Source organism: Lissotriton helveticus, chromosome 2_1 (genome assembly GCF_964261635.1).
Source record: "Lissotriton helveticus chromosome 2_1, aLisHel1.1, whole genome shotgun sequence".
NCBI lineage: Eukaryota > Metazoa > Chordata > Amphibia > Caudata > Salamandridae > Lissotriton > Lissotriton helveticus.
Window position 1 is genome coordinate 1029570412 of NC_136059.1, and position 487587 is coordinate 1030057998.

Genomic DNA, 487587 nt, shown 5'->3' on the forward strand with positions numbered 1-487587 from the left:
ATAACACATATTGGACAAATCAGAAGTTGCAGCATCATAAGTAAGTTTATAACACTAACCTATCTTTATGGAAAACTCCGCTTCTGGCCTGTTGCTGTGCAGAGATGCACAACAGAGTATGAAACATTTTTCAAACAATAACCCATACAATAGTATATTCTACCAAGCCCACTTCCGAACTGCTGCTGAAATGTCCTCGGGATTGCAACATTTAATACACAAAGAAAGTTCCATTACCAATAAGTGCACATTAAGGGAGATAACCAGTTACGTCAAAGTATGCATTGCTTTTCAAAGACTGTGGGGGGAAAGACATGCAAGGGGAAATTGATTGGGAAACCTCAGCCTCTGGCCGTCATAGGTTTAAGGTATACACACTACTCCAAACCTTATTCTGTCAGGCGATTTTAACCAACATATATTAGGTATACCCCCAAATAAAGGCACCCAAGCACAATCCTTCTATTGGAATATTCCAACTCAACAGTTCAGCCCTCATGGGAGAAAAGCAAAGGGTATGCTGGAGTTGTTAAATGATCTAGAGAACATTGGCCTACGAGTGCTAAACGGCAGATTTGTTGGATGATTCTCCCACATCCGTCTCTTTTCTTTCTGGTTATACTACCTCCACAATTGACTACACCCTAGTGACTCTCTCATTTTTTCAATATATAAAAACCTACCGTCTAGGAGACAAAGAAGACAGTGACCACCGGCCGCAGGAAATCTCACTTTATGCCATACCGGACAAATCGATTCCAAACCCAGCTGGAATGCATGCTGCTCAATAAATCTTAAAAGAATTAAGGGCCAGATGTAGGTGGGAGATTTTGGCCATTTACCGGCCGGTAACGGCCGAATTCGGCCGTTACCGACCGGTAAATGGCCATGGAGATGTAGGGGGATAAAAAACATGCATTTTCAGTAATTTTACCGAATCGGTAATTTTACCGATTCGGTAAAATTACAGAATCTGTAAAATTTCCGATTCTGTATATTTTACCGAATCGGTAAATATACCGGTCGGTAAAATTACCGAAAATGCATGTTTGGTATGTAGATGCCAATTTTAACATTGACACAGGGCTTTGAAAATCGGTATTTTACCATGCAATACAATTGCATGGTAAAATACCGATTCAGGTGTACATGCACATCTGTGCATGTACACCTGTGCCATGTGGCACACATACATGCCCTAAGGGCATGTATGTGTGCCACATGGCACACAAGCCTAAAACAGGGGTGCCAGAGGGTGTCAAAGTGACACCCCCTGCACCCTTGCAAAATTCGGTATTTACCGATTCGGTAAATACCGAATCGGTATTTGATATTGAATCCTATGGGCTTCAAGGCCCATAGGATTCAATAGCAAATACCGATTCAGTATTTACCGAATCGGTAAATACCGATTTTTACCGATTTGGTAAAATTTACCGAATTGGTACCTACATTAGAAATACCTACTCTTAATTACCGAATCGGTAAAATTCGGTAATTAAGAGTCGGTATTTCTGATTTTGCTACATCTGGCCCCAAGTCGTCAATTGCAAATTCCAGGAAAGTACTAATGGAAGCAAAATAAGAATTAAATGAGCTTAATCAAACTACGGAAAATCACATATCTGGGAAACTTTTATGGCCACATTTTCGAATTCCCACTCATCTGTAGTCCGGCACACTGTGCCTAACGATCAAACCTTAGCAGGGATGGCCACAAGTGCACAAAGGGGGACCCTGAAAAGCATTAAAAAAGCTATAAATAAAACACTAAGGTCACTGAGGGAACGACCGGGGGACACGGCTCCACACCAACAGCTCCACGAGAAAAAGGCCGAGCTCAAGAAACTGAAATGGGACATAAGAAATTCACAAGAAAACGAACTTTGGGCTAAACTCCATCATGACTCCAAAGGGAATAACGGTGCACGATTCTGGGCAACAACAAACAAAATTTTACAACCGGCACATGGTGGTCTAACATCACACATAACAGAAAACAACTGGACATCCTTCTTAGAACACCACTTTAATCAACAATTTCTTGGATCAAACACTAGCATTGACAAACAAGCCGTATTTCAATCTCATACCACAACGACAGGCAAGGCAAAATCTTTTGTGATCGATGCAGACCAGATCAGAGAGCAAATACGTAAAGGGAGGAAAGACGGTGCACATGGCCCGTACGGGATCCAGACAGCTCTTTGCAAGACCCAGAATATTGGTCAGAATCCCTAGTTCCCATCTTCTGTGCAGTCAGGCAAACGGGGTGTATGACAGCATCATGGAAGGGCTCCATTATATCACCAATCTATAAGGCGGGGGACAAAACACTACCAAAAAACTACCGCCTATTTGCACTACTGCCTGTAGAAGCAAAGTATTATGCGAGGAACTTACTAATCGAATTACAGGAATGGGCAACAGAACAAAATATTATCCCTCTAGCCAAACAGGGTTCTGTAGAGACACTGGCACCTACAAACCTCTTAGCTATGTCACTACTCATCGATAAAGCGATTTTCAGCAAACATACTCTTCACTTCTGCTTTGTGGATTTTAAGGCGGCGTTCGACAACGTTAACCGAGCTAACCTTTGGATGAAGTTATCCCACTGGGGGATTCCTTCGTCCCTCTTGAACCCTCTAATAGAATTTACATTCCAATACGTGGGTACAGGTCAATCTCGGCAACGGTTCTCATCTGTTGAGGCGCATTCAAACAACCAAAGGCCTTAAACAGGGGTGCGTTCTCGCACCCTTTCTCTTCAACCTTTACACTGCGGATCTGACAACAGCACTTACTGCTTGCAATGCGCATGCTCCCCGAATAGGAGGAAAAACCACTTCCAGTATGTCTTATGTGGACGATGTTGTTCTAACCAGTCATACTCAAGTTGATCTACAACAGCTACTCAACATACTTCATAGATATGCCGACGATAATTATCTGGAAGTCAACATCGAAAAAACCAAGACTCTGACAATGAATGGGAAACGGCCCCATTCTTGGTCACTAGGTAAAATTGCACTCACCAACTGTGAGGTGTATGAATACCTAGGAGTTATGATCGACAAGGGCGGTCACTTCACGAATCAGCTCAATGCACTTAAAAGGAAGGGAATGGCGGTTGCGATCACGCTAAGACAACTCAAAACAAAACTTAATGGTCCAACATTCGCTCCACTTCTCCGCGTTGCGGAAGCATAAATTCCATCATCAATTACATATGGCAGTGAGGTTTTGAGAGGCAGGGATGCTCGATTACTGGACACCATTATGACAAAAGCATATAGAGTAATGTTAAATTTACCGCCTTATGTCTCGCCAGCACAGATTTGTCTCGAGGTTGGTCTAACGAAGCAACTCCTCGCAAGGCGAGGCTCATACATCAAGTGCTGGCACAAAATTAAGAACTCCGCCACAAACACATTGAATCACCAGCTCTGGCAGAAACTGTGCAGCACAAGTACCTCACTGGCCAAAGCTTACTTGGAGGAATCGCTCGTCATAACGGGATTGGCCAACCTATGGGAAATCCCAACAACGTATTTGCACTTTAAAGGCATCACTAATAAGGTTGTTAAGAAAGTCTCTTTTATAGAAGACAAAGCAGCATTTGCACACAGGAGCCACGCATGGATGACGTTATCCAATTATAAATCATTTGGATCACAGGCATACTTTGTATTAGGGTATTCAAGGAAGTGTAAAGAAGCCTTTTTAAAGCATAGGCTAGGTATCCTGCCAGCCATAATACATCTTCCACCATGGCTAAGAAAGAACTACGGGAACTTATGCCGGCTATGTGGGGCTGGAAAGGAAGACATCGAACACATAATATACTCCTGTGTCAAGCTTAACAAGGAAAGGGTTGACCTGCTAAAAACTAACTTTAACGAACGAGGCATACGCACACGGAGACAAGCAGTACTTGCATGCTTCAATCCACTGGATCCACCACTGAATGGGAAGCTTGTCTAGTTTTTAGTTCTAGTAGCATCCAAGCAAAAGATGCTTGTTACTACAACTAGCGTATAATTCCTCACAGGCCTCCAGCAAAAAGACTCTGAATATTCTGGACTTTTTACTTACGCACGTGTGCACTGATACCTAAAAACCTTTTTAACAGAGCATTGATTTGAAAGCCTTTTTATCAAAACGTTTTATCTGAATGTATTTTGTAATGGTTTTAATTAATCAAAAACAATACATTTGACTTCCTTATATAAGATGCACAAGGACATTAGTTGGTAAACCTCAGCCCTGTCCGCCTTAGTTTTAAGGTATATGCGATGTCCAAGGACATTAGTTGGTAAACTTCAGCTCCTGGTTCACCATAGGTTTAAGGTATACAAGATGCACAATAACATTATCTGCACATCTGAATCAGCGGTCATTACCAGTGTTGCATGTGCGCATGCAACCATGCATACACACATTTTACATGCTGTAAGGGGCACACCTGAGCCACAGGTTTAAGGCGTAGGACTTGCCGGTGTTGCATGTGTGCAGGCATATGCACATGCTACAGGCAGCTAGATGGGTCCCTTAAGCTTCCGGCAGCCATAGTTTAGGGTATATGAGGTGGGCAAGGGCATTAGCTGCACACTTGAGTCCGCTGCCATCACTGCACAAGTACATATGCACACGGTATTTCCAGCAAGGCAGAACACTCAAGTCTGCAACTATCACAGGTTTAAGTTTAGATACACCAGGTGCACATGGGCTTTAGCTACACACAGATCCAGCTAGCATCACAGTATAACCCACTGGTACAGATGTGCTCAGATTGCACACTTGAAACCACAGCTGCCAGACTCGTCACACATCTGAATAAAAGAGTAAAATACACTGGAACTTTGTGCTTTCAACCATAGCGGCTCCATGGAGTGTGTATTCCTGCATAAGTGGTCTTTGTGCTTTCGATATGGGTATGAAATAATGAGACTGTCCTTAATCAGTGAGACCAGGCAGAAGCAGCCAAGCACTGAACATAGAACGTCGACAGACCAAAGCAACTGAGTACCTATCTAAAGCTGCAGGTGAACGTTTGAATGGAGATTAGGAGAAAGAGGACGCTGGAAGGATGTGAATAGCGTGACATTTGCCTGATGTTAAAATGGCTCACGTCTTGCAGAAGCCTTGCTGATGCGCAAAGATAGATGTGCAGTTGTGTGCTTCTCTCTTTGTGATGGGGACAGCAGACTTCGCATGAATTTAATGGGGGAAGGGGGTGCGGTGCAAGGCCCGGGCGGAGAGTAAATGGAAGCCAAATGAGCCTGCCAAAGCTACGTCCAGTGTGCTCAAGGGACTGAGAGAGCCCAGCCAGCACTATCATAACTGTGGCATAAAGAGGACATGGGAGGAAGGAATGCTATATTAAAATGTAAGCAGCTATGGCGCCGAAGCTGAACACAGGCAAATAGTAACAAAGCAGGACACCAAGAAAAAATAGTCTCCCAAAGAGCAGATACGCAACCATAGGGTAATGATACAGTACTTAGACTGTGCTCCGTGGGAGAGCCGGAGTGGATGGAGTTCATGACGTGGATGGTGTCTTCACTACTGATGGGGGTCAATAAGCTGAGAGTGTTGGAGGGGGTCGCTGGTTTGGTGTCCGGAGGTGGAGATTGGGGTCCGAAGCTGTCATGTATATCTGCGATCTTGCGGTAGAAGAACGTGGCGAGGGCGTTGCAGAGATCTTGTGATGGGGTGATGTCGTTGTTGCTGGCGTTGAGGTTGGAGAGCTCTTTGCCGATGCTAAAGAGCTCCTTGCTGTTGTGGGTGTTGTTGTCCAGTCGCTCTTTGAACGATGTTCTCTTGGTGGCCCGGATCTGCTGCTGGTGTTCGCGGGTGGCGTTTTTGAGGGTTGTCATGTTTTCTGTTGTCCGTTTGTGGCGCCAGGTCTTTTTGAGTGTTCGGCAAGATTTCTTTGCGGCTTTGAGGGCGTCTGTGAACCATGGGGGTTTTCTGTTGCCGCTCTTGCCTTGGGGGTTCTTCAGTGGAGCGAGGTCGTTGGCGCATTTGGTGATCCACTGAGCGAGGTTGTGGGCTGTGTTGTTAGTGTCGGGTAGATTGGTGTTGGCTGGTGGGTTCTGGCTCAGCAATGTGGTTAACTGGTCTGTGGTGATTTTGCTCCAGAATCTGCGGGGGATCCGATGCGCGAGGTGGTGAGATGTAGTCTTCTTGAAGGTGAAGTGTACGCAGATGTAGTCGGTCCAGTGTAGTCCGGTGGAATGGTTGAAGGCGACGTGGTTACTGGCGGAGAAGATGGCTTCGAGCGTGTGGCCGGCGAGGTGGGTGGGGGTGTCCACCAGTTGCTTGAGTCTGAGGTTGGCGAGGTTGTCGAGCAGAGTGGAGGTGGCGTTGTCGTTGTTTTTCTCCAGGTGAAAGTTCAGGTCTCCTTGGAGGATGTATTCTGGTGAGGCTAGGGCGTGCGGGCTGATGAAGTCTGCGATGGTTTCGCTGAATCGTGTGCACGGGCCTGGGGGTCTGTAGATGAGCGTTCCTCTGAGGGTGGTCTGGGGGTCGGTGTGGATTTGGAAGTGTAGGTGTTCGGCAGTGGGGACGATGTCTTCGGCGTTGGTCGTGACATTGATGGTGTTCCTGTAGATGATGGCGATTCCTCTTCCCGTTTTGTTGGTGCGGTCCTTTCGGGTGATTTTGTAGCCGTCTGGGATGGCTATGGCGATGTCGGGGGCTGAGGAGGCGTTCATCCAGGTTTCTGTGAGAAGGCGACGTCTGGTGCTGATGTGTCGAGGAGGTCCCAGAGTTCGATGGCGTGCTTGTGAACGGAGCGGGTGTTGAGGAGGATGCACTTAAGGTGGTTGTTGTTGGTGTTTGGTTTGGCGGGCGGGGTGCGGGGTTGAAGGCAGGTGAATTTGCAGGCTAGACAGGTGAAGGGTCCGTGGGTGCGCTTAGGGGTGGCTTGGTAGCAGGCGGTTGGTTGTCCGGTGTTGAGTGCGATGAGGGCGCTGGTGTCGTATCTTAGTTGGGTATCCTGGTGTCGGCGGGGGCCAGGGGTTCTGGCGCTGGGCGCGGTCCAGGCACGGACGGGCGCAGACGGGCTTGCCTTTGGTGCGCCTTTGGCACGCAATTGGCGCGCCTGCTGTGCACATCCGCTGTACTTCCGCGTGGCGTCCTCCATAAATGGCGAAGTGCGAGGGAGGAGCAGCTGGGAGGCGGGAGCGGGGTGGTCAATGGGCGACAGAGGGAGCGTGGCACAGAAGAAAAAGGGGCGGTCCGCAGGGGAGCAACGGCGGGAAGCGGGGAGCGGGGGGGCACAGAAGCGGGAATAACAGTCACGGAGAAACACAAAATATACTGGCAACAGGCAATAAACAGGGCACAATGCAAGTAAAACACTGGGTGCAGTCAACAACAATACTCAGAAATACGGGTGCAGCGGCAACCTCGCGGCAGCAGCGGTGAAGAGAAGGAGTCCTGGTCACCCACGGGGAGCCGTGCAGTGTGTGGAGCGACCGGCCCTGCGAGCAGGGTCAAGGGTCACAGCTCACCACCGCGCGGTGTCCTCCATAAATGGCCAAGTGGGAGGGAGGAGCAGCTGGGAGGCGGGAGCGGGGTGGCCAATGGGCAACAGAGGGAGCGTGGCGCAGAAGAAAAAGGGGTGGGCCGCAGGGGAGCAGCGGCGGGGAGCAGTGGGTCACAGAAGCGGGAAAAACAGTCACGGAGAAACACAAAATATACTGGCAACAGGCAATAAACAGGGCACAATGCAAGTAAAACACTGGGTGCAGTCAACAACAATTCTCAGAAATACGGGTGCAGCGGCGAACTCGCTGCAGCAGCGGTGAAGGGCAGGAGTCCTGGTCACCCACGGGGAGCCGTGCGGTGTGTGGAGCGACCGGCCCTGCGAGCAGGGTCAAGGGTCACCCACTTTCCTGGTCTAAAATGTTGTCATGTATGATAGTGGGATCCAGAGCAGGCAGCCACCGACTTAACCAGGCTGCCACAGTTTGGACCCATAAAGAAAATTATAGTAAACGGAAAGTCTGCAACAAAGACAAAAAAAACAGGATGTGGGAGGGACTTAGTGTAGAGGTGATATAATGGAAGTTATGACATCAGTAGAACGTGGAATGCTGAAGTTAGAATGTGAGAAATGACAGTTGGAGAAATCAGTTGATAGGAATACACGTAGTGCTTGGTTGCAGGCTAAATGAGCTTATTAAACTTACATTTGTGTAGTGTGTTAATACACAAATTCCCTTTTTTCAATATGGTGCTATGGTAGGGTTTTGGGGCCTCGTTCACAATATTTTGATGCACTGCAGTGCAGCAAGTCTCCCAGCTGCACTGCAGTGCATCGAAAGAAAAGAGCAAGAATGTGCCATATCAACAAGATATGGGCATTCCTGTCCTTTTCCCATGCGCTGGTGCATAATGGGCTGCCATGTGCCAACACAGGCACTCTTGCACCATGGTGCAAAGGTGTCTGCGCTGTAGGGATGATTGTTTTGCGCAGGAAGGGACACCTTCCTGCATAAAAACAATCATGTTGAGGTGTTTTCCTCATAGATAAAAGAACAATTATTGGCTTAGCCAATAGGTCTCGCCTTTGGGACCTTAAAAGTGTTTAGTTATTCAGCACAATATCCTTGGTGCAACAACATCAACTGTTGCATGGCTACACACTTATAAGGTCCCAAAGGCAAGACGTATTGGCATTGCCAATGCTTGTTAACAATGGAGGTTGGGGCAGGTATAATGCTGCAGTGCACTTCTGTTGCCTTTGTGTAGATAATAAAATCAATGTTGTGATTGGACTCCACAATTCTTGCCAGCTCAAAATGAAGACTTGAGTTTTAATCTCATCTTTCCTCACTCGATTAATTGTGCGACCATGGGAATTGAACTGTAATGAGTTTTCCAAAATGACTTCATTTGTCAAAAATTGTGAGCACTCTGGTAGAGCCCCACCCATCAGAAGCGCTGTGGTTAATTGGCGTTTAATCACTTCAACCACAGAATGGTGTCTGCAGGTGTGTGCCAAAGGAGCGCGCAAAAGATTATACATTCCAGCAAACCACGCTTGCAGAAATACCACTGCCCCCAAAAGCACAACATGGATTTAAAAACACAGTTTATGAGATGTAATAGAAGGCTGCTTACTAAGTATCATTGGTAATTTATGAAGGCGCAGTTTCACAAACTGACTGCGTCGTGGCACTTTAGTAATGGGTATGTATAAGTAGTAGACACTCTGCACACCTTTTTTTTAAAAAAATATTATTCGTTGCACTTAATTATTCAAATTATCTGTTTTATCTTATGGTGCTGCCGCCTAATCTGACAGGCTCACGTCAGTAGCAAAATATGAACACAAACATGTACTGTTTGGAAGCGACGCACTATTCACATGCCCCCTGGGGGTGCTCTATATCCAAAAGTAATGCATAATTTCACCAAACTTTAGAAAACGATTTGTGAACAACTCATAGTGTAAATGCATTCAACCAAAATCATATACACATGTCCGTGATGTTCAAAGATAAACACAAACTAAATGAAAAGCGTTGTATTTTTAATTGCTATTTTTCTTTTTTCTTATGCTTGGTTCTTCAAACCGATGATACATTACATCATGTACATCCCTTCCTTCTGTTCAGTCAGTCCCAATGCATTTCGGTATGATTATACCTTCATCAGGGGAATACTGCAATAAAAATCAATGCAATAACAATAATCAAAATTAGAAATGAGGGAGCCCCAGTCTCCACCTCATGTACATGTGAACTATTGTGCAAATTTGTCATAACGAGTACCAACTTAGCTCAACCCTCACCTCCGTGGGCTTGAAATGATACTGATAAACCCTCACCACCAAGTGCAGAAAAGAATAAATGAAAAACGTGCGCTATCCAATGTCCATGCACAGTGCGCTCTATGTAACAAGTACCTGACTCTGCGCAATGGTAAACTCGAAGCTTCAAAAGAATGGTGTTCCTAAATAAATCGAAAATGACTTCTTGAGCAATCATTATCACAAAACTTCTATCAGAAAGCCAAAATAACCAAACAGCGACCTCCGCCTACCTTAATGTGTTCGTTCTCCCGTGTACCAATAATCGACCCAAGTCCGCTATATCGCTGTCTCTCTATCTGAAAAAAATATATAACCATCACTATGCGCCCTCCACGTTATGTGTCTTAGTGTCTCACCGCCTAACTGCTGCCCCCTTCTCATCCGTGTACCTGCTCCAAAGAAACTCCTCTCTCCTGCTCTTCGTGTCGCGTCCTCGTGCAATCGCCCCTCCGCCTTCTTTAAAGGAAAACCGGCGTTTCCGTGTAAACACTAAAAACGGATGTAATGGGTGCCATGCATTTACCTGCGCGGCATGTACTGATAATACGGGGTCTTGTGGTGCAGTTGTCACCTGTGGAACAGGAGAACTGGATTTGATTAGTATATGGTGCCCAAGCCTGGACAGGTGCTCGTGCCTCGTGATGGCGTCTGGAAGTGGAGGTGCGTAGAAAGAGAACCAGCCTCGGTAAAACTTGGAGCAACAGTTACAGCGCTAAAAAAAAGGGCAAGTTTGGGGTTTAAAGTACCATATAAAACTAGAGTTAGATTTAATAGTAGGAGGTGCATGTGATGTCATGACAGGTAGCTCACTTCATTGGGCTCAGATGGAAGGAAGACGCAGTCTAACATGGGACATACACATGTGCATTTGTGTGTATTCATAAAACACTGATAAGCCGAAGACTCTGTCTTCAACAGGCGCTCAACAAACTGAAATAATTTACACACATGATATGTCCGCGGAAAATCGTGTTACAGAACCCCTATAACTACAAACCTTGCAGGTAACTGCGAAGCGACTGCCACTCGCAGGATAAATGATATCCTAGCTGAAATAATGGCTGACCGCAAAAGCACGGGCATTGTAGCACATTGTTTTCAGTATTATATCATTTTCAATTATTAGAGCTTCAAAGTCTGCTCCTGCTGCTCCTAAGCGCTGGACGTAGCCAGACAAGTAGCGCTCTACACTTTCAGTCACTCAGCGGGCGAATGGGTGAATGCAGAAGAAAGGCTCAGTGAGAGAGCAAGAAAATAGAATAAAAAGCAACGGATGAAAGAGGAGGCTACCTGAATGGTAGGGGAGACGCGTGCAGGCTGCAGCTGTAGGGACGTCAGAGGGGGAGAGAGGCAGAGGGGTGCATGGTTGGGGAAATGGAGAAATAAGTTGGGTGCCAGGAGGAGGGAGTGATTTAGGATGAGGAAGAGCAGGCTTCACTTTTCAAGTACTGCACTCGTGCTAGTGGTGCTGCCGCCACAAGTATGAGTGCAGGGCTTGAAAAGTGAAGACCGATGGCTAAAGGCCCTCCTAGAGAAGCGCACACGCGCAGCCTAGGCGAGACCTAAAAATGAGGAGAGTAAAGGTATTTCCCCTTTTTGCCCCTCCCTTACACCTCCCTGTAGTAATTTGATGCATTCCCAGGTTTATAAAACCTCATAAATCTGAGAATGCGTTAGGTTTCATGGATGTTGCGTGGGAAATCGCACAACATGGAACCCATGGAATGCCCCTTTCGCTCAGAGTAATGTGTGAAAGGGGGCCATATTTACAAGGCCATGAAAAGCCACGTAGAGTGTCTTCTAAATAAGCCGCTAGGTGTCTTCCGTGTTTATGACACTTGGAGGTTGTCTGCAAGGAGGCGGGCCTCCTCTCATGTAAAGGACAGGGAAGAAGAAGAGGCAAAACTAGATTACAATTGGCTGTTACGATATTAACACACAGGCACGTCGGAAATGTTTACTACATACTTTTAAACTAATACTGCAAACAATTGTGAAAATGTAACTAGGCCCTGTAGAGGTGGGGCTCGGTTGCTTAACTGCAGGTCCTGACTGGTGTCTGGATGTTTCTGTAAAACTATTACGAAAAGGACGAGGAGTTTGATTTATTCTTTTATAAAAAATATATATATATATATGTATTCAAATATTTGTTATTTATTACTTGAATTTATTAAACAAAATACCAATTCATTTGTGTCTCCTGTATAGTGTAAAAAAAGCGATGGCAAAGAGTGTTACCTCAAAGAAAATCCATCTCCTCTCCTCGCAGTTCTCTCCGAACTTGTCTGACCTATTTTCGTGCCACCTGCCCTTACCTGGCCCGTGGATGTCTTCATAGCTATGACTCACCCGCCAACTGTATCATTGATGAGCAGGAAAAGGGAGTAGAGAAGTTGCAAAATGTTGTGTTTGGACTTGTTATCTGAAAGCATCAGTAATCAAACGCGTTGAAAGCGGTGTGACCAACTGAGGCGTAGTCGTCAACCCTTTCATGAATCCAGACCTACAAGATTCGAAATGGTTTTAAAAGGAAGAGAAACTGAGAGATTAAATCAGAGTATCTGCATCTTCCAGAGTTTCAGCAAAACGTCGATGTAATGTTTGCGTTGCTGTGCATCTTTGGGACACAAGGTGGCAGTGTCGGCTATGCCTTGTATTTTATTATTAAGTAATATTTCATACCGTTGCTCTTCAACCATGGGCACGTGTTTTGGGGCATTTTGGTGAAAAATATGATGCTTAGAGAGAGGTACTTACGAATAGCCCCCATTTCGCTCCGAGGAGATCACGGCGCCAGGGTTTCTTACACATTCCTCGGCTCGTTCAACAAGATTTAGACCACAAAGGCGCTCATTGACTGTTGACTGAATGGCGCCATCCTTATCTGTGCAAACCACAGCTTATGATTACATATAGTTTACAATAACGTTCAGTGTGTATCTTGTCCACACTGTCTGTGTCCCAGCACAGCATAGGTTGCTCCTTTCAAGAAAACAAGCCCTGGCAAAGCCAACATGTTTTACTTTTGTACATTGCTTTGCACGATCAAAGAGAAACGCAGCATCCATGCAGACACTGACTTAGATCACACACACGCATGCATGCATACAAATAGCGCAGCGCACACAGGAAGACATGCATATTGAGAGAATACCCACAGACACCATTTCACACAGACCACCACACTTACAAAATTCAACAAAAGCAAATATTTAGACTTACAGTTACCCATACAGACAGGCGTCGGGCACTCATGCATGTGGATCACCAGACATGCCCTCGTCATCATCCATGCACACACATTACCAGACATATAATTATACATTGGAAATCAAACCAATGAAAGGAGTTTTACAGAGACACACAGATGCAGACACACACCATAGAGACACACACTCTCATCAGGCTGCACAAAAGCAGAGTCAGAGATGCCATTGCTATGGGGAGACAGACTGAGGGATATATTGATGGACACAAATCGTGGATTCGAGCTTCAAAGGGGGATTAACCTTAATCCCCTCTTAAAAAAGGAAATAACTTTCTTGGTGAAAATAAGAGTGAGGTGTCAACGTCCATTCAAACCGGGAAATGGAACACTCCAGTCTCCATGGCCATCCTGTTGTTCATGTTTGAAAGAAAAAAAAGCAATGTGAATATGAATCAAAAGAGGTCATGGAGGAACGGGGGCAGATAGGTTACAGTTCATGTATCTGTTCGGTTTTAATTACTATAGACTACCTCTTAGTGCTGGAACAATAACCAGACGCTGAGCGGCAGATGCGAGAACACCCTGAGAATAAATAGGGAAGAGCATAAGCCGAGGATTACTAGGTGATGGGTAGCAAATCTCAGTAGGTCTCGGGGACTAACAGTGGTGGATGGCATAGCTGTCAGTCACTGAGGATTGCTGAGGGATTGGGCAGCATTTGGGCGTGTAGAGATGATTACTACTGAGCAACAGGCCTAGTATGCGAGGCTGTGTCAGCTACATCTCTTCACCTGGAGCAGTGGCACACTGGGAACCAGCAGCGGGAAGGGGCTACGGGAATTATGGAACTTGTTCTCATGAACAAAGGTACTCAATATACATTAAATAATCTGAGTAGAAGTTGTAGAAACAAGAATAACTACATTATTTATTGGAAAAAGGGTTTAAATTGTGCAACATAGGAAGCATAGTGCTCACAAAGCAAGGGTAAGGTTGAGACTACATGTCTCATGAACAAACAGAAAATAGGCAGACCAGTTGTGATTCGTGGTCTCTACATTAATTTACTACAAACGTATTTCAATGATGAGAAATGGGAACAACAGTAGCAAGAAAATCTCAGATAAAGCGTTAGACCATAATGGACACTTGTATCTTGAAATGGGCAAACTACACAGGATTTAGGGCTCCATGATCTGTCCTATTCTATATTTCTATGAGTAATCGCTAACCTCTCGAGCACTGTCCACCTATTTATTCTCCCACATAATTAATTTTGTGAGTAAAAAATAAAAAGATGAAGAACAGTTGAAGGAACGGGTACATGATTAACTGCTGCTAGGGACACGTCAGTGTAGGTGGCCAGCCCATCGTTGCCTTCTTTGAAATGATCAACCTTTAGATAACAGTGTGATGCTTTCTACATGGTCCTTCCATCCTTGGCCTCTTTGCCACAATCATAAACACTGTTCTTTGAACTCCTAATAGCGGGTATCCTGTCCTGAACTGCCATTTTACAAACAATTATTAAGAGTGTCATTCTAGTTAGATAAAATATTGGAATCTTTGGAGGTCCATGTGTACAATGAAGTGACAGAGTGTCAATAAAGGCCATCCAGCATTCCAATACATGTAATTCTGGTTTATTTTTTAGGTCTCACGCCTAGCGATACACTGCGCAGCGGTGTTAGCGCAGCGAGAGTCCTTTTGGCCGGGTTTTGAAAAGGTACCTGGAAATTGGACACGCTCGTGCGTGTGATTTAACCTTTGCGGCCTGCTATTGGCCTTTCCCTGCGTGTTTTTTTTGTAAAATCGACACCAATAGGCCAGAGGCGGGCGCATAGCTCCGCCCCTGGCCTATTGGTGTCTATTACATGCATTTCCTACCATATGCTTTTAATTATCGTGCCCAGACACGGGTGCGATAATTGAAAGCATATGGACACGCGCACCACTCGAGGGCGTTTTTTTTTCCGCGCCCTTATATCAGCTATCATTTTATTTTAAAGTGTGTTTACCCGAGAATTAAATGGAAGGCTGACTACAGATTTACTTTACAGCAGTTATGGTTTGTTCAAGTTATGACCATGAGGCACGTTTTTCATTGTTTTTGTTATTAGAGTCACAAGTGCGCTACAGTTCGTGTTTGAATCAGCAGACATTTAATTTACAATTTATCAAGAGCCCTTTATGCTCAGCAGAGGCCATCTATTTGAAGCATTTAATTTACTAGAGTGTTCCGGTAGCTCCTGCAAGGTTTGTTTTTAACACGTGATTTTTTAAATGTCCGGGGGCCCGGGACCCCATCCCTGGCCCCTGAATGTGGAGGAAGCCAGGGGAGTGCTGTCCCACTCCCCTGAAGAAGCGGGGAAGCTGACTCTCGCCTGCCCGCCGGAGCAGGCAGACCAGAAGAGGACTGCCGTCTCCCGCGGCAGCACAGAAGAGTGCTGGCCACGCGGGGAGCCAGCGGGTGCAGCCGGGGGAGTGCTCCCCGAGTTGCCCTCCAAAGAGGAAAGCATGCGGGGGTCCCGGGTGGGACCGGAGCCCCGGGGAAGACAATCAGCGGTGCGAGGGGCCCGGGTGGGACTGGGCCCCGGATAAGAGGAGTAGCAGCCGGGGGTGGGCTCCCCGAGCCGTCTGCGTTTGTTATTAGAGTCACAAGTGCGTTACAGTTCGTGTTTGAATCAGCAGACATTTAATTTACAATTCATCAAAAGCCCTTGATGCTCAGCAGATGCCAGCTATTTGAAGCATTTTAATTTACTAGCGTGTTCTGGTAGCTCCTGCAAGGTTTTTTTTAACACGTGATTTTTGATTAATGTATTTAAGAGTGCAAGCCCTCCTACGCTGATTGCTCGAATGCTGTAGTGACCGGGAAACAGAGCACTGCCAGTCATATATTTTATGGTGTTTTCCCTTGTTATCCCGGCCACTGCCGAGGCTGCTGTCCGCCAGCGATCTGGCACAGAGGACCCGGCCCTGCTGGTGTCTAGGTGAGGAGCAGGAGGAGGAGGATATGGTCTGCAAGCGTAGCCAGGCTCTGCTCCTCCCCTCCGTTTCTATGTGGTAGCATTAAGCATGGCAACTGTTTATTTAAATTTGTTTTTGTGTGTGCCTCCTCCGCTGCACTTCTCCTCCTGTTCGAGACCGCTAAGGCTATTTCCCGGTCAAATTTAAAATATCAATGCTTATGTATGACAGTTAATAGCTGCTGTTGTCTCTGCTCGTCAGTACCCTTTTCCTGCATTCGGGAAGTCAAAAATCTTTTCCATTCACACCGCACATAATGTTTGTAAATGTGTCCCGTAACTGAAAATAGCAACCTAAGATGGCAGCTTTAGTTAGTGTTGTTGTGGAAACTGAGGGCCTGATGTAGGTCGGTCGGTAACGGACGAAAATCGGTATTTTCGGCCGATACCGACCGGTAAATCAGAATTGGTATGTAGGGCCCTGAATTTTACAGATTCGGTAAATTTACAGATCGGTAAATTTACAGAATCTGTAAAATACCGAATCGGTATTTTTACTGATTCGGTAATTATGAGATGTAGGTGGGACTCTTCAGAGTCCCACAAGCTTTACAGAATCTGTATTTTACCATCAATTCTATTTGATGGTAAAATACCGATTCCGGTGTGCATGCACATGTGTGCATGCACACCTGTGCCATATGACAGGCAGACCTGCCCTTAGGGCAGGTATGCCTGCCACATGGCACCCGAACATGTTTTGGGGGTGCTAGAGGGTGTCAAAGTGACACCCCCTGCACCCTTGTGGAATTCGGTATTTACCGATTCGGTAAATACCGAATCGGTAATGCCCATTCTTTCCCATGGGCTTCAAAGCCCATAGGAATGAATGGCCATTACCGGTCGGTATTTACCGAATCGGTAAATACAGATTTTTACCGATTCGGTAAAAAAAACATCTGGATGGACCTACATGTCCACCCTTCATATTTACCGATTCTTAATTACCGAATCGGTAAAATTCGGTAATTAAAAATCGGTAAATGTTTCCTACCTACATCTGGCCCTGAGTCAGTCTTCCCCCCCTTCATCTGCTTCACTGCTACCCTGTGACCCAGAAGTGGTTGATGTGTTGATGCACATGTGGCTAACTTCAGAGTTGCAATGGAGATGGAGGAACCTGAGCAGGTGGCTCGCCTGCTCCTTCGGCTGAAACGCCCTTTTTCTGAACATCTTCTGGAATATTTGGAAACCTCAGCAGAAGCGGCGGTTGGAAGCTAGTAAGGGACGGATTCTGTATATTATTTGTTTTACTTCAGCAAGGGCTAGATGTAGGTAAATGTTATTTACCAATTCATAAATACCGAATTTTACGGATTCGGTATTTATGAATCGGTAAATATGAAGGGGGGAGATGTAGGTATTTCCAGATGTTGAAATACCGATTCGTTAATATTCGGTATTTTTACCGATTCGGTAAATACCGAATCGGTATTTCCTATTGATTCCTATGGGCTGTGAAGCCCACAGCAATCAATGGGAAATACCGATTTGGTAATTACCGAATCGGTAAATACCGAATTCTGCAAGGGTGCAGGGGGTGTCACTTTGACACCCTCTTGCACCCCAAATACAGGCATGTGTGCCATGTGGCACACAGACATGCCCTAAGGGCATGTCTGTCTGTCACATGGCATAGGTGTGCATGCACACATGTGCATGCACACCTGGATTCGGTATTTTACCACCCAATTAAATTGGGTGATAAAATACCAGATCTGTATTGCCTTTGGAACTCAGAAGAGTCCCACCTACATTTGGATTTACCGAATCGGTAAAATTACCGATTCGGTATTTTACAGAATCGGTAAATTTACCGATTCGGTAAATTTACCGATTCTGTAAAATAAATGCCCCTACATGCCAATTCTTAAATACCGGTCGGTAACGGCCGAAATCGGCCGTTACAGACCAGTATTTAGGCTCCTACATCTGGCCCCTACTGTTTAATTACTGTACTTCTCTTCGTATAGTTGAAGCACCCACTAATCCCATGCAAGTCTGCCTTCCCACACTATTTCCACGCCTTTCCTAGTACAAACACCAGTTTGTGCTCCCAGCCTCACTGCAAAATTGTTGCTAGTTTTCTTTTCAACTGCCGCACTCTCATGGCTGCTCGCCATTTAATTAAGCACCAATTTCCACTTTTAGTATTAGTTGCTGCACAAACCCGAAGTAACAGTGTTTCTTTAAAGTAATCAAGCGTGACTTCGTCTATGGCTGTTTCTTATGTAGTCCTAGATGTCTTGTGTCTCAGTGTATTAGCAAATTGCAGGGTTTCCACCTCCCCACGGATGGCATTTTTGTACTGTATGATTCACAACTTTTGGTTTTCATCCATATTTAACCACTGGCTCTTCACTGCACTGCTATCTCTGCAGTGACAAGAGCAGCACAGGGATTGAAGGTATGCGGAGCGGGCTGATTGGGTGGGTCTAGACATGAAGTCCTAGCCTGCGAAACACAGGCAAAGCCAGTCCAGAAACAAGCCTGATTTGGCTTCGGGAATTGTCCCTCTATCCCTCTGTAATGTAGCTCCTGCGGCAGTGGCAGGATAACTTCCCTACTCCACGGCAGGCTGAAAGGATGGCTCAGTGAAGGGAAAGTGCGGGTAGTAGTGGGAGGTGGCAACGTTGGCAAGTCTGCACTCGCCATTCAGTTTATCCTGGTGGGTGCACTATGTCTGGCATGCACAGCTCATCTATGCCCGCTCTCCTCACACCGGCTGCAAACTGTCCTTCATCCAGCTGCTAAGTCCCTGCACCCTGCCTCTGCTCTCCTTGACCCACCTTACTCGGACTTGACTCTCCCAAAGCAGTGGGCCCTGCACACTAGACACTGCCCCCTACCCCGCAAGCCTTCAGGTCACTAATGCCCATCCACCTGATATCGATTTAATTCCACCTCATCCACACTCACTGCTCCCACTCTGGGCCCCTGTAACTGGGGCGGTCAATCTTCCACCTTATTATGTGCTCCCAAACCAGTGAAATCTGTTTTTCCCTAATCCTGACCTGTTCTACCTCCTTAGAACCCTGAACAACTTGTCTCCTTTGCCTTTCCAACCTTTACTGTCTCTCCTCCAGAAACTGCTAGCAACCCAATCACTGTGTCTCTCAGATACCGTCCTCCATTTAAAATCTCTCCTCCCATCCCTTAGATAGTTCACTCCACTACCCAGCAAACAGTCTGCACCCAAAGAAACGATGCTCCACCGCCCAGCATCCCTGTCCATTTCTGCCCACTGCGGAACGTGTTTAACTTCGCATTACCATCTGTCTGGCTTTCCCAAATATTTTGGCCTTCTTGCCAACTCACACTCTGCCCCTCTACTCCATATCACTTTTTTGTCCACACAGCAGTCAAGTCACTTTTGTCCACACAGCAGTAAAGACACTGCAGACTGCCCCTTTTTTGCCTTACTGTTTTTAACTTCTGCATCCTCTTAAGCCACATGATGCTCCTCCTTCTACTCAAGTCCTGCTCTACCCTCTAGTACTCCCCCACCTCATGTACCTGCTCCTCCCTCATCTCCTGCCACACTTGCTTAAAATATCAATATGTGCGCATATGCTTTTTGAGGTCGAGCAGAGTCTGCTCGAGACCTATTGCTGCCCGTTTCTGGGAATGTAGAGACGAGAGGGGCACGATCGCAGATTTCCCCTTTGGGCGCGCACGGCGCCGTGCCCATCTCGTGCCTCACATTCCCGTGCGCACACAGCCAGCCCCCACACCCCTGCACACACACAGGCAGACGTACACATGTTGCCGCCCCCACGACACACACACATACAGACAGGCGCGCATACACACGCCGCCGCCCCCTAACCCCCCCCTGCACCCACACACAGACACACACCCCCACCCCATGCATCAGGAGATCTGCCATACCCCCGAATCGGTACTTACTGGTTAGGCGCGGGGGCGCATCCCCGCCAGCCTCCGCCAACATCGCAGGGAGCGGCGGTTGGAGGCCCCCAGCGTAGGAAACAGGCCCCCACGGTGCACACACTGGGAAGAGGAAAAGGGGACGAGACCCACGGCGCGCGACACGACACAGGGAGGCGGTGCGCGCCAGGCCTCCGTCGCTGCCTGGAACCTGTGCGCGCGCTCCCCAGCCTGTCGCGAGCACGCCTCCTTCTGGCTACTAGCGTGTCCCAGCCGCCGCGGTCACAGCGGGCCGCCTCTCCTCAGAGCTGGATTCGCTGGCGGGGGCGGGGTGGGGGGCGGTTCATTGGTTCCGTCTGCGCTCGGAGCAATATTACATGTCGCATTATATAGGCATCCATTATCGTGTTTTGCAACAGGGAAAACTTGCTGCACGTCACAGGAACATATTGCTCAAAATTCGATCGTACACAACTTGCAATCGTTAGAATCGTGCGCATTAAAACCTCTTTATCAACGTGATTGGCTGATGTGGAAGTCTGGTATGCAACAACTGGTTCAAATATGTTATCTCAATGTTTCACGCTTTATTACAAATGTCACCAAATTTTTTTTAATATTTCACTTCTGTTCTTGGATTTTCATCACAATAAAATACAATGAACATAATCTTCCCAAAAGTTATTTACAAAAATTTAAGCTAGTGCCATTATAAATTACAATCACTTTTATTTAAGTAATAATTATTTTAAAAAATAAAAGCCATTGTTCTTTGTAATATCAATACATCTAAGTCATGTAAATACCACACCTTTGCATTACAAATGCTAAAGATGTCACATTTGCGAAAGTTAAAACTATTGGCATTATAAATGACAAAGCTATTCATTTCGCTATTCTCAAAAACCAACACAAATAAAAAAATTGTCATTTACAATACTAATAGCTCAAACTTTCCTAATGCGAGACCTATTGCATTGCAAATGCTTGTTCTTTCCTGCTGCCAATTCGTCACATTTAACACTCCTTTTTTTTATACAACTGTCCTTTCCGTTCTCTTTTTCCAGAGTCTAACAGCCCATAATGTTGTCTATTATGCTGCATAATTTTCCTTTTCATGCCCTTTTGGCACATAATTTAGTAAAAAATGCTGCTTAATTTGGTTCATTCCTGCCACACAATTCCAATAGCGGCGCCTACAAGTTTTCTGGAGGTTTCATGCCACAGCACTCAAAGGCTGAACAAATGAAGAGCTTGTGGCCAAATAAGCCTTATGGCAACCATTTGGTTCCAAGTGAACGAGTTCACGCACACTTGTGCAAAGAGCATATCGTGCCTCACTGATATGTGAGTACACAGGGGCATATTACCAACAACTAGCGATAATTATCGCTATGTTGGCTTAGCGGCAATATTTTTATCGCCGTGCTGCGGCGATTTTTATTGCTTAGGAACCTTGCTATTATCAAGGTTTATCTCCTAAGCGATAAAAATTGGCCGAAATGCATGAATATCGCTGAAAAGTCAGCGATATTCATGCATTACCGAGCTAATGCTCTTAGCCATGTTATCCACCTACCATTGGATAACATGGCTAAGAACTGCTCAGGGGCAGGTGTTAGCTTTTGGAGATATTCGCGCTTAGCGCGAATATCTCCAAAAGTTGGTAATAGGAGATAGCGATGTTAGCGACTGTTTCCAGTCGCTAACATCTTGGCACGCCCACTTTGCATGTCATTAGTGATAAATTTCAGTGACATGCAAAGCTGGGCCCAAGATAGTCACTATCTCCTACTAGCTGTTGCTAACTGGTGTTAGCGACAGCTAGGTAATAGGGAGATCATTTTATCTCCGCTTTCTTGGCTTTTAAAGCCAAAAAAGCGAAGATAAACCCCCTTGATAATGTGCCTCACAGTTCCTGCGCAAGGTCCTGTTTCATTAACAGTGCCTGCATGCCAGAGGGATGGCCAAACTGCTGCATAGATACTGCATAGTGGGATTGAACAAATCTCCCCTTGCGCAGCAGGCTGTGTTAATTGTCATTGGATGCAAGGAACCATGTGAGCAGAGGGACTGGGGCATGTTCATATCGATAGGCCCATGATGGTCCACGCACACAGTGCAGGGGGTGAATTCTCTATCTGTAATGTGAAGCAGCACAAAGCACACAACAAACATTACGTGTCTTAGATTTGTCCTCAGTATGAATTGTTAAACAGCGCCCACGTGAACTGAATAGCCTCACAGCACTGTGGCTAGCGAATGTGTTTGTGAAAGAGATTGTCTAACATTGGACATCACAGGTTAGGTGTGAGTAGAGACAGCAAGCGCTGCGTTAACACTTCTTTACATCTCTTCAAGGACCACATGTCCCATAATGCAAAGGAAAACTGCATCTCTTGAGTCTCTGCTCACAACTGATCGGGAGGAGTTTTAGATCTTTGTAATAAGTTTACCAAGCAGCTTAAGTTCCTATGCCAGGGCTGAGTATCTGACCAGCTCTATGCTTTAACTTTGCATTCTGGAGCTTGTAGTTCGGAATGTTGTGAGGCACTAAAAAGAGTACAAATAATAGAAAGACATTGTCATTTACAGCACCATTACTTGTTTCTTTTTTGGTCAGCCGATGCATGAAAGTCCATGAAACTTTTTTGCTAGAACCAACAATCATGAGCAAAAGGTTATGCATTAACCTAAGCATGTTGAACACCGGAAACGATATGAGTTACAAGTAGCCCAGGAGATGGTATCTATACAAGATTACAATCATACAATAGAAATTCAGCTCAGTCTAGTTTCATGTCCTCTTAATATTTGGATCTGTTGCTGAGAAAATGTAATATGTGATGGAGAAAGATCAGTGTCAATGCATATTCAGTGCTTGTTTACCTCGATTACGCCCCCTTTGTCTTTTGCTTCCCCAACGCTATGCTTTGATTTAATAGAACAGGTTTGATTTATTGGCTTTCATGGAACGCGACAAAGGACTTAGTCTTCTCAGAACACTTTAGAAAAGATTGGTTCTGACATACTGACAAATTCACTAGCAGTTTTAGAACAAGCATTTGCAATGCAATAGGTCTCGCATTACTGAATGTTTGAGCTATTGGTGTTGGATTATTATTAGCAATGCCAATAGCTCAAACTTTGATAATGCGAAACCTATTGCATTGCAAATGCTTGTTTATTTTAGAACGTTTTAACCTCAGTTTCTGAAATGTTCTAGTGGCATTATAGATCTTTTGCCTCGGGTTACACTACTTGTTAAAGGCCCACTCCCTCAGGAACAGCGGAAGTTTATCCATTACAGGATGTGAATGGAGAATAAATAACCCAAAATGGTGATGGCATTGAGTAACCTTTAAGGAACCTGTGATGCTTTAACCCCTTCGATGCTGATGACGAGCTGAGCTCGTCATGAGTTACGCCTCTCGTACGCTCATGACGAGCTCAGCTCGTCATGTAACGCGCGTTTTTAAAAACCGCCGCGCACAGCGGGAAAACCGCTAGCGCGCATGCGGTTAATAAACATTTTTCCACTTCCACAGGGAACTTGGTCTACTGGCCCTTGCAGAGGGAAATGGAATGTGACAACCCTCTAATAGTCAGTCAGCCCAACAACTTTATTCGGTCAATTGACCATAAAAGCACAAAAAATTCCAATAACAACAGGGTCAGAAAATCATCTTGTCACGGTAAAACTATAATACATCAAACACGTATTTTATACTCCTCCATTACAAGACTCAGAGAATATAAAGTTGGGGTCAATAAATAAAGAAGATTTAATAAAATTCATCATAAAAGGATACCCATTATATATGGATTCTGGTGTGGGTAGTTAGGCCAAGGAGCCTGCAGCTGGGCTAGCAGTGTTTGTGGGGTGGTTTCCTACTGGGATTGGCAGCTGTCATAGCACAGACATACGCCTCCAAGAAACTTTGCAGGGCATGCATACACCCACCTCTCCTCTTTCCTCTCGCCCAGAAGAGGCTAGGAATAAACTAAGTACTTGACGGATCTTATGTGGCTCAGTGAAGCCTTTTAAAATTAACATTATTTTCATCCATTCTGCTATCAAAAAATGGACAGTTTATGTTTCTTGAGGTTCCTTGGGGCTCACCAAAAATTACAAAAGATATTTGACGTGATGGGAACGAGGAGAGTAGCTAATTAAAAGTAGTCAACTTGCAGCACTTACATTTTTTTCAGAGTTAGATGGAGTATAAGACGAAAGTGGGCATCCCTTCCTGTATTTATGTTTTATAGGTGAGAGGTAGGTAATGCACACATCAAACGAACAACATCTTCCTATCACGCACCTTCTCTTCCTGATCTATATTGGTTTCGCACACATACTACATGAAAAATTTGGCGCTACGTACTGCACCTAAAGTTTCAGCGCTCCTACTGATATACAAATATGCTTTCTATAGTGCTCTTCAGCTCTTCCAAGTTGGGTTCATGCTAATTTAAATACCTCATATAAAATAGCTACAACTTTGACGTCACACACATGCAAACACTTAGGACCTTATTTATAAGGAATTAATGCAGCGCAGTGCCACAAGCCATTTGGCTGCTCCGCGCCGGGTTAATTCCAAGGCAAAGGGATGTGTCATATCTACCACAATATGACGGATCTCTTTGCTTTCATTTGTGCTGGTGCAAAATTAGCTGATATGTGCTGATGCAGGCACCCTTGCACCATGGTGCAAGGGTGCCTGCATCACGGGGATGATTGTTTTTGTACAGGAAGGGACACCTTCCTGCACAAAAACAATCACAAGAGGCGATTTCCTCTTCCTACGTGTGCTGTAGAATGTAGCATGCCTAGAAAAAGGAAACAAACAAGGAGAAATGTAAACATTTCTCCTTGTTGCACTTCCCTAAGCCTCCCCTGGGGAGGCGTAGCATTCTGATGCATTTCCAGGTTTACGATTTCTCGTAAATCTGGAAATGTGGCAGACGCCATGGATGTTGCATGGGAACACACACAACAAGACCCATGATCTGCCCCTTTCACGCAAAGTGTTGCGTGTAAATGGGACATATTTACAAGGACACAAAAAGCCACACATGGTGGTTTTATGTGTCCACGTAAATATGGGGCAGCAGGTTGCGCCACCGGTGTGTCACAAAAAATGATGCACTGGCGGCACAAGGGGATTGTAAAGAAGCCCCAGGGTGCATTAGCCCACAAAGCTATCTCACTGCCACTGCAATGGCAGTGACTGTTGGGGAATGTATGTTTGACATCACCTGAATCTAAATGACTAAGATTCACTCCTGGATATAACTGTATGGGAGTTCACCTAATTTGCTTTGCATCGCACCAGCACTTTCCCTATACTCCCTTGAGAATCTCATATTCTATACATCCAAGTTGAACTGATAAAGGCTAAGGTTCTGCATTTCTTAGATGTTTCACAGCAATAAATGACATCTTTTTAACTAAGAGACTTTACTCTTTGGAAACCCTCCATAGCCATACATGGGTGACTTTTTCACTAGAAGTGAGGTTGAGGGTCCACTGGGGCATGCACCACCCACTGTGCAAGGGAAAGGCCCACCCTGAATAATGGTAAGTAAGAGACTACAGCTGGAAGGAGAGCAGAAGTAAGGACCAAGACATCCCAGATGATGCAAGGAAAATAGAACAATGGTTATCAAAAAATAATTACTAAGTACTTTATAATTTGCCAACAACGAGGGGAATTAATTAACTTGCATTAGACATAAAAGCCTCAGTAAGATAAGAAGTCCCTCACAGTGCTACATGGAATAGGAAATCCAAGTTACTCTAATTTCAACAGAAAAAAATCCAAATCTTTAGTCAACTCAAGTATAAGTCAGTGGTAAGAAAGTTGCGTTTTAGATTTTGCGATATCTAACAGCGGCCAAAGTGTCACAAAGAGCCCTTCCAAATATGGTGAGTGTACATTTATGGTGGTTGCTGAAGCTTCATGTGAACTTAAGTCCATACTGGCTGGTGGCAGAAGTACAGAACAAACGGGTGGCACGATTATGGGTGATCTGCAGAATTTCGGAGCAAATTGTACACCTGCTAATTTAATATTGTGCAATTTCCCTAATTAGCAAATGTCTTATTGGATATGTTAGAATGGGGAACAACCTACTAATAGAACATGATGTTTGTGAAAACACCGCATGTGTAGAATTGGCTCCCGTAATTTGCGTCAGGTTTCACCTGCCACTAGTAGCAGTAGCAAACTCCGAGATTAGCTTCCTCACCGGAATCCTGTTTTGGGAACAAAATGTTTTTTTGGTGAGCAACTAAGAATGAGAGGCAAAGTATTCAGTTGCTAATTTTGAAGGCAAAATGCAGTCACTGAAAGGCCAAGGCTCACAACATTTCAAAACAGAATGTTAAAAATGTCAGGCAAACACACTTCAGATCGGTATCAGGATACACATTGAAGAAGGATGTATGACATTACAATGCATGCATTTACATCGCATGCCTTTACAACGTAAGTATTACAACGCAGTCCATTACAACGCATAGCGCTTTGGGGTGCTGGATAGTGAATAGTTTAATTTACTATTCCAACTCCAGTCCCCGTGGACACTAGGGAAGGTTATTGGATAGTAAATTAACCTATTCCCTATCCTAGAGCGCCCCCCAGAGCAATGCGTTGTAATAGTTTGCGTTGTAAAAGTTGTGTTGTAAAGGTAGTGCGTTGTAAAAGTTTTGTTGTAAAGGCTGTTCACCATTGAAGAAGCAGAATAACAGCACAATCCGATTAAGAGAGTTGTAGAGCACTAAGCGGCAGACTAGTGCCCGTGTTATAATGCCTTTATTGGAATCACCACCCCTGTAGGGCTGGGAATTGTACTTTTGGTTTTGTACTCGTTTCCTCTGCTCTGGCACTTAATTTGCAGAACAATGTGTGAAGTCCTTCATGAAAAGATACCCTGTTAGGCCGACCATTTGATTTGGGTGGACCCCAACACCGCCATGTGTCCCCTGTGGCCCTCCGTGAAAGATATGAAAAGAGCAATGGAGGCCTGCACGGTTAGGCAGCTCTACTCCATCTGGGTAAAAAGTTTGCCTTTGGGAATTAAACAGCAGAACTGTTTTAGCAATATGGCAGTGTAAAGTAATGTGTGTGTTAAGTCATATCTAATCAGCAAAACAAAGGTTTGAAAATATTATACGGGGTACGGGGTTCAAGTCCAAAAGTGACAGGAACTTTATTTTTTACGTAGAAATCTGAGAGTGAGAGCTCTGACCTTGGGAGCTAATGTATGTTTGAACCTTACTGAATCTCCCCATGTCAAGCAGGATAATTTAAGAATTCATCCCAGAGTCACTCAATGATCATCCAATACATTAGATGTCATCAGAGACCATCAAGCTCTTAAAGTAATCAGCAAAGGTTAAAAGCTCAGCCTGATGATTTAAGGATGACTTCAAAATGAGTATTTGATTACTTTACAAGATGAGCTTGCTCCTGATGAACTTGCTCCGGATTACTTGAGGATGGTTTAAAAATGAGTATCTGATTACTTAACAAGTACCATTTTTTTTTTAATGGAGTTTTTGCTCAAGATTTTAGCATGATTTGCTGATTATTTTAACAACATGCCTACCACTTTGGTTTCAATTTTGTTAGAAAAATTAAACCTGTTGGATTATTTCAGTATCATTTGCAGATAAATGCCCAATGACAGATGGGTTTTCTATTATCCACAACAAAGCATACAAGGTGTTTCAGAGAACTATGTGTAAGTCACAGGTTATATGTTATCAGGCTTTTTTCTTTTTTGGTATTTTGTTTTACAGAGCAGGCAAAACAAGCCTCCACTGCTATGATGATGAATGCATAATATTAATAAATACACACATTGGCCATTTCATGCATGGTCACAGAAGTTAAGTGACAATTGATGAAACTATGTGGCAGGGTGAACGTTTATATATAAAATACTTTGTAGGTTACTTGCATGACGAAACTGTATGCAGAAAGATTTGAAGATGTGTGATCTGCAGGCTGTTATGCGGCAACTAGGGAAGGATTTAAATGATACTTCATGGTTCAGAAATGTTCTTGTGCCAAAGAGAGAATTACACAAGCTCTTGGAGAAAGCCAAGGCAGCTCAGGACAGTGCAGGAGTTCTCCTGAATGGTGTCAGTGAAAACCTTTTTTCATCGAAAGAACTCTCATCTGCCAAAGGTGCAACTAAGGATAATACTGGAACAGTTGTCCTTGAAGAGGAGAAAATTTATGCATTATTTGGTAAGATATTCCAAATATTCTAATTAACCTTCAGCCTATCAATGATATTAGGAAAATACATAAATACACATAAAATATTAAAATAAATATTTGTGCATATGTGGTCCCCCTATCACAAGGATTCCATCTCACTTAACTAATAGCTTTCTGGAAAGGAGCAAGGGGGAAATTTACTAACAGTTTGTGCTGTGTTTGTGCTACAAAAGACATGCCAACCTGGGGCAAAACCTTGTGTTGGGATTTCAGTTTTCAGCATTGAGGTCCAGACGAGGGACTCAAACCAGATGCCTGGGTCATGACAAACTTCACTGAAAACAGGGCGCTCACAGCTTTTATTTAGACCTGGTTGTAAGTACCTATTAGGCATTCTGGAATGTAGGGTAGTCTCTTATAATGTTTTCCAAATAGGAATGTTGCAAGTATAATTTTGGGTCAACATAACTGCCTTTAAGATGGTTATCTAAGGGAGATCTGGTGTTGATTACTTTCTGTTTGCAAAGGAAAAGTCTTGTTAACGTAATTCCTGATAAATGAGATTACATCTCAGCTTCCCCACATCTGTACTTGAATCAATCTTACATGTATTCCAACATTTCAAAAAGTCGGGGAGATTTTAAATTACACTTAACTGTGAAACAGCCAGGTCCTTGTTGACCGGATCTTGAACCTCCTATATCCTCTTCTGTTTTGAAAAGGAATACAAAAAGTTTTCAGACTGCAAGCTTGAAGAACAGAGGACTTTAAACTGTTCATATTCCCATGAAACACAAATGCCTCACCAACTACTTGTAAATGAAGATTGCCTGGAAGCATGACTTTGTTTATCTAGTGCTTTACCAGGCTGTCTTAATTAAGGGTGGGTGTAACTTGTGTAATTTGCTAATTCGTAATTATACATAATTGTGCAAAATGACAACAAAATTACACAAGATTATGCCGAATTAGACAAGGAGTTTAACTCAACATTTTACACAATTTTCTCAGTGCAAAATGCTCCTATGTTCCTAAAATGAACCTGAGGTTGAATTTTGCACTAAGAAAATAGGGCTAAATGCAACAGAACATGAACAGCAGCAGTCGACTTGTTAAGTTCATTTTTCCTGTGCTCATGCGGTAAAATTGTTGTGCCAAATTACTCATGATTACGAGAACTGGAGCAGCTGCATAACACAGCATCACAAAATTCATGAAATTACACAGTTACTGTGGTGTATTTAAAATTTCGCCTAGATCTAGTCTTAATTTACAAGCAGCAATTGAAGTGCAAACAAAAACCGTATGAGAACTGTGCTCCAAAATGCCATGGTGGCGGGGTCAAAGACATGACTAAAACGAAGAATTTGGTATTTTTCACCTCCAGATAACGGTAGATAAAATTAAACCTTAAATGAAAAATTAATGCAAGTTAAACTAATCAGTCGGGAATGCATTTTGTAGTGTTATGACACCTCAATCACCGCAAATGTCTGTGTGTGACCAGAGAGTTAAAATATTAAGGGCCTCATTTGGGGTTTTGGCACTGGGTGGCGCTTCAAAAGAAAAAGGCAGGAATGCACTGTATCTATGAGATTCCTGTCTGTTTCCCCTGAACAGGCACACAATGGGCTGCCATGTGCCAACGCAGGCACCCTTGCTCCATGGTGCAAGGTTGCCTGCGTTGCGGGGCTGATTGATTTTGAGATTTCTGCACAAAATCAATCAATGAAAGCAACTTCCTCATTCTATGTGTGCTGCACAATGCAGCACACACAAAAATAGGAGAAAACAAGGTGAAATAAAAACATTTCTCCTTTTTGCACCTCCCTAACACTACCCCTGGGGTGGCGTTAGAATCTGACGCATTCCCCGGTTTACGATTCCTCGTAAATCTGGGAATGGTTCAGATTCCATGGGTATTGCGTGGATACACCCACAGCAACACCATGGAATGTCCCTTTCTTGCAGTGTTCTGTGTGATAGGAACACGTATTTACAAGGCCATGAAAAGCCACGCAACATGGCTTTGAGTGGCCTTGTAAATATGCTGCGTCACATTGCGCCACCGAAACGTCTAAAAAGGTGACGCTTTGGCTGCACAAAAGTGCTGCAAGGGGCCTGGTAAAGGATGCCCTAAATCCTAGCTGGTGCAGTGGGGAACAGGGGCTTGTGTATTGATAGTGCTGCAAGGTCTCAGTTTGTAAAAAAAAAAAGCATTTTGAATATGTTGGTCGTTATTTTAAAACTGTATTAAACTCAGTATAAGATGGGCTCTCACAAAATCCATGGGCAGCGTCAAAAGCATGGCCCATAGGAGGGGGTGCTATCTGGGGTCTAAAGTTTCCTCTAAAAATGGAAATAAGACAGCTTTCTCAAAGATATTCCCTGGGGATGTGGCAAAATATGTTTGTTTTTTAAAGGACCAACGCCACCATTAGTGCAGCCGGTGCATTGGCACTGAGACCAACGGTCTGAGGGGCCCACTGAACCTCATTTGTCGTAGCAAAAAGTGAGTGGTGGGCCCAGTTTCCTTGCATGTTTTAGGTTCTAATTCATTCTTATTGCACAGGTAACAGGGCCCAAGAATCATCTGAGGGCAGTTGTGGGGCTTTTTCTATTACACAAAGGGGCAGATAGAGTATTTTGTCCCTCAGGCTTAGTAGTGATGGCCCTGTGGAGTGGGCAGAGTAACACGCCTGCTTCGTAGGGCTGTATATATTATTGGTGCTGCAGGGGCAGTGGAAATGAGGCCCAGGGGAGTGAGGGCCAACTAAACCCCAATTAAGGCTCATTTCCTATACTTCCTTGCATTAGTGTACATGTGCTGTGCCAGTGTTGCTTTGGGCCTCGTACCATTGGTACATGGGAAGGTAATACTGAAGCAAAGGAGACAAGTTAGCTAGGGCCGCAGAGATGACAGATGGGGATGGGGCAAGATAGGAGCCCATGTTTTAGCGAAGATCAGATGAGACTGCTTGCTTTGCAAGGCATTAGCTATCTTTAGTGAAGCAGGTAAAGTGGCACTGCGGCCCAGGAGTGTGAGGTACCCTCTCCATCACTATCATGACTGTCTTACTTTCCAAAAGAAGCATGGGGTCTTGCTAACCATAGAGCTGAGGAAACCATTGCTTCAAAGGGAGGTCAACACATGGAAACTTTTTTTGTAAAGGGCAGAGTCTATTTCAACATATGAGAGATGGCCAGGCATGGTGAGGAAGAGGTGAAAGAGGCAGAGATGACAGCCTGCTATTCAGGGCTGGAACTATCATTAGTTCAACAGGTGTAATTGCATTGGGGTCCAGGAGTGTGAGAGGCTCAAGAGCCCTGTCATGCAGGGCAGTGTTTTGTGATCAATTTCTGTTTTTGTTTGACGTATTTGCTATTTAATAATTTTCACATTTAGTGGCGATTTTGAGCTACAGAAATGTACCCCTGAAATTATCTCATAAATCCCACCTCCACATGGCCATGCCACTCATGCTTCCCCGAGGCTCGTAATAAAGTCTTGGAGGGGGTGCTGAACTATAAAACATTTTGCTGAGGGGGCTCAGAGCAAAAAGGCTTGAAGATATCTGCTGTAGATGGATCTTTTCTGGCCTCTACCTGAAACTCTGGAACTGATCTAATTCCACAACCTGCTTCATCACATTTTCATTCCGAAACATCTGCCTCTCTTCATGAATGTCTTGCCCTCACCTGCGCCTCTTTGACCAAGTGCATCTAATGTTTATCTTATGGACCTTTGTAACCATAACCATTTCTCATTGTGCACAGTAGAACAGATATTGCACTTGGAACATCTTAAAGTCAGCCCATTAAAAACCTAAAACAGTAGTAGCAATGTGATACTGATGTATATTTTCAGAGTATATAAAGTCTGTGTGCAGAGCCAACAGCTGGCCATCACTGGACAACAGAACTATGAGATGGAAGCGTGTTATGAAGATCTGCAATGACTGAAGAGGACTGAAGAAAATCCAGAATCTAAAAACAAACAGAAAGTTACTGGTTTTCGTTGAGCCTTTATGTTCTGTTTTGCAGTATCTTTTGGCTTTCTTTTTGTTCTCTTGTTCAATGTCCTAGGCTTTCTTTCTGTTCTCTTTCAGTATCCTGGCCCCTGTGGAGTGAAATATGTTGTTTATACAAATACAATTACATTTTGAAAAATCCTTTCAGATCATTTTTACTTCAACCACTGTTGTATTTGGTCTTTTGCCGCTAGTCACTGTGTAAACAACTTCAGATAATGCTCTGTACCTTAAAGTAAATCAAGTACCAGTGTGCTAAGTGTGGGAGAGGAGCGGCATCATTTTCTATGCTTTTTTGAATGCAAAGAACGACATTCTTGCAGACAACTACTTTTGTTTGTATACAATATTTCTACATCACAAACCAAACAGCAACTTTCTCAGATTTATTTTTATGCCAGTGCACAACTCTCACAGTGGGGATTATAAAGTAACCATTCAAAATCAGGGGAATATTTATCTGATTTCTAGTTATTTAGAACTCATGGCACTCAGACGCTGCTTGGGGAAGAACTTGACCCCCGTTCTCAATTCTACCGGAGCCTTCCTGACTCACCTGGGATCCTGACGCTGTTGGTCTCCCCTGCTGCCGCTGCCAGCGCCACCGCGCAGCCGCAGAGGGGGGAGACTACAGCTCCCAGCTTGCCTAGCGGTCCCGCCCACAGCCCACACCTGAGCAATCTCGCGCCCGGAGGCGCATAAAGAACAGCGGCTCCCTCGGTGGTGCGGGGCACTCAGGCGCTGCTTGGGGAAGAACTTGACCCCCGTTCTCAAATCTACCGGAGCCTTCCTGACTCACCTGGGATCCTGACGCTGTTGGTCTCCCCTGCCGCCGCTGCCAGCACCACCGCGCGGCCGCAGAGGGGGGAGACTACAGCTCCCAGCTTGCCTAGCGGTCCCGCCCACAGCCCACACCTGAGCAATCTCGCGCCCGGAGGCGCATAAAGAACAGCGGCTCCCTCGGTGGAGCGGGGCACTCAGACGCTGCTTGGGGAAGAACTTGACCCCCGTTCTCAATTCTACCGGAGCCTTCCTGACTCACCTGGGATCCTGACGCTGTTGGTCTCCCCTGCCGCCGCTGCCAGCACCACCGCGCGGCCACAGAGGGGGGAGACTACAGCTCCCAGCTTGCCTAGCGGTCCCGCCCACAGCCCACACCTGAGCAATCTCGCGCCCGGAGGCGCATAAAGAACAGCGGCTCCCTCGGTGGAGCGGGGCACTCAGACGCTGCTTGGGGAAGAACTTGACCCCCGTTCTCAATTCTACCGAAGCCTTCCTGACTCACCTGGGATCCTGACGCTGTTGGTCTCCCCTGCCGCCGCTGCCAGCACCACCGCGCGGCCGCAGAGGGGGGAGACTACAGCTCCCAGCTTGCCTAGCGGTCCCGCCCACAGCCCACACCTGAGCAATCTCGAGCCCAGAGGCGCATAAAGAACAGCGCCTCCCTCGGTGGAGCGGGGCACTCAGACGCTGCTTGGGGAAGAACTTGACCCCCGTTCTCAATTCTACCGGAGCCTTCCTGATTCACCTGGGATCCTGACGCTGTTGGTCTCCCATATTGGTTTCATATCTGCAACAAGCTAATTCTCCCGAGGGTAATATTGTATAATACGCTGCCGGTACCCAGATATTAACGTGTGTGTACCGCCACGGTCTTGCAGTCCGTGCCCGCTTAACTCACAAGCCCACATGCACATGGGGCACTACTGGGATTGCGATGACTAACTGTACTATATCCGTGGCACACATACCGGGGTGCTGGCATTCCCTCTTTTATAAGTTTTAGAAGGTTTATACCTCTATGTTATGTGTACCTTTGTATGTCCTTTGTCCTTTGTTGTCTGTGGTTCCTATCACCAACCATTCTGGAACCTTTTTCCACAGGTTTTTCTTCCAGACCGGGATAGAAAAATTTTGTACAAGAAACACACTTTTTGTGTTTCCAACTTTCACTGACCAAGGGCAGGACGCACCTTAGCGTGTGCGGACCACCCTGGTCTATCACTGGTCCTGACAAATACCTACAATTGCTTGATGGTTGAAACATGTAGACCGACCTTTTAACTCACATAGCACACGTCGCTATTTTAATACACGATACGTCTTTAACACCGAAGCCTACCTAATTAGGCATAGGTGTCACACTTCTTTTATTAGGTGTCCAGTCACTCAAGAATAAAGTCTTGGAGTGAGTAGTACTGGCCCTTTTTAAATCACTTACCACCGTTCTTCACTGCACATATAAAAGAAACCATTACCCGCTCCACTGTAATCAGGTGTCGTAGCACACCCTGTTGGCATCGGCCTACGGGGTGGGACCCCGATGATGAAGCATGTCACCAACCAGGTTGGTGAGTGAGGGGTCTTCATAAAGGACATGCTTTGTCCCACTTACGTGTTGGGCACAAGCGATTCTTGCACAGAGACTTTCTCTGTTGCGCCTGCAGGGGGTACTCCTCTCTTTGTTTTGTTATATTTCCTGATGCACCTGATCATCGTGATAAACCATTGTTTGACTTAGTGACCGATTTATGTGCCCTAATTAAGGGTATGCAAGTTAAGATTGATAACTTAACTACTGTTGTTAACAACTTAAAGGTGGAACAAACTAAAATTGCTGTAATACCTTAAGCCCCCATCTCTAACCAGGCAACTGTACCAACTCATGTAGGAAATGTTACTGCCTTATTAAGTAAAAAACCCAGACCAGATACTGTGGTACCCAAAGACAGTAGAACAAATGGGCCTGTTAGACTAGGGAATTTGGGGCCTGTGGAGAAATGGCAATCGCATGGGCACCGCTCATTTCCAACAAAGGGCACACCATGGCAATCTGTGGATGAACGACCATCCAGGTTATTACAAGCTAGGAATAATCCCCCACCTAGCCGGCAGCAAATGGGCCACTCAGGATCAAACACTGGTTTTTCCACATCCAATTTTAATTCCTCCAAATCACCGCCAGTATGTTTGATTAACATACCTAAGCTACCTGTTGGCAGGGAACGCGAAACTCCCGATTCTCTGTCCAACAAAGCTATCCACTGGATCAGATATGTAAGGGGATGTAGATCAGTGATTTGAGAGGATATTCAGTGTGCAACTAGGTTAACTTCCCAGGGTGATCCCTATGACTGCATAGAACTTATTTTTAAGAACCCAATGGTAGCTGGAGAACTATTAAATTTGGAATTTAGATCTTGTTCTCCAGATCATTCTAGGATTCAGATGAGAGCAACTCCCCGCCAATCCTGGAAACCCATAAGAGGGACACAGGTCGATAGTTCATATGGGGAAAGTTCGACATTAGATTTGAACGATTGACTTTTACTCCCATCCCCAATTGAACCTGTGGAAATATCTTCAGGACATGAAGATTATAGATAGGGTTGAGAGCGACCATAATCCCCTGTCTATGAATCTCTCTTACTGGGAATCTCCTGATCATCATGGGGTTGTAATGACTCCTACTCCCCCTCTTGGCATTGTGATATCTAATGATATGCGCCATGTTCGATGGCCTAAAGTTTCCCTTTATAAAGAGAATTTGGACTTTATAACTAGTAAGCTTGGGCAGGCGAAATTAGATTTATCATTGATATCGGAAGGGGACAACAATATTTAAAAATTGCAAGATGGAACTAGGATCCATGAGGTCCTTTTTGAAGAACTTAAAAGCCTTTTTGTTAAGTCCTGTAGGCGGAAAGGTTCCTGCGCACCGGAACCACCACACTGGTACTCCGGTGAATGCAGGAAGGCCCGCCTTGATTTGGGAAAAGCAATTAAATCTGAGTCCATTGAGAATATTAGGGCAGCCAGGCTGAAGTATATAAATGCTGTCTCAAGAGCTAAGCGTGACTGGGACGAGAAAAGGTGGAATGACCTTAAGGAAGCAGGATCCTGTAAAGACACACGTAGGTTTTGGAATGTTTACAAGTGGGGCGTGGAGGGCAATCCGGATAAGCCACAGAATTGGTTCCCCCAAGAAAAGTGGGTTGAACATTTCCAGCCACAATATGCCAAGGGTAAGGACTCGCAATTAACAGTGGAAGTCCCTTTTGAGCCCTTAACTGAGGATCTTTTCACTTTGAAGGATGTCCAGTGTGCACTAGACCTAGTGGTCCCTGGTAAAGCGCCAGGTATTGATGGCATACCCGCAGATCTTTTTCTGCATGACCAGAAATCATGGGGTAGTTATATACTTCTTCTGGCAAATATAGTTGCCAGGGGAGCCCCCATACCTAGTTCTTGGAACGGGGCTGACATCATACCCGTTTATAAAAAAGGCGATAAGACGCACCCAGGTAATTATCGCCCTATCAGCCCGATTGACACCTCCCCAAAAATATTTGGCAGGCTGGTTTTAAACAAAATTCTTGATTGGGAACGTAATAACAAGATCTTATCCCACTTGCAGGCAGGGTTCAGAACTTCAATCAGCACGGTCGACCAGGTGCTGCATTTTCCTATGCTGTACTGGAAGACCGTGCTGATTGGACATGGAAGTGTATATGCCGCTTTTATAGATTTAAGAGCGGCTTTTGACCTGGTTCCTCGTTTTACTCTATGGAGAGTCCTTAGTGGCATGGGCTTGCCAGGGCCTCTCTTATTGCTGGTAAAAAGACTCCACGAGAAAAACTATGCACAGATCAGGTGGGGGAGTCCCGGGAATGTTACGCCACAGTTCCCAGTGGAAACTGGAGTACGTCAGGGCTGCCTCCTGGCGCCAACTCTATTTTCCTTATATATTAATGATGTGGCAAAGATTTTAATTTACTCCAATATTCATGCACCGATCCTTGCTGGAGCAAAAATCCCTATTTTAATGTTTGCCGACGACTATCTTTTAGTTTCAAAAACTCCCAGCGGGCTTCAAAAGGGCTTGAAACTTTTTGAAGATTTTTGTACCGCTCGGGGCCTAGAAGTAAACGTGCAGAAATCAAAGTTTATGACTTTTAACGCTTCGAAATCTTTTAAGGGTACTGTGAACATGAATCAGTGTCCTTTGGAAAGGGTCCAAGCCTTTCCTTATTTGGGTGTTTGTATTGACCGCAATTTGTCTTGGAAACAACAAATTGAACTGGCCACCCTAAGACATAGGCAGCTAACAGGAGCCCTGTGCCTGGAACATCAGAAGTCTCCCACTAAGCCTATATCTCCGGTACTGGCGGTCTATAATGGTAAAGCAGTCAGCTCCGCTTTGTACGGGGTTGAGATATGGGGATGTGAAACCCTTAGGGGGATGTCAATCTCTGAAAATTCCTCCCTAAGGAATCTAATAAAACTACCTCAGAGTACTCCTATGAATCCCCTTTTTTATGATCTAGGGTTATCTTCCTTTCGTCCAGTTTTATACTGGAGGAGGATTTGGACCACGCCGGAACATGAGATTTTTGCAAGAGGCTATTTTGATATTATCCATAGTGACATCTTTCATAAGATCAAGTGGTTAGAGCATGTTCGGGGCCTCCTGACAAATATGGGCTTGCGGAATCTGTGGAAGGATCCTACAAATTCAAGGTTTCCGTCTAAGAAAATTTTAAAGATTTTGTATTGGCAGTTCGTGGCTTCTAGGGCCTATAGGTCGGTCTATTGACCCTGGGTCTTTGACTGGAATATTTTTAGTCACTAAGGATGTGCCAAAATTGGAAGCCTTTTGGGACGTTATCTCAAAACCTCTTGATCGAAAATTATACTTTCAACTGAGGATTGGGAGCCTACCAGTAGGGGCATTCACTAGTAAGTGGTCTCCAGGGGCTAAAGATGTGTGTCCATCATGCTCAGCTCGACCGGAGACTATTGGACACTTGCTTTTTGAATGCCCAGTATACATGGAACCCCGGAGAACGTGGCTTCGCCCAATGTGCAGGTTACTGGGTACCGACCGGGGGTCGGTGGCAGTTCGTATTATCCGTTCCTGTACTGATATGATAGTTTGTATAGCCGTGGCAAAATACTTGGGCTGGGCCTGGATTATTAGAAGTAGAATGCTCAAAGATTAACATGTAATCACTGTACCGAAATTAATTTTAACTATGTATATACTCATTTTAATTCCATAGATGAAATGGATTTACTGTATACCGAACTTATGGGTGTTTATGTATATATGTACAGTTTAAAAAAATATATATATTTATACGTCTAAACTCCATTTGTATGTACTGTTTGCTTTTATGACTATCGTCGAATAAAGCTTGTCTGACCTGAACTGAACTCATGGCATTGCAGAGAATTCATGGTATTGTGTAAAAAAGGCACATTGCATCCAAGTGAAATTCTGTTTTTGATAGGGAAATACATGGAGGAGATAGACCTCAAAGTGTTTACCTACCACCAAATCCATATTCCTAAACTATTAGTGGGACACTGCAAGGGAATAATGGCAGTCAGCTTATGTACTTGTATCATGGAATCTTCGTGGTGTAGCCCCAACTCTTAATGATTTATTAGGGATCCCCAGCTATTCTAAGTATTCATCAAATAATTCTGAAGAAATCCACACTTGGCCTGCAGTTGTCATAAAATCATCCAAGAGTATTTCACAATCATTTGAAAGACCTTATGTAGTCATTGTTGAGTAATCCACACTTATTCTGTAGTTGTCATAAAATCATCCGGGAGTAATAAATGCCCCTTCTTGAGTTGCCATTAAATTATCCTTGAGTAATCCACACTCATCCTGAAATTGTCATGGAACAGTTCCAGCATAATCAACAGCCTTCCTGAAGTGGTCCTAGGAACATCTGAGCATACACCACAATCATCCTGAAATTGTCAAAGACAATGAGAAATCCACAGACATCATAAGAGTGACCATTCTGGAGTAATTCAAACTCATCCTGAAGTTATCAATTAAAATTTGTGGAGATGGTACAGGTCATCACTAGCTGTCAGTGGACGCCATCAGAACACCATCTTAGAGTAGTTTTTGTGATGACTCTAGAGTCATCTCATTTAAATATTTAGCTGTATACACATTCTTCAGGATGGTTTGGGATGGCTTCACAGATATTTGCAGGAATATCCCAGCTGATGACTTCAGAATCACTCCAGAAGATTTTCCTTTTGGATGTGGGTCAGCTGTCTTCAGCTACTACAGTGTCTTGATGTTTTACTTTTATTCACATCCTATCATTTCATTGACACCATTTTAAACGTTAATAATCTATAACAATGAATCCTTTATTTTAACACCAGCGCCTTCAGGAGATGAGCACATATTTTATTTGTGCTGCATTGTTTTTTCATCAGGGATGTGATCTGTTGTTCCCATATCAGGGATAAAACAGTGTTGTATGGGTGATACAATTTTCTTTATGATCCCTGAAAACCTTGAGGCAAAAATGTTTGTGTTGCAGTTAATTAATGTAATTGGATGGTGTGACGCTAGGTCTTGCACTGATATTTCCTGTTTAGGGAAGACTGCGATCCTCGCAGAGGCCCATGAGTCTGGAGGAGGTGTACCCCTCTGAATAGCTAAAAATACCTTGAGCATAAATTTGTGACGGGTAATAGCAAAGGTTTTATAAAATTCCCCAGGAATTAGGTCTACCTCCGCCGCTTTACCAGATACAAGCCTGGAGATTGTAAGTGTGATTTCCTCTGCAGATATAGGTTGATCTGAGAGCTCCATTTCTTCACTATCTAATATTTCTATAGCCGTGAGCTCTAGATATGGCTCTATCTTGTCTAGATCTATCTGCTCCTTGGCATAAAGTTGCTGATAGTATCACTGGAAAGCAGAGAGTATACCCCCTACATCAGAGATAAGACCATGCTGAGGATCTAAAATCTGCTTGATATCGCCAGAAGCTGCCTGTTGCCTGGCACGGAATGCTAATGAGCGCCCAACCTTATCATTACATTTGTATGCTTTGTTTTTCCATACAGTATATTTGTCTGCCACCTTCTTTGTGGAAATATCCCAGAGAGCTGTCTTAGTGAGTATAACCCGGACCTGGGCATCCTCAATATCTAGTCTAGCCGAAACCGCGTCCATCGGTCCTGCCTAAGCCCACAAAAGAGCCTAATAAAGCTCCTGGAGAGGTTTTTTCTTTCTTTTCTGTCTACCCCAGCTGAATCTTACAGTCTCCCCCGGATCCCCGCCTTAAATGTATCCCATACTATGCCCATAGGGGTGGACCCCAAGTTCTCAGCCATGGCTAATGGAATCCACTTCCTCATGTGCAAGAGATAATCTTTGTCTAACAACAAGCCTTGCTTGAACGACCAGGACCTATTTGTTAGCGGGATAGCTTGGATATCAACCTCTAGCACTAGAGGGTTGTGGTCAGACATCACCCAAGGATATTTAAAAATACAAGAAGCAGGCAACCACCCACTGGATATACAAAAATAAACTTTGTGGGGAGAGGAATAATATGTAAAGCCGAGATCGGTAGGTTCTTTCTCCGCCCATACATCTTAGAATCCATGAGTTGTTACAAGCTGCACTAATGACTGAAAATACCTTAGGTTTTCGCCCTTGATAGACTGCTGCACCTGTCCTCAGGACACCCCTTTTAATATTAATGTTAAAGTCCTCACAGACAACCAGCGGGAGCGCCCACCTGGCTAGTTCAGCACACATCCAATCCAGTAATGCAGCATCGTCAATGACAGGTCCGTCGATAGAGCAAAGTGTGAAAGAACCTCCTGCATAAATGGATTCTGCCATGGCCCATCTGCCATAATTATCCGCCCTGGTTTTAGTATGTCGAATCTTACCTTGCGGACCAATATCGCCACCCCACCTGTACAGGTTCTTTGCAGAGTCCTAGAAATAATGTGATATCCAGAGAATCCAATAGATGTATTTGTGACCCCTCCACATGTGTTTCTTGCACACAAACTATGTCAGCATTTAAAAACTGCATGTCTACATTCACCCTTTGTCTCTTTCAACAATTATTCAACCCACAGATGTTAATTGAGCCTATTCTTATGCTAGTCATGTTTTATTGTATTGCAAAATAAATCTGGTAATCACCTGCCCGCACAAACACCCCCAACAAGTGTCTTGCACCCCCCCGGCACCTTTCCACGAGGCCCCCAGCCCCGCGCTCTCCTATCCAGACCCCCTCTCCACCACCCATTCTCTGTCGTAAGCAAAAGGGTCAATCCTGACCCTAGTGATGGTGCCTGCCTATCAGCTGTCCCCGACCCAAACCATCTGGCCTGACAGACCAAAAGAAAAGCCCAAAGATAACCAAAAACCCAGAAGCAAGACAATACACTCGCAGAAGAGAAAACAGCCCCCTCTCCAGAAACCTAAGAGGCCCGCCCATAAGGTTCAAAGATATAAACAGTGAGGGAAAGAGAAAGAAAAAAGGACAATAGCAGAGAATTTTGTCATTTAATCTCCAAGAGAAATGTCTGAATCTTTCCTTTGAATATAATCTAAAGGCAGACCGGACTTAACAAATACACTTCACAGCTGAGTCACTGAAACGGGGGAAAAAGCTAGCGAAGACGCCACCTCCTCTCTGCCGTCACATGGCAAAAATCTGGACAGACGAAGAAGCTATGCCCATCAAATGTCCTCTTTGCTTCTGGTCTTGCCTTATCGAAGATAGCCTGGCGTAGGAGAAAGTTGCTGAAGTAGACCGGTATAGCTCTTGGTTTCTCCTCCTGCTGAGAGTTTTTTGGGTATCAGAGGAAAGCTGTGGACCCTTTCGACTTCCAATTCCCTTTCCCATTGGGCAGAGTCGGGGGAAGGCTGCTTTGAGTAGCTTCAAAATAAAGGATCTGATGTCATTTCCCTCCACTTTCTCTGCGAGACCAAGAAACCATAGGTAATTTCTACGGTGGTTGTTCTCAAAATCCTCCAACTTCCACATCACATCCACGAGCTGTTTCGCGACTACCGCTACAGCACCGGCAGTTGCCTCTGCCCGTTCATGTTATTCGGTCTGCCATCTCCAAGCATATTTTGTTAACTTTGCATACTGCACCTTGAATTTTCTTAGTATCTAGGTGGGCTCTTTTATGTTCCTGTCTAGCCTCAGACGGCATGTGCTTCAGGGTAGAATAAATTATATCCATTGAGGGTGCAGCATTTGTATCCGAAGGGGGAAATCCCTGCAGTATGCCTGATCTCTATCTCTCATTCTCGCTATAGACCTGGCGAGTCGCCGAATAGTCCCACTTCAGTTGTCGGGTAGTGCTTAGTTCTGGTCCTGACTCTCCATCAATCCTCTCTTGCTGCATCTTTTTGAGAGGGATAGTCTCTATTGGGTTGATAGTTTTATTCCCCCCCATTCGTGCTATCCCCAGATGAGTCCGGAACAGAATTAACATCCGTAAATACCTCACTGAGGCTAGAAAGATCAGACTCATCCATAAGGGAACAAAGATGATCTGCTCCTTCTGGAGATCCTCCTGTCTGAGTCCCTCGGCCCCTGGTGTTCCCCTAAAATGATTCTCGAGTCCCGTCCAGTCAATCTCACCTCTAATGATGGAGAGATAGTTGTCTCAGACCCCTGCGGCCCGACCCCTCCAACCTCCACGATCTCCATTCTTGGCTTTGCTCTTTCACCACTGTCATTTTCTATTTCTTTTTGTAAAGTGCAATTTAATGAGCTTTGAACCACCCTGTCAGCCCCACTGATACATTATCCCTTAGACTCGCAGGTTCGCTCAAGAGATGTGCTGGGGCAGACGACCTACCCTGATCCCTTCAGATGTTGTCCCACAAATTTACCAGAATTTCCGGTATAAAGGCATGTCTCTCCTTAGGCAGTTCAGGGCATGACAAAGTTGCTTGTGCACCAGGTTGGCCCGTTTTCAACCCCTCCGTAGCAGCATGGGATTTGCCAGTTGCAACCCCTGTATTTTACTCTGTGCTCTGTACTAGCTTCTTGCTTCGTGGAGCAGAGCGTACAGAGGCTGACCCCGCAGGCTCCTCCCGTTCCTTTGCTTGCTTACTTCCTTTCGGTGGCATCGCTGGGCTTCCAGTCCACCGAAATCAGGAAGAGAGCCTGCGTCGCTTGTTGGGCGATAGAGTGGCTCTCCAGAAGATCCTGCCCGTCTGCATCAGGTCTGAAGCGTAGCTAAGCTGCTTAGGGAGACGGAGACGGAGACCTGCGCGATCCAGAAAGGAGGTAAGATTGAGAACCCAGGCGAGATATTTAATTTGCAAATGGGGGAGCAGATAGCGCTGCAATCTAAGCTGCCGCCATCTTGCTCCTGGTCGCCAGTATCGTATTATTTCTATAGAAACTTAAAATACACAAACATTGCAAATTCTTAAGTTATAGTTCTACGTTAATTTTATAATTTACACGCCGCCTTTAAATAACTTTTCACTTTATTTATTCTTTATCTACAAACTAAGCTTAAACTACAGAAAATTTTATATTTCTAAACTAATACTTATGTCTAATTTATAGTTTATGCAACACCTTCAAATTATCATAACTCATGCACATCAATACAGATTGTATTCAACTGGGTGACCACACTACATTAACTATTACCTGTGCTTCTCCATGCACTACTTATACCATTTAATATTATCTCATTTATACCGTGTAAAATAATAGTATTTACAAGATGACATCGCAAATCAAATCTTTTCTGAGAACACAGTGCCTGATTGAGTGGAATGTAGTGCAGTAGAGTAACAGTGGAGTAAATTGTTATATGGTGCAGTGATCTATATATATATATAACGAACCTATGTCTGTCTGTCTGTCTGTCTGTCTGTTTGTCCTTTATGCATTATTACACCATTCATCCAATCGCCATGAAATTTTGGCAAGTTGTTGAGTACACTCCCGCGAAGGTTTCTGGCATAAATATTTTTTAAATATCGGCCCCCCAGGGCCCTCATAATCTTTCGAATACTGATGTATGAACCAGACGGGAAAAAAACAAATCGTGTATCCACAAGCACTTGAATAAATAAATAGAATTAAAACACCATTCATCCGATCACCATGAAACGTTCGGAAGTTGTTGAGTACACTCCCGCAAAGGTTTCTGGCATAAAGATTTTTTTAATATCGGTCCCCTAGGGCCCTCATAATCTTTCGAATACTGATGTACGCACAACACGGAAAAACAAAAAATTGTGTATCCACAAGCACTCGAATAAATAAATAGAATTATAACAGCATTCATCCGATCGCAAGGAAACCTTGGGAAGTTGTTGAGTACACTCCCGCAAAGGTTTTTGGCATAACATTTTTTTAAGTATCGGCCCCCCAGGGCCCTCATAATCTTTCGAATACTGATGTACGCACCAGACGGAAAAACAAAAAATCGTGTATCCACAAGCACTCGAATAAATAAATAGAATTAAAACGACACTTTGAAATGTTTTCCATATTAAAATGAATACGTTTCAATAAGAATGACACAATGTAAATTGAATGTTATCATAACGAGTTTCCTTGAATTTCCTTTCTTCGGAGATCGCAGCAACGCGCGACGGGTAAGCTAGTATGTTATATAGTACAGTGGTGTGGAGTGCATTAGAGTGGACAGGCGTAGTGTAGAATCAAGTAAATTGTTATAAATTGAAGTGGGGTCTTGTACAGTCCAGTGGAGTGGCGTATCGTAGAGTATTGGAAAGTGTTGTAGAGTGTTGTACACTGAGGTGTAGAGGCATAGAGTTGAGTAGAGGGTTGTACAGTGTAGGGGCATAGAGTGTAGTACAGTGTTGTATTGTGGCACAGACTGTAGTAGAGTCTTGCAGAATGGAGTTGCAAAGAGGGGAGTAGAGCATGGTAAAGTGGGGCAGTGTAGAGTGCAGTGTTGTACAGTGCCTTCGAGTGGTGTAAAGTGTTATGCAATGGAGTGAACTATAGTGGCGTTCAGTAGAGTGGCATAGCATAGGGTGGAGTAGCATGTTCTAGAGTACAGTAGCATAGAGTTGAGTAGATTGGAGTGGCATAGTATACAGTGTAGTAAAGTGTTGTAAAGTGTTGTAAAGTGGAGTGGTGTTTGGTACGATGGAGTGTAGTGGTGTATTGCACAGTGTTGGAAAGTGCCACACTGTGGAGTAGAGTAGAGTCAGTAGAAACAGGAAGAGTCCCTGTGTGTGAGGAGCACTGTTCCTAATGAATGTTTTTTAACAATTTACATCAAAAGTAAACACAAGACATCAATTAATAATTGGTTCATTAATGTCTGTTTTCTTTCGCAAAACATTGAAAAATGCAAACTTTTTTCATTTGTCAATAAACAATTATTATACAAACATTGCATACAAACAGTTTTTATATCACACAAAAATTTTCAAAACATAAATACATAGTCTTTTTTGAGACATATGAGTATCGTCCCATTGATGACAAGCTCTTGTAATTAAGCCTTTACATAGTTCCCAGCCTTTTTACATGGAAACTTTTTCCAATGCTTTTATCCGCAGAGGTTCATTGCGGATTGACTTGACCGATTACGCTACGGGCAGTTATTTCACCATGTGGTTAGTGCTAACATGTTTACATTCACGATACCTTTTTGTTGCATTTCAGCTGTATAGTAAACTTTTCGCACTGTTTACAGGAGGATCACACTACTCAACGCATTATCCAGTATTTCGTTGCCGATCGATCACTTGGCACTTTTTATCACCAGGCTCCATTTTTAACATATTTATCCTTTCTCACAGTTTGCCCATTCTTATGGGCACTTCACCCACTCGTATTTTCCCTGAGATATTATTCTTATTGTCTAAGGTGAGCCTCACTTTTTTGTAAACAGGTACTTTGTTCTTGGTCACTTCCCCTCGTTCTTACAAGTTACCTGTATCACTCGAGGATGCACTCTATCAAATAACAGGCACTACATTTCGTAATGGTTCACTTTCCTTTGGTAATTTACACTTATTACTCAGTGTGCTAATGTTGCAGGGATTCTGCTCATACACAGAACTGTGCATAGAGACCCAGGACCTCAGTGAAATGTGGTGGACCAAAAAACTCACCTCAGTACCTAGAACCCCTAACCGACTAGCAACAGTGTCTCATTAGCTCTTCGTCCTATAGAAGGTACCAATGATTAGACAACAGAGAACATGCAACTTAGGTTACTCTCAGGAATGGTGGGAATCAAGAACACTCTTTCGTTTTATTCTCATACCAGTCCACAACAGACACGATAAAGTTTAAAATGTTTATTTTAACGACGTGCTCGAAGATGCAGTATTTTTGCTAACATAAGCAGGCATATGATTAAAAATAATACAATCAGCATTGTTACAATTCCATAAAACACAAAGGGAGAAATCATATTCTAATGATAGTGGAAACAGGTCCTATAGTGCCTTGTATGCCATCCTCCCTAGCTAGGAACTGGGTTTTATAATAATAGAAGGTCTTTTAGGCTTGAATGGGGAACCCCATACCTCCAAGATCAGCAGGAGTGAATCACAGCAGGATCTGCAAAAGCTCTCTCTCTCTCTGGAAATGGATTTTCTCCAAGTGTTCAAATCATGCATGCAGTGCAATATTAAAGGAGCCAGAATTTCAGCTAGCTGCAGCTGCATGCATGTTGTGTCTAGAGCATGAGCCGATCAGCCCGAACAGCACCTAACATTGTTATGATAACCTTGGAGGCTTCAGCACTCACTATGCAGACTAAGGTTGATATGTAAGTCTAGGGATGTTGAGAACAAGCCATTCTCATGTCAAGAATTTCACGCAGCCTAACTTACAACAGTTACATATAGTGCTGTGTGCAAAAGCAGCAAAAAGGTAAAATGGCGTTTAAACTTCTAATAAGCCTATGCTAACATAGCAATGAGCGCAAGCAGGGCCCTGCCTTCACCACATTAACTTTTACCCCAAGCCTGTTCTGTCACATATTGTCACGTGATTTGGGTTGGATCTATTGACATAACTACTTGTTGAGGAGTAAAAATCCTCCATGTACAAATGTAAATAAAACACATTGCTTGTATTTGTTTGTCTACAGATATACCCCTGAGGAAGGGACCCCAGAGTCCCGAAATGCATAGGGCTTAATTACAAGAGCTTGTTACCAATGGGAAGATACTCATATGTCCCATAAAAGACTTAGGGCCCAATGTAGGTCACCAAATACTAGTCGATAACGGCCGAATTCGGCTGTTACTGACCGGTATTTGGTGATTGAGATGTAGGAGGCAATATTTTGCACAATCTGTAAATTTACCGAATCGGTAAATTTACCGATTCTGTAAAATACCGAATCGGTAATTTTACCGATTCGGTAAATTCCAGATGTAGGTAGCACTGTTTACAGTGCTACAGGCCTTCAGAATTCGGTATTTTACCACCCAATCCTATTGGGTGATAAAATACCGAATACAGGTGTACATGCACATCTGTGCATGTACACCTGTGCCATGTGACAGACAGACATGCCCTTAGGGCATGTCTGTGTGCCACATGGCACACATGCCTGTATTTGGGGTGCTATAGGGTGTCAAAGTGACACCCCTTGCACCCTTGCTGCAATCGGTATTTACCGAATCGGTATATACCGATTCGGTAATGCCCATTGATTCCTATGGGCTTCAATGCCCATAGGAATCAATGGGCATTGCCGAATCGGTATTCACAGAATCGGTAAATACCGAATCTCAACGATTCGGTATTTACCGATTCTGAAATACCTACACCCCCCCCTCCATTTTACCGCTTCTTAAATACCGAATCAGTATGATTCGGTATTTAAGAAGTGGTAAAATTAAATTACCTACATCGGGCCCTTTGTATCTATGTTTTGAAAATATTTGTGTGATATAAAAACTTGTTTGTATAATAATTGTTTATTGACAAATGGAAAAAGTTTGCATTTTTCAATGTTGCGAAAGAAAATAGACATTAATGAACCAATTATTAATTGATGTCTTACGTTTACTTTTGATGTAAATTGTTAAAAAACATTCATTAGGAACAGTGCTCCCCACACACAGGGGTTCTTCCTGTTTCTACTGATTCTTACTAGCCTGTGGGGAGAAGATGGCTAGCCATTGAATATTCCACGAGTTACGATTGTTGGCTTATTCATCAATATATATAGTTCAGAACATGAGACTTCCTGGATGTTAGTTCACTTAAGTGAAGATGATAATGCAACAGCGACATCTGGGACTGAATTCCTGCCTGCTCAAATGCGACGATTCAGCACGCCATCTTCCATGATGTTCATGGAGGATGGCGTGCTGAATCATCGCACATGATTTCAATGTGTATGCAAATCCTAATTATGATGATAGTTCCGGATGAAAATGACATAAATATTGGAATTGTATAATTGCATTGTTGCACTTTGAAAATTTTGAGTGGTCACATTGATATGATTTTAGCTGTTATATAACTAAAGAAAATAACAGAAAAGGTTTTCTTACAGAAAAGAGTAAAAAAATAATTTAATAAAAGAATAAAATGAAAGAAAACATAAATAAAAGTTTTAGGTGTATGTATAGTAGTGGGTAGCCCAGAGAGCTTATATAAGCCTACAAGAAAAGGATACAGGTCGGGTGGGAGTTCCTCACATTATTATTATTCGAGATACTGGAGTGGCGTACAGCGCAATAGCATATAGTAGAGGGGCATAGAGTGGAGTGGCATAGAATCGAATGGCTTAGAGAGGAATAACATAGGGCTCGATTAGGATCGTGGTTTTCCCGCATCCTCCGGGCCGGCGGAAGCCATTGCTGGCCCGGAGGATGCGGGAAAACTGCTGCGGAGGCACAAAAGACCCACCGCCAAATTAGGATGGTGGTGGGTCTCAAAATCCGTCCGCAGCTTTTCCGCCGCGGTCGCCTTCCGACCGCGGCGGAAAAGCTCTAACATGGCTGGCGGTGTCTATCAGACACCGCCAGCCATATTAGGATGGCGGAAATCATATGCTTTTCCACGGCGGCTTTTCCGCCATGGAAAAGCATAAGGACATTGACTTCGGGGGCCAGTTGCGGGCCCCCTTGGTGAAGGGGGGATGGGGGGTGCACATGGGGGGTACCTATGGTACCCCCCTGCATTTGTATGCAGAAATCGGCAGGCACCACACGGTGCCTGCCGCTCTCTGCATACAAATGCAATGTATGCATTTTTTACCATTGCGGCGGGTGCAGCTTGAAGCCGCACCCGCCGCAATAGTAAAAATAGAGGATGTGACCGCCAGGGTGGCGGTCACATCCTAATTGCAGAGGAGGGAACTCCGCAGGCAATGCGGAGGTTCCCTCCTACGCAATGGTGACGGACGGACTCAGGTCCGTCCGCCATCATAATCGGCCCCATAGTGTGGAGTGGGGTAGAGTGGAGCTACAACCAGTGGAACAGCATAGAGTACAGTGTTATACAGTGCAGTGGTGTACAGTGAAGTGCCATTAACTGGAGTGGCGTACAGTGGAATAGCGTACAGTACAGTACTGTAGAGTGGAGTGGCATAGAGTGGAGTGGGGTAGAGTTGAGTGGCATACAGTGTAATAGCATAAAGTGGAGTGTCATACACAGACATTGCATAGAGTGGAGTGGCGTAGAGTGGAATTTTGTAGACTGGAGCATCATACAGGGGACCAGCGTAGAGTGGAATGGCATAGAGGGAAGTGGTGTCGAGTGGAATTGTATACAGTGGAAAAGTGTACAGTATAGGAGCATTCACTTAAATAGCGCACAGTGCAGTAGTGTAGAGTGGGGTGGCATACAGCGGAGTGACATTACCTGGATTGTCATACAGGGTAGTAGCGTAGATTGTAATAGCATACAGTGAACTGGCTTAGAGTGGTTCAGTGAAGTGGGGTATAGTTGAGTAGCATACAGTGGAATAGCATATATAGGCATAAAGCGGAGCGGGGTAGAGTGGAGTGGTATAGAGTCGAACAGCCTACAGTTGAGTGGTGTAGAGTGTAGTTATGTAAAGTAGAATAGCATATAGTGGGGTGGCATAGAGTAGAGTGGGGTACAGAGGAGTTGTGTAAAGTGGAGTGGCTTACAGTGGACTGGTGTAGAGTGGAATAGCGTAGAGTGGAGTGGACTGGAGAGGAATGGAGTGGAGTGGAGAGGAGTGGCATAGAGTGGAGTTGTGTACAGCAAAGTAGCGCACACTGGAATGGTGAAGAGTGTAGTGGCGTTGAGTGAAGTGTAGTATAGTGTAAAAGAGTACAGTGGTATAGCGTACAGTGTAGTGGCATAGAGTGGAGCAGCATACATTGTTGTGAGGTACACTGTAGTAGCATACAGTACAATAGCATATGGTAGAGTGGCGTAGAGTGGAGTGCTATAGAATGGTATATCACATAGTGATGTGACATAGAGTGGAGTGGTATAGAGTGTAATAGGGTGGACTGGAGCGGCATAAAGTGGAGTGAAATAGAGTGGTGTAGTGTAGAGTGGGGCGGGGTGGGGTGCAGTAGACTGGCGTAGAGTGGAGTGGATAGAGTAGAGTGGAATAGGGTATATTAGAGCGGCGTACAGTGGATTAAAGTATAGTTGAATGGCATAGAGTGGAAAAGCATACAGTAGAGAGTCGTACAGCGGAGTTGTGTACTGTGGAATAATGTAGCATGGATTGGTGTACTATGGCATAGCATACAGTGGCGTTCAGTCGAGTGTCGTAGACTGTAATGTTGCACAGTTGATCAGCGTATAATTAAATAGCATACAGTGGAGAGGTGTACAGTGCAGTGGTGTAAAATTGAATGTGTTGCAGTTAATTGGCGTACAGTGGATTGTGTAGTGGAATAGCATATAGTGGGGTGGCGTGGCATGTCGTACAGTGTAATAGAGTAGATGTTATAAAGTACAGTGAATTGCCAAAGAGTGGAGTGGTGTAGAGTGGATTGCCTGAGAATTGATTGATATACAGTGTAATAGCGTGCACTGGATTCTCATAGAGTGGAGTGGCATATGGTGGAATGGCATACAGTACAGTGGTGTACACTAAAGTGGAATAGACTGGAATAGTGTAGAGTGTAAGGTCATAGAGAGGAGTTGCGTGCAGTGGAATAGTGTACAGTGGAGGAGCGCAGAGTAGATGGGTCTACAGTGGTGTGGTATAAACTGGAGTCTCATAAAATGGAGTGGTGTAGAGTGTAGTAGTGTACAGTGGAGTAGCCAAGAGTGGAGTGGCGTACATTGGAGTGACGTATAGTGGATTAACATAAAGTGGAGTAGTGTATAGTAAAATGACTTAGAGAGGAGTGGCGCAGAGTGTAATAGCATAGAGTGGAGTGGGGTAGAGTGGAGTTGAGTGGCAAAGAGTTCAACAGCATAGAGTTGAGTGGTGTGGAGTGTAGTTGTGTACAGTAGAATAGCATATAGTGTAGTAGCATAGAGTATAGTGGGGTACAGAGGAGCAGCATAGAGTGGTGTGGCTTACAGCGGAGAGGTGTAGAGTGGAACAGTGTAGAGTGGAGTGGAGTGGAATGACATAGATTGGATTGGCGTACAGCAGAGTAGCATACAATGGAGTGGCGTACAGTGGAGTGGTGTAGAGTGTAGTGTGGTACCATGTAAAAGTATACAGTGGTGTAACGTACAGAGCAGTGGTGTAAAGTGGAGCAGCGTACATTTGAGTGAGGCACACTGTAGTGGTATACAGTACAATAGTGTATGGTGCAGCATACAGTGGAGTGGCATAGAGTGTAATAGCATAGAGTGAAGTGGCTTAGACCCGAATGGCTTAGAGTGGAGATGCATAGAGTGGAGTGGCATGTAGGTACAGAAGAGTAGCTGACACTGTAGCGGCGTACAGTGGAGTGGCATACAATGGAATAGCGCATATTAGAGTGGCGTAAAGTGGAGTTGCGTATAGTGGAGTGGCATAGAGTGGAATAGCATACAGTAGAGTGTTGTACGGTGAAATAATGTAAAGTCGATTGGTGTACCGTGGAGTACCATGTAGTGGCATATAGTGGAATGAAGTAGACTATAGTGTTGTACAGTTGTTCAGCATACAGTGGACTAGCGTACAGTGGAGTGGTGTACAGTGCAGTGGCGTACAGTGCAGTGGCGTAAAGCCGAGTGTGTGACAGTTGAGTGTTACCAAGTGGAATAGTGTAGTGGACTAGCTTAGAGTGAAGTTGCTTAGAATGTAGTGACATAGAGTGGAGTATCGTACAGTGAAAGAGTGTCCACTGGAGTGGGGTAGAGCAGAGGGCCATAGAGTGCAGTGGTGTAGAGTGGAGTAGCGTAGACTGGAGTGGCATAGGTTAGAGTGGCATACAGAGTAGTGATATAGAGTGGAATGTTGTAGAGTGGATTACCATAAAGTGGAGTGTTGTACAGTGGAGCGGGGTAGAGTGTCGTGGGTTGGAAAATGGACTGATGTACAGTGTAATAGCATAGAGTGGAGTGGAGTGGCACATGGTGGCGTGGCATACAGTGGCATAGCGTACAGTGCAGTGGTGTACACTAAAGTGGCATAGAGTGGAATAGCGTAGATTGTAAGGTGATAGAGTGGAGTTGCATGCAGTGGAATAGCATACAGTGGAGTAGCGGAGAGTACATGGGAGTACAGTGGAGTGGCATTCACTGGAGCCTCATAAAATGAAGTGGCATAGAGTGTAATAGTGTAGTGTAGTGTAGTAGTCTAGATTGGAGTGGCGTAGAATGAAGTGGTTTGGAGTGGAATGGCATACAGTGGATTAGCGTATAGTGGAGTGGCATATAGTGGAATAACATAAAGTGGAGTGGCGTAGAGCATAATAGCGTAGAGTGGAGTGGTGTAGAGTGAGAGCAGTGGTGTAGATTGGAGTGTTTTCATTAAAATAGATGTGACATGAAAGTGTGTGAACAAGTGTAAAAGTGGCAGGAAAATACATTATTAGGTGTAAATGGTAATTTTTTATGGTATGTGTGAGAATAGTGTATGTATACCCACAGTCAAAGCGGACCGGTAGCCGTGAGGGCAACGGCTTTCCCCGCTATTTGCCACGCCGTGAGGGAAACGGCCAGACCAACGCGAACTACCCTTCCCAGGTGCCCCAGGGAGGCGAGCAGCATTCGCGTCACCAGCACGCCCGGAGGCGCTTAAGTAAACGGAACGCCTCTCGCCCCGCGAGTCGCGCGCGGGAGCCGCCCGGGAGAAGCCCGGGCAAAGGGCGGGCCCTCTGTGGCCCTCAGAGGCACGAGGTGGCCGGGACGGGCAAGCTCTCTTGGTTTCACAGCCAAAGAAGGTACAGTACTGCTTACCACTCATATGATTATCCATGGACTTCTTGGCTTCTCCTTCGCAGCCACAAACTTTGAACAGACTCTACTATTAGCAACACTTAAGGGGGCATACCAACCTTCTATACTACTGCCAGAGAATGGAAAAGCTTATTCTGAGCTATGCATCACCCACCTCTATCTGCGAACTAAACATTGATGATTGTCGCCAAATGCCATCCCCGTCACATACCCACGTTAGTTTGCCAGACTTGTCCTACTGGGAGGAACTAAATGCTCTGTGCGGGTCTAAGTTTGTTCCAGTGATATCCCCCTCCCCCGTAAAAGGCCTTAGCATTAACACTTCCATTAACACTCCCCCTGACAGTCCTGGTGAACTTTCCCTACCAAATGAGGACATCTTCCAGGATACTGTTCTGTCGCTGGGCCAAAGTTTGAAAAGGAAACACGAAGGGGCAGATGGGTGTGAACTCCAACCCAAAATACAAAAACGCTGTCACGATCTCCCATCGCCTGTTAAAATCTCCACTACACCCAGGGGGGTTGGTGAATGTTTGGACGATAAAGTAGCTTCGCCTCAATTGCAACTATTGCCCCAGCTTGAACTGTTGTTGAATTCTGTATTGGCACCCTTGCTAGAACGAATCACCGCTTTAGGAGATAGGCTGACAAGTATAGAGTCTGCTATTAAAGTCAACTCTTCACATGTTATAAACATGGTAACACCCAATTGCTCGACCTCACAAACCATACCTGAAGTGCTTACGTTAACTGACACAATAAAAACTGTCTCAGCTCCCAGCACGTTACCTCCAACTGCTATTAAAACCACGCATAAACCATTGTTTAATACAAAAAATGTCCCGATTGAAAGACAGCCTCCCACGAGCCAACCCCCACTGGCTACTAAAATTGCCCCTAAACCTTTGTTAAGAAATTACTCTGCTATTAGAGCAGAGCCAAACCAAACAGCACATATAGACTTACCTCCGGAAGCCGCCCCCTATGTGCTTATTCTTTCAGGAGTACCAGCTCCCGCTCACAGGAAACCCGAGAGCTATCAGGACTTATTATACAAGGTCATTTTCTGGTTAGCTAAAAATAGACCCCTGCTACCTAATATGGATGGTGGTATCCTGAGTGTTAGAAGGGTGGGCTGGTTAGGGCCACTACCAAAGGACATTCCTGGGGACCTAATCCTTGTAAAATTTAGGAACAGGAACATCGTTCCCTACTTACGATCCTCCCAGCCCCATGAAGGTGACGGCCCCATCTCCATTTGGGATTTGTATGATTTTTATCCGTGTACCCCTTACATTCCCTTACCAAGATCTAAAGCAGCACACAATTATCTGCTAGAAAGGGGTGGTATTAGCTCACCAGCTCTCCATAGATATGACTTATTTTAAAAACACTGCAAAGCTTGAATAGATGTTATTAAGGGTCAAGTTTACATTTTAACTCAATCTGTAATGTGGTTTCTATGTAGTTTGTTCTTAAGCAAGGAAAAGGCCCCTATAGATTGGGCATATGTCCCTTTCCAATTATATTATATGTAATTGTGAAAAGCCAATAGCTGGGTGTCTAACCTGTTAAACTACTTTTCCTGGGAAGCATTCCTAAATTGACTCTTTATATCAGTAATAACATCGACACAAACGTCTTTCTATGTTATTTAATTGTCTTTTTAAAACAAGATTTCTGGAAAAATTTTAAATTGTTTGTATAAACCTGTACATATTGGTTGTGTGTTTTGAGTATGCATTTTTTTTATGTTTGCCTTTTATGAAGGAAAACTTCGAAATAAAGACGTTAAAAACTGAAACTGACATAGTTATATATTGTGCCGCGGTATATCATGGTAAGTTCACCGTATACCACCATACAGGCACATGATAAGGCAGTATGTGATTGCACATTGGCTGTTTTTACCAAACACAAAACACAGCCATGTAGTTTCAGCACAGTTTAGCTGAGCTCTGCGTTTCGATGCATTCTGGGTAAGGATCTTAGATATAGGTAAGTAGTACGTTGTATTGTTGTTCCCTACCTATTACCACTTTATTAAAGTGTTAATAGGTAGAGGAATGTATTTATAATATTCTATATTTTTTTTACAGCAGTTTAGGGAGAACCATACATTTTTTGTAATTTGTGCAGTAATTTGCAGGTATTACATTTGTACTCTGTAGACTTTTTTGTGAAGATGTACACATGTTAAAAATAGAAAATACACAGTGGTATACTATATTTGTAAAATAGAGGGTAGTACAGCATATTTTTAATTTTTGAACATATTAATTTTTTAAGAATGTTTTTTAAGTGCTGCAGTATACCCGAGGCAGTACCGCAGTACCCTGCACATTCTTTAAAAAATATATAGAAACTTCTAAATATTTCTGTCAACTTATCATCACTTCATAAAGTGATAATAGGTAGGGGAATGTGGTAATAGGTAGCGGAGAATTTTCAAACCTAATACCTAACTATATCTAAGGATGAAACACAGAACACAGCCAAAGTGTACCTAAAAGCAACATAGCTGCCTTTAACTTTGGTAAAGGCAGTCATTAAACAATCACATAATGCCTTGCCATCGCTATGTACCACTGTACTTCACCGAAATACTGCAATAGTTTGTGACAAAAGATTTCAGTGCCTTATAACTTTATAAATATTTACCCTACTCACATGTAGTACCCAAGAGGATCATCTTCACACCATAATGTGTAATCCTGCCAAATTTCAAGTAAATCCATTCAGTTATTTTTACACTTTGTGAGATACAAAAGTCAATACAAAATGCATTGTGAAAAAACATGTTTTGGGACCCTCTTTTTATCTTTGTACCCACTTGACCAGTCACTGTGAAACTTTCCATCCTCTGCCAATGTAGAATAAGCTATAGTTCTGGAATGTTTTGTGGAGATTTGTCAAACAAGGACAAAGTTATTAGAAAATGAAATTCTTCAGAGGGATTCCTATACCTGGGAATCCTAACTATAACTACAGAGTGGCTACCAAAACTCTGAACTCTGTAGTGTGTGTATATATATATATATATATATATATATATATAAATTTATATATATATATATATATATATATATATATATATATACATACATACATACATACACACAGACACACACACACACACACACTGGGGGCCCCAGTAAAATGGAGACTCTTTTGGAAATACTTGATGGAGGGGGCATGACCCACTTGAACTGGCACGCCAGCCAAATGGATTTCCACAGCGATATGGTGAGAGGCAGCGAGAAAGGGAGAAGGGAGAGGCAATTCATCTTTCTGGCAACACCGCATTTGAAGTAAATTATCAGCGCTGTAGCATATGAAGGCACTATGCAGATGAACAATTTTTAACAGCATGCGTCATTACTTATGACATTTGTTTTCGTGACTATTGCAGTATGAAACGCTATAAAGCAACAAGGAAAGTGCAGTAAATCATGCTATTGAGAATATATATGTGTTGCATTCTGGGGCCTGCAGTACATTTCACAGGTCACATGACCACTGGGAGGATACAAAACCACTCACCTGTGATCAAGGCGGCAAAATTGCTGAAACGCGTAAGGAAGAAAAGAGTGGTTGTAATTCTGCGGCGCGGACCAATAAATGCCCAACTTGAAAGCAAGTCGGAGTTGGGCTCTTTGTTCTTTTGGATGATATATATATGTATATATATATATATATATATTATCTACTTCCAGTCGCCAGTAGGTAGTTATAGTTAGCACCTATTTTCCATAGGAAATCCGCAACATTCTATTTGGAATAACTTTGGCGCCAGTAGACGAATCTTGGCGAAATTTTCAAAACTGGTGGGGCGCTCCGGTCCGCTCCTATCTTGGATGTCTCATGGTGATTGGGAAGTGGGGGCCGATAAAAAAGGGGGTCCCAAAAACGTGTTTTTCCTTTGCAATTTTCTATAGGAACCTTTAATCGCAGCTACAACCCGAACTGCTGAACAGAATTACATCAAATTTGGCAGAAAGGTAGACCTTGGTTCAGAGTTGTGCCTTTTTGTTAAATGGTGTAAATCTGTTCAGTAGTTTTTTAGATATTGAAGGAAAAAAATACATATATATCTGGGCGGAGACTAACCACACATCTCATTGTGAGATCTGATTGGCTGTCAGCACTTCATCCAAGAAGTGTTGGCAGCCATCTTGGGACCAATATACATGATAGCACCTCTTTAAAAAGCACTGCAGTTAATAGAAGGTTTTAAGACTTTAGTTACATTATAAATCATTAGTTGATGGTACCATACTCAGTTTAGGAATTGTGGTGTGTTCTAAGGTGATTTTACCATGTGACAAAGCCTTCTGCTGGGATATCATGAATCATGTTTGAGAGAAAACTATTTTCTCATGCTTTTCCCACAGAGGTTTGGAAGGTGATCTATAAGCTAAACTGAGAGCATATTTTCTGTAAAATCACATTATCTTTATCAGTCATGTGAGACTGAAGTCTGACATTCTCTGTAAAACATGTACACCCAACAAGGGCAGAGACTGCCAGTTGATTCCTTTGTGTTCTACCGCAGCTTTCCAGAGTGTTCTAAAGAACAACTAGAGCGCTAACAGTCCTACTTATGACAAACGTATGGCACTCCTGAAGCCATCTTGATTGGAATAAAGTGGTAACTCTTAAAACATTTAAATTAAAAAGGAAGAAAATGAGGGGGTTCATTTTGCCAAAGAAAGTGATTAGTGCTGCAGAAAGAAGTATTAGGGCTTTTTGAGTGACTTCTCAAATCCTCTTCTATTTCATTAAAAAATTCTGACATGCAGACTGAAACATGCACTTTCAATACCAGCAGCAGACTTCCCAGGTGAGCAGTAGCTTTACTACAGATATCTATTAACCAACTAGAGTGCTAACATTCTGAATTGATGGCAAATGTGTGACACATCTTAATGCTTTCCTGATGGAATCAAAGTAAAAAACTGAAAGTATTTCCTACTAAGGAGACAGTAGTAAATGAGGAAATTAGGAAACTTCATAACAAATAATGCTCCCAAGATGGCCACCAGAGACAAAAGAGCCCAAATGTAGCACAAATATCACCCAGATGTAGCCCAAGTATAACCCAATGACAGAATGTCTCAGAGTGTTCTAAAGAACAACTAGAGCGCCAACAGACTTAGTTATGACAAAAGTATGGCACGCCTGAAGCCATCTTGATTGGAATAAAGTAGTAACACTTAAAACATTTAATTTGCAAAGGAACAAAATGAGGGGGTTCATTTTGCCATAGAAATTATGATTAGTGCTGCAGAAAGAACAATTAGGGCACACTTTGACTTCTCAAATCCTCTTCTATTTCATAAACAAATTCTGACATGCAGACTGAAACATGCACTTTGAATACCAGCAGCATACTTCCCTGGTGAGCAGTAGCTTTACTACAGTGATTGAGCAACTAGAGTGCTAACATTCAGAATTTGTGGCAAATGTGTGGCACATCTGAATGCCTTCTTGATGGAACCAAAGTAAATAAACATTGAAAATGCAATAGGTCTCGCCCTTGTTTAAGTTAAAGCAATTCTGTTTGTAGTTAGGTGGCTTTTGAGCTTTGCTTTTATTAGTGTTTTTCAAACTTTCATGTACATAACATGCATATGTATGCATATATGTATATGCATATGTAGGATGTATGTCAGTACAACGCGATCTTTTAGATCGCGGTACTTTACAACGCAGTTTCTACAACGCAAGTTGTTACAACGACTTGCGTTGGAGGGCGCGGATTGAGGATTATTATAATTTTATATTCCAACACCAGTCCGCGTAACAGTAGGGAAGGTGTTGGAATATAAAATTACAATATTCCTTAACCAACAGCGCCATCCAGCGCAAGTCGTAGTAACGACTTGCGTTGTAATGGCAGCGTGGTAAAGGTAGTGCGGTGTAAACACCGCGTTGTAAACGATGTTTCCTGTATAGGTATGCATGCATTTATATTTGCATCTATATAGATATGCAGATTATATATGTGTTTATATATGTATGTATATATATATCTATATATACACATACATATATAAATGCATGTGCCTATATATCCATATATATATGTGCATATGTGTGCGTGTAGAGCGAGGTAGAGAGAGATAGAGAGGTAGAGGTGTAGAGGTAGAGGTGTAGAGGTAGAGAGTAGAGGATCAGTAATGGAGTAGAGAGTAGAGAGTGAGTAGTAGAGAGAGTAGCAGAGAGTGAGTAGTAGAGAGTGGGTAGTAGAGAGTGAATAGTAGAGAGTAGTAGAGAGTGAGTAGTAGAGAGTAGTAGAGAGTGAGTAGTAGAGAGTAGTAGAGAGTGAGTAGTAGAGAGCGAGTAGTAGAAAGTGAGTAGTAGAGAATAAGTGGTAGAGAGTGAGTAGTAGAGAGTGACGAGTAGAGAGTGAGTAGTAGAGAGTAGTAGAGTGCATAGTAGAGAGTGAGTAGTAGAAAGTGAGTAGTAGTAGGGAGTAGTAGAGAGTGAGTAGTAAAGAGTAAGTAGTAGAGAGTAGTAGAGAGGGAGTACTAGAGTGAGTGGTTGAGAGTGAGTAGTAGAGAGTAGTTGAGAGCGCGTAGTAGAGAGTGAGTAGTAGTAGTAGAGTGAGTAGTAGAGTGAGTAGTAGAGAGTGAGTAGTAGAGAGTAGAAGAGTAGTATAGAGTGAGTAGTAGAGAGCGAGTAGTAGAGAGTGAGTAGTAGAGAGAGACTAGTAGAGAGTAGTAGAGTGAGTAGTAGAGAGTAGTCAGTCAGTGTCAGTCAGTCAATGTCAGTCAGTCAGCGTCAGTCAGTGTCAGTGTTAGTCAGTCAGTGTCAGTCAATCAGTGTCAGTCAGTGTCAGTCAGTCAGTGTCAGTCAATCAGTGTCAGTCAGTGTCAGTAAGTCAGTGTCAGTCAATCAGTGTCAGTCAGTGTCAGTCAGTCAGTGTCAGTCAGTGTCAGCTAGAGCAGCTCTGCTGACCTGGTTCTCTGGCTCTAAAGCAGCTCTGCTAACCTGGTTCTCTGGCTCTAAAGCAGCTCTGCTAACCTGGTTCTCTCCCTCTAAAGCAGCTCTGCTGACCTGGGTTCTCTGGCTCTACAGCAGGTCTGCTGACCTGGTTCGCTGGCTCTAGAGCAGCTCTGCTGACCTAGTTCTTAGGCTACAGAGCAGCTCTGCTGATCTGGTTCTCTGGCTCTGCAACAGCTCTGCTGACCTGGTTCTCTGGCTTTAAAGCAGCTCTGCTGACCTGGTTCTATGGCTCTAAAGCAGTTCCGCTGACATGGTTCTCTGGCTTTAGAGCAGCTCTGCTGACCTGGTTCTCCCCCTCTACAGCAGCACTGCTGACCTGGTTCTCTCCCTCTAAAGCAGCTCTACTGACCTGGTTTCTCTAGCTCTAGAGCAGCTCTGCTGACCTGGTTCTATGGCTCTAAAGCAGCTCTACTGACTTTGGTCTCTGGCTCTAGAGCAGCTCTGATGAACTGGTTCTCTGGCTCTAATGCAGCTCTCCTGACCTGGTTCTCTGGCTCTAAAGCAGCTCCGCTGGCCTGGTTCTCTGGCTCTAAAGCAGCTCTGCTGACCTGGTTCTCTCCCTCTAAAGCAGCTCTGCTGACCTGGTTTCTCTGGCTCTACATCAGCTCTGCTGACCTGGTTCGCTGGCTCTAGAGCAGGTCTGCTGACCTAGTTCTTAGGCTCTAGAGCAGCTCTGCTAACCCGGTTCTCTGGCTCTACAACAGCTCTGCTGACCTGGTTCTCGGGCTCTAAAACAGCTCTGCTGACCTGGTTCTCTAGCTCTACAACAGCTCTGCTGTCTGGTTCTCTGGCTCTAAAGCAGCTCTGCTGACCCGGTTCTATGGCTCTAAAGCAGTTCTGCTGACCTGGTTCTCTGGCTCTAAAGCAGCTCTGCTGACCTGGTTCTATGGCTCTAAAGCAGCTCTGCTGACTTGGTTCTCTGGCTCTAGAGCAGCTCTGCTGAGCTGGTTCTGTTAAAAGTTAGGCTGCAAACGTCAACATTATCGGCGCCATCTTGCTCTTCTTGAACCCTTTTCGTGCACGTAAGCGGCAGCCATTTTGAGCACCATTGCCTCCCTGCCCCTCGTTGATAGCCAGCGCGTCTCTCTCTCTCCCTCAACATCGCAGGCACCCCCCCCTCGTGCGCTGACAACCCCCCCCCGCTCTCACATGCCTTGAGTCGTAAACCCCTCTTCAGCGCAGCTCTGCCTCAGAACCCCATCCTGTTCCCAGCGCGACACCTCCCTTTGTTCCTTTCATGGTCCCAGACCCTTTGATACAAACCCCCTTTTCCTGTGTGCCCGTTTGTCTTCCTCGTTCCCAGGCCGCCACCCGGCTCTGCGGATACTATTTATTGCCCCCCCCCGTACAGTAGGAAGCTTCTCCCGTCAAAGGATCAAAGCCCCCACCCTATGATATCCGATCAACCCCACACATTCCGTGAATCGGCGGAATGTCCAGCTGCGCGACAATCATCACCTATTGTGACCGGGGTGGGGACTTCAACTGTAAATGTGTGTGGGAACGGGCCTGAAGGGGAGATTCCGAGGATGTCCTTTCGTACTTCAAAGCATTACAAGCATGTGTAAACTGCAATAAAGATCATAAACATGTGTATAAGAGGCCAGGCCTCAGAGATGCGGTTAGAGCACCTCGTGACGATACTTGCTGTCCGAACTGATGTGTTCTCCTCCGGAGAGAATAAAACCCTTGTTTCCTGCCTTCCAGTCTCCAGCGCCTGCCTCTTCATTGATTAATATCTTGTGGGTTTAAGAGGCGACACCGCCGGGCAACACTTAAGGGTCTTTTATTCTGGTTGGTAGCCTGACGCTTTTTACAATTGGCGTCCCAAACGTGGGGCCCATCAGTGACTCGTGGATCCAGTGGGAGAGGTCCTGACGACAGAGTGAACGACTGCAACGATCGGGAGTGCACCTGTCTGATAGACCCTCGTCTGACAGCCGATCATCCGAACTTCACTGGTTCCGAACAGACCTCTCTCTCGAGTGATCTACGGTCCTGACTGGGAACCATCAGGAGTGCCGCGAGGATTACGAAGAAAAGAGGACGATCGGGCGCTGGATTCGGAAGACAAGAAACTGTCCATGCGGTCCGGGTAAGGTCGTGTAAACACGACGAATTGCGAAATGATTATTTGAATTGTTTAGAAAATACTAGTATTACTCTTTGTTAATTTATTTGGAGATCCACTGTCTGCAAACGGAGAAACAACAGGCTCTCTCTTTGCAAGCAGTGGAGGATAGGCAATGCAGCCGTCGTGCCTATCTTTCTCCCCCACTGATTAATTATTTGAAACTGAACTATTGTTCGCAGACTGTTTTCTGGAGATTCTCTGTCTGCAAACAGGAAAGAGCCCCCCTCCCCCTTTTTACAGATAGTGAAAGGGTAGGTAACGCAGACCTTTGCGGGCCTACTTATTCTCCCCACTGAATTGTTTTTTTGACCGAACGTTGACTATTTGATATTGGTTCATGAGGTATTCACTGCCTGCAAACAACGTAGAATAGGAATATTCTGTCTAGTCTTTGCACGCAGTGATAAGATAGGCAGTGCTGACTTTTGTCCCCGTTGTGCTCCGTCATGTCTGTCTTCTCCCCACTGATTGGTAGCCTGTTTAGCCCGGACCGCTTATTAGAGATGAACCATCCGGCTCCACTGGAGGGCACCCCTAATAAGGACATGTTCATGAAGCATGGATTGATCGCTATAGCCTATAACAAACGGTGGCATAAATATACGAAAAAGGATCGAGAAAGTCAGTGGCCACTGATAGGATCCTTTGATGATGACAATATAAACGCGCTAGAAGCAGCCCTTGGTAAAAACAAGACAACGCCCACTATGCTTGATAGTTTCGGCATGTGGCGCAAAGAAATTGAACAACGTAAAAAGAAAACTGAGAGTAGGTTGGGAAAAGAGCTGCGAAAAGCAGCCCACCTAGCTGCTCAGAAACTAGAAGGAGAGATTAAGGAAAGAGAGAAAGCCAAACAGAAACTAGAAATGGAAACATCAAGTCAGTGTCCGGTTAGAACGTCCTCCATGCTCTACCCCGATTTACCCTCGAGACAACGAGACAACGATGATCTGCTGTTAGGTCCTCCGACCATTTACATGCCCCCTCCATATGCCCCTTCCCAACCCTTAGCACAGCACCCACCACCCCCAGGTACAAACGAAGGTAGCACCACAGCTTCGGCCCCCATGGCCTCTGTGCCGGCCGAACCCCTTGTATTAAATACTACACAAACGACAACGTTAGGCGACCCTGAGACCCGAAGGGCTGGTTCTGCAAGAACAAACAGACTAAGCAAAGATGAGCGAACAGGGATCGACAAGATAGCAAGGACACTGGTAGAAAGGAAGGAAGATGAAGAGTACATCACGGATATGTTTAACTCGTATACCGGGAGTCACAGACGACATTTTACCGTACGACTGTGTTACCATGTCTTGAACGCATACGAGGACCGATATCGAGACAAAGGTCCCGAGAGCCTAACGACTCTGTACCGGAAGGTCGATATCGGGGATGAGGGCGAGTGTGATGTGACGGACCTCCTTACGCGTACGCTTGAGGTTTTCCGCCACCTCACTGAACGAGAATCGGGAACTAAACCCATGACATCCGTAGCGACCGAAACACAAACTGAGCAATCTAACACCATGATGCCGATACGAGAGGCTGCCCCTTACTGGGTTCCTCCACGAGGTGCAGGGACTAACGATGATGCAAACCACCCAGATGCAAAAGGAAGGGTAGTGTACAACTGGGTCTACCAGCCATGGGACCGGCAAGAGATTCTGACATTCCGAAAATCTCTGCCTGACCTACGTAAAAACCCCACTGCCTTCTACACTGAATTGGGTACAGCCCTAGGTTCAACGATTATGACCCTGGCTGACATCGACTTGTTTTTCGGGTTATGTCTACCAGCTGATGTGTGGAAGCAAATCCGGAAAGTCGACCACCTTGAGCTGTTTGGACATACCTGGTCACAACTCGATAACATCGATAAACAACGAGGACCTGGACAAAAGCCTTTGAAATCCATTCTAGACCTTCCAGATAAAATCGTACAGAAATTAAAAACCCTGATCCCAGAAAAGAAAGTGGACTGGTCGATAGTAACGGCCTGTCGCCAGAAACCCCAGGAGGATGTATCGGAATACTTCTCCCGGTTTGAAACGGTGTTTTCCGATTACAGCGGCCAGGACATGACCACTGCAACCGGACACCATCTGTTTGTCCAGAATTATGTTAAGGGTCTGTCATCGGAGGTCTCCCAGAAACTGCAGGCTAGCGAGAGTAGTTGGGCAGCCTCCAAACCTACGGCTATCCTCCAGATGGCCCAATATTATGAACATCAGAGAAATGAAAACGATAGGGCAACAGAGAAAAAGAAGAAGGACTTGAAAGAGAGGGTGATGATGGCCCAACTGCAAGGGGTGACTATCGAACGAGACCAATACCGGGGAAACTATCAGACGAACGCCCCTAAGGCTGCATTTCCCCAGGACCGCACTTTGACTCCCCACAGTGGACGTACAGACCTTAGAGCGGACCAGTGTGCTTTCTGCAAAGGAACTGGCCATTGGAAATCCCAGTGCCCAGTTCTTCTGGAAATAATCAGTAACAAAGACCCCAAGGACATAGCAAGTGGACCGAGAAATAAGGGACAGCAGCGAGGGCCCCCAAATGACACGACCAACGACAGACCAGGCAGACCAAATACATTTGATCGACCCAGACAGAACCAATACCAGCAATCTGACTATGATGACGCCCACAACTTTGCATAGGACTGCCAAGGGCAAGGGAGGGATCCAGTCGAGCTCTATGTTGACCAGCAAGGCCCTTACGTCACTGCTAAGGTCCTGGGTACCAAGTCTCCATTTCTGGTAGACACTGGCGCAACACGTAGTGCGTTATCTAAATGACTGATTCCAAGGGCACCCTTGTCTGGCTCACTTATAACATCGACAGGTTTCGATGGAACGCCCTCCACTAACCCTTTGTCCGCCCCGATCCTCTTTGACGTAGAAAACAACACCACTGACACCACGTTTTTACTTTCCTCCAATAGCCCTGACGCCATTATGGGACTTGACTTATTGAAACACTTCCGAGCGACGATCAGATGTTCTCAAGACGGAGTTCGAGTTTTCCTTTACGACAACCCCGTTCTGCTTAGACATTGCCCTCCCCGACGCATGTTTTCCATCACCGACGTTGACACATCCCTGCTTGACACTCTGCCTCCGTATCTGTGGGCCAAGGCGGATTCGGACGTAGGGCGCATGTTGATTGACCCAGTGCACATTACTGTCCGACCAGACGCAACACTCCCAAAACTTCCACAATATCGGATATCGCCCGAGGGCGAGAAGGCATTGGTAAAGATTATCCAGTCACTGATAGACGCAGGAGTGGTAGAGGAAGTGGTTAGCAACGTTTGCAACAGCCCTATCTTGCCCATCATCAAGAAACAGGGAGAGGGAGATGAGAAAGCATACCGTTTTATCATTGACCTTCGAGAGATCAACAAAGTGGTGGTACCCCAGTACCCTGTGGTCTCAGACATCACCACCATCCTGACTTTGATTCCTTCTACCGCCACCACCTTCACTGTCATTGACCTCAAAAACGCATTCTTTTCCATCCCCATCCACCCAGACAGCCGATATCTCTTTGGCTTCACCCTAAAAGCCCGCTCATATAGGTTCTGCCGAGCACCCCAGGGCTACACAGAAAGCCCTAGCATCTACAGCCAGGCCCTCAAGAGACAACTGGATCAAGTCCAGTTACCCGATGGAGTGGTGTTAGTGCAATATGTCGATGACATCCTTTTGGCAGCCGACACCACTCCATTAGCAGTTACAGCCACCATTCAACTCCTGCATTTCCTTGCGGAAAATGGCCACAAGGTCTCCAAGAAGAAGTTGCAATTCTGCCAACCCCAGGTCACTTACCTAGGCCACCTTTTGTCCAAAGAAGGAAGGAAACTCACTCCTGATCGAATCCAAACCATTCTCGAAACTCCTGTCCCTAAGACCCAGAAACAGGTTCGCTCCCTACTAGGCCTCACCTCCTTCTGCCGACAGTGGTTACCAAACTTTAGCCTCGTTGTGAAACCGCTGCTTTCTCTGCTAGGTAAAGACGTCCCCTTCCCACTCCCTTGGACCCCTGAGTGTCAAACCTCCTTCACGGAACTACGAGATGCCCTTTGTTCGGCCCCTGTCCTAGGTACCCCTGATTACAAAAAGGCCTTCTCCCTTTACACTCACGAAAGGGAGGGGTGCGCTCTATCTGTCCTGACCCAGGCCATCGGCCCAAAGCAACGACCGTGCGCTTACTTCTCTGCCACTCTTGACCCTGTAGCCAGAGCCTTGCCTGCCTGCCTTCGAGCTGTAGCTGCTGCTGCAATCTCTATCCGACAGAGTGAGGGGATCGTACTCTCAAATCCCCTCACGGTACTGGTACCAAGACGCAACACCTGACGAGTGCACGACTGACTGGATACGAACTGACTTTGCTTGCACCCCATATCGCCCTGAAAAGATGCACCACACTGAACCCGGCAACTCTGTTACCCTTGCCAGAGAACGATCCCAATGTGCACCCTGTACATGACTGCGTGACTCTTACGGACGAACAGACTAGAAGTAGGGTTGACCTCAGAGACACGGCTTTCCCTGACCCTGACGGGGAGCTGTGGGTGGACGGTTCCTGCATCAAACTCCCCGATGGCACCACCTCCGCTGCCTATGCAGTCACCACGGCTCGAACTATAGTCGAGACAGCCCGCATCGCGCAACGATCTGCCCAGGCAGCAGAACTGATCGCCCTGACACGAGCCTGCATTCTGGCAGCCGGAACCACAGAGAACATTTACACCGACAGCCAGTATGCCTTCGGGTTGGTTCACCATTTTGGGCTCCTTTGGAGGGAAAGGGGATTCTTGACCTCACACGGCACCCCCATTTTGCACGGGGATCTAGTCTCCGCCTTGATCGAAGCTGTCCTTCTCCCCAAAAAGCTTGCAGTCGTCAAATGCCAGGCACACAAAAAGGTGACAGACATCATTGGGCAGGGAAATGCGGTAGCCGACATCACGGCCCGAACGACAGCTGAAAATAGGACGACAACACATATGTACGTGACCAGGTCACAAGCAGAAAAATGGACTGACACTAGGGACACTATTAGAGACATTCAAACGGCTAGCACACAACACGAGCTGACTGAATGGACACGGGTGGGATTAAAAGATGACGAAGGCTGCTGGTGGACAAGAGACACAAACAAATGGTTGCTACCTGACTCGTACCTGATTCCCATACTGGCTATGGCGCACTCCCCTGCCCACATAGGATCAGCCCCCATGATTGAACTTGTCTCCAGAGTTTGGCACAATGATAAAATCACAGATTCCGCCAAACGTCTGGTCCAACAATGCTTGATATGCCTGCAACACAACCCCGGGAAAGGAACTGTAGTACCCCGGGGAGGATTTGGGGTCCCAAATCACCCATTTGAAGTCCTGCAGATGGACTACATCCAGCTAGACAGGTGCCAAGGCCTGAAATATGTACTTGTCGTGGTGTGCGCATTTAGCAAATGGGTGGAAGCATACCCGACCCGTGACAACACTGCTATGGCCACTGCAAAAGTACTGTTAAAGGAGTTTTTCCCCCGCTACGGCCTTTGTCGTATTTTATGGAGCGATAATGGCCCCCACTTCATAGCCGAAGTCATCCAGTTCATCTTAAATGGGTTGGGCATCAAGCAGAAATTTCACGCAGTCTTCCACCCCCAGTCTGCTGGACTTGTTGAGCGACACAATGCCACACTAAAGCTTAAACTGGCCAAGATAGTGGCTACCACAGGTCTGAAATGGCCAGACGCCCTCCCACTGGCATTGCTATCGATGCGTTCCACCCCCACCAGACATCACTTAACACCTTATGAAGTTGTTTTCGGTCGACCCATGAGTGTCTGGTCTGCACCGAAACCAACTTCCATTCATGACGTCCCGGACGTCCTAATGTCTGATTATCTGTATAAATTGACTGAAACTCTGTCTGTCATTCATCAGCAGGTGCAACAGGCCATCCCCGATGCTTCCAGGGGTCCGGGTCACGCCATCCAACCTGGAGATTTTGTGCTGATCCGGAACTTTCAGCGGTCGAAGAGTTTGGAACCCCGGTGGACGGGCCCCTGGCAAGTGTTAATCACCACCCGGACGGCTCTTCGTGTGGAGGGGAAACGGCACTGGCTGCACGCACACCACTGTAAGAAGGTCTCCTTGACCCTGGCCACGACAGAAAACATCGACAACCAAGAAGAGCTCCTGAACAAAGACCGACCGTCGCTAACCTGCTATCCTGTTACCGAAGCACTTGAACTTTCAAAATTCTCTGATCCCACTGTGCCATCCAGAGAAGGGTATTTCCTGCGTCGAAAGGAGGGAGCTTCGGCTAAGTAGACCACGAACTAAGTTGAATCTCAAAACGGTGACCCAAAGCAACCAAGGGTTACCTGGAGAGAAGCTAAACTAAGTCTGTGGTTCTGCCCACTACCGAGCACCTTGAAAATGAAGATGATGGAAGCGCCAGATAAGAAGATGATGGAAGCAACAGGAAATACCCACTACAGAAACCCAAGTACAGACAGACTCCACAGCTCAAAGACAATTACACTCTTCATCGCAATCCTTTTCTGCTTTCTCCTCATGACCACACTCTGGATTGTGGAAGAAAATGCACCTGCTCACGAAACATTCCTGACCACTGCTCAGCCTACCACCATGAAGGAACATTATCTGATTTCGCTCTCTCCTCAACTCAGAGAGAGACGAAAGGAGTTTTGGAATAACTCTTTCGTGCAGCTCCTTCACCAGCACAATCTCGCCACCAATGCCACCAACTGTTGGATCTGTGGGTTGCTACCCCACGCCACTGGACACTCGATACCATTCATCCATTCACCCTTCTCAGTTCATGGCTCCTGCCTTGCTTGGCTGATCCTCCTGCAAGAAAGCTATAAGGACAATGCCACCTCCAGCAAAACCGTAACGCATTTCTTCCACGGGGTCTGGCGAAACAAAAAAAAGGCACACTTCTGCCCGCAGACCTCCAACGACTCAATCCACATGGACATCCCTGCAAAAGAACGAATTGAAATGCAGGTGTTCAACAATCCAACCAGACCCACCTTCTCCTACCTGCGGAAACGAACGGCTGCCACTCTGACGGTGGCCCTGTCAGTCATCAACGTCACAGGCCACATGTGCATAGAAGGACATGGGACACAGCTGGTGGGCCGCAGTGCTTGCCGTTTTACCAGAACTTTGGACTCCACGGATCCACCTTCCTTTGTGTCGTCCCCAAACATGTATTTCGTCTGTGGCACAAAGGCCTACACCTGGCTCCCCAAAGGCTGGGGGGGCACTTGTTTCATCTCTTTCATCCTTCCTCCAACTTATGTGGCCCCAGCGAATCATCATAGACAAAAACGAGCCAAGGACATTGAGCAAGCCGACTCAACAGGAGCACAGTTCCTCGATGCTATGAAGGGACTTGTTCCCCTCTGGGGCCCGATGGCAAACAGCCGTGCCATCCGACATCTGACTCAGGCAGTTGAGACAACAATGAACATCACAGCTGGTATCTTTGCTAACAACACCGCCGAACTTCAAGCGGTCCGCTTGGTGGCCCTCCAAAACCGCCTTGTCCTAGATGTGGTTCTTGCGGACCGTGGTGGAGCATGCCGCATTATTGGGTCCAGCTGCTGTACATACATACCGGACAACTCACCCTCAGTGTACAAAGCCATCGAACATCTTCACAGACTCTCTTCAGAAGTCCACCAGGAACAGGAAGAATGGTCGCTTGGTGGTTGGTTCTGGAACACCGTTAAGAACTGGGGCTGGAGACTGTTCACCATTATCCTGATTCCTGTGGTTGTAATATGCGGTCTATGCTTAGGAATTCAATGTCTGCCACCTCTGTGTTCATTATGTACAAATTGTATTTGCCCTAAGACTGTGGATTTTGGAAACGAACGCATGGGAGCATTATATGATGCCGAGGTTAGGAATTTGATGAAGATTGACATTGAGTAGGCAAGTTGGCTAGATATGTTGAAAAGGGAGGACTGTTAAAAGTTAGGCTGCAAACGTCAACATTATCGGCGCCATCTTGCTCTCCTTGAACCCTTTTCGTGCACGTAAGCGGCAGCCATTTTGAGCACCATGGCCTCCCTGCCCCTCGTTGATAGCCAGCGCGTCTCTCTCTCTCCCTCAACATCGCAGGCACCCCCCCCCTCGCGCGCTGACAACCCCCCCCTCCGCTCTCACATGCCTTGAGTCGTAAACCCCTCTTCAGCGCAGCTCTGCCTCAGAACCCCATCCTGTTCCCAGCGCGACACCTCCCTTCGTTCCTTTCATGGTCCCAGACCCTTTGATACAAACCCCCTTTTCCTGTGTGCCCGTTTGTCTTCCTCGTTCCCAGGCCGCCACCCGGCTCTGCGGATACTATTTATTGCCCCCCCCCGTACAGTAGGAAGCTTCTCCCGTCAAAGGATCAAAGCCCCCACCCTATGATATCCGATCAACCCCACACATTCCGTGAATCGGCGGAATGTCCAGCTGCGCGACAATCATCACCTATTGTGACCGGGGTGGGGACTTCAACTGTAAATGTGTGTGGGAACGGGCCTGAAGGGGAGATTCCGAGGATGTCCTTTCGTACTTCAAAGCATTACAAGCATGTGTAAACTGCAATAAAGATCATAAACATGTGTATAAGAGGCCAGGCCTCAGAGATGCGGTTAGAGCACCTTGTGACGATACTTGCTGTCCGAACTGATGTGTTCTCCTCCGGAGAGAATAAAACCCTTGTTTCCTGCCTTCCAGTCTCCAGCGCCTGCCTCTTCATTGATTAATATCTTGTGGGTTTAAGAGGCGACACCGCCGGGCAACACTTAAGGGTCTTTTATTCTGGTTGGTAGCCGGACCCTTTTTACAGTTCTCTGGCTCTAAAGCAGCTCTGATGACCTGGTTCTCTGGCTCTAAATCAGCTCTGCTGGCCTGGTTCTCTGGCTCTAAAGCAGCTCTGCTGACCTGGTTCTCTCGCTCTAAAGCAGCTCTACTGGCCTGATTTCTCCGGCTCTATAGCAGCTCTGCTGACCTGGTTCTCTGGCTCTAGAGCAGCTCTGCTGACCTAGTTCTTAGGCTCTAGAGCAGCTCTGCTGACCTGGTTCTCTGGCTCTACAACAACTCTGCTGACTTGGTTCTCTCACTCTAAAGAAGCTTTACTGACCTGGTTTCTCTGGCTCTACATCAGCTCTGCTGACCTGGTTATCTGGCTCTAGAGCGGCTCTGCTGACCTAGTTCTTAGGCTCTAGAGCAGCTCTGCTGACCCGGTTCTCTGGCTCTACAACAGCTCTGCTGACCTAGTTCTCTGGCTCTAAAGCAGCTCTGCTGACCTGGTTCTCTGGTTCTAGAGCAGCTCTGCTGCCCTGGTCCATTGGCTCTAAAGCAGCTCTACTGACCTGGTTCTCTTCCTCTAAAACAGCTCTGCTGACCTGGTTCTCTCACTCTAAAGAAGCTTTACTGACCTGGTTTCTCTGGCTCTACATCAGCTCTGCTGACCTGGTTATCTGGCTCTAGAGCGGCTCTGCTGACCTAGTTCTTAGGCTCTAGAGCAGCTCTGCTGACCCGGTTCTCTGGCTCTACAACAGCTCTGCTGACCTAGTTCTCTGGCTCTAAAGCAGCTCTGCTGACCTGGTTCTCTGGCTCTACAACAGCTCTGCTGTCTGGTTCTCTGGCTCTAAAGCAGCTCTGCTGACCCGGTTCTATCACTCTAAAGCAGTTCTGATGACCTGGTTCTCTTCCTCTAAAACAGCTCAGCCGACCTGGTTCTCTCACTCTAAAGAAGCTTTACTGACCTGGATTCTCTGGCTCTACAGCAGCTCTGGTGACCTGGTTCTCTGGCTCTAGAGCACCTCCGCTGACCTGCTTCTTAGGCTATAAAACAGGTCTGCTGACTTGGTTCTCTGGCTCCAAAGCAGCTCTGTTGACCTGGTTCTATGGCTCTAAAGCAGCTCTGCTGACCTAGTTCTCTGGCTCTAGAGCAGCTCTGCTGTCCTGGTTCTATGGCTCTAAAGCAGCTCTGCTGACCTGGTTCTCTCGCTCTAAAGCAGCTCTACTGACCTGATTTCTCTGGCACTACAGCAGCTCTGCTGACCTGGTTCTCTGGCTCTAGAGCAGCTCTGCTGACCTGGTCCATTGACTCTAAAGCAGCTCTACTGACCTGGTTCTCTTCCTCTAAAACAGCTCTGCTGACCTGGTTCTCTCACTCTAAAGCAGCTCTACTGACCTGGATTATCTGGCTCTACAGCAGCTCTGATGACCTGGTTCTCTGGCTCTAGAGTCCCTCCGCTGACCTGCTTCTTAGGCTCTAGAGCCCCTCCGCTGACCTGCTTCTTAGGCTCTAAAGCAGCTCTGTTGACCTGGTTCTATGGCACTAAAGCAGCTCTGCTGACCTAGTTCTCTGGTTCTATGGCTCTAAAGCAGTTCTGCTGACCTGGTTTGCTCCCTCTAAATAAGCTCTGCTGACCTGATTCTCTGCCTCTAGAGCAGCTCTGCTGACCTGGTTCTATGGCTCTAAAGCAGCTCTGCTGACCTGGTTCTCTGGCACTAGAGCAGCTCTGCTGACCTGGTTCTCTGGCTCTAAAGCAGCTCTGCTGACCTGGTTCTCTCCCTCTAAAGCAGCTCTGCTGACCTGGTTTATCTGGCTCTAGAGCAGCTCTGCTGACCTGGTTCTCCTGCTCTAGAGCAGCTCTGCGGACCTAGTTCTTAGGCTCTAGAGCAGCTCTGCTGACCTGGTTCTCTGGTTCCACAACAGCTCTGCTGACTGGTTCTCTGGCTCTATAGCAGCTCTGCTGACCCGGTTCTATGGCTCTAAAGCAGTTCTGCTGACCTTGTTCTCTGGCTCTCAAGCAGCTCTGCTGACCTGGTTCTCTCGGTCTAAAGCAGCTCTACTGACCTGATTTCTCTGGCACTACAGCTGCTCTGCTGACCTGGTTCTCTGGCTTTAGAGCAGCTCTGCTGACCTGGTTCTCTGGCTCTACAACGGCTTTTCTGGCCTGGTTTCTCTGGCTCTACAGCAGCTCTGCTGACCTGGTTCTCTGCGCTCACGATGCACGCACCCGACTTCGAGAAAACATATTTAAAAATAATATAAGTTTATTATAAGTACAAATATATTATTTTTATGAATATCTTAGATACTCTCTTGCCTTAATATGTATATTAAAGACACATACCTATCATTTTGGAACCTAAATTTTTTTGATCGGGAGTCGTGCACCCCAGCACGTATATGGCGTCACGCTGGACCCGCCACCGCGAAAGCGTCTTGTACCATAATACGCATGTGTCCCGAATGCACGGGAACAGGAGTCGCAGACTGGTCGCATACCAATCGCGCACATCATGTAATAATAAATGTATATGATGTAACTGAAAAACACGCAGCCGTCGCACACCGCACGTGGATCCTTCATGACTTTTCTAAAATGGCAAACAGTATCCACACACCCACTGCGATGTGTACTCTTTGAGTGCGCGACTCCGAAAAAAATGTGGTAAATAAAAAAAAAAAAAAATAACATAAATATATTAAAATAAAAAATGAAAACAACAAAATTAATCAATATTTCAGTTTCATTTTTTTTACATTTTTTTTGCAATTTTCAGAAAAATATATAATGTTATTTAATTAATAAAATATTTGTAAATAAACAGTTAAATAACTAGAAAATCAGTACAAAAAAATAGGTATAACTACTATCACACTTAAAAATTAGCATTTATAAAACCTTTGAAATTCACTGAAAAAAACCATTCTTTTCAGAGACGTTATAGTTAGAAATTACCATTTAAAAAATCTTTGAAATTCACTGAAAAAACCATAGGTTTCAGAGATGTTATAGCTAGAAATTAGCATTTAAAAAAACCTTAGAAATTCACAGAAAAAAACATAGGTTTCAGGGTGTTATAGTTAGCTGGCCATTTCACTCGTACAAAACCATAGAAATTCCTCTGTTATAGTTAGTTCTGCTAACTATAACTTGCGAGCCCACAATGCACTGCTGATGATGTCACATATTGCATCATTCATGACATGGTCAGTGACATCACTGATGACATCTCAAATTACATCACTGATGACATCCCTGATGACATGTTCCACGTGACAATCTGATACACCTCATCATACACTAGTATAGCCTTTCATCACTCACTGTAAAATACAGAGTACCATATTTGAAACCATTGATACACTAATACCAGTTACTACATACCCACTCACTGATTCCTAAGTCTACACACACAACTACCCATTCAACAACAATCAATCAATCAGTGGGCTTAAAGCGTGCTACTCACCCGTGAGGGTCTCAAGGCGCTAGGGGGAGGGGAGATTCGCTGCTCCATGTCACTTGAAGAGCCAGGTCTTGAGGTCTTTCCTGAAGGTTTCCAGGTTAGGGGAGCGTCTGATGTTCACAGGGAGCGTGTTCCATGTCTTCGCCGCGATGAAGTAGAAAGCCCTCCTGCCTGTTCTGGTTCTGCAGATGCGAGGGACTTCTGTCAGGGCGAGGTTCTTTGAAAAGAGGTTTCTTTCGGGCACGTGGAAGGAGAGTCATTCATTGAGGTATGTTGGGCCGGCATCGTTGAGGCTCTTGTATGCGTGGGTGAGGAGCTTGAAAGTGATCCTATCTTCTACGGGCAGCCAGTGGAGTGTGCGGAGGTGTGGGGTCATGTGTTCGCGACGGTGCGCACCCAGCACTAGTCTGGCGGCGGCGTTTTGGATGGTTTGTAGTTTGTGGATCAGGGTTTTGTTAGTCCCGGCTTAAAGTGTGTTGCCGTAGTCCAGTCTGCTGGTGACAAGTGCGTGGATGGCGGTCTTCCTGCAGTCCGCAGGCATCCACTTGAAAGTCTTACGGAGGATGCGAAGACAGTTGAAGGTGGTGGAGACCACAGAGTTAATTTGGCGACGCATGGAGAGGGAGGAGTCAAGGATGATGCCTAGGTTTTGAGCATGGTCGGTGGGGGTGGGCGGCGTGCCGAGGGAGGCGGGCCACCAGGTGTGGTCCCAGGCTGACTGGCAAGGTCCGAGGATGAGGCTCTCGGTCTTGTCAGAGTTCAGTTTCAGGCAGTTGTCCTTCATCCATTCAGCCACGTTCCTCATTCCTTCTTGGAAATTGCATCTGAACAGAATCATTTATACATGCAGTCACTAATTTATAGAACACCATCAAAATGCACCTGTACACACATATATAGACATTGACACATCAGCAGTCATCTTAGTTGGTTATGCAGTCATCCTACTCACTCATGAAAAAAATTGATCACATGTACATTTACTTACTTAAACAATTATCTAACAACACCTCATTTATTCAAACACATAATAACTCATAGTTAATATGTTAAAAAAATCACCATTACAATTATACACTCCTTCATATAGTTACTCTCACGATCACTGACTCTTACATATACTTATTTATATACAACAACTCTCACATACAATGCCTTTTATTTTTTTACTTTGTTGAAGATGTACAACTAAAACATATATTCTGTCACCAACATACACATAAATACACTCAGTCACCCAAACAACTGTTTCCAAATGCACTCTTAAACCTATACACCTAGACAATAAACCATTCACACATCTATGCATAGAGTTACACACACCCCATCCAGCCACACACAAACTCAGTGTCCCATACACATACTCACCCAACTAATCAATAACTAATATACACACTCATGTAGGTAGTGACCAACTGATGCAGCATGTTATCCAAAACAGAGACAGTGATGCACACATTCACATAGTTTAGTTACTAATCCATGTATTAAGTGAGACACTTTTAACTACTCACTTAAACAGACAGTCAGACAGCTACTAAATCCTCCATCCAGACCGTTATATATCCACTCAATCTTCAATACAGATTGGTATATATATATATATATATATATATATATATATATATATATATATATATATATATATATTACACAGTTTCCAGATTCCCAAATTGAAGGACCACCAGGAAGATTCTTTTAGAAAACGCCCAAGTTTTATTCACGGCTTGCTAGTGGCGTGTACACAGGTCAAACACTCCAGAAATTGAAGCTGCCAGACGCGTTTCGGGAGAAACCTGCTCCCTTCTTCTGTGGCGCAATTTGCTAAACACAGGAACTCACTGTCTTTATTTGTAGCCACGCCCCTGGGCGGGGACGCTGCCACTCCTGCGGCATTATGGGCTTCGTAGTTTTACCTATGTAGGTGTGGAGTTCAAGTGTTTGTTAGCACCTATATTTCATCCCAGGTGGGCGGAGAGGGTGAGATGTGAGATGTGAACTCCACACCTACATAGGTAAAACTACGAAGCCCATAATGCCGCAGGAGTGGCAGCGTCCCCGCCCAGGGGCGTGGCTACAAATAAAGACAGTGAGTTCCTGTGTTTAGCAAATTGCGCCACAGAAGAAGGGAGCAGGTTTCTCCCGAAACGCGTCTGGCAGCTTCAATTTCTGGAGTGTTTGACCTGTGTACACGCCACTAGCAAGCCGTGAATAAAACTTGGGCGTTTTCTAAAAGAATCTTCCTGGTGGTCCTTCAATTTGGGAATCTGGAAACTGTGTAATGTTTAGCGGCCGTCCCGGTCGCGAAGTTGACCCCCCAGCCATTGGATCCGAGTCAGCACCACTGGGTGCGTGATGTCAGCGGATGGAAGACGCGTGAGCACGATCCCAGTAGTGCTCACGCGAACGCTCGTTTATGGCTGCAAAGCGATGTGACATGGCACATCTCACCCTCTCCGCCCACCTGGGATGAAATATAGGTGCTAACAAACACTTGAACTCCACACCTACATAGGTAAAACTACGAAGCCCATAATGCCGCAGGAGTGGCAGCGTCCCCGCCCAGGGGCGTGGCTACAAATAAAGACAGTGAGTTCCTGTGTTTAGCAAATTGCGCCACAGAAGAAGGGAGCAGGTTTCTCCCGAAACGCGTCTGGCAGCTTCAATTTCTGGAGTGTTTGACCTGTGTACACGCCACTAGCAAGCCGTGAATAAAACTTGGGCGTTTTCTAAAAGAATCTTCCTGGTGGTCCTTCAATTTGGGAATCTGGAAACTGTGTAATGTTTAGCGGCCGTCCCGGTCGCGAAGTTGACCCCCCAGCCATTGGATCCGAGTCAGCACCACTGGGTGCGTGATGTCAGCGGATGGAAGACGCGTGAGCACGATCCCAGTAGTGCTCACGCGAACGCTCGTTTATGGCTGCAAAGCGATGTGACATGGCACATCTCACCCTCTCCGCCCACCTGGGATGAAATATAGGTGCTAACAAACACTTGAACTCCACACCTACATAGGTAAAACTACGAAGCCCATAATGCCGCAGGAGTGGCAGCGTCCCCGCCCAGGGGCGTGGCTACAAATAAAGACAGTGAGTTCCTGTGTTTAGCAAATTGCGCCACAGAAGAAGGGAGCAGGTTTCTCCCGAAACGCGTCTGGCAGCTTCAATTTCTGGAGTGTTTGACCTGTGTACACGCCACTAGCAAGCTGTGAATAAAACTTGGGCGTTTTCTAAAAGAATCTTCCTGGTGGTCCTTCAATTTGGGAATCTGGAAACTGTGTAATGTTTAGCGGCCGTCCCGGTCGCGAAGTTGACCCCCCAGCCATTGGATCCGAGTCAGCACCACTGGGTGCGTGATGTCAGCGGATGGAAGACGCGTGAGCACGATCCCAGTAGTGCTCACGCGAACGCTCGTTTATGGCTGCAAAGCGATGTGACATGGCACATCTCACCCTCTCCGCCCACCTGGGATGAAATATAGGTGCTAACAAACACTTGAACTCCACACCTACATAGGTAAAACTACGAAGCCCATAATGCCGCAGGAGTGGCAGCGTCCCCGCCCAGGGGCGTGGCTACAAATAAAGACAGTGAGTTCCTGTGTTTAGCAAATTGCGCCACAGAAGAAGGGAGCAGGTTTCTCCCGAAACGCGTCTGGCAGCTTCAATTTCTGGAGTGTTTGACCTGTGTACACGCCACTAGCAAGCCGTGAATAAAACTTGGGCGTTTTCTAAAAGAATCTTCCTGGTGGTCCTTCAATTTGGGAATCTGGAAACTGTGTAATGTTTAGCGGCCGTCCCGGTCGCGAAGTTGACCCCCCAGCCATTGGATCCGAGTCAGCACCACTGGGTGCGTGATGTCAGCGGATGGAAGACGCGTGAGCACGATCCCAGTAGTGCTCACGCGAACGCTCGTTTATGGCTGCAAAGCGATGTGACATGGCACATCTCACCCTCTCCGCCCACCTGGGATGAAATATAGGTGCTAACAAACACTTGAACTCCACACCTACATAGGTAAAACTACGAAGCCCATAATGCCGCAGGAGTGGCAGCGTCCCCGCCCAGGGGCGTGGCTACAAATAAAGACAGTGAGTTCCTGTGTTTAGCAAATTGCGCCACAGAAGAAGGGAGCAGGTTTCTCCCGAAACGCGTCTGGCAGCTTCAATTTCTGGAGTGTTTGACCTGTGTACACGCCACTAGCAAGCCGTGAATAAAACTTGGGCGTTTTCTAAAAGAATCTTCCTGGTGGTCCTTCAATTTTGGAATCTGGAAACTGTGTAATGTTTAGCGGCCGTCCCGGTCGCGAAGTTGACCCCCCAGCCATTGGATCCGAGTCAGCACCACTGGGTGCGTGATGTCAGCGGATGGAAGACGCGTGAGCACGATCCCAGTAGTGCTCACGCGAACGCTCGTTTATGGCTGCAAAGCGATGTGACATGGCACATCTCACCCTCTCCGCCCACCTGGGATGAAATATAGGTGCTAACAAACACTTGAACTCCACACCTACATAGGTAAAACTACGAAGCCCATAATGCCGCAGGAGTGGCAGCGTCCCCGCCCAGGGGCGTGGCTACAAATAAAGACAGTGAGTTCCTGTGTTTAGCAAATTGCGCCACAGAAGAAGGGAGCAGGTTTCTCCCGAAACGCGTCTGGCAGCTTCAATTTCTGGAGTGTTTGACCTGTGTACACGCCACTAGCAAGCCGTGAATAAAACTTGGGCGTTTTCTAAAAGAATCTTCCTGGTGGTCCTTCAATTTGGGAATCTGGAAACTGTGTAATGTTTAGCGGCCGTCCCGGTCGCGAAGTTGACCCCCCAGCCATTGGATCCGAGTCAGCACCACTGGGTGCGTGATGTCAGCGGATGGAAGACGCGTGAGCACGATCCCAGTAGTGCTCACGTGAACGCTCGTTTATGGCTGCAAAGCGATGTGACATGGCACATCTCACCCTCTCCGCCCACCTGGGATGAAATATAGGTGCTAACAAACACTTGAACTCCACACCTACATAGGTAAAACTACGAAGCCCATAATGCCGCAGGAGTGGCAGCGTCCCCGCCCAGGGGCGTGGCTACAAATAAAGACAGTGAGTTCCTGTGTTTAGCAAATTGCGCCACAGAAGAAGGGAGCAGGTTTCTCCCGAAACGCGTCTGGCAGCTTCAATTTCTGGAGTGTTTGACCTGTGTACACGCCACTAGCAAGCCGTGAATAAAACTTGGGCGTTTTCTAAAAGAATCTTCCTGGTGGTCCTTCAATTTGGGAATCTGGAAACTGTGTAATATATATATATATATATATATATATATATATATATTACATATTTAAATTTCAAACCACATTCACTGGATGATGTCATCCGGTTGTTAAACCTGTTGCTAAATTAACAACAAATCATATAGGGACTTCCATAGAGAAGGCTGCTGATAGTAATAGCATAGTCCATTCAAGTAATCAGTTTAACCCGGAGGACTTATGTTCTCTATTAAGAGAGAAAATAACAGTAATGGTAGACCCCATACTCAAAAGACTGGACTCAGTTGATGAAAGACTAAATAAGATCGAACATAGTCTTACTTGTAACAACCATATGAATCCAGCTCAATCCATCGTATATGGGAATGGGGTGGTATCAAATAATATAACGGGGGCTAAGAATGGCGTGCAACAGGGAAACCCAGTTAATGTCCGCCAAAGTTCTGCACCAGCTTTAAATGTGACAAGTACAGATTGTAATCCTACATCAAGTATAAGTATTGGAACTTCTATCATGCCGATGCAGCAGCAAGGGGACGAAGGTAGTAGGAGGAGGCCAGATGCGCTGGGTGTAGCAGGCAACATGAATCCACACTCTAGTTTTCATCTTCCGCCAGAGGCCACGCCTTATACAGTGGTACTTGCTAATGTGCCCACGCTCCCTTTAGGCTCTCTGGAGCATTGGTCAATGCTTAACAAAATGGCTTTACATTTCTGGGTAAAAGGACAGGCATCAGAGATCAATTGTTCACGGAATTTAAAATGGTCTGCAGAATTAAATGGATTGGACAACTACGCAAGTCCATGGTAGGAGATTGTGTTGTGCTTGGTTTTAGATCACCATCACTGGTACACCACATATACGAAATGGCTGGTTAATCTTCCCCTGCAGTAGACGATATAAAAATACTCCCCTTGGGTTATTTTTACAAACTATGGAATACGCCTAGGTTTAAGGAGCAGTGGGATCCTAATAGGGCACAAAATCGGTTTGACAACCCAGTCCAAATCAGCAATCACTTCGACATACTTTCATCTTCAGAAGATATTGATTGACTGGGAGGTTTTGAAAATTCACTAGGGATTGATTCTGAGGGTCTCAGTGACATAGAGGAGGTGGGAGGTAACCGGGGCGTTTCACAGTAGCTCTGTTGGTTAAACAGGATGTACCTCCATGTGATAAACAGGTTGACGGCATAAGGCACATAAGTGTAGTGGGTGAATCTCCAAGAGATCTTAGTAATAGTGGGCTAGTGACTGTAATTCCAGCAAGATCAGCAGCATGTGCCCACCCCAATTCTAGTCTACTGAGAGAAGGCGTGTTAATTACAGATAAAAGCAACGATGGGGTGGAAATTATCAGTTTAGAGGAATCTGGTATTAGCCCCCCGAAATCATGTATGATCTTAGCCTCCTGTAATATTGCGGGAATATCATCAAAAATAAAGTCTACGGAATGGTCATCATATATTGACGGAACTGATGTCTGGTTATTCCAGGAGACGTGGTCAATAGATAGAGTCTTCTACCCGGGTTACCTAAATTTCTCAAAAGCTGCAATAGGAGGTCTGAGGGGATAAGGGTGGGTGAGTTACTAATAGATAGCCCCGACATCATGGCCATTCGGGTTAGATCACCAATAGGCCTTGATATAAAGTTTTTTAATGTCTACTCACGGGGACAGCCGGATGGTGGGGTTCTAGTGTAGTCACAGTTCTTGATAGGTACTTGGAAAACGTTGGAGTAACTGGTAATTTGATTATTGCGGGAGACTTCAATTGTAATTTTGAGCACCTGGACTCAGAAGATGGAAAGCTTAGTGAAGATGAGGATGTGTTATGGAATATCCCCCAATTAGAATTACGACCTATAAGAAAATGGACCGAGGCCGCTTTACAACTGAAGGGCTTTTGTCTGGAAAGGGGATTGAGGGCAGCTAATGGGAGGACGCAGTCAGACAGCTTGGGTGCAAACACCATTGATAACGGAGTAAGTAGTAGTTGCATAGACTACATCCTTATTAAAGTAGAATTTTAGCCATCAGTACCAGATATAGAGTTTCAGAGGAGGCCGGAAAGTGATCACAATCCACAGGTTTTAAAAATCAATGATACAAGCTTTTGCTGCTCAAAACTTCGGGAGGGTGAGTTTGTTACCTAAGAGGTCACTGTTACCAATGACCTGAGAAGAGTTCAGTGGGCAAGGATTGCCAATAATAAGGGTGAACTTGCCCAGATGAGGGATATGGTTTTGGGGTCATTGTCTAAAGTCTCCGACTGTGAGTCTCAGGAGGTAGTAAATCTCATCTTACCTCGAGTCCATGAAGAACTATTTAGGAACCTGAAAAAGTTCTTCGTCAAAAGTAGTACTCGTAGGAAGCACAGATTTTCAAAGCCGGGTTCTTGGTACAACAATGCATATAGAAAGCCCTACAAATCCCTTGCGAAGGCTATTAGAGCAAGGGCACATTGAAATATTAAAAAGTTTAGAGCTAGGGATCTCGGATCACTCTCCACTTACACTCACACTCTCCTCACAGACGAGATCACGTAGGCGACTGTTCCCCATACTGGCCGCTTATCTCAAGGTTCCCCAGGTCCGCAAGGCGCTCAAAAAGGTAACATCGCAGTATTTTACTGAAAATGTACACTCAGTGCACTCCTCCGAGATACTGTGGGAGGCTTATAAGACAGTTCTGAGGGGGGAAGCCATAAACACCATCACAGGGTACAGGCGTGAACGCTCCCGAGAATTGGACAGTATAGACCTGACCTTGCAGGACCTAGCGGAGACGCACGAACAGTCCCCCACACCCTCCACCCTGCACGCACTGACATTACACCAACAGATCTATAGCGACCATCTCCGTATGTATGTCAAGGGTCATCTGAAAGACACCCAGAATAGGGTCTACGAGGTGGGTGATAAAGCCGGGAAACTGCTGGCATGCCTCGATAAACGGGAAGGGAATTCTAGGGGAGTTCCGCGTCTGAGGGACAAAGATGGCACGCTGCACACTAACCCGGAGCGCATTGTGGATCTCCTTGCAGAACACTTTGAACAGGTATACACCCCTGTCCGGGTGGTCACCTCGGAGATGGCCAGAGACGCACTAGCGCCGATCGAAGTCCAAACACTGTCCCCGGAAGCATCAGGAGAACTGGAGGCGGATATCACCGCTGAGGAAATACACTTAGCTATTCAGGCCTTGAACCCGGGTAAGGCCATGGGGCCTAACGGGATACCGGTAGAGTGGTATCAAGCAATGCCTGAGGCCCTTAGTTTACATCTGCTAGACATGTTTAAGGAATGTCAGGAGAAGGGTACACTCCCGCCTGATCAAAGAATAGCGACTATAGTGACCATCCCCAAACCGGGCAAACCACCTGAAGAATGTTCCTCTTATCGCCCTATCTCACTGCTCAACGTGGAAGTAAAGGTACTAGCCAAACTCCTGGCGACGCGACTCTTGCCCCACTTATCTTCTCTGATACACCCGGACCAGTCCGGGTTTATGCCACACAGGAATACGGCATTGAACCTGCGACGCCTACATGGCGTGCTGGCTAGGGCAGACTCGATAACGTCCCAGGCAGTAATTTTAGCACTCGATGCCAGGATGGCGTTTGACCTGGTGGAATGGGCGTACCTGTTTGAGACGCTGTCGCGCCTAGGGTTTGGGCCCCGCTTCATTGCATGGGTCAGGTTGCTCTATACAGACCCGGAGGCTAGAGTGATAGCTAATGGCCATGTCTCTCTGAGGTTTTCCCTGGGAAGGGGTACAAGACAGGGTTGTCCCCTCTCCCCCTTGCTATATGCGATCTCGCTGGAACCCCTCGCCACGCTCATCAGAACCTCGCCCCTACTTAGGGGCATCTGCTGGGGGGAGGGGTGGGAGGACCGGCTGTCCCTCTACGCGGACGACGTGCTGGTCTACTTATCTAATCCCACCGACGGAATTCCGGCCTTGTTGCAACTTTGTGATGCCCATGGCAGGATCTCGGGATATACGTTGAACTGGAATAAATCGGAACTGTTTGTTCTGAAGGGGCAGCCTCCGGCCCTTGACCCGAGCTGCCCTCTACGGGTGGCAAGTTCATCGTTCAAATACTTAGGCATCCATGTCACCAGGGACCCTACAGAATTCATTGAAAAAAATTTGATACCCCACGTAGATAGACTCAGACGAGACGTTAAGTTCTGGTCAGACCTTCCGCTGACGCTCTTGGGACGGGCCGCACTTTACAAAATGATGGCTCTGCCCAGGTTTTTATATGTCCTCGAGAACACGCCATACCCGATAGCCCCCAAATTCTTTCAAACGGTGGCAGCATTGGTTTCCAGCCTCCTGTGGGGGACCCACCCTGCCCGTATCGCCCAACCCAAATTACATAGAGGCTGGTTTGATGGGGGTATCGCCCTACCCAACCTAAAATTATACTACTGGGCAGTGCAACTTAAACCCATCAACCACTGGCTACATGCTTCACAGGGTGAGCCGGCGTTCCGGACAGACAGGGGACAACTGGGCTCTGCTAGCATGTTGGCGCCGCTATACGATCACCGCAAACTTCGCTCCTTAGTGGGACCCACTAAATTAACAGTCGCGGTCTGGCACGCAGCGACAGCTACACTAGGATGGCAGGGGGTGATCACCAAGCTGACCCCACTGTGGGACTCCCGAGTCCTCGGTCACATGAGAAACAGCAAAGGGTTTTCACATTGGGACACAATAGGGATCTCCACAGTGGGAGATCTTTGGGAAACAGGCGGGGTAATACCCTTCAGTAGGTTGAAGGAAATATATGACCTCAGTGAAAGGGAGCTCTACCGGTACATCCAGATAAGACACGCAATACTGGCAGTGCTGCCTGCAGACACCGACCTGCCGGAGTCCTCCCCGCTAGAGGACCGTCTTCTTACTGAATTCATGATAGAACATGCAACGTCCCTTGTCTATCGCAAACTACTCAATAATTCACCAGACCCGACACTGAAATTAAAGGCGAAGTGGGAGGGGGACACTGGTGAGATGGACGAACATGAGTGGAGTGAGGCACTGGCGTCGCCTAGGGAGGTCGGAATCCCCTCGAGACTACGACTAGTGCAATTGAAGATAGTACATAGGGTATACTACACTAGAACAATGCTACATCGTATTCACAGGATAGAACACCCTTACTGCCTTCGTGGGTGCGGGGAGGAGGGTTCATTCTTCCACACCATATGGGATTGCCCTCGAATTCAAGAATATTGGAAACAGATATTACGGACAATCTCGCAAACACTAGAGTTAACGCTACTACCTGACCCGAGGAGGTGCCTCCTCAATATATGGGAGCCTACGGACCTCTCACGACACGGACGTATCTGGGTCACGGTGGGATTGGTGGTAGCGAAGAGAGATGTCGCGCAGCGCTGGGGGGTTTCAGAAACACCGACCAAGTCACAATGGTGTTTGAACATGGACAAGACAATGGTGACGGAAAGGGCGGTCTACTCTAGCCGCGCCTGCCCGGGGAAATGGAATAAAATCTGGTCCAAATGGAATACGTACAGAGGTGAGATATGTGACCCATTGCCAGAGGATGACCTGGAAGACTCGGATGAAGAGGGGGAGGGGGGATAGTTGAATAAGCGGTGTGTGAGATTGAGAGGCGCGGACACAGAAGGGGAGACAACTGCTCCAATACCCCGCAGAGAACTAGGGCCAGGAGGGCATAGACTTATACATTACAGGCCCACAGGATTGGAAATAGAATTACCTCTTACAGGATGGGATGCCACCTTAGAAGGATCTGTCATGGGAAACCTCAGTGAGATACTTCCACATGATCAATATTGCACTAAACTTGACCGCAATCTTGTTCCTAAAGGTTATTTTGTTTGTTTGTTTGTTTGGTTATAAAACTGGGAAATCAACAACCTTTACTTTCTGGCTAACTGCTCGAAATGCCAAGACCTGTGAATGCAACGGCTGTCATGCTACAAATTTTGTTGGATATCTCTCTGAAATATATGTAACATAACTCTGACAACATGTCTGAATAATAGCGGCCGGCCCAACGGGTTGTAGGCATTCCGCAGTGTAATTGAAAGATGCAATAAAAGTTTTTGATCCCCCAAAAAAAAAAAAAAAGTTTAGAGCTAATTATAAGGCATTACAGAACCAGGTGAAGAAAGAGTGGTATGAAGAAAGATGGCAGGACCTGTTATTGGCATGTAACAGGAGGAATATGACCCAATTCTGGCACTTAGTCAAATGGGGCAATGGTATCCAATCCCAGACACCGAGTAACCATGTTGACCCAGAAAAGTGGGTGGAGCATTTTGAGGCACAGTTTAAATCCACAAATAGTAATGAGGAGCCCCTTCAGCCTATCTTAACCAACGAACCACTGAGTTTTACTAGCACTGAGGTTGAGTCTGTGTTAAAAATAGTCCAGAGAGGTAGGGCCCCGGGGCCCGACAGTATTCTGGCAGACTTATTTATACAGGACAAAGAACTATGGGTACCATATTTAAAGCTTCTAGCAAATGCCATAGCAAATGGTGCCCCACTTCCAGAAACTTGGTCTGGAGCGGAAATATTGCCGATCTATAAGAAGGGGGACCGTTCTGAACCGGGGTACTACAGACCTATCAGTCGAAGAAACTCAGTCCAGAAGATTGTAGCCAGACTAGTGCTTGGTAGAATACAGGTTTAGATGACTGAAAACGATATTTTAACACCACTACAGGCAGGGTTTTGGACGCATACAAGCACTCTTGATCAGGCATTTAGGTTTGTTTTAATATATTGGAAGGTGGTAGTCATAGGTGGGGGCACACTTTTTGCGGCTTTTGTGGACTTAAAATACACATTCAATCTTGTTCCTCGTGTGAAATTGTGGAATGCGTTACTTAAAATGGGGATGCCCCCAGGATTGGTGGCTATTTTGGTTTTACTTCACAAATCAACCTATGCACAGGTTCGTTAGGGCAAACCGGGAGGGACTACAGAGAGGTTTATGGTGTCGAAAGGGGTCCGACAGGGGTGCGTGCTGGTACCTACCCTGTTTTCATTATTCATAAATGAAGTAGTCCAGTACTTTTCAAATCACCCAACTGATGCACCAACGTTAGCTGGTATGAAAATACCCTTGATCATGTTCGCGGACAACATCCTGCTAATATCCAAGACTAGACAAGGGTTGCAGACTGTCCTGTCTCATTTCGAGGTGTTTTGGCGTGAACATGAGCTTGTGGTTAACGTAGGGAAAACAAAGTTCATGGTGCTCCATGAATCTAAGTCCATCAAAGCAAGAGTATTTATGGACGATGCTTTATTGGAGCAGACTGATGTTTTTACTTACTTGGGTGTTATATTTAGTAGAAAGTTAAGCTGGAAGCCCCAAGTCGATATGTTGGCACTAAAACATGCACAGTTAGCTGGTGCCCTGATTAAGGAACATAGGCTCTCCCAAACTAAGCCTGTTGCCCCCGTATTAAAAATATACACAACTAAAATCAGCCCAGCCATATTATATGGCGCGGAATTATGGGGCTTTGAACATTTATCCCCTCTTACAATAGCCCAAAACAAGTTTGTGAGATCAATAGTTGGCCTTTCACAATCCTCCCCTTTATTACCCCTCGTCCTTGACCTAGGCTGTCATAACATTGAAGATGTAGCGCGATACAGACCTCTGGCATTTTGGAGGCGACTCTGGATTACTCTGGAACTCTCCTTGTATGGAAAGACACTACTAGAAGTGAGGAGTTTAGGTCGACTACAAAAGATCCCATGGTTGAATACCATCAGGTCCTTATTGTATGGAACGGGGATGAGTAACCTATGGGAACATCCTGATGTTATGGAATTTCCTTCGAAGAAGACTTATAGAGCAGCCTATTGGAAAATGGTCAAAACTAAGAAAGATTCTTCCCACATAAGGCAGTCACTGTCGAGGGAATTCCTTGATATTGAGGATGAGGCCATTTTTGAAGCCTATTGGGATCTTATTACTAAGCCTCCTGGTCGGAAGCTATATCATCAGTTTAGAATAGACAGGCTGCCAGTAAGATGCTTTACAAGTAAATGGAATTCTGCTATATGTGATGAGTGTATATTTTGCCAGGAACACAGTGAGAATGTAGACCACTTTTTATTTGTCTGTCCTGCGTACCATCTGCCTAGTATAAAATGGCTTAAACCGGTTTGTATGGCCATGAACATAAGATCAGCGAAGGAAGCCTGAAGAATTCTAAAGTCAGACACCACTGCCCTAACAGTGATTGGTGTGGCAAAGTTTCTGAGCTGGGCATGGGCCATTCGAAACAAAAATAGGGGGCCAAGCAGTATATAGAGTAAAGATGGACCTTACTTTGCATGGGCATGACTCATGAATTGAACTATTCTAGTCACCGTAAGGTAGATATTTTGGCTTTTAGTGCACCTGATGTTGAACCTAAGATTGCATTGTTGTTTTCATATATCACATTTTTAGCCTTTAAGATCCTGTTTTAATATGTACATATATGTATTTATTAATATTTGATGAATTGGAGCTTCAACTGTGATCAACATCTTTCCATTTATGCGATGCATTTTAAGTTAAGATGTTATGTGAAGGAGTATTTGTTTTAAATTTGGATGATTTTGTCTTTTATGATGAATATTCTAAATAAAGACTTTATTGAACTGAAATCAAACCAGGAGCATGAAGTTGAAACATTCAAGCAATCCATACAATCAGAGCACACCTGCTGCCATTTAGGGCTACAAATGCAAAAACAATAGTTGATGGACAGAAATCAGAACAATGTCATACATTCACCCCAGTACAGAGATCTGGGCCTAAATCCATTGTTTTTTTGCACTCCACACCACCCCAGTTCAGACATGGCCATATGCAAATCAGCCTTGACCCTGTGACTCATGGGAACAGTCCAGCTCGAACTGCCAAGCCACATGTCTTCCCTGGACCGGAATCAAGCATCCTAAGACCGGTTTCTGTCTATCAGCCATCATCAGCCAGGATAGCTTGACTCCAGTGGTGTGGAGAGCACAGGACTCACGTCTGAGCATACCCGTCCCACTCGGGGTGACAAATGCAAAAACAACAGTTGATGGACAGAATGCAGAACAATGTCATACATTCACCCCAGTACAGAGATATGGGCCTAAATCCATCGTTTGTTTGCACTACACACCACCCCAGTTCAGACATGGCCATAGGCAAATCAGCCTTGACCCTGTGCCTCATGGGAACAGTCCAGCCAGAACTGCCAAGCCATGTCTTCCGTGGACCGGAATCAAGCATCCTAGGACTGGTGGGGCTTGGTGAGCAAAATAACGATGGATTAAACCCAGATCTGTGACTGGGGGTGAATGTTTTGCCATTGTGCAACATTCCGTCCATTATCTTGTGTGTTTTGCTGCCATTTAGGGATACAACTGTTTAATCTAAAGATTGTAAAACCAAAAAGCTCCTCTGGACAGGACAAACACAAGAATAGGAAGGAAGGACATCAAATCAGCAGCCGGGTGGTGAAATAAGCAAGCCAAAGGTATCACCCGCAACCCAGTCTAACCATATGCTATGCATTGGAATCAATAGGTCTGCTTGCAGACTGCTAAACTTAGATTCGATTTAAAAAGCCCGGATTGATCACCCCTCATGCCAAATACTTTCCACATAGGCCTTACTAAACACCCACAACTTGCACATACATGCTGCAATAGTTTTTAAGTGTAATAGCTTTAACTCTCACTTCTTGTCACTGCAGAGTGCATTTGTAAGGACAGATTGTAACTGAAGAGCAAACCGGTGTCTGTGTACAGGAATCATTGGCTCAGAGAATTCCCCGGAGTTTGAAGCTCAGCCCAAACATTTCTAGCACATTTTCCGTCCTCTTACTTTCTCATATTGACATTTTTGATGGTCATGTTCATCGAATTTTTCAACTAAAAAGTATTTCCTTTCTGCTTTCATCCAGTAAATTTTCAAAGGTGTTTTCTTTCAGCTGAAATTCAGTTACAATAGGCATTTGATGGGCAAAAGTGGTGTAGATGAGCCATGGGTGTTAACCTGTGCTGTAAGTAGACCTTTCTCCTACTCTGAACTCCTGCTTTTGTAAGACCTCCAGCCCTCCTACATGACACCCTGTCAAAAAGCAAAAAATCCTCCTGAAAATCTAATCATAAAAAATAAAAGCTATCCAACAGCAGAATTTCAAATTTGAGACTGAACAAAATCTAAAAATATGCACGAAAAAACTTAAAGTAAGTGGACACAATCTTGATAATAAAAATCATTTTTGCCTCCCAAAAAACTTTGCATGAAAATTAAAAGTAATATTTTACAAGGACTAGGAGCCTGCGGGCATGTGGTAAGATCAGGCAGATAATGCCTAGTGAGAAAGAATAACTTTACATTGCAGAATGGTGCTTTTATATAGCCTTCAATAATTTAATTTTATGTGTAATACTCGAAAGAAAGTTGTGCCAGGTAAAGAAGTTTATTTTATTTATTTATGCGCTTTTATATAGCGCGGACTTTACCCGAAGGTGTCAGAGCGCTTCACAATAGGAACAGAAAATTACAAATGAACAAAATTACAAAAGCAGATGATAAGTTACATGAGGTAAAAGTGACAATTATGAGCAAACAAACTACATGAGGTAGCAAACAGTGCAATACAGGAGGAAAGAGTGACATGTGTGCAGGTTACAAGAGAAAACAAAGTACAATTAGAGGTATAATACTGCAATATATGCTAGACACAGAGGCACAAGAACAAACGTTGCGTAGGCAATGGTGGCACTTGTGCAAGTATCAAAAGCAAAAAAAATGTGAGAGGTAGCAAACAGTGTGTTACAAGAGAAAAGTGAAGTGTGCAAGTTACAAAAGGGTACCATACACAGGTACAAGGATAATACTGCAATAAATGGTAAACGCTCAAACTACCAGAACACTCTGGGAAGACACTTCCATAGTCATGGAGAATAGTTTTCACTGATGGGAGGTCTTCCTTCAGATAATAGAGAGGACGTGAATTACTTTAGGAGGTGTCTTTGGAGGAGGAGAACTTTGAGGTCCTTTTTGAAGACCTGGGAGGAGGTGGTGGTCCGGAGCTGAGGCGAAAGTGAGTTCCATATTTTCACCGCGTTGCCTGAAAAGGATTGGGCCATCGATCTTTCCTTCATGAAAGTGGGAGGTTCAAGCAGTAGGTTTTCCGCATTACGTGAAGTTAAGAAAAAACAAATAGAGACGAGGTGAACATAGAGAAGAGTACCCCTAGGTTAATATGTTTTAGCAAGAATTGTCAAAGTCAACCGGTCTGAATTATCACTGAAAGTGCATCTTCAATGATTGCGGAGTTTGTGTGTGCCTGGGTGAGTGAGTAAATGCAAGAATGAGTAAATGATCAGACGTATGGGTGAATGAGTGCAGGGGTGAGTGACCTAGTGTTTGGCTGATTAATGCAGGATGGATGCATGAGGGAAAGCACAGAAGGAAACACCACTCCTTCACGCACTCATCTATACTACCCACACATTCATAAATCAGTGCAAGGGGCAGGGACTGACTCACAGAGCTCTCCTGCTAGCAGTACTGGTTTAATATTCAACAGTTTTTCGTTAGCCTGACCTGCGGCTGATAGGACGACATTTATACACACTCAAAGCGTTTGCATCTTGGGTTGTATAAAGGCCTACCTGTTAGAGTGTTTGGTTTGTTTTGGCCACCTACTGCACAGCTCATGACAGGCATGTATGTAGAGTAGTCACATCACAACCTTCGAGTCCAGAAGCAGAGCAGGTTAAGCAAAAGTGAACTCACACATTACAGACTCAGATATAAAGAAGGTAAATGGCGTAATTGGTCCTAAGGCAAAGAAAAACGGTGCCCCTTATCCACTAGTTGGATAGTACAATAAAGGCAATAGTTGGGAAGAAGTGGGTTCCTAAAGGGCTCCAGTGCCACTACAGAGGTTGCATTATTGATAGTTCAGTCTGAGGGCGGGTCTTTGAATGTCTCCCACAGCCCCTCTCTTTGTTCTTTTTGTTTTTTTAATTCCCAAAGATTTTGAAGACACCTAAGGCTATCACATAAGACATAAAAAGGAAGCATTTTTGAAAGAAAAAAGCATTCACCAATGTTGATATGATGTTTACACCCTTTTTTTTGTTTAAATCCCCATTTAGAAATATGTGCTTTTGGGGGGGCGTGGCTACGGTGCCGTTCGAGATGGCCGCCTAGCTGTGGGGTCTCTGCTGCGCCGGGACTGAATTTGCTATCTACTTCGGTTTCCCGCCTTCCCCGTCGATGTAGGACAACGGGAGGCGCTGCCGGAATATACGCATTTTAAAGAACAATGGTCCCTATTTTGGAAGGAAAAATAGAGGAACACAATAATCATATGCTTAAATGTATCGTATGTCTTTTGTCCAGCCGGACAAGAATTTCTTTTCATATAGGTTCAATTAATTGTGATTCAAAACATTAAATAACAAGTGGGCACAGCCGTGGCCCACAGAACACAAGACAAACCAACGAAAAACAGAATGGCCAAAGGCAGGGTATAAGATGTGTCTGTATGTTTGTAATCACTTATGACAGACTTAGATAACCAATTACAGACCATTGATCATTACAATATTATAAAATCATATTGCATATGGTGTTTTTAGTGTCGACGACGTTTCGATGCTATTCACAACAGTATAAAGCATCATCTTCAGGACAAAAGATAAATCATTGTTGTCTTAAACTTAATCACATGTATAGCCTATATCACATTAGTTTGAAGGAGCAGGTAGATGTACCGGTAATTGAACGCACATTGCGATCCGTAACTAGCGACGGCAGCCACTAGATCATTATTAGGCCGTCGGCCTTCCTCGAAAAATGTAATTCTTGATATCGATATGAGTCAGCACGGAAGCTCCTGCTCGCGCTGAATAGCCCCGCTATTCAGCGCGAGCAGGAGCTTCCGTGCCCTGTCCCTCCGCAGTTATTCAAGAGGTGCAACTTGGCACCCAGTGGAAATATTATCTAACCCAAAGCCCCAAGTGCGATCCGGCACTGACTCATATCGATATCAAGAATTAAATTTTTCGAGGAAGGCCGTTCCTTTCTTCGCTGCCTTGATGCCTCTCTTTTCAACCTTCTTTGAGATTGTTATTTCTAGTTTGATTGTTGTTTGTTTTATTTGTTCCTGTTATCAATTTTTGTTGTACTGATTGTTGTAATCTTCAGAGTGTATTTGGTTGTCCTGGTATTGCTTCTAATTATTTTTTCTCCCCTTCCACAGATTTGTGTTTATTATCCCAACTTTCATGTAACCTTCCCTTTTGGTTCTATGATGTCCCGGTGCGGTTATATCCCTGCTCCTTGGCTGGTTCATCTTGTTAAGTGTCGCCATCCCCCCATCTTTCTTTCGTATTTCCCCTTCAGGTATGTTTTTTGCAGCCATCCTTCTGGATTTGTGCTGTCTCTTCTGTCTACTCCTTCCACTTTGCTTCTCTTTCTCTCTTTTCTCCTTCCTATCTCATCTCTCCCTTCCCCCTACTTGTACTCTTCTTTCCTTTCTTTCTTTTTTCTCTTTTTCATGTTATAGTTGGTTAATATTTGCTTCTTCTTTTGCAATATTTGAATTTGCTATGTTTATTCTGTTTACATATTTAGAGTTGTTTCCTGGAATGTGAAGGGTTTTAATAATCCTATTAAATGGCAGAGAGTACTTTCTCACCTATCCTCTTATAATCCCGATATTGTCCTTCTCCAAGAAACCCACCTCTCTGACCTTGAATCTTTAAAATTGAAAAGAAATTGGGTTGGTACTGTTCTATTTTCTCTGTCGATTAACAAAAAAAATGGTGTTGCTGTTTTAGTTAATAAAAAGCTTAAATGTACGATCCTATTAGAAGAAAAAGATATTGAAGGTTGTTGGATTTTAGCTAAGCTGCTTATCAATGCAATACCTATCACTGTGTTTAATGTTTATGGCCCTACTAACTTTGACCCTTCCTTTTGGTCAGTAATCACTAGTAAATGTATTCAACATAAAGATGATTTTTTCCTTTTAGGAGGCGATTGCACTCAGATAGTTGATCCCTTTTTGGATTGTAAATCCTCTGTCCGTTTTACCCCTCATAAACCCCATAAACAATTTTTGGACACTATTTCACAGGCACATCTTACTGACTCTTGGAGACTCACTCATCCAGATACCTTAGACTTTTCCTTCTTCTCTCCCCCATGCCTCTTTTTCTCATCTAGATTATATCTTCATCTCCTCTACCTTATCTCAAAACCTTCTGTCTTCCTATATTGAACCTATCGTAATTTCGGACCACGCTCCTATCGTTACAGACTTTGACTTGCTTCCCCCTCTTCCTAAATCCTCTCGTTGGCGTTTTAATTCCTCCCTACTTACTGATCCTAATTTTTCCTCTTCCTTCCGTTCTTTCACTAATGAATTTTTCCAACTCAACTCTGATCCACACATCTCTCCTCACGTCCTTTGGGATTCTTTCAAAGCCACAGCTCGCAGTTTCATTATTGATTTTGTATCTAAGAAAAAGAAACAGTTTATTCAAAAGCAGAAAGTAGCTTTGGCCCATATCAAAAACTTGGAACATCAGTTTTATACCTTTTCTTCCAATCGCATGTCCTCCAAGCCAAGATTGCATTCAATAAACTCACTACGGATTCGGCTTCTTCCTTTCTTCTCCGCAGTAGTGCACGTTATTATGGTGGCCGTAATAAATCAGGCAAACTCCTTGCTAACTATCTTAAATCCCGTAAAGAGCGTACTTTTATTGAATCTATTTATTCCCCTACAAACACCCTCCTCCATACGGATAAGGACATTCTAGACCAATTTCAGTCCTTTTACAAATCTTTGTATACTCCGGAAGCTCCTCCTACGCCGGCTCTTCTTCAGTCTTATTTTGATGAATTGCCTAAGCCTGCTACTTCTCCACTTCAGTTCTCAGATATTAAAGTAGATTTTTCCTTGCATGAACTTTCCACTGCTTTGTCCTCTCTTACCAAAGGCAAAACTCCAGGTCCTGATGGTTTTCCGGTTGAGTTTTATTTACATTTTTCTGACCTTTTATTGCCCAAACTTCTTTCTCTTTTCCAATTATTTTGTTCTTCTGGTCTTGCCCAGGGCTCCTTTCGAGATGCTACCATTTGCCTTATTCCCAAAGAGGGCCGTGATTCCAAGTTTTGTCCAAATTACCGGCCAATTTCATTAGTCAATGTAGACTACAAACTTTTTGCTAAACTGCTTGCTCTCCGTCTCGATCCCTTCATGCCACACCTCATTGGAAAAGAACAATGCGGTTTCGTTCAGGGTCGTCTTACTTCTGATAATTCCAGACTTTTTCTCAATGTCTTAAATAAAGCCTCTTCTCTCTCTATTCCTTTAGCAGCTATTTCTGTGGATGCTGAAAAAGCTTTTGATAGGGTTGATTGGTCTTTTTTACTTGCCTCCCTAAAATGGCACGGTTTTGGCCCCAGATTTATTTCTTTTACTACTTTGATATACTCAATGCCCAAAGCCTCAGTCCTTGTTAATGGTCAACTTACCTCTTCTTTCACACTTCAGCGTGGGGTTCGTCAGGGTTGTCCTCTCTCTCCTCTTCTTTTTGGGTTAGCTCTTGAACCTTTTCTTTCCTCTATTCGTAATAATTCTTCTATTTCTGGTTTTCCATATGGGGATCACCAACTAAAACTCTCTGCTAATGCTGACGACATTCTCTTATTCATTTCAGGTCCAGAATCCTCTGTCCCTTCTTTATTAGCTGAATTTGAAAAGTTTTCTCTTGTTTCGGGCTATAAAATTAACTCAGATAAAACAGAAATTCTTCCATTAACTAAATTTTGTCTTCCACATTTCTTCTCTTCTACCGGCTTTGCCTGGAATAGTACTAAAATAAAGTATCTTGGTGTTTTATTCTCTAATTCTATTTCATCCTCTATTAAAATAAATATGTCTGCAGTTATCTCAAGAATAGAACAATTGTTTTCTTCCTGGAATCCCTTATTTCTTTCTTGGTGGGGTCGTCTTGATTCTATTAAAATGATGATTGCTCCTATTCTTATTTATATGCTCTCTATGCTTCCTGTTCATATCCCGGCTTTTTATTTCAATCGTATTGATTCCGTTTTGTCCAAATTTCTTTGGAAACCAAAAAAAGCCAGGATATCTTTGTTAGCTCTTCGCAAAGTCAAATCAAATGGAGGTGTCAATTTTCCTGATTTTCGTCTTTATCACAAATCCTTTTCTTTACGTCAGGCTTCTAGGTGGTTATCGTTTGAGCTGTCTCCTTTTCCCCCCTCTGGCTCCATATTGAGCATTCTTTATTGCTGCCTTTTTCATTTCAAGATGTACTTCGTTTTACTACCAAATCTCCTTATACTATTTCCCCTCTGTTTAAACATACTTCTTCTCTCTTGAAACCTTTGCTTTCCCCATTGACTATATCTCGTGACTCTTTCTTGCTCTCACCCATCTGGTATAATTCAATTATTCTGCTAAATAATAGACCTATTGCTTGGTCTTCTTGGAGATCAAAAGGTATTATTTGGGTTAATCAACTCTTCGACGGTTCCTCACCTTGCTCCTTCCCCCAATTTCGAACACGGTTTTGTTGCTCTCAGTCGTTTTCCCAGAAATATTATATTCTTATGGAAATTATTCTTGACCGTTATTATTCTCTTCCTTCTTCCGATCCACCTCTCTCTCCTTCCCCTCTTCTCGTCATACTTGCCACTCTTCCTAAAGCTTCTCTTATTTACCGTTTCTTCTCTGCCCCAACCCTGAACGGGCCAAAACTAAACTGGAGCTCTCTTGGGAATCAGATTTCGGTTGCTCATGGCCTGTTCCTTTCTGGGATAAGTTATGGTCTAAAACTCTGAAGACCTCTCGTTCTGCTTCCCTTACTCAATCCCTCTTTTTCCTTTATCATAGACTTTATCTTTCTCCCCTTTTTCTCTCTCGCTTTATTTCTTCCTCTAATAATTCTAATTGCTGGACATGTAGTGCACCTGATGCTGATCTTCTTCACCTTTTCTTTTTCTGTCCTTCTGTAGCAGCATTTTGGAAGCAGGTCTGGTCTTACATTTCACACATTTTTACACTCTCTGTTCCTTACTCCAATGCCCTTGTGTTTTTGGGGAGTCTCTTGGAATCCTTAAATCTCCCGTCACACTCACTTGGTCTTTTTGACCTTATGCTGGCCCTTGCGTTTCAACATATTGCCTCTAATTGGAAGTCCCTTACCAAAGTTTCCATAGGTTGTTGGTGGAATTTACTATGCAATATCCATAGACTTGATGTTGCTTTTGCCTCCTCCTGTAAACCCCTTCGCAATGTTGAACTTTATTGGTTACCCCTTACCATATACTTAGATCAATCTGCCAATCGGAATTACACTTCTTTTTCCTCCGAGAATTTTAAACCTCCTTGAAGGATCATTACTCTCGCCTACAAGTGTTATTTCTTACAGTTCACAATTTTATTTATAATATAAGATTTTTAGATAGTGTGTACCTTTTCCTTTTATTGTGCAATTGTTTATCTGCCGATACCTTTATATAAGCATAATTTGTCATAACAGGTTTCTATTTCCTCTTTCTCCCTCCCCCTACCTCCCCCTAAAAACGAAAATGCTTAGTTTCTTAGTGTTGTCATCAGTAGTCTTCGGTTTTTACATATGTTTTTCCTCTGCATTTTTGCTTCTCTACTGATGTCACATTGTTGTTATATATCCTTTCTTTCAATAAAGCTTTCAAACTTAAAAAAAATATGTGCTTTCAGCCTAGCTTATTAATGTTTTGAATTTATGAATATGTATGAGGTTAAAATTCTCACATTGAATCGCCTATGAAAATCCACAATCACCAGCACCGTTTCCCTATATTTTGAGCACTCACCTCGAAAAGCATGAGTGAGACAATAGAATTATGAGGGGCCTGTTCCTACATGTGAAGTGGGACCGCTGCAATCCTGTCAGCTCTACTATATTTTCTGGATACTCGGGGCCAGATCCTGGCTGGGCTGCCTAGGAACATCACTTTGAGCTTTCCCATTGCTGTTTCACTTTTGTTATTCCTGCCTCTTTTTCTTATTTATTTAATTATTTAAACGTAACAATGAAGCCCCCCCCTGTGGACTTCATTGTGATTAGAGAACAAAATGGATGTTTGCCTCTAATCCTAAATCATTCCTGTTCCTCGCCTTCTCCAAACTCTGGAGAATAAGCCATTTTCTCTACACAGAGGGCCAGCACTGTAGAAGGACGTCTTCTGTTGATAACTGTAAGGCATAAAAGTAGAGGTGAAAGTGAGAGGATGTGTCTTAACGGCTAGAACGGTCAACTTTGAAGCTGGGGGGATCCAGGTTCACTACTGGCGGAAGGCTCAGGCATCCTGTGATTCTGGGCAAATCACTTACAGCTAGATTCATCATAGTCCCGTTTTGCGAGTCCTTAATAGCGATTATTAAGGAATCGCTATTAAGGACTTGCAAAACGGGATTCATGTAGGAATAGCAAAAAATATTGCGATTCCTACATCATCCTTATTTGCGATTAGCAAATTGCTAATCGCAAATAAGGAATAACTTCCCATTCATTCCTATGGGCCTACAGGCCCATAGGAATGAATGGGGAGTTATTCCTTATTTGCGATTAGCAATTTGCTAATCGCAAATAAGGATGCGATTTCAAGGGTGCCAGGGGTGTCCAAAGGACACCCTGTAGCACCCCTGAAAAGCAAATGTACACAGGTGTTGCGCACACACATGTCCAAAGGACATGTGTGTGTGTAACATGCAACTGAGAAAAATGCACTAAAGGGCTTTTTTCTATTTTTTCACTATTTACCACGAAGTCAGACTTCGTGGTAAATAGCGGTCGGAAATTGCGAATTCGCATATTTTAAAAGTTTCATGAATTGCATTAAAGGAATCTCAAATAGAGATTCCTTAAATGCAATTCCTCGCAAATATGCGATTTCGCTATTAGCGATTTTTGCATTTGGGATGATGAATCCCAAATGCAAAAATTGCGCTCACAAAGGGCCAGATTCTCAGAATCTGGCCCTTTGCGAGCCGATTTGACAATGATGAATCTAGCTGTTAATCTCCCCGTGCCTTAAAAAAAGTCTGTAGTGTAACTGGTTCTCATATAAAGCGCTCTGTTACCTTCGTGCCGAGTTCGCGCTATATAAAACTGCAACACAAAAAAGTTAAAAAAGGAATTGGGAGAAACTAGTGGTTTCCCAGTCGTATCCTATTTTCCAGGGCAGCTCAGGGTCCCGCCTCTAATCTACACTCAATGAGCTTGGGGACTCCTCGTATCAGTTACTCCGGGGCTGTGGAATTACCTTGAGAAAAGCCCAGGCCTCTTACTTGCCTCCTTAGTGTAGGGTGTGTTATCTCTACTTTACCTTGGCAGAAAGAGTTATTAATGATGCGCCATTTCCTGATAGGAGCAAGTGTGCTTTCTGCTGTATTCTATCTTGACAGGAGCAGGTGTGCCAAATCAGTGCCGGCTTTAGGGCGGGGCCACCTGTGCCATCACAAGAGGCTGGGTAAAGGTGAGAGCAGCCTGCAGAGATCTTTGTCTGCCTGCATTTTTCAGGGCACAATAACAACAGCACATCTTAGCACACTTAAAGGGGAGAACAGTGATTTGTTGAGTGATAGTTTTGATTCATGCTAAAGTAGTACAGAGGGTTCATGTTCCTGCTGCAAAGATCAACGTGTAGTATACACATCACAGGTTTGCATTTTTAGATAGCTCAGTGGGTTACTGCTTTTGTTACAGAGATCATTCTGTTATTTGCACTTCTTAGGTTATCATCTTTCAAATCTACAGCACAGTAAGGTATGAACTAGCATCAAAGTGCCTCATGCAAATTGTAAGGCATGGCTTTAGAAACCTTTTGCTTTTTTTCCTCATATGTTGGTCATTCTAAGGTTGCTAAAAAGGGGTTATTTTGGTTAGTATTGCATTTTTATTAGTATAGACAACCCCAAACACTGTGTTAGGTTTTATATCCTAAGTTTACATCACAAAGTGACACAAATCTGGTGCAAAGTGTTGTTTTGGTATTTACTCCCAAAGCAAATCTTGAAATATTATCAAAATCTCACAAATATAGTGGGGCAACTATCATTTAGAGAGCACCTAGCAGTGGACATCAGTTCTTTAACCTGTTTTCCTTGATATAATAACTGAAAACTTGAATTATGTTGGAAATTAGCTCTAACGTAACATGAATTAGCACTTTGCTCTACGTTGTGCTACTTTGTGTCAAGGGGACGGGTCATCGGTGAAACATGGATGTTCCCGGACAACCAACCATGGATTTTGATGCCAATCCCTATCTGCTATCCCAAAAAATAACAACTTCTCAAAGGAGGTATAACTGTTCAGCACACATACAAAGTGGTAAAGTGTTAAGCCTTATCAAAACATTGAATTGTGTACCAGAAGGGTACCCTTCCAGTGCAAAACAAAAAGGCATCCTTCAAGTACAAAATCCATTATTGGCATCACATACACACCATTGCACTGTAGTGCAAGGGAGTGTGTGTTGGCACAAGGCAGCCTAAGGTAACCCAGCACTAGGGGAAAGAGCAGCAGCGCCATATCTTAGGAGACATGCTGCTGTTGTGCTCTCTCCTTGTTACACAGCACGGCAACTTTGGTTACTTCAGTGTGTTGCCTGAAAATTTTGTAAATGAGCCCCTTCGTTTCTCCAGATGAAACACTCTTAGCATTTGATGCCTACCAGTATGGTTGACATGTGATTCCTAGACCACGTGGCCTTCATTGCCTTATGTAACATTTCCAATACATTGATTTACACATTCATTCATTGTTTCTGTATAATATGTATGTGTGATAAAGTGTTCTGACACCCTACAGTGGCATGAGGAGCGTTATAAAAGAAAATGAATAAATGTGAGAGAAGGGGTAAGGCGAGATGAGGGACGCAATTGGAGGGAAGTAGTGAGGGAATCTGGGGAGAAGGATGTCACCAGGGCCCGGGCAGGTGCCAACAATGATTGTTACACTGGGCCCCACCAATGCTAAAGCTGGCTCTGTGTCAAATGCTGTTCCCCATCATGTCAAGAACATTTGTGTGTGGTAGAGTACCCTATCATGTTAATAGCAGGTACGCTCCATGTTACGCATCATCTTGACATGAACAGTTGTGGTTAATGCTCTACCTTACCCTGGCATGAGCTTACTCTGGGCATTGCCCTGCTCTAGCAGCAATAAGCACGCTCTGTGCTGTATCCTATCCTGAGAGCTGTCAGCCGTCATTGTGCTGGGTCCTGCCCTGTTTCACAGGATGTGCCCTATGCAGTACTGTATCCATATTGGTACTGGGTGATTTACTATTTCTAGGGTAACCGGTGTGACAATTTCCTTGCATAGGAAAGCAGCTGAAATGTTTTGATTCTGTTACAGAAAGTTAAAATTCACTCCAGCATTGCAAATCTATGAGAGAAGAAAACATTGCACTTGCAGGACAATAACAATTTCACACCTCTTTCAAGGACGATGAGAGCTTTCTCTAAAACAAAGTGTGATGACAATGTATGGCCTGCTGTCATGTATTTAAGTGCACTCTCACAAGTAATTAACAGGTAAATAATACAAATTAAAAGAAAAATATGAAGGCTCAGTAGAAATGGACAATAGCCAAAGAATATAAAGAACATGTAGACAAGAAACTCAGACGTGCCATGATGATGGACCCCACCCTGGCCAACCGAGAACGGTCAGTTGTGGCCAATCAGTACTGTACAAGACAGCAAGCAATTCGCGAACGTTGGGCCAGATGCTGAGCCATGAGAACTTAAGCATATGTCGAGTTATTATCATCATATCTCCTACTTGACAATAATCTAGGCAGACCAGTGGCTGTGCGGGTGGGGAAGACCAACGCTGTATATTACTTCAAGGTGGGCCCATGAGATCTCCCAATCCTAGAAGAATGTCAATGGGAAGCCCTGCGGACGCAAGAATTCCCCATGGGCATCTGGTTATGTGTGGGAGCCCACTGCACACCCAAACAGCCAATTTCCATTCTGGAATGGATAAAGTCTGGACTAGGACCTGCAGCAGTGTGAGGACAAGTGGGTCCCCAAGTGGCCATTGTGCTGATATGCTCATAACCCCGCCTGGTTGAATGGCCTCTCTTGGGTTTTCTTGTTTGTTCCCATCTCCTTCACAAACAGAACTCTCATAGTTCCACCTGCTTCTCCATGGGCCTCTCTAGACTGCAGGGTCAGGATAAGTAGTGGTTCCTTCAATTAAATAGTATCTTCACTGCTAGAGAAAATGAAACAATTGTCTCACAATTTAGGGTTCATGTGGATGCTTGGATATTCAATCAGGTTGGCTGGCTCTCTATGTTTGCAGATGCCATGTTTCCTGGAGATTATGATGACCCCAATGTGGAGGCAGCCAAAAGGAAGTCCTATGCTGAGTCCAACCTGTTACTCAATGCGGATATTTCTTGGTTTATCTGGCTTAGGTGTGTCACTTCGTTCGTGCTTCCGTTTTCTGAGGCGGTCACTCGCTGGGAGCGTACGTGAATTTGTGAGTCCGTGAGCGGAAGTCTGAATCTCCTAATTTTTTTTTTTTTACCTCACATGCTTTTTCGGGGTCAGGCATTGTTCAGCCTTAAGTAGGACCGCTTGGTGATATCGTTCTATGAGAGACCTGTAAGCAAGCTTTCATGTTCCAGTGCAATTCCAAGCCCAGCCTCTTCCAGTGTACAACCATATCTGGTGAAGTTGATCATTGTTACACAACAGCTGCTCCTCTCTTCTCGGAGAACTTCAAAATGACATATGGGGCAGGAGTTTAAATGAAGGAGACCTGTCATGTTCCCTTTAAGAATAACGATGTGGAGAGGTTAATGAAGCCAGTTATTAAATTTAGATCGGAAATCGGTTGGAAAAATGAATGCTTGGTGTAGACATGGGTTTAGTGGATGGGTTAGAGCTCTCTCTCCTTTACAAAGAAGAAAACTGCCATACTAGAAAACACGATTCGCCATTTCTGGAGAGCATGAGTTGCTCATATTCAAAATATTGAAATTGTCACAAGGGAGGAATTAGTGAGATTGAAGATGCAGATTTAATCTTATGTTGACAAATTTAGAGAATAATATGAATAGCAGAAATGCATATTTAAGAATAATTTGAAGTACACATCTTTCAAGTGTTTGTTTGTTTGGTTTTTAGAGTGAAACGTAGATTAAATGTAGAACTTTATCTCCTGATGAACAGGGTGTATATACCCGTAGATCCACAGAGCAGTACTTGAGTTTGAAATGTGAGAGATGAACTTCAAAAAGTCCAAGAAATGATAAACTTTAAGAAGAAGACTTAAGTGGACGAGGGTTGTAGAAAATCCCTCCCTCCTAGATGGCATTACAGAGGTAGTATCATCGACTCTGGGTGAAATCTTGAAAGTATCGCCTGCTGTGGCAGCCTTAGATCAGATCTGTGACCTACACGAACAGTGCTTTGACAAACTTAAGGCCCTCTTAACCCTCCCATTAACACGAGGCAAAGCGAGGGCACAGGGTTGTCAAGAAAAATGGTATAACAAGAATTGCAGGATCGCGCATAGCGAATTAATCAAAGCTGTCAAATCTAGGATCACCAGCGACATAAAAGAGGCACGTCTAAGGTATAAAAAAGTTCAGTGGGAGGCGAAAAAAGAGTGGGATGAACGCCATTGGTTAGATCTCCTAGAGGCCTGTAGTTCCTCCAATCAGGTCAAATTCTGGGAACTAGTGAAGTGGGGTAGGAACCCCGATTCACAAATTCCTGCTAACCATGTGCCTGTGGAAGCATGGGTTGAATTCTATTCCAGCCAGTTTTTGGATCCTGACTTAGATCCTAGTACCGGACAAGCCACGTGGAAAAGTTCCTCTCACACTCATAACCAAGTGTTAATGTTTACGCCCCTAGATACTGAGTTAGCAATCCGCTTGGTCCAGCGTGGGAAAGCGCCAGGGATGGATTCCATCCCGACCGATTTATTTAAAAGCAATCTCCAACTCTGGGTCCCTTATATATCATCAGTAGCGAATGCCATCTCAAAGGGGGCACGGATTCCAACTTCCTGGAAGGGGGCGGAAATCCTTCCCATCTTTAAGAAAGGGGACCGATCGGTCCCGGGTAATTATCGCCCCATAAGTTTAATAGACTCCCTTCAAAAATCATCGCTAGGATGGTCCTTGCTCGGGTCCAGGGTTGGATGGAGATGCAAAGCATTCTTTCTCCCATGCAGGCCGGCTTCAGATCAGGCACCAGCACCATCGACCAAGTATTCAGATTCACTCTGATATACTGGAAGGTGGTGCTGTTAGGCGGCGGATCCATCTATGCCGCCTTTGTTGATCTGCAGTCGGCCTTCGACCTCGTGTCTAGGGCTAAACTGTGGGCTGTCCTAAAAAACCTGGGACTGCCGATGGAATTGCTGACCTGGTAGTAAGATTACATGAGGGTAACTTCGCTAGGGTGAGGTGGGGGGGTCAAGGGCAGGTGACGGATTGCTTCCCCGTAACACGAGGCATCCGCCAGGGGTGTGTATTGGCACCCACGCTCTTTTTGTTGTTCATCGACCAAGTAGTGAAGTTTTTTGCCGATACCCCCACTGATGCCCCCTCACTGGGTGGGAGTAAGTTACCCATGCTCATCTTTGCAGATGACACACTGCTCCTCTCAAAGACCCGCAGTGGCCTGCAAACTGCATTAAATAGATTTGAGGAGTTCTGCTTGGCTAACGACTTGAAAATCAATGTTAGTAAGACCAAATTCATGGTCCTAAATAAAAGTCGTTCAATTAAAAGTCATGTGAGGATGAACGGAGTAAGTCTAGAACAAGTAGAGGTCATGACCTATCTAGGAGTAACCTTGGATCACCGCCTCAGCTGGAAACCACAGGTTAACACACTTTTTCTAAGATTTGCACGTCTTACTGGCTGTCTTTTGCAGGAGCAAAAAAGGTCCCTAACCAAACGGGTTAAGCCCGCCCTCAGGATTTATGAACCTAAGATCAGCTCCGCAATCTTATACGGGGCTGATCTTTGGGGGGTTATGGACCTTTCAACTTTGGTTAAGGCTCAAAATAAATTTTTGCATAAGCTGGTTGGACTTCCCCAATCCCCTCCGACAAAACCACTCTGTTTGGATATGGGCTGTGCACCTATCAACGAGCTGGCCCGATATCGGCTAGTAGCCCTGTGGAGACGCATTTGGACATCTTCAGATTTAAGCCTCTTTGCTAGGGAATTAGAGGAAGTGAGATCGCTTCGGGGTTCTAATACCATACCCTGGCTGCGTGAAGTTAAAACAATTTTAGAAGACATGGGCTGCAATCAGCTGTGGGTCTCCCCGTAGTCTACTCCCTTTCCCTCTAAGAAAGACTATAAAGCACTATTCTGGGCCTGTGTTCGACAGGAGTCTGTCATAAGCTCAGATGCTACCAGTTTAACCGGGAGATTCCTGTCCCACAAACTAGACCCCTCCTTTGAGAACTACTGGGACCTTATAACCAAGCCACTAGATAAAAAACTGTACCATCAGTTCCGAGTCGGGTCCCTGCCTCTAAGGTCTTTTACCAAGAAATGGTTCGCCCTTTCGAATGACCGTTGCCCTTGGTGTATCGACCATAAAGAGAGTATTGGTCATTTTCTATTTGCTTGCCCCGCCTATTATGCACCGAGAAACAAATGGATTAGGCCCATTTGCCTCCTCCTCAAAGTACGAGGGAGTACTGAGGCGCTGTGGGCGCTACGTACCACCACCTCCGAGGCGGTGGTTGTAGGTGTTGCAAAATTTCTGGGGTGGGCATCGGTTATTAGAGCAAAACAGTTATAGGCATCTTGATTCTTAATGGGTTTTGTAAAAATGGTCTTTATTACATTGCTTAATTCCATTTTAATGATAATTTGTATTATGTATTATGTAATAATGATGTTCTTAAACTCAGAACTGTATCCTTTTTTATCTTTTTAATTGTCTTTTATGATGTAAAAATCGAAATAAAGACTTTAAAACCTGAACCTGATAAACTTTTTTAAAAAAAAGAAAAAAAAATACATGGAGACCAACGATTTTAATAGAACAAATTAAACACTATATGGAAGGATTGAGTTTTAAGAGTGATATAATGCAAGTGAGACCATCTCAGAAGGAAGATCCTTTTGGAAATATTTATATAGTATTTGTAACGAGTAACTGGTTGGAAATCCACTCACACTTGCACCATAACCACGGACATATCTCATAGATGAAAGTGGAGCCTGCTCTCAATTCAATGAAGATTTGAAACTTTTTCCAAAGTATTGCACCTGGTTTCTTGCTCCCTCATAATGGGGAGAGGTTGTATTGCCTGTCAATTGGTTAATGTGGCTCCTGTGTTTCTTTTCCCTTACCCTCATTCAGACAGTATTGATTAAAGTCTGTGTGAGAAATGACCTCATTTCTGTCACAGTATCCCATATTTCCTGTGCCATTTTGTTGTCTTTGGGACTGTGTGTGCTTTACCACTGCCAAACAGTGGTAAAGTGGCTGTGCTTCCCCTAAAAATATTGTGCTGCCACTGGAACTCCATGGTTTGACTATGTACATTTCATATACATCCTTAGCAAAGGGTGTGTAAAATGTAGCAATGACATGCTTTGGTAACTGTCATGTGTACAGCAGTGTGAATTTACACAATCCACTTACATTGAAACATATACGTTTGCCAGAAGCATGACTGTGCTCTGGCTGGGCTCCAGTTTAAGGGCCTAATTCACAAAGGTAAATGTATACACTTGTGTAAGTTTACGCTTCTTCAGTATTTACAAAACTGCATTTTAATAGTAAGGTTACTAGTGCAGAGACTCTGCAGTAGGGCAGTGAAAGCTGCACATAAAAAGGTAGGCCTGTCCTATCTTTTTATGTCAGAGTTTCCGACCAGACTACAGACTCTTCGCAATTGTAAACTTACTAATAAAATGCAGTTAATTTTGTGAATATTGATAATACGCAAGCTTACACAAACATATATGTTTACCTTTGTGAATCAGCTACTTAACTCCTTGACCACGGCGTGAAGTGCGCCGCGGTGCGGGAGTTCTAATCAGTGGGCGGGGCTGCATCAGCAAACGGACATGCGCAGCAGCGAGGTAGTGTTTGCGATGGCCATTGGCCGGAGCGAGCACAGAACGGGTTAATGCGTTCCAGTGACATCTTGCAAGAAAGTGCCTTGCCATTCAGGAGAAGCTTATTTTTATACATTTATAAGTCCCCTTTAAATGTGATTGGATACCCCACAGGGAAGAGTCTTGATATAAAAAAATAGGGCATACTACATATTGGAGTAGTGTAGAGTCACAAGGACCCAGAATAAAATAACCAATAGTCCAACTAGTAAGTACAAAAGAGAGTGTTTAATAAAGGCACCTTACCCTACGGAGATCTGGAACAACTGATATTCCAACCGACAGCCGCTCCTGATCTCATCATTCTACATTCCTCATTCCAATATTGTCTAATCATACCGTATTCTAAACCCTTCCCCAGCGGTGTTACCCCTAGTTCACAGCACAATACCACAACTGGCTATTTAATTGTGTAGACCTTGCTAGTCTTTTCACTGAACTGGCATAAATGTAACTGAAATGATAATGTCCTATCTTTGCTTGAGGAATTCCTGGGAAACTGCTTCAAATATATTTCCATTTTTGTTTTATATTTAATGGTGAAGGAAGATGCTTCATAACGTGAGCAAAAAGGTAACTTTGTAAAACTGTACTATAGGCTACCTGATCTCAAACTAGCTTTAAACCATTTCTCAAACAAACAAAGAATGGCCAGGTCACTGAAATCTGCTATACAGGAAGTTGTACTCCCCCTGAGTCAGAAGAGATTTTGGAGAAATTCCCTCACCTACAACTTCTCGTGGCATGCTACATCATTGGCGATTTTCTACATCATGGCGGACTCTACACCTTCTGGGAGTTCTTAAATAAAACAGATATTGGATAGTTGCAGGGATCCAAATGAAAAACAAAATATCTTGAGCTATACCCAGAGTATTTCCTTTATTATGAGTACCTCAGATATGATTCAAATCAAATCTTAGGTGTAAGGTAAAAAATAATGCTTCACCAACCCACATGGTTATGCCAACATGTTTAGGTCATTCTTAAAAGCCAATGAGGGCCTCAGGCCTTCATCAGGGCTATTCTGATCCCTACCTAGCTGCTCATACATTCCATCTGATTAAATGAGCCTAATGCTCTCACCTTTCTTGATTTCTTCTGTAAGAAATAAGCTGTGAAAACAGATTTGCAACACAGGGTGACATCAGAACATATCTGACTAATTTCTCAGATGGAGCACTCACCCAGGCTGTGTGGAAACTGTAATATATTTTTCTTGACTTTTGAACAAAAACTCACTGTGAAGCCACTTCTAAATGCACAGCACCCATGAGCTTGCATGAGTATGCATTCTCACACACTTGTGCATCATGCACTCACCCTAGAGACTCAGGGTGATTCAAGACTTTACTGATTAGAACAAGGAGGCACTCCCCTATAGTCACACACTGAGGGCGGAAAACAATTATATTGTCATCCATTGAATGGTATTGCGGCATAAGCCGTGTTGGCACCAATCTCCATTGCACAACAAATGTTTTGATTAACCCAAGGTTATTTTTAATCAGTTTACTAGTGGTATCAAAGATTCATAAAAATAAGACATGTTGCGTGGTTTTGCTAGTTTTTTTACAGACAACAATAATGGCCCATAGGATGCATGCCGATTGCTAAGAGTAGGAGAGATATTGTAAAGAAGACTTGGATGGTCTGAAGTCCTTCTCACCCTACTCAGTGGAACTACAAAATGTGTACCCCACTTGCCAGCTACTTAACTACCAACAATAATTGCCCGTAGGATGAATGGCATTCCTTACGAGCTGGAGAGATAACGTAAAACAATACTTGGATGGTATCAAGTCCCTAGCACCCTGCTCAGCTAAACTGCAAATTGCCCTCTCCAGGTGTTTCACCACAGATCGAGGGTGCTCTCGAAATGGGCAGTTTACACTGAACCCCACCGGGCCTGCTTATTTCATCAAAGTGGATGTGCTTGCGTGCTCACACCTATAGTTACCCCTGTCTGACAGCCGCAGAACAATTAGTAAGTTAAGGCAGCCAGTATTTGAGGACCCTTCCTTGTGGTGAACTCAGCGATACTGCATCACGTAACATGCTTGCGTCAGCAGTTATATGAGGCTGAGCCTTGATGGAAAATGTAGTCCCCTGCCATTAGCGGCTGTATAGAGAGATCCAATGCATCTGGATTTGAGGTCATTGCAAAGATAAATCCGTGATCCAATGAAGTATTGAAGTAAAATGTATTGTAGTTGAAGCACCAACACAGGTGTATACCTTCCTTGCTCCTGTCTTCTCAGCAACTGTCCTGAGATTCCAGTTGAGTAAATCTGGAATACTCAAGACAGCACGCTGAAGAACACATTACAAAAGATGCATATGCAAATACTTGATGTTATATCATATTTAAAGGAAACTTACCCTACACAACACATCTTCCCCTCTTAAAAAAACAAAAATAAAAACTAAATATGACAGAATTAAACATTTCAACCACTGTCTTCTAAACTGTCACATACAAAATCAGAAAGCTATTTAAGTCTTCTCCGCAAACTTTTGTTGTCCTCATTACCACTCATACCTTCAACACTCACTTCCAAAAACACTCTCCCCACACCATGAGCAACCTCTTCTGCTCCTTCAGCAACCACTGCATTACCATCACCTACAATCTCTTCCTCTTCACAACAATGCACCCCTCTTTCCACTGCTTCAGCAACATCTGCACTCATTACTTTCTATCTCCTTTTACAGAACCTCACTTCTCAAAACCTCTCTTTCCCCACCTTCCTCACCCCTAGGAGTTACATCAACACTATCAAAATGTTCAGGAATTTTTTTTGTCTCATGCTGGTTTCACTCCTCGAAATTGCTGTTCCCAATCTGTTCTTCCTTCTCTTTCCTGTGAAACCTTTCATATAAATCCTTATTGCCCTTCAGCACAGCAATTCTTGTAAGGTTCCATAGCTTACTATCACTGAGTTGCACAGCATCGCACAACACTTTCGATATTTTAAAGGTTCTGTGAATTGGCTTTGGCCTTTCCTAACCTTCCAAGGTTTTTTGACTTTCATCCACATGCCAACTTTGATTTCAGGACTGCCAGAACCTCAGTCACAATCGCATTTCTCCTTATACTTCAAATGTGTCCTGATGATTCTGTCCCTAATAACCGCAACAGGAACAGTAGTAACAGGGGTTTGTAACATCCATTCAGAATTACATATGGTTCTAGCTCCTCTGCCTCTCATAATCTCAAAAGGAGTTATTTCTAAGGCTTCATACACAGTATTCCTATATGCCCATACAGCTTTAAAAACGTGGTTTTTCCCAGTCTGCCCTGTTTTTAATAGCCAACTGAATGGTGTCTTTTAAGACTGTATTGAACCTCTCAATCATTCCGTTCCTACTGGGATTGTACGAAGACGTAGTCCTATGTACAACACTTATTTTCCTGAAATACTCTTAAGCCAAATTGGATAAAAACTGAACACTGTTGTCACTGATGATCTATGCAGGTAATCCCTCATCTACAAAAAGAGTGTCCATAAATCGTAAAACTGCCTTAGAATCCAATTTCTTTACAACCTTGATCACAGGCCATGTTGAGAAAACATCAATAAGACAAATAATGTTCCAACAGTTCCCATTATGTCTATTGCTACAGTGTGCCAAGGCTTATTAGGTATTATGGGCTCACACATGTTAGGTCTTCAATGTCTTAAAGGCTTAATCCGAATTAGCACACCAAAGACAATTTCTAACAAACCTTTCAATGAGTATATCCATGCCCGGACACCAATACCACTTTTTGACTCTCTGTTTTGCCAAAGCCATCATGACTGTCATAACACAAATGTACAATGTGTTTCCTCATTAACTCTGGGGGAATAATCCTATCACCCCGGTGAACAGATCCTTGAACTACAGAAAGCTAATTTCTGATTTCCCAAAATGGTTTTAAGTCCTTATTAATCAACCCACTACCTGGCCATCCGCGCTCCACAAACACAATGATTTGTTGCAAATTAGTATCCTGAGAGTATTGAGATTTCCACTCTTCTTCCTTTAAACGTATTACCCCATCTCCATGCACCAATGCTATTTGAAAGTCATTACAAATCATTCTCACCACATTCCATAATGTCAGTAGACATTCTAGATAAGTAATCCGCAACAACATTTTTTTTACCTGGCACATATTTTACTAAGTAAATAAAACCTTGTAATCTCATCAACATCCAGGCAATTCTTCCAGATGCATTGTACATGCCTTCAGTGGATAACAGCTTTACCAAAGGTTTGTGATCACTATGTATCTTACATTGTTGACCCCAGATGAAAGGTCTAAAATGCTCTACGGCCCAAGCTAATGTTTCTTTCTCAATGACTGAGAATCTTTCTCTGTGGGAGATAGGACTCGAGAAGCATAAACAAATATGGACTCCTTCCTCTCAGGATTTAATTGGAATAATACACCAACTAGGCCTCTGTTACTAGCATCCACTGTGATTATGTTTTCATAATCCTGGTCAAATCCCTTAAGTACAGGAGTTTCAACAATGGCTTTTTTAATATCTGAGAATTCCCTACTACATTCTTCCATCCAAAAGAATCTTATTTTTTTCTTGAGTAACGGCCTTATATATTAAACTCTGTTGGAAAAACCTTTAACAAATAGAGTGAAATTCAACTAACCCATTAAATGATCTTACGTCATCTTTGCTTGTCGGAGGTTTAGAGCTTCAACAAAAGCCGGTTTAGTGCAAAGTCCTTCACCACACAAAACAGACCCCAAATATGTAACTGATTATACAGCAAATTTGCACTTTGAGTGCTCGAGTGTAAGGCCTTTTTGTTGCAGAATATTTAAGACATTTGCTAAGATATCATCATGCTCTAGCTTACTTTTCGAAATGTCATCTTGAAAACATTTCACATTTGCTAAATCCCCAAACATTTGATACATAAGTCTTTGAAGGTTGCTGCAACAGATGCCAGCCCGGACGGCATTCTGAGGTATTGAAAACGTCCAAACAGAGTGATGAATGCAGTTAATGATTTGCTTTCATGGCTCAGAGGAATCTTGTAGTATGCAGCTGAAAGGTCAAGGGGAGAGAAATATTTGGCATCTTTGACTAAAGCAAGCATTTCTGAAATTTTCGGAAGGGGAAATTTATTAATCACTATATTATTATTAAGATATCTCAAATATATGCAGATCCAAATATTTCCATTACTCCGTCTTGCAACAACAATTGGAGAAATCCATTGTGTGGACTCAATTGGTTCAATAAGCATCCACAAGTTTCTTTTAACTCCTTTTCCACTTTTTCTCTTACTAGGATAGGGACATTCCTAACTTTATGCATTTTAGGACATGCATCAGGTTTTAAAATTACTTTATGTTCAAAATCGTTCGATCTACCTATTTCTCCACTAAACACCTTCGGAAATGTTTTTAACATTTCAGTACTCACCGTTTCACTTTCACTCGCAAGCATTACTGATAACGGACTGTGGGGGGTCAGAATAATACGTAGTTCTCCCTGATCCTTCCACCCTAAAACCGCTGGAACTTTCTTAACGACATACAATTTTCCAAAAGATTCTCTATTTTTGAATCTGAAAACTAAATGGCGGTACCCCAACATGTCAATCTTCTCTCCAGAATATCCATCGGGGTGAACATCAGTGGAAAATAGTTTATGACAAACATGCTTGGCAAATTTGGACAACCATTCATTCTCAGTAACAATTGTGTACAGAGAGCCAGAATCCTCCAATACACATGGAACATAAGGGTTTTTTCTCGTCACAGACGATGTTGTCATTAATGTTCAGAATAAAGAGATCCTTAGACTCAAAATCTTGTGCAGGACATTCTGGTTCCTCTATGTTGAGTTTCCTCTCCATCATTCCGCATTCATCACTGGAATCCCCCCATCTGCACCCTTCACCTTTACATTCCTCTTCTTTTTACATACTTTGGTGAAATGCCCTACCACATCACAGTTAGAACACTTTTGTCTAATAGCAGGACAAAATTTGCTAGATGCTAGGTGTGAGGCATTGCCACATCGGTAACACATAACATTTTCTTTTTTGTAGAAATCGCTATGTTTTGTAACTTCAATTTTATATTTGGCGGAAGTCTCACTTTTAACCTTACAAATAACCTCTTCAGGATTCATTATAGATTCTAAATTGAGTGCTTTAGCACTTCAGCTAGATAACTCTGTGAAGTAAGTGGCTGACATGGTAATAGCAGTAATTCATGTATTTATTGTTGAGCAAGTTACATAACAAAGCCCTAGACCGCTCCAGGCAGAGTACAGCTCCTCACCGCAATGGTCATGTAAAGAACCCTGTCCACCACACATTCCACTATGAAATGAACGGAACACAGAGTGCGATCCCTCCAAATACAGTACATAATGACAAAATACTACATTGAGTTTTCCCTTTTTGCTTTTAAACATCCTCACCTAACCAATCACCCCAAAAGAAAGAACATACACCTTCCCAAAAAAAACAAAGAACAAAAAAACACATCACACCAAACTAAAAAACAAAAAGGAACACAAAACCAACACTAGCAAAATGAGATACAAAGCAGAAACGTAGTCACTAAAGTGATATCTCATTCTCAACCAAAACCTGTGCAAGTCTTAACGGAATCTCCATGGTACACTACGAGTACTAACACATCTCGGCACAACACCTTCTAGGGACAATGTATCTTGTGAGTTTTTGGTTAACCCACCCTGAGAGCGTGTAGACACTGAACACAACTCTTGCCCTTTTGATAAGTTGACATTGCAAGACAGACCACTGATTCCACCCAGTTTATTCAATGGAGAGCTTGCCCTATGTCTTTCTGAACTCTGAGAAGCTTTCCAGTGTTTTACCAATTGTGTCCTATCACTCTCGCAGAGTTACCACACAAGCTCAGAAAACTTTGAGTCACCTTTTTTCTTACAAACATAGGTGACTTTATGCGGACCCAATCACCAACTTTGACTGGACTCTCCCTCACGCACTTTCTTGCATCATAGTATTCCCTTTGTTTAGATTGAGCTCATAGAACATTATGTTGGATGATGACATCACAACACTCATAAGTTAATTATCCCTTTAAAAATTTACAAAACCATGCTGGCCTAAACTGAGTGTATGGTTTCCTGCCATACAAAGATTGAAATGGAGACACTCCATTGATTGACCAGCACCATGTACATGAAACCCATTAGCCAATGCCTACTTCACACATTCCACCAGAACACTGGTAAAGCGTTCCACTAAACCATTTGTCTGAGGATGATAGAGTGAGCTCTTTAAATGTTTGAAGGAACTTTCAGACAAGAATCTCTCCACTTCCCTAGACATAAACTGTACCCCATTGTCCAAGATAAGTTCTTCAGGAAAGCCTTCATTCATGAAAATGTCTTCACCATCTTATAGTTGGGTTCACTTATGAACCTGACATATGGCCTTTTCGAGTAATAATCAATAAGAACTTATGCATAACGCACTTGATGCGACAACACATTGAATGGCCCTACCAAATCTATCCCCACTTTCTTTGGGGCCCAGAAGGACACTCAATAGGCATCAAAGGTGGGGTTTGCTTTTTAAGTGTTTTTTGCATGTAGCACACACAGGGCACGCCTTTAACTAACAGATCAACTTCACCATCCATTAGTGGCCACCAGAATGAAACGTGTACCCTGCGCTTAGTTAATGTTGGTCCGAAATGTCCTTCATGAGCTTTTTCTAGAATAACATGTCTCAGATTCACGGGAGGTATCAACTTTTCACCTCTCATGAGCAAACCATCCTCAGTGGTCAATTCGTCAGAGACACTCACAGAATGTTCGGAGATTTAAACTCAGGGATCTCTCACAGGACCCTCCTATTCTGAAAAACTCCACTACTTCTTTCAGGACACCGTCATTAGCCTTCTCACACCTCCATTGATTTTCAGTAAGTTGACTAACACTTCCAACTTCCATGGCTGCAATCAAATAACATTCATTATCATATGTGATGCAGTGCGCGCAACGAAATTAGTTTTATTTATTTAAATGTTTACTTACCTGTAAAACTCCGTAATCCATACATTACTACCCTCCACCCTGCCCCTCCCCCTGCCCACGTCACCGCCCTACAGTAACTCCTACTGCCGACCGCTACTGACAAGGGGTGAACGTCACAGTGAGGAGTCCACAGGCTCAATGACTTCTTTCAAACATAATCCCTTTAATTACTTCTCTAACTCATTGTGAACACTGAAAGGAACACCCCTCATCTTATGCTTTACAGGTAAAGCATTTTCTTTTGTCTTAATTTTCTGTTAGACTCCTACAATGTTCCCAAGCTCACCAGAAAAGACTTTTGGGAATTCATTTAACAATGACTCAATGTCTTCAGATTCTCAAATAACTGTACTTTGTTCTTTAGCTCCTGTGCGAAGAACTATACCAAATAGCCCTTGTTGGAACAACCCTAGGATATTCAATCCCTATACTGCAACATAGATTTTACCATAAATGCATCTTCCTTTAAACACCATGTTGTACACAAAGATACCCTGGAGATCTATTTTCCTCCCATCTTAAGAGAAAGGAGAACTATAAGGCGGACACAATGAGTGCCCTGACCATTTCTGTCTGAACAACTCTTGTGTGATCAATGTGATTCTTGCTCCAGAATCAACCAAAAGATGAAGTTGTTCGTCCCCAACCTGAACATAAATATTCGGATCTACACATTGTTCTCGCTTAGACCTTTCCATTTCATCTTGGCTTACAACCAGAACCATAACTTGCAGTTTCCACATTAGATCTTCAACATTGGTCTCATACACACGGCTGAGACCCTAGTTCCCTTATGCTTTACACTTTGACACACTTTAGCAAGATGTCCCATTTTTGCACATAGTCTACACTGGACATTTCTTGCCAGACACACTCTTCTTCCTTTATGATGTGCAGGATTATCACACCGGAAACAAATATTAATTGTTTAAAAAATTAATTCTGCTGCACGAGATTTCCATACATCAGTGCTGATGAAGAAACATTATTCATCTGTCTCTTCAAGTCCCTCGTAAGCACTGTGTTAACCTGTTCCACACATTTGTCTCCAGTTCCTTACATGATTTAATAGATGTTTCAAAGCTTTTTGCAACCCTGATGGTATCTGATAAAGAAGGATTACCCATTGACACCAGTTTTTGTTTAATGGACGTATCCGTGCAGTCGCAAATTAACTGGTCTCCAATAAGTTGCACTCCCCCAAAAAATTTTGACACTCCACAGCTAATTTTCAAAAAATTGAAATATATGTCAACGTCTTCTCCAGACCTTTGTTTTCTCTTGAAAAGCTTGTGCCTTGACACCACCAGGCTGGGTGCAACATCGAACCTTTGAACCAGTTTTATTATTGCTTCTTCATAGACATCTAATTCTCCCTCATCAGCATGAATCTCAGGGAGGTGTTTAAAGGTTGACCTTCCTTCTAATCCTAGTGAATGCAACAATAAATACTTTCTCCTCCCTGGTCTGAACATGGAAGCACCAATTGCTCCCTAGTAGGTCTCGAAGGCATCATACCACGGCTTCCCGGGTATTGATGGATCCCCTGGTGTTTCTAAAAAGGGTGGTGGAAGACTGACTGACTGCATGACAGCTGCAACACACTTCCAAGACTAAAGTGAAATGATAGACCAAAAGGTTATGTGTAAAGAATACTGTAACCACTTGAAGCAGCAATGAATGAGGCACTGCAATTGAATATGACCTGACTGCTGAATATCACATTGACACACTAGGACTATTCAACATGGATGAATATAGGTCTGGTGAAAATATTGTGTATTAAAACACGAGCACCAACTTCGTTTGTGTGAATTATGCCTGGAGCACTGTATATTGAAAAAAAAATGCCACGCTTTAAACATCTGCCATATGATCCATCCAAACCACATAAGACTTTCTTCCGTTTTCAAAGGGGGATTGGACACAAAACCAAAGTGAGAAGTACAATCTTGGATGACCGCTTTAAGAAAAGCCACCGGTTTTAACTTTTTATCCAAAGGAAATAGAACTCCCTGCAGCTAATCAGGCATGCATGTGAAGTCACAGTCCTGCGGTGCACTCTGCCATGCCACGCTCCATGTTGTGCACTGACCTGATGTAGTAAGATTGCTGCTGCTCATCTCCTCTTTCTAGAGGAAATCGATGTCAGGTGCCACCTGCGCATCTGCTTCCTCTCACTTAGTCTGAATCCTTCCTTTGCTCCAAGCGGGAGCCAGTCAGCTGGACAACCTATGAAGCGGCTCAGTTTTAACGCAGTCCGCGACAACAGGTACGTGTCAAAGTAACAACGCCTACCAAAAATGAACTCCACGGCAGCCAAGCGATCTTGTTGCATGCCAATGTGGGTTCTGTAAGTCTAGGGCAAAGACAGTCTGCTCGTTACCACATGTAGTAAGTGGCTAACACAGTAATGGCAGTAATTAACATATTTATTGTTGAGCAAGTTACATAACCAAGCCCTAGACCGCTCCAGGCAGAGTACAGCTCCTCACCGCAACGGACAAGTTAAGAACCTTATCAACGCCACATTCCACTATGGAATGAACGGAACACAGAGTGCGATCCCTCCAAATACATTACATAAAACAGAATAATACACTCTGCTTTTCTGACGATTGCTAAAATATCTTTAAGCTCAACATCACCATTTTTCCACAATCTATCTTGAATAGCAGGATCAATAGTGTGCATAACAATTTGGTCTCTAATAAACTGTTCTTATAGGTGATAAAATTTACAATCATCTACAAGTTTAGTGAGTGCAGCCACGTATTCATCAACTGTTTCATTCGCTTCCTTTTTTCTTTGAAAAAATTTCTAACAATGCCCATACAAACTTTATGTGAGAAATGATTGTTAAAATCTTCAATACTAGATAAAAAACATTAACATCACCCCCATCTGAAGTTTTAGCCATACGTTCATATACTTTAAGACCTTCAGGGCCCAGAGAATGTAGGAAAGTCTTTTTTTCTGTGCCAGAGCCATTTTTTCATCTTCATCTATGGTTTCCAAGAAATTTAGAAAGTAGTCTTTCCAGTCTACCCATTTCATGCATGGGTTAATCCTGCTGGCTAAAAACGCTTGTGGGTTACATAAAGACAAAAGTAGATCTGCCCCGTATTTGATCAGGTATAGGCTCAGTTAGAGTCCAAAAGTTTTCAAAAATCACCCATTTTAGCGCTCACCGATTAATCAAGGCCATATGCAATTTAGACAGAGGCACTTTTATAGAAAATGTATCATTTTTATTTTTATTTGCTTCATATATTTTTATGTATACCACAATTATACAAAATCATTTTTTTTTAGAAATTACACGATTATAAAGTAAAAACATATATATATATATACAACCCATCAACCTTCCAACATTCAAGCTTCAACAAATTCATACATCGCAACCAATCATACTCATACAGGTCTCATTCATGCATTCTGCTCAGATAAGATTTGAGATAAATTGCTCTGAGAACATCCTGAATATTCCTCTCAGCCATAGGCCGGGGATAGATGGTAGTATGTTCAGGGTAGATGGTTTCAACGCCGACGCGCGTTTCGGTGCCAGGCCCCAAAATAGACCGCACCTTCGTCAGGGCAGGGAAGGGGAAGGAGGGGTTGTACTCAAAAGTAAGATTAATATTTCTGTTATCCAGGCACTCTGTAGAAAAAACACATCATTTAGTATAGTGTTTAAACCCCGTTCCAAACAACATTTTATGTTAGTATATTCAGTGCTAATCGCATAATATTTAATCACAGTAAAGGATTCACAAGTGCGAGAGACACTCATTGGTTATCCTCATCCTTTTCCTTTTTATACAGTTTTCAGTATGTCAATACATAGAGGAGCTGGTCACATAGGGCTTTAATACAGTGGTAGTGTCATAGCTAGGGGGCATTGGTGAGCTCGAAAAATGGGTGAAAAAACAAGATAGGGCTAAAAAGCAAACAATTAATGGTAAGCATTCAAGAAATCTTAAATACCCGTGCAATGGACCCTCCCACTCACGCTGGTTCATCTGTTGCATTATTTTTGTACAATGAGCTTAGCTCATATGAGCATTCATTCATTCATCTATCTTACGTGTGTAGAAATATACGCACTTTCGTAATCCTTCACAGGAGGCCTGATTTTTCGGACACTGAGTTTTTAGCATGTTTCTAAACCCCGTTGCACATCGCATTTATCAATAGAGGGCACTACCGGGCATTCAAAAATGCATTCGCGTGTAGCATACTGTTCAGGCCTGTTTCTGAGCTCCATAGCTTTTAGTTATATAGCGTTAAAGCGTTACCTGACATTCAAATATACCTCAGCGTATGGTCTGCTGTAGGGGAATGATGACCAATCTTTTTCAATAGATCGCACGTTTAGGGCGCCTTCCTGGGGTCCTATGTAAAAGATGATTATCATATCTTAGAGTCAGGTTTACCGCATATTACACCGCTATTCTCTTAGATTTAAACAACTCCCTTCTTACCTAAATAGACGTGTTTTTTATGATGTGGGGCGAGAAGCGGGGTGTGGAGACAAGTTCGGATAGAGGGTCGTGTTCTGCCAGAATACAGAGAAATCAGTTAGAAGCCTCTCCTTTCAAATGCTGGAATAGAAGGCATAGATAGCTGGAAGTTAGAGGTTACCTTTTAGATAGCGTTTTGTAGTTTATATCATAACATAGCTTTTCATCCTTTATGATCCAAGGTGCTCTGGCAATTGGTAGCTCATACTCTGCATCCGCGTTCTGTTACAAGGACAGCCCAAGCGGCGCTTTCACCGGGGGATGCTGTCAGAATCTGCCGGAAAAAGTACGCAAAGGGAGATTAACCATTAAGCTGCACGTTGCCTCACAGATACGTTCAAGAAGGTAATTTAAAATACACGGCGACTCACTACACTCTGGAATTGGCATTGCTCGATAGAATGAGTACATGCCAAAGCTTCGGCTAATCTCGATTTCTAAAGTTTGACCAAAGAGAGCTTCAGCGCGGAGTACTTACACGAGCGGTGCGGTAGAGATTCCTCTCCGTTTCACATCCGGCAACCGGTGGTCGTAGGCTCGGCCCCCCGCTTCCGCCTTTTTAAAGGGTGGAATCAATACCGGACGTTTTTCAGGTGTGCTCGGACAATGAGCGGTACACGCAAGTTGGAAAACCTGGGTTGGATTTCTGATATTCCACAAAACCCGAGATGGAGTATGCCAAACCCGATCTTTTGTTCTTGATTTCACAACATGATGGGGTAGCAGGCAGGGTTCAATGGAATCGTACTTCTAACACGTGCAAGCATCATTTAAGTCAAAGTTCGTCGCAATTTAGATAGCTGTTTAGATTTTACTAAATGCCATGAGTAGCAGGCAGGATATTACATAATGCTAAGGTGGCATGGCAGGCGGGGTTTCAATAGATCGCGTTTTCCCACGGGCATGCCTCATTCAGGCCTGTGTTCGCCGCGTCCAATAAAAAAATCCAGAAGACCTCCCTCTTTTTCCGAATGCAGGTAGAATTTTTGCCTGGGACATCTCGGATCTTTTCTAAGATGGACCATCTTATGTCATCTTCAGTGTGTTTCATGTTCGTCCAGTGGGCAACGAGGGGGGCACGCTTGTGGGATCTGTAATGTGAAATGTTGTGCTGCCATGAACAATTATGAGCATTAAATTAAGGAATAACACAGTACAAAAATTCCAAAGTAATGAGCAAACAGCATCCGTTGTTCACTTGAGAAGGACTTTTTCGCTGTGATAAATAAAATGTACCAGAAGAATAAAGTACATTTATTTGAAGTAAAACGGTTATTTTCTTTAATAATATGCTGGAAATTCCATAGTACAACACTCCCAATGAAGAGTTGTCATCCAAGATGGAGGCACACTGGACCTGAATAGCGTGACCTCACAAAGTAAAATGAAGGAGCATTTCGTTCCACATGCGTGGAACAGTGCTGGTAATAATGTGGGATGGAGATCCGTGCAGCCAATAAATAATAAAATCCAAACAAAGATGGAGGCACGCTGGCATAGGTAGCGTGACCTAGCAACATAAGGGAAATTGTTGTTGCGTTCCAAACCACGGAGCAATGTTAGCGCAAAGAAATGCGGAAAGGTAGAAAACAACGCTCTGTTGCAGCCTAGTAACCTCCGATGGTTGCAAAAAATGCCAGCAAACATCAGGTGGACTCAATAGAATCCTCAATGTAGCTTGAAAGATGCCGACTGCAACCATAGAAAAGGTCCAAAGGAAGGTCCTCATAACATGAAGGAATTCCTGTGGCACAAATGTCTTCACCCGGGAAGGTAGTGGAATACAGATAATCCAAAAGACATGTACGAAATAATCAATGGTAGATCCAAATCATGTGAAGTGCTGGAAACTGCGTATTACAAATTGCACACAATTTAATGGGTTCCCTGATGCTTCAACAGTGCTAGTCGCCAGTTTTGTAAAGATAAATCCGTAATCCAATGAAGTATTAAGATAAGATTTATTGTAGTTGAAGCACCAACACAGGTATACACCTTCCTTGCTCCTGTCTTTTCAGCAACTGTCCTGAGATTCCAGTGGAAGGAATCTGGAACACTCAAGACAGCACACTGAAGAACACATCACAAAAGATGCATATGCAAATACTTGATATTACATCATATTTGAAGGAAACTTACTCTACACAACAGTCATTTATCTAACCTTTAAAGTTATTCATAAATAGGAGATTACATCACATAAGGGAGATCTCAGACATGGACACATTTTTTGGGGCTACAGATTTGGCATTATTTGGCAATTTCTTGAACTTATGAACCATTAACTGGCATTTACACCACTTCAGGGATATCTCAAAAGTAGCCAAGACTATTTAAAAGGGGACATGTACAATATTTGTTTTAAATGTGTTAAATATGTTTTAAATGTTATTCCCACCATCAAACTCCCAATAAAATGTCATAGAGAAACAAACTTATATTGCCACTACCTTACATAGTCTGTATCTAGATTGAATGGCCTCCCAAGTAGAATATCATGTGTTGTTACAGACAGGAAGCGGTTGTTTAGAAGACTTTTATACAACAGGACTACATGGTTTTAATCAGGGTTAATCATGTGTAGCTTTTAGAGTACTCTGCAGGCTTTCTGTATGGCTCCAAATGGGACATTTTCAGCCTGAATCATGGAGAACATAGACAACCAGCCTTTACTTTTAAAAACAGGAACTCCAAAAGCAATACCCACAGGCATACACTTCATGTGAGGTCACCCAACAATTGGGACCATTGGATTAATTCAGTCAATCCTAAAGTTGACCTCTTCAAACGGTATATTCAGGGTTGTTCTATGTGGAACAGCCTCTGATCGCTAGAGCTTTGGTGTTATTTGTATTTTATATACCATTCCAAACCACACTCAGCTCAATGAATATGGCAACGTGCAGGATCAATCTATCCAACCGCTGTGCGTCCGCGCTGTCATGCAGCTTATGTGGTGGGAGACCCGGAAGCTCATTCTGAGCTCCTCCTCCGCCCCGCCTTTACTCCCTCCACTCAAACGAAAAGCCGTTGTGGAACGGGGAGCGAGCAGGGACAAGCGTTGGCAGGCTCGGTAAGTGCAAAATGGCAATACTTGTTAAAACCAGCTAAAAGCAATTAATAGATTGAAATTTAAAAATCTTTAAAGAGACACAGCTCAATGGATATGGCAACGTGCAGGATCAATTCATCCAGCCGCATTTCCAGTAGTCTTTTGACTGCATTGCCAATCTTCCCTAGCCATCTTCCCTACCTTACATCTATCTTGTCCACATTTACTGAGCTATATGTGGACCACCGAAAATGAACTGCATGCTGTATATCAAATCTGTTCTTTTGAACAGCAGTTCTAGTTTAAATAAGATAGCTGCAAAAATATAAATGCATACTTTTTGTGGAGTGCCTCCAAAGAAGAGAGTGATGGGTCATTCCCCTAGGGCTAAGCACCTTCCTAGGTGTAGGGAAAGAGTGGAGAAGGTAATCATCTGTCACCACTTCCTCTATTAAGGGCTTGATTATGAGTCTGGCGTCCACTGTCCACCAGACTCATGGGGTGCGGCAGTGGCGGTCTCCCGACCGCCCTATTACAATTAGGGCAGTTGCAACACTATTACCCCAATGCAGCTGCCTGGGAACCGCCGTGCCCTAGCGGTGGTGTAGAGGCGGAAATGTGCTTGGCGAGACCCTTACAGTCCTGCTAAGCATTTTACAAGTTCCCTCTCTGCCCCGGTTTTCATGGCTGCTCCAACGCCTTGAAAACCATGGCGGAGAGGAAACAAAGGGGGCCCTACAGGGTCTCCTGCTGTCTCGCACCATGTATATGCACACAGGTGGGCACAACATGTGCCCCCCTGTCTGCATGCATACCAGTTTCTTCCCGACATGGACTTTGCAGTCCATCCATCCAGGAACTGTCTAGGAACTGTATTTGGCATTCCCATTGTTGAGTCCATTTTCTTAGGCCCACCGTAGGAACGTAACAGAAAGCCTGCCAGACGCTAGGGGGGATATGTACAAGTGAAATGGCGGGGTGAGGCGTTAGCCGTCTTGACTTAACGCCTCACTCCACCACTTCTGAAACGCAAGGCTGCACCATATTTACAAGGATACGGTGCAGCCTTGCGTTTCCCCCTGCGCTGGTGCTACACTTAGCAGTGCCAATGCAGGCACCCTTGCACCATAGTGGAAGGGTGTCTGCCTGAAGGGGAGGATTGTTTATGTGTAGGAAGGTTTCCCTTCCTGTACATAAACAATCCTGAAATGCCATTTTGTCACTTTCATGTGTGCTGCTTAATGCAGTACACATGAAAGTCACCAAATGGCTTTTTTAAGATTGTTTAGGTGCAGGAAGGGGGACCTTCCTGTACGTAAACAATCCATGGCATTTCGCATTTTCCATGTGTGCAGCCCAAGGCAGCACACATGCAAAAAGCAAAACTAGGAGAAATAATGCATTACTCCTTGTTTCGCCATCTTAAGACCAGGTTTTGCCTGTGGTTCATTTTGGTGCTGCCTCCTATGTACGCTGACCTTGTACATAGGGGGTAGCGTCAAAATCGTGGGTATTGCGGTAGAACGCCCACTGCAACACCCACTGCCCACCCCTTTCATGCTAACCATAGCGTGAAAGAGGACCTTATTTACAAGGAAGAGTTAAGCCACGTTAAGTGGCTTAACTCTGCCTTAAAGCTGCCTTGTAAATAAGTCCAATCCCCTATCGCCACCACAACATCGATAAAAGTGATGTTGTGGTGGTGATAGGGGCTTGTACATATGCCCCTAGGTTTCCATAGGTGTAATTGTGTAAAGATCACATTCTCGAATTGGGAGTTATATATGGGAATTGTATTTGAGACCACAGACCTACAGTTCAGGAATTCAACTTTGATGTGATGTGTAAGGGATAGGTTACTGGATTGAGAGGAGGTAATTCTTCTGAGGTTGTTTGTACTTTTAGATCATTGAATCTGTTTATGCTCTGGAGACAAAGGGAATTCAGTTACAAGGCCACAGAAGTGCAGCAGTGAACATTTAGGTGTCTGTGATTCAAAGCACTGAGGTTGGAGTGCAAGTAGGGCACCTCAGGAGAGGGAAGTTATGTGAAGTGTGACAACCCAAAGGGCAAAATCACTCTTCCAGCAAAGTCAGTTAGCCAGTCAGTCTGAGATGTGATATTACATTTAAGTGCAAAATCATTAGATGCAGAGAGAAAGTGTAGTAGTAACATGTCACATTAGGTGTAAAAGGTGTGCTTCAGTATAACATCATGTGAGAAATTGGGTTACTGATTGAGGAGGATGAAAGCCTTCTCAAGAAGCAACTACAATCAGGGTGAGGCACAAGCAAACCCAAAACTAACCTGTGCTCAACCCTTTGGTAGCTTGGCACAGAGCAGTCAGGTTTACCAGAGAGGTAATGTGTAAAGTATTTATGCAGTACTTCAAGCAGTATTAAAGTGACAACGCAACACAAGAAAAATACGACACAAGTTTAGAATAATAGAGTAGAATTGTATAATATAAATCAAGACCAAAACAATAAAAAATATCCTATCAGTAGAACCAGAGATATGCAATTTTAACGATTTAAGTGAAAATAGCACCAAAAACCCCACAGTACTGCATACAGCTGTCTGGTTGTGTGAAACTGGGTAGAAAGTCACAAATTCAGACTGAAAGCGTTGGAGTACATGTCAGATACAGGGACCAGGTTAGTCCAGCTGAAAAGCTACAGTTTCAGACCAGCGCTATGAGTCCCGTTCGCGGTAGAGGGGGCAGAGAGGAGCAGGAAAGCGTTGCGGATTGCTATCGCTGCAGCGCAAGGATCCTGTTGTCGCCATGGGCATTCAGGCCGAAACATCGTGATGGCGGACCGCGTGAGTTGTGGAGGTTTAGCATGAACAGTCACGTTGACGGAACTTTGGGTTTGCTGGAAGTGTGAGCGACGAGGTTTTAGCACCAACACGCCTGTTCACAGTCGAGCAGAGTCCAAAAACTTCAATTTAACCCCACTGAGGACACTCTAAGGGTCCTGTACTTGAGGTGCACCACTCGGGGGTCAGGGGCACACTCCAGCCTGATGTGGGTGTTGGCTCAGGTGATTAGGAGCCTTTCATGTCCCTGAGGCTACGAATAGAAGGCCAGCAGACTAGTTCTTGGAGTCACTCTGGGAGTCCTAGGTTCAGGTCCAGGTCCAATCCTTCTGACTCAGGCAACAGGGTAGCAGGCAGCAGTCCAGCAAAGCAGCAGTCAAGCAAGGCATTAGATGACCAGGGCAGCAGTCCAGCAGAGTGGCAGCCCTTTTAGCAGCACAGCAGTCCTTCTCTTAGGCAGAGGTTCCACAGGTTCAGAAGTGTGCTGCAGAGTTGTCTTCTAATGGCCAATATTTATACCTTGTATCTTCTTTGAAGTAGGAGAAGCTTCTAGACGTTTCCCTTTGAAGTGTACAGGTTTCCTGTCTCCCCTGCCCTGGCTCTAGACTAACTACAGCGGGTACGCAGCCCTTTGTGTGGAGGCAGGGCACAGCCTATTCAACTGCAGGTAGGGCTGTGCCCAGCTCAAACCTCCCATTCTGACTGTGATGGCCCATCCAGGCACACCTAAGCTCTCTGTTGTGTGTGGCTGTCTCGGAGGAATATACAAAGCCCAACTGTCAGCTTCACCCAGTCATGTGATCTAGAAATGGGCTACAGGCAATAAATGGCTAAGCAGGAAAATGGCAACTTTCTAAAAGTAAAAGACACACAAATAATGGGCAGACTGCAGAACAAATCCAAACATTTATCCCAGTCAAGAGATCTGGGTTAAATCCATCGTTCATTTGCTCACCATGCCACCTCAGTTTAGACCAAGCCATATGCAAATCAGACTTGACCCTGTGCCTCATGGGAACAGTCCAGCCCGAACTGCCAAGCCAAGTCCTCCCTGGACCGGAAACAAGCATCCTAGGACCCGTTTCTGGGTTTCACCCGCTTCTGCCAGGCTAGCTTGAATCCAGTAGCACTTTGCCACTGGATCAAAGCTAGCCTGGCTCATGAGAGTTGATGGAAATCTTTTAGGGGACCAAATCACATTTATGGGCACTATCATCTTTAGGGAATTATATCACCACTGGAGCAAAGTAAGCAGCACTGTTTTATTTCTTTCAGGAGCAAAATCACATCTGGTAAAATAACAATATCAGTGTGAAAATATTCAAATAGAAAAAAACCACATTTAGATGTAAAATCACTTTTAGGTGAAAAATCAGTCTTGGTGCAACATGAGCAGCTGTGTGGGAACACTTTTGTGGCAAAAAACATTTAGGCGAAAACGGATTTTGATGCAAAATCACTGTTGATTGAAACTCACTCTTGATTCAACATCAACAGAAGTGTGGAGACACCATTAAGTGAAAAACACATTCATGAGCAAAAATCACAGTAGGTGCACCATCATAAGTGTGGTAAACTTTTTGGAGTACAACTCATATTTATGTGTAAAATGACTTGCAAAGTCACTTCAAATTAAACAGCATTGTGGCATCCCATTTAGCTGTAAAAGCTCATTCACGTGCAAAATCACATTACCCAAAATTACCCTTGGTGCACATCTGAAGTGTGGAAACACTTTTATGACTGCAAACGCAACTCTGCTGCAGTGCATGGACACTTCTCTTTGCCTTACATGCACTTAAATTGCAAACACCCTTTAGGTATTTGGACAAACAGACCTAAGGACCTTATTACGATAGTGGTGCAACCGCCACCAACAGGACATCGGTGGCGGTCCAACCACCGAGAAACCGTCTGTCCAACCGCCACATTTTGATGCATGCGGTTGGACTGTCAGCTGTCATGGGAAGGATTGCTGCCCCGACAGGATTTATGATCCCATTAGGCAGCGGTTGGAATCGTACCCCTTGCATGGCGGTGGTGCTTGTAAGGGCACCGACATAGAGAGTACAATGTACCTTTCTGAAAACCTTTTGAGGGCAGTCCGACTACCATGAAAAGGCTGTCAGAAATGGACTTTGGGGCCTGAAGCAGGGCCACTGTAAAATGACCGTGGGGGCACATGTAGAGCCTCCACGCACATTCCTGCACCATGTGCCAGGCACCACGTGGTGCCTGGCACACGGTGCAAAGATGTGCACAAAGTGCTCTTTTACACTGTGGATAGTGCTGCGGCCCTTTTTCTGGGCTGCAGCACCAGCCACAATGTAAAAGAGCACTTTTCCGACCACCAGAAAGGCAGTCTCATCCTAATTCGGTGGTCAGACAGCCGAGTGCTTGTCAGGCGGTCTCCTGACCACTGTGATAGTGGTCGGCGATCCGACCGCCCGGCATCATAATAATTCCCTAATAGTCAATAGCCAAGTGTGACACTGAAATATTCCTTCTGGCTTGATTCAAAGCGAGAATGACATTTTCTTCAAGCAATCACTCAAGGGGCTGCCCCATGCAAACACATGCTGGAAAAAGGTTGATTCAAACCCCTGTACATGTATGTTTCTGTGTTTGATGGCATAAGTTCTCGAATATAGCTAAAGTTATCTGTTGACACATCTAAAAAAGGGCACACAAAGAAAGAATAAAACTGCAGCCCTTGCTGGAATCAGGACGAAGACCTTTCGATGCACTATACACACAAGAACATTAAAATGGATAAAATTGAATGAAGTGGGACAATCTGCTCTTTCACTTCCTACCCCCATCTCCTGTTCCCAGAAGGCTTTTCAGGTCCTCTAAAAGGGCTGATTTGAGGGTTAACCACGAGGATTAAAAGCCCAATGGACACTAGGGCACATTTATCAATTTTTCATGCAGAGCAATGCAGCAATCCACTTTGCTGTGCTGCGCTGAGTGTAAGGGAAAGGGCAGGAATGTGCCACATTTAACAGTATACAGTGCAGTCAGGTCCTAACCTTGCACTGGTGCATGTTTGATGGACTACCATGGTACAAGGGTGCCTGCGTTTTAAGCAGAATTATGTTTGTGCAGGAAGGGACACCTTCCTGCACAAAATCAGTCCTGAGAGGTATCTTTCTGTTTCTATGTGTGCTGCACAATGGTAGTTGTAGCATTTTAACGCATTCTCAGGTCTACCATTAACAGTAAATCTGGGAATATGCCGAAGTCCATTGGTGAATGAGTGGGAACACCCATGCTCTACCCATCGAATGCCTTCCTGAGACAGAGTAACGCAAGGTAGTGATTTGCACTGCCTTGCGTCACTCCAGATTTATCAAGCCATGCAGAGCCACGCATGGTGGCCTTGCGTGGCTTGTAAGTCTGACTTTGTTGTTGTATCGCCCTTGTGTCCACTTGCTTGGTGCAATGGTGACGCAACACAATGATAAATATGCCCTTAGGGATTTTTGCATTCCTCTCCTGGGATAGTGTTGCAACCCTCATTACTTTGGACTAGCACCGTCTTTTAGATCAAACAATGACAGGACCACAAGACACCTGGTATTTGTAGCAATGGTTTGACCTTTGCAGGGCACTTTGGTTATGAGAAATGGTGGTCTCCTTGTAAACCACACCTGCTTGGATCGCCATGGGACCCTTGGTGACAGTCAACCCCAGACCCAAATATTGTAAACATCATCTATGGGTATTGTCTAGTATTGTCCACAGTATCTTCTCCTCAAATTTACATTTAGTGTGGTTGGGATTTTGACCCTTTCTTGTTCCAAATTACAAACTCATCCACACATTTTAGACAACATTTTATTAAGGATATGTGTCGGAATGCAGGATGGTGAAACATTTGCCATTATCATTTTATTTAGACACAATGTTTGATTTCCTATTTTGACTGTCTGCAAAAAAAGTCACTTTTTGCAAACACACTCTCATGTAGAATAATGAATATTAAAGATTTCTGAGTAGTACTGCTAACATCTATCCCTTAACACAGATTCTTGGGTATATTTAAAAATGCAGAGCTTTAATTTACTTCAAAAGCTATCCCTTACCTTCATCTTAAACCAACATTTGGACTACTGTGAGAAATTGGATTGTTGGTTGAGGAGGGCATGAACCATTCTCAAGAAAAATCCACAATCCTTGTCAGGTAAAACTTTAAAAGCCTCAGAATTAACCTATGCTTAACCCTCTGCCAGCTTGGCACAAAAGAAATCAGGCTTAACTTAGAGGCACTGTGTAAAGTACATTATGCAGCACTCAAATAGGAATAAAGTGAAAAGACAACACAAGATTAGTCCCTGAAAAATGCAGTAAAATAGAGTAAAAATCAATAAATTATTTGAGACCAAAATGGCAACAATCCAATCAGTAGAACATGTGTTAATAATTTTTAAAACTTAAAGTAAAAAATAGTAACAAAAAGAGCACAGTACCAACTGTGGTCATCTGGTCGTGCCACACTAAGATATAGTCACAAGTTCAGACGGAGTGCGGGCCAGATAAAGGGACTAGGTTAGTCCCACTAAGAATTTCACCTTAAGTCCTTGATATGATGCGTTGACTACATCAGTTCTGATGAAGAGCTGTGAGGGCTGCAATGAGGCCCTGCATTTGTCGAGTCACTCTGCATTAGTCCTGATGAGGAGCTATGAGGAATGCAATGCAAGGTCCGGTGTTGAGTTGCGTCCTGCTGCATTTATTTTGATGGAGCTCACGGTTAGGCTGGTACAGCACCTTTAGCCCCACTTCCAAGGATCAAGGACTGGGAGGCAGCACTTGGGGGGGGGGGGGTCAGGACTCATTGCAAGCAGAGTCGAGGAGCAGGGTTCAAGTGTATTGGATCTTGTTATGTCCCTGTAGCTCAGAACAGGAGGTCAGCCAACTAGGGTGTGGAGTCATTCTGGTGGTCCTGAGTCCAAGAAGCAGGTTAGGTCCTTTTTCATTCAGCAGGGCAGAAAGTCAGTCCTTCAAGCAGCATGGCAGTCCTTCTGACATCAGGTAGTCCTTCTGAATCTGTCACAGATGAACGTCCTAATGTTTTTTTTAAACTGGTGCCAATTTTGAAGTGGAAGAAACTTCTGGAGTTTTCACTTCACAGAAGTGTCTAGAATTTCCTGCCTCCCTGTGTGGCTCCACTGCCTGGGGTACAGAAAGGCTAGTTCGAAGTTCTTTGGTTGCATGCTGATGTAGTGAAGTGCAAGTGGGGCTGTTCACAGCTCCGCCCCCATCCTGCTAAGATGGCCCATCCTGCAAACTCCCCTAATGTGTGGCTGTCTGGGAGGAATATACAAAGGCCAACCGCCAACTACACCTAGGCATGTGACCCAGCAAACTGGTTGCAGGCAGCAAAGGGTCAGTACAAAAAAATGACAACTTTTAAAAGTGCAATTTTCAGAATTGTGACCTGAAACCCAACTTTACCTTTAAAGAGAATTTGATATATTTTGAGTTGCAAAATCAGGATACAGAAATATCAGAAAACATATTGTGATACAAAATTATTATGATGCAGAAATATCATCAGGAATAACGATTTCTTTCAAGTAAGTAATATCACTGTTAAGAATATCATTGTCATTAATATAGTTTTCAATAAAATACTTGTCAAATATATTGATTTTTAATTATTCTGATTTGTTTTAGTTCATATATTAATTGTATGTTATTGCAATTTTAAATGATTTCTATTTTTTAATGTAATTGCTAATAGTAATTTATAGTGTTGTAGAGGGTTACTACTATTGTACGGGTGTAGATTGGGAAGTAAAATAATAATAATTAATTAAAAATTAATTGTTGATCTATTATCAAGTATTTAATTGATTATTATGTAAATTGTGTAATAATTATATTTTAGTTATATTTTAGGTGTGGGCTGCTGGGTTTGTAGCAATATAGTGTTGGAAGTTAATTAAGCAATAATTTATTAGAAATTAATTATTCATTTTTAACAATTATTTAATTGGTTATTAATTATGGACATTATGTAATAATTTTATATACTCGTTATATTTTAGGTGTGGGCTGTAGGGCTTGTAGGAATATAGGTTGGTACTTTAATTAATTAGTTAATTGATTATTAATTATGTAGATTGTGGTATGCTTATTTATTTTAGTTATAAAAAAAATGTATTATTAATTATTAAATTGTTTAAAAACCCTGTAAATTGTTTTATTTTTTTTTATTGTTATATATGCATTTTTTTGTTAAATAATGATGTTCATACTGAGGCCCACATGCATCAAGCATTTTTGGAGTCGCAAACGGTGCGATTCCTTAAAATCGGCCGTTTGCGATTCCAAAAGTGCTTTTTGGGATGCATGAAGCAATTTTAGAATTCGTAACATTTTTGCGAGTTCTAAAATTGCGATTGCTTTTAAGAAGTCGCAGATGTGCGATTTCTTAAAAGCAATGCATCATTACTTTTAAAAGTGCAAAATCGCAATTAGGGTGTCAAATTTACCGAGTGATTGAACCACTCGGTAAATTTGGAAAAAGTGTTTAAAATGCTGAAAATGTTTTTCAACATTCATGTTTCACACACACATGTCCTTAGGACATGTGTGTGTGAAACATGATGCGAAAAATACATTTCAGAGGTGCATGGGGGGGTCCTTTGGACCCCCCCTGCACCCATGAAACTTTCAAAGTGCCACTCGCAATTTGCTAATGCCTTCCCATTGACTCCTATGGGCCTTTGGCCCATAGGAATCAATGGGAATTGCGAAAATTAACTTAAGAATTCGGTATTTATTTGGGATTCGGTAAAAATTGCGATTTTTACCGAATCACAAAAGAATACCGAAAATAATGATGCATAGCATTTTGCAATTCTTAATTTGCGATTCCTTATTTTTCGCAAATTAAGAAGTGCAAAATGTCTCAATGATGCATGTGGGCCTAAGAGTTCTATATTTGTTCTAAATTAATAGGATTATTCAAATATGTAATGTGTTTGAAGTAAAATACTTTTCCTACTGTTGCACAGATTGGAGTGTAAATAGTAAACTTAACCCCTCTGAAGTCCAACGTTTTCCCTACTGTTACACTAACTGGAGTGGGAATAGTAAAGTGAAGTAGTGTGGCTCACTGGTTAGAGGCGGCAGACCCGAGAGCAGAGGACGGCCCAGGACCAGGGTTCGATTCCCGGCGCGGCAGGTTTCTGGACCAGGGTCAGCGGACTCGATAATTCTCTCGCCTCGGTGCCCACTCTGATCAGCGTTCACACTCGGCAACTCTGGGCATTAGCTTGCCTCATCTTCACTAACGGCCCCACCAGACCGCCGGGGATGCCTGGTCTCACCCTGGAAAAACCCATTAAGGGACCATCTCTCAGGGAAGCCAGGAAGGGTTTCGCAGAGGTCGAAGCACCTTGGGACCCTACGGGTAAGTAGTGCGCTATATAAATGCCTATACATACATACATACATAAGTTAACCCCTCTGAAGTACAGCGTTTTCCATACTGTTGCACAGACTGGAGTGGGAATAGTACATTTAATTCCTCCGAAGTCCAACATTTTCCCTACTGTTGCACAGACTGGAGTCGGAGTAGTAAATCTTACCCCTCAGAAGTCCAATACTTACCCTACTGTTTCACAGACCGAAGTGGGAATAGTAAAGTTAACCCCTCTGAAGTCCATCGCTTTCCCTACTGCTACATAGCCTAGAGTGGAAATAGTAAATATTACCTCCCGAAGTCCAACGCTTTCCCTAAAGTGGCACAGACTGGAGTGGGACTAGTAAATCATACCCCTTATAAATCCAGCGCTTTCCCCACTGTTGCACAGACTGAAATGGGAATTGTAAATCTTATCCCTCTGAAGTCCAACACTTTCCCTACTGTTACACAGACTGGAGGTGGAATAGTAAATCTTACTTCTCCTAAGTCCAATACTTTCCCAACTAGTGACCTGTTTGAAGTGGTAATAGTAAATGCAACCCCTCTGAAATACTACATTTTTACTACCGTTTAATAAACTAGAGTAGGAATAGTATATCTATTATCCCCAGACTGTAATACTTTTCTTAATATTGCTTAAATAAATGTATTAGTATTTGTTTATTTTTATTTATTTTATATTATTTATTTGTATTTTTTCTTATCCCTTATTAAATGTAATAAAGTAACCTAGTGCTATCCTATGGGAGACGTAGACCCACAGCAGTGATAAACATATTTGTGAGTTTTTCATTACCAGGACATGTAAAACTTAAAAGTACCTAACCAACTGTTAAAATACAATGCACCTCATCCTATGGTCTGTTCAGCGCCTATCCTAGGGGTGAAATTAAATGTATTATGAAAGGAGTTTTAGGCTTGGCAAAACATTTATTTTGCCAAGTCGAATTAGCATCTCAAAGCTTCTCACATGCTACAATGACAGGCTTGCAACTTGTTTGAAGGGGCTACTTAAGCGGGTGGCACAATAAGTGATGCAGGTCAACTAGTATGTATACAAAAATTGTACCTGGAATCCTATTTTTTCAAATGAAACAATCACACTATATGCTTTTTGTGATTGGGGTTATTTATTTCCCCTCTTTACTATGTTTTTGTTACTTCTTTTTGGAATTTCTCTTGTTTGGAGAATCACACAAAAATTATACTGTATTTAAAATTAATAACAATGACATGTTTAGACAACGTAAAACAATCAAATTTTTCACAAACATCGTATAATACACAATATGTCAAAAAACTCCACATTAATTACACCATATACATCACATATATATATATACATTCCTACATACGTATCCTACTTGGGCATATATGTGCAAACCAGTTTTTTGCTCTCAATTAACAATTCATTTTGCCTAATTTATAGTTCAATTATCAAACATCATAGATTGATTATGCCGACGCGTTTCTAGCCTCGTTATTTTCTTTACGGGCTTTCATCAGGGCTCCTTACTGTGAACATATTAGACATATCTAAAAACTAAAAGTGAAAAAATCAATAATACTACCTCCACCTTCCTGTTACACTGTTAGAACTCCACTCCACCTGAATGGTAGATCATACCTTTTATTAATATCTTGTGGACCAAGTTCCTAGGCCTCCAAAAAATCCAAATATAGGCAGCAAGATGATCTGTATGTGCCCTATAGAGACAAACCAATCAATTTGTCTCACTATATCCATGTCCTTCGTTTAGTCATGACACATGTATGGTACATCAAACCTTCAAACATACCTTTAATGAATGGGCTAAGGGTTTGTGAGTGTTTTTCCTTGCCACTGGTACACGATATTCTGTGTTGGTCAAATCTGTGTAAAGGAAGCACGTTCATATTAAAGCCTCCCGTACATTGTAGTGTAGTTCCTATTATACCAATAGGCTCTGCGCATTGGAATAATATCTTCAATAGTATAGACTTAGGGCAGAGGTTAACTAGGTCTTCTACCGACGATATTAGACTTAAAGTTTTGTGTTTGCCAGCTAGCTCAGAGTTCACTAGAAACTTTCTCGAATAGGCAAGGAGGATTTTAACCTCCCTGGATAGACAAGAAGGGATTTAGTTTCTGACAACCATAGAACATGACAACTTTGCTCTCCCCTAATCAAGAGTGTATCTCTAGAGTCGTGTGAAAACAAAAGACAACTTATTTTACTCAGTCAGTTCAGTGCATTCTTAGTTTCACCAGATTGTAGAGAAAAGGAAGAGACGGGCGTGTTCAATAAAGAATGGTGTTTATTGATCAGTCTCTTTTCTCATACAAGAGAAATGAATCGCTATTATTGCAATACTTATAGTTAAGTAAAGTGCATACAGTAAAGACAGAATTATAAAATAATACTGTAAAAGCATTGATATGGTTTCTGAGCCATATGATACTTTAAAATGGATAAAATAGATACATACATATATACATTTGACTAATCGTACTCAACTGGTGCTTCTAACCACGCCTACCCCAGTGTACCTGACCTAAGCCTAATACGTGGGCGGGAGTAGATAAGTAGCAGTTTAAGTTAAGTTTGTTTTGCCAAGGGGCTGACTCGAGAATTCTCTGCAAGGGGTTATTCAGTTCTGTACCTGAGATCTAGAATGATGGAGGGCTGGTATCTCTTATCCCAGGTCTTGATATTCCAGCTGCCTGCGAGGGCTGCTTGGAAGCGCCGGAGCTGGATTTCTCAGCAGGAGAAAGGCAGCGTCTCGTTCTCAGCGCGTCAGGAAGGCGGGGCAGTGCCTGTGGGCTTCGCTCTCTGCTGGGCTCCTCGGCACGTCTCGCTGCTCCAATCTCGTCACCACCGCATGTGTTTGCTTAAGGCAATGTCGGTAATATTTATACCTGAAAGGTGCCGAGATTGACGTAAGGATGGACATATATACGTCAATAAGGATGTCATATGAACGGGCTCGTTCGCACATTCTTTTGCTGAAGTTATCGGTGAAATCAAAACAATGGCTATGGGAATTTCCCAGGTCGCTGTAGGTTTGATTTGTTTTGAGAACTCCGTATGCCTTATCAGGGGCTGGAGGAATATCGCTTGTCTAATTAGATGGCATGCGTTATGACCTAATCAGATAACGCGCTTCTGTGCCGTGGTGTGGCTTAATCAGATAACGGTTTTTGCACCGTTGGATGGCTGCTAGTTAATTATTAACCAGACCAGGGTCTGGAATAGGGGAATCGATACAGTACCTATAGGAATACATCACACCCACTCCACGTAGACTATGTCCATATTTACAAATCTAGGCAGTAGCGTTTGTGTATATCGTACCACCCCAAAATACATTCATATGTATCCTGAAAAATTGGAACTACGAAATATATGCAACACAATCACATCTACTATCACATGTACTATATGCACAAGCAGTCTAATAATGCTAAACATATAACGCATATTTTAAATTTATCATGAAGAAATGCGAAAAATACACATGAAATGGCTCTTAATACAGAAAAAAAAAGGTGCGAGACCATTTCATCACAATCATAAAGTTATGTATAATAGTGCTAGAGGATAGCGAATGTCTCGTGACTACCTAAAATAGAAATTTAGTTCTCTAAGAATAATGTCTACTTTAAGCAGAAGATAAGTGTCCCAAAAAATCGTAAATATTTTTGAATTGGGGAAAAAGCTCTTGCAGTCTGAAAAAATGATGAGAATTTTTTTTTTCATATCGCTTTTTAGAAGTTGAAGGCCAAATTCATCATGTAGGGAACTCCGAGTGCTAGCTTGTTCAAAGTTATTCCTGCTGCTCTGGTGAAAACATCATATCATTTAGACTGTTGAAAAAACTGTCAACAGCTTCTTGCGTAAGTTCCACTAATTCTGAAAAAGTTGTTACCATGCATTCATGAGCCTGAGCATGATTGCCTCCATTGATGTTTTGATCAGCATAGCTGACTGAAGGTCGTACCTGATCGATGCTGCTTTCATCTTGTACTTCACTACCCCTCAATCGTAGTGGTGAAGTCTCCACGAATGCCGTCATCAGGATTGGTAGCCGCTGGGGACAGCACAATGCATGAGCCGTTACCGGACCCAACAAGGTATCTGCGTCCATTGGCACATCCGATAGTAGTGCCAGACAGGTGTCCAACACGCATTCTTCGCCGCATAGCAAGCACCTTAATACAGGCATAACACAACTTTGCCACATTGGTCTAAATGAAAGAGACCAAGTCATGTTCAGGTCTCTAAGCCGGGATAGTCCAAGGATTTTAGTTACCCGGTCCCGGTAGCCAATGGCTAGGATCATTTCTTCCCTTGTCGCAGGTGGTTTGTCTGTGACATGGTTTGCCATAGCGAAATAACAGGATCAAAAATAGAATACCCGCTACTAGTCCCAAAAGGAGTGGAAGTCCGCCAAAAATGGAATGGACAAAGTCTGGAAAAATACCCAGGATGGCTTTGAATGGAGTTAAAGCACCCGAAAACACTGCTTTAAATACACTGGAGACACCAGTGGTATCAGAAATATTTAAGATTTCGTTCAGTATTTCTGCGAAATGTATGGGGGAATTAGTTGATAATAATGAATGAATCTCTTCTGTTGTCCTTGCAACTTGGAGATCATACGTTTCTTTTGATGACGTGAGCCTGGTCGGCGTCTGTAGGAGCACAGTCTTCATTCTGCTTAAAGTATCTATTCGAATTGAAGCAATTTTCAAATCGGGCCATAACCTTGCCTCCCTGTCTGGAGAATTGTTCGGGAACAATACTCGTTCACAGCACATGACCTTCCTAGTTACGGTTATGAGATAAGGTTTTCCGGGCAGCAAACTACAACATCTGCGATCTACTATTAGAATGTAACTCCCGTTCGAGAGTCTCCTAAAGAATGGTTCTATTTGTGTTGCAGGTGTGCCTAGCTGGTAACATGAAAGGTTATTTGAGGTCCCTTCACAGGCTCCATGCAAGCTAATACCCTGACACAGAAGTGTACCGCTTAGTGATTTTGCACAATTATGGCCACTGAAGAAACACTTTCTGGCCTTTATTACTGACACATTTGTGTGTATAGGGCAAGTTCCATATTGACTTAATGTACCCTTTACCCAACCTTTCATACTGGCCTGCCTGTATATATTTTTGGCAGAATTGAAACTGGAAAGTAGTTATCGGAATATTTATTATTCCATGTATTATCCATTCAATGACAGGTCGTTCTGACATTGTCAATGGTAATCTCTCAAGTCTTTCAATGCTCAGAATTGTATAGTCAGCACCCTTCTGCGCCAAACTGATTTGTTTATCAGTAAGGTTAAAGATATCAAATAATGACGTTGTGTTGATTAAACGCCAAGGCACATAGCCAGAACGCAGATTTTGTAACGTCCAGCCAAGCTGTACAATAGAACGCAATTGGGACTGACCGTGTTGTAACATCAGTAAGTCTTGCGATATTATATCGATTGCAGAAGACACAATGCTGTCCAGAGAATATATTCTGGAGGACAGAGTCATTAACCCATTGTCCACCACAGAAAGTGATTTTTCCAAATTAATACGGTCAATTTCCCGTATTTTTTCTGCTGTTTCAATTTGAGTTACTTTCCAGGCTTCGTTATAAGCTGCATATCTAGAGGCCGCTATGAAACGTTTTTGACGCTGTTTGCGTGGTCCCATAATGAAATCACGCAAGTCAGCACCTTCTGTAAGTAAAGTTAGGTGTTGCTTAATTTCAGCCAGTGTGGACGTTTGTAGCCATTGAAGGCAGAGCTTGCCCACGTTGTAGGTGGTTACTATCCCTGGATGTTGACTTTGGGAATATCTAGGGTCTGGCCTAGTCAATGTGAACCCCTGTTTTTTGTTCAGGAATCTGTCTTGACAGTTATTTGTATCTGTGGGCCAGATCAACCATTTTTTCCATTCAGGATGTGTTCTGTTTTGGTTTAATATATGGTTTACGTCTATCTCATCATCTATATTTATTTATTTATTTATTTTTGACATTTGTAAAAGCGCGAACGAATACCCGTAGGCGTCTCGGCGCTATAGAGCTATTACTGTTCACTGTTGGCTTTGGAATAGACGATTTGTTCAAATCTTTGATTTTGGCTAAGCCAAGACAGGTAGTTTGTTGAATAGTGTCATTCAAGAATATAATTTGTTCTGGGATCATGCAGGCTCTAAACAATGATTCTATACCTTGTACTTGCCAATCTCTTGTACCCCAAACAGTTTTTGTTTCAATATTATTGTTCCAGAAATCAAACCCAAATGTATTCATTTGTTCAAAGAATGAATCGGAATATATCAATTTTGTGTTTGTAAGCATGGTCTTCATACCTGTCTTATTTGACAATTTGAAATAAAATGTTTCTGCATTACTTGTGTTAAACCCTGAAAAGTATGAATATTTATCATAAAATGTTTTCGAGCTATCTTTTGGAGGAGTAGCACAATGTTCCCATTGGTTATAATTTAAAACATTTCTAGGTTGTGCAGATTTATGTAGATAATGGTTACCATAGTGGTTGTAGCAGAACATCTGATCATAATTAGACGAACCCTGCAAATAATCATGTTCTGTAAATTTAGCAGACATCACAAGATCAGACATCATATCATTAATACTTTCAAAGTCCCAGTCATCAGCAAATGTGCTTGGTTTTACAAAGTCACTCAATGAGATCTTGAATTGGTGTGGATACTTCAGGATTTCAACCGGACCATAGATTTCATAATCAGTTTTGTCCCATGCTACACCGCCTGGTATAGGATTGGCTGTGAAGTTCACTGAAGAAAGTTCTCTTTTCTCGATGTGTGAAGATGTGTGTGGTTTAAGGACCAAGTTGATTTTCTGGCTTGCTGTGTCCATTTTAGCATATTTTCCTTCAATGAAATGTCCCAAGCATAGTACCATGATGAGCCAAAGAATGAGGATAAATGCACCGAAGGCCACCCAAAATTCAATCCATGGAGAAATCAGATAGGTTTCTTTCAGCTGTTGAAAAAGTTCCTTAGCTTTGTCTTTAAAAGTTTTTGTTGATGGCTGTTTCTTTGCTTCACTCAGGTCTTCAGATGAATCATCGAAGTTGATGAAGTAGCCGGATGCTGTTCTGTCAATTGTTCCAATTGCTTTTGGATTTTGCTTTGTTTCATTAGCAAAGTCTGCAGTTACATCATCATAGGTTGTTGTTTCTTGATAAAAAGCTTTGATTTGGGTTTTAAGAGGTTCAAGTTCCATTGCTTTGTTGCATAGTCCTTGTTGATTCACTGTAGATTTTCCAAATGTGATCAGTCTTCCAGTTTGAGCCTCTGTATTCGTAGCAAACATTGGTGTTCTGCTACTTCTTGGGAGTCCACTTGGCCTACTGTTTGTTATCGGCCACATGATTGTGGTTTAACCAGGTCGATAGATACAACTCGGTTCTCCTTTTTACCAGCAAGGGGCGGTAGTATTACTGATCTTGTCCCGTTGACAGACAAGACAGGAACTGCTTTTCTGTAAGAAGGCCCAAATTCCTTCTTTACCGCGATCTTCTCTCTGACTAGATCCCCGACTTTTGGAATCCAGACAGGCCTTGCTGGGACAGGTGGTTTCTCTTCAGTGGTTGTTGGCTGTTGTTTCAACTTTATGTTGCTCAGGTCTTTTCTTGTTTCATTTAAGTCCTGTAAAATAGCCAAACGATCTTTGATATCAAAGCTTTTGTCTTTAACCACTGAAGTCTGACTATCAAGATCTTGGATCATCATTCTAGTCCCGAACAATAGTTCGTACGGACTGAACCCTTTCAGAGAATTCCTTGGCAGGTTATTTAGACTACGTTGGACACTTATTAAATGTTTGACCCACCCAGCTCCTGAACCTAATACCTTTGCTGTTATAGATTGCTTTATGTCACGTTTTTTTCTTTCTACGATTCCGTTTCCCTCAGGATGAAAAGGACAAGAATACCGCAATGCAATGCCCATGCTGGTCATGGCCTCCTTATAAGCTCGAGAGCTAAATGCAGGACCCTGATCAGAATGTAGCATGCCAATTGCGTATGTGCCGATAAAGACTCGCAAATCTTTTATAACAGTTCTGGCGTCAGCCGATCGCTGGGGCCACAACCATATGAATCTCGTGCATGAATCCACTGCGACCAAGATATATTTATAGTTACCATCCCTTTGTAAGGGACCACAGTGGTCTAGGTAAACACAGGCTAATGGTTTATCTGAGATTAGAAGGTGCGTCTGTGCTGGTCGTTTCACTGTTCATACTTTCATTCTTTGACATATTTCACATTCTAGAACATAGTTCCTTGTTTGTCTTCTCATTTGTGGCCACCAGTATCTCTGTTTTAATAATGACACTGTGGCTGAAACGCCAGCATGTACAGAAGCGAGTCCTTCGTGTGCCGCTATAATGAGTCCTAACCTATTGTAACAGCGGGACCAGGAAAGGGCAGGAGACGTGTTTTAGTGATACCGGTTTTTAATTGTTCAAACAGCGAATCAGTACAAGTCCTGCGAACTGCTGCTCGTCGGGGTGATCTACTTCTCTCCCTGCGGCTCTTCCGGAGTACTCCCTCCTCTCTCCTCCGGACGGGGCTTCTCCTTCGGTGGGGCTCTGGAGGCTCCGTGCTGTCCAACCTCGCCGACACCAAGAAGGGAAAAGAAAAGAGAGGCGGGTATCAGTACTGCGGAACATGTACTTCGCTGTAGGCTCAGGGAATGGGCTGTGAGGGAAACACCCAGTGATGTGAACCCAGTCGGGTACGTGAGTCTAAAGCACTGGGGAGGGAATGTGCTAGTGAAAGTAACCCGGGACCCGACCCTCTGGCCTCCCCCCCCCCCTTTAAGTTATCCGTCTAGCTCTTTTCGTGAACCACCCCAGGAAGCGGTTACGCAACTCTGCGAGCCGTACCCCTCCTGGCGTACGGCTGGGCGGATCGTGGTGTTGGCCTCCAGGCGTTCCCGGTTCGTCCTCGGCTCTCCCGTCGGGTCCGCCCGTCTGTGGTGAGGTGTCCGGGATGCTCCCAGCGTTCGGCTCCCAGCTCCAGTCCCGATTCGACCTCTCCTCTTCTTCCGCGAGGCTGGCTTCGCTGATCCACCTGTTGCAGTTGTGCCACTCGGTCTCCCCGTCGCCTCGTCCTCCTCTTCGCCGCTCCTCTTCTCTGCTCTCTCGTCCTCCTCTTCTCCGCTCCTCCTCGCTGCTTCCCGCCACTCCGCTCTTCTCCTCACTGACCGCTCCTCCGGTGTAAAGACACACCTGGTGTTGGGCGTCTTCACCTTTTATCCACCTGTTGGGCCCCTCCTCCTCGGTTTCACCTTCGGTCTTGTTAAAGGGCCAGACGTCCTCCTCGTCACAGCTGTATGTGTCCCGGCCGGTCCACTCCGAGTACTGCGTGGGCTGTGGAGAGAAGAGGGGGGGGTCACATATGGTCAGGTCGCGCCCTACAGCGGGGCGCGCATGGTGGACCCCGTTACACACCTCCCCCTCAGGACACTTCCGATCGGGAAGTGGGTGGCGGGATAGGAAATCCGCCCCCGTGTTATCCACCCCCCTTTTGTGGCACACCCTGAAGGAGAAAGGCTGCAAAGCCAAAAACCAGCGCATGACCCTGGCATTAGCGGACTTGTTACGGGCCATCCACGTAAGAGGCGCATGGTCCGTGTATAGCGAGAAGGACCGTCCCTCAAGGTAATAGGCCAGTTTCTCTATGGCCCATCGAATAGCTAGGCACTCCTTTTCCACGGTGGCGTATTTGAGTTCGCGAGGAAACAATTTTCTGCTGATGAACAGGATCGGATGATCCATCCCGTCTCCGCCTTCCTGCGAGAGAACTGCACCGATCCCGTAATCGGACGCATCAGTGTGCAAAGAAAACGGACGCGTGAAATCCGGCGAGTTGAGTATCGGTGTTCAGGTGATCCTTTTCTTGAGCTCGGAAAAAGCGTCCACCATAACTGGAGTGGGCTTCGACAACGCGGCCTGTTTGAAGGTTGTCTGTAGGGCATCCGTGAGGGGGGCTGCTACCTGTGCAAAGCTTGGAATAAAACGTCTGTAGTATCCTATTAGCCCCAAAAACGCACGTAATTCTTTTTTTGTGGTGGGAAAGGGAGCCTCCGAGATGGCCCGTACTTTTTCGGTTTGGGGCTCTATAAGCCCATGACCCAGCACGTACCCCAGGTACTTTACTTTGTGAAAGGCTATTCTCGATTTCTTGGCGTTTATCTTCAATCCCGCTTGGTCGAGGGTCTCCAGCACTAGCTTTAAGTGTTCCAGGTGAGTCTTCCAGTTGGGGCTGAACACCACGATGTCGTCCAGATAGGCGGACGTAAAGGCTGTCAGACCACGGAGCACATTGTTCATAAGCCTCTGAAAGGTGGCGGGTGCTCCGTGCAGGCCAAACGGTAGCACCGTAAACTCGTAGTGTCCCTCAGCGGTTGAGAACGTGGTTTTGTGGCGGTCCTCCTCCCGGAGAGGGACCTGCCAGTACCCTTTTGTGAGGTCTATCGTGCTTATGAACTTAGCATCACCTAGCTTCTCGATGAGTTCATCTATCCGCGGGATGGGATAAGCGTTGAATTTAGAAATGTCATTCAAGGCGCGAAAGTCCATACAAAATCTTCTTGTACCGTCGGGTTTGGGTATTAGGACGATCGGACTAGACCAGTTACTATGGGAAGGGCGTATTACACCGAGTTTCAACATGTCGGCCACTTCGCGTCGTATGTCCTGTCGCCTGGCCTCCGGGATCCGGTAGGGGCGGAGTTTTATGGTCTTTCCTGGAACTGTGTCTATTCGATGTTCTGCCAGAGTGGTTTTTCCCGGAAGGTCTGAAAATACTTGTTCCTGTTTCCGAAGGACTTCCATCAACTCCTGTTTTTCTTCTTGTCTCAGGTCTTCGTTGAGGACTAGTTGTGGGATTGTGGTGAGGCATGGTTTCTTCTCCTCTTCCGCTAGGAGTATTTCGGTAGGGGGTTTCCCCAGCCATTTCTTCAACATGTTTATGTGATACACCTGCCTTTTCCTAGCGTTCATCTGTAGTCTGTAACTGGTGTTACCAATCGTTTCCACTACTTGATACGGCCCACTCCACTCGGCTTTAAACTTTTGCGTGGACGAGGGCAACAACACCAGTGCCCAATCCCCTTTTTCCATTGTCCTCCATTTTTTTCCTTTGTCGTAAACATTTTTTTGTTTGTTCTGGTGTTTCTCCAAATTGGCGAACGCCACGTCCCGTAGCTTTCCTAGTTTGGAGCGCAGGTTACGGGCATATTCCAGTGTGTTTGCGATCTCTTCAGGGGTTTCTTTCTCCCAAGCCTCCTTGGTCATATCCAATAGCGATCTTGGCCGTCGCCCATACAGCATTTCAAAGGCTGAGACCCCTAAACTGCTTTGCGTCTGTCCTCTGATTACATACAAGGCAAGGGGGAGTACCTGATCCCACTCATTACTGTTGACCTCCAGCATTTTTCTCAATGTGGTTTTCAGGGTGCGGTTGTACCGTTCCACGAGTCCATCCGTTTGAGGGTGGTACACTGCGGTACGTATCTGGTGGATGTGTAGTACCTTACATACCTCTCCCATGAGGCGGGACACGAAGGGGGTCCCCTGGTCTGTTAGTATTTCCTTTGGGAAACCCACTCGTGCGAACAGTTCCAGCATTTTGTCTGCTACGTTTTTGGAGGTGGTAGAGGTAAGGGGAAAAGCCTCCGGGAATCTGGTGGCGTAGTCAACGATCACTAGGACATAGGAATATCCTTTTTTTGTCTTCGGGAGAGGCCCGATGATGTCCATCCCTATTCTTTCGAAAGGAACCCCTATGATGGGGAGGGGTTGCAAGGGCACCGCTGGGGGTCGGGTCATGTTTCGGGTTTGGCATATGTTACATTCTTGACAATAAGTCATTGCGTCTTTATAGATCCCAGGCCAATAGCAACATTTCAGGAGATTCTGTGTTGTTTTTTCTGCCCCCGTATGACCTGCTACCAAGTGGGAATGGGAAAAAAACAGTACTTGTTCCCTGAACGACACTGGAACCAACAACTGTTCAGGGTCATCTTTTCCTCCTTGTCGGTATAGCAGGCTGTTTTTGATGAATAAGCGCGGATACCGCATGGGCTCCGTGTCCTGGTTGTGGTGAGCCTTTTCCCAGGCGTTGAACAACGTGGCATCGTTGGCCTGGGCGAATTGAAAGCTGCGGTCCAAGGTCCAGGGATCAGTGGACGTCAAGGCTGCTACCGCCGATGGGCGTCCCATCGTCTCTCTCTTCCCTTTTGCCTTCCTCATGCTTCGTTTGAACATCGACAGAAAGGCCGGATTGTCAGTTCCGATTATCAGGTCTTCGGGTAGCGTAGATAACACCCCAACTCGTACACGGGAGGGGGGTCCTTCCTGTGGTTCCAGTGGAATGACGGCCACGGGGTAGGGTTTCACATCCCCGTGGACGCACCGTATATACACCTGTTCGTGGGGGATGAGTTGTTGGGGACGCACATGGTGGGCCTGGACTACCGACTGGCGGCATCCGGAATCTAGGAGTGCTTGCACGGGGTTGCCGTTGATCCTCATACTTACGCGGTATGCATGTCCCATCTCTGCTGAATAGAGGACGGTGCGGGGTAAGTACCCCACTTCCATGGGTTCGTCTGCCGGTTTTCTCCTAGGGCAAAGCCTAGCGATATGGCCCCAGGTCCCGCACTCAAAACACTGGGGCCCCGTGTGAGGGAGAGGTTTGTTTCTCCAGGGGCGAGGTCTCGGATTTTCGGGGACCCTCATGGGCTTTTTCTCCGGTCTGAAGGGCGATTTCTGCTTGTCTGTCTCGGTGGTCTGTAGAGGTCTCTGTTGCACACGGGAGTAGGTGTTGGCCATCTCTATGGCCTGAGCAGTTGTTAGATCATGGTGCTGTTTCAGCCATCTTTGCGTGGCGAAGGGTAATGCCTCTAAGAACTGTTCCAGGTATATCCGGTCCATTATCTCTTCCTTTGTGCTATCGTTGGGGCTGAGCCACTTGTCTGCGGCCATCTTTAGCCGAACAAATAGGGTTTTCGGCGTCTCTCCGGTCACTCCTCTTTCTCTCCGGAATCGGAGCCTATAGGCTTCTCGGTCCAAGCCTAGATGATCAAGGATTATCCTTTTGATTTCAGTGTAGGAGGTGTCTCCTCTCGGGTTCGCCACCTGGTATGCGGCCTGAGCCTCTCCGACCAATAACGGGGCCAAAAAACGGACATTTGGCCCCGGGCCAGCCACAGGCTCGCGCTGCTCGTTCAAAGTTTATGAGAAAAGCGTCGGGGTCTTCTCCTGGTTGGTACTTCTGTAGGGAGACCCCTCCTATGGTGTGTGGTATGTTGCTCACTGTAACCGGGCCTGAAGAAAGGGGAGGGTCCAGTGCTCTGGCTGTCACGGCAGTCTTAATCAGCTCTCTGTCGGCTTCGGCCGCCCGGAGTTGCTGCTCCGCCAACCTTTCCAGTCTCTCCTGCCCTTGCACTAAAGCTTGTACTACTCCTTCCATCTTCTGGTCGCAGACGGCTACGCTGCCCGCATTCTCCACCACTGTAACAGCGGGACCAGGAAAGGGCAGGAGACGTGTTTTAGTGATACCGGTTTTTAATTGTTCAAACAGCGAATCAGTATAAGTCCTGCGAACTGCTGCTCGTCGGGGTGATCTACTTCTCTCCCTGCGGCTCTTCCGGAGCACTCCCTCCTCTCTCCTCCGGACGGGGCTTCTCCTTCGGTGGGGCTCTGGAGGCTCCGTGCTGTCCAACCTCGCCGACACCAAGAAGGGAAAAGAAAAGAGAGGCGGGTATCAATACTGCGGAACAGGTACTTCGCTGTAGGCTCAGGGAATGGGCTGTGAGGGAAACACCCAGTGATGTGAACCCAGTCGGGTACGTGAGTCTAAAGCACTGGGGAGGGAATGTGCTAGTGAAAGTAACCCGGGACCCGACCCTCTGGCCTCTCCCCCCCCCTTTAAGTTATCCGTCTAGCTCTTTTCGTGAACCACCCCAGGAAGCGGTTACGCACCTCTGCGAGCCGTACCCCTCCTGGCGTACGGCTGGGCGGATCGTGGTGTTGGCCTCCAGGCGTTCCCGGTTCGTCCTCGGCTCTCCCGTCGGGTCCGCCCGTCTGTGGTGAGGTGTCCAAGATGCTCCCAGCGTTCGGCTCCCAGCTCCAGTCCCGATTCGACCTCTCCTCTTCTTCCGCGAGGCTGGCTTCGCTGATCCACCTGTTGCAGTTGTGCCACTCGGTCTCCCCGTCGCCTCGTCCTCCTCTTCGCCGCTCCTCTTCTCTGCTCTCTTGTCCTCCTCTTCTCCGCTCCTCCTCGCTGCTTCCCGCCACTCCGCTCTTCTCCTCACTGACCGCTCCTCCGGTGTAAAGACACACCTGGTGTTGGGCGTCTTCACCTTTTATCCACCTGTTGGGCCCCTCCTCCTCGGTTTCACCTTCGGTCTTGTTAAAGGGCCAGACGTCCTCCTCGTCACAGCTGTATGTGTCCCGGCCGGTCCACTCCGAGTACTGCGTGGGCTGTGGTGAGAAGAGGGGGGGGTCACATATGGTCAGGTCGCGCCCTACAGCGGGGCGCGCATGGTGGACCCCGTTACACCTATGTTCCATGTTTGGAATTGCCCTATCCCCCACTCCAGGGATTCGAGCAAACGGAACATTATTTGCATCAGTTATGTATGAGTACTTTACTGGAAAGCCTTTCGGGAGTGTTTCTATCGCATCTTTTACTGTAGCGCTGACAGCCTGTAATATTTCGCTGTCTATTTTTGTTTTTGACCGGGTGATAGCAGCTACGGAAGCCGTTTGCACTGCTACCTTCGCTGCTTCGTCAGCCAATGAATTCCCTGCAACGTGAACGCCATCACGTTGATGACTCAGTGTATGTATCACGTGAGTCTTTTGTAGTTCCTTTTGCAAAAGAACTACTTGTTCCCAAAGCATTTTATGTTTGATTGTGCCACCTTTTGCATCTTTAAAACCATTCTGAACCCAGATCTGCAAGTATTCATTGTAAGATTGGACGCAGTAATACGAATCGCACACAATAAGTGTGGGGAATTCTCGATCGGTATTTTCAAGCGCCATCTTGAATGCTAGTAGTTCTGCTCTTTGAGCTGTACAGTCTCCTAGAGATTGCGTTTTAGTGACCACAGGTTTAAATTTTCCTTGGTGCCAGCGACCTTTAACAATCGCGCACGCAGCACTGTAGGCTTGCTTACCCCCCACTGCGGGTTGTGCTGATCCGTCTGTATATATTATACAGCCGTAGTGTTCTAGAGGCAGAATTTCGGTCGGCGGAGGACATTCGAATTCATATTGGAGAAATTCTTGTGTTTTTAAATTGGGATCAAATTCGTATACCACGTCTGTTGCAGCAAGAGAGTTAGCCCACTGTATCCACCTCGGATGGAGTGCTTTAGCATTCAGAATGCTTGCCTTGGTTACCGCCTCTAGGGCTGGTATAGGTGTCACGATGATTATTCGTTTACCCTGTGCTAGGGCCCGCTCCTTTGCTACAGCAGTCTGTACCGCGGTCAGAATTTTTTCCGTTGGGCTAAATTTCATTTCAGCTTTTGTGTACAAGTGTGATTTGTATGCTATTGGTACCTTCTCTCCCTCATTAGAGGTCAGGTATGTGAATCCGCATCTTCCTGGGATGACTCGAATCACAAGGTTGCGTCTATTGTCACGTGTTTGTAATTTTGTTTTAACTAACATATCTGTTTGTAAAGATCTCAAAATTTCTGTGTGTTTTTGAGTCCAATTGATTCTTTTAAAATCTGGTTTTATAAGATCATAGAGAGGTTTAATTCTCTCTGCATAATTTATAATGTAAGTTCTTCCGAAATTTAGGAAGCCTAGAATTGATTGTAAGTTTTTCAGTGTTCTGGGTGCTTGGATTACAGCACATTTCTCTAGGAAATTGTCAGCCAGGCTTTTGCCTTCACTTGATAGTTCATATCCTAAAAACAGGACTGTTAGATGGGCAATCCTTGACTTTTTAAAGTTGAATTTGTAACCCTCTGCTGCGAACCCAAGTATTATGGTGTTCACTCTTTTCAAGTGAGTATCCAAGTCATCATCTGTTAGATAGATGTCGTCGACATAAGATAATGCCTCGTCATCATATGTTTGTAGTAATTCTGTTACTCTCGCTGAGAATAATCCTGGGCTGTTTTTGAACCCCTGGGGCAAACAACAGAAATTTTTTTGCGTGCCATTTATTGAGAACGCCGTCAAATATCTGCTCTCTGGTGCTATATTTTGACAAAAGAATCCATTAGAAATGTCTAATGTGGTTTTGTATTTTTTGCGCACTATGTTATTCATTAGTGCAGCACTATGCGAGTTTTGTACTGCAAATGTTTTGCAACATGAGTTAAGGTGTCTGTAGTCCAAAACAAGACGATATGAATTGTCTGGTTTGGAGACAGGAAACAAAGGGTTGTTCATTTGTGAGGTGCAAGTTTCAATCACCCCCTGGTATTCAAGTTGATCTAGGATCTCTTTTACCTGTTTTTTAGCTTCTTGCTTAATCGGGTACTGCCTCTGTGCAGTAGGTTGTGATTTTAACTGGATTTTGTGAGGAGGAGAGTCCTCATCCCATCCCACATGATTTTTATATAAGGCAGGGGCTTGAGCTACTGCCCACTTTCTTGCAAGTGTATATTTTTTATGAATTGGAATATTGTTTGAGAAGGCAGGCATAATTATTTCTTCGCCATGTGGGCACTCCCTGACAAACTCTGGAGGCCAGTCTCGTTCAACTAGAAGGATGTCATAGCCCTTGGAGAGATTATCCCAAAATAGACCCCTTATTTTTCTAGTCTTATCCCCCTCTATACGCAATGTTATTTCATATATTTTATGAGGTTTGCTAACCCTGGTATCTGCAGTTTCCACCTGAATGTATTCATTCGTGTCCACTGTCTCCAGATGATTCATAAGGACTTTGCGAGCTATGCTCACTTCTGCTGCGCTGTCTAGCATTGTCTGAGCCCATTCTCCGTTTTTCAGCTGTGTCCTCAGTATTCTCGGCATTGTTGATTACTTTAATACTGGCTACCTTCTTTTTTGGAAATTGTAATTTTTTATTCAGATGAGCAGGTTCTTTGTCTTTGGACTTGACGTGCTCTTCCCTGTGTTCTGATCGTCCTCTTCTTTCCGATTTCTGCGAGGAAATCTGAAAAGATTGAGAGGGACGTGTATCAATATCTTGATATCTATCAGGTTTTTTTATATTATCCCTATTTCTAAGGTTGTATTTTTTCACAGAGGGCTCCCTTTGGGGAGACTTGCATCCTTGATCAGGAGATCTTTCTCTCCGCCGAGGAGACCTTCCTCTGGACTGGAATCTTTTTTCTTTAGGATTGGATTGCTTATTTCCATCCCAGCTCTTTTTTTGAGTGTTTAAATTATTTTTTATAAATACCTTTTCAGGACTTTCAACTAGTTGGGGTTTCACTGGTATTCCACCCAAACTATCTCTTCCTAGTTCTTCATAGGATTTTTGTATGATTCTGGCAATTTCAGATGGTTGATCTGCTATATTTGTCTCTTTTAACCTCTGGCGAATCGCCACATTTGCTGCTTCTCCCTTTATGTTGGCTAATAATATTGCCGAGACCTGCTTGAAATCTTTCAGTAGTTTCATACCGAGAGTTAAGGCTGGTTCTGGACCGTATTCATCTTGAAACTGTTTTAGCACTGGTATTACTGGCATGGATGGTACACCATGTGTTTTTGTGTAAATGGAAGCAAAGACTGTTCCCCAAGTGTCACAGTCCTCCACATGTGGTGCGATTCCCATTGGAAGACAGATAGTCAGAATCCTATGTTTCTCAACAGGGGTGGTATCTGGAAACACCGCCTCTATTTGAGTGATTTTTTGTGCTAGCCAGAAAGGAATTTGTTCCCGTTTTGCGGGTACTTTACCTAGACAGGACTGTATGTTCTGTGGTGTAATTTTATTTGTGTTCCCCTGATGAGTGGTCAGCTGTGGAATTTTAATTGCTGGTTGGATTGTTGAAGTCCGCATTACATATTGGACTAATTGTCTATGTATTTTTTTTAATTGTTTTAGCTGTGCCAAAAGCTCTGGTGCAGGCGGATCACTGAAATAATATCGACTACCAAAATATCGACTACCCAAAATATCGAGGAAAAAATATCTACAACCAAAATATCGATTTTGTATGTACAAACAGGTAAGTACAAAAATATCGAGTACAAAATATCGTTTACAAAAATATAGTTGTAAAAAATATCGACTTTAATAAAAACAATGTTTAATTACATTAATATAAAAAATTAATTACTAAAATATAATTAACAATACTTAAAATAACTTTTAATCATTAAATAATTAATGAAAGTAAAAAAATAATATTTTTTTAATCATATTTCTTAAAACATATATATAGTAACAAAATTTAATTAAATAATAGCCAATATTATTAACGTACAAATACAAAAGAGTAAAAATTACTATTCCCACTGAAAAGAGTGCAACAGTGGATATATGACGTTACAACGCAACTTTTACAACGCACTACCATTACAACGTAAGTATTGGTAAGTATATAATAATTTTTTTTAATTTAAATTATTTAAAATTATTTAAATATAATTTAATTTAATTTCATTTCATTAAATTAAATTAATGTAAATTTAATTTTACTTTATTTTTACACTGTACCCCTGTACCCCTGTACCCCAAAACTGACCCTGAACCCTAAAAAAACCCTTTAGCCAAAAACCCAAAACTGACCCTGAACCCTAAATATACCCCTTTACCCAAAAACTAAAAACTGACCCTGAACCCTAAAAATACCCCTTTACCCAAAAACTAAAAACTGACCCTGAACCCTAAAAATACCCCTTTACCCAAAAACTAAAAACTGACCCTGAACCCTAAAAATACCCCTTTACCCAAAAACCCAAAACTGACCCTGAACCCTAAAAATACCCCTTTACCCAAAAACTAAAAACCGACCCTGAACCCTAAAAATACCCCTTTACCCAAAAACTAAAAACTGACCCTGAACCCTAAAAATACCCCTTTACCCAAAAACTAAAAACTGACCCTGAACCCTAAAAATACCCCTTTACCCAAAAACTAAAAACTGACCCTGAACCCTAAAAATACCCCTTTACCCAAAAACTAAAAACTGACCCTGAACCCTAAAAATACCCCTTTACCCAAAAACTAAAATCTGACCCTGAACCCTAAAAATACCCCTTTAATTTAACATAATTAGCAATTAATCAATTAAATTAAATTAATTACCAATTAAATTTTAATTAATTAACAAATATTATTTAATTACCAATTAATTAATTATTACTACCAATTAATAAATTTACATATTTAATTAATTATAATTAAATTACTTCCCACCCTATTCCCCTGTAAACCCACAACCCGCTACAGGAAATACATTATTTTAATTTACATAATTAGCAATTAATAAATTAAATTAAATTAATTACCAATTAAATTTTAAATAATTAACATATATTATTTAATTACCAATTAATTAATTATTACTACCAATTAATAAATGTACATATTTAATTAATTATAATTAAATTACTTCCCACCCTATTCCCCTATAAACCCACAACCCGCTACAGAATAAAATTACACAATAATTTTAAAAAAATCATTAATTAAAAATAATTATAACATAAAATGACACTTTTCACACATATTATAACATAAAAACACTATAAATAATTACATATATAAAAAACGATATTTTTTACTTTCTATATTATTTACAGTCGATATTACTTCACTTACCTTAAAAACGATATTTTGGCTGTCGATATTCTGTCCTGTCGATATTTTCTCCAAACGATATTTAAAACTCGATATTCTGTCCAAACGATATTTTGGAGTCGATATTATGTCTGTGCACCGGTGCAGGCATTTCTTCAATGTCTGGATGTGGTTGCTCCTGGTCTACCTAGTGGACCGAGCCTGGTGATGTGATTATTATGTTTTAGGGCGCCATGAAACAAGAGCAGGTGCTCTTGGAATTTGAGTGATATTTCCACCTCCTCGAAAGGAGTGTACTCATTAGGAGGTTCCTCTATTTTGTAATAGTGGAAGTCCTTTGTTACAGCGTTTGCTGCTGGAAAGTTTATCCATGAATAGAATACCTCTGTCTGCCGATATTCGTGTGCCTCAATTACGAATATGACTGTACCACCTCTTGGTGTCAGTCCATTTTCTATAAGTTTTAAGGTTATAGATTTCCTTATGTTGACCGGGATGAGTATTATATCCGGGTCATTTTGCAGCAGAGTATTGTCTGCTACTAGGAGTTCAGCTGCTATTCTAACTGTCTCCCTTTCTTCTTCACTTTCTGTCATTTTACTGACAGGAAGGTTATTCTGTTTGTTTGCAGATCAGGTTTCTATGGAAACAAAGATTAGATGCACAATATTTTGGAACAGTGTATCCTTCAACGTTGAATAAACCAAGAACCATACATAGGAGTCTCCTCCTGCGAGGTTTGGCGGATATGACCTTTCACCCACTCCAGACGTCTTTGGAGTATTATGGGAAAAAAGGGGTTCTGTGTGAAAAAGCACGACTGAGTTACTCTAATGTCTTGCGTTAGTTTTATCGCCTATCCAAACGTTGGGCGCCATGTAGTGTAGTTCCTATTATCCCAATAGGCTCTGCGCATTGGAATAATATCTTCAATAGTATAGACCTAGGGCAGAGGTTAACTAGGTCTTCTACCGACGATATTAGACTTAAAGTTTTGTGTTTGCCAGCTAGCTCAGAGTTCACTAGAAACTTTCTCGAATAGGCAAGGAGGATTTTAACCTCCCTGGATAGACAAGAAGGGATTTAGTTTCTGACAACCATAGAACATGACAACTTTGCTCTCCCCTAATCAAGAGTGTATCTCTAGAGTCGTGTGAAAACAAAAGACAACTTATTTTACTCAGTCAGTTCAGTGCATTCTTAGTTTCACCAGATTGTAGAGAAAAGGAAGAGACGGGCGTGTTCAATAAAGAATTGTGTTTATTGATCAGTCTCTTTTCTCATACAAGAGAAATGAATCGCTATTATTGCAATACTTATAGTTAAGTAAAGTGCATACAGTAAAGACAGAATTATAAAATAATACTGTAAAAGCATTGATATGGTTTCTGAGCCATATGATACTTTAAAATGGATAAAATAGATACATACATATATACATTTGACTAATCGTACTCAACTGGTGCTTCTAACCACGCCTACCCTAGTGTACCTGACCTAAGCCTAATACGTGGGCGGGAGTAGATAAGTAGCAGTTTAAGTTAAGTTTGTTTTGCCAAGGGACTGACTCGAGAATTCTCTGCAAGGGGTTATTCAGTTCTGTACCTGAGATCTAGAATGATGGAGGGCTGGTATCTCTAATCCCAGGTCTTGATATTCCAGCTGCCTGCGAGGGCTGCTTGGAAGCGCCGGAGCTAGATTTCTCAGCAGGAGAAAGGCAGCGTCTCGTTCTCAGCGCGTCAGGAAGGCGGGGCAGCGCCTGTGGGCTTCGCTCTCTGCTGGGCTCCTCGGCACGTCTCGCTGCTCCAATCTCGTCACCACCGCATGTGTTTGCTTAAGGCAATGTCGGTAATATTTATACCTGAAAGGTGCCGAGATTGACGTAAGGATGGACATATATACGTCAATAAGGATGTCATATGAACGGGCTCGTTCGCACATTCTTTTGCTGAAGTTCTCGGTGAAATCAAAACAATGGCTATGGGCATTTCCCAGGTCGCTGTAGGTTTGATTTGTTTTGAGAACTCCGTATGCCTTATCAGGGGCTGGAGGAATATCGCTTGTCTAATTAGATGGCATGCGTTATGACCTAATCAGATAACGCGCTTCTGTGCCGTGGTGTGGCTTAATCAGATAACGGTTTTTGCACCGTTGGATGGCTGCTAGTTAATTATTAACCAGACCAGGGTCAGGAATAGGGGAATCGATACAGTACCTATAGGAATACATCACAACATCGTCACCCAACTGCCTTATATCTATGCACTGCTAAGAGCCCCCCGGGTACCTGAAATGTTCGTGGGCAATTCTGAGGTTTATTGCTTCCGCATACTTGTGTTCATGTTCCCCTCGGGGCGATCTGAGGAAAAACCCGGAACCCATTATTGAGCGATGCCTCGACTTAGTGCCAAACGCTGCTTCGCTTGCACGTTTAACGCAGCGATTCTTATCTCTCATTCGGTGTTTATGGCCAGACGGGGAAAATTTCTTTCAACCTCGCGGACAGAGACGCCAGTCTAGGACTCGTATTTACCGCGTCTCTGCTCGCAACATCGGAAGTGATTATCCGTCATTTCCTGTTTCTTGTAAAAAAGGCCCGCAGCCTCATGGGGGATGTAGTCTCCCCAATACCATGTACTTCACTATAGTATGACTTCACACATATCCTGGCCAATTACGTAGCCTAAAGGTCAACTAGTAGCATTGCATTTACCCACCCTGGGTAAATGGTATATGTTGGAAGTGGGGATCCTTATCCCTCACCGCCACCACCAAATGCTGGAGGCAGCAGTCCCTGTCCCAAACTGCTGTCACCAGGTTAGAGATCCAGACCCCTCATTTCAACGTTAGGCTAAATAAGGACACAGTCTGAGACAGCCCTGCTCACCCCCTTAGTAGCTTGGCACGAGCAGCCAGGCTTATCTCCAAGGCACAAGTGTACAATATGTGCAACCACACTCACTGCAACCCAATGATGTCCCCACAAATAGACTTCACATGAGTCTTTATGAAACGAGTATAATCTTTATATAAAATATACAATATCACCACTCAATACAAAACCAACATATAATAATGGGTAGGATTGGTAGGTTCTAATCCCAACCACCGCTTAATTCTAACCAACAGTTAAGCTTACGTCTAACCGTTTCAAAAAGGTTAGGCAGGTCGTGTTGCTAGAATCACAGACGTTGCAAAAGAAAAGAAATACTGCAATGGGTAACAATATACTCCTGTACTGTGCAATAGAGAAACAATGCCATGCGTAGTGCCACAGTCATGTACTTTGCAGTAGAAGGAATAATGCAATGAGTATCACTACCAGCATGCCCTGTGCAAGGAAGAAACAAAGCAATGCGTCACGCTACAATCATGTACTGTGCAATGAAGAAATAATGCAGTGCGCCATGTTATAATCCTGTACTCTGCGATGAAGAAATAACAAAGTGAGCCGTGTTACAATCATGTAGTTCGTCAGGCACAAATAAGGTCAGGCGTCATACGACAGTTCGATAGTTCGTTAGCAGCAATAATGCAATGTGCAATACGATAGTTTAGGTGCTCCGTTAACAGTTGCCCCCAATATGGATCAATGATGACACAAAAGTACCGCTTCTCACTCCGGCCCAAATACAGCCCCTCCTTGGGCAAGCACGAGCCTAGATCCGAGCTGAAGCAACAGTCTTGCGCGGCTGACAGAAGCGAGAGGCCGAGAGAGTGTCCCACCGGGCAAGCACCCTACCCCAGGTGGTGATCCCGTTATCTGGGGGGGGGTTCAACCCCACTCTCCACTCCTCCTTCAGCGACTTGGGCCTTGATCCAGATCACTGTCAATGGGCACGGCAAGCTCGGGCCGGCGGCTCTGCTGCTCCGGGGCTGCCGGTGCGGGCCGCTACCATTTCTCTCCGAGGGCCCAATGACCTCGCCCTCCTTCCGGCGGTCTCAGTGGTCATAGAGACTCGCCCTCAGCACTGTGGAGACTTACTTCGATTTCGGTACAAACACTACCCAGGCACTCTTCACCAGCACCTCTGGTTGCACCTTGACACGCACTCTGCGTGTCCAAGACTCGACTCTTCCTTGGTGCCCATGATGGCCAGGCATTGTTCACCAAGGCCCCAGCTAGCACCTCGACACGCACCCTGTGCGTCCGAGTCTCACCTCTTCGCTCTGTGCACACCACAACCAGGCGCACTTCACCAACGCCTTGGCTGCACCTCGACACGCACCCTGCGCATCCGAGTCTCACTTCTTCGCTCGGTGCACACCACGACCAGGCGCTCTTCACCAACGCCTTGGCTGCACCACGACATGCACTCTGCGCATCCGAGACTCACTTCTTCCTCCCGGTGCACACAACGACCAGGCGCTCCTCACCAACACCTTGGCTTGCACCATGACAGACACCATGCACGTCCAAGCCTCCACTTTCTCCCGGTGCACACAACGACCAGGCGCCTTGGCTTGCACCACGCCTTGGCTTGCACCATTACACGCACCATGCGTGTCCGAGACTCCGTTTACTTCCTGTGTGCCCATGATTGCACAGCACAACTTCCAAGGGTCTCAAGCTGCAAAAACACTCACACACCGCGTTGCATGGGACTTCTCCAAAAACTTTTATGTTCCTGTGTTTCCAAACAGGGAGCCAGCTCATCTCAGGCCCTTGGGGTTCAAGACACAGCACAAAGCAAAGTTTTCATCAAGCAGGGGGACCCAGTGCCTCCAAGCACATTCCCAACAGCCTCTTCCATGGTTAGAACAGCAAACTGCAGACCAGCCCCAGATCACGAAGCAAGGATTGGTCTTTCCCCAGCAGTCTCTTCAGTTGATTCTTCCTTAGCAGAGGTTCCTCTTGACCACAAAATGGGTCCAAGCTTTTTCAGTCTCAATCCATTTCTGTTTCATTCCAACGTTTAGGTGTTTCAGCTCTCATAGGTATACCCCTAAATGTCTTTGACGTTTGTTGTGCTCAAGGGTCCCTGACCCCTCCCTAAATCAGTTCTGGGTGTCTCCTGCCCATTGTCATCTTTCTCCCTTTGATACTGGGGGTCTGGAATCTTAATCACTCAGCAGGAGATGGGTCAATGGTCTTATAGCAGCAGCCCAGGCCTTTTCACCTCTCGGGGCTTCTCCTCGCCTACTATCCAGATGCAGGTCAGCATGGTGCCATCTCAACCCCTACCTTGGGTCAAGACCTCCCCCAGCTCCTATCACCTCTCAGATCCAGACAGTGAATCCACATTCAGCAGAGACACACAGAAATGCTTAAAGCACAAAACTCAGCCACTTTCTAAAAGAGTGGTTTCTGAACAAACAGTGACAAAACCACTTTCATGGAAAGATGTGTTATGACATGGTGAGTTCATACATGGAGTGTGTCTTAAGATAGCCGCTGGTAGGAGGCTCTCTCGGGAGCTCCAGGGTTAGGGACTACCGACTCAGTCAAAATTCCCGTTAAACCCTGCCATCCACCCCCCACCCACGGACCACCAGCAACATAAAGTGGCTGGAGATCAAGAAGAGTAAAAGAGCGACTTACCCCGAAGCAGAGATGGTCATCGCATACGACTGGCCAGCTCAGAAAGCGGAGACGGTACTGCTGGGAAATAGAGGAGTGCGGGGCCCCGAGGACATCAGTGAAATAATCATGAGCTGCGGAAGAGCTGCGCATAGACGACGCCTCACATAACAGAGGAATTACACCGGATTAAACAAGCAACGGTATCGGACTATGGAGGACATCTGCCGAACCTCAGGAGAGCAGCGGGGGAGCTGTGCAGAGGCGACGCTTCACACGACCTAGAAGAACTCCGGAATTCGGAGAGCAGCAAGTCGGGGAAAAATAGCAGCGGAGGGGACTCGAGCTGAGCGGAGACATTGGAGCGCCCTGCGAGTGACATCAGCTGTGCCCCGGTGAGCGGATGAGAGACGCTGCCAAGAGGCGGAAGGTAGGAGGCTGAAACATGCTGGCCGCACGGCGATGATTGGAGACGGATGACTGATAGCTTCCCCAGCAGCACGTCCAGATAATAGATCGCCTACAAGTAAAGCTATCGTCACGAGCGAATAAATGTCTGAGAAGGTATTTGAGCTCACAAACCGGCCTGCCTGACCTTAACATGGCGGCCGAAGAAGACAATAAATGCTGAATAGAATCACGGGCCTTCTGAAACTACATTTTACCCCTATTTGAGGAACTACCCACAAAATGGCAGAAAGAAAGCATGGCAAATAAAGAAGGACAATCATAAAACAGAAGGACTAGCAGAAAACAGAATAAAAGAAGGACAACTGGTAACAGGAGTTATTCAATTGAACACAAAATGGTAGAAAGAAATCAAGGTAAATGAAAGAGGACAAGCAGAAAAACAGAATAGAAGAAGGACAATTGGAAACAGAAATTATGCTATTGAACACACAAAGGACAAAGAAAGAGGACGACTAATATAATTAGAAAGAGAGAAAGTCTCCTCAGTGCACAGAAAGCCTGCTAATCAGGCGGACATCTTGAAAGTACCTTTTCACCATAACTACAAGACATCTTGAAAGTACCTATCCACACACAAACAAGAAGAGGATACCCCATTTAAAGCTCATCTGCAATTCACAAATATGGAGGTCAACTACCTAGAACGAATAAGTAGGAATGCCCATATCATAAATTACCCAACCAAGCTCTCAAAAAATGCAGCCAAAAAACTCAAACACAACATTATGAGAAAAAACCCTGACACACTAATTTCCGACACTGCCTACTGCGCGGCCAATGGTATAATTGCGAAAGACATGATATTCTTCACCAGAAAAACGGCGAGATGGCGCAATGCCATTACTAAGACGCTTAATATAAAATCTATAGCTAATATCCCACATGATACGAAATTCATGACAACAGCATCACTAAGACTCAGAGCGGACCTTTGCATAACGATTTTTAAAAACGGAATAGTGATGATTCAAGCCTCTAACAATGAATTGGAAAAATTCGATAACATGTTCTCAACATTAAAAAGAATGGTGGAAAACTCAAATCCACTATACCTGCAAAGTCCTCTAACGGAAAACACAATCTCAGCGAACAATAGCAACACAACAAGCATACCAATGAGAGGCCGCCAGGATCAGGATATAAATAGAAAAAGATCTACTGAAAACGCTAATCCTCTACACCATCAAAGTCCTCTAGCAGACAACACTATCCTAACGGATAGCATCATTACAACGAACTTACCAACGAGAGATCACCAAGAACGGGAACTAAATAGGCAATTAAGAGACTCAAGCCACGTACAACACCAGAGACCCTCAGAAGAAGAAATCACTAACCCACATGACTCTACCACCACAATTAACACACCAACTAGAGACCCCCAGGATACTGAACAATCTACGCAACTAGGAGTCATAAACAGAACAGAATTCTCGACATCTGGGAGAGACTCTGACAGAACAGCAAATCCACACATCAACATAGAACCTCCTCAGAGGGAAAAATCGATCGCTGACATCACACTAACTTCTAGGGACTCACCTAGAACGATATACTCCTCTAACAAGAAACCAGGAACGCAAAAGAAAGACAGCACACCAAACATAACAAACAGTGTCATGAGAGATGACCGAACTAAGGGGAAACGGAAGAAGTTACTGGTGAAAAACCCAGAACGAAAACTCAAAATCAAAGTTAATGAAATTCGAAATAAACAAAGAAACAACCCCAGTACATCGCCTAGGATCATGAGAAAATTCAGTGAGCTCCAATCACAAATTAGCAACCTATCACTGGAATTACTAAGCACCCTCAAAGGAATTGAACAACTACGGGATATTTCGCAACACACACAAAAGTCGAGCTCATTCGAGATCTACTTAACACTCCTCAATACAAGAGCAATAAGAAGGCTATGCCTCTGTCAAACAGACAAAATAGACCAGACAGAAAACAGAATTACCTAACTGAAGAGGAAATCCTATCCCTAGTCAGGGAATATGAGATCACTGACTACAATAGAGGTGATGAAATCAAAATAGTACAGATAAACGCCAGCAGAATACCTAAGTCAAATGAAAGAAGACCCAATTTCAACAATCTACAACAAATACATTTAATCCCCGAAACGCAAATTTCAAAACCACGTAGATCAGAAAAGTCTCTAAAATGCCTACTGCTCAACTGTCGATCAGCAAATAAACATGCGTCTGACATAGCCGACATCATTATTAAACAGGAAATAGATATATCAATCCTCACGGAAACATGGCTAACTGAATCTTCATCCCCAGTCATGGACCTGCTAGTGCCACCTCTCTACAACATTGTAAGACTTGATAGACGAGGAAAAACAGGAGGTGGCATAGCCTGCATACACAAAGCTGACTTAGAAATTAACCAAATACAATCCGACCCTCTGGAATCCTGAGAATATCTTGGTCTCAATATAAGATGAATAATACCCAAAGTTGCATCCTACATGCCTTATATCACCCTCCGGGAAACAATATGAACTTCATTGACCAGCTAATGGAGATCATCACAGCCAACGCTAACACTGACACTATTAACATATTTTTGGGCGATTTCAATCTACACTGGAATAACAATAATGACAAACAAGTCAACATACTGAAAGACTTTTTAACTGATCTAAACTTATCCCAGGCATGTTTACAACCAACACACTCGAAAGGAGCAACATTGGACTGGATAATCTCGAAAAACGATAATATCTCAATTAAGCATGGGCGGATCTAGCGGATCTCGCGTACGCGAAATTGCGGATTTACGGATTCGCAATCCGCGAAGATACGCGAACTCTAGCGGATTTGCGGATTTTCCCGTTTTTTCTGTTGGCGCGCGTTCGCGCCGATTTTGGGACAAGTTCGCAATTGCGAACTTACTTTTCGGCTCGCAACGGCCGCGACTATGTTGTTTCTACGTCTGGTTTATCATCACAGGTTCACAGCACCCTCTGTTTCACCACTGCCACCCTCTGGGACACCCATGCCACATTCTGGTACATCCTCACTGCCACCCATTAGGTTTATTTATCACTGTAGATTATGGTGGTTGAAAAAAGCAAGCACACCTGCCCTTCTTCAACTGCCATCAATTAATTTGTGGGTCATTAATGTGTCAGTAATTTTGAAACTTCCAGTCTGGCTGGCACCTGCTTCCTTCCTTATCTGTAATTTGCTTTTTGTTGCAGTGAAATTTTTTTTCACAGGACCTTTATGGTCTACTTGTATCTATTCTATGAGCCTGCTGTTTGGGTCATAGCAGGGTCATAGAATAGTTGCAAACTCTGGAGGGGCCCCTCAGGAAGCACTACCTTGAATGTTACTAATGTTAAGTTTGAACTTTTGCACCTGCTCATTGCTTTCAGTTTAGCTAAAATCGTTTTTTCTGCAATTTCGCGCGTTTTTTGGGGCTCGAATCCGTGCGAGATCGATTTCGGAAGCCGCGAATACGTGCGAATACAATATTGTTTTTTGTGCGACGTGTATGTTCGCGTGATCTTGCGCGTGTTCGCGAGGCGCTTCTAGCTATACGTTTGCCAAGTTACCCTATCGGTCGTACACGGGCGCGGCCATCTTGTTTGCGTGACGTAATTCCGTTTCCGGCCGCTATGTGTAATCTCGCAAAGTGTGCTGCTCGCTAGTACAATTTCGCGCGTGCTCGCAAGGAAAATCTCGCGCGAACTTACCCACGCGGTCGTGAACGGGCGCGGCCATCTTGTTTCTCATTCATTGCTATGGTTCTGGGCATGCTTCTCTATCCTCTCTCAATCTCTGCCATCCTTTGCTTGTTTGAAGTTTATTTGATCTAATTTTACTTATTATCTATCCCTCTATTTTTCTAGCTCTATATTTTTGTGTTTTCTGCTGCTTTTAGTTACTTTTAAACTACTTTTTTAAACTCTTTTCTTTTCTTCTTCACTATTCTATTTCTTGTTTATCATTTAACTGTATTTCTGCCCAGACCATGGGAAAGGGAGCCGGGAAGCACCCTGAGAAGGGGAAGGGTCCCGCACCCCGTGCCCGGCTCCCGTGCGGGCGTTTGAGGGGGGAGCAAGTGGTCCCGCGGGAGATCTTCAGCGCGGAGGAAGTGGCGGCACTCATCTTCCACGTCCAGCGCCGCCTCCCCAAGACGATCCTGGGAGGCGGCAAGATCGCGACTGGCTATGGCATCCGGGAGCGCCGCCAGCGGTGGGAGAAGGTGTGCCGGGCCATGTATAAGCTCTCTGGGGTCCGGCGCACATATAACCAGGCCACCCACCGCTGGACCGATGTCATGGACCGGGAGCGGGACTTGCTGGACGCGCTCGGCGTAGAGGTCCCCGGGCTTGGTGAGTAGTAGTAGCTATTCATTTACTACTCTGTTTTATCCGGCTCTGTTATTTGCAAATCTTTGTTCTTTACCAAGAGCAATAATGCTGCCGATTACATTGAGGTAAATTATATTTCAAAATCTTCTATGCATTTCAGGTGCACTGCTCTCCTTCTCAGTAGCCTTGCTTGCTACTATGCTTCTTTGTTTTGTATGTTGTGTTCAGAAGCATTTCATTGGCCTGAGAAATTATGTATGAGTGTAGTGTAAAGATAAGAACTGTGTAATGCTGTGTAACACTAAGGGTCATATTTTCAATTACCGGCGCATCCCTGCAAAGTAGCAGGGATGCGGCAGTAATTGTGTGCCATGCCACCACCACCCATTGGCCCAAAACGTCACAGAAGCCTTACGCATCTGTGCCGTAAAGGCAGCGCATTGCTGGAGTTGCGTGCCAACGATGGCGCAGCTCCAGCAATGCTCTGGGGTACCCTATCTCCCCAATGCTGCATCAAGCCGTACGTCGGCTTCAAGCACGCAGGGTTTGAGTCATGCATCATTGTCCTAAAAGTGACTGATTGACATCTTGTAGATTTCCCTCAGCAACTTTTAGGATTCGTTCCTGCGCAGGTACGCCCTCCCTTGCGCCGGAACGCCCCCTGATGGGGCAGGGCTTTACAACGTGATGCATCGCCCATATGTCCATATGTGGTTTTTTTTAATATATACGCCGCACCAACACCATGGCGAGTCTTTTGTTCTGCCGCTGCGTCACAAAAGGCACGCAACAATGGAGGAAAATGAGCCGCAAGGGACTTCTAAATCAGCCCCAACAGACTGAAGTCCAGTCCTTCCTTTAGACACATGGCTATAAGAAGAAATAGTGGCGGTGGTGGGTGGATTGATAGTTTGAGTATTCACTGATCTGCAAGCAGGATGGACTTTGTCTGTCATGTCACTTCGCGTGCTGCGGACTGCTGCCTGCAGTGCCAGGCCTAGGCAAACCTCTTTAGTAGTCTGTTTATTGAGTTACATAGGAACTTTCTAAGTCAACGTTCCGCAAATCAGGCAATACGAATAACGTAGTATACCACATGAGATAGATCCCGTGGAATAGTTGTCTATCTATTTGCTATTTCTCCAAAATATTTTGTTATTGTTCTTTTGAAATGCTTGATTTGGTTGAAAAATCTCATCCATGTTTTCTGGTTTTTCTTTCTTTCATGTTGTACATCAGCTCCCCCCAAGGGCAAGAGGACACAGGAGGAGGGTGCTGAGGATGCAGGCCAGGATCGGGCAGGCGAGGGCTCCTTTGCTGGCCCCAGTAAGTTTACATTTTAATAAAGAGTACCTATTTTTTCCTAGCGTTCCTCATTCGATTTTTTCTAAATCGTCTTTGATCTTCTTGTAGACTGGATATAAATTCTTATCCTGCCTCGAATATGACTCCCTGTGGTATTACTAGACTATTCTTATTAGTCTGTCTGTGTAGCTAACTAAGATTGGACATTTGGCAATTCCATTGGACTCCCATTCTATTCAGCAATAGCTCTATGCACTGTCTCCTTACTGACTAGATAGTGTGGCAGAGTCATTCAGCTCCCGAAGTCACCGATTATTGATCCCCAATGATCTCTAGATTATCGTACGCAGGACAAGAGAGTACGGAGTCACAGCACAGTCAAGAAGTGTCAGAGGCACTCATGCTTGCAAAAATTCCAAAACCTTTAGCTCATCCACTCTAGTCTGGAGGAACAAAAACCACAGAGTCTATTTAAGTTTAAAAGCTTTATTAAAACGAAACACATTTATTAAAATCTACTTTGTCATAAAACTATTTAACTGAAAACGGAAAAGTGGTTAGTGCTGACGATTAATTGGACACATTTCTTGTGGTCGAGCCGAGCTCTCACCTGGTTTGAACTTGATCCTGGTCGTGTTCTTAGGAGTCAAGCTTCTGTCTGTTAGGAGAAAAAGTGTTGCGTGTTAAAAATCAAAAGCAAGCATTCATCAGTTGTGCATAAAAGTGCAGCAAGACAACAGCCTTCCCTGGAAAATGGGACATTTTTACTTTGGAGTAGACAGTCACAAATTATTACATTGTATTCAGTTTTTTTAACATTTCTCCTAGACCAAATATTATATAGTAGTGAGTGGTGTATTCTAACATTCTTAAATGTACTTTGTAGGTGTAACATCTGGTGACGGGGCCAGCGCGGAGGTGGCTGTGTTGGGCGAGGACTCGGCGGACTCTGGGGAGGAGGCGGTGCAAGAGCCGGCGGACGGTCCTGTGGGGGTTGAAACGGTGGTGGCGGAAACAGGTAAGCTATATATTCCTTACTTATTGAGATTGAAGACTGCATAGTGTGCTTTCTGCACGGGTGTATTACAAATCAACCAGGTAGTAGCCTCCTCGAAATGTACTTCGACTTAGCTATGAAGTTTTTGGTGAGAAGAATCCCAATAAGTTCTTAGACGAACGTGATGGATGGGATGAACGAAAAGCGAAAGAAGGGTGTAAGTAAGTGGGACGCGAACTTGTAGGATGGCTGGCAAAGAAGAACGATATGTGTTTGCTTGGCCCCCGAGGTGGCTGGGAAGGAAAGAATATGGTATGGTGCATGGCTGGGTCAATGATGAAGCAAGGATGGGTGGAAGGACAGCAGCCTGGGTGGGTGAAACAGAAACTGTATGTGTGCGTATACTTTGACTGAATGGATGCCTGGAGCATGGTATTCTCTGACTCTTAGATAGCACATGTGTATCTAGAGAGAGTAGATGGTCGCCAGATGAAGTAAGTGTTACCTTGAAGAGCATGTACCACCGCACCCGCACGTCCGTTCCAGTGCAGGGAAGGCAAGGAAAAGAAATTGTAAATGTGTCCAATACTACCATGAATAGTAGCAGTACTTTGTATTGCGTCTGCAATCACAGCATATATCTGGTTATTACGGTGGACACTCCGTACCTCTCTTAATAACTTTAGTTTACTTGTAGTACGTCATTCATGTGTGGGTGTATCACTGTTCACTCAATATTAAGCAAAGCACCTAAAGTCATCCCATATGTCATCAAATACGTCCCATGTGAAGTGATAGATAATCAAATTAGTTAGCTTCTTCATTTTCCTTTTCTAGTACTCATTTGCACTGTAGGGTGAAAGGTAAATTAATTAAGCAGTAGCCCTTGTAACAGAGTATTCTCAGTGCCACCCGTAATAGAAAAGTAATAGCTTAACCACCTGCATGTACTGGACCGGTACAGTAACGCAAGTCTGTCTCACTCATCATGGTGTGCAACTTTTTTTCTCGGGTGCAAGTTCACTGTGCTGTCCATGTCATTCTGCCGGCTTGCATAAGATAACGTACCAATTTCCCTAAACAAGAGAGAAGAAGAAGAATAAGACTGGTGTACTGTCATAGTCGACTGTAATGGAAGTCCATAGTGGTCGTAGAATTTGTTCATTAAACTACCACTAATGTTAGAGCAAGGATGCAGAAGTGGGAGGTTACATAGATACTGTCCTCACTAGTTATGTACTGTGCTTTCAATTTGCTACTTGTACTGTGACCCAACTTTCGGCTCAATCACTTTGTGTTATTAATGCTAAGGAGCATTGGTTACAGACTATGTCTTTCTTTCTTCATATAGTTGCTCCTTCCAAATCAACAACACGGAGGGAGCAGGCTAGACTGGCCCGGCAACGGAGGCTGGAGGCCACTGTCGCCGAATATCGGCGGCTGGTGGCCCTGGAGGAGGAGGAGGACACGCAGTCGAGCGGGGCAACAACAACATCCTCGACTGTGACCACTGCATCCTCCTCCGTGACTAAGCCAGCGGGACCGAGCCGGGCTAAGAAAGACAACCGCCACCGCCAAGCAACAGAAATACCAGCTGCCCCCCACAGGAGCTGCAAGGAACGCCAACGCCGCCTACGAGTCCGAATGTCCAACCTGGAGCAGGAGGTCCTGAAGTATAAGAACTTGGTTAAGGGCCTCCGCTCTGAGCTTGCCACCCTCCGCAAGGAGTATGATGCCCATGCGGCAAAATGCACCAGCACCAGCACCCTCCAGTAGTGGAGTGTCCCTTGCCCTTTTTTTATAGACTTTTGGGGGGTGGGATTTGGGAGTTGGGATCGTTTTGGGACGTTTCAAAGACAATCGTTGGGGTTAGGGTGGGTGAGGGAGATTATTTTGTTAGGGCTACATAAATATATTTTTAAACTTTATCTGACCATACCTGTTTTTTACTGCTTTTCAGTCTGGTGGGTGGGGGGCGGGGGTGTAACAGTAACTTTGTTTTCCTGAACAGTCGTAGGACTTTAGTAGTACAACCGTCAATCTCTTGTCTACTCCGAAATAATACTCCATTATACTACCTCCCACCAAACGCTTATCTTACCTGTAATTTGTGTTAGAAATTAGGGCTAGGCCCAGGGCTGGCTCCACGTGAAATGGGGATTAACGTTGTCAATCCTGGGCGGGTGACATTTCCTCATTGCGGTGGTACTAGTGGTGTGACACAGTGGCAGTTGCATGCCTATGGAAAAAAAGAAAACGAAACCTTGTTTGTCCTTACTGTAGCATTACAACGGTTACGGTACGATCGAGAATATAGCAGGTGACAGACAGAACAGTGCCATAATGTAGCCTAACAAATGGTAAAGTATTTGCTTGCAAGTATAACTAGTACTTGCGTTGAATTTATTTGACATTGGCTACTACTACTAGAAGATATAGTACTGAAGCTGAGTAAGTCTAGAAGATATCCTCGTATTCCTTCACCAGCCTGTTGCTATGACCTTATCCTCCCCAGCAAGTGTGTGGAATTATTGATGTCATTTTAGTCCGACATCAAGCAAAACAACACAGCCCGGGGGAAGAGGGTTAGGGTTTGTAAAATGGATGGGAATGGGGGTTTCTTTTTGGGTAGGTTTTGTTGAGAGAAGAAAAAAAAAGCAGAGCATGGACAAACAATAATTGAAGATAAAGACAATCTTTGGTTACAAAGTAAAGCTAAGCACATGCAGTCACACTCATAGAATAATACAATGGATACTGTATCTGTATTGCGTATGTTTTTGGTGTTGTCCTTGAATTTGGTAAGTAAGTTGCATGCAGCAAACAATTCCTCTTATTGGCGGCACTCCTCCATTCCAGCTGACGCTTCGTCCATCAATGTTGGTGACCACTGACAGAAGACACCCTGTCCACTGCCTGCCTGGCGGATGTTGACTGAAACCCGGCCTGTAATTATTGAACGGAAAACAGGAAGTGCTATTACAATACCACTGATAAATAAATAAAAGGTATGTACGCTGTGTGGTTCAAAATGTGACACTTTGATTTCCCTAATAGACAGTACAATATTTTTGAAATTGCGTGCTCTGTCGGACTCACCTTTTTAAAGATAAATAAGTATGGCCAAAATATTATAGCGGATCTTTCCCCTCAATTAAGGTGTAGTATAAACTGTGTTTTAGAACAAAATTTGACCTTCCCAGCAATGCTCCCACCAATACCCTTACTAAAGCCAGTCGCAAAAATGTAGAAGAACCCCAATCAGATCTCCAAAAACGATGCCTAGCAGAAAAATGGTTACAAAACGTACTTTGAAAGTAACAGTAGGCCCAAATACAGACCGTGGATTGTATTCCAACCACTTGCAAGCAAGCAAAAGTATCCATAGCCAGCATCGCTCCAACAGTGCTCTACAACACCAGAACTGCGTTGCAATAGAACCCCCCGAAACACATGCAATCGTGCTGGTAGGGCTAACCCTAACGAACCCTAACTTACAAAAAATGCCAAAACTGGTGTTTCCTTCAGGATTTTGTCCAAAACACTTCTATCCGGTATTGGACCTTCCCAGGAATGCCCCAGGCAAGACCCGCCAACCCACCCGGAAAAAACCACCCGACAACACCCCCAAACAGCGAAAAAGCTAAATCTCATACTTACAATATCTCTCGGCCTTCGGTCCAAACGCGGCGCTGTGCAGCTAGGTCACTCATCATCATCAATCATCATAACTCCTGTTTTCCACCACGGATTTCCTGAAAAGCAAATGCAATCAAGATTAGATTGTCGCAGCAGTGCTTCGACAGAGACCCCGGCCGCAACCCACCCACGAACAGCAGGAAGCCCCCCAAAACGCTACATTGAGCAAGATGACAGAAGAAATAGCAAAAAAAAGGCTGTTCCTTCAGGATTTTGTCCAAAACACTTCTATCCGGTATTAGACCTTCCCAGGAATGCCCCAGGCAAGACCCGCCAACCCACCCGGAAAAAAACACCCGACAACACCCCCAAACAGCGAAAAAGCTAAATCTCATACTTACAATATCTCTCGGCCTTCGGTCCAAACGCGGCGCTGTGCAGCTAGGTCACTCATCATCATCAATCATCATAACTCCTGTTTTCCACCACGGATTTCCTGAAAAGCAAATGCAATCAAGATTAGACTGTCGCAGCAGTGCTCCCAGACACCAAAAATTACCCACAAACACCCGGAACCCCGCCAAAGAGCACCTCAAAGGCAAGCAAGTCAGCAAAAACGGCAAGAAATTTCCACCTCATATTTGGTCCAAAACACTTTTGTCCATTATTAGAGCTTCACAGCAATGGGCCCAAATCCGTAAACTCACCCGCAAAGAAGTACAACACCCCCACAAGTGCTGAGTCTTTCTTCATTGGGCGTAATCCAGCACTCTGCTTTGAGGGAAATCGCAGTCTGGAGGAGGAGGATAGAGGAGCATGTTCTTCAGAACTTGTGAACCTGAGGAATGTAGACTGCGGCACCTTCAAATCAATAAGCAAACAAGTGAAGACAGTTCTGATGATGGTCTTGTTTTTGGGATTAGGTGATTAAAGTTTGAATTAAATTAACTGTGCAAAACAAAGAAAGAGAGACACAAAGCACACAGGAATAAAAGTGAATAAGGACGAAAAAGAAAGTTCTTGATTGATTGTCTCATTTTCAGGGCTCGGTGTCAGGGAATAAGAACAAGATTTCGTCATCATACTCTGCGAATTCAGGCTGGATGAGGTCAGTGCCACCGAACAGAGAAAAAATCCCCTCATCTACGTTGCCGTCCTCCTCGTCTTCATGCGGCGTGCTTTCTCGTACTTTGTAATCTGGTGGTATGAGGTGCTGATTCATCTTGATCATTGTCAGCCGCTCCACATTTTTGGGCGAGAGGCGGCTCCGTTTGGGAGTTACAATGCCACCAGCAGCACTGAAAACACGTTCAGAAGACACACTTGCGAGTGCGCAAGACAAATAGTTTATAGCCAGGTTGAAGAGCTGTGGCCACAATTGTTTTTTGCCATGCCAATACTGCAATGGCTCATCATTAAGAAAGACCTCTGTTGAGTCATTCAGATAGTCCTGCACCATCGACTCAAGGTCATCAACTGTTCCTCCACTTTGCTTACTTTTTGCTGTGCCTGTGACATTTTTTCGAGAACCATACCCCATCAAACTTAGCCAATCCTCCTCCGCAGCCACTGTTAGTGTTGTCATTGTGTGTGGTGCAGATGATCCAGTTGCCGGTGTCTTTAACGGCTGAGAGGTCACTTGTGCCCCAGCCACAGGTGCAGAAGTGGATTCTTGTGACTGGGGATGGCCTGCTGATGCTGATGCTGATGTACTGGCTTCTCCTTCAATAACCTGCCGTTCTTTTTCAAACCTCTTGGCTGACCAGGCTAACCAATGTTTGTACTTTTGAACATCTGCATCAGCAAAAGGAAAGAATGCTTCGCCTGCCAGCGCCTTTTTGTAGCGTGGATCCAGAATAGTAGCACAAATGTAATGCTGATCTGACTTGATCTTTTGAAGACGTTCATCACCACGTAGGCGCTCTAATAATTTCTCAGACAAAATAAAATGGTCTTTTTTTTGTACATCTTTTTCAAACTCAGAAGACACCGCCATCAGTTGGTGCTCCAGCATGCACAACAATGGGATAGCTTTTCCCAAATTACAGTCCTCCTGGCTGACTGCACGCGTGAAGAACTCAAAAGGACGAAGCATGTCTGTCAGGCTTTTAACTATGTCCCATTGCGCCGCACTCATCCGCAGGTCCTCCTTCTGAGATGTACCCTCTGTGAAGAAATAGTGATCGAGTACCGTATACTGCTCATACAGACGCTCAAGCATGTAGAAGGTTGAGTTCCAACGTGTTGCCACCTCCTGGATGAGTGCTTTCACTGGCATTCCACGTTGAAATAGCAGTCTCCGCAGATGCTTCCGGGCCTTAAAAGAATGGCTGAAATGGTTGCACATTTTGCGGCAGGTGGCCATTACCTCGAACGCTGGACTCTGTTTATCAATCAAGAATTTTTGAACTACCAGGTTGATACAGTGCGCCAAACACGGCACTCTAACATGGTCACCCTTCAACATGGCCTTAACTACATTGGCGCCATTATCCGTGGAAACATAACCAATCTTGCGTTTTAGGGGGGATAGCATTTTCAAGACCTTTTTGTTAAACTCTTCCAAAAGGTTTTCTGCTGTGTGACTTTTCTCCAAGCCAAACATGGCTAGTGTTGCATGTTTCCGAGCAGCTTTGAAAACTTTGTCCGGGTCAACACCTGCGTTTAGCTTTGCTTTAACACCTGAAAAAGAGACCCAGTGTGCAGTGATGCACATGTAATCAGCGCCTGCGCCACTGGTCCACATGTCTGTTGTCAGATGTATTGTGTGAACAGCACTCTTCTGCAAAGCTGCCCCAATCGCCTCCAGCACATCTTCATGTAGTGCTGGAACCGCAACTCTGGCAAAATAGAACCGGCTCGGAACCTTCCATTTAGGGCAGAGCGTTGCCACTAATTCAAGAAAACCTACCGCTTCTACAAAAGAAAAAGGTAGAAGGTCCACAGCTAGCATTTTAGCCAGCTTAGTGTTATACAGACGCGTCAGTGGGTGGTTGCGTTCATATGGCACGTCTGAAGTAAGCATTGTTCTAATGTTGCCCTGGACCAAGCATTTACGGGCTGATAATGACTTCGTTGACCCAATTTTGCTCGCTGGTGAACTTTTGTGCGTTGGTGTCTCACTCGCTCCAACACTCTTAGTGTGCCTCACATTGGGTGTGCTGCTGACAGGGGTACTGGGTGTAAGGGAAGTGTTTGACACGTCTTCTTCCTGCTCGTCATCATCAGATGAAACATCAACGTTTCCTTGAATTTGGCCTTTCTTGATCGCATCTAGGTGCGCAAACCATTTGACAGTGTGCTGTCTCCTAAGATGACCTCTCTGGCCTCCGGTACCATAGTTGGTACCTGGCTTACCACGACTAACTGCTTGCTTACAAATGGTACAAATGGCAAACTTTGGATTTTTTGGACAAACAGTAAAGAAGTCCCAAACTGGGGACTTGAAGTGTCTGTGGGACATGGAGGAGGCGGCGATACTGGTGGTGGTGGTCATGAAGCTAATGCCAGATGAAGTGGAGGATCTGGATTGCCCAACTTTTGTACGTTTTGCACTTTCACCGCCACTAATTAAGGTCGAGGTTGACGGAGGTCTCTTCTTGCCAGAAAGAAATATGGAAGCGGGACGAGTTGGTGTACTACTTAACTCCAATGATTGTGGTGTTTCCACTGCCTCCTCATCGACAACATCATCATCATCATCACACTCAGCAGCTCTTCGGGCTAGGGTCAAAATGTCTGTTTGCTGCATGCCCGCTGGGGCTGCAGTGACCTTTATGATGACTGGGTCGTCGTTGGCAGAGTCTTCATCAGCAGCAGTATCCGCCACTTCTTGTTGAGACTCATCACACTCCATAACTCTGAGACTTTGGACGAGCTTCCTTTTACGCTTAACTACCTTTGTCGGATCATGGTGTGCCTCACTCTCAGACGGCTGTGGTGCTGGTTCCCAAGTTTGATCCGTATCATCAGAAGGAGGTGTGCTTGAAGAAGATGTAGACACCACCCTTGATCTCTTCCTTGCTAGGGGTGTGGAAGACAATGAAGGATCATCAGGAGGAGTGGCTTCCTCAAATGATACCTCGCCTTGATTGTCGATTTCCTGATGTGCCCCTACTTCGGGAGGAACAACTATTGTGGGCACTTGTGACCCTCCATGCACCTCTGCTTGCGCATCTCCTTGCGCTGCCTCTCCTTCCACATGTACTTGGGCTTGTACTTGCACATGTGATTGTTGTTGCGGCTGTGGTTGTTCAACACTCGTCAGATGAGCTACAACAACCTGTGTTGATTGAGGGACATTGCTGCTGCTTTCTTGAGATGAGCCAACATCACTGGTCGATGGTGATTGAACAACTATACTGGCTGCCTCTGCAGCACTCAAGGGCTTGGACTTAAGTTGGCGTGGTGGTGGTGGTGGCACTGAGCCCAATGGAGCGGGGGTGCTGCTGCCAGCTTGGTCCCCAGCAGATCCCGCTGCTGCTGCTGCAGGCATACTTTTTTTTTTACTCCCAAAAAAAGGGGCGGGCAGCACACCAGTGTCCTTGGTAACTTGCTTCTTCTGCTCCTTACTGGCACCTTTCTTGCTAGAGGAGCTACGGGTTACTTTTTTGGGGGCCATCTTCTTCAGAGCAGGTCAGCACGGCAGCAGTTGCACGAGTTGCAGAGGGTTCTGTGTCCAGACGTGACGTCGCGTGACGTTATGCTGCACACACACACCGCTGCAGGACTTCTTCCTGGCACTGGTGGTTCTCTTGAGTCTTTTTGTGCACCTAAAAGCAATGGAAGACAGAGGAACATCAGTTCAGTTATACACCCCAAAAAATCGACAAAGCACAGAAAAATGAGCACAATCCCATGCCATCCATGATGTTTACATTGAAGACACCCCACAGAAAGACTAGGGAGTGGGACATGCAAGTATGCAACACTCAGTCACTACCCCTGGGCATAATGGATGAAAAGTAGGCAAAATAAGTGCAGGCCTCAGACACTGCCTCTCCTCAAAATGGCCCCTTACACCCCAAGCACATGTTGCCTGTACCAGCCAGCACTCAAGATGGCCACCACCACCACCCACATGGCCAGTCCACATCAACAGTACACCCCCAAAAAACAGAAAAACAGCCAGAAATCACCACAATCCAATGCCATCCATGATGTTTACATTAAAGAGAGTGAGACCACACCACAGGCACACTCAGTCCATGCACCACCACCCCTGGGCAAAAGGCCACACCAGCAGCCCCCCCAAAAACGACAAAAAACAATAAAATCAGCACAATCCCAGCCCATCCATGGCCTCAATGGTGTTTAAATTCAAGAAGACACCCCTCAGAAACACTAGGCCCATGCACACTCACTACCCCTGGGCATAATGGATGAAAAGTAGGCAAAATAAGTGCAGGCCTCAGACACTGCCTCTCCTCAAAATGGCCCCTTACACCCCGAGCACATATTGCCTGTACCAGCCAGCACTCAAGATGGCCACCACCACCACCCACATGGCCAGTCCACATCAACAGTACACCCCCAAAAAACAGAAAAACAGCCAGAAATCACCACAATCCAATGCCATCCATGATGTTTACATTAAAGAGAGTGAGACCACACCACAGGCACACTCAGTCCATGCACCACCACCCCTGGGCAAAAGGCCACACCAGCACCCCCCCAAAAACGACAAAAAACAATAAAATCAGCACAATCCCAGCCCATCCATGGCCTCAATTATGTTTAAATTCAAGAAGACACCCCACAGAAAGACTAGGCCCATGCAACACTCACCACCCCTGGCCAAAGGGCCCCACCAGCAGGCCCAAAAAATCGACAAAAAACAATAAAATCAGCACAATCCCAGCCCATCCATGGCCTCAATGGTGTTTAAATTCAAGAAGACACCCCTCAGAAACACTAGGCCCATGCAACACTCACTACCCCTGGGCATAATGGATGAAAAGTAGGCAAAATAAGTGCAGGCCTCAGACACTGCCTCTCCTCAAAATGGCCCCTCCCTTACACCCCAAGCACATGTTGCCTGTACCATCCAGCACTCAAGATGGCCACCACCACCACCCACATGGCCAGTCCACATCAACAGTACACCCCCAAAAAACAGAAAAACAGCCAGAAATCACCACAATCCAATGCCATCCATGATGTTTACATTAAAGAGAGTGAGACCACACCACAGGCACACTCAGTCCATGCACCACCACCCCTGGGCAAAAGGCCACACCAGTACCCCCCCAAAAACGACAAAAAACAATAAAATCAGCACAATCCCAGCCCATCCATGGCCTCAATTATGTTTAAATTCAAGAAGACACCCCACAGAAAGACTAGGCCCATGCAACACTCACCACCCCTGGGCAAAGGGCCACACCAGCAGGCCCAAAAAAAGGACAAAAATCAGCACAATCTCAGCCCATCCATGGCCTCAATGGTGTTTAAATTCAACAAAACATTTGTATCATGCACCCCTAACCAACCCTGGTCCTACTGGATACTGTGGCTACCCACAATATAATTTATTTAATGTTCTGAAAAAGTTCCAAAATTTTACTTGCAGCAACTGTAATGCCCCAAACAAACTTACTTGTGAAAGTTGATTTCTAATCCAAAAGTGATCCAAAGACAGTCAAAAAGGCCTCAAATCCAAATATCCAGCAGCACCCACAAAAAGTAATCCTTCCAGCTCCAGATCCAAATGAAAGTGACCAGGAGATGGACAAAGCACTGGGAGGAGCCTGCTGGACAGGAACAGGAAGTTGGAGACTGTGGGGCACTTCCTTCCTCCCCCCCCCCCAAAATGGACTCCTTGCAAAAAAAAAGGCCATGCAAATGTCAACCTGAGGAGTGATTCTGATAAAAATCATAATTTTCTGAAGGTTTATCCGGTTTGCTGGTGATTTTCTTGTGCGAAATTGCAAAATCTCTATTTCGCAAGTGCGAGATTGTTCCTTTCCGCCGCAACTACGTGTTCGCAATTGCGAACTCTCGCGAGGTGTGCTGTGCAAGGTGGCAAGCCGCGAGTACGTATTCGCGGCCGCCAAACTCCCGCGGGAACACGCAGCAAGATCTAAAATGGCGCGTCACTCGCAAAGAAAAACAACTCGGCAAACGCTAAATGACGGAAAGTGAACGCCGTGCACCACGCCGCGCGCCGCAACCAAGCAAAAAATCCGCCGCGAGCGGATTCACGGATTTTCGACAAATTCGCGAGCGTTCGCGGATTGCGAATTTGCCGAAAATCCGAAAAATCCGCGAGCGGAGCGGATTTTACGCCCATGCTTAATCTCAATCCTCGCTATAGAACCATGCGACTGGTCAGATCATCATGCCATAACCTTTATGATACCCACATGGATGAAAACACAAACCATTCAACCTATCAAAACCAAAAGATGGATGCGGGATACGAGAGACTCTGCAATGGAACTACTAAGCGAAAACATCAAGAAAGACCTAATCCTTCCACACAACATGCAGAATGTGACTGACTTAACAAACCATTACACTACATCAGTAACAAATATAGTCGACGCCACTATACCGCTAAAATTGAAAAGAATCACAGAAAAAGGAAAAAAAACATGGTTCAATGAGACACTAAATGAAGACAGGCGAAAGTTAAGACAGGCAGAAAGAAAATGGAGACAACACCCTTCATCCCCGGAGCTGAAATTTCTTAGAAAAATCAGAAAGGAATATAACAAAAAGATCCTCAAATCTAAAAAGGAATGTATTAGAACAGAACTAGACAATGCCAAGAACAGACCTCGGAAACTATTCGAAATCTTAAAACAACAATCAAACAAGCAGGCCAAATCTGCCCAAGAATTCACCAAAACTCCACTAAGCTGCGAAGAGTTCTCAAACTTTTTCACCGACAAAGCCACCAAACTAGACAGAGAACTCAAGAATGCTGCAGACAACAATGACTACCACACACCATCATCAGTCAACTCTACGTCAAGAGAAGGGGAGATGTTGCCAAAAAACAATGCACACTGGGACTCCTTTAAACTACTGAACCAGTATGACATTGCTAAAACATTAGCTGACATCAAACCTAACAATCACTATAACGACCCACTACCATCAAAATGCCTGAAAGATGTCAAGCATATCTTGATTCCAATATGGACAGAAATAGTAAATGCCTCTCTCGCCCAGGGGATCCTCCCAGAATGCCTAAAAACAGGTCAAGTAATACCGATCATCAAAAAACCTACAGTAGACCCAGCTGATCCAAATAACTACCGCCCAGTGACCAACATTCCACTCCTTGCCAAATTAATTGAGAAATGTGTTTAGAAACAGCTGAACCAACACATCGACAATTTCTCGCTATTAGATGACTGCCAATCGAGATTCAGAACAGGGCACAGCACGGAAACGGCAATCCTTCACATTGTCGATGATGCTCTACAAGCACTAGATCAAAACCGATCTTGCCTACTCATCCTTCTAGACCTATCATCGGCATTTGATACAGTCAACCATGAAAAATTACTGAACAGACACCAGGACAGGATGGGATTATCCGGCACAGTACTAAAATGGTTTGAATCCTTCCTACACAACAGAAGTCAAAGAGTCCTGGTCAACCAATCACTCTCACCATCTTGCCCAAATGAAATAGGAGTTCTTCAAGGATCGACTCTATCTCCAGCATTGTTTAATCTGTACATCGAACCCCTTACAAAAATACTGCAAAATTCCAAAATATCCTACCACATGTATGCGGATGACACGCAGATGTACATCAAGATCGCGTCCTTGGAAGACATCATGCTAATGAATGAAGCCCTCAAAATGACGTTAAAATGGTTATCTACCAATCATCTGAAGCTAAATGCACATAAAACTGAATTCTTACATATTTCGCCTCTAAAGAACCAAACAGTAGTGAAGAAATGGTCTAAAATGATCACTGCGTTAAACTGCACCCCAACGCTAGTGAATTCGGCAAAATCACTAGGAATCACACTGGACGAGAACCTAGACATGAAAGCCAACATCAAGGCAATGACAAAAAACGCTCGTTTTCACCTAAACTACTTAAGAAAAATGAAATCGTTTCTAACGGAGTCAGATCTAAAACTAGCTGTACAATCACTGGTCATTTCGAGAATCGAATATGGATGCACAACGTTAACAGGTTTACCGAAAATTTCAATAGCTCCACTGAAAGCATGCCTCAATGCAGCAGCAAGACTTATTACTGGTACAAGGAAATTTGACCGTATCTCCCCACATCTGAAGGCGTTAAATTGGCTACCGTACGAAGCTAGAATACAACTAAAAATGGCATGTATCACCCACAAAGCTATTCATCACAACACACCTACATACCTCACCCAGAAAATTTAATTATCGGGAGGAAACAGACCTGCAAGGAGTGCCAATGATTTGTTGCTGAGACCACCAATTTTCAAAAAGAAAAGAACTTACGATAGAGCGTTTTCTGGAGCGGTCCCCATAATCTGGAACTCTCTCCCTCCGAACATTAGGAAAATTACAAATACGGCAAGATTCAAGAGAGAATCTAAGATCTTTCTTATGAGTAAATTCCTCTCATAGACAAGACAACACATCAACCGGACTTAAAGGATACAAAAATGTTATAACTATGGGAAGTTTGCAGGATCTCATTCCACTCTTTGACAATATCAGAAGTTGTCACGGTACTGACTCTGGACTGCAATTACTCAGAAGCCAAATGTAAAGCTGCTAATTAAGATCGCATAACCCCAATCCTACTTCCGATTATTGTACTATACGTAGTGAACACGTTTGAAAGATATGTATATAACTTTTTATTTCCATCCTTTATTTTTATTGTCATTGTCGTGACCTGTCATGTTAAGCGCTCTGATACCTAAGGGTCTTGTTTGCGCTATAGAAAACTTTTAATATATAAATAATAAATAAATAATAATACATACTAAACTTCACCTCTCCATTATAAACTTACAGGAAACTAGGCTACCAAAACACAATACCCACCCTCCCCCATTCTGTCCTATGGGCAGAATGCCTTTCACCAGTGAAAACGAAATGGAGTGTTTTTCACTGTCAGGATTTAGCACACACCTCAGTATATATCCTGCCTCTTACTTACACTGTACCGTGCCCAGGGGTTTCCCTGGACCTACCACAGGGGTGCCTAATGTGTATGCAAAAGGGAAAGTAAGGCCTGACAAGTGGTTGCGCTTGTCCGGACAACATGCTAATTTAGCAAACTGCGCGCAGGCCCTACACTGCAGGCCTGAGTTCCCTTCTCCGCGCGCCTTTACATTACCAGCCCTGGCACACAGTGCACATCACTAGGGACTTTACTAGTAAGGAAAATATACCAATCATTGCCAACCACTTATCATTACACTTTACACAGGGAACACTTGTACTTTGACACTGCTCAGCAGTGGCAAAGTACCCAAAGCATTTAAATTGGCAACTCTATGTCAGGAAAACGGTCTAGGGGGAAAGCAAAAAGTTTAGGGAACTTTAGCCAAAATGGCCAAGTCCTATTGTATACCACATTACTAAGGACTTAAAAGTAAATTAAATATCCCAATATGGTTTAAGCTCATTTTACCATGTTGTAGAGAGTGGGCACAAGCACTTTAGCACTGATTAGCAGTGATAAAGTGCACAGAATCCTAAGGCCAACAAAAACTGGTTCAGAAAATAAAAGGGGTGAAGTCAAACAGTTTGGGGATGGCCCTGCAGAGAGCCTAGTCAAACAACTACCTACTCCACCCCTAAACCAAACCCTTGCCCCAAAAGTAAGCACTATCACCTAACCTTGCCCTAAACCTAAATCTAACAATACCTAATACTCTAACCCTTACACTAAAAATATGCTTACATCATTCAATGAATGGGTATTCTCAGTAGTACCATTATCAGGAGTGGAAATGTAAATGTATATGCATCTGTGTAATGGTACATCAATGTAGTCGATTCTCAGCAGCAGTGGTGCACCATCCTGTGATGCTGCACTCCTCTGGCCTTCTAACTGGGTTGCCTCCTGGTGTGATTAGATAACACTCAACCAAAGCACACCTCAACATATTTGGTAATCATATAGTGTTTGAACCCGTTACACATCTTCGGGAGTATGTGTGTTGTAGTTCACATGTATTGCACTCGTATATTAGCCATATCTTCATAAACCTCATTCTTCAGTCTCCATATATAAGTTTTTGAAGTGTGCCATCTGTGATTGCGTTTGTTTTGAGCATCCTGTGTTCAAACACCTTTAATGCTCCTAAAGTGACATGGCCCTGGAGAGGGAACCTCAGTCATTGCGTGGAAAACTTTCCTCCGGCTGGTTATGAAATCATAGATCAACATGCCAGAACTTCATTAAAGCAGCCCAGAGACCAGCAGACACAATAATGTTATTTTGATGTGCAGTGATGCTCCCTTACTAACCTGTAATCTAGATTACAGTGAATGCCCTTTTCACGTACCAATACTTACTGTGGGAGCTGACCTACTTCCACCCAGGCACCTTGTGACCCAGCTAGGGCCAATCAGAATGTCTCCCCTTTAATGCTCTTCCTATTTTACCAGCAATAAAGAGGGAAGGAACCCATCACACTTCCTAAATACAACCCACGCTGTAAGGGAATCTAGATTGTGAAAAATGGGAACAGGAAGGGAGGGTTGTAAGTACTAATATGATCAAAAAAAGGTATTCGGAGAATGGAAGATTACTGGTAAGTAACCAAGTCATTACCTCCTCAACCCATTTATCATACCACTGCTTACTAGATGAGATATACCAGAGCAATTTTCCAAAGCCAGTTGGCTCAAAAAAACGACACAACTCCCAATTAATAAAAATATAGATTTTAATACTAAACAGAATAGGAGTAAACAATGATTCAGTAGATAGTGGTTGTGGGTACCACGATTTGAGCATGGGAGAGAGTAAGGGCCCAAAGGCCAGATGTACTAAGAATTTATTTGGTAAAATTGGTCCCAAGTAGTGCACCGACTTTTACGAAATCTATTCTGTTTTTGTGAACTGACCTATGTACTAATAGGTTGGTTCACAGAAATCAATTCATAGTGGCTCGCAGTTCAACCTAACTCATGAACATTAATGAGATTGGTTGCAAATTACAACCCATTATGAATCGCAGCCATCACAAAGATGGCGGCCTGCTGAGATCAGAACACCACAATGTCCGTGACTGATTTTAAATAAACTTTTTTTTTTATTTAGCTCGTTTTCCTTATAGAAAAAACAATGTTTTTTTAATGAAATATTCAAAAAACATTTTTGTCAACATTCATAAAAACCCTAATTGTTTGCAAATGGGTTACCACTATCTTTGTGTGGTCAATAAAAGCATTAATATTTTGCGACCAGGTTGCAGTTGCAAAACATTAGTTCATTCCATTCCGAATTAGTATTTGGGATGGACGCCCTAAACATGCCCCTTCCAAATATTAAATTCAATATGTCCTCCGAAACACAAATTCTGATTCTCGCAATTTGCGTTTGTTATATACATACAATAAAAAGTTTTTTGCGGTCATAAATGGCCCGATTCTGTGAACCGGAACTTTTGCAATTTTGCAAAGGCAAAAGAGCTCGACACGTCTGGCCCCAAGTCTTTTGGACGCAGTCAATAGGCCTGCATAATTTGGCAACGCCGCATAATCGTTTCATATTTGGCATAAAGTGCTTTTGCACCGCTGCGTGTCGTTATCTATTCGCGGCCTTTGCCCTTTGAATGCTTCCTGGCCGGACATCATTGTCGAAAGAGTGGTTCACGAAACCAGTGAAAATGGATGACGTGTTTGCTAAATATTTAGCAAGGAGAAACATTGACTTCTTGCAGGTGGACGTCAGACATCCATCATTAACAGGCTTTTCTTTACTTGTTTTCCGGGTCATTCTCTCTGCGAGGTAAGATGAAAGGTAACCATTCTTTAGGGGCTAAGACTGAAAGCGCATTTTGTTAAGTGGATCTGTTTGTTCAGTGGGATGGCGGGAAGGGCTCTGAAAAATACACTGTCGAGGATCCGTGCGTTCCGGGCGTCCCGGTGAAACTCTGAGGGAGCGCCCAGCCATCATCCATTCACCAGTGTAAACACCCGCTGCAGTCAATAACTTAGCTATTGACGTTGAAACTTTACCTGCTTTTGACGCAGCATTTTACCTCAGGGAACCTCTAAAGAGGAAGACACCATTTTGAAGCTAGATAAAAGCAGAATGTTTGGCCAGTCCTGGCACTGAACCATTCTAGCCTTTGAGCGACGCTTGCTTTGTCAACAGAGCTCGTTACTTCTCTGTCATATCACTCTTCTTTCTTTCAGTGGCTGTGGTGCTCCTGGCGCGCTTTTAAGAACCCGCTGATACTTCCCACAGAGTCACTCGCCACTGGGTGTCCTGGAGGTGACTTCGATTTGGAAATCCTCAGGCTGGAGTGAAGACACCAAGGTGCGGCGTGGGCGTGGCTTCCTGCGAATAAAAGCCTGTTGAATTGGGGAGGCAAGAGGCACTTGATGCGGGTTGCGGCAGCGCAGGGATTTGAGCCGGGAGGGACGCACCAGCCGCGCCAGACATCATGGAGTTGAAAGAGGAATCCACCCTTGGCCCTTGGGCCGGCGGCGTCTCCAACACTGCATTTCAGGTGGGTCCCGAGTGACTGTCGTGCCTTGCAGTGAATGCACGCTGAAACATGCATCTACTTAGGAACAGATCAGAGGGAGATTTAGAGCATAACACAGAGAGAATGTAAACATTCTATTATTAAACTGCATTGAAGTGGGAACAGTTTTGGAAGAAAGCTTAGATAAAGCCTTTTCCCCTGAAACAATCGGGAGTCGTTCGCCCAAATAGGAAGTGGTGGCGAGTAAACACAGTTTAGAGAATGTATACTCACACATGCACTGAAAAGCTTTTTTCATTCCAAACATCTCTTACACAATATGCATACCTGTCCAAACAATGGGAGAGGGGTGTAGCTGAGAACGCTTGCATTGCAGGTGGATAGAGAAAGGCTACTTAGTGGGACCGCCCAATACCTCGCAGGGGGCACTGAGCGGCCGCTGGATGTGTGACTCTCTTGGGTGCAGTAAAGAATGATTCAGACACTCGCGGGCAGATTTACAAGGCCCTTGCGTCACTGTTTCCATGTTAAAAAATTACGCAAAAGTGGCGCAAGGGCTTTTGTAAATAAGCCCCTCACTATCTTACACACCTTTGCCAATCACAAACGGAGGGTGAGAGGCACACTTCTAATTCTCCCTCAACTAGCGTCATTTGTAACAGTGGTACGCGCGGGAAACAGCTAAAAGAATATAGGAAGCTAGCTGAATAGAGTGAGTGCAGTGCTTAATTTGAGGCGGCGGTTGTCGGTGTTGAGGGTACCAGCACTTATTTTTGGTCAGGGCACTTTTGTTCTCAAGAGATATTTTACGAGCGCACATAAGCGAAAACACAGATCGGAAAGACGAATGAAGAGAAAGATGGTAAAACGGTCTAAAAGGGAGAAAGCATGAACCTACAAATGTGAGATAAGGATTGTCCGGTAGTGGATTGAAGAGGCATGAGCTGGATTCAAGACTACCACCCTTGGTATTCGGCGCACAGACGTTTAATTGAACTGGCCGCGTCCTTATGTGCAGAGCTTCGGCGCCCACACTCTTTCTTTTACAAATTAAGTAACAAAAATAGAGCGTAACCCTTTAACCAAAAAGGGAACTGGGTAAATCACAATATTTAAACAAGAGTGTTCCCTTGGTCAATACTGGACAAACATGAAGGAAACCTGCATGAAACTCCCCGAAATCTTGAAATCCTATTTTGTGTTCCTGCGGCCAGAACTGCCAGGACCCGTAATTCTAGGATGGGGAAATAATATGGATTTTAAAGGGCCACTAAAAATCAGGGCCTAAGTGTCCTTATTGAGGGTTCCTGGTTAGTGCGAGTAGGAGTAGTGTGAGGTCACGTGGTGTTTTTAGGAGCACACTAACAAATAAATGACTAAAATATGGAGTCTAGATTATATCCAGAAACTTGAAATTGGACCAGGATTCTAAAGTGCAAGACCAGCACACTTTTTATCAGCACTAATATTGTCCTGGCAGAATTACAAAGGGCAAATACCTCAATATCCAGAGTTTACAGTTCAGAACAAAGTCAAAAGTGCTTCTATCATGATATCCCCCATTCCCAGGCATAGAAATCAGAATGGATGGGCAGAATCACCCCTGGTAAACACTGCACTGCAGCTGTATTTACTGGGCATGGTATCACCGCCTCACAAACTGTGGGTCTCATAATGGGCCCCACCTTGTTTCAGTAGTGCTGGGTTTCTTTAAATGTTTTAAAAGCTCAGAGTTATTATTTACACGTGGCTGATAAGACATTGGCATTCTGCAGCCTTCCCTTTCACACTCCCCTGTCGCCCAAGAAGAGTGTCACTGTAGTCAGATTACAAAAGGCTTTCGCTTTTAATTCAAAGGAGGGAAAAGGAAACACTATGGGTCTGATTACAGGTAACCTAATAAATAAAGATGCATGTGCAAACACCTCTTCGCACAGGGATCGCAATTATAAGTCATGCAATTTTTATACTATCTTGTAACTACCAGGTGTAACAAAGTTCACACTCTTCATTACATTTTGGCAAGTGAAATTTGCGGAAATTAGCAGGAGGAAAATGACAGACATTAACTGGGATGGAATTTTACCAGCCAAATCTGTTATTTCCTAAAATCTGTTATTCCTCCAAAAATTGCCATAGGTGATAATTGACATGTCATATACAATATTAATACCCCATGTCGGGTTTTTATGAGGGGCGATAATTCTCACATCCGAAAGGAGCTACTCATGATCAGATCCTGAATAAAAAGAGTTATCAGCTGCTAATCAAAAGAATCAGGCTGAACGTTTGACTGTATGACAATGAAAGAGCGATACCCAACTACTGTAGCGACAACAATGTAAAAGGAGAGCCGTAGACCTCTCAGCCGTAGAAACAGTCTCAGCTTGTGCTGCGCGCGTCTCCTCAAATGCTGCTCCCTTGCTGCCTGCATGAAGCGAGTTCATTTTGTTTGGTCCAGCCCCTCAGCCCCAGGGGTTGTGGCTGAGGGGCTGTGCTGCAGTCTAGCAGGGTTTCAGCAGCCACGGCCGGTGGTAGGTGCAACTGCAGGGCGGTGACGTATGGAGGGGGAGGGGCAGGGTGGGGGGTTGTAATGTATGGATTACGGACTTTAACAGGTAAGTAAACATATAAATAAATAAAACGAATTTCGTTGTGTGCACTGCATCACCAAATGCGATGCAGTGCGCGCAACGAAATTCGTTTTATTTATTTATGTGTTTACTTACCTGTTAATGTCCGTAATCCATACATTACAACCCCGCACCCTGCCCCCCCCCCCCTCCCTACGTCACCGCCCTGCAGTTACACCTATCACCGGCCGTGGCTGGGTTTCAGCATGGTTGATTGCACAAGAGCAGGATTGTAGGGCTACAAAGAGCAGCAAAAGCTCTAGAGGTGCTACAATATAGCCTTAGAGGCCCCCATAGCATGCACTACAGGCCATTAAAGGCCCGCTCCAGCGTTAAAGACCCGAGCCAAAGACGAGGGCCTTTAGCAAGGGAGTGGGCCTTTAATGGCCAGTAGGAACCACTACGGAGCGCTCTAAGGCAATTAGAACATTCTGCCCATTAGAGGGCATAATGTTCTAGTTTGTAAAACAAATGCCTCACGGAGTCCAAGGGGGTTGAAATCCCCTTGGGCTCCGTAAGGCCTTTCTCAAACATTGGAATGTTGATGCTCCAGGCTTCTGCCAGCCACTAGAATCCCGGAGCACTCCACTCTTTTCAATGAAGGTCTCAACATTTCAGTGTTCTAAAACTTCAATAGAAGGAGCTCACAGAATTGTCAGGGGCCTTCTTTTCAGTCTATGATTTTCAAAGGGTTGCAAGTTCAGACAGTCATGGCTTAATCTTGGTGGGTTTTGTGGGGTATAATATTTAATTCAGCTATCTCTTGTCCCACCCAGATTAAATATAGTGTCCAGGCAGTGTCACTATGTTTTTAAAAAACAGATAAGATGTGATTCACACTAATTTAAAACTGATTGGCAACTTATGAATTTTAGTCATATTCATTTAGACAGGCTGGGTACCTGTGGATGGGAAGCAGCCTTTACAACGCAACCGTTACAACGCATGCAGTTACATTGCATGCCGTCGCAATGAAAAAGGTGTGCAGCAGTGGGTAGAAGGTGTTGGATTTAACTACAACACCTTCTCTACTGTTACACACACTGGAGTTGGAATAGAAAAGTAATCTATTCCAAATTCCAGCGTTCCCCCGCCAGAAAGTCGTGGTAAAGTTTGCCGTTGCAACAGCATGCGATGTAATGGCATGCGTTGAAATGTCAAATATCCCCTGTGGATTATCTTATTTTCATTGTATGTGAGGCAACACCTAGGCACATGCAAAGTCAGAGGTGTAGTCTTGAAAAAAGTTTAAGCAAAGTGCCACATGTGGTTTAATCAGAAGCATAGCTGTTAGAAATGGGGTCTCTAGTTGGTAGTGGCTTGCACCCTGCCAAAGTGGGGACCCTCATGTAGTCAGGGTAAGGGAGTCACAGAGCTAAGATAGCCCCTGCTCATCTCCTCCGTAGCTGGGCAGAAGCATCTCGGTTTATCGCAAAGGCAATGTGTAAAGCATTTGTACACACACAGTAACACAGTGAAAGCACTACAAAAGGACACCACACCAGTTTAGAACAATAGCCAACATTTATCCAAATAAAACAAGACCAAAACAACAAATATCTAACATACACAAACCGAGATGTCACTTTAAAAAAGATTACTGTAGAAATATAGCTCCTATAAAACATTAGCTCTAACCGGGGCTATCAAGACGTCACGACAGGTACTAATCCAACAGTTTGGCACTGACCGCGAGAAGCACAGGCCAGCTACAAAGTCACACAGACCCCAGTAACAGTACCTTGGAAATGGTGAAAAACAAAAGACATTACAGTACGTCGGGGAGGTGAGGCATCACTGGGCCGGTGCAGCATCGGTTCCTTATTGCCACAGGGGAGGTGAGGTGTTGGTTCATTCCTGCTAGGCAGGGGAGGTGAGGGGTCTGTTCCTTACTGTTGCAGCGTAGGTGAGGCGGCATCGCCGGGGATGCATCATTTCCTTATGATGGGACAGTGTTGAGGAGTTGGAGAAGTCACACACAGTGGTTATCAACTCCATGGTATCACGGTTGAAGCACTGGCTGCAATAGGCATCAGGGCTCTGGTGTAAGTCAGGGCAGTGCATAATGCTCTTCATGAGTGGTGCCACCAGCTCCGAGAAGGCTACGTTTAGAGGTCTCTGGAGGGGAGACTAATGCCGGCTTGACACATCGCAGATTCATTTCTTTGCTAGTCCAACTTCATGCCTGAATTCAACGACTGCACTTCGCAGCTCCTTCTCATTGCTTATCCTTTGGACATTCCCTGGACTCTCCTCCATAGACCTCTAAACGTAGCCTTCTCTGATTCAACAAGTCCTATGGATGCACCCTGACTCAGCCTGACCAATTACGGGCCTCGGCACGTCCACGAATGGGACACCCAGTTTCGTTCTACGTCACTGTCATAAGAATAAGTGTAACCTGGTTCTGATGATGGCCTAAACATTCCTACAGGCCAAAACGCTGTAGACTCTTACAGTGAAAATTACGGCGCTATTCCTTTGAGGGTACCTATCTTGAATTCCCGAGTATATATTTAGATTTATTGTTTGGATATTTCTACAATGTAAATTCTGTCACCAACTGTTATTTTGTTGTGCCACTTCGTGTCGCTGTACATACTTCCTCACGTGTCACTTGATTCGTTCACCATTTAACGAGCACTTGTGCACAATATCCCACAGGTTACATGCAATTTAATGTAACGCAGTGCTGTTTTCTTTCATGTTTAAATATATGAAGTTATCTATATAACAAATATATGTAGTTATCTAAACAACAAATTTATGTTGTCACATTGAATTGTTTGTCTCCCTGTTTTTCCTTGAGCTCCTAGCAATTTATTGTGCTTCCAAAAATGTGACCATTAACTTACACCCTTAGAAATATTGTTGAATGTTACACACTTTCTAAAAGTGGCATTTTCAAACACACAATTTAAAAACCAACTTCATCAAAAGATGTATGCTTAAATTGTGAGTTCAGAGACCCCAAGCTCCAAATCTCTGTCTGCTCCCATTGGGACATTACACTTAAAAGATATTTCAAGGCAATCCCAATGTTACCCTATGGGAGAGATAATCCTTGCAAATGTGAATAACAAAATTTGCAGTATTTCACTATTAGGACATGTAGAACTCACTAGTACATGTCCTACCTTTTAAATACACTGCATCCTAACCATGGGGGTGCCTTGGGCCTACCTTCAGGTGGCTTGCATGTAGTAAAAGGGAAGGTATGGACCTGGCAAGTGGGTGCACTTGCCACGTCAAAATGGTAGTTTAAAACTGCAAGCACAAACACTGCAGTTGCAAGTCTGAAACATGTTTGCAGGGCTACTCATGTGGGTGGCACAATAAGTGCTTCAGGCCCACTAGCAGCATTTGATTTACAGGCCCTTGGCACACCTGGTGCACTTTACTAGGGATTTCCTAGTAAATTAAATATGCCAATCATGGCTAAATTATCCCCAATACAAATTAGACAGAGAGCGCCTGCACTTTAGCACATGTTAACAGTGGCAAAGTGCCCAAAGTCCTATAGCCATCGAAAACAGGTCAGAAAAAATAGTAGGAAAAAAAGCAAAACGTTTGGAGATAACCCTGCAAAAAGGGCCAGGTCAAACAATAGGGTTCCAATGCTTTATCATACTCAGCCTCCTAGAGTCAGGTGACTCATGCAGCTCAGTCCATAGGCCACCAATAGTAGCGGTGCTGCTCAGGCTGTCTGTGGCTGTTATACCAAGTGCAGTTGACGGAGTCCAGCTGTGGTTTTCACATTTGTACGGCAGAGGCCCTTGTGGGTGTAGTCTTGCACAAAACGCTGCCAGTTTCAGATGGCTCTGGTGGCCTGTACACTTAGCCTTGGGTGTGGTGGGATGCGAGAGGCTAAGGTAGAACAATCCCCTGCTGGGGGTCGTGTTGATGTGTTGCACCACTATTTAGTGTTGTTCCGTTGAACTTTGAGATTGCTCTTGTTTTTCCACCTTTATTATTTTCTCCTTTCAATTTCCAATTTGTGTTTGTGTCTTTATTGTTTCACATTTGTAAAGGGTAGCACACCTTTTTTAACCAAGCGTTACGAACTCAACTTTAAGAACATTATTGACTCACAATATTCACTTACGGCGTGCTCACTGAATCGTGCCAAGCCCAAAACAGCACGTGCTTAAGACATAACTACGAAACTTTTGGGGCTTCTCTTTGCCCCAAAAACAGCTGCGACAACCTTTTGCGCATTTGCTTTCAATATTCTTTAGGTTCAAATTCATTATCATCCTTTATGGGTCAGTTTCACTTTCCAAACTCCATGTCCATTTGATGTTTACTTTCACCATGCAAGTTAAATTTTGCCAATTTCCAAAGTTTCTCATATTCCTGTCGGCCTTCCGAACCTTTTTCCAAGAATACGCACAAAAAGCACCATTCTTTTAAAAGCAGTTTATTGATATCCAATGCATTTCGGACCTGCCAAGGGTCCTTCGTCAGGGAAAAAACTGCAATAATAACAAGAACAACCTATTAATCACATGTCCCACCTTTAGGCTAGCCTTAAAAGCTTGTTTTTTTAAAAAAGAAACACAAAGTTGCACATATTTTTCTTTTACTAGAATACTCCATATCTTACACCCCTCTCTCTATTGCAACTTAAAAACTTCACCAATGCCATTCCACTACCACCCTCCAGTGTCTCACTATCCACCCTCTAGAAACTGTAACCTCCCCTGCTTTTATAACCTTCTACTCGTATTTTAACATTTATATTTCCTTCCGTAATTACTATGTGCACATACCTGCGCTACCGTATCATTCTTACAGCCCAAAGCCGGCGAGTTAACTCTCCTGTGTCAGTTTCACAACGCTACTTAAATGCGCTCCCTCCCAACTGTTTACATAAGCCCCTCCCTCTTTTTCCGTGGAATGATTAGCACCTGGAATTTCTTACAAAACTACAACTCCCATGCAACCTGTATATTATCGTTTCAATACGTAGTGACAAATGCGTCTCTCTAATAAATCTCACTTGTAAACAGGTTTCATTTATAATAATGTCGTATTATAAAAAAAAAATTGTCCAAATTAATATGCAGTTCCAGAAAACACTTTCATTTAAACGTGCTCCGTGAATGTAGATCTCTTTCCTTGCATGAAAAGAACTCTTTTCGAATGTTCAATGGTCTTCCTTCATCGTGGGTGCTTACCCAGGCGGGCTAAAGCAGTACATTTCACATTTGTAAAGTGTCTTTATTGTGACATATCTCTTATTATCTTTAAAAAAGAATTAAAATTATAGAGCAAGAGTGCTCTGATATACAATGTTAATTATACGGGATGCCAGCGGCTCACAGGGTTGACACAATAAGAGAACAGTGTGTCAGCAGCAAGTTGTAGGCTCATGCGTTCAGGACAATCATATGGAATATGTGTGACAGAACAACAACTCCTATTCCCTCACTCAAAGGATTGGCACCACAATGGAAGATATGTGGATGGTGGTAGGTACCTATGGGGGTTAGACCATGGGAAACCCACTTCTTGCTAGTGGTTTACTGGTGGTTGCTTTTTTCTCTCCATATATCCCAATGCTCACCTGGGGTCATGATTTTGTTCAGGTTGGACAGCGGTTGTAGGCCTAAAGTATATGCAGTCTCTTTTGAACAAAAAGTTCCTCCTATAAGTCCAGTGAACAGGTGGACACTGGCTCTGGAATGAAGTAAGTGACATCAAGCAGATCCTCACATTGCCACGAAGTCAGTCTTCTTTTCATCTTCATGATTCAACAGAAGTAAAGTCTTAACCTCAATCTTGCAATCTACTTCCTATGTCTCAAGGAAGAAAGCCATGTTATTCTTATTTTTGTGTGATCCATCATTTCTCTGTATATATCTGTGCAGGTACACAGAGCTCCTCCAAATAAAGAGGCAGTTTATGTTCAGAAACAATGGCGGCTGACATACACAGAATTAAGGTTGTGCCCAAGGTTTGGAGGTAACCAATCATGTTAACCTTTACATAGGTTTTGTACAGTGGCAATCAGTTCCCAAAATGTGCATTGTCACTTGGTATTCTAGGGGATAACAGGCATCCCATAATGCCTATTGTATTTTGTAGGTTGGAACAAGGCAACCCTTTGGCAAATTAAAAGTTTTTGCTTTGTTCTTGCATCTTCAGTAGCTCATGACACAGGATGCGAGGATGGGCAGGCTGCCCATCTCTTTTGTGTAAGTCTGTGGCTCTGGCTGAGCCCATGTCCACAGTAATTTGTCCAGATGTTGGGTCTTCCAACCTATAGACTGAGATTCTGCACCAGTCTTAATCTATTGAGGGTGCACACAAAGAACTCTTTCTGCTCCATTCATGTTTATGTTGTTACAAACCAGAAGCATGGAATGGGCTTGACAGTGGTTCCTGCAGAAGCCAGTAAAAGAGGTGCAATTCAGCAAAAAAACAGGGGATGGGAGAGTTGCTCTGACTACCATCAAACCTTATGAATCACCCGGCAACCTTATAGCATACATACATATGTGCGGAATGCAACTATAGGTATCCTCCACTCATTTCCCCAGTAACTACTCCTAAATGCTGCTTACACTCAGGGGTGTTAGAGAGCAGAGTCCTTACAGACTACACACATTTCCACAGGGAGAGATGATATGCAGTTTCCCCAATGCGGTTCAGGTACAAACCCTGCACTCTGTGACTATTTATCAGCTGGCACTAATTGTTAGTTGTGTCATGACAACCATAGTGGCTTTTGATAAAAAGGAGTCCCACTTTGGGTCCCCCCATTACTGAACAAAGTCTAGCTCTCTGGTGAGCAACATCTGAGACATGTAGAACACCTGTCCTACGGTTTCAACATTAGTCTCCTGCACCTGTAAACATTCTAGATCAGTCTAAATGTGAAAATGAGGAGTAGGCTCCAATATCGATACTGCACCATGGACTATAAACCCCAATTGCTGCTTTCACTGGTGGCCTTTACACTTGTCCTCCTTCCTTTCTGACCTCTTCGTCAACCATGATGTCACACCATCCATCATTGGTGTCAACTATGATGTTGCACCACTTTGTCCGCAACCACTGGCGTGACCTGTCCTAAACCAGTCCACTCTAGAGCTGATACCTGACATGAACTGACCAACACCCTACCAGACAAAGGCTCCCAAGTCACCCCATGGCAGTCACAAACAGCCTATCTAGACCTCACTGGAAAATAAGACTAGATGGCCTACTCTGTTCACCCATGTCATGGACAACTTCAGAGCTGAGGTAATGCGGCAAAGTCACTTTTCAGTAGGTTGGTGTCGCTGACTGTGGCTAAGAGACTAAAATAAATAAGTGCAGCTTCCCAACATGTAAGTGACAAAATGTATTGTCTTCTGTGGCTGAGAGTCACTATTGGTCGGCCAGGGTCTATGGAAACTGAGCAGGGGCTAATGGTGGTCGCTTTCTCCGTTGACCTGTCTCTAAGGAGCCATGAAGGGCTTCACAGAGAGCATGATCTTATTGTAGATCAAGGCTGTGGCATGTCCAACAGGGAGTATTGTATAGAACATATCACGTGTGCCTTCTGGTTCAGGCTTTTTTTATGCAAACCAGGATGTGATGGGGGATGATCCTAAGAGGGAGTAAAACTAAAAGCATTTGCGAAGCCCACTTTTGAAATGAACGACTGTCTGCCCAATGCTTTGGCTGCATTCTGGATGTCATGCATGCAATGTTGGAGGTTCCCTCACCTTACCCTAAAGGGGCTGTCGCTCATGTTTTGTTATGCCAATGTGTTCGATACATTGCACAGCCAAGGAAGGGCTTCAGCAGAGGAGTGAACCACCCAAGGTATCTCGCTAAGTGTTGAGGCTCAAACCTGAACCCGTACCTTAACAACAGAAGAACTCTTCTGTTGGTTTTAGAGGGTGAGAGGGGACACATCACTCTACAAACCCTAAAGCCAATGGAGTCCCCATCCAGGCCAAGGTTAATGAATATCTGCGCAATACGGGAGACTCAGGGCCCCCTCATCGCATTTTGGATGGGGGCCCCATCATTTTGTCTTATGCCACTGGTTTCTAGATGACTGACAATTTCATGTGCCAAGTGTTTGTGTGTAACACACACATGGCAATTGAAGGGGTAAAGGTTTATTAGGAGCCAGTGCCCTCAATATGATTACTAAGAGTGAATGAGAGAATGTCTGACTGAGAGAGTATGAACACGTATTAGGTACAGGTATTGATATATGATACATATATATATATACACAACATGTTTTATAAGACATTATATGAAATGATATGTTATGATATTAAATACGACATGACATAATGTATTATGATATGAAATATGATGGATGTATTATGGAATTATATGATATATTATTATATGGTATGATATATTATTATGCGATATGATATGCTATATTTCGATATGATATAATATTGTGTGATATGATATGTTATATTATGATATGATATAATATTATGTGATATGATATGATATGGCGCTTAGCTTGGGTGCTGTGTTTTGAAATATCCTCTGAATTTAAAAGCACCTGCTGCAGAGTTTTTAGTGTGTCCAGCAATGTTTGGGCAACAATAAAAAGGTCAAGATAACTGGTGATTAACGCACCTGCAGGAGAGAGATGGTGTTTTATCTAGTGGTACAAAAGGGGGTGGTGATGGACGGAGCATCTGAACCAATCAAACACTCACACCCAGTCAACAGATCTGGGTTTAATCCATCACCGTTCTTTAGCCCACTCTGCCACCCCAGTTCACACATGGCCATATGCAAATCAGTCTGACCCTGTGCCTCATGGGAACAGTCCAGCCCGAACTGCCAAGCCATGCCTTCCCTGGACCGGAAACAAGCTTCCGAGGACCGGTTTCTGGCATTTCAGCCGTCTTCAGCCCGGCTTGCTTGAATCCAGTGGCAAAGTGAGCAAGGGACTCACGTCTGAGCATACCCTGCCAACTTATGGCGAACAAAGTGGTACAAAAGGGGGTGGTGTTGGACGGAGCATCTGAACCAATCAAACACTCACACCCAGTCAACAGATCTGGGTTTAATCCATCACCGTTCTTTAGCCCACTCTGCCACCCCAGTTCAGACATGGCCATATGCAAATCAGTCTGACCCTGTGCCTCATGGGAACAGTCCAGCCCGAACTGCCAAGACATGCCTTCCCTGGACCGGAAACAAGCTTCCGAGGACCGGTTTCTGGCATTTCAGCCGTCTTCAGCCCGGCTTGCTTGAATCCAGTGGCAAAGTGAGCAAGGGACTCACGTCTGAGCTTACCCTGCCAACTTATGGCGAACAAAGTGGTACAAAAGGGGGAGGTGATGGACGGAGCATCTGAACCAATCAAACACTCACACCCAGTCAACAGATCTGGGTTTAATCCATCACCGTTCTTTAGCCCACTCTGCCACCCCAGTTCAGACATGGCCATATGCAAATCAGTCTCACCCTGTGCCTCATGGGAACAGTCCAGCCCGAACTGCCAAGCCATGCCTTCCCTGGACCGGAAACAAGCTTCGGAGGACCGGTTTCTGGCATTTCAGCCGTCTTCAGCCCGGCTTGTTTGAATCCACTGGCAAAGTGAGCAAGGGACTCACGTCTGAGCATTCCCTGCCTACTTATGGCGAACGAAGTGGTACAAAAGGGGGTGGTGATGGACGGAGCATCTGAACCAATCAAACACTCACACCCAGTCAACAGATCTGGGTTTAATCCATCACCGTTCTTTAGCCCACTCTGCCACCCCAGTTCAGACATGGCCATATGCAAATCAGTCTGACCCTGTGCCTCATGGGAACAGTCCAGCCCAAACTGCCAAGCCATGCCTTACCTGGACCGGAAACAAGCTTCCAAGGACCGGTTTCTGGCATTTCAGTCATCTTCAGCCCGGCTTGCTTGAATCCAGTGGCAAAGTGAGCAAGGGACTCAGGTCTGAGCATACCCTGCCAACTTATGGTGAACAAAGTGGTACAAAAGGGGGTGGTGATGGACGGAGCATCTGAACCAATTAAACACTCACACTCAGTCAACAGATCTGGGTTTAGTCCATCACCGTTCTTTAGCCCACTCTGCCACCCCAGTTCAGACATGGCCATATGCAAATCAGTCTGACCCTGTGCCTCATGGGAACGCCAACCAAGTTTGTCGCACCGGGGAACGCCAACCAAGCGCCTTGAGGAACGCCAACCAAGACTGAAGCACCGGGGAACGGCAACTAAGATTGTCACAAGGAGGAAGGCCAAACCAAAATTGTCACAACGGGGGAACACCAACCAAGATTGGCGCACCGGGGAACGCCAACCAAGATTGTTGCACTGGGGAACACCAACCAAGATTGTCGCACCGGGTGCCACCAGCGATAAAGCCAGTCATGAATACAGAAGGACAGAGTAGGAAATACCGAATCAGGGTGCATAAAATAAAATAGAGAGAGAGTCTGATCATATGGAATATATATTTATTTTTTATTTATTTGTGGTATTTATGAAGCACATGTTTACCAAAGTTTCTTGGCAATGAAATACCTGTAGATAGTCTTAAAATGATGTTAATGAACTATGCAGGCAATAAGAAAGTTTTCATATATCTGGAATTCACAGTGTTGGGTTCATTGTAAAGGCACATCGGTAAGGAATTTCAAACTTTCAGCGTTGATCTAAAATGGACAGCCATAGAAAGAGGAGGATTTGTTAGATCTTAAATTGCATGAGGATTGGCAGCATTTACATTTTGTAGCCATAAAGTCAGGGACTTGTTGAAACATAGCTCAATACAATGGTCATAGAGTTAAAATTGCCTCTCTCCCTTTCATGGGCTGGAAGCCAATGTAATTGCCTCAATATCAAAGTTATATGTTGGTAATTCGGGGTCCTACTGATGAGACGAGCTGCCAAATTTGGAATGATCTGTAAGGAACTTAGAGTTTTAGCAGGAGCTGAAGAACAATGGCATTACCACTATGCATGATTGAATGATAGCATTGACTATTACAATCTGATGGTATGCGTCCAAATAAGGACGGCTATTGCGGGGAATTTTGAAGTAAAAAAAGGAGGTACTGGCAGTTTTGTTTGCATTGTATGACGACTGAATGTTAAGTTTGAGTCCAAATGGACAGATGTAAAGGCAGAAGGGCATTACTACATCTCCAAGGCCTTGTAACGTTCTATGATTCTTAAACAAAGCATTTTTTGTGTTTAGTGGGCTTGCCCAAGTATAGGTTGGTATGCAACAGAGAACATATTTAGGGCAGAGGGGAGGGACGTCAAAGTGCTCTGAGGCCAAACGCAGATGCTCGTCCATTGGTTGGTATGAGACGGATATTATGTTGTAGGTCAAAGAGTAGGGTAGGTCCGGAGCCTTGGAGACAGATTGAAATATTTTTTGCACTATTAGATATGAGCTGAGGAACATGTTTTATGGAAGAGAAGTGGTATTCAATTGTTCTGGGGCCAGAATCGGAAGTTCATGCATTGTTTGGGATGAGATGGAGATCATGTTTATGTTGAAAAGCGATGTCGTCTGGTGCCAGATAGAAGTGCTTGTGCACTATTAGATATGAAATGGTAAGTATGTTTGATCACGAGTAGTTGAGTTCAGGTAGTTGAGGTTATATAGGGAAGTTCTTGCCCCACTAGGTAGGAGTTAGTGAGCATGTTTGATGGATGAAAAGTAGAACTCAGATACTGTAGAGGAAGACTGGGATGTCCATACTTAAGTTACTTTAGTTGCTTTGGAGCAAATATCAGATTGAAAAGCACTGGAGTTCAAGGTTTTCTGCAGCCTATTGGGGTGTATGGTGGATATTAGTATCACTTTAGAAAGGATACCCTGAACCCACAAATTAGATAACCCAGTTCTTGGATATTGAAATCAATTTACAGAAAAACAACACTCCGCATTTGTTGTGGCCCTGCCTTCATTCGAGACGCAGTATCTGTGTGCAGCTTTCAAATGTGTATGTGTCTTTTTTGTAGGAATGCAACCACTGTGGTCTGTGAGGCTGGCCATCTTTGCGTATGTTGTTTTTGGGAAGCCATTTTAAAACTTTGGTACCTTCATGATTTTAAGGGCATGCACGAATGATAAAAAAAGAAAATCAGGCGAAGAAAACAACATAAAAGTTGAAAATCCGAGCAACACCTGCAGGGGTTATTCACCAAAAAAAGAATTTTTTTTGTTTACAGAACTTGCCCAACAAGCGAAAATGTGGCCAAGCCACAAACTTTGCTGCTTCTGAAAGCTGTACATGTTCCCATCTCCACAAGGGCCTTAACTGCTCGGAGACCACAAACTAACCTATCTCTTGCCCGAAGTGTGTGAATGCAGCTATGTGGAGAACACACAGTTAATCAGCTCGACTGCCACCTCTCTAATTAGATCTCTAAGTAAGCAGGAGAAATACAGCCTCATTGTTTAGCAAAGCAAACACAAAAGGGTTTAAACAATGAAGCCGCAATAAACTGTTCGCTTAAAGAAACACTAAATGAATTAGCTCGAAAGTGCCTGATTTAAAAATACAAGTCTTTAGTGCAGTTGGACTCTGTTGGGAACAGTAGTGCTGGGTCTTAGGAGCAATACGCCCTCAGCATTTTAAAGGGCAGTACGCTATACAGTGCTGTCCAAACCATATACAATAGTATAAAGTATTTTTTGCACCCGAACTAGCTGGGATACATGTCAGCGTGGACAAACACATTATTGATAATTATCTCGTTCTCTCACGTTTAGGGTATTTCTGTGCCCCTCTTTCAAGAGGAGGCATAGAATGTGACTAAACCCCACACCATGGCAAGAGGCTGTGGGGCATATTATCAAGGGGCTTTATCTCCCTATTACCAAGCTGTCGCTAACACCAGTTAGCGACAGCTAATAGGAGATAGTGACCATCTTGGGCCCCGCTTTGCATGTCAGTGATATTTATCACTAATGACATGCAAAGTGGGCGTGCCAAGATGTTAGCGACTGAAAAAAGTTGCTAACATCGCTATCTCCTATTACCAACTTTTGGAGATATTCGCACTAAGCGCGAATATCTCCAAAAGCTAACACTTGCCCAGGAGCAGTTCTTAGCCATGTTATCCAATGGGAGGTGGATAACATGGCTAAGAGCATTTGCTCGATAATGCATGAATATCGCTGACTTTTCAGCGATATTCATGCATTGCGGCCGTTTTTTATCGCATTTGCGATAAACCTTGCTAATAGCAAGGTTTATCTGCAATAAAAATCGCCGATTTGCGGCGATAAGTTTTGTCTCTAAATAAGTTAGAGACAAAAATTATCTCTATTGGTTGGTAATATGCCCCTGTATTTCCATGCCTCCCCCATGCTTCCAAGAGGTGACACACAAATATCTATACTTAAAAATACGGGTACACTTGTGACAGCCTACCTGACAATGTCTAAATGCCAATGATGTACTGGCTCTGTGATACGGTATTCCTGCTTCTACATTGTGAACATTTGTAGTATGCACTCGCCCAGTAGTCATTATAATTTCATGAGTTTATTAAATAAAATGATTTTTTTTTAAATACGAGTACAAATGTACAAGGAAATGACACAATGCAGCGCAGCAGGTAAAGTTGCTGTGCTCCGTTGCATCAACAGGAGAGAGCAGACTGGCATTGTATCTACTAAAATGTGGCGCTGTTCTGCTCCCCCATGCGCTGGCGTACTTTTGGCTGCCATGTGCCAACATAGACACCCTTGTGCCATAATGCAAGCGTGTCTGTGTTGTGGTAAGTATACTTTTTGTACAGGAAGGGGTCCTTTCCTCTTAAAAAAAACCCTTTCCTCCAAAAATAAACTATACTTTAAAGCATTTCTCTCTTTATATGTGTGTTGTGGAATACAGCACATGTGCAAAGTGGGAAGAACGAGGGGAAATGAAAAGATTTCTGGGGGGGGGTGCAGGATGTTGGCTCACAGGTGGTTACATCAGTACACCCATGCACCATCCGTGGAACACCCCCATGACGCAGAGTAACACAATGCGCCACATTGCGCAGCATTGCATTACTTTTGAGATTATGAATGCCACTAGTAGTCTTTGCATTGGGCTTACGTTAAGAAAGTAACGCAAACCCAACACAAAGTCTTGGCACATCTGGGCGACAGAGTGTGGAAGTATTATAGGACACCCTGCACTTCCAAGAGGCATGGAATAGCAGGGGGGGCCAATTGGTTAGATTCCGTCCATGTCCCCGAGTGAAATAAATTTGGAGCACAACACCCCGTCACCCTCATCGATCACCCCTAACTACACAAATGAAGGAACTCTGAATATTTTTACATAATCAGTAGGTAAAATGTTGTGAATGAACAAGCTAACACTTTATAAGGAGTATGGGGTATGGGGGAGGATAGCATACAATGAATGTTTTGGAAAAAGTTGAAGTTCATCAAGGTGATTTTTATTTTCTCTGGAAAAAAACAGTATGTGGCATAAATAATGTTCAGCATTTACAGTGTTCTTGCTGCACATATGTCAAATTGAAAACATTTTTGAGAGAGTTGGCAGATCATTACTAAAGGGGTTGGTGAGGATAGGGGCATTGGAGACATATACCGCACATGATTTCTACTAAACATAGATGTATTGTTACAGTTATTGTGTTTTGTTGTAGATTATTAACAAGTATTGGTAAATGCATTAGGTTTTGCCTATGTGATCAATAATAATCTGTTTTTTGTAAGTTGTAGATTGGTGAACAGTTGTGCAATATAAGTTTAAGGGGGGTGGGAACACACTGCCTTACATCACAGCATAGTTCACCCCTTAGCATTATGGTAAATGTGGTACTATGTTTGTGCTTACTTGAATATTAGCTGTCGTTTTTCACCAGAGTTGGTGCAGATAGCACTGTTCATCTCTAGACACGTGTTTCTGTATTTTATCCTTCATCAGTAGAGACCAGAACAATGAATGACATCAGGGGTTGCTGAGAATCCTTCTGTAGTCCTTTCAGGTCTCAGTACCTCTCATTGGTGCACAGGTGGAGCTCCAAAAGATCTTCAGCTCACTGGCTCAAGGGAGCCTTTTCAAACATAAGGGGATAGGAGCACACTGCCCCACATCACACCACACTCAGCATGAATGTAAATGCAGTACTATGTTTGTGCTTACTTAAATGTTAGCTGTAAGTGTTTCACCAGCGTCGGTGCAGATAGTGTGTGCCTGTGGAGTGGTACTGTGATCTGTGAAGACTGGGGCAGCATTTTAGCAACCCCAGATGACTTTTTTCTGCTCTCTACTGATGAAGGGCTAATCCCAAAAACATATGTCTAGAGGTGACAGCACTACCTGCACCATCCTTGGTGAAAAAGCTACAGCAACTTTGAAGTAAGTTTACTGCATATACCAGAATGCAGTGGTGTCAACTGTACTGGGATGAGAGGCAGTGTGCGCCCCCCCCCCCCTGTGTTTCAAAGGCTCCCATGAGCCAACGAGCTGAGAAGCTCACCTGGGTTGTGCCTGTGGCGTGGTACTGTGACATGTGAAGACTTGGCAGCATTTCAACAACCCCAGATGACGTTTCTATGTTCTCTACTACTTCAGCTCTCTACTGATAATGGGCTAAACTCAGAAACATATATTTAGAGTTGACAACACTATATGCACTAACTTTGTTGACAAATTTCAGCAACTTTGAAGTATGCATACTGCATTTACGAGAATGCTATGGTAGGAACAGTGCTGGTATGTGAGGCAGTGTGCTCCCTCCCACCTTGTGGTGCAATATAAGTTATTGAAAGTCCATTAAAGTGTTATGACTTGTTTATTGAGAAACGCAATGCTTTATTGCAAACAGTGTTCATGGAATCCCAAATTTTCCATAATGCTGTTATAATAAAAGAAGTGGTACAAAAGGGGGTGCTCGTTTTTTAGGTCTCGCCTGTCGATGCGCATGCGCATCGAGCTTGCGAGCCTATTGCGGCCTAACCACGCTTTAACTAACAAGCAAGGAATCGTGGCGATTCCTTGCAGTGCCCGTGACTTTTAAGCTCAATGCGCATGTGCATTGAGCTTAAAAGCGCGTGCACAGCCGCCCGCATTCCTCCGACACCTTTGAAGTGAAGCTTAGCTTCACTTCAAAGGCCCGGCTTCTTCACGCCCGGCTTCTTCACACCCACATGCCGCTCTCGCTCTCCCCGCTCCGCCCCCTCCCCTGCCCGCCGTGCTGCCCCCTCCCCTGCCCGCCGTGTGACCTCGTCTTACACTCACCCCTCCTTTCTCCCCTTTAGGCTGCTTTCGGATGCTTTGTTCGCAGCTTGTTCCTGCATTCTGCCCATGTTTTCCTCTCATCCTCTTCAGTCCCCTTAGTCCCCTTCTGCCCTCTATCAAGCCGACTCCCGCATTCACTCCTCTCCGTTGACCCATGCTCCTCCTCTCTCGCCCTCAACTTACCCAGTATTCTCACCCCCTCCACTCCATGCTCCCCTCGGCCCACCTCACGCCTCTTCCTGGTGACTGCTCTCTGCTGCTTGCCCTCAGCTTCCAGAATCTCCCTCCTCTCTCGTGGTTCCTGGAAACGCTTCATAGACTGGACTGGCATCCCGGCAAATCCCGACAGCCAGATCACTTAGCCTCGGGCCTCCATGGCACACTTGTATATGTGTGCATCAGTAATGCAGGCGATGCTCTTGCAGAGGCTTCCCTGACAAATAGCCCCAGGCAAGGCAATTTTTTTTAACAAGGATGAAACCTGAAAGCCGCCGCTTGGCTTGCGCGTGCTACCAGCTCCCACCATCAGGCAGAAATGTATAGCAATTTAGAACGGAAGTATGAATGTATAATAGCTACAATATTAACAGTCATAACATTGACGTTCTTGCTATTGCGTCTACAGCTCATGTCAAGTTAATGATATGGAAAGCAACTCATGTCGGATGTGGGTGTGCATGTTTGTCGTGCTTACAGAACTCAGTGATACCATCCCTTTCAAACTTCATTGCTCTCACTCTCCATCTGACACACGCACTAACCAGGCAGCCCACCCCCTCCCTCTACCACATCAAAGGCAGCCCAGCCTCCTTCCCCCAGCGTGCGCTCTGCCTCAGGCCAGCATCTCTCCTCCCATAATTATTCACTGCAGGGCCTGCGTCTCATCACCCTTCCTCCCAGTCCCCACAAGCGGGCTTCTCCAGGGGCTGCATGAAAATCTGAGCCCCAACCTCTCTGACATCGCATCTCTCTTTCCATTTGTCTTCCCCAGCCTCTATCTTTCTTTCTGACTATTTTTTTTCCTTTCTAGTACCAGCTCTGCCTTTCTCCTTCTCTCTCTGACGTATTAGGTTCGCACCTATCCGCAAACCTTTACTGCTTGGTTTTTTTTTCCGTCTATCTTTTTTCTCTCTCCGTCGATTGGCCTCTGCCCGCCTGCGCCCCTGTGCCTTTCAGCCTCGTGGGGGTTATCTAAGCAGCTGTCAGTTTCCACTGCTTCCACTTCGCTGCAGCTATCGGTGTGTATTTGTCAGGCACTCGGTTCCTGTTGCTTTCTGTTTGTGGTCCACCGCTGACTGACGGTCACTCTCTGCCCCTGTGCTGATATGCCTGCCAGTATCTTCCTCAGTTTATTGGCGTCGGTCTTTACTCTACTCATCCACGCTACGCCACTCACACACGCTACGCCACTCACACGCGCAACGCCACTCACACGTGCAACGCCACTCACACGCGCAACGCCACTCACACGCGCAACGCCACTCACACGCGCAACGCCACTCACACGCGCAACGCCACTCACACGCGCAACGCCACTCACACGCGCAACGCCACTCACACGCGCAACGCCACTCACACACGCAACGCCACTCACACACACAACGCCACTCACACACGCCACTCACACACGCCACTCATCCACGCAACGCCACTCATCCACGCAACGCCACTCATCCACGCAACACCACTCTTCCATTTGCAAAACGAAAAATTTCTAACTATTCTATTGCGAGACCTATTGCATTTTCAATGCTTGTTGCATTTGTCACCCCGAGTGGGACGGGTATGCTCAGACGTGAGTCCCGTGCTCTCCACAGCACTGGAGTCAAGCTATCCTGGCTGAAGACGGCTGATAGCCAGAAACCGGTCCTAGGATGCTTGATTCCGGTCCAAGGAAGACATGGCTTGGCAGTTCGGACTGGACTGTTCCCATGAGGCACAGGGTCAAGGCTGATTTGCATGTGGCCATGTCTGAATTGGGGTGGTGTGGTGAGCAAAAAAACGATGGATTTAGGCCCAGATCTCTGTACTGGGGTGAATGTATGATATTGTTCTGCATTCTGTCCATCAACTGTTGTTTTTGCATTTGTCACCCCGAGTGGGACGGGTATGCTCAGACGTGAGTCCCGTGTTCTCCACACCACTGGAGTCAAGCTATCCTGGCTGAAGACGGCTGATAGCCAGAAACCGGTCCTAGGATGCTTGATTCCGGTCCAAGGAAGACATGGCTTGGCAGTTCGGGCTGGACTGTTCCCATGAGGCACAGGGTCAAGGCTGATTTGCATATGGCCATGTCTGAACTGGGGTGGCAGAGTGGGCTAAAGAACGGTGATGGATTAAACCCAGATCTGTTGACTGGGTGTGAGTGTTTGATTGGTTCAGATGCTCCGTCCATCACCACCCCCTTTTGTACCGCTTTGTTTGCCATAAGTTGGCAGGGTATGCTCAGATGTGAGTCCCTTGCTCACTTTGCCACTGGATTCAAGCAAGCCTGGCTGAAGATGGCTGAAATGCCAGAAACCGGTCCTAGGAAGCTTGTTTCCAGTACAGGGAAGGCATGGTTTGGCAGTTCGGGCTGGACTGTTCCCATGAGGCACAGGGTCAGACTGATTTGGATATGGCCATGTCTGAACTGGGGTGGCAGAGTGGGCTAAAGAACGGTGATGGATTAAACCCAGATCTGTTGACTGGGTGTGTGTGTTTGATTGGTTCAGATGCTCCGTCCATCACCACCCCCTTTTGTACCGATATATTGGCAGTCAGCTGGGAGTGGGTAGTACTACTAATGTGTTTAGTGGCCTTTGATTGGAGTATTGGGGTTAGCCCTGCCAATCTAGTGTGCCATAAAGATTGCTGAAGTTCTTGAGTGTCTGTGGGGCTTCGCATGTATTTTTGTCCCAACTGTACTTGAAGTCGACGGTAGATGCTGCTGTTGTCAAATCAAATCAAATCAAAGATAGCTTTATTCGATTTTACAATAAAATCATAAAAGCATACAAAGTAAATACGTCCAGAAAAACAGTTACAATAAATGTTTAAAAGAGTGTGTACAAATAAACATAAGTCACAAATTCAGTTTCACCTTTCCCAAGGGATGGTACAATAAAATATAACACAATCATTAATATTCATATAGATTTGCGATTATACCATAGTGAATCTACATCTGATCGCAAATTTCAGGTACCTAGACACAGCAATGATAGTCATTTAATCAGACAAAGTGAGTAATTTAAATAATGCTGGTCTACATTGTCTCAAGTTCCAGAACTTAAGTATGGGTAATAGATATCTCTTCTGCCCCCACTCATAGAATCTGCAGAACAAGACACAATTTATGGTTGATTGGATAGAAGAGTCAACACACGGACAGGTGGTTAATTGTGAGGACCAATCATTTGGATTAGGAAAGGTTAACATCCTAAAAAAGCATCCAGTTCTCAAACGGGCCAAAAGCATTCTACTATAACTTGTCTGGTCGGGTGATAAATAAAGCTGTAGTCCAGAACTCTGCAGCAAAAATTGATGATGAATAACAGAGGGCTTTTTCCCCTCTAGGCACCAACGTCGATCTTCCAGAAGGGTAAAGCAAGATTCCTTTAATGCCTTTCTGGAGATTGAAGACAATGTCAAAGGTGAATTAAAAAATTCAGGGCGCCCTAAGGTTTTGCAAAATTCCTGAACATAGGAGAGCCACTTGATCTGTTTAGACCCTTCAAGTTTAATACAGTCAGCAATAATCACCCTATTAAAAACAGTTTCAGTTGAAGTCCAGATCTTATGCCACAGCAACATAGGGCTAATTTTAATTAGATCTGAAATAAAAGGTAAGGCTAGTTCCTTATGGCAGACATAAGTGGAGGTGGAACGGGGGACAGCAAGCAAGTAACAAAGGAAACCATTTTCCCTTGTTTGGATGTCATGACAATCTGCCACCCCCCATATGCCAGCTCCATACACTGCCGTCGATACACATTTGGCCCGGTAGATATCAATCAGGATGCGTACTGGCCTATCCCCTAGCTTATTTGCAAACTGTTTCAGGACACCAATAGCCCGTGAAAAAGCTAAGTTCCTAGTCATGATGGCTGATTTCCAGGTACCCCTTTTGTTAAAACAATCCCCAAGTATGAGAAAGTATTGGTTAAGCCAATCTTTGATTTTTCCAAATGAGTATTACAGGTAATTTTTACCTTGTTCGAGGAGCACATGGTAAAAGTCTTCCCTATATTGATCTTTAGGCCCCTGTCACCCATGTATGCCGAGAAGCGGGTTAAAGCCTTCTAGAGACCTGTTTGAGTTCTGACCATAATAACCGCATCATCGGCATACAGTAGGATAGGGACACGTTCTCCATCAATTTGGGGGTAATCCACCTCCAATTTTATTAAATGGTCTGCCACCCCATTAATATACAAATTAAAGAGAAATGGAGCCAGGATACATCCCTGGCGAACGCCTTTCCCAATTGGGAATTAAGAGGTACATTCGCCTGTTTTCCCATAGCGGACTTTAGCCCCTGCTCCTCTGTATAACTCTTTCAGAAAGTTAAGAATGTTAAAATCAATGCCTAGATCAGCTAAGGTAGCCCACAAGATGTCATGGTTCAGGCAATCAAAGGCCGAGCTGAGATCTACAAAGGTCAAAAATAGATTGCCCTTCTTTGCTGCTGTATATTTGCCTATTAGCAATGCCAAATTTAGGCCTTGTTCGACAGTACCAAGGCCTGACCTAAAACCATACTGAAATTTGGAGAGGACAGCTTTCTCCTCAGCCCATATCTGGAGACGATTTAAGAGAATTCTACCCGCCACCTTCATCAACGAATCGAGGAGGGAGATCGGCCTGTAGCATTTAGGGTCGTTTCGATCCCCCTTTTTAAATATTGGCACTACAATAGCTTCCTGCCAGGTAGTTGAAAAGCCTTTGATGTTATAGCTATTTAAAACACTGGTCAGGAGCGGTGCCCACAGGGCGATGTTATCCTTATAGATGTCAATTGGAATTCCATCTGGTCCCGGTGCTTTGCTGTTTGTACTATCTGCTAAAGCTGATTCAACTCCTGCTAGGGAGAAGACTACATTGAGGGGAAATAGATCTAATTCCCCAGATTCTGTAGTTCTAGACTGTCCCAATCCTAAACTCGTTGATCCAGGTCGAGTCTCTTGGTGGTATAGCTCGGTAAAATATTTTACCCAAACATTTTCCTCTATCGCAATTTCTAACTGGTCAGAGTTCCTATCCACAAAAAATGGGGCATTGACTGCGTTCCAGAATGCAGTGGTATCTTTAAGTGCACTCGCCTTAATTAATGTATCCCATGCTGCCTGCTTCAAATCTTTCCTCCGTTGTTGTATGGCAGCCTTGTAGGATGCCCTAGCTACTCTGATATCTAATAGGTTTCTTGGAACTTTTTTTAGTGTTTGGATCAGATGGGTATGTGCTTTAGAGCACTCGTGGTTAAACCAGCCCACAGCTTTACTCTGCCCCATTTTTCCGGCTGGGCCAGTTAAATTACTACTAATTTGGGCTGAGATTTTTTGGAAGGCTACGATAACCTTTGTAGAATTAGGATTCTCCTCTAGGCAAATCATAAAATCATCTTTCTGGACCTGTACTAAATTCTTTAAAAAGTTAACCGGATTTACCTTGTTCCATTTGATTAAATAACCATTTGTTCTGGCCAAGGAAATCCCGTGTAAGTATATGTTTTCCGCTACATTAGGAGCTTTCCTACCGTCCCACCCCAGTTTATAGCTAGTGCTGATTGGATAGTGGTCGCTGAGTGCGATGTGATCTGTGTTAAATGAGAGTACACTACGATGGTGGCTTGTAGAAACCAATGTGTAATCAATAATAGAGCTGGTCCCCCGACCAAAAAATGTGGGTTTGAAATCAATAGGTGGGTCACAGAATTAGTTTGCAAAACCCAGGTCCCACTAAAAAATTAAATGATTTAATAAATCCCCGAGCGGAGAGTGCTCAAAGTGTGTACAGGGATCGCCCCTAAGATTCACAAGTCCCCATATCACTATGTATACATAAGTGGCAATTGAAGTCCCCCGTTAGTATAATAAAATGTTCATTCTTATCAGATCCCAATCCCCTATGCAAGACTTCATTTAACTCCTCTAAGGCCCTATATTGGTCTGCCTTTGGGATGTTGTTATATAGATTTATCAGAAAAATAGGATGATTTTCACCTAACCTTAGGGAAAGGACCTGAAAATACTGTGAGCCCCCTTTGGATAGGCAGTTAGTAGTTAGATTAATTTTATTAGAGATAAAAGTACATAACCCCCCGGAGCATCTTCCTCTGTTATTAGGCTGTGCTGCTAAAAAGTGTATACGGTAACCCACTAGATGTATCTCAACTTTCTCCCAACATTCCTGCAAGCAGATTACTTCGAAATTGTCTATAAATTCCAGGAAAGTTGGGTCCTTTGCTTTATTCGAAAGGCCCGCTTTGTTCCATGATAATAGCTCCAACCTAATCCTTTGGGCATGTCGTGATATTCCTTCATCTTGCATGCTACGCTGAGAGGTTCGGGCTGGACTGGGTGTATGAGCTAGTCCAACATCATGGTCCCCCATAATCTCAACGGGTAACAGACTACGCATTGGGCTGCTTATACTGGGCATCTTGGTAAAGGTTTTTTCTGGTGGGCTTACCCTTAGCCGCTTGTTTAATATGCGACATGAAAGGCTAGGGGTTGCTACTAGATCCGGAGCCAGTCAGTCCACCATCTCTAGACAATCATATCTATTCGTAGTCTGGATACCTCTCCAGATATCTCTGGAGGGACGATCTCTAATAAAATTAAAGTTAAACTTGCCGCTCCAGTCCCCCCAATCACCCCCCCCAATCACGTCTGCCTACTCTACGCCAGTTTCCCTCGTAAGCATCATAGTCAAAACCAGAACGCCAGCTGGGGGTATAGAAAAAGGAGAGGCGTTTAGTCTCAATGCCTTCGGTTCCGCCTTGCATATTCCAAGAACAGATGTGGTCAACTGTATGTGGGTCCTCGAAATTTACCACGATACAATCGCCCCGGATTGTTTTTCTTTCATTCCCTATCCAGTGTACCCTGCGGACCGTTAAGATCCTGCTTGCGCGGTTTGGCGGTGGCGGTCTGTTACTGTTTAACCAATGTTGGACCTTGTTTTTCAATGACCAATTCGCTTCCTCCTTGAGGTCAGCCAACTCTGGGACCCCCGTCATAATCACCACATAGGGGGCTGACTCAGGCAGTAAGTTCAAAATGGGTCTGGCGTCTCCTTCACCCCTATTTCGTATTCTAGTGAGAGGAGCGGACAGAACCCCATTTGATCGCTCTTCCTGATTGGGATGTGTAGAGGGATTCTTGATGTTAACTCCCTTATTATTCTCTGTGTCTACAGGGGTCTTTGGTTTTGTCTGCACCACTGGGGTAGCTAAAGTTTTTGTAATTGTAGGGTGCGCGACCGATTTATTTATTTGAGGATTGCAGGACTGATTAGGTTTGTTAGCCTCTTTTTTAGGTAACACTTTAGTAGTTCCATTTTTGATGAATACACATACTTCGGCTAACTGTTTCTCTATACAGGACAATCTGGCCTCTAGAGGGGAAAGATGGGATTTAAGTAGCTCACCCATTTTGATTAAAAGTCGGCCCTCGGTTTCGTCAACTTCAGTGTCGCCCACAAGGATAGGAGAAACCTCGAGGCTCACTGAGCCGACGTCCCCGTTAGTCGAGTCCAAATCTGGACGTGCTTGACCCAGTGGTGCTATTTGGTCAGATTCCTCACTGGTAATATCAGGTACGTTTATTGTTACTCCAGTATTTTCAGTATTCTTATTATTGCCCTTTTTTTATCCTTTTTTTCTTTTTTGGAATGGCGCCCTCCCTCCTCCCCGTAGATTGCCCACTAACATTGTTGCCTACCGATAGATTTAGAATTAAATCCGGGGATTTTTCCAAGGCAAGACTTAGCTGTGAGTCAGTTAAGAGTTGGGAAACCGATAGGTCCACCTCTTTCGGTACGCTATGGATTTCAGCTTGGGCATGCACAAGGGCTCTATCGTTAGCGTTAACGGGGGTTCTAGCAGCTGAAATAGGACCCGAGGATGATCTTTTCTTTGCCAGCGCAAGCTCTTGGGAGATTCTGCGTTCCATATGGATAATCTCTTGATCAATAAACAAATTTGCCCTGATGACAAAACTATCTATTGGGCCTGTTAGTTTTTCTTTGTCTTTATCCCCCCCTCTGCCGTTTTACTCCATAACCCTCGGGAAGACATGATGTGGTGTTGGCTGGGCCCTAGGCGTGGACACGAAGGCGCGTATAGCATACAAATAAGTATAATGTAAAAGGCGAGATCCAATACAGAAGCAGGATATGATTAATGAATTAGACGAAGTCAGGGCTTAGAGTGGGGGGCCAGTCCAGTCTCTCTCAGTCATGAACGGGCACAAACGGGCCCGCCCTTGGCACGGGCTTCGCCCGGGCGCGTCCGCGCGCGTCCCGTGGGCCTGAAGTGAAGGTTGCCCTATATGGTGGGAGTAACCACGCCCCTTCAGCAAACATAGGTATGAATGGCCAGCCCAGATTTTAAAGAGCAAGGTGGAGGCGGGAAGAGGACCAGCTGCGGCAGACAAGCCGCACTGTACGCTGGTCCTCGCAGTCCCGCTGTGGGCCTCTGTGTAGATATTCCGCTGAAAGGCCAGGTCCTGTAGCGATGGGCAGGTGGTGGCAGCGCTCCCTCGATGAGAAGCAACACGAGCGGCTCCCGCGAAGTGGGGGCCGCAAGGAGTGGGGTCACAAGTTCCAAAGCGATTCCCAGGGGAGACAAAGTCCACAGGGCTTCAGCAGCACGCCCCTTCAGCAAACACAGGTATGAATGGCCAGCCCAGATTTTAAAGAGCAAGGTGGAGGCGGGAAGAGGACCAGCTGCGGCAGATCAAGCCGCACTGCACGCTGGTCCTCGCAGTCCCACTGTGGGCCTCTGTATAGATATTCCGCTGAAAGGCCAGGTCCTGTAGCGATGGGCAGGTGGTGGCAGCGCTCCCTCGATGAGAAGCAACACGAGCGGCTCCCGCGAAGTGGGGGCCGCGAGGAGTGGGGTCACAAGTTCCAAAGCGATTCCCAGGGGAGACAAAGTCCACAGGGCTTCAGCAGCACGCCCCTTCAGCAAACACAGGTATGAATGGCCAGCCCAGATTTTAAAGAGCAAGGTGGAGGCGGGAAGAGGACCAGCTGCGGCAGATCAAGCCGCACTGCACGCTGGTCCTCGCAGTCCCACTGTGGGCCTCTGTATAGATATTCCGCTGAAAGGCCAGGTCCTGTAGCGATGGGCAGGTGGTGGCAGCGCTCCCTCGATGAGAAGCAACACGAGCTGCTCCCGCAAAGCGGGGGCCGCGAGGAGTGGGATCACAAGTTCCAAAGCGATTCCCAGGGGAGACAAAGTCCACAGGGCTTCAGCAGCACACCCCTTCAGCAAACACAGGTATGAATGGCCAGCCCAGATTTTAAAGAGCAAGGTGGAGGCGGGAAGAGGACCAGCTGCGGCAGATCAAGCCGCACTGCACGCTGGTCCTCGCAGTCCCGCTGTGGGCCTCTGTGTAGATATTCCGCTGAAAGGCCAGGTCCTGTAGCGATGGGCAGGTGGTGGCAGCGCTCCCTCGATGAGAAGCAACACGAGCGGCTCCCGCGAAGCGGGGGCCGCGAGGAGTGGGGTCACAAGTTCCAAAGCGATTCCCAGGGGAGACAAAGTCCACAGGGCTTCAGCAGCACGCCCCTTCAGCAAACACAGGTATGAATGGCCAGCCCAGATTTTAAAGAGCAAGGTGGAGGCGGGAAGAGGACCAGCTGCGGCAGATCAAGCCGCACTGCACGCTGGTCTTCGCAGTCCCTCTGTGTAGATATTCCACTGAAAGGCCAGGTCCTGTAGCGATGGGCAGGTGGTGGCAGCGCTCCCTCAATGAGAAGCAACACGAGCTGCTCCCGCGAAGCGGGAGCCGCAAAGAGTGGGGTCACAAGTTTAAAGCGATTCCCAGGGGAGACAAAGTCCACAGGGCTTCAGCAGCACGCCCCTTCAGCAAACACAGGTATGAATGACCAGCCCAGATTTTAAAGAGCAAGATAGAGGCGGGAAGAGGACCAGCTGCGGCAGATCAAGCCGTACTGCACGCCGGTCCTCGCAGTCCCGCTGTGGGCCTCTGTGTAGATATTCTGCTGAAAGGCCAGGTCCTGTAGCGATGGGCAGGTGGTGGCAACGCTCCCTCGATGAGAAGCAACACGAGCGGCTCCCGCGAAGCGGGGGCCGCGAGGAGTGGGGCCACAAGTTCCAAAGCGATTCCCAGGGGAGACAAAGTCCACAGGGCTTCAGCAGCACACCCCTTCAGCAAACACAGGTATGAATGGCCAGCCCAGATTTTAAAGAGCAAGGTGGAGGCGGGAAGAGGACCAGCTGCGGCAGATCAAGCCACACTGCACGCTGGTCCTCGCAGTCCCGCTGTGGGCCTCTGTGTAGATATTCCGCTGAAAGGCCAGGTCCTGTAGCGATGGGCAGGTGGTGGCAGCGCTCCCTCGATGAGAAGCAACACGAGCGGCTCCCGCGAAGCGGGGGCCGCAAGGAATGGTGTCACAAGTTCCAAAGCGATTCCCAGAGGAGACAAAGTCCACAGGGCTTCAGCAGCACACCCCTTCAGCAAACAAAGGTATGAATGGCCAGCCCAGATTTTAAAGAGCAAGGTGGAGGCGGGAAGAGGACCAGCTGCGGCAGATCAAGCCGCACTGCACGCTGGTCCTCGCAGTCCCGCTGTGGGCCTCTGTGTAGATATTCCGCTGAAAGGCCAGGTCCTGTAGCGATGGGCAGGTGGTGGCAGCGCTCCCTCGATGAGAAGCAACACGATCGGCTCCCGCGAAGCGGGGGCCGCGAGGAGTGGGGTCACAAGTTCCAAAGCGATTCCCAGGGGAGACAAAGTCCACAGGGCTTCAGCAGCACGCCCCTTCAGCAAACACAGGTATGAATGGCCAGCCCAGATTTTAAAGAGCAAGGTGGAGGCGGGAAGAGGACCAGCTGCGGCAGATCAAGCCGCACTGCACGCTGGTCCTCGCAGTCCCACTGTGGGCCTCTGTATAGATATTCCGCTGAAAGGCCAGGTCCTGTAGCGATGGGCAGGTGGTGGCAGCGCTCCCTCGATGAGAAGCAACACGAGCGGCTCCCGCGAAGTGGGGGCCGCGAGGAGTGGGGTCACAAGTTCCAAAGCGATTCCCAGGGGAGACAAAGTCCACAGGGCTTCAGCAGCACGCCCCTTCAGCAAACACAGGTATGAATGGCCAGCCCAGATTTTAAAGAGCAAGGTGGAGGCGGGAAGAGGACCAGCTGCGGCAGATCAAGCCGCACTGCACGCTGGTCCTCGCAGTCCCACTGTGGGCCTCTGTATAGATATTCCGCTGAAAGGCCAGGTCCTGTAGCGATGGGCAGGTGGTGGCAGCGCTCCCTCGATGAGAAGCAACACGAGCTGCTCCCGCAAAGCGGGGGCCGCGAGGAGTGGGATCACAAGTTCCAAAGCGATTCCCAGGGGAGACAAAATCCACAGGGCTTCAGCAGCACACCCCTTCAGCAAACACAGGTATGAATGGCCAGCCCAGATTTTAAAGAGCAAGGTGGAGGCGGGAAGAGGACCAGCTGCGGCAGATCAAGCCGCACTGCACGCTGGTCCTCGCAGTCCCGCTGTGGGCCTCTGTGTAGATATTCCGCTGAAAGGCCAGGTCCTGTAGCGATGGGCAGGTGGTGGCAGCGCTCCCTCGATGAGAAGCAACACGAGCGGCTCCCGCGAAGCGGGGGCCGCGAGGAGTGGGGTCACAAGTTCCAAAGCGATTCCCAGGGGAGACAAAGTCCACAGGGCTTCAGCAGCACGCCCCTTCAGCAAACACAGGTATGAATGGCCAGCCCAGATTTTAAAGAGCAAGGTGGAGGCGGGAAGAGGACCAGCTGCGGCAGATCAAGCCGCACTGCACGCTGGTCCTCGCAGTCCCTCTGTGTAGATATTCCGCTGAAAGGCCAGGTCCTGTAGCGATGGGCAGGTGGTGGCAGCGCTCCCTCAATGAGAAGCAACACGAGCTGCTCCCGCGAAGCGGGGGCCGCGAAGAGTGGGGTCACAAGTTTAAAGCGATTCCCAGGGGAGACAAAGTCCACAGGGCTTCAGCAGCACGCCCCTTCAGCAAACACAGGTATGAATGACCAGCCCAGATTTTAAAGAGCAAGATAGAGGCGGGAAGAGGACCAGCTGCGGCAGATCAAGCCGTACTGCACGCCGGTCCTCGCAGTCCCGCTGTGGGCCTCTGTGTAGATATTCTGCTGAAAGGCCAGGTCCTGTAGCGATGGGCAGGTGGTGGCAACGCTCCCTCGATGAGAAGCAACACGAGCGGCTCCCGCGAAGCGGGGGCCGCGAGGAGTGGGGCCACAAGTTCCAAAGCGATTCCCAGGGGAGACAAAGTCCACAGGGCTTCAGCAGCACACCCCTTCAGCAAACACAGGTATGAATGGCCAGCCCAGATTTTAAAGAGCAAGGTGGAGGCGGGAAGAGGACCAGCTGCGGCAGATCAAGCCACACTGCATGCTGGTCCTCGCAGTCCCGCTGTGGGCCTCTGTGTAGATATTCCGCTGAAAGGCCAGGTCCTGTAGCGATGGGCAGGTGGTGGCAGCGCTCCCTCGATGAGAAGCAACACGAGCGGCTCCCGCGAAGCGGGGGCCGCAAGGAATGGTGTCACAAGTTCCAAAGCGATTCCCAGAGGAGACAAAGTCCACAGGGCTTCAGCAGCACACCCCTTCAGCAAACAAAGGTATGAATGGCCAGCCCAGATTTTAAAGAGCAAGGTGGAGGCGGGAAGAGGACCAGCTGCGGCAGATCAAGCCGCACTGCACGCTGGTCCTCGCAGTCCCGCTGTGGGCCTCTGTGTAGATATTCCGCTGAAAGGCTAGGTCCTGTAGCGATGGGCAGGTGGTGGCAGCGCTCCCTCGATGAGAAGCAACACGATCGGCTCCCGCGAAGCGGGGGCCGCGAGGAGTGGGGTCACAAGTTCCAAAGCGATTCCCAGGGGAGACAAAGTCCACAGGGCTTCAGCAGCACGCCCCTTCAGCAAACACAGGTATGAATGGCCAGCCCAGATTTTAAAGAGCAAGGTGGAGGCGGGAAGAGGACCAGCTGCGGCAGATCAAGCCGCACTGCACGCTGGTCCTCGCAGTCCCTCTGTGTAGATATTCCGCTGAAAGGCCAGGTCCTGTAGCGATGGGCAGGTGGTGGCAGCGCTCCCTCAATGAGAAGCAACACGAGCTGCTCCCGCGAAGCGGGGGCCGCGAGGAGTGGGGTCACAAGTTCCAAAGCGATTCCCAGGGGAGACAAAGTCCACAGGGCTTCAGCAGCACGCCCCTTCAGCAAACACAGGTATGAATGACCAGCCCAGATTTGAAAGAGCAAGGTAGAGGCGGGAAGAGGACCAGCTGCGGCAGATCAAGCCGTACTGCACGCCGGTCCTCGCAGTCCCGCTGTGGGCCTCTGTGTAGATATTCTGCTGAAAGGCCAGGTCCTGTAGCGATGGGCAGGTGGTGGCAACGCTCCCTCGATGAGAAGCAACACGAGCGGCTCCCGCGAAGCGGGGGCCGCGAGGAGTGGGGCCACAAGTTCCAAAGCGATTCCCAGGGGAGACAATGTCCACAGGGCTTCAGCAGCACACCCCTTCAGCAAACACAGGTATGAATGGCCAGCCCAGATTTTAAAGAGCAAGGTGGAGGCGGGAAGAGGACCAGCTGCGGCAGATCAAGCCACACTGCACGCTGGTCCTCGCAGTCCCGCTGTGGGCCTCTGTGTAGATATTCCGCTGAAAGGCCAGGTCCTGTAGCGATGGGCAGGTGGTGGCAGCGCTCCCTCGATGAGAAGCAACACGAGCGGCTCCCGCGAAGCGGGGGCCGCAAGGAATGGAGTCACAAGTTCCAAAGCGATTCCCAGAGGAGACAAAGTCCACAGGGCTTCAGCAGCACACCCCTTCATCAAACACAGGTATGAATGGCCAGCCCAGATTTTAAAGAGCAAGGTGGAGGCAGGAAGAGGACCACCTGCGGCAGATCAAGCCACACTGCACGCTGGTCCTCGCAGTACCGCTGTGGGCCTCTGTGTAGATATCCTGCTGAAAGGCCAGGTCCTGTAGCGATGGGCAGGTGGTGGCAGCGCTCCCTCGATGAGAAGCAACACGAGCGGCACCCGCAAGGATTGAGGTCACAAGTTCCAAAGCGATTCCCAGGGGAGAAAAAGTCCACAGGGCTTCAGCAGCACGCCCCTTCAGCAAACACAGATATGAATGGCCAGCCCAGATTTTAAAGAGCAACGTGGAGGTGGGAAGAGGACCAGCTGCGGCAGATCAAGCCGCACTGCACGCTGGTCCTCGCAGTCCCGCTGTGGGCCTCTGTGTAGATATTCCGCTGAAAGGCCAGGTCCTGTAGCGATGGGCAGGTGGTGGCAGCGCTCCCTCTATGAGAAGCAACACGAGCGGCTCCCGGGAGCGGGTGCAGCGAGGAGTGGGGTCACAAGTTCCAAAGCGATTCCCAGGGGAGACAAAGTCCACAGGACTTCAGCAGCACGCCCCTTCAGCAAGAAGTCGACGGTAGATGCTGCTGTTATATATGTCATTGCAAAGGTTTGTTGTATTTCCATGCTCAACAGCTGCTCAATACTGTTCATTACTGACAGCCAGGCAGACCTCTCTGGCCTCTCCGGGCTTGACAGTTATACGTGGTGCGACCCTGTCAGCTGAGCACATTCGGGGCACAAGTGCAGATGCTGTGAACACGTTGGACAAAACAAAACGGAGCCAATAAGCTGACTTGAAATGCATGCAGTCAAGGAGAGAATGATTATGTAAACAAGCACAGCGCAAGTGCTGTGCAGACTAAATATTTTTTTTAAAGTGCCCCAAAAGCGAATGGAAACAGTACTTCGGGGACGGGGGCACTGATAAGAGCAGCACACAAGGAACAACAGGAAACAGTATGCTAATGCCAATAAAAATAGAGGAAAAGTAAGTGGCAAGAACAGGGACATATGAAAAGCAAGGGAGCGGGATGTAAGCCCCTTTTTAAATTTATATTGAATACAATAGATTTCACAAGCACAGCGCAATCGCTGTGTAGGCGAAACCTAAAAATTGGAAACAAAACGAAAAATTGTAACAGTTACACCTTTCAAACATCTTTAGCTAAGTATATTAGTAAAATTATATTGGTTTTTAGAGACACATTATGCAGCTGAGGCTGTATCAATCCTGCTTTTTGAAAGTCTCATACCCACTAGCAATCTTCCCTGTCCCCCTTGGTGGGCAATCCACACAATTTGAAAATGACTATGCTGCAGCATAATGTCAACTCCCAGTTCACAATAATGTATCACAGTATCATATCCCAAAATAGGTCTGGTCATCTGTGGACCTTCTGCGTAATTTTTCTTCAATTATACATACCAAGGATAATCCATGAGCCAAAACACTTCAAACACTTCATCACAGCTGCACTGTTTGTTGAAAACAAAATAAAGGTGTTCATGTTTTTTAATCACTATTGGAATGTCGGTGCCTGATTTTAAATACGAACAGTATTGTTGGTGGATTATGGACAGGCCTTCTAAGCTCTTGTTGATGTGCACCAGCTATGCTTTGGTTCCCTGCCAGTTTGTCGCTGTTCAACTATGGAGAATATTGGAGTGCATTGACAGTGAACTTGAGTCTGTGTTAGTGGTACGATAAACACTAGCCACTGTAGTAGATTTCTTTGTTTTAATATGTAATCAGTGGCCTTTTCTCAAAGAAGCAAAATATACTAGCTGGCTGATATGACACTGTATTCTCACTTAAATGTTTGGCCAGATTTGCTGCAGGGCAGTGCGCAAACAAGGAAATATTGGCAGGCACCTTATTTACTGAGAGTCACACACTGATACTCCATTGGCACACTCTCTAGTACAAATTCCTACAGAAGGGCAACTACCTATGGGTAGGCTTTGTAAAATGTGTAAGTTTGAGTACCATAGCAATGTTATATGTGGAAATATTCACACAAAGTCAAGCCACACTACTAAGTTAATTTGGCTTTGCTTGGAAACATAAGGTTGTTTGTTCTAAACCTATTGCATTATCCCCACTGTTCATAAATTATTAGGTGTTGAAACTTGGCAATCATCATCAAATACTATATTTTCGATCACAAAGATCCTGTAAAGTGTGAAGTGCCATATAATGTAAAAATCATACAAGCAATAAAAAGCAGTTTACAAAACACAATATACAGCAGTGGTTAAGAACAGTACAAAGTTAAAAGTCAATAAAAAATAACCCCGATTTAGACATACAAAAACTTTAGGAAACTATGTAAAACATTTGGAGCGTTTGATCCATAATGCATGCCAGAATCTGGCCAGACCAAATACCACCACCCTGCATGTATCAGTGGCTAGGATTCTCATAACCTTCAAGTAATGGCCAGGTCCTATCAATCTACATAATGGCACAATCCACTTGGCCCACGGATTTTTAAGTAGGGGCAGGAGAATAGCAAGTGAACTATTGACTCTAGGCAGGCATTGCATGCAGGACACTGATCGTCTGCGGAGGCATTGCTACACCACTTTTTACAAAACACTTTAGTTGGCAAAGTTTTGAAGCGGTATTGAATAAATAATTTCCGTGCCAGCAGTGGGACAATTTCATCATTGGTTTCCTCGTAAAAAGGGACACATTTAAAATTTGTAAAATCTTGGGTCAGGGTACCTGCCCTTTTGGCCGCCTCCTTCTCCGCAATGCTATCCCAATATATCTTTTTAACCCTGCATTTTGGAATAGGTATAGTTTTTTTTGGGTTGACTAGTATTCCTCCATCCCTAGACACTTCAATAGATTCTTCAAACAACTAAACACTGGGATAGAGTTGACCTGGCAATACTGTTTCAACGCTGTCAGTCTGACCTTCATTCAGTCAGACGGCCACGCATAATGCACTTACAAAGTGGGAGGGCAGAGCCCTAATGTTCTTACTAACAGGCTGCCAGTGTTTCTCCTCCTTTTTCCTTCTCAACTCTATTTTTGTTTCCTACTTCTCTTTCGTCATAATATTTCTCACACACAAACAAAGACCCACATGCATTCCTTTTCTTCTGAATCACATAAGATTATTTTGAGAAGGTGAGTAAACCTGATTATGCTGCCATGGTGGCTCCTTGCTACACCACCCTTGAGTTTCTTTCTGTGCTCCATTGGATGAAAGCACTAGCCTTAGGTCAGGTCCATTCTGAGGGTAGTTTTGTGAGCTAAGCAGTGGGGTACAAGACTCTATGAGTCACGGATAATGGAAGAGAGTGTTAAGAGAGTCTCAGTAAATAGAAGTCAAGAAAAGAGACATAAGATAGATAAACTCTGCGTGAGGCAGATGACAACATTATGAAGGATAAGAAAACTATAGTAAAACAAGTACTGGCAAAGCCAATAGGTCCGAGTTTAACGTGCTAATGCATGCAACCGTAGCACTTTAGATGAAAACACACTGAAGAGAGACAGTAGGAGCAGACTTAAGGGCAATGTTTGTAAAGAAGTTACTGATACAGTTCAAGGCAAGCATTTATTTGGAGTTAGGAGGATGCACACACATACAGCAGTATCAGGTGAGACTTGAATACTCCACCAGGCTGAGACAAGACGTGATTGACAGAGTCTCAAGCAGTGACAAAGTCTCAAATCAATAGATGGAAGAGACTGGTTGGAAAAGCCAGTGGTTGAAAGGGTTGGATCCAGAACCCTCTCTTTGTTTAGTGTTATGATTAGGTCTGTTTGACTAGCTGTGCTGTCAAACCACAGACCTAATGAAGGGCTTGAGTTAAGTCGAGTGAAGAAATCAGATGATGCATGCCAGTAGATATTTGAAAGTACTAACTTTTAATTGAATGAATGATTTCTTTTATTTGTTTCAATTAATTAAATCTGGTACAAAAACCGTACATAGTATGATCTTTAACAAAACACCTTGTGTAATCATAATGAAAACATCAACATACCATTTTCTTTAGATGATTTCAAAATAGTACTACTAAGCAAATAAGATAAATCCATTAAAATTGAATACATAGTCCACAATTTGTAACTTTCGTTGTGCCTTTGGGCCAAGGCTGAGCTTTCGCTTAGGAGTCCTTGGAGTTGGTGTGCAAATGTTGCTAACCTTGCCAGTTCCATCAGGATTTCCAAATTAAAAAGAAGTTCCATTGCTCCTTAGCAAGTGTGGTACACCATACTTTAAGAAGAGTGGTTCTGCCAATAAAAGATATAAACTCCCACTGGAATTCCCTTGAGAGGGTTACCTCCTGCAGACTATACCACCAGTATGAGGAAACTTTAGTCCATCTAGTCTGCATCTGCCGAAACTCTGTTTCTGCTTTATTACTTTATTGAGTATTTTTTTTTTTATCTTGCACCTTATCTCTTGAAATGGTTACTTTACTTCCGATGTCTCTGATTAAATAGTTGCAAAATGTAACCCATCGTGTTTTTTATAATGACATTATTGTACTGCATGATGCACATTATCCTATGAATAGAATGTCGGTCCCTTGAAGGGACGCGAAACATAAGCGAAGCTTGCACTTATGTCCTCAATGGTTAATCCTTCCAAACTCTGTACTTGGAACTTTACTGCCTCTCTGTGGGACATCACAAAATGTGTCCACAGAACTGAAACTCATTGGGCCTGCCTCGCAAAGTCTTTTCCGGATGTGACTGGTCCCCTTAGTTAGATTTAGGCAGAGGAATCCCCTTCACCCAAGCATAAACACCAGGTTATGGCTGAAATATGGTGCAGTGGTTGCATGCATCAGCATTTCATATCAGGCTCCACCACAACTCTTTTAAGGCATGGCCAAAGTGGGCAATTGCCCAGGGCCCCCACATTCCAAGAGGCCCCTTGGTAATGTGATCCTTCTATCACTTGATCAAACCTTTCTCAAAGTTTCTATATTGCTTCCTTCATGCAGGTTTGAATTGGCATAGAACAAGCAATACAATTCAAGGTTGTTCTGGATAGGGCCCAAAAATATGTTTTGCTCAGTGCCCCAGAATGTCTTAAGTCTTAAGATAACACTGAGCTCTTCCATGCTGTTGTCCCTGTTCCTCCCGGTAGCCAGGAATCAATGGTAGCTTGTGGTGGTACAGGGGTCCCAAGATACTGTAAATCTCTGTGAATACCTCACACATGGTAAGCAAGACCCCAATGAAAGGTCAACCAAGTGATTATTTTGCTGACACTGTGCATGCAAGTGTAACAGAAACCCTTGCAACGAAATCTAGATAGTATGGAAGTCTTCCCTTCCATTCCACCTCAACATAATTCTATCTTTGACTTGTTCCTTCTTGTGCTTTTCGTCAATTTTACTAAGATTTGATTCAATGTAGAGCAGTAACCAAATGTGTTGCACTGTATTGCATCAAAGCAGTGGTGTAACAATAGCCCCTGCGGCCTCCGTGTGCGGATGAGCTCCAGGAGGCCCCCTTCGGCACTGTGCATGGGCAGCGGCTGAGAGTTCTTGACTGGGTCTGGAGCATGGGGGTCCCCGACATGTACTTTTGCAGGGGGGCCCCCTCAAGTTTCGTTACGCCACTCCGTCAAAGGGAGGGAGCAACCAGTGCCATATCTACTAGGATATGGTGTGTTTCTCTCTCCCCCTATGCTGGCACACTTTGGACGCACTAATTCTTTTCATGTGATGTGAGATGATTTCTTATTTTTAAATTGGTGTATTCTGTGGAGACAGCAAAATGTGAGAATACACACACTACCAGGATGCTTCAATTTGTAAATGGTGTAGTGTGCTACTGGGGATTTACTTTCGAATCCAAAAAGTGTTATATCTGAAGACAACCAAGTAGCATCTCCCGATTCGGAGGTCCCCCTGTACACAGCTGAAAGTCCCCAGTCTTGGGTAGAAAATAGTGTTGATCAAAACAAGTAATCAGACTGTTGTATCAATTCGTATTGATTTTGTGATGTTTATTAACATCAATATCCAATATTAATTCATATCGGACGAAATGGTTCGTAGATTCATATATGTGAAGGTTTCATATGTGTAACATATTGGAATTAAGCCCAACATAGAATCAGTCCTGATGCATTTTGAGCAGCACAGTGCCCTTCGTCAGGAGTAAATAAATATGTAATGAAACAAATACCGAGAGCTTACATGAAGAAAGGACCCCAACGGAGTCTAATGAGACAAAACATGTGTCCCGCAACCTATATCAATAGGAAATAATACCTTAACTCCCACAGCTGATGATGAATAGTGAACAGTGAAGCGAAAACGCAACAAAAAAACACAAGGTGAGCGAGGAAAAACACACGTAATGAAACCAAACCAGATAAAAAACGGGTGTCCGAAAAAATAAAGGTGACGAAAATGTGCGGTACGATGACTACACTAGTATGTGACACATGGTGATGATAAGCAGTGTACAAAACAAATGCAAAACTGTGTGAAAAACATGCGCGGGAAAACAGGATAATACCAGGTTGGTCCTCTAAGGGCCTGGTGTAAAATAGGAGTGGTGTGAATCGTGATGCAAAGGTAAAAAGTTAAAAAAAACTGTATGAGTTGGGGTGGCGTGATAGTGTTGAAAGGAGTGCCAAGCACATGCAAGTCGATCGAATGAGGACAACCATGCAGTTAGTTAGCCGTAACCGTACTCTGTATTACTCACGAAAAAGTTTACAATCGTGATGCCGCTGAAACCTGAATGAAATATGACCGAGGTTAAGAAGGTGCAACACTCAGAGTGTGGACTGATTACTTGTTTTGATCAACACTATTTTCTACCCAAGACTGAGGACTTTCAGCTGTGCACAGGGGGACATCTCCGAAGTGGGAGATGCTAAATGGTTGTATTCTGTGGAAACACATGTTTATGTCAACCAAGAGAGAACACACACTCAGTGAGCTCAGATTATAACCCTAGGAACTCCTTGTCTGACCACAACCTCACACCACCATATCCAACATTTCGACCCTGGCAAAATTGCTCGAAAAATACGTTCACATGCAGCTCAGTAACCATATTGACCAGTTCAATCTGCTAGATCAATTTCAATCAGGCTTTCGATATGGGCATAGTACCAAATCAGCCATGACCCACATCATAGATGACGCCTACAAATACTGGATCAAAATAAAGCCTGCCTACTTGACTTATCCTCAGCCTTCGATACAGTCAAACACAGCAACCTACTAAAGCTCTTAAAACATAGAATCGGTTTATCTGGAACAGTGCTAAACTGGTTCACTTCGTACCTCCAAGACAGAACGCAGAGATTCAAGATCAGCCAATCCTTATCTAACCCCACCCCAGTCCCTCTGGGAGTTCCCCAGGGATCTTCCCTCTCCCCTACACTCTTCAAGTCTGTTTATGGAACCACTCACTGAGCTTATCAACTCCTCAAACATCCAATATCACATGTACGCTGACGACACACAGCTCTACATTAAGGTCGACTCTCTTGAAGACATCAAGTCTCTTAACTCAATGGTCCAAAAAACACAGATTTGGCTGGCAAACAACCATCTAAAACTTAACACACTAAAAACAAAATTCCTCCTCATCGTTCCCCCTTAAACAAACAGACACGATCCCCGATTGGATGCAGCACCTAACTGCACTCGATGGTCAACCTCGCATTATTGACTCTGCGAAATCCCTAGGAATAATTCTGCACAATAATCTAAACATGCAGAAACACATCAGCGCTGCAACTAAAGGAGCCAATTTTCAGATGAACACCCTGAGAAAATAGAAACCATTCATACACGCGAACGATTATAAACAGGCAGTCCAAGCCCTAGTGATTCCCAAAGTGGATTATGGAAGTGTCGCTCTCTGCGGCCTTCCTAGATCAACAACCGCTCCGCTAAAAGCATCAATCAATACTGCCGCTAGACTGATCACAGGCACCAGAAGAAATTGCCATATTTCCCCCGACCTTCGTGCCCTCATCTAGTTACCTTTTGAAGCCAGAATCCATCTGAAAATCGCCTGTATAAATCATACGGCATTGCACCGAAAAACACCAAGATACCTTGCGGAGAAACTAGTACTATCGGGTGGTAGCAGAACAACTAGGAGTTCTGATAATCTTCTACTTAAACCACAAAGTTTCTCCAAGAAAAAAATCTACAATCGTACTTTCTCAGGAATGGCCCCCAGGATTTGGAACGCCTTACACAGAGAAAGAAGACTGATTCCGTCCGCTGCTTTCTTAAAAAAAGAAGTGAAAGCGATCCTCTTAGCTAGATTCACCTGAACTTTCTTATATATATATACTTGTTGATATGTGCTAGTCGCTAACTTTTACCTGGAATGTATTTGCTTAAATCATGGTATTCGTATGTATTTGTCAAATTACCTTTATGTGCCTTGGAAAGCGCTCTGATACCCGCAAGGGTCTTGTTCGCGCTATACAAAACGGTCAAACTAAATAAATAAATAAATAAAATAAATAAGCCTTCTTGCTGAGGCAGGAGAGCCAAAAACCAACAAGGCATTTGTCTCATCACATCACCAAAGCGCAGATAAAATATGCAAGCTCTGTGACCCACACGAGCAGCAGTACAGAAAGGACCATACCTGCAGAGTGATTCACAACAAATTCCATCACCAAAGCCAGCCACCAAGCACCCACATTCTATAGTGCACAACGCACCAGCCATATATGGCCATGGAGATAGTTTACTATACTTTGTTGTCCAACTCCATGACATTCAAAAATAATCAAATAGTTACCTTAACATAGCAAAATGTCCGATAAGCCTTACACTCTTTGAGATAAGACGAGCACATGGAAGGTTGGAGAACCGATTGTGTTCAGTTACAAAAAATGCTTCAGCTAGGGAATTTGCAAATTGCAAAGCTGAAATAGAAAATGCACTTTCATTTACTCAAGAGATGAATAAAGGCACTTTGTCTCCAAACTATATTTGACAGAAGGGCTTTTTTTCCAGGTGCCTTGATCTGCATTTGCCATGGAAATGACCAACTTGAATGCCGTTTCTGTGACTGACTTTGGAACAACCTCAGTATGAATCCAATGAGAAGGGATTTCGGGATGCGAAATTTAAACTTGTGGAACTGAGTGGGGTCACGGAATATGTCAGACTGCACTGAAAGAGATGTGGCAACGAGGGCAACAAATGCAAGACTTTACAAGTTTCCATGTTTCCTTATTTCAAGACCTCTTGGTGAAGGCATCGCTTAGCATCAGCCTTCTTCTTCAAACAATTATGCAGGATTTAGCTGTGAAGCAGGCATTCTTGAAGTAGAAGAATTATCAACATCAGCATCCAGTCTTCTTCTTGATCAGAGGCAAGGCTTCAGACTTAGTAGCTGAGAAAGCCCTCTCCCAAAGGAATCTTGGATCCAAGATTTTCACTCACTTTCATTTATTTCTGGGAGAGGAATAAACCTGGATGGAAATATTTTCGCTTGGAGGCAAACTGTTGAGCATCAGGGAAGCCACACCTTTCAAACCTGATAAAATCCCAAACAAGGTGTTCAGATCACCACCAGAGGGGATCAAAACAAAAACGTCAATAATATTTGCGTTTTCAGCATGGCTTTGTTTATTTTCTCAGTGAGACCCCTAAGTAGGACAGGTATGCCAAGAAGTGGGCCTTGAACCCAAAAGTGCCTAAAAAGCACCCTACATCTCACTAGCGAGGCCCAGCAGGGTTGAAACCACTCTGTGGTTGCTTTTGTTCCCATGAATAGGGAGCGTGGTCTGACAGTTCAGGCTGAACTGTTGATACTGGAACAAGAAAAAGCTGATTTACATATGGCTGTATGGAGTGGCTCTTGGAGAGAAAAAAACAATGGAATGGAATACGGCTTAAAATAATTTCCTGGGCAGAGATTAATTCAAGTGTAGTACCCATTCCCATTTTGCTGTTATGACAAAATTCAAGCCTGCTAGTTCTATGTAATATTTGCTGCAGGGTACATAGGACAGAAGACAAAGCTGACGCCTTATTCTTTGGCTATGAGCTATTTCCCACTCCTTCTGCGAATTAGTTACTTTTCAAACTATTTTGACAAGGCTTTGTGAGATTCTTGGAATTTGACAAGACTGGGAGAATGATTTCTTTCAATAAGAGAAGTTGAACAATCATACACCTTTATAAAAACAAGACACTGGCAGAGGACCAATGATTCACTGTAGCTAAAGTTTTGTTTTGAAAGAGTGGCACAATTGCACATAGACACTGTCTCAAGACACCATTTGATTTCTTTCGCCTCACGAAGTAACGCCATGGGCTGTTTTTTTAAATAGTTGCTTATATTTGGAAGAAAGGGTACATACATTGGTCTTTCGAAAAAGATGATAGGGGTTCCAACACCTGGAATTCTGAGCTCACACAGCAAGAAATCCTAGGAAATAGAGTGGAAAGTGTACTGATTTGCTTTCTCATAATTGGTTTTGCTAAATGCTAGCCCTTGAAGTTTGAAAAATGTTGGTGGTGCATGTGTACTACTGTTTTATTTAAATCTGGCCTACAAAAAGCGTTACCTATCTCAACAGCCTAACGTTTTCTCCAAAAATTGTAATAATAATACATATATACATACACGGTCCTTAGTTCAGGTCTCCTTATCCATTGGTCTATTCAAGGAACGTTCATACTTTGCTTCTGACCTTCAAAGAATACAGCATGAGGCAATGGGTCAGCCTACTTCACCCATTGGCTTGTTGGCATTTTGGCTGGTCTCATGTGTACAACCATCTTAAAAGGGTATACATTTCAGTGTGAAGGCCAGTGTGCCCGGGTCGCTGAGCTACTCATTTATTTTTTATACTTTTGCCATTTTTTTGCTTATTGCATATGTTTGCACATCCACATGCTTGTATAGTTATCCAACTGATCATGCAAGTTTTCCAGGTGTTTGTGTGAGTTCCTCATCCTGGCCAGTTTCCCCTTTACAGTCTGTTTACAGTCTGTTACTTGTATTCCAGTTTTGTAAGGGATTGAACAGAGTTTCAATAAGAACAATGCACAGGAAAAAAAACTAGATTTTATGCGCTGCTTAGGAAGGACAAGGGGGGCCTAAGAACTATGAATGATTTCTCTTAAAGATTTGGGGGCAGATTTACAATCCCCTTGCGCCTCTTTTACGCCACCGTTGCGTCACTTTTGTGACGCAGCGGCGGCGCAAAAGATGCTCCATGGTGCGGGGTATTTACAACGTGACGCATCTGAGAGATGCGTCATGTTGTGAAGCCCTGCGCCACATGAAACCTGCGTCAGGTTTCATGTGGGCGTTTCCACGAAGGGGGGGCGTTCCGTCGCAGGAACGCCCCTGGAAAGTGACTCAGTGAAATCTACAAGATTTCACTGAGTCACTTTACTAACGCTGATGCGTCAAAACCCTGCGCCTGCTTGAAGCAGGCGTAAGGCTTGACGCACCAGGTTAACAGATAGGGCAAGTTGGAAAAGTGCTGGAGTTGCGTGCGGCATGCAACACAACTTCAGCACTGCGCCAACTTCACTCCCTAGATGCGACACGCATCTGTTTATTACTGTGCCATGGTGCGCCGCATTGTAAATGCAAAAAACACAGTTGATGGACAGAATGTAGAACAATGTCATACATTCACCCCAGTACAAAGATCTGGGCCTAAATCCATCGTTTTTTTGCACTCCACACCACCCTGGGTTAGACACTGGCTATATGCAAATCAGCTCTGACCCTGTGCCTCATGGGAACAGTCCAGTCCGAACTACCAAGCCATGTCTTGTAGTGTAGTTCCTATTATCCCAATAGGCTCTGCGCATTGGAATAATACCTCAAATAGTATAGACCTAGACCAGACGTTAACTAGGTCTTCTACTGTCGATATTAGACTTAAAGTTTTGGGTTTGCCAGCTAGCTCAGAGTTCACTAGAAACTTTCTCGAATAGACAAGGAGGAGTTAAACCTCCCTGGATAGACAAGAAGGGATTTAGTTTCTGACAACCATAGAACATGACAACTTTGCTCTCCCCTAATCAAGAGTGTATCTCTAGAGTCGTGTGAAAACAAAAGACAACTTATTTTACTCAGTCAGTACGTGCATTCTTAGTTTCACCAGATTGTAGAGAAAAGGAAGAGACGGGCGTGTTCAATAAAAGATGTTATTTATTGATCAGTCTCTTTTCTCGTACAAGAGAAATGGATCGATTTTATCGCAATACTTATGGTTAAGTAAAGTGCATACAATAAAAGCAGAATTATAAAATAATACTGTAAAAACATTGATATGGTTTCTAAGCCATACGTTATTTAAAATGGACAGAATAGATACATACATATAAACATTTGACTAATCGTACTCAACTGGTGCTTCTAACTACGCCTACCCCAGTGTACCTGACCTAAGCCTAATACGTGGGCGGGGATAGAAAGTAGCAGTTTAAGTTAAGTTTGTTTTGCCAAGTGACTGACTCAAGAATTCTCTGCAAGGGGTTATTCAGCTCCGTACCTGAGGTCTAGGATGGTTGAGGGATAGTATCTCTCGTCTGAGGTCTCGATATTCCAAGCTGCCTGCGAGGGCTGCTCGGAAGCGCCGGAGCTGGATTTCTCGGCAGGAGAAAGCAGCGTCTCGTTCTCAGCGCGTCAGGAAGGCGGGGCAGCTAGTGGGCTTCGCTCTCTGCTGGGCTTCGGCAAGTCTCGCTGCTCCGATCTCGTCACCACCGCGTGTGTTTGCTTAAGGCAATGTCGGTAATATTTATACCTGTAAGGTGCCGAGATTGACGTAAGGATGGACATAGATACGTCAATAAGGATGTCATACGAGCTGGTCGTTAGCACATTCTTTTACTGAAGTTCTCGGTGAAATCAAAACAATGGCCGCAGGGTTTTTCCCAGGTTGTATTGGTTTGATTTGTTTTGAGGACTCCGTATGCCTTATCAGGGGCTGGAGGAATATTGCTTTGCCTAATTAGATGGCAAGCGTTATGACCTAATCAGATAACGCGCTCCTGTGCCGTGGTCTGGCGTAGTCATATAACGGTTTCTGCATCATGGGATGGCTGCTAGTTAACTTGTTAACCAGAATAGGGTCAGGAATAGGGGGATCGATACAGAACCTATAGGAATACATCACACCCACTCCACGCTAACTATGGCCATATTTACGAATCTAGGCATAGTAAAACATACTGTAGAGTATCGTGTATACCTTACCACCCCAAAATACATATAAATGCATTTCGAAATTATGTAATGTACGGGAAAAATAAAATAGCCGTATGTACTATATGCACTTAAGCAGTAGACTAATGCTAAATTAATCACGCATGTATACATTATTAGTAATCGAATATGAGAATTACACATGAAATGGCTCTTAATACAGAAGAAAAGTTCGAGACCACTTCATCACAGTTCAAGAGAAAAAAATATTTATGAACATACCAGCGGGCAGCTAATGTCTATGAAGTTTCTAAAAACAGAAATTAGTTCTGTAAGAATAGTTCTTACTTTAAGCAGAAGAAAAGTCTCCCGTAGAATTTTAAAAAATTTTTGGGGCTGCTAAAAAAATTGCTGTCCGTGGACTGGAGGAAAAGTTGATCTTGCTACTTTATTATTAAAGTTGAAGGCCAAATTCAAGGTGTCGGGAACGCCGTGTGCTAGCTTGTTCAAGAGTCATTATTTCTGCTCTGGTGAGAACATCATATCATTGAGACTGCTGAAAAAGCTGTCAACAGCTTCCTGTGAGAGTTCCACTAACTCGGAAAAGGATGTAACCATGCATTCATGTGCATGATTGTCTCCATTGACGTTTTGAGTAGTATTGCTGACAGAAGGTTGTACCTGATCGATGCTGCTTTCATCTTGATCTTCACTACCCCTTAATCGTAGTGGTGAAGTTTCCACGAATGCCGTCATCAGGATTGGCAGCCGTTGAGGGCAGCACAATGCATGAGCCTTTACCGGACCCAACAGTGTTTCTGCATCCATTGGCGCATCCGATTGTAGCGTCAGACAGGTGTCCAACACGCATTCTTCTCCGCATAGCATGCACCTTAATACAGGTAAAACACATCTTTGCCATATTAGCCGAAATGAAAGAAACCAAGTCATGTTCAGGTCTCTAAGCCGGGTTAGTCCCAGGAATTTTGATATCCGGTCCCGGTATCCAATGGCTCGGATTGTTTCTTCCCTTGTCGCGGGTGTTTTGTCTGTGACATGGTTTGCCATAACGAAATATAAGGACCAAGAATAGGATTCCTGCAATTAGTCCCAAAATGAGGGGAACTCCTCCAAAAATCGAATGGACGAAGTCTGGAAAAATACCCAGTATGGCTTTGAATGGTGTTAATGCCATCGAAAATACTGTCTTAAATACATTTGAGACTCCACTGGTATCAGAAATATTTAAGATTTCATTCAGGATTTCTGCGAAATGTATGGGGGAATTAGTTGATAACAATGAGTGAATCTCTGCAGTCGTCCTTGCGACTAGGAGATCATACGTTTCTTTTGATGACGTGAGCCTGGTCGGCGTCTGAAGAAGCACTGTTTTCATTCTGCTTAAAGTATCAACTCGAATAGAAGTAATTTTCAAGTTAGGCCATGCCCTTGCCTCCCTGTCTGGAAAGGAGCTGGGGAACAATAAGCGTCCACAGCACATGACCTTCGCAGTCGTACTAACGAGATAAGGAACCCCGGGCAGTAGACTACAACATCTGCGATCCACAATTAGAATGTAACTCCCGTTATAGAGTCTTTTAAAGAATGGTTCTATCTCTGTTGCAGGTGTGCCTAGCTGGTGACATGAAAGGTTATTTGAGTTCCCTTCACAGGCTCCATGCAAACTAATTCCATTACACAGAAGTGTACCGCTTAGTGACATTGCACAATTATTGCCACTAAGAAACACTTTCTGTCCTTTATTACTGACACATGCATGTGAATAGGGCAAGTTCCATGTTGTCTTAATGTACCCTTTTCCAAATTTTTCGTACATGCCAGCCTGTATATATTTTTGGCAGGATTGAAACCTGAAAGTAGATATCGGAATATTAATTATCCCATGTATTATCCATTCAATGACAGGTCGTTCTGACATTGTCAATGGTAATCTCTCGAGTTTCTCAATGCTCAGGATTGTATAATCAGCACCCTTCTGTGCCATACTGATCTGTTTATCAGTAAGGTTAAAGATATTGAATAGTGACGTTGTGTTGATTAGACGCCAAGGCACATAACCTGAACGCAGATTTTGTAACATCCAGCCAAGCTGTACAATAGAACGCAATTGAGACTGACCGTGTTGTAACAACAGTAAGTCTTGCGATATTATGTCGATTGCTGATGACACAATGCTGTCCAATGAAAAGATTCTGGAGGACAGAGTCATTAACCCATTGTCCACTACAGAAAGCGATTCTTCCAAATTAATACGGTCAATTTCCCGTATACTTTCTGCTGTCTCAATTTGAGTTATCTTCCAGGCCTCGTTGTAAGCTGCATATATAGAGGCTGCTATGAAGCGTTTTTGACGCTGTTTGCGCGGTCCCATAATGAAATCACGCAAGTCAGCACCATCAGTAAGTAAAGTTAGGTGTTGCTTAATTTCTGTCAGTGTGGAAGTTTTTAGCCATTGAAGGCAGAGTTTGCCCACACTGTAGGTGGTGATTATCCCTGGGTGTTGTCTTTGGGAATATCTAGGGTGTGGCCTGGTCAATGTGAACCCCTGTGTTTTGTTCAGGAATCTGTCTTGACAGTTATTAGTATCTGTGGGCCAGATTAACCATTGTTTCCAATCAGGATTTGTTCTGTTTTGGTTTAATACATAGTTCACATCTATCTCTTCATCCGCAGAGTTATTGCTGTTCATTGTTGGTTGTGGAATAGACGGTTTATTTAAGTCTTTGATTTTGGCTAATCCAAGACAGGTAGTTTGTTGAATACTGTCATTCAAGAATATAATTTGTTCTGGGATCATACAGGCTCTAAACAATGATTCTATACCTTGTACTTGCCATTCTTTTGTACCCCAAACACTTTTTACTTCAACATTTTTGTCCCAATAATCAAAACCAAATGTATTCATTTGTTCAAAAAATGAGTCCGAATATATCAATTTTGTGTTTGTAAGCATGGTTTTTGTTCCTGTCTTATTGGACAATTTGAAATAAAATGTTTCAGCATTACTTGTGTTGAACCCTGAAAAGTATGAATATTTGTCATAAAAGGTTCTTGAGCTTCCTTTTGGAGGGGTTGCACAATGTTCCCATTGATTATAATTTAAAACATTTCTAGGTTGTGCAGATTTATGTAGAAAATGGTTACCATAGTGGTTGTAGCAGTACATACTATCATAATTAGATGAACCCTGCAAATAATCATGTTTGGTAAATTTAGCAGACATCACTAGATCAGACATCATGTTATTAATACTTTCAAAGTCCCAATCATCAGCAAATGAATTTGGTTTTACAAAGTCACTCAACGAGATCTTGATTTGGTGTGGATATTTGAGGATCTCAACCGGACCATAAATTTCATAGTCAGTATTGTCCCATGCTACCCCACCCGGTATAGGATTGGCTGTGAAATTGACTGAAGAAAGTTCTCTTTTCTTGACGTGTGAAGACGTGTGTGGCTTGAGGATCAAGTTGATTTTCTGGCTTGCTGTGTCCATTTTAGCATATTTTCCCTCAATGAAGCGTCCCAAACATAGTATCATGATGAGCCAAAGTATCAGGATAAATACACCAAAGGACACCCAAAATTCAATCCACGGAGAAATCAGATAGGTTTCTTTCCGCTGTTTCAAAAGTTCCTTAGCTTTATCTTTAAAGGTTTTTGTTGATGGCTGTGTCTTTGATTCACTTAGATCTTCAGAAGAATCATCAAAGTTGATGAAGTAGCCGGATGCCGTTCTGTCTATTGTTCCAATTGCTTCAGGATTACTGTTTCTTGCAGCTTCAGCATATTCATTTGTTACTTCATTGTAGGTTGGTGTGTCTCTACTAAATGTTTTTATTTGGGTTTTCGGAGGTGTGAGTTCCATTGCATTGTTGCATAGTCCTTGTTGTTGTTCTGTAGGCGTTTCGAATGTGATTAGCCTTTTAGTTAGCACCTCTGTACTTGTAGCAAACCTTGGTGTTCTACTACTTATCGGGAGTCCACTTGGCCTACTGTTTGTTATCGGCCACATGATTGTGGTTTTACCAGGTCGATGGATACAACTCGGTTCTCCTTTTTACCAGCAAGTGGCGGTAGTACAACTGATCTCGTCCCGTTGATGGACAAGACAGGAACTGCTTTTCTGTAAGAAGGCCCAAATTCCTTCTTTACCGCGATCTTTTCTCTGACTAGATCCCCGATTTTTGGAATCCAGACAGGTCTTGCTGGGACAGGTGGTGGTTCTTCAGTGGTTGTTGGCTGCTGTTTCAACTTTATGTTGCTCAGGTCTTTTCTTGTTTCGTTTAAGTCCTGTAAAATAGCCAAACGATCTTTGATATCAAAGTTTTTTTCTTTCACCACTGAAGTCTGACTGTCAAGATCTAAGACTAGCATCCTAGTCCCAAACAGTAATTCGTACGGACTGAATCCCCTCAGAGAATTTCTTGGCAAGTTGTTTAGACTACGTTGGACACTTATTAGATGTTTGACCCACCCAGCTCCCGAACCTAATACCTTTGCTGTTATAGATTGCTTTATGCCTTGGTTTTTTCTTTACACCATCCCGTATCCCTCAGGAAGGAAGTGAGAAGAATCCCGCTTCGCTATGCTCATTTGGCCGTGCTTTCCCACAAGCTTGAGGGCTAAAGTGAAAACATTGGTCAAACGTAGCATGCTCCTAGCGTATATGCCATTTAGACTTGCAAATCTTTGTATAACAGTCCCGACGTCAGCCGAGTGCTGGGGGTCTACATTTATAAGTGGAAACTAGTCTTTATTTGTTAATGGGACGCATTATTTACACTTGTTTCACTGATTATTGTTTAACCCTTATTGAGTGAAACGCCATGGTATTACCCCGTTCCTCTCGCCGCTGCGATCTCTGTTGCAGCCCGGGCATTTTTTTACAAAAATGTGATGATGCAGGCTCATGCCTGGCCACCAGTACACTCATTGTAGTTCTTCCAGAGAATCTTTTAGTTTGAGGTGTCTGAGACCCTCGCCCATATGTGCGTCTGCTATTAACAAAGTTCTCCTGTCCTTGTTTGGAATTACTCTATCCCCCACTCCAGGGATTCGAGCAAAAGGAACGGAGTTCGCATCGATTATGTATGTATATTTGAGTGGATAACTGATCGGTAACGCTGAGCAGTTGCCTTTTGATGACGTTTTCACCGCCAGCATTGTTTCACCGTCAATGTATTTTACTGCACGCTTTTTTCTAGCTACGGAAGCCGATTTAGTTGCTACCGCTGTGGCTTTCTCAGCCAATGAATTCCCTGCAACGTGAACGCCATCACGCTGATGACTCAGTGAGTGTATCACGTGAGTCTTTGGTAGTTCTTTCTTTAACAGAACTATTTGTTCCCAAAGCAGTTTTTGCTTTATTGTTGCACCTGTGTCATCTTTGTAACCGTTTTGAATCCATTTCTGTAAATCGCTGTTATATGATTTGACGCAGTAATACGAATCGGACACTATGAGTGTCGGGAATTCGCGATCTGCATTATCTAGCGCCATTTTCAATGCTATTATTTCAGTCTGTTGTTCTGAATTAGTTTCTACTGAGTGTGTTTTTGTTAATAGAGGTCTTAGTATACTTCCGCGCCACACTTCTTTTGTAATCTCACATGTGGGGTTGTATGCTTGTTCTCCCCAAACGGATGGTTGAGCATGTCCGTCTGTATAGATTACACAAGCGTACTGTCGTAATGGCAGAATGTCGATTGGCAGAGGGAATATTCTTTCATATTCTAGATATTTTAGTTCCTCTAGTTCTGGATCAAAGTAGTATTTTACTTTGTCCATTGTAATGGAATTCACCCATTGTATCCATTCCGGATTCAATGCTGTTGTTGGTAAATTACACGGGGTTGTTAATGCCTCAAAGGCTGATTCTGCTGTTCTGACTGTGATGTGTCTACCGTCAGCTTTATCTTTTTCTCTAGCTATTGCGGTCTGAACTGCATGAACAATGTTTTCTTTAATGCTGAATTTCTTTTCAGCTTCTGTGTACAAGTGCGATTTGAATGCAATTGGTACCTTTTCTCCCTCATTAGAGGTCAGGTATGTGAATCCGCATCTTCCTGGGATGACTCAAATCACAAGGTTGCGTGTGTTATCACGTGTTTCTAATTTTGTTTTATTTAACATATCTGTTTGTAAGGATCTCAGAATTTCTGTGTGTTTTTGAGTCCAATTGGTTTTTTTTAAATCTGGTTTTATTAGATCATAAAGGGGGTTGACCCTTTCTGCGTAATTTGCAATGTATGTTCTTCCGAAATTTAGGAAGCCTAGAATTGACTGTAGGTTTTTTAGTGTTCTAGGTGCTTGGAGTACGGCACATTTCTCTAGGAAATTGTCAGCCAGGCTTTTGCCTTCACTTGATAATTCATATCCTAAGAACAGGACTGTTAGATGGGCAGTTCTAGATTTTTTAAAGTTGAATTTGTAACCCTCTGCCGCGAACCCAAGTATTATGGTGTTCACTCTCTTCAAGTGAGTATCCAAGTCATCGTCTGTTAGGTATATGTCATCGACATAAGATAATGCTTGGTCATCATATGTTTGTAGTAACTCTGTTACCCTCACTGAGAATACTCCTGGGCTGTTCTTGTACCCCTGGGGTAACCGACAGAATTCTTTTTGAGCGCCATTTATTGAGAACGCTGATAAGTATCTGCTCTCTGGTGCTATATTTTGACAAAAGAATCCATTAGAGATGTCTAAAGTTGTTTTGTATTTTTTGCGCACTATGTTATTCATTAGTGCAGCACTATGCGAGTTTTGTACTGCAAAAGTTTTGCAACATGAGTTAAGGTGTCTGTAATCCAAAACTAGACGATATGAATTGTCTGGTTTGGAGACAGGAAACAAAGGGTTGTTCATTTGTGAGGTGCAAGTTTCAATCACCCCCTGGTATTCTAGTTGATCTAGAATTTCTTTTACCTGTTTTTTAGCTTCTTGCTTGATTGGATACTGCCTTTGTGCAGTAGGTTGTGATTTTAACTGGATTTTGTGAGGAGGAGAGTCCTCATCCCATCCTACATGATTTGTATATAAAGCAGGAGCTTGAGCTACTGCCCACTTTCTTGCAAGTGTATATTTTTTATGAATTGGAATATGATTTGAGAAGGCAGGCATAATTATTTCTTCGCCATGTGGGCACTCCCTGACGAACTCTGGTGGCCAATCTTTTTCAGCTAGAAGGATGGCATAGCCCTTGGAGAGATTATCCCAAAAAATGCCCCTTATTTTCCTAGTCTTATCCCCTTCTATACGTAAAGTTATTTCATATATTTTGTGAGGTTTGCTAACTCTGGTGTCTGCAGTTTCCACCTGAATGTATTCATTCGTGTCCACTGTCTCCAGATGATTCATAAGGACTTTGCGTGCTATGCTCACTTCTGCTGCGCTGTCTAGCATTGTCTGAGCCCACTCTCCGTTTTTCAGCTGTGTCCTCAGAATTCTCGGCATTGTTGAATACTTTAATACTGGCTACCTTCTTTTTTGGAAACTGTAATTTTTTATTTGGATGAGCAGGTTCCTTGTCTTTGGACTTGACGTGCCCTTCCCTGGGTTCCGATCGTCCTCTTCTTTCCGATTTCTGCGAGGAAGTCTGAAAAGATTGAGAGGGACGTGTATCAAAATCTTGATATCTATCCGGTTTCTTTATGTTATCCCTATTTCTAAGGTTGTATTTTTTCACAGAGGGCTCCCTTTGGGGAGACTTGGGTCCTTGGTCCGGAGATCTTTCTCTCTGCCGAGGAGACCTTCCTCTGGACTGGAATCTCTTTTCTTTTGGATTGGATTGTTTGTTTCCATCCCAGTTCTTCTTTTGACTGTTTAGATTATTTTTAATAAATATTTTTTCAGGGCTTTCAATTAGTTGGGGCTTTACTGGTATTCCACCCAAACTATCTCTACCTAGTTCTTCATAGGATTTTTCTATAATTCTGGCAATTTCAGCTGGTTGGTCTGCTATATCTGTCTCTTTTAACCTCTGGCGGATCGCCACATTCGCTGCTTCTCCTTTTATGTTGGCTAGTAATATTGCCGAGACCTGCTTGAAGTCTTTTAGTAATTTCATACCAAGAGTTAAAGCGGGTTCTGGACCGTATTCGTCTTGAATTTGTTTTAGCACATCTGGTATTACCGACATGGATGGTACACCATGTGTTTTTGTGTAAATGGAAGCAAAGACTGTACCCCAAGTGTCACAGTCCTCCACGTGTGGTGCGATTCCCATTGGAAGACAGATAGTCAGAATCCTGTGTTTATCCACAGGGGTGGTGTCTGGAAACACTGCCTCTATTTGGGTGATTTTTTGTGCTAACCAGAATGGTATTTGTTCCCGTTTAGCTGGTACTTTACCTAGGCAGGACTGTATGTTCTGTGGTGTAATTTTATTTGTGTTCCCCTGATGTGGGGTCAGCTGTGGAATTTTAACTACAGGTTGGATGGTTGAAGTCCGCATTACATATTGGACTAGTTGTCTATATATTTTAATTAGTTGTTTTAGTTGTACTAAAACATCTGCTGTAGACATTCTTTCGATGTCTGGATGTGGTGTGTATCCGGCTAGGACCGGCCATGTTGCTCCTGGTCTACCTAGTGGACCGAGCCTGGTGATGTGATTATTATGTTTTAGGGCGCCATTAAACAAGAGCAGGTGCTCTTGGAATTTGAGTGGTACTTCCACTTCCTCGAAAGGAGTGTAGGTATCCGGTGGTTCCTCTATTTTATAATAGTGGAACTCCTTTGTTACAGCATTTGCTGCTGGAAAGTGTATCCATGAATAGAATACCTCTGTCTGGCGATATTCGTGTGCCTCAATTACGAATATGACTGTACCACCTCTTGGTGTCAGTCCATTGTCTATAAGTTTTAACGTTATAGATCTTCTTATGTTGACCGGGATGAGTTTTATATCCGGGTCTGCTCCTTGCATAGTATTATCAGCTTCTATTATTTCAGCTGCTAATCTAGCTCTCTCTCTTTCATCATCACTTTCTGGCATTTTACTGTCAGGAAGGTTATTCTGTTTGTTTGCAGATCAGGTTTCTTACGGAAACAAAGATTAGATGCACAATATTTTGGAACAGTGTATCCTTCAACGTTGATTGAACCAAGAACCATACATAGGAGTTCCCTCCTGCGAGGTTTGGCGGATTTTACCTCTCACCCACTCCAGACGTCTTTGGAGTATTATGGGAAAAGGGGGTCTGAGTGAAAAAGCACGACTGAGTTACTCTAAAGTCTTGCGTTAGTTTTATCGCCTATCCAAACACGTTGGGCGCCATGTAGTGTAGTTCCTATTATCCCAATAGGCTCTGCGCATTGGAATAATACCTCCAATAGTATAGACCTAGACCCGACGTTAACTAGGTCTTCTACTGTCGATATTAGACTTAAAGTTTTGGGTTTGCCAGCTAGCTCAGAGTTCACTAGAAACTTTCTCGAATAGACAAGGAGGAGTTGAACCTCCCTGGATAGACAAGAAGGGATTTAGTTTCTGACAACCATAGAACATGACAACTTTGCTCTCCCCTAATCAAGAGTGTATCTCTAGAGTCGTGTGAAAACAAAAGACAACTTATTTTACTCAGTCAGTACGTGCATTCTTAGTTTCACCAGATTGTAGAGAAAAGGAAGAGACGGGCGTGTTCAATAAAAGATGTTATTTATTGATCAGTCTCTTTTCTCGTACAAGAGAAATGGATCGATATTATCGCAATACTTATGGTTAAGTAAAGTGCATACAATAAAAGCAGAATTATAAAATAATACTGTAAAAACATTGATATGGTTTCTAAGCCATACGTTATTTAAAATGGACAGAATAGATACATACATATAAACATTTTACTAATCGTACTCAACTGGTGCTTCTAACTACGCCTACCCCAGTGTACCTGACCTAAGCCTAATACGTGGGCGGGGATAGAAAGTAGCAGTTTAAGTTAAGTTTGTTTTGCCAAGTGACTGACTCAAGAATTCTCTGCAAGGGGTTATTCAGCTCCGTACCTGAGGTCTAGGATGGTTGAGGGATAGTATCTCTCGTCTGAGGTCTCGATATTCCAAGCTGCCTGCGAGGGCTGCTCGGAAGCGCCGGAGCTGGATTTCTCGGCAGGAGAAAGCAGCATCTCGTTCTCAGCGCGTCAGGAAGGCGGGGCAGCTAGTGGGCTTCGCTCTCTGCTGGGCTTCGGCAAGTCTCGCTGCTCCGATCTCGTCACCACCACGTGTGTTTGCTTAAGGCAATGTCGGTAATATTTATACCTGTAAGGTGCCGAGATTGACGTAAGGATGGACATAGATACGTCAATAAGGATGTCATACGAGCTGGTCGTTAGCACATTCTTTTACTGAAGTTCTCGGTGAAATCAAAACAATGGCCGCAGGGTTTTTCCCAGGTTGTCATAGGTTTGATTTGTTTTGAGGACTCCGTATGCCTTATCAGGGGCTGGAGGAATATTGCTTTGCCTAATTAGATGGCAAGCGTTATGACCTAATCAGATAACGCGCTCCTGTGCCGTGGTCTGGCGTAATCAGATAACGGTTTCTGCATCATGGGATGGCTGCTAGTTAACTTGTTAACCAGAATAGGGTCAGGAATAGGGGGATCGATACAGAACCTATAGGAATACATCACAGTCTTTCCCAGACCGGAATCAAGCATCCAAGGACCGGTTTCTGGCTATCAGCCTTCATCAGCCTGGATAGCTTGACTCCAGTGGCGTGGAGAGCCTGGGACTCACGTCCGAGCATACCCAGCCCACTCGGGGTGAAAATTGCAAAAAACACAGTTGATGGACAGAATGTAGAACAATGTCATACATTCACCCCAGTACAAAGATCTGGGCCTAAATCCATCGTTTTTTTGCACTCCACACCACCCTGGGTTAGACACTGGCTATATGCAAATCAGCTCTGACCCTGTGCCTCATGGGAACAGTCCAGTCCGAACTACCAAGCCATGTCTTTCCCAGACCGGAATCAAGCATCCAAGGACCGGTTTCTGGCTATCAGCCTTCATCAGCCTGGATAGCTTGACTCCAGTGGCGTGGAGAGCCTGGGACTCACGTCTGAGCATACCCAGCCCACTCGGGGTGAAAATTGCAAAAAACACAGTTGATGGACAGAATGTAGAACAATGTCATACATTCACCCCAGTACAAAGATCTGGGCCTAAATCCATCGTTTTTTTGCACTCCACACCACCCTGGGTTAGACACTGGCTATATGCAAATGTATGACATTGTTCTACATTCTGTCCATCAACTGTGTTTTTTGCAATTTTCACCGCGAGTGGGCTGGGGATGCTCAGACGTGAGTCCCAGGCTCTCCACACCACTGGAGTCAAGCTATCCAGGCTGAATGAAGGCTGATAGCCAGAAACCGGTCCTTGGATGCTTGATTCCGGTCTGGGAAAGACATGGCTTGGTAGTTCGGACTGGACTGTTCCCATGAGGCACAGGGTCAGAGCTGATTTGCATATAGCCAGTGTCTAACCCAGGGTGGTGTGGAGTGCAAAAAAACGATGGATTTAGGCCCAGATCCTTGTACTGGGGTGAATGTATGACATTGTTCTACATTCTGTCCATCAACTGTGTTTTTTGCAATTTTCACCGCGAGTGGGCTGGGGATGCTCAGACGTGAGTCCCAGGCTCTCCACACCACTGGAGTCAAGCTATCCAGGCTGAATGAAGGCTGATAGCCAGAAACCGGTCCTTGGATGCTTGATTCCGGTCTGGGAAAGACATGGCTTGGTAGTTCGGACTGGACTGTTCCCATGAGGCACAGGGTCAGAGCTGATTTGCATATAGCCAGTGTCTAACCCAGGGTGGTGTGGAGTGCAAATAAACGATGGATTTAGGCCCAGATCCTTGTACTGGGGTGAATGTATGACATTGTTCTACATTCTGTCCATCAACTGTGTTTTTTGCAGTTTTCACCGCGAGTGGGCTGGGGATGCTCAGACGTGAGTCCCAGGCTCTCCACACCACTGGAGTCAAGCTATCCAGGCTGAATGAAGGCTGATAGCCAGAAACCGGTCCTTGGATGCTTGATTCCGGTCTGGGAAAGACATGGCTTGGTAGTTCGGACTGGACTGTTCCCATGAGGCACAGGGTCAGAGCTGATTTGCATATAGCCAGTGTCTAACCCAGGGTGATGTGGAGTGCAAAAAAACGATGGATTTAGGCCCAGATCCTTGTACTGGGGTGAATGTATGACATTGTTCTACATTCTGTCCATCAACTGTGTTTTTTGCATTGTAAATGCGGCGCATCATGGGTGGCGCAAGGATAAACTTGCCTGCCGTATCTTTCCTGGCGCATCTCTGCTGATTTGCAGAGATGCGTCAGGCAACATAAATCTGCCCCTTGGATTTTTTTGATCCATACCTTCATTTACGTCACATGCATCAACAAACATTGGCTTTAAAAAGAATTGGGGGCACGTTATAATTAGGGCTCCCTGTGTTCCCTTTTTACAGATTTTATAGATAAATACAGACAGAAAACATTGGGGCATATTCTCAAGAACGTGCGATAATCATCGCCAAAATAGATTAACGCAATTTCACACATCGCCGTCTATCGCGGGAAAATAACTCTGTGTCAACAGCACTTTCAGGCCAATTGCTGTACATATTGGCAGCATGGGAAGCTCAATGAGATGTACTAAAATTACTGCATACATATGTTTGTACTAATATGCTATTTTTTTTTATGTGGGCGTATTATTTTTGGCAGTGTTATGTGCTAAAACCAGGTAGGTATCGAAGTATGAGTGCACATTTATCCGTTAAATAAATGCAGGAAATATACATGTTATCACCCCATCTGTTCACAAAACACAATATAAATATAGATAAATTTCTTATATTATGACAAAAAAAATATATATGGATAAATACAGACGGAAATGATCAAAAAATAAATACCATAATACCGCGATCCCTAGTTATAATGAATGCAGGGTTCTGGGATTGTTTAATGCACTTTTGGGGAACTTTCTGAAACTGTGCAGCCACCTGGTACTGCCACCCTACCATAGAAACTGAGGAAGAGGAGGCAGGCACCAGGGGGTCACTTACCTCAACTATGCTATATTAAACTACTCTTTCACGCGTAAGCAGTGAAGCAAGTAATTCCCATCCATCAGAAAAGAAAAGAAACATCACAGACCTTTTTGTAATCCGCCTGTGGTTGCCAAAGACATAAATATAGGTGTAACATATATTCACGTAGAAGCCAAAAGTATTGCATAATGCGGAGAGCGGTTACTCCATTGAGCTTGAACAATGCTGGCTGTCTCTCCACCCTTGATAATGTTCGCTGACACCTGTTTTTGCTCCAGGGCAAAAAGTAATTCATGCACCTTGTACCTGCAGTTCAAGAGCTGGCATGTTGCTAATGCTTCTCTTTACATGTAAAAATGTCTGCCATTGGAGCTCAGTGTTTGTGGTGGAATGTAACATAATGGGACATGCCGCCACAAGGGCGAGGGAAGTCCAGGGCTGCCAAAAGGACAGAGGCAGCGAAACTCAAAGAAAAGTTAAGCACTTGGCAATTCAAGCATTGAGTAGTGTGTTAATGGAGCAGGTACAAACTCACACACTGCATACTAAGTCAGTGTAAATCAAGAGTGATCCAACGCTTGTCTGCCAGGTCCACAAACATGGCAGGTAAATATAGCCAGGGTTTCCCCTTTTAAAACATTTGGTGTGCTGAAAACTGACTCAGCGGGATCTTGAGGTAACGTTTCCTGACTTTTTGGAGCCCTGCCTGTATACAGCTTCCTGCCTTGCTCCACTGGTGGATTTTGAGATCCAAAAAAGTGGCTAAGTCTAAAGGTAAAACCGGGGACGTGGCCAACCAAGATGGCCAAATAGATGTCCCCTAGGGAAGCTCTGGCAAAGAGGAGCAAAATCCTGTGGAATCCTGTGGTTTATGACCCGGATTGCTGGCAAGGACAGGTGATGCCGAGAGCAGGCCTGGCGATGCTGGATGTTGGATCCTCGCAAACCTGGCTGGAGGCTGATCAAGGGGCAGAATCACCACAATTGGCAGTGCTCCAGAAAGGAAGGAAGCAGGAACTGTGCAGCGGTGTGTGGGAACTCCTCAATACAAGTAGGTGCCATACCTTGATTGCAGAGGCACTGAGGGATGGTCTCTTTGGAACTACCGGGCCTTGAATGGGATGCCGGCGACAATGGGAGTGCCCCAAGTGAGGCTGCAAGGTTGAATTGCACACAGCACTGCAATATCAGTTGCTCCTGAGGCTAAGCCGGGAGCTAGGATCCTTTGCTGCTGAATTTTAACCTTTGCACTGTTTACTTGTCACTGCCTTCTGTCTACCAATTCATCTCCATCAGGGTTGGGTGTGGAGCGCCAAGATGCTCCTCGGAGCGATAGCCGCGCTATAAAAATGTGTGCTTACATTACATTACATTACTTTGTTCGAACTTGTGTTATTTTTAATTAATAGCTCAGCCGCTCCTGAGGCGAAAAGCCGGGAGCTAGGTTCCAACGCTGCTGTAATTTTAAACTGCTCTTTGCTTTGTATTTCGGCCGCTCTTTGATCGGGCGGTATTGTGCTGAAATTAAACCCCTACCTGACGTTGGGAAGCTCTTTCCTGTTCCGCCGATTAGGTGCGGAATTGACATCTCCCGCGCAGAGTGGCTGCCGGTAACCTCTACACCCACCTCGGAGGCGGGACGCTGGGGGCGCGGCCTAGACCGATGACGCGACCTACGGCTGCTTAAAGGAATATGGGTCTGTTACCGCGCAGCGGTCGCGAGCAGCGGGCGTGCCATGGGCGCGCCGGAGGTGCGCCAGAGGTAAGCCCGTCTGTGCCCATCCGAGCCAGTCTGCGGCCAGAGGCCAAAACCCCTGGTCTGCTACCCGTTAAGTCCTTCCCTAAGATAGCCTTCTCTTCCTCAGAACTGTGGAATATCCGGAAATCTGCTATGGAACAGGGAGGCGTCATGTTAAATTGCTCCCATCACTTCCCTTCCCAACTCGAAAGTCCGGTGGCTTGTAAATACTGCGCTTTTCAAGGCCGCATGCAGTTTATCCAGGCGGATCCTACAGTCCCGGTAATAACTTCTCTCCCTGGAAAGCGCACCTTCATCCTGTGCAATGTGCGCTCTTTGCCTGGACACTCCTTGGAGATTTGGGACATGATCAGTTCATACTCGCCAGAAATTTGCTTTCTGACAGAAACGTGGCTGAACACCACTAATTTCCCACTGATTAATATAGCTATCCCTGAGAACTGCAAAATTATCCATCTGGATAGGATGGGGAAATCGGGGGGGGAATGCTATTGTTTGTAAGAGCCATATAAAAATTGCTTGGGTCAACACGCAAATGGACGACAGCATGGAAGTTGGAATTTTTAAAGCCAACTTTTCCCTGTCGGAGAGCTGGACGGGGGCCCTAGTCTATCGGCCCCTGGGTCCTAAGGCGGACTTTGCGAACAAACTTGTGGATTTGATCGCCACACACGTTCTCGCTGTGAATAAATTCCTGCTCTTGGGCGATTTCAATTTTCACGGTGAATTACTCCCCTCCCTGAAGTGAGCAAGCTCTTTATGGATCTGGAGCAGCTGGGGCTCTCACAGAGAGTCCTGGGGGCTACACACAAGGGGGGTCATACCTTGGACCTAGTCTTTACAAACATCGACTTTGTCAGTTGTGATCCTCCGGCGCCCCTCACGTGGACAGATCACGCGTTGATCAAGTTCACGCTGGCCCACAGCTTGTCGAGTATTTTAGGTCATCCTATGGGGAGGGGAAAACAGCCTCAGCCTGTCGCTTCAGAGTTTTGAAACCGAATTCCAGGCGTTGCCCCCGCCGAAGGACCAAGATGTGTCAAGGGCCCTGAAGGGTTTCGGAGAGGGCCTGGAACATGTATTGGATACTATCTTACCTGTAAACAGACAGGCCAGACCCAGCCGAAGTCGTCGCTCAGCCCAGTGGTACTCGCTGGAACTCAAACAGGAAAAAGCTTCCTGTAAAAAGCTGGAAAGAATATGGCGACGTAATAAGTCCTCACAGTCGAAGGCATCATTTAAAGCTGCACAGGGGATTTATCATCATAACCTTAAGGCAGCTAGATGTCAGTTTATCGTGAGTCAGATCGAAAGGGCAGACAATTCATCTAAAGCCCTTTTCGATATTGTAAAGGACTTCACTGCCCCGGCTGCCTGTAAACCGCCACCCATTGAATCGCAAGAGTTATGCGACTCTTTGGCCGACTTTTTTCAACAGAAAATTGACAGAATATATGTCAATTTTCCAACCCAGGAACAGTGTTTCCCCCTACCGGATTGCAGGTTAGGATACCGTATGGGGCAGTTAGACTGCTCACTGGAATCTTTTACCCCGATCTCCCTTCTGGAGACACAAAGAGCTTTGGAGGCGGCGAAATCAGGCGAAAACTGGCCTCCAAAGGTTATGTCACTTCTCTCTAATATTATGGCCCCCGTCATCCAAAGCATCTTTAATCTTTCAATCCTGGAAGGTGTGGTTCCACTACCTTGGAAGGAAGCCTTTGTTTGCCCCATACTCAAAAAACCCACGGCGAACCCTCAGGATTTAGGTAACTATTGCCCCATTTCCCTGCTCCCTTTATTGGGGAAAATAGTGGAGAGCCTTATAAACCAGCAATTAAATAGCTACCTAGAAACAAATACTATCCTGGACCATTCTCAATCTGGGTTCCGACGGGGTTTTAGTACTGAAACTGCCTTATTGGCGGTAACAGACTCCTTAAGGATGACCATGGATGCTGGGTGTTCGGCTTTTCTGGTCCTGCTTGACCTCTCCGCGGCTTTTGATACCATCTCTCATGTGAAGCTCGCGGAGAGGTTGAGTTCTGCAGGCATTCAGGGCTTAGCCCTGAAGTGGTTGCTGAGTTTCCTAAGGGACAGATACCAAACGGTCACCATGGGCCCTTATCAATAAAAAAAAACACTGCTGGACAAGGGCGTGCCCCAGGTCTCCTGCCTTAGCCTCACCCTTTTTAACATCTATCTGGCACCACTGGGGAGGGTGGTGGAAGTCCTGGGGTTTGAGATGGTGTCTTACGCCGACGACACCCAGCTAGTGTTCAACTGTGGGCCAGATGTGGCGGCCGACAGACTCCGTTTTCGCACGGGTATGCTGGAGATCGCGAATTGGATGGCTAATAATTGCCTCCAATTAAACCCGAGCAAGACGGAAGTCATGCTGTTAGGAAAGGCCGATGAATCCTGGTCTTCGGACTGGTGAAACAACAGTGTGGATCCCAATCATGGGACCCTGGGGCCTAGCTCAGTTCAGGTGTATGGTTGATTGGAACCCTACGCCGTCAAGAAAGAGAAATTTCTTTCTAGTGTCCCCTCACTCACCGGGGTTGCCCCACGGTGACATGCTTCATCATTGGGGTCCTCCCAGTTCTCTACGAAAAGGGGCGTGCTGCGACTCGCGAACTACGCAGGAGCACTGTTAGTGTGAATGACTATGTGTGGTGCGAAAAGAATAAGTGGAGTGGGTGTGTGTGTGTTAAAAATACCATACTTAGTGGGCCTAACTGTTTTATTGAGCTCCTATGCAGGTATATTAAAAGTGGGGTTGATGTCACTGTAGGACAACCTATAATGTGGTTGACTCAGTGATCAATATGGTCGACATGTTTCATGCTACCCCTAGCATTTCATCGGGACCATGCAGGGACCAGCCCTGCATATGCCACTCCAAAATCCCACTCGTTGGGATCGTGAATATTATAACAATATTAAAGTGAATTCATGCATGCATTTATTTTAAAATACATACGTTCCTCTCAATTAGTGGGTTCTGTAAAATAAAACATATTGTTAATAACAAATCTTCCCCGAGGGAAGATACACATAGTACATTTGCATGCCACTCGCATACTGTGTTTCGAAGGATGGTTGGCGCCATATTGGCGTGTGCATGCTTTCCATTAGTCCAAATAGTCGTGAAAATGTTCGTGAATTCACACACATAAACAAGACAGGACTTTTGTGACCAAACAATAGACATAACAACACATAATAGGTACACAGAAAGGGTTTCAATAGTTACTTATAGAAGCGAAAAATGACGCTTGATGGTCACGCTGGGGGTCAATTTCACTTATGGGATACACTGCTGCAAAAAGATGATAGATATATACAGTGCCAATTAGATCTTTGATCATTGAGTTTAGAAAAAATGATCACCTTGTTGCTCGGACTCACAATGTCCATTCACTCAGGGTTAATGTACTTACATCCTGTCTTGTGAAATCGCGCTTTTCTACCTACTCGGCACCTCCCCGGACCGCATCTTACCTGGCCTAAGCCGGCGCCTTGGTTTTGTTTGTTTCTGTCCCGGCACTGAGACGGAAACGCCCTCGGCAACTAGACCCGTGCGAGCTTGGCGGCCATATTGGAAGTATGTCTTTCGGAATTGTATTTAGAAACAGATGACGGTGGTCTCTGTCAGTGTTAGCGCTAATGGCATGAAATGTGTAGAAGGGGAAATAAGGGAAAATAAAGACTCAGAGCTCAAATTAGACGCTCTCTTGTCTCATAATATGTTTATATTTATTTTTAACAAAAAACGGAAGGATGATTGTTCGTTTTTTGAAACAATAACTACCACAACCAAAGTGAAGAAAACGTTTGCGGTCTTGCTCTATATTATTAGTACAATATCAGAAATAGATTTAACGTCATGATATGGTTTCTTGGAAAATATATTAGCGTTTTATTGGTTCAATTGTTCTTCAGGATCATTAATTAAAGGTGTATGATTTCTGGGTCATTCATCTTGTCCCATAACAGTTCAGAAATACACTAAGGGCTCCATTTAATTCATATTCAAGTGGTTATAGTGTTTACAGGGCGGATTCAGTCTCTAGGATAGGTCATGGTTCTCAGCGACCAATTCTCGGTATAAGACTGTGGTTAGATCTTGATCATAAAAAAGCCCCCCACGGAATATCATCGTTCAATCCAAGGGTGTCTGTACGTAGTCTAAACACCCATCGTTGTTCACGCTCATGGAGAAATCTTTCTTGGTTTTCTTTGGTTTTTGCAGTCTCTAACACTACCCATCTCATATCATTGGGAGTGTGATTTGTTTCAATGAAATGATTCGTCATTCTTGTTGTTGTCCTTTTGCACCTAATCGTGCTGCGGTGTTCAACTATCCTTGTACTCACTTTGCGTGTCGTCATCCCGATGTAATGCAAATTGCAAGTACATGTAATCATGTATACAACACCACTGGTATTGCAGTTAGACATCTGCCTTAATTCCCAGTTGGTGCCATCATTGAAAGTCACCATTTTCGTGGTTGATGTTAAGTGGCAGACACTGCAGTTGTTGCATGCATAATGACCAGTTGGTAGAGAGTGTTGTCTGGTTGGAGGATGGTTGGATTTTGGACGAGTATGTACCAGATGATCTTTCAAATTCCTTGCTCGGCGGTGGCTGAACATTGGGATAGGTATCGTTAGTTCGCCACTATTGATGATAGGCCAGTGTTTCTTCACAATTTTGGTTACTTGGTCTGATACTTTAGTGAAAGTGGTGATGCAGATTGGTCTCTTGTTCTCAGTAGTGTCTTTCACCTTAGGTTCCAAGAGTGCATCCCTGTTGTTGTTGGATGCCCGTTTATTCGCCTTTCTTACTATCTTCTTAGGATAGTTACGTGCTTGTAATTTTTTACTCAAATCCTCAGCTTGCACTCTATAGTCCTCTTTATTTGAACAATTTCTCCTCAACCTAAGGAATTGACCGAAGGGGAGATTCTGTCTCAAATGTCTTGGATGAAAGCTATCATATGTAAGCAGGCAATTCCGTGCTGTAGCTTTGAAATGTGTCATGGTCTTCAAAAGGCCATCCTCTGCCATGATGTTAAGATCAAGGAACACCAGTTGGGATCTACTGAGGGTTATGGTGAATTTCAGGAATCTGTCCTGTTGATTTAGCCATTCGAAAAAGGTTCCTGCCTCTTCTTCAGTTCCTTTCCATATTACCAGGACGTCATCAATATAACGTTTCCACAATGTGATATGTTTCCTGTAGGGGTTGTTCTCATGTAATATTTTGGTCTTCTCGAGATGGTGAACATAAAGTCCTGCTAGGCTTGTCGCAAATGTGCTTCCCATACCCGTCCCATGCAGTTGACGGTATAGGGTGTCCTCAAATCTAAAAAAAATTTCGGTAAGTGCCAAGCGACAACATTCTAGCACCACATGTCTTGGGGTTTTGTAATCCCAATGGGAGTCAAACAGTACCTCCTCGAGAATTTCAAGGGTTTCACGGTGGGGGAGGCTTGTATACAAGCTCTCCACGTCAAGACTTATAAGGATGTCAGATGTGGGTTCAAAGGTTTGTTCCTTTAGTAGGCAGAGTACATCTTTAGTGTCTCTTAAATAGGTATCCGTTTTCTGTACTAGTGGCCTTAAAAAGGCATCTGCAAATTTGGAAAGCGGTTCGAGGATCGATCCAATGCCCGAAACTATGGGTCTCCCCGGTGGTTTGGTTAGCCTCTTATGTATTTTCGGGATAGTATAAAAGTATGGGGTCACTGGTTTGGTGTTTACCAGAAACTCCGTTTCTTTTTTGCTCACCCAGTCGTTTGCTTGGGATTCCTCAATGAGATATGCTATGGATATCCTAAGACGTTCAGTTGGATCATCCTTGATGATAGTGTAGTTCCTGGAGTCACCCAAGAGACGGAGACATTCCTCTCTGTAATCAGTAGTGTTCTGTAACACAATAGCGCCACCCTTATCCGCCGGTTTGATTACTATCCTGCTTTCGTTTGATAATTCCTGGATGGCTTGAATTTCTTGATTACTAGTGTTTTGAAACACCTTTACTGTTCGTGGATCCAGATCTTTTATTTCCTTCATTATTGCTTTTTCAAAAGCTAGAATCTCGATTGGTAAGTTTGCTGCGGGTGAAATTAAGGTAGACTTTTTCTTCAGACCTGTATCTGTGGCGTCCGTTCTTGTTTGGTCTTTGAAAAAGACTTGGAGTTTTATTTTTCTTATAAACTCTTTCAATTCACAGTATAATTTAAATTTGTCAACATTAGCCGTTGGGACAAAACCAAGTCCTTTGTTAAGAATTTTAGTTTGGATTTCCGTCAGTACTGTGTCTGATAGATTCACTACTAAATCTGGGGTTCGCTCGTTGACGCTTCCAGGGGTCCCTTGCTTCGCGTGTGTGGTCCCTCTGATATCACTGGTTGTGCCCATCTCAATTGTTGTCCTGGTTTGTTTCTCCCTCTGTTGGATGATTGGCCCCTGCCTAAAAAAGGACGGCCTTGGTTTCCCTGGTTTCCTGGGTTGGTACCCCAATTCATAGGGGGTTGCTGCGGATACATTGGTGGGCCATAATAAAACGGTCCCGGTGGTGGTGGGCCGTATGATGGGCCAAATTGTTGTGGGCCTTGAAAAGGTGTCCATACGGGGAACTGTTGGTACCCTCTTTGTCTGAAGGAATTTCCTCTCCCTTTCCTTGATCTTCTGTTCGAAGGGTAATTGTGATTCGATGTGGAACCCGAACTATTTGAACCGGTATCGGATCCATCGCTATCAGAATTATATCCGGGATTCCTATTGTTTACCTTGTAATCCGCTCTTATGTAAGGATACACCTTTTCATGTGAAAAAGTTTTGTGATCCTTGGAAAGTTTCTCATACTTGGTATCCTTTAGAGATTCTTCAAATTCTGACATGCTTTTATTCATTTCATCCAGTCTCTTTTTTAGTTCACTGGGAGTCTGATAAGATTTCAAACGTATCTCTAAAGTGTGGATTTCCTCCAGCAGTGTTTCTGAAAGGCGGGCAGCCGTCTTGACTATAAGCACTAACCAGTCCCTGGTACAGTGCCACGAAATGAGTGACCAATCTTTTTTTAAATTGTAGATCTTGTTGGAAAATGAATGGTTCATTCTTAACAATGAGACCTCTTGGAGCTGCACTGATTTTTAAATATTCGGCCATCATCACACCATGGATTAATGTTTTAATCTGGTTACGTTTGAGTTCATTCAATTCATCCCATATCTGGGATGCATCTTTATTTTCCCTGTTTGGTGCCCCGGTGCGTGGTAATATCGAGGCAATAATTCTGTCTACCTCGTCCTCCGAAAAGGAGAGACCTGTAATTTCTGCCATTATATGTAGTTGTTAATTCTGTGTACTGGTCTATATTGGTTGTTATTTGTTTGGTCTTAGAACCACTGATAACACCCGGACCGTGTTTATCAGTGTATGTCTCCCGCAGCCCTGCTGCTGCCAGATAACTATGTGAAACAGGGGGAGGAGGAGGATAGATGAGACTAGGTTGTCCTCCTAGAGAGCAGTCAAACAACAGTGTGGATCCCAATCATGGGACCCTGGGGCCTAGCTCAGTTCAGGTGTATGGTTGATTGGAACCCTACGCCGTCAAGAAAGAGAAATTTCTTTCTATTGTCCCCTCACTCACCGGGGTTGCCCCACGGTGACATGCTTCATCATTGGGGTCCTCCCAGTTCTCTACGAAAAGGGGCGTGCTGCGACTCGCGAACTACGCAGGAGCACTGTTAGTGTGAATGACTATGTGTGGTGCGAAAAGAATAAGTGGAGTGGGTGTGTGTGTGTTAAAAATACCATACTTAGTGGGCCTAACTGTTTTATTGAGCTCCTATGCAGGTATATTAAAAGTGGGGTTGATGTCACTGTAGGACAACCTATAATGTGGTTGACTCAGTGATCAATATGGTCGACATGTTTCATGCTACCCCTAGCATTTCATCGGGACCATGCAGGGACCAGCCCTGCATATGCCACTCCTAAATCCCACTCGTTGGGATCGTGAATATTATAACAATATTAAAGTGAATTCATGCATGCATTTATTTTAAAATACATACGTTCCTCTCAATTAGTGGGTTCTGTAAAATAAAACATATTGTTAATAACAAATCTTCCCTTATGATCAAGATCTAACCACAGTCTTATACCGAGAATTGGTCGCTGAGAACCATGACCTATCCTAGAGACTGAATCCGCCCTGTAAACACTATAATCACTTGAATATGAATTAAATGGAGCCCTTAGTGTATTTCTGAACTGTTATGGGACAAGATGAATGACCCAGAAATCATACACCTTTAATTAATGATCCTGAAGAACAATTGAACCAATAAAACGCTAATATATTTTCCAAGAAACCATATCATGACGTTAAATCTATTTCTGATATTGTACTAATAATATAGAGCAAGACCGCAAACGTTTTCTTCACTTTGGTTGTGGTAGTTATTGTTTCAAAAAACGAACAATCATCCTTCCGTTTTTTGTTAAAAATAAATATAAACATATTATGAGACAAGAGAGCGTCTAATTTGAGCTCTGAGTCTTTATTTTCCCTTATTTCCCCTTCTACCCATTTCATGCCATTAGCGCTAACACTGACAGAGACCACCGTCATCTGTTTCTAAATACAATTCCGAAAGACATACTTCCAATATGGCCGCCAAGCTCGCACGGGTCTAGTTGCCGAGGGCGTTTCCGTCTCAGTGCCGGGACAGAAACAAACAAAACCAAGGCGCCGGCTTAGGCCAGGTAAGATGCGGTCCGGGGAGGTGCCGAGTAGGTAGAAAAGCGCGATTTCACAAGACAGGATGTAAGTACATTAACCCTGAGTGAATGGACATTGTGAGTCCGAGCAACAAGGTGATCATTTTTTCTAAACTCAATGATCAAAGATCTAATGGGCACTGTATATATCTATCATCTTTTTGCAGCAGTGTATCCCATAAGTGAAATTGACCCCCAGCGTGACCATGCAGCGTCATTTTTCGCTTCTATAAGTAACTATTGAAACCCTTTCTGTGTACCTATTATGTGCTGTTATGTCTATTGTTTGGTCACAAAAGTCCTGTCTTGTTTATGTGTGTGAATTCACGAACATTTTCACGACTATTTGGACTAATGGAAAGCATGCACGCGCCAATATGGCGCCAACCATCCTTCGAAACACAGTATGCGAGTGGCATGCAAATGTACTATGTGTATCTTCCCTCTGGGAAGATTTGTTATTAACAATATGTTTTATTTTACAGAACCCACTAATTGAGAGGAACGTATGTATTTTAAAATAAATGCATGCATGAATTCACTTTAATATTGTTATAATATTCACGATCCCAACGAGTGGGATTTAGGAGTGGCATATGCAGGGCTGGTCCCTGCATGGTCCCGATGAAATGCTAGGGGTAGCATGAAACATGTCGACCATATTGATCACTGAGTCAACCACATTATAGGTTGTCCTACAGTGACATCAACCCCACATTTAATATACGTGCATAGGAACTCAATAAAACAGTTAGGCCCACTAAGTATGGTATTTTTAACACACACACACCCACTCCACTTATTCTTTTCGCACCACACATAGTCATTCACACTAACAGTGCTCCTGCGTAGTTCGCGAGTCGCAGCACGCCCCTTTTCGTAGAGAACTGGGAGGACCCCAATGATGAAGCATGTCACCGTGGGGCAACCCCGGTGAGTGAGGGGACACTAGAAAGAAATTTCTCTTTCTTGACGGCGTAGGGTTTCAATCAACCATACACCTGAACTGAGCTAGGCCCCAGGGTCCCATGATTGGGATCCACACTGTTGTTTGACTGCTCTCTAGGAGGACAACATAGTCTCATCTATCCTCCTCCTCCCCCTGTTTCACATAGTCTTCGGACTGGTGGCCAGTACAACTGGGCTCGCCCCCCTCGCCATCTCAGAGTGTGAACAATCTGGGCATCAAACTTAACCGCACCCTTACAATGCAAGATCATATCTCTGCGGTGGCCGGGGCGTGTTACCATAGATTAAGATTATTACGGAAGATTCTCCCTTTTATTCCGATGACACACCGCAGAACGCTGACTTAGGCAACGATTATTAGTCGGTTGGACTATGGAAATGCTCTGCTTGCAGAGGTCGGTGCAACCCACATGAGAAAGTTGCAGGTTATTCAGAACACGGCCGCCAGGCTGGTTCTGAATCAACCAGCGGGCACTCCGTCTTTGCCTCTGCTGAAAACCTTACACTCGCTCCCAGTCAAGCAAAGATCTTTTTTAAAGTCTGCTGCCTGACGTTCACTGCCCTCCAGGGCCGTGGACCAGTGTATCTCCAACAGAAACTGAAAAAATATGCGCCCAACCGCCCACTAAGGTCCAGTTTGCGACATCTACTGCATATTCCACGCATCAAACAATGTAGGACTGGGGGCAGGGCTTTCTCCTACTTGGCCCCTAAATATTGTAATAGCCTTCCTGTGACTCTTCGAGACACCCCCTCGTATCAGTTTTTTAGGAAACATCTTAAAGCTCACTTGTATTAGCGCTAGCTGTCCAGTTTTTTGTTCTTGTGGTGGTAACTAAGGAAAAAGCGCAGAGATGCCCCCCGGTGATTCGTGCGCTATATTAAGTTGTAATAACATAACATAACATAACATATATGTGAAAGAACTTTGCCTGGAGAGCCTATGATGGACACTGCAGGACATAGGTATTTCCTGCAAATATATTATGTCGGGCTAGCCCGGACCCCCGGACTGGGAACACTGTGGTGCAGCCTGCCTGAATCAGCGAGGAAGCGCTACAGTAGCGCAGATATGAGACTTTCCATGTGAAGTTTAGAAACAGAGGGACCTAGTAGGAGACTTTTGGTGCACAACTGAAGATTGGCAGTGGTGCAGTATAGGCCAAACGAGGCCCTACATTTGCCTGCAGAGGAGCTGCTAGTTTATTGCAGCAGAAGCTACTGCACCTGCCACGTGCGAAGACAGCAATACTCAGTTGTTACCTAGGAGTGGCTACAGTCCTGGTCCTGAGTAGTTTTGAGTGCAGGGAGTTGATGGTGTATCCTAGATACAAGCTGTGTGCACAGTGCCAGCTGCACATTTAGACAACCCAGAGTGCCTGAGGGAGGCATTGTGATTGTCTGCAATGAATTGCCTGGTGCAGGAGTGCTGGATACGGTTTCATTGATTCTATCTCATAGATTACCCTGGTGGATCTACCATGGTGAAGGACAGAGAGTCCAAGACCCCAAGAAAAGGACGTTAATATAGCGCAGGCATCTGCGGACCATCTACAGGGCATCGCTAAATTACTGGCCACAATCCAAGGATCCAGACAGGCGTTGGAAACAAAAATGAATGCAATGTCTTTGGACATTATTCATGTTCGTGTAGACCTGCGTAAGGTGGTTGAAAGGTTGACCACTACTGAAGAGAACATAGTGATTCTCAAGATGGAAATCAAGGACCTTAAGTCCATGGTTGTCGGACTCATGCATAGTCAGACACAAGTTGACAAGCGTGTGGCGGATGCTGATGGGCGCTTCCTGGCGAAACAATCCACGCTTTATTGGTTTCCATATTTGAAGACCTGGCTTGGCAGTTCAGGCTGGACTGTTCCCATGAGGCACATGGTCAAGACGGATTTGCATACAGCTGGGTCTGAACTGGGGTGGTGAAGTGAGCTAAAGAACGATGATGGAGTCAACCCAGGTCTGTGACTGGGGTTGTCTGAGTAGTTTCAGTGCTCCATCCAACATCTCCTTGTGTTTCCCTATGTGTTTTACCTATTTGTTTTCAATAGAGAGGGCCCACAAAACAGAGACGGGAGCACCACACCAGGGGGCGCCACCTAGAGCATTGATAGCCACATTTTTAACTATAGGGATCGTGGAATAATACTACAAAACGTGCGCACCCACAGCCCTCCGAGGTATGAGAATAAACAGATACAGATCTTCCATGACTACTTGAGGAGGTGCAGGAACTCCGGAACACTTTTTTATCTATCAAGAGGCAACTTCAAGTGCATAATATAAAGTATGTATCTGGCCAGACTGCATATCCAAAATGATGGGAAAGTACACATCTATGACCCGCCAGCAGCAGCGGTCCAATGGTTGGAGCCTCTGGGCTGCGAAAAGCACTCAACTGCATGGCAAGAGCCAATGGGTCAAACATCGTGACGATCCCTGAGCAATAAACCTCTGCCCAAGACACGGTGTAGCTCCACTGTATCGATGGAGAAGAGCGTATCCTGTTGATATGGACAGTCCACTGCAGGCTACACTGGTGTCCTTGTAGACACAGAACCCCTTCTTGAAGCTGAGTCATATCCCGGAGACAGAAAGTGATGGCACTGAGGTGGGGTGAACAGGTGCAAGCGGGTTGACCACTGATGATGGGCACAGAAGGGACGGTAACAACATTGACTTTGTGCTAAGTTCTATTAGCGAACTTACTGGGACACTGAAAAGTTATTGTTGACTGAAAGCATATGCACTACTATCTCCTTTTTGCTAGATATAGTGCATGTATAACATCTTGGCTGGGTGTGACCAGGGATGAGGCAGACACGGATTACTGAGCACCACTTAGGAGCTCACAACTCACGGAGGTCTTGGCCTCCAGGATAACACCTGCATCAAGTGGAGTTAGGCACATAAGTTGACGGGGGAAGGGTGGGTGACTGGGGCAGGGTTTGAGGTCACCTGTGGCCATTCGTTGAGTCAACAGAGGTCCACAGATTCCACCTGTGGGTGGGATAGAGGAGGGATACTTGGGGGTACACTTGTTACAGTTTGAGTTTTATAAGGGGGTTGCTTCCTACGCTGGCCATAATGCAATATTTTGAGCTTTATTGGAATGGCACATGGCATAGAGCAATTGAATGGGACGCCATGATGGTGGTACTGAGGGGATTATGCATGGCAACCATGGTAGGCAGATGTCGTACTTTGGAGGGGGACTTAACGCGCCAGGAAGCTGAATTGAAAAGACGAGAGTCTTCTTTCCGATGACCCGGCCATACTAAGCAATCACAATAGACAGCGTCATAAGGTGCGTCAATTATGAGCTGAGCTGGAGAAGCATATACACCATACTGGACGGAGGTGCTGGTATATGGAGGGGGACAAATCAGATTGCCTACTGGCATGTCCGATTCGGTCGGAGACAGCTATCCACCCGGTTACTTTGCTTAAAGATCCGGGGGGGGGGGGAGAAATATGGTATTTACCCATAAGGTGATAAATGATGTCTTCCCTACACATTTAAGTGCAGCGTATACTGCGTTCCCTGCAAGGAGGGTTTTGCCCAGCTTCCAGGGTACTTGCAAAATCTGCTGTGTCTTTCTCGGGAGGACTGAGACTCCGTTGGGAGCCTTTGTCACAGCTGGTTTTGCTGAATGCCATAGATCGCCAAGGGGAGGGGGGCCATGCAGAATTCTATCAAATGTTTGCTGGGACACTGGTGGACCCCCTGTTACTGGTATACAATGAGGCATTGGAGAGGGAGGTGCTTTTGGATTCCAGGAACGAATTATTCATTGTCCTAATATCAAATCAGGGGGAAGGACCACCTAGTGGCAAAGTTTATATCCACCTCTTTGTATCCTGAGTGCGGACCGAAGGATCCTAAGTCATGCCCTGGCGGCTAGGTTGCTTACACATCGCCCCCAGTTTGTATACACAGACACATCAGGCTTTATACCACACCATAATATACTGCGAAACCTTCACCACCTTATTCACGTAATGCATGCCCCAGTATTAGAAGAGGACCAGAATACTCTGGAATTTCTAGACATAGAGAAATTTGTTGGGCACACCTATGTTTGTTGGATAAAGCTTCTGTATGGTTGCCCATGGGCGAGAGTATTAACAGGCAGATTTATTTCTGCTGAAATCCTTCCACAGAGGGGCACCAAACAGGGATGCCCCCTGTCTCCGTTAATATTCGCATTGGCGTTGGAGCCTCTGGCATGTCACCTTTGACAGATGCTACATTTACGGGGCATACATGTTGGCAGCTTGGATCATGTGGTGTCATTATACGCAGATGACGCTATGATATACTTGTGCAGATCTGATATATCCAGACCCATAATATTCAATGTAATGAATGAATTTTGGGAATTCTCAGGACTCCAAGTCAACAGAGGAAAGTCAGCCCTCTTCCCCCTCGGACAACTACGTGGCTTATCACTTCCCCGGTTGCCTCAAGTTGGGATATCTTTGCAGGTAGAAAATGTTAAATATTTGGGCATTTACATCACCAATGGAGGACAATGGGTGTATGACTTAAATATGGGGCACGTGATTCTGAATCTGCACCCCTCTATGGCATTTGGGAGCATGCTAAAATTGTCATGGATGTGGAAAATATCACTCGTGAAGAAGGCAGTCGTACCCCGATGTTTGTATGTGCTGCAGGGCGCTATGTACGAGATACCAAAGAAGGTGTTTTGGGAGCTTGACTACTTGCTGGTGGAGCTCTTTTGGGCTGGTAAATGCAGCAGGATAAGCTTTGGAACCCTCCAGAGAGAATGGGGCAAGGGCAGAGTGATGGTCCTCTACCTGGAACTTTAATACTTAGCAGTGCATTTACAGCATGCTATCCATTGGCTGGATGGGGAACCTAATTCGGAGAGGGCCTTATTGGATGGCACTCACCACGGTCATCAACTGGGGGTGTTGCTGATGTGAGGTGTAGTCATACCTGATGTATTTCCACATCTGATCTGTCAGATTGGCCAGTTGTGGGAGAGAGCCGTGCGGTGGGTCATAGGTAGAGTGCCATATGCGCCAGAACTAGATATATAGATAGTGTGCCCTTTTGAGCAGATGTCATGAGCAATGGCAGTAGACCAGTTGCTGGAGGGAGTTTGTATTATGCTGGTGGGTCACTTTGTAACCCTGACGGATCCAATGGAGACATTTGGTGTGGAAAATGCTGAATTTCTCCAATACGCCAAAATAGCAACCACGGTCTGACAGCTCTGGCCATCATTCCCTGAGGCTCCTGAGCCTAAGCAGAATTTGGTGACACTTCTTACTATGGTGGGGGATATAAGGTCATTACATTTATCTACCGCATGTCTGCGCTGATAGGTATTTAACTCCACTCTGTCTGGAGCAAATCTGGCAGCGAGATAGTAGAGAGCCCTTTGAGCCTAAAGATTGGTCGAAGATACATGCAGCAGTATGAAGGGTCTTCGTTAGCACATTAAACAAATTCAATTTAATATAGTGCACATGATATATCTCTCACGTAAGAGGCTACACACGATCTACCCCTCCAGATCACCGGCTATCCTAGATGAGGGCCAGTCTGACTGATTTTCTACATATCGTGCGGCGATGCCCGGTTATCTTGCTATACTAGACTGAGATAGTAGGTCATCTTCAAGAGGGGACGGGGTGTGAGGGGATGCGTACAATTAAACAGAGTGTGCTTGGCGTCTTCCCCGATAACCCAAAGAAAAAATTGAGCCACTGCTTTACAATGTTAGGGTTGATAGTTGCTAAATGGCGCATAGCCATCAGCTGGATCAGCCTAGACCCACTAAACAAAAGGACTTACTCAGGGTTTTACTCGAATGGGCTGGAGGAGAGCAGGCACACATGAGGCAAACCCGTAGGTATGACAGGTTTACAGACGACTTACTCTCCTGGTGAATTATGGCACAAGCAGTGTTGGAGTCTCCAAATGAAGCTCTGCCAGAGGCAATAGACCAAGAGGATGGGGAAGTGATTGAAACAGGCGAGTGAAGTGGCTCAGTGGCGTGACAGGAGGGACATTCAGATCAGTTTGACCATCTCACAACATATCCAGAGGAACATGAATGCTCCATTAATTGCAGTTTAGTGTTGTGTATGGACTTTTTAGCTTTTCTCTCTCTTGTCTTATGACTTAATGTTGTCACCGTGAGATGGATATTGATCCTGCAGCACGAGGGGAGGTTGGAGCATGGGTAAGTTCACCCTGTAATGCTTTACAGTATGTTTAAAATGGGACAGCTGTGTAATGCTCCTTTCATAATAAACATGCTGGTTTTCTTTATGCATTTTGAAATGACAATAAAGAAATTTACGAATAAGTCTAAAGGAAAAACCTTAAACCAGGACAGGGCGCAAATCCAGCTTTGTCTCATTCTGAGATTTGATATCAAAACCAGATGATTTAGAAGGAGCCTTGAAACAGCATTTTTAACTTTAAGAGACTGTTGCTGGCGCTGCATTCTGACATTACCAACCTGTGCATCCGTTTGGTGTGGCCGATCCCTACTTCATCGCAATCAGCCTGAAGTCGCACTTTAGTCTCCACAAATCGAACATTTATATTGCTACCTTGTTTCTTCTAACTTTTTACCTCGTGTTTTAAAAATTCGTACCTCCGGTTCGCCTCATTTAATTTTGATCATTTTGGAATCTTGTAAAGATTAACAATTTCTCGTTTTTTTAAAATTGGTCTAAGAATTGTATTTTGTTTTTTTCCTGACTTTAAATTTGCCGGTACAGCTTCAATTTCAACATGCTTCCTCTGGGGAATTTTCTGCTGCTTGTGCCACAGCTACCTGAAGCTGAGCACTGTTTATGGGAGAACTGTATTAAGATCTACTAAAGTATACAAAAGCGATGGACGGAATGCTTGAATTAATCGCAGCTACTGGTAATTACTCGGAGCCATATCCTAGATCATCATTATTTTGCACACCATGCCACCTCAGTTCGGACCTAGCTATTTGCAAATCAGTCTTGACCCTGCTCCAGTAGGAACAGTCCAGCCAGTACAGCGAGGCCAGATCCTCCCTGAACTGGAACACAAGCAATCCAGGACAGGCTTCCCCCTTGTCGTGGCCCATCAGCCAAACTGAGGTGGCATGGTGGGCAAAATACCAATGGACTGAGATGCATATGATTTGCATATAGCTGGGTCCAAACTAAGGTGGCATGATGCACAAAATAACAATGGACTGGAAATCTGCCTGAGTAATTACCAGTGGCTGAGATTAATCGAAGCATGGATTAGTTATGTAGAGGGCACTGTTTGATAAGGGAAAGGAAGACAAGACGTTCCGCTGATTTGTGGACTTCAGTGTCAAGGGTTTGAAATGAATACATCAGAAGACATAAGACAGAACTACTGAATTATTCGTTTTCTGATTATAGCCACATTTATCAATGAATCTGTGGAGGGAAGGGATGAGACAATGGGTCACATTTATTTTATGGTAAATATGTGTAGGTTGGCAGCATTAACGATTTTCCTGAAAGATGAGAGAGGCACCTCTTCAGCAAATGTGTCTGGTAGTTGGAGGAAGAATGGGGATGGGGAATTATGGACATGATTTATGCAAAAAAGCCAGAGAAACAGGCACTTTTTCTAATAGGAGCAACATAATTGAGGAAGCAAGGACAATCCCTGTAATCCATTCATCTCATTCAGTCTTTTTGACTCAGACGTGGAAGGAGTACGTTCGTCAGCCGTTTACAATTTGGCATAATAGCACAACACTCGATGCGCTTGGGTTCGCGATGCTACCATCTGCGAAGCTTTACTAGTAGCCACAATTTTTCCATTTATGACTGCTGACGGGTTCAGCATTGTATGCATATTAAAGATTTGTTGCTAGGACCATGCACAAGCTTCATCCACCATCACATGTGACTATTGTGTGATATTTTTGCTTGGTGGATTACTCTTTGCCCTGAAGAAGCCCGCAAGGGTGAAATGCTTTGGCTGTGTTGCATAAATTTACAAATAAAAGATCTATCGAATCAACTCAAAACTTGTTCCTGTCATCATCACTTTTCTGTGTATTGTGTAATGAATCCAAAGATTATTTGTGCTTCTGTCTCTGTACATATGCCTATCTTATTCTTGTTTATATATGTTGTATTTAAGACCATTACCGGTGGCTGGTGTTTAGAGGTGGGCAATTTGTGAGAGACCTCATTAGGGTTTCCCTATCATTATTACTTTGTGGATAATATTGATAGTGATGTGGCAGCTTACACCCTGCCACAGAGATTCTTTGTGTTACAAACTTCCTAAATATGCCTACAGTTACTAGTTGTCACAAGAGCAAAATCTGAGTCGTGCAATCAGAACCTGACTCACAATACATGTAAATGCAAAAATGAGTGAAATATCTTTTGTGCCTGTTTTCTCACGTTTGCCAATCTCTAAATGAGATGCTGGTGTTTGGAAGCCTGTCCTAAAGACCTGTGGGCTGCAGGAGAGATTAGGAGTTACTTCCCCAACACTTGAAGGAAAGTGGGACTTAGTCATTTTTCCACCCTTGGTGAACTGAGGCAGGGTCGCATGGCTTCTCTAGGGATGGCATGCTTTGGAGGGCAAGATAACCAGGTTTATCATCCTTAGAGCTCTTGGTGTGCTGAAAACTGGTTCAGGGAATCTCAAAGTAAAGATTCATGGCCTGTGGAGCCCTGTCTGACTACAACGTTCCGTCTTGCCCTGCTGTTTGATTGTAAAAACCAAAAAAGTGACTAAGGACCGATTTAGACTTTGACAGAGAGCTTACTCCAACAGCGACAGAGTACCCTTTTCACTAACACAAAGTTTTGCCCACCTCTTTTAGAGTCTGTTGGAGCTTGAGCATGCAGATGGTGGAGATTGACCTCTGTAAACAAGCAGAGATCTGACTTGTTTAATATAAAATGCCCAGTAATCTGAGCGGATGCTGGGTAGAGCCCAAGTTCCTTTATAATTGACTTTGACGGCTTCTTCCATGCCAGGCGGTACCGTGTGTTTGCCCTTCAAAGCTATTGATTAATACCGAGAGCATTTCCTTTTCCTTTTGTCAATTTTCAAAGGAATATTATTAAAAACAAAGCGGAATTTGGAGAGGATAGCTATAATAAATTCCACTGAGTTAAGTGGCATAACACTTACTTGTAATTAAGGCGAAGCCCGTATCGCCACCACAACGTCAAAAAAGTGAAGTTCCGGTGGCAATAGGGGCTTGTAAATATGCCCCATAGTGTTTTCTTTATTATTAAAAGTACCAGTTTAAATTCAAACGAAAGAGGGAATGAAAATGAGCATGTACGCTAGCATAGGGATGGAGGTGTGGAACGCAGCAGTGATAATTTGTGAGACAAACGTTAGAAATCAGCCATTTCTAATGATCAGAAACGTCATAAGAAAGCACACACATGCACATATAGTGCTTTTATTGTGAGCCGTTAGTGGGAAAAAAATATATAGGTGCAAGAACTTGTTACATTTGAAATGGTTTCACATCGAAATAATTTCCCATTGATTAATGGCAGGGGAATTTGGGGAAAATAGTCTATTAACCATTTCATTAATTTTAGGAAAGTATAGTACTATAGATTCTCATATCTGGTTTTAATATTTTATAGCTGAAAGGAAATTCAAGCAGTTCCGGTGAGACAATGAGCCCCAGTCACATAAATTAAGATGACTTTCGTAATTCTAATTGTTATGTTAAATTGACCAGAAAACCATGTTTTTCATATATTTGAAATGATGACTGATGGATTCTGAATTATTTGAGTATTTGGGTATCTTTTGTTTATTTCCAGGACCCTGGGAAGGTGTCGGAGCTCTGATTTAAGGTTTAGGTGTCAGGCTATTAAGCATAACACCAGTGGGGTAACAAAACCCGCCACAGACCCCGTGGTACGGGGGGTGCAAGCTCCAGGACCCACTCTGGCACTGGCAGGCCCGTGGCCTGAGAGCTTTGAACTGGTCAGGAGCATGTGGGGGCCTCCTGCATGTACTTTGCAGGGGGCCCCCTTAAATTTGGTTATGCCACTGCATGTCAAGTCAAGTCAAGTCAGAGAATTTATATAGCGCACTACCTACCCAGAGGGTCTCAAGGCGCTTAGAAATGGGAGGAGGATTACTTGTCAAATATCCACGTTTTAAGTTGCTTTCTGAATGCTAGGTGGTTCTGGGTGAGGCGAAGGTAAGCGGGGAGTGAGTTCCATGTTTTAGCAGCCAGGTAAGAGAATGATCTGCCTCCCATGGTGGTCTTGTTGATGCGAGGTACAGTGGCGAGGGCTTGACTGGAAGAGCGAAGTTGGCGGGAGGGGGTGTAGAAGGATAGTCGTGAGTTGAGGCATTCTGGTCCGATGTCGTAGAGTGATTTGTGTGCGTGGGTTAGCAGTCGGAAGGTGATTCTCTTATTGACGGGTAGCCAGTGGAGGTCTTTCAGGTGACCAGAGATGTGTTCGTTGCGCGGGATGTCTAATATGATCCTGGCTGAGGCGTTTTGGATTCGTTGGAGTTTCTTCTGAAGTTTAGCGGACGTACCTGCGTAGAGGGTGTTTCCGTAGTCTAAACGGCTCGTGACTAGAGCATGGGTGACTGTTTTCCTTGTTTCGGTGGGGATCCAGCGAAATGTTTTTCTGAGCATGCGAAGAATGTTGAAGCAGGATGAGGTAACGGCGCTGACTTGTCTGTTCATTGAGAGTGAAGAATCCAGGATGACGCCTAGGTTCCGTGCGTGGTCTGTCGGGATGGGTGCTTTTCCAAGGGCTTCCGGCCACCAAGAGTCGTCCCATGCAGAGGGGGATGTACCTAAGATGAGGACTTCTGTTTTGTCTGAGTTCAGTTTCAGACGGCTTTGTTTCATCCATTCGGCAACTTCTTTCATTCCTTCGTGTAGGTTAGTTTTGGCGGTGCTGGGGTCATTGGTGAGAGAAAGGATTAGTTGAGTGTCATCCGCGTAAGAGATGATGTTGAGGTTGTGTTGGCGGGCGATGGCCGCGAGGGGGCTCATGTAAACGTTGAAGAGGGTGGGGCTGAGTGAGGATCCTTGTGGTACTCCACAGATGACTCCAGTGGCTTCGGACTTGAATGGTGGGAGGCGGACTCTCTGGGTTCTTCCGGTGAGGAACGAGGTGATCCATTCAAGTGCTTTTCCTTGTATTCCGATGTTATTGAGGCGTTGTAACAGGGTGCTGTGACAAACTGTGTCGAATGCTGCCGAGAGGTCGAGGAGGATGAGGGCGACTGTGTCTCCATTGTCCAATAGGGTTCGAATGTCGTCTGTTGCTGCGATGAGGGCGGTCTCAGTGCTGTGTTTTGCTCGGAAGCCAGATTGTGAGGAGTCGAGGGATTTGTTGGCTTCGAGGAAAGCGGCGAGCTGGTTGTTGACGGCTTTCTCGATGACTTTGGCCGGGAATGGAAGGAGCGAAATGGGGCGGTAATTTTTGAGTTCGGTGGGGTTCGCTGTGGGTTTTTTTAGAAGGGCGGTGAGTTCAGCGTGTTTCCAGCTTTCCGGGAAGGTGGCGGAGTCGAAGGAGCAGTTGATGACGTCTCGTAGGTGCGGTGCTATGACGGAGCCTGCTTTGTTGAAGATGTGATGAGGACATGGGTCTGTGGGGGAGCCTGAGTGGATGGAATTCATCAGGCGGATTGTGTCCTCAGTAGACATTGGGGTCCAGTCGTTGAGGGTGTTTACGGGGGGAGAGTGTTCAGCAAATGGTTGGGTGGGTTGGTCTCTGGGTTGGTTGTCGAAGCTGTTGTGGATGTCGGCAATTTTGTTGTGGAAGAATGAGGCTAGGGAGTCGCAGAGGGCTTGAGAGGGGGTGATGTCGTTGGAGTTGGCTGAGGGGTTGGAGAATTCCTTGACGATGTTGAAGAGTTCCTTGCTGTTGTGGGCGTTGTTGTCAAGTCGATCCTTGAATGCTGTTTTCTTGGCCTTTCGGATTAGTTGGTGGTGAGTGCGGGCGGCGTTTTTGAAGGCGTCCTTGGTGCTAGTGGTTGGGTCTTTTTTCCAGGCCTTTTCAAGGGAGCGGCAGAATTTCTTGGACTTTTTAAGATCATCATTGAACCATGAGGCCTTCTTGTTGTCAGGTTTGCTTTGACGTTTTCTCAGTGGTGCTAAGGTGTCGGCGGTGTTGGATAACCATAGGGTGAAGTTGGCGGCGGCTTGGTCTGGGTTAGAAGAGTGGGCTGGGGTGTTTCGAAGGAGCGATGCGGAGATCTGGTCGATGGTGATCTTGTTCCAGTTTCTTTGCAGAGTTGGTTGGAGGTGGTTGGTGGGTTTTGGCTTGTTGTAGGTGAAGTGAACGCAGCTGTGGTCTGTCCAGAGGAGATCCGTAGTGTGGCTGAAGGAGACATGATTGCTGGAGGTGAAGATGGGGTCGAGTGTGTGACCTGCGATGTGGGTGGGGGAAGTGACTAGTTGTTTAAGTCCGAGGTTGGCGAGGTTGTCCAAGAGGGTGGAGGTGTTGCGGTCGTTGTTCTTTTCAAGGTGAAAGTTGAGGTCTCCCAGAAGGGTGTATTCTTTGGAGGGGAGCGCGTGTGGAGTGATGAAGTCCGTGATGTCTTCACTGAATTTAGCGCGAGGTCCTGGTGGTCTGTAGAGGAGGGTGCCTCTGAGTGTGGTCTTTGGGTCGATGTGTATTTGGAAGTGGAGGTGTTCGGAGTTGGCGAGGTTGGTGTCAGAGCTGGTTGAGATGCGGATTGATTTCTTATGGACGATAGCGATGCCTCCTCCTGTGTGGCCGGTACGGTCCTTGCGTATGATCTTATAGTCTTCAGGGATGGCAATGGTGATGTCTGGGGCGGAGGAAGCGTTCATCCATGTTTCCGTTAGGAAGGCGACGTCTGGAGAGATGGTGTCTAGTAGGTTCCATAGGTCAATGGCGTGCCTGTGCACCGAGCGGGTGTTGAGAAGGATGCATTGTAGGTGGTTGGGGTCGGGAATCTGTGGTGTGGTCGTAGCGGAGATGTTGTCGGTGCCGCTGAATTTGCAGGAATAGCAAGAGAATGGTCCATGGGTGTGTCCAGGAGCGGCTTGGAAGCAGGTGGGGGCGCGACCGGGGTTAAGGGCTAGGAGGGTGGCGGCATCGTAGGTAATGCGGGAGGGCTGGGCAGCGCGAGGGGCAGGGGGTCTGGCGCTGGGCGCGGTCCAGGCGCGGACGGGCGTAGACGGGCTTACCTTTGGCGCACCTTCGGCGCGGATTGGGCGCGGTCGCTGCGCGCGGGAGAAACTGTCATAAATGGATGGTGGAGGGGGAGGGGCGAGGGCGGCTCAGCTGGGAGGCGGGTCGGGCACACGAGGACGACAACAAACAGGCAAAATGGAGGCGGGGGGAGGAGCAGAGCGGAGCGCTATTGACAAATGCGCAATCAATGTTAGGAAACAAGCAGATTGAATAGCTACAGCGCTAATTGGGCAAAGCGCTATACAAGGCACAAAGCAGGCGAAAATAAATGCAAGTTTTTAAGAGCTTCTGAAACGGAGCAGCGCTACGATACCAGGTGTCTGCCAGGGAGCGACCACTCAGACCGTGAGGAGGAGCGAGTCACAGCGTCTGCAGGGCGAGGAGCGCTATAATAAGTTAGTGGGAGGGCGGCTCAGCTGGGAGGCGGGTCGGGCACACGCATGACACTATACACAATAATTGAAGGCACGATCCGTCTGTCCTCAATTCAACAAGCATACCTTAATACCGTTTTCTAAGGCACAAGCTCCATGTATATTTATTATATAGAAGAATAGATGGGTAACAGTGAATTACCAGGATGTTTTTCACCGAAGGGACCTGAGTGATATCAAATAGACAACGAGAGCGAAGCTCGAGCTGTCTATGATGTCATCAGAACCCCACTTCGCTCTCGTTGCCTCGTTGTCTTTTTGTCTTGTTGTCTAATTGATGCTAAGGAGTGCAGACAGCAGTCTGCATGCAGTGTGCACTGTACCCTGTAAAACTATTTTCCACTTGAAATTAATAAATAAACAACTATTTGCTTGTTCAAAACGATTTCTTTATCTTAAAAAACCATCGTATTTCATAATTAAGAAACAATTACATCATTATTTCTAGATGTGCATCATATATTATTTACATACATCTCTAGTGTCAACTGTCTATCTAAATAGATACATTTATATGGTTCATCATTTCAATAACCAGGCAGCTCTTTGTTGAGGACATCATGTATTTACAAAGTCTCTGAGTTCATAGGATAATAAATGTCATAGAGTCCGGAGCCCAATCCATTTTGGGAAACGGATTTCCCTTCATCAGGGGCAGTTTCCTGTAGTTAAATTCCGTGTCTGTCCTTTCACATCCAGTGAATATCGGCGTTTTTTAAATGTAGCAATCCAAGCGTCCCGCTAATCTACAAGAAATACAACATCTCTCTTATAATCTGAAAAACTGTAAAACATGTTGCGGATGATGTCCCACTGATAGGTGTGCATACCTGCTGAATGTTCTAGAGGATCAACTTGATGAGTACTAATGTGCCGATTCACGCCTCACAAATAACATAAGATTTCCTATTAACTTAATGCTCCGTACGTATCCGACTTCTATCCTCTTGAATACCCAGTATCCAATGTTCACCATTGTTGTCACTCACAACCCGAGGTGAGAAACATCCCTGGAATTCACTTTTTACCCATCTTTAATTGTATGTTATGTGTGGCCTCCAAAATCATCTGCCACTGCCTCAATTGCATTTTGAACCAATTATGGCAGCCAGGGAACTGGTGCTGCACAGCCTAATGTAGCCACTAATTCACTGTTTTTGGGGCGGGTGGCGTTGTGTCTGTCGACTACCACCATCCCCTGTCCCCGAGAACAAGTCGTCTGTCAGCCGCCATCCCCCCACCCTGGGACAAGTTGTTTCTAGGCTGCCGCCGCCCTCGCTCTTACCTGCACCTGGGTGGCAAACTTAGGGGCTGCTCCAGGTAGCAGTACCTCTAGCTTTACCACTGTACAACATGATGTAATTGTTTTAGCTTAAAAAAATTCGTGAAACAGTTAATTTTTAGATTAAATTCAGGCTGAGTAATGTTCAAAATGGATTTTGTGACTTGCAGGTTCCTTAGAGGGCTTTTCTCATTGGACCACAAGCACAGGTCCTACTTCTGGGGCTCCGAGCAGAGAAGGGGTAATCGTGTGCGCTCAACCAAAACAAAAAGGAGCTGTAGTAGAAGAATGGAACACTGCCGCTGACTTGGCTGGATTTTTGGTTGCCCTTCGTTGGCACTCCGAAAGTGACGAGCTGCAACCCCTGACACATAGGGCATATTTACAAGAAATGATTAATTGATGAGCAAAGGCAGCGAGGGATCAACATTTCTTGCACCTGCATGAAAAATCCTAACAATGCTATGGATGCGCTGTATTTACAATACGGGGTTCCATGGCAAAAGGTCCCAAAGTCCTATGGATGCGTTAGAAATTTTGACATATCTGTGGGAAGGATGACGCAAGGCATTCAGTCCACAAGTGTCGGATTGCTGTTGTTGGTCATAAAACTGATGCAACTACAGCAATGCGTCAAAAAAAGAGGCGATGCATCAGTTTTGACTGACACAAGTAGCCTTTGGTGCGGGACCAATGAATTAGAATGTCAAAAGGAAAAAACTCACCTTTCACTCTATTCCATTGGTCCTGGATGCGGGCATGGGGTACCTATGTGCACCACCTTGCCTACGTATGTGTGACATAAGTAATTATTGGTGTGTAGTATGTGATTTAATGTGTTACTTACCTCACATGTGCACACCTGTTGCGAGGACGTGACTTGATTGCAGTTTACAATATTTCAACCTCCTTTAGCTGGTCAGATTCCGCCTGAACAGCCAATGCATCATTCCTACGCCTGGGTTTTAGAGGCGTGGGATTTTCGACGCGTCTCAAGGGCAGCGGCTCACTTCCTGACGATGTGTGACTTTTGGAAAAAGTCATAAATACCATTACGTCAGTTTTACTGGGTATTTTACGAAGGAAGGCCTACCTTGCATATATTCATTCTAATCTGACGCAGCCGATTACGATGAAGGAAAATAATGATGAGTCCCAACAAAAAGTGACACATCTACCTAGATGTGTCTCTTTGTAAATATAGAGCAAAGAAAGCACGGCCCGGCATAAAAAAAAATGACGCAGCTGCATTGTGCGCACTTTGTAAATATGCCCCACAGTGTGATCCAATATTGGGCCCATCAATGTCCTGCCAGAGGGAGGTGAAAGCTCTGCAGGAAGACAGCTGTGGCAGAGCCAGGTGCGTAAACTTCTCAAACTGGGTTACATTATCTGTGGTGTAGACCATTAGTACATTAAGGGCCAGATGTACCACCGTTTTTTGCGGTTGCAAACGGTAAATCGGGCCATTTGCGGCCACAAAATAGGTCTGCCCTATTTTCAATCCCTATTTTGAGACTCTGTAACCTATTACCGACCCTCAAAATAGGGTTTTGACTCGCTTTTAGAAAGAGGCATGTCCTTTACCAATAGTGACTCGCACTTCAATGTAAGATTGTTTTGCGACACATTCTCCTTTATGAATGGCATTGAAAATATTTTTTAAGAGCAGGCAGTGGTCCCAAGGACCACTGCCTACTCTTACAAAATATGAAACAGTAAGATAAAAAAAAATTTTTTTAATGCATCCCGGTTTTCTTTGAGGAAAATGGGCTGCAATAAAAAAAAACTGCTTCATTTAAAAAGCAGTCACAGACATGGTGGTCTGCTGACGCCAGCAGGCCAGTATCCCTTGGAGTGCTCGCCATTCTCAATAGGGTCGCAAATTGCACCGGCCTAATGAAAATGAATGAGTCAGGCAATTTGCCACCCCATTAGGAATCGCAAACAGTGTCTGAGACACTGTTGTAAATTCCAATTTGCGAGTCGCAAATTGCGAGTCGCAAAACGATGCAATTTGCGACTCGCAAATTGGAAGGGTGGTACATCTGGCCCTAAATTTTTTTGACTCTTCCTTTATAAACTATCTAAGTTCAAGCAACACAGTAACTCTGAATATTTGAGACAAACCCTTTATCTAGCTTATAAACATTACTACACTTCTCAAGCTGTCAGTGGCATGAGTCATGGTTGCCCCCTTCACCCTCATATCAATCACATAACCTCAAGGGTATCTGTGGGAAGGTTGATCATTGGCTCAATCAGCTATGACATGTTGAGCTCCTTGTGTCAAGCTACATCACAACACCTTTTTGTAAATAGTTCTGTCTTACTGTCGGCTCAAGACATGAATTTCCTGGGTTGAGAAATGCTTACTGAAGAGAAGGGTAGGTAAATGTGGGTAAAGGTTTCTAGGTGAGTAATATACACTTAAGTCAGTACACAATACAAACACTTATGTAAAGCTTTGAATCTGGTTCTTTGCCTCAAAACTCATCTCCCCTGCAATAACAGTCATTGTTCGATGTCTGTGTTCAACTCTTTAGAAACATTATCACCACAACAGGAGAGAGTTTCTTATGTGAGATTGAGATATTTATATTTGATCTAACCTTGAAAGGAAGTTGCTTGATATTAGTACAGAGTTCCTCAGAGAGTCTGATGTCTCATGGAGTCCCAAGAGAAAGTCATGTTTACTCTCTATCCTAAAAACATGTAGTTACTAAATAGTTTATAATTCTGAAAATTTTGAAGCATTTCGCACCTAAGACAAGAGAAAGGCCAAACATTCACAGAAACACCTTTAATAAGCAGTTTGTTCTTTAAATAGTGTTCTGTGGGCTCTTCTCAATGGATTTGGATTCAAATGTTGAACAAATATTACTGCGCTTTTTTCAGTGATTTGAAAATAATATGACTTAGCTATTTGAATGTTGCCACTTGATTTGTGACTTTTCATTTGTGCCACAATTAGCGGTGAGGGGTTCGAGAGACGGCCTGCCGCCATGTGTCCACCCAAATATGGCAGCCTCACAAGGAACATAAAAGTCGACTATCGGCCGAATTACAGAGAGTGCCTCAGGGGCGCAATGGGTGTCTGAGCCAGCTATGTGCGCCCCTCGGGCACTTTGGTATTACAGAATGAGCTGCAGACGCTTGTGCGGCCCCTTCTATAACACCGATAGCACTGGCACACATACACCGCCAGCGCTATCTGCAGAGGGCGTTCCCTCATTTGCATGGGGGCGTGTCCCATGCAAATGTGCAAATGAAGGAATCCCTTTGACTCTGCGCCTGAGCCGTATTGCAGATGCGGGCGCAGAGCCAAAGAAGCTCTCTGGAGGCACATTGACAGTGCGCCAACATAAAGGTTGTGCACTGTCAGTGCACCCCCTGACAGCAGCCCTCTGGAGGGGGAAAGGGGATCCTAGTCCCATGGACCCCCAGACCTCCCCTTGCAGGTGGGTGCAGTCAGCGACTGCACCTGCCTGCAAGGGGCTCTTTGAACCCCTTGGAAAGTGCAGGCGGGTGCTGCCTGCACAGTGAAAACACTTTAAAGCAGCCACTCCGTTTTTTATAGGAATGAGCTCCCCCAGGGAGGCGTGAGCTGGCGGCTGCCCTGGGGGAAACGCATTCTATGTCATAGGGCGCACTTAACCAGTTTGCGCTTGCGCACCTGTTTCAAGGTGCACCAGGCACAAACAGGGAAAGTGCGTCCTTTACGTATTAGGGCCCCATATCTTCATGCTGCTGTCTGAAAGTACCAAGACGGATACCACAATAACCATCAATTGAGCCCTTATGATTATTCGAGCTTAAAAAACAACATAATGAGTCTAATAGTCATCATTAAAAACAATCTGTTTTGACTGGAGAAAAGATAGCTATATACCTGCAAAGGCCTGCGAGATGAAGGGTTCTGTTACTTCAAGTTTAATTCTCACCAAGAACAATCGAGTTTTAAAGGATAAAAGTTTCCACTAACTTTATCCAAATTTAAAGAACGAGCTCCTAGTTCTGACCTGACTTGTTTTCTTTGGATATCTTTCAGAATGATGAAGGCGATTTTGCAAAACACAACGCGTTTCGAAACAGGGCCCATGATAATGGGGCTGCGGTGAAGAATGATCAGGTAAGACTGACTTTCTTTTTCAAGGTTTGGAGTTTTGTTTATTTTACAGAAAAAGAACTATATTTTTATATATTGTTTTTCAAAACTCGTTTATTCAGATCGCTGTATGCATACTCTCAGTACTAACGGAAAGCCCTAGCATTGTTTTAATTTCTTATCACTCTGTCATAGGTCATCCTTACTCTTGCCCCTACTAATAAATGTAATACTGCATAAAAAATGGAAAATGTCAGTTTCCAAACCTACCAAAGCACTTACCTCACCAAAAGCGAGGCTGCCGGACAGTGTGTCAGTTTCAACGTGAACATTAACAAGTTACAGACCAGGAACATTACCCAGGTTTATGGTGAAAACAGAAATTACAAGACAGCCTCTCTTTACTCAGTGTCACACTAGGGATATTCCTTCCAAGGATTTGCGATGTTCACAGCTTTAGGCTCATCACTCCATGGCTGCTGTATTCAGCACTGGCTAAGCGGACTGTCAGGAGGGCAGTAGGGCTGCAGCCTCCCTGCGGGGACAGGTTTTCAGTTTGCAGGAGTTTTACCATCTTTCCTCTTGGTTTTGTAAGCTTCACAGGTTCATTGATTATATACTCAGTCTTTTCAAGACTTTGGGCCTGAAGGCATAAAAGGTTTGCCGTGAGTTAAAGTAACTTACTCTTGCATCACTCTTGGCTTACTACTAAATTCTAGGAGTTAGACAAAGACAAGAGCAATAAAACACTAAGGGCCTGGTTTAAAAATGTGGCGGACAGGTCATTCCATCACAGATGTGACATTCTTCGTATGACAAGTGCCGTAAGATGTAAAACACTTGAAATAAAGATGATGGAATATCTGCCACGTTTGTCATGAAATAACTCGACATCGAAACTCTAAATCAGGCCCTTAGTTACAAGAAAGCCCTTGTGAATTTGTGGGTGGACCACTGTCTCTTCTATTAGACTAGGCCTGGCCTTCTTTCCGTCTGAATCTACCTTCTACTTGTAGGTCCATGCTATAGGGGTGCCTGAATTCTTGATAGAGCCTTTCTTTGAACTGGCCCCACCACTGAAATCTCCTTTTTGACCCTCTAATCTAATTCCATGCATGGCACACAAAGCCATCCACTTCAAGACCCCGCTTTACCTCGTTCAGAAACTTGAGCTCTCTTGTGGTACAAGAGCCTCCAGAAGTGCCAGCACCCTCCTACTCAAACCACAAAAATTCAAGGAAAAAAAGACTTACAATCGTGCCTTCTGAGGCTTTGCGCCGAGGAATTCTCCGCCCCCCCCTAGTCAGGGTGATCCCTTCCACTGTCTGCTTCAAAATGGAAGTTAAAGGACTCTTGATGAAGAAATATTTGCCTCAGTCTGCCTTCCCCACTTGACCTGGGGTCCTGAGCTTCTGTTTGTTGCCCAGAGGTTTTGCTTGTGTGACTGTTGGACATTTTTAATAATCTTTTATACATTTCGCTCTGTTGACTATGTATGTTTGCCTATACCCTTCCTTGCTGCATTATCTGTAAAGCGCTCTGATACTCTTGGTGGTCATGTTCGCACTATATAAAACTTTAGAAATAAATAAATAATCTGATCTCTAAATACATCTTGCCTATCTAAAAACTCCTCTTTTCTGTGAACTCATTTACTTTGGTTTCCGGGTAGCTTGGTATTATTGACTCAAATCTGGTATCCTGTGCTAGTGACACGATACATATTGGCACTGACTAAATAACTTCATTCATTCATTAATGGAACTAATTGAAAATTGTCAGCCTCTTTAAAACATGGAGGATATGTGCGAGTAGGTCTTGATGTGTATCCTGGGCATTTCCTTACAAGTGTCAAAGTAAAGGAGAACTTTTACAGGACAAAATACTGTAATATAACTGATAGGGGTTCAAAAAGACCAAGAGCAACATACATACGAAAGAAATAACAAATCATAAAAACAAATGCATACACTAAACTTTTTAAATATGAGCCATCTTAAAAGGGTAAATGTGATATTTAAATGTGAGATTTCATTTCAGATGTGAATTTTGATACAAAAAAACCACATGTCACTACTTACAAGATAGCCCTGCAAGTAAGATTAAACTAGCAGTCAACAGTATGGGTGTGGACTGAAATAGAACAAATAACTGTGGACATTATGCCCTTAACAAATGGACAGATTTGTCCATGTTCAGTCACTCTGATAAATGGGTCTTGTGCACGAGAAGACCTGAGGGGACGGAGGTCAGAGAGAGATGTTTTATTGGCATATTAACTTAGGGACCTTTGGGGTGGTCAGTGTCCTGAGCTTATTGAAGGGATGGAATATTGGGGATGTCTGTGGGAGAAAGTCAAATCTCAGGCTATAATTGAAAACAAGAAAGGAAAGAGTGATTTCCCTAGTTCTTCTCTCTCTTGACTGTTGGGATTTATAATAATGTTTAGTGAAGATGAGTTGTTGCTAGTGCGTCGGTTTACTTGGCAGTTTTCCAACTTGTTGGCTGATAGTGATCAGTGCCACACCATAGGGCCCGCAGCTCACGCGATGCGGAGGCCCATGCTCCAGGGGTTCCCTTCCGCATAATACCCTGGCCTGAGAGCTCCTGATTGAGTCCGAAGGGGACCCCTCCATGTACCTTGCAGGGGAGGGGCTTAAAGTGTGTTACGCCACAGATGGTGAGCTGGGTTAAGCTGTAAGGAGTGTTTAAAGCTGTAGTACTGATGACAAGCCACTGAGTTGTCAGAATGGAGCTCCTCAGTTGTGAGGTTTTGATTTCTGTTCAATGTTTGGCTGCTGCATTTGTAAAGCCTCTTAGAGGAGAAGGGTGGGGTTGAGAGGACCACTGAGACGATCACTGTTAGGTCAGCAGAGGGCCAGCCCTTGTACGGATGTGATGAAACATGCTGTGGGTGGAATTCCGGATTTCGTTGGTGGCAATGCCTGGGAGGTAGGAGCTAGTGAGAGTAGGGATAGTATTGACGTTCAAGGCAAATCTTAGGTAGGAAGATCTGAGAAAAATTAAGGCTCTTTATAGGGAAAAAAGTTAATACAAGAACAATTTAGGTGATACATTTCTATTAATTCTGGTACATTCCAGTTGAGGACCTAGATAGGAGCCAACACACAAATGTAGACACAGATGCAAAGGAGGAAGAGGCTATTACATTTGGGTTAGCTTCTCTCCTAATGCAGTAGACATGCATATTCATAGAAGCTTTCAGTCAGACTTAGATTTAGACAAATATTCATCAATGACTAAAGAATATGTATATCTAGTGATGTTTGTTTCTACCAGGGGGACCTGGCAGCAGTGATTCTTCTTCTCAAGAGACAGAAAGTGTTCTTGTACAGGTCAGGTTTCATATCTTTATATATATATATATATATTTCCTCCCAAATGCCCTGAGCTTTACAGAGCAGCCTCGCTTGTAGACCGGATGGTAGGAGCTGCATCGTGTGACCTCTGTAAAGCTCAGGGCATTTGGGAGGAAATATATATATATATATATATATATATATATATATATATATATATATATTCACTGAAAAAACCATAGGTTTCAGGCCTTATATAGTTAGGAATTAGCATTTAAAAACCTTTAAAATTCACTCAAAAAACTATACGTTTTAGGGGTGTTATAGTTAGCTGGACATTTCACGCATACAAAACCATTGAAATTGCTCCTAAATAGTTAGTTGTACTAACTATATTTCGCGCACCCGCAATCCACTGCTGATGATGTCACATATTACATCATTCATGACATGGTCAGTGACATCACTGATGGCATCTCAAATGACATCACTGATGACATCATCCACGTGACAATCACATACACCTTTTCATACACCAGTAAAATCTTTCATCACTCTTTGTAAAATACAGAGTATCATATTTGAATCCATTGTTACAGAAATACAAGTATCTAAAAACCCACTCAGTGATTCATAGATGTATGCACACATCTAATCACTTACCTGTAGATTCACTCATACATGCTGTCAATGAACAATAGAACACTATCAAAAATACTTATACACCTAAATCGACATTACACACCAGCACACATCCTATTCACATATGAAGTCATCCTACTCACTTATGCAAACAATGGATCATACTTACATATTTACTTAGCTACACACTTATACAAACACAACTTCATCTATTCATTTAGATAGTAAGTCATACTTAGTGAATTATAAAATCATTATTACAAGTATAAAGTTATCCATACAGTCACTCACACAATCATTGAGTCTTATGTATACTTATTTATATACAACAACTGACACATACACTGCCTTTTATTTTTCTAGTTTATTGGACATGTACCATTGAGAAATATATTTGCTCATCACCACATCCATAAAGATATTCACTCACCCAAACAACTGTTAGAACATGTCGTTTTAACTTCATATATCTAGTGAATCAACTATTCACACATCTTTGGCCAGTCACACACCCCCACCGAACCACACACACACCTTCACTCTCCCATACAAATTCTCAGGTAACTAATGAATAACTAATATAGACTTTCACATAGCTAGTAACCAACTGGAGAACCAGTTTACACAACAACTGACAAAGTGATACAGATATTCAAACAGTTTAGTCACTATCCACTATCTTTAGTGAGACACTATAAATTGGTCAAGTAAACAGTCAATTACACTGATACTAAATCCTCCATCCAAATATTTGTTTTTATATATCCACTCATTCTTCAATGCAAATTGCTATATATATAATGCATATTTAAATAACGAAGCAAACCACATTCACTGGATGATGTCATCAGTGATGTCATCAGTGATGTCATTTGAGATGTCATCAGTGATGTCACTGACCATGTCATGAATGATGTAATATGTGACATCATCAGCAGTGGATTGCGGGTGCGCGAAATATAGTTAGTACAACTAACTATATAGGAGCAATTTCAATGGTTTTGTATGAGTGAAATATCCAGCTAACTATAACACCCCTAAAACTTATAGTTTTTTGAGTGAATTTTAAAGGTTTTTTGAATGCTAATTCCTAACTATATAAGGCCTGAAACCTATGGTTTTTTCAGTGAATATATATATACATACATATATAAACATATATAATCTGCATATCTATATAAATACAAATATAAATGCATGCATACATATACATATATGCATACATATGCATGTTATTTACATGAAAGTTTTAAAAACACTTATAAAAGCAAAGCTAAAAAGCCACCTCATTACAAACAGAATGGATTTAACTTAAACGAGGGCGAAATCTATTGCATTTTCAATGCTTGTTTACTTTGATTCCATCAAGAAGGCATTCAGATGTGTCACACATTTGCCATAAATTCTGAATGTTAGCACTCTAGTTGATCATTAGATCACTGTAGTAAAGCTACTGCTCACCAGGGAAGTCTGCTGCTGGTATTCAAAGTGCATGTTTCAGTCTGCATGTCAGAATTTTTTTAATGCAATAGAAGAGGATTTGAGAAGTCACTCAAAATGTGCCCTCATTTTTCTTTTTGAAGCTCTAATCATACTTTCTATGGCAAAATGAACCCCCTCATTTTGTTCCTTTTTAAATTAAATGTTTTCAGACTTACCACTTCATTCCAATCAAGATGGCTTCTGGTGTGCCATACTTTTGTCATAAATTTGACTGTTAGCGCTCTAGTTGTTCACTGAGCTGTTACTTGTAACGGACTTTTTTGATGCACTGTATTTTGCATTTTTGTTGGCAACAAACCCTGCATCGCATGTTACTCTCCATGCTTTCACCCCTTTCTAATATGGCCGCTCACGCTTCACCATCTCTCTAACCTCCCGTCACAGTCCTACCTTTACCCTCACACCACCCTCCCAGTCCTTCCTCTGTTACCATCACCCTTCACCCTTTCTAAACTCCGCTTCAACTCCGCGGAGCCATTGAAACTGACTCCCTCACGCCGTGAGTGAGACGCTGATTTTTCAAGTAAGTTTTCCCTACCGCCACCGCCTTTGACTTTGAAGAGGACACAAGTCTCAAGTAACATTGAGCAGCCCACTTCTTGAAGTTTACCATACCGCACCGGTTTACTGCACTTCGTCTTCTAATCTCCTTTACCCCTTTAATTTCACCAGTCTTGTTCCTCTCACCCGTTTTTCTCTTCCTGAACACGCCGGTATTAGTATTTCACACCCTCAGAACAGTCACTCGATTCTCCCTTTCACATTTTGGGTTTCACAAGGGTTGCATGAGATTATTTAATATCCATAGCCTGGTTTACCCAGAATCCTCATTGATCTGTATTTTGTTTACTCTTTCTGTTGTAGCGCTCCTTGACAAAGGACCTCCAGTCCGAAATGCATTGGAGTTAATCCAGCGTCATATAATGATCATAAACTTTACCGTGATGTTTCATATGATAAAAATATGAATTTCCATGAGAAACGAATGGAATGAATAAAAACCTGAAACTTTAACATATAACTTTTGACTTGAACTTCTTTTGGAATTCGACGCACCATCCCTGGTGCCTTCGAACCACAAAAGTGTGCCCACGGCAGGGATATGCCTACGCTTCAGTAGCATACTCAACTATGTTTTAAGAGTTACCACTTTATTCCAATCAAGATGGCGTCAGATGTGCCATACCTTTGTAATAAGTAGGACTGTTAGCACTCTAGTTGTTCTTTAGAACACTCTGGGACATTCTGTCATTGGGCTATACTTGGGCTACATCTGGGTGATATTTGTGCTACATTTGGGCTTTTTTGTCTCTGGTGGCCATCTTGGGAGACTGCATGTCAGAATTGTTTAATGAAATAGAAGAGGATTTGAGAGGTCACTCAAAATGTGCCCTAATTTTTCTTTCTGCAGCACTAATCATATTTTCTATGGCAAAATATACCCCCTCATTTTGTTCCTTTTTAAATTAAATGTTTTAAGAGTTACCACTTTATTCCAATCAAGATGGCGTCAGATGTGCCATACCTTTGTAATAAGTAGGACTGTTAGCACTCTAGTTGTTCTTTAGAACACTCTGGGACATTCTGTCATTGGGCTATACTTGGGCTACATCTGGTGATATTTGGGCTATATTTGGGCTCTTTTGTCTCTGGTGGCCATCTTGGGAGACTGCATGTCAGACTTTTTTAATGAAATTGAAGAGGATTTGAGAAGTCACTCAAAATGTGCCCTAATTTTTCTTTCTGCAGCACTAATCATACTTTTTCTATGGCAAAATATACCCCCTTATTTTGTTCCTTTTTAAATTAAATGTTTTAAGAGGTACCACTTTATTCCAATCAAGATGGCTTCAGATGTGCCATACCTTTGTAATAAGTAGGACTGTTAGCGCTCTAGTTGTACTTTAGAACACTCTAGGAGGCTGCAGTAGAACACAAAGGAATCAACTGACAGTCTCTGTCCTTGTTGGATGTACATGTTTTACTGAGAATGTCAGACTTCATTCTCACATGACTGAGAAAGATAATGTGAATTTACAGAAAATATGCTTTCAGTTTAGCTTATAGATCCCCTTCCAAACCACTGTGGGAAAAGCATGAGATAATAGTTTTCTTTCAAACATGATTCATGATATCCCAGCAGAAGGCTTTTTCACATGGTAAAATCACCGTAGAACACACCACAATTCCTAAAATGAGTATGGTACCATCAACAAATGATTTATAATGTAACTAAAGTCCTAAAACCCTCTATTAACTACAATGTTTTTTAATGAGGTGCTATCATGTATATTGGTCCCAAGATGGCTGCCAACACTTCTTGGATGAAGTGCTGACAGCCAATCAGATTTCACGATGAGATGTGTGGTTAGGCTCCGCCCAGATATATATGTGTTTTTGAAGTTAATTTTCATAAAAACCACTGGAGCAATTTTCACCAAATATAGCAAAGGCACTTCTGCGTACCAGTCCCTACAATTTTGCCAAGTTTGGTGTAATACCGGTCAGCAGTTCGGGCTGTAGACTTGTCAGAACGTCCTATGGAAATTAACATGGGAAAAACACGTTTTGGGACCCCCCCTTTTTTCTCAGCCCCCACTTCACGAATCCCCCCGAAACTTTCAGGGAAGGAGCGCAGCAGAGCTGGCCACAATTTTGGAAAATTACATGCGAATTCCTCAACCGGCGCCAAAGTTATTCCCAATAGAATGTTGCGGATTTCCTATGGTAGCTAATCCTAACTATATATACCTACTGGCTATCGCCAGTAGGTAATATATATATATATATATATATATATATATATATATATATATATATATATATTCTCCCCAGCACCTTCCAAGAAAGGAAGGTAATTAGCCGCACACCACGATAAAGCCTGCAACAATTTATTTAAAACGCAGCCTTGTCTTCCTGACATGTTTCGCTCGTGTCGTCGTGAGCTTTCTCAAAGGTTTCACACCGCTGACGTTCAAAAATGGTATGGCGAGAAACTACATCACTTCTTTATTTATTTCTTTTGTAGTGGGCGTTGTCATTCCCTCGCTTTGCATTGTGGTCTATGTAGTTTCTTGTTTTCATTTTTTAAACCCTCCATTGGGTATGTAGCTCATACCTGGCTTGGTGCACAGTCCATCGTGTCCCCAACAACTCATTTTCAAAGTTGTCAGAGAACCAGTACCTGAGACAGTCTCTGGTGGCACCCACCTGACCTAAATGCTTGCGCAGTCCAAAAACAGGGGTTCAGTTGCGGTCAGGCTATGGCGCTCTTGTGGCGGTGCGTCGCATACGGCTGAACCACGCCGTTAAACATTCTCCCCAGCACCTTCCAAGAAAGGAAGGTAATTAGCCGCACACCACGATAAAGCCTGCAACAATTTATTTAAAACGCAGCCTTGTCTTCCTGACATGTTTCGCTCGTGTCGTCGTGAGCTTTCTCAAAGGTTTCACACCGCTGACGTTCAAAAATGGTATGGCGAGAAACTACATCACTTCTTTATTTATTTCTTTTGTAGTGGGCGTTGTCATTCCCTCGCTTTGCATTGTGGTCTATGTAGTTTCTTGTTTTCATTTTTTAAACCCTCCATTGGGTATGTAGCTCATACCTGGCTTGGTGCACAGTCCATCGTGTCCCCAACAACTCATTTTCAAAGTTGTCAGAGAACCAGTACCTGAGACAGTCTCTGGTGGCACCCACCTGACCTAAATGCTTGCGCAGTCCAAAAACAGGGGTTCAGTTGCGGTCAGGCTATGGCGCTCTTGTGGCGGTGCGTCGCATACGGCTGAACCACGCCGTTAAACATTCTCCCCAGCACCTTCCAAGAAAGGAAGGTAATTAGCCGCACACCACGATAAAGCCTGCAACAATTTATTTAAAACGCAGCCTTGTCTTCCTGACATGTTTCGCTCGTGTCGTCGTGAGCTTTCTCAAAGGTTTCACACCGCTGACGTTCAAAAATGGTATGGCGAGAAACTACATCACTTCTTTATTTATTTCTTTTGTAGTGGGCGTTGTCATTCCCTCGCTTTGCATTGTGGTCTATGTAGTTTCTTGTTTTCATTTTTTAAACCCTCCATTGGGTATGTAGCTCATACCTGGCTTGGTGCACAGTCCATCGTGTCCCCAACAACTCATTTTCAAAGTTGTCAGAGAACCAGTACCTGAGACAGTCTCTGGTGGCACCCACCTGACCTAAATGCTTGCGCAGTCCAAAAACAGGGGTTCAGTTGCGGTCAGGCTATGGCGCTCTTGTGGCGGTGCGTCGCATACGGCTGAACCACGCCGTTAAACATTCTCCCCAGCACCTTCCAAGAAAGGAAGGTAATTAGCCGCACACCACGATAAAGCCTGCAACAATTTATTTAAAACGCAGCCTTGTCTTCCTGACATGTTTCGCTCGTGTCGTCGTGAGCTTTCTCAAAGGTTTCACACCGCTGACGTTCAAAAATGGTATGGCGAGAAACTACATCACTTCTTTATTTATTTCTTTTGTAGTGGGCGTTGTCATTCCCTCGCTTTGCATTGTGGTCTATGTAGTTTCTTGTTTTCATTTTTTAAACCCTCCATTGGGTATGTAGCTCATACCTGGCTTGGTGCACAGTCCATCGTGTCCCCAACAACTCATTTTCAAAGTTGTCAGAGAACCAGTACCTGAGACAGTCTCTGGTGGCACCCACCTGACCTAAATGCTTGCGCAGTCCAAAAACAGGGGTTCAGTTGCGGTCAGGCTATGGCGCTCTTGTGGCGGTGCGTCGCATACGGCTGAACCACGCCGTTAAACATTCTCCCCAGCACCTTCCAAGAAAGGAAGGTAATTAGCCGCACACCACGATAAAGCCTGCAACAATTTATTTAAAACGCAGCCTTGTCTTCCTGACATGTTTCGCTCGTGTCGTCGTGAGCTTTCTCAAAGGTTTCACACCGCTGACGTTCAAAAATGGTATGGCGAGAAACTACATCACTTCTTTATTTATTTCTTTTGTAGTGGGCATTGTCATTCCCTCGCTTTGCATTGTGGTCTATGTAGTTTCTTGTTTTCATTTTTTAAACCCTCCATTGGGTATGTAGCTCATACCTGGCTTGGTGCACAGTCCATCGTGTCCCCAACAACTCATTTTCAAAGTTGTCAGAGAACCAGTACCTGAGACAGTCTCTGGTGGCACCCACCTGACCTAAATGCTTGCGCAGTCCAAAAACAGGGGTTCAGTATATATATTATTCAGTATATATATATTCACTGAAAAAACCATAGGTTATAGACCATATATAGTTAGGAATTAGCATTTAAAAAACCTTATTTTACTCACACAAAACCATTGAAATTCCATATATAGTTAGTTGCACTAACTATATATCGCGCACCCGCGACACTGCTGATCATGTCACATATTACATCATTCATGACATGGTCAGTGACATCACTGATGACATCACTGATGACATCTCAAATGACATCACTGATGACATCACTGATGACAACATCCAGTGACTGTATGTTTCTGTAAAGTTAAAATATGTCTTACATATTGAAGAATGAGTGGATGTATAAGTGTCTGGATGAAGGATTTAGTAGGTGCGTGACTGACTGTATGAGTGAGTGATTAAATGTGTCTCACTGAATGCATGGGTTAGTGACTAAACTGTCTTAATTTGTGCATCATTATGTCTGTTGTGATGTAAACTGCTGCATGTGTTGATCATTAGCTATACGAGAGGCTATATGTGTTATTAATTGGTTGCCCAAGTATTTCTATGGGAGATTGAGTTTGTGTGGGGGTGGCTGGAAGGTGTGTGACTCTGTGCATAGATGTGTGAGCAGTTTATTCACTAGGTGTATGAGTTCAAGAGTGCATGTGGAAACAGCTACATGGGCAGTTGACTGTGTGCATGAGTGTATTGATGAGTGAATGGATATCTCAATGCTACATGTCATAGTAAGTACATATGTAAAACACAGTACATGTGAGAGTTGGCATATATAAATAACTGTGCATGAGAGCCACTGAATGAGTGAGTGGTTGTATCGATCATTGTGAACTTTTATCAGGGATTGTATAAGAGAGTAAATATGTGTTAGTATATGTTTCAATAAGTAAGGTGTGTATAACTGTATAGTTGAAGAAATGGAGGTGAGATTGTTTCTTTGCATGACTGACTGGGTGTGTGAGTAACTCCATGGATGAGTGGCAGTGTGTGAGTGTCTGTATACACTGAGTGTATCTAAGGTTATATTAGAGTCTGAAGAGGTTTATCGTATTAGCACAAGAATGATGTCAAATGAGACGTCATCAGTGATGTCATCAGTGATGTCATTTGAGATGTCATCAGTGATGTCATCAGTGATGTCACTGACCATGTCATGAATGATGTAATATGTGACATGATCAGCAGTGGATTACGGGTGCGCGATATATAGTTAGTGCAACTAACTATATATGGAATTTCAATGGTTTTGTGTGAGTAAAATAAGGTTTTTTAAATGCTAATTCCTAACTATATATGGTCTATAACCTATGGTTTTTTCAGTGAATTTTCAAGGTTTTGTAAATGCTAATTCCTAACTATATATGGTCTATAACCTATGGTTTTTTTCAGTGAATTTCAATGGTTTTTTAATAGCAAATATCATAAGCTGTCGAATGTCAAGTACGTGGTAAGTAAAAACATTTTCGTGTTTATGCACACTGATCTGCTTTGAATGCTGCCCCCCACCCCTCATTTCTATTAGGAGTACTCTCTCTTTGCAGATAGTGAAGGGTAGTTAACGCAGGCCTTTGCCCCCGTTGTAATCCGTCGTGCCTGCTTCTCTCTCCATTTGATTGATTGTTCTCTTTGGTTCATTCTCTATTTACAAACAAGCACAGAGTCGCAATACTCTGTTTAGTCTTTGCAGATAGCGAAAAATCGTGTAAAAAAACAAAAGGAATCGAGCAAAATCAGTAGGCCACTAATGGGATCTCTTTTTGACCTCCCTAAAATAGAAACATTAGGAACAACCTGTTGATAATACCAATGTGTATGTACATAAGCGGCGTTCATTTGTGTTCACAGTACCCCTTGTTGATTGTTTGAATCGACCATTGAATTGTTCGAAGTTGGTTCTCTTAAGAATCTTCTCTGCCTGCAAACGAGGAAGAATAGGAATATTCTCTCTCCCTTTGCAGATAGTGAAGGGTAGGTAACGCAAACCTTTAACACGTCGTGCCTATTTCGTTCCTCATTGATTGATTGTTTCCCCAAACATTGACTGTTTGGGAATTGGTTCTTTTTGGAGGTATTCCCTGTTTGCAAATATACGTAGGAAAATCTTTGCAAATAGTGAAAGGGTACGTAATGCGGACCTTTCTCCCCCGTTGTAATCTGTCATGCTTATCTACTCCCCACTGATTGATGCACCTGTTTCACCCGGACCATTTACTAGAAATACGTCATCTGGCCCGACCAGAGAGCACCCCTAGTGAAAAGGACATATGCAATAATAATGAAGTGATCACTGTATCCTGTTAACAGAAACTTTAGCATGAAACAACCTGGAAAGAAAAGAATAGGAAAACGAAAATCAGTAGGCCACTGATGAACATGAACTTTTATTAAACAACGAACAAAGAAACGATAACATAACGTAATGATAAAACCTATTAATGTCCTAGAAACAAGAAAACGTTAGAAATATGCCAGTGGTGAGAGACCAGAAAAACAGTAAGAGAAACCAAATCACCCCTCGCTGTCCCACCGCCTGCCACGCCAAAAAAATTGATAGACTAGGGAAAATGCAAGTCAGTAGAACATCCGCCCCCACTCTGGAAACTTCCAAGGTGGGGCAGGGTTGCGGCTACGCCCAGCCGGGAGCAGCCCATATAAGGCGGGTCCTGCTGCCACGCCTCGGCCAGGAGATCCTAACGTAGGGTGTAGCCGGAGGAGAGGCCGAGGCCAGCGGGACCCGGCCAGGGGATTGCCTTTACAACGCTGAAGAGTTGCAGGGGGGGGAATGTCTCCTCGACCCTCCCCTCTCTCTCCCAGTCCGGCCGCGGTGGCCCTTGAGAGTTTCAGGTAGTCCCGCCACATGCTCTTCCGGTCCGGCCACCAACGGTCGGGGGGCCGAGGCCGACGGGATCCGGCTGCAGCCGATAAACCAAGGAACCCGTTCATGGGGCCAGAGCCAGGGGCGTCCGGCCGACATCCACCGGAAGCCCGGCCCAAAGACGGACGGGGCATTTTTTCTTTTCTCCTTCGTAATAGCAGCGGCAACACGCCAGGCACCACTTCTTTCTTCAAAAATGGCTTTGACAACACTGGGGGGGATGTCTTGCACATGCCTCCGACCCCCCCCCCCCGTCCTCATCGCCACCGGCCATAACAAATGTCAAGCGGGGCGCCGTGGGGTGCACTGGGAGGGAGAGACGGTGCGAACAGGCCTCTCCCGCCTCCTCAGGTGAAGGCTTCCCAGCTGCACCCTCAGCGCTCCAGGCGCCCCGAAAAGGGTTCGTCCACTGTGGCGATGCTGCAACGTCTCGCCCGGCAGGGTGGAGCCCGTCCGCTCATGTGACCCCGCGATCGCCGGTAGCTGCCGAACTCTCAAAATGGCGATCGACCTGGCAAGAGCGGGCCCAGCATGAAGAAATGGCCCGGTCACTGGTTGACTCCACCACCGTAGTCCTCCACGACCTTGAAGATTCTACAGGAGCCGCGGGAGTCTCCGACCCCCGATGGGGAATGACTGCCATGATCGCCGGTGGAGTGACGAAACTGTAACCGCGGGACGTCGGCGCTCCCATGCTGGCGCCAGCCTCACTTTGAATTACTAGAATCCTGCAGACCTCAGTTCCGGTGAAAGCACAGTGTGACCCGGTAGGAAAAATTGTTGCACCCCCTCCCCTTTTGAAGTGATAGTTCAAACCACCGATCCTTTCCTTTGCCCTTTTAACGGAACTTTGGACTGCCTCCCCCTCTTTTACATTTTCTAGAGAAAACAAAACATTAACCACTACATCACCATAGCAGTTGACACCAGAACTGTTTTCAAATTGAAAACCAACAACATCTTCAACAGAATCCTTTTTGTTTCTGCTGTGACCCTGCTACAGCACAGGCATTGTCCCCAGCAGTAATTCTGCAATGCCGGTAAGAATAGCTGTGGTGCCTACTGGACTCACTCACCCCCGCGGCGCCCCACGCCGTTATTTGCTGGGCGGCAACTTACTAGACATCACTTTCGTGCCATCTAGATTTCAGCGCGTTCTGCTGCCTTGGAACTATTCGCACAACAGACTGCTACTGACGACCCACCCCCAGGCAACATCTTCTGAATTTTCATAATTTGAAAGAACTAGTAACATGATCTCATCAGGAATTCAAAAGAAATTGCCACGGTCTCTTCGTTGTTTAAATGTTTTTACTGTTTTTGTTTTGTTGTATATATTTATATGTTATTAAAGTTTTATATTCCTACTACTTTGTTGGAGTGCTATATATTTTTAATGTGACACATAATTGTAAAAACTTTGATGTACAAAGAGTCATTCCTAGAATCTTCCGCTTCAGGCTCGGTCCCCTCCCCAATCACAATACAGGATGGTTTTCAGATAGTAGGAACACGTGTGGTGTGACGGATCTCATCGGTTGTGGGCCTTGATCTACTATAACTCCTTTGAAGAGGGGTGATTCTTTACAGCTGGAGCCATAAACTACATCTGCAGGGCTAGCTGATAGCCTGGACAATCGGACACAGAGGAAGAGGAGTGTCAGAGGGTGCGGTAGTGAATAGGGCGAAAGGGAGGTGTCGGGCGGGCACAGAGTGTGATTCTCAGGGAAGAGCAGCGCAGATGGGGGGAGGTTTATTGCCCATGCATAAGACAGAGAGCAGGGGTGACCAGTGCCTGGGGAAGATGCTTGCGAGGGTGGGGAGCCATGCTACGAATCGACAGCGTGCAGAGAGTGGGTCTGGTCAAGGCATCTAAAATGGCTGCCGTGCACGACAAAAGTGTGGCATTTCAAATAAGGCAAGATGGCGCAAACAATGTTTTTCAACACTTCCTCATTTCCTTCGAATCGAACGTTAACAGACGTTGGTGCATATTACCAAAGTTAAGCGATATTTATCGCTAACGATGCTTACCAACGAATTTTTTACCGCTAAGCATCGTCAGAAATTATCGAAGATAAACCTTGCTATTATCAAGGTTTATCGCAAATGCGATAAAAAACGGCCGCAATGCATGAATATCGCTAAAAAGTCAGCGATATTCATGCATTACCGAGCTAATGCTCTTAGCCATGTTATCCACCTCCCATTGGATAACATGGCTAAGAACTGCTCAGGGCAGGTGTTACTTTTTGCTTAGCGCGAATATCTCCAAAAGTTGGTAATAGGAGATATATATCTTGCATGTTGTAATGCAAATTATTGTGGTATATGGAACTCATACCATAATCTCTCAGGAAAGCAGAAACTGATCCTTTTGGGACCGCCTGAGAAGGCCTAGGGGGTGAGGGGTACTCTACTTTGCCCCCTTTTCACGTTCCGAACTATTTTATTTTACTCTCTTCTGTAATTACACAAAATAGCAGCGATAAGATGCATCAGAGACACACAGTGAGAGAAAGGAGGCCGTAGATGAAGAAGAGATGTCAAATACACATTGGAGATAATATAGTGGGAGAAGGGAAGTAAATATGAGTAAACTTACCATGTAACATAAAAATGTTGCACTCTATACTATAAGTCTCATTTTATACTACAATCACTTCGCTACAACCTCATAAATTAAAAATAAAAATGAATAATGTCTCAAACAATTTTTGATTTCTAAATATAAATTTATTCTTCAGAATTTTCTAAATTTGAAAGAACTAGTAACATGTCCTCATCAGCAATTTCCTCTTCAATCATCTCATCTGGAATCTCCTCATTAAAAGTCTGCAATGATGATTCTTGTAACTCTATGGTCTCCAAACATTCGATAAATTCGCCATCAACAGATTGATCAAAAAAATCATTCAAGTCATCTCCTCCTTGTGACAATATTTCATTATTGGTGCTGTCAATTTCAATCAATGTAGTGGAATCATTCAAGTCATCTCCTCCTTGTGACAATATTTCATTATTGGTGCTGTCAATTTCAATCAATGTAGTGGAATCATTCAAGTCATCTCCTCGTGACAATATTTCATTATTGGTGCTCTCAATTTCAATCAATGTAGTGGAATCATTCAAGTCATCTCCTCCTTGTGACAATATTTCATTATTGGTGCTGTCAATTTCAATCAATCTAATGAAATCATACAAGTCATCTCCTCCTTGTGACAATATTTCATTATTGGTGCTCTCAATTTCAATCAATGTAGTGGACAATGCAAAAGAAATTGCCACGGTCTCTTCATTGTGAGCCATTTTATTTTGAAATTGCTTGCTGTAAATTGCAGAAAAAAATAATCACTTTCATTTATCGTTTTTAGTAATACATAATATAAAACTAACTTTATCAAGTATTTAGTATAACAGAAGGACTGCAAATAAATAACAGAAAACATTTTTCAAATTATCTTCAAGTGTACAACATAGTTCCCCTTACAAATTAACAACTCACCTTTTTAAAAGTAGGAGAAGTGTTAGTACTGTGTAAATCAAACACCAGAAATTCACCACCAAAAATTCCTCACAAATGTACCTCAGACAGTAGTATCACAAAATGGCTGTGGTTTCCTGTCATTTGAGATATATACATAACCAATTAACTTTCATCACACACAAATACAAAACCAAAGTAACATTTTAATTGGTTCTAAATTTCAACACTTTCAAATGTGTTTTCCCCATGCAATTTTCCATAGGACATTTACATACGTCTACAGCCTGAATGGCTGAACGGAATTACACCAAACTTGGCAAAATGGTACATCAAACCTAAGAGGTCAGGAAGGATCTACTATGCCCCCTTATGGTCATTTGCCCCTTCGCTTTGGCCTCCTCTTGTCTCTCGATCCTACCGAGAGACAAGATGGCGGCCGCTACGGACTGTTTGTAATGTTGACAGACGCCGGAGAACCAATCAGCTTCGCAAAGCTCCGTAACGCGAAAAGTACGCGAAGCGGAGCGCTGTTACAGATATATATCTTTTTTTGAACGTTAATTTCTCAAAATCCACTGGAGCACATATATTGAGACCTAGCAAAGGCACATCGGGCTACCAGTCCCTAATATTTTGCCAAGTTTCGTGCAAATCCATTCAGCCGTTCGATTATTGACATTTAGATACGTCTACAGCCTGAATGGCTGAACGGAATTACACCAAACTTGGCAAAATGGTACATCAAACCTAAGAGGTCAGGAAGGATCTACTATGCCCCCTTATGGTCATTTGCCCCTTCGCTTTGGCCTCCTCTTGTCTCTCGATCCTACCGAGAGACAAGATGGCGGCCGCTACGGACTGTTTGGAATGTTTACAGATGCCGGAGAACCAATCAGCTTCGCTTCACAAAGCTCCGTTGCGCAAAAAGTACGCGAACTGGAGCGCTGCCCGGTCCGCTGTTACAGATATATATCTTTTTTTAAACGTTAATTTCTCAAAATCCACTGTAGCACATATATTGAGACCTACAAAAGGCACATCGGGCTACCAGTCCCTACAATTTCTGCTAAGTTTCGTGCAAATCCATTCAGCCGTTCGGGCTAAAAGTGAGGCCAACCGCCCTATGGAAAACTCAATGTTAAAAACACGTTTTGGGACCCCCCTTTTTTCTCGACCCCCCCTGGACGAACCCCCCCCAATTTTCAGGGGCTGCTCAGAAACAAAATGTGCCATTTTCCTGAAAATTTCAGCCAATTCCGTCCACAAACGCCAAAGTTATTAGACATAGAATTTTAAAAAATCCCATAGAGAAAAAATCCTAACTATATATACCTACTGGCGACCGCCAGTAGGTAATATATGTGTGTGTGTTTCCGTAATTTGCCCTTGAGGTGAGAATGCACTTGTCTGCTGTAGAATTATCAAGATCCCTTTATTTTCAAGTAAACTGGCAACTTGCTTCCAGAAACATTTCTATCATGCCAGATGCATTTCGAAGCTGTGTATATATATTACCTACTGGCGGTCGCCAGTAGGTATATATAGTTAGGATTTTTTCTCTATGGGATTTTTGAAAATTCTATGTTTAATAACTTTGGCGTTTGTGGACGGAATTGGCTGAAATTTTCAGGAAAATGGAACATTTTGTTTCTGAGCAGCCCCTGAAAATTTGGGGGGGGTTCGTCAAGGGGGGGCCGAGAAAAAAGGGGGGTCCCAAAACGTGTTTTTAACATTGAGTTTTCCATAGGGCGGTTGGCCTCACTTTTAGCCCGAACGGCTGAATGGATTTGCACGAAACTTGGCAAAATTGTAGGGACTGGTAGCCCGATGTGCCTTTGCTAGGTCTCAATATATGTGCTCCAGTGGATTTTGAGAAATTAACGTTCAAAAAAAGATATATATCTGTAACAGCGGACCAGGCAGCGCTCCGGTTCGCGGACTTTACGCGTTACGGAGCTTTGTGAAGCGAAGCTGATTGGTTCTCCGGCGTCTGTAAACATTCCAAACAGTCCGTAGCGGCCGCCATCTTGTCTCTCGGTAGGATCGAGAGACAAGAGGAGGCCAAAGCGAAGGGGCAAATGACCATAGGGGGCATAGTAGATCCTCCCTGACCCTCTAGGTTTGATGTGGAGGTTTTAAAAGGGCCCCGCGGGGCAAAAAAAATAAAATAATAATAATCGAACGGCTGAATGGATTTGCACGAAACTTGGCAAAATTGTAGGGACTGGTAGCCCGATGTGCCTTTGCTAGGTCTCAATATATGTGCTCCAGTGGATTTTGAGAAATTAACGTTCAAAAAAAGATATATATCTGTAACAGCGCTCCGCTTCGCGTACTTTTCGCGTAACGGAGCTTTGCGAAGCTGATTGGTTCTCCGGCGTCTGTAAACATTCCAAACAGTCCGTAGCGGCCGCCATCTTGTCTCTCGGTAGGTGCGAGAGACAAGAGGAGGCCAAAGCGAAGGGGCAAATGACCATAAGGGGGCATAGTAGATCCTCCCTGACCCCCTAGGTTTGATGTGGAGGTTTTAAAAGAGCCCCGCGGGGCAAAAAAAAATAATAATAATAATAATCGAACGGCTGAATGGATTTGCACGAAACTTGGCAAAATTGTAGGGACTGGTAGCTCGATGTGCCTTTGCTAGGTCTCAATATATGTGCTTCAGTGGATTTTGAGAAATTAACGTTCAAAAAAAGATATATATCTGTAACAGCGCTCCGCTTCGCTGAGATAAAATTATCTCTGTATTACCTAGCTGTTGCTAACACCAGTTAGCGACCGCTAGTAGGAGATAGCGACCATCTTGGGCCCCACTTTGCATGTCAGTGATATTTATCACTAATGACATGCAAAGTGGGCATGCCAAGATGTTAGCGACTGGAAACAGTCGCTAACATCGCTATCTCCTATTACCAACTTTTGGAGATATTCGCGCTAAGCGCGAATATCTCCAAAAGCTACCACCTGCCCTGAGCAGTTCTTAGCCATGTTATCCAATGGGAGGTGGATAACATGGCTAAGAGCATTAGCTCGGTAATGCATGAATATCGCTGAGTTTTCAGCGATATTAATGCATTGCGGTCGTTTTTTATCGCATTTGCGATAAACCTTGATAATAGCAAGGTTTAGCTGCGATAATTTCAGACGATGCTTAGCGGTAAAAAATTCGTTGCTAAGCATCGTTAGGGATAAATATCGCTTAACTTTGGTAATATGCCCCAACGTCTGTTAACGTTCGATTCGAAGGAAATCAGGAAGTGTTGAAAAACATTGTCTGCGCCATCTTGCCTTTTTTCAAATGCCACACTTTTGTCGTGCACGGCAGTCATTTTAGATGCCTTGACCAGACCCACTCTCTGCATGCTGTCGATCCTTAGCATGGCTCCCCACCCTCGCAAGCATCTCCCCCAGGCACTGGTCACCCCCGTTCTCTGTCTTATGCATGGGTAATAAACCTTCCTCCATCTACGCTGCTCTTCCCTGAGAATCACACCCTGTGCCCGCCCGACACCTCCCTTTCGCCCTATTCACTACCGCACCCTCTGACACTCCTTTTCCTCTGTGTCCGATTGTCCAGGCCGGTCCTAGGCTATCAGCTAGCCCTGCAGATGTAGTTTATGGCCCCAGCTGTAAAGAATCACCCCTCTTCAAAGGAGTTATAGTAGATCAAGGCCCACACTCGATGAGATCCGTCACAGCACACGCGTTCCTACTATCTGAAAACCATCCTGTATTGTGATTGGGGAGGGGACCGAGCCTGAAGCGGAAGATTCCAGGGATGACTCTTTGTACATCAAAGTTTTTACAATTATGTGTCACATTAAAAATATATAGCACTCCAACAAAGTAGTAAGATTATAAAACTTTAATAACTTATAAATATTACCACCAACCAAACTTTCATCATCAAAAGAGGCGCTGACTCCGTGTATCTCAGTTCAAGGGTTTTATTTGTTACATCAGCTTCTGCTCAGACGCGTTTCGGCGGCTCTTCCCGCCTTGCTCACTAAATATATACAACAAAACAAAAACAGTAAAAACATTTAAAAATTTTTAGGGAAAAACAACGAAGTAGCGGTCGGCTGTGCGAATAGTCCCAACGCAGCACAACGTCCAGATTTCTGGACGGCACCCAGGTGATGTTGCCTGGGTGCCGCACTGATTTCGGCATCCGGCGTGGGGCGTCGCGGGGGGTGGGTCATCAGTAGCAAACTGTTGTGCGAATAGTTCCAAGGCAGCAGAACGATGGCACCAAGGTGATGTCCAGTAAGTTGCCGCACTGGTTTTGGTATCCTACAATGCTGCTCCGAATAACGGCGTGGGGCGCCCCGGGGGGGGGGGGGAGGCGGCGTGAACGGGCCTCTCCAGGTGGAGTCTCGTCTGTTGTAGTGGGGCGCCCCTTTACCGTTTCAGTTGCCATTCCGTCCGCTTTTGGTCCACTGTGTCAAAATCCGCAATTCAGCTGAGTTGCGCCCACTCTTGCGGTGCAGCGATAGGCGGCTGTCACAGGACTCTCAAAATGGCGGCAGGCTCTTTCCTTTTTGGGCCTGGTCCACTGAAATGGCCCTGGGACACCTTGGAAATCGGACGCTTGTCTGCTAGGTCTTGGACCCCATTCTCGAAAGCGTCCCCTCCGCCTTGAGGATTCAACAAAAGTTTTGGGGGCCCCCGACTCCTGCAGGCTTCTGGTGGGGAGCGGCTGCCATGATTGCTCGCGGAATGACCACGACGGAGCCACGAGATGGTGGTGCTTTCATGGTGACGCCAGCTTCAGTCTGAAACATCCAGAAACAAGGTGGGGCTTTCATCGTTTGGGAAAAAAAAAAGTTTTCATCCAATGAAAAGTGTTATTTTTAGGTCATATGATCAAGCCTTCCATCATTAGGAAACCAAAAGTAAAATGAACCAATGAAAAGTTTTATAAACAAGTCACATGACCTGTTATGCGGCATAGGGTATAAAATGCGGAGAAAATACGTTGGCACGTGAGGCGGCGTCAGTAGCGGACCGATGTGCGAATAGGCCGAAGGCAACACAACGCGCCAAGATCCGGATGGCACCGAGGTGGTGTCCAGCAAGTTGCAGCACTGGTGTGGCCATCCTACAATGCTGAAAGTCGGCGTGGGGCGCCCCGTTGGCCTGTGAGTTCGCGTCAGTAGCGGACCGATGTGCGAATAGGCCGAAGGCAGCACAACGCGCCAAGATCCGGATGGCACCGAGGTGGTGTCTAGTAAGTTGCTGCACTGGTGTGGCCATCCTACAATGTTGAAAGTCGGCGTGGGGCGCCCCGTTGGCCTGTGAGATGGCGTCAGTAGCGGACCGATGTGCGAATGGGGCCAAAGGCAGCGCAACAATATTTTCTGAATAGAAGACACCACAAGGCGCTGAGATGCCAAGATCCGGATGGCACCGAGGTGGTGTCTAGCAAGTTGTGGCACTGGTGTGGCCATCCTACAATGGTAAAAGTCGGCGTGGGGCGCCCTGTTGGCCTGTGAGATGGTGTCAGTAGCGGACCGATGTGCGAATGGGGCCAAAGGCAGCGCAACAATATTTTCTGACTAGAAGACACCACAAGGCGCTGAGATGCCAAGATCCGGATGGCACCGAGGTGGTGTCTAGTAAGGTGCACTGGTGTGGCCATCCTACAATGCTGAAACTCGGCGTGGGGCGCCCCATTAGCCTGTGAGATGGCGTCAGTAGCGGACCGATGTGCGAATGGGGCCAAAGGCAGTGCAACAATATTTTCTGAATAGAAGACACCACAAGGCGCTGAGATGCCAAGATCCGGATGCCACCGAGGTGGTGTCTAGTAAGTTGCACTGGTGTGGCCATCCTACAATGCTGAAAGTCGGCGTGGGGCGCCCCGTTGGCCTGTGAGATGGCGTCAGTAGCGGACCGATGTGCGAATGGGGCCAAAGGCAGCGCAACAATATTTTTGGAATAGAAGACACCACAAGGCGCTGAGATTCGGTTAGCACCGAGGTGGTGTCTAGCAAGCTATGCAGCTGAGTTGCGTGCGCACTTGCGGCGAATAGGTCGAAGGCAGCACAACAATGTTTTCTGAATAGAAGACACCACAAGGCGCTGAGATTCGGTTACCACCGAGGTGGTGTCTAGCAAGTTGCTGCACTGGTGTGGCCATCCTATACTGCTCCGAATAACGGCGTGGGGTGCCCGAAGGGGGGGGGGGGAGGCGGCATGAACGGGCCTTCCTAGGTGGAGGCTCGTCTGCTGTAGTGGGGCGCCCCTTTACCGTTTCAGTTGCCATTCAGCTGAGTTTCGGCCGCTCTTGATGCTACAGCGACAGGCGGCTGCAACAGGACTCTCAAAATGGCAGCCTGTTCTTTGGATTTGGGCCTGGTCCACTAAAATGGCCCTGGGACACCTTAGAACTCGGACGCCCGATTTTTTTTTCCTTTCCTCTACATGCAAAAAAAGGTAAATGCCCGGTACGTTATACGCTTCATCTGCCACGATGTACTCTCCAGAGGAACCAAAAAAATATATAGTTATGGTAACTATACCATGCATCGTCATATGGAGAGGTGGCACCAATTAATTATAGTGCTGCATAAAAGAGAGATTTGGAGGAGAACCCCCGACCTGCCTGTACATTCATCAAAGAAGTGGCACTGACAGCATCAGAGGCAAGGGAAACGGTCCCAAATATTTAGAAGAACTTTGGAAAGATTAAAATGACATGTTTAGATTGTGGCAAATTAATTTCATGTGGACAGATGAGTGTTACTCTATAAATACAGCATATGAACATCATCATAGTCGATGGTTGGTAGAGACATTTTGACTATATCCTGGACCTGCCCGTCCTCGCCCAAAATGGCGCCGGAATAAATGGGACTCGTAACTCCTTGTTGTGTACTGGTTGCAGAACCTTGAAATCACGAGATACGTATGCAGTTTTGAAGCACATGGCGGGCGGGGACGAGAATTGATTGAGTATTTCGACATCCCTATTGATATTAAGTTCTGATGTGTTATTGATTACTGTACTATTGAAAGTTCGAATTAACGTCACCCATGGTACTTGCCCGCAAATGTATATCTAGATAATTTTATTGTAACTGGCCCTGTCGTATTTTAATTATAAAATGTACGTCCACCGATTCCGCAACTGTTAGACACCTTAGTTCTTGCAACCTAATGGCCCGCCCGTTACGTTCCTCTACAGTGTAAATGTCTACTCATCATATACGATTACAGTTTGCTCCGTGGCCGGCCCACGTGGTTATAGGCTCGTATTTGTATAATGAAATTTTCACAATAAAGGTTTTTAAAAGAAAACATGGTAGTAGTATACATTGGTAAAGTTTTTAATAATAGTCACTGTTTTAGAATCATTAAAAGGCAAGTGAAATAAAGCAGACCAATTACATGAAGGGTAAAAGGTATAATACGCAGGAACGCAGTAAAGATAAATGGTCAAGGGCTGTTGTGTTTTCTACTCCTGCAACATAAAGTGATCGATAAGAATCTCATATTCAGGCGTATCGGCGACTAAGACAGCAGGTCGACCCTCTTTTGCTCAACGGCTCCGTCATGGGACGAAGAAACGCCCTTTTTCTCGAAAAAAGAATATATTTTACTTGCAGGACAGTTGTAAATTTTCCGGGAAAGTACATTAGCCTGGAACATTATAACATATATTTAAGAAAAAATAATGTTCGGAAGTAATAAAAAGCGTAATTTTTAGGTCTTATGACCAAGCCTTTCATCATTAGAATAAGAAAAGTAAAATGAACCAATGAAAAGTTTTATTAACAAGTCACATGACCTGTTATGCTTACGTTACGCGCTGCGCGTCGCGCCCCGGATGACTTCCGGATGCGCTAACGCGGCGCGTCATATGACGCATTACGCGACAACGCAGGTCCAGAATATAGTCAAAATGTCTCCACCAACCAGCGGTCGGAACACAACCCCTTTCAGCAGGCTAAATAGTTCTGTTAAATGACAACAGAAGGGACAGGCAACAAGAACCATCAGTCAATGAGGGGAGGGCTAGTTCAGTGATGTCATTTGAGATGTCATCAGTGATGTCATCAGTGATGTCACTGACCATGTCATGAATGATGTAATATGTGACATCATCAGCAGTGGATTGCGGGTGCGCGATATATAGTTAGTGCAACTAACTATATATGGAATTTCAATGGTTTTGTGTGGGTAAAATAAGGTTTTTTAAATGCTAATTCCTAACGATATATGGTCTATAACCTATGGTTTTTTCAGTGAATTTTCAAGGTTTTTTAAATGCTAATTCCTAACTATATATGGTCTATAACCTATGGTTTTTTCAGTGAATATATATATATATATGTATGTGTATATATATATATATATATATATATATATATATATACATGCATGCTCTGAAAAAACTCAAAGGAAGGTTAGAATGAAGTTATAGTTGTTAAAAGCATTACTTGCACCTCCTTTTATGCTTTGCTCCTCACCTCACATATTTCATTACTTCTGACATGTTAAAGTTTTAAAAGAAGAGGGCTAGAACGTGGGGTGGGAGTTTGTGCAAGTATGGGTACAGGACTGAATGCCAGTGCATGATGGAGGTGTCCCAAAAAAAAGTTGTGTTTATTACGAAGGCGATCATTGTATTTTAGGCTTTAAGCATATCCTCACAGGCATGAATAACCAAGATCTGGTGTACTTTTTAGTGAAATGTCTGGCAGTACCAAAGTACCTAGAAACTGCCCACGTGATACCTGTTACTGAGAGTGAAACTATATTTCATTGGCTAATGTGGTTGTACTGATGTATTTTGAAGGTGTTCCCACGCTATCATTGTTGCTAGAGTTTGGCACCTGAGTGCACTCCGTGCTCAGTTTTCGCTGTATATTGAAAGTTTTTTGAGGATAAGACTTGGGTTATTAGTTGAGAGGGTGAGAGCCCTACTGAAATAATAATCACAATCCTTGTCATCCTTGTCAGAGTGCAAACCCTAAAGTCACTAAAAATCCTGTGCTTACCACTTATCATGAAACCAAAATGGCAAAAATCCGATAAGAAGAACCGGAGTTATGAATTTTAAAAGTTTTAGGTAAAAATAGTGCAAAGAAGCACAAAGCACCAATCGCAGTTACCTGGTCCCTAGACCGGGTCAAAGCAGAAAGTAAGGAGGGCTGTGATGGAGTGCAGGTCAAGTACAGGGACCAGGTTCATCCCGGTGGAAAGTGTATCTTCTGCATAGTCCAGCTGCATGTGAATTTTGTGTTGCAGGAGATGCAAGGAGATCGTTGTTGGCGCGAAAAGTAGCGTGCCCTCGAAGTTTTGTGTTGGCTGGAGATGCAGGTGGTGATTGCTGGAGCGAAGAGCAGGTCGCTGTCTGAGATTCACATTGACAGTAGACGCAATCACTGGTTGCTGATGTAAAGTGTCCGCCTGCGGTCACTAGGGAGACCAGGGATGGTTCTTTTCCAATGCAAGGATCCCAGATCCTCTAGATTTTCACCAGGAGTCCAGTTGCAGTTTTCAGGTTGGAAGAGTACACTCTTACACCAGCCAACAGTTCAAGATCTGGGGAGCCATGTCTTGGGGCCCAAGCCTCATTCCAGCAGAGGAAAGCAGAGGGTCCAGGCAGGTCTATTTAGTGCTGGTCAGTAGGGCAGTTGCAGGGAAGGCCTCTGGACAGCGGCGATTTCTTGTCCAGGGTGTCCATTCCCTTTCACCACATCTCCATCTCCAAAATAGATCTAAAGTTGTTGCTTTAGATTGAAGCCCTGTAATGCTGGGGCTTCATGTCACTCAGGGAGTGGAGAGCATGATCACCCCCACCCTTTCCCAACTTGTCACAGGTGGGTAGTCCCTCCCTGTGACATATTGACAAAAGGGTGGAAAAGACACTGCAGGCAGAGGGGAAGTCAAGCACTCAAGTCTGTGCAGTTTGTCATCCACATTTTTAAAGACACATTGCGTAGACTCGAGATGTCTGCTACCCACACTGCACTTTGTAACGCCATTAGCTCTGGTGCGTTTCACTTGTATGGCACTAAACGATGTGACTAACTGTCTCGCTGCCATGGAGCAGACACTTGGACCTGGTGGCAGCATGGAGCGAAGGTGGTGCTGATGGACACTACAGTTGTGTGGGACTCGGACCAGCGTCACTAGCTTAGAGACTCCAGATGGTGCCCTGGAACCCCAACCCTGTGGACCTAGAGTTGAGAGGTTTATATTTTACGGCTCCGTCTGTCCCTGAAAACATTAGATCCGCAAATGTGTCTGCTTCCGATTTAAACTCTTTATGCATTTCTCTGCAGCTTTTACCTAGCGACTCAGAGAATTCACCCCGCAGGCAGCGCTAATGGTTATTGTACAACTGGCATTCATGCACATATTTTGAAATACTTCCATGCGCATGCAATAATGCTTTTTGTCAGCGGCGGCTCCTCCATTAGGGTGGAGGAGTGGTGCCCCACGCTTTCTCACAGTGCGAGAAGCAGAAACATAAAATGGTGTTTTTAATACCATTTTATGTTTCTGCTTCTCGCGAGAAAGCAGAAGACAGGGGTATGCCTGGTTTGGGGCCGGTGGGTGGGTAGGTGGGGGACTGCTTTGCAAACCTTTTTCCATCGCCGTCAGCACAGCGCGAATATTGCCTTCTGTTTCCTCCTGGGTTGGATCCTGTGTACTATCTCCATCTTTGGCGGGTGCGTCTCGCCCTATGGACTTCCTGTGGTCGAACAACAGTTTTGGGTGGGTCCTGTCAACCATCCCCATTGCTAGAGTAGCTCTGTAAACAGTCTGGGCCAAGATCTGTACTTTTTTAGCTCGGGTATCTCAGCTGCCACAAATGCTCCAAGCTGGAAGCAGTTATGCCACAGCATTCTCTGGGCAAAGCAGCTGTCCGGGCATCAGCCGTCGCAGGGCTATAGGGCACTGTCTCTCCACTAGGGCACACCGCATTACAGGGACACCATGGCCAGGGCACTTCTCAATCACCTGGGGGCCAAGTCGACACTTCTTCGGCTCAGTTAAGTGCCACCGCTACCAGCGCCACCACGCCCCTACTTGTACATGAGGTGCAGCTAGGCAGTCATACGCAGAATTCTATAGCTGGGGATATGATACTGCTCAAAGACAATGTCCTGAAGTCGACATAGTACTCCCAATTCGCCGAGCAGTCAGTCACTTCTTTCAGCTTCTCTGATGTGGGCCGACTACAATTTCCCATGCGAGGTGCGTCCTGAGGCCGACACGCACTTCCCAGACACCCCCAAGTGCACACTCCTCATCTGTCTTCACTTGGGTGCATAATCAGGGGGCAACGCAAAGGGTCCTTCGCTCTGAAGAGGTGAGGCACCACCAGGAAGCAACAGACTGCGCTCACCTCTCTGGCAAAACTATGCAGTCAGGGGAATCCGTCGCTCCTGCCTCCAAAATGGGGGAGTCCACTCGTTGCGATATGCGGGTCTCAGTGTAGCAAGGGTCGAGCTGACGCACCCTCAGTGGAGCCTAAAACACACAGTTCTCCGATTGCACTGTAGGGAGACTGCAGTCACCACACCTTTCAGCTCTGCCGTCGCGTCGTGAAGGGTCCCTGCACTCTCCCATAGACTTCGACAGGTACGCTGCCGCTCTTCGGCATTTCCAACTCAAGACTCGGGCATTCAGCCGCCTCTCTAGCCCGGGAGAGCCTCCGCCTTCTCACCGCATGCGGAAGGGGCCGCCGTCCAGTGCCCGTGCTCGGCTACTGCAATTCCAACCTTCACAGTCGTCCTCAGGGCTCCGTCACAGCGCAGCAGTGCCTCAGGCCCCCTGGGCTTCTCACGGTAGCCCGGGGATCCTGGCCAACCTCAGCTATGCACCGACCGCAATCTCTCGCTCCACCGTCCAGGCAGGCGCTTGTATCGGAGGCAGTTCAATCAGTTCTAAGGCTCCTTCGCATGCACTATTCAGATGCCGGATAAATAAAATATCGTCTGGTGGTTGTGCTGAGCTTCTCGCTTAAGTGGCCATCTTCGTCGCGAGCAAGCTTCGCCCCCCTTTGGCGATATCATTATTGTTAAATCATGGGAAGGTGATCCATCAAGGAAAATTATTTGTTGTCCAATGTCGGAGTAAGAACACATTTTTTCATTTCGTCCTAAAACTGAATGCCTCTATACTCTCCTCATTTAGGCTGTTAGACAATTCTGAACAGCAAGGCCAAGTGTATTCGAGCAAACTGTGGGTGCATTCCATGATTTCCAAAGCAAGGAATACATTAAAGGAGAGATTTTTGATGTTCTGAACTGCTTCAAGCATCTTTTTCCTCCCATTATTACTTATATCTCACCCCTAAGGTAGACCCTAAAGGGTAGGGTGCATGGTGTTGAAAAAGAGGGACTCATGTTTTTACGTTTTCCATTTCTTATCAGTGAAAAGTTCCAAAAGTCGTGTTTCACTGATTGAAGCCTATCTTTCACATAGACTAACAGTGAGTTACCTTATTGCATACATGATAGCTTTAGTTTGGGATCAGATAGATAAATGCTGTTTCCACTCAAATGATGTGTAATTTAAAAACCTCTTTAATGCTAATTGCAAAAAGAAGAATTGATGGACAGAATGCAGAATAATGTCTTACATTCACCCCAGTACAGAGATCTGGGCCTAAATCTATCGTTTTTTTGCTCACCATGCCATCCTAGTTGGAACCCAGACATATGCTAATCAGTCTTGACCCTGTGCCTCATAGGAACAGTCCAGCCTGAACTGCCAGGCCAGGTCCTCCCTGGACTGGAAACAAGCATCCTAGGACCAGTTCCGGGGTTTCACCCCTCATCAGCCAGGATAGCTTGACTCCAGTGGCATGTAAGATTTTAAGTTACTATTCTGAAAATACCACTTTTAGAAAGTTGCCATTTTTGTCCTAAATGAAATGTGCCTTTCTGTCAGTGTCTAGGGTCACATGACTGTGTATGGCTCTCATATGGTGTTTTGTGGAGTACTTTCAGAATTTTGGACAAAAGGGCCTTGGAAGTGGGGCAGTGTGTTGCTCTTCTGAGCAGGATGTCATGGGGATGTACTCAGCCCTTCCTGAGCTTCATAGGGTAGCCTCAGGTGTTGACCCTCCCGGTCCTGATGTGTAACTGCTTCCTGCCCTGCCTCTGACAAATGCAGCTCGCACCTAGGCCTCTCCGCCCTTTGTTACCCTAGACAGCTTGGATTCAAAGTCAGGAAAAGGGGAAAGTTAGGCATCCCCCTCTCACAGTCGGGCACTAGGAATAAAAGTAGCTCATTCTGTTACTCTCATCAGAACACTTGTGGACCTGTGGAAGATTCAGCTTGCCCGGCTGTCTGAAGAAGGAAGATAGGACCGCTTGAATTGAACCCAGGCTCCCCAGAAGTGGCTCCTATGGTCAGTTGACAGATCTCCTGTTTGAGCTAGAGGGACACACAATCTTCTAGAGACCTCCCTGCAACTGCCTAGCTGACAAGCACCAGCTGAACCTACCTGGACCTGCCTGAGCCCTTCTGCTGTCTCTGGTTGAGTGGCTCCAGATTTGTAAGTTGCCGCCCATGTCCTGGACCCATGACTGGCCTCAGGGTGTACTCCTCCTGAAGAAAAGATTAATATACTCAGGTTTTGGGCTCCTTGCGACCATGAAGTGACCTCTTCATGCGAAAGAATGACCCCCTGTAATGACTCCCAACACAAAGATCCAGCAGGATCTGCATTTCACGCCAACAGCGATCATCTATGACAACCTCCAACATGAAGCCCCAACGAGGCTTGAACTTCACAGCGACAGACCACGTCGACCGCCAACGCAAAGCTGGAGCAATGACAGGCTGTTCACGCCAAAACAGCGACCATCTACATTGCCCCACCTGCCCCTTGTGCTGACAACAACCTCCTTGCAGCTCTAGCCAAAGCGAACAGCAATCCTAGCACAGACTTGAGAGGGTAACTCTTTAGTGGGATAAACCTGCTCCCTACACAAGACGTGCACCCCATCTTGGTTGGCCTGAAATTGTGACTTTGCCCCGGTCTATCATGATCAGATTGTGGTGCTTTGTGCTTTTTGGCACTATTTTCAACTAAAACTTTAAAAACTCATATCCAGTTTTACTAACTAGATTTTTTGACATTTTTTGTGACATTTGATTTATTAAAATGTATTCTATTACTTTATACATTGGTTTGCAATATTTTGTGTGTTGTATTTTCACTTTATTACTGTTTGAGTGCTGATTTTACACACTGCCAATATGTTAAGCCTCACTGCCAAGCTGCTAGAGGGTTAAACACAGGTTTATTTAGTTTCTTTTATCGTTCACCCTGACAAGGATTGTGTTTATTATTTGAGCAGGGCTTCCATCCCTCTCAACTAATAACCCCATTTCTTACAGAGAGTTTCTCAAGTAGCAGGTCACTTCTATAGGCGGTCTATTTCATGCCACTTATATTTCTATCAGGTCGTACAGGGTGTAGCCTCTTGCATTGAATCAGGAACAGGGTAATACATTTTAGGCAAGAATCCACACATCAATTTATTGATACTTGAAATTATAATATCAGGTTTGTTGAAAAGAATGGGTTATACTGGCCCACTTTGCCTTAAACCTCAGCTTTCACCCTTTGTTCTTTTTATCCATTTTACTTTATCCTCATCTCCTGGTGAAGTGCCATTCTTGAGTGCTTTGAGAGTTCATTTCCAGCTTTCCTCTATTTTAGAATGGAATTTTATGCGTATCCCAGTAGTCACAGATTTCCTCTCGGGATGTGGAAGTCAACCCATGGTCCCTGGGCCGTGGTTTGTGCGCTGGGCTGTTGTCATGACTTGGGGTGCTCGAGTGCTCAGGTAAAGGCCTAGTCAATCATGGTTGTGAATGTAGCTTCACTCGTGCCTCGGAGGGCAGCTGAGCTCGTTTGCTGGGCGAGGTCCTTCCTCACTATCTAAAATGTCCTCGGAATGTACCATTGTAGTGAGGTCGCTGGACCATTCATGCCCCCTCGCCCTCCCCAGACTCCTCCCACCCCATTTCTCAACCTACACGGAAATCATGCGCTGGAAGCACAGCACCGGTTAATGAGGGAAGTAAAACAAACATTGTTTGAAAAAGGTTATTAGTCATCTGGGTGACAGGTTTTTTTTTTTTTTTACCAGAACTATCATTTGCAACTTTTCCCATAAATGATGATTCAGTGCAACCTGCCTGGGAGTGTCTCTTATCTGGAACTTTTGTTCTTTCGAATTGGATTTTTTGCTATGGCTAATTATTGATCAAAGTCGAGTGCCAATGTTTTTCTATTTCATAGCCAGTCTTCTCTCACTTGAATCAACAAACGGAATAAAGATTGGTTTAAACTAATGTGTGTGTGTGTGTTTTTTTTAGATTAGAGTGTTCTCGCTTCGTCCACATGGCTGCCTGAAAGCAACAAAGCTGCCCACAAAGTGCAAATAACTGCCATTGTTTAATTCTCTCTGCTCATGCAGCTATTAATGTTTGTCTTTCCGACAAACATTAAACTGATTTAACTCATTCATCTCTACAGACAAGATCAGCTACTATTAACAGAACCTTCTGTTTTGTTGAGAATAATAACTTGGCTGAGCAGCTTTGTTGAAGAACTCGTTTTGGATGTGCCAGTGCTTTGTTGTGATTTCCAAGCCATCTTACAGTGTTGTTGATTTCAATCCACCTCTGTGAATCCATGGCGGTTTGCCTCTGTGCCAATGTGGCATCCGGTGCAGTGTCGTCTACAAGAGGTCCTGGATAGCTAGTTCCTTCTCAGATCTTTTCCTGGTAACACCTAGGAGCAGAGATACTACAATACAGCGCATCATAGTGAGGCAAGCAAGGGTGCTGTTCTGTGTTGTGCAAGGGGAAGAGCAACTCAGAGCCATATTTACTAAATATAGCCAGTTGCTACTGTCTTCCTACGCATTGGCACACAGACAGGCTGCCTAACATCCTCACACCACTTCCCACTCCCCAAACGCACACACACATCCCTTGGCTTTGCATCATGATATTAATCTCTAGCATCAGTTTTGTACTGGAAGTATATATATATATATACTCTTCCAGTACAAAAACACATGCCTAGACAAGGTTTAAACCATTTTCCACCTTGGATGTGTGCTGTACAGTGCAGCACATGTGCAATGTTTTAACTGTTTGGAGAAGTTAATATATTTCTCCAACTTAGTGCCAGCCTCAAGGAGGCAAAGCCCAGTCTGACAATTTTAGTAGATACAGTTACGCGTCAAAAATTACAGGTGCTTGCACTGGCACCCCCTTAATGCGAAGTGATGTAAAGGACAGCAAAGTGTATTTTGTGCTCAAGAAAGAACACTTTTCTGGCACAAAAAGGTTTCTGGAAATTCAATACCTTTTTGAGAATTTGTGCCGCTTTGTGTCATTCCGCGTGACTTTGCGGCAGCTCAAACTCTTGATAAATCTGCTCCCTGTGGTTTGGGTATTGAGGCAAAGGAGCTGTGATACCTTTGTGCTTAGAGGAAGCATTCCGCACTGTAGCTTGGTACTTTCACTTTTCTTTTCGTTCCCCACTGTTTTCAGCCTGGCAAGGAGCTAGACTCAGGGTGGGGGTGGGCCTATCACTCCAACTTAGGGTAGACACTTGTCTATGCCTGAGAGGTCGATCAATCATATTTCCAGAGAGTTAACATTTTAGCACTGATTCGTTAGTTATTATTTTGCTTTGCATGGGCACTGTGCGGAGCAAGATGGGAAAACAGGTTCACGACGTGTAAGGTGTAAACGTGCTTCTCTCGGTTACTCTACCTCACGGAACAGAAGTGGTGGGGCGAGAAAGAAAAGATCATTTACCTGCTGGACGCCTCCTCCCCTCTGTCCTCTTCTCTTCCTGTCAACGTCCGGCAGCACACAGGCTCACAAACACCCCAAAGCCAATCATGACGCAGCTGCCATGCTGGTAATGCTCGTCATGATTGGCTTAGAAGCCTGGTTTGCTGCTCATACAGTGCCTGGGAGCCTGGGACTGCAAAATGCGATGCTGTGCGCGCTACGAATTTTGTTTTATTAATTAAATTGTGTACTTACCTGCAATTATCCATATGCCGGTTTTTAGCACCCTCCCCCTCCCCGCCTCCCTGCCCCACCGTAACTCCCTCCACGGGCCGTGGCTGAACAGAGACTCAGTGCCCAGATACCCCTAAGGGTGACAGTGTTGCGCTTTACAAATACTGTTTTATTGATTGATTAGAGAAATCAGGAAGTGGGAGTTGTTTTTTGAATAAGTCTCAAATCTGCCTCGTGCTACTTGCACAACACAGATTTGCGACTAAAGTTATGAAATATCAACGGTTGTTTTCATTATAATGATTACATTTTGCACCTGTTTGATGACATTTCCTTCGAATTTCCCCCAGTAGCATGTTCGTGGGGTTTTCGTTAATGGCCTATAAATAAATATATTACACAGAGCTTTCATACTGAATTCAAAATCAAATATATAATTTTTCCATTTCAAAGGGCATGACATGCAAGAGAAGCCCTTAACCTTTAGTGTAACTAAATAAGTTGCACAGCTTCAACCCGATTTTGTGACATATAATATACATTTTTCTTATTCAATAGGTAAATGAGTCTAAAAGCCCTACAATACAACTCTAAAGATAAAAATCGTAATCTTGGCCTAATTCCTAACGATAATGAACATAGCGAAATAAGTCACTGGTAGATAAGATGGCGCCTTCGCCTTTCAAGGGAAATGTTCATATCTACAGACACCCATGCTTGGAGAGTAGACATTTTATTTGCTATGTCGCTCTTAGGTTTTCTTCAAATTAAAATAAGGCCTTTATTATGTGACTCGCGTCATTGATATCCTCAGTCAAGGGCTCTTTTGAAAATAAATTTTATCTCCGCAATACCTCGGTACCCACCGAAATCACAGATAACCCTCAATAAATACGGAAAATGAGGCTTTACTGCTCATACTGTATGGAACAGAGACAGCAATGTGTCTGTATTTCTGACTGAATATCCAAGCTACGGACTACTTCCCCCCCCCTACTGTGGTAGACTACAGGGCCTGTCAAGTGGCATTTTCTTGTGTCTCCTATTTCCCGCAAACTGTTTGCAAACGAGAATCGACTGTGTCTGCCCGTGGTGAAGTGCACAAAACCAACATCACAGCTACCCTCTAAATGTAAATGTAAATGTAAATGTAAATGTATTGGACTTGTAAAGCGCACGGCTGCCCGTAAGCGTCCCGGCGCTTGCTTAGGGAACCCGTCCTGGTATTCCCCTGTGAGAAACCCCGGCAGGGTGTCCACAAGGTGAAAGCCAGGCATCCCACCGCGAGGGGCCGTAGTGGAGATTAAGCAAGCTATTGCCCAGAGTTGCAGAGTGTGACCCCGTGAGTTGAGTAGGCACCAGAGCGAGAATTGTCGAGTCCGTGGAATTTTTTTTTTTTTTTTTTTAGCCCGAGACCCGCCGAGGCGGGTAATCGAACCCTGGTCCACGGTCGATCTCAGCTTCCGGGTCTGCCGCCTCTAACCACTGAGCCACGCTTCTCTAAGCAGCACCCCCCTGGCAGTCGTACAGAATTCAAGTATGACATGATCCTGAAGTCTAGAGTACTTGCCTGGTTGGCTCAAGAGCTTTTGGCACAAGAGACTAAAAGAGTTTGTCAGGCACCTCTTATCAGGACCAACCCTGCATTGTTTTATATGCATACGTACTGGCGCTATGCATCACTCTCGAAACCACACTTATGCCCTCAGAGCATTCCTTGCCTCTCGCCCTCAGGGGGCGCTCTGAAGCAGACGGTAAGCCTGGTATGTGGCATGCAGGCCTTGGTCCTGGAGTGTGCCATCTGGACGTGAATTGTGTTTTTTAGGGTCTAATGACAACCTTTTATTAGCTGAGCATGCGAGTGTAACGTAGATAAACATTCCAAAATTAAGGGGAAGTTCTTGAACTCACAATCTTTGGACTTAGTCCACAAGAAGAAGGCTGGTGATGATTCTATGCAGTTTAGGTTCCTGCCCACATAACTCCTCTGCAGCTGGAGCAAACCTACACACACAGCTGCACAGTCACACTTTGCTTGGTTTCTGTGGGCGGATTGGTTCAGATTATAGCAATGTTGACTGGTTAGAGGCAGCAGACCCGGGAGCAGAAGTCGCCCCGGGACCAGGGTTCAATTCCCGACGCGGCAGGGTCGTGGACCAGGGTCAGCGGACTCGACAATTCTCGCCTCGGTGCCTACTCTAACCTGGGGTCCCACTCGGCAACTCTGGGCATTAGCTTGCCTAATCTCCACAACGGCCCCATCAACGCCGGGGATGCCTGGCTCCACCTTGGGGATTCCCAGTAGGGACCATCCCACAGGGAAAGCAAGGACGGGTTCCCCAGCGGTATACAGCGCCGGGACGCCCCTTTCCTGGGGCAGCTGTGCGCTTTACAAGTATACGACATTTAACATTTAACATTTAACATTTATAGTTGCTGCACCTGTCAAATGGCGTCGTGTGTACAGGACTGCCTTCAACCCCCCCCTTTCCCCCCGGTCTCCCCCCCCCCTCACCCCCTCCCCCGTCCCTCCCCCCACCACCACCACCACTCCTGTGAAAGTTGCAGTCTGCTCAGCCTGGTCATGATGGCCAGCACGTGGCCGTGTATTTATTTTTCTACATTTAATTTTCTCCCCTGTTACTGAAACAGCACGTAGGGTCTTCGTTAACTTCAATCTAAATGCACAACAGTCTATAACTGCTGAACTGTGACAAGCATGAAGGCCTCTGACCCCTGTAAGACCTCATGTATGGCTGTGCAGGGCACGTCAATAGATCTATAGCACGTCAGTGGTAGAAATCATGCTTCATATAATAGCACACCTGTAGTAAATGCCATCCCACCCCATTTTAAAAAAAAACAACTAATGTTTCTATGTATGTATATGGTTTTTGTATAGCATGAACCTAGTCAATGGCAGTGGAATGCTCTACAGGACTATGGCAAAGACACGCATAATAGTGATTTACGGGTTGTCCGGTTTGTGAACTGTTACTGCATCATGATGTTCCTTAAGAAGGTGTGTCTTCAACTCATTTCTAAATTCGAGCGTGGTTGGCGTATTCCTGATGGATACGGGGATGTTATTCCAGACTCTATGTCCATTGATGGGGAAGGAATGAAGACTTGATTTTTCTACTGTACACTTTGTCCCCAGTCTTATCGTGTTGTGGCTGTGCCCAGAGGTTGGGATGCAGGTCATGATGGTTTTGTAAATAATGCAACTAGTTTTGAGAATGGCGTGTCCTGGTACTATCTACCCAATCCTTTTCCTACCAGGTCCAAGACTCCGCAAGGCCCTCACATGAATGTTAGATATGGTCTTGCTTACTGCTATTTCAGAAGGAAAAAACTCACCTTCTCAAAACCGTCCTCATACCTGTGTTTAATTTGAGCTGGTGATTGCCAGTGGGGGGGCATTGGCATTTATTTTTGGGGACTGGTACTTATTTTTCCGCATCTGATGTTTTCCAAGTGCAAGAGAGGAAAAACATACGGATCGGGAAGATGGACAAAAAGAGAAATGAAATTACCGGGACAAAGCAGAAACCTGCAACAATGAGATAATTGGACAAGGAGTGTCCAGGAGTGAATTAAAGAGGCATAAGGTGGATTTAAAACTACTCAGCCTTGGTGTACGGCACAGTGATGTTTAAATGCTCCTGCCCGGGGCTTCTGAGCAGGGCTTTGGGCACCGGTACACTTTCCTATACAAATGAATCACTGTCTCATACTTATCTTTTCATCCTACTTTAGATAGGATACTCCCATTGAATTCTCTCTGTTGTATATTCCATCTATTAGAATGTATTTCTGTATGTAAAGTGCTTCACTGTCTCCAGCATGGATCAACCTAAAGATACTAATAGACCGAGGAGAGAATGAAAGGTATTTTAAGGTCTATTGTATATCTTTCCTAATATACACCTGAATATGTCCATAAGATACACAAGACCTCTGACTACCTGACAAGGGCACTGCATTTTTGTTTGAAAACCCGTTCTAACTCCATTGGCTATGATTATTTATCGTATGCTAAGATCCTTCACCATGAAGGTGGCATGCTTCATCATTGGGTTTGCTTCTCCTTCAGACAAAGTCAATACCTGATGGTAGGAGCTCTTTGCAGCAATCTTTTTAGCAGAGAATTCAATAACAGGAAACAGAATCCTATAATTAGAATGTAAAATTGCCTGGAGGCCGCCCAACTGCACTTTGTTAAGTTTACCACCCATAAGATTTACCCTAAAGCTCAAATTGAATCTTCACAAATCATAATCGGTCTCAACATCCGCTGGTCAACATGTTTTCATCAAAATTCATGTTGCCAGATGTAGATCGCAGAATTTCAGTGTTTGCGATCGCAATTTAGCTGTGTGCAATGTAGGTAGGCAAAAACCTACTCGCAAAATAAGAAGTAGCAAAAATTGTGATTCCCTATTTTGCGCATGCATTTAGAGAATCACAATTTGCGATTCCCTAAATGCTATGCTAGTAGGCATCGCAAATTGAGATATTGCCCTAAGGAATCGCAAAATACCACCAACTTGAAGTTGCGATTTCCGAGAAAAAAACACTTTTTCGCTTTTTTCAAAGTGCCATGTGGCACAAATACATGTCCGTAGGGCATGTATGTGCGCCACATATGCACACATGCATATTTCAGGGGTGCAACAGGGTGTCCTTTTGGAACCCTTGAACCCTTAAAATTGCATGCGCAATTAGCAAGTACCTTTTGGGTACTCGCTAATTGCGCATGCAATTCCCATTCATCCTATCGGCCTCTTGGTCCATAGAAATGAATGGGAAGCAATTCCTTATTTGCGACTCACAGGACTGTGTAGGAATCGCTATTTTGAATACGAAGCCTACCTGCATAGCAGTTTGCGAGTCCTTAATGGCGATTCGCAAAAAATCGCTATTGAGGACTCGCAAAAATGTTCTTTGATACATGTGCCCCATAGTCTCTTATGCAGTCTAACACTTTCTTCAGGACCCATAGATCCCTACTCTGTTGCTAAAAACAATGAGGTGCATGTAAATTGAGGTAAGGGTTTTCATCATTGAACCACATGACAAAGGTCAAAATGATGAGGATATCGCCTAATTATCTCTGCCAACAATGCAAGTTGGTTTTGACATGCTTCCCATCTGAATACACAATTTCAGTCTCAAAATGATGAAAATACAGGCATGCCAACTTCAGCAAAATGTGCTGCCTATAGAATTTGGTGATAGCGCCTTCAATTTTGAAATGATTTTCATTAAATCTAGCCCAGCAAAATCCATCACAAAATATATTGGTGTCATCAAGTCTAAAGAACAATTGAGAAGGAGACTCTCAATTATCACCAGGGCTTAACTTCAGTCACACAAAAGGTGAAGGAAGGCATGCCCAGATGTGGCCCTGTTGCTCACCGTACCAAAGGATCCACGTTATACCTCATTGATGAGGCATAACAAGGCTTAACCATTCTGGGGTTGCTTGTGTTCCCTTCTCAGGGGATTTGTCTGGCAGTACGGGATGGACTTTTCCCAAGAGGAGCAGGGTCAGTATTGACTTGCATAAGGAGAGCCCTAGTAAGTGAAAAACAACGGGTTCGAACGGTACAGCATGCAATTGTCAGCAGTTAGACTATTTGCAATCATTCTACCCATCAGCTCTTGTGTGATTGGTGTTACACCCTAAGTGGCCTAGAGTATGCCCAGACATGAGTCTTTTGCTATCTGTCCTATAGGTTCCAAGCAATGCCTCACTGATGAGGCCTAACATGCCGAAACCAGTCTAGGATTGCTTAGGATCCCTTCTGGAGGGGACATCATCTGGCAGTTTAGGATGAACTGCTCCCAGGAGGAGCTGTTCTGCATAACACAGGCCTTTGTCTAGAGTGGCACACTGAGTGAAAATCGATGGGTTGGAATGGTACCCCAAACGTTTGCCAGTGGTTAGACTTTTTTCAGGCCTTCTTCCCCTCAACATTTGTGTTATTAATGGTAGGATATGCTATTCATTTGCAGTTCTAGCTACAGACCGCTTGACAGAGCTAATGTTGTTATTCTGCTACGGTGCTTTATATTAATATTATTTTCACGCTACTTGATATTGACTATTGGGTGTATCGCTCTGCCTGGAGTGTTTCTGTTGCAATCAATAAGACATACGCAGGGACTAAATTAAATCTCAAAACTGCAAAGAATGATCACACTTTTCATCACACTCAGGCCACCATACAATCACTACATCTCTCAGGAGTACCAACACCACCATGTCATTACCAACTTTGCGCTGTGTCACCACCCAAGGGCACCACACTTCCATCCCATAGTATCACACTACCAACCCTTTATTATCATACTATCATCACAGCAGTCCTCCCTCTGACCTACTCCCACAACCGAAGATCATGCAAAAACTCAGCAGTGTACTACCATCTTCCCATCATAACAAAGTACTTTACAGCAACACACTACCACCCAGCAACCTGACACTACCACACACCACTACTATAGTGCTTCACATTACAGGAAAGTATCTTACTACTACCCATAGCAATCACAGAAGCACACCATAGCTTATACACCACCATCTCACAGCACTGAAACTGCACACTACCAAACACATACACCATGCTGTTACCATCCCCCATCATTGACCTAATTGATCCAGGAGGTCACAACAACACAGTCACACTGTAGCCCCCACACTGATCTACCACCTAACGGAACTGCAGTATTATCCACCAATATCACACTGCCAAAGACCTCTACTTTGCTGGAACAAACACGTTTCTACCACCCCCACTAAGGTGCTATTACCTAAGAGCACTATTTTAGGAACTCCCACCAGCAATTGGCTTGCACAACCACACCGCTACTTTTTACACTGCATACCCAATCATAGTCACCAGATTATCCTACCCATCCTGTACCAACCCAACACTGTGCTCCAATCCCAAACTATAGGTGAGTTATAGTTGAGGTACAGCAATGGTAAAACTCAACAACATACTCTTTTATAAAAGCACAATTCCCCAATAACACAACCTAATGTTAGTAGTACAACAACCAGAACAACACATACATAATAATGTATCTAGACACAAGACAACTAGCAGCACAAAAAAGCAAAAGCAATAGCACAACAAAATACAAAACTGAAATACATTAACAGGACAATGCAACACAAACATATAACACTGTAACAACACAAAACTCAAGAAAATGGCAACACACAAAACTATCATGACTGCATAACAAAACCCCAAAACCCATAACAATACAACAATTATCGCTCAACATGTTTAGACTATCATCTGAAAGTGTCTTGCTATCTCCCACCATCCTACCACAACACACTCACCACACCATCACTTTACTCCCACAGCACTGTACATCCACCACATACCACTGACACTGCACACAGCCACCAAATTTCCACCAAAAAAACAATTAAAAAACACAACAATGACAGAACACAATTCAAGGGAACAGCAGCACACACAACACAATGACAATGGTTGAACATTACAACATATCAAACATAACTGTAGACAATACATTACAATAACAGCATAACACCTCATAGTAGCAATTCAACACCACTAACAAAAATACACAAGCACTTGAACAAGATCACAATGCAAAAATGTAACACAACGCTACTTCACACTAACATGATATCTAACAACAATACAACACAATAACAGCAAGTCAAATTGGCCATTAGAGCACATGAAGAAATGAAACATCCACAAATCAACTCATATCTTAATTTCACTTGCAGACATGTCTAAACCCCTTCCATGCTGATGACAGCCCCCGGCCGTCATGCGTCACGGTGGGCATGTGCTGATGACGGCTGGGGGCCGTCATGACCACACCCGCGATTGGAATGTGCCGCACAGGTGCGGAATTCCGGCCGCGGCAGAGGGGTTAAAATACAGCAAATTTTTAAAGCGTAACCTTTGAAAAGATAAAAATTAATTGCTAAAAATACCTAAGTGCAGGAAAAAACATGTTAAAAAATACGGTACGAGACTCAATACAGTCCTACCACATTTGATAAGCAACTCACAAGTAGGCTTTCTTAAAAACCGTATGTCGAACGATAACACCTGTCTGTTATGTCATGTACTTGAAAATGCAACTATTAATATGGATCCTTCAATTGCAATTACCCTGGACGCTGAAAAGGCGTTTGACAAAGTTTCATGGTCATTTTTAAAGCAATGCATGTATTCTTTTAACTTAGGGGAACTCTACATAAATTTGGTCTTGGCCCTTTATTTGGCACCTGCGGCGCGTATTGCAATTAATGGTTCAATTTCGGAATCTTTCACTTTACAACAAGGCACAAGACTAGGCTGCCCACTTTCACCATCCCTTTTCCTTCTGACACTAGATTCCTTAATACAAGATATTACATTGAATACAGACATGAAAGGAGTAGCGTTTAATAATACTCAAGTTAAATTAGCCGCTTGTGCGAACGTTATCCTTATAGTAACTGAAGAACCGGGTCCCTCAATTAATGCTCTGATGTTAACGATAGAGAAATACTCTTTATACTCGGGTTACAAACTAAATAGGGACAAATCGGAGGTAAAACCCCTAAATATTCACTGTTCCAGAGAGATCATGGGCAACTCAAGTCTTGCGTGGCAACAGGGTTGTATAAAATACTGAGGTATAGAATTTGGTAGCAATACAATAGGTACACTACATCACAATGAAAACATAACACTTGAAAAAACATCTAGACACATGGTCTCCAAAATGTATTACTTTGTGGGGGGGATTGAAACGATAAAGAGGATGATTATGCCACTTATTAATTATCTAATCAACATGCTCCCTCTTATCCTAACAGAACACTTTCACCATAAACTTGATATCCTTCCTTCAAAATTCATATGGCAGCGTAAGAAAGATAGAATTGGACTTAAAAGCTAAGGTTGGACAACTCCCTAGGTGGAGTCAATGTAGCCGATTTTAAAACATACCAAACAGCCTTTCTAGCAAAACAGGGCTCTTATTGGATAACGCCTCCTGTCAATTACACTACTGTATGGCTAGAAGTTGAAAAAGGCGTCCTTGATAATCTCAACCCTCTCACCCTGCTCACCTCTAACCAAATGAAACTAATTAGATCTATGTCTATTTTTAAAAATACGAAAACAGCGTTACTACAGTTAGACAAGAAACTTGACTCAAGAATTAAGCGTTCCAAGTTGGAATCCATATGGAACAATCATAATATTTTATATAATAGGAAAACTATACATTACGATACTTGGATTAACAAGGGGATATTTTTCCCCCACCAGCTAGAAAACTACTCATACTCAATTACGTTTAGGAAACTACAATCTAGATAAAACTTAAACAACATCGAATTTTACAACTTTCTAAAAGTTAGAGCAGCTTTGTCAAAAGCCAAACTACACAACTCAACCCCATCCCTAACACTTTTTGTGAAAAAGATCAATAAGCTAGGCCATCAAGTATCACATATATACAAACTTCTCCGTCCTAAAAGCTCGAATCTTAATAAAAAAATGTATTGACTTCTGGGAAATACATGTCTCTAACACAATACTCGAATCTAAATGGCCTGTAATATGGAGCTCGACTACCCGTAATAAAATCTCACCGATCTTGTCTCAAACAAAACTATGGCATCTACGTGAAGCCTTCTGGACACCTGCTCGCTTGCACTCACAACATCTCCGCGATGACCCTGTTTGTTGGAATTGTAAAGAAGAAACAGACGATTTAGCCCATCTTATATTACACTATAAAGCTGTATTGTCATTTTGGGATAACATATTTGATTTTCTATCTAAACTATTCAACTGTAAGCTAAAAAGCGAATTCCTCACATTGACAACTGGTTTTGTTGATGATGACACATTAAATTGTGCTGACAAAGCCGTAATAGATCTTTTATTTACATCAGCTATAAAAATGGTCCCAAATAATTGGAAAGATACACTTAAGACTTGATATAAAGGATGGATGAATTGGATTATTCATCTCAGGGGCGCAGATAATATTGCTCTTCAAAATTCTCCCTGGAAACCTTCTACCAGATACATGTGGGATACACTAGATATATATTTTTCCACACATAAACCACCATGAACATACAGACGCTATTTTTCTTTAAGAGATTTTCCTTTTACATATTCTCGTAGCCTTAACCATTTTTTAAAGATGCATAATATTCTGATTGACTCTTGGATATATTAACCTAGTTGGCTCTGTTTCACAGGACTTTTTTCTTTAATAACATGTATTTAGATATAATAACCACTGTAAGTATGTGCAGATCTTAATATTGCTCTGACCCACCTTCATTTCTCTGCTCTTTCTTTAGAATTAGTAGTTTCTTGATTAGTATTTAGTTTGTTCTTCTTTTTCCTCTCCTCTTTATTTCGTGGATGATCCGATGTTTACCTATCAGTGTACAATATTTGATATCAGCTGGCACTTTGTCCTCACGTTTCCTGTATGTTAATGGAGATCATTTTTCTTGTTTTTTCCTATTGATAAGTTTAATGCTTTTTTCCAGCCGTGGTGTTGCGTTATATATTGCATTTTTGTACATTCTACTAAGTATGTAGTCATTTGTTGTTTTTTCTTCTGAAAATATCTAATGAAATTATTTGAAATACAAAACAAAATACTGTATAAAAGGGCGCCAGGGCTGAGCCTAATAAAACCTAACAAACAAAAACCTCCAAATAGGAGTATGCTATGTAAGTAGGGAATAATAGGAACCGCCCAAAAAACAATAATCCATTCACGTTTTAACCAATTTACATGAACAGTACATTTATAAAATGGTTCACTGTCACAGTTAATTTCCCAAGTTAGCAAAATACACCCCTGCCAAAAACCGGGATAAAAAACAACATGTTTCGGTGAATCCAAAAGTTGCAAGTAGAGTAAGGCTGGTTTTTGATAAAAATCCAGAGGAGCAAGTAGGGGATGAATATACTTTCATCTTTAGGCTGACCAGTTCGGGCAAATAAAAACAAAGTGTCCGGTGCAGAAATCCTGTCACTTGTGCAAAAAGGACAGTCTAACGGCTTATGCCACCCCATCAACAGCTGTGGAAACAGATTTAAATGAGAGTAGGTTAGCAGTCTTCTATGATGAGAAGTCATGTCCAAAGTTAAGTAGGTTTTCATTTTGAATAACTGTTTTGAACTGTTCTGAGCGGATGTATGACGTTACAACGCATGCTTTTACCACGCATGCTGTTACAACGCAAGTATTACAACGCAAACCTTTACAACGCATTACACTTGGGGGTGCTGGATAGTGAATAGTTTAATTTACTATTCCAACTCCAGTCCCCGTGGACACTAGGGAAGGTGTTGGATAGTAAATTAAAACTATTCCCTATCCTAGAGCGCCCCCAGTGTAATGCGTTGTAAAGGTTTTTGTCGTAATACTTGCGTTGTAACAGCACTGCGTGGTAAAAGGTTCGTTGTAAAGGATGTTTCCCGTTCTGAGCTGACACTATTTCTTGACACCGATATGCAGAATTTTGAGACAAGATGGCTGGTCAGTTTCGTGTGCAGCACTTGTCCTCTCCACTTTGACGTTCCTCTGCTTCCCTCTTAATTATCTTATATACAGTTTTATGTTCTAGGTGGAGCACAGTGCTTCTGAATCCTGCTGTTAAACTCTGGGACATATGTACTAAACACAATGGTAACAAAATGCTGGGCTCAATTTGCGACCAGTATTTTTTGGACCAATGTGGAACTTTTAGAACAGACATATTTACTAATAGGTGGGTGCACAAAATTCCAAATTGTAGTGGTTTGCAATTTGAAATATTTCATCAATATTCATGAGGGAGATTGGAAATTGTGACTCACTATGACTGGATGTCTTACCAAATAGTGGAGAATTTTGGAACACAATTAATAAACTATCAAAAGGAGCGGGTGGTCAATACAACACAGGAATAAGCGAAACAACATGGGCCGCTTATATTGAAAGCTTATATAACATTCATATGAACCAAAATGACAAAGAAATAAATAAAACTTTAAAAAAAGTTTGGATCAAAAAGAAACAGAAATCAAACAAAGAAAAAATGATCAGCAGGAAAGTACATACCGAGAGGAACAGACACTTCTGACAACTGTTAAACAAACAAACGCCCTAATAAAAAAACTGAAAGCGGAAGGAGCAGCAGGCCCAAATGGGATGCCAAATGCCTTATTTAAATACGATCCTGACTTTTGGGCAGAATACCTGACACCGCTATTCAATCATGTTTATAAAGAAAAAAAGATACCACAGTCCTGGCAGGGCAACATCTTCCACCCAATACACAAAAATGGATGCAGAATGGAACCCGGGAACTACAGATTAATAGCTTTAATTGATGTAGAGGCAAAGCTCTTTGCATCTTGCATACTGATTCAACTCCGACAATGGATAAATGAAAACAAAATAGTACCCAAATTTCAAACGGGTTTTATGGAAGGCATGGGCTGCATAACCAATCTTTCAGCATTGTCACTACTAATCGAAGGAGCGGGAAAAAGGAAGACCGGATTAATAGCCTGCTATATAGATCTGAAATCTGCCTTCGATCGAGTTCCAAGGCAACGTCTATGGAAAAAACTGGAACTTTGGGGTCTTCCACCGGCTCTAATTGAAACTATAATAGCCCTATATAGTGGAACATGGGCAAAAGTAAAGCTTGGAGATGGGAGAAGAATATCCGCAGAACTAAAAATAAGAAATGGTCTCAAACAGGGCTGCGTGCTCTCTCCAAGCCTTTTTAACATATATTTGGCAGATTTGAATGACCAACTTCAGAACGTGAACGGACACCCGCCAAAATTGGCCAACGAATGCATCCAGTTTTTACAATATGCAGACGACATTGTAGTTTTTAGTCAAACACCGATAGGCCTCCAAAGAACAATATCCGAATTACCGGACTACTTCGACAGAGAAGGTCTGGAATTAAACACCAAAAAAACAAAAGTGGTGAGATTGGCGGGCACAAACAGACGATCTTTCAAGTGGTATACAAAGGACAAACACATCGAGGAAACAACTGCATATAAATATCTGGGGGTCACAATAAGCAAAAATATGTCCCTTCAAGATCAAAAAAGAAACATCGCAGCAAAAGCACAGTCACTAAGCTTTGCGTACAGAACACTTCAAAAGAAATTGCAATGCCCATCATATGATCATCTGCTAAAAGTAATGGCAGCCCAAGTATTACCATCCCTCTCATATGGACTGGAAATATGGCATGGGAAAGAAGCAGTCATTTTAAACACCCTCCAGACAAAAATATATAAATCTGTGTTTAACCTTTAAAAAGGATCAGCTCCAGCACAAATAAGACTGGAATTTGGCTTGCAAAATCAAATATATCAAAGGAAAGCAGTCCTAGCGAAATGGTGCTGGAAATTGAGATCAGCGGAAATAGGATCATTAAACAACCTATGTTGGCAAGAAATTAAAAAACAATATGATCAACAAGAACCCAATTCATGGTGTGATGACTTGCGAGCATCACTAGAAACCCTCAAAGTAGAGGAGATCTGGAATAGTCAACTAGAAGAATCATCCTTTAAAAAGATGTGCAAGCTAAATGGAAAAGCTCTATCATTGATAGAAGATAAAAAGACTTTGGCCAAGCGGCGACACACATGGACTGTCTTAAATTCATATAAACGATTAAAACCGCAACCTTACCTCGTGGCACACTTCCGGCTATCCTTAAAAATGAAATTCATGGCTTTCAGAATGGGTGATCATGTCTCAAAAGATTTGATCCCGTCATGGAAAGACACACACCAGGGACCAAGATGTAGACTATGTGGTTACCATACGGAAACCTTGTGTCACCTCCTGTGCACATGCGATTCTACTAAAGACGAGAGAAGAACTTTATTGAAACCAATTTTTAATATGTTAAAGATCCGCACCTGCAGGCAAGCAGTTACCAGCTGGATGGGAGCAGGCTCAAACTTTTCAATATGCCGCGGGGTAAAATTCATGAAAATTGTAGAAACTCAGTTTTTAAAAAGCTGAAACAGACTAAAGACGGGGTCTGGAAAATAATGTGTTATAATAAGGAAAAAGAAAATATATTTTAAGAAAATGAATTTTTATCTTTTGCTATTTAATTGAAATTTTTTATATGTATACTTTATGGTTGTGATAAACCAAATAAAGTAAATTTTTGATTTGATTTGATTTGACTGGATGTCATCACATCGATAGTGCCTTGCTGGGTTTAGCAGAGCACAATGTGTGTGAATGCATTTAAATAAAGCAAACTTTAAAAAACAAATGCAGCCTGGTTTCCTATACGGAAACTGGACTGTGTTTAAATGTTTTTATTTAAGTTTGAGAGCTTGCGGTGGTCCCATGGATGACAGCCTACTCCCCAACACACCTTTTTTTGTTTCATCACATGGACTTTTTAGGGGCATGTGGGCCGTCACAACCTTTGATGTTACAAAAGAGCAGAAAGCAGAACTAGGTAAATAGACACATTACTGAGATCCTAAACAAAGGCCATGTGGAAAAGCTTAGTTTTTAGGGATTTCTGTAATCAAACTGACTGCCAATAAGTGTCCACCAATTGCAACCTTTAGTTTTTATTCGTTTATCAATTATTTTATCAGCATAAAATAAGTACCAAAAAAGAATCATCTTTAAATTCAATGACATGCAAGGCCGTCATATATTCACAGTAAGATACAAATGCTGTTTGTGATACATGTACCAATACCAAACGTTATTAAAAAATAAGAAAGGAAGAAAAAAGATGGAAAGAAGTGAGAAAATAAGCCATAGATAGACAGAAGAAAAGAAAAGTAAGGAAAAAGGACAGGAGGAAAAGAGGAATTGGAAGACGTAACTAAGCTAACAAACAGGGTTGCGAGGGCAGAGAAATGGATCATTCAGGCAAAGCCCACGTATACTAATGCTGGAGGCGGGGGGGGTGGAGTGCAGTTAGAATGATAAGACAAAACCAGGAGTCATGGCGAATTTGGGGGGGGGCATCCTGCAGAAAGGAGATCATGTGAGGAGAAAAATATCTGCTTTGTCCGTTAAGTTGTAAATGACTGTTCCATAGGACACAGTCTTATACATTTCCGCGAGCCATGTTATCCTTTTAACTATGGGGGCTAAGGTGGCGCACAACACGTCCTAACGTTTTGGTTTTGATGTGAGGTTTTTTTGCTTGCTTCTAGGGATGTTTGCATGATTGTCCCTGCTTTGATATTTGCTTCTGTTAGGACAGGCCCTTTTCAAAACAGAAACATCCATTTCTGACACACACAGATTTCAAAAGGCCCTAGTGTGCTGTTTGCAGGGCCTCCTTGGAGCTAAAATGTATAAGACAGTAAACATGGCAAAGCAAATTAAGTACATTGAATATACCTGTTGTCAAAGTAAATAGGCATAACGTTACCGTATTTGCCTGGAAGAAAAATGAAAGTGCAGTTGATCAATACTGTGGATCATTTGAAATTTTTTAATGCAGCTGACCTAGTTCCCAGGCTGGGGAGCTAAGTAAACACTTTCCATATTAATTACTATTTGCCATGTTAAAGATGATCAGTACACCTCCTTGTGCAGGAACCCCCATTCATTTAGCCTCCCACACACAAACACACACACACCATGCATACGCTATGAAGCATCAACATGTGGTGTTCAATAAGACAACACAAGGTATAGGTTAGTACTGCTTGTGGTTTCTTCCAAAATGTTATTTCATAATCCAGACATGCTGCCGCCTACAATGGTGATGCTTACTGAGGAATAAAAAAAAAAAGGGCAGGCTATTTGCAACATTGGGCGGAAATGAACTCACTACTGGAAGCATGGGTGAGTCATCAACAACTCACACTTTGATTACAAAAGAACAACATTGCCATTTAAACTATACACACATGACAGGTTGAGTGAGGAAGTCAAGTTGGGACAGATGTAATTATAGCCACACCCACATGCAGTAGCTTTGTTTGTTGTCTGTGAGTGTTTAGTTCACTTTTGCGCAACATATTTTAGCCTAAGAGGCCTTCTCTATCACCTCCACAAAACCAGAATGCAGTAAGACAAAATATGGTCCAAAGTACAGTGGTCTCCAACCTTTTCTGCAGTAAGAACTACTTATGTTCAATGAAAATCATCCCAAGCTACTAATACTAGTATTGTTACAATATCGGTGACCACATCAAACAATTACATTAGTGGCCACTATATGAAAGATTACTAGAAGTGATCACTTCGGTACATCAGCCAGTGTTCACAGCAATAATATAAAGGGTTTTTTCAAATTCAAATACCTTTATACTGGGAGTTCATTACAACCATAGCTGGAATGCCCCTGGCACCAACTTAATGATATTAGTAATAAGCCTCTCCAATGCCACATGGTTTATCACTCAAACATCAGCTTTAAAAATATTTTGGAAATGCAGCCATTTTTGCCACACTTCAGCTTATGAGTTCAGAAAAACACACATTTTTGTCAACAGTGCACACAGTTTTGGTATACATATATTAACTTAACCAAGGACAAGCTTCTAATTTATTAGGCTTACTGCACACAGGAGACCTACTCACAGGTAGCTGGAGAGCTACCAGTAGCTCCCGATCTACTCGATGGAAAAGCAAACACTATCACATGACCAGAACTAATACAAAGTTATAACAATAATTAATCATTAGTATGTAAATATTTAAATTAGCCCCGAACATAGGTCCACTGCATTTAAATCTTCCTACTGATCTAAATTGTTAATTAACTGTACTGTTAATTTTTCTTCCAGGTTAATTAGCCAAAGATGGATCATTATATAGGTTTACTTTGACAACAGGTTTATTCAATTCTTTTCATGTTGTTTATGTTCTTCACAATACCCACCAAATATGTTTATTACATCAGAGTGTGTAGGTAAGAGAATACATAGGGCCAGATTTACGACCCTGCCATACAACACAGAACAGCACCCAAAGTAGCTGTGCTGCACTGCGTGACAGGGAGAGAGGAGGAAAGCGCCATCCTTACAGAGAAATGCCTTTTGAGAAAAGTTGTTTACAACGTCATCAAAACTGCAAATGACTTTACAATGAAGGCTTTACCATGAAACAGCCTTAAATACTACTGTTTTTCAAGAGACTTTTTTAACACGAGTATGGGTTTACCATGGATTCCTTCACAATGAGTTTCCTTGTAAAGGCATGGTAGAGGCATATGCCTGGTAAAAAATTTACATTTAAATGTAAGCATTTTGCAAGAAAGTATTAAGTGTATTTTAGAGGTTAGGGTTGGAATGGATTTTTGGGTGGCAAGGGCAATTTTAGGGTTTAGGGTGGGTATCGGTTTTTGAGTGGCAAAGGCATTTTAGCGTTTAGGGTGGGTATATATTTTTGGAAGATGAGGGTAATTTAGAGTTTAGGGTGGGTATGAGTTTTTAGAGAGGCAAATGTATTTTTAGGGTTTAGATTGGGTATGGGTTTTTGGCTGGCATCGGAATTATTAGGATTTAGGGTGTGTATGAGTTTTTGGGTGGCAAGGGCATTTTTCAGGTTCAGGGTGTGTATGGGTTTTTGGAAGGTAAGGGTAATTTTAAGGTTCAGCATGATTTCTGCTAAAAATCCTTTAAGGGAAACCCTATTCTGGGTAATGGTTTGATTACTTTATTCGCTATATGGCAGACATGGCATTTTGCCTTGTGGAGGCATATGCGTTTCAGCTTATTCAGCCTTTTTAGCTACTCTAGCGCATATTCATCACTCACTATTTACAGGTCACTTCATAAACATTAAAGGTGGAAAAACCGCACTTCTCTGTTTGTGACAGACATATTGGTACATGTGTGTACTATACATCTTAATAACATAAACATTGTCACATGCACCATTGCCCATCATAGTGGCCAATGTAAAACTATACATTTTAAACAAGTGATTTTATATGACATTGTTACATTGTGAGACCTAAAATACACTGTATTTTATGCTGCCTTGTGTTTACGTAACAGTGTTCAACCACTGAGTATGTCCATTATGCCCCATTGGGCAGAAGAAGTCTGTCGGATTAGGCCCCATTGGGCCAGGATACCTTTTAGATTACTTACACCCACAACATCAGGTGAAACATTATTTATCTTAGTGGTCATTGTAGAACTACATGTATTGGGCAATGAGATTGAACCTCCAATTGTGCCCACTGGGCTGACCTACTTATGTGAAACAAAACGGATATTCTCTTCCACAGATATTTATGACCACCAGCACTGTAACGAAAATTCAGTAAAATATGGAGAAAAAAAATCTAATCTAAGATCACTTTCCTAGATTAAGATATCTTAGGTCTTTTGTGTTCCAAGCTGCTGAAAATCAATTTTGGATCCACCCTACTGTGTGCATAACTCCAAACAAATAAACAAATACACACATCAGTGCTTTTAGAAGTGAATAATCAAGCATTGTTATGCAGTAAAAATCTCTAAAAACCATCTACAAACAATTGAGGCAATAATGTACATTCTTCAATATACTTCATAAATAAGTATACATCCCTTCATCCGTATTCAAACCAATCGGCTCCTTGGTGCCCATTCTATGAATGTATTTGCTTTCAAGTTGATGCAGTGCGCTTTCTCTATCTCCCCCATGTGGAGTTTTGATTCCACTCGCTATTACACTGCAGGTCATAAGGGTCGGGTCACTGTTGTTATGGTCTCTGAAATGCCTGGCTACTGGGTAAGTGTCATCCTGATTCTTAATTGTAAGCAAGTGCTGCAGAAATATTTTGTATACAGGAAGCTTGGTGCTCCAAATTAATTTTTTGGAGCACAGACATTCCAACATATATTCTGTTTGGCAGTTCAGTGCATGCCTGATCTGTATTCTTTCTCCTATGTCTGTTGCAATTTTGGTGAAAGTTTTCCTTTAAGGCATGCTTTACATTTTCCACATTTCCTAAAGCTTTTTGTAGGCCTTAACCACTGAGTTTTGCTGGTACTCACATAGTTTTGAACCAATATGTCTTTTAAAGACCAAGCTTTTCTGTATGTACTGTTCGGATCAGTTTCTGCTACCTTTCTAGAGTAGAAACAGGTCATCAATAAACCTTGTCCATATCGCTATGTGTGAGGACCACTTCTGTAATCCTGTGCCATGTATTACCTGCTCCTCCCACCAGCCCAAATGCAGATTCACATCACTAAAGGCGAAACAGGTACCCAACACTATTCTTTGCATCTGTTTAAAGAGTTCATTACTGAACAAAAAAATGCTATTTGAGTGACACCACTGTATCATTGCTATCAACATCTCATTGTGCCTGTAAAATTTGCTTACAATGAAAAATCACGACGACTTTTACCCTGTAGCCTGGCACTTCAGAGACCATCACAACAGTGACCCAAACCTTGTGCTTTACAATGCTATAGATAGTGTAATCAAAACTCCACATGAGAGATACAGAAAGACCAGTGCGTCAAATCGAATGCAAATACATTCTTAGAATGGGCACCAAGGAACTTATTGGGTTGAATATAGATGAAGAGTTGTATACTTATTTATGAAGTATATTGAAAAATGTACATATTGCTGCAATAGTTTTGAGATGTTTTTTAGAGATTTTTACTGCATAAAAATGCTTGAATATTCACTTCTAAAAGCACTGATGCATGTAATTGTTTATTTGTTTGTAAGTAGGTACAGGAGTATGGATCCACAATTGATCTTCTGCAGCCTCGAACAAGAAAGAGCTAAGATAGCTTAATCTAGGAAAGGAATCTTAGACTAGTTTTGCTTTTTTTTTCATATTTTTCTGAATTTTTGTTATATGGCTAGAGTGGTTATAAATGTATGTAGAAGAGAATATCAGTTTTGTATGGCATAAGTAGTTCAGCATGGTGGGGCACATTTGGGGATTCAATCTCATTGCCCAATACATGTAGTTGTACAATGGCCACTAAGATTAATAATGTCACGCTTGATGTTGTGTTTGTGAGTAATCCAAAAGGTATCCTGGCTCCACGGGGCCTAACTCGACAGGCTGTATCTGCCAAATGGGGTTTAATGTACATGCACAGCGGATATTAAAATGCTGGGTTGAACACTGTTTCATAATCCTAAAGCGGCAAACAATACTGTGTTATGTTATTAAGGTCTATAGTACACACATGTTCCAGTGTGGCTGCCGCAAACAGGGAAGTGTGGTTTGGTTCGTCTTTAATGTTTATGGAGTGACTTGTAAATAGTGAGTGTTGAGTAGCGCAGGCATCGTGAAAAAGGCTGGATGAGCCAAAACGCGTCTGACACCACAAGGTAAATGCTATGTCTACCACATAATGAATAAAGTGATTAAACTATCACCTGGAGTGCCGTTTCATTAAAGTATTTGTGGTGGAAGTCAGAGCAATATATATTCACTGGGAAAAAAGGTTACTGGGGCGTTATACTTAGGCTTAGATTTCCCTTTTTAAAAACCAGTGAAATTCAGCAGTTATAGTTACCTGAGAGAACTATAACTTACGCCCCTGCAATGCACTGCTTACAACCTCACATATTATATCACTCATGACATTGTCAGTGAGGATATCTCAAATGACATCAGTGATGACATCATCAGTGAGTGTAAGTGTTTTTAAGAGTGTATGGGTGTTAAACATATATAGTAACCTACTACAAAATTCTGATTAGTATATGAGGTGTATTACAACTGAGTGATAATACTTCTAACATATTATGCGAGTGACTGTATCCTTGTGTGTATGGTGTGTAAGTGGCTATATGGGTGTATAAGTGGATGTGTGAGTAGCTGTGTGGGTGAGTGAGATGCTATGTGAGTTGCTGTATTGGCGAGTGAATAGGTTTGTCAGTAGCTGTATGGGTGAGTCATTGGGTGTCTGAATGGTTGTATGAGTGAGAGGCTCAGTGTGTAAGTGGCTGTATGGGTGAGTGAGTAGCTGTTTGAGTGGGTGTTTGGTCAAGTGAGTTTGTGTGTGAGTGTATTGGAGAGTAAGTGTCTGTGAATGGTTGTATAAATGAGTGAGTGGATATGTGAGTGTTTGTATGGATGTGTGAATAGGTATGTAAGTGGTTGAGTGGGTCTGTGAGTGAGTGTGTGACTGCTTGTATGGGTGAGTGAGTGGCTGTGATGAAAGGTTGTATAGGTGAGTGAGTGAGTATATAGGTAAATAAGTGGGTGTGTGAGTAGCTGTATAGATGGGTTTGTGGCTATGTGAGTGGCTCTACAGGTAAGTGACTGGCTTTATGAGTGGCTGTATAGGTGAGAAAATGGTTGTGTGAGTGGCTGTACAAATGAGTGAATGGGTGTGTGAGTGCTTCTGTGGAGGAGTGTGTAGGTATGTGAGTACTTGTATGGGTGTGTGAGTAGTTGTATGGGTGTGTGAGTGGGCATACAAGAGGTTTTATGGGGGTGTGAGTGGATGGGTAAGTAGTTCTGTGTATGGTGTCATCAGTGATGTCATGAGTGAATTCATTTGAGATGGCATCAGCAATGTCATCAGTGATGTCTCTAACCATGTAAGGAGTGATGTAATATGTGAGGTCATAAGCAGTGCATTGCAGGGGTGTAAGTTACAGTTAGTCAGGTAACTATAACTACTGAATTTCACAGTTTTTTTACAAGGGAACTATAACCTCCCTTTAACCTTTGTTTTTTTCAGTGAATTACTAAGGTTTTTTTTAATTATATTTCCTAACTATAACATCCCTGGAACCTTTGTATTTTTTTCAGTGAATTTCTAAGGTTTTTCAAAATTAATTTACTAAATATAATGTCCCTGAAACCTGTGGTTTTTTACCTGCTAGTAGTGTTTGCAGAATGGTGGGAAAAGGGGGCAGGACCTCTGACCAGCTCTCAGGACTCCCACAGTAAGGGACTTACTGGAGGTAACAGAAGGGCTCCTTGGCCCCTAAGGCCCCTCAGCATCCAAGGAGGAATTCATCCTCCAACCACGATGTGTGAGACTTAATGGAGGTACCAGGAGGGGTAATTGGCCACCAAGTACCCTCAGTATTCAAGGGGACTTCCTCCCCCCACCAGCAGTGCAGCAGGAGGTGCGCTTGCAGAGTGGTAGAGAAAGGGGGTGTTCCAAAAACCTCTCAGCAATCCCACAGTGTGGGACTTACAGGAGGTAACAGGAATGGTAGTTGGCTGTCAAGGTCTCTCATGAACCAAGGGGACTTCATCCCTCCACCAGCAGTGCGCTAGGAGGTGCATGTGCAGAGTGGTAGAGAAAGTAGTCAAAGTCAAAGTCTCCGGCAACTAGCCATTGTTTTTTTTATTTTTTAGGTAGGAGGCCAATGGAAACTTTGGTCCTAACTATAACTACCTACTGGCTACCGCCAGAAGGTAACATGTGTTTGTGTTAATAAGTTGCCACCTGCACTGTGAAAACAAGAAGCTGCTTCAAAGCAGGCGCTCCATTTTTCACAGGAAAAGTTCATGGCTGCCTTGGGGGCAGCGCATTCACCATAATATGGCGCATTTTCATTGTTTGCTATGGGCGCACCTTTTAAAAGGTGCAACCGGCGCAAACAATAAAAATACCCATATTAACATAATATGGTCTCTTGTGTTCTTTTTAAGAAGACCTTGGTGAACCGTACAATATTCTGTGTCCGTTAGAGATCTACAGCATTCTTTCTTTGTCATACCATAGGTTTAAGAAGGATGTATTGTAGACTTAACATTCCTCTCACTGCCTCTTGCTAGTTATTGATCGATAGAGCAGCAGATAACAGTTCAACTGAGGTTAACAATAATTTCCACATAGTCACAAAGTATTTGCATCCTAGACTTGATTACTCGAGGTTCCAGTTTCCCGTACATGGACTCTATTTTTGGGCACTTGTCTCTCATCTTATCAGACAGTGTGTTCACTGAGAATGGTCTTTTGTTTACCAGTGAAATGGTAGAAACCATATTGGCTGTTTCTTCTTTTTTTGGCAGGTACAAATATAACCCAACTGCTTAACCTTATGGATTAATGGGAAGCCTTGACTTCCCTGGAAATAATCAAATTTTGATAGTCCTTCTCTGGGCTATGGTGACTAAATATCTGAGAAGGAAATCAGCACCTGATAGTTGTCAATTAACTACACATTTGTTATAATTCAGGAAGGACAGGTCAATAAAGTAGGGAAGTATACCAGGAATTAGCTAATCTTGTTAATAAGCACCGTGAAACAAACATCTGTTGCTGTGCAAGGTGAAATTTTACCTAAAGCAAATAGCATAAAAAAACATATAGGTGCAATTATATTATGGAAAAGTGGGTGAACCACAATATATCAAAAGTTAACCAACCCTGCCAAACTTGTGGTTCCCCCGCCCATTCGGAGATGGGGCAACCACAACATTTCTACCGGTGAAGGGTCAGCTGGCTTCCCTGGTAGAAACCTTTCAAATAGGGGTAAAACCTTCACAGGTCTGCCTGGTCATAGGGACAATCATTCTGTGCTCTTTAGGGCTGAGTGACCCTTAATAGATTTCCTTGCCTGGGAATGCCATGCCTCACAGAGACATTAAACAATGACCACAATACTCTTTACACATCAGGGTCATTAACATTTGTTTTTCAAAAACATGCTCCAGCTTCGTCGATTTTGCATTAAAAAAGAAACCTTTAACTTTTAAACTATGCCACAGAATCAGTACTGAAAAACAAAGGTCAAAAGTAGAAACAAGCTCCCACTAACTAGACCTTCGCTTGAAATGGACTGAATTTGTTTGGGAAAAAGGCATTATTTTAGTGGGACAACATCAACAGGGACAATTCTGCTCAGGAAATTATCCATCGAGCAGAACTATGGATGGAAAGTTCACCATATTTAATGAGGAGCTGGGCAAGAGGATTTCAACAGAACTCGTAGTAGACTTAGTGGTTAACCTCCTTGAAACCCCACTGACAGACATTAAGAGAAGAGTACTCAGTTAGGTTTATTACCCCCCCACAGGTACACAGTACAGTACTACACCAGTTCATTAGGCTAATATGATTACACATTTTCTTTGACATACAATAACAATAGTCATCCCCATCCATCAGGGAGACTGAGTGAAAGAAAAAATCTAACTTCAGTTTAACTACCAACTGTACCACCCCAAACTTTTAGGAAATCTGTGCCAACACATCTGGGAGGTTTTTAATGTGTCCAGAAGAGACGACTCGATAACCTGCATAAGAATGGAAGTTCTGTGAACATTAACCAATAGAGATACTCCAATTATCAAATAAGTAGAATGAGGAGGCACCATGACAAAACTACATACCTTTATGAATGCCTGTGACTACTATCATGTGAAAAGTGTTTAAGAAAGCCTACTCTAGATCCTTCTTAGGCTATAAAAATACAGGTAGCATCTCAGGCTGGGGAACGAAAGACAGGTGGATTTCCAATCAAGGAAAATAGGTTTCGATTGCCGAGAAACCCAACACTCGCTTTATTTATATGTAGTCAAAATCCCAGAGGAACAAACCTCCAGCGAGATCCATTGTTGTTGGGTATATCTTACAGTTTTTAGCTCCAAACACAATTTTTGTGATTATTTTTTACATCCTGAGGTAGAGATGATGCTGGCATGCTTAAAAGAAACCAATGATGTACTCTTTAGATAGATGTTGAGGCTCTGTACACCAACATCCCCCTAAAAAGTCACCTTACAAGCTATAGGAGAATATAAAATATACTGACGGTCCTACCTGGAACTCATCAGTTTAGTTATTGATTGCACAGAATTACTCTTTAGAAAGAACTTTTTCAAATGTTCTGAAGATTTGTAGCATCAAGTGGGAGGCACCTCAATCGGCAGTTCCTTTGTACAAAGCCTGGTGAATCTGTATCTGCACATGTTTCAGTCACAGGGGATTTTTTCAAGACCACTTCATTTAAGGATTACTCAAAGATTTTCTTACATTGATGACATTTACATCATCTGGAACTGAACAGAAGACTGTTTCCTTTTTTGAATTCGCCAAACAATGAAGATGCCCATTTGCATTTCACACTTGGATAGGCGAAAAACAAATTGGCCTTTCTTGACCGACTGTTAATCACTAACCATTGGAGACTACACAGTGAAGTTTAGACTAAGCCAACTGACAATAATTCACTACTCAGATTGGAAAATCATCACCTGACAGCACTCTGAGAAAACCTACCAGTAGGCCAATTTTTAGGCATCAGCCTTAATTACTCAGACATCACTGCTTTTGAATTTCAAAAAGAGATAATAATGAAGACACTTCCAGCAAGACACTGCTCAAATAAATTATGATGGTAGCAACGGAAAGGGCACAGAATAATGAATGAGATTCCCTTCTTGGGGCACACCTAATGGCAGACGACAATAGGCTCATATGTGTTACCACACAATGGGGTATATAATGCATACTTGCGCCCAAATAACAATAATGAACCTAAATCAAAAGACACTGTGGGATCTTCAACAGGATAGAGCATGGAATGCATGTAAACCAAGGTCCCTGGAATTATGCAATTTTGTGGGTGCAGTGTTTTACGTATGGATATGGATTTACTGCATTTGCAACATAATCCATCATCTACTGCATAATCTGCAGATTTCAGCACAAGAAATTGGTTCCAGCTCAAACAGATCAAAATTTTCTAACAATGAGGCAACATGTGCTGCGGTGCAGCAAAGGCCCTTCACAAAGGTTGACTGGTCAACTTTCTGTTGCTTATTTCTGTATTTGGTTGTTTAAACGTATTAACGAGTTGAAACCTTTGGCCAGAAAGGTGTAAAAAAGCCAAAATAATGAGGTAATACCAGCACACATGTCCTGCATTGTGCTGCATTATGTGCATTTTCTTGCTACATAAACTAGTCAACACTGCCCCATAATTTGGTCCTGCTTAATAATTCCAGCGGCTCTTATCTACATACACTGAGTCATGCAAGAGAATTGATCTAGATTTAACCACTCCCTGGAAACAAAGGATAAACAAGATGTGCAATAGCAACAAAGTAATTTATATACTTGCATGTCTCAGTTGTATGTAAATGACCATGAGGAAAGTTAAAGTTTGTATCCTGAAACAAAAGAGCAGCATCCTCTGTGCCAAATAAATCACTAAGGGCCAGATGTATGAAGGCCCTATTTTGCGATTCCCTAATTGTAAATCTTTGCGATTGGCAATTAGGAAATTGCAAAATGGAATGCATGAAAGTATATTTAACACTTTTAGCGATTCCTATGGAACCGCAAATGACCTACATTATGAATATTATTGAGGTAGGTCGCAATTTGCAACCCCCTAGGAATCACAAAAATCACTGGGATGGTGGCCTGCTGGGTTCAGCAGGCCACAATGTCTGTGATTGCGTTTAAAAGAAAAGTTTTATTTGGCCCATGGGACCACTATCTGCTCTTAAAACATTATTTTACTAACATTCACAAAGAGGAAGGGGTCCCTACGGGACTCCTTCCTATTTGCAAATGGGTACCACCTACTTGAAGTAGGTGGTAAAATGCGAATGTTTTGCAATCTCATTCACAGTCACAAAACATTCATGCATACCGTTAGGATTCGATATTTGAAGGGATGCCCTAAACATGCCCCTTCCAAATAGCGAATCACAAATCCATCTTGTGATTTGGTAACATGTTATTGAATCGCAAACTTGGGTTTGCTGCATCGGAAATGCATTGTTTGCAATCGAAACGGGTCGATTCTGCAATTCGGCCCGTTTGCGACGAGCAAAATGCTTGATGTATTTGGCCCTAAACTTTCAACACATTTTCGTAGAGATGTTGACTCAGAGAATGTTCTTAAATTAACCGTAATTGTAAATGTGAAAAATCAAGGAGAGATAAGTGATCAAGAATTCACACGTTGTATACTAAAGATCAGTGATCAGCATTTAAACTATCCATGCACCTGACAGGTTTGAATGATGATGGTGAGTGAGGATAGAGCCCATTAGTGCATTCCCACTATCTGTAACCTCGTCCTTTATTGTTTGGAAGTTTTTAGTTCAAAGATGCCTCGGCCCAGGGGCCCTTTTTGTTCCTTATAAACATTTAGCTACTTTTCATACACTTAAAAGAGTGTATTCTATCAGTATGCACCCTCCTAGCAGCACCATTAAAAATACAATACAGTGTCCCCAATGAAGAGACAATATCTTTTAATAGACTTTTGTCACTGTCACTAAACTCTCCTTAACATGTGACATGGCTTTCTATGCATTTGTGCTCAAAATGGAATGTTGACAGGAGTGCATTTCTAATTGGCAGCATAAATAGTATCCTCAAATGCACATTGTAAGGAATTGGATGATTAGTTCTGAAGGATGTGAATACTGCACAAGTCATAGGTCCTCAATTGTCTCCTGATGGGGAACCAAGTGCCCCATTTTAGCACTTGACTATCTCATGGTAGTGAAGCAGAGCAGTCCAAGGCCTAATTCAGGGGAAGTTGTATGGTTTAATAATGCCCATTCACTGGCACACAATGGGAACACTCGATAAAGTATTTTCCAGTTAGTACTTTTTTCTTTGAAAAAGGGAAAGTACATTTATTAGACACACACTACTAAATGATATGCATTAAATTACAAATATATACAGCAGATAGATAATATGAGCTTTAGTGACAACCATGTATCACATTGATCCCTAATGGATCATAAACCCAACAACCAAAATACCCTACACCTATACCAGATGTAACATCACAATATCAGGAGGTATCCTTTTATTTAAAGAAAGCCTATTCACTTTGTCAAGGGGTCACCACATTAAAACATAAGGCAGGCCATTTGGCTTTGTCTTTGAAAACAATAATCACATGTTAGAAATCACCTTTAAGCCTAGTAGAATCAATAATGATGTTTAAATGCATTCATTATTAATATACCCATTGCAGTGTTCACCTGTAATCATTGTCAATGAAGTATTCTAAACAAAGCATTTTGAAAAACATTCACAAAAATGTTTTATATTTTTTCCTTTACTTTCTTTAAGCCACATAATGCAGTCATATGATCAACCACAAGGGATCTCCAGAATCCATAGCCTTAGACCACAAGCTCCTATTCTAGAGTGTTTTACAAATTATGAAAACCTCTCCTGGGTCACGCCTGTAAGGCTCCAAGAGAGTGACGATTTGTTCACATGAAATATTCCTAGGCTGCATTCTGTACCTGCATTTAGAGGCACCACAGAAGGAAGTACACTATGCAAAATAGCCCACATATGGTATTATGGAGCAGTTTTTATCAGAGAAAAATAACTACTTTATGAGCAGCTGCTCCACTCAGCAAAGTTAAATGAGGCCTCACGCCTCAGACATTTCCTATCTTTTAGGGGTGTCCCAGTTCCACTTTACACTTAGGGGGGCTGCAGGGGAGCCCCAAGGCCCTCATAGCTCAAGACAGCCCCTCAGGCATGCACTTCATGTGGGGCTTGCAGGAAACTTCCCAGTCTCTGACTTGTTCCCACTCACGGCTGATGCAATGTAGTACCCTCCCTGCGCTCTGGGCAGAAAGAGGAGTGGATAGCGTGACCCACCCCGCCCAAACACAGGGACAGGGTCAGACAATGGGACCAGTTCTAGAAGGGCTGGTTTTCTTGTGGTCTTTGCCCTGATAATTGGGGTCCTAGCAACAGTCTTGCGTCGGGCTCTGGGGGATAGGGTCCTCTGGGCCAAAGTCTGGCTTGTGTTACAGGGGGCACACACACACACTACTCTCCCCCTTCTATTTGTAAAATTAACATTGCACTGGCTCTGGGTCCCTAGCACACCCCTTGGGATCTAGAGAGGAATATGGTGGAGCCTTGTGCTCCATTTCTTTTCCTAGGGGACAATGGCCATAACTCATGCCCTATTTGCAATCAGGCCATGTCTGACCTGGGGTGGTGTGGAGTGCAAAAAAACGATGGATTTAGGCCCAGATCTCTGTACTGGGGTGAATGTATGACATTGTTCTGCATTCTGTCCATCATTTGTTGTTTTTGCATTTGTCACCCCGAGTGGGATGGGTATGCTCAGACGTGAGTCCCATGCTCTCCACACCACTGGAGTCAAGCTATCCAGGCTGATGACGGCTGATAGCCAGAAACCGGTCCTTGGATGCTTGATTCCGGTCCAGGAAAGACATGGCTTGGCAGTTCGGGCTGGACTGTTCCCATGAGGCACAGGGTCCAGGCTGATTTGCATATGGCCATGTCTGACCTGTGGTGGTGTGGAGTACAAAAAAACTATGGATTTAGGCCCAGATCTCTGTACTGGGGTGAATGTATGACATTGTTCTGCATTCTGTCCATCATTTGTTGTTTTTGCATGTGTTACCCCGAGTGGGATGGGTATGCTCAGACGTGAGTCCCATGCTCTCCACACCACTGGAGTCAAGCTATCCAGGCTGATGACGGCTGATAGCCAGAAACCGGTCCTTGGATGCTTGATTCCGGTCCAGGAAAGACATGGCTTGGCAGTTCGGGCTGGACTGTTCCCATGAGGCACAGGGTCAAGGCTGATTTGCATATGGCCATGTCTGACCTGGGGTGGTGTGGAGTGCAAAAAAACGATGGATTTAGGCCCAGATCTCTGTACTGGGGTGAATGTATGACATTGTTCTGCATTCTGTCCATCATTTGTTGTTTTTTCTATTTGCAATCTGTGGCTTGTTTTGCTCCTGGTGATGAGCTCACTTTGCGGGTAGCTTGGTTTTCAGGCTTCCAGCCTTCTCCTCTGCCTGGTCCTGGCTGTCCTAGGCACTTAGGATGGCAGTGGAGTCCAGGTCTGCCCCCAATTGATCCTCAGGGACATAAGCAAGACAGCACCCTTGACCCTGCACAAACCCATCTAGTCCTAGGGGCCAGCTGGAGACCAAGCCCTTAGTCCATCCTTTCAGGGCATCTGATGGCCTCTCATTCAGCTGTCTATCACTCCACTGTTTTTGCATTCCAGAGCCAGTGCCTTGTTCTCTGCCTCTCCCATGTGCAAGTGGGTATGGAAATTCTAGATGACAGGCACCCCGTGCTAATCCTAGGATGCCACATCATCCCTCCACCCCTGTCCCAACCTCCCTGCATAGTATTCAATGACAATCAAACTTAGTGCTGTCAAGTTTTCCCTATGAAGAGCTCCTCTGAGGGTCTCAGCTCCACCACAAGATGACATAATTCCAAATTCTTTCCCTCCAGTACTTCAAAATGGAACCACTCCCGTGTAGGCTCTAGATATCTGGGCTTCCTCCTTTTTTCAGTGGGCCTAAGCTGATTGAGCCCTAGAGCAGTGTAATAGCTAATTATCAGATGAATATTCCCCACACACCCTTTTAAATATCCCATGAACTGGGTTATTTCTCATAATTGTTCCACTTGTGTGGGAAGGACTTTGTTACTTCTGCTGTGGAGCAGAGTAATTAATTTGGTCCTCCAGGTGGACCACAGGCCTAGAATGTGATTACGAGCTGAGACAGGGAAATATGACAATGACAATTCTTGATGCATCATAAGATGTATATGTGGGTTGTTGAAACTTGAAAAAGCAAGCTCAAAGTGCATGTTTTACTCTGGTTTGATATGCTGCTGGTCAGTAATGGCCGAACTAGAGGAAAACTGCACTTTAAGGCAGATTTCACCTTTATGTATAATACGGTGAAAGCATTACAGATTTTCCAGTAAATCCTACGGCTCTATCTATAAATGCCCACTAATAATAACAACTACCCCAGATCAGCACCTCTCATTACAGTGTCCTTTTGTGCCATCTACCTGTGCGCAATTACCAAGCTGGGCATGACCTTAGTCTCACACATGCAGCCCACACACATGTTTACACATGTGTTTACGTGTAACCAGCCCAGTGATCTAGCTATACTGAAGCAGCCTTATCTTAAAAGGTGGAACCTGGCAGTTAACCCACTCAGTCGAATTATTAAAAAATTCTAAGGAATCTTTTTCTAGGTGTTTGGCTTTGCTGGGAAAGAGTGGTCTCTCCAGCATATGTGGCACATTAGGGAGCCTACCTAAGAACATTAACATCATATAGGTAATTACTCAATAACTGCTAGTTCCTCCCTGCCCACTCTCCAATGGAATCTCATATTTTTTAGTTCCTTGGGAGCATCCCCATTGTAGGAGGTGGTGCGTCTTTGGATTATGAAATAAATAATAAGTCATACAGGCTAGTACCTTAGGTTGCCACATTGAACATATTTAAGGCCTAATAACAAAGGTAAACTTACATGTGAGTAAATCTACATGTGTAAGTTTAGTCTCACACTTTTAAGTAACTTTACTAGTTTGGGATATTCATCATTTCTGAGTGTACAGTTACTCAAAAGTATAAGCCTACATATCCCCACCTCCTGAAATACAGACTCCACCGTAAACCATACGATACAACCATAAAGTTACTACTAGTAGTGACTTTGAGACCGTATTTAATGTTCTGCACTCTTTATGAAGACCTTCGCTCTCGGAGCAGAGTTCTCTGTATGGTAAATTATAGAATTGTTTTTTAAATTGTATTTAAAAAATGTAATGGTAAATGTTAACATTAATTAATTTTATATATTTATTTTAGTTGTAGAATAATATATTAAAATGTTACAGCAGTGTTACTAACTTAATTTTGTTTAAAAAATGTAATATATTAAATAGATCAAGTTTCAAATAAAATTCTTTTTCTGAAATTTAATTAAAAAAATCCAATCTAAAGTAAAAAAAGATTTTAGTATGTATTTAACATTATTAGAAGTGGTGTATTAAATGAACAGTAATTAAAAAAAATATGAATATTACATTATAAAAGAAATGATTAATAATGCTTTTATTTTTAAACATTAAATAAAATGTAATTAAAGTTTTAAACAGTTTAAATAATGTAATTTATTTTAACGTTTGTTTGTATATGCTTTGATAATAAGCCCCTTTCTCTAATATTTCCCAGAGAAGGGTTTTGCAGATGAGCTGGAGTATATGTCTTACTGTTTTGGGGTCCTTTTGGCTGTAGTAACTGTGGAAGGAGAGTTTGTGAATAGGAAGGGGCCTATTATTTTGTGGATGGGTGGATGTCCCTTCCTAAACCCCTCTCAAAAACCTACCTTACTACTCCCTTAACCCCTCCCCTTCAGTACTAAGCATTTACTATTTTCCAACCACTCACCTCTCTTCCGCCCACATTTACTACTAAAATATATACTTACATGTTAAGAAATCTCTACAGTCAGAGCGGAGTTTGCCACACATAAAAGATAGGTGAGGCAGAGGCATAGCATTTTGTTGTAGGTGAATAGCACTATTGTAGTACTACTACAGGATACTACAAAATGCATTTTGTGCCTATACCCCATCATGCCCACTTTGTAGGTGAGCCATTTGATAGGCCTTCTCAAATAGAAGATTTTATTTAAATATGCCAACCTTCATGGTTGCTGTTTGCTAAAATGGTGACAATTTAATGCATTTGAAATGGGGCCCTTATGAAAGTTTTATGAATTAAAAATATAGAAACCACTTACCTTGCTATTCACTTACAATGCCACTTCCTGTTCTCAAAACTCTTGAGCCACGTGACCTGAAGTGTAGTGTAAGTTTATTATTTTTTGGTAATCACCAACAAAATGTAATAAATAAATATGTGGAGGAGCCCGAAGTTTTTCCTAGAAGCCAAATTCCAGTATTACTGTATGTTGGGCTTGCCGCATACCAAATTTTGATTCTATCTCACTCCTCTTTTTCTACTATCCCACACTTCCGGACCGTTTATCTCACTCTTGCGGGTTGATTTTCATCCCTACTGTTTCAATTTGTCACTCTTTTCTTATATTTCTTTACTCCTTCTTTCTCCCCTTTTTCTTTGCTTTTTCTGGATCAATGTCTGGTCCACAGAAATGAGGGCCAGACCCCATTACCCGAAACCCCCAGACCAAATAAGCATTGCTTTTATTCTACCGGGGGTAGGTGTACCTCACCCCTCTTTGTAGTTAAAGCTATGCATGTGTTGCACTGATGAGACGTAGGGCGTGGAGACATTGCTTGATGGCTCAACAACGTCCCAAATTATAGCTTCTTGTTTCTCAGGGTCATACTACAGCACCAGATCACAGCTGTCAAATTTACGTCAGGAATGTTCTTAAAAGCAATGGTTATTTTTACAATAAAGTCATAAAAACACATGTAATGCCTAAAAACACATATTTTAATTGTATATCGAATAAATGACAATAATGTAAAATGAAAATGATGAGAACGAATATGATTAGGCCATACACATAAGAGCAAGAAATACCAGATAAAGCAGCCGTTCTACAAGCTTAGCGAAACAACAACTTCCAGCACCCAACGGCTGTCAAACAAATACTGCTGCTATTAAAAACTGATTAACACCCTAGTGCATCAATAAGTATTCATCAGCAGTAAGATTGCAAAGGTTGGCCCATGGACATTAACAGGTGCAGCTTCCCATGCGTATTCCTGGAAAGATTACATGACATTTCCAGCAAGACCCTATTCCGGCTATCAGTGGCTTAACACAAAATGAAGCTCAGGCTCCTTGTGATGAGGGGCCCCTGAGTCTGCTAGATCTGAGAGATATTCCTTGGCCTTTGGTTGAATAGTGGACCCCTTAATCGGTTGGGGCCGCTGGAGGGTTGCGGGCCTCCTTGCAACACAGGGGCTGCAGGGACCTGGTTACTCCTCTGCTGCAGGGACGGCTCCTCCATTAGGGCGGAGGAGCATCGCCCCACTACTGGAACCTGCAGATGCATATAAAATAAAATTATTATAAAGCAGTTAATAACTAGTAAAAAACTGCTTTATAATCTTTTTATTTTACTCCAGAGCCTCCGCTGAGTCTTGAGGGAGAGACCATCAGGAGTCGGAGGAGTGGTGTAGGGTGGCCAGCCATCTTAGGAGGGTTAAACCGGCATGCACACTTGGATATCTCCAGGCTATTGATTGGTGATATCGGCAGGCTCAGGAGCACAGGCTCCCAGTCCCTGCTGGAGCGTGGAGCCAGCCCGCTCTGCGCTTCTCTCGTGCTGGGTAATACCAGCATGAGAGTAGGATCAGGATTTGCACAGTGGAATCTGGGTGCCTGTGTAAACATGATCTGAAGAAGCGGCGGACATCAGGTTGCAGGTAAGTTTTTATTTTTTGTATTCACCCCGTGCTGCCTCACTGATTTCCCCAGCTAGCAGCCACCACTACCCTGCTGGCTATGCAGAGCTCTACATAGCAGAAGACCCCAGACAAAGGCAATCATATCTTATGTACAAATGCATTTTTGTGTTTTTTTTTCTACATAGAGAAAATATTTTTCTCTGCAGAGAAACCACTGAAAATCTGGAGGTGATCTAAGTTAGGCCGCCCTTTCCTAAAGAAAATTCCCTACCTTTTTCAGGGTCAAATGGGAAAGGAGAGGAATTTGTGAATGTGGACCAGAAGCTATGTTTGTGGGTGGTCACAAATTTCCGAGGCTTACTCCATTTTGGAATAGCCACATCCTACCATTTACGGGTGTAGAGAGCTCTGCACTCGTGCCTGACACAGTTGTGGATGCTCCCGCGAAGCAGTAGTGGATTGGGGAGAAGGTGGGGAGGAAAAATAAAAAAATATCACTTACCTGCCGTTCTTCTGTTCTCTCTGTCGTCTTCCTGGCTTCTGTTTGAACAGTAAGCAGGACGCACCCCTAAGCCAATCACAACTCCAGATGGGGAGTGGGAGCCTGGACATGTTCTCCACCTAGGCTGTAATGCAGTCTAGGTTGAGATCATGCAGAGTGCTCATAAATGCTTGGACAGCCCCAGAGGGCCAGCCAAACATTCATGCGCACTTAGGAGTGTGCCACCACTCCTCCTCCTGCGCTGCCCAGCCTACCCACCCTACAAAACTGCCTCCGCATGGAAAAATAAAATGATATTAACATCGGGGCCTGACTGGGAACAGAAACGGGCCCTGGCAAACTGCTCAGCTGGCCCCCCTGGGGTGGAGGGGAGTACAGCTGAGCAGTTTGCGATGGCCGGTTTGGGCCGATTTTGTTACAGGGGGCCAATATTGCCGACCCCCGGTATCAAAAACAGCTGTCCGTCAAACTCGTGGTGTAAATATGTGAAAAATACTATCAAGCACATACGGTGAGAGATGCACCTCCGAAGATAACGAGAGGATGTATTTAAATGGTTATAGGAACGGATTGGTTCTCGGAAAGGGCGGAAGCTGCAAACGTGATTAGTCAGGTGAATAGTTCTGTGAGTAACAAGACTATAGAACCTAAACTGATGTTACTTAATATTTAGATTATGAAAGGTGTCGATACATTATTATGCTGCTCTTTGGAAAGGTTCTTTTAGTGCTGTGGGTTCTTGTGTCTCTAGTGCCTCAGCTGTTGAACAATTATGCACTTACGTCATTGTTATGCGTCATCTCTCAGGCCTTCTTTGTCGCATGTATTCTTTTTGGAGCAATATAAATCTCACATTGTGTTTGGGTAAAATAAGCATTGTCGTCTGTCTTTTGACACTGCGCTCACTCTGTTCCATGTTGTGTTTTTGCAGCCAGCTTCCCTGACTTATATTGAGGATCAGCTCCCTAAAAGTAAATTGGAAGATGAAGAGGATGAACTCAGACGCAAGAAAGGGTAATACGTATTTCAAGGCGGATAGAATATGTTTGTCCATAATTCATGCTTTTGTTATAAATCATCAAGTGCTAATGTTTGTAAAAATGCCTTGAGTTTGATTATGCCTCACGGTATTCAGACGTGAGCATGTTTCTACCTCAGAGGCCATGGGAGGCTTGAAAGAAACTGCCCCATTTGTACGAGAGAAATAGATCAGATCATCTTGCAGTAATCGGACTATCCCTGAAGCTAACTCTGCCTTTTGCCAAGATCACATCTAAAGGGACATCATTTAAGGTCACCGGGGTCGCTCCCTGAAGCAGCAACTTACTCCAGTCCACCTTAATAAGGATTCACCACTGCAACACCAGATGGATGCCCTACTCCACATCTCTCCTTTTGACAAAATGTGTCCTTCTTTAGGTCTCACTGGAGTCAGTGCATGCGCTGCCCTTGCGAGACATTTAGTAGCTGCTTCAAAAAGCGCTACCTTGCCGGCCACCGCTTGCTAGAACGCGCACAAGTACATGCAACGTGCACAGCACTTTTTCCCGTGGCGCGGGCGTGCACGCAACTCGCATCACCACTTGCATTTATAAAAAATTTCATTTCCCGGCCGTGCGGCGTTACTTTTATGGCCATGAGGCCAATGCTGGTTTAATGTGTTAATCTGCGTGGTGTCGATGCGCTTGTTTCTTACGTTCACACCTTGTTAAGCCATCGTCACAGATGAAACTCACCAGCGGTAGGCTGAAAACACCCTCTGGCCACGTTATAAACCTATTTGATGCCTTACAATGTTTGAAAATACAGGCCGGTGCTTGTGAGCATCTCCCCTCCCTTCTTAAGGTCAGAAAGAATTATTTCCTAAATACAGATTGTCCTGTCTCAGAATGATCCCGTGATACACCGAGACCGGCCAGGCCCACGGGACATGTCATGAGTGCACGCACGCGCTCCTCTATCAGCTGCTCTCCTACTGGAAAAAATGCAGTCGCCGCAGGAGCCAAATTTGATGTGTGGAGGGGGAGTGAGAGCTAGAAAGCAGTAACAATGGTTCAGGACAAATAATAAACCGAGCAATGAAAAAGCTTCACGCCTGGCACATTTAAAGTGAATTTGTTATGTCTGTATTTAAGCTGAAGTATTTACCTGGTGAGCTATGTGATCCGCTATTGTCTCAGATCTACATCCAAAGTGCTCAGACATTCTTTGAGTCAAAAAACACTGACTTCTCTGATCCGAAGAGATGAATGCGTGAAAATGGCTGCCGCGAGCTACAGGGGTTACCCTAGTGAAGGTGCAGCCCAGGCACACGCAAGCAGTCCGCTCTACTGAAGAGGAATGTGGACATACCTGTAACCTGATGGTGTACTGGACTCAGATATTTAAATGTCTCAAAGAACAAGGAGTTTTCGCTGCAAATAACAACACGTTTCAACATGTTTCATTCCAGCTTGGACTCCATGCTCCCGGCTTCAGGGACACATTGTAATGCTTCAGTGGTAACGCAACTCTACCCCATCATGGTCCAAATCGCAACTTTGAAACCACACACTTTATGGTCTGAATCATGATTAGGTGTGTTTTTGTAGGGCTGGCCTCAAGGAATAACTGCAGCACCAAAAGGGGTCTTAGGTTGCATATTGCATCGTCCCACCAAAATATCTTTTAAAAATTAGCACAATATGGTGAGATGTTTAAAAAAAAAATAGCAAATTTAGCTGTATTTCTAATATATTACCACATTTTTAACGTATGTGTATAATGCTACCTTTACAGCTATTTATGACAATTTGTAGGAAATGGCAAGCGTTGTGAATTTATCCAGAAATGTGTGTCAAATTGTGTTTTGAGAGCAGTTCCTAATAGTGCGCTTGAGGAAAACTGTATAGAATATACTGTAAACCAATAGAACCCAAATGCAGCACTCTCCTACACAGTATTGATAAACCATTAGGTATTCAGAACTATTTTCTTAACAATCAATCAATTAAACTTGATTTGTTTGAATGTTTCACAAAAATCACACTACAGATTGGTCGCAAAATTGAAGTTTTTTACTCTTCTCTTGAAAAAACAGATTTAAGAGTCCATGTGATTGGTAAGTATTCACAGTCTTTTTTATTTATTTTTTTACTTCACAAAAAGTTCCGCCTTCACAACAATCAGCCGACACGTGTTTCATCTTAAAACAAGACTTTTTCAAGGCAGTTCGTCAACTGTATGGTTCCCACAGTCACATTGTTGTAATGTAAGACTACACTCGACATCCACAAGTCTGTGGTTGATTGTAAAGAAAGACGTCATTGTTGCCGGAAACTAGTACAAGCACCAAGTAAAGGAAGAATGTGACGTGTTTTCCTGTTCCAAGGAACACTGTGTAATAACTGCCCGATCTCCTAATAGTGTTCTAATACGTCGCCACTCGGACGCGAGCTAGGTTTCGGTGAGGGCTCGGTACGGGGTTCTTTGTAAGACTCCATTCGTATTACACTTTAATGTCACGGCAAAATGCATGCTACAGGGCCCTTAATACGACTCCATTTGATATTCAATGATGTATCGTGGCGCAACTCATGTCCCCGATTCCGGTATACTGTGATTATACATGGAGTTGGCAGTTCTCCTGAGGACTTTTAGTCAATTGCAGTTCTAAACACATCAGTGTATTGTTATGAGTATTCAGACATGGTGCACACAAAGATATGGTCCCACTGTCATTCAGCACTGCGCCAACTCTACCTGTCTTGTGCATAAGAGTCCTCAATGAGATAGGCAGACAAGGTAGGCATAGCGTGCTTGTCGAGCATGAGCATAGCTCATGGCGTGACTGTGATGAAGGGTTCACTTACACTAGTCAAAGGAGCAAGAACTAGCCAGGCAGCTGCCCAGCCATCATTCCACATCACTTGCTTAATTTGAACAGGTGGTTGCTGGTGGTGAGTGCTGGTACTCATTTTTTTGGTGACCGAGACCTATTTTGCAACATCAGACTTTGGCCCAAATTAAAACAGAGTAAGGCAGAACAAAGAGAAAGATAAAGAAGGAAAAGACAGGGAACAGCAATAAAGGAGAAAGGCATTAATGAAAAGAATAAGAACTAGAGTCAGGAAGTGTAGGGTGGCAAAAGAAAGAGGCTTGTGCTAGAATCAAAACTAGGAAGCCTTACTCTTTGGCAAGCTCCACGTGAAGCAGGCACAGTGTGAATGAAGCCCTCCTCTCAGTGCTTCAGTGGTTCACCATTAGTTTTTATGGACTTGTCAGTGCTACTTGGTTAGTAGCCCATGTCAGTGTCTGCATATGTCACTGCCCATCTGTTTGTTTCCTCCTATCAGTGACACATAAGCAATGCCAGTGTCCCTATTACCTGGTATTCCTTTCTCCGATTGCCAATATCTAGTTGTCAGTGTCCCCATGTCCTTTTTCAGTTTCATTGTTCATGTTCCAATATCCATGCCCCCATGTTTGTTCAATGGCCCACAATCCTTGTCTCCAAACCTTGTCACTTTGACAGTAACCCATGGCAAAGTAGCAGTTCCGAATATCCATGTCTAAGTGTCCCTGTGTAAATATCACTTTTAATGCCCCATGGCTAACTACTTAGACCATCATAGGTCTACTTTGAGGCACCAGGAGGATAGATAAGGGCTGAGAGTAAAACAGAACAAGAGATTATGGGCCATATGTAGGTAGCCAAATACCGGTCGGTAACGCCCGAAATTCTGTAAATTAGCCTTACCGACCGGTATTTAGCTTTTTCTAATGTAGGTGGCTGGATTTAAGGATCTGGTAATTTACTGATTCGGTAATTTAAGGTATCGGTAAATTACCGAATCCTTAAAATACCAAGGGCCAGATGTAGGAAGACAAATACTGATCGGTAACGGCCGATTTCAGCCGTTACCGACCGGTATTTTGAGTTTGAGATGTAGGGGCCTTAAAAATTACCGATTCGGTAAATTTACCGATTCGGTAAATTAAAGAATCGGTAAATTTACCGAATCGGTAATTTGAGATGTAGGTGGCCTCAAGGCCCATAGGAATCAATGGCAATTACCGAATCGGTAAATACCGATTCGGTAATTAGCGAATCTTAACGATTCGGTAATTTTTACAGAATATTTACCTACATAGCATTCACCGATTTGTAAATACCGAATCGGTAAAATTCGGTATTTACGAATCGGTAAATACCATTTACCTACATCTAGCCCCAAATCGGTAAATTACTGAATCCTTAAATCCTATGTAGGGAGCATTCAAGTGAGTGCATTTTTGATTTTAGGATTCGTTATTTATCACCAACTACAAGTTGGTGGTAAATATCAAAAACCTTTGAAAAAGCAATTTTGTGCTTTTTTAAAAGTGCCATGTGGCAGACATACATGCCCTTAGGGCACACATGCACGATTCAGGGGTGCAACAGGGTGTCAATGTGACACCCTGCCACCCTTGAATATGTTCCCCCCTATTACCGATTCGGTATTTACCGAATCGGTAATAGTGAATGGCTTCCCATTCATTTCTATGGGCCTCCAGGCCCATAGGAAGGAATGGGAATTACCGAATTGGTAAATACCGAATCGGTAATACCGAATATTACAGAATCGGTAAAATTTACCGAATTTTTACCTACATACTATTTACCGATTCTTAAATACCGAATCGGTAAAATTCGGTATTTAAGAATCGGTAAATAGAGATTACCTACATATGGCCCCTGGTAACCTAAACAAGCATTTACAATGCAACGGTCTCGCCTTCGAAAAAGTTAGAGCTATTGGCATTGTAAATTACAACATTTTTATTTATGTGTGGGTTTGGAAAACAGATAAATAAATGGCATTGTCATTTACAATGCCAATAGCTTAATCTCCCGCAAACACGAGAGCTATTGCATTTGCACCCACACACAGAGCCTTACACACACAGAGCCACACACACACACACACACACAGAGCCACACACACAGCCCCACACACACAGCCACACACACACAGAGCCACACACACACACAGAGCCACACACACACACAGAGCCACACACACACACACAGACACAGAGCCACACACACACAGAGCCACACACACACACAGACACACAGCCACACACACAGAGCCACACACACACAGACCCACACTGGCATGGCATTCCCTCGCTAATCAAGCATTCCCACTCTTGCCCTCTCCACTGTCGGGGCACTTTCAACACTGTCGGAGCATTCCACAGATGACACTGCTCCCTCCACTCTAGTTCCTTATGACTTATGGCTAGGAGACTGGGGGGCAATAGCAGTCTTTGCAGAAACTGTTTTCACTAACCTGGAGTGGTCAGTGTACTCCCATCCTCCTGCACCATAGGAGGCTATCAATACAGATCTGGCTTTATACATTTTAACAACATCAAGTGGCATGGACCCTAGTTAGACAACAAATTTGAACAGTGATGCTATGGTAGGTTTGAATTGCATTGTCCTCACACTCATCAAATGCTTCCAGGAGCTCGTATTATCGAAGGGGACCCCCAGGTAAGTAAAGTTCACATTATTTAGCAAAACATTTCATTGCCCAGGATACATAGTGTATTCTTTAAAAAAAACTGGCTTCATACGTGTACATTAGTAACTTTTCTCTAACAAATACTCAAGACAGTTGTAGGGTGCAGAGAATTGGATGCACAGCCACCCATGACCATTCTACATTAAGGGAAAGAGGAGTAAAAATATATGTAAGGCTACTTTACATAAGCAAAACTTTCTGTACCATGGAACACTGATGACAGTGCTATATACAGAAGTTGCTAAGCTGGTTTATGCATACATTCAGGGTCATAGAAAAGACATGGATTGTAGGGCATGAAGGCTAGGAGGGGGTTCTTTTGCAGCTTATAGCCAGATCAAATCCAAATTTTAGCACTAGTAAATAATTTGCATAAAAATAATGCATGCCGGGGAAGTGGCCAGCAGCATGGCTAAGTAGCCACATTTGCAGAGGCTCCGTCTACCCGGCACGAATTCTGCCTGGTATCCTGTCTTGTAGCCACCAATAACGCTCTCGCCTTCCAGCTGCCAAGATGGCCGACCGGACCCGATAAAGGCGCAACATTGACCCGGGGGTCCTCATGGTGACAGGAGGAGGCCCCCTGCGCTGTGACATGCCCACTGCGGACTCTGCCCACCAGTGAAGTGCCGAACCTGTAGACCCACAGTGGGCTGGATATCGCTGGGACTGGGCCCTGTGGACCCCGTGGTGCCGGGATGGCAGTCGCCTCCATCTGGGGGGGCTGAGGAAGTAATTCGCGCTGAGTGGTGGGGAGGTTCTCTTCCCATCCCACCCTGCCGCGAAGTGGAGTGCCGTGCGGAGATTCTGCTGAAGTGTGGGCTGAGAGCGGGCTCGGATCAGCGTGCGCCCGGGCCCACGTCTGGGACGTGGTAAGGGCAGCAACTGCGCTACAGGCACACCCGGAGGCGGTGAACGGCTGCCGACAGTGGAGGCCGGTGGGGGAGCGGCGCTGAAGCGGTTTCTCTGGACAGAGACGATATTGCCCATGACACGCCTAAACAGCGAGACGGGCAGCAGGAGTCTGTAAGCCCCGTCCTTTTCAGACTGGGGGGCGTGTTTTTATTTCTCCCCTCTTCACCATTGGCTGGAATGTAAACAAAGGGCGTGTTTTTGACTGTTGTTGTTTACATTCCAGCCAATGGAGAAGAGGGTAGAAAGAAACTAAAAAACACGCCCCCCAATCCAAAAAGGACGGGGCATAGATCGAGAGAATGTCGTCACTGGGACCTCTTCTCCAATGGCTGGCCGCCGTTAAAGAGGCCAGCCAATGGAGAAGAAGGGCGGGGCTTAACCTCGCTACTCAGAGACATTAAATCTTGCCAGTGAGACTGCCCTACGCTAGCTGAGACCTAAAAACGACTAGTGGAATGCGTGTTTAGGAAGGATAACTTGAAAACTGTTTGTAAAAATGTTTTCTTAGAGAGAGTAAAACCCACTTAAAACAAGCTTTGGCATAGCCAATAGGTCTCGTCTTTTGGGCCTTATAAGGGTTTAGTTATCCGGCACAATATCCTTGGTGCAACAACATCAACTAATGCATGGCTAAACACTTATAAGGTCCCAAAGGCGAGACCTATTGGCTATGCCAATGCTTGTTCTGTCATGTTTCTCTCCAGGATGGCCATTTTCTCCAGAATCGCCACAGCCATCTTCAGGCTGTCTCGCCACCATATTGGGCCCTGGTTGGCAACAACTCCTTATCTGTCCACATGCGTCTCACTGATTGCCAACCTCATGATGCAGGGGGTTTCATCTGCCTTCCTTGTTTTCTACGCCTGACTCCCTCCACCCCCTTCCTCACATCACCTTCTCTCTGGTCTCAAACCCACACTCTGAAGTCCCCGCCCCCCTCATTTTCTAGCTCCTTAATCCTCTTCCTCGGGCCAATTAGGTTTAATGTGCCTATTGCTATGCCTGCTACTTGCCTTTTCTGAGCCTACTTGATTTCTATACCAGGATAGTTTTTGTGTACTCATAGATATGATTGGAAGGTTAAACTCCTGGTGGTCATTCCCTTTCATTCCTTCATTTCACCATTTTCGGAAGTACATGTTTTATGTTTTGGTTTTATGTTTATGCTTACTTTACACACTCTCTTAACTAGTCATCACAATGGGAGTGTGATGTCCTACCTTGCTGAGTGCTGCCTGTCCTATGTCTAATACCCAATCCATGTGGCTTCTGCACTTGTACTTTTTACCCTTTCTGATATTCATTCTTACTGCTAATCCCTTCAGCTTGTGAATCCCTTCTACCACATTCCCTTCATTGTACTCTATGCCAGCTGTAGCTCAGACTTTGGCTGTGCAGTCTGTAGGAAGGTGGAGTTTTATGTGGTGATGCTGGTAAGGCTATACCATGGAACACTCTCAAATTACCCCAAAGATGGTTATTGGATTCACAATAATCTTTAGGTCAGTCCTGATAGGGTGGCAAAGAGCAGTCAGGCTTTATGAGAGGAACATGTGTTAAGCATTTCAGAGTAGCAACATGGATGATACGTAATTGGCATGAAAGAAACCCAACACCCATTTTTAAACATAAAGCAGATTTTTATATAAATTTAAATGCCAAAACAAAGACAACCGGTTAAGTATAACCATTGTTATGGATATTAGAAGCAAAACGATGGCAACTTGTACTAGGCTTAAACTGTGAAAAACCAATAAAGACAATTAAAAAAAAAATGGATATTAGAAGCAATATTAAATCAGTGCAAAAGAGTACTGCAAAGCATTATCATTGGTGGTCACGTGCAGGTCAAGGTATGTGTAACCCAAGGAACGTAAAGGGAATGCGGGTTCCAGGACTAAGCCACACCAGTCAGTTTGATTTTACCTGGCTTGAGAAGCCCAGGTGCTGAGTTGTCCTCGCTGTCCGTGGTGCTGAAACGGAAGCCGCAGGGAAGCCGATTTTACAGCTCGCATGGTGCTTCTGGGGAACCGGATGCAAAAAGTCAGCAACAAAGCCACTGCTGACAACGAATGAAGGTTTCGTGGAGTTCCCTTGAGGTGCTGCGTTGAGTCAAGGGGACAGTTGCCAGACTGGTGACCAACGAGCCTTTACAGCAGTAAGGTCAGCAGATAGTTATTTCAACGTTCGAAAGAAAATCATAGCCACCTGAAACTTGTTGGAGGTCAGGACTACGATTCCCACAATGCTCTGGACCATCCACTTCTGGGTGATCCCTCGGAGGCCCCAATGGCCAGTGATTCTTTGATTCTGAAATGTTGTTTTTATCTGAGGCATGCAGGGACCTAGCACCGCTAGTCCATGGGAATCTGGAGTTGCTTTTGGCTCTCAAAGGGGTCCCTCTGTCTGAGAGAACCAACCTTTAGTCAAGGACTAGTTGCGGTCATGTAGTTCTAGGAAGGGTGCCACAGGTGCAGCGTATCACACCTTTTCTTTGTGCATATCCTGTTGTCGCCGACACGGGTCTCCTCTTTGTCCTTTGTTGCAAGTCAGGTCAGAACTGAGGTTTGGGTGTCAGGGGTAGCCCTTAAATCCTAGATTTAGGGGAGTTAGAGGTGGGGATGCAAGTAGCCAATGGGCTACTAGCCCCAACAGCTAATCGGCCCCTGAGCTGACCACATCCGGGGGTGTGAGTCACCTTTTCTACCCAGAACCCTCTAGTCTACCACTTTAAAAAATGGCTGAAGTCTTTCTTAGCTGCACAGACCAGGTAGCTCCCCCAGGAGGTGTGGCTAGCCTTCTGGGGTTCTACACCTCATAAATACCTAATTTTCCCACCTGCCTTGGTGCAGATGTGCCTGGGGCAGGGGTAAGGCTCTTTCCTTCTTTGGGAGGCAGCCTGGTTGCATATCACAGGCGGTGGAGGTGTTGAAGATCGCCGCCTTGATGTACCCCTTCACTAGCCATACTGTCAGGGAGGGAGGTGCAACATCCTTCGCATCCAGGCCACTGTTTCTGACTCATGGGAGATTTCACACCCCTGGCAGTTGGTTAGATTCCCGTCTTGGCAGCAGCAGCTGTGGGCTGGTAGCCAGTGGACAGGAAAGGCTAGGGCAACCAGGTGAGAAGCCTCTAAGGTAGCTATCTGGGTGCATGCCACATCGTCCTCGACACAAAATTGATCTCAGGAGTGATGAGGCACATTGTTTGATACCAAACATGACATATTTTGGCAGTGCCATAATGGAGCTGCAAGCTTCGGGTTTGCCAGGGTGCCAGCCCATGTTATCCTATTGACAGCCTATCACTTATAATAGCTTTTAATTGTAATGATACTATAGTGACATATAAGCTTGAAGTTGAAAGGCCCACACCTTTAATATGATGCAACTTGCCTCCTGGGCTTAGGAGGCCATCCTTAGGAGTGGCTGGCATATATTAAAAATAGTGCATTGACTTTGCCACACATGGTGATGGCAACGTTGAGTTAGAGCAGTTTGCACTGCTCCTGCAGTCTGCAATGTCATGCCTGCTGTAAATAGTTTGCTCTGGTCACTCTGGGTGGCTCAAACAGTGCTACAGGCCTTGGGGACCCCTTTAACACACATGCCCTGTACCACTAGTACCATATACTAGGTACTTATAAGGGGGTTAAAGTCCTTGCCAAGTGAGGTTACCAATTCACACATCAGTTTTAGGGAGAGAGCACGGGCACTGAGGCCTGTGCAGCAGTCTCTAGTGCACTCTCAGAGTCCTAACCTACAGAATCTGACAAAAAGTCATAGTGGGGGTAACCATACAAAAAAGTCACTTTCCTTAACTTGCCTACTATGATTTTCCATGTTCTTCTCCATATACTGGACCCTGCACACTACTGACTTGCTGGTGTAGCTGTTCTTGTGAGTTTAATATTCATTAACAATGGGCGCAGAATGGTATCCAATTCTCAAATCCACATGTGTAAACGTATATGATACTATTGCCTTTGAAAATATTTTGCTATGGCCTGTTCAAGTGCCTTCTCTCTACCATGTGCTCAGTAACATTACATTTCTCAAGGTGTTGTTCTGCTGATTGCAGTATTGCTAGCTGAATCCTCCAAATGACATTAACATAGAAGGGGCTGAACCAATATTTCTGAGTGGGATAGCACTTAGATTCAAAGGTTCAAAAATACTTTATTCGGATAACATCGTATCCATAAAGGCATAACACAACAACAAACAAATTTTAAAAATATACAGAGAGAGTCATAATAAAAACCATTAGCAACATGCAATGTACGGCAGTCTTTGAATTCCTAGAAATTCATAAATGGATAAAAGCTCAGGGGTTAGACATCATTCGGCATGCATGAACTGCGATTCTCAAAAAAGTGGCTGTTCGAAATACCAGCTCTTCATCATCCAGGGTTAGTAGCCTCAAATAGGCATTTTCCAAACTGATGAGCATGCACTTTTTAAACTAAGGGGTTACGAGCCACTTGGTTTACTTTAAATAGTAATTACAAAAGAACAAGAAATTTAAAATAGATTGACCACTCTGGCCATCACATGGACAGGGTATGCGATCAAGGTCAAAGTGGTGGTCAAGAGGGAAACATAATACAAATTTAATAGTGCCTGCCCTTAGATGGAACAAAAGGTTCCTCTCCCAATGGCTCATAGGCAGGGTGATGTAGTTGGGCAGCTGGTGTACAGAATTTTCAATAGCAATATAGCTGTGGACAAGTGATTTTTTAGATTCTGTATTAATCCTTTCTGCTCTATATAATGAATAGAGCGCACTCCTAAGCTCATTTTTATTTGTGGTCATTGCTATGCTGCAGTCTAAAAAGATTCCCCCCTTATTAATGCTACCTAGGCTCTGGTACATCCCTGACAGCCATAGTATGTCCTTCCCTTTCACACATCCCATGCAATCACTAATCATCTCTCTCGGTAGGGATGCAGCTGGGTTTTTCCAAACCGATAGCCAAAAAAGGGCAGGGCGGGCCCTGATAAAATCTTCAATAAAATGTAAGTTGAGTTCCCTGTGGCAAGTGTATTGTGGAGTTGAGATTGGGGATGCCTAATAACTTCCTGCAGAATCTGTTTTCTTCCTGTTGGATGCATGTACTCTTGGCAAAGTCCCAAACCTCAGTGTCATACGTGGGGCACGCAGTGGGACTTACATTTTTTTTTAAATGGCACATGTTCTCTTTGGGCACGGAAGGTTAAGGATCGAGTTGGTGGTCTTGAGAACTTGCTCCTGGAGTGAGTAATATGCTCAGTCCAGGAGTCATTCTCAGCAAAGACCACCCCAAGATAAGGAAAGGTGCTGGTGCTCATCAGCTTCTGATTACCCACCGATATTGAACTGAGTTGACGTTTCGTTGGACTGCACAACATTATGAATGACTTTTTTAAATTAGTGTATAGGTCCAGGATATCCATTTGATTAAGAAAGCCCTGCACTAAGGTCCACAAGGAATTCGGAGTGCGGCCCATAGGGACCGCCTCGTCTGAATAGAGTAATACGGGGAGTGATTTTCCGTTGATTTTTGGGACGTCTTGGGGTGATGTTTTCAATGTTTTATTTAGTCCATTAATATAGATGATAAAAAGGATAGCACCTACGTGGTAAGGCTGTATGATGCTCTTTAATTCAATGTTCTGATTTACTGAGAATGTATTTCTTTTGATCACACAATGATGAATCTAACGTTTCTGTTATGTTGTATTAGAAGATTTCCTTTATAAAACATCCAATTTGGGGGTGAGACAGAGACTTTTTCGATGCTACTCGGGATGCCGATTTCTTACTGATTTTGCTGCTCTTTGAAACGTACAATATTTTTGTTTTGCTTAATATTCCGTATTGCCTTATTACTGGATGCCTTCATTGCAACAACTTTATGTATTTGTGTTTTATCCGGGATCCCTTGTTGGCTGAGGTAGGTACCTTAGGCCAAATAGGGACCCGCGTTTCTACATCAGGGAAAGGAAGGACACCGTCTGAGATAGCTCCACTCACCCCCTTGGTAGCTTGGCACGAGCAGTCAGGCTTATCTTCAAGGCAAATGTGTAAAGTATTTGCAACCAGGCTCACAGCAACCCAATGATGACACCACAAATAGACTCCACATGAGTTTGATAAAAACAAGTATAAATGTAGTATAAAAAGATATACACTAAGACCACACAATATAAATCCAACATATGAGTATGTGCACTATGGGGGCGTGGCTTGGCAAGCCACGATGGCGGCTGTGTCCTGCTGAGGCTCCGCGATCGGGCTAGCATCTTGCCCACTTCCTACGATCGCTGGGAGCCTCAGCCTACAAACAAATACTCCACGGAGGCTTACCTGCAGTGGGGCATCCTCTCGCTACGTCGCGGGAGCTGCGGACGGATGATAGATGCCGACCCGTCCTTTTCCGAAACCGGAGCCGAGCGCCAAGCACCCAAGATGGCGGGCGCGGCTCCTTCTGCTTGCTGGGGGCGCCACTGAGAACCTGTCACCGAGGCGGCGACCCTCGCCGAAGCGAACTGTTGGCGGCTCCGGAACCCCGGCGAGGAGCGCAGTGACCGGCTCACGGACTTTCGGTCCAGGCCAGGCTGATTTTTGCGGTGGCAGTCCGGCGCACAAGATGGCGGCCGCTATGCTGAAGCGGCGCTGCGCCGGCGCTCTTCCACGGCCAGGAGCCTTATCCCAGCACTGACCAGCCCACCGCCACGGACCAAGGAACACCAGCGGAGGTGCCGCCTGTGTGACGCTGGGCCCTTCGAGCGACCACGATCCCACCTAGAGGCGGTGAGTGTCGACCCCCTCCTCCCGGGGACCGCGACGCCGGCGACCCAGCGGCCCCCTACCCCCTTTGGGGCTCGCAGAGGGGTCGCGGACCGCGTCGGCCCCTGCTCGGGGGGGGGACAGAACGCCTCTGCCTCATCGCGTAGCCCGGTGGACCCGGGTGCCTAACCCTAAGATGGCGCCCACAGAGATCAGGGCGCCGTGATCGGCGTGGGCTCCACCCTGGAGGCACGGTGCTCTTCTGACCCTGAGGCGGTAGCACGCCACACCGTGGACACTCATCGACCCGGGGCCCCCCCTGAGCCCTGGTCGCCTACACCTTGACCCCTGGGGTCGCCTGAGGGACGGCGCCGCGCGCCGGGGAGGGGGGGCGCAGGATCCGGCCTCACTGGGGGCGCCCTGTCTCCAGGGAAACCTGGACTATGGTGGCAGTGCCCTCCTAATGCGCATCTCCTGACACCTGGACTGTCGCACCCTGCAGCCACGAGTTACTAATCGCGCCCCGACCTGGCAGGGGTCCCCCTAGAAGGAAGACAGTGACTGCCCCGGGACCGAGAAGGACTGGGCGCCCAACCTGCACTGAGCTGCTGCCTACCTGGATGTGCAGAGGGGAGGTGGCCTGCTGAACGCGGGGTACACAGGGACCCGGCCCCCCCCCCCCATCTCTGACAGCACTCATGGGGAAAACAAGGACCTCGCAGGTGACGGCTATCCCCGAGACGGCCCCCGAGAGGATGCCACAAACAAGAACATGGACGCAAACCAACGCGTCGCAAACCGACCCTACACTGTCGGCGAAGTTGGATCAGGTGTTGGCAGCAATCGAATTGTCCCGCCTTTCGATGGAGGAGAGATTGGGCGCCCTGACAACGGACATCAGTCTAATCCGCGACGACCATCGCAAGTTGGCGGACAGAGTGAAGGAAGGAGAACGGATCGTGACCGAGCTGCAGCCTGCGGTGAAAACACAGGAAGCGGAACTGAAGGAAGTCCTACACCGCGTGGCGGCCCTCGAGGAACGCACAGTGGACTTGGAAGGGCACTCAAGAAGATGTAACATCCGCGTCCTAGGCCTGCCGGAAGGGATTGAGAACTCGGACCCTCTGACATACATGGAATCCTGGACCAAATCTTTCACACCGGAGGCGGACAGGTTGGCATACTTCTCCATTGAAAGAGCCCATAGGGTCCCGGCCCAGGCACCCAAGCCGGGCCTTCCTCCGCGACCCATGTTGGCTAAATTCTTGCACTTCCGAGACCGCGATGCGGTGCTCCGTGCGGCCCGGACGGCGGGCCCCCTACAAGTGGAGGACCAGCATGTTATGGTGTTCCCGGACTATGCCCGAGAAGTCCAGCACCAGCGTTCCACCTACCTAGACGTCAAGAGGCGCCTCCGCGCAAATGATCTTCAATATTCCCTGCTGTTCCCGGCCCGCCTGAAAGTGCTCCACAAAGGGAAAGCCCTCTTTTTCAACACGGCGGAGGAAGCGCAGGACTGGACTGAGTTTCACTGCCCAATAATCCCTAATCCTGGACCCCAGACAGCACGCAACAACGACTTCAGACGATCCAGACGACGAGGTGCGAGCCGTGCTCGATCGGGCCGCCCCAGGGGCCAAGCGTCATCCCCCACGTGCTCACCCGACCTCACGCAAATCATGCAGAGCGACGGGATGCCTTAAGAGCGGTGACCGAACTGCACAGGTCACCCATAGCGTCGGATCTAGAAGGTCGACTGCACCTGTTCACCCCTGAGAAGGACCGGGACAGTGACGGAACAATGTCAGGGATTGGACCAATCTCCTCCCCCCTTGTTGCGGTGCACACCTTGGACGCTACCCTGGCCGGCCAACCTGGCACCTCTTCATGATGGAAGGACTGCCCACTGTCATATCCTTCTCATGGTGGCCTATTGTATTGCGCGACGTCTAGGAGCCTAGACTGCTTTGTCAAATGCTTGTAAGCGCTAGCGAGCGATAGACGCTTCTCCTGCAAGAGCCCGACCTGCGCACAGGCCCAGCAGTGACACACGCTGCCGCCCCCGCAGATATCCGTTGTATTTCTCCCCTAGTGGGACACTAGTTTGGATATGCCACCTCCGGTGAGATATCCCCAGTATTGGGACTGTTTCCCACCTAAGGTTCTGTTTGCTGTTAATCCCCTTAGTCCCTCCCCCATGACTGTGGAAGCTCGGCGCATAGAAGCACACGTGACACATACACACTGGCGGCCGTCGGGGGCTGCAGGGGGATCCCTCTCCCGCTCACGACACCCTAAGAATGGCAGTCTCATGCTCAGACATTAATGTCCTTACGCTGAATGTACGAGGCCTACACACGCCCAGCAAACGCTACTCTGTTTACTCATACATTAGGCGCATGTCAGCCAATATTGCGTTTCTGCAGGAGACACACATTAACACTACCGAACTCACTCGCTTGCAGGCCAAATGGCGAGGGATCCTCTGTGCCACACACTATTCAGCGTTTGCGCGCGGCGCGTTAATTTGGGTCAGGCCAGGCACTCCCTTCCGAGAGCTTAGACGGGTAGTTGATAGAGAGGGCAGGTATGTGCTTCTAGAGGGTATACTTGATGGACAGGGAATACTCCTTGGCAGCATATACGCCCCCAACACGGATCAGGACAAATTCTGGGACCACCTCACGGGCGTTTTGGCCCAGTTCACTACGTGGGTATTGGGAGGTGACTTTAATTGCACACTGGACCCCACCCTGGATCGCTCGCATCCTCCCCCCACACACTCCCCGGCCCCCCGGCAGGCAGAACTCTTCAGGGCAAGGACCACGCATTGGGCGCTCACCGACGCATGGCGACACCTACACCCACTGGCTCGCATTTACTCCTTCCACTCGATTCCACATAATCTCAGGGTCCGCCTGGACCGTTTCCTCTGCTCTACACCAATCCTCCCTAAGATCACATCTACGGATTACCTGGGTCGGATCCTCTCGGATCATGACGCCCACATCATTCGGCTGAACTGGCGCCCCCCGCACCCACCAGTCCCCACCTGGCGCCTCCCTAGAGACTGCCTCTCAGACCCAGTATTCAGAGACGCACACGAAACCAGCATCCAAGACTACTTCACACACAACACAGACACGGCATCGTCGGTACTGGTGGAATGGGACGCGTTTAAAGTGGTGGCAAGGGGTGAATGCATCAAACAGGTAGTCGGGGTTCGCCGCACCTTGGAACGGATGCTCCAAACCTCAGAGCAGACTCTGGCCGCACTCACTAAACGGCCTGACGACTCGGAGGAGCACGCCATGCTCACGGCCAAGGCTAAGACGGAGTATCAGACTGCCTGCGCTGACCTCCGAAAATACAATTTTAGGGCTTACGCCTCTAGGGTACATAAGGACAGAGACAAAACTGGAGCGCTACTGGCTTGGATGGCGAGGCAGGATACCGAAATCAAGCCGATCACGGATATTGTCAATCCGGACGGCGTGCTGGTGCGCTCACAGGCCGAGATCCTCCTAGCGTTTCAGCGACACTATACACAAGTGTACGGGACCCCGGCCCAATACTCCCCATTTTCTGTGGATAGTTTTTTAGACCCACTGACGCTGCCCGCAATATCGGATGTGGACAAGCGCACCCTTGACGCCAGGATCAAACCCTCTGACATTACCCAGGCGATTCGGGCCATGTCCCAGAATAAAGCGCCGGGACTGGACGGCTTTCCGCTGGAATACTACTCGACATTCTCTCCCCTAGTGGTCCCCCATCTGTCACGGGTGTTCGGGGCGTCCCTTCATCTGGGGAGGTTACCCCAGTCACTGCGGGAATCCGTGATTGTCACCTTTCCCAAGCCCCACAGAGATCCACTCCACATGGGGTCGTACCGCCCCATCACGCTCCTGTCGGCCGACTGTAAAATCCTGGGGAAAATTCTGGCTGATCGTTATGCACAGGTCATACGCCCGCTGGTCCACCCCGACCAATGCGGCTTTGTTCCGGGGAGGAACACCTCCCAGAACCTCCGCCGAGTCTTCCATGTTCAAGATCAGATACGTGGCAGATTTCCCCGCGCCGCCTGCCTCATTATGGATCTGGAGAAGGCATTTGACACCCTCATCTGGCCCTATCTCTTCTCGGTCTTGCAGCGCCTCAATGTCGGCCCGACGCTCATAGCATACACACGCCTCTTGTATACCGATTTGACCACGCGAGTCCGTATCGGGAAACGTATATCACCAGCGTTCGAAGTTCGGCGAGGCACGCGACAAGGGTGCCCCCTGTCGCCTCTCTTATTCACATTAGCAGTCGAGCCGCTGGCGGTCCGGCTGCGCCTGGAGGGTGTGGAATGGGGCATCCCACTTGCGGACAGCACGCATTGCGTCTCCATGTACGCGGATGATCTCCTCATATACGTCCGAGACATCAAAACGGACCTGGCCCCTATAGGGGCGACACTGGTGGAATTTGCAGACGCCTCGGGACTACAGGTGAACTGGGACAAGTCCACAGTTTACCCCTTACATCCGAGCCTGCCCCCCCGGGACGTCGAGCTCGGAGCGCATAAACTCTCATGGTCCGCGGAAGCCCCCCGATACCTCGGTGTTCGCTTGTACCATTCCCCAGCTGACCTTTTCGAGGGGAATCACCGCAAAGCACTTGCCAGTCTGCGCCCGGCTGTTGCCTTCTGGAATAAACTCCCACTGGCCCCAATAGGACGGATAGCGCTGGCTAAAATGATAATGCTTCCCCGACTCCTCTACCACTTCACGAATTTACCGGTGGTACCACCCAGATCTTTTTTCCGCGACGTTGACTCCCTCCTAGGGACCCTTATCTGGGGCGAGGGCCGACACAGGGTCGCCCTGAAAACCCTCCAACTTCCCACGACGCTGGGTGGGCTCGGGGCTCCGTCCTTTGAGTCATATTTCCTTGCGGCACAGCTCCAATGGCTGTCGTACTGGACGGCGGACCGTTACCCTCAGGAGACTGTCACCTCTACCGGCAGAATCGCAGCCCCGGAACTCACCCGTCTACTGCTCCCGGGCACCAAGCCACGGCGCACATACCCCCTCCAAGTGGCGATAGCGCGCCGGTGCATGATGCGGATCCACCGAATGTCCCCCAATAGACCTCCGGACTCCCCGCTATTACCACTGATAGGCAGCCCCAGGCAAGACTCCTACTTCTCGGCTCCGTTCTTCACCGAGTGGTCGCGCTGTGGCATCACGGATCTGGAATCGCTCTTTGAGGAAGGCCAGATAAAATCACTTGACCGCCTGACCGCTGAATACGGGCTCCCCCCGGGTCAATTCCTCAGATATCGACAGCTGATTGATGGATACCGGCCCCATTTTAATCTTCGTACGGGTGAGCCAGACACGCATCCAGTAATACACGCTATCCTGCGTATGGGGGTGGGACGCCACTTAGTCACCTGGCTATATAAATCCATCCGGGAACTCTCACACGCTCCCCTGACGACCTTGCGAGCTACATGGGAGGAGGACATAGGTCATGCACTACATGACTCTGAGTGGACTAAGGCGCTTGAGGCCCCCAAACGCGTCTCTAGGAACGCCCGCTTCAAGAACATCCAATACTACATCCTACACAGGGCGTACCTCACCCCAGCGCGATTACAGAAATTCTATCCCTCCACGTCATTCCTATGCCCCAGATGCTGCTCCCCTGCTGCAGATTTTCGCCACATGTTTTGGAGCTGCCCTGACCTTCATCCCTTTTGGCGGGCGGTACACGACACCCTGTCGGAACTGACAGGTCTCACTACATTATCCACCTGGGAGTCTAGCGCATTAGGCATCTTTCATGTCCCTAAGCAAGACCCAGTGCATAGACGCTTCGTGTCCTTAGCGCTCCTGTTAGCGAACAGATGCATAGCCATGCGCTGGCGATCCCCGGAGGGTCCCCCTATAGCAGCCTGGACGGGGGCGGTCGGTAAATGGGCGGCGGCGGAAGAGGATGCTCTTAGAGAGGAAGAAGCCAGGGGCGCGCGTAAATTTCCCATATCCATGGAATGGGCCATGCTCCTCCACAGCTTCCGACAGTCCACAAGTGTTAGTGACCCACCTACTCCTCCCCCCCCCCAGCCCGAGAAGACCAATAGCATCTACCTGGTGTCCCCCTCCCCCAGAGCAGGCTCCTGATTGGCTTCCCACCCTTCTGAAGCGCAGGCTGATTAGCTCCTTGGGGCCCCCCCCCCCTGACGCCCGTCACCGGTATCCCCCTGCTTCGACCATGCTGGCGCCCACATGCTTCCCTCCCACAGTTTTGTCCCCCCCTGTTCTCAGGTAGCACCGTTCATGGACAGTACAGACCCCGATCCAACGCCCTTGAGACGGGAATTTACATACCTGTTATCATCCACTGTCCTCTTGGCTATGCAGGTTCACTGTCTCCCAGCCTGCAGACATGGTTGCACGATCTGTACTGATTAATTGAGGAACTGTATATTTGCACCAGTTGTATAAACCAAAAAAACGTTGCACGCATGGCTGAATGTTGAGGCCACGTCAGCAGATTATTTCCACTGTACCCGTTTACTTTGATGCAACAATAAAACAAATTTGAAAAAAAAAAAATGAGTATGTGCACTATTTCACCTGGCCGGTTGCTAGGCCAGCCAGCCCTTGTAAGTTCTGGCGATATTAATGAGCACTTCTAAACATCCACTGTAATCCTAATACCATGTTATGCAGTTTGCAATGCTAGAATCAGGCACTTTTGCAAATGTAAAACAAATTCAATGCGTAACCCAACAATCAGGCACTTTGCAATGTAAAAATAATGCAATGCATAACGCAACAATCAGGTACTTTGCAATGTAAAAATAATGCAATGTGTAATACAACCACCAGGTACATTGGTGTGCAGAAATAAGGCAATGCGTAATACACTAATGAGGTTGTTCATTATGCAGCAACAATGCAATGCGTCCTACGACAATCAGGTAGTTCGTTGTGCAGAAATAATGCCATGCATCATACTCTAATCAGGTAGGTCGTCATGTAGGAATAATGCACTGCGTAATACACTAATCAGGTACTCCGTTATGCAGAAATGATGCAATGTGTAACACGACAACCAGGTACTGCGTTATGCAGAAATAAGATAATGCGTAATACACTCTGGTACCGATCACGGTGCCTTAGCAGGTCTCTCCGCCACTCCTTCTGACTCGCAGTCAGCCTCTGTCAACAGTTGCCCCCAACACGGGTATGGTGTGACAAAAAGTGCAGCTTCGCACTCCGGCCCCGGTACTGCCACTCCCTTGGCAATACGGGCCACAATACGAGCCGAAGCAGAGGCTTGCGCTGCTGGAATGAGAGAGAGGCCTAGAGCGTCTACCTCCGAGCCTGAACCCCGCCTCAGGAGTTGACACACGTCACCTGGGGAGCGTAAACTCACTCTCCTCACCTCATCCAGTGACTTGGGCCTCCAATGCAATCTTTGTGAATTGGCAACGGCGGACCCAGGCCAGCGGCTCAGCTCCCCCAGGGCTGCTGGTCCGGGCCACTACTGCTACGAAGATCTCAGGCTGCCACAGGGCACAAGCACACAGTGTCGCTGAGACTCCCTTGAGCTTCGGGTGCATCAATCACCGGGCACTCCACATGAAGGTCTCAGGCTGCACGAAGAACACGCACACATCGTCGCTGAGACTCACTTTAACTCCGGGTGAACGTTAACAAGGCAAGCCTCACGAAGGTCTCATGGTACACAAAGTACACGCACACAGCGTCGCTGAGACTCACTTGGACTCCGGGTGTGCACGATAACAAGGCAATCCTCATGAAGGTCTCACGCTGCACAAAGCACACGCACACAGCGTCGATGAGACTTACTTGGATTGCGGTGCACACGATAACTAGACAATCCTCACAAAGGGTTATGGCTGCAAAAAGCACATGCACAGAGCGTCACTGATCTTCGCTTGGACTCCAGGTGCCCATGATCACAGGGCACTGCTTATGAGGGTCTCAGGCTGCAACAAGCACACACACACAGTGCCGCTGAGACTCTCCAGGATACTTTTGTGTTCCTGAGTTTCCGCAACAGGGAGCCAGTTCACCTCGGGCCCTTGGGGATAAGTTACTTCAGGACACAGCAGACAGCAAAGTCCCTTCAGCCTTTCCTTGGTTAAAACAGCAAACTGCAGGCCAGCCCCAGAACACACAGCAAGGGTCAGTCCTTTCCTTCAGTCTCTTAAGTTGTTTCTTCCTTGGCAAAGGTTCCTCTTGACCACAAAGTAGCTCCAGTCTTTTCCAATCTTGATCAAGCCATTCTCCAAAGTTCAGGGGCTTCAGCTCTCATAGTTATATCCCTCAATTGTTTTGAAGTCTTTGTGTTCAGGGGCACTGACCTCTGTTCAAACCAGTTCTGGGTGCCTCCCTGCCAGTGACACCTTCTTCCTTTGATTAGTGGGGGTCTGGATTCTCAATCACTCAGCAGGAGATGGGACAATTGTTTCATAGCAGGAACCCAGGCCTCTTCACCTCTAGGGGCTACATATCCCCCTACACTCCAGATGTAAGTCAGCCTGTTGTTGTCTCACCTCCTCCCCTGGGTCAAGACCCAGATCGCTTTCAAATCCAGACAGTCAATCCACAACCAGGCAGAGACACACAGAAATGTTAGAGCACAAAGATCCAGCCACTTCTAAAAGAGTGGCTTCTAAACACACAATCCAAACGATGTATTACATTGTGAGTTTAGGCACACTAAACGTCACCTCTCCATCTTAAGCCTTTGGGAAGACAGACTGGAAAACATATTACACAGCCTTCCCATGCTATCCTATGGGCAAGATGGCCTTTCAACAGTCAAAAACGAAATGGAGATTATTTACCTGTCAGGACATCGTACACACCTTAGTACATGTCCTACCTTTCACATGCACTGCACCCTGCCCAGGGGGTACCCTGGACCTACCGTAGGGGTGTCTGAAGTTCATAGAAAGGAAGAGTAAGGTCTGGCAAGTGAATGCACTTGTCAGAACAACATGGCAGTTTAACAAACTGTGCGCAGGGACTGCAGTGGCAGGCCTGAGTTCCCTTTTTAAGACTACTTGTGTGGGTGGCACACTTAGTGCTGCAGGTCCACTAGTAGCATTTGCATTACCAGCCCTGGCACAAATAGTGCACTTTACTAGGGACTCTACTAGTAAGGCAAACATACCAGTCATGGACAACCAATTATCATTACACTTTATACAGGGAGCACTTGCACTTTGACACTGTTTAGCAGCGGATAAGTGTCCAAAGCATCTAACTTGGCAACACCATGTCAGAAAAAATGTCTTGGGGGAAAGCAAAAAGTTTAGGGCACTTTAGCCAAAAAGGGCCAAGTCCTACAATTTGCACTTTACTAATTTTGTATTGCACCTTTGAATTTTTGTAATAAATCTATATACATTTTCTAATCCTGTCCTAGAGTGAATTGTTTTCATCTGCCTGGCTGTTGCTGGTCTCTTTATCTTTCATTGGCTAATAAGATGAACAATTCAGGAGCAAATGTTGTAGCCTGCTGGCAAAGTGAATCTTTTCATCCTGATACTTGCAGGAAGAACAATGTGAAAAAGCATACATTTATGCAATGTATTATAAAGTCTTTTTTTTCTTCTGGTGAAAAAATAAATCAAGAATACTTGCAGAATATTATAGCATTTGTATTTTAACAGTACAAGGGCCAGATGTATGACCCGCCAATTTGCGAGTCGCAAATTGAGATGTACAACAGTGTCTGAGCCACTGATTGCAATTCCCAATTGGGTCGCAAATTGCATGCCTCATGCATATTAATGAGGCTGTCGCAATTTGCGACCCCATTGGGAATGGCTGGCACTCCCAGGGATGGTGGCCTGCTGGGTCAGCAGACCACCATGTCTTGGACTGCTTTTAAATAAAGCAGTTTAAAAAAAAAAAATGCAGCCCATTTTCATTAAAGGAAAACGAGCTGCATTTAAAAAATAAAAATTAAACTTTTCAGTTTCATTTTTTAAGGCCAGGCAGTGATCCCTGGGACCACTGCCTGCCCTTAGAAAATATTTTTAGAGGCACTCACAAAGGAAAAGGGGTCCCCTGGGGACCCATGCCTGTTTGCATGTGGTTAACCACCCTTCTGTGAAGGGTGGTAAACTGCGACTGTTTTGAGACCGCTTCAGGAGTCACTATTAGGAAGGGATGTCCTTGTAACGCCCCTCCCTAATAGCGAGTCGCTAATCCTATTTTGCAAGTCGCAAATTGATTTGCAACTCGCAAAATAGGATTAGTACATGGGCCACACTTTTTTTTTTGTGGCAAATGGGTCTAAAATCCATTTGCGCCCGCAAAAAAACGTTAGTACATCTGGCCCCAAGTGTCTTGACAGAAAGCAAGGGAAATGTGTTTTTATTTCCGTGCTAACAGAATGTTATGTATTTAAACATGTCACCATTTGATCTGTACAATCTGTATTGTGCAAAACAGTATAAATGAACTTGTGATATTGTCTGCTGTTGCTCTTCGCTTTTCTTTTTGGAGCCATTTTTGCTGGCCACTTCACTTGGATTCTTTTCAGATCATTTTGCACAGTTACTTTATTGTTGCCAGAGCTAATTTCAAATCATATTATTGCTTTGGAGCTCTTTTGTTTGCCAGCTACCTTTGATTTGCTTGGCACAGTTGCACTGCTGGCTGATTTTTAATTATCAGGCTTGCTCGGCATTTTGTTACTTTTTCTAAATAATTCGACTTTTGAAGTATTTCTTTTTAATCTGGCGTCCCTATTGTTTCCTTAGAAAATTCATGTGCTGTGTGGAGTTTGCATACAATTGATTTTCTGTTTTGCATTTTTATTTGCTACATTATTCTCGTAATTTTAATTGAATAAATCTAAATATAAAAAGAGCCTTTTGGTAAATTAGTCATGGCCTAGTTTTGAATCCACTTTGCCTTCTAGTGGTCCTTCAGATTGTCCCTTTTTGATAGAAGGAAAACGTCGACAAATATACCAATGCCTGAGATATGCCAATGCCCAGTGCTCTTGCTTATCCTCTGTAGTGTGTGGAACCATATGATCTGCTCTGCCAGTCGGAGCCTACTGGGTTTACCATAGGTTTGAGCACAATTTTGATTATGCAGGAGTAATTGGAGTAATTTCTGTAATTCTTTGACACGGAATTACCGATAATTCCAGGATTACTCCCCCTTCCTTCATTAAGAGTAATTTTGGGGAAAAACCCGTAGCGAAAGCATATTTAATGAGCGTGAGCGGCCGTTAGCACTGGCTATGTTTGTTCTGCTGCATTTTGTGCTGTTTCTTAGCACAAAATTCATCCTTGCTTCCATGCATTTTGCACTAAGAAAGTAGCACTAAATGCCGCTAGTAAATTGGGGGAAATTCCTACCCCAAGAGCATACTTAACTCACTCTTTGTGTTCTGTTGCTTTTAGCACTATTTTCTAGTGCAAAATGCATCCTTGTGTCTATTTTTAATGCCATGGGGCATTTTTGCGTAAAGAAATAGTGCTAAAGGCAGTATTACTCTTCTCGCGTAATTAATTTGTAATCTCGTGGAATTCTTAGGTTGTTCCACTTGATTAGGATACACTGAATTACATAAATTATGCCCACCCTTGGTTTATACACATACAGCGCATGTGTTGCCTGATCCAACAGCATGGTGGGAGAAGACGAGGCTTACCTATCTCCAAGGAATTCAGCCGAGATTTTACCTGCTTCTGAAACTTTTAGGCATATGATGCTTCTCCACTAAGCAATGTCCTCCTCTATATGTATCTATCTACACTCATATTTTTCACCATTGTTGGTAAAAGACCACATACGAAGGAACATTCCTCATTCCAAAAGAGAATGGTCACTCACAATAGCGTCTACTTTCCGGCCTTTCTCTTTACAAAGCAGACGACTACAGTGCAAAGAAAGGAAGGGAGCTTGTATGTTTGTCCTTGAAACTTTTCATGTAATATTTTGACAATAATGCTAGGGACTTCCTTGTATTCTTTGACTAATTAACCTTCCATTGATTTTTCGAGTAGCATTTATTTCTCCAGCTGACGCTGACGCTCCTTTCTCTTGCTTTCCACAGGTGTCTGGAGCAGAAATATGACGCTGTGTGTGATTTCTTCAAGAAGCATAAAACCATCATCCGGAGAATTATCTATGCAATTTTGATAGCAGGTATATGAATTGTATATGTTTTTCCTAATGTTTTCCATGCACGCAGTGTCACTGCGGAATTTGGTGCCAACTGTGCCTGTAGAGTTCCCAGAATGTAATGGCTTGATCCCGGGTAACGTAGGGGTGGTTCACATTCCTCGGAATGTGACGTAGACTCAGGTGAGAGGAAGAGGCAGATTTTTCAGTCTCATATCATGTGTTCTTCTGGCATTGAAATCCCCTCGGGCTCCATGAGGCCTTTGTTAAACATTGGAATGTTGGTGCTCTGGACTTGTACCCGTCGTTAGAGGTCCGGAGCACTTCACTGTTTTAAATGGAGCTCCCAACATTCCAATGTTATAATGTGGCGGAGCACATGGTTTACAACTTCATGAAATCTCATAGAGTTTCCCAAGCCCATTGAAATCATCTCTAGCTACATATAACCAAGTACGTACAATATAGGCCTCTAATGATTTTTTACATGTTTTGCGCATATCAGATGACCATAAAATTCTCTACATATGTTCCTATACCGTCTCCTCTTAGTGCTGCCTCTCTTTTATTCTCTGTCCCGTAGGTTTCAGTGAGCCTGAGATGGCGGGTGATCGCCTTACATGATTGCACTCTTCTACTTAGAGCAACCGTATTCTCTATTTACAACTTTTGAAGACTATAGTCCCTTCAGGAAAGCACTTAAGACATGCCCATTCTGCTGAAATTAGAACCTTGCGATTCTGTATTACAGGCTGTAAGCTCATGGCGCCAAGATGCTCCATGATCACGCTGGGATGGACAAGTACTGTCCCCACTTACATTACCACCAGTCAGATCAGCAACACTATGGCTTATTGTCTATTCTACCCTATGTTACATCCTATGTGCGTAAGAGACGATCCAGTGCTCGTGTTGCAGCTCTACAACCCTGCAAGTGTGAAGGCATTTTGTTGAAGGAATATTGCTGTTATCTTGAATTAAGGGCATGCTAAAATATGCTAGTCGTTGTAAACATGTGTTGGGTGCTGCACTTTGAACCTAATGATCTCTAGCCATAGCATTAGGGAAAATGATAAATTGCTGATTAGAAGACAACTCTTCTAGTAAGGTGCCTCCCATGGTCTTACCTCTGGATTCAGAAGAACAAACCCTGGTTAGAGTCAGTCAGTGAATTTCATCGGAGATCTGAAGACGTATACGTAAATGTATCCTGCAAGAACCAACAAAACCTTTTTTCTGAACAGTTTGACCCCTTACACTTGTTTCCTGATTAGCAGAGGGGTTACCCCTCTTATCTTGGGGAACAAAGGCTCTAGATTGTGGGACTTTGGTTAAAGGCAGATCCTTCATTACATACCTTTACTGATCACCTTTTATAAAAGCTTAAAGGAATACCTGTTAGCCAGACAGACCTCTCCCCCAACCCCCAAGGAAGCAAACTCAGATTACTGCTTAGAGCCCTACACATTTGCCTGAAGCACCATTTGTATTTTTATAATGGCCTCCTCCCTGATGCCACCTTGGGTTTCATATATGGTTGGATTCAGTGCTTAAGTTGAGCTGGTGGCTTCTGATGCTCAGCACCGGCACTCAATCATCAACACTGGCGCCTTTTTATGAGCACCAGTTAAGGACACATTAATTTACAGGATGTTGAACCAACAGCGAGACTTGAACCTGCCTCCCCAGCTTCAAAGTCGGCAGCTCTGGCTACTACGCCACATCCTCTCCTAAATTTCATGGTTAGTAGTTGGTTGTGTTTTAGGAGAACTGGGCTGGTGCAAGTTGCCTCTTGAGAAGAGGCCCAGCACTTATTCTTTTACAAATAAACCACTGGTCGGATTGATAGATACTGATAAATCCGCCCACCAAATCTGGTAGTTTCCCTCTTTAGCCTCCAGTTGGTCCTTCATTTTAACCCTTTGACTACTAGAGTTGTTCTATAATTTTTCACTTTGGGATATCATCTTCTCTCAGTAGTGCAGAACTAAAGCTGTTGTGTAAGCTTTTTTCTACATGAATGCACTGAAAACCTTCCCATTATAACATTTAGCACCTCTTTAAATTACAAGAAGTGACAGACTGAACCTCTTAACAAAGATGGATTGGTGCCGCCTGCGTACAATTACCCTATGGTACCATTTCTAAGCAGTACCCTTTGATGTATATTATTGTGAAATAACTCACAATTATCTTACTTTCTGAAGATGGTTCAGTGACAAACTATCCTGTGAGTTAATTGTGTTATAGTGAAATTCACCATGTAAATAAACAAGTTTCCAATGAGAATTTCTTCTCACTATAATATTTACGTTGGGGTTGTCATAAAAGGTGGACTATACTTGTTGATAAGACTGATTAAAGGCAGACATACATTTGTAGGTATTGTGTTAGCCAAGATCTTATGATTTTACTAAAATGATATGTATAATATACTTTAGGGGGCTTTCAGCAAGCCATCCTTATCCATTGGTCTTTTTTGTCATTCAAATTTTTCTGCACTCAAAACAGCATCGGGCAGTGGGTAAGTCAGCGTCAGCCATCCTCTAACTTCACTGTGAGTGACAGCATTCTGCCCTTTCTCAAGGAGCACATCAACACACAAAGTAGTTGCTTTCAGTGTCATGGACTTCATTGGCAATGTGCGCTTTTTGTGCTCAAAAGTTTTTTTGTAATTTTTAACAACTGCTCTTTTTTTGTAGATCATGGAGGCATAGCAGCTTGCCCAACAATGAAGTTTTGCAATGACAAAACAAAACACGCATTAACAAAGCCTAAAAACTGGCAGCTAATGTGAGACCTGTTGGCTTTGCGAATGCCTGCTGTTAAATTGACTTTAAATTTAGATTAAAACAAAGATAAGTTTGCCACGCTGCAATAAACTTTCTGAGTAAGCGATATCAAATTCAAATTTCTATATGTTAGGAATTGGAGAATCTCCCAAGAAGACTAAAAAAAGACTTACCTTGAGGCAGACATATTCACTGGCAGTCGAAGTCTATTTATCCAATGGCAAAACCTAACCAAATCTCTACTAATCATGCTAAATATGCACTTAAGAAACATGCTATAATTCTGTATGCTGAGCAGCAACTAGACTTTCCAAGGTAGAAATAACAGGTTTCACACATGATCAGCAAGTTAATTCCTCAACTGAATAGTGTGTGATCAAATTCTGAGGTCAGTTATAGTGTTATATTGAAAGTAAAAATAGTATATTTTCTCACAACCACCGCCAATACCATTTCATTATAGACACCAATGTACAGCATAGAGTATATTGTTATGCAACACAACTTGTTGATTCAATGGATTGATTTCAGGTGAACTAATATAGCGTGCATGCACTATCTTCTCCAGTCAATCACCATATCCTCTGAAAGTATAGAACTTTCTGGTGCTCATTTGATGTCTATATATCAGCCATAGACCTGTCAAGCATTTCAGATTACAGATCTTTTAATGTATACCTTTGACCTATGCTTTATTCCTGAGCTGCTTTTCTAATGTCAATGGAAGTCCCCAAAAAGAGACAAAGTGTAGAATCCTAATCCAAGAAAGCATCATTCAAAGCAATTCTCCTGAGAATTCCTCAGTTACACTCATTGCTAAATATGCCTACATTCTACACACACCCTCAACAATTCACCACACAGGGTTCAATCAATAACCACATGCTACGTTCTTTGACTGTCTATGTGCATTGGAACAATTTCTTTCAACCAGTCAGAATCAACCATTCAGACTATATATATATATGTATCTACACTATTTTCCACAAGTTCTCTTCAAGCTGCCAAAACGCTAGTTGTGCACAGTTGAGGCTGTCATAAAATGCTTTTAGGACAGCTCCTTGACATCAAAGGAATCCACAGCACTCCGGTGCAGGAAAATTAATTTATTAAATGTGCTGTGGCACAGACATATACGCCAACGCGTTTTGGTGCTTCCGTGCACCTTGGTCACTACGCTGACCATGTTACACAATACTTACAATGAGGTGTAACCATCGTAGAAGGACATCACAGTATCTAAATATTTGGCCGCCATCTTGGACTGGCTTACATTGCTTTCTACAACCAGTAATTCATAAATTCAAACAATAATGCTTTGGTTTCATCTATTGTAAATTCGCATTCATAAATTACAACCAAATCCCTACTAAGTCTCTGTAAGTCAGACTCAAATTGATGGCAATCCACTTTTTCTTATTATGTGCTTTTCCTTCATACCATCTTTAAACCTGTTTATACTATTGTGTCAAAGTGGGCTTTGCATCCTTTAGTGTGATGCGAATTATCCTACTGATTGGCCCATACTACTGCTTTTCTTTCAGCGACTAAGTTATAGTATAATGCAATATTAAAAACAAGTATTCAAACTTAAAACAATTTTTCATTCATATTTATAAACATAATATCCTAACTTTATCAAACCAGCACTGCTGCTGCTACTCTCCCGTAGAAGTAGTCTCTCTACTTAGCCACCATATGGTTTCATGTTTGTACTAAAACAGCTTGTCCACCTGTAAATGAAAAGAGAAAATATAAACATATTCATTAAAAACAAAACATTCTAAGCTCAAATTTTAAATCTTTCACATAGTCACTGAACTAGCAGCATTGATTCAAGAATAAAATGTATAAGTGGACACAGAGCTCCTCATCAATGTTCAAACCTACTGGTTCATGCAATCCATTTCTAAAATGTAACTAGATTCAAGTCTTCTCAGCTCTTTCTCTCTGTCCCCTTCTCTAGATTCTTTTGAGCACACTGTCAATTACACTGTATAGTAAACCTCTGTGGTCCCCAGCATGTGTTATGTGAAAGTGCTGGGCCCCTGGTTAGCAGCTGTCATTGTTTTTTATCATTCCAAAATGTTGTAAGATGCATTTATGCACTGGTAAAAGTGTGCTCCTCACATACTATTTAGGGTAGGGACAAGATAAGGCATATATAGCAAATTCAGTTTTACAGGTCAAATTCTTCATTATGTTTAAAGCTTTGTCAAATAGGGTTTTTAGTTCACTCAACTTTTGGCCATTTTTACATGCTTTACATTTGGTACACTTTTTACAGCCCGGTTTTGGTCAAAGCCAAGTGTGTACTGTAGATACTACTTCATTCCTGACTAACAGGTCTATCCTAGATGTCGCTTTTATGTACGTTACCTGTAGTTTGTCCGGTACGATATTCCCTATGATAGGATCCTTCTTAATTAAATGGCAAAGCTTAGAGAAGGCTTTCCTGGGCCAGCCACAATACATTTACATCAAGTAACTTGATGCTAAGACACTTATTTGACCCTTTACCTACTCTTATTTGACCTCTTGTCGATTGTTGCTACTACTTGTTCTCCCTCTTTAATGTGCTGACTGCTATTTTGTTTGAATTTATCTTACTACTTTCTTCTGTGTTTTTTCTTTAAAACTTGCCTCAGTATTCAATGCAAAGACAGTCTAACTCCCCATTCTATTTTCTATAAAGCACAGTGACACCTTCTTCTATGTCATTTAAAAATGCAAAAAAAGTAACTAAATGCAAACTATATGCCGGGCCTGGTGGCTTAGTGGACTAATGCGCCCACTGTAGGGGCATGTGTTTGACCTTATGGTCATAGGTTCACATCCCAGCTGATCCTCTCAGCCTTTCATCCTTCTGAGGATGATTAAATGAGTATCATTGAGTTGGGTAACAGTAAACATCTGTTATTCAGCGACAAGAGACCCTTCTGGGTGAACGTGTGTTTTACAAAAATATCAGCAACTTCCAGACAAAAAATAATGGTATTACTATGATAGAGTTGTTAAAGTGCTCTACATCACTCTGTGGTCTCTTGCAGGTTTCTTTGCTTTGGTGATCGCGGCATGTGTCCTGGATTTCCGACGAGCTCTAGCTCTGTTTGTGTTAACTGTACTGGCCCTGTTCTTCATTTTCTGGGACTGGTTCATGGACAAATATGAAGCAAGAATTGTGAAATGTTTTTCTCCCTGTGGGAGATTTCTAAAAAAGCATTGGTTTTGGCTGAAATGGTAAGTGAATAGAATATCACTTTCTGCTAGACTGCGCAAAGAATAAAATTCCCAGCAAATAACATATATTTAAAAAGTTTATGTGACCCAGAGCGATCAGACGCACTTAATACGTGGAAGCTTCGTTTGTGATATGAAAAAAATTGTAAAAATCGTTTACCACGCATGCGATACAACGCATGCCTTTACAATGCGGTCATTTCAATGACCGCTTTGTTACATCGCATACTATTATAATGCAAGTCATTACAATGACTTGCTGTAGGGGGCAGAAGGTGTTGGATTTAAAATCCAAAACTTTCCCTACTGTTCCACAGACTGGAGTTAGAGTAGTAAATTATATAATTCCAAAATCCAGTGCCTCCCCTACAGCAAGTCGCTGTAATTACTTGCGTTGTAATGGTATGCGATGTAACAACGCGGTCTGTGCAATGACCACATTGTAATGGCATGCGTTTTGAACGCATGCGATGTAATGTGGCCTATTCGGAAAAAACATAGAAAAGCAGTGTTTGACAGCTTAGGCATGACATACGGAGTCCTATTTACAAGCCGCTACCCAACAAGAGCGTCACGTTTGTTGACTCTCCGGTGGCGCTCTATGCTAGCCCATATTTACAAGGCTGCACTATGCCACTTTGCGTCGCTTAACACAGCCTTCTAAATATGGCCCTCTGCAAAGCAGTATTCTGCAGCAAAGGGGCATGCAATGGGTATTGCTGTGGGTGTTCCTCGCAACACCCACAGCTTTTTAACACTGCGCCAGTTTTACAGGGATCGGTAAATCTGAGGCGGCGCCAAAAACTAACGCCTTTCAAAAGGAGGCATTAATGTGCTGAGAGGAGTAGTAATACTTTTCTCCTTGTTTTTTGCTTTTTCTGCAGCACACATGGAAGGAGCAAAACACCATCATTTATTATTTTTGTCAGGAAGGTGTTCGTTCCTGCACAAATACAATCATGTTACACCATGGTGTAAGTGTGCCTGTGTTGGCGGTTTTTTTAGCGCCGGAGCAGGGGTGAGCACAGGTATGCGCTGTATTCTTGATACAGCATTTCCCTAAGTTTTGAAAAAATTGTTTGGGGCACCTCGCTGCACAAAGAATCTAGGGCTAGATTTAGGTAATTCTATTTTACCACTTCTTAAATACCGAATTTTACCGATTCGGTATTTAAGAAGTGGTAAAATAGAGGGGGATGTAGGTATTTCTGAATCGGTAAATACCGAATCGTTAAGATTCGGTATTTTAATGCCCATTGATTCCTAAGGGCATTGAAGCCCATAGGAATCAATCGGCAATACCGAATCGGTATTTACCGATTCGGTAAATACCGATTCCAGCAAGGGTGCAGGGGGTGTCACTTTGACACCCTCTAGCACCCCAAATACAGGCATGTGCGCCATGTGGCACACAGACATGCCCTAAGGGCATGTCTGTCTGTCACATGGCATAGGTGTGCATGCACAGATGTGCATGCACACCTGAATTCGGTATTTTACCACACAATAGGATTGTGTGGTAAAATACCGAATTCTGAAGTCCTGTAGCACTGTAAACAGTGCTACCTACATCTTGGATTTACCGATTCGGTAAAATTACAGATTCGGTATTTTACAGATTCGGTAAATTTACTGATTCGGTAAATTTACCGAATCTGTAAAATGATGCCCCTACATCACAAATACCTATTTACCGGTCGGTAACGGCCGAAATCGGCCATTACCGGTCGGTAAATGGCCTCCTACATCTGGCCCCTAATGTCTGGTACTGAGCTGGACAAGTATATGGTGTTTACAATAGGTGTCTGCCGCTCACCACCAACCTCATACCCCGTTCTAGCACAGGTAATGCACCAGTGGCATGCATTTGATAGAAAAAAGATTAGTAATACCCTTTTCAGGTACAGTATGCCAGTGGGACCCTGTTTGATGTCCCAACAATATGTTCATGGCCCCGGGACATCGGTGTTTTCACAAAAACAGCCAGAGATGGAATTTCAGGAGCAAATATCTACATGATGAAGGCCTAGGATTCTGACAATTGAGAACCAGCCCTTATCTATGTTGTGATATTGTGAGATTCACAATCACAATAGCTTTGCCCATCAAAGGGCACATTGAAATGTCTGCATTATTATACTGTATCATTGTTCACCACTGATATCTTTTCCCAGTTCCCATACTTAATCCACACTCATCTTCTCCCAGGTAGTTTAACCTCACACTACCAACCACCAATCATTGTTCGCGTGGCAGCAAGTTGTTAGTTCTGGGTTAGTTGGGAACCTCCTGGAAACCACATAGGGCCAGTTTGGGGTGGGGATCTGCAGCCCTGCAGCCCTTTTCAGGTGTGTTGGTTCAATCCGATCTTTACTGGATTTTGTTTTGGTGTGGAGCGATTGGAGAGGTTAGACACTGCCTCCACTGGTCTAAATATGGCTGCCACTCCATGGCAACACAGACACTATGCTGTATCCCAACAACAAAACTGGTTTCCCCATTGACAACTTCTCCCACAATTGGAAACGGAAAGGTACTTCTTATTATAATCCCTCTCCGTCAGTTTCCCCTAATACCGCATGGTAGAAAATCTCGCCACCATTTTAAGTATTTGGATATGCAATTGTTGTATGTGTATAAAAAATGTATATCATGAGCCAAATCAGACAAGACATTCACTGTTCTCAAATATCTCTGATAAATACACATATTGATTTGTAGTGTTTAGCACACATCAAACATGTTTAGTGTGTAACTCTATTTCCCTTTATTTTCCTCTTTCCAGGGTTATTTATATAGCATTAATTGCTGCAGTGATTTGTTGGCTTATTTTTGATACGGCCAGCATGGGCGCTAATCAACTGATATCATTCGGAGGCCTTGTGATGTATGTCTTAATAATGTGGGTGTTTTCTAAGTATCCCGCCAGGGTGAGTACCTTTTCAAATACTTGTTCTATTCTTCATCCTCAGAAAAATGTACTAAGAAAACGTCTGTCTTCCAAGACTCTCTGGCTTACAATAGACGTCCTAAAGCATAAAGCAAGTGTGCACAAAATTATAATGACCAGGGTCGGATTAGGACAGCGGCCAGTCGGGCATTTGATGATGGGCCGGCGCATCAGGGTCATCTGTGGACCAGTTTTTAGGTCCTCTGTAAACCTGCACTCAGAAACGTACTATTTTCCCCGGTCTCCGCCAGGCCACTATGAAGCGTCGCCATTATCATGGGCACTCGCCTGCCATGCTGTTAAAGTCTGCAGGACCCTCGCAGGGTGAGGCATTATCACCTATGCCCATGCCACTGTGGAGTAGCAGCGTCAGCCGTGTGCTTTTCTTGATCCCCCTCCCCTGCCAGGTCATACCGTGAGGCTATAATGGGATGGGGAGGGTGTTAGTAGAAGTGTCCTCGTTAGGGGCCAGGTGTTGTCACCGCCGTCCCAGTGTTTTTTAGGCCTTGATGGAGGAGTGGCGAAATATGCCTCGCTGTGAAGTCACAGTCCCCAGAGGGGAAAAAACATAACATAGGACTAAGCGTTATGGTCTCAGAGCTGCTCACGTTGGAACTGGGGGCGTACGTTTGAGTCTGGCTGCACCTCAATATCCAGTGATTATGGGCAAATAACATAATCTACCTAAAATAAAAATGTATTTGATTTTGTGCAGTGTAGCTGGTCCCCATGGTAATTGCTCTAATGCCTTCGGACCTATTCCATGTTATATAAAGCTACAAAACAAAGTACTAACCATTTGAGAATGTGGGCCACTTTTTTGGGGAGTGCCTGAGCCTTATTGTGATCCTAATCCGACCCTCATAAGGATCTGTTGTGTTACTCGGCAGAATAGGAGCCGCCTGGCATTACAGATACATTTTTAATTTGCAACCACTTTGTCAGTGTGTGTGTGTGTCTGTGCGTGGCCTGTGTATATGTGGGTGTTATGTACACCAGTGGCAGCTGGTATTTGAAGGCAGTGGGGGTGGGGGGTCAGGTCAGGAGAGGAGGGAATGACATTTTTAAAAAAACACACTTACCTGTCTGCCACTGCCGACCGCCTTTACCGCCGCCTCCTCTCGGTCCTCTTCCAGGGTAGGAAGCAGAATGCACCCGGCTCCTAGCCCCTCGATAGCCAATCCCAATGCTACAATGTTGCAGCATTGTGATTGGTCTGAGCACCGTGGAGCGGCGCTCGATCAGAAAATGGGAGGCTGGGCATGTTCTCCATCCCGAAGTAGCAAAGTTAGATGTGTAAAAAGAGGTTGCAAAATTTGCACCAACGTTTTGTAAATCCAATGATATTATGTGAACTGACTTAGTTGGCAATAGTATGGTTCACAAAATGCTGAATCGTGGTCACTAACAACTCTACCTTCCTCATGAGTATTCATGAGATAGGTTACAGATTGCAACCTACTACATTATTCTTTCATCACACAGATAGCGCCTTGCTGAGGACAGTAGACCGCCATTTCTTTGATCACTTCACGAAGTTGCACAGCGGGGTTTAGCCACCGGGTCGGGTCTTCTGCCAGGTCCTATCACCAACAGCCCAGAACAAATCCTGCTGCGCACAGTCGAAGGCTTTGCACAGCATGGGTTGGCCAAGGGGTCTGACCTGTCCAAAGCCCTGAACCCAAAATGCCAAGTTTTGGTCCACCCTCTCTGCGCATGACCACAGGGAGGCTTACTGAGTGCCGCGGTGGTACCGGTGGCAAAATATGCTTTTTTAACATTTCATTCCTGGAAGGTCCCCATCTGGGCCTGGGGGTCTGGGTGTGCTAACCGTCCACGCCTATATTGTCCTGTGTTAGTCAAAACCATAGATACCCAAAAATAGGACACCATGTAAATTTCTTGCAACATCACCAGAAATTATTTAGTAATCAAGCTAGGAAAAATCTGCGTTTTTTAACTCTGTACTCATGTACGACACTTTTTAATCATAAGTGACAGCTAGATGAGGGAGTGTAGGCTTCACAGGAGGTGCTGAATGAGAGTAAAAGTATATGCTGTCCAAATTAGATGAACATCCACACAGTCATAAGTTTGTGGATTTTTCCATGTACTTACAACCAGATTTAGGCTTTGGTAGATAGGGTACTCTGTTACAAATGTGACAGAGTACCCTGTTCACCAAACTCTTGGTCTGCTCACCTCATTTAGAGTTGGGCAGACCAACAGCTTTCCATCAACAGAGACCCCGTTGATTCCGTCATCAGAAAACCTCCTCTGACTTCTCAACTGAGCGGTGACCATCAAGGAAAGGACATTACACCACCCGCTTAGGGTGCACTTTGTGATGTCCTTTTTTTATGTCCATCACCACCAGGTAAAACCTGGTGGCGAGGAACAGAAATAAAAATAATGACCCCCTTACCCAAGGACAAAACTCCATTGGTGTAAGGATTGTTAGTTATTTATTTTTCACTTCCCACTTTGGGAGTTTTCTTTTGACAAGCAAAAACTTTTGTTAAAGTAAAACCTTTGCTAAAGTTCAGTGAACAGCCATCAAAAACGATGGCAGCAGTCCACAAAACCTTTTGTAGCGTGACATGAACTGCCATGACAGTGGTTCCTATCAAGTAATAGAAATCACTGGGGGCTAGCGGTGATCTCTAAATTTGTCACATGGTAGTCTGTCATGGTGGTAAACAGAATGTCCTCCACCATCTTGATGGACTGTACTCCTTTGCCAAACTTTAAAGCTGACCCTTAGAATGCATTACCTGGATATCATCACTTCTAAGCTCATACCTGAGAGACTCAAGTGTTAATGACACAACATGTCCATGTATATTCTCGATTTCAATGGGGAGGGGTCTGCGAAAATATTCTCTCATTGGAAGGTTTTATATCAGACTAGACCTGATATAAATATTGTTTCCTAAGTATTGTTTACAAATATTTCGTACTTTGAGGTAAAGATTTCTATTATTAATTTCAATGGGGCAGTATGTTATTAGACAATATGTAGTACACAATATTTATGCCAAACAATATTCGGGTCTCAAATTTCATGCTGATTGTTTTTATGAAAAGAAAAAAACATATATATTTTTCAAAACTGACTAAATTCTGTCAGAATTTGCATGTGCACGGTTGGAGAAAGAGCAGTATATCAGAAAGTATGCAAATAACACACACGTTAACAACTTTTGAAGTTTGGAGGTTATACTTACATATGCTTGGGACTTTTGTAAATCAGTTGAACAGTCAGAAATCACCAAAATACTTACATTTTGACATCACCTCCATAGATTTAGGACTTGCATTGTGATTTGGGTCCTCTTTGCACATTATAGTATGACATCTGACTTGTAATGTACCAAGCAGATGGACACTTTTTGAGTTTCCTAACATATATCTTCAATGGTGGTTATTGCTGCTAATCAGAATGTGTGCCAATATCAGTGTCCCTTACATTTGAAATTGATGACTCTCTTTATTTTCATGCACAGGTTACTTGGAGACCAGTGTTTTGGGGAATAGGACTACAGTTCATTTTGGGTCTCATCATTCTAAGAACCAAGCCAGGATATGATGCTTTTGATTGGCTCGGAATGCAAGTTCAGGTATGGTTTCCATTAAACAACATCTTTGATTGTCAAGCAGAGTCAATGCAAAGGACATCTCTATAATGGTATTTCAGTAGACCTTTATGAACCTGTGAAAGAATGGGGACAACCGTGCCACTCAATCTGTCTGGGGATGCCACCACAAATCTATCCAGATGTCTCCAGCAGGAAGAGCTTCAAAATAGTAAAATAATAGTAATTCAAATATGGTAAAGCTAGCTGCAATCAACGAGCCGCTATTGGCCAGGAGGGGGAAAGGACACATCAGACAGCTCCAATGGCAATGCCTAATGCAACATCCATAGTGAAGAATGCTTCAGATTCATCACCCCGTTAAAGAAGAAATCTTGCTAACATTCGCAATCATTGAATTGTTATTACCACTTTTGTCTAATGTGCATTATCTACTGTCGTCCTAACAGATTCTAGCTCTACTTGTTGTGTTGGCATTATAGGATGCAGGGAGAGAGGATGCCCTCTTTCGTTTAAGTCTGTAAGTATTTTAGACTAGGGTCGTTGATGGACACCTGGCACTGGTTCAGCCCCATTGGTCCATAGAAATTGTTCTCATTTTTCTTAAATTTAATTTAGACCTGTTGATGCTTAAGACTTTCACTGGAGCAAACGCTTCTATCTAGAGCCTTGGAAAATCAGTGTTGATGTAGCACCCTTACCGTAGACGGTAGCAGTAATGTTAGTTTTGTGATTAATTCAAATTGATCACATCTACCATATGGCCCTGTAACTATTTTATTGTTTTGTGGTCAACTTGTGACCAGTCTTTGATTTACTAGGATTTTTAACAATATCAAAGTCTTCACTTGTTAAATTCGAGATTATTTTTTGTTTTGTAGGCTGGCTTTTTGTTACACTTTACAACTATGCAATAAGAATTGGTCAATACATACATTTGCTTATGCCAGGAAGAACCTGAAATAGATGGTCATAGTCCCCTTTACTCAAAGTCGAAAATGTACGGATGTGTCCGTCTTTTTCAGCATAGCTTTATATTTACATAATGATGCACTGTCATTCGCAGAGTGTGACAAAACTCATATCCTTTAAAATGGTCATAGGCATAATCCTGCCTCAAGTGAACCATTTTCCAAGTTTAATTCATTTATACTGCTGCTACATAAAAATGCAAAGCTAGCTTGTTCTATTTTTGAGCACACTTGCTTGCCATCTAGTTTGGATGTATGACGGTACGACGCGTACCGTCACAACGCCTTCCTTTACAATGCGTCCCTTACAACGCAAGTCGTTACAACGGCTTGCGTTGGGGGCACGGATTTAGAACAGTATAATTTACTATTCTAACACCAGTCCCCGTGAACACTAGGGAAGGTGTTGGAATAGTAAATATACTATTCTTAATCCTGTAGCGCCCTCCAGCGCAAGTCGTGGTTATGGCTTGCGTTGTAACGGACGCGTTCTAAAAGCCACGTGGAGTAAAATCCGCGTGGTAAAGGATGTTTCCCTCTAGTTTACAGCACATTTGGACTTTTCTAAAATGAAAGTTAATGTGCCTTACCCTCCTGTCTACAATGGCCTATTTTGTTCAGAGTTGCTGCTGCTCAGTGAATATTTTAATCTTTTGTGTAGGAACATTATCATGTCAGATTTTAATATTCATATTAAGAATTTCCACATATTGTCAGATTTTTTGTTTAAATGATTACATACATACATGGCAGTGGGCCTTTTCCGTCTATGTATCTAGGATCAGGAAGAACCACCCCCCACCCCCCATCCATCATGGTCGCTGAAATATTGCTACAGTTTAAGAAAGAAGTGAAGACTCACCTCTTTAAAGAACACTACATCACAATGCATTAACAGGCCACAAACCAGCTAGCACTCCGATTACACCTTCACTTTATGCTTATCTTTGACAGGTACAGAACTCCACTGTCACTTAGCTACATTTAGGCTATAGAAATACCACATACATACATACTTAGCGTTGAATTCCAGAAGTGGGTGGAAACACGGACTCAAAAGACTGGTCATATTCTGGACCTCATACTCGATATTTATGCCTCTATTCTCAATTTAGTTCTGATGTATGTGTCTGGTTTGATCGTACAATGTTACACATACCATGAATGACAAGCTAAGTATATCATCCTAGATATCGCTGTTAAACCTACATTAGATCTAGGACAAATTATTTCTCCTTTGACAAGTGGATGCTTTTCAACACAGTATCTGAATTCTACCATCAGGTGGATATTTAAACCAACCTCAATGTATATTAGCAAATTCTTTTGAGTAAAGTGAGTTGGCTACGTATCAGCTGGCTCCTAAACAAACCAAAACATTATCTGCTCCCAAAAAATCATACTAACCTCCCATAGCTTGCCCATCTAAAGAGGGAGTGGCTAGCGGACAAATAGAGGAGGATTAATGCTTCAGAAGAGGCCATCAAATAGTCTTCCAAACGTCAGATTCACAGAATATGCGAAAAAATTAGCTGAGGAATAGAGATTTAACAACTCTTCAGTCACTTAAGTACTGGAGAGTCACTGCCAGTTTACCAAATTTGATCTTGTGCCCCTGGTTTGGATCCCATATAGGGAAAAAATTGAATTATGACTTGGCAACTGTAAACAACGGGGATGGTTTTTACCAGGAGGTACAGTGTATGATAGTAAGTAGACAACAAAATTGAAGCGCAAGTTGTCTATGATGTTTCTCAGAAACCCAAGGTGAGAACATTCCCTTTATTCATAGTTAATCATTCAAAAATCGTATGTCAAGTATGTTGCGGTCCCTTCAGATCAGCAGTGCAGGAGTAGGAACATCATTGGGAAGCCACCCACAGCACGGCCTGCTTCAGGTACTTCATCCTGTATGAACATTCTACATGCTAGACCCCCAGCCACCACTGGCTATTGCTCTGCTACCCCACTGAAAATTAATAGAAACTCAAATTCCCTCACCACCATCAGCATTCCTCTTCTTAAAAATTCATAAATGTGGTAGCTGGTGATTTACCACCCACGCCATTGTACTCCTCTTCCCCATCCAAATATTTAAAAATTACCTACTTTTCAGTTACCCACTCTCACCACCATCAGCATTACCCTCCATTCTTCCACCCAAATTGTAGGACCAGACCCTTTCTGCAGGGTCACCCCACATATTTGGCTTCCTTTGCTGAGCCTATTTCTGTTGGCTTTTATGGCTCTGTGCACATTACTCCTGCTAATCAGTGGTAATCTACTTGTCCTCTCTTCCTTGAACATGGTAACATTCCTATAAATCTGATTGGTCCATTTACTTATAAGTCCATAGTATATGTATTAGACCTGTCATCCATAGGGTGTTTTTCCCACAACGTTTAGAGAAATACTTCTTTCACTCATTTGAATTGTAATTTTAAATTATATTTAATGGTAAAGTTGGATTTTAAGTTACTATTCTGAAAATGCCACTTTTAGAAAGTTGGTGTTTTTCTGCCTTAACCAAATCTGTCCTTCAGCCAGTGTCCAGGGTTGCATAACTGGTAATGACTCTCCTGTGCTGTGATGTGTATTCCTTCCAGAAATGGGACTAAATGGGCCTGAGTTTAGAGGGAGTGGGTCTTTCTAACAGGTTGGCTAGGGCGAAGTTTGGCCCTGGCCTAGTTACACTTCTAAGGACCCTGCCTGTAGTACACACAAAGGAACCTGACACCAGGTCTGCCCTTGCCTTTGTCCCCCTAGCAAAGCTAGAGCCAAACAAGAAGAGTGGAGAACTGGACAGCACTAGTTAAGGAATAGTCCAGTTATTGCCCCCACACAAATGTTGACACTGGGTATAAAAGTGGAACCCTCAGTATCTCACATCAGAATACTCTTGGACCTGTGGAAGATTATGAAGAAGGACTGCCCTTCTGTCTGAAGAAGGAAGACTGCATCTGCTTACCATGAACCTAGGATCCCCAGAAGTGACTCCAAGTGTCAGTTGGATGACCTCCTGTTTTAGCTACAGGGACGGATTATGCTATCAGAGTGTTAAGCACAAATTTATTTAGTAAACGTTTGTGGCTCACCCTTACTAGGATTCTGTTTATTGCTTGAGTAAGGCTCTCACCCCTCTCAACTCATAACCCAATTTCTTGCACAAAAATTTCAAATGGCCTCAAGGAATTGTCCTCCTCTCCTCAACCCATATGTTATCAATTACCTATGTTATCAATTACCTGGTGGAGTGCCACCTAAAGTGCCCCCCCCTCGCACCCACAGCCACTTTGACAATTTCCATCTGAGAGCTGTTCTTTATTTTCCTGTCAGCTATGGGTCTCTGCAAACCCACACCTGACAGTACAGAAGGCGGTTGGCAAAGACAAGTGCCACTAGTGATTTTCTGCCTCCTCGTGTCTGTGAAGACCTGAGAGAGGCAGGAAAATGCAGGTGAGATCTTCAGCTGTCATTCCAATGCATCCCTCGGGTCACTGGGTACCAAGACGGGACTGGGAAACACAGGACAAGTAACCATTTGCCCTGGTGACATAACAGAAATGGAAGAGCAAGTTCTGTGTTTTCCCTGCTCTTATGTCATAGTCGTGAATAACCAGATTCCTGCCCTTCGCTCCCTCCCACCTCTCTCTTCCATTCACCTCTCTCATTCCGCCTCTACCCATGCTCCCTATCAAACCCATTCAACCACTCTTTTTGACAATTTTGTTTTAAGTTTAGGATATTTTAGAAGCATTAAACAGGTTAGAAACAATTTTACTAAGATAAATATTGATTCTGAAACATAATTAGGTTTATTTATTTCTGCCCAATATTTCCTAAAAGAATTACATCAAAAACAATAAAAAATTGACAGATAGAACCATAGTAACTGGTTACGAACGAGTGGGGGCAACAGGTCTTGGTATGGATAGAGGACCTGAAACAGAGAAAGTAAATGTAGCATGGGGAAAATAATATGCAAGTGTGGAGAGGGGCGGGCGCGATTGAGGATGTCAGGTCTTGAAACATTCACGACGCCTGCGGCACTGGGAGTCACCAACAGCTGTAACAGGCCCTGAGGTAAGGGAAATCAGAAGGAAAGCGAGGGGTACGAGTAATGGCACAGAAAGAGGGCTGTAGATTGGGCAGGGGGCAGATATGTCTGAAGAGAGCCTCGAAGGGCACTGTAATGCCAATGAGTTAACCGTGGGACTGAAACTGTGATGCCTTCACAAAGGCAAATGATCATCTCTGTGGGCATTTTTAAAAGCAGTCCAAATATCATCTCAAGAGCTAGCAACTGGGAGTTTACACAGGCCTCTAGCTTCTTTCCTGCGAAGGGCTTTGCTTTCCGCTTATGCCCGGTGTTGACCAATATGTCTCACGGTGGCGACCTGGGATGGGGCCGCAGCTTTCCAGCGGGAAGTGATCAGTGATCACACGTTTTGCTAAGAGGAGACTCTGATCGTTAAAGTCAGTTGCAGCTCTATTAGTATTAAGGTAGCTTATTTAGGCCCAGAGCACAAACAGACCAAGTGTCAAGGGTGGGGAGTGCTGTGCTGGAGGTGAGGGAGTGGTGCACACCAGCCTAGAAAGCAGAGAGCACTGAACAGTTCCAAAACATGTGATTTAAGTCAGTATTGGATGTTGAGCAATGCGGACAGGAGGCTGCAGAATTCGGAAATATCCTGTTTATCCTCCCTGGAGAAAAGTCTGCCTGTGCAGAACAAAGAATTGGATTAATTCAAATTCCACATTTCTGGTAATTTTGTGGGACTATTCAAGCCCTTCAGGCCTTGGCATGAAGGGATCTCCCTAGTTCAGACTCCCAAGTATCTCAAAGTGGATGGAGTGGGTCAGATATCGGTACATAGGGATCTATAGAGCCTGAATCAACCACTATTTACCAAGAAATGTCACCCAACAATGATTGACCACTGTGGAAACATTCATAGAATCTACCCCAGGTCTTTTCTTCTGCCTGCATTGAGGCTGATTGTAGTGTAAGGAATCTGGAGCAGAAATCAGGTGGAAGTGCTTCATTTGTTGCTTGTGGCAATACAGTCAATACTGACCACTTAGTGGTAGCTTGTTGAGAAGATTTATTTTTGTGTGCACTGCACTGCCTCTGCAATTCCTTCATTATATAGAAATCCAGGAAACTTGGACGGCTGAAGGAGAACTCCTGTCATTAAATAATATCCTGAGTTGGCCAGATCTACAGAAGCATGGCAGGAGAAGGCTGAGAACCTTTGCAACCCCAATGGCAAAACATCTTTGAAAAGTACAACCATACAGTTCCAATCTGCCACACTTTGAGATGAGACATTTGTTTCCATACTAGACTCTCTTCCATTGAAAAACTGTGGCATAAAACAGGACATCAACAGCAATGATGCCAGGGACTGGATTTCAGACCAAAGTATTTAACAATGGCTGAGATTATTTCAAGATATCCAACAATCTAGGGTTGGCACCCGACCGCCCTTCGTTTATGGCGGCCACTGCTACTTTGATCGCATTAGTGTGAACTCTGCAATATCCTTTTTTCACATCAACATCGAGATTGTCCCCAACTGTGGATGGGCCATAGCCTGGAAACCCCAAGACAATCAAAACTGAATGTACCGAGCAATCCTGTATGCACAAGTTGCTGATCTCAGTTCAAGATCTTTAAAGTCTTTCTTTTAATGCTTATCTTCTATTTATACCTTTTAGGTATTATCTTACTATCTTATTATCTGCATGTTAATGCCACCAACTGGCCAAAGGCCAATAAAGAAAAAATAATGTAATTGCCCAACTAATGTGAACAAGCTCAACCCGCAAACTACACCCTACAACATCATAAGCCAACTATCGGTTCTTAGCAGAAACATCCTCTAAATCTCATCACTGCCTTCACACAAAGTTACACAACTTCACACAGAATGTTGTACACAACTGATTGATGTAAGCTTACCCTCCTACACTAAATGACACTTTTTTTATAAACTTTTTTTATTTATGTTTTTGAAAATAAGCCAAAACATCATCAGGAATATCACATGTGTTACACATTTAACATCGTCAGCATTAAACAGTATTGGTAGAAATGTAGGCAGTATACTTAAGTAATTCTTCTTCATATTTCCCTCCCGATCACCCTTCCCGAGTACCAGACATTTCTCAGGTAGATACCTCTTGTTTGGGGTTCTCTGAGCATTGTTACTCAATCTGTGCTGGTTCCAGTGCGCTAAGTTGTGTCATTTTCCCACCCTCCTCCAACATTTCTAGTCCATAATGGCTGCCAGATTTTGCTAAACTTCCTGGGGCACTGTTCTTTCTGCCCCCTATACATATCCATACTGGCCCTCCATTTCAACACGGTAGGCAAGTCTGGTCTAACCCATTACTTGGCAATATCCTGTTTTGCCACTACAATTCCTGGATTACTTAGTAAAAGTTTATATCTGGGAATGTCAACCTCTGTAATTATGCCTAGGAGAATATATTTTGGATCCAATGGGATTTACGTCTCTAGTACACTGTTTAGTTCTTTGATTATTCAGGACCAGTATCTGTGTATCAATGGACACTCCCTTAATGTATGAATATATGAACCCCTATCTGTTTTACAGTGCAAACATGTTGGTGTCTCTGCTCTGCCCATAGCGTGAAGTCTCGCCTGGTCATAATATATCTTATGAAGGACTTTAACCTGTATTAGGCGTAGCCTCAGCATAATCGCTACCTCTCTGGGGTGTATTAGTGCCATTTCCCAGTGTGGTTAATGTATCCAGAATATTGATTATAGTTTTGTATGCCCAGGACACTGTTTTTTCAAGTAATTCTTATTCTAACAGCCGTCCGACTAGCGGTGCATATTCGGGAATATCGGCTATCTCAAGTTTCTGGATTCTCCAGTCTATTGCAGTTGCATATATTTGTATCTTTGCTTGTTAGACAGGCTGTATTCGGTTTGGAGCTCTGTAAAGGTAAAGAGGTCTCCTTTCCGTATTATGTCTCCTAGTGTCTCGATCCCAATAGTGCCCCAGCCTTTGAAACCCTGCAACGTCGTGAATTCTGGAAGCGGTTTACCCTCCCATAGTGGTGTGGACCTGGTTAGCCTCTTCTACCATTTTATCTGCCTCTCCTCACATTTCCAGGCTTCAATTGCCCTCTGTGTTCTGGGCAATAAGCTTTGTGTTCCAGAGCCCCATAGATATAATGTATGTAAGAGTGTTACCTGAACTTGTAGCCTTTCTAGGGCGTGTGTGGGGTGGTCTCCCTGCGTGTGTCTCCATTCGTTAATAACTATTAGGGGCTCCGCCCTATAATTGGCCCGTATATATCTGGGAGGGCAATACCCCCATTGTATTAGCTGTGTTGCAACGTTTGGAGTGCAACTCTGGGGTGGCCACCATCCCATAGGAGTTTACAGACTTTGTCGTTAATTGCCATGAAGACCGCATCTGGAATTTTCTGATATGTATTCTGCAAGATGTAAAGTAATTTGGGTAGCGTTACCATTTAATACATAGCCGCCGTTCCTAGCAATGTCAGCGGGAGACATCTCCATCTGGCAACGTTGTTTCGAAATTCCGCCAGTACCTGCTTTATATTGTGTGTGAGGCATTCAGCTTCATTTGTGGAGATGTGGAGCCCAAGGTATCTAAAACCATCTTTGGTGATAACCAAACTAAATCAGGGCTGCACCACTTCAAAGAGAACAAATTATTACAAATAATTATAATCAAATGGGCCTCAAGTCGAAAAAAGTTTCTTCTTTATTATTTTCTTCCTAAAAAGCCACAGCCAGCGCGTTTCCTCCTGTTGCGCTGGACTTCTTCAGGGCTGTAAATTAAAAACACAAATGGGAATAACAAATATAATACATTGAAATATACATGACATACATGACATAAATATATACATACACATATAAATATGATTCAAAAGACAACACAATCCCTAGACACAACAGTACATGCGATACACGAAAACACTGTGAAGTGTACATGTAGAATTGAGATAACAACTAAGCCCCAAAAGACTAACAACGTGTTGGCTGTGGCTTTTTAAGAACAATATAATAAAGAAGAAACTTTTTTCGACTTGAGGCCCATTTGATTATAAATATTTGTAATAATCTGTTCTCTTTGAAGTGGTGCAGCCCTGATTTAGTTTGTTTGTACGATTGCCCTAAGTCCTGGACTGGGGGTACTTTCAGGAGCATGCACACAGGCTAGTGTGCAATTTTTTTTTATTTCATCGGCATAATTGTTTGTGATTGGTGCCACACCTTTCGAAACAGGTCCCCTGTCCAAGTTGTGTTTTTCCATCTTTGGTGATGCATAGGTGCTCCGGCATAGTATACATGTCCGTTATACATATACGTTAGCATCTCACTCCACTATCAAATGAGCCATTAAGTGGTGAGCAGTTACTTATTCAAGGGACAGTGGCTCCAAGCACTGTGCCCCTTACCTTCTGAGAAGCAAATGTGATAGTGTGCCAGGCAGCAGCTGAAAAGGACCTTTAAGGTAAAACACATTCTGTGGCCTTGTGGTCCCTATGTCTCCGTGTTGGAGAGACATAAAGAAAACACATAGGGGCATAGTCTCAAGAAAGTGGCAGAGCGCGGGTTAGTTCCAAAATTACTAACGCCACGCTCCGTCACTTTAGAAATACAGGAATGCGCCGTATTTACAATAATACGGCTCACCCCTGCATTTCTCCCTGCACTGGCACTAAATTCAGCTGCCTAGCGGCAATGCAGTCACCCTTGCACCATAGTGCAAGGGTTCCTGCGTTGAGTGAATGATTGTTTATGTGCAGGAAGGTGTCACTTTGAGGTGCTCAAAAAGCGTTCTCCACAACACACGGCTTCCACAACATGATTTCCATAACACAGCATCCATGAAAATCACTACACATTGCTTATAAAGTTGACATTCACAATATATAGCTTTCACGGCCTATTACTTCAACAACGTTCAGCTTTTGCAACTTAAGTTATCTTGTTGCATGGGCCTTGCACCACACACCTTACACTACTTCCATCAAACATGACACATGATTGCTTCTTTTAGAAAATCTTTACAGAGTTGCTTTCACAAATCATAAAAGGTTCCATCAATAGTCCTAAAACACTTAACATTGTTATTTTGACAACATTTACAGAACCAGAATTACTTATAAAGTGTTCCCATTACGTTGCAAAACATCCTTTCAATTTAACAAAGAAATAATTTTCTGGGAGCTTTATGAATTATAGTGGCATGAAATTATAAGGTGTTTTGTTAATCTCAGCAAAAAGTGTGAATATGAGTAGGGCATGGTGAACTGGGTGGATGCCCAAATTTTACAACCACAACCCAACTTAGAAAATGTGCTCCAACCCGCCTGCTGACTTTCCCAATAATTAAAATGAATTAAAAATTGCTGCTGAGACAAAACTTCCTTCATTAACATCAAAGTGTGAACCTTTCTCTGCTCCATTGTTAGGCTGAAGTTGCAAAACAACATTTTAATTGACTGCATTTGTTAACCTAGGTAGTTTTTGGAACTTTAAAAGTAGGTGTTAACCCATTGATGACAAATGGGTATCATTACAAATTTCCTCTGCCTGGACAATAGGCCTCTGCACGGACAACAGGTTCATTGCGGGCCCAGCGACATCACGCAAGTGCACATGGTCCTGGCCCCAGGCTGAGCTCCATGCTGATTTATTCGCTAAAATCAGGTGTACAACTCGAGAGGAAACACCTCTTGCACATATAAGCACCGTAGAGTGTTCTTTATACACAGGGCACTGACAAACTCATACAAACCGCTGTAACACCCTACACATATAAGGTCCTGACGAAAGCCAGTAGAGGAAAAGGCCTGGATGAAGTTAGTTGACCGCACAGGACGTCGGACGTCCGAAAGCTTTGCTTTTATTGACTGCCTGGGGCCCACCATTAAAAAAGTCTTTGGGACACCCAGGACAGTATTTTAAACCTCACTCAGAGCACACTCTCAGCACCCTCACGAACCAAAAAATGCGCTCTGCAGTAATCTGACGTCGAAGCACACCTGAGGTACACTCGGAACCTCGGGTGGGGCCCGATGATGAAGCATGCACCAACTAGGTTGGTGGGTGAGGGCCTTCATAAAACCTAATGGTTTTCCTCCACCCGCAGACATACAAACAATTTAAACCAGAGCTAGTTCTCATTGATTGCTAGCGTCTAAAAAAGTGACACACCGGCAGCGCAATGGGCTTGTAAATAAGACCCACAATTTTTAAATTAATGGTGACGGGATGTGGGCCAACACCAAAGGTGGAGCCTGCAGCAACCACCATCCTTCACTAACTCTCAGGAGCCTTCTTGAATTACATGACGTCAGGGTCAGGTCTATGAAGTTAATGACTAAGTAGCAGCAGCACACCTAGGGCCTTGTTACATGTGTCCCGGTTTGTTGCCCAGTGATGTTATCTCTTTCCCCCATCTCCAGACACGCCTGGGTATTCCTCATTTGGCATTCAATCTCTCAACTGGAGATCTTTGCAACCAAAGTGTTCAGGTGAAATACACCAGATTCGTGGTGTGCCGGCGGGGCATGGAATACTGATGGAGCGGGTATCTGCAGTTGCATAGGCACTCGTAATCAAGGTCACTGTTTGTATCTGGGGTGGCAGATAAAGGACAGTTAGTCTCTCTGCATTCTACTTCAGTGACACGCCTGGCTCTGAGTGAGCACTACTTGGGCACACCTCAAACATAATCCCTGTCTGAAGTAGAAAGAAGCAATCGGCAAAATGTGCATGTGAAAGATCAAGGATTTCACTTAAAATTAATTCTCACGTCGATGCTCTGAGACCATCCTTCAATGAGTCAACTTGGGGCACCAGGCAGGGATCAAAGTCCCTGTTGTTCTTTGGGATGAGGGCAGATGACATCTGTGGAACTGTAGGAGAAGGTGATTGTGCAATGCCATTTCCAGAGTATATTTCTCAGAACCATCACTGTCTGTTTCTGGTCCCAGAAAATGCTGCATGTGCATGAGAAAGGATTTTGCCTGCAAGTTCATGTGCATGTGAAAGGATACTGGCCGACGTCACTGTGGCGCCTTTCCCATCAACTATCTCAAAAAGCCACAAATTGAATTGTATATGAAACTTGTCCCCTGACTGACAGTCCTTCAAAAATCCACATAGCCTTCCTGAAGGCCCCAGATCCGCATCTTGTGCTCACCATCTCATTGCCTAGCTTGTCTCATGTCAGTTTCTTCAATGCTAATGAGAAGTAGGTGCTCATTAATGAATGTTGAGGTATCGTATTTGGTTATGGGAGACAGATTAGCAGCAGGGGAGACCTTTTAGAATTTGATGAGTGGTGTTTTCTCAATGCTCAGCATCTTGGCAAGAGACCACTTTTCAACACATCTGCATGTTGGATTTAGGTATTAATTTAGAGTTCGTAGTATGTAGAAAATCCTTCAGATTCTGGAAGGAACCCCTAAATACAGCGGAGAAGCCACTAGCTTATTTTTCTCATTGATATTATCATCATGTTAGAGGCAATTCAGCTAATGGACTACAACCTCACACACTGGCAGAAAACTCCTTGTGCAAAAGGGCCATAGTTGTATTTTTTTCAATAAATTTTAACGCTTTTGGAGTTTGTTAATGAAAATTAAACAACTTTGCCGAGCGGGTCCATTAAGCATGTAACCCACTTTTCAGAACTTCAGTGCTTTCAGTGGAGCCACCATAGTCATAGCTCCACTGGAGATACATACAACTATGTCTGCCTGGCAGGGACTTTTAAATATGTTGGATTGTCTTCCAACAACGAAAAGGAGTCCACTGAGCGTGAAATTGCACCCAAAATTCTAAATCAACCCCTTAGCCTTGTTAACCTTTTGGTATTTCATGTGTTCCAGCACAACTAAAGAGACTTACAGGCAGTGGTGTAACGAACCTTGAGGGGGCCCCCCTGCAGGATAAGTGAAGGGGCCCCCTTCGGACTCAATCTAGAGCTCCCCAGCAGAAGTGCGGTCCTGCGGGGCCCCCTGGAGGTTGAGGGCCCCCCCGTACCGCGGGGGCTGCAGGGGCCTGTGTTAGGCCCCTGCTTCTAGGGAATGGAGTCACAATCTTTTGTGATCCACTCAGTACAATCCCTTCTTCAGGTATTCTTAACTCCTTTGGGTTGGTCATAAGTGCTGCTGTTTCTCTTTGGCCTTCCAATATTCTATGTTTTTTTCTTCTAGAAGGGTCTTCTACCAGTTTCCTATGTTTGCGGCTTTTATTATTCAAAAGCAAGTCTCTGCTCGGTTGACTCAATATTCAGTCCTTTCTACATTGGCACTGGTACAACAGCTTCAAAACGTGGCTGTACTTGTTATCTGGTGCAACTAGCTTCCTCTTGTTGATGTGTGCTGATCGAAGTTGTTAAGCCTGTGTGACCTTTGGTTCTTTGCCAATCCAACACAGTAAACTGGTACCCTAGCAGCGGCAGCCTGCATATTTCTGTTTCTATGATTCACTGAATAGAGGTCCTAGCCCTTGTGGTAGAGCACCACCTTAAATGTATGTCCACAAAGTTAAGTGTGTGGGTGGCAGTACCACAAAAAGGACAAATGCTTCCATTCAGCATGGTAGTACAGTGGATCAGTGGAATGCTCAGATTTGTAATGGGTTACTGCAATACCTCAAGTGGACAAACACACTACACTAAAACTAGTTCTGTTGAATTATAAAAGGTAAAAGTAAACCATAAAAGTACCCTTTAACAAGAGTTTCTTTTTTACCTAGAAACTTTTATATAGCGGTATTCTTTCTCCATTCCATGAATTACTTCAATTAACCTCACTGAGGATGAGGGAGCATTGGTTCCAGCCTTGGTGATGAACCCTTTCCCAGGGACTTTCACCTCACCATGCTTCATCATTAGACCTGACCACCCTTGACGTGGTATTCCCCCAGACTTTTTGCTTGCACTACACTATTTTTGCTGAACTCTTTTTTGGTGACTTTGGGACTCTGTGCACTTTACCCCTGCTAACCAGTGGTAACGTGCGTGTGCTTGTCCTTCCAAACATAATAACACTGGTATATGCACAATTGGCACATTTATTTTACTTATAAGTTCCTATTAAATGGTCCTTCATGTAGCCAGGGCCTGTACATTAAATTCTACAAGTGAGCTGCTGCACTCATCGTGCCACCCACTAAAGTGGCACTGTAATAGACTTCTCAGGCCTACCACTGCAGCCTGTAGTGTGGTTTTAACCTGCCATTTCACCCTGGCAAAATACACTTTTGCAGGTCCAAACCTTCCTTTTCAGTACTTTTAAGTCACCTCCAAGGTAGGCACTAAAGGATCATAGGGCAGTAGGCATGGTATTTGAAAGGAAGTACATGTGCGCTCACGTTGCACATGTCTTAGCAGTGAAAAACTCCCAAAGTCGTTTTTCACTGTAGCAAGGGTACCTCTCCCATAGACTAATTCTGGCTTGGCATATTATACTTAATAAGTCATAACTCCAGTTTGGGAGAAGATAGAGAAATACTTGTTCCACTCACTTGAATTGTAATTTCAAATCCCCTTTAATGGTAAACTCAGATTTTAAATTGCTACTCTGAAAATGCCACTTTTGAAAAGTTGGCATTTTCTGCATAAACCAAATGTTCCTTTCTGCCAGTGTTCACAGTCTCATGTATTTCTTCCAGACAGGGAACAAAAGGGCATTGGGTGTGCATGGTGTTCCTCTCCTGAGCAGGGTGGCCTCAGGATTATACCCAGACCTTCTTGAGTCTTAAAGAGTAGCCTCAGGGTTGTGGCCACTCCTTCCCTGACTTTTAAGACTGCCTGTCCTGTCACTGTCAAATGCAGCTCATACCTAGGCATGCCTACCCTTTATCCCCTTAAGACTGATTGGAACCAAATCCAGGCAAAAGGAAGGTTAGACAAAAAGGGCATCCTCCACACACAGACTGGCACGCTGCATAAAAGTGACACCCTTAGAACCTCTCATCAGAACACTTCTAGGTCTGTGGAGAAGATTCAAATGAAGGACTGCCTTGCTGTCTGAAGAATGAAGACTGGACTTCTTTGTCTTGAATCCAAGATCCCCAGAAGTGAATCCAAGGCTTGGTTTGCTGCCCTTTTCCCCTGTTTGAGCTGCAGGGGACACAGCAAGTTTTCAGAGGCCTTTCCTGCTTTCCAGCTGAGTAGACACAACTGGTCCAGACCTGATCCCATCTACTGGCCTCTGTGAGAGTGAGTCCTGACTCTACAAGTGCTGTTCCTAAGTCTTGGACTGTTGGCTGGAGTTAGAGTGTACACATTCCTGCTCAACTGAAGGGTTAACCGGAACCGATGGAGCATGGTGCAGGCCAACTCAGGGACTCACATCGCAGCTACTGATCATTGGCTTCACTGGATCTGACACAGAACAATGCTGGATGACGCAAGGGCCTTGCAAGGTTGTGCTGTGCTGCTCCTGATCGGCGGCTTGACGGACCTGATGCAGAGCTTCACGTCGCAGTACTGTGCCACCCCAGCACCACGGAAAAAAGGTACAACTTCCAGCAGGCCACACTTGGTCCTGCATCTGGCCTCTGCTACATCACGATTGACCTGAACTTGTGACTTTCTCCCAGTCCAGCTAGCCTAAAAACCTACAGTTGGCACTTCACACCTTGTTGGCACTATTTTTACCATAAACTTTAAAGGTTCATAATTCCAGTTCTACTGATTGGATTTTTTTAGTTTTGGTGTTATTTTATTTATCAAACTTTAATCTATGTTTCTAACTTGATTTGGGGATTTTTATTGTGTGGTATTTTTACTCTATTACGGCTTGAGTGCTGCATAAATACTTTACACATTGCCTCTAAGTTAAGCCCGACGGCTTTCATTCCAAGCTACCAGAGGGTTTAATACAGGTTTATTTAGTGACTTTTGTGCTTCAACCGGACAAGGATTGTGTGAATTATTTGAGTGGGGATCTCATTCCTCTCAACTAATACCCCAATTTCCTACATTCATTTTTCATTGAGAGCTGAAACAACCCTCCTGATGCAAATATGCCCAGTCCTGTAACCCAGTGGAGGTCAATCTCTGTTAAGCTCATACCACACAAATTGAGTCTACCAGCAGTAACATGGCAACCTTGTTTTTTGTATGGTGGTTTGGGAGCATTAAATACTGTTGTCATTCCAAGGTATAGGGCAAACATTATAGAACGGGTGGTAAGATAACCCTGTGCTCCTGCCCTTTTCTGTAATTGAGGTTTAATATGGGCCGATTCTGGATGTTGCTTCTGATTTCCATATGTATGGGTTTGATACTCAGTTCCTCATCCTTAAATGAGACATCCTGCGCATCATTGCCTCTTGCTTACAACATTGACCAACATGATGAACCTGGACCGGAACTTGACTAAGCCAAAGGTGATTCTTGTGAAATAGCCAGTTATGATTGGTCACATTCTCTCTGGTGAATCTCTATGTGCACTTTCCCAACCCCTTTGTGCAAAGTTCATAGATGCAAATCACTCCCTTCATCCGCAGGTTGCACCAGTTAGGTGCATCTCAGGAGGTTCCGGAAGTTGCATTAAAAGCATATGCATTATATACTTATTGAGCTAATTTGCTGTGAAAGCTCACCACACATGTTTGACTTGGCACAAACAATCAACATATTTTTAAGAATTCGGTATATCTGTCATTGCAGGTGGATATGTGGCTGTCGGGCTGTTCAGTCAATTGTTACTAATCATTTATTAAAACATTTTTACGAACCATACTGCTGTGTTTGTTTATTTTAGTTTTTTAAGTTTTTATACTGCTTCTTCTCCAGGGTTACGGCAGTCTGTCTACAATCGAAATATTAAGAGTTATTTTTATATCCCAGCCAATAAAATCAAGAAATCACTACAAAAGCAATATTCTATCAATATCTTGCCATGAAGGTTTTTGCCATGGCTTTTGTGACTTATTTGCTCTTCTTAATAATTCTAATTAGTTTATTTGTACATCAATTTAAGTTCTTCAAAGGCTCGTCAAGGACAATAAGGAACATGTAAATGCAATGACAATACATACAGCTGTGCACTAGGGAGTTCCGCATATGTGCTTTGCCAAGTCTGATCATTATGGGCCTGATTATGATGTTGGCGGGACCTCCACCGCCTAGGCCGTCGTTGGCTGTCCCACCGACAACCAGCATAATGGTCCGACAGCCGCATTATGATGTGGTTGGTCGGACTACAGTGTTTGGAGGGACTGACAAAGCTTTAGACAGGCTCAAGGAGCCCATCAGGTAGCGTTGATCCGATCATAAACCCTACAAGGAAGGCGGTGCCTGTGCAGGCACTGCCGTAGGGATTACGATGTCCCTTTCCAACAGCCTTACCAGGGTGGTTTGACTGCCATGGAAAGGTTGTTGGAAAGGGACTTTAGGGGCCCTAGCATAACCGCTGTCCCATATGGGCCTCCACTATGTGACCATGGGGGCACCTGTTGTGCCCCCATAAACATCCAGGCAGCATATGGTGCCTGGCACATGTCCATTGATTTAAAAAAAAATGCTCTTTACCATTGTAGCTTGTGCAGCGGCCCTCTTCCTGGGCTGCTGCTTAAGCCGCAATGCTAAACAGTATTTTACGACTGCCTCCATGGCCGTCGCATCGTAATTGGGCTGTCGGGTCCACCAACTCCTTGTCAGACAGTTTTGTACCCGAAACGATGGTGGTCGGACGTTCATCCGACCGCTATAGTAATGAGGCCCTATGCGTTGCATGTTTCACTGACAACTGTACGTAAAAGATGCTACTGGAAGTCCATATAGAGATTATACTATATCATTACTCTTAAACAAGAAAATAAATTAGTAGACCTGATTTAGCAATTTGTGTATCTAAATTTATCTAAGGTGAGCAAACATAAGTCTTTCCCTGTATAAAATCCTATTTTTGATCCATAGAATCAGGAATGATGGAACTTTACCTGTGAGTCATATGCAGGGTATAAATGGCTCCCTCTCTCTTTCCATCTGGGTGTCTTATTTTATGTCATTTTGGCTCCATGAGTACTTCTAGAAAGCTGTAATGGAACATATGCAGAAATATGTACATGCGCAAGGTATCGTCCAACAAAGGCAGAAGTCGCCTTTTGCTTCCTCATCAGGGTAAACATCCTTTACCACGAATGCGTTACAATGAATGTCATTACCCCACATTTTTTACTCCGCAAAATCTTTTACAATGCAGGGCTTTACACGGAAAACCATTACAACTCATTCCCCAAAGCAACACCCCGTGGAGTTAGAATAGTAAATTGCCTTGTAATGGGGAATGCGCTGTAATGGATTGCGTTGTAAACGCATGCGGTGTAAAGTGTCCTGTTCATTTCAATTATCATTTTGTTTTAAAAAATAGTGTCATTTCCTCTTTCGTTGGTATGAAATCCAGTAAAAAAATGAACTGAGTTTTCAATTGCAATTCAGATTTTGAAAGCATTTAAATGGATTTGCATCTGTAACTATATTTCATTTAAAACCACTATCTAACATCACTGACTTAGAGTTAAAGAGAACACTGATTAAGATATGTACATATGAGGCCAGCTGCCATTCTGCTTGAGTTTGTTTGCTTACATTTTCAACTTTATAAGCAATTACATACAGTGGCTGTTTTTATGCAGTTTTGTACGACTTTTTATTCTCTTTTAAATGTGTATTTGAAAAAAAATTTTGAATTGTGCAAAGCAACTATTGAAAATGATTTTGTCGTGCTTGCAGTACTTCACTTGGTTGGGAGGGGAAGAATTTCCCAGTTTGCGTCAAGAGAAAATTCTCACAGAAACTAAACTGAATACTAAAAAGGTAGTTTCTTCTAAGTAGAATAAAATTCGGAAAATACTAGCATAATGTGGGAAATTATTACTTTCTGCACACATGTAGTCTTTAAATATGGTTACAGTTTTGCAAAGAGTTTTTACAAAAATTGTGATTGTTTGTTAAAAATATACACAACTTTTAAAACGATTTTTTTTTAATGTTATAAATAACTTTCACAACCTTTTATTGGGTATCTTCAATATTTTAACTGAAATATTTATACACATTATAACTGGTTTGGTGGTTATTTTTTAATGGCACGCAAATGCCACAAAAATAGAATGAAGAAGAAAAAAAAAACATTGTGTCGCCTAAAAGTGGCAGCCATATGATTGTAATAAAAATCTTAAAATAAAAAATATATACCTTGCTTATAATATTTATAGAGCAGTATGGGTGCTTCAAAGCAGGCAGGTGCAATTAGAACGAGTACAGAATTCCCTTTTAGTTTTAGTACACATAACAGGAAAAAGGATTCTTAGCACAATGAGCAGTACTATTAGCTTTGAATTCAGGAAACCTAAAGACAGAATTAAAAGACACAAAGATGACTTAATTATACAAAAGAGTAAAAAATAGAAGAAAAAGAGCATGGGCAAATTAAAGCATTAGCCCACCATCCCTGGCACTAAAGTGCGCTACTTTTTAAGTGTATGAGCACATGTGTAATTAGACGAAATGCAGCACTCGCAGTAAAAGAGAACTATTGCCGTTTGAGGTCATTAAGTTAAAATGGGGCATGTGATGACCTCTCACCCGCTACGCCTGTGATTTTTTTTTATGTAAACACCTTACCTGTTTGCAACAGAACTACAAAAAATGTCAGAAGGGAGGAAGGAAATTTACCGCAGCTCAAAAACACAAAAAACACATTGATGCATGCAACATTTAAAGCTCAGCGTATGCATGGTAATGCTAATAACACAACTAATGTAAAGGTAGCACATTTTAAACACACTCCTTTTTCTACAGCATTTGCTTCTTTCAGTGCCATCAGAAATTATGCTTGAAAGTGTATCTGTGATCAGGAGATACGAGAGTAGAAGATCTGCCTTTTGTCTTGTCATATCACCTTCGAAGTTTGTCTCTATTTACACTTCGACTGAACTTCAGAACCCCCCACCCGCGCCTTGAAACCGGGTGATTAGCCATGCTCTATAAGAACCCCGATTGATTGATTGATTATTTACTCTGACCATGTGAAGACCTTTCTTGGACTAATTTTCCACCCCGTAGTGAATGTAGTTTACTTGTGTCTCATGAGAACATCTGTATTGCCTTACAAACAGTATATTTGTAAGAGAAGCTCCGCGTGTTAAACACTTTTTCAGAATCACTGATAGACCTCTTTACCTAGAAAAATATAAAAATTTCAAATGCTGTGTTTCTGTTTTTTCATCAGACATTCCTGGAGTATTCTGACACAGGTGCCAAGTTTGTATTTGGTGATAAATATATGGATCACTTTTTTGCCTTCAAGGTAAGATTCACACAAAATGTCATTGCTTGTAGTATAACATTTTGTTTGCAGTTCAAAGGCAAAATCATATGTATTGTATATGCTTTCATTATGGATTATCCTTTACCCATTTGATGCAATTTAAGTGTGCAGAAGTAGAAGTCAGGAACAGGAGCGTAACGAATGCCCCTGCATCATATGTGGTACAAAAAGGGGTGGTGATGGACGGAGCATCTGAACCAATCAAACACTCACACCTAGTCAACAGATCTGGGTTTAATCCATCACCGTTCTTTAGCCCACTCTGCCACCCCAGTTCAGACATGGCCATAGGCAAATCAGTCTGACCCTGTGCCTCATGGGAACAGTCCATCCCGAACTGCCAAGCCATGCCATCCCTGGACCGGAAACATGCTTCCTAGGAACGTTTCTGGCATTTCAGCTGTCTTCAGCCAGGCTTGCTTAAATCCAGTGGCAAAGTGAGCAAGGGACTCACGTCTGAGCATACCCTGCTAACTTATGACGAACAAAGCGGTTCAAAAAGGGGTGGTGATGGACGGAGCATCTGAACCAATCAAACACTCACACCCAGTCAACAGATCTGGGTTTAATCCATCACCGTTCTTTAGCCCACTCTGCCACCCCAGTTCAGACATGGCCATATGCAAATCAGTCTGACCCTGTGCCTCATGGGAACAGTCCAGCCCGAACTGCCAAGCATCATATGTGGCACAGGGGGACCCTGAAACTTCATGGGCCCCCAACTCTTCAAGGGACCCTCACTCAGCCCCCAAGACAATGAATATCTGTGAAATATGCGATACTCGACACATTATGCAGGGTAATCCCTCCATTTTGCATTATATCTCTGACTGGGAATGTTATTAAAATGAAAAAACAAGTTGTTTTTCTGTAACTCCCTGAGGATGTGTTGATGTGGGTGATCTTTATTTCAATATTGTAAAAAATTCAAATTCTCAGTAAATTTTTATCGACCGGCACTTTGTCGGTAATGTCATTAGCAGCTCCAAGTTGCCTAATGTGCGATTTCTTCTACTTATTATGTATGTGTTACAACAATTGTGGACTTCTGAAAGTGCACTGTGCTTTACCAATTTTGAAACATTTTCTTTAAGGGGAAATTAAGCTTTACTCAGCGAAGCACGGAGATGCTTTACAGATCTTGAGGGGGCATGTAACAAAGTTAGGAAAAAATAAAATTAATAACATAAATGCCTCCCCCTATTCAAAATAGTAGTAGAGTCTTAATATCCATTCGGACATTAAAATTATCAAACTCAGACTACAAATTTAAGTGAGCTGTATTCTACAATTGAGAACCAAATATACATTACGGCAATTACATTGTGTGTCACTTAAAGATGATGGTCAAAAAGTCAAATTCAGCACACGATGCCAGGAACCTTGCCTGCCGCAAATGTCAGCAGTAGAAAAATACTTGCCAAATATTGTAAAATAGGTTACAGTAAATAAAAAGTGGTGAAAAAATGGAAAAACATTTCACAGCTCTATGCTTTGCAAGCTAACAGCTTCTTAGTCATCCACTACTGGTTGTGGCACTGGTACTCAAGCTGTGTACCACAGAGACCAGAAACTGATATCTGTGAAAAAGAAAGCAAGATATGTTTGGTGCTGTTACAGAACAAAAATACGTATAAATTAAGAAATAATGAATTCAGAATATTCACTCAAGTATGACAGGAACCTGGATTGTAATGGTACCAGCAGGGTGCATGGCTCATGGGTTTCACACACAAGGACAGCTTTTAAGGCACTTGCAACCAAAAGGACAGGAATTCAGTGCAGATGATCGAATGGGGATGTGTCCATGCATATACATGGTTCAAGCAGAAAGTAATTAGATATAATTTATGTGCGGTGGGGAGTTGCTTTTTAGGTACTGTTTGTTTTTTAGCATTCATCCGAAATTTATATGTCTAAGATGGGTCCAAAAAATATTTATCTGATTGAGACTAAGCATAAGGGTCTTGAGATTGCAGCAATATTATTTTGTACACACATATATACTTTAAGTTTCCCCTGAAAATGTGTTTGAGGTTTGCAAGGCTCTTTAGGCAATTTAAATGCTGAGATCTTCAGTAGAATTCCTCATGGCACAGGCCTTTATGTTGCTCCCTCTTAATGTAGAACATTCATTCCTCAGTGGGTGGAATAATATTGCAGCCCATCTGTTTTGGGTTGCAATATAAATGATACAAAACCAATGTAAAAAGACAACTCAAGTTCTGTACAAAAAAGGAAGCTTGAGACTACAATAGACAAACATAGAATAGAAGCAAAGAGTTGTACTGGGAGTCATGGGGTTAGTCACATGATCAAAAGCCAGTGTTCTGTAAAATCAAGAACTGTTCTGCCAGTCTATGGTCTGAATGCCAGAGCAAAGGTTTATCTCCTGCAGACTGCTGTATTACTCTTTCCTTAAGCAATGTTTATTCAAATGAAATGTGTTTTGATTGTGGCAGTCAAAGTAGTAGTAGAAAGAAATGAATCAGTTCCTACCACCCCTGTATCTCGATTTCTTTGTTGACTCTAATTTTGAGAGAGGGTTAATTCCACACGACTTTTCTTCATGCTTCCACCAAGACTCCACATAAACTCTATAAATGTGGGCGAGTGCGTACCAACAGAAACCGTATGGTCTGCCTATGTGTGTGTGTGTGTATATATATATATAGGTATTGTTAGTTCAGGTAATTGTATCTGCTGAATTTCACTAGTTTTGTATGAGTGAAATTGGAGCACATATATATATATATATATATATATATATATATATATATATATATATATATATTCACTAAAAACATCAAAGGTTACAGGAGCGTCATAATTAGGCTCAGATATCACTCATACAATACTAGTGAAATTCAGCAGATAGAATTACCTGAACTAACTATAACTTACACCCTCGCACTGCTTACGACCTCACATATTACATCACTCATAACATTGTCAGTGACATCACTCATGACATCATCCAGTGAGTGTGTTTCGCAAACGTTTCTGAGACTTAAAGATAAATACTAAGCTACACCATATGTTAAATTACTATTCTTTCTCTAATACTAATGAGTGATAGTGTTTCTAACATATGTCATCTGAGTGGCTTTGTGACTGTATCAGGGTGCGAGTGGGTGTCTGAGTGGTTGTATGGCTGTGTGAGTAGGTGTGTGAGTTGCTTTATGGATCTGTCACTGGGTGTGTCAGTGGCTGTATAGGTCTGCTAATGCGTATATGGGTGGCTGTATTTGAGTGCTTGTATGGGTCTATGATTGGTTTTTGGAGTGTGTACGTGGATGTGTGAGTGGTTGTCTGGGTGTGTGAATGGTTGTTCAGGTCTATAAGTGGATGTGTGAGTGGTTGTATTGGTGTGTAAGTGTTTATATGGATCTGTGAGTGGGTGTATGAGTGGTTGTATGGGTGTGTGAGTGGGTGTGTAAGTGGTGGTGTGGGTGTGTGAGTGGGAATGTGGGTTTGTGAGTTGTTTGGCTGTGTAAGTGGGTGTGTGAATGCTGGCATGTGTGCATGACAGGTTGTATGGGTGGGTGAGTAGGTATGTGAGTGGTTGTATGGGTCTGTAAGTGGATGTGTGAGTGGTTGTATTGGTGTGTGAGCAGGTGTATGAGTGGTTGTATGGATCTGTGAGTAGATGTATGAGTAGTTGTGTGGGTGTGCGAGTGAATGAGTGAGTGGTTGTATGGGTATGTGAGTGGTTGTGTGGGTATGTGAGTGGTTGTGTGGGTATGTGAGTAAGTGTGTGTGTGGTTCTGTGGATGATGTCATCAGTGATGTCATTGACCATGACATGAGTGATGCAAAATTTGAGGTCATAAGCAATACATTGCGGGGGTAAGTTAGAGTTATACCAGGTAACTATAACTGCTGAATTTCACTGGTTTTGTACAAGTGAAATCTGAGTCCAACCATATCGTCCCTGTAACAATTTTTCAGTGAATTTCTAATGTTTTTTTAAAAATCGATTCCCTAACTATAATGTCCCTGTAACCTTTTTAATGTTATTTGCAAACTATACCATTCCTGTAACCTTTGTGTTTTTCATTGAATTTCTAAGGTTTCAAATTTTAGTTCCCAACTGTAACCTGGAACCGTTGAGAGTCGGTATGTGAGTGCCAGAGTGTTAGTGTCTGTATGGGTTTTTGGATGTATGAGTGGGTATGTGAGTAGTTTTGAGGGAGTCTGAGTGGGTGTGTGAGTGGATTTGTGAGTGGGTGTGTGAGGTGCTAAATGGGTCTGTAAGTGGATGTGTGATTAGCTGTGTGGATGTGTGAGTGGGTTTGTGAGTGGCTGTATGGGTCTGTGAGTAGGTGTGTGAGTCAGTCTATGGGTCTGTGAGTGGGTTTGTGTGTATATGTGGGGGTCTGTGAGTGGGTGCATGACTGTCTGAGTAGGTCTGTGAGTGGGTACACAAGTGTCTGAGTGGGTTTGTGAGTGGGTGTGTGAGTGTTTGAGGGTCTGTGAGTGGGTACATGAGTGTCTGAGTGAGTATGTGAGTGGGTGTGTGAGTATCTGAGCGGGTCTGTGACTGGATGTGTCAGCCTCTGAGTGGGTCTGTGAATGGGTGTGTGAGTCTTTGAGTGGGTCTGTGTCTGGGTTAATGAATGCCTGAGTGGGTCTGTGAGTGTATGCATGAGTGTCTGAGAGGATCTGTGAGTGGGTACCTGAGTGTCTGAGTGGGGGGTGCATGAGTGTCTGAGTGGGTCTGTGAGTGGGTTAGTGAGTTCTTAGGTGGGTTTGTGAGTGTGTGAGTCTCTGAGAGGGTGTTTGAGTAGGTGTCAGAGTGTTAATGGGTCTCTGAATGAGTACATTAGTGTCTGAATGAGTATCTATATGTATTTTTTTTAGCGATATCTTGAATATGTCAAAAGTGGATCTGTGATTGGGTCTGTGAGTGCCTGAGTGGGTTTGTGAGTCTGAGAGGGTCAGTGAGTGGGTGCATGAGTGTCAGAGTGGGTCTGTGAGTGGGTGCATTATGTCTGAGTGGGTCTGTGAGTGTGTGAATGAGTGTCTGAGTGGGTCTCTGAGTGGGTGTGTTAGTGCCTGAGAGGGTCTGAGTGGGTGTGTGAGTAGGTGCATGAGTCTCTCAGTAGGTGAGTGAGTGGGGGTGTGTGTCTAAGTAGGTCTCTGAGTGAGTGCATGTGTGTCGGAGTAGGTTTGTGAGTGGGTGCGTGAGCATCTGGGTCTGTGAGTGGGTGTGTTAGTCTAAGTGGGTCTGTGAGTGGGTGTGTGAGTTCTTCAGTGGGTCTGTGATGTGTGCATAAGTGTCTGAGAGAGTCTCTGAGTGGGTATAGGAGTGTCTGATTAGGTCTGTGACTGGGTGTTTCAGTCTCTGAGTGGGTCTGTAAGTGAGTGCATGAGTCTCTGAGTGATTGTCTGCGTGGGTGTAAGAGTGTGAGTGGGTCTCTGAGTGAGTACATTAGTGTCTGAATGAGTATCTGGATGTATTTTATTTTTCTGTGATATTCGTGAAGACATTGCAATGTTACTTAGGGGCCACGTTGAGCGCTGCAGCTGATTCACGAATATCACACTAGGAAGACAAAAATATTTCTCGACATGTTGTAAACATAGAGGGTCCTACAAACACCTCTATATTCCACCCATGGGATCAGGGTACCTCTACCATGATCATTTCTATCACTCTCAATGTTTATTTTCAGCCCCCAGGGACCATGTCCCATTACATAAATTGTCAGTCACAACTTTCTACACAGGTTGCAGCCAGCCAATCACAGCATTCCTGTTGGTGTGCGTATTTACAACTCATCGCAAAGTATTTGTGAAGGCTTCATGTCTCTAAATATACAAATTTGTTTTCCCATTAATATCTCAGAAACTACAGAGCGGATTTACACCAATTCACAAAAAGGACACTTTCTGGACCAAGAGCTACTTTTCTGCCAAATTTGGTGTAATTCTGTCCAGCGATTTGGGCTCTAGTCATGTTCAAAATCTTTTTAGGAATTAACATGGGAAACACTCTTTTTTTTACACCCTCCCCCTTTTCTCACCCCTGTATGACTGATCACCCCGAAAATTTCCATGCACAATCAGACCCAGCAGCACACTTTTTTAAAAAAAGCTTGTGAAGATTTGTCAAAAAGCGTCAAAGTTGTAAGCAAGTCAAAAAACATTTCTCCTATATATATGTGGTTAGCTCAGATAGTACAGGTCTAACTGGGGGCACTCAGGAGTCAGACTTCCACCATTAACATGATTGTTGTACTCTCCATGTTAACAGCCTATCTTTGTCAAAGTTAAATTGTTCACTTTGGAGTCCACAGACAGTCCTATCAAAACGTTCTGACCTACTGTACACGTCTACACACCTGCATAACAAGGTGCTCCGAGGTAGCCATGAGGCAGCATGTTTGGCTCTTATTAAACATCAAATTAAAAAGAAATAAGTACATGCAGAGTTGGTTCAGGATCAAATGTGAAAGCGAAAACTAGTCTGACCACTTACAATTCATGGGAAGCTTGTGCTCATCAAGATGTTTGCTGATCATGCAACAACAGTTTCACACGCCTGTAGCCCAGCAGCAGTAAGAGCAAAGGTCAACTTCCAAAGCTTTAAGATGTAAATGCTCATCACATGCTCACTGTGTACAAACCCAGGAGGACAAGTCCACCTTCGCAGGGAGGTCTTCGAGCACCCAGGAGTGGACAGACACTGAAACAAGCATTTGCAATGCAATCGCTCTCGCCTTTGGGACCTTATATGCATTTCGCTATGTAGCGCATTAGCCTAGGTGCTGAAACATCTACTTTTCTTTAACATGGAGGGAAAGTAAGCACCAAACTGTGTGAAACGCCAGGTATGTGAATACATGGAGAGAAATATTGCATTTCAGCTGGAAATGGTATAGTCCAAAGCTCTGTTTTTAATAGAAAATCAGGGTCTTCGGTGGTCATATTACTGAAACTACAAGATTTGAAAAAAATATTATTGTCTACTGGTGCTCGTGGAGGACAATTTCTTTGGACTGGAATCTAGAGAATGCTAAAGTGATTCTGGTATTTTACTGACTTCTGCTGGTCGTTTTCTATCAAGAAAGTTAAATAGAGGCAGTTGACAGAAAAAAAAAGAAAAAAAGTCCCTAAGCAGAAAGCAATTCTGGTATTTGACTGATCTCTACTGGTCCTTTTCCATCAAGACAGTTAAATAGAGTCAGTTGAACAAGCAGATAGCAATTCTGTTATTTTACTGACCTCTGCTGGTCGTTTTCTATCTAGACCGTTAAATAAAGGCAGTTGAACAGAATAAAAAAGTCCCTAAGCGGAAGCAGATAAGTTCTAGGGCTGATTTCCAGAGCCCACAAAGTACATACACATATAAGTATGTACTAAAGTATATACAAGAGGTCTTGAATGCTCGACCGAAAAAACGGATTGGGTCTGGCACTGGGTCCAGTAATTCGTTCTAGAATAAACAAATGCCTTTCTTGACCCGAAAGTGGAGCTGGCAGCCATAGCTATGTGGAGATCTGTAGCTGATTCAGAGTCCACAACAAAACCCAGACACTGCAGGCTGGAGCCACAGACCTTGTGAATGATGCTTTAACACTCAGAACAGAGTTTGAACATGGCTGACTGGAGGGTTGAACCTAGCTAAACGGTTTGTTGATTCGTGCGCAACACTTTATTACAGGTGCAGCTTGCTTGAAATCTTAGTAAACAGCGAGGTGAAAAATATCAGTACATTTCCTGCCTCTAAGTAGTCAGTGGAAAGAGCATGCCACTCTCAGGACTAATTGAGGTCAGTCTCTGGGGAAATTTGTCTCAGATAGTAAACAACATTATTCCTTTCCTAACTGAAGAGAATAGGGAATATGTGCCTTTCATTACTGATTGGTGACGCGTGTAAATTGTGGCACCCTCGCCATCCCCGGCCTATTATTTGCATGCTGGGACTTGTAGTTGTACAGCTACTAGTACAAGCATGATAGCTAACCATGTAACCCAGTCATGAAATTGAGTAATTACTCTCTTCAACGGCAGCTATTTGTTGACTTCTGAGTAATTAATTGCGACCCTGGCCCTGGCAACATTCAAACACTTGACGTGCAGGTTGCAAGCGTTACAGACTCATTGACGTACTAAAATCCTCTCGCTCCAGAGTTTAATTGGCTGTTCTGTCTGTCTAGCATAGACAGGTGGACAGTAGCACAGAGCTTGCATTCAGCACCAAACACAAGAACGAAAACAGAAAAAATATATTCTTTTTTTTTTTTTTCAAGAAGTTTTTATTGAGTTTTTTTTTGTTCAAGAAGTTTTTATTGAGTTTTCAAAGATATATAAGCAAATAACATAGTAGTGTAATATGAATAATATGAATCAAACATTGGAGAGAGAAAAGAAGAAAAAGAGGAAGAAGAGGAGAGAGAAGAGAGAAAGAAGAGAGATAGAAAGAAAAAGAATGGGAAGGAAGGTCTAGAATTTTATATGAGAATAGTATAGAGAAAAGAAGAAAGGAATTAGTGTACAGGAGTATGAGTAGAGAGGTATGTGGTAAAAGGTAGCCATAAAAGATCAGATTTAATTTTTTGAGAGAAGGACATGGAGAAAACAGTGAAAAAATCTGAGTAGAGCATCAATAAAGTTTGTGTGACTCCAAGCCCGTAGGATATTATTGCTACTGTATGTGACAACATTGAGAGCCGTGGAGCGGTAACAGGTATACAAAGTCTTATTTTAACCTGCAAGGAAAACCACCCCACAAGGCGTGCTTCTGTAAACAGTAAAACAGCGTCCACTGCCAGAGCAAGCGGAAAAGTGCCAGAGATTAATACGCTGGAAGCCTTGTTGAACGCCTTTGTTTACTATCATCTGCGTGAACAGAAACCACATTTGATTCAAGGTAGTTAAAAGCGTTGGCTTCTGCCCTCACAAAAGAATTGAACACAATGCTGGCATTTACACCTTGAACAATCAAGGTGCTTCTGATCTTCATTTTAAAACGATGTTTTCTGTTTAAAATGACTTTTAATGTGTAATATGGAAAACTGATAGACACTGGGATGGAAAGCTGCCTTTCCTCCATGCTTCCTGGTCTATCTACCCACACACACAGAAATCAAATCCATGTCTGTGCATGTTTCCTGGTTTCAGTCGTTCCCTGCACCTGCTTCTATACATTTCCTGACATGTTCTCATACACATATATATGCATAGTAACTAAATATTGGAATGACAGTCACCTTCACCGGTTCACCGAGTCATAAGCCAGCCCTGCTATTTTTACCGATATGCCTAAAGCATACATACTAGCTGAGGCTGAATGTTTTTGGCGGAATTTCCATCCAGCAGGGTGGCGGATGTATAGCCGCTGCTGTGCACACTGCGGTGGTGGCAGCAGTTACTAGTCCCTCAAAGTGACTTCACTTCAGGGGTGAACACAGTGGCGCCACTAAGGGGTGCGGGGGGGGGTGCGGACAGCACCGGGTGACACCATCACATGGGGTGACACCGTGACAGGCCTGCCAAGTATCACGCATCACATGATTGGGCACCATCTCTGCAACGCACCGCCTCTCCAGTAGTTAATTTGAGCACATTTCAACCTAACATGCACACATGCACTGCCCTACTAGTTTTATCATCCTCAGAAGGATGAAAAGCTGAGCAGTCCGAAACGGCAACAAAACTGTAAAAATAATGTCAAAAACAGATCTGCGCGCTGGATGCCCAGGTCCACTGAGCGCCCAGCCTAGCCAAGTGTCCCTTTATCTAGATCTGAACGTAGCCACTGGAGGGCATAGCTGCTTCCGAATCCCTGGGCACTGGCCAACACCCCTATTTCACCGAAAGAAGTAAACCTCTTACCTTGGACAGCAAAGTCGCAGATGGCGAGAAGAAGGGCCCGCTGGCGAGGTGTGGCACTGGCGGTGAGCATGGGTAGCTGTGCGTCCCTGGTGACTGCGCGTGCACCCTGGATAAAAGATGCTTCATGCACATATATATATATACACTCTCCACGTTTACGTAACTGCCGACGCAGAGCTGTGGAACTGGACATGCTTGCCTCATAAAATATTGCAAAGTTGTTTACAACACCGGTCTCTTGCCGGTTATTGCAGAATATGCGCAAGACCCCTCCCTACCTGGGGTCAGAGATCAGAGACCTTTAAAATGTTATCAGATCAGATTGCAAACTGTACCTGTTCACCCAGATGAATTACATCATGACATATTAGGGCAGGTACATGCACCATACTCGAATAGGACTAGTTAGCATCTAGGCACGGCCACTGGATTTGTGGGATTGTGCGGCTGCAGTGATTTATGCATAATTAGTTTGTCACAAAATCTATAATCTGAAGATGTTACCCCCCAATTTTTACATTTCTAGCTCAAACGGTTCAAAAGATGTTAAAAATGCAACAACAAGTGTTGCGGCCCACTGAAAGACACTTTACGGAACTGGTCACCTTTCTGTTGCTTATTGCCATATCTGGGTGTTAAACTGGTACTGAGGTGCGACCAATTCCCAGTGTTACCAAGTTAAAAAAAATCTTAAATAAGTGATTGTTTTAAAAAATGTGCCGCATTATGCCGCATACTTGGTCTTTTTACCACATAATTTGCTCAAACGGCCGCATAATTTGGCCGTCTCCTGGCGCATAATTCCATGTCATACGCACTGTACGCAGTATTAAATTATTCCTAGACACTGGCGGACTTGGAGGAGGTCCATGAGGTAAGGGGTGTGAGGGGGTGACAACATGAGTTACGCATTGGGTGACACCAACCCCAGTGACGCACTTAGGTGAGATTTCATCAGTGTCTGAGTAGGATGGTAGAATTTGAGGCACCTAATGTAGACATTGAAATTGTACATATCAAATCGGTGGTATATTGTCAGGGCCCTAGTATCTGGTGCTACTAACATAGTTGGGGGAGAGGGGTTTCCCAACATGTTAAGGACAGACACTATACTCACTTTTTCCTCAAAGCTGTCTAGCCTTTTTCAATGGGAGAGATGTAGGTGGGAAGGATCTTTTGTGGTTCTACTTCTGCCCAGTATGTCACTGATCTGTCGCTATAGATGGGCGACTGAACTGCCATCATCTTTGTAGGAGTTAGCACTGCACCTTGGAGGAACAGATGGCGTCTCAGCAGGTGCAGGTGGGATGTTTTGCCATTAACACGTTGTTAATACAAAAAAATCTCTACAACAGGTAAAGTAGCTGAGATTCAAGTCCCATTAGAGCAGCTATATAGCTTTGCATATAGCTGTGTCTGGACTGGGGTGGCAAAGTAAGCTAAAGAATGATGATGGATTCAACCCAGATCTGTGACTGGGGGGGGAGTGTCTGAAAAGTTTCAGCGCTCCGGCTATCTTCTCCTTGTGTTTGCTTTGTTCGCCCTAAGCTGGCAGGGTATAGGTCCCTTGCTCACATTGCCATTGGATTCAAGCTAGCCTGGCTAATGGCGGCTTTTAGCCCAAACCCGGTCCGTGGATGCGTGTTTCTGGTCCAGGGAAGACAACATGGCTTGGCAGTTTGGGCTGGACTGTTCCCATGAGGCACAGGGTCAAGACTGATTTGCATATAGCTGTGTCTGAACTGGGGAGGCGAAGTGAGCTAAAGAACGATGATGGATTCAACCCGGATCTGTGACTGGGGGTGAGTGTCTGAAAAGTTTCAGAGCTCCGTCCATCATATCCTTTTGTTTGCATAATTATTACACCTCATATATGTATTTTGTGCAAATGTGCAGAACAATACTGCATTAAAGATTATTTTATCAAAGAGACAGGTATGGCAAACTTTGAAAAACAAAGTGATTAGTGTGCAACTTTAGAGAGCCACAGATATTACAGAGGTCAAAAACCTCAAATGGGCAGAGTGACAAAATGGGGAGGGAAGGGCACAGCTAAAAGATGGATTCCATATTACTGGCCAAGCAATAATAAGAAAATTCCACACCCCTGTTTTTAGTAAGGTTACTAGGAGTCTACCCTTAATCTAGAACGAGGCGAGAGAGCTTTCTCAGGTTCTAAACAAACGTATATTTAGTTAAGTGGGAGCGATGTGACCACCATGCCTATTACATTTACAATAACGTATTGGAAAGTGGTAGTGTTAATGAATGTCATTGGGGATCCACCAAAAACATTATCTTTTTGGGACCTAGAGAGACAGTAATTTGGGGTATTCTAATTAGATATTCCCTTGAAACTCACAATGACATGTTCAGGTTGCTTATTGTTGCTCTCAGCCTCAATCATAATCTTACAATGTTCATGAGAAAGTTCTGAAACCTAGTTATCTGGTTAAGTGCTTCACCCTCAATTAAAGATAATTCTGTGACTTTTGGCTACAGAATGTTTAACACCATATAGTATTGTCAATACAATAAGTAACATATCGAGGAAATAATCATAAACTTTGACTATGGTCTTTTCCATCAAAGTGCACAAAGGACAATACAAGTAAATATATATTCCTGATAATCGGAATAAACATGTTTATGATGATCATGGATGTGAAAAGTTTCAATGGAATTGTGAAATGTGTTGATAGAGATGAAATCATGTTTTACAGACGTGCACCTGGAATAACTACAAATGTTCCCATCGCACGTGCCATCAATGAAAGAGGAATGATTATTTGTCACTTTTAGTAATCCAATGCATTTTAGTGTGGACTTATATTAGTAAACAATGAAAACTGTTTAAAAACAATACAAGCCCACCGACCTCTAACAACAATACAAAAATGATTTCATTACAGGGATTGATAACATTTTTATTCAGAAAGCACAAGTTAATTACAATGCATTGTGTTTGCGTTCAAGGTCCTGCCAATCGTAGTATTCTTCAGCACGGTGATGTCTATGCTGTATTACACTGGATTTATGCAGTGGCTCATTAAAAAGGTAAGACTTCCTTTCAGTTTCAGCAAATAAATATTATTAGGATTTTTGCCTTATAATTGCTATTTGTACATTGCACCTCTTACCACCCACCCTCACTAAAGTAAGGAACAGCTATCAGACAAGGTAAACAAAGTATAACACTAAAAGAGAAAAATGACCTATAACACAGTGTTTGTCAAAAATGTATGTGAGATATATGTTTTCATGGTCAGAGAGAATACTGTTGTAAAGTAACTCTTAGGGGCTTATTTATGAGAGCCTTGTGTCACTTTTGCACCATGTAAGTAGTACATACTTAACGCAGTGCTCTCATAAAGATTCATGAAGCCACGCAAAGCCACCCTGCGTGGCTTTGAGTGGCCTCATAAATCATGAGTAAAGTGAAGCACAAATCACTGCTTAGCCTTACTCTGCGCCCTGGGTTTTCCCAAGCAAACACCCATGCGATTTGATGAGGCTCCACATTTACAAAGTGATGTTAGCCTGAGTGATGTAAACCCGTGGAAGCATCGAATCTCTATGCCTCACGAGGTGAGGCATAACGAGGAGAAATGTGTTAATTTCTCCATGTTTGTTCCTCTTTCCATGTGTTCTGTATTCTGCAGCACACATACAAAAGAGGAAAACTCCTCATAGGATTGGATTTGTGCAGGAAGGTGCCCTTCCTGCACAAAAACAAACCTGTCTGCGACCGAGGCACCCTTGCAACAAGGTGCAAGGGTGCCTAAGTGAGCGCTAAGCTGTCAAAACAGCACCAGCGCAGACAGAAAGGACCGGAATACTCCAATTCACAAAGTTAATCATACATTGAAGTTAAACTTAGATGTGTAAAACAATATTGCAAAGCCATGTTTGATATTCACATTTCTTGACACATAATATTAGATCAGTACTGTGTAATATTAAATGTGAGCAAATCTGCTTTGGGAGGCTGGTTTGTGAGCTTACAGGACAAGGATGTCTGACTAATGAGGTGAATATCCACAATTTTCTGAATTTGTGGGAATTAACGCACCCTTGGCAGGCCTATTTACATTATGGGTACTGCTAAAGATTTGCACCTACCAAGGCCAGGAGTAAATGCCTATCTATAAAGGTGCTGATAAAGTACAGGAATTGTTTGACCCATGGACAGTTTTCTGTTCTTTACTTTTTTTTTGCAGTGGAATGCCTGAGACAGGTTTGAAAGGCTATGTCTGTGAGTGGCACAAGCAGTTCTGCAGGCCCACTATTAGCATGTGCAGCCCCTGCATATGCTCTACCACTGTACAAGGGACTTATAAGTAAATCAAATATGCCAGACCGGTGTCAACCAATCCTATCATGTTTAAAGGAGAGAGCACATGCACTTTATTTAGCACTGGTTAGCAGTGCAAAAGTTCCCAGAGTCATAAAGGAAGCAAAACGAAGGTCGGAAAATAGGCAGAGGAAGGCAAAAAGTTAGGGGATAACCCTTCAAAAAGGGTCCGGTCCAACACTGGGTATTAATTTCTACAGTGTGGCATGACATCACAGATGTGCAGTAAAAATGTACATTTTTCCATTCCACTTGGGGGATATCCATGCTTTCTAATTTCTTTATGCAGGTTGTGTGTGTAAAGAGCGTACCACTCAGAGGTTGGCAGGGAATCAATCACTCCTCTTCTTCAGCAGCATGTCTGGACACAGGTTTTCTAAAACGAAACTAAAAAACACACAAGAGAACGATACCATTACTAGGTGTTACAACATATAAAATAATTTTTATTGCTCCAATAAAAATGTACTCAACTGTACTGTTCCCTATCAACTTTGCTACTTTTGACAAGAAGAAATCTATAAATACATGAGTAAATGATTTAGAATAAAACACAAATAGCAATGTGTCCGTTTAGGCTTATTATTAAAAAAGAACAAGAAATAATGGTCCAACTTTTAAAACCCAAGTAAAATAAAGTCAGAAATGTATTCTGTGTAGTGATTCCAATGATTGGAGTTTATTTCTGACTTTAACAAAGAGTCCCAGGAGTACTACTCGAAATAGATAGCAGTTGTATATTTCCAGGAGTACTTATTTTGTCTTAACTCAAAAAGTGTCACACCACCTACTGTCTTGGCCTGTTTCTCTATCTAATAAAAAACAGATAATAATATAGCCAGGCATAAACGTTGCCTCAGATCTAAATCTTTATAGGCATTTAGAATTTATCTCGACATGTCTTTCACAACAGCACTTGTAGTTGGTAGATTTGGGCACAAGTCATTGGGTGGGCAAGCCCAAATTGCACAGCAGTCATAAATGAGGATTCTGTGGCGTAGCAGCTACACCCTGGTTCAGGAAGTTGAGAAAGCTTCAGCTTTTATATCCAAGATGAGGAAAACGTTCAGAATCTAAGATGTATTATTTGCCTACTTCTTTATTGCCTTTGATCCCTTATTGAAATGAAAGGAGCCTCCATGGAGGGAGTGATCTCTGCACCCCCCCACTCCGCCCACCATCTAGTTCAGATCCATATTCCCTGAAGTACATGGAGTGAGAGGGAGTGGGATGGTTACTCTCTATCCCACTGGGAGGTTGCCACCAAGGAGCATGGGTTGTGGAGGGGGGTACGGAATGGGGTTGAACGATGGATGGGAGGGGCGGCGTGTGGATTAAGGGTGCCTTTGTGAGGGGCGAAAATGAGACAGAGCCCAGTCAGTTATATATGAAAGGAAGGCTGTGCACGGAAAACCAACCTTGGCACTTAATTGTTGGAGATGATTAGTCTTACAGTTCCTGCATAATAATAATAATAAATTAAAGTTAAGAGTACTTAACTCAAATAGCAACGGTTTGCATATCGCCATTTAGATAAATGCAGTTATCTTAAAAATCTGGCATCGATCCGGCCCTCCGGGACCGACTTTGGAGAACCCTGCTCTAAACAAAAAATAACCTTAGTTAAATGTAATCTTGAGAGATACACTGCTGATATAGTGTATCTTCAAGAGACCCACAGAGCTTACTTAGATCGGGAAGTGTTTAAGCAGCTCAGCTTAAATTTGGTAGAATGTTTGTTTAAACCCATGTCTACCAGAGATGGAACCATAGCCATGACTAATAGACACTTCAGAGCGAAACATGTTACTAAAGTATTAGCTGCCACATATGGCAGGTAGGCTATTGCAACACTTGTAGTTAGCAATCAAAGGTGTATGGTGTGTACTGTGCATGGTACAAACACCAATCACCCTTCATTATTTAATTTTCTGATGTGGGGGTGGCAGGTTGGCAGAAACACTACATAGTGTGTGGGGATTTCAAGTGACCCTTTGATTGGGTAAAGGAGGCAACCAAACACATTAGGATTTATTAGATTTACCTAATTTTGGGGGTGCCTTAAGTAACTTGATTAAAGTATTAGGGTTAAGGGTTTGTTGGGTTAATATATATGGGAATGATGACAGTCACCGATTTATGTATTATTCCAACCAGCACACCCAACATCGCAAACTGATTATGTGTGTCTCTCATCAGAAATAATGCAGTGGGTCAAAATGCTAAATCTAATTGTTACAAAATGGATGCTTGATTTTTCTGACCACCTTGCAAACTGTCAAATCTTTTAGGAAACATATTATGGAGAAGATTACAGAATTTATCCTTTTTAATAGATATTCTGCTTCACCTATAATTGTATTGGACGCTTTCAGCGCTACAATGCTGGGGAGAAAATAACTAGCTATAGTGTTGTAAAATGAAAAAACAAACGGAAATGAGACCCTACAGTTACTTCAAAATATACAGGGGTTGAACAAAAACATACGACAGGAATTCATAGTCAATCTTTAGATAGAAGAAAAATCTAATTATATATTTTGTTGGCCAGGACTCAAATTACTAGAGTATTCCAGGAGAAGAATGTCCAACAATTTTTCCATTGTGTCAGTGTAAGAGTGCAATGAAACTGCAGGGCTGATATTTGCGCTACACTCTAGGGAACAACAAGCTAGTTCCAAGATCACTGAGTTTAAAGATGATTGAGCGGTATAGTGGCTGAGGTGGCACCACCATTGATTCATGTTAACACAATTATGCACCATTATATTCACTGGAAGAGGTGAGCTCCAGATCTAGAATAATTAAATTATTGGAAAAATTGGTCTTAATCATCTCTCTTGTCAGGAGGCCAACTCTCTTGAGTTCCCATTCTCTAGAGAAGAGGTAAAAAAGGCCGTTGTAAAATTGGATATTGGCAAGGCAGCTGGATTGGACTCTATCCCTGCTGAGTTATATAAAACATTTGTCTATATAATACTTTTTTTGCTCACTGCCGTTATTAACAGCATATGCAGTGCTAATCTGGTCCCTTTATTCTGCAAAGAAACCATGATTTCCATATTTTTAAAGCGAAGGAAACTGGCAGAATCTAGATGATCATATTGGCTTTTTTCACAAATTAATTCAGACGCCATAATATATTAGGAATTATTATCCAAATGATTATCAAGTGAAATAAAAACTTTGGTATCAGTGGAACATGGATTTACATCAGAATGGGATACTATTACAAATATAAATATGGCAATAACTATGTTTGACCGGATCAATGTACAAGGGCAACAGTCCGTATGATCCAACGAGATGACGGGAAAGCATTTGACTGTGTTCCCTGGTAGTACTTGTGGTTAATCTTGGAACAGATGCATTTTGGCACCAAATTCATCTCTTAAGTCCCCAAATGACACAACCAAACGAAAGTTAGCCATAGTATTATGGGGAAATTGTCAGCAAGCATCCCAATACAAAGAGGCAAGTGCCAGGAATGTCAGTTGTCTCTTGCTTTATATCTGCATCCCTACCTACGACTGGTAAAAACAAGCAGCAAATTAGTCCAGTATGTCTCAATTTGGTTACTGTGAAGATTGCTGCCTATGCTGACGACGTCGCAATATTTTCCAAAGATATTCACAAGGATATTCGAGCAGTTGAGGAGTTTGCATTAAAGTTTGGATAGGCACCCAATACGGCTAAACCTGAGGTAATCAAACATTATATGTACAACAATGCTAAACCAGTGGTCAAGTTTATGTGGGACAATGTTAGTCCACTATACATAAGATTTTTTTAGATTAATTACTACCCATTGTTAGCAAGATCAATGAGGCGAATGAGCTAATACGAAAGATCAACCATTATAATAGTAGGCAGGTGTAATTTAGTGAAAATGAAGTTATAATTAAATGTTCAATTCTATGCCTATTTATTAACCAACATTCCTTTTAAGGGAATGGAGGCAGGTATATCCACTTTTATTTGGGGCTTTAAAAAGATATGACGAGCAGCTAATTTCCGTAAAACACCACAAGATTGAGGAGGATAAGTATTTTGAGATTTCAGCTTTATTACTGGGCAGCCATTGAGAGGAGATTAGCTATATTGATTAATTGTGAATTTAATGGAGCAGGGACCACCATGTAGGAAATGTGCTTGGGAAAGGGTGTTTTTGATTGCCTGGTGATAATTAATTACCTGGATTTTTACAAAAGGGTTAGGTTTAAGATCCTAGAAGATGCTAAAAAAATATGACAGCGGTAGATAAAAGTCTCCCTATACCATTATTAAATAGGTCTTGGGAAAAAGTTGATACTATCTGAAATATTTTATGATACCATGACCCAATGATGGACACATTGTGGCTCTACACTTCTTTGCATGCTATATGATTTTACGACCATCGAAACCTATGAAGACCTTTCAGTCCAATATCAGCTACCCAGTGGAGGGGTTTATAAATATCGTCAATCAAGAGACTATTTGCAGTGAACAGATGTCAAATTGCGCAAGATATGGTTATTAGAAGTGCTTGGCAAGTATCAAACAGCCACAACTCATAATTTCTATGGTATGTTTTTGTTATATTTTCCCAAACATTTACAGACAGTAAGCATAGGACTGGTCAATGGTTCAGGCTGGACTTTACCCGTGAGGCACAGGGTCAAGACTGATTTGGATGTAGCTGTGTCTGAACTGGGGTGGCGTAGTGAGCTAAAGAATGATGATGGATTAAACCCAAATCTGTGACTGGGGGTGAGTGTTTGAAGAGTTTCAGCACTCCGTCCATCATCTCCTTGTGCTTGCTTAATTTATTAGATCAACAATACAAAAATTGTCCATCAATTATATCATATTCCACATTAACTATTTATGTGGGAATATCGGGCTAACTCAAACTGCCCTAGATGTTTGGCAGAGAATGCAGAAGATGCATGTACGTTTACTACTTGCCCTGAGCTCATGGCTACAAAAGTATCTGAAATCCTGATAGATAGCTGTTTGATGGTACCAATTATTGTGTTAGCTAATGACACCTCTAAGGCTGAACTCCCAGCTAATTACATTTGATTATATCTTGTTACAACAACAGTAACCACACTAATTATTGTTAAGCACTGGGTAGATACAAATACGCCCAAATACACACAATGGTGGCATTTGAGTTCAAGAATACATATATAAGAACAAAGGCAGAAGGGGGGGAAAAAGTTGGGCTGAAGTATGTGCAAAATGTCATTGATATTGGCCCATCCTGTAGATGTGGAATGATCATCTTTTGGGGAGTTCCACATCAATAATCAAAGGGAGAAGTGCATTTGCACTGTCTTTCTTTTTGTTTACTTTCCTTCAGTTGGAAAATGCTTCCCAATGGAAACTCACTTCCCTCTATAGCCCCTGAAATTGGTGGATGTTCCCTTTCCATTCCCACCATGAAAAAACACTTACTCCTGCCTTGGACAAGAGCTAATCTGTATGGGCGATCAGTGTCACCCCTGATGTCGCGCACAGTCCTTCAGTTATTTGGGAGAGACCCTGCCTGCTGCAGCAGAGGAATGAAGGAGCGACAGGCACTCATAAATACTAGGCGAAGTGTGGAGCAGGCATGATAGCGAGATAGAGTACTCACAGGCATCACACCAGTGACTTCCTCAGCCAGGGAAACCACTATACAGCTACAAGTGTGCACAATGTATCATCAGGAAATCTACACAGGTCATACCTCCTTCCTACTCCCTTGCAGCTTGAAACATTACTTAAAATGTGAGGATTGGTGGAGCCTAACATCCTGTCTGAAAGGGCCACCGTCTTCCACCTTGGCTCGACCAGCCTGCCCGGCCCCATGTCTTGATACTAGGAGGAGCTCTCCTGGCCCTACCCTGGGCAACAGTGAGCCCCCCTCCCCCCACCCCCCGAGGCAGACAGCATTAAGTGGCTAAACCCAGGGCACGGCTCACACATGACCAGGGCTGGCTTCAGGGAGGTGTGACCGGTGCAGCCGAACTGGGAGCTGACCTGGAGGATGGCACTGACTTTGGAGGGGGGGGGCTCTGGTTTAGCAATAACTTAGGATTTAAAAGACCCTGCTGCAGAGTTCCTTGTGCTGTCAGCTTTCAGGCAGCAATAAAAATGTCAAGGTAGCTTTTTTATGTTAATGTTAATGTTTCTGCTACAGAGAGAGATCAGAGTGTTGTCTAATGGCAGCTTTGACTGCCATAAAGTAGCACAGAGAGTTAATATGCCTGCTGCAAAGAACTGATCGGTATTTTATGTGGCTAGCGGAGTCGATTAGTAAAGTCAGACATTATCAGCACTTTAAAACAAATGACATGAATGTGGGACAGGGACTATGGATGGATGAGGGTCACTTTTGCCAGGTCGTAATGAGGGAATCCGAGCAGGAGGAGGTCATGCCAAACAAGAATGGTGCAAGAGTTACACATGCCTACTTGTATCTCCACAAAATACAAGCGATCTACAGCCTCATATACAATGGAGCCGACAGCCTCATACTTCTGAATTGCTCATGTATTCTCACTTCGCTTCTCTCTCTCCTTCTTTCCGGTTCCGTAACATATTAGCTGTGGAAAGACTGGAGGCCAATGTCAGTAGGGAATAGATCAGCATTAATATAGGATGGGGGCTGTTAATAGACCACTCGGTGTCAGGGCTCCGAGTTGGGTGTACGCCCCACGTTAATATACTTTAGTTTCCAACCCACTTCCGTGAGATACGAAGGCCTGGTCGCCATTTCCTTGTTATGGTAAAATTTCAGCAAACTGTGGCCCAGTGCCCACAAATCGTGCAGATGGAGCAATTTTGGGGTGTTTTTGTTAGCTTATGTTTCTGAAAGTTTAAAATAGAATTCAACCATATTTGAGAACGTTTTTCCACAGTTCCATGAATCTGGGCTCACAAAGTGACGCTGCATTGCATCATTTCGTACCCCAAGACTGTGGTGGAAGATAAAAGATACAATAATGGGACAAACGTATAACTATTATTGCTCACTTCACACCAACAGTGCATGTTTCGAGAGAAAACCTCTTCCTTTCTTAGAGCCTCATTTACTACAAAGTGACACCACGAAGCGCCGCAAGCCATTTTGCTGCGCCGAGCTGCTTCATTTTAAAAGCACAGGGATGCGTTGTATTAACAACAATACGACGCATCTGTGTTCACTTTCCCCGGCGCTGGCACACAATTGGCTATTGTGGTCCAGTGCAGGCACCTGTGTGTCATTTTGCCAGAGTGCCTGCCCTGCGGGATGATGGTTTTTGTACAGAAAGGGACACCTTCCTTCATACAAACAATCATTAATGGCATGTTTCTCTTTCACTGCAGTGCATGTTCCTCTTTCACTGCATGCAGCAGAATGTAGCATTCATAGAAAGAGGAAAAAATGAGGAGAAATAAAAGTATTTCTCCTTGTTGACCCATTTCAATGCCTCCCCTGGGAAGGCGTAGGATTCTGACGCATTCTCAGTTTACAACACTTTGTAAATCTGGGAATGTGTCACGTTCCATGGATGTTGCGTGGGAACACCCACAGCAACACCAATCAACCGTCACTTTCATCGAGAGTAATGTGTGAAAGGGGACAATATTTACAATGCCATGAAAAGTCACAGGGTGACCTCATGTGGCCTTGTAAATATGGGCAGATCCACTGCTCCACTGCGCCACTGGTGCATCAAAAAAAGTGACACAATGTCGGTGCAATGGCCTTGTAAATTAGGCACTTACTGTTTTACTGGAACAAACACGCTAGCACAGCAATGAATCATTTCAACTACACAACTGTTAATTAATTGATCTCAATTATTAAAACCGCTCTTTCAAAACCATCAAAGTGAATGGACTTTATTTTCATAAAACCCATAGCAATTAACAACTAATTACTCAGCTTTAAATTATCAAAGAGAAAACAGCAGTAGTAACAAGCACTGGCAAATCCAATAGGTTTCACCTCTGCAAAATATATTGGTTTTGTCAATGTTTTTTCGACATGTTGCACAGCAGCGCAGAGAGAATGTGGGAGCCTCCTTTGATTTGGGCAGAGGACAGTTTCTACAATATGTAAAGATCTCCTGGATAGGTAGAGAGCTCTGGCCGTCCTTCCCAGAGAAGCCTCCCATAACTAAAATATTGCAAGTAATGCTCTATATGACTCTAGGTCGACATTTGATTACCCACCTATACCGTGTGATACGTGAGGATTTGCAATGGAGGATACTCCCTATACAGTTGAGATGGTATGAGGTGGTGGGAGATCCCATGACGGAACAGGAATGGGGTAGGATACACGAAGGGGTCAAAATGGTGAGCTCCAATGCTTGCTTGAAACTGATCCAATACAATTTTGGTACACCAGGCCTATCTCACCCCCAAAGTGCTTGGCAAAATGTACCCGGACTCGTCCATTAATGTCCCCGATGTAGGGAACAGGAGGCTGGATTCCTGCATACGGTGTGGACGTGCCCATCTCTAACCTCATTCTGGTCAGAAATCCTACAAAAAATACAGGAGGCCAAAGGCTGGGAGGTCCCCAGGTAGGTACGTACAGTACTATTAGGTCTATTGCCCACCCCCCCAAAATAGGAAACCTAGCAGGAAATTTGTACTCCTGGGGTTAATTTTGGCGAAAATTCGAATTGCGATCATGTGGATGAGCCCTATACCCCCGAGATGCGAAATATGGTTGAAGGATGTGTGTGAATGGGCAACAGTGGAAAAAGTTAGGAGGAAACTGGTCCAAGGAGATGATAAATTAGAAGATGATATCAGGGCTTGGATGGCAATGATCACTGATCTAAAAGCTCTCCCCCCCTACCAGTTAGTGATAACAACGGAGACAAACACAGAGACAACATAGCACAAGATCTATGACAACCCTTAGATAACAGAGACCAGTAACAGCTCAGACATACCAGTGAGGGGAGGGAGGAGTTGTTATAATCTTGGCATATGTAAATATTAGGCAAACTGATGTGAAGCAGTAAAAATAGATCACAAAGGATATAATTATGTATGATTGTTATTTGGAAATCCTTTCCATGACGAAAAGGGACATGTTGTTAAAATGTCATCCGCCTTAAAGAAACTGAATAGATTATCTGCTTTGTTGTCTAAAAATGCAAATAAAGTTTTGTGAAAAATGTTACACAGCAGCATCAGCTTCTGTGCAGCATGGTTTGAACTTTTAAGAAAAGGACTGTGACACAGTAAAAGCTGTCCACATATTAGCTCTTAAAAAACATTGACAAAGCCACTAGATTTTGCAGAGGCAAAACCTATAGGCTTTGCCAATGTTTGCTATTTGATCCACTCATTGAGAAGATGCAGCAAGTTCAGGACCTATTTTATGTATTTTTGAGGAGTTTTCCAAGGTGCTCTTGAGTATCCCTTCTCATTTTGTATCATTAATGGAAAGAAGTAGATGGGTTGTTTTTTGCAGCTCTATGCAGCACAAACTAGACCAAAGGTAATGGAGGGCTTTACGTGAGCACCAGTTACAATACACATGGACACATTCTTTTTTTGTTAAGCACGGGGAGATTAAGGGACATATTATTGAGCCCCCTGCGCCACCCTAGCGTCAGTTTTTGTGACATTCTAGTGGCGCAAATCACAAAATCATATTCATGAGATCACACAAAGCAACTGGCTTTGAATGGACACATGAGGCAAGGCAGCGCAAATCGCTGCATTGCCTTACGCTGGATTAGGGAGGCGTTCCATGGGCATTGCAGTGGGTGTTTTCATGCAACCCCCATGGATTTTGATGCCTCCCCAGATTTATAAAACCATGTAAACCTGGCAATGTGCCAAAACCTTATGCCCCTCCTCGTTGTTTCCTCTTTCCATGTGTGCTGCATTGTGCAGCACATTTGGAACAAGCCTCCCAGGATTGTTTTTGTACAGGAAGGTGCCCCTTCCTACACAAAAACAATCCCGCTGAAAACACAGGCACCCTTGCACCATTGTGCAAAGGTGCCTGCATTGGTGCTAGGCTGCCGAAACTGTGCTAGAAGTGGGGGGGAGGACAGCAATGCACCGTATCCTGCCCTTTCCCTTTGAGGTAAGACAGCCCAACAAGCTGACTAGCTGCGTTGCCATACGCTAAATTCCCATAAATGAGGCCCTAAGGATATTGCGGCAAAGCTGAGGTCCGAACCTAGTTCCCCAGCTCCAAAATTGGCTGCTCTGGCCGTAACGCCACACCCACTTAATGAATAATAAGCCTCATTCTGATATTCTTTCTCACAGCCCCTAAGAGAATAGACATCAGTTTTTTAGGCACGATGGAAACGTCTGTTTTAAGATTCTACCTGAGGCACAAACTCTCGACACAAGACAGTTCTGCATGGGGAAAACTACAGGTTTGCTGGTAACCAAAAATTGCGCACACAATGCCCGCTGGCGCTTATCATACTCCCCCTTGCCAAAAACTATTTGTCTCGCTTTCCAAACCTGTGTTATTATTTTCATGGCTCGGATTCAATTGCAATTTCCACTCAGAGAGGTAGAAGAAAGCTGAGTGGGTTAATGCGACTGTGGCATGGATAAGGCGAACACAAGACCAGCTTTACAATTCAAGTTATTTCAACAGATATCGCATGTGAAGGCTAGACTCCTGCTTTTATAGCATTCATGTTTGCCATTTAACCACTTGGCCTTTCTGACTCCAGGTTTGAAATCTACCTGCACAAAGACAGTGTTAGAAACGCCATCTTCTGTTTGTACATAAAATAGCATTTATGCTTAGTTTAAGGACCAGATTCAGATAAACCGATGAGGACGTGTAAAGCAAGGAAATCCTGTGAAACGTCTTTGTGTAATAGGATCTCAATTCCTTCCAACACCAAATGAAGAGATTATTTTATCAAAACACCAGTGAATATATTTTGGAAGATAGCATGTGAGAAATGGTCCAAATAGTTCAGCCATACTTTACTAAACAAAAGAAGTTGTGTGCCGCAGAATGAAGATAAATTCACGTTTTGAAATCTGCTTTTCATCTTTGGTTTTTAAGATGTCCATAATACTGTGTCTATTAAGCATTTTAAATACACTAAAAGGTATTGAGTGTATAATACATATAAAAAAATGTAGCCAAATGATGGCAATTGTGAACAGTGCAACTATCATACAAAAACAAGATGGCCGGGCTGCTATGGAACACATAATGGGAATACATTATAATTGTGAGTTCTAAAGGAGTGGCAGCCACCATATATGCTGATCTCGAGGGGAGAAGATGTGGTGTAAGGGCTAGAGCGGCCACCCTTGAAACTGGAAAACCAGGTTTGAGTCTTAGAGGGAGGCTCAACATTCCATTATTCTGGGAAAATCCCTTATTCTCTTTGTGTAAAGTGCTCCAACACTTGGGGTCGGTTTTGCTCTATGTAAAATAGCCAAATAAAATATCAAAAGAACAAATAGCGGGAGGGTGTGGTGAACAAACACCAGGAAGTCTATTAAACAATAGGCACTGGAAAGACCGAACTCATACGCTGTGCAGGTATTACAGTAGAGCAGAATGTAAAAAGTATTCCAAAAGAATGGATATACACAGACCTACACAAATAACATGCAGTTGACAAACCCACTGAATCACAAAGAAAAAAGTTGGACCATAAAATGCAGAGGAAAAGTTCATGGGAGTGCTTGGTCCAAGCTCCACTGAAGAAAACACCCAAAGAAAAAGACAAACACAACAGGAAATAGCATGCTGCAGCCAACAGGAAGCGAGGAAAACAGAGTGACGAGCATACAAACAAATGGAAAGTAAAGACCAGCTGCAAGCCCCTTTTAAGATCTTTTCTTTTATTGCAAAAGATTTCACAAGCACAGCGCTGTGCAGGCGTAACCTAAAATTGGAATTCTCAATCATCACACATAGGGGCATATTCTCAAGGACTTATTGCCGAGTTAGCGGCACTTTATCGCAGCCAAAGTCGATATAAATGTATCACCCCATTCACAAGCTGGTGCTAACAGCCCATATCACCAGTTTACCTGCTATAGCAGCAGCAAAAAACATCGCCACAGATGACCCCGGAAACTAGCGCTAATGATATGCAGAGTAGGCGTTCCCGTGCAAAAAGCCGCGACAACACCACGTCACAACATTCTCAACTACCAGCCAGATCTGTGATAAGATCACAAAACAGCCAATACTGCGCGTTAGCAGCAGGAATGTAACACCTGCTCTTACCTGGTGTAAAGTCAGACGACAACCTACACCAGAAAAAGGAGCCCAGCCAAACAAAATATGACAATCAAATTTGACTCTAAACAACTATATGTAAGAGTCATCCCGGGTCATCCCTGGACAATCTGTAAGTCACAGCCTGCAAGACAGAATTTAAGATAAGAAGGTGTGTCAGGCACTCATCAAGGGACAGAGAGAAAGAGATGAAGAGAGAGAAAGAGAGGGAGAGAGGGAGGGAGAGGGAGAGAGAGAAATAGAGAGACAGAGAGGGCGAGAGAGAGAGAGAGAGAGAACGAGAGAGATTGGACAAGGAGTGCAAGGCCAATTGGGCTCTTGGCTCATACATGACACATCTGTGTGATTCTGAATGTTTTATTCACATTCTGTGGAGTGTCGGAGCTGGAGCAGTACATGGCCATGCCAAGCCCACATTACATGGTTGCCCAGTGGTGGGCCAACCAGAGTCCTTTGGGGAATGTAAAGTTAATCTGAAGTGGAAGAGTTCAGCCAGCAGCCAGATTGCTGTGTCATTGGTAACCAGAGCAGATATGGCAGTCCATGTCAGGGTCGAGGTGAATATCGCAAAGTGTTTCGGGGGGACAGTGGGAGGTGTTGTTCCAGGGCATGATGCATAGGGCTGAACCAGGCATGGACAGGCCATATGGCGGGCAGTAGCGGTCGGTGGTGGGAGTGCTGCCGGGCGGTGACGTGGGGCGGGGGATGGGCAGGGTGGGGGGTAGTAAACTACATAATACGGCCAAATACAGGTAAGTAAACATAAAAATAAATAAAATGAATTTCGTCTAGTGCACTCAACGAAATCTGTCGTGGAGCCTGCATCAGCTCCATGGTCTACATTGTGCTCTGCATCTGTGCCAACTCTGTGCTGTCATCTCTGGAGCCTGTCTGACTAGACATTGCTTGTATCCGAGTAATGGCTCCAGCGATGTCAGCCAAGGATTGTTGGAGGGCATGAAGCGGACAGTGGGTGTCTATTAAGGACTGTAAGTGGTCCCTGATGGGACTCAGTCACCCACGCATGGCATCTAGTTTGGCTGCCCTGAGGTCGAACCCCACACGCTGCTGATCAGCCATCTTCTCCTGGCACCCTAACACACGGAGTTGCAATTCAGTGTGTTGGTCGTGGGGGTCCTGGGAGGCAGCCGTGGTGGTAGGTGCGGTCTGCTGTGTGGTCTGTGCAGGCGGTGGGGTCACCTCGATGCAGCTGGGCTGCCCTGCCCCTGCTCAGAACCTGGCTACATGCAAATTAGTCTGACCCTGGCCCAGTGCATCATGGGAACAGGGCAGACCAAACTACCAAGCCAATTCTTTCCTGGAAAGGAAACAAGCTTCCGGGGACCGGTTTCTGGCATTGCAGCCGTCTTCGGCCCGGCTTGCTTGAATCCTGATGGTGCAGTGAGCAAGGGACTCACATCTGAGTATTCCCTACCACACTTATGGTGGCCAAAACGATTCATGAAAGGGGGTGGTGATGGACAGAGTATCTGAATTAAGCAGAACACACCTACCCATGTCAAAAGATCAGGGCTTGATCCATCACCGTTTTATAGCTCACTGCACCATCCCAGCTCAGAACCTGGCTACATGCAAATTAGTCTGACCCTGGCCCAGTGCATCATGGGAACAGGGCAGACCAAACTACCAAGCCAATTCTTTACTGGAAAGGAAACAAGCTTCCGGGGACCGGTTTCTGGCATTGCAGCCGTCTTCGGCCCGGCTTGCTTGAATCCTGATGGTGCAGTGAGCAAGGGACTCACATCTGAGTATACCCTACCACACTTATGGTGGCCAAAACGATTCATGAAAGGGGGTGGTGATGGACAGAGTATCTGAATTAAGCAGAACACTCCTACCCATGTCAAAAGATCAGGGCTTGATCCATCACCGTTTTTTAGCTCACTGCACCATCCCAGCTCAGAACCTGGCTACATGCAAATTAGTCTGACCCTGGCCCAGTGCATCATGGGAACAGGGCAGACCAAACTACCAAGCCAATTCTTTACTGGAAAGGAAACAAGCTTCCGGGGACCGGTTTCTGGCATTGCAGCCGCCTTCGGCCCAGCTTGCTTGAATCCTGATGGTGCAGTGAGCAAGGGACTCACATCTGAGTATACCCTACCACACTTATGGTGGCCAAAACGATTCATGAAAAGGGGTGGTGATGGACAGAGTATCTGAATTAAGCAGAACACTCCTACCCATGTCAAAAGATCAGGGCTTGATCCATCACCATTTTTTACCTCACTGCACCATCCCAGCCCAGAACCTGGCTACATGCAAATTAGTCTGACCCTGGCCCAGTGCATCATGGGAACAGGGCAGACCAAACTACCAAGCCAATTCTTTACTGGAAAGGAAACAAGCTTCCGGGGACCGGTTTCTGGCATTGCAGCCGTCTTCGGCCCGGCTTGCTTGAATCCTGATGGTGCAGTGAGCAAGGGACTCACATCTGAGTATACCCTACCACACTTATGGTGGCCAAAACGATTCATGAAAGGGGGTGGTGATGGACAGAGTATCTGAATTAAGCAGAACACTCCTACCCATGGCAAAAGATCAGGGCTTGATCCATCACCGTTTTTTTGCTCACTGCACCATCCCAGCTCAGAACCTGGCTACATGCAAATTAGTCTGACCCTGGCCCAGTGCATCATGGGAACAGGGCAGACCAAACTACCAAGCCAATTCTTTACTGGAAAGGAAACAAGCTTCCGGGGACCGGTTTCTGGCATTGCAGCCGTCTTCGGCCCGGCTTGCTTGAATCCTGATGGTGCAGTGAGCAAGGGACTCACATCTGAGTATTCCCTACCACACTTATGGTGGCCAAAACGATTCATGAAAGGGGATGGTGATGGACAGAGTATCTGAATTAAGCAGAACACTCCTACCCATGTCAAAAGATCAGGGCTTGATCCATCACCGTTTTATAGCTCACTGCACCATCCCAGCTCAGAACCTGGCTACATGCAAATTAGTCTGACCCTGGCCCAGTGCATCATGGGAACAGGGCAGACCAAACTACCAAGCCAATTCTTTACTGGAAAGGAAACAAGCTTCCGGGGACCGGTTTCTGGCATTGCAGCCGTCTTCGGCCCGGCTTGCTTGAATCCTGATGGTGCAGTGAGCAAGGGACTCACATCTGAGTATACCCTACCACACTTATGGTGGCCAAAACGATTCATGAAAGGGGGTGGTGATGGACAGAGTATCTGAATTAAGCAGAACACTCCTACCCATGTCAAAATATCAGGGCTTGATCCATCACCGTTTTTTGATGGGAGGCAGTGGACATTTCGACTACATGACGATATGCGGTTGTACTCGTACATTATCATCTCACAGTTTCATGCACAAGCGGCACCAGTTGTGTCCTCTGTCCTGTGGTTTAAGTGTTGCACTTTGTACCACATTGTCATCAATGTTGATGTGCTGTGATTGCTATGTGTGTGTGCTGCATTGTGGGAGAGTCGCGCCTGCAGCTCTGATTTAGCGGGACCCTTATCCCTTTGAGGTGGTGTGCCATTGACATGTGTGGTTTTCGGGTGCTGAGGTGTGGACAACTTGGGTCATTTGTGCTCTTGGATGGTTTTTGTACTCTTGTGCATTGTTTGTCTGCAGATGTGTAGTTGCCGCAAAGGATTGTATGTGCACGTGGATGTGTCAGAGTGTGACCTGCTACTTTGGGGATGTGATCTACACTGGGCCACCTCAGTATTGTCATCATGCCATGTATTTTGGTTGCAGCCATGCTATTGGTCATGCAGTGTCACTTGCATTGTCAGTGTGGCTCACAGAGCCACTGCTTTGCTGGATTCAGCACCTGTGCATGGATAGGTTGTGGGATTGGTGATAGGGATGGGGACCCCTTTGTGCACATAGTGGCCGGGGGCCTACTTGGTGTTTCTATGTGTGCTGCAGTGTGCCAAGGCTATCAGGGACATTTTCCACAATCATTGTGGGTGTGCAGTGTGCTACACATGATTGTGCATGTGTGCCATTGTGCCCATCTCCCTCCGTCCCGCAAAGCACTGGTCGTTCTCACCCTGTTGCTGTTGGGTCAGGGTCACCATTTCCTCCAGCTCATCCAGCTCCTCCTTTGGCGCAGGACTCCCACCTCCAGTCGCCTTTGTTGCCTTCCTGTTGGCAGCGAGTTTCTGTTTGGTTTGGCTTAGCACATCATGCCAGCGCCTCTTGACCTCCTCCACTGATCTCCTCATTCCTCCTACTCCATTCACATTGTTGACAATGGACTGCCATATTTCCGTTTGTGTTGCCAATGACGCAGTGGAGGTGACGAACAGTTGTTGGTACTGTTCTATCACCTCTGTGATGAAGATCCGGTCTTCCTCTGGACTGAACCCCGTCTTCCTCTTCCTCTCTTCCTTGCCCTTCCCTGAACACGGGGTTCATGGCTGGTCCTCCATGGAGCTTGTGGAATTCGGGTTGTCCTCTGCACTCGGTCCGGGTGCATTCATGGTGCTACGCGGTTTGATTTGTTTTTTGGTGTGTTTTTTTTGTTGCTTTTATACTGCATTTTCCCGCATAACACTTGGGAATTGCAGGCCTATCGCTGGTTGACGCCGATTTTTGTATCGCGATTTGGGGCATAGCAAAATTTTTCTCATTCGTGTTTTGCCTTTTTTGGGCATCGCACTGATTTTTACGCGGTTATTTGGCTCGTTATCCTGCTACTATCGCATAGTGCGGCAGGTTTGGGAATACGACGTTAAAAAGGTGTTATTTTGTCACGATAGGCTGCGATGTACAAAGGTGCATTAAGCTAATTTTGCGATGATTATCACACATTCTTGAGAATATGCCTCTGAACTTCTTTTTACACACAAGAAATGCGACAATTCAGGTTGGAAAATAAAGATAGCGTCCTGTCACCATCTAATGGATCAATCAGTATCTTCCGACAAATATAATGTGAACGAATATGGTTTTTCTGCACATTCAATTCAGTTTTACTAAAGGTGCCTAATATTACTTTATAACCAGCATTTATGATTGTTGAGCTTAAGCACACCGAAGCAATGGGAAGAGGATGTGGTCTCACGGCTAAACTTCCGAGCTCATGTAAAGCACTCCAAGAGGTCGAGTTCTCGCTATATACATTTGCACACAAGAAAATGCCTAAATATATTGTTGGGAAATCAGAACACGAGAACTAATCAAAAGATCCACTAGATGGCGCTAGGCTGCTATTTCTGTTTCTAATTTAAATTGGCGCATTTCTCGTGTGTGAGAAAAAAAAAAGCTCGGCGTGATGACTGCTGGTTTCCTTCTAATACTGTTTTCTCTCTGATAATGTAGAGCCAAGCAATGGTTTGTTAATTCCTAGGTTTTTTTTGTGAAATCAAGGCCTATTGGCTCAGATGATTTTGAACAAACAGCTGTAATAACTAAAAATAAACCAACTTACTCTTGTGTAATTGAAACGTATATATGCTTGTTCGATCCGTTGCTTACTATTGCCTCTAATAAAACACGGAGGAAGGTAGTGGTTTCTCTCCAATTACCCCATTCTGATGTACTTTTTTGTTTTGAAAGTTGCTGATTTTTGTACTTTTAAACCAACCGAATGATCGGTATGTGAGCATAAATAGTATTTGGTTGTGGCCTCATGAGGTTTTGAATGCGAAGAAAATGATAATGTTGCCTTTTACTGCATGTGATTTCGTTACCAAATTAAGGATGACTTGTTTTTATGTTTTCAAAGGTTGGTTGGGTAATGCAAGTTACCATGGGAACCTCCCCGACGGAGTCACTCGTTGCATCGGGAAACATATTTGTGGGACAGGTAAGTGACGGAAATAGTGCACTGTTCAGTAATAACTTCTTTTACATGAAGTATTACAAAGTGATCCTATGGAATATCTCAAGTGATTATGAATCGATTATGCTTTAAGAAAACGTAAAATATATATATATATATATATATACATAATACATGTTCACACACTGAAAACGGCGTAGTACTTTCACTGTAATTCGGCTTTTCCTGACGTATCGCCACATTTACATTTTAAACAATGAGACTAGGTGAAGTTTGTGATTCAGTAGCACAGATTGGCATACTTACTTTTCAACCACTGAAATTCATTGTGCTTGAACTATCCACAATTTATTGATCTATTCTAATTGAGGATGGTGATACATTTTGTTTGTTTTTTGCACACAAGAGCAAGAGAATATTTTTCTTTAGTAAGCTATCCTTAACGCCTTATAGAAAATGAGACATAGTTTTAAAAGAGTTAACACTCAAATTCACTTTACACATTAATAAGTCTAAATAATGTTAATATTTTCCCGGTAACTTTCAGTTGAAAGAAGTGGTATAGCTGGGTTCAAGAAAGATCTGCACTTGGGGCTTATTAGTACTACAATCTTTTGTCAAATTAATACAATTAGGCATGGGATTAATTCCTGCTAATAGAGAACTATGGGGCATATTATCAAGGGGTTTTATCTCCGCTTTTTTGGCTTTAAAAGCCAAGAAAGCGGAGATAAAATGATCTCCCTATTACCAAGCTGTCGCTAACACCAGTTAGCGACAGCTAATAGGAGATAGCGACAATCATGGGCCCCACTTTGCATGTCAGTGATATTTATCACTAATGACATGCAAAGTGGGCGTGCCAAGATGTTAGCGACTGGAAACAGTCGCTAACATCGCTATCTCCTATTACCAACATTTGGAGATATTCGCGCTAAGCGCGAATATCTCCAAAAGCTAACACCTGCCCCTGAGCAGTTCTTAGCCATGTTATCCAATGGGAGGTGGATAACATGGCTAAGAGCATTTGCTCGATAATGCATGAATATCGCTGACTTTTCAGCGATATTCATGCATTGCGGCCGTTTTTTATCGCATTTGCGATAAAAATCGCCGATGTGCGGCGATAATTTTTGTCTCTAAACAAGTTAGAGACAAAAATTATCGCTAGTTGTTGGTAATATGCCCCTATTTTCTCTACTTTGTCTAATTATTACAACAATAACAACATTGACGCGTGTTTTATACACTCCTCAACTACCACAATCTTGCCATTTTTAATTGTATTCAGTTTATTGTTACGTACTCTATAGACATTAGAAAGATGATAGAATAGATGCACTTGCCAGTTCGACATAGCAGTGTAAAACTGAGTGCAGACACTGCAGTGGCACTTTCAACATTTGAGTTACAACCCTGGGCGCACTCAGTGCACTGTACTAGGAACTTACTAATAAATCAAGTAAGCCAATCATGGAAACACCAATCCATAAACATAATTTACAGGGTGAGTTAAAAACCTCCTCAGCATCTTCAGGGTATGGAAGCATAAAGCAGTGACAACAGTGACTTGGGCGATCATGTCAAGGTTGCTGTCAGTGATGATCCTGAGGTTCTTGGAGTGGCTGGTGGGGGTGGGGTTCGACCTAGCTCTGTACGTCCCTTGGTGGTATCCCACGGTGATGTGCTCTTCCCGAAGATCATGTTTTCGGTCTTGTCGGTGTGCAGCTTTAGACAGCTGGTCTTCTTCCAGTGAGCGATATCAGTCATGCAGGTATTGAACTTGATCCAGGTACTGGGCATCTAGCCCGTGAGGGAGAGAAGCACTTCATTGATTTAGATTAATGGCGGCTAGCACAGTCCACGTAAGTTGTCCGTCGCTGTAGTTAGTGCACAGACATAAAATGGTTGACTGTAGGGTCTGTCGGGATTTTGCAGTGAATTTGTGATTTGTGTTGTCCAATTATTTCCTATTCTCTTGGTTACTTTGACCAATGTAAAGTTTGTCTCATGGATGGATGGATGGATATTAAATTGGTAAGAAATTAGTGCTACTCCCCAGAACAAATGAATAGCATCAGAACTACCGCTTTTCTGAACTTCTCTGCTTGTTAGACGTTGTCGAAAAAGCTTTAATGTATGCTTTTTCCTTTTTAGACGGAGTCTCCTCTTTTGATTCGTCCATATCTAAATGATCTCACAAAGTCGGAAATACATGCTGTCATGACAGCAGGATTCTCTACCATCGCTGGAAGTGTGCTTGGAGCATATATTTCCTTTGGGGTAAGGGCAGAAAACATATGTCTGCATTTCAAATGTGTTTCTACTTGTCGTAAATTAATTTCTGCATACTAGATGCTCATTTCAAGTAATTATGCACACAACGTCCCAAGATTACTGTCCGGGTGTATCATAAGAGACATTCTATGTATTGTAGGTTCAATTACATTGAACCAGATTTCCATTTTTTCGATCCTAAAATTACTTTTATAATTGTGATAAGGCCGGGATCCGGGTTTACAATACGGTGTACCCCTACATTTTCTATTGCGCTGGCGCCTAACTAGGCTGCCTAGGGCCAGCGCAGGTACCCTCGCACCATAGTGCAAGAGTGCCTTGGTTGTGGGAATGATTGTTTATGTGCAGGAAAGTGCCCCTTCCTGCACATAAACAATCCAGAATGGCGATTTGCAACTTCTATGTGTGCTGCATTGTGCACCACACATAGAAGTTGCAAATCGTCATTTTTTTTAATAATAATTTATGTGCAGGAAGGGACACCTTCCACCTTCCTGCACATAAACAATTATTCATGCCATTTTGCTGTTATTATTTGTGCTGCGCAATGCAGCACACATAGAGACAGCAAAAACAAAGAGAAATAAAGCATTTCTCCTCGGTTCACCGATATTGCTCAAGAAGAATCAGGGGGCATATTACCAACGATTAGCGATATTTAACGCTAAAGAGGCTTAGCAACACATTTTTTAACGCTAAGCTTCGCCGGAAATTATCGCAGAGATAACTTGCTATTAGCAAGGTTTATCTCAGAAGTGATACAAATCCTCACGCTAACTGCCAAATGAGAGATTATCACTGGAAAACCAACGATAATCTCTCGAAGTTTGGAGTTAGCTTGATGATAGGGGCTCACAAACTTAGCCATGATATCCACCTTCCATAGGATATCATGGCTAAGTCAGGAAAATAACAGGTGTAAAAAAAGCAGTGCTAACCGCGGTTAGCACTGCTTTTTTTTTATCACTAACTGGGTTAGCGAAATCCTTGATAATAGGAGAAATGTCGCTTAACAACATTTCTCCTATTATTTTTCTCTGGAACGCCCCCTTTGCATCTCATTAGAGATGCAAGGGGAAGCGTAGAGAAAAAGGGTGCTAACATGCGAATTTGCGTGTTAGCACCCTGTTGCTGATAGGGAGATAATTTTATCTCTGCTTTCTTGGTTTTTAAAGCCAAGAAAGCGGAGATAAATCCCTTGATAATATGCCCCCAGGTGTTTTATTTCAGCATAAACTTTCTTCGAGAACCAGGGAAGACAGGGTTTGGGGCTTTTACATTTACTTCACAGCAGAACATATTCATAAATATTCATTATTTCAGCATCAACTTTTATCGAGTACCAGGGGAGAAAAGGTTTGGAGCTTTTTCCTTTTTGCTTTTCAGCAGAACAAATTCAATAATCAAGTATTTCATCCACTGACTGTAGCCCATCGTTGTGGCATTCATGTACCACTGCATACAAGTGGTGTGAAAGATACCTCCAGCCCTGTTGGCAGAGTTATCGGTATCAATGTATTTGGTGTCATGAAATCATGATTTTTCTCTCTTAAATTAACCTAAAGTTTTTGGTCGAACAAAGGATTTCATTGTCCACTGAAATGGAGACAAGAGTAGCCAGAAGTGTGCCCTTGCAGAAAATGAGGCCCAAAATAGAGCCTTTGTAGTGAATTGGTTTCTGACAGTGTGGTTGAAGATTGCTTTCACATTGAAAAGAGAACACATTAAACAGATTTATTATTATCTTCCCCCTAGTAGAGATTGAAGTCCACCAAAAAGAAGAGTCTCTGGGGCATATTATCAAGAATGGGCGTTACATTATCGCCGCTTTTATCGGCAGGAAACTGCCGATAAAACGGCGATAATGGGCTTGATAATATGCTCTATGAATTCCAATCGAAGCCCATGTTAGATGTCTTCACATCTAGCATGGGCTTCGATTGGAATTCATAGAGCATATTATCAAGCCCATTATCGCCGTTTTATCGGCAGTTTCCTGCCGATAAAAGCGGCGATAATGTAACGCCCATTCTTGATAATATGCCCCTTTGTGTGTATAAGTTGTGCTAGTTTAATTTCCAAGCATTCCTTAACAAACGTGTTGTTTTCACCTGGAGGGTGACATATGACATTCACTATGAGGCTGGAAGAATTGTGAGTACATATTTCAAGAGACAGACATTGGAAGGAATGTATTTTTTAATTGGAAGTCATTTGCATCTCCACCACCACCATGTCCAATTTCACGGTCACGGCAGAGAATGGAACAATGGGAAGAAGAAGAAGGGATAGGGCATTGTTTGAAGCAAGAGTTGAGAGAGTGGATTTGAAAGTAGGGCAGTTGGGGTAATCAGTGGGAATCTGAATGAGGTTGGTAGGTCCCTTATTTTTGGGTGGAAGGTATGGATGGCGTCTGGATGATGTCTGTGGTTCTGGATAATGGGGATATCGAAGCTACCCTGGATTGGGTTATGGGTTTTTGTTGACTACGTAAAAGTTACCATAACGTTCCAGTAATTCATTAAGAACTTAATCATCCAGTGCAGATTTTGTTCTGTTATGCATAGGGCCACAGTTGCTTCTAGGTACCGACCTCTTTCTCTACCCATCTCCGTTTAGCGCCGGGACACTCCGATTGGGGGTAGCCGTGAGCTCTATAAGCTACATATTATCATTACTATTAGGTGGATTTTCGCCCCAGGAGTTATTCCCCATACAGTTGAGGGATATGGTGTGAGCCACATTTGAATTTGGACAATGAAGTATTGACTTGAAAGATTGCTTGGGACAAGGTGTTTATTTTTTGGGAAAGAAAAGTCAGCAGGGATCAGATCTCAGAAGAAAGAGAAATAGAATGCGCAGAGAGAGATGGTTTATAATGATGCAACGTCATCGGGATGAGGTTGAGGAATCTGTTAATAAGGTATGCATCCAAGTAATTAATCTTAGAGAAGGGAGGTTGGTGTTCAGCTGAGCCCTATCTGGAAGTCTGATGTGGAGGATGGGTTAGATAGTGAGCAGATAGAAAAGAGGCAGAGAGAAGGATGGGGCAAGAAAACTGAAGAAGTTGCCACCTCTGTATTTGTATCAAGAAGACCAAAATTAGTGAGAGCGCAGTAAGAGGTGAGTTTCCCCTGGGAAGACTGGAGAGAGAGGAAGGGAGGTGGCTGCATTTCAGTTGGAGGAATTAGAGTGGGCAAGGGTCATATGAAATGGTGTGTACAAGATGCACATTGTGTATGTTGATAGAAGGAGTAAGGAGAGTGATGGTTGACAAACCCGTTGGATCATCTATCTATATTAAGGGTTCTGTGTAGAAAGTAAAACAAGTGGTCTTTGTGAGTAAAAAGTAGATCTGGTTTGAGAGACTCTTTCTGACCACAGTGATACTGATCAACAATCGGGGTATGTGGGAATTCCCGTTAAATCTTTTGTTTGAAGTTCATAGTATTTTACGATAGACGTGAAAGGCAGGCAGTGTTAAAGGAAAATATCCCAGTTTAGAGAGAGAAGAATTCTCAGAAGGCCATGATTAGATTAGATTAGATTAGATTTAGATTTATAGAGCGCATGGCTGCCCTGGAGCGTCCCAGCGCTGAAATTGACCTGAACATAGTGAACTAAAAAGGGACGGAATTAGGAAGTAGTAGGGAAGAGAAAGGTTTTGAGTGCTTTTCTGAATTTAAGGTGAACGGGTTCCATCCGGAGGTCTCTAGGAAGGGCGTTCCATTTGTTTGATGCATTCAGCGAGAACCGGCGGCCTCCCGTACGTGCCTTCCTCACTCTTGGGATGATGGCCAAATTTTCCCTATCTGAGCGGAGGGCCCTGGCCGACTTGTAGGGGCGAATCAGTCCTCTCAAGGCCGGGGGGCCTTTGCCCTGCAGAGTTTTGTGGGCGATGCAGAGTGACTTAAAAGTGATCCGCTCTTGGATAGGGAGCCAGTGAAGGGCTTTTAACAGTGGTTTGGCTGATGCCCGTCTCGGTGCCCCCATAAGCAACCTGGCTGCTGCATTCTGGGCTCGCTGGAGAGTATTAATAGTGGCCCGGGGAGCAGCGAGGAAGAGGGCATTGCCATAATCCAGTTTAGACAGAATCAAGCCCTGGATTAGCAGCTTTCTGGATTGAAAAGGAAGGAGGGGGAGAACCTTCCGGGCTGCTCGTAACAGACCGAAGCAGCCTCCTGCAACCTTCTGCGCATGGGTCTTGAAGGTTAGTTGGGGTTCGAACCAGATCCCCAAGCTCTTAATTTGCTCCTTGGGGGGAGGAAGGTCGCCCATACAGGGAGGCCACAGCTCAGGGGGCAGGGAGGTGAGTTGATTGCCTAAGAACATGATCTCTGTCTTAGTTCCATTCAATTTGAGTTTTGAGCTAGACATCCAGGAAGAAATGGCTGTGAGGCACTCCGGGAGGTCGGCCGGGCGGCCCCCTTGTTGTGACAGCGAGACGACGAGCTGAGTGTCGTCAGCATAGCTGATGGATTTAATCCCAAATGGGGCTACTACCTTCTCTAACGGGGCCATGTAGACATTAAACAGTGTGGGGCTGAGGGAGGAGCCCTGCGGCACCCCACACTGGAGGGGGGTGGAATTGGACATGGACCCATTTTCCCAAATCCTGAAGGATCGCTCTTCCAGGAAGGACTGCAGCCATCTAAGGGCTGATCCTGTAATGCCCAGCATGGACAGGCGATGGGCCAGAACTGCATGATCTACGGTATCGAATGCAGCGCTTAGATCCAGGAGGATCAGGGCAACCGATCCCCCTGAATCCAAGATGCATCTTACCTCTTCAGTCACCGCCAAGAGGGCGGTGTCTGTGCCCTGACCAGGGCGAAAGCCCGTTTGGGAGTCACTTAGGAGATGGTTAGACTCCAGGAACTCTGAGATCTGCCTATTCACCACTTTTTCGGCCACTTTGCTCAATCCAGGTAAAAGAGAGATTGGGCGGAAGTTGGCCAGATCGGAGGTGTCTAGTCCCGGTTTCTTAAGGAGCGTTTTGACTCTGGCCTGCTTCCAATTTGGGGGCACTATGCCCGTAGATAGTGACATATTAAGTAGCTCGGTGGCTGCAGGGGCGATGGTATTCATGATTTGTTTTAGGATGTGCATCGGGATTGGGTCAGAGGGAGAGCCACTTTTTATGTATGATGAGGCTATCAAGATGGAAAAGAGGCTCGGTTAGGGAATTCTGACAAATTTGCAGCCTGAGGCTAAAAGGACAAATACAAGGTGCAGAAGGTAGCTAGTCTAATGAGACTGCTAATCAAGGTCGGTAATGGGGCCATTCCAGTGAATGTGAGCCCTGTACTGACATCCATGTTCCCTGTTGAGTTGCGCCTTGAGCTCCAAGGCATAGGATCACAATCTGTGGGAATCCCTTTGTTGTCTGAACTATCCAATGCTAAAACCCATTTGCTCTGTAGACTTGGATAATCAACTTTCTGTCGATCAACTGTTACACTCTTTGGGAAGCTGCTGGGCCCTTGCAAAAGTTTAGAAAATGTTGATTAAAGAGCAAATAATATACCTATAAACATAGTACAAATTGTCCCAATAGCTCTGGGAATGAAGGGACTATATTTATGGTGAAAGTACACATTGTCCACAAGCGTAATGCAGTCACCCACAGAAAGGATCGCAAATGACTGAAGTGGACTGATACATTGCCCAATGATATATGATGTGGAGGGTGGAAGCAAAATATGAAAGACAGTGCATTATGTATACTTTTTAAAAATTGTCAGGTGAGGCAGTTAAGGCCAGACCTAACAAAGGTTTAAACTGTTCTTTTTGCAAAGTACAGAGATCAACTAACCGCTTTCTGGAATTCCAGGTTTCCTCTTCTCATTTACTGTCTGCATCAGTGATGTCTGCGCCAGCAGCATTAGCTGTCGCTAAACTCTTCTGGCCTGAAACCCAAGTAACCAAAGTAACTCTGCACTCTGGCATGAAACTGGAAAAAGGGTAAGTAGACAATAAAAACACTCTTAAGACATTATGATTGCTTCTCTGCCTTCTTCACTGTTAAAGCAGAAACAATTTGATGTACTATCGTGGCTTTGTTTGATTGGCCACTTGCAGTGACATCACAGCAGCTAATGGCCGCGAGCTTTACTAGGACATGGAGCCTAAGTAATACCAGAAAGACATCTGCAAGGCAGGGGAGCAAAGCGTCTCAGGTGGTGATTTCAGCAGAAATCTGCCCAGTTTTACAATTGGCATTTAATTGGCGACTGGGAAACTTATTCAACAGCCATTTGTGCAATTTCCTTTCAGAGTTGTTGCTTGTCTAGCGGTATTTTGGAAAACATATGTAAAGTTTGCTTATGTTCAGGATCCCCAACAATGATCTTGCTGGCAAAACCACATATGAGTATTTGGTAGCCAGTGGCCTGCAATGTGTGACTTCAAACACTCATTACGTCATAGCCAAGGGCCTTATCTTCAGAAGGATGGCAATACATAATGCTCAGTAAAGCAGTGTGACATAATTTTCTCCATGAATGTAATTTTCACTATAGGGGTCTCCGCCTGAGAAAAATACAAAAATGGAGGACAGTTGCACTTAATGGGTGAAATTATGCTACCACTGCTTTTTGAAGGAGTGTACATAATCGGTTCTTGCTTGAGTTAAGCTGAAACTGCCCTTCACAACCTGGCTGACCTCAAGGCTCTTTCTTCATACATTGACCATATCGGAGAGAGGAGCCTTTCTTCTAGGATGTTCCCTTTACCTTACATTGTAGCATTATATGTAAACTAATGATGAACAGTTACCCCATAACACCCAAGGGAGGGTTTGCATTTACATTTAAGACTTTCTGTAAACACAGCAACAACAGGTAACTTTATTAATTGTGTGGAGCGTTTTGTGGCTGCAGCAGGAACTCAAAATTATCATTATCTGACCTATTTGGATGTTATATTTTTATAAGATTAATTTTTTGCATAGTTTTCTGTGTAATGCATACTTTTAACTAAAATAAAGTGTAATACATTATATGTGATGCTACTGAAACAAATTAAGGTAGGTCTGATTTTGCTCGAATTAGACTTAGACCCACTCCCAGCTTTACAACCGGATATTGTTTGCTTTATACTCCTGTTTTTCAGTGAAGTATTGGAGATAACTGTCTGCAAAGTAACCTCAGCAGTAACTTTTAGATTAGCTTTAATTAAGTATCTAATACTTTCTAATTCTCTTAATGTTTACCTAATTGTCATATTTGCTTACTGTGGGCAAAAGCTAACATTTTGGGTTGCTTGGTGAACATGCCTGTAACTGGCAAATTAAAAATGTATCATAATATTATTTTTTACTGTTAATAAACACTCCCATAATTCACCCTATGATGTAACTATGCAGAACTTGTCAGTAAAAAACAAAATGGCTGCCTAGGCGAGTGTTGCTTGCTCAATGTCATTGTGATTTATTTTATTCACTAAGAGATGCAAGAAACCTGTTGGAAGCAGCCAGTCTCGGGGCTTCTGCTTCCATCCCACTGGTGGCAAACATAGCAGTGAATCTCATGGCCTTCCTCTCCCTGCTGGCCTTCTTCAATGCGGTCCTGGCCTGGTTGGGGAACATGTTTGACTATCCACAACTGAGTTTTGAGGCGAGTAATCATATTTTTTCAAGAACTGATTTTATGTGGATAATATGGGGGTTTCTGTGGGGCTTGGATGCTAAATTAAGATTGTTTATTCCAATGTTGGAGGGATGATCAATGGAGCTGCTGGGTTAAGATATCCCATAAAAGTGGGTCTTGGCACAATGCCAGCATTTCTAGCTGGCAAAACTAAATTGAATGAAGTTGATTGATAAAGAAGTTGCACGTATCTGAATGTGTAGGAATTCTCCTATGTCCTATTGATGGAGGAAAGTTAAAACTACATGCCAACTTGCAAGACTCCCTCAGATACACATACATGCGAATTTCCACTAAGTATGTATAGTAACATTCTTTTCTGGAATAGGTTTTTTTGGGTACTACTGCTATGTATGGGGGCCATCTGCATTGTGGAGAACTTCATGTGTAGGATAGGTGCACCCCTCTCCATCGAGTCCAATACTTCGCCTAACAACTATCATGTAAACTTAGCCATGAAGACAAACAAGGTGAGGATCACATTGCTGGCCACTATAGCACCAATTTAAAAATCGTATTGTAAGTAACAGGTTACCGAACAATTAAGACAATGACATAAAATTATATTAATAAAATTAATTAATAATTATAAGTCAAATAAAAATTAGGGGACTTTGGAGAGTTTCTCCCACAGATATATTGTTTGCATATTTTATGTCTACGTTAAATCAAAATAATTTAATAATAACTAAAGTAGTGCTATAAATTATTTAAATACTAGGGTTCACTTAAAAATGAAAATACATATATATTAATTAAATATATTTAAAGATCAAAGTTAGTTTATTACATTAAATTCATTATATATTAGATTTGCTAAGGTAAATTACATTAATTAATAATGAATTACACATGTTTAAAAGTTATAGTTTAGGTAATAAAATAAATAATAAAATTAATCAAAATACCTAAAGGTTAAATTAATAGCAGGTATTTAAATGCTAATATTTGGCATAATAAATGATAAGCATGTACATTTCCTCAGTACAATGAAGAACAAATTAATGATAGAAAGATAAAAAGTTGAAGAAGATGTAGGATAGATGTAGTGGGTCCAGCAGTTGGCAAAATAAATTAGAAACTTCCCTTGAGTTTTTCAGTTCTCTCTCCACTCAAAAGCGTTTGGGAGAACTGTTTCATATAAACGTTATACCATTGTGTATCAGTTATTGATTTTTCACAGTATCCCTTCCTGCTCAAAAACATTTCTCTTTGTAACGCAGACACCCTTGCACAGTGGTGCAAGGGGGCCTGCGTTGGCACTAGGCTGTCTCAAGTATGCCAGCGCTATGCGAGAGCAGAAGTGTGCCATATCTTAGTAAGATGGCGCCTTCCTGCTCCCTCCCTTCCACGCAATTCAGCACAGCCAGTTGCCTTGCTACACTGGGTTGCTTGAAAAGGTTAGTAAATTTGGCCTCTAATTGCACGAGTGGTCAACTGGTCCATGGACAACTAGCCAAAGCACAGAAAAAAGACATCAAGTTTCCACCTCCTATAGCCACTAGTCTAAGAAGAATAATCTACACAGCAAGAACAAGAAAAAGCCACTGAATCCTCTAGTCACCTCAACAAACATTTATTTAGCATCCTAATTAATGCTCCAGGCTTAAGAAAGAATGAGATATACATACATGACCTACTTAATGATTCCAGCCTAGATCTGTTCTTTATAGGAGATGAAACTACAGCAATTCTGTATGAAGTCATAACAAACGTAAACCTAAAACACTCTACAGAAACAGACCAAATAGGTGTGATAAATGAATAGCTGTAGTCTACAAAATCTCTCTAGCAGCTACCATGATTAACCCCTTGGCTGCGGGGTGTTTTCCTCCTCCTGTGCGGGGGGAGGGGGCCGCACGCGGCGCCGCTGTGCTGTTGACGAGCTCGGCTCGTCATGAGGCACAGCGGAGCTGCCCTCGTGACAAACTGAGCACATCACAACCACAGCAGTTTTGGAACGTTCAGCACAGCGGGGAAATTATCCCCGCGTGCGAACGTTCCAACGGCTGTGAGGAGTTCAGCTCGTCATGAGGGCAACTCAACCGTCCCTCATGACGAGCTGAGCTCATCAAGAGCACACAAGGGGTTAAAGATCATCACCACCAGAGTGTGATTATTTACGTATTCGCTGTTCACAACCTTAGTCCGTCAGCACTTCGTTCCTTTTAATCTACCGATCACCTCCGCGCAATACCTCATTTGTGGATGTCCTTGTGCTACTAAACCTGTTTCAAATACACAATTTGTGGTCCTATTAAGTGTATGCAATCAAAACTCAACAACTTGTTTGATAAACCGCACCTCCACCAACTGGCTGATCTACTTAATAACTTTGAGGTGCTCAATTACCACCAGTTCGTGACCGGGAATATGATACTAGCCATGCCCTTGCTGTCATATACACATCAGAGGATTTTCTTTTAGTCAAAGAAACACAGCCAATCATGTGGAGTGACCACCATATCATTTACTTCTATTCAAAACTTAATGACATCTCCTTTAACAGACCATGGAAGACTTTACATATCAATAAGTCCAGAAGGAATTCCTGGCAATGGAACACGTTAACCCGTTAATATCTATGAACCAATTCCATCACGGATGCCTTCAACAAAGTGGCTTCTCTTAAATCTTCTTTACAGAACCAACCATGGCAAAAGGTGAATTGGCTCAACATGAATAGAAATCTACAGTAAAGGAAAATCTTAATTCTAGACCACATGAGCCTAAAGATGAAAACATGATACTAAGACAATGCAAAAACTACAATTCTTCTGTAAAAAAAGAAATCTAGAAAATGCACTACTCCTAGTGCTTTTCTGATGACACCAACTTGAATGAAGAACTATTCAAAGTCATCGGTAAACTAGCCCGCACCTCAGATTATACCAATTACTCTCAAAAAGTGTGAGATTCTCTTGCACATCACCTTACTAAAAAACCAAGGCTCTTCCGAACTATGACAGCCAGCAACCAGATCACTATTTCAACAACGCTGAATCGTGATTCTTCATAACCTACATGCAAAACTATGATTTCATAGTCTTCTATCTGTAATAGATACAATTGAACTAATAACAGCAAACAGCATCTATGGATCGCCTTCTGACCTTTGTCTCCTACATATATTCAAGAACATTCTCAAATCTACCCTGCATCCACAACGGCCAGAGCAAAATTATCAAATATTATCATCTGAAGAATTCACCAGCAAATTTAAAAACATGTTACGTCAAAAAAAGTCTGAAAAGCAAAGTCTAGCCCACAAGGACCCAACATATTATAGATCTGTTTGAAGTGTGGTTTCTTGCATGCTGTAAAAAGGAGCATTCATCCAGATTTCAGATTTCCTAGAGAAAAACAACCTCCTTTCTGAGCAACAAACAGTTTTCCGTCCTGGTAGAGATGCTGACTCACCATTAGTTGCAATTTCAGATGACATCAAGAATACAAAAGAACATAGTCCTCTTACCGGCCTCGGTGCAACTTTTGATGTTGAGGGCTAACACTACCTACTTAAAGGACCAAAGGATACAGGAATACAGAGCACAGCCTTAAAATTGAATCAGTACTCTCTCTCACAGACACAGCACAAATAGTATCTACCTCCATACCAGCAGCACCATACGTTCAAAGGGTAGGTGTTCCTCAATGCTCAACAACTCACCTTTTTTCTTTAATGTATAATTTGGCTTACTTGAGCTTATAAACGCCTTCAATCTCGCCTGATACAACACCCATGACACCAAAATTATCCTTAAACGTATAAGACCATCAGACCATGAGAGATTGGTACTTACCAAATACTTATAAACAGTCAACAAATGGATGCTAAAATCATCTGAACCTAAAGCCCTCCAAACTGGGATCTTAACCTGTGAAACATGGAAAACATATGATTCAACTACATTCTGGCGTAAGGAGATTGGATCTACTCCTACCACATCAACAGAAGTAAAGAACCTGGGGGGATCATGGACTCCAAATTCACACTCAAAATACAGGACAACAATGTGATGAAAAGGGTCTTCAGCATCAAGAGAACATTACCACTGACTTTTCCATTACGCAGGCAACCCCCATAGGATCCAAGCCTCAGGAACCCAAGTGATGTCAAGTCTAGGCTGTGGCAAAGAAGCTACATCTGGCTTACAAATCCTTAATCAACAAACTTTAACAAATCTATAATGCTGCTACCAGACAGGTTATACCCCTGAACAGACGTGACCATATCACCCCTGTCTTAAAAGCCCTACACTAGATAACCATTGCAAAAAATATCCTTTAACCCTCTCCATGCGTCGGACTGCCCCCGGCCGTCCGACATCATGGCGGGCGTGTGCGTCGGACAGCCGGGGGCGTTCAAGAGGTTAAAACACTTGCCACTGCCCACTGGGAAGTCCACAAGACTGGACCAATTTTTCTCTAATCCAAATTGCAACTCTGCAACAAAAGCAGAAACCTTATATCAAGATTGGCACTGCTAATAATAATTCATCCTTACAGCAGAAACAGCATAGGTGGAAGATACGTCTCAGTACAACATTACAAACTACAGAATATCCTTCCCAAGAAAATAAACATGATCAGCAACCATTTAAAATTCAGGTTAAAAATAAAAAAACGCCTTTCCCAAAAACATGGCCCAACCTCTGAAGACTACCCGTGATTTCCCTATCCAATGGATGAGCATGTTACAAGATCATTTTCTACAAGTCTCTAGTGGATTAATCCCACAGCACAGCTCTCTGTTCTACAAGTCTCTGGTGGATTAATCAGGTACAATCAACAATTCAACCTCTATATAACAACGAATGCAGTAGGCAGAGGTCCACATGCATTCTCCGCATTCTTGAGAGAATCAGGAGAATGCAGGTGAGATGGAGGACTGCTACACATCTTGGGTATCTGGAGAACTAGATGAGGCAAAAGGACTCCAAGCATGCAAGAAATTTCCATTGGTGACGTCAGAGCGGTGCAAAATAACTTCTGTTGTTCACTGCTGTGGCAGATACCCAGTAATTGACAAGATTTCGAATCTGTCTGTTTATGCTAATGGCTGTCATTGAGAGCATACAGAAAAAGCATCCATGGAGAATACTGCAAGTAAAAAGCAAAATATATCAGTTTACCAGGCGCTCACAAGTGCCTTCACCCCATCTTCATGCTCTGTAGTAATAAATAGAGAAGGACATTTCTTTCCCTTCACTTTTCATAGACTATCCAATATTCTACTTCTTAATTTCAATCTTTGGCTAAACCCAAGGTCTACATAGGTATAGCCATAAATAGAATTGACAACACAGCAAAGCATTATGTTCATCTGAACGAAAGTAAATGAATGATTTCTGTCTTAGTGTTCTGTGGTAATGGAGGCATTTACAATACATTCTCTACTCTACATTTGCTTCTGTAAATACCTACACGCAATAACGAACTGACTATAAATGTATCAGTTTTAAATACTTCAAATGATCAAAGTTTACAGTTAATGTGTCGAACAGTATGCCCATCTAGCCAGTGTTTTGGAACCTGCCATAGACCCTTAGAAAAATTCATATTATCATGTTATGTAAAGAGACAGTGTATGTTACTAGCACAGTTTCTTCACCCATGGTACTTACTTTTTACAAATGAGCTGTTTCTAATTCAGGACGCTTTTATTAACTAGGGTTGGCCAGAAAGTTCCATACGGCCTACAGAATTGCTGGCATTTTGCCCACTCCACGTTACTCTTTAACACAGAGTTGTGGCCAAATCCCACCAATCGGCTAGTGGTAGAATGTTTCTCCAGCGAGACTTCAGAATATTTGAGCTGGTGAGTGCGAGCAAGATTTGGCATCTCCTAGCGCGATTTTCTAACTCGAGGGGTCGCTGGTGTTCACGAGCAGTCAGAGGGCTGCAATTCGAGTAATAATAATAATAATAATAATAATAATTCTTTCTTTATTTGGAAGCAAATGCAACCATAAAAGATACAATCATACATTAAAGATAAAGGAAAGAGAAAAAAATATATACCATAATTTAAGATAATAAATAGGAATATTGCACAACCTGTATTAAGAAGGGAAGAGTAAAACAACAAAAAACTCACCAATTCATAAACAGTACATACTATAGATATAAAAAGTACAACATAGACAGACAGAGCACAATTCAATTGGGCCTCAGAAAGTTTGTCACTGATCATAAGGTAAAAGCATTTGGCATCAGCTGTAAATACAAAAGTGCCACTCTGGCATGCCTGAACTTTAAACTCTTTAAAAGGGGACAGAGGAATTGTCTTCTTGGCAAAGAAAAGAATTTGCACAATAATACAAAATGTAACGTGTCCTGTGGCGATCTAGAATCGCAGGCACAGGGTCCTCTTTGGTTTTGTGGGAGAAAACCTGCAGGAGATGCTAAAAGTAAATGGAGATAATTAAATCTAAAACGAGTGATTAAAAATCTATCATGAGCACTAGTAAGGCAGAAAAGGTAATGTTCCATTCCCAGAACTCTAACATAGCATAAACCCTCACTGAGGATTTTCTTAGCTCAATATTTTCACGATGAGCAGAAGACTGTTTACGGTATAAGTCTTTTATAATGTTACCATCCCTGGGACTTACAGTATCATGCGCAAGAAAAACATCTGGCCTCCCTAGAGCCTGAAAAGACTTCTTTACATAATGTAGCCAGGGGATTTTATTTCTGTGCTCCTGAGAAAGGCAGTCTGATAGAATCAGATGATTTAAGTCCTTGTTTTCACTTGTCCATATCTTTATCCAGCACAATAAGGGATTAATTGCCACCTGATCCACTCCTAACTCTTTGTGCACTAACCAAGCTGGCATGCTTTGGGGAACACGCATGATCCAACGCAAAAACTTGTTTTCATCCACATGAAGCCTGTGTGTAGAAACGTACCCCCATATTTCTCTGCCATATAATTCCTTTGAGATACCTATGGACCGGTACAATTTTAAAATGACCATGGGCGCTCATGATTCCAATCTGCTAGCAAAACTGGTAATAGCGCCCATAGATTTATTCAAATCACCCAGCTTGCCCTCTAGGAGCGTGCTCCACTGTAGTTGGTCATCGAATAACACTCCTAGGTAGGGGAAAACCGGGACCTTTGCTAGGGTATGCAGGCCAGCTTTAAATATTTTCAACCAAAGATCCGGGGGACCCCCAATTAGTACATATGACTTTGTAAAATTAACTAACTAGTCCAGCCTATCCATAAAAGCAACAAACCCATCTACTAAATCCTGCAAGCACTAAGCCATATGGGCGATAAGCACCGCATCGTCGGCATTCCTTCTTGCACATAAACAATCGTTCCCTGCAATGCAGGTACCCTTGCATTAATGTGCAAGGGTGGCTGGATTGGCACAAGAGAGCTAATTTGTGTGCCAGCGCTAGGGAAAACACAGGGTGCACCATATTGTTGTAAATACAGCACAAATTTGGCGCAGCTCCGAGCTCCAGCATTTATTTGTACATATGTGTGGTGCTAGTCGGCCTTTAGAGTGCAGCAGTGCAGGAGATGACAGCAGCAGCAGCAGACCACCTTTAATAACTACGGACCTTTGTTGCTTTCTCCCTCTTGTTCAACGCAGTGAAGCAACAATGGTTTCGGTGTTAGACTAAAAAATAATAAATCATCCCCTAATTGTAAAAAAGAGTACCTAATTTTGAAATGTTCATGCCAGAGCAAAATACCCTGGGGCTTAATTATGAGCCCCTGCGTGACGTTTGCGACGCCTTTGTGACGTAGTGGCAGCGTAAAATTTGCGCCATGTTTCGCCCCATTTACAAAGGGACGCATCTAGGCAGATGCATCACTTTGTAAAGCCCTGCGCCACATTATACCTGCCTCAGGTATAATGTATTTACAACAAGGGGTGGTGAGGGACAGAGTCTCTGAATTAAGCAGAATACTCTCACCCAGTCAAGAGATCAGGGCTAGATCCAACACCGTGTTTTAGCTCATTGCACCATCCCAGTTTCAGAACCTGGCTGTATGCAAATTAGTCTGTCCCTGGCCCAGTGCATCATGGGAACAGGGCAGACCAGACTACAAAAGCCAATTCTTACACTGGGAAGGAAACAAGCTTCCGGGGACCGGTTTCTGGCATTACAGCCGTCTTCGGCCTGGCTTGCTTGAATCCTGATGGTGCAATGAGCAAGGGACTCTTGTCTGAGTATACCCTTCCACGCTTAGGGTGGACAAAAATATTTACAACAAGGGGTGGTGAGGGACAGAGTCTCTGAATTAAGCAGAATACTCTCACCCAGTCAAGAGATCAGGGCTAGATCCAACACCGTGTTTTAGCTCATTGCACCATCCCAGTTTCAGAACCTGGCTGTATGCAAATTAGTCTGTCCCTGGCCCAGTGCATCATGGGAACAGGGCAGACCAGACTACAAAAGCCAATTCTTACACTGGGAAGGAAACAAGCTTCCGGGGACCGGTTTCTGGCATTACAGCCGTCTTCGGCCCGGCTTGCTTGAATCCTGATGGTGCAATGAGCAAGGGACTCATGTCTGAGTATACCCTTCCACGCTTAGAGTATACCCCCCCCCTCCCGAGACCCATGGGGTGTGAATCTTGTGCATTACAAACAGTACAGGGACCTCAAATTGAAGGTTTCCCATCACTTTTGTTTGGTTTTTGCACTTTATTTTACACACTTGTATTTAACTTTCACGTCCTCTGGTAAGGGTGGGCCTTAGCGCGCCCATACTGCCAAGGTACACCACCTGACGGTCCTGATGAAAGCCCAGTAAATGACACATAGACGGGCAGAAACATGTTGACCCCACTTTAAGTGGAAACAACCGAGTCATTAACTGGGAAGTTTCCCACACATATTTTACTTATGTCAAACTTACCATTGAATAATTATTTTTCCGTATGGTACAGTTTCTGACATTTTCAATTCACATTTCTTTTTGACACTTTTGCCACAAAGAACCTGCTCCGCAGTAATCTGGCGTTGTAGCCAACCAGGGAGGCATTTGGCTTCTCCTGGTGGGCCCGATGATGAAGCACGTCACCACCCAGGGTGGTGAGTGAGGGCTTCCTAAAAAAAAAAACGCTGATTTCCACTGTGACTTCTTCAGGGAGAATTCTTCTCTGTGTCTAGTGCTTACACACTTCTCTCACGACACTCTTTTGTTGTTTTACAAGATTTAACAGGGGGACCAAGAGTGTCCTTTTCCCTCTTTCTCAATTTGTTATTACGCATCCATCATGTCTTAAGGAGGGGGCAGTGAAAATTGACATATCGCTGTTTTCACGCAGCGATGCAACCGTTTTCATAAATAAGGCCCCCTATACTTTCTAGACTTCGAAACTGCTTGGGATGGTGACAAAAAGCATACGTAATCTGTGGTAGTGAACACACATAATTAGCTTTTATAAAATACCACAGAGAGCCGCTGACCTTATTTTATTGTACGTAGCATTCTCTCTTTATTCAAAGATGTATTATTTTGAGCTAAATACTGGGGTTTGGTCGATTTTGCAGTTCATTTTTTTCTAGATCCAACTTCCACTGTGGAAACGCTGGAGCATAAGCGTAACACAGGCACCTACAGCCCTGCAGCGCAGGAGCCCTCATCCTTTAGGGGGCTCCCAATTCAATCTAAACCCACTGAGAATCTGAGAGACGGATATGGGAGTTTCAGCGGCCCTCACCACAGTCTGCAGGGGAACCCCATCATTTTGCTCTATGCCACTGACGCCTGGAAGGCCTGTTTGTCACTTGGTGCAAACAGAGATTTGTCTTTTCAATATTATTATAATAATTAATCTTTTTCTTTTCAAGGAATCATAAATCAATAAAGGGCTTTCATTTTCATAGATAGGGCCTTTCTATTATCTTAAGTAGGTATCAATTTTTTCCCACCATGAGTCTCTTTTACTGTCCATACAGAACACATATTTGTTGTTAGTGTTTCATATTCTCAAACATGAATACTTCAGTGGAAGGCATGTAAATAATGTTGTAACCTTTTTATACTTGCATTGGATCTTGTATGTTACACATCATTTTTCTAATCCAAGAATTCATTTGTTTCCATTATACAGGTCATTTGTTCATATGTCTTTATGCCATTTTCTTTTATGATGGGCGTGGACTGGGAAGACAGCTTTATTGTTGGAAAGCTGTTAGGATACAAAACATTCTTCAATGAGTTTGTCGCTTATGAAAACCTTGCAGCTTTGATCACAAACAGGAAACACCGGGGTCCAATGTACATTAATGGGATAAAACAGTACATGTCTGTAAGTAGCACATTTCTGAACATGTTATCCAATTTTTCGCTTGCTAGAATATGCATTGCATGTTTAATTGATAAATATCAAGTATTTTTGTACAAAACACATGTACGTCAAAGTCCAGTTTAATAACATACACACACACATACACATTGTTTCCTCACACATGCACAGACACACACCAGGGGCGGCTCCTCCATGAGAGTGAAGGAGCATTGCCCCGCCACGTGTATTGCCCCCAAAAGTCCCAGAGATGAAAAATACAATGGTAGTGGAGTTAATGTATTACCATTTTATTTTTCGTCCTTTCGTCCCGAAGCGAGAGTCAGGTCGGGGCAGGGTGTGCACAGTGATGGTAGCAGGGATGACGATGGGCTGCCTGGGCACTTTTAAAAGTGTGCATGTCCCTTTGACCGGGTGTCTTGCGACAGTCAGCCTGACATGCGCACTTTGAAAGCTGTAATCCAGCTGTTTTAAGACAGCTGGGTTTGAGCAAGTGCAAAGCTCCAGTGCCCTCAGGGCGGGCAAGAGAAGCCGCTCCCTCCGACCCCGGCACTGATCTCACACTGATGAGAGCAGCGCCAGGATTGGTTAAGGCAGCAAGTATGGGCCCGCGTTGGACTGCAGCAGCGGGAGTAGGACAACATACTTTGCAGGAGGAGACCAAATTTAAGGTACGTGATTTTTTCAATTTTCACCCACCAACCATTTTCCCGCCCCACCCCGCCTTATAAATAGATGCCAGCCATGATTGACTGACAGACACACACACACAAGCAAAGAGGCCTGTTTACGAGATAATTATGCAGCACGGTGCCCATCTTGCTGTGCTGAGCTGCATCATTAGGAATGTGCAGGGATGCCACATGCACCTTTATTAGTATCCTTTGGCAGACAGGTATCCTAAAGACAGAGAAGGTAAAGTGGAGAACAAGACTCAGAGGAAAAACAAGTGTTGGAGGAAAGATGGGAAGAAAGGACAAGGTCGAAATGTGATGGAGAGGATAGTGGTGAACAATTTTGTGTTAGATCGCTGGATTCCCAACAGGCATGCTTGACAAGGTCAAATTAAAAGCAGTGTGCCCCTTTGCATCTGCATCCGAGAAATTCAATTTTTTCAGTTGATAACAGGACAAAAGGGTCACAGCACAGAGCTTGAAAGTAAGAGGAATTGCGAGTAAGTATGTGACCATCTCACCACGCAGTGATAGTTTACCCTTAAATGTTGGTAAATTTGTATGCTTGTGGTTCATATGAGGGGTCATATTTGTGAGTGCTTTGTGTTCAGGGACACTAAAGTATCCAAAGAAAGGAAGGATGGAATGCTTGAATTAATCTCAGCCATTGGTAATAACTTTTGTTTGCATCTCAATTCACTGTTATTTTGCACACCATGCCACCTCAGTTTAGAACCAGCCTCATGCAAGCCATTCTTGAACCTGCCTCACTGCCCAGCTCGAACTGCCAGATCAGACCCTCTGTGAACCAAAATCCAAGCAGCATAGGACAGGTTTCACCTTTGCGAGGGCTAATCAGCCAGATATAGCTTGACACAGTGACACAGTATGCAGAGGACCCACATCTGGGCATACCCATCCCACTTAGGAGAACACCCTAAAGTATACAAAGAAAGTAATGAATGAAATGCTTGAAATAATCTCAGCCACTGGTAATCTCTTGGCGCATCCCAATGCATTGTTAATTTGCACACTAAGTCACCTCAGTTTGGACCCAGCCATATGCAAATCAGTCTTGATCCTGCTGCAATGGGAACTGTTCAGCCCCAACTTCCAGGCCAGGTCCTCCCTGAACTAAAAACACAAGGAACCTAGGACCTCAATGCCCTAGTTAGGGCTCATCAGCCAAGTATAGCTTTGTTCCAATGACAGTGTGAATGGGACCCATGTCTGGGTTTACCCATTCCATTCAGGGCGAAAAAGTGATGGATGGAATGCTTGAATTAATCTAAGTCACTGGAAATCTCTTCAGTTTGGACCCAGCCTTAAGCAAATATTTCTTGACCCTGCTCCAATAGGATCAGTCAAGCCTAAACTGCTGTTACCAGTGGCTGAGATTATTTCAAGCATTCCATCCATCATTTATTTGTTTACTTTATTGTGCTCAGAGAAGCACAAGTAGTCCTTGGAAGAGGTGTGAAGACTGCGCTTGACTTCACGTATGAGCATAGCACTTCATTTCGTCTTTCAGGACAGTGTCTCAGGATTGTACCCAGAGGTGGGCTGGAGTCAGATATTTCAAGCATATAAGGGAGATTGGTGTGAATCTTTTCCCAAACATGAGTTTACCAGAAGTTGCCCTGCAGTACTATGAGAAGTGTCTCTATAACATGTAGAATTTGGCAAAGCATCTTCAAAATCGAGCAGCGTGTAATATTGGCTACTTGGAGTCCATTTTTGAGCATGGAAGGGTTCAACATTCCATTGGCTTAACTTCACAACAGAGTTATTGCCAGGGCATTTGTCTGGAAACAAATTGTTTGAATTCTACTCAGCAAAAAGTGAGCCATTATCTGACTTCATCACTCTAGGAATGCCCACTATGGAGAAAAGTTTGTAGTGCACGGGTATGACTAATTCAGGCCCAGTGCTCGTAACAGCTATCACCTCAGGAAAGCTCGAATTTTAACACTGACTATGAGCAGTGTTGGCCAGTTGCAATGGGCCAAAAGAAGTCAAATAAACCTATTTTGTGGGGCGTGGCTTCGCCGAGGAGCGTATTGGCCACGAGTTCGAGTAGCTCCGATAGCACCTGATTCCGTTCCTAACACCCGTAACACTGATCCGACACCTGAGAGGCGGGGCGACTGTTGGATTTCACTGGGCTACTGCTGAGCCTAGAAAGGACTCTGGGGGGGCCGTGCAGATAATTTGTGGCCTCCTCCGACCCTGAAGCCGGAGGCTGCAGTGTGGTGCAGCGGGTCGTGGCGACGCGGCAGACCGGGCATGCCTGCAAAGCGAGATCATGGTTTCGGCCCACAACCTGTGCTGGAGGGATCGAAACTGGGCAGAGGCCCCGAATGCCACACAAGCACCTGACACATCGTCACATTCAGTGCCACGGAGGTGAGCCGGGACTCCCTGTTGTAATTTTGGCCGCATCGCAAGGCACGCACCTGAAGCTCCCGGCGAGCCGCTTCTGCCCTGAGTGACCGCGATCACCTGTGCACGACACAAATATCGGGAGAGATACTGTCCCTTGCCTGAGTCCTTGAGCAGATGAACAGGAAGCCCCTAGGGGGCTGTTTTCTCCTTGGTGGCCATATGAACGGACAACGAGAGCCTTAATGGCAGCCCGCAGTGATTGGCCCTGGACCTGGAGCGCAGTGGGGGAGGCTGTGAAGTAATATTTCGCCTGGCGGTGAGTGGTTGCCTCGAGATCCACCTGCCCTGAGGAGCTGCTGGTGCTACGAGGCAGAGATCCAGCCTTTGCGGAAAATAATCTCCCATCATACTGGGGGTGGGGAAGATGTACTGCCCGAGTGAGCAATAGGATAGCGTGTGTTTCTCTGGTGGAGGGCGAGTCGGTCAGTGACATAGCAGAGCGGCATGAGACTGGGCTGACCAGTGGCACGTGCCTGGCTGTCGTGCTCTGCCATGGGACGCACCACATGTGGGGCCCCCCTGCTGTGCTGCCACTTCTACCATTTGGACCTCTGTTGGCCTTGGCTCCCCCCATCCGAGTTGCCACGCCTGGGCGCATTTGCTAACAGAGCCCACAGCCTCGCTGGGGAACCGGGCGAGGCCGCTACAGTACTGGAAGAAATGTCATGATCAAGGGGCCATAAAGTAATTTAGCAAAATAAGCTGGATAGATATGCTCTCCTGAAAACGGCGATCTCTAAACCTCTTCTCACGGCTAAAATGACGGCAGGATCGGAAGGAGATCTCCCCAAACTAACACTGAAGGATGTGATGGACGCTATCTCTGGGGTCAGATCGTCCCTGGAGCAGGTAATGGACGCAATCACGTCACGGCAGACATGATGAAAATAGGGGAGAAAGTCAAACAGATGGAGATCACTACCTCCAGCCTCATCGATGACGCATCGCAAATGCAGCAAGACATCAGATAATTGAAGGCCTTCAGGAGGTTTGCAGAGGACAAGCTTGATGACTACGAAGGTCGCACCGGTCAAAACAACGTGCACATAACCAGGGTGCCTGAAAAGGCAGAGGGGCGGGCAACCGACCTATTGGTAGAGGATCTTCTACTTAACCACCTGCAACCTGAAGACCCGTCTAAATTCTTCGTGGTTGAAAGGCAACTCAGAGTTCTTGGAGGGAGACCGCAGCCTGGAGGACCCCCGCCCTATCTTGGCAAAGTTGTTGAACTTTCAAGACCTGGGCGTCCTCTTACAAAACGCCAGGGTGGCCCCGCCTCTTCGCTATGAGAATGCAGTAATCTTCTTTTTCCTAGACTTCACCCTAGCCATGCATAAACAGAGGCGATCCTTTCTTGTGGTGAAGAAAAAACTGTGAGACAAGTGGGTCAAATATGCAATGTTATTTCCAGCCCGTCTTTGAGTGGAGGCAGATGGCAAAGCCTGGTTTTTAGATCATCCTGAAGGGGCTGCTGACTGGTTGGAGGGCTGGAGAGATGCAGAGGAACATACCGCTCTTTAAGAGTCAAACTGTTTCCAGAATGTTAGGTGCATTAGACCTATTTTGGCCTTAAATTCACAAACCTTGTTGGGTGGTGGGGGTTTATAGACACATTTCGAGGATAGGCTCATATTACGCTATCCTGTTTAATAAGCCTGAATAACACTGTAGCTTGTACTTCTTCAGTTGAAGTACTCTTTTTTTCGGCGTTTTAACACATTGCTCAAGAAGTGTCACTTGAGGGGAAAGAATTGCTGATCCCAGCAAATCCTCAGTCTGTATCTATATCACTGGTCATCCTTAGTAAACCAAGTCCCAATCAACTTATAAATAATTTATTCCTCATATAAATCCAGGGCTGTTCCACAAGCTTGCGCAAAGTCTGTTACATTATTTAGCGCACGGAGTGTCATAGTTTTTTCAAAGAGTCATGGCACACTTCAGGGAAGACCCGATCAGACATAGAACATCTTTTTAGCAAGTTAGATCGTTTGAATGATCAACTGTTGATAGGAGCATTCACATCTGTCAAATTGTCCTTTGTGCATTCAATAAAGGCAGAAGCACACACCCAAACAGCTAATAGTAAGACAGTGAGACTAAAATACTCTTGTGGGCTGATCAAAGATGTGATGGACAATGTCTCAAACCACTGGGACAGTGTTACGAATTCTTGTAAATCCCGGGCAGTGTCAAAAAGCCATGGATGTTGCTGAGAACGCCCCAAGCAACACTCATTGCACGCCCCTTAACGCAGAAAACTGCGTTCAAGGAAAAAGTATTTACGAGGCAGCACAAGCCACTTTTTATGGCTTAATGCTGCCTCGTAAATATCGAAAACAAAAAGTGACCTTCAGACGGCTCAAATACTTCTGCCTTTCATCTCAACATAGAATCTTAAAAGTAATCACATAAATGATATTAAACTTGTTTTTTTTAATTAAAAATGAATAGAATTAGTAACAGTTTGCACTTTTCATCTTTTTAGGTACGTTCTGAAACCATTGCCACCTATGCCCTCTGTGGATTTGCCAACTTTGGCTCTCTGGGAATCCAAATAGGAGGACTAAGTAAGACGCATATCATTCTAGTGCATCTTAACGCTATGCATAAGTAAAGTATTGTTAGCAATCTTCTATGCACTTCATGTGGCACATGTAGCCATTTTCCAAGTTACCAGCAAACACTGAAAGTGTATTTCGGGTAGTGGGGAGTGTATCTTCCGAAATACTTGGCTATAATGTAGATTTGAAAACTTCAGATTGCATTAATGTGATAGTGGGTTCTTGGAGATAATAAGCAGCATTTTAGTCCATATCTCCATCCCCTCTAGAAGTGATGGTGAAAGTCTCTTGATTTATGCTCAGTCATGATCTTAAACTGAAAACTACTCAGTAACAATTGTCATTCAGATAAAACCCACAAGAGCTTGACTAAATGGTAGAGGGGCATATTTACAAGGGGATTGTGCCACCAAAATGTCACTTTTACCAAGGTTCAGGTGGCACAATGCCCTGCACCATATTTACAAAATGGCATGCATGGGTGTTCCACTGCAACCCCCATTGTTTTTTGACGTTGCCCTAGATTTACAAGGATGTGTAAATCTGAGGCAGTGTCAAGAACTAACACCATGCAAAAGTAGGCGCTAGATTGGCGCAGCGAGGAGAAATACTTTTATTCTTCCTCTTTCTATAGGTTCTGCTTTATACAGCACACACAGAAAGCGCGAAACACCATTAATGATTGTTTATGTGCAGGAAGGGATACAATTAAATAATGACGATTTGCTACTTCTATTTGTGCTGCATAACTCAGCACACATAGATGGAACAAATCACCATTAGTGATAATGCATAGGAAAGGACAGCTTCCTGCACATAAACAGTCATTCCCTGTACTATGGTACAAAGGTGTCTGTGCTGGCGCTCAGCAACTATTTTTAGCACCAGCACTGGGCAAAACACAGGAATGCCACCGTATTCTTTAAACTACGGTGCATCCCTGCATTTTGGAAATGGCGCAGCGTGGAGCTGCAAAATTTGACGCAGCGCGACTGCGCCATTTCCATGTACACATGCCCCATAGTTTTCTAGCTTGCCCAGCTGGCTTCAGTCATGTCATTTGCATGCTGTGCATCATGGGAAAACAGGTAGAGGCTAAGAATGTGAATGATTTGCAAAGGCCAGCAAAAATATAGTGTTTTCTAACTGAAAGTCAATCGTGTATACTTAGTTTCACCAGAGTTGCTGAGAAATTAGAGAGACGGGCGTTTTCAATAAAAGGTATTTATTGAACAGTCTTCTATCTCAAGCATGAGAAATGTACTGCTACAATAGTAATGCTGGTTATAAAGTACAAGGCATATAATACAAACAGTATTATAAAGTAATACTGTAAAAGCATGATATGGTTTCTAAGCCATAAGTTGCTTTAAATAGATAAAATGCATAAAATACATACAATGATAAAAGAGATGGCTAAAAGTACTCAACTGGTGCTTCTAAAATACGCCTACCCCGATGTACCTGACCTAAGCCTAGCACAAGGGAAGAAATAAGTTTAGGAGTAGTTTTAAGTTTAGTATTCTTTGCCTAGAATCTGCCAAGAGTCTAATCAAGAATTCTCTAAGGGTCTAATCAGCTTCGTACCTTGGTTTAGAATGAAGGAGGTCTTGTATCTCTCTCTCAGGACTCGATCTCCCAGATACCCGCATGGGTAAGCTGGAAACACTGGAGCTGGATTTCTCGGCAAGAGAAGAAACAGCGTCTCTCAGTGCGTCTGTTGGAGGGTCGGCTTCCTTCGGCACTTGCTGCTTAGTCGATCTGCTCCAAGAACCACTGTGTGTTAGTTTGGGCAAATGTAGGCATATTTTTACCATGAAGGTGCCAAGTTTGACTCATGATTGGACTTAATAACGTCACTCAAAGGTTCAATTCCTAGAAAACTCCAGCATTTCTTGGATAACTTAATATTCAAGCAGGGGGAAGATCCTAGCTGCTGAAGGCGGGTTTCTCCAAGAAATCGTTGTGAATTCTCGGAACTTAGTGGAAGTAGCCTTGCCGTATTTGGGCTGTAAGGCTCAGGCGACATATGGTAATGATTTCTGTAAAGCATACCTATATAAGGGCATGAATCGGGAAAAGTTACACTCGGGTCCTAGATTCGTTTACAACAATGTGGTTACCAGTTGCAAAGGTAACCAGTTGATTTTCCTCTAAAACTTAATTGAATTTTTTTCAGAATAAATGGGGTGAGGAGGGTAAGTGTCGCCTGATTCTTACCTAACCCGGCCTGCATCAGCGGCCAGAGTATTCAGCATTATCATATAGCTTACAAGGATGATTCAGAAATTGATGCCACCCCATGGCTTCAAATTCTATCTGTAACATATAAATTATGTTGGCACCTCACGTTTCTTCCCCTAATGGAAATACTTTATAGATATTTTGCTAGACATAGATTAATGTATTTCAGTTTTTCTGTGTTTTTCACCACATGTCAATCACCACCCAGAGATGCCCCCGTTTTCAGCATCCCAATATGTACTGTCTGGAAAATGGAAGGGACAGGGCGTATATTAAACACAAAAATCCAAATATAATGTCCGAGGATAACCTAGAATGGTGTTATCATGCTTTCTGAGGGTCATTCTCGAAAACTAATATCGCAGTAAGACTTGACACAGGACCTTACCTATTAGGTCAGAAGGAGGCAGGTAAAAAGGTAGACACAATCAGAGGTGGGTATCTACTCAAGTGCTGAGGAACCTGACCCCAGAGCAAGCACCTTCTTTTAAATTACGGATCTAATGGTTTGCAATTGCCCTTTCCCGCTTTGATACACGTTATTTTCCCTTTAGTGATTTTTCCGTTACTTTGTATTGCCTACTTAGATGTTAATACAGCTTTCATAAACGGTTATCTGAGGCAGGGTTAGACCTGCATGTGTATTACTTTTGCAATAAAACTATATATATATATTTAATTATTCCTCTATGGCCAATTTGTTTTCAGCATCCATGGCTCCTGGGAGGAAAGGTGATATAGCCGGTGCTGCTATCCGTGCAATGATTGCTGGCACTATTGCCTGTTTTATGACTGCCTGCATAGCAGGTAATGTATACAATTGTACAATTATTTCTTTATCTTTTTTATGACTCATTACATAACACAAATACGTTGATTAGTGTTGACTGAAATCATCCTTAAATTCCATTGTGCCTCAATCCTTTGGAGGCCCTGCCCCCTATTTGCAAATGGTTGACCAAATGGAGTGTTTGCAATTTATTTTAATTTGAATGTGTGATAGTGCAACATGTTTACGTCCAGCTGCATACATATGGATACCACTAATGAGGATTTTTCTGTCTTAATGAAGTACTATACCAGTTCCCAATTTGCAATCTTTCGGTGCATTCATACTATGACAAGTGACCTCATAACACATTACATTTTCCTCATTGTTGTTCATTTTTTATTCTTGCTATTTATTTATTTCATCATTTATTATGAATTTTCAAATGGTGCAGTAAACCTTAGGAAGTCTGCGTGTTACACAAGGGACATTTGAAAAATAGCAACTATTTTCTTAGAACAAATTTAAAAAAAAACAAGAAGAGGTAGCCAAAGAGAGATATCACCTAGCTAAACATATCAAGATTTCCAGAAAAGCATTTGCAAAGTTACAGGCATCTTATAGAAGTGTAGACCCAGATGATTGGTTGCATGGAATACTGGAGTGCTACAGCATTTATTGGGCGAAAGTGTAACTGTTCAGCAGGATGACAATGTTTGTAGTCAGTTTATTTTAGTGGCTAGTCAACTAAAAACAATAACAACTATCACCCACGCAACGTCAAGTCTAATACCTTGCAAGAGACAAATAGCCTCTTTCTTTTGCTTTTAAAATATTTCCCATAGATGAATTTATTCGTAAGAAAACCACTGTAGGTAATACACATGCTACTAGCCAATCATTTAAATGTTTGAAAATATCATACCACTACTTCAACTCTCCTGGAATTCTTGCTATTGGCGACATCAGCATCTCTTCCCTGTTTATTGCCATGAACATCCTGCTAACTGTTTGGCACTCTATGGACACCAAATGGGACTAATCTAATGTCCATTGAGTCTCCCCAGATATCAGCATTTACAGAGTTTCCTGATTTAAACATTAGGAAATATTCCTATATTTGTTAGGCAAACAAACGAAACTCAAGAATTTCTGAAAAAGGTACCAGGGGAAGCAGTAAAATGGTGGCAAAAGAAGTAGCTTCATGTTTTGCATTATTGCCAACTTCACATAGTTTGGCCATAGAAAAGTAGTTACATAATGTTAACTAAATACAAGACTTTGTACTTGCTCTGTCCATTAGGTAGATGGACCGTGCATGACAATCTTCAATGAAGGTTATGCGGCACATAAGCGCACAGGAAGTACATGGAACATTACTCCTTGCAAAGCACTCCCAGATAGCCGAAAGCGTCATGTAACACTTTATTAAAGCTTTCATATAAATAGATGCATGTAGTTCCTGACTTAAATTGAAGGGTTGTCAGTGCTCATATTACTAACATCTGGTGTAAATAAACTGAAGTTTGAGACATAATTTGACAAAGCCATAATGTCAAACTTGCAACCCAAAGTTTGTAGGTCTTGGGCCATTTTAATGACTCAACATTGCTTCCGGTGCAATCTTAGCACTACTGAAGCAAGTGCATAGGCAAGGGGAACTTGGGGACTGCTGATGACCCTCAAGGAACATTATACAGCAACAGACTCCACCCTACTTTATGGTACGTCTATAGCCCTCCCAAAAGTTATTACAGCCTTAAGGTCCTGCTGTAATGCTAATGTGCACCAACCAGTGGTGCAAAGGCCCACGTGGCCAAATGTGATGGGCCACACTGGCATTGCATATCTAGTGGCATCATCCTGAACGTCCAAGAGCTCAGATGGTGTTTCTCTTCGGTTTTAGAAGGATTTAGCAGCATATTAAACTGCTGTAAAATTGCTTGTTACTAAAGTTTTATCTGATAATCGACACACCTTCGCTGACACCACAGTGCAATTCACAGTGCAAAGAGCTGCCACATCCAGGCAATTATCCGCTGCACTTGGCATTTGCCCCTGATTTATCTCATTCAAGGGTGTCTAAAACAGATCAGTACAGCCATTGCCAAACCAAACCAGAATTTCAAAATAATCACGGACTATAAAATTATTCTAGTTTAGGTATTGGTGTGTTTGTATCTCATATGGATCTCCTGAAAACTTGGCGTGATGTCTGCTCTTGTGGATACACGAATGGGTCGAAAGTTGGGTACCTGCATGAAAAAGGAGTTTGAAAGCCATCAAGAAAGTGTAGCTATCATCAGCTCTCTTTGACCAAATTTACAAGAAAATATTGCATTTTAGCAGGATATATATGTCTACGTCAAATTCTTGTCATTTTTTCCCCTATTATTTTCTAATTAATCTCTAGGCATATTGAGTCCTCCTGTTGTTGAAGACGCATGCAACACCATGTTGGGAAATATTGACTTCAATATATCCAGTTTGCCATTGAATTCTACTGAACTTGTCGGCTGCTGTTTGGATCTTTTTAACAGGTACAAGTGTTGTTCCTTTCTTAAACTCACCACACAATTTGAGAGATCCAGTAATGGAAGCACAACACTTTCACACTGACTGTATGACCTGTCAAAATCTGAAAGCATTGTTGTGACAATTCAAATTCCTTTGCTTTCTATTCCTATCAGTGTTTTTTTCTACTGTTTTCTTCCGAAATATACAACAATCCAATGTGCATCAGCCTCTACTTCACAACTCCATTCCTAACTCGTCTTAAAAGTGCATATTTATATATGTATAGTATATGTGGATGCACAGAGTGTAAAATGCTATTTGTCAGGGATGGGGTTATTAATTTGGGAAGCGGATTTCATTACCAATTCATTAAACCCACTCTGATTAGGTCAAAACAATGTTCTGTGAGAATCTCCACCCGCTCAACCACAGGTAGCTATAGCATAAGCAGCACAATACCTAGAAAAGTGTGTTTTAAGAAGAGCAATACCAACAATTTTAAAGTGAAGTACCCAACAAAATAAAATTCCCAACCCAATTTTGAAAAATGGAGATCATTTTATTGAGTACAAAGATACATGGATGATTACATTATCCCCAATTTCATTCAATATCATGCACAGTGGTAAATTAAAAACCATGTATTTAATTCTTTTATTTTTTTATTGTATTTTACACTAAAAGTTCATATCTCCATGGCCCATCAACTCAAAGTTTAAAGGAAAAAATCACAAAGAAAAAGTAAAGCGCTAATCTTAAATTACCGTTTGTGGTTTAACGTGACTTAGGCACAATTTGAGACTGATCGCGATATAGCAGAGGTCAGATACACCAAGCAGGTTATCCCAGCCAAAGATTTTACCTTGGGACCTGGTCTTTGAAAGGAAAGCAAATTGTTCCAGTGGAGCAAGGTCCAAATGTTGAGGCCAGCAAGAGTCCATGGAAGTCCGGAATGTCATCATCAAGATCCAACTGAAGCTGCCGGTTTTGGCACCCGCAGCTCTGAGAGGGACACACCTGTATTTAGTAGCCACCTAGGTTGCTTTACAGGTAGCATAGATTTGCAGTTTCAGCCTGGTCCAAAGTTTTACCTGTGTACTCCCAGTAAAGTCTCTTACAGGATCTACTCCTTAGTGGTCAACTGAGCCCTCTTGGAATAAGGAGTCCTTACTAGCCAGTTACTGCAGAAATTATACCATCCAAACCTATTTTCTCTCAGTCTCCGTCCCTTTTTGCAGAAGATTCTGTTTAATTAACTGTAAAAGTACCAATGAGTCTTTGTTTTAAGCTGGCAGAACCTAGCTGCCACCAGGCCCGTCTGGCTTCAACACCTTTGCCGGTCCCCTATTTAGATGAGCTCTCTGCTTATTTAACATGATTTTCTTCCATACTGTGACTGGGGCCTGGTTGTCTGGGATGGTCCTGTGAATGAATAGGTGAAGGCCTTTCTGGCATCTCCAAGTCAAAAGAGGTTGTGTTAAAGCTGGTCTTAGTTCTGCCAACCGTTTCTTTGAATTCCCAGATAGCTAATACCTGCAAAGCCATCAGCAAGTTAATATCCATTTGCTCTTCCTGTACTTAGAGGAAAGCTAACAGTTAACAGACAGTAACATTAAAGCTCAAGGCGTTTGCATTGTTTACAATTTTACAACTGTTTTAGGGATTGGTTTTTCAATGACTGTAATTACTATATTCAGCACAATAACACAATACTGATTCATGTTGTATATTTCACTCCACATAAGTCAAACTGAAATTCATGTCACATACATCAAGAGTTGAAAGGGTAGCGACTATAAAGGGTGGCCATTGTTATATTGGTAGTGATACAAGTACAGGCTATATTATGCTTGGGTCATTAAACTGTTATCTGTGGTTTCAGTTTTTAGAAAGATCAGATATCCCAATTCACAAGAGTTAGAGATATATAGATAATCTAAAGCTAGACAGACAGACAGACACAAAGATAGATAGAATGATAGATAGATAGATAGATAGATAGATAGATAGATAGATAGATAGATAGATAGATAGATAGGCAATTTAGATAGAGGGCGAGAGAGGCTGAAGTATAATTTATGGGCACTAATAGACTTATCTATTTTAGATAACCACTGTGAGCAGTTGAAGCACAGGCCCAGTAAAACTGATAAGTCAGAGTGGTGATCTCCATTGTCTTTTTTCTCTATCTTATACCATTCCCAATTCCTGCCAGTGTATTGGAACTCTGTTGGTTTGGCAGTGGATATTGTATTGTATTGTAATTGCATTTATATAGCGCTTACTACCCCTGACGAGGCGTCGAAACGCTTTTTCGGCGGGTAGCACGCTACTCCGGGACCCACAGAGGATTAGTGTTGAATTAGTATAGTGAAACATGCAAGTACATTTTAAGTGGTGGATAGGTTAGTCAGTTATTTGGATTTGGAATTATAGCAGAAGTATAGATGAAATATGAGGTAATTTCAGTGGTGTATATTAGTCTGTTACTTGGAGTGAGAAGGAAAGCGGATGGATAAAAGGAGAAGAAAGATTTGCATTCATATAGCACTTGTTACCCCTGATGGGTGTTGAAGCGCTTTTTGGCGAGTAGCACGCCACTCCGGAACCCATAAAGGATTAGTGTTGAAAATTAGTATAGTATAAATATGAAGTAATTTGAGTAGTAGATATGTTATTCAGTTATTTGGGCAGTATATTAGTATAGTTGAATATGGAACATGGAATTTGAGAAGTGAACATGTTAGTCTGTTAATTTTTATAGAAAAAAAGAATAGTGGAGGGATAAAAGAGTGAAGGGGTTTTTTTTTAATGAGAAAAAGGGCAGCATTTCTGTCCCTAGTCCCGATCAGTCTCGAACAGGCCCAAACAGGCAACTACCCTTGTCCTCTCCACCCTTAGCCTCGATGCCCGGGCTGAGACACCCTAAGCCTGGCCTTTTTTGTAGCCCTAGTAATCAGGTGACCCCTTCAGCCAATGGGAACCCTAGCCCTAACATTATCCAATCACAACATTAGCCCTAACTTCTAGAACCAATAGGAGACCAGGACCTTGCAGCCAATCTTAACCCTAGTCCAAGCACCCAATCAGTTCAAAAACCCTGATCTCTACGTCCAGTAAAGGCCCTAGCCCTACCACTAGTCCCAATCCAAGTCCAAGCAGCCAATGGTACAGGTAGCCCTAGTCCCTACTTCCAATAGCAAACCTAACCCTACTCTTAGTCCCACACCTGGTCCAACAACCAATCACACCAGAAGCACTAAATAGCTACTTCCAATTGAAGGTCTAACCCTAGCCCTAGTCCCACCCTACTCCCAACAACCAATAACATAGGAAGCCCTACTCCCTACTTCCTATAGAAATCCGAACCCTAGCCCTAGTCCCAACCCTGCAATGATTGAATCACAGACCGTGAAACCAGTCAGAACCCTCAAATACCCAACCAATGAGGACATTAACCCTAACCCAATAGAAACACCAGATACAACCACCAATCAGTGTACACATGTGCCAACCACCAGCACACCATATAAGGTCCCAGCAACCTCAGACAAGGTTTGCTGGCCAGGGAGTTGGAAGCTGCTTGCTCCTGTTCAGAATCTCCTAGGAGACAGACAGGCTCAATCCACAACTTTGGACTTCAGCAGGTAAAGGCTTCACTAACTCGAAATCTAACAAAACTGTTTGAATAAAGCTTTACTCCCCCTGCTGGCCAAAAAACGAAGTGCACAGGCCCCAGTAAATACAGCTCACAGAATGGTGTTGTGTGAAAGCGTACATCGTTCCCACCCACGAACCCCACAGCGATATTTCTTTTTTTTCTTCATATTCACAACAGGGGTTTCATGTGCCACACTCCGCCTCACCTTAATCCACTCATTTGTTTCTACAGTGAACTGTTGTTCATGCCATGTATTAAATCGATGACGCTCCGATCTATCTATCCATTAGTTGCCCATACTGAGGTTATTCTTGCACAAAGTGCAAGTAACATAATTGGATGTCTTTTTTCTTCATCAGGTGGGGAAAATCTTCCATAAAATAGATTCCGGTGGTGATTTGGAACCCTCATTGTCCCCACTATCAGTTTGTCTTCCACTGCCAATTACAAAAGGAAGATTTTCTCTTTAAAACATAAAAACTGGTAAAGGAAAATACAACACATTTGGGAGGAAGTTCAAACTTTATGCAAGGAAGTGCCTCTTTGTTTTGGTTTGGGGTAAATCTGTTCAGTGGTTTTTGAGAAATTAACATTTAAAGAGGGATCCAGGTTGGGAATGAAGAGTCTAAGTTTTGGAAACAATTATAGACATCTGGGTCATTAAAGATCCATGAATATCCTCGAATCCACCAAAAAATAAAAAAATGCTCAAATCTTACTGGTAGCCTTTTCTCCCGCTCGCCATTTCGAATCTATGGATCCAAAGTTAAGTGCTCGGATCTGATTGGCAGACAACACCATGACAGAAAATGTTGTAGCTGCCATTTGATGACTTAGGCCCCAAGTATGGAAAAAAATCTGAAAGGACACATAAGTGGGTAGCCCATGTGCGTTTGAGTTGAAGTTAAAAAAAAAAATTGTAATGGTTTTTTCTCACTGCGTTTGCAGATCTGGAATCTGGCCCTGAAGGACGTGTGCAGCAGGAATTTGCCATTTGTGGGGGCAAGAGAGCAAGAGTACAGGCCATGCACTCAACTCTGCTGCGCACGTCCATGCGCAGCAGGGGTTGAACACCTTTTGCGGAATGGGTACAAGAGGCCAAGGTGAGGGTTGGCCGCCGTGGAGAGGTGGTTTAGGGTCATGTATGTGCATAGAGATCCAAACTCCACCCCTTTACAAAGAAGGCCCTAGCTGTCCCAATAGTGACAGTACGAAGGAGCCTGTGTGAGGACCCTTTTACATGTATGCAAAAGAATCACTGGCGAATCACACAATAAAATGTCAGATGCTCATGGAACAGTGCAAAAAACATATAAAATACAAAAAGTGTCCGAATGAGATTAGTTATACAATGCATTATGGCACACAGGACTCAATCATGGGTAACGAGGATCATAGGAATTGTATTTAAATAGTATATACAGCTACATTCATCAAAATGGGGAAAGACACAGTGTCATCCATTGTGTGTGCTAAGAAGACCAAACGCCCAAGTGTTAGCTTAATATCTTTCTTTATTCTTCACTATACAAAACATCATAACCACACCCAATACGTTTTGTTTCTATATATCAGGCAGAACTTCTTCAGGACTGTACACTAAAAAAATACAAAATATTAAACTTTTATACACACCATAGACAAATGCCAAAGTACACATTAAGAAATACTATAAAAAGTATATTTACACTCATATATTGGAATCAGAGGCTGTCTTCCTTAATGTACAGATATATAGCATCAAAAACAATTTTTGACATATTGTTTTACATATGATCATGCCCTACATTAAACAACCAGCCAGATGTTACACATGAATTCTAAGTATCAGGAGTAATTCACATTAGTCAAAAAAGGAAAGAGCTACATGCCCACAAAATTCAATCAATTCATTAATCACAATTATAGTAACGGAAGATACCAAACTAACTTGTCATATTTCATTGCAATCCCAGTATTCATCCTTAGCTACTGTGTGTGTTCAGTCCTGTACAAAACGTCACGTGATGAAGAAGCTAGCATTGATCGTTAAATAAGATAATGAATTCAAAACTCATGTCACTGAAAGCTGGAAAGTAAAATACAATGTTATAAATACTAACATAAACATTCACTCTATTTGAATCACCTGGGTGGACTCAGAATAAATACAACAGTGAATCCCTAGCTGAATTTATCAGGGCAAACCATGCATCCATTCCAAGGACAAGAGATGAGTTGAAAACAGTAGGTAAAATCTATTGCTTTGTTTAATCAGATGGTTTTTAATAAAGCCATGTGGTAAAAGGGCTTTATATGTAATTAACCCATTCGGTCTGCCTTATAAATACCTAATGATTTCCCAATTCTTTTTTATATTCAAGCATGCCATATGTATCACGAGTGAGGCAATACCATGTGGTCCAAAACAACTTATTTAGTTACTCGAAAAATTGCATGCTTCTGGTTACATGGTTTGTTATGATGCATTGGTCCCCAAAAAACAGAAAAGGTGTTCCTCCCATCTTCTAATCACTTCCCATGACTGGAAATGTAATTTTGCGGTCTGGACAATCATGTTAAATTATCTACAAAGCCTTAAAATGGTTAAGGGAAATAGAAACATTTGGTTGGCATGGCAACCCCGTTCATAACAAGTTGCCTCTGTTTCCCCAATCTGAAGTGTTCATTACACAGTATCAAAATGGGTGCCATCTTAGAATGGAGTCTATCACCTGAAACACATCGATACCATATTATTTGTTGTTCAAAAACAAAAAAGCAAACCAAGCAAATTCCAACTATCCTTTGAGAACTTAATGATTGCGTATGTGCACAATTACGCATTACATTTGTCAATATCATTCCTATCATCGTGGGCTAAGATAACATCTTTAGGTTAAAATGTTCCTTATAACCAATACATTACATGATTAGTATATGCATTAGTATATACAACTAACAAACATAGAAAAAATACTTCTGAGAAGCCACCAGCAGGCAATGCATCAGTATTGCTCATCCATCTTAGAATGGAGTGAATATGACGGAACCCAATGACACGAAAGAATATCACACCTTGAAACTTAACGTTATGCTATATTTGCCCATTAAAAGAGGCAGAAATCCCCAAATCAATTAGAATATGAATAGAAGCAGAGATCAAGTGGCAAGAAAACTGTTATGAATAATATATAAAACTAAAAATAGAAGATGATACATTGCCAATCAGGCCCAAGTGGGTTACTCTGGACATGACATGACAATATATCACTAAAAGGCCCAATTGGGCAAATCAAAACAAACACTGATTGGTTGTCATTCCTATGTTGTTTTTATAATGTTATGCCTGCAAGACAAAAGATTACCAGTTAAAACTTCTTGAAGAGTAATTGAAGGCAGTAATATCTCATAACATTTCATGTATTACCAGTTCCACCTAAATACACAATGTTGAGTCCTCCTGAAAACGTAGGGGCATATTTACAAAGAATTGGTGTAGAGAAGGGTGCAAGTCATTTAGCTGTCCTGCCCTACACTAATTCAAAAGGGCAGGAATGCACTATATTTACTGGATAAGGTGCATTCCTGTCCTTTCTGCCTGCGCCAAGGCACAATTAGCAGCCAAGCACCAACACAGGCACGCTTGCACTATGGTGCAAGGGTGTCCGTGTTGTTGGCATAATTGACTGGATAATGGTTGTAATGAGTTATCACATAGGCAGACCACTGATTTCCCTGCAAAATAATAGTTGCATGCAATACATTTCTTAATCTCTATTAGAGTCAGAGTCAAAGTCACTTTATTCGATTATTTTAAAATCATAAAAGTATACTATACCTATACAAATTTTTTTCACATTTATATAAATAATTAAAAATACGATTTGCTAAAAGCAATACAGTACATGAGTATGAATATATACAACAGGCTATATAGATGATTCTATGGAGACATTTTCAGATGTTTTCAGATGTTTTCAGATGTATACATTGTTTCATATCAACTATACTACGTTATTAATTCATTGTTATTGATTCATTATTTACATGGTAATAGTTAAAGGCTATGGCAATTAAACATTATGCGGTTCCAATGATGTAATATCCCTTACTCTGTTCCGTCTAGCGCGAATAGAAGCTATCAGAAAGTTCGCAACCACAAACATCACTACTGGGGACTCCATGAGCTGTAGATATAACAATGCAGGTTTTACCTGTGTAAACCCCTTATCCCTTAGCAGTGGTACAATATATTTTTTTCGACATTCCACTAGAAAAGAGCAAAAAAACATAAAATGTATAAGATCTTGGTCAGAGAAATGATCACATTTGCATGGTTCACTTTCCATTGGTCTAAACCACTTCACATAATTGCCCAGCAAAAAATGAGCCTGATTGAAGCGAAATTTTGTTAAAAGCCACCGATGGTATAGTCTTGTGACAATAGTCAAATAAGATTGTATAGATATTGTCATGATCAGGGAATAATGTACCCTTACTGTTGGCTTAACCATTTCACGGGCTTCTCGCTCTAAAACTCTATTACCCACAAAATGTTTCTTTACCCATGCAATATCTTCCTTGCATAGGTTTTCGGGGTTAATACATATTTCAGGCCGACCTAGTTGCTTAGCTGTTGTTTTTATAAATGACAGCCATTGGATATCCTTTGCTCTATCACGTCCCATACAGTCCTTGATGATCTTATGATTTAGGGTAAGGTTTGGGTTCAGCCATGTTTTGATCCAAAACAAGAGTGGTGCCATGTTAAGGGAATCCTCAATATAACCCAACCCCAATTCCATATGTATTGCAAAGGATGATGTGGAATGGGGTAGCCCCAGGAGTGAGCGCAGGAATTTGTTTTCCTCTCTCTGTATTTGGGCAGTGTCTTTATAGCCCCATATCGCTGCTCCATACCTTGCTATGGCTATGGTTTTAGATCTGTAGATGGCCAGTATGGCCTCTGCTGGTTTTCCGCCCAATCTTTTTGCAAACCCCAAAATTGCAGCCGACGATCTTTTCACGGCAGCCACTTTGTTAGAGATTTGGGGTACCCAGGAGCCCGTGTCATCAAACACCACTCCAAGGTAGGTGAAAGTTTTAACTTTTGTTAGTACAACACCATTACAGGTTAATGTTTTCGTATTATTTTTCCCTTTCCCCACGGACATAACATGGGATTTCTCCATATTTACCACAAGATCTATTTTGTGCATAAAAGCCCCAAAGGAGTTAAGCAAAAGTTGTAGGCCGATGGGAGTCCTTGAAATTAGGACTGTATCATCAGCATACAGTAAAACAGGCAATGGGACCCCCCCCCCCATATATGGGACATCAGTGGTAGCTGTAGCCAAGGTATTACCCAATGAATTAATGTAGATGGAGAATAACATTGGGTCCAAGATGCAACCCTGGCGTACACCTCTACCCGACTTAAAACCAGCAGTACACTTCCCCTCCTGTGTCATACGTATTGAGGCCTTCAGGTCTCTATGTAGTTCAGCCAGGAAATCTACAAGGGCCCGATCCAGACCCAGATCCAAGAGCATTGTCCACAGCTTTGACCTATTGACTAGGTCAAAGGCTGTGGACAAGTCCATAAAAGCCAGGTGGATTGACCCCCTAGACGCCACTGTATATTTATTAATTATAAGCTGCAAGTTTAGACACTGGTCTTCTGTGCCTCTTCCCGATCTGAACCCATATTGCTCATTACACAAAATATTGTTGTTATTAGCCCATGTAGATATTTTTGCCAAGATAACTTTCCCTAGTATTTTAAAAGAGGAATCAATTAGGGATATCGGCCTATATCGGCCTATAACACCTTGGGTCCCCCCTTTGACCCTTTTTAAAAACAGGGATTATGATGGATCTGGACCAGGATGTAGGCACACTAGTGTTATCCATGCAGGCTACATTAAAGACATTTGTAAGTACAAGGGACCAGATATAGGGATTAGCTTTATACATATCAGCCGGTACCCCGTCTGGGCCCGGCGCCTTATGTCCCGCTGTGTCATCTATGGCTTTCCGCACTTCCTTAACTGAAAAACTCAGGTAGGGGTCTGTGTGCTCCGTTATTTCGGGAATATAAGGCTCTGCAGCGATATTACTGCCATATATTTTCTCAAAATGGTCCAACCATTGCTGTTCTGTAATATTAAGTTCAGAAGGATAATTTTCTTTACCATTAAAAAGAGGTGTATTAACAATCAACCAGAATTTAGCACTATCCTTTAGGGTTGCTCTCTCAAAGAGGGACTCCCAAGCATTTGTCTTTATTTCATTCTTACGTCTCTCTATAGTTGTTTTATATTTTTTCCTTAGCATAGCCACTACCTGGTTTTCTCGAGGTACCCTTTTTAATGCCTCCATTAAATCTTTGTGAGCTTTGGAACACTCCTTATTAAACCATCTATATATTTTTGGTGTCTTAAAATTCGGCTTACACGATAAATCCAGGGCCACTTGTTTGCAGATTATATCAAAGGCAGTAGTGACATTCCCTCCATATTTTAACGGGTCTCGACAAATATTTATTTCATCACCCACTTTGTTAGAAAGTTCATCAAAAAAGGCATCTGGAATGATATTGCGCCACTTAATACATCTTCCCTGATCTTGTATCCCTACTTTTGAGGGGTAATCCCTATTATCTTTTTCACTGAGTTATTATTAATCAATTCCATGATCACCGGGTTGTGGTCGCTAAAAGCTGCATATACAGCATTATAAAAAATAACATTACGTAACAGGCCTGGAGATACAAAAATGAAATCTATTACTGTATTACTGCCCCTCGCACTATATGCTGCCACTCTATCATTGTTATCAATAAACTCTGGCTCCGACAGATCTATGTCTGATAGTAAATCTTCTAGGGCAACCCCTTTTGCCGAATGTTCAAAATGAGAGTGGGGCAAAAAATCCGCATCTACATAAACTCCATAATGACAGTGCAAGTTACATAGGTGTGTATTAAAATCTCCAAAAAGAATAAAATGAACAAAAGTGGTTTGACCCTCTTTATAATCCATTAAAAATTTAGCAAGACAATCAGTATTCTCATTAATATAAGTGCTATGTGGGGCATTATAGAAATTGATATACACAATTTTATGTTTATTAGGCATAGTTACTTCCAGAGCCATGAAGTTAGGGGAGGTGGTGTTAAGTACCTTAATAACCCCCATATGTCTAACAGAAACTAAAAACATGAGCCCTCCTCTATCTCTCCCTATGGTTGAAACTTGAGCTGCTAGAAAGTAAGATACATAGCCATCTATCCAGAAATCACATTTACTGTCCCACGTCTCCTGTAGAGCTACAACATCACAGTCCATGATTTTCTCAAGCCAGATTCTATCTTCCCTTTTTGAGCGAAGACCTGCAATGTTCCAGCTCATAAGTTTCACCGCTTTCCCTCTTTCCTTTGTGTTGGTGGGGCTACATTGTTTCTGTTTAGGCGAGGCCGCAGGGCGAGTCAGTCAGTCGTTTTCCTCTAGCTGCGATAGGACTGTATATCTATTTGTAATCTCTATTAGCTTGGAGTCATACATTACCTGGTATATTTTCATAGTGGAACTACTGTGGGTGGCTTTGCATTTGTTACATCTGAAAAAAGCCCACGGTTTTGGATGTGTGAACAGGGGATGTGTTACCTATATTACTTTGAACCTGTAAAGTATGATGGAATCTAATTGTAAAATGTACCATTGCGTCCTAAGTAATCTCATGATGTTATTAGAGTGATGATTATCTATTTCTAGATGTGTTCCCTGTCCTCAACTCAATCCAGGACCAAACAGGGACATCCCCTTTCATTGATCTAATCCAGCGTCTGATTGTACTCTAGTTCAAAATCTTTAGTGTCACTACAGTTATGCTTAACCTTTAGGAGCTCTCCATTATTGATACTCATTTAAGCTTGTTAGTTTGATGACTCATTGCATTCAGGAAACAATTCCCTGCAATAGACTTGCAGAACAATGCACTGGTCAAAGTTTTGCTGGTAACTGTTATTCTAATGTCCATGAAGTCAATTGACTTATCGCTGATAGTACTTGTAAAAAGAAGATTGACATCATTATGATTCAAGGTGCATACCAATTCTACAACCATAATGTGCGACCCTCTCCAAATAATAAAGAGATCATCTACAAAGTGTAGCTGTAAACATGAGTGATGTATTTTTCATGGCAGAAAACCTGACCACCTACTCCTCGCACCAGACCATTAACACATTTGCATAGTTCGGAGTGAAGCTGTTGCCCAATTATGTACCTTGAATCTGTCTATAAATCATGGTATTGAAAAGAAGGATGTCATTATGACAAAACTCGTTATTATTTAAAAATGATCTGTTGTCTAGGCTCTCCCTTTCCACCTCCATCTTAAGAAAATGTTGAATATAGTAAACACAGAATGTAACCAAGTATGGTTACAGGCACGTGTTATACACACTCAATATGCATTCTCTACACGTACAAGTAATGTACAGCCATGGAACATCCATGTCCCATACGGATTGGTGAAAGACCCAGTTGTAGGGAATGGACAGGTCAATTTAAAAACATTTAAGAGGCTGGCAGGCCACTTCCTCTAGCTGGCAACAGGAAAATAGACCTGTCTTTCTTTTAGAATCATATTACTGCCATGACAGTCACTTCTCTACAGGTCAAGAGATGACAGTAGCCATGTTCATCACAGGCCTGGCTATGGGTCTCATCCTAGTTACAAAAAGAGCTTTCTGCACACAGACATGATGACCATTTGAGGAGAAACAAGAATAAAGAATCTATGGCTGGCTCCTATTATTTCAAGGGACAAGCACATTCTCCTGAGCAATGTTTGTGACCTTTTTCTATACCTACACATCCAATGGGAAATCATTCAATCCAGATATGGAGATACTGCTTTCTCACCTGTTGGTGGAAGTCCTTAGGCAGTAACCTAAATAGGCTCCAGTTCCCTCCGTGTGTACATTAGGGTTCACCTAAGGGTTGCTTGGGCCTTGCCACGACTAATGTGGGTGCCTCAGATACTCTTATCACTGGGGAATTCTACTTATCAGTAACATGATATCAGTGAAGGAACGGGCACATAGCCTAATTCCCCACCTTCACTTGTGACGATGGATCCTGCAGATTAAGTGATCTCAGAAGCTCTCTGTCCTCAGATGTGGGGGACACCTATCAGGCAGGGTCACAGTACTTTGAAAACACCTTTGCAGACCACTATTTGGACCTAGAATGTCAGACTTGTGTCCACAACTGGCATCACATAAGAGGTATCTTGACAGCTGAACCAGGAACCTCCACTTTGGCACTGTAAATTCCGGTTCATTATGGCATCAGTACTTTCAGAAGTGGGATCACTATATCTTAAATGCCCAGTCTCCGGAAGGCCACTGGGTTTGAAACACTCATCGGAACACAGGATAAGTTATACCCATGCTATGGTTTTGTTTCAAGGGCTAACATATTCTCTAGGGAGAATATTAAGCATCCTTTGAGGGGCACCCTCTTAGACAGGACATGGCCTAGTGCACCCTTCCTACAGCAGGGAAGCTCAATGGGCTTACCACCCTGCTCCTCTGAGTGCCATGCTGATGGCTATCAAATCCTAGCCTGAGGATGTGCTCCTGTCCCCATCCTTCATGGAATCTTACTGAAATTGTGCAGGTTTCCAGGCAACCTGGGCGTTAAGGTCATCCCCTTAAGCTTCTAACAAACTCCTACAACTCACACATCTAACACCTGAGGAGATGTACCTAGTGAAAGCTTTCTCCTCCCAGAATGTCAACCTATCAGAGGTCTCTGAAGTGCCAAGTGCCTCTGGGTGACATGCGTTTTGGGGGTCCTGAGCCTCATGCTATTAGCACCCTCCTCCCAATCTCACCTTGATCTCCCAAGTCAAACCCAGAGACTGATCATCTGCTCTCAATAAAGCAGCTAAGGAAGACATCTGAGGCACCAGAGGTCTCCTGGTGATCTCTGGTTGGATTCCTAAACTGCATGCTACTTGTACATGCCTCCCTATCTGTACCACAACAATGTCAGGAGTGGTACCATGAGATGGATCATATGTAATTCCCTTTGGAAGGAAAACAGTCACTAGCCATAATTCCACACTCAAAGTAGATCACCACGTCCTTTTCGTTGTATGCCTCCCCGATCCATAGTTGACCATGAGGCCATCACCGAATTTAGGTCAGTAGGCAGATCCTATTACTCACCTAGAGGTCAAGGACAGCACCACAAAGCTGAATAACTTCCACAGATGTCTCTCAACCAGGACACTCTAGTGCAGTGGTCTTCAAACTTTATAATGCCACACCCCCACAGTATAAAAAAGAATTATTGACCCCCCAACTCTTTCACAATTATTCTTTTCAATTTGCCATGTTTAGGTATATCTAGACTTATTTAAACATTAGAGTTATGTTAAACCTCTTAAAAATTGCCCAATACAGAGTTGTTGACTGCTGATCATTTGTTTTCTGCTTCTAAAAAAGCTGAAAAAACTGCCCCCCGTCCCGATCAGTTAAGGCCCCCACTAGGGGTTGCCGCCCCCCAGTTTGAAGACTCCTGCTCTAGGATGACACATTCAGCTGGGATCTATATAAGGCTGCCCAGCAGGAGATCCTGACAACTGCACCTCAGTCAACCGAGACGGCTGCTGCAAGCCAGAACCAGCAGCTATAGTTCCAGGCCCAAGAAACATTTCATGTAGGACACGTAACATCAGTCCCACTGACTACACCACCGCAGATAGCAACTTCTTACTATCTCTTACTTTTGTCAGCGGGCCCTGAGCCTTCCCCTTAGGGAAAGCATACTAATACTGTACCTGAGATAGGACCTGGGACCTGGTCCCTCACAAACACAAGCTACTCAGGGTCACACTCTTCACCACCTGTGGAAATTAGGAACTTCAATACACCATCCTGTTTCCTCAGCTACACACTCCATCCCCCTTGGCAAACTCAACCCCTCTCTTGTCACATCAGAGGCCTATTTCACCCCATATGGGAAAACTAGGGAGCCAATTATATTTCCTTCTGCCACCCTAGGGGCACACTCCACTCTGCTAACATGCTCAGCAACTGTCTCAGTTGATGTTTTTGATCTAAATGTCTTCAGAGGACAGCCCTCATTCTGTTTCTCATGGCTGGTTTCTCTGCAGACCTGCTATTTTCTCCTCGGTCTCTGATCCGTGGATTCTTTACTATGCAGGGGTACTTACCTGACCAGCCATGGTCCTGTGGGGCCCAGCTCCATTAAAAGAGATTTAGGGACATAGGGGCTGCTCATTTTTTCTCTCCACCACTCTCAGCCTGTGAGTGGGTGCATTCAATATATCTGCATTCTGAGGAGCTTTCATGTACACAGTAGAACACACCCAATGATATGTCACCCTAGCAATATTCCTGAAATGTAGGGGGATGGCTTCCACACAGTGCTGGGCCAGCTTTTCACCACTAATACTTAGTGTCCACTCTGTCACTTTCAGATCACATATACCATATACCATTGCATGTCTTAGCATTTTCATAGTGCCTCCGGCTGCTGACAAACATTGTGCTAAGTCCAGGCCCCTGTTTCAGAATGTGGAATAGGTACTAAGAAGTGTCCTTAAACGTTGTTGCCAGAATGTAATTCATGCTGATATAGTGTCAGTAGACCTGTCGATCAAACTAAAACAAAAACACAGTCCATTTAACTTAACCAGCACCAAACTCAAAACTGCTTCTTCATCGGATGTTTCAGAAAAGTTAGCTCTGTGGCCCGAAAACACGGGCAGCTATCCCCACAAATAACACAACTCATTGCTGGCACTTCTCATATGTGAGAAGACCATGGTCTGTTAACTCCATTCAATATGTCATCGTGCATGCAGACAAGAAAGAGGGGTTGACTGATCTCTTAGGATTTCCACATCCAGTTTTGAAGGTCTTTGGGGCCGATTACGATGGCGGGCGGACAAAGTCCGCCCGCCATCGCTGCTGGAAAAGGGACCGCTGGCCATAGGTGCGGCGGTCCCGTGAAACGAATTAGGATGCGCCCGCCACACTGGCGCATCCTGTATGTTTACATTGTGGTGGGTGGCAGCACCCGCCACAATGAAAAAATACATGTTTTGCATTTGCATGTACAACGTGGCAGGCACTGTGCGGTGCCTGCCACCTTGTACATGCAAATGCAGGGGGCTACCATAGGTACCCCCCACGTGCAGCACCCCACCCCCCTGGGGGCCCGCAACGGGTCCCCGAAGGCATTTTCCGCCTGTCTTTTTGCGGGCGAACTCCGCCGCAAAAGACAGGCATCATAATGCCCATGGCGGTGCCTGCATGGCACCCCCACCATAGCCCCATTGTACCTGGTCCCGCAAGGCAGGCGGAAAAGGCCCGCCTTGCGCGACCACGGCGGTCGGTCTTTCCGTTCGCTGAGGTACCTTTCCCATTCCCACCGCCATCCTAATTTGGCGGTGGGATTTTTAAGGGTGGTGGTGGGAAGTCCGCCACCGCCGGCCCAGCAGTGGCCGACTTCCCACCATCGTAATCGGCCCCTTTGTTCTTAAGGCAGTTTGAGGGTCTGTTGTTCCTCACCCTCCTCTTTCTCTTCCCTTTCATCTTCAAAGCCAGGAATCATTTTCCATCACAAATATTACAAACTCAAAAACCCCAATCTCATAAATAATCAAAAATGGTATCACGTAACCTTTAGCAAGTACCTAGTTTCCACTACAAACACAAATAATACAGCTAAAAAACACATTTTAGGACTTACTACTAAAGAAGGCTGCAGAGGCAAACATTCACAGTCTTGATCTGAGCTGCAACCGAGTTATCACTGCCCACCCACAAAGGGACTCCTCAGACACGAGTTTCGCTATGAGTGCCTTTGCACATCTGTGGCAGCAGTGTTCAAGAGTCTAGGTAATCCCAAGAAAAGATGCAAGTGGTGTATAGAAAACAAAATTACCATACAGTTATTTACCAATAAAACCAATGATGCAAAAAAAACAATGATAAGATGTTAAATGTTTTAAAGAAATCAAATGTAATCTAGTGGGAAATAAGGATGGGGTGGGATAAAGTCACCTTTGTCCACAACAGAATTCAAGAATAATCGACATAATTCAGAGTATGGTGGATGGGGCATCTGCCATAATTTGCTTCGTTTATTGTCAGGGTAAGCTTTGGGAAACCATAGGTGAAACCTCAGCTGGCTCTGCCATGGGAAACACATCTGCCACACGGTTGCTGTTTTTTTAGCATCAGAATGCCATTGCTATTTAGGGCATATCTTCTGACCATGATTTTACTTATACTGGGCCACCCTGTAGAGAGTGTCAGGCCAGGGCAGTAAAAAATACAAACGCTGCTCTATGAACACCCCCACTTTAGGGGTATGCAAATCAAAAACGAAAAATGCTGAGTGGGCCATCATCAGCATTATATGTTCACCAAAAATGCATTCACTGTGTGAAAAGTCCCCATCACAGCAGCAGGGAATTCTAAATTTGGTGGCAGGCAGCTAGTAGAAGTGTCTTAGCAGATTGGGGTCGATGTGTCACATTTTACATGATCTTCCAAGTCTGTTATCAAAACAGCCCCTATCGGGCAACATGGTGCCAAAGATGTTCACAAGAGATTCTGGGAGCCCCAGTTCTCACACAGGCTGGTGAGGATGGGAAGAGCCAGTTATCAGAAATTGCAAACAGCCAACTAGTGAATATGTTTGTAAAGTCTTTTTGAATTCTAGTTTATTTTCTCCCAAACAGGTTTCTAAGACATTAGCTCTATGGTACTTAATTTCCCATATGGTTTTCTCCTCTCTCTTCCAACACACAAGAGGATTTCAGCTCACCGGTTAACTGAGACTCCTTCCTCTGCTTAGAGGTTTCCCCTGTGGCCCACTCTTCTCAATTTCTAGGTGCATTATGGTACCCTTCCTCTCCAAGGTCCTGCATTTCTCAGCATACCATTTCTCACAACACAGATGATACCAGTGCTCCATATTCCTGGATCCCCAGTAAGCTATGGATAACTTCATAGGTCAGCGCTTCAACTAGGCGTAATACCTTATCAGGCCAGAAGCACCCTGTGCTTTGATAGACTCCAAGTTCTCCCATAATCAGACAACAGTGATCTTCAGGCATGAAGGCTCTAAATGTTCTGATCAATTTGGCTCAAGAACTGGTAGGACTGCTTATTCACAAATTTTCAGAGAAAGGATCCCCCCCAGACAGGTGCAATCTCCCTGTCTGCTTACAAATCTCTATTCCGAATGCCAAGGTTGAAGTCACCTCACTCCTTTCTCTCCAAACACATACGTGTCCTAATCTGTGAGGCCTATTTAAAAATGATCTTTTGTAGTACATTAGTAGGAGTACTATACTAGCACTACACACTATTCCCAAACCTATGACCAAACATCTCCGATTCTGCCTCTCCTAAATTTTGTATGCAGGGATCTCCGTCGGACTGCAGAGATCTCTGTACATGTAGGTTTACGTTTTAGTAGTAAATGTGGGAGGGACAGGGGAGTGGCTGGAAAATTGGGAATACTTGCTATTAAACAGGAGGGGTTAAGGGAGGGGTAAAGATGTGTTAAGATAGAGAGAAAGGACAGGTTTTAGAGAGAGAGACACGAACCCACCCAAAAAAGAGAAAGCCCATTTATGTTCACAAACTACTACTGCCAAAAAAGACCTAAAACCTACATAAATGTACTCCTGCTCAGGGCTGGAGTAGAACCAGCACCACCCATGGCCACTCACAGTTACTATAGAAAATAATGGAAGGGAAGTAGAGAGTTAAAATAAAATGGCGTAGGAAATATTGTTAAAATATTTTATTTAAACCTTTTGAAAATATGGACTCAATATACACAAAATATACATACTTTTTTATGTCAAAAAATAAAAAACATATATTAATATAAATAACTTCTTTTCAATTTAAAAAAAATGTAAGTTTAAAAAACATTATTTAATTCTGCACTAAATACGTTTCATAACATTTAATATATAATAATTGAATATAAACATTTAGGTGGTTAGTTTTATAAAGACATCTTTAAAAATATTTTAATGTAATTTAATAGGCATAAATTAATTTCCTTTTTTATTTAAAATGTAGTTAATAGTGTAGTAGCATTTTAAAAAGATATACTACATTTAAAATATATATATAAAATTCATTTATATGAGCATGTCCCTTACAAATATTCTTTGGTAACTTTTGAAAATTTCCTTACAGTTTTCCACTGTTAAAAGCAGAGGTCTCCGCCAAGTGTGCAGAACGTTCAATATGGTTGTAAATCCATTACTAATTGCAACCTTATGGTCATATATAATGTTTTTACTGATTCCACCCACTGTTTCAAGGGTTGGGGACAAATAAGTCTACACTTTTCAGTAAATTTACACTCATTAATGGGGAATAACCAAAAGTAGTAAAGTTACTAACAAATGTAAGAGTAAACTTACACATGTAGATTTACACACATGTAAGTTTATCATTGTGAGTAGGGCCCAGAATGTATATCCATGAACCCCACTCATTAGTCAATCCCTCACCAACGTGAGCAACATAATCAAACCCATAAATGTGGCCCCACTACGCTTATCTAATCCTTTTTAAATTCCTGATATAGAACAGAAGAGAAGGTTGATTATAGGTGAAGTGAGGATCCCCTCTATCTAGAGCAAAAATGTTTCATACCATATCATTACTAAACTTACCAGCTTTGAAAGGATAAAAACTAACATTAACAGTCTCAATGCAGATTTATCGGCCTCAGGCCAAAATAAATGGTTGTTTTTATGTATTGCCGCTTAAGCCCAATTCTTGCAAACGTTTAATGTAGTTCTTTTGTGGTACACGATCTATACATAAATGATATTCAAGCAGAGCTGCCTGACACATTTTCAAACTTTGTGGGCTGACACTGGCCCAAATGCAACATTAGAAGGAAGTCTGTACCTCTCCTGTTGTCTCATATTGGACAAGATATTGAACTTTCCACCTCTACTTGAAAGCCACGAGTTCTTTCTTTCAAGGTCATTTAGACTGTGTTGGTTGGACCTCTGGCCTACTAAGCCAGCTGAAGTTATGGCACTGCTCCTCTAGCGGAAGACTGCCCATCATAGTTTGGGAGTGGGGCAACCATCTCTATGACCTGATGAAGCTGTGCTGGCAGGCCACCAAGTTAAATGTGCACATCAATGGACTCAGCTGAGACTATACAGATGTCAAAACAGCTCTTCTAACCCCTCAAAAGAACTGAAAGAACTGTGGGGCAGACTTACAAACCCTTGCATCACTTTTGAGCCGCCGTTTTGTCACTTTTGAGACTCAGCTGCGGCGTAAACAATGCGTCCAATTTACAATGTGATGCATCTAGGGATATGCGTCCTGTTGTAAAACCCTGTGTCACATTATACCTGCGTTAGGTATAATGTATGCAGGGTGGACATTCCTACGCAGGAAAGCCCTGCTTGAAGCATGCGTAAGAAGTGACGCAGTACAATAAGTATAGACCCCAACATGCATTGCTGGAGTAGCTTTGTGCTTGCAACACGACTCCAGCAATGCTTGACTTTTGGGCCAACTGACGCATCTGTCGATCCTTGCGCCAGGTGTGTCGTATTGTAATTACGGTACATTCATGGTGGCGCAAGGGTATCGCAGGCTGGTGCAGGGAAACTGATGCGTCAGTTTCTTATAAATCTGCCCCTGTATGTTTAGAGGGATAAAGCATCACCAAAATATGGCAGTGTTCCTCCTCTGAATGAGCCCCAATGCCTTTGTGTCCAGCTGTGAGGGAGAGTAGCACTGCATGGTCAATTTTCATAAAGCATGTAAGATCTGATTCATGTCCCAGAGGAGATCAAATTGGAATGGGTCTATATGAAATAAGAAATCTGGGTCATCAAACAGTCACTTGAATATCAGAGACTAGGTTTTCTCTGACCCATATGGTAGTTAATCCAACCGAATCATCTGTCAACCTATGTATCCACATATTTTTGTTCTAACGCATTACATTTATATCGTTCACAGCACGGTTGCAAGCAGTCCAGAGAACTTCACTCTCGGAGGAAACTACAGCACAGCCTCCCTGACAGGATGTTGCCTCATGGTGCCTTCTCCTTCATTAAACTGCAGTTGGTTTACCGTACAGACTCTGTGAGCAGTACTTGTTGGAACATGGATGTCCTTCATGCAACTGGACTGTTTTAGAGATAGCACAGAACTAAAGGCAAGCCTTTTTAATAGAAAACATTATTACCATTCCTGGAATTGTTTCAGATTTGTGTCTTGCCTATGTCACCTGGTGGGGAGCAGCATCAAGAAGAACTTTGACAGCGAGAGGAAATACAGAACTATGACGGTGGAGGTTCAAACTGACGTTTTTCATGAGATGTCAGCGTTTGTGGTTTGTGGGACCTGCGTTATTATTTATGCAATAGATCAAGAGATGGAAAGAGACAGGCTGTGGAACAGAGAGCGTAAGAGGCCCACAGACAGCAAAAAAAGGACTTGTTTCCAAGACACTGCACTCTAATCTACCTCTAAACTTCTCTTTTGTCTAAGAATGACCTGATTTAGAGTTTGATACTCATGGAAAATCGGTGTTTCTGGAGGAAAAGTCTTCAATTAGGAGGAGAATGCTCGAGCTGAATTTCCTTAACAACAATGATGGGGGTGGAGGAGAAAACTCTTCCGGTGGATCCTCCTGAGGATTCACCACTTTCTTCAGAATGATTTTCTGTTGCTACAATCTCTAAATCAAGTTGAATTGTTGGTGTATATCAGAATATCAAGGTCATAAATATCGCCTACAAATTATCGACTACAGAATATGAACTAATATATTGACAAAGTATGTGTGTGTAGGTATGTAAAGTTATACTATTCTTAACTCATGAGGCCATACCACATAAAGTGAGCACTGGACTTGCTAATTTTAGACAGGACTCTGACAAAGTTTTGCACTGCCTAGAGTCTTAAATCAATGAAGAGCTCGAGCAGAAGAATTATAAAACTTTTTACATGTAATGATTTTTTGCTGTAAATGTACCAGTATTTTTGACATCTGTAAAGGAAAGCAAAACGAGCTCTTGCGAGCTATAATGTACACAGAAAAAGGAAAAATATGCTATTTGTATTTTTATAAGGTTGTGAATGTGCCAAAGCAATGGAAGTATATCTGAATAAACTTGCACTATAAACATATATTTAGCAAGCACTAATTCTGATCAATTTGACCATTACATAGGCTATTCGAATACAAAACACTTAGTAAATAGAAACTAAATGTACAATTATTATTGAAAATAAACATGTGTAGTTAAGAATAATCTTCTATCTGCAGATACAATTTGTTGCGACAAAATACATAAACATTTTATAAGGGACTCTCACCATCCACACCACTCATATACAAATACATACACACAAGTAAAAAAAACATGGATGTAGTCTTGTCCGAGGTGACAGCAATTCAGGACTCCAGAAAGCAGATACATAATAATTCAACCTTCATCCACAGCTTCCAGTCCCAACTGCCTCACCTCTAATCATAACAGATTCCAACATTGAATACGGAATGCAGAACTCATTGACCCAACAAATGAACCCCAGAGAAGAGCAGAGCAGATACTACAATGGGCGCTGTAGTTGTTTGAGTTTGTAGGTGAACTTTTTCACTACTTTGTACTTCTCTAATGTGACACGACACATGTAGGAGAGTCCAAAATATAATATATTATAATCTGAAATAACAAAAACTCCAATCACAACCTAAGCCAAGAAAGAGGCAACCCTGTTCAGAGCTTTGCACCTGAGGGGTAATAATTTGGAAATGGAGAAAAGAACACCAATCAAAAGACAGAAATACCACCACCATGTGTTAAGAAAAAAGGTATGACTTCCCAGTGGAGGCCCATCCAGGTGAGAGGATAGCAACCAAACTCCTTACAATTCTTTTACTTTCAAATTACTCTTAATCCTTTTAAATGTAAGCCAGGAAATTATCATGGAATCCGAAACAATTATAATGAATAAGCTGAATAATAAAAAGAGAGCACACAAAATGCTAGCCAGGCTGCATGTTTATGTTTAGGTTTTTGAGATTTTTATTGCGCGCAAATACCCGAAGGTGTCTCGGCGCATATCGGACTTCCTGAGATGAAACTACCCTAAAATCATTGATCGAATAACCACGTTTTCAGGAGTTTTCGGAAGATAGTGAGGGTTGGACTGGATTTGATGGGCAGAGGAAGGGAATTCCACAGCCTGTGGGTGGCTACCAAGAAGCGTCTATCTCCCCAGCTGGTAGTTCTGGTATGCGGAACAGCAAGAAGATAGGTGCTGGCAGAACGAAGAGATCTTTGTGGGGCATAGATTCGTAAAGCATCTTTGAGGAACCTTGGTCCAGAGTCATGAATGGCTTTGTAGGCGATACAAAGTGCCTTAAATTTGAACTCTTAACTCGTA

General features: G+C 43.8%; 1 protein-coding gene across 1 annotated transcript; it reads left to right on the forward strand.

Annotated features, from left to right (window-relative positions):
• The first annotated feature begins 182765 nt into the window (after positions 1–182765).
• Positions 182766–486777, forward strand: SLC28A3 (solute carrier family 28 member 3). The gene is made up of 18 exons (XM_078677411.1): positions 182766–182963; positions 272624–272704; positions 342344–342426; positions 367770–367861; positions 373680–373869; positions 376655–376799; positions 380326–380439; positions 400671–400748; positions 413589–413669; positions 432924–433004; positions 435138–435263; positions 441112–441242; positions 442726–442894; positions 453018–453215; positions 458820–458901; positions 461848–461946; positions 464322–464448; positions 485149–486777. The coding sequence occupies exons 1-18, from the start codon at positions 182898–182900 to the stop codon at positions 485276–485278; spliced, it is 2073 nt and encodes a 690-aa protein (XP_078533537.1). The 5' UTR covers positions 182766–182897; the 3' UTR covers positions 485279–486777.
• Positions 486778–487587: the final 810 nt, after the last annotated feature.

What these genes read in the sequence shown, in the direction of transcription:
- SLC28A3 (XM_078677411.1), top strand. Translation starts at nt 182,898, where the DNA reads ATGGAGTTGAAAGAGGAATCCACCCTTGGCCCTTGGGCCGGCGGCGTC. An exon ending in TGCAGTGGCTCATTAAAAAG is followed by an intron (nt 413,670 to 432,923) that starts GTAAGACTTCCT and finishes ATGTTTTCAAAG; the next exon opens with GTTGGTTGGGTAATGCAAGT. An exon ending in GGATAAAACAGTACATGTCT is followed by an intron (nt 453,216 to 458,819) that starts GTAAGTAGCACA and finishes TCATCTTTTTAG; the next exon opens with GTACGTTCTGAAACCATTGC.